Raw genomic sequence first — 554,202 nt, forward strand, 5'->3', positions numbered from 1 at the left:
ATAAATCCTGTTTCAGTTCAGCACTCTGTGTTTTGATGTTATCACTTTGTGTTTACGTATTAGGTTCTTCGGTCATTTTTGCAATTAACTGGTTTCCTAAAGAGTGAGGACACACACACAGATTATATTAATATTTAATTGTTCGTGTAAACACTTTCCTGTGATAAGAAAGTATTTTGGTTAACATGCAGATTTGCTCATTCTCAGAAAAATTCCTGTTGTTTCACAGCTCTTGTAATTTTTTTCCTTTCAGTGATTAATCTTTGAAAGTGAAATGTAAAACCTATGAAACTTATGTCATGGAAGGGTTAGATCTGTGACTAGGAGCACGAAAAAGGCAGGTGCTCCAAAAACAAATATGAATTATCAGTAGCGTGACCGAGTTGAAGAGAAAGGGGATTCAGACCCACATCAGTATAGATTGGAAATAGCAACATTACAGGGGGGATGAAGACACACTGCTGCTTCTTTTTGGGCACATTTCAGCCGAATTTTTCCAACCCCTGGGTGCATCGGGCACCCTGATGGGGGAAGCCCCAGAGCTGCCTCACGGCGGCAGCAGCCCGGGCAGCGCGGGGGCGGCGGGCGGGCAGAGAAGGGGAAAGGAGGAAAGAAGGGAAGGAGGGAAGGAGGGCAGAAGGGAAGGAGGGCAGGCAATGTGGCGGCGCATGCCCGCCCGCCCCGCAATGACGGAGAGCCGGGCAGGGCCGGGCTGGGTTGGCCGCGCCCGAGGGGAGCGGCGCGGGGGCGGCCGCGGCTCGGTGCCCTCCCGGCGGGGCGGGCGGAGGGGGCGGGAGCGCGGCGAGACCTCCCCTCGGAGCCGGGCGGCTGCGGGGCTCCGCTCAGCCCTGCCAGGCGCTGCGGCGGGGCATGAGGGGCCGCGGGGCACCGCGCCGCAGCGGCGGCGGTAGCAGCACCACAACCACCGCTACTACCACCACTACTACCAGTAGCAGCAGCGGAGGAGAGCGGTGCGAGGCTTAGCCCAGCACCGGTGGCGCTGGTGGCGGCTCCCCGCATGTGGGCAGCTGAGCGCCCGCCATGGATTGCAGCCTCCTGCGGACCCTCGTCAGCCGCTACGTGAGTGCCCGCTCCCCGCCGCAGGCTCTCACCGGGCTCGGCGGGTGAAAACTCTCTTTTTTTTTTTTTTTCTTTAATTTATATTTGGTCGTGGTTTTTTTTTTTTTGAGCCGAGCTGTGTTTCGTGAAGCCGGCCGATTTGTGTGCGTGGGTGAATGCTGAGAACAAGGCTGTGCTCTGGGAGGGGTGCGTGGCGAGGATCACTGCCGCGAAGCCTGGGTTGAAGGAGAGTTGACCTTAGGGGGTGGCCTCAATGCTTTCCACCAGCCAGCTCGACTCAGTGGTGTTTTGAGAGTGGATCCAGTTGTATACCGAGGTGTGTGAGTGAGAATCTGGTTTCACTGAACTCCCAACACCGCCACAGCCGTGGAAGCGCAGAGGTCGGTATGGCCATGGCCATGGTCAGGGTCAGGCAGCAGCAGGGAAACTCCAGCTTCTCCTTGAGGATGCGGAAGAAAGAAACGGGAAGCGATAGGAGCGAGAGGTGGTAGTGCCTGGCTTCTTTCTCTGCCTTGTATCCCCGGCTGCTCTCACCGCTCTGTATTCCCAAATGCTCACAGCCCTTCCTCCCCTGCAGGAAGTGCTGTAAGTTAGGAAACTTTCGTGCTCAGACCGAGCAAAAGTGTTGGCTTTGTTCACTCCTAGTTTTGTGTATGTGGAGTTATGGTCACATAACACACACTCTGAAACCTTCTGTGTGTGTGAAAGAAGAAAAATGGCAGAGGTGAAAAGATTTTACTGGCTCTTTGTACTATTTAGAGTATGCCGTGAGGCGAGGAGAGCACAGAGAGGTGAGTACTGAAAGCAGCCGTGTGTATATGTGGATCCTTCGAAAGTAACCCTGAGGGAAGGAAGGAGGAGAAAAACATAAATACAAGGAGAGAAGCAGAAGTCTCTGTGGATATGCAAAGCTCAGGTGAACCGTGCTGAGCTCTATTTAGAAACAGGCAGGATCGGTTCAGGTGTTGTGATCCCTCGGTGCTGATCTAACTGTAGGATTTAGCTGAAGGTTTTCTGGTGTGTGTGCTTACATCTGGAGCCTGTACAAACCGTCTGGAAATCACACAGCGCTCATTGTGCATAGAGCATACTGTGGTCTGCAAGTCTTTTCTGCATAACAGTGCTGCTAACCTCTCTTTCAAACTAAGCATTGGATATGTTTGAAACAGGCTCGAGATTAACTCCAGGATTTGTTTTAAAACACAAAGATGTGTGTAAGAAGATAGCGTGCTGAAAATAACAAGGCACTTGAGCTTTTAAGTTGCAGACTGTCATCACCCTCCCACACCGCTAATGAAGGTAATTCAGCAGTCTGAAGACTGGACAAAACACTTAGCCCCTGTGAGGAAGTGTTCATATTTCCTAGATCACACTACTTTCTGCTTTGTTTTTATGCCAGGAGGCTGACTGCCTGGCTGACATGTATGTTTTCACCTGTTGCTTCTTGTTCTTTTGCACTTCTTCTCTGTATCTGGTCAGTTTCTTTTCTTTATTTTTTTTCTCTTTTCTTCCAAGGAAGGAGCATTTTGGAAAAAGCTGTCGTAAATAAACTTGGGTTCCTCATTTCAGTGAGGCCATTAAATCTGGTGAGCTGATTACCGTGTGTGCGGTTTTCTCTTCTTTCTACGGATCAACTATTTTTGTACAGCTCCAGCACTGAAAATGAAAATTAATAGTTTTGAGTGCCGTGCCCGAAACAGCCTGCTGTAAATGAGCAGCAGATGCACATGTCTGCGGTGCTGCTCCGTAGTTGTCCACCCAAGCTATAAACCAAGCAGATACACTTCAGCAGCCTGGATGCCCTTGCCTCTTCCCAAGCTGCTTTCCTGTAAGAGAGGCCAGGCAGCAGGAGACCGGGGAGGGTGGCACATCCTGAGCATGTGTCCAGGTGAGCTCATGTGTGGGATAAGTAGAAGTTTGTGCAGAGCCTGCTTGGCAGGTGGTGCCTTAGGACTGCAGATGGTCACTCTCCAGGTCATGCCGGAGGTTTGTCTGCCTGCAGTTTTCCCTGGAACAGGTGAGTGCTGGCTGGAGATGCTGTCGAGGTAGCTGGGAGCTCTTAGGGCAGCGCTGCGTGGTCTCGTGGTAACAAAAAGTTGCGTTGCACTGATGGAATCTTCTCGTGCAACAACCTCTGAGGCTTCTGTGTTGCAGCTTTTCTTTTTCTTCTGCTGTATGTTGCAGGGCATGGAGGTGTAAGTGATGTACCAGCGCGTCCCGAATGTGCTGGAAGTTTTCCCCCACCTCCTTGCCTTGTTGTTGTTGTGGTCACCGCCCCAAAGCGGTGCGATAGCGCGCATCTCAAAGGCTGTGTGGAAGCGTGGTGATGGCTGGGTGCTGCTGCTTCAACATGAAGTCAGTTTCCTGCTTAGTGCTTTTCCAGTACGTCTGCTGTGCCACCTGCGCTCAGCTTCTTATGTTGTATCATCTCCGTCTTCCAGGTGTCAGAACATGCCAGTGATGTGGGTTGGGGCCATATTCAGCATGCTCGTCATAACATAGCTTGTATCTTCACCAAGAGATGGTGTAGCCTCCTAGGACGGAGGCAGTAATACCTCTTTTTACCAATTTGTACAAACACATTCTGTTGTTCCGCCTCCTTATGGTCATCCTGCTGATTTCCTCTTTCACTCTAGGACTTTCCCTGTTCCATGGCTGCGGCCATACACAATCTATAGGGCTTCTAGTAAATAACTGGCTGTGCCAAAGGTGTCTGTTTCACTGTAGCGCAGCTGACCTAAAGTTCAGTGTAGTTCTCCAAACGCTTTCTGCTCCTTCAGTCTGAAATAGAGCAATGCAAATTTTTAATTGGGTCTGAGGTTAGTCTGTATATTTTGCTGCTTTAAATTGTATCCACCGTACTAGAGGCACCTTTGAATAATGGAGTAGGACGTCTTTGTATACTGCTTCCCCTACGTGGAACCACAGAATCACAATAAGCCTTCTGTAATTAAGACAGATTTTGACGACTGCGTCGTTTAGATTGCCTTCCCAACGAGGGGAAATACCATTATGAGGTTTGTACCCTTTGGGAGCAGGGGGTACGTTTGGTATCACGTACTCTATATTAGAACACAACCTCTCTTTCTGGATGTGGCATTTGCATCAGGCGGTGCGCTTCTGCCTTACCCTTGGGCTGTTTGGGTGCTCCCCGAAGACGAGCCCTGCCCCAGGGAGGGCAGCCTGATGGTCTGAGGAGGCTGAGTTAATGCGCACTGTCCCGTAAGCATCACACGGAGCCTGCTCCACCGTCAGGGCTGAGAGAGGCTTGTTAGTTAATATTAAAGCAGTAAATTATCTGGGGTGGGGAGGGGGACTAAACATACCGTCATAATTAACACCGTGTTCATAGAAGATGTTTTATGGTTGGATTATTTGGGATACTCGTTAGATAGCGTTAAGCAATATATTGTGCCCATGTAACCGCTGTTGCATTAGCTTTGCCTGGTAATCTGTTATTTTTTTGGCTGATCTTGAGACTTCTGAAGTTCTTTATAGTCAAGAGATAGCTAACTCTTAAAATAAGTCTTCATACCGTTTCTAAAAGGAATGTTATTTTTCCAGAGCTTAATAAAATGTGTGCAAGTGTCCTGTGTATTCAGATAGTTGTGTCTGAATGTGGATTTGTGTATGTGGATTCAAATGTGCCCGGGCAAGCTGGGAAATGTCACTCTTAGCATATGCTTGTTTGGACACTAGACGGTCACTGAACATCTTGCAGCAGAAGGCAACAGCCTGGGCTGTGTTTGTGGGACAGCTGGCCCCTCATCACGAACTGCTGCTGCCCAGGTTGGTGCCTTTGGATGGCACAATAAATAACCACTGGGTCAAAGGTCCATATTACTGAACACTTTTGCCTCTATTATGTGGTATATTTAGTAATCCTGCCACTTTATTGCTTCTCCTGTTACTACTTCGGGGTTACAAAGCTGGATGTTAAATATTTGTTGCCCGCGCAACTATCTCTAAATGTGTATGGCAGCAAATAGAGTTTGACTTCCAAAAGGAAAGTGATTTATTACAGCTCGGTCCCCTGGGAGGCTTCTGGTCTGTTAGCTCTGCAGGTATTTTAGGAAAATCTGCTTTTGGGAGGACGGAATAAACGAGTTTACAAATGGCTGCTGTATTTTCTGCATCTACAGAAGTGGGTCAACTTTAATCGTAGTTTGAGAAGACGATCGATCAGTCTAACCAGAAAGTTGTTTTAGGGGTTTTTAGCATCTTCACCACTAAATTTCGTGGTAGCCTGTGAGTTTTGGTCACTGATTTAGCTGATAATGTTTATATTGGCAGAATGATTCTGAAATCGTTTTCTAATCAATTTCTTGAGTATTTTATAAGTAGTCTTGATATAAACAAATGAATACTGAACATCACTTTTTTCATCTGTAGTGTTACCAACCTTTGTATCAACTGCTTTGGCCTGAAAGCTGGAGGAACTACAAGCCTCAGTGCTCTGAATTACTTGTCTAAAAGATGGTCCATTTATCAAGCATTTCAGAGGACCTCCAGTTTTCTGAGCTCGCTTAATACATCCGAGGGCACGCTCCCATTCCACTTCTTGCCTTTCCTCATAATCACTCAGCTCGCCCTGCACTTTTGCAGGCTGGTGCTGAATGAGTGCTGTCTGGATGTTTCTTAGTTGGGGTGCCTGCTCAAATGAATGCTTCTTTTCTTAGCTGTCACTTACAGTGAGATAAAAGGGTTGTTTCTTTCTTCCAGCAGTATGATCTGACAGAATTTTAGGCTGTTTTAAATGCCATATAAACGTGTTGATGTCCTGCCTGTGTTCAAACTTTCCTCACCGTACAGGAGATGTTCTCAGTAGGGGCTAGGCACGTGCTTACAAGCCAGTAATCAGGATCTTGCATTTTTTAAAGTGTTTGTTTCTATCCCTGGTATGTAACACACTTTTGATAATGTCTTGTGGATGTCAGCGTCACGATGTCTTCTCAATGCTTCCCATCTCGCCTTTCAGCTGTGCTGTTCGTGGATGCTGGTTGTTCTCGGTGCAGGAGGCTGACAGAATGTGTCTGAACAGCACGGGTAACTCCTGAGTTCCTATCCCAATTCCTATTTCCCCCGGCATCATTGCCTTGTTATTCTCCCAGTTGCTGTTTTTCCTGGGGAATTGCTCTGTATTGTGTGCTGACTTGATGCTTCTCAGCCCAGCTTTTAAAGAGGGGAAGTTTGAAAGCTTTGCTTCCCTCAGGAGTTAATTCTGCTGAAAGCTGAGTGTGGCTGACAGGATTTGGTGCTTCTGCAAATCCAACTAGCTCTTGCACACTAGTAGTGACTTTTTTATTGTTCTTTCTTGTTTTGTAATGTACTCTTTGGATGTTTCACTATAACCTGAGGCAAAACAAACAAACAACACCCCCAACCCAAAGGAAAGGGAGAATTGCGTGGACTTTGTTCATCTCCCCCACCCCATCAATTAGCTAATTTATACAAGAAAAACTTTTTTTTTATTTTGAGACTAACTGAATGAAAATAGGACACTGTGTAAAACATTCTCTGGCTTCTTGCAAGTGAACTTTTATAAGCTGGTTGCTATTGACTACAAAATATTGCTCACCTATATGCAACAGATCGTTCTGCAGTTTCAACTCTCCAAATGAAATGTTTGCTGCTATCGGAGTTTGTCTCAGTGACTTAAAATAGATCAAGAACTCCTAACCTTGCCATCTTTAGCATCAAAAGTACATGTAGTTTTCCTTCGGTGATGAGAACTGCATAGTCACTTCTGTCCTTCATGAGTTTTTTTTTTATTGAAATATAGTTTTGGTCCTGGGCCTCTTCTGGGGGACAGCAGAACATCGATACTGAAAGCAGGAAGCCTCTTCAAAATCGGTTTTGGGAATGGAAGAGGGTGAGGTACAGCGTAGCACATTATAGCTAAAAATCCCTGTTGACTGTTTCTCATTCATTCTTCGCTCCTGTCACACAGCAGTAATTGAAACCAGAAAAGTGGCAGGGTGAAGTGGGATTTTCTAATGAGTCAGCCTTTTAAAGCTGGAACACTTAATAAAAAAAAAAAATATAAATGGGTCGACAAGTGAAGGGTTCCACAAATATAATAGCTGGCTGCTGCTTGCCCTGCCAAGGTGGGGATAATAGACTCGTTTAAGCTCACCAGAGTGAAATGCAGCTGGGAAACAGTTCTGTTCCCGAGGTGCTGCAGCCTGACCAGCAGTGGAGAGGAAACAAAGCAAGAAAGAGGGAGCAGATGTTTGAGCACCTGTTATACAACTGGATTTGATGCTACCATTTGTTTGTTTTTGAACGAAAGGGCCTGCCTCTCATCATTTTAAGTCTTTTAGCCAGATTACGTTTTTCCAGAATAATACTACTAATTCTACTGGTTTGCCATTACCCCGTGTAATGTAGTATTTCTATTTCTGTAATTGTCGAGGGACGTTTCAGCTGAAGTTCCTCCCGAGCTGAGGCAGAATGACACTGGAATGCTATTATCCTCCCTGCCATAATTGCCATGGCAACACCTGCAGGTAGACGAGGCAAACCAAGGATCCTTTTTCTGTCACACAGATCTACCACTTCTGTGTTTCTTCTTCCCTCTCGGTAATGACTCTGAGACCCTTGTGGCACAAACGTGCCCGGAGTTGTCACGAAATGTGCTCTGCTAGCTTTTGTTCAATTTAAACTTTGACTCTAATTTTGTAAATGTCTGTTTTGTGATGCTGTCTTAAAAATGCGTGCTTTCTAGGAGAAGCTGGCAACCCAGCCTGGGTTATTTTAGGAGATGGATGGGATGAGCCAGGGGCTAGGCAGTTTGTCTGGAACTTCACAGAAGACCATGGGCTATTAAAGCACTCACGTATCTTACAAACCTGGATGTTGATTTCCCCGATCTTCCTTCAGCTTTCTTTACAACAGGGATAAAACAGGGATAAGAGTACTGCCCAGCTCTTTCACAGAGAAGTTTTAAGGGTTGTTCAAGGCTTTGAGGTAAGGAAACACTGTCACAGGAAGCAAACTGGGTGCCAACACGGGCCTGTAATCCTTGTCTTTTTATAGTGCCTTTTTCTTTGCTCTTAAGTGTTCTCCACTGCCACAGGAACTGCATGCAATTTCAGACAGCACACGTGCACACCTCTGCAAGTACATGTAAGTGGTGGAGGAATACAGGGAGTGTGTGGGGAATAATCAGGGGGAGCAGAAGAGAAAGCAACATCAACAGTTATGCCAGGTTATGTCTAGTGACTGAGGCATACTGTGAAATTACATTCTGGAGTGCTTATTATGTTACTGTTGTAGCTCCTTAGAAGCATGAGAACTGAAGAATGGGGAGGTTTCATAGGGACACCTTTCCATTTATTCTGCTATTCCCCGTAGATTATCTTCTCTCTTTGAAATATGAGACTGGTTAATTTGTTTCCTTCATTAATCATTACTCATCTAGATGCAGGGTGGGGTGAGGGGAGAACAGTGTTTTGTTTTCCTGGTGGCACTGACTAATCTCTTTGCTTCAGTCAAAAGAGGATTTCGTCTAACCTATTTAAAATAGGGGATTAAGGACAATTAGGTTCTTCCCCTACATCACTGCTAAGATAGGATGTTGTGAAATCCTCTGAAAAGCACATCTGTTGAAGCACCAGTGAAGTTTTGTAAGATTAATGGTAATAATAATCAAAACAGTTATGCAGAAAAAGAAACTTTATGTGTGAAGTACGTGTCCAGAAAGAAATGTGGATGGACAGAGGAGATGGAAAGGAATCTTTCTGTTTGCCCAGTAGCTTTCTGTCTCTAATGCTTCTAATTTATGCTGTGAAGTGGATGCGTAGATGAACTGAAATGGATTTCTTGTTATCTGAATTACATTAGCAACTTTCAGTTCATTCTTAGCATTTTACGTAGCCCTCTGTATCTTTTCAAAGTACTATTAATAAGTTGCTTGCACAAATGAACATCACGATGAAGTACAAACACTAATGCTCATCTGTGCTTGCATACCGATTTTTGTGCCACTCATGGTGGTTACGTGGCTTCTCTTGAGGTGGATCTGAGTTGGAAGTGGCATTTGAATAACTGACATTAAGCTGCTGTACTTGGCAGGAGGTCATTGCAAAGTAAAACCATGAGAAATACAACCACCGTTGGAAAACACGATGTGTGTAAGATGGCATTAATATAAAGGAAAAACCATTTTGTGCATTTCGGAGGAGATTTGGTTAAAAGAACAGACATCTGATAAGTGATAAATGACTTTCATGAGGTGTGGATAGCACACAGCAAAGCTGCAAAGAAGATAGTGGAACGATGCCACAGAAATTGCTCGTGTGACCTTACGCTTAATACTAACCATTGCAGATGGGTTACTGATAATCACTGTTTCTTTAGTTTTGTTTCCTCCAGAACAGTAGTGTAGAGGGTCCGATCTACTCTTACGTTTGAATGATAATACACGTGAAGAAGGATGAAAAAGTTGAAGAAAGGTCAGAAAAAGCTGAAGTCTGTTTATTTCATCTTATTCATGAGGTGACTTGGGGTGGGCTCTCTGGCCCAGCCTGAAATAAAGTGTTTCCTGAGTGAGTGGGTGTTGGGGCTCTAGAGCACTCAAGCTGACTTCAAGGAAAGTTGTGGTCTTCTCTTAAAATACATCTGATGTCTTTGCTTATGGCTTTGGCTTGATGCTATGCCAGTGCATGCCTTCTGATGCTGTTATAACCCTAGCACTTTGTAGGCTATTGTAAGAACTTCATCTGCATATATGGGCCGGGTATCAAACTTTACTGTCAGGTGAAGGAAAGGGCACATCAGTCATCGGTAAAGTACAGCAAAGGCAGAGGAAACAGATTGTTGGGAAAGCTGATGTACTACTTATTCTGCTATTTTTTTTATTTTTTTTTTAAGAGAGAGCAGACTATTTTAAATTTCACTGTTACGAAAGCTCTTATAAGCCAGGCTACCATTTAATCTTCCTATAAAAATATGCCTATGTAGAAACAGCCCTCTTTCATTATGTGAAATATGATAGGTATGAGAGAAGATATTGCAAAGGTAGGCTCAAAGCAAGTGTATTGACCAAGTCATAACTAAAAGAATAATTAACTTTCGTGCTGATGTTAGCAGAAATGTAGTATAAATAAGTTCAGGGAGGGCATTTTGCTTTGCTCAAAAAGGCTCCCTATGCTATAAGCAGGTTTTGATTGATTAATGTTAATGCTTTTCTTCAGGTTAATGTTCAGCATTTTCTCTGTAAACATGGAATGCACCGAAATGCTAGCACTTCTCAGTAGTGTTTGGTGGAACAGATTAGTTACAGTTCCTTTCTAGCAACTTATGTGTATCCTTTTTTGATTTATCAGTGAACTTTTAAGATTGCACTTACAAAATCTTTCACACTCTAGCCTCCTGGCCAGCAATATAAAACTTTTTGGAAAGCTTAACTCTAATAAAAACAAGCTTCTCTTCATTGGGGTTTAAAGAAGAATCAAAAATTTCGCAGCTAACAAGTATTGCAAATGTTCTCAAGCTAATTTAATGTTTGAAAATCTATATGCTGGATTTTAAATATACTGCATAATTGCTGAGAATGTTTAGTGTTTCTAGCCCTTTGTACTGAATTTTCAACTAATTCCTGGCTACCTTAAACTGGAACAGCTCTAAGAGTTTGGGATCAGCCCACTCTTCCCTGTTGACTCCAAGCTGTTCTCAGGAATGTGTGTCTATCCTCTGTACAATAGATACGTAGCCACTTAAATACATGGCTGGTCTTCGGTATCATAGTTGGGAGTTAGAGGTGGAGAGGGCACTAAAGCTGGGGCTGAGAAGGACTTTGTTCTTACCACTTCTGAGCACAGCTGCTGAACTCTTTTACCTTCTAAGACTACAAAAACAGACAGGGCTCTCATCATTTCACCTGCAATGCTGACGTGTTGCTCATCTGAACAAGCTGAATGTTCCCTACGTGGAGCTGTCGGGTGACCAGGTATACTTGTTGGCCAGGAGGTGTCTGCGTGCTGGCAGCAAGAAAAAAGAAAGGAGATAGGGGAAGCTCTGTCCTCAGCCCAGCACTGCTCGGTCACATTAACGTGATGCATAAAGGCGCTGCCTTCTTGATGCCTCCAGTTCTTGGCTGATGTGAGAGGTTTAAGCCTGCATGCTTAGTGGCTGTAATGATGTAGAAATGAAGGGAAAGCTTCAGATGCTCATGTGAAGCAATGTGCATGAACATAGGCAGGTACAGACAGAGCTTTATGAAGGGCAACCTGGGTTGTGGTTTCGCAACTCCCGTCTCTTTCAGCCCGGGAGGTCTCCAATTTGAAGTGCTTGTGGTTTTTTTTAGGAGGGTTCCAGCCTCTGACTTCTTCCCGAAGAAGTAGAAAGGCCACCATGAGCATTTTGACTTCCTATGTTAATGGTATCTGCTGAAACTTGTTCAAAGAGCTTTTCTGCCAGTGGATGTATAATGTAAGTTAAATATATAAATGACTCCAGGCTAGGCTTCTGCTGGGTGTGTGGAATTAAAATATCAGTATTCCCTTGCTGTTTCCCAGTCTAGAACAAACTTTAAGGCATTTAAAACTCAAAGTAATAATGCTTTTACCCGGGCTTTTTGTGTGTGTGTTAAAACTGACAAAAACCAGACAAGGTTTGGTTGAGTCACGGTTGTAGCTGAGTCACGAGGTGAGACGTCTGTGAATGCTTTCAGTGCTTTAAGACTCGTAAGACTGCAGCAGTGGCTTTCCAGCTGCTTGCCTTCAGCCCCCAGTCAGTGCTCGGTGCTGCTTATGAGGGCTGTTGGTGCTGCAGAGCAGCAGCTGCTTGCTTGTGCAGCTCGGAGTTGACCTTGGTGTTAGGGCAGGCAGCGGTGCCACTCAACTCTGCACCTCCAAATCCACCTCTGTGCCTTTGAGGCCCCAGGGGAAGAGCAGAGATGTGGGTTTTGGGGCCTCTGGGGAGCTCCCTGCCTGGTGCAGGGTGCCCAGATCTGCCCTGGGGTGGGAAGGCCCCGTTGTGGCCCTGCTTCTGCTGCAGTGTAGGGGTTGGAAGGGACCTCAAGAGATCATCGGGTCCAACCCCCTTGCCAAAGCAGGTTCCCTAGAGCAGGCTGCCCAGGTAGGCGTCCAGATGGGCCTTGAATATCTCCAGAGAAGGAGACTCCACAACCTCCCTGGGCAGCCTGTTCACTTGTTCTTTTCCCTCCTCTTGTACACGTGCTGTTGGCTTGTTGAGATATTATTATAATTTTACTTCACTGAGTGGCAGACCACAGGGCAATGAGTATGAGGGTGCGTTTCTGAGAAGGTGACTTGCTTAGGGTTTGAAGTTGGTGTGAGTGTAGAAGGAGAAAGCTTCGCTGTGAGGGAGGGAGAGCAGCTCGGTGCTGGGGTTCTCCAGGTGCTGATGTGAGCTGGGATGTCAGCAAAGAGATGACCCGTGAGTCAGGGCTGATTTGGCAAGCTGCTGACATCCATGAAACACCGGCTTCCCTTGTGGATAGCATCTGGCATCAGAAGAGGAGTTAAATTGGGAGAGGAGGCATAACACATCACAGGAATGACAAGGTATGACTTATGGTATGAGGAGAAGAATTTGGGTACTGCTGACTGGAGGGAGCGTTACTTAAAACCCAGGCACCCTCCCCAAACCAACCCTGTGATGTGCAGTGTCTGCTAGCACTCGTGTGCCACGTGGCTTGACCTTCCCAAAGCTCTAAGCGCAATCAAAGCGTAATGACTGGGGGGAAAATGGAGCAGCCATTATATGCATAGCATCTCTTCCCGTGTGCGTATGAGAACATGTTTTATTGAAACCGGGTTGCTAGCCAGCACAGGCATCTTCTGTCAGGACTGGAAAAGCCCCGAGCACCTTCAGCCCTTTCACAGGCAGCTGTGGGATGCTGGTGACAGGAAGCTTTTTGGTTGCGCGAAGGCCAGCATCAGAAACATAACAATCAAGGCTTTCTCTGCATGGAGACAGGATCTACCTGATCCCTTTCACTAGGGATATTGCAATTTCATTTATTTGTAAACTGAAAATAACTATTTAAACTTTGTATTTCTAAAACTTTCAAAGGGTAGGAAGGAGGAAAACCATCGCAGAATAAGATCAGCAGGATTTCAGAAGCCCTTTGTGGCCGTATTTCTTAAGGGGCCTTTGAGCAGAGCATAGTTCATCAGTTTGCCATCTTACTGATTTGTTCTGGGTTCTTCTTTCAGCGCTGGAGAGCAGCAACGTGGTGTAGGAGCACAGATCTCCTGTGAGGGTCATCCTGCCCGGCCTGCTCGAAGCAGAGCAGCTACTGCCAACAGGAGGTTGGACCATTCACTGCTTTGTCTAGCAGACTGTATAGTGTGCAGAGCAATAAAACATTTGTTTCTGAAGCAGTTTTATGAGTCTGGTATAATTTTTAACTCTTTCTATAAAAAGTGACCAGATGGCCTGGAGAGATCCCTTTCAACCTGCGTTGTTTTGACTCTAAACTAAATTACCATTAAGCAAATCAACAGTTCTTGAAGATGAAAATGTTTTCTTGCCTTTCTAGCAGCCATATCATGTTTTTCTCCGACCAGATGGTACTAAGACATCGTAGCTTAAAACAGGCTCCGTGGATGAAGCTGTGCAAGATCTTAGTGATAACCTACAGACTCAGCAAGTTGTTATTCTGAGCAGTAATTATACTGCGTGGTGTGTTTGTTCATTCATGTTTTAAAGATTGCCGTAATAGAGGCTCACAGCAACTTCCCTGTGTACATGAGCTCAGTAAAAACTACCGTAGGCGGAGTTGAGGCTTTAATAGCAATGAACCTGACCAGGTTAAGGTATTTCTCCTGGCTCCTGTTGTTTCAGTTTAAACAAAAACCTGTAACAACCAAAATCGCAGTTGGTGCGTACCCTTCCCCATAAAGAACTTAATTTGGGAGCTGCTGATGTGTAAGCGTGGCCTGAGCGACTGGAAGAGAAAAGCTGCTGGCCTTAAATTAGTAACAAATGGTGTGAAAATGCCTGTGCCCTTGAGACTTAAGCTTGCCGGTCTCAGCTTTCCTGATGAGGTGGCTGTGTCCCCGTGGCATGCTGTCTGAGGGTGCACATCCTCTGAAGCTACTCCAGAGCTGCTTTGGGGTTTGGAAATGAGGAGTGTGGGAACGGGAGGAGGAAGTGGGAGGCAACAGCGAGTGAGCTGAGGCTGTCCATGTAAAGAGATTTACTTATTCAACCCTATTACCATAAAATATTGGATCAAACCAACAGGCTGTAAGCTGTTCCTGAAAGATTTCCTACTGCGGTAAGAGCCCGACAAGCATCTGGGAAGTTTCTGAGGCCCTAGCCTGGGTAAAAGATGGCAAAGATCATTTAACTATTTGGAAGGAAAATATGAAAGGAGACTACTTGATCTCAGTGTTTTCCTAAAGTAGTGAACGCAGTGGATTTCTCTCTCTGTTTTAAAATTGTAGGGAGAAGGAAGGTGAAGGAGTGGAACAGAGGGAGCCCTGAGGTGGAAGAGAAGCCGGAGCACTTGATACCGCGTGCTTAAATCATGTGGTGTGGCGTGGCCTCCTGCGGTTTCTGAGCGGGTGGCTGAGGGACAGCAGGCTATAAATACAGCTCTGTCCTCTACTTATGTGGTCAGCTGGAGCTGCCTGGGACTCTTACTTAGAGCTGACCACTAAATTGGCAAATTAGGGCAGCGCTCCTGCTGCTGATTGGAGTGGGTTTTTAAAAAGTGCGAGTAGATTCCCTTTGCCTGAGTGGTTTAAATTGTGGGATGCTCTCTTGAAAGATTTGGGCTCTAAAAGAGGAGCTGGAAGCTTTGTGACAAACTGCTCCAGGTTGTAGGTTCTGCTTTGTCTTTTTGAGAACACTTTGGAGGGATTAATTCTCCTCCTGTACTGGGCTCGGCCTTTCCATCCAATTACGTTAAACAAGTAAGCTGCTGCTATTTGCTAATGAAAATGAAACAAATGTGCTTCAATTCTGAGCTCACCTTGCAGAGCACACAGGCACGCAGTCTGTTTGCAGCAGGTGTTCCTGAAAAGGCTCACATTTTGAGGCTGGGCTCTGGAGTTCACACCAGGAAGGACACAACCCTGGGTCTGGATGGCATCACATGGCTTGCTGAAGCACTGTTTGCTCAGTTTTGCTTCTTCAGGTGGTTCAGGATGTGCTGTTCTCCTGTGCACTGAGTAACTTTCAGGTCTTTAGGCCCAGATGTGTCTTATTCCAGTGCCTCAGTTTCCCTTTAGTACCAGCTCGGCTAATCTTACTATGGTTCCTGTCTTTCCTGAAAAGATTTACTTACAGGTTCCTGCCTGCTCAGGTCTCCTGTTTTATCCTGTCTCTTACCTTCCTTGTGTTTTTTAGACCTGTAGACTTTCTCTGTAGCTTTTGTCCTAGCTTGCCTATCCTCTTGCAAGCATCCCTTTTGGGCCGCTACAGGAAACAGGGCAGCAAACTCCAAAGGAGCTCTCCCAGCCTGGCAGAGAAGTTGCCTCCCTCATCCCCAGGAGTCTGGAGCTGAACAGGATCATCTGATCCCCAGCTGACACAGATCAGCTGTTTGCGTGGTAGGTCTTGTGCAGGACGGCTGAATTGACCCTCCTTTCCTTGGGGGGATCCTGCTGCCTTTGGGGCTTGGAGATCTGCAGCCGACTGAACACGCTGCTGTTACCTTCCTCCGGCTGAGCTGAAGCACATGACTGGAAGGATTAGGCCGTGCTCAGTTACTAAATATATTGTTGCCTGACATTTCTCTACTAAATAGAAAAACACAATGCTAGCCGTCTCTCCTAATGATAGGAATACCTTCTGTTGGTGGACAGCAGTGCCAAAACTTTATTTCAGGACCTTCTCCAGTTATTAGTGCAGGCACTGGAACACTTCTGTTTGTCTAAATCTTGCGCTGATGCTTGGGCTGACGAGTGTTAGTAGGGTAGGTGGCTGTGCTTTCCCATCTGGAGGTGTAATGGGATTGTTAAGTCTCTTCATTACATTTACCTTTTGCGCTGGAATAGGGTTATACTACACCTGATAGGAAAGTGATGTAAAAGCTTGAAGTCACCTAAAGAAATATTTAATGTGACATTGAAGTTTTCCTTCAAAGACAGCACGGTCTCCACATTCTGCATCATCTTAAAGGTTATCACATCGGCGTTACACTCCTTTAGATCTAGATGAGTTAGATTTGGCAGCTTTACATGTTTAAAGGTAAAAGTGCTTGTGGCAGAAAGGAGATAGATTTGCTTTTATACATACACAAAGCTGGTAAACTCATGTGACTTGCAGCATAATGTACGCTGATGGCAAGCTGTATGGGGAAACAAATGGGTTGTCTTCTCGCTTTACTAAAAATGTTTTTCCTCCATGTTACTCGGGTAGAGACATGTCCATTTTATGGAAAACCACTTGGCACATGTCGACCTCCAAGCGAAGGGATAAGCTATCTTGTGTGGCTGCTGCTTGTCCTGGAAAGAATCAGTGGTGAAAGCTGGGCTGTCAGCTTTATTTGTGTTTCCCAGCCGCTGCCCACTTGCCAGCATCTTCTAAGTGTTTTAAATGTAGCTTTCGTATTTTTTCTAATGCATAACATTTGTATGCAGTGTTTCTTGTGAAGATGCCAGAACAGCCATATAGTAAATATTTAATAAGAATAGTAAAGATTTCTTGTTCTCAGCAGGCTAAAGTCCTGATCTAAAGGAAATTGCCATTCTAAATTTTTTATGAAGTGCTGCACATAATGAGACTGAGTTTATTTGGTTTATGATACGTAGATGGCAGGAGGATCGGTCTCAGTTTAGTTAAGACATAAATGGTGCAGGTAAGTTTTAAGCATGGCTTTTTAAAAAACAGCAACTTGAATTCCGTTTGATGACTGAGGGCACTCTTCATCCAAGATGACAGCTGTAGTACAAGTTGGACGTTGGGTATTGTCTTCTGTTGCTCCATGTTTCAGGTGACTGAATTTTAGGAGAACTTGCTTTGTAAGCCTTTTTCTGAAAAGCATGAATTGTTTGCTTGAAAGTATTAATAATGGAACTGTCACTTAATTTTTTCTAACTTTTGTTAAGATGGTAAACACAGCTATCAGCTGACCTTGGAACACGCACTTTGCTTGTGATTTACTAGTGTTTAAAGATGATGATTGCTGGCATAGCTACAGCTTAAATGGAAAGGGAAAGCGCACAATGCGTGCGTGGCTGATACTTTGAACATAGAGCTGAGCATAGGAAAACACTGTTCCTTGTTCAACCACAAAACGAAAGTGTGCAGACTAACTGAGACTAGGGAAAGAGTGAACAGAAATGGGTTGTGTAAGGTAAAGGAGATAAGGATGTTATAGAAGACAAAACTGTGCGAGTGCCCTCTGTCCTGAGACGTAGGAGCTTGAAGCAGAAGCTTGTGGATGTTTAATCAGTTGAGACACCCCTTACATGGCCCCTTTCCCTTTCCTCACTCCCATTGTTCAGATTCTGTTGCATGGAGTGAAGAGCACTGAGACTGAACAGAAAAGTGAAGACCTCTGGGGAAGGGAGGAGCTCACCTACTTCTCAGAGCAAAGGGCCATCCATCTGAGGTGGTACCTGTCAGCCGAGGACATGCTTCCTTTCAACATCACCATATTCATATGTATTTAGTTATTTTTTTCCCTGGGGACCACAGGTCTCTCTTCAGGGATAATAAATTTTTGTTGCAAACCTGAACCTGTACTAAAGATGGAAACATCCTGAGATGGCCCTTCCCCAGTTCAGGGTAAAGAAGGTCTGAAGAGAAATCTCTGTAGATCTTGAGATTGCCTGGCAAATAAATGAGAACTGTACTTCTTAAAATACAAAGCTCAAATATGCTTTCTTCTGTACCTTAGCAGTGCAGAGTTTATTTATGATACTTTTACTTTTTTAAACTTTATTTGCTAATATTAATTTCCATTCTTGCTTATTATACTCCAAACAAGAGTATAAGTCACATTTTATAGGTTTGAGTGTGTCTGCAGCGTAAGTTCATATTCTTCATAAAATACATGAATATGTCCAGCAACTCTTCAGTGAATTTGGAGCTATCTTTTTTTTGCAGACAGGGAAAGACAGATCCCAAGGATGCTCAAGGAATTTAAGCACCATAAAAATGAAGCTTCTGCTTTGTTTCATCTCAGTAGGAATGCAGTATTGTCTTTGCTTTTCTTTAAAATAAACTCATCCTTAAGCCATTAGAGTGCGTGTGTATATCTGGCTGTCAGCTTTCCACTTCTGTGCAAGTGAGCTTTCAAAAAAAGTAGTTCGAGGCGCAGACGTTACATTGCTCTTGAAGTAATACCCTCTCTGAAAATGCTGATAGTTACTCTATTTTAGGAGCCTGATATTGTTCTATTTTGGGTAGGACAGGAAGATAATCTGTGATTTTTCTTTAATGTTTTAGATTATAAACTACTCTTAATAAATATCTGAATACTATGAGTTATTTTAACATCATTAAAGCAGTTCTAATGCTTTTTTTCTTTGAACTGGTCATTAGATTTGGTTTAATCTGCTGTAGCTTGCTTCAAAATATGGTGGCGGTGTGGCTTTAAGTGGTGGACACTGTTAGATATGAGAAATATGACTGAATCACTCACCTTTGTGACGGTGCTAATCCCTCAGAAGATGCATGAAAGCAGTTTGGCCAATGGCACACGGTATCTCTGCCAATTCTTTATCTCTGACAGGGGACCAAAATAGAGCCGTGCCACTTAACTTCCTAACAGTTGTTGGGCATCCTATATCCCTAATGAAAGATAGAGGAGACGTGTGCGTGTTGTTATTGCTTGAGCTGGAAAAAGTTGCAGGGCTTAGTTTTTTGTATTCTGAAACATCTTACTGGGTAGGCTCATTTTACAATTTATTTTAAGCTGTCAGTGTTTGGGGGGAGATGAATATTCAACAGTACTTTGTGTATCTGTACATATGCACAAGCATATAAAGCTAATTTTTTTTTGTGTGGAAACAAAACGTATGCTTTACATACCAAGGATATAGATATTAAGAGGAAATGAAATGACTAAAACAGAGATGCATCACTGTTCCAATTCCCTGTATTTCTCCTCTGAGAGTTGGAGCCTTTTCTGTCTCCCTTATTTGAATGCATCAGCTCTTGTGCTTCTGAAATAATTTTGCCTTCAGCCAATAATGCTTTTTATTTAATGTTACATGCTATGTCTTTAGCTGTTTTGTTAAATCATTTGCTTTTTCTGCAGATTTCTAACTCACATCTGATTGAATCCACGGGTTTTCTTGCCACTATCTGAGCTTCTAAGAAATGCATTTCTTTCCCAGGTTTCATACTCAAGAGTCTTTTTATAAATGCCTGTAGCTCTCTGCTGTACTTTCCTGTCTGCATCGTCTACAGACACTTTTAGCACACTCTAAGTTTACTGCTTTCATGGGAAGGCTCATTACTTCCTTCAGGTTGGAGGAGGATCCTGTGTCTTACGTAGGAGCCATCATATTCACAGCTGCCTTTAAAACCCATCCACGTGGTAAGCTAACAGCAGAGTTGATCCGAGTTCAGCTCTAAATGGTTGGCACTCCTTTTGCCAAGGTGCAAGTGTGAACCTTGAGTATGTGTGTGATTCTTTAGAGTACTAGGAAGAGGTTGGGTCTGGAAAATAGGGTGTTGAAACTCTCTATTTTTCTGTGACAAAAAAAACAAAAAAAAACAACACTGGTTTTACTCAATTTATCATAATAACTTATCAAAATAATAACAAAATGTTGCCCTATTTAATGGAGCTTTTTTTTTTTTTTTTTTTTTTTTTTTTTTAGAAGAAGAAGAAGAAAGCTGTTGTAAGCAAAGGCCACTGAAATAAATTACTGTTGCTCTGTTCAACTCCTTGAAATAAGGAGAGGAAAATACCCAGGTTCAGATGGCCCCCCAATTAAAATCCATTGCCTAGAGCAAGGATAGTATAAGCAGATTCTGCCAAAATGGTTAATGATCAGATAGTTGTTTGCAGTGAAAGCTAGAAAAAAAAGTTGTCCATTGAGCAAATGCTTCTGTTGTTGAAAATCCTAGTAGCATTCTTGAGTGCTTCTGGTTGCTTGCAGTTGCATGCAGGTGCTTGTGTTGTCCTTGAACCCTCTCCCTACTTTCAGTTCTCTAATGTGACTGTGGGTCATGCACTTTTACCATTCGGATATCGTAAAAACAATTATCATTGAAAAGGGATAGGTAGGCAATGAACTGCAATTCAATCTGGTGTACAGGGTTAAACTTTTAAAATACTACACAACGCTTGGTTGTTTGTGAGAATTTATTGTGTGGGCTTCAATTTCATGCATCTTCTATTTAGGTTTGAGGAATGACAGACTTGGCACTGTTGATCTTTAAACTGATTAATCCCAAATTCCACAGGTGGTTTTGATAGGACACATTGAAAGGTACTGCATGAAGATAAAGAAGTCTTTCTGATATCTAGGAATCTGGAAGGTATCACGAGTCAGGAAGCATGAGACCAAGGGTATTGTTTCTCAGCTCGTTTCTGCAGAATTCCCTGAAGACAGTGATTGCAGCAGAGCTGTGTTTGAAAAATGCCTCCCTGATGAATGCACTGTAAAGTACGTTTTGTTCTCTTGATTAGCAACATTACTGTATAACCGCAGTGCTAACATTAGACTCATCTGCTACTACAGAGATACTGATAAAAGCCTCATCAGGAGAGAAGAGAGTAAGGCAACAGCTTGGATAGTAATGGCTGTTGCTTATGGTGCCACATTTACAACATTGAGCTAGAGTGGTGTGACTCCTGGTCTGATATTGCTGCAGTAGAGATGGAAATGAATGGAGAGGGAAGAAGGTGTCTTGCCTGCGTAAAGTACAGAATATTTTTGAAAGTAAATTTGAGGCTTCCTTTACCTATCTTCTGGATCTGGTGGTAACGCATACTGTTAACACCATTTGGGAAAAGGTAAACCTGCTCAAGCATGGTTAGGTGGACTGTTTGAACCTTAAATTATTATTATTTTTGTTTATTGGCAGTTACTATCCTCTATTCAGTATTGCAGTCATCAGAAAATTGGGATTTTATCTTAAAGGATAAATCCCTCATGGTTGTGTATTTAACAATGGACGTAATCCATGTAGAAGTTATCCTGCTTCTGTGTGTTTTGGAAAAATAACTAAATTAAAATAACTAAATTGCTTTTTCCTGTAGAGGTACTTCAGGATGGGCCCCTAATACAATCTCTGTTCCTTGTCTGTGTGTGTGTTGGAAGCTTTCGTGTTGTAACGCATCTTGTGTGCTGCTGTTACATGTTGTGAATAAATAACTTCATGCTCTCTACTACTGGCACAGTTTTTCAATGTCTTCTATGGAGCTCCCTTCCCATTATGTGCTCTCCAGCAACAGTACTGTCTCCAGAAGCTTTCTTCCTTCTGACTAATACTACACACTGTGAGTCTACTTCAAGGGGAAAGTGTTGCTCTCCTGTCTCTGGTCATCTGCCCTGCTGCTGAGAAAGTTGAGCTTGACAGGTGTCTCCTGGTGGCAAGTAAACTCCGGCCCTTTATTCACTGAGATTTTTTAAGTTCAGCACCTGTGTTGTTCTTCAATATATTTTAGCTAAGACAAGTCAAAGGCACCAGAAACAAAGGGCTCTCATTGGTTCTGGCATGCAGTTTAGAGTTACCGAGAACAAGATTAAATTGGTTTAAGCCCTTAAGTGCAAATGGGAAAATCAAAGATGAAATATCCTGGAAGGGCATCCAAGCATCTCAAAGCTGAAAGGTGGCCTGCAACTGATAACTCTACATTACCAAAAAGAGCTGGTGAGTTGGGTGACTAAAAGAACAAGCTGTGTTAGACATTTAGTTTGCAATTCTAATGTAGTTGTTTTGTTACGAAAAAAGATCATTAAGATTTATTATTTTGGTGGTCTTGCCCTGTGTCACTTTGTGGACTGAACTATAAAAAGGCAGCTAGCTATTCACCTGCCCTGTCCTCAGGAGGATAAGAGCTGATATATATAATTGCTATCAGGTAGGAATTACAGCTTTAAAAGCAAACAAAAAAAAAAAATAGTAACAGCCCCATACTTGTTGAATCTGTTCAAGAATCTTTGTAATTTTGGCCTAGGGAGAACAGCCAGGTTGATATTGGGCATGCTTTATGACTTGCCATTTTCCAGTGTTGATAGATTTGGATGATCTTTAGCAATAGTTGTGAAACCTCTTGTTATATCAATTTCGTTGAAGTGCTTTTTGCAGTTTATTTCTTAACTATGTGAAATCAGGCTTCTGGACAAGACAAGCAACTTGGCCAAGCAACCAAACTTGTGGCAACAGTGAAAACTAGAATCTAAGCGAATGCTCTCAGTAGACTGGGCTTTCTGTTAAAACCAGCGATGATAATTCTTAAAAAAGTTTCAAACTCTTGGAAAAAAAAATAATCATGCCTAGAAAATGAAAGATTTTGCTTCTGTCCTTCTAGAGGCAATGACTATATACTCGGAGGGAGGAGGGGAGCATACTGTAATATGTCATTATTACTATAGTAATAAAGCTATTCCATGCTCTACTTGCTTTCATGCTATTAACAAAATGCTGCCACGTTACATTACTTAGTTTCTGATCTGTGACTGGAATTTTTCACCCTTCAAGCAGGCTGAATTCAGTGATCTGATGCCCACTTCATTATTTCATGTGCAAAGCCAGATGAAGTGACATAGTAGCTGTAGGCTATAAAGCTTTGACATTTCAAGACTATGCAGCAAAAGGCATCGAGAGGCTGACAGCTAGCGAAGTGCATCAAAAACGCCTACCAAATTAAACATTGTGCAACAGTTCAATTTGATCTGATAATAAACGGAGTGCTAGCATTTTGCTGTGTGCTAATGTTGTTTTATGGAAGTGTCCAGGCTGAACTACGTATTTAGAGAGGAGCTAAACTGAAATTAGTTTGAGACTACAAGTGAGAATTTAGCCATTCTTACTCTAACGTAGGTGGTTGTTAAGAGGCTAAGAAACGATGATGGAAATGGGAAATTGAAAGAAAAATCTCAAAGAAGCCAAAATCATGTAAAGGGAATGTCTCAGGTAAGCAACGAGTCTTTAGGTATCCTCAAGAGCACTCTAATACTCTTGGAGAGGATGAATTTAGTGTGCTGGGATGTTGCATGCTGGTGAAGACACTGAAGTGATTAATGAAAATCTGAGAAGGAGCTGTCATAAGGCAATGTTTGAGAAGTAGTATTACTAAATGAAGGTGGGCTGAGCTGTTAGATCTCTCAGGAACTTGCAAAGGGACTGAATGGCTTTTCAGTGAAAACTCCTGGGAAAGGTGGGAGGGGGCAGTTCAGGGGCTGGTGAATGAAAAATGCAAAGATTTTTAGTCCTGAGGATTGCAGATGCGTTCTATCTGGAGTCAAAAACTGCTGCATAAATTAGCAAAATGTAAAAAGCATGCTAGTTTTATTGTAAACGGCCTTTTCCCGTTTCTACTGAAAGCTGTAGAAGTTTCTTTGGGTGGTTCAAGAAACGATGAAAGCCCTGAGGAAAAATGTTTTGTCCCTTTCTTCTTTCTTGTTGCCTCTTTCCTGAATGTTAATGTTTCAGCAAACAAATGCTCAAATGGTGTCCGTAAAAATGGTGTGCGTAAAAATGGAAAAGCTGATTTAAGAGCAGTCTTGTGCTTTCATCAAAAATGCTGTGTACCTTTGTAAAAATAATAATAAATAAACAGATATTCCAGCCTACTATTTTAAAATGAATGTGCTGATGCTAGAAATGTTTTGAGGAGCTTGGTGGAAGGAAGATAACCAATGGGACAAGGCCATATTTGGGTGCAAATAGGTAGGAATTGCATTACCCGATTGTCCTTAATCATACAGCATTCTCCTATTAAGGCAGCTCATCTGTGAGTAATGTAAGATATGTTACTTGATGGGGATCAAAATATGCCTTAAAAGGAGGTGGAGGGGTATGGTAATGAAGCTGTGCTGTTGACTGCCTAATCGAAATACTGACAGTTTTTTCAAAATGCTAAAAAAATTAAAAATGTGGTTGTAGCAGGAAAACGTATTTGCTTTCAAAGGGGAGAAGGAGGAACAAGTCTCAACTTGGTGTAATGTAAAGACAGCAGTTCAGCCATCATGGATGTTCCTCGGTCCTCTGCCTCAGTGTGCAAAGAGGATATTATAGTCTGAAACAGGGCAGGAAGCCTGGTTTAAGATGCTACTCGGCTATCATCTTGCAGATGTGACCTGTATTGTATTGTACTATCTGGCGTCCTTATGTGAACACCACCACCCTAATTTTTTTTTTGGTGTAAGACTTATACAGGCCCCCTCTTCCCAGAAACCTAATTAAGCCTTATAGAAACAGTGAAGCTGATTAAGAAGCAGTGAGGAGGTGTAGCTGTGAAGGTAAGAGCCTTGCGTATGTCATGAAGACAGCATATTGGAGACTTGGAAGTAACATGCATCAAAAGAAGTATCTACTGATCAGGTAGTGAAGAAAGCTGATGGTAGTAAACTTTTGAAGGGCAGCACTTGTATCTAAGAGAAGAGGAGGAGGAAGAAACTTGAAATTAAAACCATACAGTAATATCCCTTCACACTGGCAGCGGGCAGCGTGCTAGGAAGGCTGAAGTCCGTCAAGTGACCGGAGCATGAAGGAGCTCTGGAGTGGTGCTGTTTCAGCAGACAAGCCACGTGAGCTCTTTGCAGTGCAGCTCGCTGTGGAAATTCCCAGACTCGAAGGTCCTCTTGCAGGCTGTGGATAAGAGGAACTGTCTTTTAATAGTGAGTCAGTAAGATGAATAGGAGGACATCGCGCAGACCAGATGATATTCGCTGAAGTTGTAAAGCACCTCAGATACAGAAGTGTCGTTTTTAATCTGTGGTATGTAATCTGTCACATCAGGCTGTGGAAAGTACAAGTGTGATACTCTATGGGCCTAGGAGGGAAATAGATCTGGGAGTTGGAAGTAAAGTGTAATAGATTCAGCAAACACAGAAATACAGCGAAGATTACAGCTTTTTTTCTTTTTTCGTTTTTCTTTTAGCTAGAATTTGTACCTCATAAAGCAGGTAGAATCTGGAGGAGGGGAGGGGGTGAAGGGGAAAGTGTGGTATGATAGCTGGTATAATGCACTTTGGTTTATTTAAAAAAATAAATAAATAGACAAGACCTCCTGCCATAGGCTTTTAAAGGTAGTCAGCTGTTGCGGGTTAAGAGGAGATGCCTCCTCCTGTATCAATAACTTGGTAAAAGATGAGAAAATGGCAAGATTATAAATGGTCGATTTCCACAGAGGTATTGCCATTGTAATCTACAAGGATATGTGCCCTCAGGAAATCCACACATCTGGAAAAGGGAACAAAATATGCTGACATCCAGCTAGTGATACAAAATCAGACAATCAAAATTGATTGTGAGAACAAAAGGAATTCAGAATACAGAGAAAGGGAACAATAAATAGCTGGTGGAATTCAGCATTGATAAATGCAAAGTAACACATGCTGAAGGAAGAGGATGCAAACAATTCTGCTTATGTCTGCCATAACGGAGAGCTAGCTGTGATCCTTTGGGAGAAATTGTATAGTCGTTGCGGGTAGTTCTTCAAAAGCATATGTTCTCTGCTCAGTAGCTATCAAACATGGAAACGATGGCAGGAGCCTTCAGGGATGAAATAGAAAAAAGGAACAGAAAACATCATTACTGTGATTCCTTCATGCACTGGATATTATATGTGTATTTGGTCACTACTTCAGACTGTGAGTAAATCTAGTAAGGGTGACTGGGATAATCACTATGGTGTGACTTCCATTTGAGGGAAAACTAAATAGGATTGAGCGGTGAGAGGAAAGTTTGTAGCTAAAACATAATCAGGATTTTTTTTTCTTTTTTTCTGGAAAATAGACCTGAATGGTATGCTTTTCTTTTTTGTAAGTCCCGTCACTTTAATGCAAGGGATGTCAGTCACAGGAATGACTGCATGAGTATGGAAGGATGTGTCGCATAGTGGATTTTATGAAGGGTTCAGAAGATCTTAGAGAAGATTCCCAATTGGTAAAGTTGAAGGATTGATGCTCTAAGAAAATAAAGCACTGCAGAAATACCCAGATTTTCAAGGCTGTTGTGTAAAGTATCAGCAATTCTATGAATAATTGTCTCTTGTGTAAAACTGAATTTTTTGGTTTATCTACATACAAAGGTAAAACTGTGGGCTAGCTTGGGCATGTGAACTTTGAAACCTGATTGACAGCATTCTTAGTAGAAGTATTAGTAACTTACAGCACTCACCTACAACAGGAGAAGCTTTAAAAGCAGCCCGGCTCTAACTTAGACACCTTCCTTCATGCCTGAAAATGTGAGAGCCTTGGCCACAACTTTCACCTTCGCAAAGGGAAGGATCTCGTTTCCTCTTCAGAGAACCCGTGAGTGTTTCTGGGTCAGGTTGATGGCTACGCCGTTGCTTTTGTGATGAAGAATGCAGGTGTTACAGCTGTGGTTATGGAAAATGTCTGTCAGCTTGAATGATTCATCAAATGGTTGAGCTGAGCAGTCTCATCCTTGTAGGTGGTGATGGTTGATGAGCACCTAGCGTAGATTGCAGTCAGGTATTATGAGTAGTAGAAGAAAAAGCTGATCATCTACTGTAAACTGCCAAAAACTAATTTTCATTTTTAATTTGATGTGAGGAATTGAGTCTGTTAACACTTCGTTCATTTTCCCCCAAACTGTAGTAGAAATTGATGTTTTTTTGGGTAATACTTTTTTTTTTTAAACTTCATCAAGCTGAGAATATAATATTGAGAATTCTTTTCACGTGGACTAGATAGATCTGGAAAACAGTTCAGTTTAAAGCTCTGTATTTTCTGTTTAATGCTGTCTGTACGTACTTAGGTGCCGTGCAACTCAATAAATCATAGCCTATGCATTACAGAAAGGTGACAAATAGACCTCCCATTTTTTTATGGCATCCCAAAGAAAAAATGTAAAATAAATTACCTTGTCATGTACGTAATTGAACAAATGTTACAAGGCACTAAAAAAGTTGGTTCTCAAAGCTCTGTCCATCCCAAGATGATTTACTTTAAAGAGAAAAGTGATTTGTTAAACTTACCTCTATCTCATGCATATTCAACCTGATGGAAGTGATTTTTCTCAACGTGAGCTGTGTAAGCGTGCATATTAAACTTAGAAAAGACTAGATCTATAAGTAGAGAGAATGGGAAGCCTGCTAACAGTAAGTAATTCAATAATGAAACACTGTGGGCTAGGAAAGTATGTGGGGTTAGTCTTTCTCAAGCTTCAAAAAAAAAAAAAAAAAGCACCACAGTTCTGATATTGCAAGTATCATTTTTTTTTTTTGGTTTACACTTGTATCAGTTCTGTACTTTTGTACTGCCCCCCCTCCAGTGTGGTTTATTCTCGTGCAGATGTCATTTAACTGAGCCCTTCGTCCTTTGGCTGACTTGTTCTGGTTGCACGTGCAAGCTCTTCTGCTCGTCATCTTTTCCCAGCCTCACCTGGAGTCTGAGGTGGACGCGCAAATTCTAAAATAACTTGCAAGGTAGATATTAATTATGGGAAAGGTGATTTTTTTTTCTTTCAGATAATATAAAGAGCAGTGTATGATGCCCGCTGTTCTCAGGATAAGAATAGGTCTTTCTACTGACATGATCTTTATTTGCCTGTATTGTGTGCTGATTGAGAGTAACTGTTTCTAGTAAAAAAGACAACCTGAGAACAGTAAGTATAAAAATAGATGTTTCCACTGCATCTCTCTCTCTCTCTCTTCTCTAATTGATTTACAATTGAAGGAAAAACAATTTGGGGACTGTCAAGCACAAGGTAAAGCAGCTTGTAAAACACAAGGCCGGAGTTAGTGAGTAATAAAAAAAATGTCCCATAGCTGTAGTATATAAACAGCAAAAGCTATACTGACAGTAAGTAAAAATTGATAAATGCCACAGTAGAGAGACAGCTGGAGACAACTGCCCTTATACCTGATGTATTGGGGTATCTTGCTTCTGTGTTTTCACCTGTACATCTTTTTTTGAGGGTGAGCTGTTTAGGTTGTTTTCTGTTTCATATCAGTTTAGTGCTCATCACCCTTTTTGAGAGCATCAAGTTGCAACTACAGTAAGTGTTCTTTTTGTAAAAGGTGGGGGGAACACCTCAAATCTTTCAAAATCTTGTTCTTGTATTTTAGGACCTGTATTCAGGAGAGGAGAGCAGCAGAGAGGACAGCAAATGATAGAGTTGTATTTTGGATTTATTCAACTTCAATGGGCTGGAAACATTGAAGAAATCTTGTTCTCGATGCTTTCTACGACTGATTATTTAAAGCAGATGTGCTGAAATAGTTAACCTAATGGAAAAGATTTCTGAACAGTCATCAGTGAAATGTATGAAAAAATTGAGGTCACTTTTTAGCGTGACAAACTCTAAACTAAGTTTTACGTAATCAGGGATAGTCTGATTTAAAATACGGTGCTATATTTAGAGCTACATCCAACAAACTCCAAAGGGGGAATTGATACAAATTGAGGATTTTGCTTTACAGTGTTAGAAATTGTATCCTAAGAGGACTGCTTCTGAAAGACTTTTTTTTCTCCCTCAAATGAAAATCTGTGAAAAGAAACTAAAGCAATAGTTGAGTCTTCTGGTATGCCTCAATCTGTTACAACTGAGGATAATCTGCAATTCTGTGAAACTAGCTTTTTTCCACATGGAATGATTTACATAGCAATAAAATGTAATTATTCGAGCTGGATTTTTGATTTTGCATTTTTAAATCTTGTTATAGTTTCCTGGTCTGGCTTTTTTGAATTAATGTCTATTTAATAGTAGAAAAATAAATTTGCATCTTTTTATTTTTTGTTGAACTGAGACAATAGTCGATTATTTATATGGAGATGAGGATTGTTTACCGTCTCTAATGTCTGATATACTGAACTTTTTCTTTAATAACAGGAGGTCACCTAACTTTCAGATACCTATATATAGCTCTCTAACATTTTTATGCACCCTTCTGAAGATTATTCCATTTTTATCATTTTTTAAGGAAACTCAGCCTTTTCAAAGCTTACAAAACACTTCCTCTGATAGTAATCACAGTTGTTTTTCCAGCTGCTCTGAAAGTTTAGTACTGGCCCAGCACTGCCCTTCAGCCTTTGAATGTGCAGAATTTCTTAAAGGCCTTCTGTCAGAGGGGAATTAAACTCCAGTTTAAAATGCAGCCTAATCCATACTAGGTCCAGATTTTTTGAATAAAAATGAGGTTTTGCAGTCTTTGCACTGGTTGTGTTTCCTGTAGGAGCAATCTGCAAACCAGAGAAAAATGTTTCTTGAGTTTAATTTCAAATATTCATTACTAATTTGCTGTCACAACTTAAAATTTTTCTATAGGAAGAAATATTCTAGTTCGTGCAAGAGTACGTGTGGAAGTCAGCTATGACAGGTTTAAGATTGCAGTGGACTGCTGCAGGTTTGCCTTCAAGGACTGTGACTGGGAAATGATTTATTTAGAGGTAAAAACGTTTGGCTTCATTTGCAGTTTGTGTAGATGCCAGTTTTATCTCTAGGCAAAAAGCTTCATGAAATCAACCCCTGATAATTCTTCTTTGTGAGAAATGCCAAACTTAAAAGTTAAAGTAATTACGGATCCTTTTATTTTTGCTTTGTGTGCTAACTGACACTCTACAAAAACGTGACCGCCAGATTGCTTCTGTTGTGTTGTTTTTGTGGCTTACCATTTACACAGTAAATTGCTTAATCCCATTTCCTACTTAAGTATTGTCAAAGCAGTCGGTGCTGTGTGATATGGGTCACTGCCTAAAATGATATATACATCTTTATCTGAGCAGAAGAAACAATATGTGAAGTGGTTAAGGCTGGTAGCCTTTCTGAAAGGTAGATTTTCCATGGTTTTTGCTTTTGTCATGTTTTTTCTTCTCTCCTCCTTACCTCAAGGCATCAAATGCATCAAATAGTTGAGAATTAATCACAAAATACCTTCTGGTAAAGTCAGGGTTTGGACTGTTGCCTTATTTTCAGACTGGGGTGAGTCTCGGTGATTCTGCCAGTGCACGTACCTGTATTGTTACTGGGGGAAGTAAGCTCGTGTGACTTCCTCCCCATGACACTGCAGTGGAAATCATCTGAAGAATTGCATGCTTCACAGAAGGGTTCTGCTTTCAAAATTAAAAACTGTCCTCTCAAAGCTGCAGTCGTTATTATTTTCTCACTTAATGTGTGGGAAGAATAAAGCTTTGTGTTACTAAGCTAGCTTCTGGGTCCCCTTTTTAAAATCAAGGTATGGAAGCATCAGTGCAAGTGCATTGTAGCATTTGTGGAAGTGCTTATAAAAACAGTTCCAGCCATGTTGCTATCTCAGTTTACTGCCACAAACAAACAAAAAACTTGAAAAAACAACAGATAAGCATTTATAAAATTATGGAGTATGAAGTAAAAAACAGTGCCACTTAGCAATTTGCTAGTAGAGCACATCTGTCTGAAATGGGTTTCTGTCAGGAGTAGAGTAGTTTATCTGTTTTGTATATTTGTTTTCATTTTAAGGTAGCATCATGTTTATTAAGAATTTTAGTTTGGTAACATCTAAATGTGCCAGGCTTAGAAGAAATAACGTTTCTCAGAAGACTTCTACTTATTTTCTATTTTTTTCTTTATGACCCCCCCCTTTCCTTTGGGAAATTTTTCCTCTTCGCTCCAGCCTCTGTTGCTGCTGGCATTCAGCATTGTGGTGCTGTGTCACAGACAATACTGTTGCCTGAAAGTGCTCATGAATTGCACTGAAAATGAGAATACTGGGCCTAGTGATCTTCATCTTCTCAGAGCATGCTTTGCCTTCTGAGATGCTTTATATTCCTCAATGTTAATTCTTTTGTCTCCCTCTACACATAAAGTGTTTTTACTCCTACGCCCATCCCGAGCTGTTTCCTCTAAGAATGTATTTTATTGGAAATTGATTTGAATGTCCATCTGTTGATCCAGAGGAGCAAAGTTCTTATACCTGACGGGAATTGATGTTAGATGACCTTTTGGGGTAAACCTATAGTTTTGGTCCTTTTATCTGCTCACTTCCCAGGAATTTGGAGTTAATCTTCCTTTTAGTGTTGAACACGCTATCCAGAGAGCCATCGGGGATACCAAGTAGTAGTACCATTGAGAGTACCATTCGTGGTAACTATTAAAAGCTTAGGCAACACTAAAACTTTAGCTGCTGCTGCCTGCAGCCACTAAATAACAAGGGGTTGGTAGCCTGTGAATCAAATGCTGTTAAGACCAGCTATTTATTCTGAGCACATCAGTTTTACCTCTCACTTACACATAGGTAGGCCACTCTTATAGTGGAGGCTTGTGGGAGATTAAATGCATTACTTTTGTTATGGCAGCCCCCAAAAAGCTTATCTGTAGGTCTTCTCAAAAACCTGAGTGGCTTTCCATTAGCCATAGCTTAGCAAGTTTAGACAGGTATGCATGCCATCACTGTTTTGCTCATTTTTTTCATTAGAATAACCTGTTGAATTGAAATTCAGTGACGGTGGCACAAGCAAAATATTCCCTCCAGGGAGCATAATGGCCTTCTGAGGCAGAAGAAATTCCTGTGGAATTGCTCTTGTCCTCTTTTCTCTTATCTGTGTCTTGCTGCAATGGCTGTGGAGTCAGAAGTGGAGCGCTTCATCTCGCAGTACTGTGTCTACAACAGCGGCTTGATCGTACAGATACAAGAAAAGAAGTTGCATCATTTGTCCGTGCTGCAAGCTAAGAATGGCCCAACAGGAAACCAGGAGGGAAAGACAGATTGCCTTATGGACTGTGATGAATGCTTTCAGGGTGCTCCTACTCGGTCACCTTTTTAACCGTGAAAACGTTGTGTAGAAATCCTGTTGCAAAACTACTGTAATTGTAATGTAAGTATAATTACAGGAAGATGTTTGAGACATCTGACATCATGCATCATCCCCATATAATACTCTCGGGATACTCCCAGTCTCGGGCACTGTTTTCTTGGGCAGGAATCCACTGATACCTTATGGATAGTTTTTTGTTTATGCAAAGAAAACACTTGCACTCATTTTTAACCCTAGGCTCTTTGTTTCAGTGTAATTCTGCTGCTCATCCAGGAACTTCAATGTCATTTCTATAAAAATAATGTATTTAGCTATGGTGCTACTGATTGTAATAAAATACCCCCACTGAAAAACAGAGGTCATTTCAGTAACTATAAGTTATAGTTAGTGGCCCAAACTTGAATTCTGGAATCATGCTGGTCTCTGTGTATTTTTGCATTTTCTCCTCAGTAACCAAAGCTGTTCCATAGCAATCACTAAAGGCTCCACCTCTTAGTGTTGGGGTGGTTTTGAGAGTGTGAGGTCTGTAACTCTTCTGCTTGGAGGCTACGCAGTCCGCTGGACTTGCGTAATTGAAATGAGCAAAATCTGAGCTGCTTCTCTTTATCTGAGGAGGGAACTAATTCTCAGTGCTGGCGTATTTCCAATTCTGACTGCACAAAGGGTATATCCATGAAATACAGATGTATAGGTGTAGTCCTCTGTCTAGTCATGTGTTAGCATGTTTGTTAAGGAAGTCTTCTGGGATGGAAGTACACTTCAAGTATAGACTTGAAGAGCAGTTTGGGATGCTAGGTTCGGTATTTTTTCATCATTTCCTTCTTATTCTGAAGTATTTTGTACAACCACACCTTTTTAGACTTCAATTTCCCAGACTCCTAGGTTTCCTAGACTTTTCCTAGACCAAGGTAGAATCACAGAATCATTCAGGTTGGAAAAGACCTCTAAGATCATCAAGTCCAACCTTTAATGGAGTATTGACAAGTCCACCACTAAACTGTGCCTCTAAGTTCTAAATCTGCACGTTTCTTGAAGACCTCCAGGGATGGTGACTCAACCACTGCCCTGAGCAGCCTGCTCCAGTGACGCACAACTCTTTCAGTAAAGAAATTTCTCTTAACATCCAAATTACACATCCCCTGGTGCAACTGAAGGCCATTTCCCTGCACCTTATCACTTGGTGCTTGGGAGAAGAGACCAACTCCCACCTCATGACAACTTCCTTTATGGTAATTATAGAGTGTGATGAGGTCTCCCCTGAACCTCCTTTTCTCCAGGCTAAACAACTTCACCTCCCTTGGCCGTTCCTTATAAGACTTGTGCTCCAGGCCCTTCACCAGCTGCACTGCCCTTCTCTGGACTCGCTCAAGCACCTTGATGTCCTTGTAGCAAGGGGCCCAAAACTGAACACAGTACTGAGGTGCAGCCTCACCAGAGCCAAGTACAGAGGAGTGATCACTTCCCCAGTCCTGCTGGCCACATTACTTCTTATGCAAGCCAGGATGCCGTTGGCCTTCTTGGCCACCTGAGCACACTGCTGGCTCATATTCAGCCGACTATCCACCATCACTCCCAGGTCCTTCTCTGCCTGGCAGCTCTCCAACCACTCATCTCCCAGCCTGTAGCTCTGCTTGGCGTTATTGTGGCCCAGGTGCAGGACCTGGCACTTGGCCTTGTTGAACTTCATGCAGTCGGCCTCAGCCCATCAGTCCAGCCTATCCAGATCCTCCTGCAGAGCCTTTCTACCCCCACATAGCTAACTTGGTGTTGTCTGCAAACTTACTGAGGGTGCGCTCCATCCCCTCATCTTAATCACTGATGAAGATATTGGAGAGAACTGGCCCCAGTACTGAGCCCTGGGGGACACCATGAGGGACCAGTCTCCAGTTGGATTTGACTCCATTCACCACAACTCTTTGGGCCTAGCCACCCAGCCAGTTTTTAATCCAATGAAGCACACACCCATCCAAGCCTTAATAGTTTAGGTTCTTCTCGTTACAATTATTTAGTTTCATTACAATTAGTTTCTTCACTTAATTATTGATGTAACCCAGTTCTGTGTCTGTGTTACTTTAAGCTGATGCTGTTTGAATGAGGAGGACCAGAGTCAAATATTTCACACATCTCACCCGTGTCTTGTATAATGACATCAGTACAGTACTTTCTCTACAGGCCCTGTTCTCACTACAGGCCCTCTCATCCCCTGTCTCACTCCCAGCTAATAAACTGTCAGCTTATAACCACAATTCTTGCTGTTAGTCATTAGAAGTGCCTCATCTTTCACACTGTACAAATAGATTTTATTGCATTTTTTTACTGTAGTTTTCATGGTTTTGGATTGTAATACTAATCCCAGACTTCTTATTGAAAACTTTCACTTACTGTATCCATGAAAAGTTCTGTTTTACCTAGTCAGTGGCTTTGTGGTACTTCATCAAATGCTGAATCGATGGCTAGACAAACCAGACAGATCTGCATCACCCAAGTATTTCAATTCAGGAAAAAAAAAAATTAAAAAAAGCCTGTGTTGGTCTGGTCTAGTTCCTGTAAGGTAAATCCATACTGCACTTTATGCTGTCTTCCATTTGCTTCTGCCCTTAATTATTCTTTCCTTCAAAACTTGCTGCAGACATTGTTTACCGCTGTGGCCTAACGCATACCGTTCCCAGCCCAAGAAATTAAGGTGTGACACTTGCCCTTGTTCAGGTGCGTGGCAACACCTGGACTTGGTTGATCTGCATATAAAACCGTCTCCCTGACCTGTTTCCTCATACGTCACTGCCTTCTGAATTTTGGAGAGGTCATTATCCAGTTTCATTCTACAGATGAAGTCATCCCATGTGTATGCAAATGCACTCTAAATATGATACTTCTGTCCAGATGAAGTTTGTGTGTATATAGAAATATATATTTAATTTTATTTTTTTACCCCCGTATCACAGACCGTCAGCATGGTTGAGGTTGGGAGGGACCTCTGGAGGTTGTCTGCTCCAAGCCCCCTCTAGAACCTTGTGCCATCTGTGCTGTTGTAATGGAAGGAGCAGGTGCTTTGTATTTGCTGGATGTATGCGTTGAGATGTTGAAACCTGGTAATCACAGATTTGGGAAGGGATCACAGTTTATTTGTGGGTTTTCTTGGTCCTGCTCACACTAGTAAATAAAGCAGTCTGGGGGATGTCTCTGACCTGAAGAAGTGTCATGGAAAGGTTTCCACTGCCACGCTGAATGTCTGTCTCCCAGTATGTTTACTTGCTTGACTTTTTTGCCTGGCATTTTAAGGACACATGGTTTTATCCCACTTAGTTTACCTGGCACGTTGCAGCTTCCAGACTTTCATTTTTAGACACTTCTCCACAAAAAAAAAAAAAAAAAAAAAAAAAAAAAAAAAAAAAAAAAAGTTTTGTTATTCTATTCTGAATTTCATTTGGTTTTGCTGTAATAAAATGCAGGGCTATGGGCTGTATTCTTTTCCTTGCTCTGGTTTAGGAGGAAAGATATCAAGCTTGATTTTCTATTTATAAAATAGGATTAAAAGAAATAAAAAACCATGAACAGATCATGCAGCACTCCTTATCTTTTTTTGGGGATTGATGCAAAAGCAATACACCATGCTATGCGTCGGTGTGTGGTCCTGCTGCTGACTGGATCCTGGACCTACCTCGAGCTTCCATTCATTATTAAGATGATATCCTAAACACCACTTTCTTGTGTTGACCCACTCTAATCTCTAGTGGGAAGATTTTCAAGGTAAAACTGGTCTTATGGTCAGTTTTTTGGTCTTTTGTGTTACCGTTGTAAATCAGCAAAGAACAGGATGAGCCCACTTCGTTGCAAGAACAGCATGAGGCTGACTTTGATGGAAACCTTTCTTCAGGATGCATGTGGAAAAATGCTTTCATAGAGGGAAGACAATAGAAGAAAACTTAACTGAAATGAGAAGTACAAACAGTGGAAAAGCAGAGGAGGATTTTATTGAAATACTTGTATTCTTTAATAAAAAAAAAAATCGTGTGGCTGCCTTGAAAGGATAAAAACATAGAGCTAAACCTACAAGTAGTGTTTAGAGGTCCTTTCATATGTCCTACAAAAGAAACTTTTTTTGTTTCCCTTGCCATGCATCTAGGTTATGGCAATTTAAGCTATATTAAATATTGAATAAGTGACACATAACATAAGAGGATGCTTCTTATTGTATTATGTGTGGGTGACTTAACAGCTTATGCTATGGCTTACTTCTCTTTCATGAAAGAGGAACCGTTTTTGTTAATAAAAGCACTTTCTTCTAGAACAATCCTGAATAATTCCCACTGCAGCTGCTGAGATTATGTCCCTTTGAACACAATTAGGAATGAAGCTGAATAGGAAACTTGAAACCCTACGTTTCTTTTTAACTTGGCACTGTGTAGCACTTTATAGCATCCTGATTGAAGAGTCTTCCTTTCTGATGTCTAGCAGAAAACCTGTAGCATTTCTGCTTTGTTCTTGCAGATAAACAGATTTACTCATTTGGCAAACATTTCCTATGGATTTATGCATTAATATTAGTAGTCATCTTGTTTGTTTCAACAAGTAGGTCTTATCTGTAACAGTTGGTGCTCTGTTAACTTCTAATCTCATATTATGCGATTACTTGGAGCACAGAAACCGATGTTTGAAATTTCAAGTGCTTTGCTTTTTCAAGAAAAAGAAAAGAAGAAAAGAGAAAATATGTTAACTTAAAATGCAGTGGTGGAAAAAGTTTCTGACTTCTATATCAGGCAATGCTTAGGAATATTCTGTATTATTCTGATGATGTTTGTTCCAGTAAGGAATAAGAATTCATATTATCACTGACTGGGTTTATAGTAATTCTCAGTGAAGGATGCTATCAGATTTAATTTTGTCCAGTGGTATATATATCCCTGGTGGAGATGGAAGTGATACTGATAAATATGAGAACCTTCAGAGGAGTGAAGTGCTTTGTCAGTGCTTGAGGCTGCTAATGTTTGGGGCACTTTGTTTTTGATGTTTCTGGGTTTGCATAACAAGCCAAGCACGAGGACCTTTTGGAAGTGTGAAGTATCCTCCCCTCTGTGTGGTAGGTCTTTATTTTTGGTGTCATGTGGGAAGTTCCCTAACTTTTATCAGCTTCAGCAGTGTTTGTTATCATCCCTAATATGCTGCAGAACCTTCAGTCAGAGCAGCAGTTATGGAGTAGAAAGGATTTGGGTGACAGCATCATACTTAAGTGCAGCGGTCTGACAACCTGCTGAATTTACACAGTTACTTTTTTTGGTAAAATGAATGAAATAACAGTAAACCTGTGGTCAAACCTTTCCCCATAGACACTGTCCCCTCTCCTGTTTTGTGCCGGAGCTTCTCTGTGCTTGGAAGTTGGACATTGAAGGTCCTCTGACCTTGAAAATTGATCCCCTGGCGAGGTGGGGGTTGGTCTGTTCTCCCACGTGCCTGGTGACAGGACGAGGGGGAATGGGCTTAAGTTGAGCCAGGGGAGTTTTAGGTTAGATGTTAGGAAGAACTTCTTCACTGAAAGGGTTGTTAGGCATTGGAACAGGCTGCCCAGGGAAGTGGTGGAGTCACCATCCCTGGAAGTCTTCAAAAGACGTTTAGATGTAGAGCTTAGGGATATGGTTTAGTGGGGACTGCTAGCGTTTGGTCAGAGGTTGGACTCGATGATCTTGAGGTCTCTTCCAACCTAGAAATTCTGTGATTCTGTGATTCTCCAGAGCCTGAGCTAGGGAACCTTTAGATCCTGCTCCGAGGTTTCTTTGCTCAGCATGTATAGTTGTTGTTTTTTTTTCCTGTTTAATTAGACTTCTCATTTCTCTTTAGTTAGTTGGCTGTTTGGTTTGATACTGTATATATAGCTAAAAAAACATACAGGCTGAGCAGAAAGATGATTTTTAAGTGCTAGACTGAAATGGTTATTATAGGTACACTTTGATACAAACTACATGTGCACAGTTGATTCCTGGCTATGTCTGGTAGTGGGAGGAAAAGCAAAATATGTTTAGCTGAATGTAAGTGATAATGCAGTAGATGAATTTATTTTTTTCTAGGGCAAAAAAGGTATCTCGTATATTTGCCCCCAGTCTCAGTAATTACAAATACTCAGAATTAGTACTTGTATTTAAATAACCTGCAGAAAATACCTGAAAACTTACCTTTAGACACTGCTATAATTCTAAGCAAACTAAAATACCTTTAGTGCTTTTTTCCTGTTCCATTTCTATGTGTTGGAAAGAAGCAGCAACGATGAACTTGCATGTGGAAGCTCCTCTGTTATCATATCTGGTCTACAAGATGCAGCTGGTGTGTTTAGTATTGAGTGTCCATCTAAGAATGTTTCTGGAGGGCTCAAGAGGGAAAAGTAAAGTGTCAGGGGTGTGATTTTAAAAATGTTCCCAAATGAATATCTGCTAGTCAGTTGTTTTAGTCTTGGGACTCAGGTAGTAAAAATCTCTTTAAACCAGCTTCAAATTATGCATTTTAAATTTGTTTTACTTGCTTCTCCGAAAGTAATTGTAGTTGGAGCAACTTGTAAAAGCTGTAATCTGTTATTTTCCCCCACTCTCTTTTACTGAAATAATGCAAGTACTGACTTGATGTGTGTTGATTTGCATTACTTTTTGTGACTTGAAGAAAATAACGGGCCTAATGTTGGCCTTCTCACTCGTTTATTAATTTTAAGGAATCACAAGCATGATTTCTATTCTTAGTCTGTTCTTGTTCTGTAACCTAGAGAATTTTTGAACAAAGGTGATTGGACAATCCAATAAATTTTATCGTGTGTCTGAATTTAATGTGATCTTACTGGAGTGGAACTTCTCAAATCAATAGGTTTTAGTGCTACTTTTGTGTTGGTTTTGAAGGAAATGGCACCAACCAATAATGACAAGCTAGCAATAAAAGAAGAATAGCCTTTTTGGAGAGATTTCAAAAGAACAAGAGCGTTCTTAGATCTTTTGGTGTGTGATCATTTCAGAGACTGAAACTACTTAAATGATGTCGGAGAGTCCAAAACAGAAAGCTGATTAAATGTTGGCTCTCTATATAATGGGAAAGATGTAAGTTTTTGCAGGGTGATCGAAGATGCTATCCTCAGTTTGGATGTCTAATACTTTAAAGTGAAACACCATGTTAAAAGACCTTCAAACTTTATTTTAATTTAGGGAGTTCATTAACTTGTGGCAATTTGAGTACCAATAGAAAAGACAATGGCAATCTAAGAACAGTGTAAATGAGTTTTAGAAGCCCATTAATACGTGTTAAATGTGTTTTTAAAAAACAATAAAAACACTGTCCAATTTTCAGTTGACGTAACTGATTCTGCATAAAGAAAAGGGGTTTCCAAGACTTGTAGGTACTGATTTTTTTTCAGGCTTACTGTGAAATGAAGTGATGAAATCAGTGCAATATTTAGTATTGGCATCACCTTTTTTTGATGCTGGGAGGGGCGGCATTGTTTTATGTTCAGTTGCAGTTTAACTCATTCGGTGATGTAAATCAGTCCACAGTATTTAAAAAGCTCAGGCTCAAAGACCCTAATAGAAGTTTGAGATGAATGATGTAGTGATAAGGGGCTAGACAGTGTTTTGACTCTTATGTATAATTCCATGCTAATTCAGTTTTAACAGTATATAATTGAACAAATTTTGGTCCCATAGGTGCAAGTCTTATCAGGGGCTAAAAATAAACATTTCAGCTAATTTAAGGCTGCCTCGAGAAAGATTTATGATTACTTTTCATGAGCTGCTTTATGACTTCAAATACTGTACGACGCTTGCTCAGCTTAAGTTATTTGAAAAAGGTAGCAAATATTTTTTGTTTCTGCTAAAATATGTTTGTTTTTTTTTTTTTCAAATGCATACATAGGTTGTGTACAAGGTGGAAGGGGAAGTTTTATCCCCTACAGATAGGGAAAATACCCGTATCTTTAGAAACCCAGAACAGCAAAGGCAGTGACCCTTTGCACTGTTGAGGTTGTAGCTGCAACATAACACACCTTCTACACCACTGCATCCTCAGTGCAGGCTGCAACTTATTGCAGAGGTTGTCTACCTGATTACATGCTTCACTAGGTGGTATGTGTGACCTTCTCTGTTAGATGATGTTTGTATCTCCAGGCCTGTAAATTTAGTTCTAAATTCACGAATATCTCCAGTGATTTTTTTTTTCCAGAAATTCTTTGTTTGCTTTCAAAGCATCTTATGAAGATTGGGCTGAGAAGCTTTCTAAACTGATAGTAATATTTTTCTTACACAGAATCTGCTTTTTTGACACTTGTTCTGCCTTGTGGTGGTAGCTACTGTGTAGCACATGGCTACAGAAGGCTGTTCAGGTGGCTAATGCACTCTAGCAGAGCAGAATTTTAGCTCGTGCCAGTGGATTTGTATGGAAGATGCAATTTTCCTGTGTCCACTTTTTCCTTCAGAGAAAGTTGTGTTTTGTTTTGTTTTGTTTTGTTTTATAATTTGAGTGCATCTGTACACTGGTGTTTGTCACGTGAGTGAGGGCATGGTGACTCTCCTGGATGGTAGCATTACCTGTGTGTGACCAGCACTGCCAAACTCACCTGAGATCAGCGGTAGAGGGGTTGAGGTTGGGATTTCAGCAGATGCTGGGCTTTTTGACATGATCCAACAGTATCTCCTGTGGTGGCCCCAGAGAGTGATTCTACCTGTTTCCGATGTTCATTTGTAGTCTGAGAGCAGTCATGTTGTGTTATATATTTCAGGCCAGACTTCATTACACGTCCTCTGTCAAACAGGATGGCAGGTGCGTTAATACAGCAGAGGTACCAAACTCACTGTTTTTGTCAGATCTTCAAAAATACTTTTTTTTTTTTTTTTTTTTTTTAACATGAGAAAACGCAAGATTGCATGAACCCAATTCCTTCCTCCAGTTGCATACACAAAAAATGAAACCCACATACTCTTGAGTTAACACCTGGCTTCCTAGAAGAAAGTATAGAGATAGCTCTTTATAAGATCAGAGTGTGAGTTCCCCTTTCTGTTTTACTCTGGTTTTTGTCTTACTGTCTCAACATGAACTACGTCAACTGCCTGCACACCCCTTTACTTTCAGAGCAGGTGCTCCGGGGTGCTGCTGTGCAGCCATGTCCGTCAGGGGCCCTCCCCTCCTCTTTCCCCACAGCACAATGAGTTTGGCCACCTCTCTACCCCTTCCTTTCTCCTTTTATTTTCCTTTCCTTTCCTGCCATTTTGGGAGCTCTACGTTCAGTTAAATTTCCCCTAGTGAGGAGCAGAGGCCGTAAATGGAGCCAGTCTCAGTGCCCAGGCCTGTCCTGCTCCCCTCTTCTAGAAGGTTCTGTGGGGCCCCTCTGTCAGCCCCAGCTCCCGGCAGGGCTGAGCAGGCGCCATGCCTCGCTTACGCTGCACCTTTCTGTCTGCTGAGGGCCGGCAGCCCCCGGAGCTGGGTGCTGGGACAGGATCGCCTCATGGCAGATCCCCCTCTGGTCAGCAGGTTAGCATCTCACTTGCTCGCCAAAGGCTTTTGAACTCTAGGAGCTTTTTCCCTTTTATTTTTTTTTTATAGCGCTTACCTAGAATTACTTCTCTCTGTTGTAAGTCCATGGGGAATAGTACTGGGGAATTAAACATTTTTCACAGATGGCAAATCTTTTACCTGTTTCAGGATTCTTCTCAGGGACATGCATTTCCTCTACGTGGACTAAGTAGGTCCAACCTCTTATAACACGATCCTCTCCTTGCTGGCATTTCACTTCTTTCACCAGTCAGTCTTCAACTGAATTTACTTCTCAAGTCCCATCATGAATAAATTAGGGAAAAGAATGAAGTCAATGTAATTTCCTTTCTTTAGACTAGACAGGTTGTAAAACATAACAGAATGGGTGTCCAATGTGTGTAGTTTCCTCTTTGAGGTACACCAAGACTGGAAAATTCTATGTATTTGTTGTCATAAGCGTATTCCTAAATATTTAATATTTGGTAAATCTAATGCTGTGTTCTGTAAAATATTCAGAAATAGCGAGACTTTCATCTCAGAGTGGAGATGTCAATAAGGATGTTGATATTAAAGGATAAAAAAGAGGGGAAAATGCTCAATTTCATCTTGAAACTGAAGTATTTATTAACAGATGGAGTTGCTTTTGTTTTTTTTTATCCATGCAGGTTCTAGCTGGCATTACATCTGAGGAAAATCCGTTCCCATCTGTCCAGTTTCATATCTGCACAGATGTATAAATGAGGCATAAAAGGATTTTGAAATACTTCACTTACCTCCAATAACAATGTAACATTAAAAATGGAAACATTAGGAGTAAGCAGATTTCTGTGCCATGAAGAATGATGCTAGTGTGCTATTTCTTCCTTTCTGGTACTTACATCGTAAGAAATTTAAGTGTTGGAGAGAATGCAATGAAAAGCCAAAAGTGCTGTGTGAGAATTAGAAAGAGGATCTTGAACTGATTAAATTGAGAGAAAGATAGAAACTAGCGTTCTGTTTCATGTATTATTATCTGAGACCTTAATACCTTATGAGATAAAATCCATCTTAATAATATTTGTTCTGTTTTTAAGACGTGATGACCTGCTTATATGCTGAATATTCACCTATCCAAAGTGTTTTCAATGGTGGAATAGCTTCAGGCTTCAATTGTAAAGCATTTATGTCCTTGACAGTACTTCACTCCAGTAAGCCAAGAAACTTTTATTTTTTTCTGCCACGTATTCAGATGTACATTTTCTTTATTCTGTTTCTGTTCTTGATTGTTCACATGTGAATGAAGTAACTAATCTTAAAGAAAGTTGTCACAGAATATGGAGTATTGATACCTGTTGGATGATGCAAACTCCCCAGTGAGAGTTACTTCATGATTCCTTCTTCCTTCCTTCCGTCTCAGCTGCCTAATTCGCTTCCTTTTTTGCACATGCATGAAAAGAAAATTTCTTCTGATGCGCATCCTATTTCAGCTTCCTGGGCAAATGAAGAAGAAAATTGATTTCATTGTCTGAAATCAATCATATGAGTTGTTTCTGCTGCAATATACTTGAAGAAAAAGTAGAGAATATGGCTGTAACCTCTGTATGTTATGACTAGATCTGCAGCAAGCAGCTTCATTGGTTAGACATGAATAACTCTGTAGAAAAAGATATGTTTACCGTTTTTGGTCTGAGTGAAACATTTAGTCATTCCATGAGTAATCAAAATTTAGATATTTTTTCTAAAACATCTAATTTTGATACTAAACTCGCAGATTTGTGGCAAAGGGATTTTTTAAGAATAATTACTACTCTAGAAAGCTAAACAGCTTTCAAAGAAATACCGCATTTTTTACGGGGCCTTTAGGCTAGCGTGGCTTTTATATATGGGACATAGCAAGCGTATCTTCTCACAGCATCTCCTCAGTCTCTCTACTGTGATGCTACAGGTTACGTGAAAGCATGTAGTTTAGTATTTTTTACTAAATAATTGGTTCTCTATTAACAGTCCAATGTTAGCATTGTTATGTGCAGGGAGAAACCTTTGCATTTATCTAGTGCTAAGATTTCATTTTATAGCTCTATCATTTATAGAGTGTATATATAAGGGAAGATGCAGGTGCTGATGCAGACAATGTAATGTTTGATTTATTCAGGTTTATAGATTTTTTTTAAATCAAGATGTTGACTCATACAAAAGGAAATCATGGTTATTCTTTGGTGGTATTTTAAATCTATTTTCACAGGACAAGGAGTCAAGAGGGTTCTGTGTATGATGTATGTGTCTGCAGACAGAAATCTGTCCTGGACTTGTGCACTGTACTATAAAGTGTCTTTATAAAACATTGAGGGTATAGTCCTCTGGGATGCATGATGATTCTAGGACTTCAACACTTTTTTGGAAATATTAATGTTAAGGGCAAATATCATTTTGGCATACCTTCTATGCTTTCCTCTTATTCTTTCTGTGACTATAAAAGAAGATTGCTGTGCTTGTGAACCATTGTCTGCTGTACAGGTTTGTCAGTGTCCTCACAAAAACACCCAGGGGTCTTGTCTCTAGAAGTCTGCAGCTGAAATCAGATTTCGGCCTTCTAGATTTCATCCTCATCATTTTTTTAAGTGTTTTTGACTATTTCAATAGAGTTGTCAGTAGTACATCTTGTTAAGAGTTGTAGTTTTTCTTTTAAGTCGGAACAGTAGCACATTTAACTCCCTTGTGATAGAACTTGCCACTTAATATCCTTATTCTTTGCATGTGCCAGAGCTTGTCAAACTGGTGGGAACGTGACTTTACCTGCCTTTGAAGGGAAATTCCAGTTCCAACTCCAGCAGGCAGCGCTGCCTTGGCTATAGGCACTGGCTCAGCCTGAGTAAAATGTTCCAGTTGCCACCGGATAGCCTCTTACATAAGCACATAATCAACTTATTGTAAGAAACAAAGTAAGTAATTATCTCTTACACAGTCAGAATATTTACTCCATTTGAATTCAACTTATAAGGTATAATTGACCCCTTAGGAACCACGTGTACTAGACAGAAAGAAAAAAAAAAAGCAGGACAACTGGTAGCCTACTGATCCTTCTCTGCACTAGATTTGCAGCAACTAACTAGTTCCAGGGCACGTTTGTTGGATTTCGTAACCGAGCTTGCTAGCTGTGGCAAGGCCTCAAATGCAGTCATATTCTACAAATCAATATAAACATGGAATTATTTTCTGCTTTCCTTGTTTTCAATCATAGCTATTTATTTGAGACACAGGTTGACATTTTCTTTGTGCTGTACATGCTAAGGGAATTCAGGTAGGGATCTGTGCGTAGAAATCCAATCTGCTTTTATTAAATGTAGTCATGTTTAATTTTCCAAGGAATTTTTCCAATAGAATGCTTCCTAAAACAAAAAGGGCGATTGTTTCTAGAAGGCAAAAGTAAATTAGTTTTTCCCTCTGAAATTGCCTCTTGTTTATGGATTAAATCTTCTTATGTTTAGCAGGGGTGAAGAAAGGGAAGTATTAGGAAGTAGACAGAAATAACTCCAGTAAGACACTGTACTACCAACCAGGGCAGTGCAGTGCCAAGGATTAGTTTATCTTATTTGTAGTAATACTCCTTGGGCTGTCACCTGAAATTTTATTTTTGGCACTGGCAGTTTGGTATCTTGCTTCATCTTCTCTGCCTTCAGGGTGGCTGATCCTGCCTGCGGGATGCTTGTTATGAATTGTGCAGCATGTAGTCAAAACTATTTGGAAACATACAGATTTTACAAAACTGATTGTATAATTTCTGTGCAGAAGCCAAGTATGCTGCTTGCATTCTGATTGCATGTTTGTGATAGGACTGCAGTAGAATTTTTGGTTATCTTGGTTATTTTTTGTTTTTTAAACTTGTACAGAACATTGGTTTCTGACTTAGCTTGGGCTTTGTCTTTGGTTTTGAATTTTTTTTTTTTTTTGAAGTCTTAAGGCAGGACTCAGCACGGAATTGTTATGGCCATGTATTTTCTAAACAAGCATTATTTGGAATATATGTTGCAGTATAGTAACAGTATTTGATGCTCGCTTTAGTTTTTATGCTCATTTATTTCCTGGATGTAGGAACATAAAAATAAATAAATAAATAAATAAAAGCATGACAAGCTAGCTTAAAATTCCTTATTGCCTTTTCTGGCCCAGTTTTGCAGCACCTGAGCATTAGCAATTTTGTTTTCTGTTCCCTGGCCTGGTTCCAGGAATTCCTGGTCAAGAGACAGGCTGGGGGGTGGGGGGGGGGGGAGTGCACACCACTCCTTTCCGGGAATACGTGAGTTGTATTGAGCAGAGAAGTTAAATTTTTAAAAAGCAAATCTGTCTACTGGACTCCTTTCAAAAAGATAACACTAAGAAAGAAAAAAATCTTAAATATTTTCACTGCTGATGTAATGACTCTGTTTCTGAAGTACATGTATACGTTTTAAGTGCTGTCAAATATTGCTGAAGGAAAAAGTATATAAAATTGGTTATTTTTCTGTTTTTGTGACTGTTTCAATTTGTATGTTCTGTAGTTTGCCATGTACAGCAGATTAAAACAGATAATACTAAAGATGTTGATGGTTTTGATGCTTGTTCAGTTGAAGTAACACTTCTCAAGTATTCTCCTTTTGTTTCAAGCTGATTTGTTTTTTCCCTAAGATCATCAGTCAGAGAAAATCTGTAAGCCTGATGCTCTCAGCTTGGTTCTTTAAGGGCCTGTGGGTCCTACAACATCCTCAAGGATGTGTGTGCTTTTTCAGATGCACTAGAGAAGCACGTTTCCTGCTGGTATGTACTTTGTACTGTGGGGAGTTACTTATGGTAGGGGTTCCTAATATGTGGGCTATGGGAGACTGCCATCCTTCTGTAAGATGCTCTTAGCTAAGGTTGGTTTTCTTTGTGGTCTTCTACTGAGATGTGTTTAGTGTTTTTCCTGTTGTTGACTAAGGGAAGCGATGGCAGATGGAAACACTGGCCTCCAAAGCCTGAGAAACTTTAGGGAGTAGTTGATTAGTTCTTTCCAGATGTGACTATTGTGGGAAATATAAATTTATCTGGGGCGAAAAGGGGGAAATTTTAGATTGCTACAGCCCCTAGGGAGGTTTTATGGCAAGGAGAACATGTAATCACAAGGTTTTTTTGGAGGGTGATGTATTGTAAGTACTCACCTCCACCCCTCCCACATCAAAGAAGTGACAGCAGTAAATCAAAGCCTAGAATAGGTGCTTTCTCCTCTGCTTTATGTAAGCTTTTACTGCTGAATAGAAACCTCAAAAGGTTGCAACATCAAAAGGTTGTTTAACCTTTTCTGCATCACTGAATGGCAGACATGTGGAGGTTGAGATTATACTTATCGTCTCATCCCAGACAAAGCTACACAACCTCCTTTGCCTTTATTGTCAAAATCATTGCAGCTCAGAATATATTAATCTCAATGTACAGTACAGTTCTAGACTTGATAGAAAAGTCTTTAAAAATATCTTGGCTTTCCTGCATGAAGGACACAGAAGAGTTTGGATATATTCAAGTTGAATACAGACATTTTTTCTTTCATGGATGAATAAAACACAGGAAGCATCAAAAGCGTTCAAAGGCACGTTTCCCATGTTCTTCAATTATATTGACATCAGTCTTATGGTATTATTTAGGAGCTTGCATGCTGAGCGATAGATAAATGCTGCAGTGTGTGAGTTGCATTTTCAAGTGGGAAGTAGCCACACTTTTTACTAAAATAGTCATTTATCTTATAGCCTCTAGGATGGACTTGCCCTTTAAGCTTTGAATTTCTGTCCGTGGTCCAGGACTGTCTGTTGGCTCCAGGACTGGACCTCCGGAGCATGCCTAGTGAAACCTTCCTGCTTGAAGCAGGGTTAGCTAGAGCAGGCTGCTTGGGGCTTTGTCTAGGAGGGTTTTGAGCATCTCCAAGGATGGAGACTCCTGAGCTGCTCTAGGTTGTTCCAGTGTTTGAGGGGAGGCTGTTGGCCACCTTTGCCACAGGGGCACATTGCTGCCTCACGCTCAGTTTGGCGTCCATGAGGACCCCTCACATCTTTTCCTGCGAAGTTTACCAGCAGTTCAGACCCAGCCTGCTCTGAAGCATGGGATTTTTCATCCCCAGCTGCAGGACTTTGCATTTCCCTTTGCTGAATGTTGCAATGTTCCTGTGGGCCCATTTCTCTGTCATGTTGAAGTCCCTCTGAACAGCAGCTGAACTATCCGCTGCATCAAGCACTTCCACCATCTGTCAGCTTGCTGAGGGTGTGCTCTGTCCCATCATCCAGTTCAGTTCTTAGCACTTCAGTAAAAGTTGGCTCCGGGTTAAAAATTAGGTTCTATTTCCCTGTTGGTCGTATTTTTCACTGTGTACTCGTTGTCAATATTAGACATGCAGGTGGTCAGCAGTTCTAAAACTCAGGCCAAGCTTTAATTTTCAAGCAGTTTAGTTTTTCCTTTCTTTCCCACAACTAAGAAAAGTTGTGTTTCAAAAGTTGTGTTTCAATTTACAAAATCAGTTTAGGAAGAGTGATAAATGTGTTCATTGTCTTCTAATACTCTAATAATTGGTAGTACCTCAGATTTGGGGGAAGTATCTTCAGAGTGAGAGATGAAAACATTTGCGAATAAATCAATGTTCTACACCTGCATGCATTAAAAATGAATGCTGCAATTTGGCATTAAGTTTGGGAATCTCTGGTCTTTATAGCAGTTTTTCAGTGTTTGGTAGAATTTTTATTGGCAACCTTATGTCATCCTGGCTGCACTTCCATACTTTTGCTCAGGAGATGGTCATGGACAAAGGACTGAGTAAACTGGGAATTGGCTTCAGGTATGTTGCATACCATGTTGATCTCGTTATGAATTTCTTGGCTACCATTAATGCTTTTATTAGCAGTGTTCTGCTAATAGACAGTATTCTGTAAGTATGGTTTATCTACTTAGATCAACCAGTCATTGTGAATCAACTTCCAGTACCTTGTAGGTCACCAAATCCGTGTTGGAGAAGCGTTTTGCTTAAGCTTTCCTCACTGTTATTATAGCAGAAGTTCCCTATGTGAGTTATTAATGGTCTTTGATTTAAACTTCACCCAGTCTGCACTGCACTGTTTAAGTTGCTCAAAACAAAGTTTATCCTTTATTTTCTGCGTCCTGTCTTGATGTCTTGTAATGTTCACTGATCAGTTAGGAACTGGTTTCTCAGAGCCTACTTAAGTTCAGTTACTGAATTTCCTTTCCATGGGTTTGACTATTAAATGATTGGCACTAGTTCCTTGTTACTCAACTTATTATTTTTTTTAATTTTGTGTTGTAGACTAATCTTTTGAAATTTTGCTGAAAATATATATGGAAAAAAAAAAAGCTGGAATATAAAATACTCATTTTGTATGAACATCTAGCTTAAAATAGTAAAAGCAGTAGTTCACTTTTTTAGAAATATTTGACTAGTTACAGTGGAATTTGGTTCTTGAAATAAATCTTTTCACGGAATCACAGAATTGTCTAGGTTAGAACAGACCTCAAGATCATCAAGTCCAAACTTTGACCTAACCCTAACAAGTCCTCCACTAAACCATATCGCTAAGTTCAACATCTAAACGTCTTTAAAGACCTCCAGGGATGGTGACTCCACCACGTCCTTGGGCAGCCCATTCCAATGCCTAAAAACGTTTGACGTTTGTAAATGAAATAAGTTGTGAAATCTTTATTGTACTTATTGTACATATTGTTCGGTTACAAATCCTCAACTCTGTTCTTTGAGAGTAGAAGTAAATATTTAACAGCTCGGTGCATCAAAGAAACTGCCAAGTAATATTTAGTCTTAGTGGAATTCACGTTCCTCAAGTGCAGTGAAAACAAAGTATTCGAAAAATCTTGTGATTGTTGGTGTCAAAGCTTTTAGCGTATTATGAGTAGGTTTATTCATGATCCTGACGTGAACACCCAGAGGTGCTGAGTGTTCTCCATGCCGTTTTGTAAGTTACTGATGGAAAAAGAACTTTTTTAAAGCCTTTATCTGGTCAGATTTATTATCCCGATGCCTGATAATTTTAGAAAATTCGAAAGATCATCACGATTATGCATAGGGATTGAACAGGGTATTATTTCTCCTGTAGCATCTATATGATGGTAGGTAAAACTAATGGCATTGTTTTGCAGTGTTAAAACAAGTGATGTTTTATACTTTCTTAGTGTGCTACAGTTGTACTGGAGTGCAATTGGATAACTGTAAGACTTTGAAGCTTGTTGAAGCTCAGATAGCTTCAAAAAATGTTTTAGTCACCTTTCTAACCACCTGTATCTAGGGTCCTTTCTCATATCCAAGTACACCGTGTCTCTGTGTGGTGGTGGTCACCAAATTAAAATTTACCTAACATGGGATTTGGTGCTGGTGCCCAGTAAAAAGTAAGGCAATAAAGGAAAGTACGAAGTAGCTTCTGATGTTAAATGATTAACCATTTGTCATGCTGAATAGCCAAGCTCTTCTTGAGGTATGTTTGTTCAAAATGAAGTTATGCTGGGTTTATGATGCAACTTCTAATAGCTCGCAAAACCAATTACATGTAAGAGAAAGTGAGGTAAATAATTTGCAGCTTACACCACAGGGGAATATGGAAAATACTGTGGTAGAAATCTAGCTATTCATATTGTCATTTTGACTAATGCCAAGGTTTCCAGGCTGTTGATAAACATAGCAGTAATGCAGGGAAATGTCATTTGTGTCTTACCTATTTATTTCTGTGGGTAGTATGCAGGCCAGTGCAGTCTGGCCCTATTTAGAGGCAGTAAAGTTGGGCACTGGTTTAAACTGAGTAGGATCTTCATTTTAAACATAGTTATAGTAGTTTATGTGTTATGTTTTGACAAAGACTTTAGGTTTTCCCATACAGGGGTGGAAAACTAGCATGTACTAACTACATTAGTTGTTCCGCTTTCTGCATCCATACAATGCTTTTTCTCTTCCATTTTTCTTTGGAAATTTGGTTCTGATGAGGTTGCAGCTCAGATAAACATGCACTGATAAATTGAAATGCAGGTAAATATTCCCCTGAAAGGCCCCTTGTAGTGGTATCTTGCAACAAACAATATCTGGGAGAAAAAAAAAAATAAAAAAGACAACTTTGCCAACAGAGTAAGCCTTCAGCAACTTAGTTTTTTTGTAAATTCAACTTTGCATACGTGGTGCAGACTGTGATAAGAACACTGTGTTTTGGTATTTGTTCCAGACACCTGTAATCCTTGAAATGTATATAATTAAATTCCTGCTAACGAAGTGCTATTTCCAAACTGGTCATAAGCTGAATTCTGATAATGATTTAGATAGAACTGCGTTTACAAAGCAGTAACCACAGTGTGTGAAGCATCCAAGCTCATGGTCTCAAGTGGTGACAAAATCTTGAAAGGCTTCTGGGGTGACTGAAAGTTCATGTCTGGTGTACAAAGAAAGAGGAAGCTAATTTTCATAGGGACAAACTTGCTTTATATTTCTCTGGCGGAAATTAATACAGCTGTTTCCTGCTTAGCTGCTTTGACAGTTGACTGCAGAGGAGTACAATAGTTGGCTTTCTTGTTCATAGCTCACCTGCACAATTAGGGAGCTGGCTAGCTTAGATGAGATGCTTTTTGCAGAATTGCAGAAACATTTGCCAGAGTTGGAATGGACCACAAGGATCATAAAGTCCAAATTGTAAGTCCTAGATATCTCTTATACTGAACATGTAATAAATAATACTGAAAGATATGGGCTTTCGTACACTGGCTTTGCTCTGGAATCCAAGCCAGATCTCTGACAATTCATTTTTTTTTATTTAGGTGTAGTCATAGCAAGATTTTGACCTGAGGGTCTGCCAAAGCTACCATCATGTTACAGGTAGGATAGGTATTAGATGAAAATGCAGCTTCCTCTTGTGACTGCTTAAAGGAGAGCGGCACTTCCATGAGTGTTTGAACAGAAGACTGGCAAATAAAACTGAATGTCAGGTTCACTGTTTGCTCAAGTCCTTGCAGAGGATTTTGGTGCTCTGGCCAGCTCTGATCATGACCAAGTGAAGGGTGATGGTAGAGTAACTTACTGCTCTAAATTTAAACCGTACTTTAGAGTATTTCCCCCTTGAATAACCTGAAGCTCCTCTAAGAACACCACTTAATGGCTTTTAGTTGCGTCTATCTCATCAATATCATCCTAGTGTGCATTAATTTGTGCTTTTGAAAAGGTTTATAGCAGGTATTTTTGCTCAAGGTGTTTTTTTTTTTTCTTTCTTGTTTTTTTTTTTTTTTTTTCCCTCATTCATTTAGTATCTCCATGTGAAAGAAAATAGTTTGTATCTGTGGATTTTGTTTTCATTTATTTAAAAATAAGTAAAAAACTGCTCCTTGCCTCTCTCTGTCCTGCTGTTTCCTAAGAATCTGTATGCTTCAGTTCACTTTCTGACTTAATTTTTTTGATCCCTCTCAAATGTTTCTTGATGAATTACTGAAAAGAAAATTATTTCCTGGCAACTATGAGGGTAACATAACCTGCATTCTGAAATATCTGTAAAGTGTTTTCTTTAAGAATCTCTCTTTAAAAGTACCTTTACAGATACTGAGTTTGGTTGGCAGGGCGTGCAAGTCTTAGTGGTGTTTAGTTTGCCTTGCAAGAAATAAAACTGTTGTTTTGTAGCTTCTGTTAGCACCAAAAGAAGCTGCAGAAGTTCTGCACAAACCTGAATTTGTTGCTGTGGAGATGCTTAGATGTAAAGTTGATTCATAATTAAAGTGCGAAGGCCACCAAGTATTGTGTGTCTCGTGACACTTTCCTTTCTAGCTTCTCTTATCAGCTCTGCTTAGTGTAGTTCGTTTCTCATTTGCCTTTCTAATTGTGAGACACTCTTGAAAGGATTTCCATGTAGCAATTCTTCCTGGCTGGGGCTAGGGAGACGCAGGAGGAGGAGGCACAGTGTCTCTTTGCCACTGTATCTTGTTGATACAGGGACAGCAAGGAGCAAGATGTTTCAGAAATGTAACAGTAGGAGAAAGGAAAAGAAAGGAATTGAAAGCATTTTTTTGTCCAGTTGTCCACTGATTCACATATTTTACAGATCTAGCTTTTGCCATCATTCCAGTAATGCCTTGAAACCTGAAGATGACGTGTAAAAGGAACAGCAAGACTTCTGTCGGACTGTCCGTATTGCTTTTGTTGCTACTTTTCATGGAAACAGGGAAAGTTTTATCGCAAGCACCACAAATAGCTACATCTAATGGGCCAGCACGTCAACAAAATTTGGAGTTTAAGTTCATCATTTGTGAAAGATCTTAATCTTGCTTGAATAACTTAGATTAGTTTTTATGTATTTGAAACAAGAATTACTGTAAATTTTAAGAGGAACACAGATCACTGTGTTGTGATCTGTGCTGTCATCACATCATCTGTCAAGTATAGATGAGATGGAATTCAGCTAATTGTGACATGCTAAACTGCAGATCAGAAAGGAGAACAGGACTGTCTACTAAGTGCTATATTAAAATATCAACATGCAAGCTGATGCTCTAAAATAGTTATCCCCAAATCATGGCACATCTACAGAGCACTATTGTTCTGAGTACGGAGCTTAGGAGGCACGGTGTGGAAGTAAATCTACATTAAGAACGTGTTCAGAAAAGGTCATATTTTACAGAAACTTGAATATCTGCTTTGGTGTCAGAACATTTGTTCCAACTAGTGTGTTACCAAAATTTTCATGATTCCATCATATTTCTGTGCTTCTTCTTTCAAAGTTCAGGCGGTGTCACAGTGCTTTATGAAGCCATTTCCCCACCTGCCTGCATGCACAAGAAACCTTGCACACAATAATAGGTGTCCATACTGGAAAGAAGGATCAGAAAAGCAGGATCCAACAAGTGGTATAGGCAGGGGTTGGTCAGAAAATGCACTGGTGGGCTTAAAATCATTTTGTATAGTTAAGGTATACCAGACTTTGCTTCTTATCACATCCCTTACCTGAGATTCCTATATAAAATAACCTCATTAAAGTCAAGGAATGTTTGTTTGCTTGTTTTTGTTTGTTTGTTTTAGTTCTCCCTCCACATAGACTTATGCCCAACACTGTGGGATTTGCAGGTAGTTGTGTTTGGGAGAGCTTTATTTCCAAGTACCATTTCTGATGAAAATCACCATACGAGGGTTTAAACTGCACTTGCTAAAAAGAAATGCGCCTGGAAATGTTCTGTAGCAGCAGTACAAAACAGCAGATCCCGTGACTGTGACATCTCCCTTAGGAAATGTGTTAATTAAATCATGGGATTTTCCTAATGCCACACAAGGAGTTTTTTGGGGGGATGGGCATTGTTCTGTGGGTTTTGTTAGCGTTTTTTTTAGTGGTTGCCTCTGAAGAGCTGTGCTTTAGTTCTCCATTAAATTAGTGGTTTAATGGCATGTGTTCCTATGGCTTACAACTGCATGAAGCAATTCACTTTGTTTATTGTACCTAATATTGAGGCAGTAGTTTTTCAGATTATAAAAGTTTATAGGGAAATCAACTGATAACTATATATTTGAATTACTTTATGTGCCTTTATGTATTCTTACAAAACAAGTGTAAACAATCTTAGCAGCTTTTAAAGTTGCATTTATTCTTCATTCTGAGTTTGCTCCTGCCACTGCCATATGGCAGGCTGAAATAATGCTGTGAACAAAACTTAATTCAAATACTCCATGTAAGTCTTGGTGTGTTTGCCTAGCATTTAAAATCTTACTAGTGTCCTTTAAGTGGACAAGAATTTCACTCTGTATTTCCACCAAGAATTGTGTGTAAATTCATGTGATTTTATCAAGTGTGCAATTTTGCTTCTCCTTCACTGGCTAGCAATTGGAGGAAATGTGAAGACTTTTCATTAGAAATAGTCTGCTTTGCAATGTTCAGAGGGATTCTGCTTTTTATGATTTATAGATCAGATCTGCCTTTAAAATGCTGTGGATTTCATCAGGTCTGGGACGGTTGGGTGAAAATTTGCATGCTGCACTGTTGTTTGCACAGGGCGACGGCTGACATTTACCTACAGAGTGCTGCTGAGTGAAGTGTAAAAGAGCAGGTACTTGGGACACTTAAAAATCCAGGCACAGGTGAGCTTGTGTGATCTCATGGTTTGGTGATTAGGGTACAATAAGGAAGTCAGCATGCTTCAGAAAATAGAAGTGAGTTTTTTTCCACTTCAGAGTTACATCTTTCTGAGATCCTGAAATTGTTGTTTTCCTCCACCAAACGAAAAATTGGAAGCTGAAGGCATTTTTGCAGTGGAGACCTGTTGTAATGTATCCAGGTAGACAGAAGCAACATATCCTACCTGTGAAAAATTTCTTCGACTGCGTGCCACTATTCATGTAGATTAAATGATAATAGCTTATCAGTATCTGTTACCGTAATACCCTAAAGTGATGAACAGCTTTGTTTGTTGTGCAGTTTTAACAATGGTGTTAATTGTTTTATGGAGATCAAATAGTGTTTTGCTGAAGCACCCAGTCATTTGCCAAGCCTGCCTCCTTGAACACAAAGTATTTGTATGAAAGAACTTTGACTTACAGCCTGGATCCACAAGGTTACAACTGATGTGGAGAACTCATTGCCAGCAAATCTGTACTTACTGTGTAGTCTGTTTATGGCTCTGAGAAGGTATTCAGCAAAAAAGTAGGAGAGACTGTTGTACAACAAAACATACAGCCTGACCAGCAGAGATTTTTAGCTGAGTTTTCAGCTCTACTTAATGCATTATTAACTTTTTAGTAGAGTTTGTGATTACGTTATTTGGAGAGTGGAGCAAATGAAATTTTGAGTCTAAGATTGTTGCTTCCAATTACACCCGAATTAGTAGTTCATGTGGAGAGTCAGGAAACGTACTTCAGTGCTCCCATTGATTCCCGAACCATAAGTTAGATCTCTACTAAAAATACTTGGAAGATTTGGAATCTTTCAAGGTCAGTTACCTTCCCAGGATCTACCCACAGTACTGATGACCCTGGTATGTTCAATTTTAGTTAATGAGCTACAGTGATTTTCAGGTGGAAGGAGCTAAAGTAAAAAATGAAGAACAACTTAACTGGTTAATCTGCTGGACTCCATCAGATTGCTTGTTTTTGTTTTTGTTTTGATTTTTTTTAGGTAAGAATAGCATGAAGGTGAATCTTAAGCTAGTCTCAGATTGATTTATATATTTATTTTAAATCAGAGATAAGCTGTGTGAATATTTGGTATTTTCGTATGAACTTGTACACGTATTAAGGTATAATCCTGCTAACTGTCTCTGTTCAACATTACATAAAGTCTTTTGCTGGTCTTTGCTTTCTGCATTGCTGACCCTGCTTGAAAGAATAAAAGCTAAGTAATGCTTCTTCACCGATGTGCCAATGAAACTTGGTTTCAGTACACTGAGCTTTATACTATTAATAGAAGCAGATAATGCTAGGATTTATTTATGGTTTCTTGCCCATATCCTTAATGGACTTGAGTAAGCTTAAGTAATAGAACTCAAAAAAAAAAAAAAAAAAAAAAAAAAAAAAAAAAAAAGCAAATATAGTTTATTGTACTGGCAGTGGTATCAAATTCCTTTCTTTGAATTACCCTGGTGTCATTCAGTAAATGATCTCATGTGTAGGATCTGAGAAGTAAGAAGAATTGTTGGTTCAAAGTGTATGGCATTGTAAGTTACCATTACGAGACATTAAAATGTTGTGGTTTGATTTCTAAGAGCGTGGCATTTGTGACTTAGTGCTGTTCCTTTTCTGCTTTGTGAAAGTGAGTTAGTTTCCTTGTGTTCTCACTGAATACTGCATTTTACTTTTCGTATTGCCCTATTATATTGTGGTACCTCACTGAACAATATAGCCTTTCCTTCCTGATGAACTTTGCACTTGGACTGTGAGTGTGTTGGAGTTTTTAAGTTTTTGCCAACTTACTGAATTGGGTTAGTACAGCGCATTTGGTTTTGATTCTCCGTTAACATGTTGGAAAATAAAAATGTTCTGAGTTAGCAGACAGCTAAAATTAAGTTAGATGTGTTGTTGTACTTTGCAGTGAATTTATCACTTCCAAATAAAAACCAGATCCAGTTAAGCTAATAGAAGAGTTTGTCTTGGTTTTCATACACTTGTTTAAAGTAAATTCTATTGAGTCCTTCTTTAGGGATGCCAATTCTGGGCTGTGACATCAAGCTAGTTTGCGGGGTGATAACACAATACTCCAGGGGCACGAAACCTTTAAAAATTGACAGTAGTGCAGGATAAAGCTGTTTAAAGAGCTCTGTCTTCTGTGCTTCCTAGCTTGAGAAGTAATTTCTCAGCAGATTGTTTTAACTAAGTCAGGATAAAGATCAGCTTATGCTGTGAAATTAAAAAAAATAAATGCGTATTCAAACTAATACCTTTGTCGGGTTGACTTAGATTGTCAGGCTGGGCCTGTGTAGGAGGAAGGAGAAGCTGAAGGATTTACTCTCGATGCTCAAAGATTCATGCATTGAATTCCCATTAGCCCTTTATGCAATCATCTATGCAGTCAGGCACTTAGCTGTATTAGGAGTAATCTTTGTGTTGCTTTGATGTTTGGAATGTCCTTCTTAATAAAAAATTAATCAACACTGTACAATTTGATCTACTGCTTGGGAATATCTCACACTCTTGCATTTCCAGGAGCACTGCTTGGCACGAGTCAGTAAATCACTTGTGTGCATTATACGTTCAAGTGTACCAAAAAGGTGAAAATGTCATCCGATAAAATGATAAAAGATACCGGGTTTTGTTCTTGGCACAGAAGGACGGTGGAATATGGGAACATCTTTACTGCTTTACTACTTTCTGCGATATTCTGATGTGCTAAAAGAATCATGGCTTGTCTGCAGGAGTGGTCTGAGCTTTTAGTATGGTGGTCTGCTTGTATTGCAACAAGCCACGCTAGAGATCCGGGAGTTGTTTGGCTGGAAAATTAGTGTACTTTTTCCAGAATAACCCACATTTTAACTTCAGGTCCATGCTGCAAAAGAAACTATCACTGAAATCAGTGATAGTTTAGCACAAGCTGCAACTAGGCCACTGATATTTCTTAAGAATGGCTGCCATTTTTCCTTCCTTTAATCTGCATTCATATGTTATTTAAGTGGCTCTTTCAAATTAAGTAAAATAAAAATTTGCATATTAAGGGAGATAAGAAAAGCAAACTTTTACCTTTGAATTTTTTCTTTAGTTCTGTAATTTCAGCCTTCGATCGCTTCTGAACATAATACCTTTGTTTTCTTTCATCAGCAAGAATAAATAACGATTTCATGTCAAATAGGTAACCTTTAAAAGCATAGCTGCTCAAGGTTTTTAAGGTATTGGAAGGTTTTTATACATACATTTAAGCAATTTATGTTGAAACTTTGTTCTTCACATGTGTTGTACTTACTACAGAGGAATAATCACATAGAAGTGAACCAATGAAAGAAATTGTTAGTGTGTATATTTTTGGTTAAGTTTGAGATTTAAGTTTGATATTTAAATTTTATTTTAGACTTAACAGTCACATCTGCACTAGTAAAGTGCATGTGTCCAGAGCTACTGGCAGCAAGGCTAACTGGAAAGGAAGAGACTATATCTATATAATGAAACTCTTATATCGTCAAGAACTGTGTGGCTGCATCCTGCTGCTCTGGGCTGTGGTGCTTTGGTTATGCTGCTCCTGGTCACTGCCTGATGGTAGCTTGTTAAGCAGCAGTCAACCTTAGAGACTTGCAACACCAGTGCTCAGGAAGACTTTGGGGCAGTATTTAATGTACTATATAGACAAAGATGTCGTAGATGGAGAAAAGAAGCTTCCATCTCATTTGTAAAATTGTGAGAACTCATGAGTTGATATAAAGACAATTTAGTAGATAAAGCAAAAGCTGCATGCCAGCAAAGCAAAACAAGGAATTAATTTGCCATTTCCCGTTGGGAGACAAATGTCTACGCAGGAGCATGGGGCTCCATCACGTGTAACATTTACTTGGGAAAACAAACATCATAACTCTGATCATCCCACCCCCCTGCCGTCCTTCTTTTCCCCCAGATTTTATTGCTGAGCATGACACCATATGGTATGGGATATCCCTTTGGGCCAGTTTGGGTCAGTGCTCTTGGCTTCTGGCAGGGCAGCATGAGAAGCTGGGCATGAGAAGCTGGACAGTCCTGGAGTCAGTCACGAACAAAATAGGAAGATTTCTCTCATCCACTTTTCTTTACTTGCAGACACAGCTTTCATTAAAGAGCAAGGAATCTGAGCTGACAAGCTGAGTTCTTTCCTGGCAGTCTAGGGTTCCCTAACCTTGCTGTGTGTCTGAGGAAATCACTATTGCTTGTATTTCAGAGAACACAGGGCTTCTTTCTAGAAACAATTTTTTTTTTTTTCTGCAGATAAAATACCGTATTATGTCTGGCTAGTGTTAAAAATGAGATTGTACTTGTCACATAAAAACACATGAAGTTTTATTTTTATCAGTGGTAAAATGAGCAGCAACCACTTGGTAAATAACTAATTTGAGAATCTTAAACCATTCTTCTTTGTTCAGTTATAAAACTAAAAAGAACAGCAATTTTCATGGATTCTTTTTTTTTTTTTTCCCTTGGGGAAAGTGTTATTTGATGTATTTAAAGAATTTTGACCATCAGCTTAGATTTGTCTTTTAGTGGTCTTGATTATACAGAGAAATAAAGGGTAAAGTAAGTAAGGGGTCGCGTGTTGATGGCTGTGTGTGCGCTGATGATTAGACACCTGATTAGTTAATTCAGTCTGTGACTCATCTTACTGCAGAAATACAAAGTGAACTGACGTGACTTTTTTCTCCCCATAGTGTGCTGGAGAAGAGAATTGGGTGGACAGTCGGACTATTTATGTGGGGCATCGTGAACCACCTCCCGGCACTGAAGCATACATTCCACAGAGATTTCCAGATAACAGGATAGTCTCATCAAAGGTATTGTAATGTGAAAGTATTCTTTAACTCATTTACATAAATCAGCTTCAGTTATGGTACATGTGTTCATTTATTTCCCCCAAGGTTTCCTTCCTATACTTCCTGTATATTTCTCCTATACCATGACTGGCAAAGGTAAAATGAGGGTGTCTCAGATTTCTTCCACAAAAACTAATTGCCTGATTGCCTCTAGATGAGTAATTTTATTCTTGTTCGTGTTGATGTTTAATGTTTTACGTAGCAAAGTCTTAGAATGATGCTGTGTTTTTTCACAAAGGAGTGAGCAAGTCATTTTCATTTGGAGTGATGCTGGAGTAAAAAACATCTTCCCAGGGTATGGCCACATCCTTGGTAATCTAGAGCACCACTTCAAAGTGCTAGAAATACTATGATCAGTGCAAGTGATCTCCACAATGACAGTGCTGTTCCCTTCAAAAGCTCATACTGACAGAAACATTTAGAAATCATAGGATATTGTTACCCATCCCTAAGTGAATCATTCCTGGTATTTGTGATGCATTTAGAAACTTTCCAGTTGCCCCTCACTCTACCTAGTAAATTTGTTCCTTCTGCTTCAGCAGTTTTCTGTGAACATCTAAGTTGCCGGTTTATACTGACCGGATTGCTTTAGCAAAGGACTTTTCCTCCAGTGTCATCGAAAACCGAACACTTGCAGGTTTCTGTATGGCGAACTCCCCAAGAACTTCATGTTTTTCATGTGCTCAAATCTTAATCTTCGTGAATGTCCACCTGCAACCCAGTTATGAAATAGCTCTTCTACTGGGAAAAATTCTGTTTAAACAGTGGCTTAGGTCCACGGGATAACTTTAAGAATCTTACTAGACCAGCTTTGTAATCTCAAGGGGCTGAAGGCTCTCATACCTCAATGGATCTGAACACTTACCTTCCATTAACATGGCAAAGTTGTAATAAAACCTGTACTTCTCTCAAACAGTCTCTTTTCTTACCATGAAATTTTGTATTTTACTGCTTTCCTTGACTACAGTTTTTCCTACCTTCTCACTATACTTCATTCAAAGACAGTATGCCTAGACAAACAGCTTAGTGTCTAGGCATCTTTAATTAGATAGACTATTCAAAAGGCGATGAAGTAAAAAATCTAAGTGGAGTGAAATCCTGTGCTCCATATATTAATTTGTATTACTTCTTAGATTATGGAAGGCTAAACACAGTTTTTGCAGATCTTTGTACTTGTGAGACACTTTGCTTATTTTTTTGTCTCCTGCATGTCATCTGGGATATGCATAATTAAAGCAGTAAGTTACTGCCAACATTTTTTTGAAATATAAAAATTCTGCTACATTCTGAAAGATGTCAGACATCTTTTCTGATAGTAAAATTGGAAGATTCAAGTTACCATGCTTTGCAGTATGGTTTGAAGTACAGTTTAGCACGCAGTTGAGCTAAGGATCCTTGCCAGCCGTTATTAAATATGTAGGATTTCAACTAGTTCAAGAAAAAAATTTCACTTTTTTTTTTTTTTGGATATAACATGTTCAGTTAAATGTTTGAAATGCTAGACTTCTTAGTTACTCTTTCTATAAGTGGTTTTCCATAAACAAAATTTTTCAGTGGAAGTATTTATCTATATTTCTCAAACTTTTGTTTGTTTATTAAAATTGTTGCACTTTAAACAAATAATCTAAGTCTTCGTTGTAAAAGTAAACAGTGGTGATTATTTCAGGAGGGAATAATTTATATAAATCCTTTATAATCCTTTACAGTTCCTTAGACTGCTGAAAGGTCAGCTTAATGACAGTTGTTTTTATATGAGAACTTGCCTGCACTGTCTCTTCCAAGTAAACTCAATTATTCACGTGTTCCTACCCAGATGGACTGGGTAAAGCACTACCCTGACTTGGCTTGCATTGATTCTGGTTCTGTAAGCCAGCTAGCTCGTAACCTTTCACTCTGTCCTTGTCATCCACTCCGTTAGAAACCTTACACAGGGTTGCCTAATAAATGTGGCTTTAACCTTTCTGAAAAATGATGAAACATACAAAATTATGATGGTAAATTCATAGTTGTTAGAGTAAAATAAATATACATGCACACAAGCACTCTGTATAATATTACTTCAACCATGAAGGATATTTCTGTAGTCCTTCATCAGTAAGATAGACAGTAACTTTCAGCTTTCAGTTTTATAGGACTTTAATGCTTATACAGGAAAGAAGATGACTGTTCTTCAAGGATGAGGAACTCTGAACTTCCAAGTTCAGATTTTGCCAAGTTAAATCAAAAGGAGTTTCTAAAAAGGGTTGCTCAAAACCATGAAGAAACCTCATCAATTGTACTGTGTTACTCTAGAGTCACAGAATCATTAAGGTTGAAAAAAACCTCCAAGAACATCTGGTCCAACCATTGCCCTACTCCCAATGTCACCCACTAAATCTTGGCCCTAAGCACCAGGTCCAAATGTCCTGAATAAATGCAGCTGCTTAAAATAACTAGGAAAGGCAAAAGCTCTTCCTTCAAAGGTAAACTTCCTGTTGTCAGCAAGATAATAATGTGATTCCAGTACATAGGGATATTTCTTGTATATTGCAGAGTCACTGTGAAATGTGGTTAATGCTCAGCTTAACAGCGTATTCCTGGTGGTGAAAAATTATATCTAAGCAGACCTTGGGCAGGCAAACATGCTCTTCTGGTTTGATGCGTTATAATTCAGTTATGATTTTTAATGATGTATTATAAAAAGGCTGTGCTGAAACAGTAAGAAGCAAAAATTTCTCCTTTGGCTTGTGCATGTAGTTGGCTTATGTTCAAAGTTAGTGATCTCTGGAAGGCGGATTCTTATGTTCTATTTTTTGCTACTTTACCTGCAGGGGCTGTTAGCCTTTAATGTATCTGTTGTGTGTCCTTGATTGAAGTTATCATAAGATAGTGATGCAGCATGGCCAAATATCAGCTGGTAGAAAGATCCAAATGTTTCACATGAGGGGGGGGAAAAAAAATAATTGAAGTGGCAGGAGCTTATTTGCTTTTTTCATTGAAAAGTTTTCACATTTTGAAAGTATTTACTGATTATTAGCACTGTTTCAAAAAGATTAAGTTAAATTTTATAGCAGTAGTAGCTAAAAGAACTTGGTGGAAATCAGCTTCTTTCTCATAACATAATCATAACATAATCATAACATAATTCTCATAATCAGCATAACATCAAGTTTTTATCATTTTTATTTCTAAACAGCGACAAATTACAAAATAATTAATATGAAACTTGCTTAAGGTCCACACCTCATACTTCTGTTGTGCTCAGAGTATCCCAAGCAGTATGCAGCACAGGATATCTTTACATACATAGCAGCATGTGGATGTGCCAGACCAGTTCTTACAATGATGTAAGAATTGCCAATGGCCCATCTAGCACTAGGGGTAGACGCCTATGGAAGAAAGCAAGAACAAGTAAGCACAGAGTGATACTTGCCCTCAGTAGAATCTTGGTATCACAGAAATGTTTGGGTTGGAAGGGACCTTAAAGCCCACCCAGTTCCACCCCCCTGCCATGGGCAGGGACACCTCCCACCAGACCAGGTTGCCCACAGCCCCATCCAGCCTGGCTTTGAACACCTCCAGGGATGAGGGATCCATAACTTCTCTGGGCAACCTGTTCCAGTGCCTCACCATGCTCTGTTAGTATTTGCTGATCTGTGATTTAGCCATTTGTGAGCCAAAAGTGATGACTTCGTATTTAATTGCTTTTAATGAATTTCTAGACTGAATTTCTTCAGCGCATTTTGAACCTCCATGTATTTTCAGAATATGTAGTTAACGCACAGTTAAACTGTAGAAGTGTTCACCAAAATAAAACTATAAACCTTCATTTTGAAATTCCCACTTCCTCATTTCATATGACGACTACAAGTTCTTGAATCTGTGAACAGCCATTATACTGTTTATCTTCTTGACTCTGTTAATGGTCTTTTGCCATATTCCTTTTCAAGCTGAATAATTTTGGTCTGTTCAGCAATCCTGTAGGGAAGCTGGTTTGTGCCTTTGCTCAGATTTGTCTGTACCTTTTCTCAAGCAAGCTGTAGAGCTTTAAGATTGTGAAGTACACAGAGCTTTCAATGCATAGGCTAATTGTGGGTTTATACAATGGTGTAAGTCTTTATTTTTTCATTTGTTAGTAATTTTTAACATTCAATTTCCTTTCCCTGACGTTGATGTGGTATTTTCATAGAACTGCTGTGTTTCAGGAATCTCATTCATTTGTAGATGAAGTAGGTATTTGCAAATTCAGTTCTAGCTGATTCAGTGAACTAAAGACTAATTGGATAAATATATTTGTATTTCTTGAACAGAGGAGAAGTTGTGTAGAAAACTAAAATCTTGGAGAGTGCAGTGTTAAAGAAGTTCTGTGAGAACATGTTTAATGGCAGCTGCTCACCATGTTAGGCAGCGAACCTAAAGGAGGAACCACAAGAACTAGAAATGTCAGAGATGCCAAGACAGTGAGTGATCCCTGAGTGAAGGATCAGACGTTGCAGTGTGTCAAACAACCGACAAATTTAAGAATAGTGGGGACTCTGTAGGAGGACTAATTGTTTTTTTTCGGTACCACTCAGAGATTTATAAAAACTTTGGGTTTGGAAGCCATGTTAACATAACTTTCATTCTTGTTTTCAGTTTGTGGGGAATCAGTCCATACTATTTTTGCAGTTAGACAGGTTCACCAAGGCAAACTTTTACTGTTTTGTGAAGTTTTTACAGCTACAAAAGACACTTGTGCCTCTGTCACTTAACTGGAAGCAGAGGAGCTTAAGCCTCCAGAAAGACGGTGCTTTAAGTAGAGGGACAAGGCTACAACTGAAATGCAAAATTGATTCTACAGTGGATGCCGAACAGTTACTTGAAGAGCTTGTCCTTGCAAAGAGATTTCACCCAGTTTAAATTGTTATATGGAATTATGAAATGCAGCCTGGTACTATAGCTTTATTTCCTGTGTAGGTTCTTAAAAGGAAGCAATAATGTGAATTCTGGGTGGCAAAACAATACTATTACTAACTCCTGCTTTGAAATGCTTTATGACAGTGTTCACTGACCAGAATACGCCCGTTTTTGTTTCACAAATCTCTTCTGTTGCTTGCATGCTTCCTTGGGGCTTTTCTTCAAATACGGATCCAAACACTGATTTGTATGAGAATCGCCTGAAACGATAATGCTGCGTGTTGAGAGTCCTATCAAATTGGAAGCAGAAGCTTAGCTACTTTCAGTGCTAATCTGATTAATTGTGAGTCATCTCGATCTCAGTGACTAATAGATAAATAAAGCTAAGTAACTCTGGCATGTTTCAGAGGATGTCGAAATGTTGCCTTCTTCCAGCAGACATTCATGCTTGCTTCCATGCAGCACTTCCTTCCAGCATCATGTTATTAAACCACAAAGACTGGAGGCAGCAAGGCTCTAATTTCTCCTTTTTTTTTTGCCACAGTTGGAAGAAATCTTAATTCTGAAGCTTATTAAAATATTAAAATGCCTTCACCCTACAGTGCTACTTAGAACCCCGAGGAAGCCCGGGCTGTCCCAGACCTCTCCAAGGTCATACTTCATAACTGAGGATTTGTCTGGCCTCTGCAGGGACGTGACACAGCAGCTCTAAGTTGAGGAGTTCAAACACAGCCCTGAGCAGTGATATTTGAAATTCAAAAAAGCATCCCAAGCCCACGCTGGGAACTGGCATGGTCATCTGTGTGAAGTGCAAATATTTGTACAGCATGCCTTGTGGGGCAGAGAGAAATGTGTGTGGGTAGGTACCGGTGCAGGGGAAGTTTTGTGTGCCTTTCAGTGTGGACATATTGATCTGCTCTAAAAGCAGCCATAATGCAGAGCTTCCACCTTGTGCCCTGGCACTGCACTTGCTCACAGCCATGCTGGCTGATGTAGAAGGTCAGATTTGATGCTGCAAGAGTTAAATAGTAAGGTTTGCCCAGCTGTCCCTAAGGGTGAGTGGGGCAAGAGCTGTCAGCAATAAAGAAGAGTAAATAGTCTCAATCTGCAGTCAGTCTCATCCTTCTAAATGAATGTGGGCTCGCTCTCTGGTGCCAGCTGATGGGCAGCAATGCCTGTGATGGGATGGAATGTGTGATAATGCAGTTTTCTTCAGGGAAAACCCCCAGTACCTAGAGAGAACTAGGAAGAGCTGCAGGATCTTCATGATCTTCTTCTGGGTGGGATTTCCAGAATAGTGGCTCCCTGCAACCCTCTTGTATTGCAGGAGAAGCCATTTGTCACCCCACTGAATCAGTCCAGGATTACCAGCTATCTATTACTCATTGCTGGGGCAGAGTGAAGTTTTTCATACAAATATGTAGTCAGTACTTTGGGGGGGGGGTAAGGGGGTAAGGGAGAAGAAGGAAGAAAGCTTGAGGATGGGTGTAATTCCCTTCACTTTACGTATGAGAAAGTGAAGCTTGTTTGTGCTCATAGTTTCACATCTCTTTTGCTAATGCTCTCTGAGACTTTTATCTTTAGACAGTCATCCTTACTGTAAGCCTTTTTTTTTTTTTTTAACTGTAATTGAATAATCGTTCAGATGCTAGAGGATGTGTTTGTCAGAGGAGTTCCTGAAGATACAGATTTATCTGATTAATCTGATGAAATTGGCTAAATTAAGAGAGATCTATGAAAGATACAATTCTTGGTTTGTAGTAGGAATCCTATGTTACTGGTAACTGTTTTTAAGGAACCTTATGACAAAATGTTTGTCCATTCACGCTCCTGCATTCTCTAGTCTGACAGTGAAGAGATCAAATTTGTGACTGTCATGATCTGTGTGCGCCTCACTGGGCATTAGAGCCTTCCCCTGCATGCTCGCTACCCTTGACCTGAGAGACCCTGAATGCGTGCAAACCATTTGAACTGATTTCCCCAAATCAGTTTCATTTTTGCACTCCAAGTATACATGTGACTCTTAGTCACATGCAAAAGCCCTGCATTTAACAGAGTTTACTGTGATCAATGTGATGTAACCTGCCCTACATCATGTTGTGGGGAGAAAGAAGGGTGTCTCCCTTAATGGAGTCACAAAGAGTGGGCAGATGAAGTGCAAGTTTATACTTTTGCTAAAATACAGCTAACTGCTTTTTCTATATTCATTCAGAGTTGCTTTCTATACCTCACAAAGTACTTTTCAGAATTCTGTGGATATTACAATTCCATTTTTATTGAGTCTTATTGTATAGATGACTGAAAATTTTTGTCTGAAAAAGGGAGAGAGAGGAGACTGATTTAGCACATCAAATATCATGGATCAGTTCTGCTGCAAACTTCTGATACAGTTATAAAAGCAAGTCTCTGGAGATAAACGGGCCTGGACTCAGTGCTTAGGATTTCAGATAACTTGATTTTCTTCTTCCACACTTATTATTATAGTTGTCTCTACCAATTCTCTGATCTATTAAGCTTTGACAAATTGTTTAAAAAAATAATACTGATATAAATGAAACTAATTTTAAAGAAATGGTCAAACCTTTGATCAGTTCTTTTTATCTATACTGTTGAAGGAGGATAGCTGTATGTATATGTACGTAATATTTATGTAGTTATATATGCATATATATGCACACATACATGTGTCCAGTTGGTAAACTGGCAGCTTAAGAATATATAATCTCCAGATAATTGATAGGTACTATAAAAATCTATATATTAGCGATACTAAAGTTACTATGATCACGCTTAAGTCTTGTGCAGATTTCTGGATTTGTTAAAAGAAAGACATTTAAAACGTAGAAGTGACTGCAGGCATTATTGTTTAGCTTTTTTCTGTTCTTCCCTGAGTTTATTTTTCCTGAAGGTGGATCTTGTTTTGCAGAAGGATTTAGAATTCAGCACAGCAGGATGTATGCAAACCAGGACTGAAGCAACACAGGGAAATTTTTGGCAGAATAGTTCTAAGCACCTACAAAAAACAGTGAAAAATATCTAGTAGTACTGAGGGAAAGGAGTGTCAGAATATGAGATCGAAGCAGGTTAGCAGGGAGACAATGACTATTGGAAAACAAACACAAAAAATACACTGTAAAAAATCGAGATGTTGATAGAATTCAATAATGCAAAATGGAGTGCTGCTTTTTTTGTTTTGTTTTGTTTTGTTTTACAGCTCCAGCATTTTATATCAAGTAATTACACGAGAAACGTTTACTTAAGAAAGTTTTTGTGTTTTAGGATGAAGAGAGAAGCTTGAGATGTGAGCCAAAAATCTGAAGTGGAGATATCAAATGAAAAGATCAAAATGCAAAGTTTAAAACTAAATCAGTTCATTGTTGTGAGGACCGTATTTCATATTTTTGAATCCATGGGACTGGCTCTAGCAAGGCTGGAAGCCAACAAGGCATTAGCAAAGTGACAGGATAGAAGAGTTGGTAAGATGGGGTAGGTGCCTGTAGGTGGGAATACTGCTGAGGTATGAATAAGGACACCAAGCACGCAGTTACAGAAATGCATCAGCCCTGCAGGTACTATCACAATAATAAATTGAAAGAAAATCTACTGAAATTATGCTCTTTTGACTTAAGACAGACTGATTTTACGTTCCTTGCTCAGTGCTTGAGATGCATCTATTCATTGTAGAGATGAACACAGCTCTACTACTTGCTGTCTAACATATTGCATCTTGTATGCAAAATTCATATGTCCTTTGATCTCTCTTATGCAGCTATTAAAAAAGTTTAGTTAAGCCTTCCCCAATTCACAAGCTTCAAGGGCATAATTATTTGGATACATTATTTCCGTTAAGCAAATTACAGTTTTATGTATACCCTTTTTTCACAATGTTTTTCAAAATTTACAGAAAGTGTAAATTTAACGTCTTTTCTTCAAAGGCTTTTATTTTGTTCCTGCCTTGCTAGAGTAGAGAAAGTGCCTTGAATACAGTCATGAGATCTTGTTCTGAGTGGCAGTTGCTCTGTAGTTTCTCCTGGGAGTGACTGTGGTGGTTAAATGTTAACCTTCAATTCGTAGATCCTGGTCTGAGCTACAGGTGGTTGGGGAGTGAGGAAAGGGGGAGATGTGTCTAGGCATCTTAGCGATCTTTCTTTCTTGCCTAGAATCTTTCAAAACTTGTTACTTCTTCTGTGAAGAATAAAGGTGTACTTCGTATGTCTGAAATCCAGTATAATGAAGGATTATACTAAAAATTTATGAGGTTCGAGGAAAACAGAAGCGTTGCCAGCAGCGTAAGGGAGGTGATTCTTCCCCTCTGCTCCAGTACCACAAGATCGCACCAGGAGTGCTGCATTCAGTTCTGGGGTCCCCAACGCAAGAAGGACACAGAGCTGTTGGAGTGAGTTCAGAGGACAACCACGAGGATGATCAGAGGGCTGAAGCAGCTCCTCCATGAAGACAGGCTGAGAGAGCTGGGGATGTTCAGCCTGGAGAAGAGAAGGCTACAGGCAGACTTCATTGTGACCTCCCAGTACCTAAAGGGGGCTACAGGAAAGCTGGGGAGGAACTCTTTGTCGGGGGTGTAGTGATAGGACAAGGGGGAATGGCTTTAAACTAAAATAGGGTAGGTTTACATTAGATATAAGGAAGAAATTCTTCATTGCTGAGGGTGGTGAGGCACTGGAACAGGTTGCCCAGAGAAGTTATGGATCGATCCCTCATCCCTGGAGGTGTTCAAAGCCAGGCTGGATGGGGCTGTGGGCAGCCTGGTCTGGTGGGAGGTGTCCCTGCCAATGGCATGGAGAGGTTAGAACTAGACGATCCTGAAGGGTCCCGACCAACCCAAACCTTTCTATGATTTTCTGAAAATGGTCTGCTCCTAGTATGTTCATATTTATTGAGGTAAGAGAGATGGTGAGGAAGGATGAAGCTGCAGGAAAGAACACTGCTTCACTGGGAAAGCACTAGATGGAAGTTGAAATATAAGGAAGATCAGATACTTTGGATAAAGATGAACATTCAAACTTTTTTTACAGATTGTTTTAAATAACTTACTTGACTTTCTGGTGTTTTAAATATCTTGTCTCACAAAAATATGCTGCCAGCACATCTTTAGTTTAAACACTAGCACATTTAAGCAGAAAGTTATTGCAAACCAGAAGAATGCAAGCAGTTTTTCACTGAAACCTATTTTGTTCTTTTCTGCAAGCAAAGATTCATAAGGAAATAAATCCATTACAATTAGACAAAATTTTGTAGTTAATCAAAGCTAATGATGAAAATATAGAATTACTATAATCACTTCATTCTCACATACCATCATTTACATGATATAAAGTAACTGAAGATGACACTTCAAAGTACGCTTTACATGGCCCGGTGGAGTTTATATTTTTGCAAGAGAGAGCTATTTTGTAGGTTTAAACTGTTTGTCAAACCGTAGTGGCCAGAGGTAACAAAGAAGTGGTTAGAAACCTCTTTAAACCTCTTCCTAGCCACTAGTTTTGTTTAGTTACAATAGTAATGCTTCTGGGAAGATTTCACGTGATAACCTTCTCTTAAGTTGTTTCACTTCTTAGGATGTTTTCTGAACACTGGAGTAGCAAAAATGTGGCGTAAAAGATTTGGCATCATTTCTGCAGTCCAGGGATACATTCTTCTAATTATAAACCTAGCATGTTCCCTCTATGTGTGCATGAAAAGGCAACAAACCCAATTCTGAATAGGTTCATCTCAAGCCGTGATTGACATAATCCTGTCTTTCCATGACTGGAATTACAAGTTCAAGTTGCGTTACACTACATATGATTTATGCATATTGTTTCCAGACATTAAAGAAGAAATCTGGTGTTTTAATAATGGAGAAATAAGAAAAAATAAATTATTCAGATGCCTCTGTTGTGGCTTGCAATCTATGCCTACAGTCATCAGAGGTACAAAACCAACCAGTCGGAGCTTTATTGCTGTGGGTAGCCATTGAAGAGCGCTGGTGAGATCACCACAGCAGTCAGCTCTAGTGGTGTGCTAACTTATAATTTGTTGGTGTGTCTGTATCACTATCACCACTTCAGCTTCTCACTGATGTATATATCTCTAAAATTACCTAAGGGATGGGTTTCCTTGTTGCTGATACTGCTGTCTGTGACTACCAGGCAGAAATCATGTGTGGGACTTCCCTTCTCTGTATTGCTACATATCACAACAGCAGCTTTAAACGATTGGGACCGTTGTACAAGGAAAATTCTTGATCAAGTCTAACCAGTTCTTTCTAAAATCCTGCAGCCAAAGCAAGTAGCTGGGGAGTGGGCAGTGTGAATAGCATTCCAGCCCAGTGAAGGTATTCTGATTGCAAGAGGAGAGCACTTGGCTTCCCAGCTCTTGCATGTATGCTTGCAGGGGTTTGGGCTTGCAAACAGGTGATACAATATTTAAATAACTTCTTAAGCAGGGTAAGTGCTTACTTAGGGAATATTTGGAATATACTGATTTTCGGGACATCATAGAAAAAGAACATATTGTTCCCATGAGCTACGCATGTGCAGGCTTTAAAGCCAAACAAATACAAGGGTTACTCAGGGGTCTGTATTGGGACTGGTGTTATTAAACATCTTTGTCAGTGGTGTGGACAGTGGGATTGAGTTCACCATCAGCAGCTTTGTGGGTGACCCCAAGCTGAGTGATGCAGCTGATGTGGCAGAAAGAGGATGCCATCCAGAGGGACCTGGACAGGCTTGAGAAGTGGGCCCACATGAACCTCAGGAAATTCAACAAGGCCAAGTGCAAGATGCTGCACCTGGTTCAGGAAAATTCCTAACATGAGTACAGACTGGGAAATGAGTGGATTGGGAATGGTACTGCGGAGAAGGACTTGTGGGTGTTGGTAAATGAAATACTGACACAAGCTGGCAATGTATGCTTGCAGCCCAGAAAGTAAACTGTATCCTGGGCTGAATCAAAAGCAGCATGGCCTGCAGGGTGAGGGAGGTGATTCTCCCTCTCTGCTCTGCTCTCACAAGATCCTACCTGGAGTGCTGCATTCAGCTCTGGAGCCCACAGCGTAAAAAGGACATGGGGCTGTTGGAGTGAGTCCAGAGGATGGCCACAAGGATGATCAGAGGGTTGGAGCACCTCTCCTGTGAGGGTATATGGAGGGAGTTGAGGTTCATTCAGCCCAGAGATGAGAAGGCTCCAGGGAGACCATACAGTGGTCTTCCAGTTTCCAAAGGGTGCTACAGGAAAGAAAGAAGGAGAGGGACTACTTGTCAGGGAGTGTAGTGATAGCACAAGGAACAATGGTTTTAAACTAAAAGAGGGTGGATCTGGGTTAGATAAGAAATTCTTCCCTTAGAGGGTGGTGAGGCACTGGCACGGGTTGCCCAGAGAAGCTGTGGCTGCCCCATCCCTGGAGGTGTTCAAGGCCAGGCTGCATGGGGCTTTGGGCAACCTGGGCTGGTGGGAGGTGGGTGGAACTGGGTGGAACTGGGTGGGCTTTGAGGTCCCTTCCAACCCAAACCTTTCTGCGATACAAAGTTCCATAATTCTATAGTCTGCATGGTAGGGGTTTCACATACAAAGGCGGCATGTTTCTTGGGGATCCTTTTTGCCCTCAGATGGAACTGAGGTACTTTCCTTCTAGGTCTTGTCTTTGTGTTCAGGGCCAAATTCAGATGTATATCACATGGAATAATTTGCATAACAGTATGAATCATTGTAATCTGAGCAAATAAGCTTCTTAGCCTGTCTTCTTCAAAACAAAAGTTACATTGGAGTTGTCATTTTATGATATGTCAAATGAGAATTTGAGTAATGAGATAATAGTGTTACTTTTCTTAAGCCATTTTTCATACATTTTCACTCAGTTTTAGATGGCATTTTTCACATGCATTCCAAAAAGCAATGCTCTGATCCAGTTTTTGGGAGCTACACAGTGAGCTGCATAAGCAAAGTAAGGTTAAACCCCCCGTGGCCAAGGGAAGGGACTAAATGATGGAATGACCTTCCTCCTTAACTTTTATGTTTTTTCCTTTGAAATTTTTGCATTTTCAGTTTGCACTTTTATATACTGTTTCTTACTTCTTTAAGCTTTAGGTATTTGTAAGAATAGAGAGATATCCAGCCATGTACTCTTATGCAGTGCTGTAGTTTATTTTGAGAAGTATGTTTGCATCAAAGTCAAGGAACAGGGGCTGGCAACTTTTACGTAGTACTCAGCATGCTATGACTTCGTAGTTACCTCTCAGAGTGCCACCTACCTCCTCAAGTCATGTGTACAAAATGGAAATGAATTAAAAATAATGTTAGAAGCCACTAAGATGTTTTTAAAAATCCTTCGATATCTTCAGGTGAGCTGAATCTCTGAATGAGCATTGTTACTGTTCAAAAACTTTAAATCCCTAGTACCAAGACTATCACAGTTCAGAAAGTCCTACCTGACACAAATGATATGATTCCAGGAATACATGATTTCAATTAATATTCCATTTCAGTGGACTATTTAATAAAGTAACAAAAATAAGACAATTTTTAGTCTAATTTAATCATAGATTGTGACTTCTGAATTTGTCCGATTATTTGAACTAAAGATGTAAATAATATTTCTCTCACAAACAGTGATAATCTGTGCATTTGTTTTCAGTACACATTTTGGAACTTTATACCGAAAAATTTGTTTGAGCAGTTCAGAAGAATAGCTAACTTCTATTTTCTCATCATTTTTCTTGTTCAGGTAAGCTGTCCCCATTTTTAAATAAATTTCTGTATTCTTCCTTAAAAAAAACGAACAACTGAAAAGGGTTCAAAAATCCAGTGTTTTTTATGATTGGGGAGGTAAATGGGTGAACTTGGATAGGTTTTTGAATTGTTCATCTGACAAAAAGGGGTTTATTTCATTCCCAGGTTGTAAATACAAGTCTAACCTAAAGAAAAATTGACACCATCCCTGGTTTGATAATTGAATGGCAAGGCATGTCTTAATTAAGTTGAATATAATAAGTGTCATTTTAATTTTTTTATTTTGTAGAAAAAATGCATCCAGATTAGTAAAACCATTATTATAAATTATGTTGATAATAAACTTTTATTAGTTATGCTGAAAGTTACATTTTTTTATAACAGAATCATCCCATGGCAGAAATTTTTCAACTGCACACTTATCAAGGCCTGTAGAGAAAACAAATTATAGATGCTTATATAATTCTTGCTTAGCATAATACATAGACTATTTGGTTTTGTAATTATTATTTCAAGTAATTTGTTTGCTGCTTTCTCGGTGTCTTTATTCTGAACCATTCACAACACTTAAATGTATTAAACAATAAAAGTTAAGTGAAAAGTTCTATCACTTGACACACTAGACTGCATAGAAAGAAAAACTGTGCAGATTCTAAGAACAACTTAATTTCCTCTGCATTCTACCTCTTCCTTATATAATTACAGAAGACACATGTCAGTATTTCAGGATTTACTGCTTGCGTGCTTAAGAACAGCTGTATTGTATAATGTGAAAACAGCAATATGCTGATTTCAAATGCTGCTCAGTGGTTTTGCTTCCAAAGCTCCCTAAAATCCTTACAATTGTATTAAAGTACTGTTAATTATAATTAAATGTCCTTATAATTAAATGTCCTTGGTACTTTGTAACACACTGGTGAAAACATTACTTGAAACATTTTGTTTGAATAGTTCACTGCTTACATTCACAAAAATATAACCCGAAGATATTTGTTCCTTTTGTTGCAGTTAATTATTGATACACCTACCAGTCCAGTTACAAGCGGACTTCCACTTTTATTTGTCATCACAGTAACAGCTATCAAACAGGTGAGCAAAAGTAAAACGAAAGATAACTTTTGTATTTGTTTAGCATGTTATTTTACCCCCATCTTTTTGTGTTAGACTGTCAGGGAAATGCTTTTGGAATTATTGTGATGAACTTTGACAGGAAAATAGTTTTTCTTGTGTAGTTAAAGTAGAAGCTTTTTTGTTACATGATGATGTCTCACTAAGCTCAACTATAAGCTCACTATAAGCTCAACACAAGCTTATAAATTATTTTATAATTCCCTATGTTCCAAGGAATCATTTAGATTCTTGTGTTTACTCAACACTCTTGTGTGTTTACTTTGACTTTTGTCTGTTTCTGAGTAGCTCTCCACATCCTGTTACATTTTTCCACAGTGGCTCAAAATGAGTTTAGTAAGAACAAGAAAAAATGATTAGATAAATCTCCTTTCTTTTACCTTTGAGATTTCTGTAGCCTCTAAGGAATGAAGAGATAATAAAAATTATTTTGGATCGTCTTCAGTATATGCTGATGGTAATGTACAGTTGGTAGTGATAGCTGCTGTGCTTTCTGCAGATTAGCATGAAAAAATGTTATAGTGTTATCTCATTTTTAATGTGAAAATTAATCCATAAAATTGAAGTAATTTTTAGAAATCTGTTACTGCCACATCATTGAGTATAGAAGATCCTAATAAAAGTTGGTTTGTTGGATTTAAATTGCATAATACAGGTAAGGGATTGTTATTTCATTCTCAAGCTAGTGCTACCAAAAGGAACAGATTTAGGTAGTTTTTCACCTGGAACCCGAATGCTGCAGTGTTCCAATTAACATGAGCACTTAAATATAGATAGAATCTTACTGAAATTAGTGGAACTCACAGATGAATACAGAGTGTTGTGATTCATATGGAGACAGAGTGATCAGACCTATGCATTATCAGAGCTTGGTCTGGGTCAGAATTGAAACAGGAATGAGTGTGGTTGCATATCTGTTGATTGAGCTGGACCCAAATTTGTTGACTTCAGTAGTTTCAGGCCAGCCGGAGAAGGACAGAGAATACCTTATCCTGCATAAACCTTGTTAGTACAAAATTAATTCATCAAAACTTTTACTAGATTTAAATTAGCAAGTGAGTTTATAAGCTGTACATATTACATTCTTCATTTTCATTTACTTCATTACCATTTCAGTATAGCCACAGAGCAATTTCTAAAACTCTGGGCTTCCAAAGTAATAGTCACAGATATTGGTCTTTAGAGTATTTCTATTATTTGTTTGGCTTTTTGCCTTCAGTCCAATCTAACAATAATTGCTCTTGCATGACAGACATCAGTGTAAGAACGTAGTGGCTCAGTGAATTTCATTGCATGGTTCAATCTTCACTCTGTCAGTGGGCCCAGACAGAAAACATTTTTCCTACATAGCGGCAAGATAAAACCAGCAAATAGGACGTGAATGTGTAAGCAAAATTTGTGCAAGCAGCTTGATGTTCAGCGGCTTTTACTGGGCCACTCAAAGGAATTAATACTCTTGATTGGCAGAAGAAAGGTCTATTATTTTGTGCTTCAGTATTAATATTCTGTCTTTTTGGGGAAAAAAAAAAAAAAAAGTTTAATGAGGAAATTAGACATCAAGACAATGTCTATGAATAGTCCAATGTCAGAATGGTCCAAATTTTATCTCAGAACTTCTATATGGGGGTTCTGTATTACCTATCTTGAGTCATGCTCCAGGACTATGATGGCTAAAACTGTAACAAAAATGAGGATGTTGTGGGTTGACCCTGGCCAGCAGACTCTTACTCAATCCCTTCTCCTGTGTGATGGGGAGAAAGAGAAGTAAGGCAAAAAGACACATCAGTTGAGTTAATGATGGTTTGATAGGGAAAGGAAAAGCTGTGCACACCAGCAAAGTAAAAAGGGGAATTGATTAACTACTTCCCATCAGCAGGCAGATGTCCAGCCACATCCTGAAGCGCAGGGTATCATCATACCTCATGCTTGCTTGGGAAGACAAACACCATCACCACAAATGTCCCCCTGTCCTCCACTTTTCCCTTGAGTTTTTCTTTCTGAGCACACCACACTGGTATGGAATATCCCTTTGATCAGTTGGGGTCTGCTGTTCAGGCAGTGTCAGTTCCCAGCCTCTTGGCAACCAGAGCATACTGGCCCTTTGGCGAGGAGGGAGGTTGGATAGAAAGCCTCAATGCACTGAAAGCCCTGTTCAGCAATCGCCAAATGTTTGGGGTATAACTACAGTGGGCTGCTATGAAGAAAGTTAACTCCATCCCAACCAGACCCGCTACAGAGGGTAGTTTTTGATTGTACCTTAATAGGATACCGACTACCTTCCTTGTCTTCATACTAAATGCAAAATTTTCCTACATTAGTTTTCAAAAAAACCTACAGTGTAGTGTTTTCATTTCTTTGTAGTGCTAACTACACAGAGTATATCCTGTCATAGGATTCATCTCTTGATGAGCAAAAGTCATGGCAAACGAAAGCAATGGCTGGTAATTTAGGTATAATTTCCTACTCTTACTATTTTAATTGTTGCACTTAAAAGTCTTAATGTAGTTCAACAGTGGTTCATCAAAGCCTGGATTATGACATGCTGTGCATAGTACTGCAGTTGTTTCCCCCATAGTCTTTTTTCAAACAGCTGGTGTAGACTTTGGGGCCTGCTGGAACAGCTGTACCAGCTTCTGTATTATGCTGGAGTTATAAAGTGAGTTCCCATATTATCTCTGAGAGCATTCAGGGTAGTGATACCCTTGTTCCACACTTGATTTTCAAATGTGCCCAAGATAGTTAGATTTAAACTTTTTATGGAGTACAAGTAGTATTTTCCATCTCTTAACCACTGAGGCATTTGTCAATTCCAGTCTTTAACCCACTGCAGGACCTTTCAAATGGAAAGTTAAAGGTTCTTCGTCTTTCACTTTGACTTTTTTTTATAAAACACAAATTCATAAGATAATTGAGCAATCAAAATAGGTTAGCCTGCAAAGTCTCTGCAAACAAAATTCTTCAGTATTAATAAATTGTATGTAGGGTTAAGAAGTTTGACATAATTGAACAACAGGCAGGAAATATGACCATCTTCAGTCATGGCCTCACTTGATCATCTTTCAATATGGAGTCCCAGTCTTCCAAAATATATTTTCTCCACTTCTACCTTTTCAGCAGCAGCTTCTATAGGTACTTTGCACTTACGAAAGAGTCAATAAACTGTGAACAAAAGACAATCACTTAAAAAACAGAATTTTTTCTTTATATTATAGACATCCCTATTTATCAAAATGTCTTCATTAAAATATATAATTTTGTAAATTAATTGTAACTGTGAATGCTCTTTCTCATATGTCCAACATGACCGTATCTCAATTTCATTTGTTCTAGCGAAAATCTTTTCATGTTCCTTATTTTGGTTAATGATATATTATTTTATTTATTTATTTTTTTTTATTTTTGTTGCAAGATAGAGCTGTTCTGTGTCTTTATAGCCAAATGTGCATCACTGCGTCATTCCATTTCACTGTTTTCTAGGGTTATGAAGATTGGCTTCGACATAAAGCTGACAATGCAATGAACCAATGCCCTGTTCATTTCATTCAACATGGTAAACTGGTTAGAAAGCAAAGCCGAAAATTGAGAGTAAGTAACTATGACTTAATAGACTTCAGGAGTCAGGCTTTACTTTGAACTTCTAGTAAAAATAAATAAAAAAAAAGACACAGGAATATAGTGTAGAAAATGTATTTATTACATTTCATGGTAATAGACCTTCAATAAACTAAATTTTAATTGAATGCCTCTGAGAAAAGTATTTTAAGAAGTTAGACAAGTTTCTGCTTTATCTTTGCTTTAACTCTTCTCTCATAACTACTGCTTTCATTTTCTGTTTTTTAATGAACGTTTCACTCATGATACTTGTCCTTTGTCTTTTCTCCATTTGCAGTTATCTGTGGGTATGCACATTAGTAAGTTCTTTAAGCCCAATTATGATAGTCAACCCTATCAATTTGTCCTATTCCTTATAGAGAAAATACAACACATTCAGAATACTTTCTTCATTACCCATTAAATCACAACCTCTTCATTGGGCTTCTGAATGCTTCTGCATTCTTTTCCTGTTTATTTTATATATTTTTTTGAGGGTTATTTTCAGAAATAAATGTGTCTTTTGTGTTTTTTTTGTTTGTTTGTTTCTCTTACTGATGCTTAGATGCACTTGCCATCCTTATAATCTTTAGAACTCAGCAAATATGATAGATATTTGTTTAGGGTTTCCTTATTTCTCATATCTCTATTAGGAATATCTTTTTCTGCTCTGCCCTGTTTGGGCATAAATAGCTCTTCAGGGCTCACAACCTTTCTGCTTTCCTTTCTGCTTTCCATTCCTTTGAGTGTGATAACTTCTGCCTAGAGCTTCCAGGCAATAAAATAAAAAAACATGATGTGCTTTGTATTTCACATGTGTACCTGAACAGTTATCCATTCTAAATAAAAATGGTGAAGTACCACATAACTGGAATTTGTATTACAGTAATTAATCTATTGCCTATATTTTCTCAATTTCTCCCCAGTTCTTTGCCTTTCAGTGATTGTATTTAACAAACTAAAGGATAGCTGAGGCAGGCATAGAAAATACTTGTGTAGAGAGGGTATCTGTTTATGGGTAACAGGGCAAAGTTCTCTGACCTGTATTATGCAAGAAAACAGACTAGATCATATAAAGGCAGATCCTTCAGCCCCTGAAGCCTGTGGACATTTGATTACATGATTACATGAAGTTTAAAAAAATGATGAAATATGAGATTTCTTTTTAACTGATGCATTAGCAAATGTATCAAAAAACACCTTTTATATTTTAAGAAGATACCTTTTTGTTGGTATTTTGTTTACTGTTTTTTTCTTGACTCCTGCCTTTTTTTCTACTGCAAATTGTTTAGATTATTAATTTATGTTTTAATAGGCTGTTATATTATAGATTGCTCCTGGGTTGCAGACTGATTTGTATGCCATAGCTTACAAAGAACATCTTCATGGATTGATTAGTAAATAATAAGGATCGTTCAGCATTATGATGTGTGAAAATCAAAACTAAGAGGACTCTTGTCTTTGAGTTGTATCTGAAAATTCCGATACAACATTTTCCAATGTGTATTTTCAGTGGCAACCTGAAAAGCCCCAGGTACAGTCTTTAGAGGTGATTAAAGTTGCAGTAATGTCACTGTGTTTTAGCTAGCTGACAATTAAATGAATATTTTCAGTGGTAAAGAGGGCTGGCAAAATCAAACTAATGACAATTACAATTTCTTACAATTTGTTCTACTAGGTGGACTCTCTGTCTTTTAACAGTTTATTCAAGATAATGCCCTAACAGTGTTTTATCTGCTTTTGATAAGTTCTCATTTTGAGTGCTTTATTATAATTTACCATGTCACTGTTTTTATGATTTAATGATGATTTAATGTTTAATGATTTTGTGGCAAAAAGGCAAGTTCTCTCAGAGACACATCTTAGAAGAGTAAGGCAACTTATGCAGTAGTCAGCCAGGCTCCACTGCTCTTCAGGATGAAGGCTCCATATTGTTCAGGCTGGCCCCAGCCAATACATTCACTGCCTCTGGTTAGAAACCTACTACTTCACTCTCTCATTATGTAGCCTCATTTCCCTGGGTCTGCAGAATGAAACATGAAAAATTATTTAATCAAAATGAAGTATATGAGGGAATTAATGTCTTCCTATATTTGAACAGCCCAAGACTTCCTTTTTTTTTGTAAAAGTATAGCTTTTTTCCTAGACATGAAGTACCCAATTGTCATGTCACATCCTTAATTAAACCTTATGCTTATCTACAAGAAGTTAAATCTTTTATCATCATTCTAGTTTTTCAATACATTTTAGTAAATTGTATTGATGCTATCATAATTTTACCTGTTGCTATTGCTGATTGCTTTTAAACAATTTTGCTTAACTAGAATTAACTGAACTCGGCCAGACTGCTAGGGCTGTTAGAATTCAGCAGTATCATGAGGATAATGATTAAGCTGAATCTTATGATAATGAATTATGACTTAAAGGTATATCTAGCAAATGTTGAGTCACATGAAAAATTCCCAAAATTACTATCTTTTAATTGAAACTGATATTCTTAAAACATATACTATATCTTTACCATTTGTAAATTTTTTATATTCCTTTGTAAAAGATGAGCTCCAAAAATTTATCAAAGGCTGTTTTTCTCAAAAGGAGGCTTTACAGTTATCTTTTAAATTTATAGTTGGTTGGTTGTTCCATGATGCCGTTTAACAAACTGTAACATGCTATCTATGTTTGCATTAATGAGAATTAATTTATGCACCTTTAAATGGATAAAGAATGGGATGGACTTCTAGTGACAAATTCTGCTGAAAATCTATCCTGTTTTCATTGGCAGACTTGGAATTCTTAGTTTTTTCAACTGTCTCTAATTATAACATTCTGAGATGCTTATGCTCAAGAGCCAATGAGAGTAGCCCACATCTCCAGCTATTTTTGAAAAGATGGTTTGTTGTATTTATTCTTAAAGCAAGGATAGTATCTTCCATTTCTGAAATAATGTTGCAAAGCTGAAAAAGACAGTACTTGCAAAATGGCTTGAGATCCTGAGAGGAAGGGTACTACAAGCCTGATTCATTTCACAAGGTGTGATTCGTTTTTTCAGAGATATTTCTGTAGTTCTTTACTCTTGTGGTAACATCCTGGTGTAAAGAAAATTGGTGAATTTTTAAAATATTTTAATTTTTGAATAGGTTTTGAAATCTGAAATTTGAGGTGACACAGGATTGATAAGTGTTTTTTCCCCTAGGTTGGAGACATTGTGATGGTAAAAGAAGATGAAACATTCCCATGTGACTTAATATTTCTCTCCAGTAGTAGAGAAGATGGAACATGTTTTGTTACAACAGCTAGTTTGGATGGTGAATCCAGTCATAAGGTAATAAAATGTTATATATTTTCTTTTTAAGGCAAAGTTTACATTTTGCTTTTCTTTTTTTTTTTTAACACAGAACATGGTATAACTTAAATGCATATATTTGTGAGCAGATAAATCGACTTGTATAAATTTCTGACAGTTGACTAAATTTTTCTCAGTTACACTATTCTATGAAAAGATTCAATCACCCTTTCAGTACTTAAAGAGGGCTTATAAAAAAAAGATGGAGAGCAACCTTTTACACAGGCAGATATTGATAATGACAAGGGGAACAGTTTTAAAGCAAAAGAGGGGAGGTTTAGATTAGCTATAAGGAAAAAAGTCTTTGAGAGTTGGTGAGGCAAAGGAACAGGTTATCCACAGAAGTTGTGGATGTCCCATCCCTGGAGGTGTTCAAGGACAGGTTGGATGGGGCATTGAGCAACCTGGTCTAGTGGGTGGCATCCCTGCCTGTGACAGGGGTTTGGAACTGGATGATCATTAAAGTCCCTTCCAACCCAAACCATTCTGTGATTATGTGATATTTATTTGCAGTTTTGACTGTGTTCAGTATAGGCATGCAGATTACAGAGATAATTCACAAAATATTTTGTACTTAAATTTCATGTTAACCTGATCTGTGAGTATATTGCAAGGTACCTGCATGTAATGTAGAAAGTTTCCCAATAAGGAACATTTAAAGGTGCATCTTATTTGAAATATTAGCTCTTATGTGAAAGCTAGTAACTACGTTTCACACTGAACTATATATGCATATTAATATTTTGTATATCTGTCCATATTCTTTTTGTTCTTATTTACACCTTTTTATTCATTCTAGACTCACTATGCTGTTCAAGATACAAAGGCATTTCACAGTGAAGAAGAAATTGATGCATTACATGCTACCATTGAATGTGAACAACCTCAGCCTGACCTTTATAAGTAAGAAAGTAATTTTATCTCTTTTGTTTAAGGTACCCTATCAATATCATCATTAAAAGATCCTGTCTGCATCTGCATGGTTAGAGTGGGCCCCAGAGTGAGCTTGAAATCTATTTAGTCACCATCCGTGCAGGTAGTTCAGTGGTCTCCTCTAGAGCAGTGGTCTCCAAAGTGACCCCAGGGAGTGTGCAAGATAGTTCATTGGGGTTCGCGAAGGAAATTTTAGAACTTCTACTTAGTTTATTTTTCAATCTAAAAAAATAAGAAAGAAATCAAGTATTAGTCATATTTAATGTATGTATTGATCCTGACACCCTCATTCAGTCTGTATATCAGAGGGTCCACGGTTTGAGAAGTATCCTGGGGCAAGAGTAAGTCTTCCATGATGCAGAGAGGTTGACAGGCACTCAAACTTGTTTGTTCACTTTCAGTGTATTGCAAAGCATTGTGGTTTGTGTGTGCCTGGTTAAGCGGTTTTACAGATTATATTGTCTAGTTCTGACTAAACTAACCCTCAAAAAATGGACAAGTGGCTTAAAAAGATTCCTGCAAAGAAGCTGCAGATTGAAGCTAATACTAATAACACAAGCACAAGAGAACAAGAAAATGGTAGAGCAAACACTTCTACTTTTACTACGAGCTCTTCATTAGCAGTTGGCCAAATAAACTCAAAATTGTGAAGACTATTTGAAAGATAGATTTACATCTGCTGTTGTTAACAATGAACACCACCCTACATGCATGTTGTGTTTTGACATGATGATTGTATGAAGCCATCACAATTATCAAGACAATTAAAAGCTAAGCCTCCAGAACATGAAGACAAACTTCCACAGCTTTTTTTTCAGCAATGTTTAAAGCCATGTGATACTCAATATTTTAGGAAGTGCTTTAGAAAATTTCAGTAAACGTAATAACAAATCTTTAAAAGACTCTCTTGAACTTTCTTACTGAATAGTGAAAGATGAAAAGCTATATATCATCGGGGAAACACTCGTTCTTCCTGCTGCAGGAAAGATGGCTGAAATAATAGAGAAAACAATATGGCAACAAAATGAAATACAGCCCTTTGCCAGCAAATACTGTTGGAAGGTACATAGGAAACACTGCTGAAGATCTAAAGAACCTGGTATTAGAATAAATTATGCAGTGTGGGATATTGCTGTACAGTTGGCTGAAAGTACAGGTATTTCTAATATTTTGTAGCTTAAGGTATTTCTAGATTCTGTTTCAATAATGGAATACATAAAGAACTACTTTTTTTGTCTCTGAGTTACTATAATAAAGATATACTAGAGAATATATGTTCTGAACAAATGACTTTTTAATAAAAACAATGTCTTATAGAGAAAATGTGCAAGTATAACTACTAATGGAGCAGCTACTTCTACTGATATGAAAAAGGATCCCAGAGTAAGGTTACAGAGCTGGCACCACAAGTGAAATTCATTCACTTCATCAGTCATAGATAAGCTATTGCAGTAGGAGGTTGGACCCAGAATTGCACGAAGTGCTACAGGATATCATCAGTTTGGTTAATTTCATAAAAACAAGACCTTTAAATAGAATCTTTTCAATGCTTTGTAATGAGCTGGGGTGGGAGTGACCATGAAAATCTTCTGTACCTCACAGAAGTACAGTGATTTTCTTTTGGCAAAGTGCTTAAGAGAGTTGTCACACTTAGAGGTGTTAAGTATTTTTCTTTTACAAAGGGCCAAGTGTTCTGAATTCGCTAACCTTTTCTGCGAAGAAAAGTGTCTGTCATTAGAAAAAATAAACACACTTAACGTGTCCCTTAAAAGTAAAAATGCTGCTTTACCACTGTGTTAGGGTGCCTGATGCCGACCCTCCTGTGACTGGTGCTGACACAAATGTATACAGGGAATGATGAATCTTTGCAGACTCCTCGTAGATCTGCTTATGGTGGTAGGACTTTGTCCAATGCATTGTTCATTAAATCCTTCTATATTTAAGTACAAATGTGTGCTTAATTCTCCTCGAGGGTACTAGAAAAAATCCTCAATAATCAAAAAGTGTTAAACTAAAATTTTCAGAAATAAAGAAGTATATTAAATCATGTAGGTCTCACTAAGAATATTACTACTAATAAATTTTAGCTCTAAAAGTTTTTTGTACAATTTATAAGATAATCTTTAAAATACTATGTATTTCATTTTTATCTCATCCTTTTTTAAGTTCTATTTTTCTGTATGTTTTATCACGTACACAGTGTACTAATACACTAGTACATATATTTAGTTTATAAGGAAATATAGAGGGGGTGCATGCTCAAAACTTTTTACTGATACAGGTGCATGATCTGTTAGGTTTGGAGACCACTGCTCTAGGCCACCTCAGCTGGTATTCGTAGGTGAAAAAACAGAGAAAGCTGGTGCTTTCAGGAACTTTAGTGAACTCTTCTCTGGCTGATGAACAGTTACCTGGTATTTCAAGAGCTCTCTAGCTATTCCAGCAGCCATTGTTGGAATGCAGGAGGAAGGAAATACTTTAAACTTCTTCCTTGCAGGGCTGTAGGGCCTACTTGGTAGTGCCTTTGAACTGCCTGCCATAAGGGTAGGATGTGACAGATAACAGCATGGTCTTTACCAACCATTTCTCCAGCTTTCCTTGTTTTTCACTCTGCCCCACCAGCAAGTAGGCTGGGGTTGTGCAAGAGGCTGGAAGAAGGTAGGACGGACGACCTGAACTGACCAGAGGGGTACTCAGTGCCATATTCATATCATGTTCAGCAAGATAACAGCAGGCAGGGGGTAGTCTCTGTTGCTTGGAGATGTCTATTTATGGAGGTTGGTGAGCATTTGCCTTTGCATTTTTTTTCCCCTTCAGTTACTGAATTATTGATAACTTGCTTTTGCTCTTCCAGTTTTCTTTGTATATATATGACCTGTATATAAAGAGAATTACCTGTCCTTGTACATTAAAAAAATTGAAATATTGAGAGATACATACATAGCAATACGCAAATTAGCTCTGGTGTAAAACTGCTTGTATATTTCCCTTGCAGATTTGTTGGTCGAATAAATATTTACCATGATAGTAATGAGCCTACTGCAAGGTAAGGAAAATACAGAGTTTCTACACATGTAATCACTGTTGGGATGGATTGTTAAGATATCAATAATGAGAATTACTTTTGTTTTACCAACATTGTGCTGTCTTGTCTTATTGATATAAAGTATTTTTCTGTTAAAAGTCTATAGACTGTAATTGTGTATATCATAAATATTTCGTCTTTTTCCTTGAGCTTTTATTTGGTATGTATTTAGCTTGTAAATGTTGTGAGTATTTTGACAGTACTTTGATAATATTGTTGCATTAGCAGGGGGTCTTTGTGTTTGTATTTCTCTTCTTCCTCTTCTCCTTCTTTGTCATCTTCTTTTTCTTCCTTCTCTTCTTCCTCTTCTTCCTTCTCTTCTTCGGGGAGATTGAACATACCAAACGTCATGTTTAGTTTTACTGAGGGGTGGATTTGTATTTGTACATTTGTCTAAGAAGTCTTAAATGTTGTGTGTATTCAAGAAGGCAACATCCAAAGAAATGGACTTTATATGTTGTATAGGAAATGATGATTTGTTATCCTGGGTCTGGCACCTAGAAGGGTCTTCCTCCGGTGCAAATAAGTTTCATCCTGAAGTGAGTGAGGTAGATTCTCCTCATGGAGCAGTTAGTGTAGCCCAGGACATTCTTTGTATGGCAAATAGAGAATAAAAATAAAGCAGTACAAATGTGTCATGAGTCTTCATGTCTCTTCTGTATAAGATCTTCTGTGTACTAGCAAGGAAAAGACTTTGTGTACCCGATTTTTGTTCAGGTTCTTTCCACAAAGAGGCAAAGCAATAGGAGGGAAAGTTGTCTCACTTGGATTATATCCAAGGCCCCAGCATGTGGGAAGTTAATTCATTCTGGCTAAGTATTTTCTTAAACTCAGTGTGTCTGTAGATAGGTAATTTTCTATCTCAGTAAGCAAAGAGGAGGGAAAATTTGACTGCTGAGCATGTCAGTGATCCCAAAGGAAACATCTATGACTGCACTGCAAAGCAGTAAAAATCTCTTGTCACCATCCAGAGCAGATTGTGTCCCTCTCAGCTGTTCTGGGCTATATTCTTGCTTGGGGGTCTCCGAGATAAGAGGGTCAGGCAGAGCCCTGGCCTCTTGAGCTGTTGCAGTGACAGCTGCGTGCTTCCAGGCAGGAGGTATCCTTTCCTGAGGATCCTCCTGTCCTTTCTGTGTTGAGTGATGCATCATTTAATAGTAGATTGCTACAGTCTGCTGTGAACACTGCCTTTTTTTTCCTTCTTCTTTCTGAAGAGCACTTTCCTTTTTAATCAAAACAGCAATAGCCTGCTCTGTGTGCAACACTGTGACCAAGAAGAGAATTTGTGGCATTAAGGCTAGTATTCCTTGGACAGCGCTAGTAGTAGAACTGTTGGCATTTTTTACTATATCGGGATACAATGTCTTATTACCAAATCATTCATGTAACATCACACCACTGGTTTAAATGGAACTCGTAGCAGGTTTTACATCAGAACATCAGAGATATGGCCCTGGGGTTTTTGTTTTAGAGTTCCCTGATTTGTTATTTTTTTTTTTGTTATTTTTGAACTCTTTGAATAACATCCAAAACTACTGAGTTTATTTTTTTATTTTTTTTTATTTTTCCATTGCTATATAAATAGTCTGGCAATACTTTAAAATGTCATCTGTACAACGCTGCATGTTGTCTGTCTGTAAAGAAGTCCTTGTTTTTGCACTCCCATGGTGGATTGTATTACATACGTTCCAAAATGCTATTTTAGACTCTATGAAGATCTTTACAGTAATTCCTCCTGCTTCTCAATAAGTTATTTTACCTATATTCATCTTTATGCTATGAAAAGTATACAGTAAATTTCAAGCAATACCTTGTATACCATTTATACTTGAAATGAAAGGACAGAACATACTGTCTTTAATAAGTAACTCTAACATGAACGAAACTATAATTTATATAAGCCTAAAAAAAGACATGAATTAGTATTTTTAAAAGTAAGTAACTTGCAATTAGGATGATGAATCTTTATTTGGGTATTTACATACGTAGTTGAAATGGATTTACTGTTTTCTCAACACGTTTTAAAATGAAATTGCTAATACTGGACTTGGACTGTGAGGTTATTAGCTTAATTGTAGGTATCTACATTTTTTTAATATTCACTTAAGTGCTTTAAGTACCACCTATTAATTTTTTCACACAACATAAAATTAATTGAGTAATACTGCTTTCCTGTCTTAGATGGCTTCCATTAAGGCCTGCTGTCTCTTTCTAAATACTTACATTTTGTAATGTTTGTCTTTTACAGGCCATTAGGATCCGAAAATCTGCTCCTTAGAGGAGCCACTTTAAAGAATACAGAAAAAATCTTTGGTAAATATTTGTGTTATTTTGGTGAATGCTGAAGTAATAAGCAGACATCAAACAAAGTTACAAATCTAGAGTTGCTACCAAGAATATGATTTCTATTAAATCACTTGATTTACAACTTTTCAGTAAAGTTTGGTGTTTCTAGAAATGCAATAAAATTAGTATTAATGATGTTCCATGACTATAGAGATTTTGGGGAGGGGTAAAGACAAATTATTTCTGTAAATATTTGGGTTTTGAACAAGCATTGTGAATAAGTGTTGTTCCAAACAAGGTAGTAAGCTTGATAAAAAGTGTTAAATCTGTTTTGCTCACTTGTCAAAACAGGCAGGTATCTATAAATAGGATGATATTAAAAAAAAAAAAATCCACCTAAACAGTTCCTGATTCAAAATTAGACTTTCCACTAGTCACTGTATTTTGTTTGTGTGATCTGTCTTCATTCCATGGAAGTGTTTTAATACTTCAGCAGAAATAGGAAGCACAACATGGAATACATGTTTCTGACATTCTTCAAGCGAACCTAGTGGTAGGGGTAGTTACTGTGTTATAGTTGCAGTGTTACAAACAACCCTTTGCTGGTAATGAAAGGGACAAGGGTACAAGTCATCCTCTATCGTGTACAACTTCCATACTCCAAAAAAGAAGATCCTAAATAGCAATGAAGTACTCAGCCTAAAACATCAAAATCTTAGATTTTTTTCTCCAAAAAAAGCATTATAAGTATACGTTAATTTAAACTTGCCCTCTTTGCTTTGAATTGGTATCTGAAGTAGATAACTAATACAATTAGTTTGTAGCATTTACATAAACTTGAGAGCATGATTTTGAGATCTCAGTTAAATTGTGTATCAGGCAGAGGTGTAAGTGGCTATTCCTGGTCTGTGTAACACATGCAGTGTTTGCCATTACCCCAGTATGATCCATATCCAAAACTATATTATTTTTATCAGTATGCAGGGGTGCTGATTTAATATGCCCTTAAAATCCGTTTCCTTGTTTACAGCTTTTTGTAGTTGTTTTTAATCTTCTGAGGGTTAGTCTCTCAATCTGAATTATTAGCAGGAATTCAGTAATACCAGAAGATCACTTGTTTCACTAAGTATTAGATTTTTCTGAGGAAAGCTAAATCAGTAGCCTTCTTTTATTCTTCTTCCATGTATCCTGTAGTTTAGCCATTGCTGAATTTTCTTTTACAACATATAATTTTGATTCTAAAATTAAAGCAAAAAAAAAAAAAAGGACTTAAAAACACAAGATGATTTATTCAAAATACAGCTTTGTTTTGGCTTTCATTCATAGCAGAGAACATGTTAGGAATTGGAAAATGTGGCTCTGGAATGTCATCTGAAATGCCATTCTTAAGATTTCCCTCAAAGAACCAAAATATTAAAGCCATTTTTAGTGTTTGAGTATTATCCCAATCTGTATCCTTTTTCTTCAGACCATAGAAACTTAGAGAAATGACAGGGTATAATAATATAGTGAGTTGTATTGTTATTAAAGTGTTATTGTACTATACAATCTTTATTAAATCAAATTGTCTAATTTCAGGTGTTGCTATCTACACTGGCATGGAAACTAAGATGGCATTAAATTACCAGTCAAAATCACAGAAAAGATCTGCTGTAGAAAAGTAAAAATTTCAATATTTCTTTTGGGGTTGGAAAACTGCATGTTTGAATAGTGAATAAAAGGGGATTATTTTTATTTTGCTAAAAGTATGTGATTAAAAGATGTGTTTTAAAGAAAATGTGGTTTAAAGAAAAAAAAAAGAGGTAAAAAGACTTAAAATTTTCATTTTTGTGTGCTTCATTTTTGATTTATAAAATGAGTCATATAACTCCAGATAAGGTTCTCAATTTATCGTTACAAAAGAAACCACCTTAATGCAACGCTTACCTTTTTAAGATATGATAGTTTAGCTGTTCCAGTGGACTTTTACTGATTAGAGTATACCTACTGACATTTTTCCACGGTTATGTTCTTCAGTATCCTAACATTACTTTATATTACAATTAAATTGAATTCAGTAGAAATAACTCCTTTCAGTTTGGACCAACTGCAATAACACAAAGCCTATGTGTGGCAAGTTTTTGTTGTTTTATCTAAAATCATAAATTTCCTCATCCGTTTGTTTGTTTGTTTGTTTCTGCTTTAATAAGTAGAGAGGATTAGATTCTAGTCCTGCTCTACTATTTGAAGTCATCACATCTATGTAAGGTGTCCAACGTTGTGGAATAAAAGAATGTCATTGACTTAGGCAATATGTACTGACCAGCTGACAACCCTTCTCTTATGTAGTGACTGAGTAATGATGTGCCTCTTTCTGTCCTTACTGGTATATAACCCGTAGTTTTTAGTTCATGCCCATCATTAATGTTAACATAATTTTAAATGCAGCGTTCTTGCTCTTTCTTTTTTATATCTGTCTAGAAACAGTAACAGTTGAACCATCGCAGCTACGTTGCAAAATGTTCTAGATGCATTTTATTTCTATTAAAGTACTTTTGCAAGTAATCTTACATAATTATAGCAGTTAACATTATAAATAGAAAGTGGTCCTCGATAATGATTTTCTCCATTGGGAAAACACTGTAGAGAAGTTATTAACATCATGCCATTGTTAGATTTGCAACAAATGTTAGGCTGAAGAACAAGTGTATTTTTTTAATAATCTCTGTAGTTTGTATACTAATGGAATTGTCATTTTAATTTTTACTTTATTTTCTTTTAGATCAATGAATGTATTCCTTATTGTATACCTCTGTATTCTCATCAGTAAAGCGCTAATAAATACTGTCCTGAAGCACGTGTGGCAGAGTAAAGACTATCGTGATGAGCCATGGTATAATTGGAAAACAGAGCCAGAAAGGAAAAGGAATGTGGTATGGAAATAAAATACCAAAAAAGTTTCACTAAACCCTACATTTATAAGAATTCTACTGAAAAGTATATACAGCCTGCTTGTTTACAGGTCATGAATTGTTACTTTTCCCAGCAGTGGTGGTGGTATATTTTCTGGGAAGCCTGTATATGAATTTTTGCACATAAGTTGTTTATGTGAATTTAACTGAAGACTGATTAAGCATTATGAGGTCTTTGTTTTAGTATAAAAACTCCCATGCAAATATGTGGGGTTTTTTGTTTGTTTGTTTATCTCTTGAAATTCCTGGTATTGATGTGAGTTACATCAATAAGAGAAGAGCTCAACTCTTGCAAAGAAACATAGGACTGAAAGGAATCGCCCAAATAGTGGCAATTACATAACAGACATTTGATCAGAAGAATCTACTGTAGGAATCTCTGTCATAATACCTCTCAGTTTCATATAGTCCTGTAACTGTTACGAGCACTAGAGACCAGCACAGTTGCCAGTGTCCAGCATCCTTATGAGAACAAGGATATAGTCAAGGAAGAATACCAAGAAATGAACTGAGCCCTGTATTACAGAAAGCATAGTATTACTTCACTAAATATTCCCAAAGTGGAGAAAAATTTCCTTCGTTACACTAAATGATGATGATACTGCCTGAAGATTATGTAATCTAGTAATCCTTGAATGACTTACTATAGTTTTGTGATATTCTTCTGGTAATTTGTGAATATGCAAATGCATATTGTTTTCTTGTTCACATAGAGTTCACCATTCATATGCAATCCCTCTCATTAGTTGCTCTAGAAATTTGCAGCAGTAACTTGTATCTTTAACTGTATGTTTCTAAAGAAAAATACAAAGTTAAAAAGATGTTTCTTTATGCCCAAATAGTTGTGTTATAGATCATGAAAGTTTGCATTCTGTGCTGAACTGTGAGATGTGTTGCTTACTGTTTGAAAACTGTTAGAAAAAATAATTTGCAAATCTAAGTAGTCACCTTCCAGTTTTTGATGGTACATGAAAAATTAGTATTTTTGTCTTGTTTCCTTGGCAGTTTCTTCAAGCATTTACAGACTTCCTTGCGTTCATGGTTCTTTTCAACTACATTATTCCTGTATCCATGTATGTCACTGTGGAAATGCAAAAATTTCTTGGTTCTTATTTCCTTACATGGGATGAGGAGATGTTTGATGAGGAGACAAGTGAAGGACCACTGGTGAATACTTCTGACCTCAATGAAGAGTTGGGACAGGTAAATTTCATCAAATTATACATTTTTCTACTATTTCTGCCATAAAAATAAATTTCATTGATGTACAGTAATTTTTTATTTAAAAATTCATTGCAACTGTGTTTTTTTTGCAGATGTAAAATGAATTTTCTTTAGTGATATTTAAATTTAAAATAAAATGTGATATTTTCTGATTTTCAGAATCAAAAATTCTGATTTCTCAGCTAGGTCAATTGAAGGCAAATTACCACTTAGAACTTTTGAAAATACCTGTGACCTGATGTGCGAAGTGTTGAAACACAGACAACATCTAAATTTGCTTTTAATGAGTACCCAGATACACATCGCTTAAAGCAACTTTAGTCCCTTCCATCAGTTAGAAGTACTACATTACTCATTACATTGGTGTTTCCATTGTTGAAATTTATTTTAGGGTTTCATAACATATTTTATATATTGTAGCTAATCTAGAAGATTAGTTCTGTATTAATTTTTCCTACACAAATGCTCTCTTACATATTTGCTAATATATCTTTGCCAATATGTATTTGCCAATATATATATATATTTGCCAATATATCTTTGGCATATAATATTATTATTGTACATTCAAGCAGGAGCAAATTTATATATCTTCTGTATCGTTTGCAGATTCTGAGACCTTAGGCTGAATCATCTCACCAAATTTAAGTTATCCAGAAAGTAGATACATAATCTAAGCTGTTTGGGAATTTTCCACATTCACTGAACAGATCATCTATATTATAGATACCTATATAGTGGTTGTTAAGTAGCTACGCTAGATAATTAGCTCTGCCTATCATGGTTAACTGTATTAGTAAAGGATAAACACTTCATGAAGGTAATGATTTCTCTCCATTTACTATAGAGGGAGGTTATATAAGCATCTAAATTCCTTAAAGTAAAAGGAGATGAAAAGACACCCTTTGATGACGAAAAGGCCCAGAGGGTGGTGATCAGTGGCATGAAGTCTAGCTGGAGGCCAGTAACTAGTGCAGCGCTCCAGTGGGTCCAAGTACTGGGTCCTGTCCTGCTTAACATCTTCATTAATGATCTGGGTGATGGGGCACAGTGGGACCCACCCAGGGGAAAGCATCTTTGCAGAAAAGGCCCTGGAGATCCGGGGGGACACCAAGCTCAACATGAGCCTGCAGTGTGCCCTTGTGGCAAAGGTAGCCAGTAGACCCCTGGTCTACATTAGGAGTGTTGCCAACAGGTGGAGGAAAGTGGATCCTTCCCCTTTGTACAGCTCTGCTGAGGTCACTTTTCAGTTTTGTTTTTGCTGTTGTTAGCCTTTAATGCCATGGTTTACTGTAAAAGATGAAAGGAATCAAAAAATCAATATTGAGACAGAAAGAAGAGACTTTCAATGCAATAACAATGCACATATTTTTAGTACATGTATATAACTGTACGTGATAATTACTCAGTGTTCATTTACACTAGAGTAGTTGTAGTGGGAAACTTTGACAGTAGCCTGAAGACTGTTCTGAAAGGAACTGATGCAAATCCAGGCATGCACATTAAGTAATCATCCCTGCCAAATGAAATTTTTATTCATTTTATTTCCATGAGTATCTGTTTTGCAGCTAGCAAGACATTAAAAACCAAAAAGGAGCTTGAGAGAAGAGTAAAAGTATGTTAAACATTATTTATAAGTGTTGTCTGGTAGGAGAGCTTTACTGGTACTCTTGTATGATAAAAAAAATAGTTCCCCATTTCCATGGAAGATGATTCCTGAAAGAAACTTTTGTCTTTCTTTTCTGAAATAGCTTGCATCTTTAAAGAAAGGTGTAGCCCAGTAACATCCAGCCCATTTGTTAAGATACCTTGAAAGGTCTCTGTTCATATTCCTGCTGTTTCTAATTTGTGTTCATTTGCAGATTGAGTATGTCTTCACAGATAAAACAGGAACATTAACTGAGAACAACATGGCATTTGTAGAATGTTGCATTGAGGGGCATGTTTATATACCACACATTATCTGTAATGGCCAAATTCTTCGTGATTGTACAGGCATTGATATGATAGATTCTTCTCCAGGAACAAGTGGAAAGGTATGGTGACTCGTTCTAGGTCCTTGTTTTTTACAGTGAAACATGAAAAATGAATTATGCTGATGAAGGGAACTGCAGAAATACAGCATTCTTGAACTTCAGTAACCAAAGGATATACCTGCAGGGAATGTATGACAGCATGAATGCTTTCCTTTCATAGTTCAGAGTAAGATTTAGATGCTTAATAGGAAGTTTTCCAACTTACTGAAGCTGTAAAACTGAATTAAATAAACCCAAGAAATGCAGAACTTTCTCTAGTTAATAGATAAAGATACATAATAGCTGATTTCCATTTTACACTGGCTTCAGTAGGGAAATCAAGGCAGGAAACTCGTAAAGGGGAAAATGAATGTTCAATGCAAACACTTGCTCAATCATCACTGAGAGTATATGTGGTTATAGAAAGGTTTATAATCAAACTCATTTGCTTTTAAAAGTGAATTAATATAGCCACATCTGAAATGTATTACACGCAGCAAGTACATGCTTTGGCTTTTTTGGAACGTAAAACAAATTAAAATAAGTGAAGGTTATGGAGAATTCACATGTCAGCAGACGAGCATTGTACAAATGGGCAGGATAACCACAGCCAATGGACAATATGTTTTAAAATATATCAACACAGTCTCAGATCATACTTTCGCCATAACCTTCACCGTGGCAAAATAAGATGTCTTAAATTCAACAGCCTTACAGTTTTTACCCGTCTGAACATGGTCCCAAGGTAGCTGTGTTTTTGGCTTCAAATTAAAATGGCACAGACACAGCTTGTATTGAACAGCACAGAAGATTCAGAAACAAAGATACAGTTAGAACACAGCCATTTATCCATGAAATAGAAATCTCTTTGTGGTGTGACTCTCGAACCAGAAACAAGAAATGGCTAAGGTGCTATTGCCAAACCATCTGAAACGTGGAAGTTGTTGGCTTCAGCTGCCAGAATGTCACTCCTTTTGTCACTCCAGAATGTCACACTCCTTTTATTTTATATAGATCTGAGAGGTGTTCAAGCTGCACAAGAAATTGAAATCTCTAAAACCTATTAACACTTGTGCTGCAGATGCTGTGTCGCTCTGTCTGGATTCAGGACTCCTAGAATTGTACCTTGGCTAGCATTTAATATTGGTTGTCAAAGTTTAAACAAATTAAAAACAAAACAAAACAAAAAACCTTTAGCCACGTGTAGAAACTCAGAGGAGGCAAGAGATGCACACTGGGTTTTGGGGGGCCATCAGCAGCTTGACTTGCATGGCAGTGTTAATAGTACTAGCAGCTCTTAACCAGTTGTGTGACACCACAGTGTTGGCTTCTCTTAAAGGGCAGGTGACCTATGATACTGCCTGTGTATGATAATAAACAGTAGTAATCACTGACATTGCTAGCCTCCAAAAGAAAAAAGCTTTTTAAGGAATACTTGAAAGTGATAAAAACTAATGACAATGATTTCTTTTATTTATTAGGAGAGAGAAGAGCTATTTTTCCGAGCTCTTTGTCTTTGCCACACTGTTCAAGTAAAAGATGATGACAATGTAGATGGATTGAAGAAAAACGAGCACTCAAGAAAATCTCGTATATATATATCATCATCACCTGATGAAGTTGCTTTAGTTGAGGGAATACAGAAGTATGTATGTAATTAAGTATAGTACTTTTTAAATTTGGAGATCTAATTACTGGAGTTCAAAGTTGTTTTCAGCAAAAAAATCCTAATAGCAAACACCAAATCATCTATAGGTGATGATTTTCTTAATATGCAGTCATGATTATATTCATAAATCAAATAAAAACAGTTGTGTTTATTTTCTGAAGATAAACTCAGCTTTAAATCTGTCTGACATATATTATACATATTATATTTTTATTGTGTTCATTCTCTTTATACTGTTTCATTTTACAGACTTGGTTACACCTATGTAAGCCTGAAGGACAATTACATGGAGATCTTAAATCGGGAAAATAACAGCGAAAAGTGAGCACTTAAAATACATCAAAATGAGTCAGAGGAAAGAAAGTTTTATTGATATGTTTAATTAATCATTCTTTCCCTATATGTTAATTTTAAATTCAAAAAGTCACAAATTGTGTATTTTAGTATAAATGTAAATGATCTAATACTTACAATTTTAAACATACACTGTAGTTTTATATCTTTAAGTCTGTTAGTTTGACAGTGTATGAAATAAGGAAAATTGAAATAACAACAAAAGCGTGACATGGTGGTTCTTGACTTAATGTTATAGATCAGTAGTGTTAGGAACTATGGATATTTTTCCTTTGTTTATATGGTAAATGGTAATTTTTTAATAAAATGGTATGAGCCCAAAATGTATCACAGTTTGTAGGTATAGTCCTGATCCAGATCTTTGTTAGAATCTTCTATTGCTTTTAGTGAAATAAACATTGAGGTCTTTCACAGGCTGTAAGGTCGTTGTAAAGACTTAGAACTGAATGAGCTAATTAACCATCAAATCTATTTCTTAAGCACAATATCTATAGAAATGAATCCTGAAAAGATTGATATTTATGTTTGTGCTGGAAAAAAGGGGGAAAAGAAGATAGACAGAGTAAATGATTAATGTATATAAATTGATGAATGATATAAAAACAGCAGAGCAGGAGTTTCTGTTCATTTTTCTTCCTAGAAAACAAAGGAATGTGGGATGATCAAGTCAAATCATAAAAACAATGACAATTATAATAGTGGCAAGAATAAGTTTTTTTTTTTTCATTTTATTAACTTGTCAGTTGACACTTGAGGAGGAGTCTTGAAATTACTTTGGCACATTTAGGAATAGTCAGAATTAGAATTTGAAGAATATTAAATAAAGACTTCCATGTAAACATCTCTGTATTTCAAGTCCTATGGCTATGCCTAGGTATATAGGCAGGGATTTTGTTACTCTATAGGTAGTATAGTGCTCTTCTACGAGGTTTCTAGTCTTCTGCTAAAATAAATTATATTTATTGTTTTCGGGAACTAGATATTAAAGAACATCACAGAACATCACGCATTCAGATTCTGTTTCAAGTAATTAGCAGTTGAGCCCTCACCTCTCTATTTGCTATTTGTAGTGTGCTATTTCATTCTGTAGTAGTTCGTGTTCCATGGTATTCAATACAACCTTTCATGTTAGGAGTGATATTTTATTCCATATGCTTGAAGCTTTAATACCTAGTTTAGGTATCTGAAAAAAACAAGAGTTGTTTAAAAAAATATTCTGTTTCTTTTTCAGGTTTGAATTATTAGAGGTTTTGAGCTTTGATTCTGTGAGACGGAGAATGAGTGTAATTGTTAAATCTTCAACAGGTAGGACTACCACATGCTGTGTCCTGTTAGGGGTTTTTATTTCATTTAAATTTATTGCAGGTTTATCAAAGAGTTAATCATTTTTTCCATGGTCTGTGTGCCTTTCATTAAAAAAGGGGAATGGGTATCAGCATGTGTGCAAATGTTATAAAACTGTTGGAAGAAATCTATTTGAAAGGTTTCTTATCTGAATACAAATATATCTGGCTGTTTTGAATTCCGTGCTGTCTCTTCTAGGTGATATATTTCTGTTTTGTAAGGGAGCAGATTCTTCCATATTTCCTAGAGTTAAAGAAGGCAAAATTGACCAAATACGATCCAGAGTTGAACGCAATGCAGTGGTAAGATTCCAGCGGGTATTAAGTTTCTACTGAGTTGTTCATGTGATATCAAAGATTTTAAGTGTCCTGACCTCCTGATTGATATTGTAACAGATTTTTCTTCCCAGGCACAGAAATTATTCTATACCCAAGTGCACACACGCAGTTTGTGTTACTTCCTTATCTGAATTTTTACTCCATCTCATCTTCCAAGTAGCAGTTCTGGTAAGATAGGAATGCATTAGGTATTCATTGATGTAAGTTATAGGTTTTACTACACAAAACAGTTGTCAGGTAATTAGAAATGAAGGAGGCTAATGAAACTGAAAGAAATGTTCATGCATCATATCGATCCAATGGTCTGTCAAGAGAGAAATCCAGCTGTTTCTTCATCCTAGTTAATTGGTTATAGGACTTACTTCTACATACAGAAGCTTCTGAGAGAAGATACAGGCAGACATCTGGCATCTGTCCTTATCAATAGCAAGTGTCCTGAAACTTTCTGAATTCTTGTCCTTGCATTTGTACTAAGTAACTATACAAAGACCTACTGGAATAATGTTTATGAAGATAAGCGCCAGTTAAATGGTGTTGTGAGAGGCAATATATTTGAGATAGCAAAATATTCTTTCTGTGTTATAGCAACTTTTTTTTTTTTCCCTTATGTGGTCTATGCACTCTTTTTTCTTATTCATCACCAAATCCAAAAGCTTGATCCAGTCTGAAACACCCACAACTGAATTCTAGTTTGCACTTGATTGAAATGACACAGTTGGATTTTCACTTTGAACACTCACTGTGATGTGTTGTCTCTGTCCTTGTCCCTGTATCTGCTGCAACACAGCATCAACAGACTGACTCTACAGAGCTACTATTTATATCAGTATTATTTCTTCTGACTCATCCTGCCTAATTATAAAGATAGGGAAGGAAAGCTTTAGCGTGACCTTCTTTTCCCTGGTAATCCTGTACATATAGTTGGGTGGCTGATCTGTTTCTCTTCTGGAGGACTAAAGTTTGTCCCTCAGGTTGTAACTGCTTCCAGGGCAACACAGAATCAAGCTGACCCCTGTTTTCTTGTCTATATTATACTGTACTCGCTTTACTATAAAAATGAGCATGTAAATGAACAGTAAAATCATTCAAATTTTTCAAATATTACAGTGTAAACAGCAAGAAATCTAAGTTGTATGGGATGCATATTGTTTCTTTTGATTACATTCTTTAGGAGGGACTGCGAACACTGTGTGTTGCATATAAAAAGCTCACAGCCGAAGAATATAGCAATGCACAGAAGCTGCTACAAAATGCAAAGTTGGCCCTCCAGGACCGGGAAAAGAAATTGGCAGAAGCGTATGAGAAGATAGAAAGAGATTTTATTTTACTTGGTGCTACAGCTGTTGAAGATCGGTTAGTACATTTCTTAGGGATGTTTAGGACACTTGCTCCAGCGTTTATAAACAAGGAAATGTCTGCTAGTGGAAGTAGTTAATGGCTCTCTTGTAGCTGTTTTTCTGGATTAGAGATAAGTCCATGTATTTGAGTGAATTCCATCTCTAGTTTACTTAAGTTACTCATGGTAATTTTATGAAATAGTAATTTAATAACAATAGGTACAAAAATCAGTATATTCAAGCAATATACATGCATTGCACCTTATTGAGCAAACTGTAGGGAAATGTTTTGGAAGAAATAACTATGAAATGGGTATTGAGGAAATAAAGGAAAGATCTATGTTATGTCTTAAATTTAAGAACTGTATTAAAACTGGGAGGTGACTTTAATAACTCTTCAGTACTTCTTCACTTGGTGTCATTAGCTGAAAGCACTAAAAATGTTTTACGTGAAGTTACCTGGGGAATAAAGCATCTTGTCCTTTAGGCTATATAAGTGAAAGGTGAAACTTTAAGCACTTTGAAAGTGTCAAAGTAAATCATTTATAATGTACTAGCATTTTTAGATTCACACCTTGGGGAAAATTCTTAGATCTAATCACTTTTATTGAAATTTTTTATTTGGTTATGAAAAGCTTTCAAAAAGAACCTGTGAATTTCTCATTTCCAAGCAAACTATTGTCTGATGTCAATTGACTTCCACAGGCTACAAGAAAAAGCTGCTGACACTATTGAAGCACTCCAGAAAGCTGGAATTAAAGTTTGGGTTCTGACGGGAGACAAAATGGAGACTGCTGCAGCTACTTGCTATGCTTGCAAACTCTTCCGGAGAAATACACAAATACTTGAGCTAACGACAAAGAAAATTGAGGAACAGAGTTTACACGATGTGCTTTTTGATCTAAGCAAAACTGTCCTAAGACACAGTGGCAGCCTAACCAGTGATAGTTTGTCAGGGTAAGGAAAAAGTTGAATTTTCAAGCTAGGAATGGACTTCTGTGCATTTCATAAATAATTACATGATTGATTGAATATCTTAAGACCACCAATATAGTGTTTCGGTTTCTGTTATCATAGTGTAAATTATTGTATGTCAATTAGATATAAGTTTGCTCCGTATAGGTTTACATTTTTACAGTTGTGGCTGTCTCTCCATCTCATTACTGGTACTGCTTGAAATGTTAAAAAGAAAAATCACAGCTGATTTTAATTATATATCTTTCCACTGAAGCAATACTGATTCTTGGCAAAGCAATAGTGAAGTAAAATACTGTTTCACACTTCTAAAAGGGAAGCAGACATGATTTATTTCTGTAATCAGAGTCAGTATATGACGCGACTTTCTTGATAAGACCACGTCCTAAGGGAGCTATGCTGTGTCTCTCTACTGTGCTATTTCTAGGGAAGATTATCATGTATTTACAGACAGGTGACAGGCAACAGCGTAGTACCACATCTTCTGGTGTGCATAAAAATAGTTCAAGTGCCCTAAATAGAAAGGTAAATTATACAGAAAACACTGACTTACGTGTTTTTGAATGTCAGAAGAAGGATAGGAATCATGTGCAGAAATGATTTCCTTGAAACATAGCGGGGAATAAGATAGAAAAATGGCATTAAAAAGCAAAACCACTGGTATAATATGAATGCCTCATGCTAGTAGCTAGGCTACTTACTTGAAGCTTAGTAGCTGATACACATTACATAGTCCTTTAGGTAACCTCCTTTTATACCCTGTAAAAACCCAGGAATTAGACTGAAAAAGATATTTATCATCTTAAGATGTTGTTGGTCTTTCAGATGTAACAATGTGTATTTGCTTTGTGTTTCTTTTTAATGTGGAATCAGCTAGTATGTACATTTTGTGTACATTTACAATAAATTTATAGTAAAGGAATAACAAGGAATACAAAAAGTATTTGTGATACTTTAACAGAGAGATTGTAAAACTCCTAGCCTTATGGCTTGAAACTCAGGGCTGGTGCATCTGTCTTAGCTCTCCTTATACTTAAATCTCATTGGTCTAATCAATCACATTTGCATATTCAGTTAAATATATCTCTTAAACTTCATATTTAAAAAAGAACTTACTAATTGTCTCTGTATCATCTGTTCCACTTTCAGCTTACATTCCACAGTTTTTTCAGCTTATGTTTGAACGTGTATTTTTACTTTCTTGTGCAATACCAATTTTTTAGACATTAAGACTCATCAGAATTCCTTGTGTTTGGCTGCAGAGTTGGAAAATATGCAAATATATTAATAGCAAGATTTTGTCTGGATGTTCAAATTCAAGCTGAAAACCTTTCACTATGATACAGCCAACGATCAGTACATTGCCTAGACTTCATTATGATAAATTTTTGGTAGATGTTTTGTTATACTAATGGTGTTGTCCTATCTGTGCCAATGGTAGCAAATTGGTGAAAAGTATCTGTAAACTATTTTAAAATACAGTTTGCGGTACTTTACATTATTTGTCAAAAATAGCGTCTAGTAGGAAAGATGGAGATGCTTAAAATAGGTTAAAGAACATTAATAAATGTGGTGGTTTTCACTGGTCATGGTGAAACCATGTTTGTTGAAAACCCACACACGGTAGTATTACCTTGGAACACTGAAACTAGGACACAAATAAACCTGACTTTCTGTTTATACAGCACTCACTGCTGAGCTAGAGCCTGAGGCTACTGAGTAATTTAGGCAAATGGAAGGGAGCTGTGAAATAACTAGTTGGGATGCTGCAGAAAACTGCTCTTGCGGTGTGACTCTCAGAGTAGAGCATCTCCCCGTGTTGTTCAGCATATTTTATTGTGCTAAATTGTGCTTTGTGCAACCATGGCTACACTTTTAGCAATGCCCACATTAGCTGTTTGAAAGCTTCCCCAGGTATACTTGTATCAGGCTTACTCATTGTACTAAATGCAAGTATGCCTACCATAAATGCAAACAGTAGCCTTAACTCTCCAGGCCAACAAGTCTCTTTTAAATGTTGCCTTCAAAGCATTGTTTAAGCATGGTTTAAACTCCTTAAATGTAGGCCCCTGAAAAACAATGTTACTTTCCCCATCAAAATAGATTTTGGAGTACCAAGGGCCTTTCTTTTTAACTTTTTTTCTCCCTATATTATGGAATGTTCTACAACTCAGTTTACCTTACAGCATTTCTTGGAGCCCTTTCGGGCTACTGCAAAACCGTTTTCTTATATGCTCACACTCACTGTTCAAGTCAGTGAGTTATCAGATTGCTGTGTTCAAACTGCTGAAGCACTGAATGCATTCGACATAAGCTAGAATTTTAAAATGTCATACATAGAAATCCTGTACAATGAATTTCCTTTTGAAGTGTATTAATGATGCAATATTCTCTACTCACTATTTTTTTCATTAATTAATTTTCACAGAAGACCTATTGCCAACATTAAAATACGACTGAGAATTTTATAGTGACTCTTAGTTTATATTTTATTCCTGAACAGGCTTTCAACTGATATGCAAGATTATGGTTTAATTATTGATGGAGCAGCATTATCATTAATAATGAAACCAAGACAAGATGGGAGCTCAGCTAACTACAGAGAGCTCTTTCTTGAAATTTGCAGGAACTGCAGTGCGGTGTTATGCTGTCGAATGGCACCTCTACAAAAAGCACAGGTTTGTATTTCTTTTCTGAAGTAGCATATGCATGTAAATATTGGAAGCTAATATTCTGTACAACTTACAATAAGTTAAAATGTTAACATTCACTTTTGTATCTTCTAAAATGGAAAAAGCAAAAAGAAACCAAATAAAATGAGTAGGGCTAATTTCTACTAGCAAGCAATTTATATAATGGTATGCTAAAATGGCACCCAGCTGTGCACCTGAATTTGACTTATGTACATATTGTGCAAATTTTATGGTTGGTACATGCTGATAAATGAACGTATTTAATGAATGGAACTAATTGCTTCCTTTTTTACCTAACAAGCTTTGAATTGTCAACTATCTGTTGATATTACAAGAACCTGAATTATTTATTATTGTGGGGTGATATTTAATCTTTATTTTTAATATAAGTGGGAAGTCAAGTTAGAAGAATCCAGATAGAAAAACATGTGCATTACATATTTTAAGTACTTGTTGACTGTTGTATACTAGTTTATATCAAATAAAATTTATCTTTTGTTAGTAGCAAATATTTCTAAAACAGAGAGCCTCCTATGATCATAATGTGTAGTGGTTAGACTGGGCAATACTGTTTTTGTGTTCATCATTTTTAATTAATTGTATACTCATGAAATAACCAAGCCATCATAGATGAGTTTTTAACACTACTTCTTTTCTAGATTGTAAAATTGATTAAGTTATCAAAGGAGCACCCTATCACGTTAGCAATTGGTGATGGAGCAAATGATGTCAGTATGATTCTAGAAGCACATGTTGGTATAGGTAAGTGTGCTTTTTAGAGTATTAATTGAAATGAAATAACAAAAACACTTACTTCTTTAAAGTAGGTGGTCTAAATTAAATTCTGCATTTTACAGACAACTTATAGTGCATTTACTTCAGGAATTTTATGAAGCACAGTTGTGATCACCTACTAGATCAATGTCATTGCATTTTTTTTATAATTTCATAGTTTTTCAAATAATTGTGTCTTTTAAATAGATCTTCCATTAGTAAACAGCTTCATCTTTTTTTTTTTTTCTTTTTTTTGTTTCAGGAATCATTGGCAAAGAGGGTCGTCAAGCAGCAAGAAACAGTGACTATGCAATACCTAAATTTAAACATTTGAAAAAAATGTTGCTTGTTCATGGGCATTTCTATTATGTTAGAATATCTGAACTTGTGCAATACTTCTTTTATAAGGTAGGAGAATGCTTCTTATAAATATGTGAATCTCAAAAATACACATAATAATATCTAACTATATGTAGTCAATGGTACCAAAATGCTGTAATTCCATTAAGGGATTTTGTTGACTTCCAGATGCAAAACTGAAATGGGATTATTGTTGTTAACCAGATCATGAAGTGGATCTTTTATATAAGTGCATTCTGTAATCAGTGCTATGGTTAAAAATGAAATTTGCCTTTTCTCTCTTAAAAACTCCAGCACTGACTTCATTAACTTCTTGGTTTTCTCTACAGTGGCCTTTTAAATCAAATTGCAAGTAGTATTTGAGAATTTAGCAGAACTTAATTTATGTTAGTTTCTAAATTCATTGGGTTAGTGTGGGTGGAGAAAGTTTATAATGTGCTTTCCCTTTTTTAAATAGTTTTATTACATCTAAATGTTGGGATCCAATCAAAGTTCTTTCAGTAAGCAATGGAAGATTATAGAAAGGAAGTTTCAGAGGATAATTCAAGCTCAGTGTTTGATTGAATCTATAGTTAGGAGGTGATGAAGTTTGGGCCACAGCTAGAAACATCTTAAAAATTACTTTGCTGGGAACTCTGCTAAGCAGAATATAAACATCCTTGCTTATCACAAGTTGTGTCCTACTGTGGATTGCATCTTGTTTTGCCTTGCCTTAACTGAACTGCGTTCCTGCATAACAAATTCACTGCCTTTGAATTCTGAAACTGTAGTCATGTGAGTTTTCTTTCAAAATATTTTAAGTATTTTTACCAGTATTACTGTAAGATGGTGTTGATATTTAATGAATGCAACTCTTTCTACTCTTTCTGCAGTGTTTACTGTTACTGGTGTTACAAAACTGTAATATGCATAGCTATACTATTACACAGCATATGCATTTGTGCTTAAATTTCACTTCATAACTGTGTCACTTTATCTTTCAGAATGTCTGCTTCATTTTTCCTCAGTTTTTATATCAGTTCTTCTGTGGGTTTTCACAACAGGTTAGTGTTTTTGTGTTGTTTTTTTTTACCTCACTGCTGAATTTTTTCTTTGTCATTTTTTAAACAAATGGAGCCTTTGACACTGTACCTATTCAGCCAATAAAATTTCTAGGTTAGTTTACACATTGTAAAAAGAAGAGTATCACTTCTGATTCATATGATTTTTAGTGGCAGTTTAAGTTACAGAAATTAATTTGATGAATTATCCTAAAAGCAATGTTCTTTCAAAGTAAAAAAATAACAGAAAAACAAAAACAGTTAGTCCATGTGTAATCTCTGTGGAACCTGTAAGGTCCATTAGGTTTAAACTTATCAATCACAGACAGAGGCAATCCTGAAAGGTAAGTATTTGAACTAGCAGTTCATTTTTAGAATTCAGAATGTAAAAGAACAGAGTCATCTTTTCTGGGGTGTACACATACGAACTACTATTTCGGGACAAATAGCGTCATTCAGTGAGTTGAAATGAAAAAAAATAAATGCATAAAGATAGAGAAAAAGGGAACAATTGTTTACCAGAAGAGTACCATCTTTTAGGAGAGAAATCAGTATTCTCCCTTATAAGTAAGTTTTTCTGAAAAAAATTGACTCATTCATTTTAAATCAAGTGTAATTCAGTGGATTGTTTTAAAATCGAAACTAGCTGATTTAATTCTTTTCCATCTACAGCCTTTATATGATACTGCGTATCTAACACTGTACAATATCAGCTTCACTTCCCTTCCTATCCTCTTGTACAGTCTAATGGAACAACATGTCAGTGCAGACACACTCAAGAAAGAGCCTTCCTTATACAGGTAAAATTAATGCATTAGACCCCAAAGTTTGACTATTCAGTTGTGGAATCTATCTCTGTTATAACCAAAGTCCTCAGGATTTCTGTACCACAAGGTACAATACAACATCAGGTAGACTGCAGCAGAAGGGTTGAAGGCCACATGTACTGTTTATAAACTAGTTTAGGTGCATGTTTTTAACATGTATATTTATATACTGCAAGCCACACCATTCATAATGTTACTGAGAACATAAATTACTGTTCTACAAATCAAAATGTGATTTATTTTAATACTGTTTATTTCCTCCAACCATGGGGAATAGAATAATAGATTTTTTTTTTTAAAGAAATCATATTATATACATGTTTTATTCAGAAAGAAAAGAAGACTGTGAGTTAAAGTGTTTTATCATTTTTTATATTCTGTGGAATATTCTATTCCAGCATTGTTGTCTACATATTTCTTACTCGCTAGTGGGCATTAAAATTGTGACTGGTTTAGATTCTTAACTGTTTGAAAAACAGTTCCCTGAATGTAATAAACAGCATGTAACCATCTAAATTAGGAACAGTGTCCATTTTTTTTTATTCTTGTAGCAGCAAAACCAGTGCATTTTAGAGAGTGGTAACACTAGATAATCAAAGAGCAAACATTTCTGGAAAGAGGTAAAAGCTGCCTAACCGGTAATCAGTGCATAGATACTGTTTAGCTATGAAATGGAAGAGGAACAAAGGATGCTATTGTCAAACCAACACCAGCCCCCCCCCATTTCTTTCTTATTTTTTAAGTGTTATCAGTTTAGAAATGGTAATTTGGAAGATTTTTCATTTTCTTTTTTGAAATTTAACAGAGGCTATTTGGTCAAAAACACTGCCTTTTTGATGTCTAACAGTTTATTGCCAAGCTGTTTTGGGCAATAGTGTAGTTGTTCTAAGACAGGTAAGGTTACGGTTAACCACATACGGTTTTGCACTACATATTACTAATTTACTGGGATAGCATACAGTGAGAAATGACATAATCTGGTCATCAGACACAGTTTTTAAACTACATGTGATGAAAACATTGGTTCATAGTAAGTATTTCTAGCTACTATGCGAGATTTCTGTAATTCAGGATTTTCATTTAATTGTGTGCTGATTTACTCTCTTGTGTTTTATGGTAAATGGCAAGTTGATATATACTCTTTCTGTATGCCAGAACTAAACTTCTACTATTTAAATTTTTCTGTAATAAGAACATATGTGGCAGTGAATAGTTCTATTTTTGACTAATCCGTGTATTTTTTTGTGGGAAAACATTTAAGAAATGCAATTTGACCTAAGGGTTCAACTCAGTTGCAAAATCCTTGTTTTCCATGTTCCACATAAAATTAGTATTTTGTTTTGTTGCAGTGCTCTGTGTAAAAGTATCCCGTGGGAAACAAAGCAAAGTCTCCAGAGACCTCTAGTGTTTTTATTTACAGTCCACACTAGATTGTCATGTGCACAGCAGGTACTTTCTGTAAAAAAAATAGAAAAATAAATGTGTGCAGAACAATTTAGAATGCAGTTGGAATAAGCAGAACTACAGGCAACAGTTAAAAGGGTTCAGTAAAAATTAAATTTTTAAAAAAAAAAGGAAAAAGGAGGTATTCAGGAAGGATTTTGATGTGGGGTGGTAGATGGTTGTCATGGTGAAATGTGGCAGTTTCGCATAAGATTTCCTAATTGTGTTTCCTTCAAAAACAATTTGATATTGTTTGTCTAAGTTTATTTTTTAACATGCTATTATGAATGCATATATCTTGTTTTACACAGAGATGTTGCCAAGAATGCTTTGTTGCGCTGGCGTGCGTTTATTTATTGGACATTCCTAGGAGTGTTTGATGCTGTGGTATTTTTCTTCGGTGCCTATTTCTTGTTTGACAACACAGTTGTGACCAGCAATGGACAGGTTAGTGTTACACTTAGTGTCGATCAAAGGTAATTTTTTAATGTCAAGTGTGTTCTGTCATCATGAATATTTTATGAGTTATGGTGAGATAGATGGGATATCTGTTTAGTAAAACCTGAATTATTTAATAGGAATACTGTGTATCAGTAAACAGGCATAGCACTAGATACAACTTCGGAGAAATATATATCAGAAAGTCCAAGAATTCCTTCAGAATTTACGTAATAACCTTTCTGTTTTATTCTTAACATTCATCTGATGAATATCTGATTAACACATCAAAAGACTCTTGGTAGAACAGTTATGAATTATCATAAAGACTTAAATATGACAAGTTTTTTAAATATTTTAATTAATTATTACATATGGCAGCTGAAAATGATCTCTCTTAATGATCTCTCTTTACTTGCTTTGCAATCACAATGCAAATTTTAAGAATCTTTTGCATTTTATTTATTTTACCCATTGATATGTTGGTCTATTTTATTTGTGTGCTTTTTTTTCCTTTTGCTACTTGCTTCTCTTCCTATACTCAGCTAATGACAACCAACACTCACATGGTAAGATTACTGCGGATTTGTCATGATACCCATTTCTTTCACTGTTCTTTAATTAAACTGCTAATTAAAGAGCAGTTTAGTTATTTCCTATAACTATTTTACAATAGCACTTAAACCTATAAATAGAAATGCTCTTTATTGCTACTTTAAATGTTTTTAAAATACAAAGAACTTATACAGAGTACAACGTACACTAAGGTATATGAAGTATAATAAAGAACCAAAAACTTTCAAAAATAAAAGGCCTTTTGCTTCCTTGCATTTTGGTATTTTGTTCTATAATTTTCTGGAACCTACATTTTGTTGCTAACTCTGCTATAGAAATTTTACTACGGTTTATGCTATAAAATATTTGAATAGTCTTAGAAAGGACCCTCAAAGTGAGAGAGAAAATAAACTGCACAGTTTTGTTGCCTATGTATAAAATATACATTTGCTAGAAAACCAATATTCAAATATCATAAAATGCCATCTTTGTGACATCTATCGATAAAATGAACTTTTAGTGTGATGAAATGAACTTTTAGTGTGTGAGAGAACATTTGTTAAGGACGATAGCTTTTCTAAGGATTGAATGACTGTCTGTTAGACATAACTGTACCCTGCAGCACCTCTTTTTCTGGTACCATTATGTTCTATTAGTTATTCAAAACTCTACATCAGCTCATATTTGTAGTCCTGGAAGTCAGTCTTCTCATATCTGTACAAAATTTTATAAGTGGTTTGTATTGCAAGTATTCTGTGTTCTGTTTTGAAATTGTAGTCTATTTCTGTTGCATGTATTAAATCTAGTTCTTGTTGAAGATCTAAATTAGCACTAACGCCTAATTCCAAATTTTGAATGTGTATGTCTAGAACTAGACACCCATGTTAATATTTGATGGTAAAATGTATTTTGATGAGACATTCTGACTCCTGAGTGTCAGAGTGGGTTAGAAAAATTCAATATCTTTCAGCATGCATGCTTGCGTGTACGAAGTGTACAGATTTACAGTTCCAGTTTTAGATTTAAAAGCTTGAAGATATTAGTGTCCAGGAATAGAGATAAGTATGTGAGTTCATACAAACATGAGTGCTAGTGGGTGTCGATAGTTATTTCCAAGTGTTAAAATTATGGTTAAGTCTGGAAAAAGGCAGGACAAGATTTGAGGATTTGAAAGATTTACCATAACAATGCATTATTATGGAACAGGCAAAGGCAGAAAGCAGAAAAAGGAACAAAAGGGCTGAAGATAACACTAATACCTTAAATGATACAAGATGATTCAAGTTAGGTTCCAAATTGTTAAAATGGGTGCTGAAGCAAAAATTTGAAAATCGTCTTTCCCTCCAGAAGTGAACTGATCACCGTTTTTGCGTATCTAGTAGGAAGTCTTTTATTTAAATTGCACCCTGTAACACACTAAAATTTGCATACCGTTCAGGTTGCTTCCAAACACAATCCCTCAGGATGTTTCTCAGTATTTAAAAATCTGTTTGAAACAGTTTGCAGTCTTTAGAGTCATGTTGCTAGAATACTGAATAGTGTGCTTTCAGTCACTGAAATTTACTTCATAAATGCCTACTTGAATCATTTCCTGGGAAACAAAACTAAGATACCAAAGATTTCTCTCTTATCAGTTGTTACTAATTTGCAACAATGCTTTTTGTATGAAGTTCCACTTTGTATATGACATCATTGTTGGTGTTGTAAAACCATATAGTCAGAGACCAACTGCATAAGGAAGGTAAGAAGAAACAAAGGCACCACAGTAGTGATTGCAGACTGTAAATGTCATCACAGTTTACTCATAGAGTAATACATCCTGTGTGACTTTGTCATTTCAACATTTGATACAGACGGTTTTAAATATAATTGTTAGGATGGGTTCAGAGACAGATAGGAAAAACTAAGTTAAAAGGATTACCAAAAGGGGAAAAAAACAACAGGAGGGAAGAGAGGTGAGAAGAAAGATGAATGGGAATGTGGAAGATAAAACAAATACAGCCACAGAAGGAGGGGGAAAGTCTTGGGAAGGCTGGAAGCAGAGCACACAAAAATATTTGCTAATAAACTACATGTTACCAAACAAACATAAAAGAATGATTCACAGCCTGAAGACGTGAACAGTATCTTGAGAGATTCATTGCTGAAAATTCCATCAGATTTTTTAACTCTCTTCATCTCATGTTGCTCTGCTTACATTTTTTCTATGCCAAATTAGCAGACTCTTGGTGTCTGAAAGCAGTCCCTGTGCTATGACCTCATTTTCTGAGCCAAAAACTTGGGTAGGTGAAGTGTTAGGTTGCAGCCTAATGCCTTCTAGCTAGCCTGATAGAACAAGGAAATTTTTTTCATTTTTTTTTCTAATCTTGCAGCTTTTACTGAAAATACAGACATATCTGTTCAATGTGCAGAAACTTATACTGACACTGGGCTCTTCAAGAGATGCCAGATTCAGCATGAGAGTATTGTAAAGTCTAAGTGCCAGAAGAAATTGAGTAAATGTTGGCATAATTTCAGGTTCTCGAAACAGATTCCTGATATTAACCACACTGATTATTGTAGGGCACATAAAATAATGTAGCATGGACATGAGCCTACTAAAGAATTGTATTATATATTTTAAGTAAAACTCAGATCAAAATACTGAAGGTTTTCTGCACTTCATCATGTGCTCTGTACACTTGGTCTCATACTGAGTAATTTTAAAGTAATGAAATGAATACTCAGAATAATGAATATTTCAGTCAGTTGTTAGTTTGTTTTTTTAAATAATTTCCTGTTCCTGCTTGATCAGATTATCTCAGGCAGGTTACCTACAGATTTCTGTCCTGTGGAGGGCTTTGATCTCCGTTCAAAGTTTTTCCCAAGGCAGGACATTTGTATGATTGCTTGTCCCTGTGGATCCCTTGTCATCTAACACTGGGTGAGCTTGTGTATAATAATGTAGGTGGGAAGGGACTCCAGAGGTGATGCGATTCAGCTCCCTACTTTGTGTAGGGTTAATTAAAATCAAGTTACTAAAAGTCTTGCCCAGTTCTCCTCAAATTTTTAATATCCCTGAGTATGCAGATTCCATAACCTTCCTGGGCAACCTGTTCCAATGTTTTTCCACCTTCGTGGTGAAAACATTTCTCCTAATACCTAAGCAGAATTTTTCTTGTTGCTGAAGAGATCTGCTTTGTCTCCTCCTGGTACTTTGCATCTCTGAGAAGAGTCTCGTTATGTCTTGCCTGTATCCAACCATCAGACAGTTGAAGATAGCAACAAGATTCCGTAAGGGGTTGAGAAAGCCTGTTTCCCTCATCCTCATTCATCATGTGCTCCAGCTCTTTCATCATCTTGGTTGTTCTCTACTGGACTTGCTGCAGTATGTCAGAGTCTTTCTTACCTTCAGTTCAAAATGAATGCAGTTCTTCAGATGTGGTCTGATGAGTCCTGAATAGACAGAAAGAATCAATTCCCTTTACCTGCTGGCAGCTACCTTGCCAATAGTTTATGAGGTTGGTCTCTACTGCTGCAGGGGCACACTCGACTCTTCTTCAACTTGCTCACCCCCACTAAGACTCTTCGGTCCTTTTCTGTCAAGTTGCCTTCTAGCCAGTTGATCTCAGCCTGCAGTGGTTCATGGGATTAATATGTTCCAGATGCAGGGTCTTGCTTTTGCTTTTGCTGAACTGTTTGAGCCCATTTCACAAAATAATAGAGATTCATCTGAATAGCATCCCTGCTTTCAGGTGAATCAGCTGCTTCTTCTCCACTTGGTGGGCTTTTTCCAGTTCTCTGGTCCTTCCCACGATCACCAGGATTTTTCACTGCAGTCTTGCAGTCACATAGACCAGCTTTTTCAGCACACTTCCGCAAATCCCATACAGTGCTGTGAAATACAAAGTGTGTATACATACACAAGGGCAAGAAACGGAAACAATTTGCACTAGATCATACAAGAATTCAGTGTTGTGTTAAGTGTCAGTTCCTGGTACAAAGTAATACATATATTTAAGAGGTTTATTCTGGACAACTCATGAAGTGGTGGAAGATGTAGCCTATTATAACTGTCTTGAACCATTTTTTATAGATGTTCGGAAACTGGACCTTTGGGACACTGGTGTTTACTGTGCTTGTATTCACGGTTACATTAAAGGTAAGATATTGTATGCTTTATCCATTGAAACTTTCTTAGAGCTTTCTCATTGCTACTTATTAATACCAGTTTCTCTCTACAACCATACACTGGAAGGTATTAGTTTACATACAGTTTTTGCTATCTGTGCCTTTTTAACTCTGCTCAAAATGAAAAACAAAACCATCTTTTTTTCAGCCTATTCAGTGCAGAATCCTTACCTTTTTTCAAAAGGTGTCATTTTCATTTGACTTCCAAGTGTTCTGTTGCTTCTAGATAGTAATAACACCATATACTGTATTGTTCTTTTCAGCTTGCACTAGATACACACTATTGGACGTGGATAAATCACTTCATGATCTGGGGATCACTACTATTCTACATTGTCTTTTCTCTGCTCTGGGGAGGAATTATTTGGTATGAACCCTAATATAAATTGCATTGCAATGTTATTTCAGAAGCATAAACCTGTTACACATTTCATGTTGTTTTCCACACAGAATTCAATTTAGCTTTTATATATTGCAGAAATCCTAATAGCAGTCACATTTTAAACACACCAGTAATGGTAATTACAGAATGCTCAGCTACTCTTTCACTGAAAAGCTTCTAAAAATACTGTTAGAGTAAGAGGAGAATATCTGACCTCAGACTGCCATTAAACCTATCTCAGTGGTATCAGTTAAAAGTAGTCCAATGATTAGTTCAAGTAGCTGAGGCTCTCTCTCTGAGGCCAAATGTCACCGAGCCAAGTAGGCCAAGTCTGTGTTGCTTGGGGCTAGCCACCCACAGAGTGGGTTTGTCTTGGATGGAACAAGCTGTAGCTGCCTAAACTAGAGCAAGGGAGTCGAACCAACACTGAGGCAGTGTGGATTAGCAGGAGCCGTATGTTTGAGCTCATTAATTACCAAGTTGTTTAGAAAAGTAGATTCAGGTATTTGTTCTACAGTTGATAAACTTTTTAAGAAATAATACAACTCTTGTCCATAGCTGATTGAAAATGTTGAAGTTCGGTGAGTTTTTTTCTATTTTAAAAATTCTGTGTTCTTGAAACTGAAATTTTGGGGAAGGAGATTTAGTTGAAACATAGGTTCAGATCCTTACTGTCCCTGATTGCCATCAGGAAGTTGAATTTGCATTTCTCACCTATAGAGAGGGCCTAGTTACAAGGTTATATTTTTTAATCTCTTCTGCTGGAATTGTTCAACTTTGTATACATAAGTAAACATTTTGAGTGACCTGGAGGAAAGTTTTGTATTTCAGTGTGTCCTTTCCAAATGAGTAACTTGTCCAACCTTTTTTGGCAGTAAAGCCAGAGCTCAGTTGCATCATTATCAGAATGAAAATGATCTGTAGAAGAAATAGTAGCAGACTTTCCCTGCTAATGTTTTCCAGCCAGTCTTGCTGGGTATTAGGCATGTTGCTATTTACATCCAATGATGTGGTTCAGCTCTACCTTTTTATAATGCACGGACTTCTGTGAAATTTTGGGAACTAGTAGAAAACTGCCCTGATGGTAGGAGGGATTTATACTGCAGTATTTCTACAAACTGATCAGTCAAGAACTTTGTTCTCAGTAAACATGCCTCTGGTTTCCATTGTTGTACAAAGATAGAGTTTTAATGGCCATACAACTGCCATGAAGATGCAGGGAAATATGGAAGTGAGGGCATTGAACTTGGGGGCAGATAAAAACATGGGGAATAGGTTAAAGTGCTTAACATGAGACCATCAGAGTTGTCTGAGGGTGCTTGAGGTATGAGAGAGGTGAAGAAAGGTGTGGTCTACAAGACTCATTCAGAGGATATATATGAAAGAGTGCGTGACAGAAAAAACACGAGGGAGTGGATGGGAACGTAGGAAGAAGAAAGATGTTAAATATCTGGAGCATGATGAGGAGTAATTGGAAGTGTATGAACAGGATAGGATGTACCTTAGTTTATCTTTGTTAGGGAGAGGCAGCTTGGGATGGAGGACAGAGGACAGCCTGATACTACCTACACCCTGGCAGACAAGAGGAAAACAGTTCTCTCTAGTCAGTGATTATTTAGATGTCCTTTTGGGAAAACTGGCATGGATGAATTCCCACAAACTGGGAAGTTGAACCTTTAGTATTTCATCACTGCTGTAACATTTACATTTAACATTGTCAGTTTTTCTCTTGTGTATTGAAGTGTAACTTCTATTTAATCTTTTTCCTACCAGGCCTTTTCTCAATTATCAGAGGATGTATTATGTGTTCATGCAAATGCTGTCTAGTGGTCCTGCATGGCTGGGTATTATTCTGCTCATAACTGTCAGCCTTCTTCCAGATGTTCTCAAGAAGGTCTTATGCAGACAGTTGTGGCCTACAGCAACAGAAAGAATCCAGGTAAAATACTTTCCATTGTAGAGGTAGTTATTTGTATCACAGATCATAGAATCGTAGAATGGCTTGGGTTGGAAGGGACCTTAAAAATCATCTAGTTCCACCCCCCTGCTATAGGCAGGGACACCTCCCACTAGATCAGGTTGCCCAGGGCCTCATCCAACCTGGTTTTGAACACCTCCAGGGATGGGGCCTCCACAACCTCTCTGGGCAACCTGTTTCAGTGCTTCCCCACCCTCTGAGTGAAGAATTTCTTCCTAACCTATAATCTAAATCTCCCCTCTTTTAGTTTAAAACCATTTCCCCTTGTCCTGTCATTACCTTTAATAATTAGCCCTCTCAAGTTTAGAGACAAGATTAGAAGAGAGGTTCCCTATCTGTGATGTATGTCACTGGTTGTTTACCAGTCACTTCTTTCATCAACCAGTATGGTGAAATAAACTGCTTGTTACTTATTTGGTGGTATATACCTGAACCCTGGGGTGACACCTGTACCCCTGTACCAGCAGCCACTGGGAAATCAGCAGATAAGGCTGGTGGGAGACAGCTGTATGGCTCAACGTGATTCCTGGTTTGGGGAAATAAGAAGGGTATAATGGGGTTGGGGTCTTTGTGAGGGTAGGTAGGAGGCAGTTAAATCAGCCTGGACAGCAGTTGTTCCTGCTGTCACGGAGTAGTATCCAGGGGTACTGCCTGCACCCCTGAATTGAAGTAATTTTTAAAGCAGGCAAATATATTTTACTTCCTTAAGTAATCTCTAATACAGATGTTTTAGCATTTACCATGCAAACTGAGCATAGTTATCTAAAATGGAAAAAAAAAAAAAAAGCGAAAATAAGCTAAGATCAAAATTGGTAGGAAAGGAGCATGTCATTTTGTTGAAGTCCCCTTAAATCTAGGGTTGACACAAGCAGTTGTAGTTCTGTACCAAGGGACTCTACAACTGCATGTGCGTTTATTGTTGAATAAACTTTAATTCACACACTTAAAATAAATCTGATAAATATTTCCAAATGTGATAAATATTACCACCAAGTATGTTGGTGAGGAATATGTAGTGAACTCATACTAACATTCATGTTTTGCTATCTGTAGAATATAATACTATCTTAGCAAACTAATACTGATGCTGTGCCTGTTTAAAAAAAACAACATGTATTAAAACTTAAGTTTTTAACTTTAAAATTAAATGCCCCACTTCAGAAGAAAAAAGAGTACAGAATAGCACGAAAAAAAAGGCAGATCAGCCTTTAGCATTTTTCTGTTTCAATGTCTTTAATAGATGTCTCTGTCATATGTGCTACTTGTGCAAGTTGATTTTGGTGCAGGTTCTGCATGCTTAATTTAAGTCTAAAGAGAGAGAATGTGCATGGGTTAATGCAAAAACCTAGCCCCAGATAAAGGAATTTCACCAAGATTATATGTTAGTGCTGGAAAAGGAATCAATTTTAAGGCAGACTTTGGGCTTAACACTAGCGATATTGATTTTTTAATATTTAATAGAATCTTTGACTTTTAACCAGATATATCCCTTGTGTTTCTTCTTATCTCCCTTTATTTCTGTCTGTCTTCCAATCTGCTTTGTCTAAATAACTCCTACCTTGCTTTAAACGTAAATGATGTGCACGATTACTTCCTACAATCTTCTGGGGAAATCAGACTAAACATCAGTGCCTTTCTGTTGAGCAGTCCACCATCTTTATGCTTTCTCAGACTTCAAGCAGTCTAAGTTTCTAATGGAACAAAAGGTGACTTTTTTTCTGCCTTTCTGCATGCTCAGCCATTTCATTCAAAAGACAGTAAAAAGTTTATCATCAGAAGTTATTTACCGTATTCATTATCTCCATTTCTGACTCACACCACCTATACTTTAAAAAATACTTTTTAATTCTGATTTTTCCACCTGTTTATTTATCTCAAAGATTGTATGAGTCATTGTCACAATCTGTCACTATCACTAACGTTTTTTTCACTGATTTTACTGAAATTTACAAAGTGTTTCTGCCTCAAGAATCTAGGATTCTTAGGCCCCATTTGAATCATTTGTGTATCTGTAGGTGAATGCATGTTGTGCTTGCATTGTAAATCTCTAAGCAGAATAGTTGCCACGCAAAGCATAATTCTGATAATGCTGATGTTCTATCTTGATACAGAAAACATGGTGCTGGAAACGATTTAAGCAATCTTTGGAATATATTAATATATCTGCCCTGCTGAAAATGCAACTTCTTTGCACTAAGTTGTTTCTAGCATGCATTTTCAAATCAAGCTTTCCTTCTATTCCATTTTTTGAAATTCTATACTTCTTTCTAAAAATAAAAAAGCTCAAGATGCAGAAATATATGACAATTTAATATAAAAGTAGAAGAAAAGCTGGTAAATCTTGGCTTTACTGTGGTCTACAGGAAAGCTCCTTTTGACTTAATACTAGGAGACTCTTGGTATCCATTACAGATTTTATATCCTTATCTTTTAACTGATTAAGATAAAAAAATACGCATTCTTTCTTTCTTTGTTCAAAAATGTATAGTCAATAAAAATACTGTAATTGTTTAAGTCAGAGGGAAAATACACAAAGGTGTTTTCACTATTGCAAATTCTAAATAAAATTGGCTTTTAAGAGCCTTAGGATCGGTTTGAAGTAAGCTTGTAACTGTTTTTAAACTTACTGCATTCCTATAAACTATATAATCTTCTTTGTAATAAAGAGCTTCTGGAACAGTTGGCAAGATTAACGTAGGGCTAGACGTCACCTCCCAGGTTACTAAACTAGTTCTGCTCAGGCAGTCAGATCGCAGAAAGCCTTTGAAGTAATTGCTAACACTTCTAACTTTTTCAATTATCTGGAGTCACTCCAGAGTGGGGTCAGTGATTGTTTACCATCATTATCATTCAGAGGTTTTTAATTATTCCAGGTCTAGTTCTGTGGTTTTTGAAAGATCTTTCCATATATACACACGTATACATTCACATATGTATATGTGTGTATATGCATACATATATGTACATATATGTATGTGTGTATATATCTCTGTATACACACAAGCTGCCGTCTTTCTTGTGCTAAAATGTTAATTCTGCAAAAGCTTTGGAGGAATCAGTTGTCTTTTGTTAATTCAGGTCAAAACCTGCTCACGTCTGTCTCATGCTTAGTCCCAGTGACTATTTGACTCAATGAAACAAGCTGAGTTTTGTGTTCTAACTGGAAATTATGCAGCTTTAAGGTTTCTTTCATCCTTAACTTTCAATAAACAATAGGGCTTTTTTAATATTCAGCCTATATTAATTGATAATATTTACTTTTTCTTTATCCCTCTCTAATAAACTGAGAAGCTTGGCCACTTTATATGGAAAATATAAATTCACTTTAAATAATTCTCTGCATTTTTTTAATTGTCACTTTGGCAATGTTTTTGTAGTCCCAGCTATTCTCTAGCTGAAACACCAGGTGTTTCAGTTACGAGTTGTAAATAACTTCTATGTTTTTACCCCTTTTTAAGAAATATGTTTCTTTTTCTTTTCGCTTCTGATTTTTTTTTACTTCGCTTTCACTTCAGTCACAAGATCAGCCCATGAGCCTTGGTATGGCATCTCTACCCTTTGCTGCTCCCACAGTGGTGCTTTTGCCTGGGGAAGCCTCTCTGGGGACTCATCATTCTTCTGTTCCTCAATGGGCTTAGCTGCTGTTAAACAACTGCACAGGCCTCTTAGAAACTTGGTGACAGCCAACTGCTGCCTTTGTCTTGTGTTGGGCTACTCTTCTGTGGAAAATAAAGAAATGCGCCCTGCTGTTTCAATATCTGAATCCCATAGAAATGGGTCCTGCTGTTGCAATATTTAAATCCCATTGAAGAAGTTACCTTAGTAACTCTCCTGCCCTCTTTCACCATGTAGTAATGACTAAGTTGTAAGTCAGCCTTTATCAGCACTGGCACCATCACCTTCTCATGTAGCACTCCCTTCAGCGACCCTCTTGTTCTGGAGGGCAGAGCAGCGGGACATCTGCTCCTTAATTTGGAGTGCCTGGACTGGCTCGGGGTGAGATGACCTTAAGGAAATCCTGGACCAGCATGGCTGCAACGTGCCCTACAGGGCACTGGTCCAGGTACAGCGCTGTCACATCATCATATCCAGGAGAGCTCCTTCATTCAGTGCAGGTTATTGTCAGCGGGGAGGACACACAGCCCATGGTACTTAGTCATGGTACAGTTTAAATGCTTTTGAGAGTAATTAAGCATTTTTAAGAGTTCAAAATGGAATTAAAACATTCTCAGTGTGTCTCAAAGGATTAACCTCAGGAGCAAGAAACAGAAGCCTTGTTTTAGTCTGATAACCTTTCCTTTTTAGATCTATCAGAAAATATGTCACTTTACAGGACCTTGCTACAGTAGTTATAAATGTACCAAATGGCACCATTCATTCACATTTCTCTCCTGTATTCAGCAAGAGTCTCACTGTTTTTCCTCATCCTTGCAGAAGAGTATGAGACATAGAGCAGCCCTAAATGCACTGGTGAACAGCGATGGGCCACTTCTTGAAGGAACTCTTTCAGCTTCCGAGACATAATTAGATCAAAGCTAGGTAACAGTACTGTACGTGTTGCCAGTTTGGATTGATTTCTTTCTGTGCTATTTACAAATCAACTGTTTCCTCCAGAGTTTTTGATGTTAATTTATCAATACGATACAAAATCATTACGTTTTACTTGGAGAGACTAGTTTTTGCAAAAGATATTCCACGATACAGGTAAGCTCTTTTTGTCCCAGGCACCCATGTAAGGCAGAACAACATGTCTGCATGAATCAATACACCCATATTAAAGTCCTATTCATACATTGTGTCACGTATAGGTATTGCCTAACATCTGTTTGGTAAGAACTGCAGTTATTATTGCAGAGTGTACTCACATCATGCCGTGGTGTAGAATACATGAAGTCAGAAGTAAATCTCTCATTAGCAGTTTATCTGTCATCTCTCGTGTTTTTGGATAAACGTATAGAACAAATGTGGACAGTAAAGCAGGAAGATAACTATATAAGAGGAAGTAAGTTACTTGTGAGTAGGACCCTAAGTCAGGCATGGCAGACTGAAATATTTTGCCTTGGAACCCAACATTTTATGCATAGAAAAAATAGCATTTTATTTGTAGAAACGCAGTAACTAAAATGTTTTATTTTATAGCTGGAACAATAGGAAAAATAAGTTACACAGCCTATGACTACTCCCTCTGACATTTCCAAAATAAAGTCTGCTGATCTGTTACCCAATTACCTATTTTTTTCTATACTAATGTTGGTATTTGATCTATATGTGTGTTTAAAAGAATCGAGGCCTCACTGTTAGTGAGTATTTTGGTAGAGTTTGCTGACTCTATTCCAAGAGTGACTGTCATTAGAAAGCTTTCTACATGCTCTTGGTTATGTAAGAGTAGCATTTCAAGCCTTTGATTGGCATTGAAAGTAGGCAAACTTCCTTAAACTACGTTATTAATATTTATTTTGGGATTTTCTACCTTCTGCTACCGTGTTAATGTTAACAGGGAAAGAGGGAAGGCAGTGATTAAGAGTGGAGTATTAGCTAGTTGATACAGTATTCATGGAGAGGGTGATTGATAACACAGGTCTGAATCATGCTGAGAATACATTATTATCTTAAATATTGTCATATAACCTCCATATCCCTATGCCTGGAAATTATACACAGCGTTTAATGAGGACAGTAGATAAACTCACTGGGGACAGTGCTGTGCCGATTATTTTTCAGTCTGTTCACACGTTCCAGCTTCTTGTCATGTAACCCTGCTATTAGCATAGTCCTGAGTATTTCCTGAGTTGAGGTGCCAATTCTGCCATTGTGGGGTGATCATGTGGTACAGATAAATTTGAATGGACAATTAGACCAAGTTATGAGACCAGGTGCTATGATGTGTGGTATAAACTGCCTGCATGTACCTCATGCTACATGTAAACCTAAGCAAGTCCAAAATCTGGTATTACTTAGAAGTACAAAGCAAGTGAATGAGTCTTTTGGAATGTCCCTGTATTAGCACTAACCAACTGTAAAGAATTCCCTCTCTTTGGAAATACAGGACAAAGTATTGAACCTTTTCTGTCTTGAAATTCCCCCTAACAATTCCTGACTAAAAAAGTTCTGAGATAAGATGTACCAAAAGAGACTGCAGAAGGAAATACAAACCTGATTTAAAAAAAAAAAAAAAAAAAAAAAAAGTCAACATGGAAGCAGTCCTCTCTGTCATCATCTGTTCTCTGGAGAGCCCATTGTCGAATTTAGAGATTATATGTAAAATTATGCCTAGTTCTTCAGGTCTTAATATAAAACTAATCGTGCTGAAAGAGGGATTTTACCTTCACATGAAGCAAATAGCCAAAGTGGTAATTTAGCGAAAGGCATTAATATACCAAGGACATAAAGAACGCAAGTTTAGACCTAGCTCCGAAGTCATCTCTTTACTGTGTATTTGGCTTTTTTTCCTTTACAGAATGCATCAAGGCACTGCCGGGACCACATCTCGGAATTCACACCTCTTGCCTGTCTGAAAAGCCCAAGATATAGGAGCAATGACTGCAGCAGTTCCCCAGCAAGAAGGTCTAATTCTCATTCTAAAAAAATGATGTTTACGCACTGGAGAGGCATTGATTATTCAGTACTTCCATCTGTCTTTGGCTATTCAAATAAGCATTGTCGTTCCAGTGCAGGCTACCACTACAGTGGGTCAGGTTTGGAAACATCTGTATGACAGAACACCAACTCAAGCCTTTAAAAACTGTACCTTTGTTTATTTCTTTTTTCAGGAAACAAACATGTCACATATTAAACTATACGTGGCTTTTGCTGTCTGAGGTAATGTTCAGACAAACAGGATCAAGAGCTGGAAGTACGAAACCTTCCAGGCCGATAGGCCTCTTTTTATGTTTTGAACTACTGGAGCAATGAACAATCTGCACAGTCTGGTACTGTGAGACTGGTAGCACTAAAATTTCTCTTCATCCTGTGTCAAGACTTCTGTGCATTTATTGCTTCTGTCATCTTTAGTCATTTTCTTTGTTACTTGAAGTGTATAGTTTCAGTCAGTGACCTACATTTTGAGATCAACAGTTTTAATTTTCAGCCAGAAACGATGACCTCAGTTATCTCCAATGAAAGTCTCCTAAAGCATATTTAATAAGTGCTGTTTCTGATTTTCCTCTGTCCTTTTTCTTTCTTTGCTCTTTCTATAGAACAAACTGGTGTTTCCTCTGTGCAAATCTGCTTTCAAGAAACACTCTCTAATGTTCACTTCCTTGTAAGTGGCCAAATCAGGGCTATGTATGGTTTTCAGTTAGTTTCCCCCTGTAGAAAGATAGGCATAACAATCCTTGTGTACTGTATGTGCACGCTATCTGAAGTCAAGTTGGCTGTTCAATAGGTAGATACCAATGTTGCTATCTACTCAAAAACTGAATGTAAGCATTTTGCCTCAAATGTCCTTGTGAATTTGTCAGAGATGCAGGTAACCAGTATTCCTACTTTTTACCTCTCTGTAAATTTAAAGTATGCATAGTAGGAAATATTATATATTGAGCTTTTTTTTGTCTTTTTTTTCTTTCTTAAAAAAGGCTATTTTTCCAAATAAGCATATTTTACTATCTGGATGCATCCTTTTAATTTTTGGTTGTTTTTATTTTTAATTTTTTTTCTAATTATGTGGTTGAATACAAGCTGATTGGTTCAGTAGATACATTACAAAGCAAGTAGTACCCAGCCGTTACCTTTTGCAAGCAAACCAGTAGGTGGCACACGGCTATTACTAACATTGAAACACACTTGTGATAGAATTTAGTTGGACCACAAAGATTCTGTTTGAAATACTTCAAGTACGACAGCCAACTTGTACCTGTTTTCTCTGCTACATATATGTTACCTTGCACTAATTCAACTATTAGCTGTGTTCTCGTCTTGTTTCTTTAGTCCAGTGTTTTATTTTGGGGTGCAAAACTACCTGAAGGAGTAATCTGATTTCAGTCTAGTTTAGCCTGATGTTTATAACTGGTTAATAACCACGGTCATTAAATAATTCTGGGAGGATATTAGCTAAAAATGTATTGCAATGTGAAAACAAAAAATTTGTTGTTAGTTGTCTGTTTAATGGACAAGGCTGGTGGATAAAAAATATTTCCCCTATTTGCATTTAAAAAAGAAAAAGTTGAGACAAAATAATTTACTCAACAATTTACTTTTTAATAAAAGATCCATCAACTTACTAGGAAGTGCTCCTCACACTACTCTGAGTGACTTTCCAGTTCAACAATGAAATATTGAAAATGCCCTGGGACAAACAGATTGTAAAGTGAGTTGTGAAATTTTCATTATACCAAAGATACGGAAAGAGGATTAAAAAAGGCTAATGGTGAGCACCACAAATGAAGGTATCTTTAACATTTAACATGTAGCACTTTTAAGTTTCAAAGAATGTCCTCATCGCAGAAACATTTTGAAATACATACATATGTATGTGGGTGTGGGTGTGTGTACATATATACGCCATTGCATACTTGAATGTTGGTCAGTTCAAACCGTCCCCTACATAAAACACTGGTGTATATATTTTTAAAAAAAAAGTTAATATGGGTATAAATTTTATACCGGTAGCAGTGACAAATTTCTTGTGTGTAGTTAACAAATTATTTGTAATGTATTTTTTAGAAATCTTAAAATTGCCTTTGCACTGAAATATTTTTCATACTGTAGCTATTTATAAATCTGTTTTACGCATACATTTGTTAACACACCATTTCTATTTTTTTTAAGTATATGTTTTGAAGGCTTTTTTTATACTTATGAGTTTGGGCCACTTAAATTTAGCTTAGAGTGGAGTTGTGGCTGAATGTTAAAATTCTAATGAATGTTAAATTAGAAATATAGGTCTGTTGCTCTGTCAGTGTCACCTAAACCATTCATGTTTTGCTGGGATTTGTGATTGCAGCAAGTAGAGTGATATACTTTCTGTGCTGTGCTATTACTGCTAGCTTTTCTATTCTATAAAGCCTCCTGCTTTTTTACTTACTGAGTTCCATCTTTTAGCCTTAAATAAGGAGATTTTTGCTTGATGCTTTCGAAAATGCTGCATTCCTGTTCTGCCTACTAACAAAGCAGTTCATTGCAAACTTCATGTAAACCAGCACTTAGAAATTATTGTCAATGTTATTCAGCCGAAACACCTACATAAGTGCTTGGGAATATTTAGCCGACCATGTTCATTTTTTGGAGGAGGAAGAATGCTTGAATTTCAGTGGAAGTTTCTGCTTTGATTTAGCAATACTTTTACCTTTAAAAGTTGGTACTGTTTGTTAAAATAGACCGTTCAATGGAAAAACCAAATGACATCAACTCGGTTTCTCTTGCTATGTTTTTGCTTCAGTCCCTGTTACTCTTGCCATGCAAACTAGACCACTGCAGCAGGTGGTAACTTGGAGTTTCGCTGTAAATGGATCATAAAGTTCAAAGATGAAAAAGTAGAAGTTAGATCAAAATGAATTCGAATGTTTTATTATGGATGGGGCACTGAGAGGAGACAGATTTTTATATATTATAAGAATTAAGGGGGAAAAGTATAAAAATCTATATAACTTCCTAACTCGCCTTGTTTAAATTGTTGCAGCTTTAACAGCATAATGTCTCCATAACTGCTTCTATAAATGTCTTGAAACTGGTAAGCGCTAACCAAATGTATGTGAAGACTTAGAAAGTATTTCAAGCTTTCCAGCCACTGAAGTCCATATATTTTCTGCAGTGGCTTGTGGCAAAAGACATGGATCTTTTTTATTTTACAATGTACAATAATTGTTTGTTCAGCCACTTAATATAAAAGCTTACAGTTTACTTTCTTGCTTGCATTAGCCTGTCTAGTCCCAACTGGCTTGCAAATATAAAAGTTAAAAATAGCTTAATTGAGCCAACTGCACTACTTTTCTTTTTGGAAGCCAGTGGGATCGTTGTGCTCATGCTACTGTCTCTGTTAAAAAAAGCTTTAATGGAAATTTGTGAAAGTATTATGAAAGTGAAAAAGTACGTGATTCTACTTTGCAGAATAATCTAAAAAAATCAGTTTATATAGCTTTAATTTTTTACCTTATGAAAATTCACAGAATTTTAATATGCGTTGTCTCTGGCAAATTCTGTGCGATGTACACGCTGCATTTTAAATGTCCTTTCATGATCTAATGTAAAGTAGAATCTGCGAAAGTGCTGTATGGGGGCTGGGGGGTAGTTTTCTGTGCATTAAACATTTAAGATGTCTGTAGTCATCAGCACCAAATACCGACACTCGTTTTTAATTGTACAATTATAGGTGCATTTATTTGAAAATAAATCAGCCTTCAAATCTAATGTTTAGATTATCCAATACCACTTCATTTATTTGCTTTGAAGAGTCAGTGTGTGAATACATTACTGTAAAGTTTCTTTTCAGTGCTATTTTTAACTTTAATTTCTGTAGATAACCAAATATAACTTGTTTATATTCAGTCACATTTTGGATCCTTATGTAGAATATATAAGCAGGAGACATGGATCTGCTTGCAATAAATATAAACATTCAAGACTGGTTTAAGTTTGCTCACGAGTAATTAAAACAATTCAAGTATGAATATGAAATGATTTCATATTAGTCTGTAATAAAACGTAAGTAGAGAACAGAAAATGGACTGAGCGTCTGACTCTGTTATTGAATATGCTTGCAGTCACATTTATTTTCAGAGACTACCCGTAGCCAGTCAGAGAAGACCAGAAGATGAACCAGAAGGTGTGAGGGGGGAGTTGCAAAGGTAGCACAACTCAGTACCAGGAGACTACTACCAGGTACCAGGTACTACTCAGTCTAGGAGAGCTTTGCTCCTGCCACAGAGATTGGGTAGGTGCTGAAGCTCTTCACAATCTAAGCTCGTAAGCTGCATGTGAGGAGGTCTTCATTACCTTACAGTTCTGCTGTCCTGGGTGCCCAGAGCTAGTTCACCTTTCTCTTACAGTGTTGGCAGTTTAAGGAAAACGAATTAAAGGCAAAAGCAATCTGCTTTGCCATCCAAGTTGGTAGCAGTGTTCTCACCAAATAGACTGACTGCACAGAAAACATAATTTTCTTTTGGTTGGTGGTACAGTATAATGGGAGAGTGCCTGTACTTTTGAAACCATTACAGATTATGCCAACAAATGTATTCACACAGTCAGGCTGAAGCTATCCTAGAGTGCTTCCACAAAGTGGTTCAGAGCACTGGGTTAGGTGCCTCTCTCTTTCCTGGTGCTTAGGCACAATGTTTGTATATTGCTTTCTCAATTCCCATAATAAAGATTTTAGAGTAATGATTTTGCACATATATGAATCTTTTCTTGAGTAATGCAAGCACATTTACCCATCTCCCTTCTGTTCATCAAGAATTTATTTATTTATTTTTCTACTGAGTGAGCTTCTAGGTAAGGTAGAAAGGTAAATATGGAAGGTGTTTTTCCCTTTCTTCATGTAATGAAGAAAAAATGTACAAATTGCAACTAGATAAAAAGTACTAAATGGAAAAGAGAACGTGATGCATATGGATTTCAGGACGAACAAGTAGCAAGAGGAACAAACTACCTCAAAAGTAGCCAACTTTCTATTTTGCATATAAAAATATTTAATTGTTTAAAGGAAAAAGATCAGAAAGTGCTCTCTAAACAGTATTAATTCTAAATTGAATACCATGTTTTCCTTCAGCTCTTTAAATTATGCACTTTTAGTAAGTTACATTGTAAATTACTTTAAAACTGTTTCTTCTATTCTACAAGCCTACCTTTTTTTTCCTGCAATATATGCAACACTGCTCAATAAAATGTTTCAATGGGTTACTTTTTATATGAAGTGAAATAGGTTAGAGACAGACTGAAATTTCATGGTTTTGCTTTATGCATATTCTGATTTTCCTCAGCTGGCGCTCGACTGAAAGTTAAAAATCGTTTTTGAGCATTCCAATAAAGCCTTGTTGTTGTGTGTTTCCATTAAGTATACTTACAGGTCCTTTCATTTTAATTTCGTTCAAATGCTAAAGCAAAAATCATGTCCATTCATAGGTTTCATTTGCACTGTGAAATGGTGAGATAGGGATAAGAACAAAAACAGCCATTAACTCCTGTCTTTGTACAGAATAAGCTGCCTAATGTCCCCCACGTATGTTTGGATGTGTTTTATCTGAAAATTACAGTGTTGCAGTTCTTTTTTTAACTGATGAGTCTGCAGTGAAATAATAATGGTGACTTTTAATAATTTAAGTCTTTATTTTTCAGTTAAAGGAGACAAATAGGACTAGCATTAAATTTTCAACCACCCAAAGGTTTGTTGTTGTTTTCTATTATTCATTTCAGTTAAGAAACCTCCTGGCGCATTAAGCTTTTAGAAATACTTAGGATGCAGTGTCCTTTAAGGTTCACAGGCTCACTGTTCAGATTACACCAGGAAGAGCTGTTAGCATCCAGTTTCCTTACTTAATGGCTGAAAAACAGAATATGCTTCTCGTCCCTAATGAGGGAAGCAATGCTAATTGTTGTTCAAAAAGCCCATCAACACTCACCTTGAGATTTTAAATGTGCTTTGTAAAGATGCTTGACACTGAAATGTTAATGTCAAAACCACTGCCAGATCTGAAAGCTAAAGTGATCTTGCAATCTAAAAAATACAGAGCTTTAGAAAAGAAGGGGAAAAAAAAATAATAATAAAAAAAAAAAGTGCTGGATCTATTTAACAGCATCAAGCGCTATGCTGACTTTCATTTCAGAAAATGCTTCCAACCCAGGAGCAGGAATATTCTTCCAGGAAATGCTGAGCAGCTTGCTTCTAAGGTGATTATAAATTGCATAGTTAGAGAGAGTTGTCAGTATTAATTAGGTTGAATTCTAACTGTATTCCCAGCGATGAATTGGCATTGTGGTCTCTTATTCTGATAAAATTAGAGGTCAGAAAGAGAAAGTTTGTCTTGTCAGGGACTTCAGGCACAAGACCAAAGCTTAACCCTGATGCAGTGATGCAGCTCAGTAACTATTGGGATTCACCAGCTTTTAAAGTGGCTCAACTTAGAAAGTCCAAAATATGTAGCAGTTTAGCCTAAAAGAGCAGAAGCATCTTGAAAACTTAGGCTGTGGTTTGTAAAATGACTGCACCAGGGGTTTTTGTGTCATTGTACTGAAGGGAACCAGTCCAGCTGCAAAAAATAGCTGAAGATCCCTCCGTTGTAGATTGTATGGCAATGCAGTCATTCTGGCTTCCCTCCGACCTCTCAGGAGGTCCCAAAGCAGAGGATTTGGAATCCACCTTGCTCCAAAGCCCTGGACTTTGTAGGTTGATGGGAAATGCCGTGTACTTCCTGAACTTTCAAATTACAGGGTCCAAAATATACAGTATGAAATGTGGCTAGGAATATTCTTTCATTTCTTAGTTTTGGGGCATACGTTTACAAATCTACATTTACAGGTATGTTCATTCAAACTTCCCTCCATCCTGACACAGTTTAACTACGGTTACAATGTATACACACTGGTAAAATGCTCAGAGGAGCATTCAGGTCCAAAAATACCTGGCTATACCCACACCATGAGAGAGAGGACAGAGAGAGGCTCCTTTCTGTGCCTCCCTCTCTCTTTCTCTTCACAGTCCCTCCAGCACGATGAACCCCTGTTACAAGCCCCGTGTTGGATCCTCGCTGGGGGAGATACCAGCTGGGGAGTGCTTTGTGAGAGGGCTCTTTCCCATGGGAATCCCACGTTGGATGTAGTCGCTCTCTTCTCTTCCTCCTCATCCATCCCCGTTGCTTTCTCAGGTCTCTGAGCACGTTCAGACTCAACCTCATCCAGCCTTTTCTCTGCTGAAATTGTGCATGTTTTGGAAATGAACCCTTTCCCCCTGTGTCCATATACGTTAGTTCATAGAATCACAGAACCATTAGGGTTGGAAGAGCCCGCCAAGATCACCTGCTCCAATCACCCCCCTACCACCACTGTCACCCACCAAGCCATGTCCCCAAGCACCAGGCCCAACCTCTCCTTGCACACCCCCAGGGACGGTGACCCCACCACCTTCCTGGGCAACCCGTCCCAGTGCCTGACTGCTCTTTCTGAGCAGAAATGTCTCCTCATTGCCAACCTGAACCTCCCCTGGTGCAACCTGAGGCCATTCCCTCTGGTCCTGTCACTGGTTACCTCTGAGAAGAGGCTGACCCCAGCTCCCCACACCTTCAAGAGGATCTGTGAACTGATGGGACTTTTTCAATTGTTTTTGTTATTAAAAGTTGTAATTTTGAAGTATTGGGAAAAAGGGATTTTAAATCTGTTGAATTTACCACAAACTACCCATATCCTAGAATTTTGGCAATGTGGAAAGGGAATGGGTATTTAAATTCTCCCACACACCCATGGAAATTCCTGCCCATACCTGAACGATACATTTCCCTCGTGCTGTTCTTGTTCTGCATTGATGATGGTGGTATCCTTCAGCAAAACTTTTGGCAACGTGTCACTCTCCTTAGCCTATCCGAATAATACCCGCACACTCAGCTTTGGTATCTGTTATTTCCAGATGTATCTCATGAGAACCATCTGCCCATTCTTTATTTCCAAATATGTATGAACATTATAAGACAGGAAAGCTGTGAGAATATCTTAATTTTACTGGCAACTAATCTGCTCATCCACGAAATCTCCTCCCTTACTCATTGTTTAAGAGCTGCTGCTATTGTACAGCAATAAATGATTGTTTTTTTTAGAAGGTATTCTTGTTTTTCATAAGGTTAATATCTAACCACCCCATTAACTTTATAACTGCTTTGTTTTGTGAAGATTTACATTCCCCTTACTTTTCGCACTTCACAATTCTGATTTATCATAACAATTTTATATCCATGTATTGAGCCCAGGCAGCATGGTTGGAGTTGCGCTGACTTTGGGCAGAAACCCACGCAGCTGCTGCCAGGCACCACAAATGCTGTGACACTCTTGTCTCTCCCCTGTCTTCTCATCGTCTGTGTGTGGACACTACAGATGCTATATTAAAATGTGTTGGCTTGGGAGTTGAGGAAATACTACAGTAGCCTGAAAATAAATTTCTGATACACAGAGGTCACTCAACTTCTCACATGGGTTGACCTGTCAGTCTGGTGGCTGGCCATTTGACCATTTGCCTGCAACTTGTCTTTTACATGACTATTTCACGGACATTTCATCTTTCTGTCGTGTTACACCGCTCTTCTAATAGGGCTCAGGGCTGCAAATCCAATTTATTCCCTACCACCACACTGGATGCTGTCAAAACTAACCTGCTGTTCTTTACCAGCATTCCTAAAGAAATTCCATGCTTTTGTCCAGTCTTAGCAACTTCTTTCCTTGACTATCAGTCCTTGTTTCAGGCATTTCATGGTGCACAGTCCCAAACTCTGACCCACAGTTTGCATTTCCCACAGAAGAGAGCTTTGACATCCCTTCCTGGCCCATCGCAGCCCAGAGCACACCGTGTGTCCAGTCCCATGCAGGTGCCTGAGCTCCCCACAGAGCCAGCAGAAGACTCTCTGTTGGATGACACACTAATAACAACTGCAGATTGGCGACCACAACTTCCAGCCAAAGTCCTTCAGTAGGTATTTCATTTGTTTGTTAGACATTAAAAGCGTATTTACTGTCCAAATATAAGCAACGGTACTGAATGCAAGCGCAGTGAACTCCGTTAAGGATTCCAGTTATTTTTTAAACTCTTGGGAAAGCCAGGAAAAATATTAACTAGGAGGGAGAGAAAAAATACACAGCATGGGATGTCTCACATCCATGTCCAAGAAGAAAAAAAAAAAAGACAAATATCTCAATAACTTCTGTCACTGAGACCACAGAAATAGACACACGCAATGTTCACAACGCAAATGGCAAATGCAGGATTTGGGGCTCCTGCACAAGCCAGGCTTGCAACCCCATCCTCCCACGTGACGTTTGTTGTTTGCAGCCGTGTCCTCAATACACAGATTAGGAATAATCTTATTTAGATGCCGAGGTGTGGACATTGCAGCCTGAGGCAGGAGGGGTTTGAAGGCCCTAAGCATCTTTAGCGTCACAGGACTCCAGGCTGGGAATTTTCTCGCTTGCCTTCAGATGTACTCAAGGTGCCAGCTTACAGACAGATCTCCCAGTCCGCCCAGCACCTTTCATGGATGTGGGACGGCTAACGAGGGGCCTGGCCTGACTCCTGTAACCCTGAAAGGAAGGAAGGGAGGAGAGGAAAGGGAATCATTTGCTCCGCACGTCACAGATGCTTCACAGGCACCAGAAGCTGGAAGAGTCTGATACTGTGCCAGCCCCCGAGGAAAACAACAGGGCAGATTTTCCACGGCCACTTCCAGTGTGATCTTGCTAGAAATCTCACCTATTTGCAGGATCGAGGCAGAGGAGGTGCTTGCCTGTGCCTGTGGGGAGCCACTTTGTGCCGTGCACGGGGCACTGGGATCGCGGAGCAAGGGGAAAGCAAGAGACTTCCCCTGCATTAGCTATGGTGAGGGGTCCAGGGTTTCCCTTGGTCCCTGCTCCTGTTGCTACGGATTTCCTAGGGCTTTCCAATACATGGGTCCAACCACGGGATTCCCCCGTTTCAGCTAATTCCCTGGAAATTGGTAGTTTTCTTCCTGGTTTACTCATTTCTCTTACACCCTACAATATTGAAGCGTATCTTTGCTATTGCCAGTGCCCGCCTTCCTAGCTGGTACAGCAGCGAGCTGGGAGCCCGTGTCTCCAGCTGGGAGCCTAACCAAGCTGAATTTGAATGAGGATTTCAGTTTTGCTCCAGGGCCAGGTAAAAAGTCTCCCCTTTCACCATCTGTTTTGCAAAGCCCAAGCACGTGCGCTGCTTTTTGATCTAAACCAGTCCAGGAAGGGCATCAAAGAGCAGTTGGCGTGCACATTTCCTTTTTCCTTGTAGCTAATTAGATTTTGTCCCACTCATTGTGCACATCTGAGTGACCTGTGCATTGGGTTCCTCCACAAACCAGCTCCTTTCAGTGCAATCCCATTTCTTATGGCAGCAGTCCTGGGTTTCACCAAGAACTCCGGTTGGCACCAGAGCATCTCAGTGACACAAAAGGATCGTCCAGCCGAACCTTCAGCCCTGCCCCTTGATAAAATCTCACTTACTACAGCCTAAAAGGAGACCTGTAGGCTACTCTGGTTATTCTACGTCATCCAGCTCAAGTTTTCAGCCACAGAATATGCCTGAAAACAGGACTTTTTCTATTATTTATGGAGAAACTGCTGTTATTTTCAGTGAGTTCTTCGGATTTTTATTAAGGTAAATATTTCATAGCAGAGGAGGAGGAATTTCTAGAGATGCTTTAAACCATCAGAAAGCAGCGCGTGATTGTGCGGTGTCCCCTGAGCCTGTGAGTCATGTTTGTTAACGTTTGCAGTGCAGCAAGAAGACAGGCGAGGTTTTTTGGGAACACATTTTGCTCACATTTTGCACAAACGTGGAATTTTTGCAGCCTACCGACGGGATTCTCTACAGTCGGCTCTCCATCTTGTCCCACTTCAGTCGCACTTCGGTGGTATTATCACAAATAAATCATTCAGCCCAGTGCTGTGCTGTACATGTCTCTATCGCTACAATTCTCTTTTCAAACTGCCTCTCCTTAAATCAAATTCATTCTCCATCATTCACTATGCATTGCCTTTACTATAAAAAAGAGAATTATTATCAGTCTATTTTAAAAATATTTTGAGTTCCCTTTTCTCTTTGGACAATTATGGCTATTTTATTTTCAGCAGGTTTCAAAAATCTTCCTAACAGAGCTTGAAGAACTTTTCTAAATAACTAAAAGCTTCGAAGCCTATTTTTCTGGATATTTTTCTCATCAGATTACTAAGTGTTTAAAGCTGCTGATCCCATACAGGACCTAGCTCCTATAATAAAGAAAGCCTTCAGATACGTGGTGACACAATTCACATAACCTCTTCCTGACAACCAACCTGTTGTCATTTTGCAGCCAGCCCAGACATCGTAGCTGGCAGAAACAGCTCGTATTAAGAGAACATCTTCCTGTAGCATCTCGGTTGATTCTTCTCTCTCCTGAAGCACGCATGTGTCGAGTCACAGCACAGGGCATGTAGCAGCAATTCCACATTCATACACCTCGGTATATCTCCTCCTGGTTTACAATTTAAAGTAAACCAAGTAAACCTGTATCTCATGCTGTTCTGGATAAATTTGGCATCGGGCACTAAGCCAGGAGAAGCTAATGCCCAAGCCAAAGCCCCTCCACTGAAAACAGTCATCTATCTTCCCCATCCTCATTCCCAAAGCACAGCTTTGGCTTTGAAGATCTTGCTGAGTTTGTCCCTTCATCACCTGCAGTGTCTGCAACAGCATGTCCAGCACCACAGCATTATTACGTCCTTCTGGACTTTCTCATCCCAGCTTTTGTTTGAGCTGATAAGTTTAAGAAAATCAGCAAAACCTTATTGATGGTGCTTATTGATAGCCCTTTCGCATTGCCAGGGCATGAGAAACACAACGTACTGCATTTGAAGAAGCAGCTCGGTTGTACAGTTTTTGCCCGAGCCATAAGACTTGATTGTTTTGCAGCCCTTGGGAGTCCCAAGCTGCTCCTTTTATTTAGGATGGATATCTTAACCCACTTTCACCTTCAGCTGTCGTAATGTAGGAGCACAGGTTTGCTTCAGTGGCTGACTTTATTAATGTCTTCGGAACTGCTAAATGTCACCTGTTCTTGACATTTGCTTGAAAGTTTCCCTGATGACACGCACCCCAGCTTCTTGGCACGGCCAGACCCAAGAGTATATATGGAATATAGCATCCTTATTCAAAGCTGATGTTATACTGATATTTTATTTAATGCAGAGCAAACAATATTTGAGAGGAAACAAAAGAAAGGCTGTTCATAATGAAATAAATTTCCTCCACAAGTTCTCATACTACTAGCCCCTACCACTGGACCTTCTTCCGAGCAAAGCCTTCTGCAGAAATCCCACTAAATCAAAAAGCACTCGGTCTTCTTGTCTGACCCAATCCTTGAGACCCTAAATCAGTCCCTAAGGCTGTGGTGTGCGACACAACCAGCACAGGGGACCACAGAAGTGACGTCTCCTCTGTCCCCCACAGCCTCTCACCTCACGGGGCCGGCTGTGAGCGCCCCAAATCCGGCACCTCCTCGCTGAGGGTGCCCCCGCACCTCCACTCAATGCCCCCAGGAGAAACTTCTCGTCCCCCCTTTCCCCAAAAAATCCCAAAAAAAGGACCCGGCGGGAGCGGGCGCCTCAGCCCCAAAAGCCGCGGGCGGCGGGCGGGAAGCGGCTCCCCTCCCTCGGGTGCCCTCAAGGGCTCCCTCCCCGGCCCCCCTCAGCTTGAGGGCCGAGGGAAGGAGGCAGCCGAGCGCTGCAGGTGCCCGGGGGGAAATAAATTTCCTCCGGCCGGCGGGCAGGAGGCGGACAAAGGGCGGCCCTCGGCAGCCGGCACGGCGGGGCGCTGACAAAAGGCAGCCGCCGGCCCCCCGCTACCCACCCGGCCGCGGGCGGGGCCCCGCGGCGCCTCCCTCTCTCCCTCCTTTTCTCTCTCCCTCCTTCCCTCCCGGCTCTGCCTCCTCTCCCTTCTTCTCCCCCACTCGCCCGGGCGAGCTCCGGAGCGCCGGCGGCAGCGGCCACGGCCACCGGGTCCTGGGGCAGGGCGCTGAGGTGAGTGGGGACCCCCCTTCCCGCCCGCCCGCCCGCCACCATCTTGTGGGGGGCGGCGGCGGCGGTGGCGGTGGCCGCGGGGCTGGGGCTTGTCCCGGGGGGGTCGCCCTGCATCGCCCCTTCTCTTCTCTTCTTCTCCTCTCTCCTCTCCTCGGTTTTGGTGGCGGCGAGGGTTCGGGGTGCGAGGAGAGGAAGCGAAACAAAGGCGGGGACCTGCGTGGAAATAAGCGGATAACACGGGCTGAGGGGCGCGGTGGGCGCTGCGGGATGCTGAGCCAGCGCCTCAGCGGCTGTCCCGCTTCAACCCCCGGGTTTCCCAGCAGAAGGGGTGCCCGGGGGTTTGTAGGGAGCATCCCGAAAGCGGGGACAAAGCCGGAGCTGGAGTGGAGATGTTTCACTCGGGCAGGGGTCCCCCGTCCCCCGCAGCGGCTGAGGCAGAGGGGGGGGAGCCGCGTGTGCTGCTTGTTGGTGCCTGTGGTGGCTCTGGGCTCGGGTTTTTCCTCCCGACTTCTGCTTCTCCTCGTCCCGGCAAGAGGAAGGAGGCTGAAGTGTTTGCCATCCCAAAGTCAGAAGGAGAGATGTGTTCAAAGATTAATTTCCACCCCCCCACCCCCCTCCGAAAGCCTTACAGAAGAATGAGCAGCCAGCAGAACCTCCGCTAACGGGGGCTCACTGGGCACAGGTTGGTCAGCATGGTGAAAAACAAAGAATAAAACATTAAACGCAAACGGACATCTGCTTTAAAAGATCACGCAGGTAGGAAGGGAATGGCAAAAAAATGTTTCGGACCACAATTCAGGAGGGAACTTGAACACGCTCCGAATAAAAGTTGCAGGGTAGAGGGCTGAGTGCTCCCCTAGCTCTTGTTGGTGTCACGGGTAATTTCTTGTGGTCCAGGCCTGGCTGCAAGCACACAACCCACTTCTTTACCCTTATCCCTTCTTCTTATAGGGAAATTGGGGAGCATCCCTGCGACTTTTTGCTGTTGAACTCGGAAATTCGTGTGTTTCAGGCAGCTTCCAGAAGTGACAAGTTTCACTGGTTCAGGACCAGGCTATGCAGAAGTAGTTCCAGAGGTTGCGTGGACAAGCTTTATTTGTTTGTTTTCTGACAAAATATCTGTGAAGGCAGTCCTGAAGGTAACCACCTGTGTGCACTGCTGGGGCTCTGCAGAGGTTTCGAAACAGCCACCGGCTTAATCATCCTAAAACGTCCACTTACTTAAAACTCTTAATTCAGTGCCCCTTTCAAGATGAAAGTTGTCGACAGTTGCCATTTCTAACCAAATTACCCTGCTGGGTAAATCTATAGGAACTTCATTAGGAAGCATTCAGCATGGTTACTCAACAGCAAATTCAATCCCAAATAGCTCCGAAGGAAGCCTGCCGCTCCTTTCCGAAAGGGGCTCCTTTGTCTTGCAGGGGAGGTTTGGGGAGACTTGGCAAACCTCAGCCAGGCGGGTTACAGTAAAAGGCTGAGCTACGGGGCTTGGGATTTTTTTTTTATGGGATATTGCAAAATGCTTTTGACCTCTGCCACGCAGGGGTTGGGAAGGAGGAGGACGAGAAGGGACTCGTGGAGCAGTTCTGTGATGAGCCCTTTGAAAATGGACACCTCGTACGTGTTTGTCAGCGGGTCCGTGGGACGAGGTGCCCCAAGCCATCCCTCGGGGACCACTGGCCTCCGAGCCGGGGAGGGCGCGGGCGCGCTGCGTGATGTGGCCGCTGACCAAAGGCGCTGTCCCAGGAGCTTTGTCCGGAGAGAGGTCTTTGACATCCCAAACATTGATGTTTCCGAGCTTGTTTCCATGATAAATAAGTGCAAAATAAACAGAACGTGCCATGTGTTTACTGACGGATGGAAAGTAGCAGCTATTTTGTTTGTTTCAGCTGAGCTACCCGAGGAAATAGGGTTTGCGTGCTTGGCCGTGGGCATCTCCGAGTCAAAGGAAAGGTTTTGAACAGGGTGGCTTCGTGATGATGGCAGCGTCTTGCATGTGTTGTGGCTTTGCACCTGCAGGAATAACACATTGGTGGGTCAGAAATTCAGGCTTCTTGTGAGAACAGCTCACACACAAGGAGAGGTTTGTCGGTGTTTAAAACACGGGGTGAAGCACGCAGCCCCCTCACCCTGCACAAAGTGCTGCGGAGCTCTCTCAGCATCTCTCGTGTGTCAGGCTTATTTTAAAAATGAGGCAGAGCTTGTCATTCCCTGGGGTTTTGAGGAAAAATCTCGGAAATGTGAGCCAAGTGGAAACAGATACAGATGAAGAGCAGCTCTGGAGGGACATCAGTTGCTCTGTGTTGTGTTTCAGAGCCTCGAAGCATCACGCCGTGTGTTGAGGCCGCTGTGCTTAGCTGGCTTCTAGTGGACGGGACAAGCAACGAGTGGCGACGGCAACTTTGCAGCATGGGGGCAGGAGGAGAAGAGATGTGGATGCCTAATTCTGAGAGCTCAGTTTTCAGGAACGTAGGTGGCTTGGTGGGAGTTTTTAAAGACTGAGGAAAAAATGGGTTTGCTAATAATGATCTCTAGGCAACGAGAAACCCCGTAAGGTGGTGCTTTGCTCACATTCAGGTTAACGTTGCTCAGAGGCTGATTTTCACTGGAAATGGAGGTCTGTCACCTTCACGGACGTGAAGTTTGCACAAAATGGACAACAAGACGCTTCACGGGTCCGGTATCTTACTAAACTCGAGGGCCTTTGTTTTTTCCTGTGATGGACAGAAGTGGAAATGCCTCTTGTATCGCAGCCAGGCTTCTGAGGGACTTGAGATATGGTTCACGTGAGGACGCCTGCAGCTGGCGGGGAGGAAGTTGCAGCTTTGTCCACGTTTCGTGTCACGCTTGCAAGAAGCTCTTCCCTTGCCCTCACGCTCTGCTGTGAGGGTCTGGGAGCAGCATGGTGTCTTTTGGAGCCTGTAGCTCTGGAAATGGAAGCAGAATTTGACAATTTATGTGGTATTACCCTGTCACGTACCTGCAGGGTGCTGTAGGGATGATGTGATGTGTGTTTATCTGCTCCTCCCCTTTGTCAGAGCTCTTAAAATCCGCTCCTGGGTTAACTAACAAAGGGTAAAATGTTCTTGTGTGGCTGCCCCAAGAGGAGGAAGAAAGACAGCTGAGGGACTGCCACTTAAACTTGTGAGCCTTCCTCCAATGGTTGCCTGCAAGCTGAAAAATTGAATTAATAGGCAAGCATTTCTCTTATTAAACGCGGCTGATTTTCTTCTTCCTTTGAAGAGGCCTCAGTTTAGTGCTTGCTAAAGAGCCTTGCAGATCCTTTGAAACCGGCGTTCCCTACATAAGTCCAGTGATGATTTCTAACGCTCCGTGGAGGCCTTTTAAATAAAAAATGAGGACGTTTATCTTGAAGGACTTCTTCGTACCCAGTTGAAATGTTGATCACAGTAAAGCTCCAAATGAATTAATACATTAATCTTTAAATTGATTTTTTCTTTTAAAATCACAGAAGGGTATTCCGCAGGCCCTGGAGATAGAGGGGAGAATGGCCGGGGTTTTGATGCTGTTGCTCTTTCCCTCCTCTTTCTGAGCAAAATGTGGAAGGGCAAGAGTAGAAATACAGTATCTGTAAGGGCAGAACTCGAGTAGTTTAAAAGGCATTCATAAAATCCCATTAAAACCCTGGGGAGTCTTGAAGGGCCACGAGTCAAGTGGGTTCCCTCTCTGTCACCGGGTCCTGAGCTGTTGGCTCCAAAAGTTCGCATTCCTGCTCTTAAAAATCAAAATAAGGAAAATTTGTGGGTCAGGAAACCTAATTAAACGAGAATTAAGGTCAGAAATGTGTGTCTCTCGCTGCATGTTTCAGTATAATTATTTCTGGCGATCTTCGGGAGTTCCTGTTCCTTAAGGAAAGGCAATAAATGAGGATTTTATTCGTAATTTGCTGATGGCTGAAGCGTAGCTCCACATGCATTGCGGTTCACCTTTCATAGAGTGGGGGAAAATCCACTGCAGCTTGGAGATTTGGTTCTCTTTCAGAGCAGATTCCCGCTTTCTAGGGGGGGGGGAAAAAGAAGTTCAGGACCAGAAAACTTCACACTTTGCTAAGTGGCTTTAAGAAGAGAAATATTTCATGTTTCGCGGGTAATTGAAAGCCTCAGAAAACGGGAAAAGGGAAAATTGTAGCTACTGTGCCACCGGGTAGGAGTAAAGGGCAATGGCTTTCTTTGAGCTGGTAAGAAGATGATGACAGAGATGCTGCGTGGTCCTTGGGCAGTTCCTGGTAAAACAGCTGCTAAATAACGCAGCTTCAGGAAGGGGAGATCCCCCTTTGTGTACGAGAGGAAGAACACGGTGGCTCCCTGGCGTCCGTGGATGCAAATTTAGCAAGCTGCAGGTGTTTGGGTGCAGCTCCTGCTTTACCTGCGGGCACGAATCGGGCTGGTGATGAGCTCTGGCCAGGCTCGGGGTGCTGCTGCCGCTCGCTCCTCCTCAGGAAGGGCAGCATCCAAAGCCCCGGGCGCTCGGTCAGGAGCCAAACCACACGGGGCTGCGCTATCGCTCCTTCCTGCCACGCTGCCAGCGTCAAGGCTGCCTCCAGTTAATGTGTTTGGTAACTTTTCTGACAGTAGCTTCAGTTCCCTGTGCTGGGGGAAGCGTTACATCGGTTATAATCCCTGCGTTGTTTTGCTTTTTTTGACAGTTTGTGTTCTTTCACCTAGTTAAATCGGGTTCCAGGGGGTGTTTTAAAGACAAATACTGACTTGTTCTGCTGAAAATACAAAGGGATGTTTATATTTTTTGCCTTTATACAATTGATACTAAGATTACACGCACTTTGATTTTTGTATATTGGTTTTTTGTGTGTCTGATTGGCTCACAGACCTATAATGTAAGCACTTCGAGAAGCTACGGGGGTCTCTTGAGGTTTTTATTTGGATACATGTCGCGGATAGCTATTATTCACTAATGTGACACCACATATGCTTATTACAAACCTCCAATTTCTTGTTTTCTTCAAATAAAATCAAAGGTCCCAGTAATCTGTACATGACTGTCAAACGTTTGAGGATTTCCTTTTAAGTAGGTAGGGTTGTGGTGTTTGTTTGTGGTTTTTTTTTTTTTTTTTTGGCACTTCTTGCTGCAAGCAATTTTCTGTTTGTTCTCCAATTGCAGAAATCAACTCCCAGCCTTTTCATGTCTGACTACTGGTATTGGAGGTTGGTCCCGTGCAAAGAATCTGGCAGCTGCAACTGTTTCGCGACGGGCCATCAGTCTAATGAGGAGAAAGAAGAAGAGACGAACCATCAGGTCGTGGTGTCAGACATCATGCAGCTTGTGCGAGACAAGCAGGAGGTGCCGGAAAGAACAGAAGGTGAGAAAAACATGGGGTATTTTGAAAACTGTCCTGCTGGCTGCCCAACTGGACTAAGGAGGGGACCGATGGCTTTGAGGATTTGAGCAATGGTGTCGCATCGCGTGCAATGACAGTGGGGAACCCAAATAAAGCAGCAGCCAAATATTCACTCGGAGGAGGGCGATGTCAGCACAAAAACAAATGTTTAGTAGCATCCAGCAAAGAGTGAAGGCTTTTACTCAAGAGTCCTGATGCTTGTCATAAGGAATTGAAATAATTGCAGAAAGTAATTGATTAGCAAAAAATAGTCATCCCACAGAAACCTGACCTACCTTCCCTCCTGTTTTAAAATCCTGCTCTAGACAAGCTGCTCAGAGAAGCAAGCACAAAGTACCTCGGCACTTTATCATACTGTTTTTGTTGCTGAGATCCATAAGCAGGAGAAAAATACAGTGAGTGCTAGGATATAGTGACAAGGATTAAGAGTTATTTTTTTCCTATACCATATTGTATTTATCCAGGCAGAAGATTGTTACTTTCATATCTGAACGAAGCGGTCTTTGCCTTGGTACTAATGTAGATGGAATATAATGCCATAATTTGATAATCCTTTGCATCTGATAGCAATTGATCTTTATTAATTCATATTCTTTTGATTTTATTAAATTAAAAAAAAAAAAAAAAACTCCTAGGAAATTAAAAAATATCTGCAGACATTCATACAAACCTCTTTAGCTAGGAATATGATCCAAAACCGGAAAGGTGAAATCCACTAAAATGCAGTTTTGCATTTATTATACAATTACAAGGCAGTATATGGCTCCTTTGTAATAAAGGCAAAAAAAAGCGGTTCTTTCAGCCTGAATGAGCTGATGATGCTGGTGCTAGTACAGAAGAAAACAATTCCTATTCTGCTGTGGCTTAGAAGGAAGCAGTTATCAGAGTAAGCGTTTTATTCATGTGCAAGTGAGGTCTCTGCCAGGATGCAACACTTCTTTTGAGGTCAGCAAAGAAAGATGCAAAAAAAACCCTTGCAGAAATTCCAGAGAAAGATGTCAGGATGGTCAGAGAATGACACGATACAAATTCTGTGGAAATCATGAGTGTGTATCTAGACTAAAAGAGAAAACTGGAATGGAGAGAGGATGCATACTCTGACTTTTATGGTGGAGATCTTGGATGTCTTTGTGAATTAAGGAAGAAGGTGAACACTTACACATGGTTCATTTTCTTACTGTCCATATCTAATGGAATAAGGATAGGGAAATGCCCAATTTGATTTCTGCAGAGAAGGTTTAGACTGTTTAAGAGCTTGCACAGTCTCTAGCGTACTCTTTATGAAATCTCCAGTGAAACAAACCGCTGCTACAAGTGGCCTGGGTGTACTCCTCTCAGTGCTTTGAGCTAGGCTAGGAGATTTTTGAGAAGTTTTTTTCATGAACAACACTTCCGTGATGGAAGAACAAACAGGGCCTGGAGTATGAAGTCAGAAGAAATGAGTTGTCCTGTCATCTAAAGGATTAAGATGGAAAATTGCTACTCTTCCTCTGTATATTTGTGTTAGGGTTGTGTTAGGTTTAGACTAATACGTGCGTGTTCTCTGTTGATGTAACAGGAAATCAAAGGTTGAGTGGTTGATCCACAAGAGAAGCTCATGAACTGCACAGCTCAGAGTGAACGCAGTGAAAGCAGACCAGGAACTGAGCGGGTTTTCATGCTTATGTAGACATGGGACTACCTGTGATAACCTGCCCATACTAGGCTATGTTTATTTCAGCTTTTAGCTATGGTTGTTGTTGGCTTTCTTTCACTGAGTCCATGTAAGAGCCATATGAGGTTTAGTGAAAAAGGTCCTGGACTATGTTTCCTGGTCCAAAGTATAGCAGATTTTTTTCATTGACATTTACCTCCATGCCTGACTTGACAACTGAATTGCAGGCCATTAATCAAAACTGAAATGCTCTTGATACTACTCTTTGTGCCTGGAAAAAGTGGGGCATAGTTTTCAAAATACGTACATTTGTGTTCTTTTGACTTGTAGAAGAGAACGGTGTAGACCAGGAAAGGAGCTCTACCAGAACTAGGAATGAGAAACTTAGCTGCAGATAATTTTTTGGTAAATTGATTGAATTTTAAGTGCAGTCTGAAAGCTCTGTGTGTGTCGTAACTGATACTATTGCTAGTATCAGGGATTTAATGAATTGTTGTGTTTATGGCCATTTTGTCGAGTTTTGACTTGTAAGAAATTACGGTTCTTTATTAATACAATCTTCATGTTAATATTTTCTGACTTCGTTGAGGGACTGCTAGAAAGAATCTGCTCTGGAAAGAACGACAGTGGCATAACATGGTAAATACAGCGGGCAATTGGCATGCTGTTAAAGTTGATGTGTGGTTGTTTTGCTTTAGTTCCAGTACTTGTTCAGATACTTCTCTCAGGAAAATAAGCTGCTATTTTTGTGGCTGGTAAAGAAAGCCATAGTGCCTTGCTCTGTGGAGCCAAGCACCACAGTCTTCTGGTGGGAAGAAGAGGAGAGAGAAATGCTGCTGGAGGAAAAAAAAATATATTGTTGCAGCGATGTTATTGGAGTCTTTTCACTTCTCTATTTTTGGCTTCTGTAAGCAAATGTGACGGGCCTTAGTCTCCCATGCAGCCTAATAATACTGCGGGATGGAGAGCATCTCGCTGCTCTTCTCAGTTAAACCATATGTTGCTGCAGCTGAAGTTTTAACGCCTCTGTTCCCTCCCCCTCCCTAGAAACTCATCTGCTATGCTATTGATACTGCTATATTAACAGCAATATTTTCACTGCAATGTTTTTCTAGAAGTTATAATTAAGATCAGGTCTTCCATGTGTCTGGGAGTTTGCACATTTCTGCTTGAGAACATTTTGCATCTTGCGAGGCTTAAAAGCCTAGCTTGAAAACAATAGCTGAGGGAACATGCAAAACGCAGCTCAAAGCGGAGCACAACTGAGATGGGAGCACAGAATCCTAGAATATCCTGAGCTGGAAGGGATCCACAAGGATCATCGAGTCCAACTCCTGGCTCCACACAGGATCACCCCAAAATCAGCCCATATGACTGAGAACATTGTCCAAATACTTCTTGAACTCCGGCAGGCTCAGTGCTGTGACCACTGCCCTGGGGAGCCTGTCCCAGTGCTCCACCACCCCTCCCGGTGAAGAACCTTTCCCTGATACCCAATCTGAATGCCAAAAGCCATCTGAGTTGTGTGTGCTATTGCCTCGTGGCAATTTGTGTAAGACACCATTCCCACTCTTCTCTTTAGGAGAGGCTGGAAAATAGAAAGTGCATGGAGAAAGGATGCAGTTGTGGAAGCCAATCATGAATCACTAATTTATATATATACATATATATATATCTTCAATACATCTATCACTAGTCTGTGCCTGTTACATTGTTCTGCCTGGTCAGGACTGGATTCAGGAGCGTTAACATAGCAACGTTTTTGCTTGGGGCTGTTCTCCTCTGAAGAGGTTCTCCTTGAAACAGTTGTCTCCCTTTTTGTTTGCTTGCTTGTTTGCTTTTTCCTCAGATCTATTTGGAGTATCATTATTTTTTTCACACTGTTTTTTTTTAACCTCCTGCCATGATGCTAAAGCGATAGGAAAGCAAGGGGAACCTTACAGTATTTGTGTTATAAAAAATATCCTAGTGTAATGCCTTAGGAACTGTAATTGCTGTTGTTGTAACAAACAGAAATGAGGGTGCTACAATCAAAGAATTTACAAAAACAAGAGGATTATCACGACTGCCCATGTTTTGAGGAATCAAGTATCCAGGTGATTGCTGATTCCAAAGTCTGAAGTTTCCTTGATCCAAACTTACCTGAGAAGATGTATTTGATAAGCAGAAAATATTTTCTAAGCATTTTAAATTATAAAATGGATGCATTTTTGCCATTTTAAATGATTATTAGGATTTTTATGTGAGAAATTAAAAGGCAGCTGAAAAAGTAGCTAGGCGCATATTTGGTGTGCCAAATCTAACAGTTGTAACTGTGCTGCAAAACAAATCATCAGGTGTTGCCTTCACATGCACTGGAAATGCTTCTCTGTTACATTCACATGCTCTTGGAAAGAAACATGCTTGGTATCATCTCAGGGTCTTAAATTGCATTGTTTTGCATATATAAACACCTTTCTGGTCCTGCTGGATGGCATTCATTACTGAAGTGGTCATCTTTGGATTATATACCTGTTATATCACCACTGTCTGGAATAGTTTGGTCAAGTTACATTAGTAAGACCACCAATAGCTTATCACCCCTGTCAGAAGGAGAGGGGGAAAAAACAGGCAAAACAAACAGTCTCTTAAAGGCTTATACATCCTGGCAACTCTAGTTATACCCTCAAATCCTTAATTCTCCCACTGCCACCAGCCACAACTGTATAAATAAAACATTTTGGTAGTAATGTATGAGAGGAACACTGTAGGTGTTCATTATTGTAATTACACTGTTTCAAATTAAGTGACTCTATTCAGAAAAGCAATAGCTAATGCTGTTTGGATCAAGTCCATTCTATTCCTTGATGTCTACAAATACAACCTTTTAAAAGGCTTAACTAAAAAATAAGAGATAGAAGATGACATCTGAGAATCTGATTCTGCTGGTAGCAAAAAGAGTGACAGGATTAAATCATGGTGTTTCTGGGGAGAAAACACAATATATGCATACATTTATGCAATATATTGGCAAGATTCCTTTATTCTTGGAACTGTTTCACATTGCCCAAGATGTTCTATCATACTTGAAATCTTATTGGGATTTTAATTTTAATCTGCAAGGCTTTTCACATTACTCCATACCTCAAGCAACTCCCTGATGGAAAGCTTTTCCAGCGGATTACTTACAAGCTAGATTAATACAGCTAACCGGTGTATGTGGGTAATGAGGCTGTGAATATCGTACCAAGTATTGCTGGTGGGCTTTTCTTGCATAAGCAAGAAAAGTTTGTCAAGACAAAATTTGTGATGTGGTCAGAGATTTCTGTTTTAGAATTCCGCATGCAGCTGCAAAGAGACTGCTTTTTTCCAGGAGTGACAACATCGTGGTGTAATCTGATCAACATTGGTACGTCTTCTGTGGAACAAAGATGGTGTTAAAAACTTTGGAAGCTGTCTGCACAGATGCTACATTGCCCGTGACCTTTCTTGTCTTTAAAAATAAAATGATGGGGAGTCCCTAAGCTGTAATATACAAGCCTCTTAGAGATACATGGTCCTGCATAGAGCTGGGAGCTATCGCTGTCACTGTGGTGACTGATGTAATGCTCAAGGGGGAACTCAGATTTATTTTTTCTTATTTTTGGTGAATGTAAAACAGAGATTACTCTAACTGTTGGCAGAGAAGAGTGTTTGGCACGACACTTCTCTTCACCTGCCAGGTGGCAGTGGGTTGGCATTGAAGGACTGGCTGGATTTTCCTTTGGGATCTTTCAAGTATATCCGTGTTGAGCTTTCTGTTTGGCACTCGTAGTTCGATAAGAGGTGCACGTCCAAATAGGATATAGCATATATTCTGTGTGCACAGTTTGTATTTCTCACTTTTCAAGGCTATTTACTTACAGCAGAACCCAGTTTTATAAACAGATCTCTTTACAGGTCCGTTCCTTTCCTGTCAGACTCAGCACATGTGTCTGAGCAAATGTTTGTATATGTTTATTAGCTAAAAGTCCTGCTTCTTACTAAAACTGAATTTCTATTGAAGGAGTTGAACTCCTCAAAATTAGACATGTTTAAATCCAATTGGAATAACCTACCTAACAACATGAAAAGGAGAACATTTGCATGGTGAACTTCATCTGTTTTGTGTTTCTGCTTCAAGTAATAGAGCAATGAAATCCCAGCTTGATTAAAATCGGCAGGAGTCTAGTCAGGATTTCCATCTAAGTCTTGAGCTGTGCAGGTTAACCAGCCTCTTAACTGAAATTAATATTAAGCATCTTACTCTAATTCCTTCTTCCCTGGGAATTACTGCAAATATGGAATATATTAAAATAAATTCTTGCTCAGCTAGCGGCATTCAGCTCGAGAAGTTAGAGCAGAAAAGCTCTATTAGTGTGAAAAGGCACTGCCAGCTGAAAAATGAGCTGCAGGGAGGTATTTCTGTAATGTCAGCAATAACTTTGAGAGTGTGTGTGCTAGTATGTGTGCCTATATATGCATATAATTCAGTGCCACACATGATGAATTTCCATGGCATTGCAGAATCATGGGATCATCTAGGTTGGAAAAGACCTTTAATATCATAATGTCCAACCATTAACCTGACTTTGTGGGTCCTATCACTACACCATGTCCCTTGGTGCTACATCTACATGTCTCTTAAACACCTAAACACCTCTTGTGAATGGCTGCCAGCCAGACTCAGCTCCGTTCACTGTGGCAGTTTGAGCCCAGCCACCCAGCCAGTTCTTCACCCAGCAAACACCTCCCACCAGACCAGGTTGCCCACAGCCCCATCCAGCCTGGCCTTGAGCACCTCCAGGGATGGGGCAGCCACAGCTCCTCTGGGCAGCCTGTGCCAGTGCCTCACCACCCTCAGGGTGAACAATTTCTTCCTAATGTTTAATCGAAATCTCCCCTCTTTTAGTTTAAAGCCATTAGTCATTGTCCTATCACTGCACTCCCTGACAAGGAGTCCCTCCCCAGCTTTCCTGTAGTCCCCATTAGGAACTGGAAGGCTGCTGTAAGGTCTCCCCGGAGCCTTCTCTTCTCTGGGCTGAAACCATCAGTCAGCTGGGATTTCCCTGGTTAGCCACGTCTGTTGGCAAATTATTGAAAGCCAGCACTTCTGCCAGTGACTACAGTACCCTTCCTTCCTTCCTTCTTTCCTTTCTTCCTTCCTTCCTTGGCCAGGCCACCAAGATAATCTTCAAGAACCTGTTGTACCATCTGTAGCTGTAGTGAAGGCATGAAAGCATCTTTAATTTTTCTTTGAATTTCCCAGAGCTGGGAAGGATTTTAGGAGTTTTTCCAAGTTCTGTACGCAGCATTGTTGCACTTCTACTTTCTAAATTTGGAGTTTTCAGAAGTGCCAGCATAATCATGTTGAGTAGTGAGGTAAGAAATTATTCTCTAGCAATATTCCACGAGTGAAAACTAATTCAACTTTCTTGCATTTCTATATTTTCATGTTATATAGTTATAGATGTCTTGCCATTTACTCTCCAGAGGAAGCAGTAACATTTAATTTCTTGTTGAAATTAATAGCTTTTATGATACTTCTGTATGTAATGAAACTCTCTCTTTTGATTTAAATCATGCTTTCACTTTTCAGATATTCTCCATGCAAGAAGAAATATTAAATAGTTGATGACACCAAAGTAAGAAAGCTTTGTCAATTCTGTTTAGTCCCTGACATAAATACCTTCGTGCTTATGTTGCCTCAGGTGGCTCTAAAGGAATTGGAGAAGTGGCTAAGCAGAAGTGTAATTGAAATTCAGCAGGGGTTATGCATCTAACCTGCTTAGGCTTTCCGTAAATCCCATTTTTCTGCATCCGTAGGCAGTGGATATCGGCGTAAAGCTGCTTGATTATAATATCCAAACAAGCAAAAAACAAATTCTGTTGTAGAAACTGACTTACCATGCTGACAGGGTAATGCATGACCCTAGACATGCCTGGAGATGTGCCTCCTGCCTACTGAAGAGCAGTCACCTGGCACGTTTAAAGTGCTTTCCCTCGCTCCTAAGGCCATGAAGATGAGGTTGTGAATATTTACCTTAGGACTTGCACAGGTGCAGCAGAAACCATCCGAGCTATGAGTTGTCTCGTGCTGCCTTCATGTCTTTCAGCATCACCTACACGTCCTCAGGGTAAAAAGCAGTGGGTTAGATTGATCAACTGGCTTCCAGCTGGCCCATTTATTAGGGAAATGAATTGCTTTGCCTCTGTGCTAGGCAATACCCAGATTAGATTTTGGGTTCGCTTGCTGCCTCTGGCTCTGGGGAATTTCTCAGGGCTGTTTCATGCAGACAGTGAAACAGATACTCAGATTTGCTGGACTTAGTGCACGCTCATCGAGTGTTTAAAAAGTCAGACTGTCTCTACATAGAAGAGCAGTTTGATAACATAAATATTGGAAAACAGTGAGATAAATTATGTACATTTTTCAAGTCTATTTTTGCATTTTGTTGTGATTACCACAAGTGTCTATGTCCAAAAAGTAACGTATGTAGAAACCTTCCTGCTGTTGAAAATACACAGCTATCAGGGAACTCCCTTTCTGCATTATTCCCAGGTACAAACTGCAGCCTAGATGCATACGGCCACGTTTCTTGGCTGTTGAAAATTATGCTGGTTTAGAGTTGACTAAAATTGGTTAAACAGCCAGCTGTCAAGGGGAAACCCAAAGCTGAAAGATAGAGTGTTTGTTTTAATTGCTAGGGGCTAAAGAGAGTTTATTTAATTTGGGCTTGCAAGGTAAGTTACTCGGTGCACAGCTTTATTTTCTCAGCTCAGCTTATCAGATCTGCTTAAGCCTGTTTGTTGATCGTAAGGTGTGTTAGAAAAATTGTGGTTCTTTAAAATTAGTTGTTGCACATAGTTAAACTGTTGAATGATTGTAGTCTTCACATGTCATCTAAACCGATTGTTGAACAGTTCAATACATTTTCCATTGACTGTTATTAAACAACTTCTTATGTGGAGGGAGGTAACGAAAACTGATTTTGCATCTGGAGTCGGTCAGTGTAAGCTCACAGCTGTCAAATTGGCCTGCCCTGTTTTGCAAAGGCTTATCTGGGGAAATGTGCTTCTGCTAATTACTACACGTGTGGAGCAAGGGGAGCCCTGCTGCGGGTGTGACTTCCACCCAACCATCACCTTGGTGCGGAGCTGCTGCGCTGGAAATGATGGATTGGCCCGGTGTCCTTTTGGGAAAGCAGCAGCAGAAAATAAGATGCCTGGGATTAACTGCTGCTGAGGAGAGCAGCCCAAAAGGTGAAGTTCCCAGAGAAAGCACATCGGTATTGTTTCTGCTGAGGTTTCTGGCAGGTAGGGAATGGGTCCTTGAAAAGCTAGGCAGCCTTCCCAGCAGCTGCTGTTTCCAGTAAGGCATGGAGATACATCCATGAGATTATGTGTGTGCAGAAAAGGTATTAGGGACCTTTATAGTGCTGCTAGGGCTTGCCAAAAAATTGAAGTGGACCACAGCTAGTGGGCCTAGAAGCAGAATCAGCTCTCCTAATGCAGCCCCAAAACCTCTTCGCTATCAGTGTATACACAGAGTTTTTTCTTCCCACAAAAAATCCTGAAAGTTTCCTTTTCTACATGAGCAGGGCTTAAAGGCAGAGGAGTGGGGAAAAATTCTGCAGAAATGCCCCATTGCACATGTTAAGGATGTTGTTTAACTATTTTTTTTCCCTCCTTTTTAGTGCTTATTTTGAGAAACACCTTTCCTTGTAGAACATGCACCCTGTCGTAATTTATTGTATAGAAATTTGCCGTTCATTGGTGCACTCCTGTGCAGCTCCAGCTCTGAACAACAGCACCGTGTAGCACACTGTGCACTCCGGCATATTTAATTTCACAGAAGTTGGCTGCGCCTGCCCTTTTCACCGCTACAAAGTGTATTTACATAAGAAGGCTGTAAATGAGGTTCTGGAAGGTATCAGAATGGGCCATATGCGTGCAGCCAGGCCTGGTCCCGGAGGGAGCAGGTGGGTTATTCTCCTGTTTTACCGACTGGAAGGGTGCCAGCAGGGATGCTGGGTTGGCTTTGGCTGCTCTGGGTTGTGCTCTCTGCTTCCAGGAGTATTTATACAGCTAATAAATAATTGCTCGAGATGTGAAGCATGATCAGCGCTTGGAGTGGGGATCCTCTTCTCTGATTGCGTGGGGAAAGGAGAAGGATTTGTGTAGCTGCACGAAGCCAGGCAAGGACTGTGACTGTGAATCCTGGTCTGGATGTGTGCCAGTCAGCAGGCAGAAGCAATGCCAGTCTCTGCAGTGGGGCAGGAGGGATGAAATTGAGCCTTTGGTCGTTGTCTTTGGCTTACTTAGATGCAGCTTGCTAGACATTTAGGTTGTTGCCTATACCTCTCACAAGGTATCCAATCTTCATGTACTCCACTTAGGAAATTTAGACACCTGGCTCTGACCAGTGGAGGAAGACCAATGCTGGGCATCATAAGGCCAAAATCCTTTGGGATCCCTGTCCTTAGCCTTTAGTATGTTCACATAAGATCATCTTGTTCCCTGTGACGTTTTCAAGAACTCTTGTTTGGTCTGAGCTGGCTGGCTATTAGTTACTGCTAATATTTTTTACTCTGCTAGTTGTTTAACAAAGAGGGAAAACGGGCTGAAAGAGCAAAAATGAGTATAATAAAATTTACTGCACAAGCTTGGAGATTGTTTGAATATTTCTACTGGCAAAATTCCTGCCCGTGGCTCTGTTAGCCCAGTGTAGCTAATATTCCTAGAAGATACAATAAAAATATGTGGTCTCCAGATGACAACAATAAGTCACTGCTGTTTTATTAATCTATCTTATTGTTGGGTTTGTTTTCTTTTTGGAGGGGCGAATGTAGAGCAAACACACACTTCAAACTTCTGTTCTTTTCAGCTCAGGTTTTGCAGTGACCGCGATGCAAAAATACATAGAGAGAGGTGCTGTAAATGTTTTCTGCTTCTGTGCCTGGCCCCTTAATCTCTTTACGTAGATTGAATCTTGCCCCTTCGTGTCCAGTAGATGTTGCTGTTGAATCACCAACACTGAAAGAGGAGGTCTGGTGCTTTATACAGACAAAAGAGGTCTAATTAAAAAAGAAATGCAGCGTCTACTGGTCTTTGCATTTACATATGCCACCTTGGGAATTTGCTGTTTAAATGAGAAGTAACCATTACATCTAACACAATTACAGGTTTAATGTCATGTGCTGGAAAGTGATTTTCTAGCCTGCATCTCCGTTACGGTTGTACTAAATATTTATATTTTGTACTGTCATTATAAGGAGCCTGAATCATGTCAGTGTTGGTGATACTTCTACAGCATGAGGCAGTTTTGCAAAGCTATTCCATACGGTAAGGGTAAGCATTCCCTCAGCCTCTCCGGGTCAGCATTTGTCCCTTGGAAGCTGGGGCATTGCCAAGCTGTTGGATTTTAAACATTCGGTCTGGCCTTCTGCCAGAGTTTTGGGGAGTAGTTTGTTATTGATTAGAATGAATGTGTGAGCAAAATACTGAGTAAGCAACTAATCTCGCTGCTGAATTTTCTTTTGCAACGACATGGGAAAGCATCTGCAGCTACTGGTTTCCTTGGAAACAGACTCGCTGCAAAAGCTAAATGCACTGCACTAAATCTGTCAATTTTACTGCGTTTGGGAAGAGTTTGACGTGCACGCTTGGACCTTTTCACCACGTTTGTTGCTCAAAAGCTGCGGCATTTGTGCCGTCCTCACATAAAACACGTGATCAAAGGAGATGTGCTGCATGCTTTGGATTTCGGACAGAACAACAAAGGTTGGTATTTACAAAAGTAAACATGGGCAGTGTTTATATGTATATATTTTACAGCATCTACTTTCCTGCACACTTATTATTAAAGCCTTGTATTTTGAGCTCAATGCTATTTTTTGCATATTGCAATCTTAGCTGGTTTTTGGAGATCAGGGAGCTGCTGAAAGTAATTGCTAGTACATTTGCCTCATAATAGGATTTTGGCAGGACATTGAATGTATTAAATAAACTACAAATAAAGCCAATGTGGGATACATATATGTGTTGTCACAGAAGAGTATTTTTGTTCTGGCTGTGGCAGGGGTATGATTTCATATATTGTGTTGGGATGTTTTAGTGGTGTTTATGATTAGCTTCAACAGTTCAAGCCAAAACCAAATCTGTGCAACAGTGTGGTTTGCGCGGTTATATCAGGAAGAATTTAAGACTTTTATTTAATTTAAGACTCATTATTGGCTTTATGAAAGAGACGTTACGTTAAGCGAGCACTAAATGAGTATTAAATTGTTTTTGACAGGTATCTTTGCCATAGTTCATGTGAGTAACTGGGTCGCAAGCACGTGAGGTAGAAGTCCCATTTGTGACTGTCTTTCTGGTAGTAAAATGGTTTCCTGCATATACTGGGAAAATATCATATAGCACCGAGAAGGCTGTGCTGTACAGAAAAGCAATTTTAACCCATGTTGACAAAATGTTGGCTGTAGCTTGGCAAATATTAGACACATCTGGCAGTGATTCCATAGTGGGATTGCTTTCTCAAATTGTCTTTAAATTGTTTCATGAACTCCTTTTTCTCTCTAAAATGGGGTAGCTGTCCATGTGAAACTATATGTAAGCCTAGTTGTTAGGTCCTTTGCATTTAGGATTTTACTCACGAGTATTTATCAGTCTTTGTTTCTGCCCCCCACAGATAACGTTGCCTGTCTTGGCTGAGGTGGATCTATTTAAACAAATCTCTCTCTATAAGGGACTGGAAGGAGAAGTTTCCATGGATTTTCTTTTATTGCTATTTGCTTTGGGTGCTCTAGGCTACTAATATTGCAGTAGAATACAGAGTACAGCGTGCTCTGGATACAAATTCAGCTTATTGGAGGGCTGGGGATGTGGGGAGAGCAGGCAGATACACTGACTTTTCCATAAGAAACTAGTCTTTAGTTTTAAATGCCCTATTTCACAAATGGCAGGAGGAGAGGAAGGACAGGGACAGAAGGAGAGTGGAATTATGTCACCTGTTACCCGTGATCTCTTTTCTGCACACTGTCCTTCCCCTCCTTATTGTCGCCACACAATTAAAAACCTCAGAAATGAATGTAAAAATATTGACTCCGTTGTAAAGCAAACAGTGCAGTTCCGTGAACAAACGCTGCCTAATCCCACGAAAGCAGGAAAATACAAGTTGAAGCGTTATCAGAACTACTGCCACTTTTTGAAAGCTCTTTGTCTGTGCTCTCTTACCACGCCGCTGCTGCTGACTCTGCCAGATGTCCCACTCGCACACGCGTGTGGCAGCAAGGAGAAATCGGATATTTAGAAAGATGAAACGAGATAACAGTTTTTACTGGTAATATTGTGTTATGGAGAGATTTTGGGTAGTTAGATATCTGTCTAATGTATTTGATAACGTCACTGCAAGCGTTATTTGATAGGTTACTTATTTTTATGCATTTCTTTTCTTTTTACCCAGCAGAGCCTTCCAACCAAAGCTACTTGTCAATTTTTACCGTTTTAGCAGGTGCTCCTGGTAATGGCAGGTCCAGCTGTGCTAATAACCATGGGTGCCAAGGTGACTATTTCATTAATGCCTTGCTCAGTCTCTTTAAAGGGTCTGTCAAGGTCGTGGAGGAAGTAAATGGCTTTTAGAGCAATGCTAATGCAGATCAGCCTCTAGGGAGACTAGAGACTTTTTTTTTTTTTCCTTTGGGGTGTGTTGTTGTGGTATAGCTCAAGTTTCAAGCGTTGCCTTCCAGTGCATGCTATCTGCCATCCTCAGGCCTCCTCTACACACTGCCTGTTGCAATCACAGCTTTTAAATTACGTTTCATAATTCCTGCCTCTACTGATTTATTGGCGATACGCATCTCTGAAAATGCTCTTCCTCTTGCATGCACGGGTGGGAATGGTGAAGAGGATCAAAATGTTCCCATTCAGAGATCCAGGCATTGCCACAAAGTGTACAGGAACATGACTGGAGGCTGATCCATCATATATTTGCTGTCTTGTAAAGGGAAATACAGTACAATAATTCCTTATTTCCTTGAAATCTCTTCTAGGCCTAACACCCTGACAACAATCATAGTACAACACTAATGACAAATATATGACTGTGTACAATGAAATAATGCGAGGTGCTTTCTTTTTTTGCCTGACGCCTTTGTGTATTTTTCTTTTACTTTCTTGGACATTTTTGTGGACTTCTGAATTTTTCATTAAGTTGTAAATTTTTTATATTGTAAATAACACCTGACTGGAATCAGATCAAACCCAGCAATACAGGCAAGCCCTTTGAATTGAGATATCCAAGTTCTGGGAGTCTGTCTCAGTGTGCATTCAGCTAGGAGTGTTTGAGGAAACTCTGTCAAATATTACAGTTAAATCGTCATGTAGTAGCTATATCTGATGAGCAAACACAGGTGGGTAAACTGCATTAGAAGTACATGACGTGACTGCACAGATGCTCTGCTGAGGCTCTACGTTGGTGAGCTTGAAAGCTGAAGGATCAAGTCATTGTCAGCGTGTTGAAACCGGTCTGATAAAGAGCTCTGACAGCAGAACTTTGCTAAAAGAAAACTTGTAGAACTTGAGAAATGCTGTGAACACAGAACACGAAATTTTGAGTAAATCTCATTTCAATATTTTAGTCTCTTAAAACATGACATGACTTAATAGACAACTAAGAACAGCGTGATTAAACTGCTATTAAGAATACCAGTGTTTAAAATATTGTCATGTACCAGTTGGTGCATCACAGAGGTTATTAATTACCAGCAACTGTGCAGCTGACTTGACAGCATAGAAGCAGACATGCCTGATGAGCTGGAGGAGCCAAGCTGGAGCAAGGAATTGTGTACCGTGCTCTGGATATGAGTCCCTCTGAGAGCCAATCCCTCTGTCTTAATCTTTGTGGATTTATGTAGCTAGCTCTTGATTGCAGTTGTGATCAACTCAACTCAAAAGATATTTTTTCCCAGTTATCCAGACATTATAAAGCTTAAAAATGATTGAAACTGGAGCCCATGCAAGCTCTTATGTGTAGTAAATAGTTTGTCAAAGCACATTTTTTACTGCGTTTTAAAGACAAAGTAAATGAAAATAAAGGAACATTGCATTAAGCTTGTCACTGAAAAAAGCAATGTTTGTTATTGATTGGAAATAGCTTTAAGGTGTGTGGGGGTAAAAAGCGATAGCAGCATGTAATCGAAATAATAAAGACATTTACACGTGTGCTTACCTGAGAGAAGATTTCATGCTCTGGCTCTGAAACATTTCTCTTTCAAAAGCAGTAACTATTCAGAAGCACAGTCTTTAAGGAAAACTAACAGCAGTACTGTCGGGAGCCCACCAGAGCACAGGTTTGATCTTTGTTTCAAGCAGAAAACATGACAGGGCTGTGTGGATGTGGCTTACAATGTAAAGAAGCTTAGGCATTTTCCTTTCTGCCAGCTTTACTGTAGTGAAAGCAGAGAAATAAATTGAAGAGTAGTTTGCCCGTCTCACAACGTATGGTGGAGACCACCTCCCAGGAAAAGTCACTTTATTTTTCCCAGTTTGGGAAGTAGCATCTTCTGTGATGCCTATCAAATGGGAAAAAAAAAACAATGGGATCTGAAAATGTTCACTCTTTCATATGCCAAGTATGAAGACAAATCATTGTGAACTGGAAATAGTGATTTTTTTGCATGTCAAGATATTAAAAAGTTGTAATTGTCTGCAAAAGCCTTTCCTTAGAGGCATTTTTTTGCCTACCTGGAATCTCCTGCCACTTCTGAGGAGATCTGGCCTGGGCTTTCTTTCCTGCATTAAGCATCTGCCAACACCAAAGACCAGACTAAGAACAGAACGGAACAGGCCAGCTGGAAGGGACCTACAAAGATTGAGTCCAACTGATCATCCTCTTCATCCATCTTCTAACCAAAAGTTACGGCATGTTATTGAGGGCACTGCCCAAATGCCTGCTGAACACTGACAGGCATCGGGCATCAACCACGTCTCCAGGAAGCCTGTTCCAGGGTTTGACTCAAATGTCCAAATGGTTTGACCAAATGTCCAGCCTGAACCCCTCTTGTAATGCTATTTTATTTACTAAAGACTATATTCTATAAAATCGACTGTGGCATTAGCTTGTTAAGGAGATGAACACAGTGAAGTTTAAGCTCTGTTGTAAAAGCCACAAGGGAACCATTGAAGGAAGTGGGGTGAGGGTAAATGATCAGCGAGTCTTGTGCAGGGCTTGGCCTCTACAGCTGCAACATTTGGGGTTGTTAGAAATTATTGTCTTGTTCCTGAATGCTTTTTGAAACTTAATTTTTTCTGTTCTGCATCAGGACGAAGCCAAGACCTTTAGTGGTGCTTGGGGTGCAGTCCAGGAGAGGCTGCCTTGGGGTAGGACTGATGCCTGAGATCAGCCAGACCACACCAGCTGGATTGTCCCATGTCCTAGGTGCTTTGCTCTTCTGAAAAGGGAAAGGCTTTCTGTGACTAGAAAGCTCCAGTGAACGCTACGTTTTTAAAGCTGTGGAAGTGGAGTAAAGGCAGTAAAAGTTTAAGATAGGACCCATTAATAAAGGAAGTTCAGAATTAAAGCTGACATCTTTCTACTCCGTCCTTCCTCTGTGACACAACTTGTCAGCCTGTTCCTCGGGGGGAAGCTCTTCACTTTTATTCTGTGCAATCAAATTGAATGGTCCTGGAAATATCCTGCTTTTTTTTTTCTTCTGAATACCTTTTAGATTACTGACTGTATGTGAAATTAGCAATTATAAGTGACAGCTCTGTATCACATCTCGTTACCGTCATTTGCTGGGAATGTTTTAAATCAGCCCTGCCTCTTGAATGGCAGAGCTAATGAACTGGTGTGTGCGCGGCCAGCTCTTTTGAAAGAGTGGTTTTACAAACTGGGGCACGTAGTAAGATTTGAACTTTTCCTAATACTCCGAATCTGAACACACACACACACACACACACACAAAAAAAAAAAAAAAAAAAAGGATTTGAAGATTTAAATCTAATGCTTTATACAAGTCCTCAAAATCCTTGAGCTTTAAAAAAAATATTGGAAGGATTTTCTTCAGTAGAAATTAATTTTATGACTCCTCGCCCCGTATTTCCTCCAGCGTGGCAGAAGAGTCTTCTGGATTGATTTCATTTCTGCATGCAAATACGAAATGCTAACACTGAGGTAAAATGTGACCGTGGCATCTCTGCATCCTAATTCTATTACTTATTTAATTCTCTCAGTACCTTTCAATATTTGCTTGCTTTTTTAAACCAGAACTCGTTTATTTCCACCTTTTTTTTTTTCTATGTTTGAAGTACCATAGTTTCATTGTATTGTTTTTTTTTGGGGGGGTTAGAATACAATTTCCCTTGTGTGGCCTTTCCTTTAACCATACATACCAGTGGAATTGTCCTGAGAAAGAAAACAACCTAACAATATTTCATTTCCTTCCACATTCATTATACAGTGAGTTCTTTCCCCATTCACCTATGTGCTTCCTACCTTTGGTCTTCCTCCTCCAGAAAACACATCCCTCATCTATAAATACATGTCAACAAAAATAAAAAGGTAGGGTCTTTCTTGGCATTGCCCTAACTAAAAGGCAACATGGTTCCTTGCCGTATCTGCTTTTAGAGGAGTGCAGCTGCTGGTACGTCGGGGTATTAGCTCCTCAGGTTGGAGGAGATGGAGAGCTGCTCCAGCTCTGTGCTAAGCATGGGTAGATGGGGGGTGTTACACCAAATAAATTCTTTCAAGCCCATTATATCTACGCTGGTAACTTAATCCAATGTGGAAAAAGAGGAGGATGAAGAAAATAACCGAATGGAGTGGTTGCTGGGAACCTTGGTGTACCAGAGAAAGAGATGTACAAATGATATTTCATTCATTTGCTCCCCAAAAGCAAGGGAGGCTAGGAAAAGAAAAAGAAAAAGAAAAAAAAAAAAAAGAGAGAGAGAGAGAAAAAAAAAAAAAAAAAAAAAAAAAAGAAAGACAGGACATAGCCCTGCTACACTAGGAAGTATTGAAGCTAGGAAGTATTGAAGCCTTTGATCTTATCAGTAGGTTTAAGTTCATTCATGCTGAAGAGCAAACTATAAAACTTTACAGGAGTGTGGGGAATGCTGCTCCATATATAAAACTGAAATACAGGATATGCAAGAAATGAATTATGGCAGAATTACCATGTAAGCTAAGTCTCATGAACTAATCTTGATGTTTTTTAAGGAGAGGCTAGATTGTGACAGATAAGGGAGAAAGAAAAGCATTTAGGGGCTGAAAATACTGGGAGGAAGATTGGGCTGAATGGGGAAGGGGCATCTGAATGGGGAGCAGGACGGGTGGCCCAGGGAGGTGGTGGAGTCACCGTCCCTGGGGGTGTTCAAGGAGAGGTTGGGCCTGGTGCTTGGGGACATGGCTTAGTGGGTGACACTGGTGGTAGGGGGGTAGTTGAAACAAACGATCTTGGAGGGCTTTTCCAACCCTAGTGATTCTGTGGTTCTGTTCTCTGTATGACACCTACTGTCTCTAAGGAAAATAAAATAAAGGATGATCTGACACTGGGAATGATAGGGATTCAGTAAATTCGTGCATTAGTAAACAGGGCATCATTTTGGCAGAGTACCTCTATTAAATGTTCCCGCACGTCTGAAGGCTTCTTTATTCCACGTTCCTGCATGAACCTGGCCCACGCTCTAGCTTTATGTGAATGCAGGAGTGTCAAGTTTTTAAGAGAAAACTTTCACTTTTTTTTTTTTTTTCCTTCCTGCATGTATTTGCAGGGCAATGACTTGTACGAAGCAAAGTTCTCTGTATTTCTTCAGATTGCGAATCTAGGAACAATTTTGTCCTTGTGGAAGAGCGAGGTGTTGCCAAAAACTGAATGCTGCCATCTCTGCTTATGAATCCCAGTTTCAAATCCCAGATGCTTTACATAATAAAGCCTAACTGGGCTGATTACCAAGAGAACTCAGTCATTCAGAAAAATAAAAGGGAAAAATCCCTGTGCTTCATGAAGGAAGAAGTGGTGCCAGAAAGAGGCTGAAATGTTAAAAATGCATTTTCTATTTGGATCCCCTCATATCGACCGTCCCGTTTCCTCTTTTCCCCCTCCTTTTATTTAAGGCGAGGGATCGGTATTGCTCTTGTGCCTCGGGTTTAGGTGGAAGTGCTTTGCAGGAGCTGCGAGGATCTGGGCTATGCCAGCCACGTTCAGTGGGGCTCGTCCTGCTCTGCCAGAGTCCGGCGTAGGTAAGTGGCTCACGACTGCAGCGATGTGGGTGCCCAAAGCTTTTGTGCTTCCACCTTCTGTGCCTCCATTTTTCATGGCACACGGTGTTGGGTGCAGGATGGGGTGCGGCTGCTTTGCTGGCTTGATGCTGAGCGCATGATACGGCTGGAAAGCAGCTTGGGATGTGTGTCGGAGGGGTTAGCTGGGTTCACGTAACCCTCCGTGTGCTCTTTGCAGCAAGTGGTGGGGTAGGGCCCATGCAAAGTGGTAGGGAGAAGAGGATACGTTTGAATTTCTTGTAGGTTGTGCTCTATAAATGGGGTTTCTTTCACTGCAGTTCCTATCAGGCTCTTAGAGAAACCAAGCTCCACTGGGTTAAAAAAGAAGCCCTCTTGTGGATCCGTCAGTCATTGATTCAAAAGCAAGAAATGGGGTTGCTTCAGGTGTTGGGTTTGCTGTGGGTGGAGAGGAATTACAGGTGGAGCAAAGCAGGGATTTATTTCTGTGGGAGCTTCAGCTATTCAACATATTCCGGAGTGAGCTGGGAATGGAAACAAAGCATAGCAAGGCGAAATTTGCAGACATAAGAAGTTCTTCAAAATAGAAGTCAATGCAGTTGGCGTATGCAAATTCAATTGGTGATGCTACGCGACCAGTAGGTGAAATGAATTGTACAAATCGTGCACACGGGACTGGAGAACGATATTCCCTGGGTTAGCTGTCACCCTCAGCGAGATATCCTGGCTCTTTGTGGGCAGTTCCCTGCAAACAGCAGCAGCTCAGCGGGCACTCGGTGCCGGGCAGAAAGGCAAACAGCACGCTGCGAGGCGCTGAGAGGGGAGCGGAGAACAACAAAATCTTTCTGTCAGTGTGTAAGCCATGCTGTGACGGCCTCTCGAGTACCGTGTCCTGCTTTGTTCCCTCTGTTGCTGTAGATTCGGGGTATGGAGAAGCGTGGCAAAGGCAGCCAGAGGTATGGAGTTGCTTTTGTACGAACAGGAGCTAATTAGTGCAGGAAATTTTCTGTCTGGAAATAAGGCGGTTGGAGGGCACATAATATCACCTACAGTGGAAGCCTGTATAGTCATGAATGGCTCGGGAAAGTGAATAGCTAGTGTTTATTTCCTGCTTTTTTTTTTTTTTTTCCTTTTTTTTTTCTTTTTTCCACTGCTTCACACAAAAGGCAAACTGGGGCACCCAGAAAAATTTCAGGAAGGTAGTTTAAAGCAAAGCAGTTTTTCACGTGGCACGTCATCAGATGTTGAAATTCATCGACAAATAAGATCAAAGCGGAGTTAACAGAGAAATCTCCAGGTATGTTACTGCAGCTATCTGTTGTTTATCAGGCAAAACTCATTATGTGATTACATGTTAAGAAGGCAGAACAAGGTTACTGAAGCTGGCTCCTCACAGCAGAGGGTGGTTGCTTTGGACGTGGCGCTCCATCCCACAGCCTTTGTTTCCAAATAAACCTCAAATCTCCATATACACCCATGGATTTGTGCCCTTTCTCTAGTGCCTTTGCTCTTAGTTGACCACAACCTGATAATCATGGTCTTGCTGTTCATCACTTTTTTTTTTTTTCCTTTGTAAAAATGCTCTCTCAGGTAGCAGTCAGATAAACACACCATTTTTTGGCTATTGTGTCCTTATAGATGGTGTATTTATGTAAGACTTTGTTGTGCAAAAGCTTGATTGAAGCTTTATTGTCATTTCTATTAATATACTTTAATCATACTTGGAGTGGCAATGATGTGGGACTTACTGTAAATGAATATCTAAACATGATATAAGTCATTTCTACGGACAGAGGAAGCCTGGATAGGTTGAGGTGTCCTTTCCAAAAACCACTTTAAGTGCATCCCCTCCTTAGGGTTATTGTTGAGAGTTACGAACAAGTCTTCATAGCCATCCACACGTTTTCCCAGAAGGGCCTGCTGCTTTTTGCCTGCTGTATATAATTTGTAGGAAAGAGCTTTTGTCACAAACAGCACAACTTTAATTTTAATTGTGCAGGAAAACAGCCTTTTTTCTTTTAGCCATAGATAACATTTGTTATTTGATGGCTAAAATGCAAGAGGACGTAGCTAAATCCAGTGGGTTGATTACAATGGTGGGAAAATTAAGCTGAACATCAACAAAATCACAATGATAATGAGCTTTAGTAGGCATTGAGATAATCTTGACCAAGGGAAGCGTTAAAAGCCTCGCTGGTTGAAATGTGCACAACAGCCTGTATAAAAGCATTGAAAATCAATCGCAAGGAGCACTACGGGGTCTCAGACTTCAGGATTTTCAATATCCCTAAAAGCTCTCTTTATCCCTAAAATACACCCCATAGAGCCAGTGGAAATGTATAGGCTCATGGGCTTGCTTTTCTTAGCTGACCTGTGTAGTTCTCTCATGTTTGCCCCATATGCCTTGCGGGCTCTACAGAACCAGAAGTGAAAACCCAAGGGGTTTAAGTGCCTCAGGTGGCACAAAAAAGCAGCACTTTTTCAGAAACGCAGTTACAGAGACCTCTGTGGCTCAGCATTTAAGCAGTCAAGCTCGCCTGAACAGTCCAGAAGATGGTTGCGATTAATTCAGCGTTCAAAGGAAACTCAGAGTCCTCGGCCCCCCAAAACAAGCCCTCCAAGCGGAGCGTGAAGGCGCTGTGCAGGCGGAACAGCCTTGACGTTGGCAGCCGGGAGCGCTTTTCCTCCACAGCAGCTTGCCTGCAGCAAGCCGACAAGAAGGTACCAAGGAGGCTGCTGCTCACGTAGGGATGAGGACAGGGCTTCGTGCGAGCCGTCACCACTTGCAGTTTCCTAACCGAGCAGCTGATGCAGCGCAGACCTTCCCAGCGCTTGCAGCGGGCTGGCAGCACCGAGCAAGCCAGCCTCTCAGCAATGCCTCGCATTAATCCCTCAGTCTGAGGGCTCGCTGCGGGCAAAACCCTACAAAGAGGAGGGGAGAGAAGTTTCAAGCGGTCCTGCTGGAAGCACCCACCTCACCCAGGGTGCAGCCTGCTGCCTCCTGTGCGCTGACGGGGAGCTGTGGGGAGTCATTGAAATGCAGGGCTGCGGAGCGCTGCTGTAGTGCTGCCTTGCCCTTTTTTTTTTTTTTTCTTCCCTTTCTCCTTCCTTCTTGAACCAGGGGGAACATGTTTGCTGTGGCTTCTTTTTGTTCCGTCAGAGAATGAGATGCTGGCTGCGAACTGAAGAAATGGCCCTGGAAGAACTGATGCAAAGATTAAATGCGGTTTCCCGGTGCACTGGTAGGAGGAGCTGCTGGTCTTAAATAATGTCTTGCCTTGATGCTGTTAGCGATTTTATAGGATTTGCGGAAAATCCTGGTAATCTGACTAGCATTCTGGGTGCATGTTCGCATTAATAGGAAGGAAAATGTTTTGTCGCGGGGTTAAACTTTTGTTTATTTTGACACTAATTAGCATTTCTAGTGCTTAGATATTCATGAGGCTAGCTTTAAAAGGTCCTCTGGAATAGTTTCGGGTAGCTGCTAGCCCAGTCAAATACTCTAAATGGGTCTCAATTCCTTTTTTCTCTGACTCAGCTGGAGCTAAGAAGTGGGGGGAATTACAGATTTGTCTAGTGAAACATGGAGCAATGAAAAGCCCAGCTAACTGTAAGGCACCACAGCCAGGCTTTTAGGTGGGTCTAGATTTTTTCACGAGAACGAAGAGTTGAATAGATTAATCACCATAAATTTAGGTTTCCATCTGAGTGGGTTAAAAATTGCAGCAGAGCTGCTAGAAAGTCTTTTTAGCTCTGTGAAAAGAGGATGGTGATTTCTGAGTGATTTTCTTGAAAATGTGAAGGTTTATGTGTTCAAAACCAGAGCTGAGCAGCAGTGTGCGATAAGGTGATCTGTGATTAGATCTGGGAGTTTTTTCCTGGCTATTGCTCATGCAGAAATGTAAACGTTTCAGAATAAAAAGTTACCTGGAAAGAGAAGAGATGTGGTTTTGGCATCCTTTGAAACTGCCTCTTTTGCCCTTTATTCGTAATCTGCTGACAGATGTCAGAAATCTTGCATCTTCTTGTCATCTGAAGCAAGCCGATGGCTTGCTTATACAAAGCGTTCAAGGTATCATTCTCTGCAGTATCAAAACTTGGAGTTTTTCTCCTCATTTCCCTGAGCCATTGTTTGCTGAGACTTTTTTTGGCTTTTTCAGCAATTTCCATGTGTTACAAAGAGATCATTAGCAAAATGGCTGATGCTGTAGTCCAGTGAAGAGAGAGATTAAATGACAAATGTGGACTGGACAGATTAGCTGCATCAGTGTTCCTGGGCAGGAGAAGCAGGTGTTTTATCTTCTTAGTAATATTTTTTGGGAGGAAAAGCAAAACTTGATCTGGCAAGAACAAGCATTAAATTACAAGTAACAGTTACTATGCACACTATTTTCTTTTTCCTTCTCTTTCTATGCACTTTTCCCCTAATAATCGTCCTGTGTTCCAAACATTTCCTTATTAAATGCTTGGATGTGTTTTTTTTTTTTTTTTATTTATTGCCTGTTTTGATTTTCTGAGCAGGTAAGTAAAAAGAAGGCCTGTCTATTTGCTGGGGCACACTGTCTTTTGCAGTTTATTTTAATAACTCGTGCAGTATTTTTTCACTCCCTTAACATCGTCGCTGTTGCTTTCCTGGGGTTAAGATAAATGCTTATAAGGTGTGACAGCCCTGGGCAGTGATACAGGAGCCCTTATTCCGGAGCTGAAGTGCAGTGAGCCGCCAGCATGGCCGGGGTCCCTGGCTTGCTGCTGGCAGCGCCCATCGCCGCCCTGTGCAAATGTAGGAGCGCCGTGACCTTCATGTGAGCCACCAGCGCTACCGAGTGCTATTTTCACACTTGCCAGCAGGCTCTGACTGTGGGCTGCTCTTCAGCTTGCTAAGCTTGTGTGTTTTTCCAAAAAAGCAGCTGTTATTTTTACTGCCAGTTTCGTGTTTGTGTGGTTTAGCTGGTTCTTATCCTCCCACTTTTCTCTCTCCCTCTCTAATCCCTGTGTGGGTATTCCCTAGCCAAAGGCACCTCTCATCTCCTTTCTACAGCCAGTGGATTTATTTATAGTTAGCTCGGTTTCAGTTTTCCTGTCTCTTTATTTCTTTGTTTGGTTTTGCTTTGCTTTGTTGTTGTTTCTTTCAGGTTCCTCGGCCTGTTTCTCTGGCGCTATCTCCTTTTCTTGCACTACGCGCTGTCCTTGGGTTAGTTGTCTGCTCTCTGGCTTCACAGCTGTCCTTCTGTTGACTCAGAAACCCTTTGTAAGCAGAGAGATTTCCTTCACAGCCCGTGATCATGTGCAGGTTTTATCCAAGCCCATTTTTCACTAGCTCATGAGCGATTGAAATGCAAAGGTTCCCCTCATCCCCCATAGCTCGACTATTCACCTTCAGGCACCAATGGATTTTCTCTTTTTTAGGGCTGCAGGACGAAACCTATTCCTCTTTCTCCACTTGTTTCTCTGAGCACTGCCCTGGGGAGGCAGGCTCCAATTCACCCCAGGTGGTTTTAGACATCTGAGGCAGGTCAGGCAGAAGAGGAGATCCCCTAAAGGCCGGGCATGGCGAAAGGCAAGAAGGGGGCAGTTCAGGAGGCAAGTCCCTCCAGCTTCTGAGGTGCCCGCATGTGTCCCTCAGCTGGGGGAGGCCTGGAGCAGCTCAGCTCCTAACCCTGGGTTAGGTATGTAAGTTAGGTGTGGTAAGTCTGGGTTGCAGCCCATAATCTTTTGCTGTTTGTGCCTTTTCACCACACCAGCCTCTGCCTCTGGCTCCTTGCCCCCTAGCAAGTCCTGCATGTTCATCTGTCTCTCAGCAGGAGTCCTCCTGCTCCAGCTCTGCCCAAACTCTGATTCAGTCACATTCCCAGCCCCCTGGTAATGCTCCTTGCCCCTTCATGGCCGTGTGGGCCTCTCACAGAATCCCACAGTGCCTTTCTTGGCAACATTTTACAAATCTGGACAGCTTTCAGTCAGCTTTTCCTGACTATTTCTCAGTTTGCTCACCTTCACCTTACCCTCCAAAGCCAAATTTGGCCATAGGTCTTGCTTTTCTTCCTCCTGTGTTAAGTTAGACTCTATCCCACATATCTCTGTTTAAGGGCAGCCCTTCCCCTCCAGTGAGCCCATGCTTTGGAGAACCAGCCCTAGGCCTCTGGTCACCCCATGAACGGTTTCTTTCCACCTTGGAGAGGTGCCATTGTCACAGCTCCCATCTGTTTCCTCTCCTTCAACAACACTGGAGCGCTCTGCAAAAAGAAGAAACATCTGCACATCACGGAAGATAAATATATATTTTCCTTAGGAAATATGCGTGCAGTGCTAGTGTTTTAAGTGCAGGTAGCATGGCTTAGACATGTCAGCTTCGGTCAGCTGCCAGTAGCTCCGGATTTTCTGTCATACCCACAGCTGGGGCCAAAATTTTATGCTTCATCTCCCTGGATTTCTCTTCTTTTGAGTTTTGAAGGCAGGCTCAAAATGTCTTGAAAAATTACAAGGAGATGTAGGAGGAGAGGACTGGCACACCACCTTGCTGAAGGAAAACATGCCCAGCATCATTGGAAAGAGTTGGCTTGTGCAGGGAGCGATGGAGCATCCTCAGGCACACTAAAGGGGTGTTTCAAAGGTATGGGCAGCTGAAAGGACTGTGGCAGAGCACTTGGGTTTATTTGGCAGCCGGACAGATCTGAGTCTGAGGAGCATCACATTACCTTTTGGCAGCTTCATCAGCTTTCTGCGTGGCTGCTGAGGTCCAGCTGAGAGCCCCGAGATCTGCAGCATCTGCTGCACCCAGGTGACATTTGGTGGCAGCAGGTGTGCCTCTGCCTGGTGCGAGCTTGCTGGCCTTCGTTTCGCCTCTCCTGCCCCTCACGTTGGGTTTTGGCATGAAAGATGCCTCAGTTTCCCAGGCCAGAGGGTGTAGAGCAGGCATCCGATCGTGGTATTTCCAATTTCAAGACTAAAGGTGGGAGCTTCAGTTTCTATATTCTGGTCTAAATCAAAATCTTTATTTTACCCTGAAACAGCCAGAGCAGTGGAGCTGTTGGGAGTAAGAGTCAGAGCTGGCAGCAGTCTTCTGCTTCATTAAACAGAGCTGCCTTCGGGTAATCTGAAGAAAAATGTTTTGATCAGCATTAAGGTTGAGTAAGTTTTATTTTGTAGCCAAATTAGTGTAGCTTAAAAATTACATCTCCAAAAGAGATAGTCAATAGGATATTTTTCTTTTTTAACATACAACAAAAATTAAAAAATGCTTACTTGACTTTACATCCATGTGGACTCTTGAGGGCTGTTTGTCAACAATGATGACTTCTCTTTTCATGTTATTTACCCTAGTCTTTTGCTCATTTAAAGTGCAGTGACTGAATTATAGCAGGAAAACTGAAATCTGAACCATAGAACCACAGAACCAGTAGGGTTGGAAGAGCCCTCCGAGATCACCTGGTCCAACCACCCCCCTGCCACCAATGTCACTCACCAAATCACGTCCCCAGGCACCAGGCCCAACCTCTCCTTGAACACCCCCAGGGACGGTGACTCCACCACCTCCCTGGGCAACCCGTCCCAGTGCCTGGCTGCTCTTCCTGAGCAGAAATGGCTCCTCATTGCCAACCTGAACCTCCCCTGGTGCAACTTGAGGCCATTCCCTCTTGTCCTAGTAACAGCACTACAGTGCTCACAACATTATCAGCCAGTGTATCAAAGAAAATGCTTTTATTCTCAGAAATGCATGACTAAAGCTACCTGACAGTTTTCTGTATTCAACAGTGAAAGTAGGAAAACTTTCAACAGACAGAGATCAGGGGCAATTTTGCATTAAACATTAAAACATTAAACATTAAATGTTGGCACACGTGGAGTAGCTCTTCAGAGGCTTGCAGGACGTGTTACTGTCAGTCTCCTGTTCAGCATACGGATTTCTGGCATGCAGAGCTGGGAAAGCCCTGCCTGGATTTCTGTATTCTGTGATACTGGAGAAGAAAAAAACCTGTTACTTTGATGTGTTTTTATGATCCTGGTGACTCAGAGTACCTTCTTGGCACAACAGCCTGGCACAGCCGCCTACCACGCGTCCAACATGAGAGAGCCAAGCCAAGAGATTACCTCATGCATATCAAATAACGAGGAATTTCTACAGAAAATGAGCAGTAGCGCAGGGAAGAGGTGCGATACGTAACAAGGCTGCATTGTTTTCAAGGTAGTGTTTGTCCTAAGCTGACGTGTAGAGCAAAGCCCAGGAGCAGGAGGTGTTTGATCAGTCTCCTTTTCCCTGAATGAAACACGTCAAGTGAGCTGCGGAAGAGACTTGCAGTTGTGTTGTTTCTGCATCAGACCGACGGCTTCTTAAGATTTTCAGGTATCTGAACCAGGGCTGGAAGTTTCAGCCTGCTGTTCCCTAATGCCTGGCAAAGCCACTTTAATTTTGTTTCTTTGTTTCTCTTGTCTTGTTCTATTAAATATCAGCCAGATATGCTTTCATTTCAGACAGAAGGAGTGTGATCTTGGATGCTTTTACAGGGATCAGTTACTTGCTTGTCTCTTGGTAAGCCTGCAATAGCATGAGAGCTATTTTGACCTCACTTTAAGTTCTCCAGCTATCCATGCTGCATAGCTCAAGCCATTTAACTTTGTCCCACGGAAGCCAGAACTGGCTGAGATTTTCAGCATGAGAGGAAGCTGAAATGGGGAAGCCTTGTGCTAGCTATCCCCAAACATTTGTAGCTTCACATCAAGGCTGAGCATGTTCAGGCTTTGGAGAAGCTGGTGTGAAGGGGTGTCAGGCAGTGAAGCTGCTTTGAAAACGCAATGGTAGGCTGAGTGTGGTGCTCAGGTTGTGACAAGCTGATAGAGCACAGTGCAGCCTGATACCAGCTGGTTCTGTGGATGTAGGTGTGTGATGCTCTCTGGCAGCAGTCTGACTTCTTAAAATCAATAATTGGGGCAAATGAGTACTTGTTCAGAACAGCCACACCGTGGGGCTGTGACTTCAGGGTCATAAAATTCATCCCCCATTATTACTGGGGGCTTTTGCTAAGCACCAGGCTTCTTAAAAGTCTCTCTGCCTTCAGCACATTGTGTAGCAGGTGGGAAACGTGCAGCTGGAAGTCGCTGTCCTGATGCTTTTGTAGTTCTCAATTCTTGTTGAACCAGAGATGTATCTTCCTTTTCTTTCAACTCCTGCCTGTAAGCAGGTGAACTTGAAGGGAGGGTGGCTTTCCGTACGAAACAATAGGATAACTGATATAAAGAGAAAATCACGAGAATGCAGTGCACGTAGCTGATTTTAAAAACAACTCTTCAGGCTACAACCTTTGCTATTAAAAACATCCGATGGTAAATTACAGCCATTGTGTAAACAGCCCTGCGTCTGGCTTCTGGGCTGGGCACAGCGCTTTGCTTTGGTGGTGTCTTGTCCTGGGCTGCTGGTTGTTGTTCTGTCTTACCTGTGTGGCTTACCCTGTGAGTCCAGGCTACCTCGTGTCACATGCCTGTGCTTTATCAGCTGCTTTTCCCATCCAGCCTCCAATCCAGCTTTGGCCAGTGCTGTACACTAACCGTGCCAGTGTGTTGTGTGGCTCATTTTGTTTCCTTTCTCAGTATTTGCCTTGCACATGTTAACTGCAGGCACGATGCCTCCTGTAGCAGCTGCGTTGGAAAAGCCACGTCTGCATTTCCTAAGGCTCCATGTGCTGCTGCATGGTGTATCAATAACTGCATTGATGAGCACCTATTCCCCTTTTCTCTATATTTTCAACTTCCATATTTACTGCAGTGAAGGATGAGACAGTCATTTGGTGAGTTCACCTGGAAAGAGGAAAACTAGGAGCTGGTTTGTCCAAGTCCCTGCCTGCTTCTGAGAAGAGCCTAAGCTCAGCTAGATGTGTTCTGTGGGCCAGGGCAAAACTTACCCCTTTTATCTCATCTCTAGCACATAACATGTACTTCTCTCTCTGGACAACAGGTAATTTTTCTGCCGAGTTGTGTTTTCAGCTTCCAGCCAAGTCTGTGACTTGCCTGCTCTTACCCAACTGGTTGAACAAAGGAAGTTTGAAACTTTCTTTGTTTACAGTTTTGCTGTTCTGACGCTGATTTTATTCACACATTGAACATACAAAATAAAAGCTCTCACACCAGCATTCAATGAAACACACAAAGTAAAGAAAAAAAAACACACTTGTATTTTAAGAGAGGGATTTTCCCAGCTTTGCTTGAGGACTGTGGAAGAGTGGAAGAATTGAAGAGAACGAACAGGGAGGAAGATGGGTTCAGGAAGCAAAACAGATGTGTTTGGTTGTGCAGCCTGGATGAAAATAGAGAGCTGGCAGAAACGAGGTGACATAAAAAGATTTTTTGGATATTGTGCTCATAGATAAGCATTTAGTAGGGCATGAGGCTGGGGGCCCTCTGCTACAATATGTCTGAACACAATAGCTGTATGTTTAACAGTTCTGATGGAATATGACCTACATTCACAGAATCACAACAGTGATGAAAATTCATCATCGTTACTTAATTCATGCTTGAGTAGATGCCAGGCTCTAATTATGAGGCAGTTCCAGTCTGCTCAATACCCAGACATTTGCTGTGACCCTGGCACAGCTGCTTTTGTCGAGGATGGAGTCAAAAATTCCCTTTCTGAGCTCTCTGCAAAGACTCCTGAAGCTGCAAGTGACCTGTGGGATACACTTTGGAGCTCTGATATTAAAGATTTGAAGGTAAAGAAAGGCAAAGAGTGTCCAAGTGCATTGCAGAGAGCTGGAGGAAGCCATTGAAGTTGTTTATGGTGGCTGAAATGGCGTCAGCAGCTTGCAGAAAAAATTGGTCATTTCCACATCAGCCAAATCACTTGTGAAGTAGTTTATGAAGGTAAGAAACAAAAATAAACCTACAGATAGCATTCTGAGCTTTCTAATTGCATACTTTCTTAATTTTCCTCTGCTGAGCCTCTTCAGTGTTTCTTTCCCCCAGCTTATGCTGCTCTTTTTGGTTCACTTTCAAGCCCAGTGCAGTCTGCTGCTGACTTCAGTGGCATCGTTTTTGCACATTAAGTTCCTCTGAAAATAGTGTACCCAAATTGCTCTGAGAGTACACAGCCCAGCGTGGGAGAGGGTTATTAATAGAAACAGCTTCTCTCTGTTGTACGAAGGCAGAAGATGAGTTATTTCAGTGCGGCAGGTGGAGGTGGTTTTTTACAGCAATTGTTTACATTTTTGAACACCTAGCAGGGAATTAAAAAGGTCTGGTAAAAGCTGCATGGCACAGAGGGCTGCCATACATTTCGTATCAGCAGAGTGAAGGCATGCTTAAATATTGTGTTGTTGATTTTGTATGATATGCTTAGCAGTCTAATTTACAGCAGCACTAACAATTCCCAATCAGCCTTCAGAAAATCAGGAGCCAACTTTTCTGCACCCTACCACCTGCCTTTTAAAACACGGATACCAAAAAATGTCTCTGGAGTTTATATGCCATTATTTTAAAACATCTTCATCCCCAATGGTTCTTTCAGAGCAATGATCTAGGACTGAATTCAACAAAGACCCTGTCTGATATTTATGTTATGCTGCAAGGAAGTCTTCTCAGAGCTGGTGAGAAATGGCAAGATTTAAATTTTTGTCCCCTGAGGAGGCCAAGAGTTGAGAGAGATCCAAAAGTAGTCTGAAGGGAAACACAGGTATTTGAGATAGTCTCAAAGAGTGTTTGCCAAGGCAGGAAGGAACCTGGGTGTTGCTGTTTGGCACTTGCACCATAAAGAAGTCCTTCCTGTTCCCACATCTTCCTTCCCCATCAAGCAGCTCCTGACCGTTTGCACGTGGTCACTGCTTCAGCTGCTGCATCGCCGGCCACTGCCTGGTGTCCCTCCTGGCTGGGAAGCACACCGCCACCTCCTGTGACCTGCAGCCTTGCCAGTTTGACAGCCAGCATGCAAGAGATCTCATCCTTTGAAAATCATGGTTGCATTCTTGAAATACTTAGAATCATAAAATAGTTTGGGTTGGAAGGGACCTTAAAATACTGGAAAAGGAACTTCGTTTGAACTACTCGTGCCTTTACAAAGGGATATTTTGAGGGTCAACACCAGTTTCTTAAAGCGTGCTGCTACTAACACATCAGGCAATGAATTAGTAAGTTATTAAGCTATGAACAAATGAACCTGTGTTTGTTTTAAAGGCCGGTCATCTGCTCTGTTCTATTTTCGGTGCTGGGTATCGCTCCGCAGCGCCTGCCGAGCCCTCCGCAGATGAGCCACGCTGCACTTGGCAGCTCCCTGCCTCCAGTAACTCGTTATCTGTGCGAGACAGCAGCAAAGGGAACATCAGACAAGCGTGCTGGAATTGGCGAGGGAGGAACATTCCCAGCGGGAAATAAGGTCAGGCACGTTGCTGCACCAGGGCTGCACTCTACCTTCGCAGCCCTGGAGCAGTTTTTCTCGCTGCACCTGCTCTCGCCGGGGGGAGAAACACGAGGTGTGGGCACCTCGGAGGGGCTGGGCCCCTGCTTGCTGGGTTTGGCAACCTGGTGTGGCTCCCGACCACTTCATTGGTTTGTCTCTGACAGATGATCGATGGTGAGCCAACAAACCTGCAGTTTCTCCAAGCGAAAGTTTCTAACGTTGAGCATTGGTTTGATTGCTGGTAATAAACCACCTTATCGCCACCTGATAAATTAAGCCCATTAAAAAAAAAAAAAAAAAAAGTTGAAACAAGCATTTTTAATGCTTTTTCATTTCTCAAGTTTTCATTTTTTTAAGCTTTCATTTTTATTGAAGCTTTCTGAAAGCAATTGCACATCTTTTGCCCTAGCTGTGCCTTTGGTATATGGATTAGAAAGTTATTCTTACCAGAGTTTTAGCCGTGTTTGTATCAGAAGGCAGTTTTCTTCTAAAGCTGTCAGTAAAAAGCAAAAAAACAAATCTCAATGAATTATTTTTTTTAAAACTAGAGTTGATTCTAATATTTTTATCACCAAAAAAAGCAAAATTTCACCTGACTGCTAAGAATGTCTATTGGAAATCAATTTTATTTCTTTTTGCCACAAAGGATTAAGTGTAGCAAAAGCATAATTTTCTCTTAAAAACAATTTTGCTGAAAATTTGTGATTAGCACTGTTTACTGAAACAGTACTGCTGAAGCAGTGGAGACTTTAATATTCATACTTGTGTCTGGAAATATAATGAGTATTTTATTTCTAGATGCCATAATCAGAATTATGTAAGCCTGAGAGAAGCATTAACTTCTTTTACTGCAAAGATAAAACAAAGTATGTCTGAATAACCCAATTATTATCTAAAACTGTCTTTCATTTCTAAAAACAGATATAAGACATTAGACTTTGCTGGAAAAACAAATTGTGATTCTGAACGCAGCTGATGAAGACAGCATAATAAATTATGGAAAAAACTAATTTATTGGCTTATAAAACTGTGTGTCATAGGATGCATGACTGAAAAGCAAAATACACTTGGGGAAGTAATGTAGTTGCTTGCATGCTGAAATAATTTCTCAGTAGTGTCCACTTTAAAAGCCATTCAGCAGCTGTAGGGAAGATTATCCCCTATAGAGAACCAGTTCCCTTTTGTAGAGACTGTGTGCATTTTTCCGCTTGTTCTCATATAGTTTGTACTAGTATTATCTGTCTCTCAATTACCTAGGTAATAATTGGATACAGTTTTTATAAGTGTCAGTGTGATATCATCCTTTATTATGAGTGTATTTGGAAAATGACTGCCTCGTTTGGCTCTGTGCAGACAACATTTGCTCATTTGGAAGTCTCGGCCTTATGACCCTTTTGCACTTGCTGTGAAATCCTGCCCAGCCTTTCCCAGACGGAGTGGCAGAGGTGGGTTGAGAGCTCTTATCTGCAGCTTCCAAAGCACTGGCAAATACTCTGGCTGGGACTGAGGTTTTTGTGAAGATGATTTCTGTGCCACACGTGCTCCCACATGGCTGTGGCAATGGTGATTTTGGGCCTGCCTACCATGCTACTGCTCTGCAGCTCAGCCAGCCAATGTGTGGTGCAACTCCTTGTCTTTGCAGCTGTCTCCTCTAATTTGTGTTTCTGGTGTTGCTGCATCATCAGCAACATCTCTTTCACTCATCTGGGTTAACCTCAAAGCTTAAATGGGTGTTCTGTGGTAGAACTTTATGGCTGTTGGTTTGGTGGCTTGTGAAGCAGAGAGATGCTTCTTGATCCATTTGTCATACATAGGACTGAGGGTACTCGATTTCCACAGAGGTCTGTGTGGATCCTGTGCCCATTAAACCCAGTTGCTGGACTGAGACTCTATCAGGGCTTAAGTTAATTAATTTTGACCTCATTTATTATTTTAGGGTTGATTTCAGTGAGTGTTATATCAGGTTCTTAGTCTTGATGTCTCATGAATTAGAAACATGGCATTTCTGCTCATCCTTTCCCCTTTAGATGAAGACTTCTGCATTTTAAGATCTAATATCTTAAAATGTTAACACTGTTTTACAAAAAAACAGTGTTTTACAAAAAAAAAAAAAAATCAGCTTCATTGCTGTAAAAGGTAGTCATAACTCCATTTTCCATGGCACCGCTTATCCAAACTGTCTTGCAAAGTTCTTTGTACCTCTTAGAAAAATACAAGATATCTTATATGTCAAACTATTTTTCAGCAGGCTTTGAAGAGGAAAAAAATGCAGACATAGAAATAATAGGGACATTCAAATTGCTAGTATGTATGAACTAAGATTTGACTTGGTTAAGTACCAGGTTTTTAACTCGTAAGGTGAACAAATAGGATGCAGGTGCAGCCAGTGGTTGATTTATATCCTGTATTTCCCTGTGCATCTTCATTCTTGCCTGACAATCTGAATGGAGTTTTGCATGACTTTGTGCTACATCTGAAGAAATAAATCTGTGATAGGATGGTGATCTGGAATGACAGAAGCCTGAAAGGCTAATGTAGGGGTTGTGTCTAAAAGGGTTATTTTTAGCGTGAGATTTTTAAGTTACTTTAGTGAGCCATTAAATTTCTCCTCCTTCCTGGTTCAGTCATTATTATCAGTTGTAATTTACAGTTTTTCCATTGGTAATCCAAAATATAGTGGGAGAAAAAAGATCTGAAAAGCATTACTGCTTAAACTAGAGACAAAGTGTGTGTTGTGTAAGTAATCAGTCTTTCATATCTGTAAGTAATCAATCTCAATAATAAGAAGAAGCGTAAGTAATTTATTGACTTTTTCTGTGGGGACATCTTCCTTCAGCTTTTTCCAAGCCAACTGGTAGGAGCTATGAATATTTATCCTGTTCTCATCCAGGAAAGCCCAATTACATGGCAGCTCTGTGCTGAATGAGTAGCCTTCATAAGAAATGTGCTTGTTCTGTTCTTTTTTTTTTTTTTTTTCCCCATTCAGAACCCTATACCCATAATAAATATCTTGCAGGCTAAATTATTTATCTTAAATGTTAACTGAGGGCATTTTGGTTGTTGACTGGTTATTAATTTTTATTATTTATTTACAATACTCGCATAGTTGATGTGAGAAGCACATGTTTTTGTACGTCTTACTTTGTAAATGCTGTCAGTTCTTGGTGTGGTGCAGTCTGGTGAGAATAGATTCAAGCTCTCAGGTTTATTCTTTCAACTGAAAAAGTGCCTTAAATCATGTATTTGATTTAAATACATAACACGCACCCCGAAAAGCAAGGACAGTACGTCTAGGTTTGCATGCCTGCCAGATGACTTATGTTTCCTCCCCCAGGGCCTTGTACTTTTTTGCTCTGTGGGCCATAAATCATCACCTACAAAATCATGTAAAATGAGGTAACACACCACTGCGCTGTGTTTTAGCACACTTGATTACAATTTATGTCCCTGGACAGCCAATACTTTTAATGTCAACATAAGCTGTAATTAGGTCGCTTCTTATCATAACATCATGTTTACACAACAACACGGTTGTTTCCCCAGCCTTACTGTATCACATTTCTTCCCTTCCACCAGCCTCCTTCTTGTCTCACCTCTCCCTAAAAGATTTCTCTTTTTGCTCTATATATTCTGGCATCTCAGTCAGCCACCCGTGCCCTCGTGCCACAGTCTCACTGACCATCCTTCCCCAGGCTGATGGGCTGGTACCCACCGTGTGCTTCCAGCCTCTTTTATTCTGCAGGGCATCCTTCTGCCGCCAGATCCTACCAGGGGCAGTTTTCCAGGGGCTTGCTTCAGGGAAAGGAGTGAGCTCCCGGCCATATTCATCATTTCGGAGGAGCTTCATCAAGCCCCAAGGATGGAGGTTCCTTTGCCCTGTCCTGTTGCTGTTGTTAAAGCAGAAGTTATGGGTTTAATACATGGGTTTTATCCATGTTATGGATAGAAAACTGTCTTTGGGGCGGTGGAGCTTGTATTGGGTGTTCAAAGTGGTTCCTGCTGAACGTGAAATCAATGAAAAGCCATAGAAAGCCAGCGGGTGGAAGGACGTTAACAGTGTAAGAGGCGTGACTGTCAGGACATGGAGGAAGTGAATCCTACATCTTTATTGCTATAAAGGATTGCATCGCTCGGTGCCCGACAATAAAGACTACTTTCCGAGGTACTCGGTTAGAGGGGGCCCCTTCAGAAATGAAAGGAGATCTTGTTCAGCCAATCCTTTAATGACTATGTCTGTCTGTGGGCATCTGGGGGGAGGAGGGGGTCAGATAGCCAGATGAATTTTAACAGAGGGTCTTTGTGTAAAATATATGGACATTTAAAAAATCATGAAAAAATGTAAAGTTGCAGGGCAAAAAGTATTGCACTATTTTGTTCTGTATCGTGGTTACTTTGTAGTAAATACTCTGAGGATGGTACTTCAAATCTTTGTTTTTTTTTTTTAATTTTTAAGTCTATTTCTGGTTAAATTGTATTCGAAAGAGGTAGTTCAGCTGAGTGTGTAGGAAGATAAATAGATTTCAAATGGCTGGATTATGGGGAATTATGTTCCCTGTACTTGTTGTCATGTGTAGAGATTATTCAGAGTCATAAAGTACTCAAATTCATCAATTTAAATATTAATTCTTGGTTCTTTATTTCTTGAACACCGAAACAAGGAGACATAAGCCTTCATTTGAGGAAACTGAATGGAGTTGGTAGTTTGGAGAACGAGAGGGTTTGGAGTCTGTTCATCGTGTGGTAGCACTATCCACCCATTACGAACAAATTGATAATTTGCTGTATCAGTCAGTGATAACCTAATGAGCTGCCACTGAGCGGGATTTAATTGCCTTTTGCGAAAGATGCTGCCAGTACAAAGGTAGAGCCTCGTTCCTTCACTAGCAGCCAGAAACTGTTTTACTGGGCAAATACTGAACTTCGTGCAGACTTTAGATCTACCTTAAATACATTTGCTGTAGCTCATTTTAGTGTCTGAAAAATTAACATGAATTTGAAGACCACTTTTCTGTCTTTTGTTGCTCATAGTTTTTGTGCTTTCTAACAACTGATAAATATATAATGTATCTACCATTTCTCTGCCTATGTGTCTGAACAACTTGTGAATAATTTAATGCTTTACTTTACCACTTTGCCTTTTCACATAACTCTAAAATGAGGAAGATAAGATTCTGCTAAATTATTAATTCAATGGGAAATTGGAACAAGTTATATATATTAAGCACTGAAAATTGTTCTCTTTTTCTCTGGGGAGAGCACAAGCAGTGAATGCAGCTGGCTGACAACAAGGGAGCTAAATAATCAAGGTGATGATAGAATAATTTGGATTGGAAAGGACTTCAGGAGGTCATCTAGTCCAACTGCCTCCTCAAAGCAGATCTGCTTATCACGGGCTTGTCCTGCTGAGACTTGAGCACCTTTGAGGGTGGAGATGATGCTCCAGGAGTCTCCTCAATCCTCTGGTACATGGGCCACACACATGGGACCTGTTGCCTGGCTGGCTGCTAGCATTTGGTGGCAGTGGTACACATATTCCTGCTGGTTCAAATCTTTTCACCAAAGTTTTCACACATTGGTTTTAAATGTTTGAAGAGAATTAAATGGTTCAGAGAATTGTTGTAAGTATCCAGGACAGCAGCAAAGTCCAGCTGCAAAGCAGGGTGTGCCACAAGTGGAGTTTGATGCAAAAAATCTTGTACGGTATAATTCACTGTTTAATAAAGTGTTATATATATTATAGTTAAACCTGTATTCTGCCAAGTTTCTGCAGTTGATGGCATCCTTTTTTCCTGCTATAACTTTGATTTGATGTGGATTTATTTGGATTGATGAGCTGCTGCGAAGTTCTAAAATGTTTGGTTATTGTGGATCCTTAACATGAACTGCAGCATCTGTGCCTTTTCTGTTTCATTTTCCTACCTGCTTCTGACTCCCAGGATATATCTGGGAATCCCATGTGTTCTTCTGATGGGGAAGGTCAGTATGCATGATGTTTTTCAGATGTGCTGCCTGTATTTAAGGGTACAAGATAAAGGATATCCCATGCAGATCTGTGCATTACTAATAGAGAAGCCCAGTGCTAGTGGCATCTACACATCACAGATCTGATCAAAGATTTCTCCTGCAACCCAGTCTCTGATTTATGTTTGATTGCATAATGAAAGGACTGCTTCCTGAGACACCTGTGTCCCTGGGTTTGGACTTACACTGCTGATTGTTTAACACCCTGCTAACTGTTTCCTACACAGTCAAGTGAAACACCTGAGTTTGGAGGGGATGCACGTGTGGGGAATGTGTGAAGGGACTAAAATACACACAGTTTAATTGCAGAGGGACAGCATGGCAGATGGAATGGTGAGAGAAGGATCAAAATTGTCCCCTGGAAGCGATGCGAGCGTTCTGGAGCAGATCACACTCCTCGAAGATCTCAACTGCTTCATCTCTGAAACCACATCCCCAATACCAGTCTATTAGCAAAAGCATTCTTCCTTTCTCTTCCTGAGTAGCTGCACTTACAGCTTTTGGTTGTCTTCCTTAGACAAGCTAGGATTGATCAAGTCAGTTGAGGATGAAGAATGAAACAACAAGGTAATGGTTGTAGCTGTCACACTTTAGCTGTTGGAAACACATCCTTGATGAAAAGCAGAGAATGCCTGGGTAATATTTCTTCTGTATGGGAGCAAACCAAACCTGCTGACACAGCACTACCTTTACCTGACAAGTTTGAAGCATCATATAGATTGTCTGGAAAAAAAACCTCTGAATCCAAATATGACAAATAAGACCAAAATCTGGGAGGGAGGAAGAGGATGTTGACTGGAATTGACCTTTGGTTATACAGCTCTACAACTATGGGAATTCCTGTGGTGTACCCTTTGTAGGCCTTACTCATGTGAGAGAAAATGCAGGAAAATATTTTTGCTCTAATGCAAGCTATGATTTTTTTTTAATGTCCTGACTTTTTCTTTATCCTTAGCGTCAATGTTATTTCCCTCAGTGTTTTCATGCAGTGAAGCCATGTCAGGAGGAGCCGTGATTTCATCAGTGCCCATTTCTGCGTAACGTATTTAATTTACCCAATCTTCCATGTCTTTCAACAGATTTTGGTGTAATCATATATTTGGGGACTGTAACTTCAACAATACATTTGCCCATTGTGCCTTTGGATGGGTTCTAAGTGTGTAGCCATAAATAGTAATCAGTAGTACTATTTTATTAAATTATGTCAGGTTTTCAGCTGAAGAACCCTAAAGATAGAGGGACAGATTGCAAGAAGAAATTACTACTCACTTGAGGAAATAAAGATGATAAATCTTCCCAACCTGCAAATCACTAGGTATTTATGATTTCGGCAGCTTTCCACATGCCACAAATTGTGCTGGAGTTATTGGCTTCTTTAACCCAGAGCCACATCACGTGTCACCGCCCTGCTTGTCCTACCTGGAACATTTCTGTGTGTGATTCAGACTGCTGCTACAGAAATACACATGCCAACACAAAGGAAGCAAGGGGAAGAAGACCCTGAGAGCAGGATTCTCCCCTTGGCAGCAGCACGGAGCTAGGCCCAACAAAGTGCCTGTGTGACTGTGGCTGTATTCAGTCAGTGCTTGCAGATAACATGCTATAGATGGAATGTGCTTCTCATTCTTCCGAAGAATTACAGCCACAGTAACTGCATATCATACAGCATTTGTTTTACGTTTTCAGAAGGAAATTGTCTGTTGGTTCTTAGTTGTCAAAGAGCTTTTCATTCTTAAACTTAATCGTAGACTTGTCCTAGGGATTGGTAGTTCCAGATGGTCTAAAAACCCTTGGTCGCTCCCTTACTCTGTGTTTAGATCTGTTTGCTTCAATGTCTTTAATTGTGACTATATAATTAAAACGTCCATTAGAACTGGCCAGCTGATGAGGCCAGAATGAGGAAAACTGACTCTGAACTGGCTAAAACTTGGACTGTGTTTAGTAAACTGGCAGCCGTCCCACCAGTAACTCCCTTCATCCCAGTTCAATTAAATTTCTTTATCTGTACATTGGGAAAATCCAATTTAGCTGGAATCCTACATGAGTGATCATCAAAATAAGCAGTTAATGAATTCTTTGTGTTCATTAATATTATGAAAATCTCCTTCTTTCTCCAAGCACTTGTGTGATACATCACTTTTGCATCCCCATGGCACTTCAGAAAGTTGCAGAAGAAACCCCCCTGTGCTGCATCACAACAGTGTCTGGAGAAAAATGGCATTAATTCTTACTGCCTCGGGATTTTTATAGCATATCTGAAACATCTCTAAAAGGTATTATGTCTAGCTGCATGCCAGCCTTGTGGAGTATTAATAGCAGTGTTTCTTTTGTGCCAAGTGGATTACTGCCATATAAATTTGTAATCAGTGTAACGGTGCATGCAGAAGAATTTCAAAGCAGCTACTCAACTGAAAACTCTTTCACTTTATTAATTAACCGTTCATGAAGAGACTAAAAAGGGAGGATTGTGAAACGTGGAAAAGAATTAAAGTCTTACAGGGAAGAGGTGAGAACCGAGTGCAGGATCACTTGGGTCTGAAACGCATGGCAGCAGCAAACACTTTTGAGAAGGAAACCACAGTAGCAGAGACAGTAAGCTCAAAGGGTGCTTCTGGCCTGTGGTGCTATGGCAAGATGATGTCAGCTGCTTGTGTAGGTGCACAGTATTCGTTTTTTACTGCATGCATTTGATTATTGAGATCTATCCTCTTTATTATACTCTTTAATGTCTTTACTGATGATTTGGATGAGGGAATTGAGTGCACCCTTAGTAAGTTTGCAGATGACACCAAGCTGGGGGAAGTGTTGATCTGCCAGAGGGTAGGAAGGCCCTGCAGAGGGATCTGGACAGGATGGGTCAATGGGCAGAGGCCAGTGGGATGATGTTGGGGCAGAATGGCTGGAAAGCTGTGCAGAGGAAAAGGATCTGGGGGTGTTGGTCAATGCTCACCTCAACATGAGCTGACAGTGTGCCCAGGTGTCCAAGAAGGCCAACAACATCCTGGCTTGTATCAGGAATAGTCCAGCCAGCATGACCAGGGAGGTGATCGTCCTCCTGCACTCTGCTCTGGTGAGGCCGCACCTCAAGTACTGTGTTCAGCTTTGGGCCCCTCACTACAAGAAGGACATCGAGGCCCTGGAATGTGTCCAGAGCAGGGCTACGAAGCTGGTGAAGGGCCTGGAGAACAAGTGCTGTGAGGAGCGGCTGAGGGAACTGGGGGTGTTTGGTCTGGAGAAGAGGAGGCTCAGGGGAGACCTCATTGCTCTCTGCAGCTACCTGAGAGGAAGGTGTGGGGAGCTGGGGTCGGCCTCTTCTCACAGGTAACCAGTGATAGGACCAGAGGGAATGGCCTCAGGTTGCACCAGGGGAGGTTCAGGTTGGCAATGAGGAGCCATTTCTGCTCAGAAAGAGCAGTCAGGCACTGGGACGGGTTGCCCAGGGAAGTGGTGGAGTCACCGTCTCTGGGGGTGTGCAAGGAGAGGTTGGGCCTGGTGCTTGGGGACATGGTTTAGTTGGTGATACTGGTGGTAGGGAGATGGTGGGACCAGGTGATCTTGGAGGGCTTTTCCAACTTTAATGATTCTATGATTCAATGAATATAAGCTGTAGCCAGGGTCCACCACTGCTAGGGACTATAGATACATTGATCCAACAGCAGCCGATACCATATTCTGCATTTTGTTGTTGTCCAAGGTGTTGTCTCCAGGAAAAGACCTGAAAATCACCCATCTAACCCATCCAGTTTTGCAGTGTCCTGAAAGTTTTTTTGGTGAGCTGATCACTAATCTCAAATGTGGCAGACCAGACTGGGAAGAGGAGCCGTACCTGGCTGTGGCATAAACTCATACAAACTCCTCCTTTCCCTCTCTTACTGCTTCTGCTGGAAATCAACCCAGTGAGTAAGTACTGAGTGCTTGCTGTATGTAGTTGTTAAAAGATACAGCTTTTGAGCTCGAACTCATTCTTTTGAAAACAATTCAAGAACTTGTAATCTTAAACAAAAATTATTTTAACATCAAGGTTTGGCTTTCTGTCCCCAGCCAGTTCTGCACAGAGCGGTGTCATGGAGGGCCAGCCAACGTTGTTGACTGTGTTTATTATTCATTTATGTGTGTGTATATATATATATATATATATATATATATATATGCACATATACATATATATATATGTATATACACACATATATACACAGATGCAGGTAGATTTTGAACAAAGCTTCCAGTGGCACAACTGAATGTATATTGAAGGTAACTACTTACCCTCTCCCCCCTAGTTCAGTAATTATTTATACAGATGTAGTTGGCACATGATGGCAATGACCGCAGTGTCCCAGGGTCTGTGTGCTGGGAGTGGCCAACATGCCTGAAACTGTTGTATCTTTACAGGACATTGCCAATAAAGCTATATCTTACTGACCATTTTAAGCCATTTATTTTCTCAGCCATTGTTTTACCTGGTTTATATCAGTAGTGGCCCCTTGCCCGTGGCTCTATGGTTTGCAGGCATCAAAGCTGTGTAGTGGTATCATGGGCTTCTTGGTCTCTCATCAGTTTCTTTCTCCTTTTGCCTTGTACTGTACTCGCAGCCTCAGCAGCAGGAGACTGGTTGCAGGATGGACTTGGGAGAGGTGAAAGCATGGGGCTTTATCAAGCATAGGATTAATTTTACGAAGTTAATCAAAACAATGAAATGAAATTCCAGAAATGCTTTGCAGGAGCATCCCAACCTGAATGGGTTCCTCTTCTTCACCTGCCTCTGTAGTTTTCTTTACAATGTAATATTAACACTTCCAGAACGTTGAAACCCTCATTTTATGTCCTGAAGGTTGTTTTTGTTTCTTGTTTTATATTTAAGATACAAAATGATCCTCAGTGATTTTAGGATTTATTTTATGGTAACAACTATGTATATCAACTTTTTTGAGAGATTGCTTTGAGGAAAGACTGGCAGCTGCAGTTCAGCAGCATAATGTGCAAGTATAAATAGAATGCAGGCTGTCCATTTTTCTCAGCCCCGATTGACTTATATTCATCTGATGCTGAGGCTTGGTACAATCATGGTTTGTGTCTGAGCAGACATGTTCAGTTAGGATTAAGCTTGGAAAACTAATCTAATAAGCCCATGTAACTTAATTAAAGCTTTCCCTATAGATTTCTTGTGAAACCAAGTAATTCTTTTACCTCTTAACCTTTAATAAGTTAATGTCAAAATATTGGGAAAGTTTATCACTATCTGTGGTTTTGGGAGATGCTGAGTTTAAAATAGCTTTCACGTTTGCTTGGATATATTTTGATTAATATCTATTTCTGAGTTTTCTTTCCAGTTCAGCTTCTACTTTTCTGTTGTGCTATTTTATTAAATGTGATTTTACTTCACAGATTCTCTAGATTACATTACAGGAGCCCTATTTAAGCTTTCTCATAGAGAGAGTATTCTGGTAGACAAGTCTAAAAGTGAAATATAAGAAAACTTATTGAATTCTAACAGGTATAAAAATAGAATAGGCGAAAGATGTACCTGAACTTGATGTTAATCTCATTCCCATCGAAAAAGGAAGAGTCATTTCTTGTATTTCAATCTCCTTGGCATTGTGGAGTAATGACTTACTTCTCAGGTTTTCAGGCAAGTTTTCTCTCAACATCTTCCCTTTACAAGAGCCCTGTAGAATTTATGGATGTAAAACTATCAAGTTCTGTCTCTTTGAAGTCTCAGCTACCATTTCTTTCTTGCTTAAAATCAGCCTCTGGCTGACACTTCACTATTTTAGCCTAGTGGCTAGCCTCTGGCATGGATTAATTTTTATAAACTTGTTTTTAATTTAAAAAATCAACACAAGCAAAATACTTGCCATAATTTAACATTTAAGTATGGCTATGAGAAAGCTCAGAACTGAGCATCATAACAATCAGTATTCCCTTGTTACAGTGTAAGGGTGTTCAACTGTATAAAGCAGGTTACATTTCAGATTAGAAGTAATTTCTCTGTTATCTTTTTAATGTGCGCAAAGCAATCATTTTGTTCAATAAAGTAGCATGAGGCCAATTTAGATTTTTGTTTGTACTACAGTTTTCAACAAGACAAGTATCATTTGTGTGCAGGGACAACTAATGGAGCATGTTTAAGCAGAAAAACCTGAACAGCAGATCTCTTTTGTGGTGTGCTTTTTTTCCCCCTCATTTAATTTCCGCTATTATTGCAAATGCACTGATACTGAAAGATATGCATGGCACTTGCTCCTTTTTTAAAAGACTCTGAGAGCCAGCTTGTATGTGCTCTTGTATGTGTTTTTTAGAAACTTTTCCAAGAAACAGTGATTTCAGACCTTCATGTATACACGTTAGATGCAAGTTCCCCATACGTTTTTTACAGTCTTTGTGTTCTTCATGCAAGATCTCTCTTGCAGTCCTCTGCGTTATTATCTTATCCCATGATTGCAGTGGGATGTGATGGCACTGCTGATCATGAAGTTTCTCTGCAGAACCTGCTACCCTCAGGGACTCAAGGGACAAAGGACAGGACAAATTATAGATATAGATCTCATAGATGGACTCCTGCACAGTGTATGCACGGTAGGATCTTGAAGTACAAGGTGTAGGAGGCACCACGGTTTCTAGCTCATTTTTTTCCCTGAAAAAATGAGATTTAAACTTAAGGAGAAATGGAAAAACACTGGTGGCAGTGGCTTATCAGCAGGCCTGAAGATTAACTTGTGTTAAGGAGCAGAAGAAACACAGGAACATAAATTTGTGTCCTAATGCGGTGTTGATTCTGCTCCCAGAACCTCCTGCACTGTACTGCTAGGAGGGATACTTGGTCCTCTAACATGACCATTTCAGAGCTTGGCACTTCATGCCAGGATGTAAGGAAGGGTCTGTAAATACTTGTTGGGATCCGGGGGAAGATCACATTAGGGCATTTGAGATGTTCCCTGAAGATAAGGCTCCTGTACAAACAAAAAGATGAAAGGAACAACAAGAATCTGGCAGTGATCAAAGTGATGGCAGCTTAAATTAATGATCCCCAGGAAAACTTGAGGTTAATTTATTAACAAAAATATTGTGACAGTTCCCAGGAAGAACTGGAGAGAGTATACATAGAGATGTAATTCAGTGTGGCTGCTTCTACTGCCAATGTGCAGCACTGCACCTGCAACCAGAAACAGACGTGGAGATGGAGCTTGGGAAAAACGAGAGCTGTTTCTTTGCCAGGATCCTGTTGACTCCATCAAGCTCTCTGTGGTCATTTAAAGATGTTCACAGAGGTGTCGCCCATCGAATGCTACTGGTTACGTGATGTGAAAGAAGAGAGAGGTGCAGTCACGCAGTACTCAAAGAATCCTACCGTCCTGAAGCTGCTAAGTAGTTTGCTGATGCTATACAGAGCAGAGAAGAAACACATCCAATACGAGCTTTTGTTACAGCAATGCCAACAGCAAGGGAAAATATTCTGATTATTTTCCTGGAGATAGAGGCTGTGTCTGTTTGGAAAACGCTGCATTACACCATCTGTTTCCTCCTGATTGCGCGCCACCGCAGCCATTGTTGTGATTAATTTCGTTGCTTCTAGGCACAAATTTGAGTGCTCGAAAGAAGATTAAAAGCTTGCTTTACGGAGGGGGATGTAGCTAATGGGGAGCTTTCAGTTGGATTGTGTGTACTTAACAACTTTACAACTCAAGTCATCAATCTTCTGTGTGCTTTAGGTACACGAGGAAAGCGAGGATAGCGTCTTTTTGCTTCGCTGTAATAACCCTCTGCACGAATTGTTGCTGAGATGGCCACCGCGTGCCACTGGCATCACGGCACACCACCAGGACATTCACTTTTCTAGCTGGTGGCTCAGCTGCTGGAAGGTGATGTGCAGTCTCACCCACCTTCCAGTCAACATTTGGACCAATTCCTGCCATCCAGAGGCTGCTGTGTCCCAAAAACTCAAAGAAAGAGTAGCCTGCTGGACAGGAGGACCAGCCACATCCACCACCTCCCCTCAGAAGCTCAGCAGCAACGAGCATGTTGTGGTGGTGTCTCTGCAGGGATCATTGTTTCACTGCATCTGTCTCACTGTGCCCCCAGGCGAAGAGCAACCCCATAAAATGTGGGATTTTGCCTCATATTGGTGCCGCACCTATTTCAGTGCCATCCTCTTTTGCATGAACACTAAACGTGTAATACAGTGGTGGTGTGCATCACGGTGGTTTTCCACCACTGGGATGTTCCCCTCCTTTCTTCCTTCCTGCCTTTTAATTCTCCTGTTACTTAAATAAGCTTGGCAGGCCTTTGATCTAGGATAAGTAGCACAGCTGCATTATGCAGTGGTCCATCTGCTTATTATAGTGAATTTGGAACACGAGTGACATTTGCATGAAATGCATTAATTCTTATTTACTTGTCTACCTCTCTTGATCATCACATTTCAAGAATGACACATTCACCTATGATTTCATATCAAGAGTCAAGCATTTTATCCCCTGCTAGCCAGGTGCATTCAGACTAGTGTTTTATAAGTTAATTAATATTTACTTCCATGTGACTTAAGTAAAGGTTGCCTGTTCTAATTTGCTTTCAGAATAATGATAGTTGGGGACCCGATTTCAGAACGCTTCTTCAGTTTGATGTGCATAATGGTATGGACAGGGTTGTGGTAGGTCTGGAGCCATACAGGACATAGTTAAACAGAATTGAGAGGAAAATGTGACTGCCAAGTAAAGCAGTATTATCAATTTCCTCTCTCCTGCATTGAAAGAGACAGGGGGAACAGACAGTGTAGGGTTTCCTGATGTGTTTTCAGAAAGCCTGGGATTCATTTCCCCTCCCTTCCTTCCTATTAGTTGTTTGTTAACTCCCAGGAAGATTCAAGCTTTTCTTGTGAGACCTTTCTGCCTGCAGATTCCGGAGACAGGCTCGGCCTTTGAGGGGCTCACATCTCACAGAATCACTCAGGTGGGAGAAGATCTGTTAACATCACCTGGTCCAGCCTTTAAGGCTCACCTCTGAGCAAATTCGGGGAGAGGAAGAGGAGCTTGATGACGAGAGTCTGACTCAGGGTAAATGAACAGAAGAGGAGTTTCTAATTAACAGCATCGTATTGCCAATGGTATTTGCTTTTAATTTGCTGGCATAAAACACGGTGGAGGCCACTGAGGGATACGGGACGCTTCAGACACAGGACTAGGAAGTGCAGCAAGTCCCAGCATGAGATTTCTGCCCATCTGAGTGCTGATTTGTGAACTTGTGAGCAAAACGTGGATTTCTGCAAAAGACTTTCAGCTGCCGTTCTTCACTAAAACCTCATCTGTCTCTGTGCAGCTACTGGACCTCCCCTCTCAGTAATGAGAAGGCTGTGAAGACCTCGGCAGTAGGGCCAGCTACTCGGGATGAGAAGTGGCTTTGGAGAGCAGCACACGGCTGGAGCGAGCTGACGGGCTGGATGCTCTGAGGGGGCTTTTCCTCAGCGGAAACAGCTGCTGTTTGGGATGAAACATTGAAAAACAGACAGTTCTGTCCTCGTTTTGAAAGTTTCCTCTGGTAATCCAGCTGTTTATGTGAGCTGTGCCTCCTTTATTCACAGTAGTGGCACCAGGGACAAGAAAACAGGCTGCAAGCTGTAGCAAGGTGTCCTATCTATCTGCTGCATGACGTGTGCCAGAGACTGAGAAGATCTTGCAGCTTTGTGAAAAAAACGTCTTGGCATTTTCTGTTCATTAAGTACAACTGATTCTTCAATTTTCTTTGTAGTAAAAACAGGTATGGGTTTCTGAGGAAGAGCACATATGATCCAAATAACTGAACTGCACCTACTTCCAGTTCTTTAAATCTGAGCCTTTTTTTTTTTATCCTTTTTTTTGTTAGTGTTTGAATCTGACAAAGAAATCTCGTATTCCACTGACATTTTAAAACAAAATCAGAGTGCCTCAGATTGTGTCAGAAGAGCGTAATTCTGAAGAGGTGCTTTTTTTCTTCCTGTGGTGACTAACTCGGTGAAGACACAAGAAGACGCATCCATGTCACAACGCCGGTTTTTAAAGGATGGGCATGAAAGTCACTTTAGGATCCTACCAAGATTTGGCCAGCTCCTTCATGGTAGAAGGCAGTCACGAAATAACACACGCCAAATATGCTCTGGTGAGGTGGCTTTTACAAGTGATTGTATATTGTGATTTGCATATGCATAGAATATTTGCACTAAAATTTAAGCATCATGTGAGGTGCCTATGAGCAGTAAGTAGCCTAGTGCTGGACTTGCTGATTTTTACAACTCTGATGGTTCTTGCAGGAACTATTTTGTTGTTGTTGTTGCTTTTTTCTCAAAGCATGCTCATGTAGGGATCCAGCATTTGTTATTGTTAAGAAAATATAAATCTTTATCCATATTAGTTATTACTCATGGATAGCGATTAATCTCTGTCACTAGTACTTACAGGAGAAAAACATTATATGTGCATGCAATTTTGTTGGTCCTTGCAGTTCCAGGTATGATAGTGCCTAACAAACACAGATTTGAAGGCTTTACACCAACTTCAATACGCTATAAGAACTTCACTGAGTGCTCCACTCTTAAAAAAAAAAGTAACTACACCCCCAAAAATGCTTTAACTGTACTCAAAAGCTCAGGAAGCCTCTCATCTTTGAGTGTGGTGTACTAAATTTGGGACTTACAACCATTTAGTGAATCCTGAAGTCTTGTTTCATACAGTATGTGCTATAATCATATATTAGTATAAGCAAAAATTACATAATATTTGTGTTTAGTAAAGCTAAATATTTAATTTTTTCCCCTAAGATAGGTTAGCCCCGACTGGCAGAGATAAGCTGAAGCAGATTTTTCAATAATTAATGGAACCTTTCTTGGTTTTATATTTTGTATGCACAGTGACCTATTACAGATTAAAAAAAAAAAAAAAAAAAGATTTTCCTGCTTGTTTTAAACTAATTTAGAGCGTATGAAATTGAAGTAAAAATAAGCTTAGCAACCTCTGTAGTAAGTATAAATTTTTCAAGGCTTTCAAATATTCCTTTCCCTCATGTTGACACTTATCCTTGGAAAAAAAAATAGGAAGAGAAAATGCCTCTATGGTGGTTTTTTGCTCACATCTTCTTTTGTGCTGTGCTCACTGAGTTTTTGGTGACTTCTGAAATTCAGAGATTTCACCTTTCCTGCCTGGGCATTCTTAAGGCCAAGATTTTGTACCTTTACAAGTGCCAGCTTTTAAATCATCAAGTTTTAAAAATTAATCCCATTCAGGTCAGACCAGAAAAAGGTTTTATGTTAATTGCTAGTAATTATAATATTGCTAGTAACAATTCTTCATGGGAAACAATCAGCTGTATTTTAAATGCATGGGATGCAGTGTTACAAACCAGAGCAAAACAAGACCTCATCAAATTTTAGCCTTACCTCTATTTAGGATTTGACCATCACATGCTCATAATCACACTGTAGTCAGATGTAGAGCTATAGTCTAGATGTAGAGCTATAGTCAGATGTAGAGATGTAGTGTAGATGTAGTCTAGATGTAGAGCTTAGGGATATGGTTTAGTGGGGACTGCTAGCGTTAGGTCAGAGGTTGGACTCGATGATCTTGAGGTCTCTTCCAACCTAGAAATTCTGTGATTCTGTGATTCTGAGATTCAAAAAGTAGCAATAAACGTGGTCATTGCTGGCCATTTGTGAATGTGTTAATCCCAAGCATAGACAAAGCTTTGACTGCATGGGTTTAATATATTGAACATGCCATAATGTTATAAAAAAAAAATTCTCATTTTAGCCTACTTTTTTCAGCCTCAGATCCCTAATGCAAACCTTGTAATGCTGTACAATCGCCTCTTACTTAGAGGTTCCTTTCTCTATATATAGACGTGTGCAGTCAGAAAACTGAACGTTTCTGTGGGAAGAAACACTCTTCTCTCCCACCCATCTGTATGATTATTCCAAAGCTCCTTTTGATTGTGCTGCAGTCTTCTTTTTGAAGTCTTCAAGTATGCAAAAACTCTGTTTCCTCTCCTTCCTGTTACCCATTTTATGTTGACAGTAGAAAAGCAATTAGATGGTTCTAATGTTAACTTCACATATACAGTAAGAATTAGTCCATTGTTTTGGTCAAAGCCATTTTATGGCCTTTTGCACTGATAAGAGTCTTCCTGCCTTCCTGGTGGCAGATTTTAATTAGCCTTCAGTGGCAGTTTCAGACCCAAAGGTACACCAAATGTAGATCAAGGTTTTAGACTGGAAAAGGAGGGGTCCTGCAGCCTGGGAGCAGTTCTATAGGTAGCTGTGCTGGGTGAAGTTAAAATTTTGGCAAGCATTTATTTCCGAAGTAAATGTAAGTCTGTGAATCCCATGATACATGCTTCTCTTTTCTTGTGACAAAATTAAGCTGCTCAGTCCTGTTGACCTGTGTCTTGCAGGGCTGTGTTTTCTTATTATCATCTCTGGAAACTGCTGAGAGTAGCTTTGCTCCCTGCTACTTCAGCCTTCTACCCCCATGTTAAAAAAATAAGGTAGAGAGAATTCTTTATATGAACTGTAAATGTCCTGGTTCATAGATTGTGACCTTATTTACCTTCGTGAGGGAAGCCGTGCTGGCTTCCAGTGTCTTTATTCCTCACCAGATCTGTCTCTGCTTTAATTTTAACAAAGACAACTTTATATACTTGCAGCTCATGGAGGTTTGCGTCCATCCTCCTTGGCCTAAACCTCAGTCTGCTGCTCTCTGCAGGTGTCTCTTTCCCCAGGCTGGCTGTACTGCCTTTATCCCCCTGCCTTGGCTGAGCTCTCGCTCCAGTGATACTTGCTCCTGGACCACAGAGATTTGGGACTGAGCACCATATAGTGCCTCCGCAGGCAGGGCCCAGGCTCATATGGCCGGGACTCAACATTAGACAGGAGGGTATCATGCTCTCGGCATCCCTCCCTGACTGAACATCTGCAGGAGGGTGGGACAACGGTTGTAGGGTTCACGGAGGACCTGAGCCCTGGAAACACACGGCTTCGAGCAGTCTCCTGTGGGGACACCCATCACCCCTCAGGAGGGGAGGTGTTCCAGGGGCTGCCATGGCCCATTGCGGTGGACTTCCTGGGGTGGTGCTACCAGAGCATCCTCTCAGACCATTCATGTTCTTGCTCTTTCTCTAAGTGATCAGGAACACTAGGCCAGCTTGAGCCAAGAGGTGTAAAACAAGTCTGCCAAGTGGGGACTCCAGAGACATCCACCTTCAGTCTGTGCTGTGGTTAGCATGGATGGAGGTTATCTCTGGAGACATCCTGTATGCTCCATGAATGAAAGAAGAGACGAGGTCCCCGTGTCCCGGGATCCTTCCAATCCACTCCGAAGATGTTCTGTGACAAGGTGCAACGAGGCAGTGCCATAACCCAAGTTTCTAATATGATACACTTGTGTAGTTAAAGAGTCAGAGAAAGCCTGGGAAATCCACCACAAATCACAAAGAGGAGTCTAGGGGAAGAACGTTCTTGCATGTTCTGTGTCAGCTGAGGGGATGGAGATGTGTAGTTTAGCACTTTCCAGAGTCATATGAGTATTTCTGTTGGATGTTGGTCTTCCTGGTGTGGGAAGAGCATGTGGTGTGTTTACAGGCAGGATCACATAAAGCACTGAAGCTGGAAATGTCATATTGAACATATGCCAGACAATATATGAGCAGAGTGGGGGCAGGCATACTTTGCTACGTGAAGGCTTCAACGCAGCCAAAGCGTGCCTGGAACCTGTGTAAACACTGAGATTTCGGGTCAATGTTAAAGTCTGCCACTACAGCTTTATTACTGTTAGTCCCCATGCCAGATAGGCCCAGGTTTGTAAGGCTGTGTTTGCTGTTGCTGTGTTCACACCTTCATTTGCTGGCTGGGTAAATGTGTGGAAAAAGGATTTATTTGAGATGTGGAGTTCACATGTTTGAATCTTCCATTACCTGCTGGAAATGCCCTTGTACTTTGTCCAGCAAACAGCTGGAGAAGAGACTTGAGTGAACCCAGAGGAGAAGTGATAAGGTGTACAGAAATATTAAAACTAGGAAGCAGTTCAATACAACTCTTTCCAGATGGTGTTATGAATGTCGTACTGAAAGACAGTTTTGCTTTGCCTTCTTCAAGCCTAACATGAGTGAAAATATGTTTAGGGCTTGAGCCTACAGCCTGGATATACTGTATCAGACACTGGGTATACCAGCAGTCTGCAAATAGTCGGGGTGGGGACATAAGAGGAGAGCACTATAATTAAAGAGGTAATTACAGGTGCAATGGCGCTACTGGAGGAAAATATATTTGTAAAGTCATCTTGGGCCACCTGCTGCATTTATAGAACAAAGTTCAGTTAATATGAAAGCTCTTACTTTCTGGGGGTGGTTTGCTCTGAGCAGAAGAAGAGGAAGGTGGACACTTTACTTCTCTGACGCTCTTCTCTTGTGATGAATCAGAGAGGAATTTCTCTAGCAGAAATGAGGAGCTATTATTTTTTCTCCGAATGGTGTTCCTGGTTGGATTATGTGGCACAGGGTAAGTTGGGTTAACTTTATAAAATCACCTAGATCTTCTAAATGTCAACAGGCTGTGCAGCCTGCCAAGTCAGGGGTGTGTGTAAGGTGTGTGACTGGGATCTGTGTTCTTGGAAGCATCTTGAACTACGTGTTTTGTATGTGCCAGAAAAGCATATGCATTTCAAGAGTTACCAGTATAAATTTTGCTAGATCGTTAATTCCTGAAAATGAATTTTGTCCACATTGTTGGTAAAGTTTTTTAGTGCTTACATTTTAAATCCCCTTTTCCAAAGCAAGTCCAATTTAATTTATGATCTCAATTTTCATGTAAACTTCTTGTAGAACTCTGTCCTCTCAAATAGCACCCCCCGAAACTTGTTACCATTTAATTTCTGTGGAATTCTTGAGTGAAATGATTTATTGGGCTCAGCCAAATTACCCAGTGAAAAGTCAGCACATCAGCAAAAACATTGTCACAGCTGACATCCTTCCAAAGTCAGAAAAGTTCCCAAGCAGTATGTCCATCAAAAGAGATCTGCTTCTTCCCTCAGAAGTATCTCAAACTTTTGTAGGGCAGTTTATGCTGCTGGAATCAGCTCAATGTATGTTTTCAGATAAAGAGATTGTCGTTGTTTCAGACATACCAATTCAGCAACATTGGTAAAATGTTTATCTTCCTCCTCTCAGGTGTCTGTATTGACTTGTCCCATAAAACTGAGGGACCCCAGCCTCATTTTTTGTCTTTTTTCTTGCATTTTTGAATTTCAGGTTTTTCTTAATTTAAAATCTTTATAAGGAAATGCATGGTTCGAGGGGTGGAATTTACAATCACAGTAAGATGCATGCTGTAATAGTAAGTACAAATATTTAGACTGGATGACGTTATCAGCCAATTTCTGAGAATAATCCCACGTAAGATCTCTGAATCTTATTGTTTCCTGTTCCTTGTGTGAAAAAGCTATTTGAATTCTTTTTTAAATAACAAAAAAAAGTATAATATTATAAATTATGATGTTATAAAAGTTAATACTTTAAAATTCTTGGTGCCTTACTCGATTTGTAGGCTAAAAGATTGTACTTTTCTAATTGTGTACATAATGATGAAGGAATATGTAGGCTCTGGGACACTGATCACTGATGTAGAGGCTACCACATTCCTCCTGGTGATGAATCCACCAAGAAAAAATGATGCAAAATAGTCATTGTGTTAGTAGGTCATATGCTATTTATACATGGCAATTTTTGTCCTATAAATTAATGAAATACTATAAGAAAGTGTCTTGTAAGCTTGTAGAAAAGATAAAAAAGTTGTCATTTCTTTGGAAAGCTTTCCTTCCTGCCTAAGGAATATAAATTCTGTGGTAGCTGCATCAGCTCTCCCTTTTTAACTTTCCAATTTTTCTTTTAATTTTAGTATTGCATTTAGGGATGTAAGCAAAAAAAGTGTGAAAGACACACATGCACACACACGTATGCACATGCCATTAGGGACAATACAAGAACTTGCTGATAGACTCCTCTTCCAGATGATCCACAGACTCTGAACTCCTCAAGACTGTACCCTTGCCCCTTGGACCTCCTAAACCTCTGCCTATGGTTTTCTCCTTGTCCCTGTTTCCTAGGATTTAAGCTCTTGTAAGAGTCTCTTACAAGAAGACCTTTTCTAAGAGCTGTTGTGTGATATTCAGGGAGTCAATTCATGTAAAACGAATCCTCAGAAAACAAAATCTGACTGTGCGTGCAACTCTTGAAATGGGGAAAAATGTATTGCTGAACATTAGTGCTGTTTTAAACGCCCATTTAATTAGAGGCACTAGCATATATGGTATTTTATATACAGGATGAGTTAGGAGAAAGTTACACTTTCACCACTTTCATGGCTGCTGAAGAGCTTATATCTTTATGAGGAAAGGAGATTTGCAAAAATAATGCAATAGTGGAAAAAAATTACTTACTGTTTCCCTGATGAATATGCAGAGACACTTCAATAATTTGGAACAAAAGCGACTTCCTATTTTTACAGCATGCTTTTGCTTTTCTGGATGGAGAATTGTCAACAATAAGATGTTTACTCTCTGGGCAGAACCAGTCCTGGAGCCAGGATGTAATTTTATTTATTCCCTTTATCTTCTTCATTGTTCTTTCAAGACATTTGCAATCTCATGTGTTGTTGCAAACTGTTTAGCTGGAGTAAAGTCATGCTTAATAAGATGGTCTGTATAACTTCCTTTTACTGTGTATACTTCTAGTGCTTAGCAAAATCCCACATGATCATCAAATTAACCTCAAAGGTGAATCTAACCTGGAAAGTCTGAACATATGTGGTCTCATGGTAAACCAAGCTAAGTTAAAAGGATCAAGGTTTACTGTAAGATTTCCAGCACTTCCTGATTTGAAGTAATCCTTTTTTTTTTTTTTTTCGATTTTAGAAACACTATGTCTTCTCCCAAAGCAGGAAGTGAAGATCAACACAACTTTTGTGTTTCGTTTCTTGTTCAGTGATCTTTGAAAAAAATCCCACTGATTCTATTTTAGTCAGCGGTTAATGCGACCTCACATACAACTTCTGTTTCTTGCACTTTGACTTGAGTTTGGCATGAAACCTTCCCGAATCTTGTCTGTCAGTGTTTTTTGCGAAATTAATGGACAAAACCTACTGATAATGTTAGTTTTCCCGTTTACTTACTCTTCTTCAGTATCTGTCAGCAGTCTTTGGTTGAGAATGAGAGTCGCACACCATTTCACTGGGTGACAGGGCTGTTGGATAGGTTAATTCTTTCCTTTTGGAGAGAGGCTGAAGAATGAATGGGAGCTTCGAAGAATGAAGGAGCCTACAGGAATCTTCTGTAGGAACTTCTTCTTACCTCTTTTTATCCCCAGGTGGAAAAGTCTCACATTTTTCCACTTGCAATGTTGTCAGCATGCAGTAAATCTCAGTCCAATCTTGTTATTTTCATCAGACTTGCATTTGTTTCTAATTTCAAAGTTTCTAATCAATTTTAGAAATTGTGAAGTAGAGGACACAAAAACATTAATCCGTTAAAGCAGGTGTAGCTTGACGTTGTTTTAAGTAAGGAGTTTTGTCCAATTAACAACCACTTAGGAGTTGTGGGGCAGCTAGAAAGAAGCTATATTCATGAATGATCCTATAATTTCAGGTGTGAGTAGGTAGCTGGGAATATACTTCAAAAATTGTAATAGGTACAATTCCGGTGATAATTTATCTTAGACCTGTCATGGACTACAACAGCCCTTGTGGTTTGTGAATCACACTGCAGTAATCTAACTTGTACGGGGCTCTATTCTGAAAATTAGAATTTCAGATGGATGGTATTAACATAGTTTCTTAGTCGTATTAGTCATGAGTAATTCTCTAAATGAATTTATCTTTTGTTTGATTTCTCTGAGAAATCAGTTTAGAAGCCTACGCAATATGTGACATACATCAGAGGCTACTTGAAGAACTTGTTCAAATGTGTCCCTTCGCTTCTGGGGAAGGAGTTAATTGCTTTTCAGGCTTTTATTTGAAGGAAAGATATGATCTATATTTCCATCCTTTTCTTCTTTTAGGTGAAAGTCATAAGCTTTCATGAAACATAAGCAAATTGTTTTAAGCAGTGAGTTTGCGTAGGAGAATTGCTCTTTAAATTCTCAACTTTCATGACCATTGTTTCTATTTTAGCCAAACATGCTTATTTTAGTCAATTATCTAATTCATACCATCTTTGATGGACTCAAAAGGTTTGTATGATAAAATGGAGAGCAATCAGAAAGCCAATTGTCTTGTGCTTAAAGAGAGCTAGCATGTGAAACAAGATTTCAAGACATTGCATCTATCCTACTACAGAGGCGTTTTGCCTTTCCAATACTACCAGACATACAAGTCTGGTGCAAGGTTTTCACACCAGAAACTCAAAACACATCCTTCCTGGGAGTCCAAAACTATACAGTTCTTCTTCAACTCACTGTCAAAATCTCTAGCTTTTGTCATATAAGCCTCTAGGATTCCAGTAGCGCGTATTCATACATTTTAACTGGATTGTGTACGTGGTGCACAGGTAATGTTTTGATATCTATCTCCATAATATCTACCCCTATGGCTGTCGAAGATTGAGTAAGGACTTCAGGTACAAGCAAAGGTGTTCTCTACTATCTTCTTCAGCATAAACTTTTCCTCTTTTAATTGGTAGCATTTGACCTTGGTTCCTTCTCTTTTTTTTTTTTCCTCCCAACTTCCAGCTATTGAAAATTATGTTCTTTGTCTGCACCATGAGTTGTATTGATAATTTTTGCAGATGTTGTCACATGAATTTGTTAGAGTTATTTTAGGAATACTTTACTTGGAGAAAAAAAAAAAAAAAAACAAAAAAAAAAAACTAAGTGATTTAAAAAAAAAAAGTCATCTGTGACTGTTTTTCTATGTGATTAGAACAGATTTTCAAAGATGAGAAGCAAAATTCTCAGATGTCAGTGAAGTCAAAACATTTTTATCATAGGATCATAGGACAGCATGGGTTGGAAGCTAGTTCCAACCCCCCTGCCACAGACATGGATGCCACCCACTAAATGCTATACTTTGCTTACAAAAATCAAACAGGATTTGTTACTTGAATCAGATAAGATGTGACAGTCTCCAGATGCGTGTGCTGAATAATGATAAGCAGTACTAATTTAATATTTCATGAAAAGATATCTGGTTGGACCAAATGAAGTATAATAGTTGCTTGTGATGAAGACATGCAGTGTTTCACAGACGAAGCAATCTGTAGACACAACAAAGCACCCTATGGCAGAAAAAAAAAAAAAAAAAAAAAAAAAAAAAAAAAAAAAGAATATAGATTTAATCATCTTACAACTCAAGCAACATGGCAAAACGTATTAGAAATACGTTTGGACTCAGGTATCAGCTTTCTCCCTGACAGTGCCTCAGCCACCACGTGGCAGTGGATCCCGTTTACAACCTAACCATCTGCAGTTTGTCCAGGATTTTGAGGATAAAGCTCTTACAGTTGCAAGAGTGCAACTCCATCCAGTATTTTCCATCCTGGCATGCTTCTGTTATGAGGTAATTTTAAAAACAGAAAAGGCATTCCCAAACCCATCTTATCAGATGGGTTTTCAGCCATTCGCCCAGTTAGAGGTCACCTCAGTTTAGGCTTCTTCGGTGTTACGGAGTAACCTGGCCTATTTTGGGGGAGCAGGGAGTCGTAAACAGAGTAATAACAACTGTTTTCCACATTAGATTGCTTCCTTCTCTCGATTACAAAAGCCTATTATTATTATTGTTTACATTTAAACAATGAGAATGCTCTGTCCCCTCTCTCCCTGTCCCAAGGCACGCAAAGCCAGACCCCTCACCGTCCACACAAGCTTTGTGGACTCACCACAACACAGGTCGTCATTGCATTGCTGCCCAAAGGTCTCCTCTCTAAACAATGGACTTGTTCGTTCTTGGATAGCTTCAGTTTCGTAAAAACAATTTCCTTCACACGACTCCATTTTAGAAAGGAAAAAACAGAGACTGCAGCCAGTACCTGCAAACAGCATCAGTACTTCAAAGACAGCAGGCGTCTTTTAGAGCACAGTACCCATAGCTAAGCAAGCGAGACGAGACAAAATGGTCTAAAACAATAATACAAGAACAGAGGAAACGTGACAAAGTAGGCTTTGGGTTACAGTTTGCCAAATCAGGGAGCATGCCAGGAGTATCTCAACCAGCTCCTCATCTCTGCTGGTCCATGGGAGGCAATAAGTTCAGGGCAGATGCTCCATGTGGAAGCCAGCTCAGGTGAGACCTGAATCCATTTCTCACTGTTTCATGACTCAAGAGAAACCTCAGTTACTGGTTTATACCATCGTGCTTGAGCTGAAGAGCTCTTTCTAAAAAAAAAAAAAAAAAAAAAAAAAAAAAAAAAAAAAAAAAAAAAAAAGCACAAGCTCCTCACCAGCCAACTGCTCGTGGCTGCACCTGTGAACCTTTAAATGCCTCTGAACCTGTCCCAGCTGGGCTGGCTGAAGCTGAGTACTAGTCAGCTGCCAGGAGGTGCCAGACAGATCGACATATGCTGCTTTTTTGGGCGAGCTGATGATAGAGCTGCAAGTCTTTTCCTTCCACTCAGGTACAGTAAGAGCTCCTGCCTTCTTGCCTGAAGAAGAAAACATGAAACAAGCTCAACTAGGTCATGGCTTGTTGGTGGTTGAGACTCATATACTTACGTGTTTTTATTTATTTGTAGCTGAGCTGCTGTTTCCTTCGTTAGCTAGTGAACTACGGAGATTAAAAGGAAGATACCTTTCTTCTTTTTTTTTTTTCTGCTCTAAGGAATTACATGCAAATAATACAGGGACTTGAGTACATCTTATATATAAGCTGTATCAAACTTCTTCACAGTATAGAAGAAATTCCAGTGAAGAATAATCTCTGAGAGCTGCTGGAAAATATTTCCACAATCTCAGGGGGCAAAAAAATGGAATATTTGTGGCACCCTTGCCCCTTACTTTCCCCAAGTGCTACTTAAGAAGTCTGTACAACTTTTTTCTTAAACAGAAATCCCATTTCTTGCCCTGAAATTTCCCTCAGAAATAAGGAGGACAGCAAATAAACCCTAGCTGGGGTGTGAGGATACTGTTAATATTTTTAACATTATTTTGATGTTCTCTTCATGTCTGAGCAATACTTTTGGCTCTTTGCTGATCCTTGGGGTTGCCTGGGTATCTGCATTTGTTATACTCAATACAGTGTGTGTGGTGACCTAAAAAAGTGTAAAAATGTGTTCAGCATTGGCTAAACCACTGTAACTTGGGGACCAAGGCAGTAGTGGTCGCAGGCTGTTCTGTGTTTGAGTTGGAGAAAAGGAGGCTTTTGGCCATCCTTCAGCCAAGGATGTGAAATCTGTCCTGTTAAAAAGGATGCTGTTGAATACTTCAAAGACTGGCTGCAGGATGAGACCTTAATTGTTGGAGCCTTATTTGCTTCCACAGTACTGCAGGGAACTACAAAGATGATAGAGCTGTGAGTCTTTTCCTTCCACTCAGGTACGGTAAGAGCTTCTGCCTTCTTGCCTGAAGAAGAAAGCATGACACCTTACCTTTGATCTGCTTGCCCTGCACTCTTCTCTTAGTGCAAATACAAGGGTAAAAGCCAAGTTAAAATTATGTCATACTGATTGAGTATGCACATGGTAAGTAGCAGGTGATCTGTCCGTGCTGCTGTCAGTTTGGTTGGATGGAGAGCACCTTGTGACACTGGAGAAATTGAACGTTGGCTTCTGTGTGTGAGGGGTGGTGTGGTGTTTCTTACAGGATATACAGAAACTTAAAGAAGATAAAAAGAAGGAGCAAGATATATGACCTACCAGCTGTACCCCTTTTTGAAGTTGTCACTTTGCACCTCAGCTATTTTGACCTCAAGAGGTAGTAAGTATTCTTCCCCACTATTTTACTGAGAGTCTTCAGCACCTGACTCTCCTCATCTCAGCAGTGAGATGGAAGAAAGACAGGAGCTGCTGGCAAACGCATGCAATTTTTGCAGAGGCAACAAGGGGAAGAGCAGAGAATGGCTGGGGGCAGTCTGTAGGTTGTTCCCTACTCATCTGAGTGTTGAGGATGTGAGATCAGGTGCTGTGTGTGTCATCACAAGTGGAATTTGCTCCTTAGTCTTCATTTCATCCTTTTTTCTGTGTCCATTCTCCATTAGGAAAAGGCCGTGAAGCACCAAACTGTTTCAAAAGTTTTTTTGGGGTTGAGATTTTACCCCAGAACTGCAAAACAGAGAACTGGGCAGGATTTGATTTCTGTTAATTGCAAAATCCTAATCAGTGGAGGTTAGGAGGTGATGTGGTAGGTTTTTATAGGTCTTTCCTCCTTGTTAGCTAAAGCTTTGCATAATTGCCTTTCTTTCATGGCTGGTGCATCTACTTTAGTTGCTGCTCATCTCAAAACAGCACGAAGGTTTTTGAGGCGAAGTCAGAGGCTAACACTAATAAAGCACCCGTGGCAGAGGAGTGGTTTTGTTGTTTGAATCCACAGCCTTGCCTGTGCCGTCACACCTAGGCCAAAAGTAAATACAGTGATAGTGCAGGTAGCAGTACTTAATGAGGAAAATGAAGGCAATGCTGCTGTTAAAAAGCTCGGACTCCATGCTGCTATTCTGAGCAGCCCAGGAAGCATCCTAGGAAACTGCAGAAGAAGGAAAATGTCTGTTGCTTTGGGCTGATTAAAATCTCAGGGACTGGCTGCTTTTTCAATCAGGTAAGGGTATATGTTTCCTGTTTGCTTCCCAAAGAATAGAAACAGGACACAGTTACAGCTGCTGTGTGTCTTTGCAGTTGTTGGTGTATTTTATAACAGTTTTTTGGAGGTCTAGATTATTATTTTTTTTTGTAGTCGGTGGCTTTTTAAAGTGTTTTATTAAAGGGATCACTGTATTTTGTATGATACAATTATTTTTTTTCTTACAAATACTGCATCTACAATGGGAGAAATTAAGATGTAATTTTGGGAACCCCTAAGTGGAGGGATTGGTGTATTTCGAAGATTGCTTTTTTTCACACATTTTGTGTGATTGGGGACTTGTTGAGTTGCATGGCCACATGATCCTTGTTGTGCATGTCTTGACCACAAGAAGTCCAAATTGTGAGTCAAAATCAAAACTGGCTTGAAAAATAAACTGCTAGGAGGACAATTGTATATTTATCTGATCTGTTATGTGGGTTTTCACCATTCTGAAGCGTAACCTCAGAATAATGCGGGATAGACTACTCTTGAAGCATCAATAAGAGTTGAGGGCAATGGCCTAATCAGAAAGATTTTGTCTAAACTCACAATCTGAAATGACAGGTAACTGAGGTCACCTAGCAGCCATTTCTTTTTATTTTTTTTATTTCATTGGGAGCTACAAGTGATCCTACAATACTAAAGTATGATAAGTAACTTGTTCAGAAGCACGCCAACTGATTGTTTCTAGAGACGTGATGGAACGAGTATTTTCTGTCTCGGATCTTGGACCAAAAGCAAGTTTCACTTCTGTCTGTCCTGTTTGCTCTTCCAGGATTTTGGGGAATGGTGATTTCTGCAAAAGTTGTTTTCCTTTCCTTCCTTTGTGATAAATAGTTTTGCAGCCTTTATCTGTGTTCATCAGTGTTGCGGAGCATTTTATATTTTTGTTGGAACGCGTTCTCCCGCAGTGTTTGACCTGAAGGTTTTTCTGCTTCCTGAGTGTCTTGTTAATCTGGAAAAAAAATAATTGTGTACTTTAAGGGGTCACAAAAAGGGTTTCCTATCATTGATGAATTTTTATTTTATACTTTGGCTATAAATATAGGTATGACTGTGGTACAACGCTTCATTTGTTGTAGTGGTGTCTGTTGGTTTGCCTTGCTTTCTGGAGCAATGTTGTTATTTGTGTGTGTGTACATAAACATTTACATTTCAGAATATAAAGTAGACCTGCTTTTCCTTTCCTGAGTTCTGTTCCTGGGGTGTTTTCATCACATGTTCCTGTTGCCATTCGTTACTATTGAGTTTTCCTTTCTGCTACCACGAAACCCTACATCCGTTTCCTCTTCTCTCTTCCACTTGCTCCTTTAATCCTACTGTTGCTATAATGGGTCCCATCCTCAGGATTTTTTCAGAATTTTGGTCTTAGCTTCTATGTAATATTAGTGGTGATCTGCATCCACTTCTAATTACAGTTTTCAATTTTTGTCAGACTGCAATCTCTGGTCTACTCAATTTTGAATCCTGTGTTTGACAGCATCAGCATGGAGCCAGTTGTCCTCTTTTCCTCATCTCCATGGCATTTGACTGATCATGTCAGATTGCAGACACTTTTGTATGGGTACTGCTGCTGTTTGTGAAGTTAAAGAGGTCAAATCCATTTATTTTGCAGCTGTGGACAGACAGAACTGTCACCAAAGACCACAGGATAACTCCTGCATGGTTCAGCTTTGACCTGAAGAAAAAGTCCATTTCTTGTCTCTTTGAAATGGAAACCACGGTAAATCCTGCCGCACAGTGAAGGGGAGACCTATGATTAGAGACTTGCAGGAGCTTGTTTGGAAAGGACACATAGGAAAGTATAAACTCATTAAAACTCAGTTCACAGAACACCAAAAATATTTCATTTTGAAATCAGGAATGAAAACGGATGATAAGAGCATCCAGTGGCCAGGCTTCTGGTGTGTTTTTGTTTGTTTGTTTTGGAAATTTTTAAGTGTAGTCATGGGGTTGGAGAACTGGAGGTGTGTTGTGCTTCCTTAGAAATTGCAGTAGTCTTTTTGTCTTACTTTCTGGATACCTGATGTAAGGTATGTGATCTTCAAAGCTTTGAAGTTTATTGTTGTCTCATAGTGCAAAGACTACTTTTGAAATGTAGTTTCTCAGTGGTTTTTCTCATTTCTTACTAGATGTGTCTTTCAAAATGATATTGCAGGATTCATCCTATTAATTGAACAGTATCCTTCACCTTTTAAGTGTTCCAGCAACTATTGGTATTGCCAGCATACTCATTTTCATAGGAAGAGTGTCTCTCTTCATGGATGGTGGTTTTTTATTGCTTTTCTCTCACCACAAATTTTGATTGCTCACACTTGCTAAAACTCAGATGTTCGTGTGATAAAGAGACCTTTCTGATGACTTAGCATCCAAATCAAAAACTGTTAAAGTTGTTTCAAAATTGGTTAGTTCTGTTGTTACATAGAAATTTAGCAAGCTGCTAGTATTGGGTTAGTAAAGAAATATTTCTATAATGGATTTTTAGCAGTATATGTGTGTATATAAACTCACTTTTAATGAAAATTGAATCTTTTGATGCAAACAAGAGAGAATTGGCAATTTCGAATGCGTGATGACTTTAAAAAGAATTAAACCTTTTTTGCATTTGTTCTTTGAAAAACCCTCGTGAAGTATTAAAAGGAGAAAATGACTAGGGCTTTTAAATAGTCTAGTATGCTAACGTAGGTGCTCACTGGTGATGCATCAAAATGTTTAATGTCTTCACGGCTCCACCCAGTTACACAGTCTGTGGTTACAGGTGTGAGTTAGGTGTATTCTGCTAGCTTTTTTTTTAGGGAGAGTGCACATTTACATTATGCTAAGTATGATCCTATAAGGATGATTCGTCATGCTGAATCACGCAAAGTGGCAGATCATCTTACTGATGTGCTTATTGCTAGGTGCTACACCCTGAAGGAAAAAATACATCAGTAGCTATACTTTTACTATCGACTTATCAAACTTAAATATTTAAGGTGCAGCCAAAGCTTCCCTCTCTGGGTTGCACAGAACTGAAATGACACAGCCTCTTACCCTTCATGATTTTGCATTCATCCTTTAAAAGCTTCTCCCGTGGTATTTTCCTCTTCTCTGTGGGCTGCAGTATTTCAGTCGTAGACCAGGATGAGATTGACTTCAGCATGGTAGGACTTCTAATGTATTTTCTTGCATTTATAAATATACCCATGTCTTGACATAGATTTTTCTGATGAGGGCTGTTATTCCTCTGTGTTTGAATAGAGCTGAAATTTTCCCCTAAGTCTTGTTGCTAATGTGCATGCCCACATGTTGCATGCCCTCTCCACTTGTGTTTCAATCTCAACAATAAAATCTAGGAAGGGGATTTGTGCTCAACACATTTGTTCTTTTTTGTTGTTGCTGTTCTCTTGAAGCACGCAGCAAGGAGACAAGGTATTATAAGCACAAAACAAATGTTTCCCCACGCACATGCTCCAAAATAGAGTGCTAAAATAAAAACGCATTCAGTTCCTGGCTGGAGACTTCTTTTCACAAGTGCAAGGTTCATACTCTGTTTCATGGGAATGTGGAGCATTTCTGGCTAGTGAAATTTTGAGTTTTCTTTGCTAGGAAAAAACACTTTTATCTAAAATAGTTTTAGCAAGGTGCCTGTGGCCACTTTCCTTAGAGATGCTATTCCTGGGTTCCTACCCCCTCCAGCAAACTAGGAGCAGCCTCAGTCCCTTGTACACCGCCTGAGCTCTTCACCCCATTTCTTCATGTATGTCCTTCAACCTAAGGACACTCAAGAGTCCTGAAGGTGAGAGGTGAAGATATGCCTAGTTGGTTAATCATGAAGGATAGTAGGATTGAAACAACATTATATTTTGGTTCTCTCAGCCACGGTCATTACTAGGCCTTGAGTTGTCCACAAAGCTAAGTGGGAGCATGGAGGATGGATATTACATGCATCTGTTGCACTAGTCCCAGAAATTAGATTATTTTTAAACTAGTACTTGGTTTTCTCATGAACGATTCACTCTGCTGTTTCCTCTGCTCTGAAATTTTTAAGACAGCAGCCTGTTCAGAGGTTATTGTTCATGTTATTGTGCATATCATGAAGGGTGTGGAATAGAGTAGTTCTAGTTGGAAGGGACCTACAAAGATCATCACGTCCAACTGTCAGACTACTTTGGGGCTGAACCAAAATTAACACATATCATACAAAGCATTATCCTAATGCCTCTTAAAGGTAGGCAGGCCCAGGGCATCAACCACCTCTCCAGGAAGCCTGTCCTAGTGTTTGACAATGCTCTTGATAAAGAATATTGTCCTAATGTCCAGCCTGAACCTCCCCTGGTGCAGCTCTGAGCCATTGATGTGCATCCTGTTGCTAGATACTAGGGAGAAGACCTCCCCACTTCCCCTTCTCAGGAAGGTGCAGAGAGCAACAAGGTCACCCCTCAAGCTCCTCATCTCCAGTCTTGACAAACCCGGTGTCCTCAGCCTCTCTCACAGATATCTCACAGAATTTCTAAGTTGGAAGAGACCTCAAGATCATCGAGTCCAACCTCTGACCTAACGCTAACAGTCCCCACATATCCCTAAGCTCTACATCTAAACGTCTTTTAAAGACTTCCAGGGATGGTGACTCCACCACTTCCCTGGGCAGCCTGTTCCAGTGCCTCACAACCCTTTCAGTAAAGAAGTTCTTCCTAACATCTAACCTAAAACTCCCCTGGCGCAACTTAAGCCCATTCCCCCTCGTCCTGTCACCAGGCACGTGGGAGAACAGACCAACCCCCACCTCGCTACAGCATCCTTTAAGGTACCTGTAGAGAGCGATAAGGTCGCCCCTGAGCCTCCTCTTCTCCAGGCTGAACAAGCCCAGCTCCCTCAGCCGCTCCTCGTAGGACTTGTTCTCCAGGCCCCTCACCAGCTTCGTCGCCCTTCTCTGGACTCGCTCAAGCACCTCGATGTCCTTGTAGCAAGGGGCCCAAAACTGAACACAGTACTCGAGGTGCGGCCTCACCAGAGCCGAGTACAGGGGGACGATCACCTCCCTAGCCCTGCTGGTCACACTGTTTCTTATCCTGGCTTGCATAAGAAATAGTGTGACCAGCAGGGCTAGGGAGGTGATCGTCCCCCTGTACTCGGCTCTGGTGAGGCCGCACCTCGAGTACTCTCCTCACAGGACGTGCCTTCCAGCCCTTTTACCTACCTCGTTTTTCTCCTCTGGATGTGTTCAAAGACCTTAACATCCTTTTTATATTGCGGAGCCCAGAACTGCGCACAATGTCCAAACCAGGGCCTCACCAATGCTACATACAGTGGGAAATTGCCCTCTCTTGACGGGCTGCCTGTGCCGTGTTTAGTACACCCCAAAATACATTTTGCCCTCTTGGTTGCCTGTGCATGCTGCTGGCTCGTACTGCCGTGCTCAATAGGCAGTGCTGGTGAACACAAGGGTTTACACTTCCTTTCTGTCTCAGCAGTGAGAACAAACACAGAGTCAGTGCACTGTAGGTGATTCTTTCTCCTCTTCTCCATTCGTATTTGTTGGTTTTATTTTTTTTTTTTTTCCTTAAGGGAGTAGGCAGCTTGCCAAAATATCAGGTTCCTGTACCTTACTGGATGGGTGTGTGTGAGGGTGATACATTTCTAAAAAGGGTGTAGCTCCTCTTTCACTTGGTTTTAATCTTTGAATGGAGACCGTAAAGCTTCCTCTTCCTCTCTTTGCATGTTTGGAAAGCACACCTATGACTGTTTTATCATTGTGTAAGACTTCTGATAACAAGAGTTAGGTTTTCATCATGCTGTGTTGCAGGTGAGACCAAACCCCTGCTGCTATTAGCAGTAATATCTAGTCAGCCAAGCGTACTGCTCAGGACTCTCAGTAGCGAATGTCTGAGACTGGCTTTGTGCTGCTAAATAAGAAATGAGTATCAGTGTGTATGCTTGATATAGTATATAATACATAGTGGGAGTCTCTAGCTGCCTTAAGACCATTCTTCCTGGAGCCACGTTACTGTGCAAGAGCGAGAAATAAAGTTCTGTGAGCTGTGATCTCTGCCTGAGGACTAGAGCTCAAGATGCCAATCTAGAAGCACAAACCTCCGCTGACAATCCTGGAAAAGAGTGAGTATGGACTTGGAGACAAGAGGGAGATCCTGTTTCTGACGTTGCAGCAAATGCTGCCATCTGATCCAAGACGGGTCACTTGCTCTGTCTCAACTTTCATGGATGTGATGGAACTGAAAGAGTATTTACATGACTCGTGGGAGTGGCGAGAAGACTCATTCACTAATTTTGATCTCTTTTCAAAATTAAATGGTGTAGTAATGACCTCCTGAAGTACAGAACGGTTAAGTAAAAATATTTCTAAGGAGGGTTATTTCTTTTAAATCTACCTTTCATTAAAAACATATGATATCACTTATTAATCTCTTGTAGTCTGACATACTACAGATTGCAATGGGCCTGAAATCGAAATAGCAGAGTTTAAAATAATCTGCCTAAATTACTTTCTCAGGCCATGTTTTAATGCCAGGCAATGAATAGACCCACTTATTGGTAGATTTATTATAATTTAGCAAATTGGTTTGTGATTACCAACAGGATGAGTGGTGAGAACACAGATGTGGGGCACTCCAGCAAATAACCTTTGGTGTGGTCTGTGGGTGGCTTGCAATTTGTTTGGTTTTGTGTTTATAGCCGGGTGTGCTGAAGCTGAAACTAAGCTCTTCCCCATCTGTAAATGGGATTTTATGAACAGATGTAACCATCAATCCTAGCTTTTTATCCTTGCTGTCCTTTTTCCTTGACCCCCCCTTGTCAAGAAAGGGCTCTTACAACATCTCGAAGGGAGGAAAAACAATCTGTTTGTTTTCGCATGGTTGTTGCTGTCACTCTCATTTATTGGTTTGCTCTTCATGGTAGGGAGTCTGGATTGCTGGTAGCTAATCTCAAGTGCATTCATTGACAGGTAGTCCATCACTGGGCAATTGCTTTAAAGGATCAAGCAAAGCAGCACTACTGAGCATTGGTGTCTGAAAGATCATATGGAATAGTTTATTTTCATTAACTGTTGCTTTAATTTCCCATTTTCTTACAGATAAAATTTGTACACCTTCAAGTAACGTGACTTTATAAGTTGTAATACATTTCCTTTTAGCAGTTCCTGCTGCTTTGGCAGGTGTCTTCCTAAGGAACAGGTGCTTAATGGGTTTGCCACCAAGCAAAACACCCTCGTTCAGTTCTGTCAAAGATGCTTGGGTGAGAACTTCCTCAGAAATATGACATGCCTGGTGCGTTTCTAAGGAACTTTTAACCAAAGGCTCATTAGAAAATGACGTCTGCCCCTGGGCAGTTCATTTCCTCATGTGCAGGACTTGGGGGATGGTTAGAAAAAGATGAAGATGGATTTACTGGGCAGCTTATCATTTGCTTAAAACTAGGGCTCTTAAACTGAGGGTCTTGATGCGCTGCACTTAGAATTATTTTTTTTCCTGACTGATAATATTAGGATATTTGTTCACATTTAGAGTCAAAGACTGAATTTAGCATATGCCAGCACTTGATGCAGGAAGACAAAACGTGGTAAGTAACCATGAACCAGCTAACCCCATGGGGGACCTCTGGTCCCGCTGAAAGGCGCAGTTGCTCTGCGTGTAATTTGAAGAAAGGTATCGTGTCCCGGGTGGCTTGGCTTTGACTGAAAGATGGAGTTTTGTGCTCTCGCTGCATGCTGAAGACGGGCTCGCAGATAACTAGGTCACTGTTTGCCAAACTATTTTGCACTAAATCGATGAGGAGCAACATGACCTTAAGTCTGATCTCCTTGCTCTACGAAGATATTGCTGAATCGTGGCTTCTTCTGAAGAAATGCACAGGTGTGTCTATTTTTTTTTTTCAGTTTTTCTTAATTACTTGATTGCAGGTCAGGGAGGAATTCAGTCAGACGACATCCTACTGAGGAAAACGTGACGTGTTTTTAGTACAAAGGCAGAAGTTGTACTCCTTTGTTCTCTGTGTACATGTGTATATAAGTATATTTTATTGTTATGGGTGGGCGTGTTCCGTGCTTGTGTAAATTTGCAGTGTGTATTTTTATTTCTGGATGTATTTCTCACTACCTCAGATGCATCCACCAAATCTATCCCAGTATTTCACATGGAAGGCACTTGACTTTGTTCAGGATTCGGTTGGGCAGTGATTATGGTGATCAGAAGCACTGTTAAGGCTTATGAGGAAAATCTGCTGTTGCAGCCATCCTGCTGTTCCTGAATGTGGGGTTTAATTTTCAGTTTGCTGCATTTCATGTGAATAACAGACATGTAATTTGCCCTGATCCCTATTTGAAGGGGGAGGGGGGAGCACAGTCTCTTTCAGAGGATGTCATTTGGCATCCCTTGTTCTTAGTATAGGAGAGTTAATCTCAAATGCATTATTTCTTAAATTCCTTCTGTCAGAGCTTTCTATAGGAATCTTGTTTCTGTTAAGATATAAATGAAACAGTGGAGATATTATTTGCTGTTAATAGTGCAGCTACAGTCCATGGCAAAACTGAAAGCGGGTTTTGTGAAATAGGGACAGGCAAAAATTGCTTCCTTATTCTGGTGCTTGAATTCACGTTTCCAGTTCTGTTTGCTGGTTTTGGTGTGCATGACTACTGCAGAGGAATAGCAGAGAGAGAGCACTGGATCGATGGACTGGTGTCTAAACTTCCACTATCGCTGCTTCTGAAATGTCAAATTTAAACAAAACAGGTAGGTGAAGGGTGGATCTTCTGCTAAGTATTGCTAATTTAATTATCAGCAAGTGAGTCTCAAAGTGCTCCGCTTCTCAGGAGCACTTCATGCTACTACGGGTAATACCAACAGGCATGCTGCTTCTGAGAAATGAACGAAAAACTGGGGAAAAGGCAAGCTAGCCGGATTGAAAATGTGGAGGCATTAATAATTCTGAGTAAATATGGGTCATTACGTGCATTCTTACATTTGCTGAGAGGGATGAGGTGGATTTAGAATACTGCTGGCTATTATATGAGAGGGGGGTTCTGTTCCAATTGCAGATCCAGGGGATGGTTTGTTTCAAATTGTGGTGCTTTGTGTCAAACTGGGGCGTTAGGCATGTAGCTGTGCCAGGACAACTTGTGTAAATTATCAGGAGTCGGACTCAATGATCCTTGTGAGTCACTTCCAACTCGGGATATTTTATGATTAAACACAGGGAGTTTTAATTTCTATTTAATTACTGAGAAATAAGCTTGCAGGGCTGTTTTTGTTAGCAACTGCCAAGGCTCAATTTTCTTATCATCTGTCACCATTTCTTGAGCATGTTCATGGTGACACTATTGAAAACACTTTGTGCTCAGAGCTTCCAAAGGGACAGAGGTGATATCCCCTTTTGCGGTGCTGTTCTTTCCTCTTCCTCCTTGAGTGCTCTGCGGGATATCTTTATTTTCCTAGTCAGAAAAGGGGAGAGAATGAAAGCAGGAGAGAGATCTCGGATCCTTCTATTCTCAGTTCTTGGAAACTTTCTTAATTTCTGAGGAAAACAATGTCATCTTGGGGAATTCCTTGGTCAGTCCATCACAGGGAGAAAAGGTAGGGAGATAGGAAGAAGGATGGATGAACTGAAAAGAGGGGATGGATGTTGGATGTGGTTGCAGGACCCAATTCTCTATTTGGCTTAAAGACTGAAGATAGCTGTGAGCAATTCTGGTTTTCAGTACGCAAATGGGGATGAGAGCATCTCCTGTCCTGTAGACGTGTTACAAGTATAGGAAGTTGCTGACCTGGTCAGGATGTTACAGTAGGGGTCTGAAGCCAGCACTGCCTCTGTATTGCCCTGGGTCCACGTGTGCTAGCAGGCTCTCCCTGATGGACTGGATCCCCTGGAGGATCCCTCTGAGAGGTTCTCCTGGTTTGCTTTTATGTAGGGGAAATGTGGGAAGAAGATGACAGTCTTCTTAGTCCTCTTCCATGTGGTCCTATGTGAAAGCTTTATCTGAAAGGAGGAAAGCAAGGCCGGTCAGTGCTATGCTTGTTTGCCATGGTCTTGTCAGAGCCATAGTACTGCAATGGGAAGGGACGTACTGCTGGGTGAGAGCTTTGCATCCTGCAGAGCTGTTTGCTGTTGACATGAGGCCCTTTATAACCCACAAAGGGTTGAGAACAGCTCTGAGGAAACAAATCGTTGGTTGGGTCTAGTCAGAAAGCAGTGTTATTTCATTATGACTCTGGGATGTTTCTTCTTTGCTTGTTCTTTGGAAATGCTATTTCTTAGTTTTGTTATTTTGTTCTTATTTTTGTTTTACAGAAAATTGATATACTATATGGCATATAGCAGTAGACAGATTTTATTAGCCTGTGCTACAGCAGAGGCACCCCAGGGGATGGGGTGCAAGGTGTGTCAACCTAACTAAATTTTACCCTATTCTGAATTCATTTTTAAAGTCAGTATACTGAGTTTAGTACACAGTTTAATTTGCATGAATTTTCTTGTTGTAAGGCCATGATAGCCCTTCTGGAAGTTTCTCTTTTATTTTCAGGATTGTGGGGTGGACTTGGGGACTTTTGGCCAGGGAATTCCTTCAGAATGACAGAAAAATTGAGGTTGGACAGGATCCCTGGAGGCCACGTAGCTCAAAGCAAGGTCGTCTTTAGAGTTGAAATAGGTTTCTCAGAAACTTGTCCATCTGACTTTTGGACATTTCCAAGGGTGGAGAGTGCCCAGCCTCGCTCTTGTGGTGATTTTATTTTTCCCTTGTGTTGATCTGGAAGTTCCCTTGCTGCAGCATGTGACTGTTCCCTCTCATCCCTTTGCTGTGCAAAGCTTCAGTAGACATTCAGTCCTCTATAATAAACATTAGTGGCCTTTAAAAACTGAAATAAATCATAGAATCATTTAGGTTGAAAAAGACCTCTAAGATCATTTAGTCCAATCTTCTACCTAGTGCTGCCAAGTCCATTAAACCATGTCACTAAGCTCTACATCTACACATCTTTTGAAGACCTCTGGGGATGGTGACCAAAGTACTTCCCCCATGCAGCTTGTTTCAATACTTCACAACCCTTTCAGTGGAGAAATTTTTCCTAATATCAAACCTAAACCTCCCCTGGCGCAACTTAAGACCATTTCATCTGTCTTATCACTTGGTGTCTAGGAGAAGAGACTGCTCCCCACCCCACTATGGCCTCCTTTAAGGTCACTGTAGACCACAATGAGGTCTCCCCTGAACCTCCTTTTCTGCATGCTAAAGGTGGTCACTCTAATCACTTCCAACATGGTCGGTTTAATCAGTGCAGGTGGAAGTACTTTGGGAAGCACTTCCCCTTAAACTAGGGAAACTACTGTGAATTACGGGGGAAGACATCAGGGCACTCCACAGAGGAAGCAAAAGTGAAATGCATTGTACTGTAGAGTCAGGAGGTTGTGCCTCAGAAAGATCGAGAAGATCTAATCCAGTTCATCCGTGAGATGAAGCCAACTCTCTAAGCAGAGTGAAGGACAATGACTTATGGTGTCCTCCACGTGAGGAAGTCAGTAGATCACTGGTGGAGGAACTGTCTTTCTCGTGCCATGACCCCGTGCAGTTTACACCACACTAAAAGCCCCAGGCCAACGCCTATGTTCTGAAGGCCTGCAGGCCCAATTACAGGTTGACTTTGCAAGACCTCTGCCAGTGACAACTCAAGAAAACAAATGCATCTTAGCAGCAGTCAATCCTTTTAGCCACTGGGCAGCAGCAGGAGGCAAGGGGAGGCCAGGAAGCTCATCCCAGCACCGCAGCTGCCAGCAGAGACAAGGCCGGGGCTGAGGGGAAGGGGAGAGGCAGGCCCAGGGGATGGGGCTGCCAGGGTGGATGGTCCAAGCTTCTGTAGAGCACCTCGACACTGTCACTAGAAGTATTGAGCTGGTGTTTTCTAGGACCTGTGGCCAGGTTTTTAAAAGGAAATGCTTGTCTTCACGCTGTCAGTATGACTTTGCTGTTCTTTTGGCTTTTTCTGAGTTTAACTTGTGGTCAGTCTCAAAGGATCCTGTGAGGTCAAATGATCTCTTAGAGTAAAATACCCACCAGCAGGGAAGTTCAAGCTCAAAGTTTGTTCTTTCCCCTCTTGGCTTCACGTGATGGATGGGAGATTTTGTCTCTCATCATTACCATGGGAGCCTAGTATGTTTATGTGGTTTGCGTGTGTTTGTTTTTCCTCAAATACTTCTGTAGCTGCTGTTTCTCGGGTACTTGCTGAAGCATCAAATACTCAGAACTTTTACTCAGTCTTCCATTGGCAGGGCTTTTCTCTTCCAAATGCAGCCCTGTTGCATTTCTGTTGTGTGCAGAAGACACGAATCCTTCAAAAACAGAAGAGCAGTAGCTCATAGTGCTTTTTAAAGACGCTGCTTTTTATAAACCTTCGTTTCATGGAGTCTGTGGAGTTGTAGTAACTGAAGGTCAGCTCCACTTAGTCATCTAACTCAGAGTAAGCATATCTATTTACTTCTCAGTTAATATGACAGGTATTTGTTGATTTTAAGCACTAAGCAAGGCTTTTGTTTTACTTGAGACAATGAACTATGATTTCTCTTAATGAACGAACAGCAATTTGTTACTGTTTTAACATGCATCTTCTTTGTACTTGGCACAAAGAAAATATGGAAACTTTGTGTTCCAAGAATCTTAAGCAATTTTCCTTTTTCCCTTAAAGCACAAGCTTCAGAGAAAGAGCTGTCAGTCTTTGGATTTAAAAGCTAGCAAACCAATGCCTCAAAACAGAGTTAACATTCAGGTTAGGCAGTTTCAGAATCTAGTGTTTGTTGTTTTTTGGGGGAGGGGTTGTTGTGTCCCCCCCCTGTTTTTTGTTTTCCTCAGATGAGACACTGGAAAAAAAAAAATCCAAGAAATAATACCTTCATTGATTTCGTTTTGCATAGTCAGTTTACATCAAAAATAACTTACAGGGCCAGAAGTTTATTTAGGAGAACTTGATTAGTCATTACAGCATTGTACCAAATTCTGAGATTAGATAATGAATGGATGCTTAATTTGAGACCTAAAATAGGTGAAAATGCATCTCTGAAGCAGAGGAGGGGCAGAAGAATACTTCCTGCCAAAACCTGAGCGTGCTGCCTCCAAAATGCTGGATGTGAGCAGCAGAGCTGCCTGTGTGGCATTAAAGGATTCTTTAGCTGCCTGTGAGAGATACTGAACCATGTCCTGCCTCTCCATTGCCAGAAGCAGTAAGTATTAGCACTGCTTGAGAGAGACGTGATGGCTTTCGTCTTTTTAAGGACGCCAGGCAGTAAGGCACAGCAGTTCCAGAGCTGCTCTATCACCAGTTCAGGGATGTCTGGGGAGATGGGACAGCTGCTTTGGTTACCAACTGGTCAGCCCCTTCTTTGTAAGTCATCTGTAGTCCTGAGTACTGGGAGCCTGACAAACCCCTGCAGTTAAACACACATTAGCTGGAAAGTGTACTCAGCACCACGTAAGCTGCTTGGTGAATGCATGGTTCCTCCTTCAGGCTGTCAGATCCATGAAGTTCTTTACATCCCCTTTCAAACCATTAGCTTGTAACTGTACAGCTCCGTGGCGAAGTGTGTTCATGTCTGAGTACTATCAAATTCATTGTCTGTTAGAAGTGGTTCAATCCACCCTCAGTTTTGCTGAAACCCCTGTGGTTGTTATCACAGTGTTAAGGTGCAGCACTGAACTTTGAATCCCGTTTCCAGTTTTCAAGGAAAACACTGTCTGGGATCATACTGCGTCAGTGCAGGTTGGTAATTCTCTTTGAGCAGGTGAACTTCTCTTCAAAACAGGTGTGTACAACTAGCTTCTACCACTTTGCTGTTTTATAACTGTGATTTCCATTTTCAATCAAGAGCAAAAGTACACCTTGTTTAATATCCTGTTTCCAAAATACCATGCAAAAACAGTGTCCTGTTTAGTAGAGTTTGGAGATACTCGTGCAGCTGATTCTGCAAGTGTTCCCTTTTCATTTAAAGCTTTTGGATATGCTTTGAGATGTGTGCTTTTCTGCAGGGAGAATCTTGAAAGTAGAGGATTTCAGTAGTGAAGAGTCCTCAGTTTGGTTGCTTGGGAAGATCTGTGCTTTAGGGTATGTGCCTAAGCTGATTGCACCACCAGTTTTTAAGCTATGCTAAAGATGCCTTGTAATTTGCATGCAGTTCTTCTATTTAGAGTTGTTCTTTCTAGTTTCTCTATTGGTAAGACTTTTTTTTTTTTTTTCCCCCTCTCTTTACAAGGCTTTAGTACTTAAAAACCAAAATTCCCATAATAATTTTCTCAGCCAACTGTGTGTAATAAGATTTAATGCCCTAAGTCTAACATTTATATTTTTTAATTCCATGGAGGCTTGCTTGATAAAGCACTGAGTGAGACACATCTGGGTCAATCACCTTCTTAGGGCTTGAGTACTTGGTAGGGGAACGTTCTTCTCTGATGCACAGTCTGTATCTAATAGTTCTGTTTAAAAAAATCCTTTTCTTTTTGCAGAAATTGCTCCTTGGAGATAACTTTAAGTACATCTAATGCTTCAGAAATATTTTTATACTATATCTTCAGTACAGTTTGCAATATTAAGGACTTAATGCCGCAGGTTTGGCAATATCTGTTAACCCTATTTTGGGGGCATGGTTCCTAGCAGTTGGAAACTATCCTGCAAGAAGAGAAGAAGGTTTATCAGCAGGCAGAAGATCAGTTCATTGGCTTTCTTCAGAACAACCTGGAAAGGGGATGAGAGGAACGTGACTGTTGCATTAGCAATGACATGTCATATACACCATGTAAAGTTTTGCTTTTAGGTAGTGGGTTCATGTGACAGTTGTGCTGTCCTTTGTCTCTGTAAGTCCTCTGCTGCTGGCAAAAAGTGATGCTATGAGGCGGCTGTGTGGAATGATTTAAAGTTCCTTGTCTCAGTTTAGTAAGGGAATAATTATCATAACCTGAAATAGCACAAAGAATGTCTCTTTGTCACCAAAAGAGACTAGGTGTGTGTAAGTATTGTATAGAACAAAAGCACGTGAAAACAAATCAGATTGTAACTGGTAATTCTTTCTTGCAACACTTGCAACATCTTTTTTTTTTTTTTTTTCTTTTTGCCCAGCTTCATATTTGATTTATCTTGGTTTGATTTTCCTCAAATACAAAGAAATATTAGATCTTGCCGATCCCTAGGTTGACTTCCTAATTATTACATAGTCTTCCTCTTGTTACAGATTAGCTAGTGTTTGATCAGGCTTGTAAGCTGACCTTAAAGCTGATTTTCTGAGAAGCTCCAGGACAATGGAGTACGTGCGTCAAGTAGGTGTGACTGAAGACACAGGAGGAAGAAGCAGGACTTTTTAACATTCCCAGTACCTTGTGAGTACTTCTGTTATACACGGAAGAGAGGAGAGATTTCCTCTGATGTTTGTACTTTGAGGTGATATTATTTAGGCAAACTAAGACTAGGAATTCTGCTGCCTTCTGGAAAAGGGTGGTAGAAGAAAAAAGAAAAGAACAAAGGCAATAACATCCTTTGACATGTGTAATAAGGTCTCAAGTCCAAATGTTTTAGAGAAGCATTTGAAGCAAATCAAAATCTTGGTTGGTTGTCAAAATACGCTTTTGAGTAGCTATTTCACAGTCAGAACAAAGAAAATGGGGACTGCTATACCTCTTGTCCTCTCATGCCAGCACTGCATTTGCAGTACCCCTCAGCCATTTTGTTCCAAAGAAAGATCAGTGGTTAATCTCCATACGTGGAAACCAGACCATCAACCTCAGAGTTTTGTCGGTAGTTGGGTGCCAAAGCTTCGTCTCTGTGATCTCAAAGAAGCACCAGATGGACAGTTTTTTCTTGGTTTTTGTTTTTGTTTTTTCTCCTGTAACTGTGATTACAGGAAGCAGGAATTGCTTGAATAAAGCAGGTTCGGTAGGCACCTACATAATACAAAGATGTCTTAGTTCTCTGTTGTTTCACACGTAGTAAGTTCATGTCCTCTGATTTTAAATAGACAAATTGCATCCTTTCAGGATTAAGATATGTTTTTTCTAAGCAGTAGTGTTCTTCAAATATGATTAAAAAAGAATTCTCCAGTTACATTTCAATGGAATCACTTAAATATTACTAAAACTAGGGATTATGGAAGTTCTGCAGAAATATTACAGGCTCTGTTAAAGTTTCCTATGGTCAGAAATACGTGAGCTTATAATAGAGGGAACATCATCCCTAAGACTTCAGATTTGCTTTGACAGTTCCACTTCCAAGTCTTGACTCAACTAGATCCTTACTTAAGATTGAAAGTATATGGAATTACAGACTAGCCTAATGCACCAGCGGGCTCTATATATAGTCATGCTATTGCATGCATACTGTAGCAATAGTGCATGCTGTCCTACTGTGTCCTCCCACGGTAAGGCACTTTAAATTGTGCTCCTTTAAAGTACAGGGACAAAATAAGCTGGTGTTAACCGTGCCATGGAGGTGGAAAGCATGATTCAATTAAAAGAAAAAATATCTCAACTTGAAGATTGGTTTTGTGTATTAGGGCTGTTGAAAGGGAATTCTCATTTCTGACTGGGAAAGGAAATAGGAGCTGTAGTTTTTCTGTAGGCTGTTAAGCTTTTACATTAAAATTCTTACATACCAGTGTCATTTGAAATATTTATTGGAAATCCAATGCCATATGAAGCTACTCAGAGTGTTTTATTTCTATTTGGGCTAGCAATTGGGATGCTGGTGCAGGTGAAGAATTTGTATTTCCTGCTTCCTTGGGATATTTTAGTTCACCAGAAGAACAATCTGGCAGAGTGCAGTGTGTTATTCAGGTGGTAATTTCCTTCCCAACTGCACTTTGAGAGTTGTGATTTGCATGGAAATTTTGGGGAATTAATCACTTGCATTTTCTGTTTTTTCTTGTTTTGATGATAGTGTAGTCAAATAAAACAGGTAGTTTGGACTGGTGAGATGTTAATACTTTTTTATGGACACTGGTGTGAAGTACCTGTAATTAGCCCAACGTGGCTACGAATAGTGCATAGATCAGATTAACTCGGTCAGCAGCTTTTCAGGTTGGGCATACCTAGTGGTAGAGCTTGCAGGCATCATGACTATTCAACAGCACCTTGTCAAATCCCATTTTAGATCTGGAGAGCTCTCCTTGCATGATGATAATCTTTTTAGACCTCTTCCACATGGCACGACATGCAACTATCTTCACCAGCCCTGCTGCTCTGGCCCTTCCTGCTTTGGGGGCCACACAAAGGAGCTGACTGTTAGGGTTGGTGGTTGGAGGGGGGGAAGAAGAAGAGAAAAGGATGAGGCAATGAAAGATTTGCCTTGAGGCTGTGGGAGATGAAGGAACACTTCTGAAAGCCATTATCTTGTACTTATAATTTCCAGATGGAAGGGTGCTTTACTAAAGAGATTTGTCAAATGAAGTCCCCCTTCACAAAACACATGCAACCATTTGGGTGGGTGGGCCATTCCAGAAGAGATGTGAAACAAAACTGGTTGGGAACAAGACGTATTTCTTCAATTTAAGGCACGCATTTAGTAGCGAAGCCATCATTGCATTTTCAGGAAAATGTTGTTGACTCAGCAAGAAAGAAGAGGCAGGAAAATGATTTGTAGTTTGCTTTATGATGTGTTACTGGGGTTTGTGTTGAAAGGCATAATTGTGTCCACATGTGTATAAAAGTACAAACAGGTTGGCTGTCGAGCTACTACAAAGTAATGGACATAGGATTTTACTCAAAGCTACTCAAAGGGTGTTGTAATTCCAGCTGGCTCAGTGGGAATTGGATTAAACCCATTACAAGAGGCTAATGAGTCCTGCTAGGAGACCCTCTTCAGCGTAATGTCGATGCGGTTTTCTCAAATGCAACTCCAGTGTTGTGTTCTGTGAAAATGGTTTTGCTCCATCTTCTCTGACCGAGTCTGAATGAGATAAGCTTCAGTTTGTTCAGAAAAGAAAGGAGGCTTTTAACCAATAAGTGAAAATCTTGACTTGAGTGACATTGATTGTTTTCTTAGGTCTGTATTTCTTTAGGGCTTTCTGGCACCAGCTCAAGCACGAGTTATCTTTTTGCCCTCATGCTCAAACTATTAAATAGTAATCCTATAGTTGCGTCTGATAACGTGGGGTCAGGCCTCTCTAAGCCATCTTCCTCCATCATAGAGAGAAGACTATGAAAGCAAGATTTCAAAACGAGTTGCAAGGTGATTTTTTAAACACATCTTATGAAGAGAAACATCCTTTTCTGTATGTGTGTGTGTGTATATATGTATAAAGAACCTCATATGTAACTTATCCCTCTACATTAATAAGATGACATCTGTCTTCTGGACACAATTTCAATGCTAGAACTTGTGTTATTTTTATTTATTTATTTATTTATTTTTAAAGAACCTCCAGGTGCTGGCTTAGGGAAAAAAATCTTTGCACATTCTAGCTATTTCATGTGTTCAGTTTAAAAAAAAAAAAAAAACTAATTTAAAAAAAATAGCAGCAATGACTTCGCAGAGTCTTATTTTATTGTTCATTAGTAGCCACAATACCAGATGCATTATAAATCTTGCAGCCTTCGTTTTAAGCAGACTGTTGAGAAAAACTCTAAATGAGCTCTTCAAGAAAGACTGGATATTCTAGCATGTTTTGGTACGAGTATCTCTTTTCAGCTATGAATTTTACATATAGAAAAACAGACACTCTCTTGGGTCTCTGTTTTGAAAATACTGTGTGAGACAGTCAAGGTAAAACAGGGTAAATGTTGGGCTGTGAGGATGCTGTTTCATGTAAGTATACATAGAGTCTGAGCCCATAAGAATTCCTTAAAAAACAGATTTTCAGTAAATCTATATTTTTATATGCACTTTATTAGCTTCTCTAAAATGGGGATTGCCCCTAAAGAATGTAGCAAGTGGCAAGTTCTCTATTTAAAGGGTATTTCCAAGAAGTATCTGTGTTAAGTTTGGAGGGGAGAGTTGGAGAGTGAAAAGCTGTTAAAAGTTTGGGTTTGTTCCCTCCCAAACTGAGATTTGGTACCTGTGCACTGAAGACTCTTCCTACAGCCATCGTGCAGGAAGGATTAGGAAACGTTGCTCAGGAACAGTTTTAGATATCTTACAGATTGCTTTTAAGAATATTCTGTGTTTGGAAGCAGCTTGTGTTTGTATGCTATTTCCATCTTCTAAATTGACATCAATTTGCTTACCTACTCTGTTGCCAGTGTGCTAGACCAGTTTCTGAGAGATGCACTTGAAAAATGTATTTCTTTTTGTGAGTGCTTTTCAAGAAAAAAATGAATCCTGGCATCTTAAAGAAAGCTTTATGCCAGTATTTCAACTCTTCAGGCCTGGGAAAGAGTAATGGATATGGGTGTAATGAAGGAATTACATTAAAGAAAGAAGGGCTTTTCTTTGTTTCAGTATGTAAATACCAGGAAGTCTGCAAACTGTTCTTACAATTATGATCAGTGACTTACAACAGCCTTCTACACTTGTGTGTCAAGGTGGTGGTGGTTGTGGTGATGGTGTTTGTTTTATCCTTTGGTTTTAAATAATCCAATCTAGCTCAAGGAAACGTCAGAAATGATTATTGTTTACTTTCCAATCCTTATTGGCTGTTGATTTACTCTACCATCTTGATAGGATTGCACAAAGCAGTGCAAACAAGAATGAATGACAGATTCTGTATTTAATATTAAATCCAAAGGGCAACATTTCAGCATCAGCTTCCAGTGTGGCTTTTAAAGGCTGAGGAACCTTTTTTTAGTTATCATTCATGGAGATTCATGTTAGTGATGATCTGTTTAAACTAGGTACATAGTGTAGGAAGTCCAAAAATGAATCCTTCTTATATCCTATAAGAAAAAGAAACAAAACTTGCCCCAAGCAACTTTAAATCGAACTTCTGACTAACCAAAATGCTGAATTACAGCACTGAAACTATTCATTTTTCCTAGCTTGCAGTGCATAAAGATTACGAAGTGGTTGGGCGCAGAACTTAATGTCCTGGGCAGGCTTTGCAGCCCATACTGACCTCTGTAGCATGTCTATGTTTTTTATGTTGTAGCTTGTCACACCAACTGTTTTAGTGGTGTTTAAGTAATGTTCTATGTAAACTGCAATCCCCTCACAGAGCTGCAACATGGATTAGGAAAAGCCTTCACTGAAACTTGCCTTTTCTTTTCTGGTGGGTGCTGCAGAAACATGGGAATTGCTGGATGCACTTTGGATACTACAGCATTAGCACATTTGGGGTGCTTCTGCTTTTGTGTTACATTTGTATTTGTATTTTTACATTTGTATCTGCATTGGTATTTTTTGGGTTCTGTCCTTCATCTGTAGAAGGGCAAGCTCCTTGTTGTCACAGCTAAATACATGATAAAACTTCTATTGTTTCATAAATGTGACTGCAGATTTTTTTTTTTTTTTTTTTTTTTTTTTTTTATCACCAACAAGGGTGGCTAACATGGATAACTGCTACTTCTGCCTGTTATTGTAACTTCAAGGTCACATCACTTAGTTCTGTTGTAATGATTGCCATCTATTGGTCAAGGTAACTTTTTGGATTATGAAGATTATTCATAAAAAGTCAAGTGGAAAAAAAAGATACTGTGGCTGATAATATGGTGGATAAAATTCACAGCAGATGTGATGGAGAAGCAGGAATAAATTCCCAGAGTCCTGACTTTGTATAAGCCTGTCTGTTTCCTTAATCTCATGCACGTTCTCTGTCCATGTCTCATTTTTGATGGTTACTGTTCATTCAAGTACTTAGCTTGCTCTCTATCCTTTGCCTCATGCTTTCATGGTTTTCTTCCTTAGCCCATCTCTGCTACTGGGTTCAAGTGCATCCTGTCAAGTTGTTGAACATAAACAGCTTGGGAGTTTCAAGAGTTGTACTTCCTCACTTTGTTTTATGCTATTTATCTCTCTCTCTCTCTCTTTTTTTTTTTTTTCCAAATTATTGAAAATCAGCTCTGATCTTAACACACAATCTGCTTCCTGAAGTGTGTCATGAAACCAGATGAGCCAGAGCAAGGTGGGGAAAGGCTGTGCTTTGGCAGAGAGCCACAACAGGATGGGCTTCGGGAAGGTTTTGGTCTGTAAGTGGGCACGCTACGCTGCTCCTGCTGCTGCAAGCATGCTTGCTCTTTGAAGTAAAAGTGAGATTTAAACCAGGGGGAGGAAAATGCTGCACCGTCAGTGAAAGTGTGCGATCTCAAGTTTGTGGGCTGCCCTGGCGGGTTGCAAAAGCTGTTGCTTCTGCCAGGGAGAGCAGTGAGGCAACCAAAGCAATTTGCATCTCTGTGTGGCGTGAGTCAGGACAGCAACGTGACTGATCACGCAGGCATGACAGGAAGCAGGAATCCTTGTGTCTGGTAGACATAAAACATAGTTTCCCTGACTTATGAACATCTTGCCTATTTAAATATTACGTGTCATGTATTTACCTATGTACGCAACTCACACCTGTTTTATTACGGGCTTATGTGGCAGTAAGGAAAATTACTTCTGCATGTGACTGTGGACAGGATGGTGTATTACGCAGTGATTTTTTTTTTCCTTTTTCCTATCTCCCACCAAAAAAGTTGGTGTTGATCCTGTCATAGGTTATGTTCAGCTAAATGGGTTCTCCTGCAGAATTAGGGATTGGCTTTAGTTTCTTAACCACTGCTGCAGGTGGGCTTTGTATTAACAAGCACTTGGAGTAAAAAATAAAATCTGTTTTCTTTTGGAGAAGGGGGTCCCCTCTTCTGGAAATGAGTTGGCCATCTGAGATGGGACTTGTAAAAGACCTGTTCCTAATTTTCTCCTTAAGACCTTAAGATGATGACATAACTGAAGGTCTTGGAGAAATATGACTTGACAGCTAAATCTGCCCACTTATGGATTTGACAGCATGGTATGCAGAGGTCTTCTGATCCAGCAGCCGTTCACCGGATGCAGAAAAATAGCTCTGATTAGAGCGTGACCTTGACAGTGATCACGGCCGCTCCTCTTGTCAGGCTGTTGGAAAGGGAACAGAGAAGTTCTGTTTCCCAGTCTGACTTGTTGCTTATCTGGAAGAAATAGCTGAATGCTTTTTGGGGAACTGTTCTCAAATAGTTGCATTTTGCAGAACTGTACACACATTGCTCATAGCAATGTAGGGCTCTCCCCTTAATTTCTGGAATTTGAAAGGTCTCTGTAAGAGCAAAGCCCATCCTTGAGGGCCAGAGCAGTGCTTCTGCTCAATCAGTTTGTACTTTAATGCAGATGATATTTATCCCTATACCTCATTTCTACTTACTTCTTTATGTAACAGTGGGTTAAAAAATGCTCAAAACCAAGGAATGAGAATACTCAGTTATTCTTTCATTGCTTTTCAATGAGGCTCAAAAGAACAGAAGATAATTAATATTTAGGAATCACATTAGTAAAACTTTGTTTTCTTTTGAGAACATAGTCATAGCTCAGTGAACAAGACAACTCTGTCACGTCTTTGAAATGGAGGTCTTTATCATGGTCAGCAGATTCAAGCAGTTAGCAAGATTTAGGTTTCTGCTTGAACTTCTGGGGGAAGTTCCTTGGCTCAGATACTGTGGTTGAAAACTGAGGTTCAGGAAAGTGTTACACTTGTCATTAACCTGAAATAGAAGAGTTAAGATAAAAGATTAGGCAAAGTTTTTCCACAGTGCATCCCATGTGGGGCTGAGTTTCCAGGCCTGCTAGGCCCATCCTGCAGCGCGGTGCTGCCTTGTGGTATCTAGGCCCTAGGCAAGGTTCTGGCAGGACCCTACCCTTTATTTGGCATGAGAAATGTCAGCTATGCTCCCTTTGTGTGGAATAATGAAGGTTATTCATCAATAAAATTTCCCTTTGGATGGTACAGCACCGATGCTTTCAGAGCTGTGTGCTGTTCCTTCCATAAAATCCACTGGGGAGTTGGTAGGTGCTGGAGTTTGGGAAGATCTACGTTGTGGGATGGTTTCAGTGAGGCGTGGCAAGCGGGATGCTAACATTTGTTCTGCTTCTTTTTCATATAGGTTGAGAAGGTTTTAATAAAAAATGCATTTGATATGTAAAATCTGACTGTTTAACATCACTTCTGAGGAATATTAGCTTCACAACGTCTGGTTCAGTGGCATCCAGTACACCTTCCACGTGTCAGCAAATCTACATCACTTTTAATCTTTTATCAATATGCTGTTCAAAGAAAAGTTTGCCCCTGGCAAACACTTGAAACACTCCAAATATTTTCATGTTATTTTTGAAAGCTTAGACCAGTTTCTGTTTTGTTTTTTTTAAATTAGTGCTGATTTTATTGTTCATGTCTGCTCTAAAATTTTATATAAAATGACTGCAATGCTTTTTTTTTTTTTTTTTTCCCCACAGATGAAATCATGCATCAGGATATCATTCCCCTCTATGCTGCGGATATTCAGGACCAGTTAAAGAAACAATTTGCTTACCTGTCAGGTAAGAAGTCTACGATGTTCCCTCATGTGGATACTGCTCAGCTGGGCCTGTTATGCCTCCATGGTTTCTGATGCCTCACGTAGGACAAATCTGTTCCTTATAAGAAACTGAAAATACAGACTACCAAGACTTGTTATTTAAGGATTTAAAAAAAGTGAAGGTATTTACTTCATAAGGCACAATGGAAATTTTAAATTATCAATCATTTTCAGCATCTAGGATAATGGGATGGAAATGAGGATAGGATAAAGAAATAAATGGGGAAAAAATGAATGAGGAAGTGTGGAGGAGCCTGGTACACAAACATGTAGTCAGTGCTAAGGGAGCTGTGCTTTCCAGTGGTCATGGCTGAGACAGGGCTTGCACCCTGATAGTGAGTTCCCCAATCTAACTGAGCCATTGTTAGGAATTGGAAATGCAGCATGGGTGCTGATGTAGCTGTGGTCTCATGGCCCTTATACTGCAGACTAAGCTGCTGTTGGCTCTGCCGTCAGCTTCAGTACTGAAACCTAAGCTAATACCTTGGACTTTACCAAAGCAATGTGTGAGCGAGCACCACTGTAGCACATTCCCCAGCAGTCCCAGTGCCAGGCTCAGACATGTGCAGCTCTGGAAGGGCTTTTCCTCTTGGCATCCCTGCATTCATTCTGCAAAGGAACTGGCTTTGTGGACTTAAAGCTGTCTCTAAAAGCAGCACAGCTGTGTTTACACAGCACAGCGTGTCTTTGCCCCTGGATTACCTGTGCCAGGTAAGCAATGTGTTTGTGCTGTGCAGGCATCAGTTGCTGAGCTTGGTCCCTCCAGATGCTGGGACCAACCGTGACTAATCCCTAACAGATAAAGGGAGATGCTCACTGATCAGGCTGAGACAGAGTCTGATAAGCTTCTGTGTTGTTGTGTTTTGTTTTCTTTTCTTGTCTTCCTGTCTGTAAAACTCTCACAGATGTGCAGCAGTGAACTTGTTGGAGTTACTGTCCTGCCCTCCCTCCAGTGCATGGAGAGGGATGAGCTTTGCAGAGCAGCCCTGCCTCCTTCAGTATGAAGGAGGTTAACCTTTCTAGTCTGAAGCTGGACTTTGACTGCTCTTTTGCCTTTGAATCCCTTCATGCATCAGATTAAGGGAACGAAACAACATGCTGCTTTGTTTGATAAAACCTTTTTAAATCTCATTGTTACAGCAGCTGATCATTATTTATAACTTATTCCTGCCTCATAAGCTAAACTAAGCGTTGGAACTGTAGTAGTGGTTGTGTTTTCTATGGGATGATGGTAGCACGTGAAAATAAGACTATTTTGTTCATGAAGTTGGCTGTTCATGCTTCATTTGAGATGATGGTGTGTAAGCTACAATTCGTTTCTGGGATTTTTTTTGGCTCTCTAAGCTCTTACTTTTTATCCATGGGCAGAAATTAGTGTGAAATAGTGTTATGCAAGAACCAGTCTATCTAGGCAACTCCAAATAAGCTTTATATTTTGACCCTCAGAAGTGAGTGGAAAACTGGTGATTTCAGTAGATGGCTGAAATCTCATTGAGTCCAATGGGAGATTCTTCATCCCCTGCTAGTCTTGAGTTCTCTACAGGCATCGTCAACACTCATTACATCTGCTGTGCAGTGGCGCTTAGTGAAGACAGCCGTTCCTTGTTCTATTTTATTCAGTTTGTATTTAAATCTCATATCTATTTTAAGTCTGTTTTGTTCGCCTGAAATAGTAGGAGAGCTGCATTATTATGGGCTATAACTATATTCTTCGTTACACTGTATTATTATTGGGCAATTAGATTGTTATGCATTTTCATTTCACTTTGAAATTCAGTTCTTTTATCCTGCAGGACATTGAGGGTTTATTTTCGGTGCTGTACCAAGTAGCATTGTTATGGGTTCTATGAACAAAAGAACAGAGTTAATATTTTGATACTCAATTTATATGCAATTTACCAATTTACTGATTATTGCAGTTGTTGTGCTTACAAGTAGCTTTGCTGGAATGCCACTTAAGGCCTTCCCTATGTGTGTGAAGGGGACATTTTTTTAATTAATAAGTTGCCTTTAAAATAGTATCTTAGGATGTAACACAAAACACGTTAAAATTGAAGTTTCTAGATTATGAATATATGTGGTAGATAGCTTCTTTGCAGGTGTGGTGAATCAATTAATGTCATGTATAACGTTTCAATTTTTAGTGATTTTTTTTTTTTCAACACCAATGCAACATATACTTGAGAATCACATCCGTGTTTCACTAACATGATATATCTAGGTCTTGTGGGACACTTGCTTAATAGTGAATGTAAACCAGTCTGCTTCAACAGCTGTAGATAGTAGCCCTTCCTGAGCTATTTTCTGTGTTTTGACCTAAAACAGAGTCACCTGTTTGTCTGTCTCTTCCTCTCAAGGTACAAAGTATTCTGTGTGTCTCATTGTGTCAGATTATAATATAAATGCTCTGGGGACATCCAAGTTAGGCTTGAAACAAAACAATTTAGAACAAAACTTTATTTTAATTCTTAAGTTTTTCAGCAAGCATAGCCAAATGTAATGGCATCAAGGTTTCAAGGTTCTAGCTGCTCCTACAGATGCTGAAGGCTCCAGCTGTGGCTTGGCAGTGTGTCTGCAGTTGTGTTCAGCTCACTTGTAATAGGGGCAAGCTCTGGATGAGGTTTCAAATCATTCACAAAACAAGATTACAAACCCCAGCGTTAATATTTTACCTCTGGCCCAGTTGCTTACATTTTTCCTTGGAGTTTCTTCCTTCTGTGGAACAAGGTCCTTTAAATTTGAGAATTTTTGTTGCTTTTTGTTGCTGCTAAGCTATATTAGGTGTGCCCTTCCACATACCAAAGCAGACAGTCCTCTCTACATGGTTCACTGTTTCACCTGTCTAACACGTTCTTTATTTAGTTTGTATTTTTGTAACCATTTTTCCTGTATTGCAAAGTTTTTTTTTTTTTTTTAATTATTATTACTGTTTTATTTATTTATTTCTCCTCTAAAGGGACACTGGGGGCTCTATTCAAAAGTCTCTTCAAAAGTCTACCTTGCTTACAGTTGCTCATTTGCATTTTATATTTTCTTTCACAAATATTTTATTTTCTCTTTCCTGGCTTAGAAAGTTGCCGTATTACTTTCATACCCAACTTTATAACTATATGCAGTTGCCATATGCAGGTTTGTTAAAACAAATGGGATGAACAAGAGCATACAGACAGGTGTATATGTTTATACGCATCTTAAATCATACAAGCTATGTGATGTGCAAATGACTCTTCTGGCCAGCACAAGTACTGAAACCAGCTGTTTCAGCTCACTTTGCTTTGAATGCCTCTTCATGCAATGCACAACTTCAAACAAAGTTATTTCCATTAAAGAAAAAATACATATGAGTTGCTATTTTTAATTCTTCATGCAACTTGCATTTTTGCATGTTTATTCATAGTTGGCTTTCCTGCAGTTGAAAAAAAGTTAGCATTGGTTCTAGCTTTTAGAAATGCTTAATCTTTGGCCCTTAAATTATCCTTGTAAATGATTTGCTTCTCCTTGCTCTCTCTAACTTGGAATTCATCAGCAATGTCCTTGCTCTCTTGTATGGAAGTGACCTGGAAATATCTTACTGGTTAAACTGTTCTCTTTGTTGTATCTATGGGTCCTGAGTCTGTAAACTCTGTTTGAGAATTTCTAAGTGGATTCTGTGCTATACACATTGCAGCATTTATTTTTGAAATTTCAGTTTTGTTACCCATATAACACATTTATTGTAAGTGTCCTGTACTGACAGTGGAAGAGGCAAGAAACAGTAGTGGTTTGTCTCACTCAGGTGTTGACCGAACTGTGGTTTTATATTCAGTACAGTGAACTTTCTGTCTGTAGAAACTAAAAAAGAAAGAAAAAAAAACCTGATTTCTAGCCCAGTATACTTACTACTGATCAGCCTGAGCAAAATGCAGCTTGTGAAGTAATGTAAAATTTCTGTCATTTCAAGGAAATAATACTTTTTTAATAAATACCTCAATTCTTTTTTTTTTTTTTCCCTTTACAAAGGATATGCAATGAAGCTTTTATCCACTACTTAATTGAAGTCTACTCTTAATTTCAGATACTTTGAGTACTCCAATTGAGTATATTCCTCAAGGAGAAAAGATAAATTCCTTTTCAGAAACATAAACATAGTATCTGAACCACAACAGCAGTAAAAAATAAATATAAAAAATGTATTAAGGCTGTCTCTCATTCACACAAGTATCTAACTTTTGACGTCAGTGCAAACAAGATTACTTTTACACAAGCTGGATCTTTTGAACTGAAGTTGTTGATCATCATCGTTGTCAAATTGCTCAACTCTTGAGACTCGTGTGCCCATATTGATCAATATAAAAATCGTATCTTTTAATCTGAGTGCCATTTCATTTGCATGACGGAGCTAAAATACAGGTCCTCTAACCTAAACCTGTCATCATATAATTATATCCACCTACACTGCTTCCTTCTTGTGGGATTGGGTAGAGTGCTTTTGAGAGCACTTTTTCATTTGCAAACTGGAGCAGGATAACTAGGGGAACACCACAACATAGTCTGCTTTTGTTTCCCGAAAGTCTGAGCATTCTACTCCTGCTGCTCCCTGATTTTGCCAGCCCTACTAGGGGAAACAGCATATCTTTTATTGGGTTGTGGGGAATTTTCATTTTCTCTATGCACACGTTTTCTAGCAGCTGTGCCAATTTCATAATTTTTGTAACTTTCAATGCGATTTTAAACTGAAAAGAGTAGCAATAATTGTTTGCCACTTAAGAGTGGTTTTGGATAACGAGTCCATTGTATGCCTCTTGATTAGAATTTGTGCAAAAGTGTTAAAATTTCCTTGGCTTGGCAGTTCTTTATCACCTTACCAACTTGCAATTTTCTTTTTTATGATGTTCTTTTTTTCCTAACTGTGGTAGGAAAAGTTAGATGCAGCAAAATATAGAGAATAAATGCTAAATTACCTAGGTTTGCTAGTTTCAAAGGACCTCTTTTCCACTCCTTTAGTATCCATGGGTTCTTGATGCTCTGAATCCACGTGATTTTAATGGTCAGTGCTATTGTTTAAAAAATTGTACACAAAAGTTAGGAACCCTGTGTGCTATTTCATAAGCCAAATTAAGTCGTTTTGCTACCTAACTTGTATAGCTAATGCAATTCAACATGTTTTCAAAATGCTTATTTTCCCCCAAAATGCAGGGCTGTCACTGATGTAATAACTGGCTGTAGACCAAGGCCAGTCTTCTACTGAGAAGACAGCCCCACCTCACTGGAAGTTTACTGGAATTGTAGGGGTTTATCCACCGAAAAACTTTCGGTTTACATGGGTAATTTGTTTTCTTTGATACCAAATTTGTTTTGGAAGCTTCAGTTGAATAGGCTTGCCAAGTCAGTTGTAAATGAGTTAATAACAAAGTACCGCTTTAATGAAGGCTCACGGAAATAGGGTGGAAGTGGATCTACTTCATGTAAAGTGGTATTTGGTTTTTGCTTAATTGCAGATATACATTTCAGTGCTCTTCACTTCTATGGTGTTTCCATTTTTAGGCTGAAAAATAATGATCCTCTCATTTGGAGGTGGTTCCTTACAGCTACACATGTAATGAGACCAGTCTCAAGTAATTCTTGGAAACCATTTCAGACAAAATGAGTGAGGGCTGATTGCAGGTGTTTAAGGAGCGGCATGTTCTCTTCTGCTCTCTGCAATTTAACCAAAAACAAAAGCTGGCACTCAAGTGGCATTTGATGAATACCTCAAAAAGAAATAACAGACTTTTTTCAATGTTTTCCCTTGCATAGTCATGACAGCATTTGTGTGTGTGCGTGTGAGTATGCACGTATCTTCAAAAAGAAGGGGCTATAATATCCTTTCTGAAAAAAACTTCTAGAAAACAACAAAACCCACCTAAGATTAGATTGAATATGCTCCCAAAGATATACTTGGTTGTCGTAAGAAATGTAAAACTATTACACTTCAGCTGAACAAGTCAATGCATCCCTGCTTACACCTAGCAATAGGAGAGTAGGGTTGTGTGCGCCATGGTGAATTGAACTTGGCCAGCAAAGAAGCTCAGCCTGGTCCACAGTTGTGGTGGACATTTCAGGAGGATGAATTGCAGGGAGAGATGATTTTGCAGCTGTCATGACTGTGAGCTAAGTAGATGCAGTCACTCTCCCAACAGACCTGTATTTCTTTAAAATAAAATAAAGAAATACTATTTTCTGGATTACAATTTTTACATTTTTGTGAAAATTACAGTTGCTCATTTTAGAAATGATTCTAAATGACTCTACAAATTGAATTATTGTCATGACCTGTAGCACTCATGGAGTTCAGGTGAGTTTTCTTGTCTTTTTCGTAACTGGGTTTGGAATGTTGAAAGGCTATTATGTTAATTGGCCTTAATAAGATATTTAATTTTTTGCCTTAAAAACATATTTCAGAAAGTACGAGAGAGGTCAAGTTAGATATTTTTGTCACTCTCTTGCTTTCCCGCTCTTCTTAAATAAAAACAAAACAAAACAAAACAAAACAAAAAAAAAAAAAAAAAAAAAAACTGGCTTTCCAAACTCCACTTTCCCTTTTATCTACTCACACCAAAATTCTGTGGCTTGGTTTAGTTTCAGGAGAAGGGAAGAAAATCACATTTTACACAGCTAATTTAGGGCTGAACTGGGTAATGATGCTTTTGCAGAGGTGAAACAAGGATAAATGGTTCTGAATGAAGGGAAAAAATAAACGTTCCTTGCTGCCTTAAGTTCACTCTGAAAAAAAGGACAAGTTAAAAAAACAAAAACTCTTCTATATTAGTATTTCATACGAACACTACTTACATGTAGGATTTTTACTTTGCTGTGCTTTCTGTGATCTTTATGTAGCTTGCTGTGACAAATGCTCATTTGCAAGGAGCAAGGGCTTTACCAGAGCAGCAGGTCTTTCATTTGTGGCCGTGTACTTCAAGTTGCAATACCATGTACCTCAAGTCGCAATATAGAAAGCGACTTCTCTAGGCCAGCGATGTTAAAGCTGGAATTAGGTGGAATTTATTACGCTGAGCAGTTCAGAGCACATGGCTTTAAGCCCTGCAGCACGAAGGAAAAGCACTTGAGCAGCAGTGGGAGGTATAGGTGTGCTTAAGTGTCCCGTCAGGAAAATATTGGAGTAATGTAAGCAGAGCACAACAGTGTATTTACAGGCAGGATGGAGTCATCCCCACCCATGATAACCGCCAATGAGTGTAATAGGAACTGAAAAATAGTAGGCTGTGTCAAGGCTGGACGGCTCCACGTTTGCCCTTGACAATTGGTGGTGGTCTGGGAACTTCCTGAAAGTCGTGGTCTGTGGTTCTTCTTTTAGGCCATGTCCTGCAAGTGTATTGTTCTTTTTCTTTTGTTTCATATGGCCTATTTATAGAAGCTAAGTGGAACAAAATGAGTAACCAGGGAAAGCTGAAAATAATGCATAATTGTACCTAAAAATAGATATGGTAGAGAGCTAGCTCCCCTAGCTGAGGGGAGGGTTGTAGGAATGAGCTCAAACTGGTAAGGAGGTTGAGTTTGGTTCAATATGGAGATTTGCCTGCTTAGTTCTGATTATTTTTTTTCCTAAATTACTACATGTTTTTTTCTCCAAATGGGGTGTATTTACTTGCAGTCGGCATTTATCAAATGAAAGATGCACTGCCATCTGGTGTCCAAATTGTGTTCACACAAGACACTTAACATGTACAGGAAAAAATTAATGCGTAATAAATTTCTTCCTATAGAACTCTATAAACTCTGAAGAAGAGATTGGACTGTTCCGAATAAGTAGTGTCCATGCTGATGAGCACTGCATCAAAAGAAGAAAAAGTACAATCGTTTAATTACTGGGAAATTGCAGTCTAGTTAACGGGACGTTTATGTAAATGTGCCTGCTTCTTGTTTCTTTTGTAGGTGGAAGAGGGGGAGATGGATGCCCTGTTATCACCTTTCCAGACTACCCAGCTTTCAGTGAGATCCCAGAGAAGGAGTTCCAGAATGTCCTGACCTACCTCACCAGCATCCCAAGGTGAGCACCCAGCCAAGAGAAAATACTCTTATCCAATAAAGGATTTCCTACGTTCAGAAATATATATCATGGTGTAAAGGTCCAGCTTGTATTTAATTAAAGAAAATGTGAATGTAGCAGGTGATGCAGCGTCAATAAAAGTCTTGATTAGTGAGAACCACCTAATGCAGTAGTTGATAAAAGTATAAATAGCAGTATATCGTTCATCTAGAGCATGAAAGAAGAAATTACTTTCTGGTAGGTATGGATATAGATTCTGTAATAGAAATTTTCCTCTTGTTTCGTATTTCTGCACTGCTGGATTTTAGAGTGTGGTGTTGTGTGTTTTAATTGGAAATATACAATTTTGGCAGGATATGCTAACGGAATGCATGTAGCAGAGTAGAATACAGATGCCAGAATTCAAGAGAACAGACTGACTTATTCAGGTGAGATTTAATGGAGTGTAATTCTGAAGAGTAAATCTGCTGAGGAAAGCTGGCAAGTTTTTGAGGACAGCACCATCCAAGCACAAGAATGGTACAGCTTGGAAAATGAGTAGACATACTGGGAGACTGACCTGGCTGAGCGGGGAACTTGTGACTTTGAGCTGCAGTACAAAGACAGCGCACAGAAGATGAAAGCAGTGGTAGGCTACAAAAGTGAAATACAGAAGCATTGCCTGAACACACGGGGTGGCTTCAGGAAAGTCACAGCACCCCCCAGAAAAAAATCTGCTGCGTTAGCAGTAAAGGAATGAAGAAGGAGAACGCGAGCTTGTGCTGAATGGGCTGGGTATTTTAGTGGCAGCCAACACAGATGAGAGGCTGAGACACTTGAAGCAAAGAGCTCATCAGTCTTCTCTGACAGCCTGTCCAGGCCTTTGTGCTTAGAGACAGGATCTGAGTTTGAGAGTGACTAGCAAGAGGTGATGATCTCAAGGATCTCTTGAAAAATGTTGACCCCAAACTAGTATTTGGGATAAGCTGAGCTATATCTAGAGTGGTGAGGCAGCTCTTTATCACCTTCAAAAGATTTTTGAGATCAGAGGCAGACTGTGATGACCAGAGAAAAGCAAATATATTCATCTTCAGAAAGGACAAGAATAATGATCTGAAGCACTACAGGCGAGTTGACCTCACTTTAGTCTGTCAGGAAGTTATGGAGTGAGTCCTCTTCAAACACATTTATGTGCACAAGAAAGCTGAAAGTGCTGGAAAGTAGCCAGCATGGATTAAACAATGGTAAATTGCACTTGATCAACCTATTTCCGTGGTGAAATTACTGGGTGTGTAAATGAGGGGAGGCTGTGCATGTCTCAACTTTAGCAAGACTTTCCACAGTCTTCTCCCAGCAGCCTTGTGCCCAAGTTGGGTAGTCACAGTCTTGATAGGGGGCTACTAGGTGGGGAAAGACTGGTTCATCTATTTGTTACTGGGAGAGTGATGTAGCATTGAGACAGGATGCCAAAGGATATCATGGAGTCTTCATTCTTGAAAGTTTTCAAGACCTGACCGTCCAAAGCCCTGAGTAACCTGATCCAAATTTGGGTTGGCCCTGCTTTGAGCAGGAGGTAGGACTGGAAACCTCCTGAGATCCCTTCAAGTTTGAACTATTGTATGAAGTGAGATCTGTTATGTCTTTCCCAAATTGGGCTTTGTGGCTTTCCCAGATTAAATACCCTTAGAAACGCAAGTTATCTAACACCGATTAAATGTTGGTCTCAAGCTGTTTTTCTCATTCTTTCCTCTGACAATGTTCAGTGCAACTCAGCATGGGCTGTGCTGAATTCGTGTCTGAAACTAATCATGGCCGATTTCCCTCATGCACACACATGCTTTATTTCTTTTCATGCATATACAGTGAACAAATGGTCTTCTTGTAAAGGTCTTTCCTCCTAATTATTTTGTAGGACCTATTCCCTTTCAGGGAACACTGGTTATATGCAGCACAGTACCATGAGGTGCTGTCCTAGTTGAACTTACTAACACATAGGTAAGCAGGAGAGGAGCTGTGAAGCCAACAGTCAGCTTTATTTTATTTGTTTATCCTTGTGCTCTTTAAGCTGTGGGGTGCTAAGCCTCCCTTGATAGTATCTTCCTTGAATACTGTTATTACAAATAATTATGTGCTAAATTCACATCTGCTCCTCCTTATGAAAGTCCTCCTTTGGCAAGGCGCCTTATTGTGGCCCACTGAACTTCTTCACAGAGTGGGATTCCTGTGAGAAATTCTGAGCAGAGCAAACAGCATCTGGCACAGGGAGGAACACTGAAGGCGTCCCAGTGCATCAGCTTGGTGGGAGCACGTTTTGACTAATTAAAACTCTGGGAGCAGAATTTCTGGAGATTTTTTGTTCATTTTCCCATACCTTCCAATAATTATTGTGTGCATAGCCAGCCAGCAGCAGCCACTTCTTAAGTTTGGCTGTTCTTGTAGGATGTTTTTGTTGTTTCTTTCTTTTATTTCTAGTTCTTTAGATCACCGTCCTGTGTAAACCAAGAAGAATAGCTCAACTAGGTAGATATAAAAACGTGAGATATTAACTTTTATAACTATAACCATATTTTGTTCTTGGATTTTCATATTTTTTGTTACAAGTTTTAAGCTGAAATATTAACACCACTGTTAAAATGCTGATAAAACTGGGACCTTTTTAGTGCCTGAGAACTGCTGTAATCTCAAAGGGCTTTGGCCATCCCTGACATCTTCTCTAATGGTGTTACAAGCTTACTGTGTTAAACTTTGTTTATAAGCCCTTGGGTAGGTGTGTAGGAACAACAAACTGCAGAAATGCTGCTAACCAGATGTCAGCATACACTCCCTCGTAAAACATCTTCTGCCAACAATAAGCTATCGACTGCATATACCTCAAAGATGGGCAGTATTGTGAACTTCTTTGAATTGCTGATATTTCTAGTGTTGTTAAAGTTGTCACAAGGCAGGATTTTTGTTGTTATCTTAGTTTTCAATGGCTAAAATTTTAAAGACTGGGAACTTGCTTTTGAGGGAAGTGGAGGCAGATAGTTAATAGTTTATTTGTTTTGTAAGTTTATTTAAAAGGTCTAAGATATACAAATTTACAGGAAGGGTAAAAAATGCAGCCTACAGCTTTTATGCATGGAATCCTCAACTGATCAGTATCATTTAGCTTATGAAATACACAACTTTGTCTTTTGGTTGTTCTGACTGAGGGGAAGAAGAACTTTTTCATAGAAAAGCCCTGTAGAGCACAGACACGTCTGGAGCCACAACAGTTCCTTGGAAAACATGCTAGGCTGTTTGTGCCACTTGGCCCTGCACAAGATTCCTGATCACAGCGAGGGGTTGGCAGCAATAACTCAAAGCTTATTGTCTGACTGCCTGCAGTCATGTGTTAGGGGAAATGATATTTCATGGGAATGACAACGAGAAACTGCTAAGAGCCACATAAGAAAGGACCTTTCTGTGTTCTGCAGAAGATTTTTTGCCTAATAAAATATTTACCAGTATGGTGATTTCTAGCAGTGGCATCAGATTTTCAAGATTTGTTTCCAAGTGAAAGGAGTATTAATAAAAGCCTTAATAAGTGTAGCTTAGGACTTCATGTCAAAAGAGAAAAACCAAAACCTCTGAACATGTAGTTACTATTCCCTCTGATTGCATAGGTGTAAACTTGACCTTGTCCCTCCTCATTGAATTATTATTCTATACTATCTGAACACTGAGTTTAACAAGCTTTTCCTGTATAAACTTGTCTCTTTCACAGTGAACTGCTACAATGAAGAGTTAAATATCTCATGGGTCACCTTGCATTCAGAAATTGAACTATTATAAGTTGCATGTTACCAGCTTAGATGACCGGGGAGTAGAATAATGCAAACAGCAGAGCTATCAGCGTGTGCTCAGATGTGGAAGTCTGATCAGTTGAGGAAGTTAAGAAAGGAGACAGTGGAAAGGGAATATCTAATTTCAATATAAGATATACCATTAACCCTGGTGCAATTGTATATTATTAAACAAAAAGCAGAACCATCTCCTTCAGATTGCTAACACTGCAAGGAAAACATGTTCAGCTAGACATCTAGATAAGGTACAGTACCTCGTGTATGGCTTGTAATAATCTCAAAATATTCAGTACAAGATTGTTGACATTCTGTGTGACAACAGTCACGTACCGTGTGTACTTAAAGATCGTTGCTGTATCAGGAAAAAATGATGGATTAAGGATAAGAACTACAGACAGTGGAAGAGTATAGCCAATCCTACTATGTTTCACTCTGAGATGTACATTGTAAAGGTATATATCTAATACTTCTGAAACAGGTTCTTCCTTTTAGCAGCTGGTGGGTTTAGTACTATTATTGAAGTACAAAATATTTTGTATTGAAAAGCTGGGGACTCTCTTCCGGAGTGATTTTTTTTTTTTTCTTTGCTTAGTTCCAGTGATTTTTGTTATTGTTTTACACATGTAGCACCAAAGATGAAAGAAGGGGAATCCATGACAGTATGTAACATACTTAGGGCAATGCCTTACGGGAAGAGTACTTTAACTACAATGATAAATTACTACAAATACTTTTGATATAAGTACTGATCTTCAGGAATTATTAGGTTTTAACAATACAGTTTCTGAATAAATTCATATCTGTAGATACGTGTCTGTAAGAGAGATGATCTTTAGAGTCAATTGGCTTTCAGCAGAGAACAGTGAGCCAAGTTTTGCCTGTGTTTGAGGGCACTTCGTGATGTCTGTGTAGCCAGTCTGATACTCTTTAGAGCTTGCAGAGAAGAATGCCTCCTGTCACTTCACTGGGTGAGTCCTTGGGGAATGCTGCTGAGCTGGGTAGGAAGACAAGGTCGTTTCACCACAGAGTTGAATAAAAATCTGAAGACTTCCATACACAGTGTCTGTCATTGCTACTGCAAAGTGGGAGAGGCACCTGTGAGGTGTGCCTTTTGTATCCCATATACAGAGGGTGGAGGAAGAATATTCCATTCAAGGTTGAAATAGACTCCTAAAGCAACTGCCTCATGTACCCTTAAGAAGTTATTTCAGGGTGTTCAGTACGCTTTTCTCATTTTTTCTTTGTTTTGAAAGTATTTTTTCACCTTTTCTATTTATCCTAGTAAATGGACATCTAAGATCTATGATGTACACTGAAGGCAAGTGTTATGTGTTTATTTCTATCAATCACAGCTGAAACGTAACATGTTTTATTAACTTACCAGCATGTATGTGTTCTTGGAAAATGAGTTTACAAAATGTGGGGTGTTACATGAGAATTTGGTCCAAAAGAAATTAGTAGATAATTGCAGTGGTTTAAAAAAAAAAAAAAAAAAAAAAAGACAGGATTTTTCAAACATATGGCTTTGTTTCTGGCTAATTAGCAGTTTCTTCTGCAATCCAATAACAATATGCTGTATGGGAAACTAAAAGGATATAGCTTTAATATTTTTCTTCATTGCTCTTATAGATTCATCCTTGAACAACAACAACAAAAAAAAGCAAGCTAAAATTTTTGTGGTCACAAGAGATTAAAAAATTAATATTTTAAATGTGCAACACTGTCTTAAATACAGAGTTCCCTTCAAGAGAAATGGTGTAGATTAGAAAATTTTGAGTTGTCATGGCCAATTTTAGTCCCACACTGCTTATTAAATACAATACACAGGCCTTTTGTGCTTGTATTCAGACAGAGCCTTGTACAGCCTCTGTTTGTAATGCCCTTCTGTCCCGCCACATGATCCGAAGCATATCTCAGGTTAAATTGTCATGTTCTGCTATTTCCTGTTTTGAAAGCTGTCCCCATCGGTTTCCTGCCCAGGAGAATGTCCTCGTCTTTAAGATCCTGATGGCTTACAAAGGCCCGAACACAGTGTGGTGTTCTAAGAAATGCTATTGTTCGTGGTACCGCCTGGTGTGTGAAATTAGGGAGCGAGCCTGGCCAAGTTACGAAACGGAACAAGATAACTTCACAAAGTGTTGGCGTCTGGGAGTTACAAAGTTCTGTTGTTATGGCCTGGCGAGCTCCAGACCCTTCCTTACAGAGTGCACCAGCTCTCTGTCATTTGGGATTAACATCGGGTTGCCAAAAAACTAAAAGGAAACATCTTCACTAAGCCTCCCAGGGGGTTCGCGTCCAAGAAGACTTCATTAGTATGGGCACTGCAAAGCGTCAGGGAACTGGGGTTGTTTGGTCTGGAGAAGAGGAGGCTCAGGGGAGACCTCATTGCTCTCCACAACTGCCTGAAAGGAGGCTGTGGGCAGCTGGGGTCAGCCTCTTCTCACAGGTAACCAGTGATAGGACCAGAGGGAATGGCCTCAAGTTGCACCAGGGGAGGTTCAGGTTGGCAATGAGGAGCCATTTCTGCTCAGAAAGAGCAGTCAGGCACTGTGACGGGTTGCCCAGGGAAGTGGTGGAGTCACCGTCCCTGGGGGTGTGCAAGGAGAGGTTGGGCCTGGTACTTGGGGACATGGTTTGGTGGTGACATTGGTGGTAGGGGGGTGGTTGGAGCAGATGATCTTGGAGGGCTCTTCCAACCCTGATGATTCCATGATTTAGCTAGGGACTGGATGGCCATGGCACAGCATGGTGTGGATGTTGCTGGAGCTAACAAACCTTGGTACACACAGAGCTTGTGTGTGGAGCAGGCTTGGGTCTGGCCAGTCTTGTCAGCATGGTTTCACTGCTGTTCCCTGAGAGCTGGGGCACCTGCATTAGGGTAATGCTGTCTTTAGGCCTGAAGAGCCTTCAGGGCCAGGCCAACCTTCTGAAGAACCAATGGGGAAGAGTAACCACACGAGTTACCTCATTTATCTACAGCCTAAATAAGCAGCCCACTGCTAGCTAAGAGTTAACTACTTCTATTTTATGGAGTGCTGGGGACGAATGTCACCACATAATGGGTAAGAAGTGCCAAAAACCAGACACCCTGTCAGTTCACACTGACACACTGAGCAACAGTTCTGCAGCTCCAGTGTCTATTTGTGTCAGCTGTGTTTCATTTCCACGCTCTCCTCTTTGTCAGATTACAATCCAGGCTAAAGATGTGGAACCTGTATCCTGCTGTTACCTTGGCAGCCCCTCAGATTCGTCAATGAGAACATCCCAGGGCTTCCAGCAAAATCTGTCATGCTGTGCGTGCCCTTCCTCTCCGAGCACAGCTGCCAAGCAGTTGTAAATGCCATATGTTCCTGTAAGCAGAAAAGAAATGTAAAGGTTTATATTTAAAACAAGAGTGTTGAATCCTGAGGTGAAGTGGTGTGGTCGGGAGCTTTTGTGTCAGATACGTTGTTTGACAACATTAGGTCAAAGCTCAATGTGTTACTTGGTCTGAATTTTTCCTGGGTTTGGGGCAATTTATGGTTGTTCTGATGTCCACCTTGTGAATATATTAAACTTGTTTTAAGGTTCATCCCTGTTGAAGGGATTCTTTAAATCCCACTTGCATGACACATGGTATCCAGTGGTAAATTTCATCTCGTAAGGAGACAAGGTAAAATTAAGGAAGTTAATTAGTAAAATGCTGGACCTCACGCTGGAGCTTTCATTAAGTCTAATCTCAACTACAGAGAATTTAACACTCTATTTAAGTATAAACTCACCTGCCTAAAACACAGCATGCAGCCTTCCAGAAAATGTGTGTCAGTACTTCGTGCAATGGCATTAGTGGTAGTTGAAGTGCACTGGAAATATGTTTAATTCCAATATCGTAGTTCTGAATTGGTGTAAAAATGCTTTTATGGGATCAGGCTTGATTGTTCTAAAGCTGGGAGCACTCAGGCTTTCTGTTGTTTATATTTACTTAAGCTCAACCAACATGGAGCCCTTTTGCCTTTACTGACCTATTTATCCTTAATTGTCCCTCAAGGATAACGTGGCCTACTTCAGCCATCTGTAGTTAAGTCTAAATGAGTCCTCAAAATGGTCTGTCTTCAGTCCTGACAAAAGCAATTCAGTGTGGCCAGAAGAACTTAGACTGAATCTTCCATTCAGAAAATAAAAGTTCTTCCCTAAAAATACTTTTAATAGTGAACTTCACACACTAAAAGGGGTCTGCTAAGCAGTGACTTTGTCTTTTAATGATTATTTCTTTTACCTGCAGAAAAGCACCTAAGCCATGCTGATTTTAGCATGTGTGATTCCTCAGTGGTATAAAACTTGCTAAGTTCATGTACGAAAGGGCTGATGGAAAGGAAATCAGTGTGTGTGATACAAGGGGAGATAGAAGATGATGCCTGGATGCTTCAGTTCTTATTCTGACATTGGCTATATTCCTTCATCTCCCCCCACTGACAGCATGAGTTTTTTGGAGCAGAAGGGATGTCAGCGTATACGATGGAATATAGCCAGCCTTACTGTGCTCCAATCAGCAAATGTTTGATTATTTATTTATTTATTTTAAGGAGGAATCGGCATGGAAGTGCAAGTGTGTTATGAGGTGTTTAGAGTTGGAGAAAATGGAGAAGATCGGCACCCCTGTATCTGAAGCTGAGTGGGGAGGCAAAGATAAATGTGGCTGTGCATGCTATATAAATCAGTGCAAATACTTGAAAATAAATAAGCTATGGTCTCTCCTGCTGACACAGACGAATGCCCAATTATCTTGTCTATGCTTACAAAGTTCCCAAAAGCATTTTCATTGTTTTCCTGTTCCAGGCTCTGTGATTCTGCTGGTCTCCTCTGCCTCATGAGCAAACTACAACCATTTGCCTAACATGTTTTTCTTATTATTTATTCATGCCACCTCACAACCCAACATGCATCTCAATTCTTCTTTTCATATATACTGCCGGCTTGCCGTGAGATCCTGAAGTTCAGTTTTGTGTATCTGGTGACTGACCAGTTCTGAGCCAAGATGAAAAAATTGTATGAATATTTCAAGATATTCCTGAGGCATGAACTAGTAACAGCTGAGACCAAAAGTAAGCATAATAGGAAAAACAACTGATAAGCTTTTAATCAGTGGTGTTCTGGATAAGATTTAGGGGGAGGTAACTGGGAAGGGGAGAAGGAAAGTCCAAATGCTGTGACGTGAGTGCACAGTTAAAAATTCATTAATTCCAAAAATTCCAAAATTTCTATTGTGAAATGAAAATGAGAGCAGTATAGTATGCATGTTGTTGTATTTATAGCTATTTAGTTGTGCTTTTTTGTTTGGTTGTCTCGGGGAAGGCAGTTTTTATTTTTTAAATAGGATTTTAAATGTAAGAATCAATGAGAAGTGCTATCGCCTTGCTAACAGGTTAGGTTATATTCCTGTCATGGGGTGCTACAACACCCCATGTTGGGTGAAATGCAGGTGGTACTGTCAGGAGCTATATATATAAACATTTTTTGCTTGGTATTTCAGTGATTTTGGACAGACCACTAGAGGCTGCCCTTGGATAGCAGCACTCCTGAGTGCTTCATTTTTAATTTCTTTTGCTGGAATTCCTTCTTTCCTGTCAGTTTTTTATGAACAATTGTCGGTCTAAATTTGGGTTGTGTATATTTTTCCTTCTACAGTTGAAAGGCCTTCAGCTCTCTATGAAATGACCCAAAATATCCAAAAATGAATCCAAAATAATCCAAATAATCCAAAATAACAAATATTTCTAGACCAGTAGCCTGTTGTCAAAGCACTGTCCGGGAATCCACTAGTTAAACACAGTAATGACAAGATGGCAAATTTTGTCCAAATTCCAGAGATTTGGCTACAGAGAAATAAAGCTGCAGAGCAGTGACTTGCACACCAAGCTTGGCATCTCAGGAAGCTCGGGCTGAGCCTGTTCGTGGAGGCTGTGCTCTGGGGATGGTTTTCCAAGGAGACAAGAAGCAATGGACATGTCCTCAACTCTGCTTCCTGCACTATCTGATTTCTTCAGCATTTTCAGCTGAAGAGATACAGGTTTAAAAAAAAAAAAAAAACCAAAAAAAAAAAAAAAAAAAAAAAACCACCTAAGGACAGAAGTGTTAGAAATTCCATCTAAAATTATGGAGAAGTCATCATTGTGTTCCAATTTTGCCCCCATATATATATATATATATATATATGTGTGTGTGTGTACATATATATATATATATATATATATATAAACAAAATGGGACACTCTTCATCATTTCTATGGTTTTGGTTTGGCTTGTGTTTGATTGTTTGTTTCCCCTCGTAAATGTTACTGGATTAAGAAGTGTTATCTGATTGACTGGTTATACACCTCAACAGGAGGTGGTTCCTGGGGGAATCCAAACTGAGATGTCAGGCCCACGGCGTGAATCGGAGCTGAAATGTCAGGCCAGTTTGCTTTGGGAGCTCAGGAGGTCTGCTAGATAGCCAGAGAGCTTTACTTGAGTGTTCAGAAACGTTGTGTTCATAAACGTTATGCGTGTTAGGAACAGCTCTGTTCTCGGATGTGTGCAGTCATACATCTGTGGCAGAATTTGGCACCGAAATGCCATTTTCTGTCAAAACAATTAAATGTCATAACAGCATCGTGCAATTGCATGTACAGCCATCTTCTGGGAATATGTTTTCATTCTATTTATTTTCTTGGCAGATTTTTTTTTCTTTGCCACTGATGTTTTGATAACAACGCAAACCTCAAATTTTCTGTCATAAAAATAGCAAATGCAATGTTAAAGCTTGATAATTTAGAGCACGTATAATTAGTTGGAAGATCTTACCTTCTGGCTTTCAAAACACTTCCAACTTGTGTTAGGTGTGTAAATGTGATCTGTTCATTTTTTTAAGTATGATTTGTGCATTTATGAAGTATATTTGGAGTATCATCTGTAATGTTGTCATTATAAAGGATTATAATGTTTTTTTATTTTCCAGGCTATTTTTCAACTGAATGCTTTTAAGCACTAATTTAAGTGCAGGGTTTTAGAAAACATCTGAAATAGCAGCAGCATTACAAAGCAGTATTCAGCTTAGATACTGTGTTAAAACCTACAGGCTCCCTTACCAATTGAAACCAGCAAGTTCATTGTCCAGTGTAGAGCTCAAACAATGCCTGGTTTATAGTTTTATTTCAGTTCCTGCAATCTCTAAATTGATTTCGTTGTGTGCCTTCTGCAGTGAGGCTGGGTATTATGAGCTATAAAAGCCTGTGATATCTGAAGCTTTCAAACTGGGGCTTTGTGGAGCACGATATCGCCTCCTATTTCCATCATGCACTCAAGAAAGCACAAGACCATTTTATTTTCCTTAAGTGTTGTGGTTACCAAGGGTAAGAAGTCATTAATCTCAGTCTCACTTCGGATAGTCAGAAGCTGTCAAAGATCAAAATACAAAGATTAGATCAAGTATAAGTATGTGAAAACTAAAAAGTAGAAGTCTTGGTTTTCCTGTATAAGGGGCATAAGGATGGGAGACATGGGACAAGGCTATGCTGGGGGAATTGTTGCTGCTCTTCATTTTGATGCAAAACCTGTATGAAAACAGCTAACGTGAAACCAACCTTAGAGTTCCTGTCACCATGGGGCTTGACTGATTGTATTTTTCATAACTGCTGTAGCAAAGATCGGTTTATTAATACCACATTCTTCACTTTATTATCTGACTGTATTCTAGAGCCTATAAAAGCCATTAAGGAGAAGGCAAGTCTCTGCTTTCATTCCTTGCCAAGGCATTGATGTTTTCATTTTTTTGAATCTGTGAAACATTTAGGATTAAGAAAGAGTTCTTGCCCTCGCTCCCTCACTTCCCTTAGAAGACATCCTTTGCAGTGGCAGCAGAGATGGGAAGTAGTCTTTGAAGTGGCTGAGGTTCAATCTATTGAAATACGTATTAAAATGTAGGATGCAAAATTTCTCTTGGGAAATGATAACTTTGGTAGTATTGTCTGGTTTTCTACAACCTGTTCCTAAACAAAGTGACAGGGAATGCTGTTCTTAATTACCCTAACCTATAGGATGATATATATATAGGATCTGCCTTCAGAGTGGTAGCTGCTGGGAGGATTTTCATCAATAGGGGCATGATGGGAACACTTGATGCTGAAAGTGCTCAGGCTGTTGGATTGTCTGCTTTTCATATGATTAACCTGTTTGAGCTCCAACTTGCCTTTTTCTGCACTAGACACAAGTCTACCTTTTGAGAGTTAAAATATAATTTATTTCTTATAGAGCTGGTCCACACAACCTTTCTAATGGCATACTCATGTCTAAAGGTAGCTGCTATATGGACGGGGTGGTCGGTACCATTCCTGAGATGATCTGTCACCAGGTCTTGTATGTTTGCCCCTTTTGTGGTGCAGTAGGATGGTTGATGATGGGCAGATGGGCCAGTTCCATGGCGCTTCCTACATAGGCCTGCATGTTGTATACCAGAAGGGTATTGTATATTATATATTGTATACCAGAAGGATTTGTGAGCAGCTTGAAGAGCTCCTACATCTCTTCAAGCCATGTCTGCATATCACTGATTCTTGTTAATGATTAGCGATGAGCTACAGAGTGAGTAACCTTTAAGAGTTGGGGTATTAGGGATCTGTAGACCGCTTATAATGCGGTGACCTGCCTGCAGTTTGCTGCAGTCTCTGCCTTGGTGTAGACGATACATTAATTCTTCGCAGAATACTACTGAAGTCCTCCTGCTGAAATTGCTGTTCAGCCACTGAAAGCAAGAATTCCTAGTCCTTCTGTGTGTGTAGGCAGATGTAGTCAAGGTAGGGAATGATCCTGAGGATAATGTAAGCCAACTGTTTAATCGTAAGACTTTAAGACTGAAATTAGTTTGTATTAAACTGGAATTGCTTAACCTGAGATGTTGCCCTGCATTTCAAACATCCTCAGACTTGATATTTTCAAGCCACTGTGACAAACCTGAAGATTTGCTTTGTTTTCTCGGTAAGAGAAAGCAACGATTGCAAGCAGTTTCCATACAGCAGTGTAAAAAGCACTAGGAACTTATTTGTGTAGCAGTTGTCACCACCCATACCTCGGAGAAATGCAGGGATCTTTCAGATGGTGACTATGTAATTGCTTCCACATACCCCAGAGGGAAGTTCCTTTCTGCAATCCCATGTACTGTAAGCTCTCCCACCCTTTCCCCCAGGTGCATGAGATCACAAGTCTTGCAAACTTGACAGCGAGGGAGATGTCCCCATAATCCGAAGCTGAGGAGTCACTAGATGGAAAATTCAGGTCCTGCTCTACATGGAAAAGCCGGTGCTTGTTGGGCAGGTGTTTTATCCTCGTTTCCTCACCGTCCCCAGATGGTGTTGCGCTGGTTCACCAAGGTGGAGGGAGGGAACTGAGCAGAAAGTCTACCCTGTGCTGCGTTTTTTTTCCTATTATCTGTCGTCTGCGGCCCCTACTCCCCTTGCCCTGCTTTCTACCTTTCTGGCTTGACCTTTGTGAGCTTGCTGGACGTATTCCCTGCAGAGCCGGGGTGGTTTCTCTGCCTTTGTAAAAATGTTCTGTTCTTTGTGCTGGTGAGTAAACAGAAGAACAGAGCTGAACTCGTGATGTATTTCTTGTGTTAGGAGGGAAACAGAGGAAGGAAACACTAAATTGGAGTTACAAGCTTATAATTTATCTTTCAGAAAGTACACCGGATACAAGTTAATGCATTTACAATAAAAAAACAGAGGTGGTAAGGGAAATGTCAAGGAGCCTTAACAGGCAGGTGCTTCTGCTAGGCTCGCCTGCTGTTTCTCACTGTAAGGCTTGACTTCCAGTCATTTATAATGCTGCCAAATTTTCTTTCCATTCCTGATGCCTCACCTGAGGTTTTTTGTTTTAATGTTTGGCCACGCATCAGGTTGTTCCCGAGGGGTGAGGGAACAATTTGCCATGCTTTCAAAGGCTGAAACAGCCCTTTGTTTGAGCAGCTCAAGTGTCTCCATCCTTGGGTCGGGGACTTGACACTTAGGAGAATGAGGGCCTTTGTGGCAAGAAAATACCTTCAGAAAAATCTGTCTAAATCACAGACCATGGATTCACAGTAGCTGGTCAAATCAAAATTTATGGCCTGTATGTTTTGTGATGAGTACCACTCATCACAAAATGGGGGGGCGCTTGGGAATGGTCTGGTAACTGCGTGCGCAGGTGTGGGTGCTGGGGAGAGAGGGAAGTTGAGCGAGGCCGGACTGGCAAACAGACCTGTTTCCAGTGTTTACTTGTTCTTGAATACGTAGCCTTGTTGTCTTCATCGTGTTCTCGGCTTTGTTGTCTTCCTAGTGTTCCCAGCTTTGTCGTACACGACGTCTCAGTTTGGTTTGTTGCTTCCTGCCTACCACTTGCCGGAGCTGGATCGCAGACTCAGTCACCAGCCCTTCGCAACGAGGCACTGCTGTCAGGATGACAGATCTTTTTCCCACAGTGACTGTTTGAAAGTCCCTTTCCTTCAGAGCACCTGAAGTAATAAACATAAACTTAGGAACAGCTGAACATGAGAGGGGAGCTGTTGCGTTACCTTCCTGATATTTTTCTGGTAACAAGTTGGAGTTCTCCTTTACCTCTTACGTTTTTCTCCATACTCTCCTGTCTCATATCCTGCTGTATGACATGTTAACGTTTTTGGGGGCAAGGATTATGTAATTTTGAATGACATAAAACTCAGTGAAAGGTTCAGAACAAAGCATTTAATATTTTTAGGCAACCTGGCAAGAGTGTTAATGGCTTGAAGTCAGGTGCTCAAGACTTTGCCGCTGAGTCTCTTCTAGCCAGCACTGGGAAATGGTGGCTTTTATTTCTGAGCCTGGAAAGGAGCCTTCTTCTGAATCAAAAAAGGCTGGCTAAGGACACCTTTCGGGCTATCTTGGAGATGTGTTTTCCTTTGTCAGCTCTTCCACTTCAGTAACACTTGTCTTTGATATTAGGCTCTGCCGAATGTCAGGTGCCGAGGCAGGTGATGAACACTCAGCATGGATCTGGTGTCCGGATCTTTTCCAGGCCTCCAGCTGAGCCTGTCCTTCCCTGTGCCCTGAAAAGAAGTCTGATTGTTCTTTCAGAGGCTTTAATTTTATTCCTGTTATACAACAATGTCAGTAGGTTCTGGAAATGTGATGCAGACCTTGTATTGTTCTGCGGGATCTGAGATTGTGCTTTGCGCTGAGGAAGTATGCAGAAATTGCAGGGCTCTTGGGGACTTCCACTGATTATGGGAAACAGCTCTTCTGGAGTCTTAAAACTTCCAAACACAAACTGTTTGGGAAAAGTCACAGCACCTTTTGGACTCCACTCATTCACGTTGAGCTGTGTGACCCGAGGAGTTTGGTTTGTTACCTGGTTATTGTGGAACTTGGTTGCTATTAGCATTTTATTTTGCTCAGTGACTGAACATTAAAATGGTGGGAAGTTTTAATGGGGTACGCGAAAATGCTTAAAAGCAATCTAGACCCTTTTCTTCCTCTTGCCCTTCAAATCAAGAAAGAGAAGGAAGAAGGGAGGCTTTAGTAAATCATGGAAATTTACTGTAGTGGTAAGCATATTCCTAATATAATGCCCCGTTTGTCTGCAAGCATTATTCAGGCTTACAAGGCAAGCACTCGGATGTTGTTTATCAGTGTTATCCTAACCCGGAGGCAAGAGTTAAGTAACATGCACTGAACGTGGGCAGTGAGGAGGGTGGCGTTTCAAATATTCCTGTGTTAAAATGACTTATTTTCTGCTTTTGAAAGGAAGTGTTGACGTTTCTTTGCACTTCTGATTTATTTTTTTTCCCCTAAATATCTGGTCTGTAATCCTGTGAGATGTACAGCTCTTAAAGGAGAGGAGATGGACTGTAAGTCATGTTTAAATTTGCAGTTTTAAAGATCAGCTTTAGATGCCACATCCGGATGTTAGTAATTTTCATTCTCCTTGACATCCTCCTGTTATAATGCGATCAGCACAATCCTATAAAGCAAAGCAGGTACTTTCGTATGATTCAGCAGTTTTGAATACAGGATCCTAAAATTGTGTTGTGTTGATTTCATTTTATATTTTTAAGGTACAATGACGACAAATCAATACATAATATTTCCCAGAACTTCACACAGCAGAGCCGGCAGGCCTTGCCGTAAAATTAATATCTGCAATCAAAGTGCAGCAGAGAGACTAAATACAACAAAATCTACAAGAAAAAAAACAAAGTCAGGTCTGTCTGCCTTGTATTTGCCTGTCGTTTTCGTTTTGATTGCGATTGGCCGGCAAGGTCTGCTGCTGGCATTACACAATTGGCTTAGATGGGAAATTACAAAACAGGAGCAGATCCCTTTATTTGTACTCGGTAGCACATGCAGCTGAGCACAGGCGAGCAAGAAAGGTCACCCGTACGCCAGGATTTGAGTGCTCTCTCTCACAGATGTTTCCATTTCAGAGAAGGGCAGCTTATCTCGTTTTTAGGATCTGTGACTTTGAGTTTTTAAACGCCACAGGGATTTCTTGCTTTGGTGAATGTCAAAATGTACCTGAAATCAAGTTTGTAGCCTGGAAGCAAGAGAGCATTTCAGATGCACAGAGCCATATCGTGGAATGATCAGAAAGCCCTGCGTTTTTAAAGGATTTTAAATATTAGTAAGGAGGAAGACAAGCCAAACAGAAGGTTGAAAGCAGATGCAAAAGGAAAATGACTTTGTTGTTGAAAACAGCATGAAGCAGGGATTATATCGGCACCAAAACAATGGAGAACCAAAGGGTGTTGTTTTCATCTGAAATAATATCTGCACGAGACATGTGAAAACTACCTTTCATGGAGAAAGAACAATTCATGATTTGAATATGGTTTGAAGCCCTGTGGGACATAGTTGGGACTGGTGCATCTTTCCAATGGTGTGTAGGATATGTTCATCTAAATATCTTAAATAAAGAAGATTCTGCACAAAAGAGTCAAGCTGCCTTTTTTTTTTTTTTTTCTTTTAACTAGCTTATAACTCTGCTTTTTGGAATGAGCAGACCAGAGGAGTTTCATTTGCATTTTTAACTGAACTTTTTTTTTTTCCTTCTTTCCTTCTCCAAACTTAGTTTGCGAGATGCTGGGATTGGATTTATCCTTGTCATAGACCGCAGACAGGACAAATGGACCTCTGTGAAAGCTTCCATACTGCGGATAACAGTGAGTACTGTTTAACATTAACTCCTTAAAAAGCTTTCCCATGTTGAACCTTCCTCTTATAAATAGAAAAGCAGCAAATGCTTTTTCTTCAGCAAAACGTTAGCTGGTTTATGACACACAAAGTATGCAGTTCTTTTGTGTCCCACCTGAGTGGGGCCAAGCATCGTGTGTCCTCATCATGCTTTTAATGCAGTTTGCAGCTCATAACATCAGCCTGAGAGGGCACCTGGAGAGCACGCGCTTGTGCGTGCGCGGCGTATGGCTCTCCCAGGTGGGAGCTGGTCCTTGTGTGGGCTGCCTGTGCATCTTGCTGAGCTTTGGATCTGCTTCTCACTGGCTAAGAATTTGGGACCTGATTTAGTTTACCTCTTGTCCAAGAAAATCAGGTTTAAAAGATGAAAAGATAGTCTTGTGATGTTTGAATAAAAACAAGGGTTACCCTTAAGCCAAAATACCTCAAATACACACTCACATCGATTTATAACCTCACACTTCTACTTTCAGTCTCCATTTTAATGACTATTTTTGAATATAAAACTAAATCTTAAAGTTGTTTTTCTTACATAAGCAGGAAAATACATTTGTATTTATCAAGCGCTCAAGTGGTTGTAATACTGCTTGTTTTTTTTTCTTTTTGGCCTGGCTTGAATCGTTAGTATTTATAATCTTTCCAGTAAGTGCTGACAGAGCTGTCAGATTTTCTTTTTATTGCTTAATCATTTCAAAATTTTAGCTTCATCACATAAGTTCAATTTTTGTTTGGCCCCATTTTGACCAAAGAATTGTTTGCTTATTGCAAGTTAAAAGGTGCTTATCTGAAGGTACTTTAAGGTAGAGGTACTTCCTACTAAAGGTATTTCCACTATATAACTCCTGTAAATGAATTTGTAATGACATTATACCTTCAAAGCAACTTTTCCCATGATAAATATTTTAGGGATGTTAAAACATTGAAAATATATAGAAATATTAGCAAAATTCACTTTTGCAACTGACTTTGAATTTCTGAGATGTAGCATTGAGCAGATTCCAACAGAGCAAGCCAAGAGCGGCTTATTTTGGGGTTATTAAAGAAAAAGGATTGTATCTCTAGAGTCTGTGAATTGCTTTCCTCCAATGGGCACTGTTTTGCCTAGAAGCTCAGTGTGCAGAACCTGACTGTAATTGTAGTGACTGCGTTGGTGCCTAATGCTTTTGCCTGGAGGAAGGGTTTTAAGTGCAGAGTAGACTGATGGTTGTAGTGCTTTTGATGATGGGTCATTTCTCTTTTTTCTCATTCTTTTGTGAGCTTTATTTAAAAGATAAATCATTATTCCTAACTGAATTCCTAACTAATCTATTAGGCGAATTGTCTTTTCCTACATTTGCTTCTTTTGCTGAACTTGCTCAGCTTTGGGTGTGTATTTCATCTGTGGATGCATGTGGCAGTACTCCTGTTGGGTTCCACAATAATCACATCATCCCTTAACACTTAAAGTTTTACTCTCCGGTTCCAAAAAAAGATATAGTGACAAGTCTTTATTTGCCATTGTCCACTGTATCTTTACTATAGTATTTGCTATAAGTGAACTCTAAGTAGGTGTCTGCTGTCCATTCATTTAAAAAAAAAAAAAAAAAAAAAAAAACATAATGCAAAGCTTGCACCAAAGTCATTAGTGTTTCTCTGAGTTTTGCTGACAATTATTTTAAATGCCTCAAGGGTAACTAGAGGCTTAACTTCTATTTGTTTGTTTCTCCTGTACATCAGATAATCAGATGCTTGATCACCAGAAATGATTTGGGCTATTTAGAAAACACTTCATATCTGAAAACCTGGTTTCCCTAGAAGATTTGACTGCTTAAGCTTATTGTTGTGTGTGAGGATATTAGTCTCACATTGTTTGAGACGAGTTTCAGCTGTTGGCTCATCTGTACTAGCTCCTGCCATCTTTCCTGATTTTTCTCTGATCACCCTGAAGGGATTGATCCTTTTGATCAGAGATGCTAGCAGAGGGTGCAGTGGCTGGAGCATTGCCCAACAGGACTATCCTGTCTAGAGCATCTGCCTGTCACTGATATCCTAGCAACTTTAAGAATATATATTTGTAAGCACTGAGCAGCTGCTAAACAAAAATTCTTACTCGTGTGTGTTTTTGTTTTGTGAAGAGTTTTGACTATAAAATAAAACACAAATGTGTGTGTGTGTGTGAATCACACACACACTGGTAAATACTAGTAGGTGTTGGAAGTATGCTTTGAAACAAAGCTAATGAAGAAAGAATTGTTGTTGTTGTTCCAACCTGAAATTAATGTGAAAAATCTTTCTCTTGCTGTGGAAATAAGGCATAGCTTCTGAATGAGACTGTAAGGAGGAGGAGTCACGTAACCTGGTACAATGGTTCCATATTGTCCAATCTGCAGATGGGTGAATGATGAACGCCCGACAAACAGATCTCCTTTTCATGTGGTCATAAATGACCCTCCCCAAGCCTACCACCCTTCTTCTTTCTCTCTTAATACTATCAGACCCAAGGAAGCAATATTTAGTTCACAGAGTAAGAGCGAAGCACAACACTAATCAATGTGTTTTGGGGTTTCATGCTGCTCTGATCATATTCCAGTGTGCTTCTTAAAACAAAAACAGTAACAAAAACCTATGGCTTTACTTTGTCTGCATCTGTTTGTTGTGCTGCCTTCACTGTCTTCCTCCATCTTAAGGTTGAAGTGTGAGCTCAACCCTTTGGACAAACAAAATGCACACTCAGCATCTTTAAAAGTTTCAATCACAGCTATCCATCAGGCACAGATTGAAAGTCCAGAGGAAATAAACTTCCTTACACATGCAGTTTAGGGAGTAACATCTCTGTGGGCAGCAGCTCTTGAGGAAGCAGTTGGTATGAAGGTCACTCGGGTAGTGAGAAAGTGGTACCCAGTTGAGCAAGTTTGCAGCCCTTTCTAAATGTGACAAGACTTGGGCTTTATCCAGCCTGGTGTGGAAGTTTGCTTTGTGATTTGCTGTCTTCAACATAAGGATGCACTGCATGCAGGTTTCATGCTTTCTGTTTTGGGCTGCATTGTCCAGAGCACAGTTTTTCTGGCTGCTCAAAACTCACAACACAGTGCTCACTGTAACAGAGGCCCAGCCCATTAATTGCTTTGAAGATTAGGGCCAAGACCTTAAGCTGGCAGGAGAAGACCAGAAGCCAAAGGAGAGACTGAAGTGCTAATACCAGCCTAAACCTTGCAGGAGCCAGACAGTCCTGTTTTTGTGCCATCTGGAGTCTTATCGTTGGTTTGACATCCAAGGTGAGAAACAGTGAATTACAGTAATCCAGCATTGAGCTATTTGGCCTTGTTTGTGGAGACAGAGGTTGAGTCTCTTAGGGAGCTGATGATGTAGGATAGATACGTTTCATAACCAGTGCTCCATAGTCAAGAAAGGCATTATTTTATGTTATGGACAGGATTTCCTGCTATCCCTAGTATCTTGCTAGCTCTTTGCATCATGTCCTGAAAACTGTAATGATAAGTAACAGTTTGTATGGGTTATGTTTGAGAAAACTGTTCTTTCAGCCCCCAGTCAAGTTACTTATCAAAGGCATTTTTTATGAGGTTCAAAACAAACTCTTGACAGGATGATTACGCTATAACACTATTTGTATGAATTGTGTAGCTGTTGTTCTGAGTGGTTCTAATAAATGATAAACCAAAACAGTTATTTGGAGATGCTTTATGCTTTTGTCTTTATTGCAATGAATGTTTTGTGAAAGTGCCTGAACATATGATGTTTTCAGTTCTCCTGGTATAGTCTGCTTTTTTTTTTTTTTTTTTGCTTTTTATTACATGTGTTTTTAATACAAAAAAAAAAAAGAGAGAGAGTAGAGACTTAAACTCTGAAAAGGGACTTGAGAAGAGACTTAAACTCTGAAAGCAGGGTCATAATATCACAAGTAGTAATATCACCTAATGCAAAACAGCTTAGTGTTTTTAAAACTAGAGTTCAACCTGGTCTTTTTATGAATTGTTTTTGATTCTTCCTTGATGAGAAGCCTGTGTGAAAGCCTTCATTCTAACTAGGAATAAACAGTTTTGTTTTTTTTTTTTTAAAAAAAAAAAAAAAAAAAAAAGGTGGGGGGGAACTCTCCACTTAGTTATTAGCTCCTTTATACACAGAAGTAGAAGTATTTTGGAAAGAAGTGTCTTGTGGCTTATGGCATACCAGTGAATGAAGAAGAAAAACACCACCACAAGGGTTGGTAATGTGGGCACATTGAGGCAGTTCATAAAGTGCAAAATAGCGCTGTTCCATGTATTTTAAGATGGAACAACTGAAGCTGAGTTAAGCATTAGCTCTTTGGTGGCTCACGCTTTTCAGATAAGATTTCTGAAAGCTGGCTGTTTACCTAGGAAGGGGAAGAGAAAGAAGCTTGGATTAGCTGTTTATCTGAGCAATTTTCCTTTGCTGTGTAGGAGTATAAAATGTTCCTGAGTACTGAGGCAGGCAAGTGAATTGCTCTGTGGGATTGAACAGCAGCAACTTCACTGACAGAGATGCAAGTTAAAATAATGTATGTATATCTCTGTATGTAATTCTTCTGTATAATAAATAAGCCCTAGGCACCACAGGAGGAAACTCAAGATGTGAAAACTCAAAGGTGTTGGTTGTCCTTTCCAAAAGCTCCCCCCCCGGTGTATGCACCTGGCTGTAGGCCCAGGCCACCACGCCATTCGGCCTACATGCGGGCAGCTTCTCCCTAGTACCAAGGAGGATTTTGGTAGCACCACATCCTATCTCACTGCCTGCCTGCCCCCACTTTGTGGTAAAATATGCAATTCAGTGAGATTATTCCTCCTTGAAAAGTGCCATCTGCCCACTAGTTGGTGCAACCTGACTGCTGGGGGTAAGATGGCGGAGCGCCTTCAGCAGCTCCCTGGTGGGAGCTCCTCTACCAGCAGGGTTAGTGCTGGTGCTACAGGCAGATGATGTATCGTTAATTTTTTGAGAAGGAAAATGGTGATCAAGATTATATGCACTTAAATTTTACTGTTAAGGCAACTCCTGTTTTGCTCAGCGAGTGTAGGTTCTTCTCATGTTCCAGTTTGGGGTAGTCTTAAGGCAGCAAAGATCTCCTGTATTGGGAAGTTGTGCTTTAGGAGTTGTGCTGTTTGTAAATTCCCAATCTGTTCGGATTGATTTCAAGTCTGATGATCACGTGTGTCTCTATCTTCTGTATCTTTGGCATCAGCACTTGCCTGCCTGGATGTGGAAGTGATGTAGAGATGAACAAAGTTAGTCCCACAAAGTGTTGCAAAGCATTAAACAAGTGCCAGCACTGATGCAAGTAAGATAAAGGAATATATGGGCCAGGCTAGGATAGAATAGGTACTACACTAATTTAAGTAGAGGATACTAAAAATATGACAGTGTTTGGGAGTGGTTTTTTTTTTTTCTGTTTGTTTGCTTCCCTGGTCTCTTTTGCATAGGCATCAAGCTAACGTACAATAGTTGTGACAAGATAACGGGGGAGCAGTTAATTAGTCCAGTAAAGAAAGATGCTTTTGGAAAAAATGTTTTCAGGCTTCTTGAGGACACAGCAACATTCAGTGACTTTACTAAAACAATCCTCGAAGGCGCTTTATTTTATGACACTGCTAAATGCACATAAATATTTATTTCTGTGTGTAACACTTGGTGCAATGCCATTGAGAAGTCATTGTTTGCTGTGTCTGCTTAGGATATAATGGTTTCAAACAAGCTTGATGCTGGACTGGAATGGTGGTTTTTTTGTTCTCTCTTGTTCAGGCTTAAGTTGACTGGTTGATGAAGTTCAAATCCATCTCAGGAGTGTCTGTTGCATCATATCATTGTCTCTGCAAGTCACCAGAGCTTTTGGGAGGGGAGAAAGGGTGCAAAAAAACAGGAAAGCAGTGATATTTGGGCAGTGAAGATATAAGCTCAGATAAACGGGAATAGCTGGTGCTCGTCCAACATTGTTTACTGTGGCAATCCTCCCTTTTTTGGTTGTTGTTTCACAAAGTTTGATTTGTGGATTTGACTCCTAGCCACGCTCAACAGTCAGTAACATTTAATACTGCTTTGTATTTGCTTGAAAAAACAAAACCAAGTGGGAAACATAGGAGTCAGGCTAGGGGAGGCAAGAACAGCATTGTCAACAAAGTTAGAATAATTGAAAATTTCAGCTTTTGCTGAAAGAGAAAGGAAACTCTTCACGTCTTTAATAGGAACTATTCTGAGTGGTGCACAACTGCAGTGATCTCAGCAGCATTGTTTAGGTAGGCATGCTGAGATGGAGAGTAATTGTAACGTGTGTATATGAACAAGAAGACCCTAGTTTATTTAGTCATACAACTAAACTCTGTATTTCATAAAAGCTAATATACAGATTAGAAAAGCTTACTCTTGCTTTGCAGTTGGCTAATGCTGTTTGCATCATTAACAGTCAAAATATTTGCTATAAAATTGTGGCTTTGAAGTCTAGACTACAGTCAAAAAGTATAAACCTGAGAATTTAAAGTTAGAATGAAGAAATTCATCACTCACACATGTAACTAAAATTTTGTGTTTACTGTTTAAAGTTGTGTTTTGAAACTTAACAATTTCACACTTCTATGTTTCTGATGTATCTACTAAACTCAAAGCAAATTCCTATTATTTTTTCAAAATATGTAATCTAAAAGATGTTTCTTCATGGAGCTTTTTATTCTGAAACGCTGGTATTACCACTGAATAAATTTCATTTTTTGGAAATCGGAGCTGAAAAACAGCTCAGTGAGAGTCTGCATACTACTGTTATAGGCACAAAATAAATTGATGCAAGTCTAAATGAATAGACTATAAAATTATAATTCTAAAAATATTATTCAAGAGTTTAATTTTTTTTTAAATGGTCTATTGCAGTGTTTCTTAGTATGAGTTAAATCATTTGCTTAAATTGTGGTCATCTTTGTTACAATAACTTAGATCATTTGTTTACTGTTTTTCTTACTTTTTTCATCTGAATAGAGTCAGGAATTTTCTATAAAAGGTCTGTCCTCTGTTTCATAACTGTGAGTTAATAAGTCCACAGAGAAAGACTGCTTGCAGTGCAGGGATGGAAAGCTCGTGTGGGCGAACAGAAGTGTACCTGGATTCCATCCCCAGCCCTCTGACAGACTCCACTGGGACTGAATCACTGGACTTTCTAGAAAACTTTGGCCATCATTTGGGTGGAGGCAGATTGTAAAGCACAAGTCTTTTAAGGATCCTAATCAATTTGAGATCTCTGAATACCTCAGGAACCACAATGAATCTGTGAAATCTTTCAGAAAAGTTTTTAACTATTTTCCTCTTTAAAAGTTTATAATTTCCAATGCTAAAAACTTGGAAGCCTGAAAAATGTGCATTAAACCAGTCTATAGCCATCCAGCTGCTAATGATTTCACTAGGCACAAAATGGACCATAGCATTGCAGCTTCTTGAGTCAATGTATGTTTGTAAGTTTGTTTTTGTTTGGCAGTCTTTTTTTGACTTTTTTTTTTGGTGTGTGTGTGTGTTTGCTAGAAATACGACAGTTTTCAGTGTTGCATAGGGGAGAAGACTCGTGTCATTTCAAGAATGGCTAAGTGCTATGTATGTGAATTTCTGCCACAGCAGAGGTTAATTTTTGGTAATTTAATGCAGTTTCTTTGCTTTCTTTCTCCTCTCTTCTGTGTTCTCTGTATCATTTCTAGAACTGGGGAAGATCCATCAGGCTACAAGCTGTAAGATGATGAGGAAAGAACAGATGAGGATTTTTGTGGGTTTTTGACTGCAAAATTCAAGCTTACTACTTCTGTGCTACTGCCTGAGAAATTCAGTCTTGGTGGCAATAGTTTGTGTGGGCAACTAGCAAGACAGTATATGCACAAACAAGAAATTTGTTTTTATGTATTCAGATAATAGAGGTTTCTCTTGGCACCCTCTATTAAAGAAGAGATAAGGTAACCATGAAAGTACTGCTGAAAAAGTACTAAGCCATCTCTGTTCATTAGCCTCCTTGTCTATGATGTAATCTTAACTGGAGAGCAATATGAGCCAGCTCAGAAAAATTTGATTCCAGAAGAATAGATTCCTGTTCCCAAAGATGCATAAATGTCTCTTTGAATGAAGCTCTCTATGCGAGCCTTGTTAGGTTTATAATTGGTCACCCCATTATGGAACTCTTTGATACAGTTAGTTTGTGGTTCAACAGAGGCTTCTCCTTGTTCAAAAATATTTTCTGAGCTGAGACACCAGAAAATAACAGATTAAATTTGTTTTGCAGGCATCTTTCCCAGGGAACTTGCAACTAGTCCTCGTTCTGCGCCCAACAGGATTTTTTCATCGAGCTCTCTCAGACATTGCTTTCAAGTTCCACAAAGATGAGTTTAAAATGAAAGTACCTGTAAGTAATCCTCTATTTCCACTTTACTGTCAGGGATCTGTTAAAGTACTTACTCTAGCCAATGCTGTTTATATTTTAAACTTTGAAAATATATAAACTAAGGATATTCAAGTAAGTGGGGAGGCTGTTATCAGATATAAATTGCCAGGGTTAGAGCTAGTCAAGATAACTCCCCCACGGTTCTTATTTATTGTTTTAGAACCAGTCCTTATATGCCAAATCCGCTAAGATACTACTGTTTTCTCCCACAGACCCAGGAGAGCAAGGAAAATGAACAAGAAATGAATGAGATGCTGTTGCTCTTAGAAAATAGCCATATACAGTTTACCAAGATTCAAAAATAGTAATGATAATCTGGAGTCATCAATGTTATATAATTCATTTTTTTTTTTTTTTAAATATGTGCTGTTAAGCCTGGTGCTCATGCTTATTTGCAGTTATGTACATCATCTTCAGCTGAAACAAGTGTTAAGATCTCTTGTTTGCTTGCTTCTTATACCAAAGGGAAAGAGTTCCATCACTTGCTTCGGTATGAAACTGAAATTTCTGTATTAAAGGCTGAAGGATAGTTTAGAATCCTTGGTAAGGGGCTTGTGACCACTGATGGCGTTTGCTTTTTAATTTGCTGCTGCAGATCATAATGCTGGGCTCAGTATCAGAACTGCAGGGTTACATTGATAAAACACAATTAACAGAAGATCTTGGTGGCACCCTGGATTACTGCCATAACAGATGGCTATCCCGTCGCACTGTAAGTCTTAGTTGTTGTTTTAACTTTTCAGTTTAATCAGCCCTTCTGTTTCATACCCTGTCATTTATAAGACATATTCCAAGTGATGCAAGTTGACTTGCTCTGAGATGTTCCCAATGGTACTTAGTCATCTTAGGGAAATAATATGAGTAATAATTTGGGAGTGGTTTTCTGACTGCTCGAATTGAAGGAACTACAGTATATTGTTGTGTTGAGGTTTGTTGTTTTTGCTACAAGAAAGAAAAAGCTCAAGTTGTAAAATAACTCGAGATTATAAAAATATGAGGAAGATATACCTGATACAAGCCTAGGAAAACATACAATTAAGGAATTAATGGTGACGGTATCTGTTGCTTACAAAATTATGCTTAGACCATTTTTCAATCTTGTAATTCATCTGCTCGGGTTTGTTTTACAAATTGTATGTATGTGTCTGTTTGTACATGTGCATGGGATGAGCATGAAACATCTTTTAATGGTTTTTATTCCAAAAGGCTATAGAAGGTTTCGCCCAAAAGGTTAAGCAAACAGCTCAGATTCTTCAGTCCTTTGGGACTGAGCTGGCTGAAACAGAACTACCAAACGATGTGCAATCAACCAGCTCCCTTCTTGCAACACACACAGAAAAGAAGGACAAAATGAAGGTATGTAAATCTTGTTAAGATGCTGTGTTCTAGTTAAATTGTGATTTAATGTATGGCTAACAATGTTAATAGAAAACCTGGAGGGTATTTGAAGTTAATTGACAATAATTATGTCAAACACTGAAATCTTACTGAAATTGTTTTTCTTGGTTTGAAGTTAAGAATCTTCTTGTTACTTTCAGAAAGGACAGTTCTTGTGGCTATTTGTACTTATGTACAAATGCATAGGAATTTGTTTCTACATATAAATCATTATGTATGTAGAGGCGAGTTTAATTTGTAGTTTTCTTTGCAAGAATAAATTTTATGGCATTTGAATGCACAGAACCTTTTGAAGAATGGACAAATATTCTTTGAAATAATCTTAAATTAAAACTGTTCGGGGGTTTCAAAACTACACATCTAAAGTTTGTGAGATATTTGTAGCATAAGGAGACATGAGAATGCTGTGTGTCAAGAAAATTCAGCTCGGTGTAATATTGTCTGAAGACCCACAAGCATACAAAAAGCTGACATTTAACATCTAGTGTCTTTATTCATTGTCAAACGCTGCTTTTAATCAAACGATGCTTGCTCTATTGCGATTAAAACAAAGTATTTTTGCCATTTTGTTGCCTTGTGGGATCTGCTTTATACAAAATACCAAAAAGCCAGTGATTACAGAATTCTTCAGTATGTTTTTTTGTTGTTGTTGTTTATTTATTTGTTCTTGTTTTATTTTTTTAGGAGGATATAAGGTTAGCAGTAGAACAGGGAGATGATGTCCTTGGAAGTATTACAAAACCAGTTACTGAGAACCCTGAATACAAACTGAATCAAGACCAGCTAGACAATCAAACTACAGTAGAAAGGTGAGAGGAGTGGTACACTGAACAAGCTGCTTTTATGGGGTTTTGACCCTTAACTGCCTCTATTAATTCTATCTGCATGCTTAGGTAGTAAACAAACATTGCAGTGTGAATAGATAAAAAGTACTTTCAGAAGCAACTGTTCTGTTATCAGATCTGTCTTTAGCAAAGTAATCCCCCGATGCCCATTACTGGGTCAACCTGAAGGTAAGGAAATGGGCAACATGTTTTGGGGTTCAGTATGCACAACAGAGCAGTGTTTGATTTTGTGGGGTTTTATTGTTGTTTTTTGTTTGTTGGTTGGGGAGGGTGGGGGGAGGGCGTTCCTTTTTGTCAGGCTTGGACTATATAGTCGAGCATGTTTTCCTTAGTTTAAAGAATATCGGTGCTTTGTTTCAAAGACTGAAGTGCAATCCAAGGAAATTTTGCTGTTGTAGGGAAAGCAGGAGAAGACAGAATAATATATACCCAATCTTTTCAGTAGATTTGTCCACTTTCATTAATTCCTTTTGAATTGAATTGGAAGGCTTCTTTTTTTTCGAACCTTCCTTAAGGAGCTTCTAAGATTGTTAATATCTTATCAATGTAGTTAGTAGTCTTTAAAGGGCTATTAGGGAGTGCTCTGCTTTTGAAGTATCTATACACAAACTTCCTATATGCTTCCTTTGGGTATATAAGTAATAGCTGTTATTTTCCTTTGTTTCTCCCACTCCCCCTTAAATTACTGCCAGTTTTGAAGACATTATATCATCATCATAGCACAGATGTAAATTTAAACAAAGTTATAAAAACATAGCTCATTTCCCCAAGGCAGCATTTCGCATTCTTTTTTTGTCTGTCATTCTATGTTCTGTTACACTTGGACTGACTTTTCTTTCCAAGTAAGTGTCAATTCCAATGGACAAAGCTTGGCAGAAGTCACTTTTTCGGGTCACTGTAGCTATTAGCTATCTGAAGGATAATCAGGGTTGGGGTGGGGGTTGCTAATTTATCCAAAATGTTCCTACTTAATACAATAACTGACAGAAGTTGGAACAAACTGTTTATGTCTGACTATTTTCTAATGAGTTTAACTTTTAAATACAGGGTTTGTTTCTGTGCTGTTAAAGAATAAAGTTTATTAAAATTCTGACCTACAGCCTTCCCTGGATGTAGCCTCAATAGAGCAAAGTACACCAAGGAGATAAATCTGTAGCATACCACAATGTCAAATGCACAATTAGAAGACTGGTCAAAATCCTTAAGGTTCTTCAACCTGAATGAAGGTTATTTTTATTGCAGTACTGATGTACAACTGTCTATGATATTGAAGTAGTATCTCTGCTCGGAAGAGAAGCAACGACCTTCAGGTTTTTTACGAGCCTTGCTCCAAGGAATTAAATGTGAGGGCAGCTGGCTGGTCACAGCAATACAAAATTTTGGCAAAAATCTTCATTATAGCTCAAAGTTTTGGTCCCTTGGAGTCCTGGCCCACGTGTATTTGTAGGTTTTATTTATGTTTGCTTGCACTGTGTCCCCAGGTCAGAGCTGAGAGGCAGTATATGCAGCAGCTACCTTCAGATCAACACTTGCCAGTTTTTCAGTACTTAATGTTTCTGTTGGACTTCAGTTTTACATCAATGTTATTCTAGAAAACAATTCTGTGCAATGCTCAAAAAAAGTTTCCTGTATCTAGTTTATTTTTTCTGGAAAGTATTGCTTTGGGGAGACTTTTTGTTTAATGTGGAAGATTGTATTGTCCCTTGAAGGTTGTAACCATCATTCTTACAGGTTTGTTTTGTTTGTGTGTTTTTTTTTTTTTTTTTAAGGCTTTTGGCTCAGTTACATGAAACGGAGACTGCCTTTGATGAGTTTTGGATTAAGCACCAGCAAAAACTTGAGCAGTGTCTGTGCCTTCGGAATTTTGAACAGAATTTTAGAGAGGTGAGAAATTCTTGGTGGCAGTCAATATTTGGTAATATAGGAGTGATTCAGAAGCAAATACTTCCCCTTCTTGTTTTTGCAGCTCGTGTGTGTGTGCTTGAAAACTTTCTCCAACTTTTTTTCTTGTACATGTCCTTACTTGACATTCTGCTATCTTTACTACCTTGAATACTTGCCTATAGAGACATAATAGCTTCTCTTCTGCAGTGTTATTTTTTTTCCACAAGCCTAGCAGTGTATAAGCATTCAAAAACTCCTTTGAAATCCATTCTCCACCACAGAAGCATAATATGCTGTCTGCGATGCTTTCATCTTGCCAATAGGTCCTTTTATGGAACCAAGACTTACCTAAACCTTCTGGCTGAAATTTTAGAAAACAGTCTCCAACACTGTGGGTGGGAAGTTGCAACCACAATGTTAGAAGCTGGGTGGAGACTGAACTAAAATTTTTACAGCCAGCTTCTGATCTCATGTTAGTTTAACTCGTGTTTAATGGCACCTACAGTCACTTTACTCTGGTGTTGAACTCAGAATATGCCCACTGTGTATCCACAGGATCAACATTCAGAAACCCTATCCCAAGTGTGTGCATATATATCTTTCTCTCAAACAATTGGTATGGTGAGGACCTCACCCTTTGCTCTTTACATTAATGTCTCTGCACTATTTTCGTCTATTCAAAGCAAGATGATAAATGTTTCTGAGCATTATTCTTCCTGAATTATTATTTTTTTTTTTTTGCTACTACCAGGAAACAAGATTACTTCACTGCCTTTTCTCTGTATTTGTTTTCATTTTAAGTTGAGGATAAAAGTAGATTGACAAAAACCTAATTTGTGTTTGTGCTCCAGTAACCCCATAATGCGAGTCACCTGATTGCAAATAGTGGCTATCAGCTATTTAACTGATACGTCTCTGGAGAGGTGGAATCATCTTCATTGATACTTACATGTATGTCCTTTCAGGTTAAAGCAGCTTTGGATGTTGTGTCCGAGAGACTGTCTGCTTTCACAGATGTGGGAAACAGCTGTTCACATGCGGAGCACATTTTGAAAGATCTTGTCAACTTTGAAGAAAAATCATGTGTAAGAACTGCACTTCTCCATATTTCTAGTATGACTCTGTGTGTGTGTGTGTGTAGGGGAATGTCATTTAGTTACTGAAAATATCATATGACCAGAGCTTAAGCTAACAGCAGGACAGAATTAGTGTCTAAAGTAATGTGCAGAAGGAATTTGGAGCAATGCTTTCAACCATTGGAATGGCCCAGTTCTCAGGCAACTCTTACTGAAGAGTGGAGTGACTAATCATAGAGTCGGTATGATTGTTTCATGGAAAACTTACATAAAATGTCTACATAGCCAAGTTCTGCACTTTATGATCAAGGGGACACTTCCACTCCTAATAAAACCACTTATTTCATTAAAACTCAAAATTGGGAAGGCTGTGTATTGAGTGTATGATATACTAAAACAAGATTGACAAAAATATGCTCTGAAAAATGTAAAAAGGAGACATTATTAACATATTATGATTTGGATTTCTTCTCACTGGGGCTATATGGTTATACTAATTCATGTTTCTGAAGTGCTCTGATACAATGAAGCAGGAAGCATAAAAGTTCTTAGGCATTTGGAAAGACAGAAAATCACTTTGATTTATGAAGTCAGGCAGCTATTAATTTAAAATGTGTTCTGTATAAATGTGGGTTTGACTGCATAAAAAATAAATGGTATAACTTCTAATTTTTTTAATTGATGTTGATCCAAGGACATATATACTGAAATCAATGCTTTCTTTCTTAGGAAACCATAGCAAAAGCCAGAATGCTAGCTTCAGAAGGTGACACTTTCATTCAAAGCAATCACTATGCTGTGGACTCCATTATTCCAAAATGCAGTGAACTTCATCATCTCTGTGATGCCTTCACTACTGAGATGGAACGAAGGAGGAATCTTCTTAACAAATCTCTAGAACTGCATAGCTTATTAGAAAAGGTAAATTTTCTGTGGAATGGTTTTGTTTCCTGTCTTGTTGGCAAAAACCTCTGCCCACCCATTGTCATAACAGGAGACTAAAAAATATATGGGTATACTGAAAGTTTTGTCCTTTAATAGCTGAATACATCACAAGTAGAGGTGTGAAATGTTTTAGAGCTTCTTAGTGTTTGAAGCTGACATCAATGCATTCTGAGCCTTTTCTCTTCTCTGTTTCTAGTCTATGAAATGGTGCGATGAAGGAATTTATCTGCTGGCTTCACAGCCTGTAGATAAGTGTCAGTCTCAGGATGGTGCAGAATCAGCGTTACAAGAGATTGAGAAATTCCTGGACACTGGCGCAGGCAATAAAATCAAGGAGTTGAATAAAATTTACAGAGAGTATGCACAAATCCTCAATGAGGACCTAAAGGTACCAGAATATATTTATGTATGTGTATGCATTCATTTGTTAATTTTAGAATTGCTTTCTTAAAGAGCCATCAATAAAGCTAACCCTACTAGATGACTTCGTGCTAATCATCAGAGCAAGTACTTACAGCTGGGAACTAGAAAGCTGGCGCATTTCCTTACTCAAGGTGGTAGTCATGTCCTATGTTTGGATAGGCATCAAGGGCTCCAGAGCCTATTAATAAAAAATTCAAATTTTCAGACAGTAGGATTTTTTATTTTTTTATTAAAAAAAAAAACCTCCCAAATGATATCTTCTTTATGTATCTTATCTCTTTGAGATATCTTCTTTATGTAGTTAAAACATGACTGTCCCTGATCCTTGCACAACTCATAGGAAAAAGCAGTTACAAAGCAGAACTTGAAAATAGAATCACAGAATGATCAGGGTTGGAAGGGACCACCAGAGATCATCTAGTCCAAGCCCTCTGCTCAAGCATGGTCACCTAAAGCATGTTTCACAGGATCACATCCAGGCAGGTTTTCAGTATCTCCAAAGACGACGACTCCACAATCTCTCTGGGCAGCTTTTCTTTCTTGCTGATACCTTCTTGTAACAGAACCATTAGATGCTTTCAAGAAAACTTTCCCCTGATTTTTTTTTTTTTAATTTGAAACCTGAATTCCATTGGTTTCTCTACAGCAAGCAGAGAAAATATTTTGCAATGTTCCAGTTTTTAAGTGTACCAAATAACTGTAAATTATGCCTTGTTAGGAGTGAAGAGTATGGTAGTATTTTTATATGTAGTATAAAAGCAATAGCCATTTCAAATCAATGTACCATAAATAGCTGTCTAGCTTGTTGATAGGTCTCTGACAGTGATTTTTTTTTTTCCTATGGCAATGGTAGGAGCATGTGCAAAAGGTTTTCCAGAAGCAAGAAAGCATGGAAGAAATGTTTCAAAAGAGACAAGTAAGTCTTAAGAAACTGGCAGCTAAGCAGACACGTCCTGTTCAGCCAGTTGCACCAAGACCCGAAGCCTTTGTAAAATCTCCTTGTACCTCTCCAGGTAAGCAACTGTAGTAGCCTTTAAGTATTTTTTTTTCACTGTGCTCAGAAACTAACAGCTGTAATTTGTGGTTGCACAAACATCTGTGTCAGATCCGCTCAAGTTCTAACTGCTGTTTGATTCTGATTTACGTGCTTAGGTCTTCAAAGAGATCATGTATCCAACTCAGAAAGCGGTGTGCTTCGGAAGGTAAACTACAGAAGAGGAAAGGTAATTTTTTTTTCTCTGTGTTTTTCATGCGCATACTGCTTGAGAAAGTCATAACGCAATAGAATATTCAACAACTTCAAGAAGAGTGAGGCAATTCCACTGCAAATGTGATGGTATTGCCCCTATCAAAGTAACTCTGGTTTAAATAGAGGCTGCTTTGTCACTGGGCTGGGTATGAGAGAAGGTAAAGTAAATAGTTGCCTATATTAGGAAAAATGTTAGGGGCAGCAAAATATAAAATCTATGAACAGGAAACATTTATTATTTGCCAGTAGTAACTGGCTACTCTTAACACTGACGAAAGTGAAGAGGTAGTTGTCATTGGCTCACAGATAGCTTCACCTGACCTAAGGGGTTGCCATTCCCAAGTGGGGAAGGTCTTCCTGCCCCGCCTCCAGCAGGGAAAGTAACCTGACGGCAGCAACAGAAACAAATAGTTCCCCACTATGTTAGAGAGTCGAATTAACTCAGGAAAGGTTCAGCAAGAGTCAAGAGACGATGCAAGGAGAAATGCAGGACTGCGTGGCCAGTAGGGACAAGAGTTGGAGAAAAGGGTTGGTTTTGGGGGGTGGGTACTTGAAAGCAGAACCTCTCCTTATTTCAGAAGATCTGGGATTAGCTCAGCCATTACAAGAGTTACTTTCTACCAACCAGAAAGTTAGCACAGGACCTCATTTTTAGCTTGGAAAACAGACTAGGGCCGGCACTGCCTCCAGAATTTAATGCTGATGCTCTGATGTTGCCTTGCTGGAGAGGGGTCTTGAGCCATGATGTTTTCTAAGCCGGCCTTTCATGGTGAACTCCCTGAATCTAAATCTTCATGTGTGCTTCAAGACCTTCATGTTGACTTTTTTTTTGCTGAGTTTCTGCAAAATAACTTCATTTCTAATGGAGCACAGTCTTGCCTGTGAAAACGCATGCAAATAGAGCTGAGTGCAAAGCTCCATATTTTAAAGTGCTTTCACCCCCATCTGTGATGCTGTGATTATTTTTTGTTTGTTTGTTTCCTTCTTTAGAGTGAAATGACTGAACTCCATCAAAGCAGAGGAGGATCCACGATGGATGATGAAGAAAACCTAGCTGTGCTACGGCAGTAAGTATATTTTGATAAACAACAAATGTTCTTTCTCTGATTTGGTTCCAGTAAAGTCTGAGTTTGGCTAAGGATTTGATAAGACAAGTATGCTTCTCTGAATTAAGTCTCAGTACTTTTTGAAATGCATTGGCTGTGTTCTGTACATAGAGGAAGGTATTTCAGTCTGTCTGCAGAATTATTTCTAGTTTATATAATACCAGAGTCTAGTTTTGCTTCAGCAAGGTAGTGCTATGGCAAGATAACTGCATATTTTCATTTCAAAGATGACATAGTTTTGAGGAATAACCTCCTGTAAATCTATCAGAAATTTTGGTCTCCATGCTTCAGAGGACTTTTGGGGTTTTCTATTTGACTCTCTTTAGTCCCTGTTTTGACAAATCTTAAGAAAAATCACCTTCCTGTACAAACACTAAATAGCATCACACACATTCCAAAAATAACTTAATACCACCTGTGTGTGGTATAGCAGAACTTGCATTTCTACCTGAAAACTGGATGCTCTTGGTGTCATTTCACTGTTGTAACCATATGCTAAATCATCCAGAATTACAAGCGGGGGAAAAAAGAAGTGTGCTTGCTTGACTATGAAGGAAATTAAACTTTAAAATGAGGCACTGTGCCTCATTTATTAGATGTTTCTAAGTATAGTGGAAAGCCTCAATTTTAAAATGACCAGCGCAACTTGAAATCTGTATTTGATAATCCTTTGCAGCTCTAAATCTTGCAAATACAGCATAAACAGATTTTGTGATAAGTAGTGATAAAACTGTTCACTGCTTCAGTTCAGCTCCTACAACACTTAAAATGCTAGCTTTTGGCTTTTTTTCCTGTTTAAACACATTTTCAACTTTAAAACATTTTTAAAATGCACGCTTCTCAATAAGGACATATGAACTGTTGACAGAAATGTCTATGAAAATCACATTTTACTTGAACTGGAAATGTTTCTTTTATTGTTTGAAGGAAAGTAGAAACAGACAAAGTTAATGTTGCCTCAATATTTTGCATAAGTGAATAGGCCTTCCTTAATTACCGTTCTTTGTTTACAGGCATGTAATTAATGAACTTATTGAAACTGAAAGAGCATATGTGGACGAACTTCTCTGTGTTCTTGAGGTAAAGATTAAATTTCACTGTGGCTGATATGAATCTAGTTCTGTTTCATTTCATGGATGTTAATATGCTTTGCTTATCACTGTAATGCCTCCTCTTGTCTCATCAAGCAGTGTGGTTGTTACATCTCTCCTGTCTGGTATTTTCCTGTCTCATATTCCAGAGGCAGGAATGTACAATATTTTTCCTAGAAATACTCGTGCAACTAGGATTTTATATTACTAAACACAAATTCAGCAGAAAATAAGATATGCCTGATTATTTAGGTAGAACACAGTGACATTTGTAATGGTCATTAATTCCTGCAGAAGTTCATTCCAGAGTCTTGGGTCAGCTCCAGGAAGATAGTGTCATACTGGAATGTGAATTTGCATTGAAAGAAGAAATTCACACTGGAATGTGAATTTGTGTTGAGAAAATTTTGTATCAAAGTAGCAAATCTACTTATCACATCCTTCTTTGTAGACCTTTAGGTGATCTTCCAATTATCTTGGGTAAAACTATGGCAGACGAGTGCCTTGGAATAATAACATCTTGAATCAAAATTGTGAAGGAAACAAAGGTGTTTCTTTTGCTCCGTGCTTATCGAGGCACAATTACAGTACTGTGTATTGCTTGTAGATAGGGTTCTTGTACAGGGTTCTGTATTGTTCCTCAAATTTGTCAAGTCTTCATACATGGACGCATCATTTTGCTGTAGTCCAGTTTGATTGTAGGAGATGATAAAGCTTCAGATAACTTGAGGGTGAGTTATTTCAGTCAGGATGTGTCAAAATTGAGCCAGTTGGGCGCTTTCGGTATCCATGCAAGTGTTAGGCTCTTAAATAGGAGCTGTCTTAAATTATGTAGCAGTGATAATTTCTGGGTAGATACCTTCAAATAAGAATATTGCAGGAACTCTGGCCTTACCTTTGCCTAGTTTCTGCTCAGCTTCCAATAGCGTTGCTGTTCTGGGTTCTGTCCAAATGCTGGGACATGTCAACAACAGGATAGCTGTCTGATGTGGGGTAATAAAGCAATATAGGTCTGGAGTGGACCTTAAGGATTGCTTTATTCCTTGTGTTTGTATGCAATCCTATCAGTATAATTTTGTTCTTAAAATCAAGATTCAAATGGTTGAAGGCTTTTTGGTTCTTCCTTCTGATAATGGAGGCTGTTACAGAATCTTTCTGTTCTTCTAGTATTTCTCTTGTTTTACATATAGTGCAACCTTTTGTATTGCTAGGTCGAGTGCTCTTCATTTTCTGCCAATACAATAGACTATCAAGCACTCTGACCATGCCAAGCTCATTTCTCAATACCTCCTTGAAGTTTGTTATTCATCTCTCTTGAACTTGGGTGATCAGAACTGCCAACAGTAACTTTGGATCGGATCCTTGCTGATGGTTCAATGGCAGTCTTCCAACTTTTGAGTAATTCTTATTATTAGTCCATGGTTATGACAATTTCCCCAATTCCTTTGTTTCTCCTATGGTACTCATCTTTCCAGTTTTCCCGTAAAAATAACTTGGTACTCTTTTGTACAGATGGTGTCTCCTTTTATGTTGCATTTCTTTGCGATGTATTTTCTCTTTGCAAAGGATTCCAATGGAAAATGAAAGGTAGTTTTTTAAACAAATTATTAAAAAAGTAATAATAAAAATCTAATCACTAGCTTATCCAAACATCTGAATTCTTGAGGCTAGCTGACTTTACCAGCTTGTTCTTTTTGTCATTTGGACATAACTTTTTGTCATTTGGACATAACTTTGAAATTGAGAGTCTTGATTGTAGGTGTAATTTTGCTTATCCTTTTTATTAGAAATCTGTCGCTAATGTGGTTATTTTTTTTCTGTGAGCACCTTATCCATGACAGTGTGGTTTGGGGGAAGAGAGAGATCTGATCCAAATCTAAAGTAGGTCACAACATCTTCCTGCAGCTGCTTAATGCATTAATAGCCAAATCTTGCATCATTCCAAATGTGTGTTCTCCAATCCATATGATCTGTTCTTCGGTAAACCACATGGTTTAGTTCAATTCCCCCGATTAAACTGACAAATTCAAAGGATGTTGTTTTAGCTTCTTTGTCTCTGAGAAGATGACTAAAAGGCATCTGGTAGTTCATTCATACAGGAGCCTAAGAAAGGCAGGTACCATTATTTGCCATTAAATTAAGCTATTCCATCACACTTGCTGTGTATTACTAGCACAGGTACTAAAGCATTCTTGCACTTTTTTCTTTTCTTTTTCCTTCCGTCTCTGTCTGTCTTCCCTGTGAGATCTGTTAATAACAGAGTAGTGTCCTCAGGGTACCAGAGAAGAGCACTTTTGAGCTAAAGCCACGTGTGTGCCCTCTTTTCTCTATTTGTGCCAAATATGTATATGCAGAGAATGCGGCCTTATATGATAAATGGAAAATGCCATAATCTAAAGTTATGGCCTCTGGTGGCAAGTCTAACGAAAGTATCTTTAAAATAGAATTTGTAGCTTAATGGTTTCTGTTATCTGTAGAAGTAACTGTAGTCGTAGAATCATTAAGGTTGGAAAAGACCTCCAAGATCATTTGGTCCAACCTTCCCCCAGTCAGCAGTATCACCCACTAAGCCATGTCCCTAAGTACCTCATCCAGCCTTTCTTTAAGCACCTCCAGTGATGATGACTCCACCACCATCCTACTCCCTCATCATTAAAGCCAACACTAACGTGAAGATTTACATGCGTACTAGAATTGTGGTTTTAAACTCAGATGTGTAAATTCTAACACAAAAAAATCAAACTCTGACCTCTAAGGAGTATGAGAATTCATAGCCTTTGGTTGGTGAAACATTTGCAAACATTGTTTCACCCTTGCTCAACTAAGAATTCCAGTAATTATTCAAGCATCTTTCTAAGGACTTTAGGTGTGTTTTTCTAAATTGAGGGAAGAGCAGAATTTGTAGACTTATTTAATGATTAATATAGAACTTTCTTTGCTGTTTATCAGCCTGCAAAGGCAGATTGCCTTATAAGAGAGATAAGTACTACAAGTAAAAGGAGGTGATCAGTGGGCAATGATCATGCGCTTCTTTGTTCCAGGGGTATGCTGCAGAGATGGACAACCCCTTAATGGCTCACCTCATTTCACCAGAACTCCAAAACAAGAAGGATATTTTGTTTGGGAACATGGAAGAAATTTATCACTTTCACAACAGGTGAGGATTTGCATTCAGATATAAAAATAGCATTTGAATGGTTTTCTTGTACTCTTAATCAGACCTAAATTGCTAAAAGATGCTTACTGAGTCCAACCTGGCTGTCTATCAAGTCGAAATTCAAGTTACATTGGAGGAGAAAAGCAAAGTGTTTACAAATGAGTAAAGCTGTGTGAAACTGTATTTAAATGTTCTCAGAACACAGGTAAAATTTTGGCGGTGGTCATCTTGAGGAAAGGTGTTGTGATCCGGTTACAAGCTAATTAAAGCAAAGTTTGGTGGTTTTTTTTGTTGTTGTTGTTGTTGGTTTGTTTGTTTTTATGAAACTTACTATGGAAAGTAAATTATTACCCTAAAGCACAAATTGATACTTTTGTATCTTCTTGAGGCTGTTTAATGTTATACTCAAGTGACCTTCTTGCTGCTAGAAAGGTACTTTTCTTCATGTGATAATATTGTAATGGTTAGAAAATAAGTATTTTCAAGAGATATAAAGTGTATTAAATAGTTGTTTCTTATTCAGGAAAAACTAAACTTCAGGTTTTGCCACATTATTATTATTATTATTATTATTATTATTATTATTATTATTATTATTATTATTATTATTATTATTATTATTATTATTATTTGCTCTGTGTTGTTTGGTGGCACTTAGAAGGAAAAAAACAAAGACTTTTAAACTGTACAAATCCTGCTGCTTAATACACAAGACAGGGAAACAAACTTTTTTTCCTGAAAAAAAATCTTGGATTTCCTTTCTATTGCAGCAACAGGAAGCTAAAAGAAATTGGTCAGAATGTTTGTTCATTTCATTTTGCTATCCCTCTGTAAAAACCTGATCTAGAACAGCTTTGTTAATTTCATAGTACAGAATTACGACTCTGTTTCCTAAGTTTAGAAAACGAATTGCAAGAATGTTATCGTTTGCTACAACTTCAAGGTGTGCTCTAATAAAATCTTCTTCCTTGTAGAATATTCTTGAGAGAACTAGAAAATTATGTAGAATACCCAGAACTGGTAGGACGTTGCTTTCTGGATCAGGTATGTGTCATCTCATGCTGGCATTTTATTCATAAGCTATTCTAAGGCTGTTACAGATGAAAGTAATTTTCATGTGGCAATTGCTACCAGTTCCCCCTTTTTTTTTTTTTTTTTTTTTTTTTTGTCTTGAACAGGTTTGAGAGTTGGGAATATTTTCCACTGTGTAGAGTCATTAATTTTGACAGAAAGAGCTACTAGAGTGTTGAAAGAAAATTGCTTTATTAAAGTTGCATTTAGGAAAACATGAAGAGGAGTCATGTACTGGATCATTTCACATCACTGTAACTGATTGTTGTACTTGATTAGCTTTCCTTACTGGAATTTTGTTTGTTTCTCTTTTCTTAAAAGAATACAACTCAGCAGAGTACATTCTTTTTTTTACTTTTTACTGTGAAAATGGAAAGCTATAACAGAATTAAACTTTTTAATCTGGGATTTATTAAACATTGAGTCTCGCCTGTAGAATACCAATGGCTAGATAGGAATCTGTATATGGAAACTAATCTTAATCTGTTACTGCTAACTATTGAGGCTTTGAAACTGGAAGTATTCATCCCTCTCCCTACCATTTACTGGAAGCAGCCATGAGGATGGTGTTTCCTAAAATGGGAGGGCTGAGGTGCTTGCGGACTTCCTACCTAGCCTTTCAATTAAATCTAAAGTTACCTTTTCAATGCAGTCTCGCTTCCTTTTGCTTTCAACAAATGTTGAAGTGATGCTGTTCAGTTACTAACTCATTTGAACTTGGCAAATGTGTGAAAACAGGTACAGGATGGTGAGTTTCCTGCAGAATTAGAAGTGTGAGGCCATGTCTAGATTTGTAATAAGGTGATTGTAAAGCCCTGCAGATGACTTTAGAATATATAAAACCACTTGTATTTATGAGTTACTTGGGATTTTTAAAAAAATCATACTAGATTTTTTTAATGCAACAGCAAAACGAGCTACAGAAAAGCTGAAGATCTAGACAATATGTAATTTGAGGGGCTGTACAATTCTTTGGTTGGCCATCTCTGTTAGAGAAAGGGGAAACATTCATGAATAAATGAATTTCAGAAAGTGAAAATTTAATGAATAATCAAATAAAAATAATAGATTACCCATGTGTGCAAGTCTCCTGAAGATACAAGAGCACCATGAGACCTGTGTAAGCAACCATGAATAAAAAATAGCAAACTCTTGAATACAATGTTGAAGTGATAAGGGGGCAATAAATGACTTTATAAAAGAGTAAATAGATAATAAGAGTAATAGACGTAGTAATAATAAATAGATGTAAAATAGTGAATAATAATAGCAAACAGATGATAAAAACTTGGTAAAATAGTAAATAAATGACTTAGGAAAATTTCCATTGAAAAGCACAAAATAAAAATTTGTAAAGAAGGACAAAGATTTTTTTTTACTAATTTACACAGAGGAATTCGTGTTCTGGCATTAATTGAATTAAATTAAAAGATCCCAAATTTTTCATGTTGGTGTAAATATATTTGTAAATATAACATGCTTCTTCATAAGGTGTCTAATATTAAACTGAAATAAAAATGAACAGGAACATTTTATTCATATATTCCATGCACAAAATGTGTAGCTGTTACAAAATTAGTGACTGAATAATTGCTTTTGCTAGGGATGCCTCAAGGAATTGCGTTATTTTTTTTCTTTAGTCTTATTGACTGTGGAAAAACTTCTTATGAACTTAATCTATTAAAATCATAAGAATTGAGTAATATTTTGCTCTTCTCTCCAATTTCAGATGGAAGACTTCCAGATTTATGAAAAATACTGTCAAAATAAACCTCGATCTGAAAGTTTGTGGAGGCAGTTTTCAGATTCTGTATTCTTTCAGGTGTGCTTGCTTGAATCTCTGAAATATTTCTGTATTTGTTTTATGTTTAAATTATTAATTTATCTCAAGAACAAATGACAAAAAATATTGATTGGTGTACCAATGAAATCTGACACTGATTACAGGAATGTCAAAGGAAACTTGACCACAAGCTCAGTTTGGACTCATACTTGCTGAAACCCGTTCAAAGAATAACCAAATACCAGTTATTGCTAAAGGTATGTGTTATAAAATTACATCATTTTTGGTTAATAAACAAAGTGTATTTTTTTTGCCTTTTTTTTTAATCCTGTTACTCTCATCCTGCTGGAAAGAAATCTAAAAGTTAGTAGAGAGGCGTATAAATTAAAACAGAAGGAAATTCCAGTCTATCAACTTTCAGCTCAGTTCTTTTCTCTTTCAGCCAAAAAGCTACTAGTAGGCAGGCAAACATTAAATGTTACCACAGAGGCACCATGTGTAACTTCTTTTGCCCTTACATTTCTTCTGAAGAGATGAAAACATTGATTAGGAAAAACAAAAAGACCAAAAAAGTTTTGCAACAAAGAGAAGAGAGTGTCAGAAGTACATGCTACTTGTCAGTTATAGTGGCCTCATGCATGTCACAGGAATTAGCCTTGCTGGATTTGAGAAAGTGTCCAGAAAGCTTCAGTTAATCACAGTCTTCAAAGCAACTCACATTCTAGGAAATGTACTTGACTGAGCACACTGTGTGGTATTTTTGCCACTCTGATTCATTTAGACATACTGAGAGAGCAAAATGAGAGGAATATACTATTACAAATTTTAAAATGAATGTCTAAATCTTTGCCATGCTTGAAACTGGCTTGTTTTAGGAAATATTTACCACGTAGACATGAGTTTCAACAATTGTTTTTTACAATAGTTTACTATTGCATTAAAACAGTTAAAGTTAACAACTTTTAAAGAATAAATTACTTTAAACTTATCTGAAGAGAAGAGCATTTGAAAGGTTTTCTATTTAAAGTGTCTTTATTTTCTACACTCTGTTAGTAAATGCTGATTCTCATGCTGTGAAGCCTGTGGGGTTCCATAGGAATTTGCCTCTATGTTCATCTGGAACCAAATTAGAAGATGCAGCTTCACCAATAAGCTTCTTTGGAGAAGGATTACATTTTTAAATGTGTAGACAGCGCTCAAAGTTTTGGTCTGTGATTAGCATTCCAAGCCATCCCAGGTCTTTGCAATAACTCAAATAATAAATGAAATTTGCCTATATTTTTATATTTGCTAGCTGTAAAAGTAACAAATGTTTCAGGTTTGTTTATTTGCTTTAAAAAGTGGATGTGACATTGGGATTTGTTTTGTTTTGTTTTTAGCACTTGTGAAAAATGCTTGCCAATTTAATATTGTAAAATTCTTAGGTATTGCTTATAAAAATGTTTGGACGAATGTGCAGGTTATTAGCAGCAGAGATAAGAAATAAAGAAGACCTTGGGGTCTTCTGAGTTAGTCAGTATTTAATCCACTAGATTATATGGTGTTGACTTCCCTGGATAACTTGAAAAATGTAGGCCGAATTTGGTGTTAAAATTCAAATATTCCTAGTTATTGCTGTTTCCAAAAAAAACTAAGTATGTTGTCATTTCTTGTCCACTCAGGAAATGCTGAAATACAGTAAGAATTGTGAAGGAGCTGAAGATCTCCAGGAGGCATTAACTTCTATACTGGGTATTCTCAAAGCAGTTAATGATTCTATGCACCAGATAGCCATTACAGGCTATGATGTGAGTAACAATATTTTTAATTTTTTCAGATACATATGTACAGTGTACTCCCTGTTACATACTAAGAATGAGAAGAATCTTGTACAAAAGATGCCTTTAAACTGCATTATGTAATTATGTGATAATGGGAAGAAGATCTGTATACTTCTGAAGTTTTCATGCTCTGAATAATATTTTGCTCTGTCTACCCAAGTTTTCTTTCTTTGATCTATTTGACACCACGTTAAAAACAGAAAAATCATAATGAACAGCATGTTCTAGGCTACTGACACATGGGAGTTACTTCTAGTTTTTTATATCCATATGTAAAACTACACCTAAAATTTCTGGTAGAATGGAGCGATGCAAGGAGTTTTGGAGCAGACACTTGAAAAAAACAATGTGTATTGTACCTCTCCCTTTTTCTATGTGTAGATCTCCATATCTTTGCTACTGGTACTCTTGACTGTAAAATCCTGCCTGAGCAGTGTAGGGGAGAGAGAATATTAAACACTGACTATATTTTCATTACCTCTCCATACTCAACATAAACACTGATGTGAGAGATTACTTGGAATGACAGAACTTGTAAAGACCTGTTCAGAGAGTGTGTTTTAGTCAGATGTTACCTCTTTGTAGTTATAAATATCACTTTTTGTTCCAGGGAAACCTGAATGAGCTGGGCAAGCTTTTAATGCAGGGATCCTTCAATGTCTGGACTGATCATAAAAAAGGTCACTCAAAGGTGAAAGATTTGGCACGCTTCAAGCCGATGCAGCGACACCTGTTCCTCCATGAGAAAGCAGTGCTGTTCTGTAAAAAGCGAGAAGAAAATGGAGAGGGATATGAGAAGGCACCTTCTTATAGCTACAAACACTCCTTAAATGTAAGGCATTGAGCAGTCCAGTAAGGTAGTGGTACTGAGGGCTTCGTTGCAATAATACAAGTGTTTTGTTTTGTTTTTGTCAGCAAAGATACATGATAGTTTTGCAGTGTGAACTTCACCCTTTTAGGCAAACGTAATGGATACTGAAAGTCTGTGTCACTTGGTGTTGCTGGTGGAGTTGGAGGAATTCTCCTTTGCGAAAATCTAAACCATACTAGTGTAGATGAATGGTAATTGCATTAATCGCACAGAAAATAGATGTCAGATTTTTCAGTATTCATTTGAAGAGACAGCTTGTGAATCAGTCTCAATTTAACAAAACTAAGCCTTTCTTCCCTCTGAGGTAGCCAAGCTGACACGAAGTACTGAATGTCCAAAATGCAGATTGTATTATTAGTTATTCTTTTCCTTGAGGGAGAAACCAAATATGGTTTTCCTTTTCAAAAATAGATTGCTAATGAATATTATTAGCCTTCTGCTTCCACTGTTATCTTAATTGCAATTCGGTAGGTCAGCTTCTGTTCTCTTTGCTTCTAGATGGCAGCTGTTGGAATAACAGAAAATGTCAAAGGTGATGCAAAGAAATTTGAAATCTGGTATAATGCAAGGGAAGAAGTTTACATCATACAGGTAATAATAAAATGTCACTACCTTTAAAAGATGTTCAAAAGTGTGTGGGGTCTAACCCAACAGGATCTGTTTTGTGTTTTTTTTTCTTTTCTTTATTATATCACTAATAGAAAGTGATGAGAGAATGTAAAAACAAACCAAAAAAAGTCCACAGTGCATAGGTTAAATCATAAGCAGTCTCATAAATGATATGTTTCAAATACAGTGTCTTATTTAAAAAAAAAAAAAAAAATTAAATCTGTGTTCCCCAATATTCATGGGGGATATTGCATACACTATTGCTATTGCTTTCACTGGAGTGAGTTAGGGGAGAATCATAGAATGGTTTGGGTTGGAAAGGACCTTAAAGATCACCTAATTTCCCCCCCCCCGCCATGGGCAGGGACACCTCCCACCAGACCAGGTTGCCCAAAGCCCCATCCAGCCTGGCCTTGGACACCTCCAGGGATGGGGCATCCACAGCTTCTCTGGGCAACCTGTACCAGTGCCTCCCCACCCTCTTGGTGAACAATTTCTTCCTAATATGTAGTCTAAATCTCCCCTCTTTTAGTTTAAAACCATTACTCCTTGTCCTGTCACTACACTGCTGAAGAGTCCCTTCCCAGCTTTCCTGTAGGCCCATGTTAGGTACTGGAAGGCCACTGTAAGGTCTCCCCAGAGCTTTCTCTTCTCCAGGCTGAACAACCCCAACTTCCTCAGCCTGTCCATGCAGGAGAGGTGCTCAAGGCCTTGTTGAATCTTGTGAGGTTTGCACAGGCCCAGCTCTCAAGCCTGCCCGGGTTCCTCAGGATAGCATCCCTTCCCTCCAGCATGCCAACCACACCACACAGCTTGGTGCCGTTGGCAGACTTGGTGAGGGTGCACTCAATCCCACTGTCCATGTCACTGACAAAGATGTTAAACAGTGCTGGTCCCAGTACTGACCCCCTGAGGAACACCACTTGTTGCTGATCTCCACTTGGACATTGAGCCATTGACCCAAATTCTTTGTGACCAATTCCTTACCCCCTGAGTGGTCCATCCATTAAGTCAATGTCTTTACAATTTAGAGACAAGGATATCATGGGGTATGGTGTCAAATACTTTGCACAAGTCCAGGCAGATGATGTCAGTTGCTCTTCCCCTATCCACCGATGCTGTAACCCTGTTGTAGAAGGCCACCAGATCTGTCAGGCACAGTCTGCCCTTAGTGAAACCATGTTGGCTGTCACCAATCACATCCTCATTTTCCATGTGCAAGGGAGCCAGAGGAAGACTGTAGCACTTGCACAGCCTTCTCACTCAGTGTGTTCAAATTCTTACAAATAGTTTCTGTTCACTGAGGGACTAGATAGAGGGTCTAGCTGTCCTTCTTGAAGGATTCCTCTAAGACTGTGCTTTGGCTTGAAGCTGTTTGTGTAAGAAGTATTCTCTGCTTGATGGCTGATTGTATTTATTTTTGGGTAGGCACCAACTCCTGAAGTTAAAGCTACTTGGGTAAATGAAATAAGAAAAGTGCTGACAAGTCAACTGCAGGCATGCAGAGGTAAAATATTTTGGATATATACACACTTATATATTTTTTTTAATCTCTGTTCTCTTTGAACTTCAAAACCTACTCTGTTCACTGTGTAGGACTGTAAAAATGAAAAGCTTAAAACACAAACCAGTTTAATGGTTCTTTTTCTTTTCTCCATTACAGAAGCTAGTCAGCACAGGACACTTGAACACACACAGAGTTTACCTCTACCAGCATCATCTTGTACAAGGTAAGTAAGTTTGTTGTCTAATCACTCTACTTGTTTTGCAAATATACTAACACATTCACTTTATAGTTCTTTATTACTCCTGTCCCTTAATACTGACCCTTACATCTTAGGATTTTTTAGGTCTCTTTCTAATATAAAGCTATGAAGCTTGGGGTTTATACATCTCCAGAACTCATAGTCATAGTTCTGGAGAGCAACAGTGGCACAGGTTTTATAGATATGTAACTTTCTATGCCAGCCAAAATTCTGATGGTATTATAGTTCTCTTTGTTGAACAGCTAATTATATACTTTACACCCCAGGTAAGAGAGTTATGTAGCTATGTGAAGCAGCCTTTTTCTTTGTTCTTTTCTCTCACCATTTTCATGCTGTTTTTCTTTTCGTCTTCTGCAAGAGCATTCTTTCTTGTTTCTTTTTTTTTCTTTCTCTGCTTTAGCTTTCTTACTAAGTGATGTGTTCATTCCTCCAGTGTCTCAAGTTTGGAGTCAAGCTTTTTAAATTTTTCTGTGTTTTGTCCTTCACCATACCAAACTATATAAGTATAGTCTCTTGCTCTCTCCTGCTTTTCTGCCCTTATCTGACCTCTGCTATTCACTTTTTTTCCTCACGACATTATGTGCATGTGTGTATGTATGGGTTTTACCATAACCCATATACTCATATGTTCAGTCATTCCCATGCTGTGTGTGCTCAAATCTGTATCAGTAGTGCTCTGCCCTCATGCTTCATGCATCTAGTTATCACTTACAGAGCATTTCCCAGATATGTGGTATTCATGGGATCTCTCTCCTTTTCACTCCCAGTCCGAGGTGTAATGGGAATCCTGCTGCAAGATTCAACATATCTTCTTTGTTCATTCCTTGTCTGTTTCCTGAATTAGGAGCTTTTAAAAGGCAGAGTTTTTTTCCTTTTCTGTTTTTTTCCCCTCTCCTTAGCATGTTCAGAAGGAAGCTGTCATCACAGAATATGTCTGTAGTGAGTGTCTGTGAGTGGAGGTTGTACTGAGCAGCTGCCTTTTCAGTAGCTTCCACTGCCACAGTATGTGTTTGCAGTCACAAGGGGAGCTTTTCTACTTCATATGTGCTCATGGTCTTTCTACGCACAGTCACCAGTGTGCATAGCTTCAACTCTAGAAGCTATGAACTGAGAAGCAGCTAAGAAATGGTTCTCAGCCTTTACATCTGCATGTAAAAGGCAACCTGTGACACAAGGTCGTCACCTGCGTTCAGATTCCAGTTGCTGGAGATGGACTGATTGTCTTCCTTTTCTTCCAATAAACAGTCCCTCAAGGAACAACATCAGAAACGCAAAAAAAATGGATGAGAGGAAAGCTGACCTTGCAAGCCTAGAAGGTTATGTCACCACAGTAGCACCAAAGTACCCCGAGAAAGGCAAAGGTGAGTTTACACGTATGCATCGTGATCTTTAGCTGTGAAGAGCATGCTCACGCTGCAGATGCACAGGCAGATCCACCAGCACAGTAGCCATGGTAATACAGGCAAATGCAACGTTACACCTGAAGGAGCAGGACTTTGCTGCTGGTAGCCCCAAGGCAGCCCACCCACAAGGTGCTGCACACACTCTGTGTGAACATGCCAGTCTAAGCTGCCCTTACCTTGGGGTTTCTGTGTTCCTCTGTGTGCTGTGGACAGGCCCAAAACTTCCCTAGTGAAGGAGAGAGAAAAGGAGGTGGGAGGAACTATGGGTGATAAAGACTGTAGTAGATCTTCTCCTAGAGCTCCTCAGTTGTCTTCTGAATAAATTCCTTGGCATTACCTTTTTATGAAGAGGATTCTCATGAATTTTGCTTTACATAACTGAGATTATTTACTGAACTAGTGGTACTACAAACCCCTGTACAAATAAGAACAACTTGCCCCCTGGGTTCTTTTGTTGTACCTGGACTTTCAGTTTTTCCTTTCTCATCCCGAAGTGCTAGTTCCCTGGCAGGGCTGTGAATGATTTTTTGCCTTGACCTTTTCTTGGCCTTCTCCCCTTTCTTTCTGTGTCTCTTTTCCTTTGTAGATGACACTAGCTCTACCTCAGAATGCTCTGTACTGTCAAAAAAGCGCTTTACGCTGCAGGGCTTTACTAACCTCAAAAGTCAGAAAGGTAATTAAAAATAATAATAAAAAAGAAAAAGCTAGATTGTTTTCTATGTAAGGTTGTAATTGGAACACCTTCATGTGTGTAGTGTAACAGGTTCATGTATGCTTTTTCAATGTATATATTAGCTTGTTCTATGTTCAGGCTAGGTTCCTGCATCACAGACCATGACAGGGAGATTTTTTTGAGAGAGACTGCCTCCAGTGTGGGAGAGGGAGATACAGCCTGCAAAGATGGAGAGCTGTTGGAGATTTGAAGGAAGGAGTGCAGTTTCTAGTGCTTCTGGTCTCACTACTGGAGCCTAAGAAGGAGTTCAAAGTGCCCTCTTCCTGTAGAAAGCCTAGAGGATGTTACCTTCAGATCAAATGCCTGGCCTGCTTCTAGCTTCAGTGGATCTGCCCCAAATGTACCTGTACTTGGCAAGAAGGAATCAAGGTTTTGCTGGAGTGTTTCTGTGTTAGCTTCCCTTCTTAACAGAACTCCTAAAGCATGACTACAGCAGAATGTGTGTTTTGCTGGATTCAAAAGTAAAGAAGAACTTCTTTATGCTTCCAGAAATGGTCTTTATTCTTTTTTTTTTTTTTTCTAAAACGTAGGGCTCAGAGATATTTCTTGCTTCCTCCTGCCGAGTAATTGCACTGGGTACATTCACTTCTTGCTTTGAACAGCTATCTTTGAACAGTCTGAATTGCACTAAGATGATGACACTCGTTCAAGAATATGACTGTTTTTCTTTTCCAAGCATCTTTTCTGAATGCCTTTTCAAAACTTGATTACCTTTGAGTTCTTTCTGGAGAGACTCTAGGGTGGTGTATCTGGTACCAATGAGGTGAGCACTAATATCCCATGCTTGCCTTGACAGAAACTCCATCTCCTACTGCTAAAAGCCAGACATTGCCAATGATCCTTCTTACAGGACCAGGTATTGCTGTAGCACTAAATTTATATTAAAGTGATTGTTTATTTGGTAATGTTTGTCTAAAATTGAAATTAATTATATTAATTTGATGTCTAGTTCGTTTTGAAAAGTTTACGTATACTTTCGTCTATCACCATAAAATAAATTTGTCAAATCATCTTAAACTGTACATGACTAATTACCTTCTCCTACTGTAATTGACCAATGACAGCTAAAACTAGAGTGATCACAAAAATCCATTTGTTTTCCAGTATAAACTCAAAGGTATTTAGCATGCAGTCCACCTATTCTCTTTTTTCCAGTTCTTCAATATCTCTCTTCTGTGTTTTTTGCCTATTCATCCTCCTGCAGCTTCTCCTACCAGTCCTGACAAAAAACCTAAGCGGCATGAAGTAGTGAGTGATCCAACTCCTTTTGGTTTAAGAGGTAGAGTGTTACCACATCTTGTACTCCACAAATCCCCACCCATCCCTGGTGTTCCGTCAGAGCACTGGGGATTACCTGGATGATGATGATGTGTGCAGCAGTGCTGGTATCTGCTGTGTTGTTCCAAATGGGCCCAGCAGCTTCTGTTTATGTTGGTTTTGATAGCGCAACTTGTCAAAGTTTTACCTTAGCCTCAAATAAGGTAGAATATCTTGTAGAGAGGATTTAACTTCTAAAAAATGGGAAAAAGGAGCAGGGGGAAGGAAAGTCATGTACTCTAATTAGAGGGAGAATCACCCCTGTCCTGTGGAATGTACATTGCCTTACTCCATTTTCGGTTTGCATTTATTAGTCAGTCTTGTTGCATCTTTTTTGGGTTGACAGTAGGCAATTTTCACTACCCTGGTAACCCACAATGCTTTAACTGACCCCCTAGTAGCAGTTTGCCTGCTGTCCTCCCAACCCACAGCTAAGCAATGAATAAAACATTTCCATTAAATGACCCATTTCTAACTAGCAAGGATGTTGGCAAAGGCTTAAGTACAAATCCCTGAGATTCATTAACTAGAGTACAAGGTAAGTGCTCTCTTCTCATGTAACCATCTGTCTTTCTTTTAGAAAACATTATTCTAAACATTAAGCTATTTCGAGCCCTCCCACTGTCCCCTTCTCCAGGTTTCCACAGCCTTTGTGTTTGTCTCACCTGTGGAAATGATGCTGGTTCTGCTGCTGTGCTGGGGAAACTGTACAAAGCCACTGACCCTGTCTGAGCAGCAGGCAGTGTAATCCCAGGCCAGACTTGTTCACAAACTCCACAAGTGTGGATATGGGAATTACAGTGTTAATTTTCTGCATGTGAGATCCACAAGTACCATGGAAACTACTGAAATTACGTTACTAATTTACATTAAAACTTTACGTTAAAATTTCTGAGTCCTCTGAACACACTTCTGAATTGCTGTCCTGTCCAGCAGCCTCTCACTTTCAGAAACAACCAAAACCAAGTAAACAAATTTAAAACATCTGATAAGTCCCCCTTCATGTCTTGCACCTTCTGATCTCTTTTTTGACAGACACTTTCTCTTCTTCTTCACCAACTCAAAGAGGGATAAACGTGTGGTGAGCTCAGCCATTTCAGGATGAAGCTGCACCAGATGATGGTCACAGCTTCTCAGTGCACAACACACTGCCCCCACTTGTTTCCTTTCACGATTGCATCCCTCATACTTAAACCCCAGTGAGCTCAAGGAAAATGAAGCAGTGACAGAATCTTATCTTGGAGATGGATCCTGTCGTTGTAAAGAAACCTGCGGGCCTGTTTCTGAAGAGAAGCGAATTATGAATTCTGAGTTTACTAACACCATCAAACTTAAGCTTGCTGATTTCTGCATAATCTTTTCTTAGGTCTCTGCCACTTCCTTGCATGCTCTGCCTTCACAGGGAGCTCTGATGTAGTCACATCATGCAGAATACACACGTGCACATTGAATCAGCATGCGTAAGCTCAGAGCCTTCAGTTAGTTAAGTGACCACAGTGACCACTTCTTTCTCCACAGATGAGATGTGCTTGTTAGAGTGCCAGCCTGTCTGAGGAACAGGCGTACTGCTGCTATGGCAGGATCAGGCAGGTCTGCTCCTACCTCCATTAGCACAATATGTGAAAAGAAAGGCAAAGGAGCTGCTGCCCAAAATGTTCCAGGATGAGCAGGCCAGTGAATGTGATGCTGTGGGAAGAGCAATTACAATGGTGTCACTTTCTTTTTCTTTTGTGCAACTTTTTGGTTCTGTTTCTAATGAGAGCTTGGAACAATTAGAAGAAACCGAATTTTCTTCTGTTGCATTGTTCTTAACTTGGAAATACCAGAAAGGGTTTTCGCTGTGTCCCATGGGCCTACTCGCTGTGTGCTTCCAGTGAAATTTGCATGGGATACAGCAGGAACTTATTACTCAGTTTCTTCACAGATTTCATTCTTAACCCTGGACAGGGCCAAACGGGTCAGTACTTCTAACCTCGTGCAGGCCATCCAGCAGTGCAGGCGAGGTAAAAGACCCGCTTGGTTTGGCGTGCTCTGAGTGTGATTTCTTAGATTGCTTTGATTTTACTCTGACAATGCTCCTGGTTGTGTTTTTTTTTTCTTTATACATTGGTGTGACCAGCCAGGCAACAAATGTAACTTGCCTCAGCAGCAGTGAAGAGCAAAAATGCTGCTGCTCACTCAATTTAACAAATAATTACCTAGAAGCGGGGATGTTTGTTTATCCTTTCAGTCTTTTTCATTGAGTTTTTTATTGTTACAATTTGGCCTGAACCAAAATGTTACTTGGAACTGTTTATTTGTCCTTGTTATTTTGACTTTCTCATTGTAAGCTCAGCACACACATTAGCAGTTGCTGGCCTCAGTGAAAAGCATCCCGCTTACTGTAGTTTTATTTGGAAAAGGATTTTGTGCTCTCTGGATACGGTCCAGCCTCATAAATAAATGAAATGCTTCACGCAGAGAGAGAAAAAGGAACACTTGGCAATAAGTGACAGGCAGGAGGTTGTTCTTGTGGTATTCGGTGCAGTGACTTAACACGAAGATAATTCAGTGTGATTAAGCATCCGTGTGTCAGCCTGGATACCTTTAAACAGTAAGCTGCATCACCAGATAAAGTATGAAGTGCCTGTAGCTCCTGCTGAATTTTTAGACAGCTGTTAAGTGCTCAATATTTTGAATGAGATGACATCTGTCCATCCCTTGTTTGAGCAAGCTGGTTGCTTTGGGTGACAACCATGTGTGTCTGTCCTCTTCCCATAAAGTGCACGTTCCTATCCTCTACCCTCTCCCAAAAGAAAGATATCTATCCGTTGTTCAACTTTGTGTAAGGCAGAAATAGGTTCTTTTTAGCTTGGGAATTTTGCTTTCTTTCAATGTATATAAATCCAAATGGCCAAATTCACTGCTGTGCATTGGCACAAATCCGCTTGGGTGGAAATGGGCCACCTTTTGCTAGCTTTGAATTTCACTTTGTGGCTGTAATAACCTTCCTGTCTAAAGTTTTTCCTCCTTTTGTCACTTAAGTGACTTTCAGAGGGAAGGACATTCCTCCCAGTCAGTGGCACGCTGTTGCAAAGTTAACTGTTGGCTGTTTGTTCACAAAGGTTGGGCTAAAACGTCGCATTCTCTTGATGCATCTGAAGAAAATGATGGTTGGTCTAGTGCTGAAGATCCACTGAATTCATCAGATGCAGAGGAAGAAGGAGGAGGAGGAGGAGGAAACGAAATGAAGCTGGTAACCAGAAATGCTTTCCTGTTGGGCTAAGCAAATGCTACTGTTGAGTGACAGTACGTAGGAATGCTTTTGAAGCTTGCTGGAGAAAGAAAGTATCTGCCTTGAAATCCTCAGCTGGGTAAAACTCATAGGGCAATGAAATATACTTTATTTTCTTAAGTCAGCCTTTTGTTTGTACCTGGGGATGATGTACCTGCAGACCAGCAAGACTGCGAGTGCTTATGCTGTAGGACAGAAGTCAAGCAATGACATGCTCAGCTGCTGTGTCACATACATCGTGTCACTAGTTCTCCAGGGGTTTTTTGTTTGTTTTCCCTTGGGATTATTATTATTTATTATTTTTTTGGTAGAGATTTGTAATGGAAACACTTCACTGAATGCTTTTCAGGGTGTGAGAACTCATACACTGAATTTGCATGGAATTAAACAGTAAAGTTATACTGCACTCAGTATGCATATTTACACTGTCTTCAACGTGTATGTGCATGAGAAAGAGAAAGAAGGGAAAAGTGCTTTAATTTTCATAACAAAAGCTGCAACGAACTTTAAGGTACTCAAGAGAAATAATTTGTGTTTTTCCCTGTGTGCATTTAGACTCCTGGTAAATACACAGTTGTGACTGATTACGAAAGAGGAGTTTCTGAAGAATTCACAGTGAAAAGCGGAGACCTAGTTCAACTGATTCGTGAAGGGGAGGATGGACTTTGGTACGCAGATCTGTGTTTGGAAACTTCTATACGTGGAACTGCATTTAGAAGGCAAATGTTTAGGGCAAAACTTTCCAAAGTGGTAAATGAAGCAATCTGACTGTTTTCTTCTTTTTTATAGGTATGTGAAGAACCTGAGCACTGGTAGAGAAGGTTGGATCCCAGCAAGCAACCTGCTGATGCTCATAGGCAATTCAAAATCGGCTCAATCTTTGAGCAGCTCTGGTAGGCTATTTATTATAAATGCGATGCTTGTCTATCTGAAGATTCCTGTTACGAAAGAAACCTGTGAAAAACAACCATATTGTATTTGCTTGTGTTTTTCTTTTCCTCTCCTTTCCCCTTCCCAGAATCAGGCACTGCCTCCAGCACTTTGAGCACATCATCAAGTTGCAGTGACAGCTGCAACGCCAGCAGCACCAGCTTCTCGGACATTAAGGGCTAAGATCGAATTTTCACCCCACCTCCATGGAAGGTAAACTGGAGTTTGCCATCTTGTGTGGAGTTCTGGACGTTGGACTCAAACGAAGGACCACCTGTTCTGTGTTGCTGGCTTTGAGTATTTTCTCTGGTGATTTTCAGAGATTCTCACCGAAGATCACAATGAAAAGTCCATGGGATGTGAAGCTGTAAATAAAAACTAAGTGATTTGAAATAGGGTATCATAGAGGCTTCTGCTCTGAATTCTGGAGCTGCAGAGGTGCTAGCATAAAACACATTTTATTCCATTGATATACAATCAGGTTTCTGCAGAACTGTACTTTTCATAACACCCAGAATCTGAAAGTGAGCAAACAAAATGTGTTCAGTGCTAAATCCTTATTGTAAACTAATAACATAGTAGTCACTGTACAGGATAGGTATGCCAAAAAGAAATCAGATTTTAAAATTTCTCTCCCCCAAAATACCCCTTTCTCCATGGATGTACCTCATTCAGTGCAGTGAAGGGGACTTTTACAGGAACGAGGAAGTAAGTTTGGTCCAGCCATTTCTCTTCTCTTGGGTCGTCAGGATGCTCTTCTGTGCCCTAGAGATTGGGATGCAGAGATGACTCATTCACTGACCACAACAGCATCAAAAGAAAATATTAATTGATCCTTTTCAACCTTTTGATAACACGTGCAACAAAATAGCTGTTCCCTCAGACATTTTGGCTTCACAACCAAACTCTTCACCAATTTCACTGTGTTTACATAGCCTTGGCAATTTAGTACTATCTTTTTCCTAATGTGGGTGCACAATGACACAAACATTCTTATTCACTTGATGATTTCTTATTAAACTACAATTGCACAGCTACCTTCGGTTTTAATTATCATGCAGTTACAGGCAAAGGAAACTATTATGGCTTCCCTATGGGTCAAGAGCCTTTCTCCAGAAAAACGTAAGAGGTCAAGAAGCCAGATGTAGTTTTAGTCAATGGAGTATGTTGCAAATTTATTCAAAGAAATAAAAAAAAAAAAAATTACACATTTTTTTCTGTAAAGGGGAGCACAAGGAGGGAAAAAAAATCTTTATTAGAGTCAGATTTGTCCTGTGGTCAAATATTTTATTTTTTTTAAAGGGAGGATAATGCTAAACTTGCGATTTTTCAAGGTATGATGTAAGCCAATGTTATAAACTTTTACCTTGTGAGATGTTCTTTGCACTTCGTCCTTATAAGCAGTACAAAATTGTATGCATGTATGGAATAATGTATTCTTTCCTTTACATATTTATAATGTTTTTACTTATATGAAAATAGGTTTTTACCCAATTTGTATGTCATATTAGTTAAAAATACCATGGACGTTAAGAGCATAATTTTTCAGAAGCTCTAAGCAAAGCAAATTGTGTCTATGGGAATTGCTGTTAATTATCCAACCCTCTGATGGCTGAGCCCTGAAGTCTATCTTTATGCCAGAAATTTAGACTTCAGCAGCTGTAGCTTGGGAAACTTAAAGGAGAAACACTCGAAAGAAAGATCTTGGTCCTCAGTTCCAAAAGCAACCCTACCCCAGACAGAATCAAAAACGTAACTGACTGTGGTCAGTACAAATTGAAACGTGTGTGTGTATATATATACACACACCCACACATTTATGCAGATATATCTGTGCTGGTGTGTGTGTATATATATGTGTGTGTAGATATGTATATGTGTAGATATAATGTATCAATGTAAAGGATGTATTTATAGTCTTCATGCTGCTGAATGTGTCACTTTACAATTCATAAACACTTAGGTTTCTTGCAATACTGCAATATAAAGGTGGGTCAGGGTTTTACTTCAGGCGTCTTTTCCAACACAGAAATCCTCTGATCTTTTTTTTTTTAATTATCCCACGTAATACTGTGCAGACCAGGAATATTTAGTCTGGTATTTAACAACGAAATGGCGGCATGAGATTCAGCTTATCTTCATCTGTGTAAGTTATTTTGTACATTCTGTAACATAATTTACTTATATATTGCTGTCATCGCTAGGATAAGACTGTCCTTTCATTTCTCACTGCAGCCTCATTTGTGTTATTTCAATGGTTTCCTCCATATCATTGCACTTTAATACAACCCATTTCACCGTTTTCCCCCCCCTTTTTTTTTTACTGCTGTTGTGATTTAGAGGTTCAAAGTCAGAGGTCTTTATTGTAATTATGAAAATTTGAATAAATTTCAGCACTTCTTGCTGAATGCCTTTATACAGACATGCTCTGTGTTTTATTTTTGTCTCGTGGTCTTAAAAGCTGCTTATGGGTATCATATAAAAATAGACTGGATTTTGAACAGAAAAGCAGGTTTGTCTAGCTGTGGCTAGTTGGAATTCAAAGCCCTCTTCCTGTTCTGCACAGATGTCAATGAGCAAAATGGAGGAGTTTGTCATCTTTAGAGAAGTGATGGAAGTTAATTATGGTCTGAATTTCCATTATACTTCTGTATCATCAGGTGGCTATTATGAACTGCAGTGTACAGTTCTGAGTATCCACACAAGGCACCAGAAGTCTCTCTGGTACAAGAGAGATACCCCAATCCAAACCCTTAATTTAGGATGCAGTTATAGAACTGTCCCTTAAGAGTTAAACTGTGTCTAGATGCAGCATCATCAAACTAAGATGCTTAGATGATGAAATAGCTTATTTGAGCTTTCATTTCAAAAGATATTAATAGGTAATGTTTAACCAACGATGGCCACAATTAGCAACAGCTACTGTTCATCTTCAGTAACAGCTCTTGAAATAAAGGTGAGATCCTTTTGGAGACTTCAGAGCCCCCTTACCTGGCTCATGCTCGGGGTCTTTGTCTTCTACTCTTCTGCCCATCCTTTCACAGGCAGTTTTTGGCAGGATCAGCTCCCAGAGCTGACGAGCCTTTCCTCTCCGTGAGCAGAGGTGCCTGTGCTCGCTCCTGTGGCTGTGCCAGGTCCCCGTCAGGCACAGCCCCAAATGGCAATGGGTATGGGGTGCATGGGGTGATGACACCGTGGGGGGGCTTTTCTGGAGCATGAGGCAGCACAGTTGTTTTGGCACTCCTTCCCCTCCTTGTCTGCCCGCTCTGTTGCACAGGGTCAGCTCTAAATAGCTTGTCATGTAAATAAGCACTGATGGGCTCCAAAGAGTATTCACAGCGCAGCCTCCTCGCCCAAAGCTCATCTTTTCTTAGAAGATTTGAGGGTAGTGTTATGCATAGAGAAGCCCTTGACAAAAAAAGGAGCATGATGTACATAAACGGCAGGCTGTGAGACAAACTGGCAGCATTTCCTCGTCAACCTCTGTGAGGTTGGATGAAGAGGAGGCCTCTCAGCTTTTCAGAAGAGGCCAAGTCAAGGCCTGGGCAAAGGAAACCCATGAGGAGCTCTCCCAGCTGCTCTGTACATGGCTCTGAGCCTGTGGAGACAGGCCAAAATGCCTCATGACATTAAGTACCTGTAGAGACCTATATGCAAGAAGAAACAATGTGCTAAAATATGCTTGTAGGTGTAGTCAAATCTCTCCTGAGGCCCATCGCGACCGCTGCTGCCTGTACCAGCAGCAACCTAAAGATGGTGGTAGAAAATCAAGGATCGAGGCCTGCGTTTCTGTGCTGAAAGGTTTGGACTAAGGTCAGCCACTTTGGTGCTGAAATATTCTCCTTGGAAAAAAAAAAAAAACAACAATTGAAATGAATCGATGATACAAACCTTTCAGGTGTTTGTATTTATTTATTTCATCTCAATTGCCAAGACAGCAAGGGGCCCAGCTGTGTTTAAAAGGCTACATGTTGCTAGTGGTACTGGTATGGCTGTGATGGTTTTAGGAAATAGTCAAGAGAAGATTTGTAGTAGAGTTAATTTCTGTTATTACTAGCTGAGGTAGATAGCACTAAACATAAACTTTCGGGCACACTGACTCTAGTTTAAATGTATTTTGCACAGCCTTTTCTATGTCTTTTGTTTCCTTGCAGGAAAAAAAAATCCACATTGACATTAACAAAATTTTAAGAACCTGTATTCAGAGCTGATCACAATATATATATATATATATATATATATATATATATATATATAAAGTATTATTACCGCCCAATTTTTCACTCCTTCTCTATTGGCATAATTGCTGCACAGGGGCAAAGAACTCAGCCAAACAGGCAAGTAATTTTCTCCTAGAAAGAAATATTTCTCTTTTGAGGTCTAAAAAGCAAATCATTTGCTTTAAAGCTTAGTCACATAATATTTGTGTATTTACAGTTTAGTACAACAGGAAATAATTAACTTGATAACAGGCTTGGATCACTTTAAAGTAGTCTGATAAGTGTATGATGGCAAGTTACAACTGTTATTGGAGATTTAGACTGAATTTTCCATTTTTAGCTTGTTCCTAAACCCTTTTTACCTAGATACCCTGGTCAGCTCACTCAAGTGATGTCTTATGGTATTTCAGAAATTGAAATCTCTATAAAAAAAAAAATATATATATATATATATATATATATATATATTTATATATATAATCACTGAGTGCTGACAGGAAAACTCATGTTTAAATAATCGGTGACCTGATGGATCAGATTGAGTTGCACAGTTCCCAGTAACTTCCATATGTGTCTTATCTTCAGCCCAAAATATCAAACTAAAAATAGCAAAATCATGAGTTTTTCTTCGAAAAATGTCAAAATAAAACAAGACAAGAATAAAGAACAGCATGTTCTGAGACATCAATTCATGTCTTCCAGGCTACTGCTTCTGGTTTAGACATTTTTACACATTGTTAACATTTTTCTTTTTTTATTATTATTTTTATTTTGTATAAGCTTGGAAAGAAAGCAACTTTGGACTTCCAAAGCATACACTAAAAAAAATGCCCTAAATCATATTTTCTGAACAGCTGTCCCCAAACAGATTCTAGCAGCAGTCAGGGGGTGAGTTCGCCTTAATATACATTTACTTTTAATTGGACGGTGGATTATTTTCCTTGGAATTGCTCTGAAAATATAAGGCAAGGCTGAAACCTCCACTGGGGAGGAGATTTATTGAGCAGAATACCGGGATAATTCTCATCAGCTACAGCGAGACCACACAAGAAAATCCCACAAAGCTTTATCTAGGGATCTAGATCCTGAAGGGATCTTGAAGGGATCTAGGGATCCTAAATCCTGAAGATTTTCTGGATGCCCAATGGCTCTCGTCATGGGCACAGGCCTCCCTGCCACCCCTGATGACATCTAATCGGAGGAATTTTTCTTGGAAGAAGGACTGGCCCCATGTGAACCCACTGCTGTTCCCAGCACTTGGACTTCTCCCTGGGAAATAACAATGGATTTTGTTGTATTCCCAAGCAGTAAAAACAAAATCTTTCATGTTTGCGGGCTGGCAAGGGAGAAAGAGAGCAGGGAGGCACTGCCTCAGGCCTAGAGGATGCACAGAAGCCTGTGCACCATGGAGGAAGAGAAGCCAGCGAAGTGGGGTCACGGCTGTGGAGCAGGACCACCTGCACACCCTGCCACCCCCTGCCAGATCCCACCCTGCCCACGGAGACACCCCTGGGTGGCAGCAGGGACCAAGCTGGGCCGGCCTTGGGTGCAGGAGGCACCTGGTGTTCAGTCAGACAGGGCTGCCATCCAGCCATGGCACGGAGCAGCAGGAGCGTGTGCGAAGGGCAGCCGGGAGCCCAGCTGATGGTGGCTGCCTGGAAGTTCAGCCAAGCGTTGGCAGAGAAGCAGCAGAACAGCTGGGGCTTGTCAGGGCCACAAGGCTGAGGTGCAGAGCCAGCCCTCCTTCCTCCGCACCAACTGAGAGGAGGACTGCCAGGAAGATGCCCCAGCCCTCGGGGCTGCTTCGCTTCTCATGGGCAAACACGCCCTTTACCTCCCTGCTATCTGAAGTCAATATTTGCCTAAGCCTGTTGTCAGCTCTCTGCTGTGATGCCACTAATTGATTTCCGTTAAATCAGGGGATTGCTTCTTTCCCAGATACAATGCGATTTGCAGACTAGCCCCTTGAAGCCGTCATTACTCATGAAACACACAACGTGGATCAGCTCCACATCTCCTCGAGCTGGTCCAGCTTGCAAGGCACAGGCTGCTTGCAATAAAGCCACAGGAAACCAACGGAGGGTACCTCTTCCTGGTTAATTAGTGTCTCCAAGTAACCTGAGCCAGAAGTTCAGGGTTTCCACTGGTGACTGGGGGGTGGGAAAGGTGGATGTCAGCAGTTTGCTCATCCCCCAAAGCCCTGACAGGCTGTACCTGGCCTGCCTGGTCGAGACAAATACCCTGCCGCAGCTCTCTGTGACACGGCCAGCTCAGTGCCATGCAGACCCAGGGGCCTGGCATTTATTTTTTGCAGGAAAAAGGCCTGTTAGATGGAAAATAAAGGGGCAGGGTAGGAGCCTCTGCAATCAGCACAGCCTGTGCACAGCTCAGGAGAGCGTGCTTCGACAGCAAGCTCCCCGCTGGTGCGGTAGGGACACGGTGCAGGATCTGCAGGCGCCCTTGTGCTCAGCTCCCTGCGCGGATCGTTCCTGGTTTCCATGACTCGCCGGCCCCTCCTCTGCTCCCAGCGTTTGAAGCTGAGCTCTTTGGCCAAACAGTCCTTGCTGAAATGTCAATACGCCGCCGGGACGCCGACTTGTAGGGTTCATCATGGTTTTCAGGCAGTGCGTGGCTTTGCTTCTCTGCTTTCTGCTGCTGATTCCTCTTCCTCTGGATGCAGGTACGTCGCAAGGGAATGGCTGCAATTCCGTTTACTGGCAGCAGACCTCTCTGCTGGTACACTGGCATACTCCTTACCGCGAGTTTTGAGTGCTGTCGCACACAGAAATGTTTGTCCTGCCTCTGGCTGTGCCTGTGAGCTGTTTGAAGGCTCTTGTTTGCTTTCAGTGATGGCATCCGTGTGCTTGTTTTGCCAGCTGAGGAAAATCCCTTCCACGCTCCTGTGTGCATCTATCACCTCACTGCACAGGCAGCAGGTCAGCCATCAGCTGTCTGCCCATGAGGTGAAAACAGGAACCTGGATTTATTGTTATTTCATGCTGAGCCATGGTATTTTGCAAAGCAGAGAATCGATAGCCTGTCATTCAGCTGACAAGAAATGAAAGAGGGGAAGCCCGCGATGTTTCCGACGCAGTAGATGAAAGTGAGGTGGCAGTTCTTTGGTAGTTTCAGGATGTGTCTGAAAATCAGCAGCCAAATTGATAGAGCAGAACCGGTGCTTTGTGATTCTCAGGTAGCCATTGACTGGCCCTCTCAAATTGTGATGAACAAAGCTGAAAGAAATTTTTAGAAAAGTGCAAAATGTTCCAACGTAAATAAGTGGTGAATGCAGAAATGAAAGTGGGAGGGTGTCAGTATCCATGTGCATTGATACATATGTAATGTATCTGCAGCATAATTATAAACCTTTAAAGAAAGCCATATTAAATGCATACAGCCTGACTTAAAAAATCACAGCAGAACAACCCAGCTGGCATTCCTGCAATGGGCAAATATTTATCAAACACCCCGTGATATATTAGATGCATGCCACACAATACTTTAATCCTTTAAACAACTTTGAAATATGGGGAAAATAACCGGTGTTTCACACGTAATTCAGCAAATGTCCTGATTAGACATCAATGCTGAGAGAAAAAGAACTTGCCAGACCAAACTAGGCCCTCTCAGGATTCATGTTTGTGTGTATGGCTGTGAGGGTGCCTACGAGTGCATGCTTGGCTCCCCAGGTTCATCAGTCAGGTGCTTCTGAGGCCACCCCAAGCCCTCCCAGCAGGCAGGAGGCAAATCTCCCTCTTTTGTGGGTCCTGTGGTGGTGGTGGAGAATGTCCTGGGGCACAGGCAGGGCATATGCACCATTTTGAACCCCTGACTCTACCCACAGTAGATGGGTTCAAGTTGGAAGTACTGATGTAAGTTGTTGATACTAAGCTCCAGAGTTCTCTACTGACATGGAGGAAAATTAAAAATAAAAAATAATTAAAAAAAAAACAACCACACAACACACAACGAATTATTTCAAGACTGGTGCTGTGTATTATGTGGAGCAAAAGTACTTTGCAGAATTCTTCTTCGTTATCCTGAATTATGCTGGGTGGGCATAGCTGTGTGGTGTGCTTGTATCCTGAAGCTGAGGAGCAGGTCAGCATGTGGACAATGCCATCAGGTGTGGGTGAGGAGCCCTGGCACAGGCTGCCCAGAGAGGCTGTGGGGTCTCCTCCTTGGAGGCCTTCCAAAGCCGCCTGGAGATGGGCCTGGGCAGCCTGCGCTGGGTGGCCCTGCTGGGGCAGGGCTGGGGCCTGGTGGCCTCCACAGGGCCCTGACAGCCTCAACAGTTCTGTGGTGCTGTGAAAGAGTGAAAGGTTTTGACATTGAAAACAGTGAGGAGTGGAGCACTGGGGAATTAGGGTTGACTGTCTGACCCATCACTGAGTGACTTAGTGTAGTGAGTACAGGAGCATTGGGTGTTGCCATGTCCATCAGTGCTAGATAAAGCTTGATAAATGCTTTTCAGCTGATAGAGTGGAAAGAAATTGCCCCGCATATTTTGAGACCTACAATACAAAGCACACTGAGATGCTTTAGGAGTCTCTGGCACCACACTGGTATTACATGCCCTGTTCTCTCAAGGTCTGGGCTCTGTAAAATCCATCCACTTTACGTGGGAGGCACGCCAGAGGAGGGAGGCCCAGAAAGCTGTGTGCATTTGCCCAGCTTCTCATAAACAGCTCGGGAAGCAGAAAACCTTTCCTCCCTGCCCTTTCCTTCTGGAGAGCATGAATGTACGACAAACACAACATGCCACTGTTTTTCAGTCTTTCTGAAGCAGAAAGAGGCAAATGGCGTTTTACAAAGGCACCGAAGGGCCAATAGCTTCTTCGAAGAGATAAAGCTGGGGTCTCTAGAGCGAGAATGCATGGAAGAGAAGTGCTCCTTCGAGGAAGCGAGAGAGATCTACCGTGATGATGAGAGGACAGTAAGTAACGCAGGGCTGGGCAGGCGCTCCCTGTCAGGGGGACCCACACACACCCTATTGCTTTGACACTTTAAAGCATTACAGCAAGAGACCCAAGCACTTCGTGTCCTGCTCTTTGGCTCTTTGTCTTACATTTCCAAGGGGACAAGCAGGGTGAGCTGCCAGAGGGAATCCTGCATGGACCACACCGGGCAGTGCTAATTTGGGGGATGGTGGGGTAGTGGCCTCTCTCTAAGCTCCCTCCCCGGTCCCTCAGTAATTCCAGGCCTGACAATACTGTCAATTATTGCATTATTCAGAGTTTGGTTCAGTCCATCCCACCTCCTGGATACCGAGGTCACTGATGGATGCCCTCTCTGTGTGTACTACACACTCAGCACATGAAAACAATGTAGAATGTGGAAAATAATGTAGTATATTTTATGGATATATACTTTCATAAAGGCAAATGGGCATCACTGTGGCTATCCGCAAGCCATCCTGTGCTACAAGGGCTGTAGGACTTCTTCTGAGCGAATTCATCTTTAATCAAATCTCGCATCTTTGTCTTCCAGAAAGAGTTCTGGCACATCTATTCCGGTAGGAGCACTCCATCTTTTCCAGCAGCCACGAAGCTGCTCCTGCTGCCGCCGCTCTTGGCGTGATCCGGACTGACACTGCGTGTTTTTGCAGACCCCAACCAGTGTGACTCCAGTCCCTGTCAGAACGGCGGGAGCTGCGATGACCAGTTCCAGGATTACGTTTGCCGCTGTCCCGTGGAGTACGAGGGCAAAAGCTGTGAAAAAGGTCAGCACTGACATAGCTTAACAAAACAAAAACATCATCCTTGATTCAAACGCAAGGCAGTGAGATGAGTGGGAGCAATCATTATTGCTCGACATCTTTCTAGCAGCGACAGCCACTGTTCACACCGCCCGGGGTGTTGGATGATGGATCTAACCAGCCGGCAGCCAGGCGCTGCAGAGCAGAAACACAATTATTACCCTTTGAGGATTTTGTAACAAAAATGTCTAAATGTCTTTTGTGAACCAGCTGAGATAAAAGGAGGATTTTTATTTTCCTACCCATGTGCTGAAGTTGCTTTGACTTAGGAGCACAGTGCAGTGAATGAATAAGAACTACATGTGCATCGTACAAAGCCTGAGGGGACAGAGCCTGCATTAATGAAGTCAGGATAAGTTTTTCCACTGATTTCAGTGGGCAGAACAAATTGACTGTCATGCTTACACTCAGAGCATGGTGAGCCCAGAAGAGGACTAGGCACCCATCAGTCTCGCCAGGCAGCCTCACAGCTCCCACTGCAGCTCACTACCTGCCCATCGCTTGAAACAAGCCACAAAAACTATGCCCTCATCTTCTCCCTGTACTGCTAAGCTGATCACAACCACCTTCTCTACCACCTCCTCACTTGCTAGGCTTTGTTTTTCATGGTTGCTGCACTGCAGCAGCTCCCTAGTCAGCATCTGTGAGCCCTCTCTCCTTCTACAATGACTTAGTGCAAGGCTGAGAATGGGGTGGTCCCTGTATGATTTCCTCCTGTGCCTCTGGGCCAGAGAGAGCTCATGGCAATAGAGGAGTGATTTCTACAAACACCAACATATGTAAAGCTGACCAAGTGGCTGAAGTGAAAGAATCTGGCTGGAAAGAGTTTTGTTGTTTTTTTTTTTTTTTCATTTTGTTTTGAAAAAGATAAGTTTTCTTATGACATGATTTATTCAGTGGTCATCCCAGAGCATCCAAATGTGCCAAGTGGGAAAATACAAAATACTTCCAGTTTTTCAGCCATGCGTTATGATGGTTACCATACAATTACAATCCTTTCATCCTTTTGGAAATGTAGTGTGCTCCTGCTGAAGCTCAGATACTGCATGAATGTGGATTGATTTAATTTTAGGTGTATGCTTTTTAAGCATGGACTTTTCCTGGAATCCAGTCCTACGGAGCTTTTGCCAAGCAGTAGTAGCTTTTGACAAAATCACTGTACATAAATCACTGAAATCTGCTTGGCTGCCGTGCTTTCTTGTCGACATGTCAAGTCGTAATTCACTCTTGTTAAGTACCAAAATCCACATTCAGAAACCTTAATACTCTTTCCCCGACTTTAGCCGTGGCTGAGAAGCTGAAGTGCATGTACGACAACGGCGGCTGTGAGCAGTACTGTGCTGACGAGCAGGCTGCAAAGCGAGTGTGCTTCTGCGCGGACGATTACACTTTAGCGAGCGATGGTGTGTCCTGCATTCCCCAAGGTAAGACACGATGAGCCCGATGCTAACTCTAAGCCACCCCTGCAGGAAAACTTTTCAACACCTACACGTTAGGAGGTGCAAAACTCTCGGCTGCCAGTTCCCTGCTTCTTCTTCAAGGGCAGAGTCTAGAGCGGTCGGTTGGGGCTTCTGTTGAAGCACCCCAAAAATGTGGTCTGGAAAGTGTGCACACTGAGCCACCCCTAAAAGGGCTGGTGGGAAGTGTTGAGCTCAATTTGGGGGCTGAAGCAGCTGAGTTGCTGCAGGTTGTGCAGTGCCCCCAGGACCCTGAGCTGGGAACTTCTCTTTGCAAGGGGCCCACAAGTTCTCCTCTGAAAAACTGGGCAGAAACCCCCTTTCTTCCTCGAAAACTTCAAGCGTGGGGAGGAAGAAGTAGCACCACCCATTTGTTGGGCATTAAGCTTGCAGCTAGAGCACTCACTCAGAAAACAAGGAAGCTGGATTCGCTTCAGCTGGCAAAGGTTCAAAGCATGGAGTCTGCATGCCAGGATGTCTTCTCAAGGCAGGTCCTCACCCGCTAGTGATGTCCTTCAGACCCCTCTTTCCTGGCCCCACTCCTCTGGGACGTGGGGAATGTGAGCTTGAATGTCCTGGGATGGAGGAGGGAGCTGAGCCCCTGCCTCCTCTGTGGGGAGTGCGCTCACCACTGATACAGTAGACAAGAACTGAGGCACATCCCATGGCCAGGTGGTCCAAATAAAGCAGAGCAGTGGGTACTCAGGGATTTGGGGGATTTGGGGGTCAGGCTGAGGGGTTTCCGCATAAGTAGACAGACTTTTGGCCTGACAGGTGAATTTTTTTCTTCTAGCTTATACTCACTGTGGTAAATTATTTTGGGGCAGTGTTGTTTCACTGTTGATCTCCAATCCATGTGAATTTGTGACTACAGACTTTGCTACCATAATTATTTCAGCACAGGAATCAAAGGAGGAAGATGCTTATTAAAATCAGAGAAAATCTGTTATTCTTTTTTTTCTCACCTTCTATTTAGTAGGACCAAGACACTTTTGGTATTCCTCTAGACAATATGGAGAGATATTTCTCTCACTCATCTGACAAGGTAAATTTCAGCAGGGACTACAATAGCACAAGTTCATTATGTTTCGGATACAGAAGCTGGCACTTTACTCTGTTGCAGATGCCTGCCTCAATTACTTTCTCAGAGGGGAAAAGGAGACCCCTGGGGACACACACACAATGGACAGAGCTGCAGGAGCACATGCTTACATCTAAAAACATAGTTCTGGGGGGCAATGCCCCCATGCACACACTGCAATAGAGCACTCATGCGGAGAACTGATAATGACAGCCTAGCTCTCAACAACAGCAATGTCATTTTAAAAAAAAAAACAAAAACACAAACTGGTGATGTGCTTATCCCTTATTAGCAGATTCTGCAGTATCATGTGATGGGGAAGCTGCTTTTTGGAAAAGCTGAGAACAAAGAATTCAATATTCCCCACAGGCTTTAAAGCCCGTCTTCTCCTGAGCACAGAGAGGATGATGTATTATTTGTTGTTGCTTGCTTCCAGAGGGCCAAAATACCGATATCGCTGACCACGCAGTGCGAGGATACGAAACTGTGCAGCTGCCACGCTGCCAGTCCCTTCACCAGCCTCCTGTCATCTCTCACCGTGTGCTTGCACCTTCCAACACCCAGGCTTGTGTTGCCCTGCACACAGCATTAGAGGGCATTGTGCCACGTCTGTCCTGGTATTTCACCAGCTGCCACCAAAAGAGCGAGTCCTGCTACTCCACACCCTGCCTGTATTTGTAAAAGCCTGATGCTTTCTTTGCGTTAGCTGAATTAATTGGCACGTTCAGGCTTTTACAGAACCATGGGGATGTTGGATTCAACTTGGCACAGACTGCAGGGCACAAAGTGATAAAGAGAGAGCACTTCTCATCCCAGTGTTACTGCAGAATGGCTGCTGGACGTAAGGAATGGCACACTCAGTTACAGCACAGCCAGCTGGCATCCCCCCAAAAAAATCCAGTGACAGACCCTCTGCTTCATAGCAGGAAAACTCAGTTGTGTGAAGGATGTACTGAAAACACCAAGCACTGCACTGCGGCTCAGTAGCAGGTTTGGACCTCGAGACTTGCTTCTCTTATTGCCAGTCTTCACGTGCACGCTTGGGCTATAAAAGGACCTTAGACTGAGGTGTGCAGCCTGGAAGGACTAAGCCTGTGGTCTCACCATGCCACAGTTGCTGTACACATTTAGTACAATCGAATTAAAATCAGCAGGGCTGCTGAAAATACACAGGCTACATGGCTTGACAGAGTTGCTTCCGCTCTGAAGTCTGCAGTCTACCTCCCAGTGCTGACATATATCTTAAGCAGTTGTGTTATTTGCAAGCTCCTGTGGTACACAAATATATGTCAGTGTTGCCTGTGTGTCTGCTCTTTATTTGTGAAACCATATCTGTCTTTTTCAAAAAAAAAAAGTCTACCTACCTGCTTTGACTTACTTACAAGAGCCCATGCAACCAGACTAGAAATTTGGTTTTCATCTCACAAAACTCCATTGAAGATGTTTATAGGAATAAGTCAGCTTGCTGTGAATTCAGTGCAATGAAATCACACTTGTTGCTCTTTTTTTTTTTTTTTTTTTTTCCAGTGAAATATCCATGTGGAAAAATACCAGTGCTGGCAAAAAAGAATGCAACTGCAGATGGGAGAATAGTAGGTGGCTTCATCTGTCCTCCAGGTGAATGTCCATGGCAAGTGAGTCTTCAGAAGTCTTTTATTAATTTTTTCCTTGTGAAACCATTATCTCATATTCATTATTTAAATTTTGTTATGTTCAAATCCATTAAAAGTGCAATCAAATTCCCTCTTCATCCATAGCCAGCGGATACACCTGTTTCAATCACACATCTTAGCTTTGTTCTGGAGTGTCTTTTTCTGTAGTAGAGTGGTAACACAACCTCCTCTGTATCCTGACCCCCAGTCCTTATATTTACTGCCAAGAATTTTACCTGGGGACACACTCTTGGCCACTCTTGGCCGGGTCTGTACTGTAAGATGGAGAAAATGTTGGTGGAAACTCCACCTCTTCCTAAATTCTCCACACAACCAGCATAGTATTCTCAAACAGCTGCATAAAATGCCAGAAGGAAGCAATATAAAATCTGACTTTACCAAGATTTAGGTCAAAAACAGTTAAGACAGACATAAATTTGTTTTATATTGGCAGGCCCTTATAATACAGAATCAGAAAGAAAAGTGTGGCGGTACCCTGCTTTCCCCAGAGTGGGTGGTGACTGCAGCTCATTGTTTGGAGCACACCCATGTTAAAGAGCTCCGAGTGAGGCTGGGTATGTATCTTCCCTTTCCCATGTCATCAGACTGTGTTTGTGTTCACTTCTCATTCTAACAAGCCAGAGTGCAAACTAAAAAGTGTTTGTCCAGAGACTTTCTATCTCCATAAACTTCTACAGAATCGAATTGCTGTCTGACATGCAATCAATAACTTTTCCAGGTGAACACTCAGTAATTGATGATGATAAAACTGAGCAAGAAAGTGGAGTTACCAATATAATCATGCACGAAGGATACAGGTACGGACAAGTCAATAACGACATTGCCCTCCTGAAACTGGAAACACCTGTGAACCTCACTGATTACGTGGTGCCGATATGTTTGCCTGAAAAACGGTTTGCAGTGTATGAGCTGTCCTCCATCAAGTTCTCCACAGTGAGCGGGTGGGGACGTCTGCTAGATGGAGGTGTTACTTCTTCTTTTCTGATGAGAGTTGATTTGCCACGTGTAAAGACACAAGAATGTGAGAAGCAGACTGATTTAAATATTACAGAGAACATGTTCTGTGCAGGAGACCTGACTGGCACTAAAGACTCCTGCAAGGGAGACAGTGGTGGACCTCATGCTACGAAGTACAAGAACACTTGGTTTCTGACTGGGATTGTCAGCTGGGGAAGGGGCTGTGCTGTTAAAGGCACCTATGGGGTTTATACGAGGGTATCCAAATACATTGACTGGTTGAAGAAGTCCATGGACTCATAATGCTGAATCAGGGCATTTCCAGATTGTGTTATTGACCCTTAATCCCTCTGTGACACTTTCCTATTGAAGCATTCCTTCATTAACTTAGATATGTGGTACACGAGGTATTATTGATGATTTGGAATGAGTCTAATGCCTGCCTGAATACATCAAATAATTTCTATATTGTTGTAAACTCGAATATCTACATGTCAAGCAGGCACAGAAAGGCCGTACCAGACCCGCTGCAGAGTCCCTTTCATTCTTCGTCCATTTTTTGGTAATAGAGCTAGATGTTGAAAGAAAGACTGTCAGTAATGTGTCAAGCACACCATGATCCTTCCTTGGGCTACCCTCCCACCCTCTGGTTATCAGTGAGGTACAGGCTTCCTGAGCAAGAAGTTGCATTAGTTTGAACAGCCATGAATGAACCCAGTCTTCCATAAACAAGTGCAATCTCTTCTGAACACATTTACACTTCTGGCTTTCACGACTTCCTGTGCTGATGGGTCCTGAAATATAATGATGCAATGGCAGAAGAAAGAAGAGTTTCTTTTAGATCATGCTAAGTAAGGTAGCTTACTCTTGTAGTGGCAATAGGTAGATTTGAAAAGGGAGGACTGTTCTTCAGAACAAGAAAGCTGGAAAAAGGTTAATTCCACATTTACAGGTCCGCTATGAAAATTTGATTTTAGTCTTCTGGCACCAAATATTATTGCAATAAGGCTATTAAGTGGAATATTCAATCCTAAATTTATGAATGGTGAAGAACGCCACTGATTTAATCTTATCTTTGCCTTGTTATTATGATTATCAATACAGAATGAAAACAAGTGAAAGGGAATGTTTGTTTAATTTGTTGGCCAGTATAATCTAACAGTGAAATGGTGTCCTCTGTCCTTTGGCCTAAAGCCAGAACAGGAGAACAATATGATCATCTGCAAAACAAAGACAGTCCAAAGACAGTTCTCTGAAGCCTTAATGTGTACAAGGGAGAACCTGAGGAGCTCTGAGCATGCCACAGACTACATCTTTACAAAATGTGTTTCCTTAATGTAAGCATGAGACCAAAAAAAAGAAAAAAAAAGGTAAGGGAAATCACAGATGAAACTGAACATGGGATTAATAGTTTAAGTACATTATGTAAATCTTATGCTTTGGATTCATTCAAATCATGCTGAATATCAGCTCAATCACAAAGGCTTATCAGTTAAATAGGACACTTACTGTTGACTGTGGTCTATAACTGTGGGAAAACACTGACATTATGTGGTACATACCCCATGCAATACTGAACATCCTATAATCTGCATTACGGACACAGAATGGTGGGCTACTTATTTAAGAACTGAATTGGGAAAGGCAGCAAACTCCAGAGACTCGGGAAACAAGAGGTCTTAGACTATGAAAACACAACTCAGAGGTTCTAATTATTCCTAAAGAAATAACAAGACCAGACCCACTGGGGGGAGAGAAAATAAAAAAGGAAATCGTATACACCAGCAGAAGAAGCATGCAGAACAAAGAGAAAATTGGGAAAATTCCCATGGAGAAAGGTGACTAAGGGCAGCAGCCAGCAAATAAAATCTGATTTTCACTGAGACAAGGCACTCAGCATTGCAAAATCACCCCTCCAGGCCCCTCGAGCTCGAATAGCTTTGGGTTTTGCAGGCTCCACAGGATGACTTCTTCTGGGTAAATATTGATATTTATGAACAGATCATCTTGCAGAAAAAGGGCAGAACACAGACAAAAACCCCAAACAGCATTAATGGCTGCACAGCGTGACTTTTTCATAATAAAGCCAGGTGTTAAGCATATCTTTAACATAACAGCCTGTTTAAACAAGCAGAGGAGACGAAGCAGACGCAATGGGCAGGCTCTTGGCAGCACCTCAGCCGGGGCCTCCCCGGCGCACAGAGACCTCACTGGGCACCACACAGTGAGACTCCAAAAAACGGGGAGATGGAGGTCAGATCTGGGGTGCATCTCCTTGATCAGGGGACCCCTTCCCCACCACAGGGCACTGAGCGAAGATGGCAAAACAACGCTGCAGGCATGGAGCACCAGGGGCAGACGGGCCCTGGGGGTGTGAGGAGGCAGTCAGTGACGGTATCGGGGTGCGGGGTGTCGGGGTGCAGGGTATGGGGTGGTTTTGGGGGGGGAATGTCCAAAACCGTAGGTTTTGGAGCGGGAGGCCGAGGCCTGGCTTTGCTCCCAAGGCGAGCCCCACACCTGCCAGCACCAAGCTGGGCAAGGCCAGCCTCGGCCAGCCCTTGCATAATAACGTGATGATTCGCTTCCCAACTTCCCCCTGAGAAAATGGCTTAATTAAAAAAAGCCAGCTTCCTTGCTTTTTGGTTTCTGGTGTTGTTTTTTTTTTTTTTTTTTCTTTTTTTTTTTAAAAAAAAGTAGAGCCTCATCATCGGTCAACCCCCCCCTTCCTCCCCCAGCTGAGAAATCCCGCGGCGGCTTTCCCCCTTCCAGGCGCTTCCGCTATTTCTGGGCAGGGTGAAGCAACGCCGCCGCAGTCTCTCCCCGCCCGGGGAGGTGAAGGCTTCAGCTCCGTCCCCTGTCGCCATCCCTGTCCCCGTCCCTGTCCCCGTCCCGCTCCGCTGGCAGCTGCGGGGAGCCCCCCGCCACCATGGCCGGCCGTCTGCTGCTCCTCCTGCTCTGCGCGGCGCTGGCGGACGAGCTCCGCGCTGAAGGAGGAGGTAAGGCAGCAACTTTTTTTTTTCAGAAGGGGAGCCAAGGGGTCTAGGATGAGGAGGATGTCCCCTCCTGACGGTTTTTTGGGGGTTCCTGCGGAAATGCCTGGCTGGAGGTTCGATGCCCAAAGAGGCAGAGGGTTTTGCTGCACCCCTGTCCTGAGCTGCACCTCAGTGGTGAGGAGCTGACGGGGGACACCTGGGGTGCCCCAAAATTGCTGCTGGGTTTCAGCAGGGAGGTGGGGATCCCAAGTGGTCCTGAGGTGCTGTGCCTTGCCGTGTCCCCCTGTGAAATGGGGTCTGTAGCGCTGGGAGGAGAGCTGCCCACTAAGCGGGGTGTGCTGGAGGTCATGGGGCTCCAGGCGGGCTCGGCTGGGTGCGCTTGGCCGTGGGCTGGGGCGCAGGGGGATGAGCACGTCCTGCCTCTGTTTGTGCTGCGAGGGTCAACATCAAAGTTCAGGACAGAAAGCCACACCGTGTGGCTTTTCAAAAGGCATTAACTCTTCCTTCAGTGAGTCAGCCTACCTGGGTTTTAAAATAAGGTCCTCCGCAGGTTGCAAGGGTGTCCTAGTTGAGGTGACCAACGCCCATTGCTCCTCTGTGTTTTCAAAGAAAGAAGGATGACAGGGAGCTTTGGAAAGAGGGCAGCCAGCCTCAGAAGACTAATCGGCTAGCTGAAGTTTACAAAAACATCTTCTTACAGTGACAATGGGGAGGCAAAGGAATAGAGTGGCAATAACCCCACCAGCTGCATCCTGTCACTTTCCCATAACTGCAGAGAGGGATTTGAGGACAAAGAAGACAGTGGGTGAATGAACTAACAGTTGCTGAGCTAGAAGTTACAAGCACTTTCTGTAAGCCTTCCTTGCAAGGAGCATTTTCAGAATAAGTGGGACTCCAAAGTACGCATGGGCTCTGTGGTAGTGCTCAATACAAATGGCAGTAGCAGAATTTGGCTCCCTGTGGCTGATCTACCAATTTCAGTGGAAGCAGAGTAAGTTTCCTCCATAGCTGCTTAGAGCATATGAAATTATATGATTACTGATCTGCTAATTTACTTATTAGTGCATTGAGATGCATGAAGAATGCTCCAGAAGGTGCATGCTGCCCACTGAGTGTGAGCCTTCAAGACCCACCTGCAGCACTGCCTTCCACACTCCAGTCTGTGATTGGAAAGTATTTTTTCCTATTTAAATTTCACGTGTGTAGAACATAACGCCAGCTCTTGTTACTGCAGAGTAACAGGACTGTTCATGAGCTGAGTTTTCGTGCCTCTGATCCTTCAGTTTCAATCAACAGCTACCTGTGTCTTAAACTTCAAGGCAGGAGATCTCGTGTGTGATGCCAACCTTTTAAAAAATAAAATAACCCAGCAATCAGACCTCGAGGTGTACTTTCTTTAGATGCTAAGCTGACATTTGTTTGCTTCTGTTCTTCATTAAATCTTCAAATGCAGCTCTACTTGCAAACTTAGCAGTAAGGTAAGAATGCTACAAAAGACAATTAGGAAGTGATGTTAAGACTGAAGTAAGACCCCAGGGCAGGGCAGTGGGATTTGGGGTAGTGCAGGACAATAGATCTCACACACGGGCAGTTTCTTTTCTGAAGGTGGGACTGTGAGACAGCTCTTCCCATCTGCCAGTAGAACCCCATGCTGTTTGAAGTCACTGTGTCATGAGTCTGTGTGGTGGTTACCTTCTGGACCACCAGCCCCTGGAGCAGCCCGTGGTGTTGCCTGGTTGTCAGATTTAAAACCAAATCAAGAACTGCAGTCTCCCTGGCCTGCAGAGTGGCTGGGAAAGTCATTCTGTTCAAGACTGGAGTCTAGAGCAGGAGCAACAGAAATAGAAGCCCTCAGCAGCAACCTGCATGTTCTTATTTTCAAGACTAACAACAGCAGGACAGAGTTTTGTGTGCCTCTAGTTTGTCTGGGAGCTGCTGATTCTGAGAGAGATCCTGAGATGTATCAGTCTCTGTGAGGACTGAGGTGACAGGTACCATTGCTTATGGGTGGAGAGGTGAGAGGGTCTGTTTTGGTTTTGTTTCTACCTCATTTATTTCTAATGAATGTATACCACCACTAAACGTAACCCGGCAATTGTATCATTTTCTCTGCTGTCTAGTATTCATCAAGAAAGAAAGTGCTGACAAATTCTTGGACAGACCAAAACGTGCTAACTCCTTTTTGGAGGAAATGAAACAAGGCAATATTGAAAGGGAGTGCAATGAGGAGCGCTGCTCTAAAGAAGAGGCAAGAGAAGCCTTTGAAGACCAGGAGAAAACGGTAAGGATGAACTAATATGAAACATAGGCCTGCATATTTCATGTTTGCAAAATAGTATAAAGTATTGCGAGCTGGACATCAAAACTTACAAGTTATTGTTGATTGCTTAACACAAAGTGTGAAGTAGTGGTTTTGACTGTGGCTGGAATTGCTAAGGCATACGCGTATCAAAACAGTCTTAGTTCCTCTCTTGTCAAGTCAGGCCAGGTTAAAGTTTCCATTCTTTTACCTGTTCTGATCTGCCTAATTGCCGTTGTAAGGTATTTGACCTTTACATGATTCAATACTCCTTGTGTTAGAACTATTTTCACCCTATCTGTGTGGCATAGCTGACTGACACAACTATATTTTTAGATGGAGAGTCCATGGGAAGGTAGGGATGGCAAATATTGACTTGGAAGTTCATGTGAATGTTTTTCCATGTTTATCTCAAGAAGCTTTGCAAGGCTTGTCATTTTCTGGCCATCTTTCCGTCATTTGAATTGACAGAATGTGTATTGTGGACAGTCCTTATATGCCTTACTGTTAAATTGCCCACGTGGAATGAGGTTTGTATGTGTGGCTCGTGTCACCTTCCCTACCCTGGAGGCTGCTTAACTTTGGCTAGAAGTGTGAGCAGTTCAATTTAAGTCTCCCTATAATTAAAGGGAGACTTAAAGAGATGGGGCAAGGTGGTGGGCAGGTAGGAAAGGTAATATTTGAAAATTTGAAATGAGTCGGTGGTGGAGGGGAATTGGGAACATTGTACATAGCTGTGTGGCTGTTAAGAACAGCCCTGAAATGGGAGTCAAGGCTAGACTCATTTCACCGTGGAATTCCTGGCTGGCCAGAATGTTCTTGGAGTGGCCCTGAGGTGACCTGGGTGAGGAGTCATGGATGCTACACCAGGACACTTCAAAGTGTAAAGGTTGGCTGATCAATAGCAGAACCAGCACAGCCTGTTCTGCCTGGTGACCAGACCTCACTGGAAAGGACAGACAGGATACCTGGAGTCCTCAGTGTGAGAGAAAGAAGAACAGAAATTGGACAAAATATTATTAAATCTCAGGATTTCTGAGGTCCAGCTTCATAGGGTTGCAGGGGAAGGAGACTGAGAATTTGATACTACAGGAATGAAAGTAAATTCAGTCAAAACCAAAGGCAAGAGACAGGTATGCTAGAAATCAAATGCCTTATGCTGAGTGGGTCACATTAGGAAACCCCTAAGCAGGTTCAGGTATTTCTGAAAAATGCATGAGACTTGTTTCTCTTGTTTCTCTTTCAACTTGTTTATGGTTGTTTATGATCTTATGGGTCTTTTCCAACCTAAATGATTCTATGATTCTCTAGAGCTGGCCACTAGAGATGGTTCATTCATATGGTTTTAATTAATGAAATGGCAATATCAGGCTGCAAGACATTGTATTTACCTGTAACTTAAATGTTTCCTGAAAATTATTAGCTATGAGTATCCTCTCTATGAAAACTCTGATACTTTTCTGAAGAACTGAATTCAGTAATTCTCATCTAACTTTTTGTCTTCTTTTATTTCCCTCTCCCTGCACCTGCCTGTAGGAGGAATTCTGGAACGTCTATGTAGGTAAGGAACACCCTGCACTTGTTTAGAAAATTAAGCCTCCTTATTGCAAGATGAAAAAGGATGCACCTCTTACATAACCACTTCCTGCTGCCTTGCTTACTCTTCTCGCTGTGGGATGCCCTCACTTTTGTGTTTCCTCTGAAAGAGGAACCTGATTGATTTACAGCCTTGCTGTTGCTTGAACCCGGTCATTTCATTTGAAGGCAAGGTCCAGCTGCCTCCAGTTCCTGGGATGACCTTTGTCATCTCAAAAAAGAATACTGACCCTTTGTAGATAGCCAGAAGCAGAAGCTGGGCCTCTGGCTCTGCCAGCTAGTTACCCTCCAGAAGGTCAACCCAGGATGGGAGAGTCCAAGATGCAAAGAAGAGGGTGGCACTTACATGCTTTAGCCAGCACAACCTATTAATCTGCATTGCACTATTGCTTGCCAGTTTTATGTCACCTTGCATGCCACAGTGTTGTTGGTTTCTGTAAAGTAGATCATTTGGTGGGAAATGTTTTCTACAGAACTCTTTGGCGTTCAAGGAAGACATACAGCAGATTAGCAGATACTGTTTGCCAGTCTTTTCTGGTTTTTCTTTTCTTTTCTTTTTTCCTGAAGGTCTGAGTTGTACTTATTAGGATTCTGCTGTTCATAATCACTTCACATGTGCAGATTTTTAATGTATTAGTGTTTGGTAATGCGTTCTTCTGAAAGTATGTGTTCAGCCCACATGTTAGGAGGAATACTTCAAAAACGTAGACCAAAGACTGCTCAGCTCCGTCTTTTGAGTCTGCAGAAAATTGAAGACAGTTGCCACAAAGAAGATGCAAACTTTCACAATCCTCTAAGGAGAGGGATGAACTCTGCAACCTAAAGGGCGAAGTTTGAAGCAAAGCCTGCGTCAGTGCTACAGTGAACAGGAGTGGAAAATTTCAGACCGTTCTCTCATGAGAATACAGGCAGTGGGACATCAGTGCCAGTGCTCTTAGCGGAAATGCCAATTTCATACATCTTAAACCACAGTCCACGAATTGCTTTATTGGTGTTCAGAAGTTTTGAAAACCACAGCTGCCCTCAGCAAAGTTGCTAGAACAATTGTGTCTTGTTTCCTTTTTTAGTGGGGGGATTCTGCAATGCTTTTTGTGCAATATTGACATAAAACTCAGTCCCACACCAGCAACTACAGTACAGGGGAACACTGTGCACGTATGGTTTCTAAAACAGTAGGCTGCTGCTCAGCTAAGGCCGCTACAGAATAGGGCAGGCCTCGTGTGTGCCTTTCTTTTGCTAAATGGTGGTCTTGCTTTCCCACTGTTGAGGATGGGCATCAGTCTTCCAGCACCTCTGTGGTGGACCTCACTTGGAGTGCTGTTGTTTGTGGCCACATTCAGGTACAGAAGGGATGTAAAATGTAAAATGGGCAGCACACCAAGCCCAGCAGATGATCCCTGTGGCAGATGTACCCGCAGAAGATGAAGTCACAGGTCAGAGGCATCGTGTAGGTTGCAAGCTGGATCTATAGGATGAGTAATGTCTTGCATCTTGTGTCCGCTGTGGGCACTGCTGTTCTTCCAGGTGCTCTAAACAAAAGCAAAACAGGTGGCAACATTCAGAAATATGAAGGCTGTGAATCTCCAGCAACTAATTAGCAAGCATCAATTCCCCAGATATCCTACTTGTCTTATCACACACTCCAGAAGAGCCTGGCATCGTATGAGGCAGGAATGCACTTGTTACTGCAGGTTGCTGTATGGGAGAGATCGAGGTAGCGAGCATCGGTGTAGGAGAGTGAGCTGCTTTTGTGAGGGTGGGAGAAGAGGCTGCTGTGTGGCACATTCCCCCAAATGTGGTGCAGCCTCATTTTTCTACTTGTAACTATATTTGTGAAGTGGGTATGGCTGTGGCTGGGGTCAGCCAGTTGTGTCCAGGTCATGGAAAGGAAGGGAGGTGGCAGAACTATGTTTAAATATGGAGATCCCAGCTTAAATACAGGGAGCATGAGGTAAGAGCTAATTCTTTGAGGTCTAAGCTCACACCTCAATAGATAAAATGGGACAATTGTGGTACTGTAAGCATGAAACAGGAATTTGGCCGGCACACATGGATTTAGCAGAGCTTTATAAACATTTTGTTTTGTTTTGTTTATCTTCTGATTAATACGCTGGTATCTGTTACTTTAAATAAGAGGCACTGCAGGCAAAACACATGCATGTGGGACGAGATGACCTTTAAAGAAATAAGAGTTGAGTTGTCCTTATTATGTGGAAATTGCAGGGAAATGCCTTGCACAGTAGTTGCAACATGGAAATGTCCCATCTGCTTTTCCAGTCTTCACTGTAAATGATGTACACTTGGACAAGCAAGTATGAATTTATCTTCTTAGAAAAAAAAAGCTGTAACTATACAGTAGCCACCAAAAGCAGATTGCAAAACTGAGGATGTGTATATGAATCATGCTGACTTGGAATGACTGCAGTTACTCTTGCTTGCCTGGGAAGTGGCTGCTCACAGGACATACGTTTTAAACAGAACAATGAAAGATTGCTTGTGAAAACTAAACCCCCTTCAGAGCTCACTAAAAATGCTTGCTCTCTTACAATTTACTTTTTTTTTTTTTTTTTTTTATAGATGGCAACCAGTGCAGCTCAAATCCTTGCCACTATGGCGGACACTGTAAGGATGGAATTGGTTCCTACACTTGCTCCTGTTTGGATGGTTATCAAGGCAAGAACTGTGAATTTGGTAGGTTTCTCCTTCAAAGAGCTGTGGCAGTGAGTTTACCGGGTTGCAGAACCATAGGGAGTTAACACTCCCTTAACAAAGATTAATTTCCTCTTAGAAAAATACATAGAATAGGATGGCAGTCAACAGTGAGTTGAAAGCCAGTGCCAGAAGCAGAAAGCCTTCAGGCTCTACAGCTGGATAGTATTAGCAAGTGCTCCAAATTCACACTTCTTCCAAACAAAACCCTCTTAAGTATCAAAGTCCTCTTTACATGAGCTTGAACACCCAAAATATGGCAATAAAACTAAGTTCTAATATATTATTATAACTGATAGCAAACCTTGGACTCCAAGCTCCGAAGTATATCCTCACTGCTCAGCTCACAGCAGTGAAGAAAGCAGATCTCAGTAGACAATGCAGAGACTTTTCCAGCCTTGCAAAGAATCCTTTTCTTTCATAGCCATCTTTCCTGAGTCTCACATCTGTGCCCTACAGCTATTTTCCTAATGATGTAATGATGTCACTGGAGCGTGTATTGGTTGCCCAGAAGAGTGGAGGGTGTGGAACTTAAGAAACAGGACAGAGGGGAATAATGAAGCTGATCTTTTTAGGGCAGGAGGGATGAATCATGTGAGGATTTATCAGTAACTGCACTTTCGTGATAGTGGTTTCAAAAAGCTAGCGCTTTTTGGAGCTCACTGTGATGTGGTCACTGTGTGCACATGGGTTTAGCAAGTACGTTTCGTGCAGTGGATGTGGTTGCTTTGTGAGGCATAAGCAAAATTTCGCCACTTGTGCTGTTACCCATTTTAATGGGTTTCAAGTGTTTTACAGGGGAACTACAGATCCTCTTTGAAGAGTGCAATTTAATTTCGTGAGATCCGCAAAGTCAGTGTTTATTTACAGTTGTTTTTTTCAAACTTACCTCTTTTATAGTTATACCAAAGTACTGCAAAATAAACAACGGTGACTGTGAGCAGTTCTGCAGCATCAAAAAAAGCGTGCAGAAGGATGTTATGTGTTCCTGTGCGAAAGGATATGTTCTAGCAGAAGATGGCAAACACTGTGTTTCATCAGGTACAAAGTCACATGATAAACTAATAGCAATACTGGTGAGGCTTGTTTTAGTTAAAGAATGTGTTTTGAACCATCGGTGTTGTACATGGCATAGATTTAAGACTGAGGCCAACCAGCTGGTTTGTATTTTTGAAGTCTTCCATGTGTGAGGTGACATGATGGACTTCTCAGAACCTAGCTGACTGAGAACCCTTTGCAGGGTGCCTCTCACAGAATTTCCTGAGGAAATAAAGTGGAAAACTATAGCTGTATCTTGCTTATTTGAACACTAATGCTCCATATAAAATAGCAGCTCACAAAACCTTTCTACTTCTGATTTCAGTTAACCTAATCAAATAGTAACTGCTGACATTAAATAGTTAAGATTGACGCTGTTCGAAGTGTTCTAATTGTTCCAAAAAATGGGGAAAGAGGGATGAGTCAACGGTATGCTCCTGACTTTGTTTTTTTATATCCTTTACAACTAATGATGAATTGCCGTCATGAGCCATATTCCTAAAATAGAACACTCCGTTTCCTAATTAAGATGGTTTTAATAAGAGCTAGTACACGAATATAGCAATGTAAACAATAGAAGATGACTTTAAATACTTTGAAAACACTGTCCAGAGACTGAACCTACAGAAGAGTTTTAGGTGTAGCAAATGGCTTTCATTTTTCCAGACCATCTGGTCTTTTTTTGCATCTTCCTAAGCTTTGTTAGTCTTGAAAACAGCTGCATAACTTATTTATTGTGAGATGGTGTTGTCAAGTTTCATCTTATGTGGGTCTTTCTCCTCTAATTGTAGTATTATTGTCTTTACAGTAAAGTACCCTTGTGGAAAAGTTTTTGTCAAAAGAAAAAAAAGATCTGTTATTTTACCCACTGAGAGTAGCAATGTAACTAGTGAGCAGGATGGCCCCTTCCCAAATGGAACAAGTCTGGAGGAGGAGATTGTTACTACCACAGAAAGCCCAACCCTCCCTCCTCGCAACGGATCGAGTATCAAGACTCCCTATGTGGATACCAGGATAGTAGGTGGTGATGAGTGTCATCTTGGCGAATGTCCATGGCAGGTAAATCTGGGGTCTGTGTTCTGCATGTAACCAGCACGTGTTTCTGAGGGAAGCTCTGCAATTGTTCATTTAACCTGTTTGCCTTCTGTAGTACACAGTTTGTAGCTGTTTGGGCACTTAGGTGTATTGTTTTGCAAACTGCAGCTTTAAAATATCAAAATGAAAGGTTTTACACCACTTTAGGTGGTGCTGCTTTTAACCTGTAACCAGACAGGGCTTTTGAGTGATGCTGGCCCAACACCGTTCCCTTTGCAGCTTGTGTTCCAGTGCTGTCCAGCCATAAGCTGCTTATTCTGGCAGAGTTGTCCTGCTTCTGCCTTTCTTTGTCATCCCGTTCAACCTTTCTGAGGCACAATGACTTCCCTTCTCTGTTTCTCTGAGTGAGGTGCATCTTGGTGCTTGGTGCTTGAGGTGCTTGGTGCTTTTCCATGTTGATCTGCTCATTCACTGGGGCCACTGCTCTAATAGTCCAATTCTGCATGGGAATAGTGTTGTGTAGATCTAACACAGGTAAGAGGAGGTGCCCAGGGTAATGCTGGGCGCAAAGCTTAAACCCTTTTAGCAGGTTCCCAATCTATGGCTTGGAGAGCACTACTCAAGCTTAACTAAATCAACTTTTAGCTGCAAAAGCCATGACCTGGCAAAGTTGTGCATATGCTGAGGAGGTTATATTCAGACTCAGAGCCTCTGTTTAGCATGGAGTTATGCTTGCTTGTTCTCAGTCTGGACTGAGTACTTAGAGGTGTAAGTTTGGACAAAATCCCAGTGCTAGATGAAGGTGTAGAACCACATGCTGTTTGCCTTTGTCCTGCACCCTTCTTCCCTGTCCTCTAAGATAGCAGTGCCTTTAGGCAGTATACCCAACAGCTTGTCAGAGGCAGCACTCATTTGCTTCACAAATACGCTTTCATAACTAAGTTTTCCTCTTGATTTCAGACCAGCCAAAATGAATTCCCGTCTTCTGCACACTTGGAGTGTCAAACAGGAACAGAACATAGACAGGAATTTTTTGGGGTAGTAACTCCCCCAGGATGGGGTGATTTGGGAACTGCATGCTCCTTGCTCAGTCAGTCAGCATCTGGTTCATGGAAGATTTTACTAAAAAGGTGCACTGTGAGGTGAAGAAGTCAAACCTCTGTTTTGCATAAAGATAGCTGAGATTCTCTGACAGTACATACCAATCTGTAGCAAATGCACATCTGTATACAGGACCAGGAGAAATCTGCAGAGTGGTGCATACGTGCTGCTGTATTATGCATATATGCAGTCTGCAGAGAAAGCAATTACCTGCTTATCGCTCACTGAAGTTAAACTGCTCTTTTTAATTCTGCACTTACCCTTGTTTTCTCCAACAGGCTGTTCTGATCAATGAGAACGGGGAAGAGTTTTGTGGCGGAACTATTCTGAATGAAAATTTCATCCTTACTGCAGCTCATTGCATGAACCAATCCAAAGAGATCAAAGTTGTTGTTGGTAAATGGCTACTTATTTTGTTCCAGTGATGTCTGAGCATGCGCTGCAGATTAATTCTCTGGGCTCTAAAACCCATGTTAGATGTACTCATATCACTTTCTTTATTATTAGTTTTGTTGTTGTTGTTGTTCTGCTTTCTCTCCCTTCCTGTTATTGCAGGAATCCTGTTTTGTAATCACTGGGGCAGCTGATCTAGAAGGTGATAATGGTGCATCCGTTTCTTCTTTGCCAGATAGTTGGAAAGGATTAAGAACAATTATTCTAGAAGTGTTGGGTAGCTCTGCACTCATCAGAGCAGTGCTTCTTCAGGAGGCTCATAATTTTTCCTTGCAAGCGTGAAGCACACTGACTTGTTTCTAGAGGAACACTCAGGAAAGCTGTGACACACTGGCTAGAGGAAGAAACTTGCTCACATTAAGTCACTGCTTCAATTCTGAGGCATGATAATAGATCAACACAACTTTGTGTTTGCACTATTTTAGTCCTGACCCTGAACAGATGCTCTTCCCTGACAAAGATCTGGCTCAAGCATCTGTAAGAACTTACACCCCTATTTGCATTAGTTTAGCTGAATAAGTTTATGCTGATTTACATAAACTCTTACATAAATCCCCATTGACAAAACCTTGAAGCTGAAACTGCATCCAGGTGCTGCTGCTAAGTATTGCAGTCCACTCTTACAGTTTACTTGTAAAGTACAAAGGCTTAGGCAAAGTGGTAGCAATGGGAATACTCATGTCCTCTTTTATCAAGTCTTTATTTCTTATACTATCTCCATATTAATGACCCTTTTAATAATCTCATTACAGGTGAAGTGGATAGAGAAAAGGAAGAACAGTCTGAAACAACGCACACTGTGGAAAGAATACTTGTTCACTCTAAATACATCGCCGAGACTTACGATAACGACATAGCCCTAATAAAGCTGAAGGAACCTATAGTACTTTCTAAGTACATTATCCCAGCGTGCCTCCCAGAAGCAGACTTTGCTAATGAAGTTTTGATGAACCAAAGGTCTGGGATGGTTAGTGGCTTCGGGCGTGAGTTTGAAGGTGGAAGACTTTCCAAAAAACTTAAAGTGCTTGAAGTCCCCTATGTTGATAGGAACACTTGCAAGCAATCCACTAACTTTGCGATAACAGAGAACATGTTCTGTGCTGGTTATGATACAGAGCAAAAAGATGCTTGTCAAGGAGACAGTGGAGGCCCCCATGTTACCAGATACAAGGATACTTACTTTGTTACTGGAATTGTTAGCTGGGGAGAAGGGTGTGCAAAGAAGGGCAAATACGGTGTCTATACCAAACTGTCCAGGTTCTTACGCTGGGTAAGAACAGTCATGAGACAAAATTTGTAGCAACGCGGTTCTCAATCCTTCTGTTAGTGAACAAGGTGCAGTTTCTCTAACGGAAACTTCTTTTTTTTTTTTTTTTTTTTTTTTTTCCCCACATCTGCTAAATGAGCTGTCTGTTTGCTCAAGAGATTCCACCAGAGGTTCCTGGAAATAATATAAATCCCCACTAATCATGATGAAAGTGGGAAGACCAGGACTTTAGTCCTCTAGTGACGTGTACTGCAGCCAGCTGGCTCAGTAGGGAGCTTGTTCCTACTAGAGCTTTTTAGCTTCTACCTGTGGATGTTTTTAGAAGATGAAGGGAGCATGGAAGCTTCCTTCCAGGCAAAAGCTGAGACACAAGTAAGTATTCATTATGTGTTGCTAAATAACCACATTTCACAAAACTGCCTGCTTAGGTCACAGCAGCTAAATAAAATGTGGTTTTGCTTTTTATGGATTGTATTTCACCCTAGTTTAATTTGAACACTTGTTTTCTGCTCCTTCAGAAAAAAAAAAAAAAAAAAAAAGAAAGAAAAAAAGTGCATATTCACTGTTTCCTGTATCATGATCTGGTTTGTGTATGGCTGAGGATCAGAGAGGTCCTTGCGTGTGCAGTTTTTCTAGGTGCTACTGTAAGGTGCATTACTGATGTATATCAGCATCTGAAATAAAACATTATTTCTTTTTTGTTCTTTTTTATTGTTTTTATTCTCTCCAGTCAACTTACACATATGAAGACAAAGTCTCATTTGAGAGTGAAAAAAGTGCATGCCCCTAAACAAGTGCACGACACAGTTCACCTGCCTTATGTCAAGGCTGATGAGAAAGTAAAGAATGGATGGGAGGAATTTAAGTCTTCCACTGGCCTAAATAGCATTAAAGGGCAAGTTAGATGCCATGATACTAATTTCTTAGAAAAAAGCAAACATCCAGTGATTTCTCATATGTCTGTCCAGGTACTACTCTGCTTTGTGCTGTAAGGTTTCCCAGCAGTAGTGACACTCCTGTTATTTTGTATATGAAGTCAAGCATTCCTCCATACTTTCTTCTTCAAACCTTCTTAGCATCAGTCCTAGTCACAGAAATCATGTAATAATTTTCAGTGGAAGGGATGTATTAAAGCTATCTGGTCCAACCCCATGCTTAAAGCAGGAGTAACATCAAAGTGAGATCAGGTTTTGCAGGGTCTGGTCCATTCAAGTTTTGAAAACTTCAGAGGCTAAGGTTTTGTTACCCCTCTGGACAACAAGTTCCTGTGTGTTGGCATGCTCACAGATAAAAATTTCTCATATCTACTGGGAAATTTCCTTGTCACAACCTCTAAATGCTACCTCTTTCCCTGGGCAGCTCTGGGAAATGTTTGACTCTGTCTTCAGTCTGATCCCCATTTAGGCAGTGGAAGACTGCTATTAGATCCCCCAACTCTCCCTGGCTAAACAAACCCAATCCCCTCAAGCCTTTTATTGTACATCTAGTCCCCTAGCCATCCTGATGGCCTTTCCAAGGCTCCTCCAACCTATGATGCTCCCATGCTGCCTGAGGTACCCTGCATTTTGCCAGGCACCTGCCACTTATCTCTTAGTGAGTACTGGCTGATTTCATATAGCAGGTGCTGTATCAGGTTGAATCACTAGAAATAAGGCTGAAAAACTAGAAAGACAACACCACACAACGCCAAAGTATTGCTGCAGTCAGCAGTAAAAGCAAGCGAGAAGAACTGCAGGTCAGTCACCCCAAGGTGATGGTCTCCACCTGTATAAAACCTTGTCAGGCTTACTTAAATGTTTGTTCAGCAATGTTCGTTCCCTGATTTCTTCTGTCCACTCAATTCCTGTTTGTACACTCTAGCCCCTTGTCCTCCATGCACCCCACCAGGGTGACACATCCCTTTTCAAAGGGGAGTCCTCAGGCACATGTGCTACCCAAATCCTATTTAAGTACTTGTGCTAAGGGCATTGCTCTGCTTCGGTGAAGCCTGAGGATCGAGGTGAAACTCAAGACCAAAGTGGACTGTTTAAGGTGCTGAGGTGGCCTCTGGTAACAGTGGCAGTTGCTGTGTTTTACCAGAGTGTCTTTGTCAAGCCAAGTAGCACCTTGAGAGCAGGCACAGAGCTGGTTTAACACAGCAGCACGCAAGACAGAGATTAAAGTCCATATTTGTGTGCAGCATGAGTGTGCTTAGTCTGTAATGACTGTCCTAATTCTGTGGAGTATGAGAGACTTTGTCCTTAGGCTTTGCAATCGGTGTTTATTTGTCCTTTACAAAACTTTCATCCGGTGCCAAGACGCCTATAGTGCCCAAGGCTCAAAGGCTTCATATTCATTCCTTGTTCTGTAAGGTTGTCTCTGCCACAGTGCTAAAGGGACATGCTTGCTTGCATGTGTCTCTTGCTGATGTCACTTTGGTTCTAACAAGGTTATGGGCCTAAGAAGGCTATGGGCATAGTAAGGCCCATAAGGTTATGGTCCTAAAAAGGCCTACAAGGTTACGGGCCTAACAAGGCCTACAAGGTTATGGGCCTAACAAGGCCTACAAAGTTATGGGCCTAAGAAGGCCCATAACCAACTCTACGGCCAGCAAGAAAAGACAAAATAAAAGCACACTTGTTTATGTACACTAACTATTTTGGTGCGATTTCACCTAGCAAAATTTAAACAGGTCATAAGAGCTAGGCAAGAGGTAGAGCACGCATCTTCTGGGCAAACCGGTGGATTTAAAAATACCAAAACTCGTTATGGTAAGCAAATACTGAGGATAATAATTTCTTCACAGAAAGAGTGGTTAGGCATTGGGACGGGCTGCCCAGGGAAGTGGTGGAGTCACCATCCCTGGAGGTATTTAAGAGGCATGGTTTAATAGTGGGACTTCATAATGTTAGGTAGATGGTTGGACCTGATAATATTAAAGGTCTTTTCAAACCTAAATGATTATATGATTATTCTATGAATAAGAAGGTAGGGCATTGCTCAGGCTTGGTCCAAGGTAATGTATCTGGGCAAGATCCTCTTGTGCATGAGGCACTAGGTCTTGAAAAAAAGGAGGCTTTTCTAAACTAAAATATAGAGAGCCTGAGGAGAAGCACAGCAGCAGCTTTTATGTGTACAAAAAAAAAAAAAATACTGCAGAGAAGTAGGAGGTAATTGGATCTTCATGTCTGTGGTGAAGGTAAAAAGACACAGCCCATCTCGTTTGCAGCAAGGAAGGTTCAAGGAGATCTCAGGGAAAACCTTCTGCCTTTGTGGCTCAAAAATCCTATAACAGAAGTTATCTGGGGAGCAGTGAAGTCTCAAATTCGATAGTCCTTCAGAAATGGGAAGTAACTAGCTGCCAGGAATACAACTGATTGAGGGTGCCCGAGGGAAGGAAGGCGGACAAGCTGGCCTTCTTTGTAGCATCCTACCGCATGGCAAGGAAGCACACTTCTGCAGATGCTGTGTCTAACTGGAACCGATTTTCAGCTGAAGATATGACCGGTATGGGCAGGTCCTCAGACTGCCAAAGAATTAAAAAATCATTCTAGAATGAGGTGGAAATTGATGTATTTGTGAAAGCATTGCCTGTCTGGGTGCTTGTGACAGAGACTGGATTTTGTGTATCCCAGAGGTCCCATCCAGGACCTCTGCATCTGTGCAGGAAACCTGCTTGCAGGCTCCACTGGATCCAAATCTTCAGCTCCACGCTGCCCTTGCGGTAGTTTTGCTGCCATGAGGCACCTGCAAGCTGCCAGGATGGCACTGCTGCGACGCAGTGGCTCTTGCTGTTTTAACATTGTCCTTTGCTGACACTGAGCCCAGGCTTTGCTCGGAGCGGTTTTGTTTTCTCATGAGTTAGCGACCTTTGCACTGCAGTGTTCCTCATTTAGCAGCTGCCCCAGAGCCCTGCAGAGAAACCGGAGGGAGATTCTCAGTGAGCTTGGAGGATGGCAGTGATGGGTCACCGTGGAGCAGTGTGGCTTCTTCCCCTCGTCCTCCTTTTCCTGCAGACAGTGCAGACAGGTACAGCCTTCACTTTAACTCTTCTTTGTGCTGCTTTGCCTCAACCACGAGGGTAATTAATTATTCTCCATCATTTGTGCTTTGTGAAGCAGGGTGACATCAGGAAAAACCTGGTAATTTTGTTTTCTTACTCACCTTGCTCCCATTTGCCTGCTACAGTGCAACAATATCCATGGCTGAGTCACTACGAAAATACTATTTCAGACTGAAATGACTATGTCAGGGTAAAGGATGAGGTTAATACATCAGTACTCTGTGCTTTCAACCTGACAGCATTATCAATGTCAATTCGGAAGCTGTTGGGTGACAGAAAGAACCCACGGGGTTTAGAAGTGCAAAGGGGAGCCGGGACTCCACACCATCACCCAGTGTGCTTCTGTAAGTTACAGCACAAGTGTCACATCCCCGCTTGAGGGAGCATCCCACCTGTGCTTTGAAGTTGGAGCCTAAGATGCTTCTCTGCAGAGTAAGAGTACGGATTATACTGCAGACATGATGTACACCTTGTTTAATTCTGTTGTAAAAGTCACTTACAGATTACAGAGGAATAGTTGCACACCACTGAATAAACACCTGAGCAACCCAAATTAAAAGAACTGGTAGTAAGAGGGATTTATTTATTATTTTTTTTCACATCCCAGAGATGAGGTGAGAAAGGTCCCTACTGGGAGACCCGTTGTCCTGAGAATCTTCAAGATGTTTTAGGAAAAATTTTCTCATACAAGCATGTAGAAAGCAACTTTGGGCTATTCTGCCTTTGGTTCTAATGAACAGGATGGAAGTGGTTATTAATACAAAGAGTGAAGATGACTTTAATAAAAGTGATTGTAAAATGATAGAGCTCATGAAGGAAGTAAAGAAAAAGAACAAGAAGATCAAATTAATGTGTATTTAAAAGAGAGAAAAGATATAATACTTCCATATAAAAAATGCTTATGATGCATGTCCAAACTACCCCAAGGTCAAGAAAGGACAGGAGGATTAATTAAAATCATGAGCTGCTTCAAGACTTGACCTCCAGAAGGAAGCATAGAAAAAAAAAAAAAAAAATATATATATATATATATATATATATATATATATATATATATCAGTTCAGTTCATTGAGGATAAGTATAAAAGTGTTACAGACATCGTGGCATAAAAGCAGAAAAGCTAAGGCTTAAATAATATAAGATAAATATGATATGAAAATCAAGAGCTATCTAAGAATACAGATATAGGAAGAGAGACCAAGGAGAATGTCAGTCTGCTCCCAAGAGGGAAGAAAATCTTTGTTCCTTAAGATATCAGATTGTTTGTGTGCAGCAAGGACAAAAGAAACTGCTGAGTTGCACCAGTCAGAAACAAATCACATCACCCCCGTCTCATTTCCTCCAAGGACAGGATAACAGGCTACAAAAGATGCAGTGCATCCCCGTGATTTTATATAACAGCAGACAGAACAACATGGTCTGAATTGAACTCCTGAGAGGTTGCTGCACACCTGGCTTTGAAACTGTGCTAGTCAGTGCTTCACTGTCCAAGGAAAGATGGTGCAGGGTGCAGGGCTCAACACAGGTGAGCCTTAGGACCTCAGATACTCAATATCTTCCCCAGTGACGTGAAGGATAGGAAAGAGTGTTTACCTATGGCATTTGTAGCAGATCTCAGATCAGGACTACCATAAATACAGATGAGAGTTCTAGACAATCTTGTGAAACAAGAACAGTGAATAGGAGGCAACTCGTAGGAGCAAAAACAAAATTCCTCCCTTAGCCCCACTATGCATAACCAAGGAAGTTTGTGAAATATGTAACAAAAGAAGGAAAGGAATTAGGTCTTCTCCGTTTCTACTGAGACAAACAGCTAGGACAAGAAGTAGTGGGGTCACACCATACTGTGGGATACTCAGGATAGATATTATTATTATACTTTCTAGGTATTATAAGGCTAGTTAAGGAGTGCATTAGGCTGCATGGATGAGCTGTAGAAACTCATCACAGACCAGTAGGAAGAGATTAGATGACATCTGTTAGGACTGGATTACCTTTCCTTGCTCTCACTCCATGAGTAAGACTGCTCCCTTTCTGCCCATGACCTTGCAATGTCAGGGACTGCACTAAGGCAAGTAGTATGAATCATCTAAGGATGGAAAAGGAATAGTGTGAGGATCTACAACTGTCCAGTATTTTATTTTTTACTGATACCTTAGTTGTTGCTAGTTTGTTATTCTCTTTCCCTCCTGGTGAGTATGGGTTATCTCAGCCTGCATCATGAAAGAGCTGTCAGTTATAGCTGGGAAGCTACCACAACATGAGATGTGAATGATAGCGGTCTTCCTCATGTTGACAGCTTACAGGTTTCTTAAAAATGTTTGTTGTGATGGCTGTGATTACTAGAGGTCTTTGACAGGAATTGCACAACAGAATTACACAAAATGGTGACGGCTTTGACTAGTGCTTGCGAGCAAGTCTTCATGAGCTGCTTGTGCTTTTAAGAAATCGCCATGAATATGGAACCTGCCTATAAATTTGCCTCCTTTGCAGTCCTTTCAGACACGTGCAAGGTCAACAATGGGAACTGTGGGCAGTTCTGCAAAGATGAAGATGAAGGAGTAGTGTGTTCCTGTGTTGATGGCTATGCTCTGGGTGACGACAACAAAACCTGCGTTCCTGTAGGTATGAAGCCATGCTTAAAGTTCATTCTATGGGATGCACATCGCATTTTCACTGCATTTTGGAAGTGCTGGTGTGCTGCAGGGCTGTTGTAGCATGAGGAACAATGTTCACTGATGACACCTTTCACATGGCTTGCTTGAAATGTTACCAACAAAAAGAAAAAGCTCTCAGTGAGAAGTCATAATTTAACCAATATCAAATTATACAACCATGAGAAATGTGCAGTGGCCAAAATAGTACACTAAAGTATTCCATGCATCTGTGTATGTTCTCAGAGCAGACTGCAAAACCCATGTTCCAGCAGGTCTGAAGCCACATGGGACAGCGGTGGTTACAACAGGGCTGAGATTTCTCTTCTCCCACAGACTGGAGCAGTTGTCTCATGCTTCAGAAACTTTTGTTAGAAAAGAAGAGGTTGCATTCCTCATTGGTGAAAATTGGTTTCTATCTTCAAGGCCTCCAGTGTGTGCTGAACATCTGGAGATCAGAATGAGTAGGAACCCAAGAAACTTCTCCCTTTACAAGATGCAGTTCACAAGGACTCATTATAACTTTAGCAGTAGTGACATAGTGTGACTGCAGTTATATCTCATTTTTTTCCCTTCAAATATAACCTGATCCTTGTAAAAAGAATACCTGTCATTCTTCTTCCTTCTAAAAACTAGTTTTCCATAGTTAACGTATAGTAACTTTTTAAAAAAATAACTTCCAGCATTGAACTTAAACCATCAGTTTTACCTGCAGTCAGGCAAAGTGCACATTAACAATTATTAATCTTACTGTATTCTTCTCTCTGTCTGATGATATTTGTTATAAGACCTTTGTTATTTAACACCAATTTTCAGTCATGAGCTTATAATTCCTAATATAGAATATTTTACCTAGTTTCACAAATACACAATTTATAAGCAGGCCCATGAAAAATTACAGCAGGTCCATGAAAATAACAATGCCAGTAATGGAAGTTGTTTAAATTCTAAATAGTTTGGAAATGCTGAATCCATGAGTAAGTTTTAGAACAAGATTTTGTTAATTTTTATTATTATTTTATTTTTTCTTTTTACAACCATCCTTGTCCCCTTCTTTCACCTCTGTGATATTTTTGTTAATGTCATGAAAATTCTTGCTGAGCCAACCCCAATGAGGATACCTGGGTATCTAATTTGATTACCATAATAAATGGTGTCAGCTTTTGTTAAAGTTTTCCTTGAACTCTTACGTAAGTTTTCCTTCATTTCCACAAAGACTTGATTCCATGAAAGCAGCCTGCTTTTTCCTGCAAACAATTTTCCTCCCCTAAAGGTGACTATCTATAACTCTAGAGGCAGTTTTGACTTGTGTAGGGTTGCAGATGGGAACACCTTGCAATCAAAACGGGACAGGTGCCCCAAAGTCCCAGCATCGTCTAGTGTACAACATCAAGTACTAGTGTCTCAATTTTACCTTTTTAGTAAAGTTCCCATGTGGTAAACTTCAGAGAAAGCATGAAGTGGGTCGAGAAAAAGCTACAGCAAGTCCAGATGCTCATCTTAGTAATGAGGAAACCACTGAGACACCGAGCGACCATCCTGAGGTAACAGAGGAGGCTGGCAGTTTACCCAGCGCATGTCCATGGCAGGTAAGATGCTGTCCTGAGAGGTTCGATGCCTGACCCCACTCAGATCATAGAATCACACAATCATTAAGGTTGGAAGAGACCTCCAAGATCACCTGGTCCAACCATTCCCCTACCACCAATGTCACCCACTAACCCATGTCCCTAAGCATCTCACCACCTCTGAATTAAGGATGCTTTTGATAGGAAATACACATGAAAATTTCTGCTCCAAGAAAACTGCTTGAATCTTTGCTAGCTGTTCAGGATTTCTATGCACAGACATTTTTACACTTTATCTTTTTTCTCTCTCTTTGCAGGCTGTTCTGGAGAAGCACGATAGCTGGTTTTGTGGGGGGACAATCCTGAATGAGTATTTTATACTTACTGCAGCTCATTGCGTTACTGATTCTGAGAAAATACAGGTTATTGTTGGTAAGTGGTTGTCATTTTGTCCTTTACTATAAAAATAAATGCTACAAAAACACGTCCTGAGTGTCCATGTACAAGACACTGAACTATCCCAGACTTACTTCTCATTGTCTCATCTTGTCCCTTGACTAGCAATGAAATAAATGTTCAACCTGGTCGAATGGACAGTTCCTTTATGCCTGGCTTGGCCCAGTGTAGCTTGTATATGATGCAAGCCAGGCATAAACCACAGAAGTATGTGGGTCAGTAAGGCTGAGCTGAATTAGTTAATTGGTCTAACATTACACCTTTGTGCAATTTGAAGACTTCCACATGCCACATTCAGACACTAACAATAAATATTTTGACAGCATGTAGATACCAGTCTGAGACTGTTCCATACTTGAAACCTTAAAATCATTATTTATTATGACATTTATCATAATGTAATTTATGAAGAAAATCATAATGTAATTTATGAATTCAAATTTTCATAATGCAATTTATGAAAAAAATAGTCTATCACAAATTCTAGACACTGAAAATGGTATTCTGAGTCACAAAAATTTGCACTTGGCCTAAAACAGTAAATCAAAATCTGTGTCTGAGCACCAATTTCCTGTCAATTTAATTCCAAAAGAGATCTCATACAAGTTGAGAAGGAACATTTGTGTGTAGAATATTAATGTTTTAGAAGACAGTATTTCCTGTTTAAGTCTGTTTGACAATGTTGCTCTACAAATGAGAGGAGCAAGAACCTACTCTTCTATATTGGGGTTTTGTTTGTACAATAGTGAGTGCCACTGGGTATGTTGTAACGAAGGCCAAAACTTCAGATGAAAATTGTCATCGAGACCATCATTCTGACAGCAAACTTCTGATTTTAAACTTGCTTGGCACTTTGACAGTCATATAAAAACCTCTCCTAAATGCATATAAAATGCTACAGCGTCAGAATACAGGCCAGCTCTGAAATGTACTAAATGTACAATAAATGTACATTATAAATGTAATACTCTACATGTAAAATAAAAATTTGTACAGTACGAATGTCTATACAAAGTGCAAGGTACTTTAGTCCCATCTTTTATTGAGGAGCTTCTTGGGCTTGCTGGTATTGCCTTGTTAACACCTGCTTTAAAAATCTGATACAGGGATGGTGGACAGAGACGAGGAACGGCCAAGTACTGCGACGCACAGAGTGGAAAAAATAATCCCATATGACGAATTTGATTCAAAATCTTTTGACGGCGACATAGCCCTTATCAAATTAAAAGAACCTATCACATTTTCTGAGGATGTTATCCCAGCATGCCTTCCAGAAGAAGACTTTGCTAACGATGTTCTGATGAACCAAACATTCGGAATTATCAGTGGCTTTGGGAACAGCTTTGAACGTGCGGAGCCGGTCAGAAGAATGAAAGTGCTTCAGGTCCCTTACGTGAACAAGAGAACTTGCAGGCGTGCCCTTAAACATCTAGTCACAAGCAACATGTTCTGTGCAGGTTATAGCAAAGATGGACAAGATGCTTGCCAAGGAGATGGAGGAGGCCCCCATGTAACCGAATACAATGGCACTTACTTCGCTACTGGTATTATCAGCTGGGGAGAAGGGTGTGGAAACCAAGGAAAATATGGAATATACACTAAATTGTCAAGCTTCTTACCATGGGTAAGAAGTGTTTTGACACAAAACTCTTAACAGCTTGACGTTTAGTCAACCTAATTGTCTTAGCCGTCAGATCTGATCCCTAAATAACATTTTCCTCTTTGTAAAATGCCTGCTAAAGCTCTGAGAGTTAGCACTTCCATTAAGAGATGTCATCAGTCCCTTCATGAGCTCATGCCTGGTTTTCAGAAGGTGTGCTTGGATTTTGAACAGAGCTTGCTGGTTTTGGACAATAATGGAATATCTTCAAATGCAGTGTTTTAGGAGATCTTTTTGCTTTGTCTGAATTTGTCTCGGAGGCTTTGGCTGTGCTGATAAACTGGAAAGTTGCAACTAACTCAGCTTTCCTGTGGCAGTACCTGCTTTATAGAAATAAACCTAGACAAGGATACCATCAAATTAGGACACTTCAAGAGCAGGCCAGCATTTCTAAAGCCTCTGGAAAAAATAAAAAATAAATAATAATAATATAAAAAATGCTTGATCTTGATTGTGTACTGAGAAAGAGCAGGAAAATGTGCAAACCACCAGTGTATCCACACATGAGTCTAAGTAATTGGGCATGTCACTGAGACTAATGCATTGTTGGATGAAGTTAATTGCTTGACTTCCCATGGGACCCCCACTGAAACCCTCCAGTTATAACAGCCCTAACCTCTACAGTAAGAGAGGCAAACATGGTGTGTGGAGCTGTGGGTCACACATGGGCATGTTCCAGGGATTTCAGAGAGGCCATTGCAAAGAGCTTGCACTTGCTGCCCCATCCCCTCACTGCTGTCCATCTGTCCTCCTGCCCAGCCCCACATTACCACTCGCCCTGGCTCTGGGCAGCCCTAATTTATTCATAACCAATTCCAAAAGGCACAGAAACATTCAGCGGGCTTCAATCACTGTCTTTCGCTCAACGTGTATTCAGAGGAATCGGCCACGTGAGCTTCTCCCTTCCTCACCTGTTATTTTCTGCTTCTACAACGAAACACCAGCCTCATCCTGCTCAGATGTTCAGTACCAGATGAGAACAAATTCTGTCTGCAGGGACAGATTTACCCCAGCTGCTTAATTGCACAGCAAATTGCAGTTCCCACTCAAGAGACACGGCAAGATACACATTGCATTCTCGGTGCTCTGCCTATGTCAACCTTTAAAGTCCTCATGGAGAGGACAGAGCTGTCAGCAGCATCGAAAAGTCTGAATTCCAGATAAGTGGATTCCAGATTTCTGAGTGTTTCACGAGGGACATTTCATCAGGACAGCTCATCTTAGGGCAAAATGAGCTCCCTACTGAACCCCCTTTATCTATCACCTAAGCTGCATGCAGGAGCTTGAGTGATATGGCAATGTCTGTGCATAAACTCTGCCATCTCTGGCTGTTTCATAACCAGTTTTACAGCTTGCAGTTTTGGTAGGGAAACAAAATTAAGATGAAAGTGAGTGGAAAAGGTAAAGGAACACCAAGGTGAAAGTAAAGAATGAATTTATTTTAATAACAAGTATTAACAGCACTTACTATGCTGAAATATTAACACCAATTACTATTTTTAACAACGTGTGCACAGAAATAGAAAAAGTCATTGCTTGCATCTGCAGAGATGTCAGAGTAGCTCCCAGATGGTTTTTGGCCTGCCAGGCTGGCAGGAGACTTGCACAGCCTAGTGGCTAGGCTCGAGTCCTCAAGGAAAGCTCCTGTGGGTGCAGCATCCACTGGAGGGAATCAAACCTCCTGGGGTTTCATTCCTCCCCTGGGATGTCCTGCAATCTGTGACCAAGCCAGAAGGGCAATGCTGATGCTCCTCCAAAATGACTGCATGTCTCTTCAGCATTTATAAGTGATGATGCCCTTCAAATGCAGCAAGAAAAGCTTTCTTTTTTTTTATTATTTTTTATTTTTTCCTGCATATGGTGAGCCAGTTGGCTACTGACCAGACATTTAACTGAAGTATAGCCCATTTTAACCACACTAAGCATTAACCCTTTACAAATTATGTGTCTCCTCTGTTGGCTAGGCAAATTTACCTGGCATTTTTGTGGCTTGTGTACCCACAAGGATGGGTACTGCCTATAAAGAGGCATACTAGTGACTGTGCTTCGTATAAGGAGAGTGTACATCAACAAACAAATCAAATTAACTTGTGTCACTCATTGCTAGCTCTTGACCGAAACTGCACATAATCACGTTCACCTGTTTCAGACCGACTGATGTCTAAGGCTAGGCTGAGGGCTGCAGTCTCGTCTTGTTGATCCTGGTCTGCTGCCAGCAAGTGATCATTTCTTCTTTCATTTCTTGTCCCCCAGCCAAGGGCTGCTGGCAGCAGGGAGGGGGAGGCTGGAGCTGCTCCAGGAGACTTTCATTATTTGCCTAGTGCGGGGGTGACATCTTCTGGAAAATAATTTCCATCCCCTTTCGTTAGCTGAGGTGTGCATTTCCCACAAGCGTGTGACGGTGACACTCAGCTGATGGCTAGCCAAGGGGCTGTGACACAACGGGGGCACACCGATGAAACACCTCTCCGTGTGCTCACCGTGATATTTAAAGGAATGGGAAAAGAAATTCTAGTAAGTATAAAGAAACATGACGAAAGGACCGCCTTTCTAAACCCCTCTCTTTATGCAATCTTCCGTAATACGAAAGTTTGAAGGTAAGGCCTGTTGCAATAATGTCAATACGGGAAGAAAACAAAGTTGGTGCCGTAACAGGATTGAGTACACTGTGGCCCAAACAGCTGCTCAGTCAAGGCTTGTTTCATCTAAAAGGAAAACATGAGCTCAAAAACTAAGCTCTAGGGAGAATACAGCTTCTGAAGCTGTGTTGGTGTTGCTAACCTGATTTGAATAAATACCTCGTGCCTACATTCACTGACGTAGGGTTGCAACGTGTAAGCAGTCTGCTTAAAAAAATAAATAGATGTTTGCAGATGCACACTTCTCTGCTGGGTTCTGCAAAGTGCTGTGCTGACATCAAGTGGTGACACGATTTTCGTGTCAGTGTGCTGAGGGGAGCCAGCCTTGCCGTGCTGCTTCTGCACAGTGCGATATTCGTGCTCACAGGAGGGCAGGGGCATATCAGAGATATGCTGCGACAACAGGCAACAGCTCTTCCTGGCCAAAAATCCCAGCTGGGACGGGTACAGTGGAGCCTGGTGGCCTCAGGAGATGGAGAGCACAGAGTACATGTGTGAGTCACAGGATCACAGAATTGAAGGGGTTGGAGGGGACCTCAAGAGATCATCGGGTCCAACCCCCCTGCCAAAGCAGGTTCCTTAGAGCAGGCTGCCCAGGTAGGCGTCCAGATGGGCCTTGAATATCTCCAGAGAAGGAGACTCCACAACCTCCCTGGGCAGCCTGTCCCAGTGCTCTGTCACCCTCACCGTGAAGAAGTTCATTGCATGTTGGTGTGGAACCTCCTGGGCTCCATCTTGTGGCCATTGCCCCTTGTCCTGTCCCCACAGACCTGAAGAAAGCTTGGCTCACAGCCCACCAGAGGATGGCAGGGGACTGGATGGTATCCTTTAAGATATATTTCCCACAGGGGAAACTGCAGGCTTGTTTAATTCACTGCAATGTCAAAAACTGATGGGATCTGGGATTTGACTGGTGCAGCTAAGCTCCAAGGACAGGTGACTTTCTATGCCCTGCCTTGGTAAAAGCTTTGTGGGGACAGTGTGTGCAGCAGCCACACTGTAAAACTGATCCCTGCAGTCAGCATCCAGATTGTGACAGCGCTTTGTAATGGCACGAAGAAATGCTCGTATTGTTCATTTCTCCCCATTTGGTGTTCGGAAAGAGAAGGCTGGGGGGTGAGAGGAATACCCCAAACTTGTAGGTTTCCAAACCCTCTCTGCCTTTAGCCATTGCATTAGGAGAAATTGCATCACCAAACACCTTTTTTTTTTTTTTTTTTTGAGGTTTTCACATGTTGACTTTGCGGCCAGGCTTTGCCCTCAGAGGTTTTGTTTTCTCTTGAGCAGCTGGACTTTAAACTTTAACATCCCCTGTTTAGCAATTTCCCCAAAGAGCTGCAGGAATGCAGGCAGGGTTACCATTAGCTGCAGAGGGTAACAATGGCAGGTTGCTTTTGGACAATGTTGTTTCTTCTCTCTGTCCTTTTCATTCCCACAGAGGAGACAGGTATGGCCTTTGTTTTGTTGCCCCTTTAATTCTGATTTGTGCTCCTGGTCTTGTAAACACACCAGTAATTTTGTGCCCTGTATCATGTTTACTTTGCAGCACAGGCTGACAGCACTAAAAACTCTGTGTTTCCTTTCTGTCTGGGGGTTTTTCTGTTTTTGTTTTCATACACTGAAGTAAAAACTATGGTAGGTTACTGAAGCAATGTAATTTTGTAATGCCATCATTTACATCATGGTGTTATGATGATTATTGATGTCTTATGACTATATGATGTCTTATGATGACTGGTGTCCCAGATATTAAAGAAAAATTTGTTTTATATACCTAGTTGCTGCTGAAATGAAAATAAAAGTCTTATGAAAGAGGCTGAGAAGCACACTTGGTATAGCTTGCAGAAATATGTTTTCTGTATTCATCTGCTGTGGTTTGCCACAAATAAGGAGGAGCTGTCAAAGAAAGAAAGAGACGGAGAAAGAGAGAGAGAGAGAAATGAAAAGAACGAAAGAACGAAAGAACAAAAGAAAGAATGAAAGAAAGAACGAAAGAACGAAAGAAAGAACGAAAGAATGAAAGAAAGAACGAAAGAAAGAAAGAAAAAGAAAGAAAGAGAAAGAAATAGAAAAAGAAATAGAGAAAGAGAGAGAAAGAGAGAGAGAAAGAGAGAAAGAGAGAGAGAGAAAGAGAGAAAGAGAGAGGGAGAAAGAGAGAAAGAAAGAAAGAGAAAGGGAGAAAGAGAGAAAGGTAGAGAGAGAGAAAGAGAGAGAGAAAGAGAGAGAGAGAGGAAGGAAGGAAGGAAGGAAGGAAGGAAGGAAGGAAGGAAGGAAGGAAGGAAGGAAGGAAGGAAGGAAGGAAGGAAGGAAGGAAGGAAGGAAGGAAGGAAGGAAGGAAGGAAGGAAGGAAGGAAGGAAGGAAGGAAGGAAGGAAGGAAGGAAGGAAGGAAAGAGGTGACTGCTTGTGAAGGGCAGAATGATGCCCCCTGGCATTTCAAAATGCAAAACAGAAACGTGATGCTTTGTCTTAGCACCACATGCAAGCCTCCTGCTCATCTGCTATCCTTCAAAAGTGTAACTAAGAAACGACACACAGCTTCAGAATAATTTTGTCAGTGCTGTCACTTTTTCCAGTTCCCGTATCACTGCTTGTTTCAACCTTCGGGCCCCCAAAGACTGTACAAAATATTAAGCAAACAAACAAACCAACCCAGTCCCTTCCCCATGGGGTTTACTTTCTGAGTACAGGGGAGCTGACAAACACACACTGACATGTGCAGCCGCATCCCAGTTAATGTCAAAGGCAACAGGCAACAGCACTGCACCAGCCTTCCCCCTTGACAGGTGGTTTTTGTTGTGGGCATCATTGCAAAGATAAGTTTCAAGGTCTGATCTCTGTCACGTCTTTGGATTTTCCTCCTCTTGACACAAATACAGAAAGTTTATGGTGTCTTCCAGGTAAAGGATGGCATACGACAGCTTTTTTTTTAACATTGCTGGGGAATAACTTTTTTTTTTATAGCCACCCTGAGCCATGTCATGATTGGTAGCAAAAAATCCCCATGAAGTCAGACTGAAGGGCGTCAGTTACGGTCCTTCATCACAGATAAATAGAAATAATTTCCACTTCTGCTGAAAGTCCCATGGACTCTGACAAAACAGCCTCTGCCTTTATAATAATATTTACCTCTTCCCGTAGCCATGGCACAACCAAGCTCTCTGTGTGTCCAGTGTAGGAATAAAATATGCAGCAGGAAAGGCTGCTGCAGGGAGATGCAAAAACTCTTTATATTTACAAGGAATTCTGCAGAAAAGTTCATCAATGAGTCAAACCTGAATCATTTTTGTTTGGTTCATTTTGTTTTTGTTTTTTACTACTTGGGAGCACTTACGAAGGACCAGGACCCTCTTGTACTCAGGGTTGTAAGAGGGGTGGGAAACAAAAGAAAACAGTGTCTGGTTTTCTCTTCATGGTAAAATGTGGCTGTTTATTAAGATTGTTTAAAAAAATAGTGAAAGTGTAAAGGAAACTAGCCTAAGTACTTATGTTAACATGCTGTCATGCCGTGTTTCAGTGTTTATATCAGCTGATGATGCAAATGAAGTTATCAAGAGACACAGGCGTGCCAGCTCCCTCCTTCTGGAGGAGGTCCTCCAAGGCAGCTTGGAAAGAGAATGCCTTGAAGAGAGATGCACACAAGAGGAAGCAAGAGAAGTATTTGAAAATGATGAGATGCTCGTAAGTATTTGATTAATTCATTTTACTTACATGAAGCAACGCCTTGTGCTGTCACCTCTACCTCCAGCAGCAACATCTGGGGAAAAAGCAGCAGGATAAGGGAAAGGAGGAGCCCTGGCCACCAGTGGGGGACAAGCAGGACAGGATGGGGTCACCTCCCAGGTGGCTGCACAAAAGGGAGACAATAGCTGGCCAGTTTTTCAAGGAAGTCATGATACTGCAGGGTTCAGCTGTTTATCTCTTGCCCGTGAAGTGTTTCTTTTCCTTTATAACTTCTGAAGAAGCAAGACGATGTGCAGGTGTCCTGGTTTCAGTTAGCACAGAATTAATTTTCTTCCTAGTAGCTGGTGGAATGCTGTGTTTTGGCTTAGAATGAGAAGAGTGCTGATAACACCCCGATGTTTTAATTGTTGCAGAGCAGTGCTTATACTAAGCCAAGGACATCTCAGCCTTTGCTCTGTCCTGCCAACGGGCAGGCTGGGGGGGTGCAGTAAGAGCTGGGAGGGGACAGACCCAGGACAGGTGACCCAAACTAGCCAAAGGGGTATTCCATACCATCTGACGTCATGCTAAACAATATATAGGGGTGGCTAGCCGGGGGGAGGGGGCGGGACTGCTCGGGGTTAAGCTGGGCATCGGTCAGCGGGTGGTGAGCAATTGCATTGTGCATCACTTGTTTGTACATATTATTAGTAGTAGTACTATTATCATCATTGTATTATTATTATTATTATTATTATTATTATTATTATTTTCCTGTCTTATTAAACTGTCTTCATCTCAACTCATGAGCTTCACTTTCCATTTCTCTCCCCCGTCCCAGAGAGGGAGGGGGGAGGGTGAGCGAACGGCTGCGTGGTGTTTAGCTGCCAGCCGGGTTAAACCACGACAGCAGGATGCAAACCCTCCTTCCCACCTCATGTCATTCAAATCTTGACAGCAGGGCAAAATTTGTAATTGTGTGACTGTGTGAATGTCAAAGTGCAGTGTGTATTCTCTCATGTAAAGTCTCTGTTTTGCCAAAATATTTATGGAAGATGATGTTATTTGAGAATTGAAATCTGATTTCCCCTTTTTTTCCAGAAAATGTTTTGGGATAACTACTACGGTAAGCTGACCTCTTGATTTCTCTCCTTCATAGTTGTGGCATGTTGTGAACATTACGCTTCAGTCCGATGTTGTTTCTAAGAGTTTTCAGCAGCTTTTAGCAGTTTATTCTACAAGAAACACACAGTCACTACGTGTCATATTGCTAGAAACACAAGAGAAGGGCTGATGCGAAAGGGTTGCATAAGTCTAATAGTCTAATAAGCTAATAGAGCTACCAGGGCATGCAAGGCAAAAGGGGTGTATTTCTCCTTGCAAGCTCAGCATTTTGGTGTTTAAGAGACACACGGGAAAGTCTGCTTTGCTGATTCAGTTCGCCAGCATAGCTCTACCAGCACAGCCTTCCAAATACAAACCTACTGTATGAACCTCAGTGAGATCAATAGGTGCTAAAAGCCACTGGGCTGTCTGCAAGCTCTGGAGGCTGTCCTTTGGCAGCTGCTGAGGAGAGAAATAAACTTGTAAAGCTGACATGGGGCAATGCTGACGTGGGGCGATGCAGCCAGGCACCTCCTGGACACGGGGCCTGTGGCACTGGTGCGAGGTGACTAGGCCTCATCCCCTCCATCCCTGCTGCATCCAACCAGTTCTTTCTTTTTATCTCTTTTCTTTTTGATTTGCTTTTATTCACTTGTAATCTGAGTTTTAGACAGTAGACAGGGAGGTGGTAAAAACAGTATTAGTATTAATTTTCCATGGAAGCCCTTAAAACACCAAGTGCAGGGGATGGTTCTGTGGATCCAGGATCTGAAAGTTATGAGGACTCGTACTGAACATCCTTGCTCCGTGTCTCATTGCCTCTGTGAGGGTGGGATGGCTTCCACCTAATTCCAGCCTTTGGGCTGTACCTCCCCAGGTGGCCAGAGATGTTCCTCTAACCCGTGCCAGAACGATGGCGTGTGCGAGGACAGCATTCGTGGCTACACCTGCACCTGCACCGAGGGCTACGAGGGGGAGGACTGCGCCTTTGGTGAGGCACCACCAGCGTGGGGTTAACACACACAACACGTTTGTACAACGTGGTGGTGGTTCCCTGATACTACCCCAACTGAGATGTTTGACCCAGGTTCCTTGTGTATGCTAAACTATGGTTCATAATCCCACCCCACTGCATGTCTACTTGCTATCATATATGCTTAGGGACATGTCTTAGTGGGTGACATTGGTAGTAGGGGGATGGTTGGACCTGGTGATCTTGGAGGTCTTTTCCAACCCTAATAATTCCATGTTTCTATTCTATGTTATCTGGCCTTTAAAATACACCAGGATGGATCCTGCACATTCATATCCAAAGTTTTTGCTTCCTAGCCCCAAGGTTGGTATTTCTGCCTGCCTGGAGGGCCCCCAGGGCACAGCAGGGCCCTTTTCTGCAGCAAGGTGTGAGTGTAGAGGGGCAGAGTATCCCCCTGGGGAGCCTGACCTGCTCCGCATGAGCCATTGAGAGCCACATCACATGCAAATTTCTTTGCTGCTTCTCCACCTGTGAGCTAGATCCAAGATCAAATGCTCCTCCTGTTGCTTTGTACTGAAGCTGCGTTTGCTCAGCCACAGAAAGGTGACTGGCCATGTTTCACAGATTAATACTCCTTTTTTTTTTTTCTTTTCTTTTTTTTTTCTTTTTTTTTTTCCTGATATGTGGCAGTTGTTGGTTTCAATTTTCTTGGCACAAGAATGAGAAACAGGAGCTACACATTTGTTTTTGTTGGAAAGCAGAAAGCTTTAGCCTTTTTCTTGATCACCTGCCTTCTTAAAAAGTGCAGAAGGTTCCCCTGGCGCTTAGTGAATCCTTAGTGCTTTGCTTAACTGAGCAGAGAAAACCTATGGCATCCTTTTGTGGATTCACGTGGAAAACCTAGTTTGACCCTTGGGTACTAATATTCCCCAAAACTCAGCAGCGTGGACAGCCTGGTGCAGGGAGGTACTGGGTGCTATAAGCCTGTGGAAGCTGCAAAGGCAGCTCTCTCTGCCCATTTTCTGCCTGATGAGGGTAAAAACAAGGTGGTGGGAAATCCTACAGGAAGACAGTTCCTACCCACCCCAATACAAAGCGAGTAAATGTAAAATGCTTAGCGAAGAGGACTCGGGCTATGCAAGAAAACTCCAGCTGAACCGTTCCCAATGCTTTTTCCCTGCTTGCTCTCTCCAGCTAAAAATGAATGCCGGCACCAAGGAAAAGAAGGATGTCACCATTTCTGCTATCCAGGAACCGATTCGTACCGTTGCTCCTGTGCTGATGGCTACGAGCTCGGGAAGGACAAAAAACAATGTATCGCGTTAGGTAGGTGTGAGCACGGAGGTAGGGCCCACGCACAGTGCTCGGGTGGGCAGGCAGGGAATCTGATATCCAGGTGCAATCAGCCCACTTGGGGACTCCAGAAATAAGAATATAAACCTTCCAAACTGGACAAAAAAATAGGAGGAACCTAGGGAGCAGCAACAAAGATGCATGAGCAGTGGTAAAAGAAGGAACATTTGATCTGAGCATTTACAGGTGGGGCTGCAGAGAGCACTAGCATCATTCTGCATATCACTCACTGGTGCAGGTTTTCCTCTCCTACTCTCAGTAAAGAGCAACAGAAGACCTGCCTGTTTGGGAATGAGGTTCAATTGATTCAGATTAGGCACCGAACAACCTTACAAATAAAAGACAGCACTTGCTGCCTTGTTAGTTAATTTGAAGTGGTAGCCCTCTTCATTTTTTCAATCTTAAAACTTTTAAACTAGGTCAACTAAAAACACAGTAGTATACTTAGGTCCTGTCTGTATTAGTAAGTATGGCAGCCAAACAGGAATGGAGCTGTACAGCCAGACTTTTAGTGAAGATTTGATGCCCACACTAAATGCAATTTGGTGGGTTTTACTTCAAACTAGCTCTAGTTTGGTACTGAGGACTAGGCACCCACATACCCAACAGCTATGAGGTGTTTAGTGCAGTTCAAATACAGGATACAAAGATGAGGAAGCAACCTGTGCTGATGGTTAGCTGGAGAGGAAGCCTCAGTTCGGAAGTTGCAAAGTAAAAGCTTGCCACCACAAGCCTAACACAATGACCCAAATGGTTTAGTATTACTACAGAAATCAAGTTAATTATTCTGATTTTCACCAGCTGAGATACTGTTCTTTTCCTTGGTACAAAATACAAACCCTACAGCCAAGAAGGAATACTTAAAATATTTGCAAGTAGTAGTTGTCACGAAATGTTACAGCATGAGGTTTTTATTTTTTCTAATTCATTTGCTAGATAAATGTGCATGTGGCAGACTTCAAGACACGGATAATCTGATAAGCGAAACCCTGAAGAAACGTGACAAGCACTTTCCTTGGCAGGTATTTCTAGCAATTCATGAAATCTATGGCTAACTTTTCATATGGACAGTGCTAATTATTATTTTATTTTATTTTATTTTTTTTTTGTATTTTCTTAGGTCCTGCTGTTAAACTCAGAAGGGAAAGGCTTCTGTGGAGGAGTGCTGCTGAAAAGTAATTTTGTCCTGACCACGGCAGAGTGCGCCCTTCTGCACAGCCATTTTGAAATCAGGGTTGGTGCTGGTAGGTGATGAAACCTTTCCTTTTATTGTAGCACGTTTCAACACTGTTAAGCTACTTTCAAAAACAGCTTACTAAAATTTCTGCTGCACCAAAAATATTGTTGTAGTGTATAAATCTGCTGGCATCTCATTTAAGCATCTTAAATGAGTATTGAGTTAGAACTACAGCTGTCCTATGCCTCTCTAGAAGCCAAGCAGAAAGACCAGTACTTCTCTAAGGCACTCACAAGGGCTGGCTCAGCATCTAGGGATATGCTAAACTAGGTTCATTTGGAGATCATCACCCTTCCTCCATCCAAAAGCAAATGTTTCCTGCCAAAATTTACTGCTGGTATTGGGTATTTGTCCTTCCCCTCTGAAATTATGCATGCTGCTACGCAACGTTGAAAAGCTGTCATTCCTAATTTACCTTCACCATGTTTCAAGAATGTTTCTCTGCTGCACATATTTCTCAGCACAACTTGGCAGTCGTTATAAGTTTACACACAGTTTTCAAGTCTCTGATATTCTTAAGGGCATTGAACATGTCATTGCTTCACAGGGCACAACAGGACATGTGGAACTGAGAGGGTAATGCGCGTTCACGAGAAACACATACACATCCGGTACGACGAGGACACCGGCGAGAACAACATTGCATTACTACAACTCCACGAGCACGTTGAGTGCAACACCCGCCAGCTTCCTGTGTGCATCCCTGAAAGAGACTTTGCAGAACACGTTTTGATTCCCAAATTGGCTGGTACGGTCAGCGGCTGGAAAAGAGAAGGCGACAAAGTTCAAGGCGAGGAGCTGCAGGTTTCCTACCTTCCTACGGAGGACTGCGAACAAATCCTCAACGTAAGCCTCACAAACAGGCAGTTTTGTGGACACATCCAGGAGGCCACAGACAAACAGCTGACTGGAGGAAGCTTCATGGCCACCGAGTATAAGGGCACGTGGTTTCTGACTGGCATCCTGGGACCCTGGCCGCTAGAAGACGCTGACAGAAAAACGTTTCTATTTACCAACACCGCGAGATACATGATATGGCTTAAACACAAAATGAAGTGAGACAAACACAACCAAACCCCTACCGACCACCTTTGGAGGCAGCCAGTAGACACATTTGACTCTATCACCACTTGCAGCACTGGAAGTTGCAACAATGATACCAATTTAACTCCAATTCACGTGGAGAAGTCCCTTTGTCCTTCCTTCCTCTGTTGACACATAACACCATGAAAGCCATGGCACATTAACTGTAGGTGTTTTACTAATAAATTGACTGAACTCTAAGTTTCCTAGAACTGTTCGTTCTAAAACTCAAAGTATTGATGCTTTTCTAGGCTTTTAAATGTTACTAGAAGGAAGTAAGTCTTTTTAATTCTTATTCCCTTGAAACGTGGATCAGTAAACCCATATTCTTATTTCAGCATCTATACAAGTAAAACTTACGAAGACCAAGAACACTCCAAGCCTTTAAGTGTTGATACAGGACTTGACTCTCATAACACCAAAAAGTTCTTCTCCCTCATCCATGGCAGCTGTGTTTTTAATTATAAATCATAATTCAGTTACTGGGTAAAATAAAAACTAGACTCCCAAAGAGGGGGAAAAATGTTTTATTTTCTTTATTAAAAAAAATCCCATCACAACACACAAAGGTATGTTGTACTCTTCCTCCTCCCCACCCCCCCAAAAAAAAAACCACAGAACACACACACAAGGAACATGTAAAACAATGGACCCAGTGGCAGTCTTTTCCCCAGAAACAGAATAAAACAGTGTATGGATAAATTACTTAGATATGCTTTTTTGTTCATCATAACAAAATTTAATCAAAACATTAAAGGAATTAAAAACAAAAACATATCTGAGCAACTACAGACCAAAAAAAAAAAAATAACAAACCACATTTACTTGAACTTGTAAGTATCACTGAAACTGCAAAGCTTTCGGTATCAAGCACAACTTCTCTAGTTTTTAGAGAAGGCTTGAAAAGCATATTTGAGACCACCGAGATTATCAAAGAGTTTTAGAAAGTGGAGACCATAAAAGAAAACGTTATTTCCACCCTGAAAGTTGGATTAGTATATGTACCAAAGGATGATACTTGTCTTTTCCGGAAGATAAATGCTGAGATAGTAACACACAGTACTTCATAACAGCTTTTAAGTACTTTGGAAGGAGTTTGGAATGCTTTGCTTTTATTTCTTCACGAGATACTTCGAATGCTCTAGAAAGCCTGCATAAACTATCACTGAAAAGTGAGTATTTCATTCCAATGCACTTTGTTACACTGGCAGCCTTGGTCATTCTGGGAAAGGAGCCACAAACAGTTCCTGGTAGTCCAGTCCTGGACACGACCCAGGTCATTTACAATGTTCCCTGGCTGATTAGGAGCAGCTCCGCTGGGCGAGCCGTGTATCTGAAAAGTACTTGCACGGCTAAGATGCAACACTCAACACACCGTTGACAGCGCAGGAAATGGGTTCTGCTTACTGACGACAAGTTTTTGATGCTGGTGGGATATATAGCCTTTAATATGACCCTGGCAGGAGAAGGAAACACACTGTTAGTGCTGGCAGCTGGTAACACAATGCCTATACCTCACCTGTCATCAGGCTAAATCAAACAAAGCTACGTGCACGTACTCAATCACCACTGCATTGCTGTACTTGGTGTCCGGAAGGATCCGATTTATGTAAGTGGGTCACCTCACGCAGCAAGCAGCAAGCTGGAACCATAACCATGTTTGCATACTAACGCTGCTGTCGGACTGCCTGTTGCCAGGGCCCCCTCAGGGTTTGCTTACATTTCCCTGAAGAGCTCTGGAGAAGTGTTTCTAAATTTATTCTTGCTCACTTTAAAATTAGGATTTTGATCAATCACTATTCCAAATTTAAGAACAAAAATCCACAATTCTTCCTTTTTAGACATGGAGGGTTACAGCACCGAGAGAAATCTTCCAGTCACCTAATCCCACCCTTTGTTACTCTGAGAGGTCACCAAATAATGCTTCAGAAACTGAGAAGCAGCTCGTTTTCTTGCTGACACTGTAATGCTGCTCCAAAACTTTTAACAGATCAGAAATCTATAGATTGCAAGCCTGGATCTATTCATGAGTAGATAAGACCCATTTAGACAAATGTGAAACCAAGAAACGTGTTTTTATTTTTTCTGATGTTAGAACATCAAAAGTCTCCTACTTCAAATGCAGGAGAACAAACCCCTTTCTGGTCCCAGTTAGAATTTTTTCCATTTTGAAATGAATATTTATTCTTCATAGAAAAGTCAGTACTGGATCTGTAACGCAGAATTCAAGTGCAATTTTAAGTGGTTCCTGCAAAAGAGGCAGGAACTAGAGGAATTCCCCTGGGCAAATTAAAACATTTGCCATTTGGGCACATGTTAATCAACTTTTATACACAAGCTAGGATTACTGATATATATTACTAACAAACTTTCACTCTCTGCCTAATAATTTTTACTGCCTGGAGTCTGGAAGGACAAAACAATACGTGAGCAGCACATACCATGTAAATAAGGTTAGCTAAAATGCACTGGACTTCATCAATGTCAACATCATCTACTTGCATGAATTTCAGGGCAATCAGAAAGGCATCTAGCGATAGTTGATGCGTTTTGAGGAGTAAATATCTGAAAGAAAAAAAATAGAAAATCTGTTATGGGGAAACAATCACTTAAAAATTCTGGTTCTCAGTAAAATGGCCTTTCTATTATAGATTCACTTCAACAGGAATTCTGCCCTCCTACAGAGAGCTAAGGAACATACACATCTCTATTTCAGTCCAAGGTAAAACCATATTATATCCACTTTTGCAAAAGAAGCAATTTTTTTGTTATGCTTACACTTTCTTGAAGAGATTTCTGTACGTGATGATTTTCAGCTTCTCCAGGATAAGAAAGATTCCACATCGAATGAAGAAGGTCTCATGCTTTGTCAGAGCGTCGTTCAGTAGGAGAAGATTGCCTTCACTAGAAGAATGGAAGAAATGAATATGTGAGAAGGTCTCGCCCTATCAAGAAAAGAAGCTGCAGGACTTGGTAAGAATATCCTTCCCCTTCTTTCCTTAGTTATCCCAAACAAATGCCTTTTAGTTAAGGCTTCCTGAACTAATGCACAACGCAGCAAAATAACCACCGTACCTCACAGCCTTAGTTACTTCAGCAAACTGCATGAGGTCGTACTTTTTTAAGAGCTGAACCGTTGGCATATGGCCCTGAAAAATAAATGTTTTCCACGATAAAGTCAAGCGCATTTTCAACATAAACTATAAAAAATATTTGTCAGAGAAACAGGCACGTGTTTAACTACTATTTTTTTCCCTGCAGAACAAGAATGAAATGGAAGTATTTGTAGGACAACCCCCCGCGCTGCCAAACTTCCTGCAACTCAACTCACAGTAACCCTTTATCACGGTTTCGGGAGTCTCTTAATATTTCCAAGTGTTGCAGAACAGTTACCAAACTTGTGAAATCAAGATCCTGTGACACGAGGCTTAGGCAGCTCCACATTTTACGTTACAGTTGTATGATCTCATCTTCAAACAAAGTAACTGTGGGAATCCCAAGCATTCCTAATAATACAGGCAGTGCTTCAGCGCTGTCAAGTGCCACCTCAGCCTGTACCAGATTTTTTCTTCACCACACCTCCATATGGACATTCAAATGTCAGAGAGAGGGAGAAGACATTTTAAATTTAAAGAAACAAAATTCTCCTTGATACATCAGGTAAGACTGAACCAGGTGGGCTATCAAAAATTAACTTTGGTTTGTTTTTTTCCCCCCCTTGCACAGTGGAGATCAGATGGCACGCTGACTTGGTCAGCCTTTAAATTTAGTTACCGTCCTGCTCTGTTGTTGGTAACTCCTCTCCTGGCTGGAGGATTAACTGACAGCAGAACCCTGCTGCCTGTTTACTGAGAGCTGCTAGGAACAAAAATAAGGTTAAAAAAACACCACCGCCCAAGCTATTTTAGTAGAGTTTTAAGGTTAGTGTTAATGTTTGGAATGTGATTTTAAAAAGCAACTGTAAAAACAATGACCTTTATCCAGATTCTTCAGTGCCTCTCGAACGCTAGAGCTGCTACAGAAAAGCTGCAGTTATCTCAGGCCCCACAGGACCCAGCAGCTTAGGGAAGGCTGGTGGCTTTATCAACCTTACCATTGACTGATCTGAAAATAACCACTCAGACAGACAACAAACAAGAGCAGAAGCCAATTCTGATAGCCACTATGCGTCTCCCGTACACATGGGAAATTTCCTCCATCAGGAGACAGCTGCAAAGGAAATGAATTGAGGCTGCAAGGGATGAAAAAGGGAGCACAAAGGGGAAAAAGAAAGAATGGTCATGAGCAGGCTGGGACAAGGGTGGAAGATGGGAGCTCTCTGAAGTGGATGATAAAAAAAAAACAACAATATTCTCTGTGAGGAACTCTGGTAATAGGGCCAGGAACAGGAAACATTGTAAAATCTTGTTCTTGTCCCCTCAGTTACACCAGAATGGGAAAAGGCATGGAAATGGGGAAGGCCATGAACAAGAAGCAGAGATGCACTTAATTCTTTTAACAAAAAGATGAAGTGAGCAGGGAACCAGTCTTCACTGATTTCCTCAAAACCCAAATGCTATGTGGTTCTTGATACGCCTCAAATGGGTTAACACAGAAGCTCTATAACAGAGTTTACATATACTGGTGTTTATGGGGGAGAGGGGAAAAAACAAAACAAAACAAACAAACAAACAAAAAAAAAAACAGAAAAGCCATACTGAGTTTCAGTTTCCTTTTTTGCCTCACAAAAAGTGATTTGGAAGAGCAGCATTTACTCACCAACAACATTTTCACTGGCAGCAGGTAGATCAAAATCATTCTTTTGTTCTTCTGGCTTGAGCGGTGACAGTGCTCAAAGGCAAAGGACAGGTACTCTTCAGCTGCAGGCACAAATAAAAGCAGTGCTAGTTACAAGAGTCAACAACAAAAATTGATTAAATCTGTACTCCAAATTCTGTGCTCAATGCCCATTTCTAGCTCGAGGCCATATTTGAAATTATATTAAAAAAAAAAAAAAGACAAGGTATTACGAGAAAAGTAGTCTTGTTTCAGAAAGGAAAATAAAATTTGTCAGTACCTGGATGTCTGATGTAACAGCTACAAGCAATATTGGAATTTTCTGCTCAATTCACTCATATTATTAGTAACAGCACGACTTTTCTGTCATCAACACAAACAGAACTGCACCTTCTGCACACGTTTTGAGCCACACACACCATAAGCCAGAGCTCACACCAAGCTGCAACAGCTTAAATCTGTCTTACCACCACACAGTACCTTGCTTAAAGTCACTGTCAAACATGGCTTTGCGTCCGACATAGTATCTGTATGTAACTCGCTGTGCCATACTGTATTCGTCCTTCAGGTTTGAGCTGTCAATTGCTCTAATCAAGGGTTTACATAGATGGAGCTTGTTGATCTGTTAAAAAAAAAAATAAAGTTGTGTTGTACTCAGAAATGGTAGATATGCAACATCATGTAAAAAAAAAAAAAAAAAAAAGGGGTGAATTTGACTCACAAAATAGCTTGTAAGACTTGAACCCTACCTTAAAATAAATTTTGAACAGCTGATTCACGAGGAACAACATTCCCCACTTTTTGGAATCTTCAATGCCTGCTCGACTGTCATGAGAATAGAAAAAAAACAAGCTGCTAGTGCTGAACATTGTAAGGAAATAGTGACTTTGTTTTTATGGTTAATTCCATCTCTAGATATTTCACGGATTATTTTTTTTTTAGGATAAAAATGAGTGTCTGAACATAAATGCCAAGGCCAAACTGTTTGTCTTAAACCACACCAGTACTGTCAAAACAGAATGTGCTCCAATCTTAACTTTCAAACAACTCTGCTGCATTTCTTCCCAACATAACGAGATGTCATGTAGAATGTTATTCATCTGCAGCAGAATCCTCCCCCCCATCTGTGGGTAACACACACACTAGGACAGAAGTTGCTTATAATGTTCAAGGTGAAAGATGGGTGAGGGGTTAAAAAATAAATAAAAAAGCATTTTCTCCACCTGGAAAGTGCTAAATTGCTAAGACTGGAAACCAAAGTCACCTCTTCCAGTCTAATTGCATTGAAGCAAACCTTAAGAGAGCACAAAAGGGTTAAGCACCTTCCCTGAGAGACAAGGACACAGTCAGTCCCTCCCAATAACATCTGCTAGGAAGCTTAAACCTGAGGGAGGCCTCTCCAGCTGTAGTTAACAGTCAAGAGAGAAAAGACTAGAAATGAGAGGAAACAAGCCTTAGAAGTGTTCATTCTTACCCAAATATGTAAGTAACTTAGTAAGTGGAGAAAACTTACGTAAAGTTGATTAAGCTCTTAACAATTTAGCAGTCCCAAGTTGTATGGAGCATCTTTCACTTACGTGTCACTGGCACAGACTCGGAAGCAGCTCATCAGCAGTTCTGCTGCTTTTTCCAACATGTCGCCGACTTTGCTTTTCCCTTTCTTCATGAGCTGTTGGTCTGCCTAACGTTACACAGCAAGAAACAACGCATAACTCTGGTTCACTGGACCATAAACAGCTTGGTTCCTTAATACAGCATTTTATAAGGCATTATCACAACAGATATTACCTCTTACCAACCCCTAAATCTTGATAGTAGTCAAGCTGACAGAACAGAAGTACTCAAAAAATCACAACACACACTTGGAGGGGCTCCTAAACACCCTGTACCAGATTCAATGCAGAGCAGGTGGGTCAGAACTTTGAAAATAGCACTGTCCACTTTTACCTTCAGCACCAAGAAACTTAATGCAGCTCTCAGAAGGATCATCCTACAGCTGAACTGGAGCATTAACACTCCAACTCAAGTTTTAAAGTCCAAAAATCAAGCAAAAAAGAGACGTCTTATAAACAAGAGCAAATAAAAATATTTCCCCGGTTATTAAATCTGAGTTTTAAAAATTATAATCAAGCTTCTCTTTACAACCAGAAGGACCAGATTTTATTTCTAACCTACATTCAACATTTTCTAGTAGTAATTCACACTGCTGCGACCTGAGATTTTCAAGAGAAAGGGACACACATGCTACAGAGTCATGATAACAGTTGGCAGCACTGTTCATGTGAAGTGGGAAAGAACCATACACTAACGAATAAGGAATTAAAACAACAAAGAAGATTGGGGAAAAAAAAAAACAGTGAGTGGATTGTTGCTATGTGCCTTCTAGAAAGCTTTACTCTAACGCTTGCATTCTCGTTAGCTGAAATGTAGGGACAAGAAATGCAAATACATCCTCTGCTGCAGAAGTCTTTGTACCCACGTTTTGAATATACTAAGGCTAAAAGATAACATTCAAAACTAAGCCCACTTTCCCTTTTATTTTTATTTTTTTTTTGGTTGCCAGCCGTTGTACAGACTCAGCAAGGGCTCCAATGAGCATCAAAAGCAACACACACAAAAGGAAGAGAGAAACGAGGGAAAAGTTTCCCTCACAAGATGCAGTGAGTGTGTAGATTAGCTTTGTTGCCTTGTGCATCTCCACCCTTAGAAAGGCAAAAACCCCAAGTATAACACACAGAAACCACGAGTTATACCATCGTGCTATTCTCTAAAGACAAGCGCTTAATCATTTTATATGCTCTAAGCTGTGAGTTGCGTGCAGGTGCCCAGAACCCCTCCAGTTAAAGCTGCAAACAAGAGTCAGGCAGACTCAGCAACCTAGTTTTATAATAGGATGGGATAAATTTAGTGTATTAACAAAACCTTGAACAACAAATTAGACACTAATGAGCAAAATTAGGCTATGGAATCAAGTAAAAATATTTCCACCACAGAAACTCATAACAGATAAAAAATAATGAGGTTGTTAATCTGTTCTACTTACATTATTAGCAAAAATTCGAAGATCAAGGGCTACAGCATACATAATAGGCAAGGCCCTGGAAAAGTAAGGCACGGTGTGCTTAGTAAATGCAAATGATGCAGTAAAAAGACATTAGAAATCGTTTTTTTTCTTGCTACTTAGTCATAAAGCTAGAAGAATATACATGAATCTTTAAGCACAGAAGAATGCATTTTTTTAAAAAAGGAAAAGTCTTCAAGAGCTCAGCATTTCCAAGTCCTACACTAACAGAAGAATTAATTCCAGAACACAGTGAAATAAAAGGCAGCTAATGGCTTTAAAAAAAAATCTCACTTTGAACAAATTCTTCACGTTTGCTTATTGATATCCTAAATACTTAAGCTTAGATGTTTAGTTCTCACACTTTTGGGCCTAAAAACTCAGGCAGCAAAAACAATCAGGCTGCATCTCAGTATCGCTGGGGTAAATAAAAACAGTAGGCATAATTTTAGTTTGATTACTCTATTATACTAGTGAAAGATGAGAGTCTAGTTTTGCAACAAGTCTCTATGATACACTTACCAGTTTTCTTCTTTATGTGCCTGAAATGCTCGCAGGAAAGATGTATTGCATTAAGAAGAATTTAAAACACTACGAAATGAAGCACAGATCTAAAACACAGAGGAGTTGTCACACCACATACTACGTGCTATATGAAAGGGCAGAAGCAAACAAAGCAGTGCAGAGATAAGAAATAAGGGTGGAAAGACAGTAGGGAAGAATGTGAGCACAGCCACATGCTCTTGGTGCTGCAGTAGCAATGAAAAACATTGGTCACTTAGAGATAAAACAGCAGCTTTCTTTATCAGTATCTTCCCTCTAGCCAGGTGCAAATTGGGACGTGTATTAATGATTTGAGGTTCTCCTATTCTCTGTGAGAAAATAATTTTCTATTTTATAGGCAAGAGGCACATTCCTTCACAGTCCCACAGAAAATTCAAAAGAGAAAAGCCTGCCTGGATTTCCTTGCTTAAGGATCTAAATACCTGAAGCATATTTGGAAGCAGACTACATTCTAAAATGGATACAGATAACTTACTGTACAAGAAAACAGCTAATCTGAAAAAGATATACAACACTGATGAAAAGGATATTGAACGATAACTGTTTGGCACTTGTATGCTTCTATAAAGTCATGGTTTCCAACGGCGTAAGTACATCTGTCAAAGAAAAGGAGCATTAGCACATCCAAAAATACATACATAAGACAATTGTTGTTGTTGTTGTACCTTTTAGCAGGTACAGGCTTTACAGTTTAATTAAAGGAGATACAGTAATAGGATTAGAAAGGTTCCTAAGAAAACAGCTAAGTATTTTAACACAGCACTGAGTTTGATAGCTGCAGAAAACTGATCCAAGAACAGGGATTTGTTTCTGCAGTACGTACAGAAAGAACTGTAACATGCTAATTCTTATTGAAAGTCTCACCAAGACTAGCATAGTTAAATATTTCCAGGACTTTTGAAAGTGAACTAAAGACAATGTTAATACAACATAGAATTTCTTTTTATTAAAAACCTCACAAAATTACTTAGGCATTCAAGCTGACTTAGGAGTACTTTTATGACCCAGTTTACCTTTTTTTAATGTTTATTTCCCCTACTTACTTCACTCTAAATTTTCGTGTAGCTAGTAAAAGCGGAGCAAAGGAAACAAGAAGCACCAATGCCAAAGCTGTGCCAATGACCATATAGAGGTGACTGTCAGGTACATAAAGAAAACTTCATGTGGAAAAGAAAAGGAAGGCCTTTATTTCCTGCAGTCTTAAATACCAAGCCTTCAGATGTAAGCCCTTAAAAAATAGTTAAGTACACTTCGTTTCCCCATCCCTGCTGGGTGCCTCACAACCGACTTGCCTGTTCCTGGTCCATCTTTACCTTAAGTGGGCTGCAAACATTTCATCATACGGTGGTTCCAACACTTGTTGACACTTCTCCTCTGGAGATGGAAGCTAAGGACAGAATAAATCAACGAATCACAAAGGAAACACCTGTATGATGTTCTATTTCTAGTGCAATGGATATTTCATCGTGGCAGTCTTATGCATACGTGTCTTTGCAATCCATCAGAACCTTAATTATATTAATAATCAAACACAGTGCAATGAATTGCTACAGTGTGCATTCTGCCTACACAACCAGAATAGAAACAGTCTTAAATAAAAACACCAGCAATACACGTAGCACAAGCACCAGACCCTTACTACCCACTGTTTTGCTTTTTATATTCGCTTCCATTCTGCCACACCCCTGATTTTACTAACTCATGTAGACCTGGCTGTAGCAGACCTTCAGGACTCTATTCAGAAAACTAATTCCAAAAATTCCAAACAAAAATCCAGAAAATTCCAAGTGGAACACATAAAACCGCCCAGAATAAAAACGGAAATATAATATATGCTTGTAAAAAGAAAGGGGAACTAATCTACAAGGGGATCCCGCATTGGGCTATGAAACAGATTCCTGAGGTTCATCCCCAGTGGGCAGGAAGGCATATGGACAGCTAAGAAAACTGGAAGCCGAATAAAAGGAATGTCAAGAAGAGATTCTTGCAGTGTAACAAGTTCTTACCTGAAGCCTTGGGTTTGCGACATGAGGGTGTTTAAACGATACCAATTCTGCACAAAATTGTCCATCTCTGCTGTCAATGGCTTCTTGTACCTGCCCAAGGAAAGCACATCACATAATGAAATCCAGCTGCAGCCATACAACACACTTCCTGGTCACTACATAAGCCACCTGCTTGTAAACGGTGTTCATCCACCTCAATACCTTTTCAAATATGAGTTTTAAAGGTTTAAAACTGAATAATTCAATGCATTCTCAACCCACCTGTTTTAAAGAAAGAGATCTGGGGAGAGAATGGTGTGAATGGTATTCTGTTTTTAACCTCATTTGTACGATACAAGCAAACCAGAGAACCTCAACACAACTTATATGGGTTTAGTACCGTAAAGGAGCAGCTGTGAAGAAGCTTTATGGAAGCTTTTTAGAGTTCCAGTTAGACTTATGGGCACTGAACATGTGCACGAAGGCGTGAGCCATCCCTGGGGACTACTGCTTGTGATACTGCAGGGGGAATTTTTAATATAAAGAAAAATTTGCAGGATTTGCACTCGGATTTCATACAAACTTAGCATTTAACATGAAAAAGCAAAAAAAATCGAAATCAACTTTCCTTTGCTCAAAAAAAAAAAAAAATCTCTGAAAGAACTGAAGCAGCTGGCTTTATATTTCCCATCTTGTGCTGCTTTCGTGGCTCCTTTATAGCCTGCGGTCTCTTTCGCTTGGCAATGGGTTCCCACACGCGAAGCAGAGCCCTTCGCCTCTCAGGGCTTACAGACAGAGCAGACGAGGCCCCGGCAGGGAGGGAGGGGAGCCCTCGAGAAGCACCCCCCAGAAGGCCACCCCCCGAAGCCGCTCCCGGCTGTGACAGAGATCCCCGGGAGCCCCGCGGAGAGGCAGCCCGTGAGGGAAGGAGCGGCGGCGGCCCCACCCCACCTGCTGCAGGTACTGGTTGATGGTGATGTGCGCCATGCCGCAGCCGCCCTCCTCACCACCCGCCCGCCATCATGGCACCGCCCAGCGCGGCACTTCCGGCAATCTCTACGTCACTTCCTGCGCGGCTCTCCAGCGCCCAGCGGAGCCAGAGCCGCCCCCTCCGCCCCGCCGGGTCACGTGGTCTCCTGCCGCGCCTCTTTCCCGCCCCCGGCGGCGCGCGGGGGGCGTGGCCTCGTGCCGGCAGCCAAGGGGGATGCGCGGGGGGCGGGGCCTGGCGGGGACCACGTGCGGCGGGGCGTGCGGCGCGTCAGTAGGCGGGGCGGAGGGGCGCGGGGAGGGTGGCTACGCCGCTCGGCTTTGAGGCGCCTCCGGTGGCTTCACCCCCCCGCTCCCTCTTATTGAACACACAGCGCCCGAAAGCACCGCTCCTAAACCACCCCCCCCCAGCTCCCCGGCCTCCCCTTCACCCCCATAAAGGGGGTGCTGCCATGGCGGGGAGCGCCCGGGAGCCATTTTGTGCGTGGGGCTGCCCCTGCCCGCACCGCCCAGCGGCCGGGGAGGCTGCGAGACGGCGGCCGGGGCGCCGCGGGGGGGAGGCGGGCGCTTGCCGGTGACCGCTGGGGCCGTGGGGGCGGGTGGAGGAGCAGGAGGAGGAGAAGCAGGAGGAGGAGGAGGAGGAGGCGGGTCCAGGCGGCCCAGCCCAGCCCAGCGCCTTGCCCCGGCCGGACACGGCGCCCGGGGCGGAGATGGCGGACGAGGCGCAGAAGAAGCCGCACTTGTCGGCGCTGGTGGGGCACACCAACGGGCTCACCAAGCTCCCCGCCGCCAGCACCAGCAGCAGCCGGGGAGGGGGGGGAGGAGGTGGAGGAGGAGGAGGAGGAGGCTCCGCCACCACCGCCCCGTCCAAGAAACTGGTCATCAAGAACTTCAGAGGTGGGTGCCAGCTGCCCGCTCCCCTCCCTTGTTTACAACGCGTGTGTGTGGGGGGGGCTCCCTAATGCCCCTTATCGCGATATGAGGGGGGACAGGCGCTTATCGCGGTGTCACCGCCTCGCCTGGCACCCCCGGGATGGTAGCGGGGGGGGGGAAGAGGGGGGGGTAAGATGGCTCCGCAGGGCCCTGCCCCCCCCCCCCCCGCCCGCTGGCAGCGCCCCGCGCCCTGTGTCTCGGCAGAAAGGCCCAAGCTGCCCGATAACTACACGCAGGACACCTGGCAGAAACTTCACGACGCCGTGGGGGCCATCCAGAGCAGCGTTTCCATTCGCTACAACCTCGAGGAGCTCTACCAGGTAACACCCGTGAGGTGGTTTTCTTATGGGGGGGGGGTTGGGTGTCACCCGCATGGTCCCCGCCGCGCTCCCCGTGCGCTGTTTGCACTCAATTTTTTTGCAGTTTTGTGTATCAAAGGCTCCTTGGAGAGAGCCACCAGCATCTGGGCCCATGAAAAAGCAATTTGGAGGCTTGGAAAGCTGTGGCTGGGCAGGGCTGGGCGTTCAGCCTCTCCGATCCCGCACCCCCTTCAAGGTGCGGAAAATGGGGTGTTAGCTTCACCAGGCTGTGCAGATAAAGAATTTATAACCCGTTTTTATACATAACTTCACTTCCCTGTGATTAAATGTTAAACTATTTGTTGTAACAAGAGTCAGACTTCAGCATCTTTGGAGAATGAAAGAGAGAGTCTTGGTTGAGCAGACACCAAACTCTCAGTTTACCTTCATTCAGATCACTGTACATTTTCATATTAATCAAAGTTCTCATTTTTTTAGTGAAAATACAGAAAAAGTACTGCTGAAACATCAGGGCTACTGGAGAGGGGCTATGGACAAATAAGGAATAATCACAAACCTGTTCTTCCTTTCTACTTTCTCCATTAATTATGGCTTAGTTCTTCATGCATATACATTTAAAATAATAAAGATAGTTAGCCGGAGTAGTAATTTTTTTCAACGATCATGTCATTATGAAAATTACCCATGTGGTAAGTTCTGCTTAAGCACAGCTTAAGTTAATTACGAGTTTTCTGTGGGTGCAGGTGTTTGGTCTGTGAATGTGGATCTTGCTGCCAGATCAGGACTTAAGGTGTTAATATTCTCACCCCAAATTTTCTTAATATTCAGTAGAAATAAGTTTAATGTCTGCAAAGTAGAGACTCTAAGAGGAGACAAAACCAGCAGTCCACGTTGGGTCTGTGGTCAAGAAATCAGGCTGAATTTTGGGAGCTGATTAGATTTCTCTCTGTGATTAGTTAAGGTATATAATGTATGGTTCTAAAATGGCTCATTATGTAAATGCATATTGACTTAATAGGATTTAATGCCTTTAAACAGATAACTGGACTGATATACTCATCTATTAATATTTACAGGTTTGCAGAGTTTGAATTACATGACATGTTTCATGGTTTTAAAATGAGCATTTGAAAAATCATGCTCTTTCATGCCCAGCTTAAAAAAAAAAAAAAAAAAGAAAACCACAGATGCTTTGAATGTTACCTAACTTGTTTTCAGAGGCTCGGAAATGAGATTATAGTAATGTGGGTATGAAATCGCCAGGGTACAGGCTTGAGTTTTGGCAGAAGAGAATGAGAGAGATTTCAGATAAGCTGTGGAGGCAGAGCTGTACTTTTTGCTTTTTCTGTTTGTCTGCTTGTTTGTAAAAACTGCACGTTATAAGGTCAGCCCAATAATCTGCAAGGCACTGGTGCAAATCAGCAAGATTTCTGTACAGTGGGTGGTGGCTGTGAGTGTGCCCATGCATGCATACACCTTCTTCTGCCAGAGGAATAAAAGATGAAGTTCAGCATCTATTGGAAACCTGATCTGTACTTACAGATCGTTTTAACTGCCTGTTGGTGAGCACAGAGCCATCCACCCGGGAAAATTCCTGCATTTGTACCAGTTGTTTTTGCTGTCGGGGCTGCTTTTTGTGCATCTCTGGCATCGTGAGAGCCTGCTGGGGCTCGGTGAGGTAGGCAGGCTGCTCTTGGACTTTCTGATTTGTTTAATTTGACTCTGTGGCTGAGGAAAAAGTGAACAGTGACAAGGCCTGGTGGGAAGTCCAAAGGCTGCTCCTTCCCAAGCGTTCGTGGCCAGCAGGGGTTAAAGCAGGAAGGTGCTTGGCAGAGCCAGTGAGCAATGGGAGGGCGGCAGCCAATTTTTTGCTACTAAAATAGAAATGATGTCTGGGATTGGATGTGGATTGCACAGATTTTGATAGAAGTAGCTGGTATTTGATGGGATAGAGAAAGTGGGGCAGTGCAAAGAATTGCCAAGTGAGCAGCAAGTGATTAAAAATAATGGAGAAAGAAAATTCCCTTTGCAACAAGATCCTAAATAAAACAAAATGGGGCAGAAATGCCTTTCCTGAGGGCATAGAGAAAGATATTGTTGCAGTGAAGGGGAAAAAAATAACATTGGAGCCTTGACCAGACTTTTATCTGTATGGATGGATAGGAAGGGCTATGTCTCAGAAAAAATAACAAAGTGTCTGAAAAATAGTTGCGTGTGATTACTGTTTGTTGCAGGGGTCACCTGATGTTTCAATTTTCAGACCAGAAAAGCAAGAAGCAGTATAAAGCACCTTATGAGTACTTTTCTGTTTGTTTTCGTTTTGTGTTTTGGAAGACAGGCTCTTCAGGATGTTAACACCTATGGAGGAAATAGAACAAGCAGCAGCAATAATTTGCATACTACAACTGAAGACTGCTCAAAACAAGCCATTAAAAGCATTATTCAAAACTTTCACTAGGTTTGTGTAGGCAAAGAGCCTGCAGTGTTCCCTCTCTCCTATCCTTGTAGATGTGGTAATTACTACAGCTTTTTTCCCAGACTAATTGTGTGCAAGATGAATAAAAGTCAAATTATGTTTCTTCAGAGAGAGACAGCAACAACTCTGAATTAAACAAGAGGTGAAGAAGAAGGGAATTGCTGGCTTGCCCCCCACACCAGTCACAAAAGCAAGCACCAGCTAGTTAGAGGCAGTACCCAGCTGATAAGGCAGCAGTCTGAAGCACGCTTCAAGCCCGTGCTGCTGCCCAAAGAGCCACTTTCCCCTTCACCTCTCTCTTGACCTGCTCACGTGCTAGCACAATTGTTTGTGTGGTCCTAAAGTAAAAGCAGAGTGAAGATCATGTACTAGTACTTTGACAAAGAGTTACCTGCTGATATTAGGCAGCATGACGTTTTATATCACAAACAAGGCACACACACACAAAAGCTAAAATATCAGCAGAACTGAGTAAAGACCAAGCACTGGGGAAATCCTGAAACTTTCTGAGTTCATTTATGCTGTTCATCAACAAAATATGTCACTGTAGATCCTCTGGAGCAAGGGAACACAATTTCGGGTCACTCTTGGTCACCCAAACGAAATAGTGCTTCGTGTGTCACGCAGTGTTCTCTGCAGCACCAGCTCACAGAACAGAGGAAGTTGAGGTGAAGTTAAAGGAAGAGACGGGATGGTTTTCTCGTTTTGTCCAAGTCCTTTGGATAATTTGGTACGAAGCACTGAACGGCCACAAATACTTACTGCAAACTTTACAGCTCTCACAGAGTGTTTGTCTGTCTTCATTGTGATTCATTTTAGATGCTGCGGTCTATTAATAAAATAGTTTATTGAAATGCAGCACACAAGTTAAAATAAAGCGTGCCTGGAACAAAATCTAAATATAGGCAGTGGTATCAAGTGAGGCTACGTTTTCTCTTTGGTATTCCCACTCAGTTTCTTGTGAGGGAAAAAATGTTGGTGTGAGACAATGTAATTGCTGTATAGCTGAACAACAGCATTACAGAGGTGTCCAGAGCTGTCCCAGCATAGTCTACATCAGCTGTAACAGCTCAGTTCACATTAAAGTAGTGACCACAGCAACACTTGGTTTGGGGCAGAGTTGTTTTTCTTAACTAGCAAGGAGAAATCCTCACCTGAATCCCACGAGGTCCAAATAAATTGTTTTTTAATTGTTAAGGCTTTCATTCTTTTTCACGGTTTATATACCTTATACCTAGTGTGTGTATCAGTAGAAACAGAAATTAGCTAATAAAATGACAGGACAACAACTATATTTGTTTACCGTTTTGAGACAATAGTTTAAGTGTTTGGCTCTGATGCTATTTCCACCTCACCTAATTAATGTGAAAGATGAAAACCCCATCTTATTTAATCCTCTATGAAATAACACGCTTAATAATTAAAGACTTAATCTACAGTAATGCTGAAATGCATCAGTATTCAACAATAATTCATCCTTAATGTTATGGAGAGAAGGGATTAAAATACTTGGTTTGATTGTGTTTTTATAAAATAAATAAGCATTTATTTATAAAATAAATAAGCTATTTATTTATAAAATAAATAAGCTGGTGTGCACGTGTGGAGGCATGCACAAATGCACCTACAGAAAGACTGCTGCTGCTGAGCAGAATGGGTGGAAAAAGCCTTGTAATGTTTAACAGCACATCTGAAGTATGATAGAGATGATGATGTACCTTGTGCATGACATCTGACAGTGTAAGAAGGGACCGAAATCAGGAAGAAATCACAAAAAATTAATTTTTCTACATAGTTTGGCTAATTTTATTTCAATAAGCTTTGTTTTGGTGCGTAGTTTGGACAAGTAATGCTGATTTTTTTCCCCTCTTTGGTGTTGGTCTTGATAACACAGGCAAAATCTGAGTTCGTTTAATTTTTTTAATCTCATCTCAACTTTTTTGGTTTTAGGCTGTTGAAAATCTATGTTCTTACAAAGTCTCTGCTACACTGTACAAACAGCTGCGACAAGTCTGTGAAGATCACGTGAAAGCACAAATTCTTCAATTTAGAGAATATCCTTTTCCTGTGCACAGATATGGTTAGATTTGGGTTTAAAACTTTTTTTTTTTTTTTTTCAAATAACAGTTTTTTCAAAATGTCAGTGTTATTTGAGGTTGTGTATTTATGACTTAAATATTTTCAAATCCACCATATGCAGCTTCAGTCATCTGGGTAAATAATTTTTGCGGACAGAGAAGTAACATGGTGACAACCATTTATTTTAGTAGGAATCCAAATTTTAAAGTTAATCTAGAAAATTTCAGTAGCACTATCAGTCTAAGTAACAATATATTAGGTACACCTGTCTCTATGACTAACTATAAGTGCTAGTCAGTGCCAACACGTAGCAGAGGTGTTCAACAAGCCCTTTAGATACCTCACATGCACCTTGAGAAGTTTTTGGAAGAGAGATCGAAGTTCAGAAGATGACTTGGCTGCCCTGGGACCTGCAGAGCACTGAAGTTTTACGGTAAATTTCCCCCCAGCTTTCTCAAGTTACGTTACCAGGCTTCTCTTTCTGTGGCTGAGCTGATAACAGAAGTGCCTGCAGATCCTCTCTGTACACTTGGGTGCAGCCGGCTCTGAAGCCCATTGTGCTTTGCATGCTGAGGGCGTGCTTTATGTGTCTTCTGTATAATAGCCTACTGGTTACGCTTGCTCGGGAAGTAGGATAAGTAGAGTCTACGCCCACCAGGCTGTCCTCGAGAGTGCCTTGGCAAACAGATGCTGGAGAGTGCCATAGTGAACAGATGCTGCGGTGATCTGAGTGCTAACCCTGTTTCCCAGCTCTCCTGCCTGTATTTTATTACAGAAAATCATTGCTTGAAATAGAAGGAAACAGGGGAATGGGTTCCAGAAAGACTCCTTTTATTTTTAGGCAAATGCTTTAAATGTGCTTTGGATTATAACTCAGTTTCTCAGTTCACTGCGTTCCCCAGGTAGATGCTACACACATAAAGAAGATAAATTGCTTTCTCTGTTTTATTTTTTTCTCTCTAGCTAAGTCCAAGCATGGCCTTTTTTTTTTGTATTTTTTGTCCCAGTAAAGGAGCCTGGCTTCTACATGGCACATGAGAAATATTGGTACATAAATTGGCACTGTGAATTCGGTTCTTAATCATGCAGCACATTTTTTCATTAGATTTAATTTGATATATTAAAAATCACCTCTGACTAAAAAGTACATTAATCAGTGCAGTAGTCTGAGGTCCAAGTCTTTTAGCCTACTATAAAGCAGTGTACAGTTGACCAATTTTGCATCCCAGGCTTTTCAGGCTTCAGCCCAACTTCTGAAGAGATGTTGTAAAACTTAGATTTTAAAACTTTGCCTTCTCCCCACGAGCCCAACAGAACCAGTGTCTGAAGAGCTGAGAATTTTGTGTTTTACAGGTATAGTGCTTTATATCCCAAGGACGTGAGATTACATTAATCAGATTTGGCCAGGGGGAGTTGGGGATGATACTGTGTGTGAAAGGAAGGCAAAGCCACGCTTGGATTTACTTCTATGACATCCTGCAATTCTGAAAGCATAAGTAACACTTGGATCTGTTGTGTAATTAATAAAACTTCATAGTTTACTTCGGGAGACCTGGAGATGTACGTGAAAAGAGTGGTATTTGGATTTATTGAGGATTATTTAAAACTGTAACTGCTTCTAAGAGATTAGGGTCACTCCTGTTGCGCACAGTGTGAACTCATTAAACAAAGTAAACCTTTCTATCCAGCTCACCTCGACTGGCAATAAGGGTGTTTTTGACACTGATGGGACTTCTTGTTTAAATCTGTATCGGAGTTGTACGGTGCAGCCGCTAGATGGTATTGCTGGAGAGCTGTGAGCGTTTATTCCTTGAAAACACAGGGAGGCCTTTTGGAGAATTGCCATCCCCTGTGCTGGGCAGAAGCTTTGCAATTAACCGTTTATCCCTAGGCAGTCCCAGTAACAGCAGAACATCCACAGAGCAGATTTGCTTAATGGCTGGCAAAGATCATCTCTGGAATCCGGCCTCAGACGTTACTGGCAAGCTAGTTTTCCTTAATAGGTGTTGTACAGATTCTCTGGATAGTCTTTTATTTTTAAAGAAGATAAATAAATGCTGGCAAGATCACTGCAGACAAATGGTAAGTTGAATGTTTGTTCAGAATATGTATCCTTGGGATGTGAAGCCTGGCAAAGGGGAATTTGTTATGGTTTTAACTTGGGACTGTTGCATCTCCTCCAAGTTTCAGCCTAGGCTTTCACTTTCCCTTTTGATAGCTGGGGGCAGTTTTGTTGTTGAAAGCCAGGTTCAGCAGTGCTGTTGACTCTGATGCTGAAATATCACTCAGCAATGTATTGACGCTTGTGAAATTGTTGGCTGTTTGCAGTTTGAGTAATTGGAGAATCCACAAGCTTTGCTTTTAGATAGCTCCAACAGCTGGGTTAATTTGTGACTCTTTTTGTGATGCAGAGATGAATATACAGAAAGATTAAAGAGCTAAATCTCTCTTTCCCCTTCTTGTCATCAACCTCCATGATGAATTATGTTATAGAAGAAAATCCTCTCTCAAATATGCTTCATAGAAATTGTCCTTTTAAAATGTTTCATTATAATTTGAAGACAGCATTTGAAAGGTTTCACTGCATTCTCACCTAGCTTTGGCTACAGGTGCCCAAAATAGTTGAATTTCTGTTTTCATTCCTCAAGTCCTTTTCTTTCCCCTCCTCTGCGGGGGATGGGCAGAGGTAAGTGCTTTTTATCTCAAAAATGGAAAGTGTTGTGGAAACTATGCAAAATAAATTCAACGGTCTAATGAAAATAGAGTTAATTAAACTGGACTTGTATTTTTGTAAAAATATGAACTCTGTTCACTTTAATTACTTTTGAGAGTTCTTTTTTGTTTTGTTTTGGTCCTCAAAGCAACAACCTGAGGCAAGTGGCTCTCTTGCCTTTGTGCTGAATTAGCACTTGTGGTGTTTAAGGAAAAAAACAAAACAGTCTCATTGCTGTTTTACTTTGATATGGTTGGCCAGAAACTGTCGGCTTGAGAATTGCTTCAGAAGCAGCAAACTTCCATTGTGAAAATGTCTTTTGCACAGTTTATTAGTGTCTCTGCTTTAAGCTTCTTTAAAAAAAAAAAAGAAAGAAAGAAAATAAAAGTGAAAACCACAGGAGCGTGCTATTTCAGCATATTTCAACACTTTCAGATTTACTGGAAGTGTTGGTGGTACTGCTTAATGGCTCGTTCATCTCAATAGCACTGAAACTTAAATAGCACTAAAACAGGCTAATAAAACTAGTTAAATGCTTACGAATTTGAAAACCGTTTTCAATATATTTTGTTGTACTGCTTAGTCATAGCGTTAACATCAATAAATTACATATCGGTAGCCATACAAGTTACCGCAAGAGTTTAAAATAGATGCATGAGCAATTAAGGTACATGTGTATGTGATACAACTTAGAGAATTTGTCTTACAACTTAAAATGCTGTATGCTGATGAAGGCAAGAACAATTTTTTCTGTATTTTCAGATCATGATCAGAAGCATTTTCTTATTTCTGGATCGCACATACGTACTTCAGAATTCAATGCTTCCTTCTATATGGTAGGTACCTATGTAAGCATTTCTCTTAATATTTAGAATCTGCACGTGCTTGAAGTCTGCGCAAGGTTGAAAATGAAATTTTCACGTAATAATTTCTGCCACCCCCAGGAATACCTGTTGTGAAGTGAAGGAAAAGAAGAGATATGCTAACAAGTGCAGGCACACACAGCTGCAGCTGTCACTGCCTGGGTGAGGCTGTGCTGGGAGCCTCCTCTGGCTGCTGCCTCTGGGCCCAGCTGTACTGCAGGTGCTCCTGGTTTGGCAAAGTTCAAAGCTTGGCTACTGGCTCTGTTTTTTTTAAATAAGTTAGGTACACTCACAAGGTGCAGATCACCTCTCCTACACTGGCCTATTGAGAGCAGTGGCTCGGAGCTTTGAGGTTAATCCTGGATGCTGCTGCTGGGCTTGGAGCACCCCATGGTCACATCTTTGGGTCTTCTGTTTCTCAGCATCCTTCTTGGGAAGGATTTCATATCGTAACCAGGACAAACAAACCCAGGCTTTTCCAAAATTTTCTGGTATTGTTACTCCATATAAAGCAAAAAAAAAACATGTAGACAAAATGCTGAAGTAACTCTGTGCTTCTTCCCTGCCTGTGTTACTTCTATGCTTCTTTAGGTCCCACATGAAGTCTTCCCTTCTGGGCTCTGTGTTAGTTCCTTTTTTCTTTTTTTTTTTTTTGTTAGGCTGCTTTTTACCGAAGGTTATCAAAGGGATCTGGATCCGTTCACACTTTGTGCCTTTTTGCTCACAGTGGGAACATCCCATTTACTGAAATCCTTATGCATACAAGAAGGTTGGGGGAAACAACTTTTACTTAAGATTCCTCTGTTTTCCTTGATAAAGAACATGATTAATAATTGGCTTTTTCGTGTGATCAGATGTAGAGGCATCATTCCTCATCATCTTAGTATGAAATACAAATGTGATACAGGTGATCATAAATGTACAGAGAATAAATGATTTGAAACAAAACTTATAAATGACATAAAGGTTGACCCTGGGGATCTTAATGTTAAGGTAGATGTTCATTTTTGTAATTATTTTTATAATAGTAATATGTTTTTTTGGTGATAATGGTGGTTTGTTTTTTTATACACAGAGATCATTATAGTCTACTAGGTGAAATACAGACTGCTCATAGTTGTCACCTGAACTATGCATAAACTAAAGTTGATGCATCTTGTAGCCCCTCACCTGGTGTTTTTGTGATGGTTATTGTTATAGTTCCCTTAGTGGATCATGTAAAAGAGAATATATGCACAATTAATACATTCACTCTCTGTATTGTATATATTATATATACATGTATATTAATATGTATGTATTTTCTTAAACTGAGATTCAGATTTTTGAAAAGAATCAACAGTATGGTTTATTAATTTTCAATATTCTTGCAGGGATATGGGGCTAGAGTTATTTAGAAACCACGTCATTAGTGATAAGCAAGTTCAAAACAAGACTATTGATGGAATCCTTCTGCTGATTGAACGAGAACGAAGTGGTGAAGCTGTGGACAGAAGTTTGCTGCGAAGTTTGTTGAGCATGCTGTCTGATCTGCAGGTGAGTACAGCAAATTTCACTAATAACCACTACACTTAGAAACAGGGTTTGGACTTCTAATATGTGTGTCGTACAGAAATAATTATATTCTGCTAGTAAGCATGTGCTTCAAAATCTGTCGAACAGATTGAGACGTGGTTTCCTTTTATTTACCCTATCTAGTCTTTCATTCTGTTTGTAAATGAGACCTCTTTGCTTGTTTTTCTTAGCTGATGCACTGGCTTTAAGGCTTTGCAAGGTTTGCAAGTCTTTTAGTATGTGTAATACCTGTCTGTCTTAACTACTTGTTTTGTAATCCTACTGAAGGTGGAGTGTAGCAACCAAAAAAGATCAGTTCTGTCACTGTGAAAAGGTTTTTGGAGTCCAGATCATGGGTCTTACTGCAAAAGACATCACTACATCAGCAACTTCTTAGCAGAGAGCAAAGACAGACTTAGATGCAAAGTTAAGGCAAACACTTTAAAATGATTATAGTCAGTCTGTAGATAATTGGATTTTTCCATTAGAACTGATTCTAAGTAACCAAACAGAATATAAAAAATATTGTGATTTTGACTTTGGTATGTGTTGTCCTCTGGTTGACCTTGTTGTATGATGTGCAATAAAACTTAGGAGCTCTCTTTCATTCTTAGGAACTGTTCAGGTTGCTCTGTTCCCAAGTAGCATACGTTATTACAAAACTGGATAAGGGTTTAAAAAAGAGTGCAAAGGGGAAGACTGTATGAAAGACTATTAGAAAGTACTTTCTGGCCAGCTTTTCTGCTTTTCATGTTAACCTTCCAGACTTTGATCTGTAATTACACTCTTTAGTGTATGAGAAGAATTTGTAAGTAATTATTCTGTTCAAGAGAGAAGAGAAACTTCTGTCAGTGAATTTTCGGATCATATGCATGTCATTTCCCACTTTTATCCCATTGTCACTTGCAAGCCTTCTCTACTTGCATCAGTTTTTTGTAGATGTTAACATTGATTATTTTTAGCAATATACTCTGCTAACTAAAGATAAACATTGCCCTTTATTGGATCCTTCTTACAGAATTGGATTTCAGTCTGCAGTCTTCTTCACTGGCTCAACAGTGTGGTTTTCTTTCTTCACTAGGGAACCTAACCAAATCTATTCTGTTCTTTTGTGTTACCTGTCACTATATCGAGGCACAGATGTGCTTATAATCCCGTAATTATACTCCAGGATCTCTGCTTCTCTATTTTCTTTCACCAGAGGTTAGCCTGTGGTGAAAGATGAATTAATAAAGCAACTCTTATATTTCATTTGAAAACAATTGAGCTCCTAGCCACTCCTGATTTTTTAGGCGATTATGCAGTGGAGGACCAACTGTTGAAAGCTGATTCCTGTTCATGTAAATCCTATTCTATAGCAGTTACCTTGTTGTAAAGATTTATACAGAAAATAGTTGAATATATATTGCATTAATGTATAGGTCAGAAAGTTATGCCACTGATCTTGAGGGAAAGGATGGTAAGAAATTAAATCTAGTATTCAATCCTGTTGAACATGGAGCCTAGTGTAAAGAGAAGGCTGAAGCAATCACTTGATGTCTGCTTGTGATGCTGAATTAGTGAACTCATACACTGAGTGCTTTTCAAGCCAGAGGTTTCATGTTTGATGCATTGAAAAAAAATTTCTTCCTCCTTATGGACTTTGAAAAAACTCAGAATGTAATAATGAATTTTACAGCTCTGTGTTATCTTTTGGGAAAAGTATTTCCTTCTGTTCATCTACCATACTCAAGGACTTTCTTCTTTTCACTGACTGTTCACATGTCATTCCCTAGCTACCTTCTCCAGTCTGCTCTAACTACTTTATGTATTTGTCCTTTCTAATTTATCTCCTTTCTATATTAAACCATGTTAATCATTACGCAGAAATTTCTCAATGTCTGTGGTGGTTGTTGCTGCCCTTTTTTAGTCATCACTTTGTGCCTTCACTAGAAAAAGGAAGTTCATTTTACCTGGTAAAATGAATCTTTCTTTTGTGCCCCTGAGATGAACCTGGCAGATGTGAATTAACATATCAGAAATTATCTGTTTTGTTTCACTAGTTGGAACTTTTTTTTGGCCACAAAAGCGTCAGTGGGAGTCTTGAACTTGAACGGATTAGATGTGCTGTTGTGTTGGGTACCAGTTTTGGACTACATGAATTAAAGAGAAGCTATCAGTTTAGATGATTTTAACGTTGATGGCTGAAACACACTATTGCTACGCTGGAAAGTCATCTCTGATCAGAGTATTTCTAAAACCAGTAGATACACAGAGAACTTACGAGTTTATGCAATTTTAAACACTTGTCATAATTGTGTACATTCCTGAGATTTTACTTGCCTTTTATGTCTGACAACCAGAATATGCTACCCTTATTGGCAGCTTAATGTAAGTAACTAAATCCATTTCTTGAGCAGGTTTACAAGGAATCATTTGAGCAGAGGTTTCTGGAAGAGACAAATTGCTTATATGCTGCAGAGGGCCAAAGATTAATGCAAGAAAGAGAGGTAGGTGCATGATATAGATAACAGCTTTTATGTTAGTTTCATCTGCTGTGGGATTGTGTGAGAACTTTTGGTAGTGCCATAGCATGGTAATAAGTGAAATTTACTGGTGTGAGTGGTGTTTATGCATTGGGGACTGCAGTACTGTATCAAGGGGAAGAATGGAGTCCCGTTTGCCTTAATGTTTTACCTCTAGATGTGAATATACATGTATGTATATGTCATATAAACGTATATAAATGTAAATTAGGGGTGGAGAAACCCAGTGGTATTTTTGTGTATTTAAAGTCCCACTACCAGCAAGTTGATCTCCACACAAAGCTTAAAGATGTGCCATCAACTGTGTTTTTGCCCAAGAGCTGTGAAATATCCACTGGCATCGTTCTACTCTGTGCTTAATACCGAAGTAACCTTTTTACTTTTTTTTTTTCTTTTTTTTACTGTTTTGTTAATTTTACTTGTCTGTTTTATTTCTTTTGCTTATTAGTTAAATAGACGTGACATTTTTGTTTCCTGTGCTCTTGAGATGAAATTATGCCCTGTGGTGGGCAGCCTGAAAATGTGTTTCTCTCTCAAAATGTAAATCCAAGGAAGTGTTTCTTGGTTGTCTAAGATACAGCATATTACTTTTATTAATTCAATTTTAACGCTGACTCGCTACAAACATTCTGAAAATTCCTGTCTACATGACACTGAGGTGGATCTTTTGTGTCTAATCCCATTTCATTCACCTCATGCCTTGAATTTCCCCCAGGACCTGAGATGAAATGCTCTGATGCATTGTTTTCCCACAAGTCTTACTGCTTTACAGGCCTGGTGGAAAACTGGGGAAAAAAGCACAAAAATAATAAGGCTCTAATTTATAAAGTGCTTACATTTATATGTTTATGCATATACATGTGTATATGTTTGTGTATGCATATATATTTACACACACACATATCAACATATGCGTAACTGTTTTGATCATTTGAAGCCCAAGATTCTTACGTGCTAACTCTCCATAGGGACAGATAGCCCTAGGAGAAACTATGTGGTTCACACCAACTGAAAATATGCTCTCTGATATTTTAAGGACTAGCTTAACTCATTGGTTTTTGAGGGGAAAAAAAATTCCTCAGCAGTAACCTCAGATTTCTGATTATCTGCTTCTTTCTGTGAAGTGCAGTTATAATACTTTAATTACGAAGTAGTATTGTTTAATTAAAGTGTAGATATTTATGTAATGTATAACAACATTGTGGTGGAATAGTCTTTTCCAATTAATACTCTCTTTATTTATAGTTTAAATTTATCACCGTGAAACATTATCTGCCTTTTGTGGTTTTGTACTTATCTGTTGAACTTGTCATTCTCTTCTGTTACTAGGTTCCAGAATATCTTCACCATGTTAATAAACGTTTGGAAGAAGAAGGAGACAGAGTGATAACATACTTAGACCACAGCACACAGTCAGTACAAATTCTGTCATTCTTAGCAAAAGTCAAGCATCTTTCATAAAACAGTGTGGTTATTCATGGTGGTAGAGACACAGACTGTCTCTGTAGTATTTTACAGATATTATCTTGTTGACAGCACTGATACAGTTTGGTAGTGGTTTTTCTTTCAGGCTTCATTTTTATCAAATTTGCTGTATTTAAAATCAGAATACTCTCTAAGTACAAGAGGAGAAATTGGAAAAAAATATCAGTGTAATTTGAAGTTAAAAATATTATATAACTGAAACTTGGATTATGGAAGTAATAGCTGATCTTAAACATTCATGTGATTATAATATGGGAACATGCACTGGGAGGGGGAGGATGAAAAAAAGTTAAATTATGGCATAGGATAGAGAACATGAACACAAACATTGCAAGATGTTTGAAGTAGAATCAGCTTTGGTGTAGCTGCTGCCAATATATTGTGCAAGGTAGCTTGTCACTTTTTTCCCTGAGCTATTGAGTAATAGCGTGTGCTTTGCTGGGGTAAGAATGTGCATTCAGGAATTACAGCACAGTCACTGACAGATTATAAATGCATACTTAATTTATATGTAATGCAGCAAGCTGTTGCCTTTTTTTAAAACAACATAAGCAAGTAAAATTAACTCAGAATATCGCCCCCAAACTCTCTTTCATTTTTTAGCTAATATGTTGGCATTTTATTGGGTGTTAAAAGAATAACAATATATATTTTTTTAACTTGTATGTATACATATATATGAAGAAAATGATAGGCTAAGCAAATGCCCTTGAGGTAATGGTGCATATTTGAACTTGTCGTCTTCCTGTCAGTGCTGATTGCAGGGATACACTGTCCTTGCTTTGAGTCTAGTCCTTAGTCATACTCTTAGAAACCTACTTTTAGAAGGCTTTGCACTGATTTCCTGTCTTTGCATCAAGAAACAGCAGCTCTTAAAATTAGTGCCCTCGAGTTGCCCTCAGGTCATACTGTCTCCCCAGGTGTGCATGAAGAGAGCAGGAAGGAAGGATGTTAAATTTAGTTAGTAACTTTGAACTTTAGACAGAAATGAAAACCAGCATGGGAAACACGATTCAGAATACTTAAAACATGTTTGTGCAATGTGTGGAGTGTGTATTGATGTGGATCATTGAGTGATTTGTTCAGCCCACCAGTACGTGCCTCTTTCTGGACAGCTGACCAGAATAAGCAAATCTCCTGGCTGGTCAGTAGATGCATACTTTGAGGCTGTGCAGAAGGTACATTATGCTCATTCATCAGCTAGATGTCAAGATAAATACTTGTACTGTCTGTCTGCTTCTTAGGAAGTACTGCTCTGTCTCATGCAGACCAATTACCCTTACTTCCTCTGTAGGGTGAATAGGTCTTTCGGGGCAAAGGATGTTATTTTATGCAACCCTGAATCTTCCTGTTCTTGGAGACAGGCAGCAGTAGTTGGAAGTTTCAGGGAAAATGAAAGTAGCCATGAAAACAGACATGCATTAAGACCAAGGGTCTGTCTAACTGGTCTTTCACGTTCACTTAGAAGCACTCAAAGGAAAGTGTATGTGATGCCCTGATACTGTCCTAGTATCTGCCTATTTGCAGCTCATCGTATTTTCTGAACCTGATGCTGTTTGCATGCCTGGTATTACCCAATGAGTCTCTTTCACATATTTGTGCTGTCTCACTGGGACTCACTTAAGTTTTTTCATCTATGACATCCCTTGGCCAGGAGATCCCGCAGAGCACCAGCCACCATATGATAAATCTGATATAAACCATATGATAAAACTTCTGTTTACTTGAAGTCTGACACCCAGTACCATCACTGATGTCCCCAAATCTTGTATTGGAAAGGGAAGTGGTCAGCCCTTTTCTTTTCACCTTTTCCCACATCAAAGGCTCCTGATGTGTACAGATATTTCTCTTGCAGATGCTGTTATATAATCTAATTGTCCATGTTTCCTTCTTCGGACCTTCCCAAATTCTAATTTAATCTTTTGAGATGAAGGGACTAAAACTGTGTATTGTATATTAAATGCTGAGCAAATCATTAATAGGAGGTATTTTAGCAAAGGTGGGGGCTTAAAGAGGATGCTACTACCTAACAGGCTTCCATCAATCTGAGTTGAACACCTCTCTTTTAGAAAATCTAAACTAAGGGTCTGAGAACCAGTTTTATAAAACAACACAGAAGGAAGTGTTTGGTCTGTTGTTGTCGTATGATAAACAATGGTAGAAGTGTAGATAGTGAAATCAGTTATACCTTTGTGTTTCAGGCATTTTTTTCCTCTTTTAGCCCATAAATGATGGAAAGGTAAACTTGTCAGGATTTTTCAGCCCTGTCTAAAGGGAATGCATCAAAAATATTTAATTGTGAAAAGCAGGGGAGATTTCAAATGTGAATTTTAAACGATTAGCCAATTTGAGGAGTATTATAGTTCTAGCTCAATTTATTTAGCTGCATAATACAGTTGGATAAAAATAGACAGTTTTGAGCATCACAAGTGTATATGGTATCATGTTGTTTTGGAGTGCACATCTTTGGAAGGTTTCTTTCTTTTCAAGAAAAATGTCAAATTGACTTTTTCCAGACTTTGTTAATACAGATTTTTGATATTAAACTTCTCTCTACTGTTCTATAGTTCTTGTTTTTTACTGTTCTGTTCTTGTTTTTATTATTGAAAACTGAATTTCTTTTTTAGTTGTATACGTGGATAACTTTCTTTCTTATATCACACATGAGACTTTTTTTCTTAATTTGTAGCCTTTGTTTCAAGTAGAAAATTGTTGATTTTTGTACACTATTTTAAGTTTCTCACGAGTATATTCTGACAGGATGCAATTTCCTTATGCTGTGGTACTTCTAACATACTTTTATTTCCTTATTTAGGAAACCACTGATAGCTTGTGTGGAGAAACAGCTACTAGGAGAACACTTAACAGCTATTTTGCAAAAAGGTATTTAAAAAAAAATAATGAATTCTCTGATAAACAACAGATTCTTGTACTCTGCAATAACTTCAGAATCCACATCTTTAATTTCATGAGAAATGATAGCTGTGGAAAATACTTCCATAGACACAGAAAGCCAATTCAGTAAAACTGTCACACCCACTGTGACAAGTAGATCCTCCATGAGGAAACAAATACCTAAAATGTAACTCCGTATTTGTAAAGCTTGATGAACTCTCTAAGTCCCCTTTGACTTGGAGCTTGGGAATTAAATCTTTGTAACTGCTGATTTCCTGTACTTCATATCAACTTCCAAATGAAAGCTGCATTTACTCTTGTAGTTTCTTTTGTGTGATGACTACACAGCTCAAGTGCAATAGCTTTACATATCCTTGTGATTATATAGTTAAAGAATCATGAGCTATTGGAGCTGACAACACTCAGAGGTGATGCACTTCATAAGCTTTTTTCTGTATTTTGCCTTCTGTCTGGCAATTCTAAATTTGAGCTGCAGTCTTCTTAAGAACTCCCTATTCAGATACCAATCTTCAAATCACCATTTCTTTGTTCCTCTTAACTTTTAATCTTTGCCTTTTTTCACTGAATTCCTGGGTTTGGTCTGATCTTCTATTACTTTAAATAATCCTTTCCTTTTCTAGCACTAGACATCTTTTAGGCTTTAGATCTTGTAGCAGTGTATCCTTATGTATTCTTTTACTGTTGCAGAACTGTTATTGTTATCTTCAAGCTCCATCACGTCCATGTTTGTTAATACTTTTAGATTGTTTTGCACACACCTTTCACTTCTATCTTTACAAAGGGGACAAAAGATGCATGCTTACAGCTTTCACTGAACTTCTCTGGGAGTAGGTTATATTGTTTTCAGTACATTTACAAAAATGAGCATGGTTACTCCATCTTAGCTATTCTTAAGCTTATCATAAATAGAAGGTAAGAATAAGTAATAGTTTTGTTGCTAAATGCTGATTTTGCTTGTTTTTTAATTCAAGTGTTATTTTCAAGTCGCTTTTCCAATGATATACTTGTATATCAGTTGGTGTAGTCAGAAAACATGTTCTTGTTTTCTGAAAAAAGAGTCTGCACTCTTTTTTGGTTTATAATGTATATGCAGTGTCCATGTAAATATGGAGAAAATTATACATTTTTCTAGTCACTATATTTTGGGACTTGTAATATTGTTGGATTATTTTTACATTCTATGTGTACACTTAGAGGAAAAAAAGAAGAAAGTCTAACATCACTTCTTACATAACTTCCTGCATTCGTTTGATCCAGGGCACGTTGTAATCCACTTATTAGTATTCAGTATTCAATACTTCTAGTATTCAGTGCAAGTAGAAGAAGATACTGCCTTTTGTAGGTTTTGTTCCTTAGGAGAGAAGGCATATGATGTAGTCAGTTTGGTACAGGAAAAAAAAAAATCTTACCAATGCAGGGTATATATGAGAAACTTTATTTTCTTGTATTATTACAACTTCTATTGAATAGATACTGGTTTTTTCATTGTGAGTACAATAAAATTTTTCAAGGCTGTGACAGTGTTTTCTGGAAGCTGTGTGAAGCCTTGTGTCAGAGGACTTACCTAAATGTCTTTTTTCATTTGTCAAGTATGTGACAAAATGCTTGTTTCCATCACGCATTTTATATGGTGGAGGAAAAAGAAGGGTTGTACTTTATCAGCTAGGTTATAACAAAGCAATTAGTGTATTTATTGGTTTCCTAAAATGAGTAGGAGATGATGCTTGGATATGATGGAATGGGCATTTTCTAATTTCAGTGTTCAAAAGAAATCAGTAACATGTATTCAAGACTTTGTAATCTGTTGTCTTATATACTTCTAAAGTATATTAATTCTTCTGGTATCTCAACGTGGGCAAAAGCTTACCTGACATCATTCTAGAATACTGGTTGCCTTTCTGAACATGTAGATAAATTAAAATGGAAGTATCTTAAGGTGAAGAAGAGAGTAGAAAATGGGGTCATGTCGTCAAGTAGTCCTTGAAAATCCTTTGTAATCTAATACCGTTTAAAAATTGGAAGTAACAAAGTACATTTTGTGCATGAAATAGAACAGTTGTACAGTGTCAGCTACACTGATGTAAATTGTCAACTTGTGTAAAATCCAGCTTTCTGGGTTTTGAACAGTGGCATAAATCTTTGATGTTACCTTAACATTTTACCAAAGCCTATTGTCACTGATAACAGACGATGTATCTGTGATTACATTGGGCCTAAATTCACCACGTTCTCAAATGTTAAAATGTGTATGTAATTGTTAAAAGTGTTACATTTAGCCTTGTGTTTTTCTTTATTCATTAGGCCAAGGCCTAGTCTCACGTAGGGTGAATAGATAAAAGGGAAATGTTGCTTGGAAGGACTTTGTAATCGTGTGTTATTACATCAGTATGAGCACAGACAATTTATGCACGTCCTTAATCTAAAAACATGGCTCAACACTACAGGAAAAAAATAAATAAATCTTGCAAAGTGTATGTCTTTATTTTAAATTTGGGACAGTGTACCTACTGTTTTTGACATTCTTTGGAGGTTTTATGAGTTCTTTTGATAAAACTGCTCTTAAAATCAAGTACTGTTCATAAACATTCTGCAAAAGGCTTAGAGTCAACACCTTGTTGGGAAAGTACTTCAGCTGACTTAGTTTTATAATATCATAATGTAAATCATTTCAGCCAATTTAAACAAGGGAGTATGTTAATCTTGAGTATAACACTTGCTTTCAGAAATTTAGTCTTTAAAAATTCATACTTTTATGCTTTTGGTGTATTTCATAGAGATTTTGGTTTTCTGATGTATTCCTAAATGTGTTTATGTAACTCCCTTCTAATTTGCTTGTATTTCTAATTTTATTTTTTTAGGGCTTGATAACCTGCTTGATGAAAACAGAATATCAGACTTGACCCAGACATACCAGCTGTTCAGCCGGGTAAAAGGGGGGCAGCAGATCCTTTTGCAACATTGGAGTGAATACATCAAGGTATTTCAAAGATCTGTTGCTACTCTCAAAATTTATGGTGTTATCATAGATTTCTTCTTTCAGAAACAAGAATAGTATATCTTTTAGGTGTATACATCAAAGTTCTGTTTTAAGCAAATATGTTGATGCTTGATGGTATGTTGATCCCCAGTAATGATCACGTGGTGAGAAACAGCAACGCTTAAGTTTTGATTTTTAATTCCTAGCTGCTTGGAAAGTGCTTTCAATATAGGTTTGAACAATATGCAAGGAAGTTATTTTGTTGTACTTTAAATAAATGCTCATATAGCTCTATTTAAGAGTATGCTGAGTTGTAGTAGATGTTGAGTTTTGGTACAAATACACCCAAATGTTTTACATACATGGAACACCAGAATGCAGCTGGCCTGCTGCAGATTAGCAGTGTTTCATGTAACCAGCTGCACTAAGGTGAATGCTAAAGCCATTTTGAAAGGAATGCTCTTTTTGAAAATAATCCCTTATCAAAGTGGGGTATCTGGTTTGTTTAGTTAGTCATAATATGCAGGTAGTACGCTGCCACAGAGAACTTCACTCCAGTGCTCTTGCAAGATGAAGGTAGCAAAGCTTCGCAGAAAATACTTCTCTCTGGAGTTGGTAACTCCCGATGTGCTAGTTCTCCCCTGAATTGTCCATGGGTGCCTCTACCTTCAGGGCTAAGTGCACAACATCGGTTCGTTTGGGAGGTGACTTTCCTGTGCACCCATACCTGGAGTTACGTGCAGCACATAGGAGAAAGGCAGTGTCTCCCCTCCACCCCCAAAATTGAGATGCAGATTGCTCAGCAGGGTGTTGTCCCTGTGGATCTGTGGTCAGCTGGGCCAGCTGAACGGCTTGCCTTGGCTCCCAGATCATCTTCCTCACTCCTGGATCACACTCCTCCATCACTTGCATGCCCTGCTGCTCCATAGACTTCTTTTTATGATGTGTTTTAACAACTGCACGTGAGCAAAGTCAGGGTTATGCCAAGGTTAGTGAGCTTAGAGAGGCTCACAGAACAGTGCTGGTGCTGGCCCAAGAAAAGGAGTAGTTCAGGACAGGTAGGAACCCGTGGGAAGGAGGAGCAGGCCCTCACCTTCAGCAGCAAGTCAGTTAGATGGCTTGATCATGCCTTATGTCTCACAGAATCAGACCTTTCATGGCCTCATTTTTAAGAACCTTTTTTTTACGTGCTCAGAAATCTGCACTTTCTATCAAGTTGCTCTTTTTTTTTTCCTTGACAACACTCTGTATGACAGATTTCATCAAAGTGAGGCTTCAAGAACTTAAATTCTGTCTTGTGAGAAAGAAAAAGCACATAGGGACAGAGTACTGGGGGGAAGATCTGTGCTCTGCTGTAGTCACCACTTTATGATTTCAGGCATGCCACTTAGCTCTCTGTAGCTCAGCTTGCCATTTGTGGAACGGCAACTTATGAACATAACTGGTGGAGACAGATCTGGATGCTGTGTTAATGAAAGGGAAATTGTATTCAGTGCAGGATGTACATAGCAAGTCTAAGGATGCTTGGCAGCCTCATTTTTCTCTTGATTCACTTGGAAATGGTTCTCAAGAAAGATCTTCGAGAAGGATTGCAGTGGATCGTTAGGTATTTAAGTGGAAATTCTGAGGTTTGAGAGGGATTTTCCCATCTCTCTTTAACTGTTGTGGTTAATGTGCTTTAGTTGATGTAAATATACGGGTTAAATAGTATTCCCCTATTACGGTGCCAATGTTGCTCTTTCCCATGGTGGAAAACCGGTCATTCTGTCTAGGGCAGCGATTGGTGTTATTAAGCAGTTGTAAAAGGTCTGATAGGTTCAGGTCTTCCCTTATGGGACATTTTGCTTTGGTGGGCAAATGATGTTATATCTCCTAATGTTAGGATAGTAAATGAACAAGAAAAGAAAGCCAACTCTGTGGCTCCTTGCAAATGGGAAAATTGTTTTGTCACAAATCAGCTGGGTTTTTTGGGTCTGTAGCCCTCCCTGAGAGCAATCTTGGAGCGCTGAGCAGTAGTTGTATTTCAGCCACCTGTCCCTGTCAGTAGGGCTCTGTAGTGGATTTCAGCAGAATGGTGCAAAGCTTTCCATTACACGTAACATTTCTGAGGCAGTTTCCATATAATTTCTTTTACATGAATCATGTAGTTCTGTATTTAACTGTGAACTTGTGCATCGTACAGTCATGTCTACTTTGTATTTTTGTTTAGCTTCTGTCTTAAATGTATATAATCTTTAAGTCAAACGCTGATGTTTGAAATCCATTTAATGTGTGTCTGGGTTTTTATTTCAAATTTTAATGCATCTCATTTTTTGAAAACTTGAAGTCACATAAGTAGCTCTGTAACACTTTTATTCTTTCTAATGATAAATTTTATAAGCGTGAATGTGTCTGTTGGGGGAGATAGGTAGTACTCTAAAGTATTTTATTATCAAAAGTGTTTGTTTTGCAGAACTTTGGGACAACAATAGTGGTTAATCCTGAAAAGGACAAGGATATGGTGCAAGAGCTACTAGATTTTAAGGATAAAGTGGACCATATCATAGAAGTGTGCTTTCAGAAAAATGAAAAATTTATAAACTTGATGAAGGAGTCCTTTGAAACATTTATCAACAAGAGACCAAATAAGCCTGCAGAATTGATAGGTACACAAACGTTTTTCTGTAAAATATTTCCAAAGTCTGTAGAAAGCATGATGAGATGCTGCTGCTGAGTGTGCTAGTGTAATAGCAGTACGCGTCCTGCTTTTAGGAGACTCGCTTTGGGGGTGCCAGGCAAAAGTTAACCCGGGAGCACGGCGGGACCGAGGGCGCGGGTGTGTTGTTAGGTGTGTGCAGCGTCCCAAAGGAGCATGTCAACCTCTGCTGTTCTGTGCTCTGCTTACTACCCTGTGACTGGTGCTAACACTTGCTCAGAGAACACAATGCGAATCCTACGAGTGGCGGCAGGGGCTGGGGGGAGAGCAGCTGTAGCAGAAAAAAATGAATTATTTTTGCCTGGTAGTATACAAGCTCTGTGAATGTTACAGATCTCTCAGAAATTAGTGAGTACTGCCCATCATCAGAATGGAAGGCTGAAATTGGGAGAACAATTTTAAAGCTTTCAGATGTAAGGAGGAAAAAAAGTAATCAGTACCTTGAAGAGGGAACTAGATCTCATTAAGGGAAAAATAATAAAAAAATATTGTAAAAGTACTTTCACTGGAATTATCCCTGACCTAGCAAAAGCTGCTGTTCAGGCTGTGTTTTGCCTGCAGCTAGGGGAATCATGTCATTTACACCACGAGAAGATCCTGCTCCTAGTTTTTTCCCCTCTTTTGACTGTCTTCACCATGTTTTGTGGCTTCATCCTAAAACAAACCTAACGTAGGACAACCTAGTGAATGCAGGTTAAAGCCACGATGCAGCCTGCTGTTCTGTGTGGATTGTGTTGTTTCAGCTATTGCAATGGCTTCCATCCTACCCCAGTAGAAGATTGCATAGAAATACTAATGTGGCTTAGTCAGTACTTAGCTAAATTCATGGCTTAACGTTATGTTTGTCATTCTGAAGCTACTAACTTGAAAGCATTGCTTCTGCTTAATTTTTTATATACAAAAAAATACCATGGCAAGGAGCAAGAGGAGCCTGCTGAAAGTTACAAAACTGTAGTCCTCTTTGTGTTGTTTGTTTCTGTTTCTCATAAATACATTCATATGCATTATACACTTCCAAAGCATTGTCTTTCAACAAGTAATGTGTTTGCAATGAATACAGCACAGAATGTGGGAACTTCTAATGCATTAATTTTAATGATTTTACTCTATTCCTTTGTTTTTCCCTTGGGTGATTCCTTCTTGTGATGCTTTTCCATTATGGCAGTAGTACAATAAGTGCTCTATCATTCCCCTGAACATAGGGAGAACAGAAAAGAGAAAGTTTACCACTTATCCTGCTTTTTTGTAATATATGGTAATATTTCAAGTGGGAAACACTGAAGTTGGTGACTTTAGATTTCTATTTTTAATTAAACTGTTAAAATGTTTTATTTATAGCAAAATATGTGGATTCCAAATTAAGAGCTGGTAATAAAGAAGCGACAGATGAAGAGTTGGAAAGAATCCTTGACAAAATCATGATCATATTTAGATTTATTCATGGTAAGAAATATCTGTTCCAAGTTAATGCAATTTAAAATGCTTTTCTAGCTACTAGCTGAACTTTATTCCTCTAAGAGATCTTTGTAGTGTGACGTTCTGCTAGAATTAGTCTTAAATTCAAGGTTCTTTCCATTGGAAGGAGCACATTAAACACAACAGGGAGGACAAACTTTCTCTGGAGATTGAGTTGCAGACCTTTTATGGTCTCTGGGTAGACACCAAAGAGTTGGAGTAAATTTAAAAATAGGTATGTCAAGAGAATAATTCAAATATAATAAGAACTTATTGTCTGCATATTTTTCTTTGCTGTTGCATAGTGAATATTGATCTGCTGATCAACATGCCATGAGAGAGGCTTGTGTCACAAACCTGAAGTGCCATGGTACAAATAGAATGTATGATTTCATGCATGTTTTGCTCCCATTTCCATGCAGGTAAAGATGTGTTTGAGGCATTCTATAAGAAGGACTTGGCAAAAAGACTGCTGGTTGGAAAAAGTGCATCAGTAGATGCTGAAAAGTCCATGTTGTCAAAGCTTAAACATGGTAGGCATCTTTAGAGGCGTTTTAATTTTTTTAATACTTTTTTTTGTAAATTTGAACACATATGGTCTCATACTTTAAAAAAGTAACAAGCCAGATCTTAAGTAATAGCTGAGCATATCACAACTTTCATTGTGCTCAGCGAGAGCTATTGGGCTGACCTCTCAGATATTTGACTGGTTCATTTAATATACCTGTGTAGGAGCAGAATTTGTATTTATGTGTGGGTGCTCTAGACCCCGGCAAATCTGGCTCAGCTATCTCCGGTTAAACCTTTCATTTGTTCTGTGCTTGTTGTAATTGTGGGATCTTTGCTTTAATTTGTATGACAGAATGTGGGGCTGCTTTTACCAGCAAACTGGAGGGCATGTTCAAGGACATGGAACTGTCAAAAGATGTCATGGTTCAGTTTAAGCAGGTACATTCAGATTGTGTTTGCGTGCTAAATTTTCAACAATGATGGGGAAGCACTAAATAGTGTTATACTTTGGATTAAGCTAAAGTAAAACGACGCAGCTTTTGAGCAGTCCCTAATCATAGTAAAAGTCTCTTTATAGATCCATTTATAAAGCATAATTTATTCTATATCTACTCAGATAAAATCTTTTTTATTTGATTCTTTTAAAAGTGAAATAAAGTCTAAATATCACATAGTAATTTAGTTGGTTGACATCCTTTAAAGTCCCTATTCCTTCATTCTGGAAACTATTGCTGCTCTAATTCTTTGAGAGCCAGAAAAACTCCCTGAATGTTGCTACAATGCATAGAAATAATTTATATCTCAGCCCATGAACTTCCAAACTGTTAGTGACTGAGGAAATATTGTGTATGCTTGCCCTGTTGTTATGCTTCTGCTGAGTACCTTTTCTGGGGCCTTACTGAAGACAGAGTTCTGGGCTAGAGGTCTGACCCAGAACAGCTACTCCACTAATAAAATACTGTAGTTTGTTTTCTTTTTTCTATCCCAGAGTTTGCAGCCTGATTAGACTGTTGCTATACTGAAGTTACAAGAAAACGTGTTGTCTCACAGACATGTTGAAGTGCTAGGGAATCACTCTGATCTTAAAATTGTTGCCCTGGCTTCTGATCAAAAGCTTTTGGTTTGCTTTTTTTTTTTTTTTTTGCATGTGGTTAAAGTTTTTGACCTTGATACCTCATACAGACAGTCGTCTAGGGAACTTCAGTGTCTGTTGTTATTTTCTTTTTACTTGCAGTCACTTGCTGTGTTTGAAATAGGTTGTTGGTGGGGCATTAACTAGACGTGAAATTCAAAATCTTGGTAGAGCATGTGTAATTAAGGATGTGATGTGTAGGAATTCATCATTACCCTTTTAATTTAAAATTTCTAATTCAAATTAAGTATGTATATTTTTCTAATTTAGCATGCAAACAGTAGACTTCGATGTTTTTTGTCTCTTGTATCTTAGTATATGCAGAACCAAAGCGACCCAGGAAATATAGACCTGACAGTAAATATATTAACTATGGGATATTGGCCAACTTATACACCTATGGAAGTCCACTTAAATTCAGAGGTTAGTGTTTGAATTCTCCTTCTAAATGCAGATTATGTAATGGTATCATGATCACTATCATAGGGTGAACTTTGTTTAATGTTTTTCTGTGAGATTTTAAGTTTTTAATTTTTTTTCTCATTTTAAAGATTTCAAAATTGCAAAAAAAATAATGTGGGTAAAATCCACTTTTTTTTAGGTGATTGTTTCACTTTTTTCACTTTTTAAATAGAACTAGTCTTAAGTTAGTATCAAAATAAAATCAGTGACTTATTTAACATTGCATTCAAGCACTTAAAAGTTTAAAACAGTTCACCATAATCAGTTTTTAACTGCATTGATTATGCATGTTGATCCAGCCAGTAGTTATGTTACTGCATGCTCTCGTTTTCCATAAGATCCTTCCTCTGTTCTCTGCAAAGTCTCTCATGAAACTAGCCACTGTGTTGAAAAGGCATCTGTCTGAAAAAAAGATTGCTTCCAAGTGTACAGGTTTTGCAAGGCTCATACCTATAGTTATTTAAGTTGAAATACGTATTTGGAGTCCTGTTTCCTGCGATACCTTGCTTGATCTGAAGAGCAGCAAACACCTATGAGGCCAAAGGTGGTGGTGGAGATCCCGTTCAGTTCAGGAGCAGTGGAAGCATTTGTGCATTTGCTCTTGTGCCACATTTTCCTCAACAGCAGACTACTGTGGAAGGATCCAATCTGAGCAATGAGTCATGAAAATGGAGGAGTAGAAACCAATTACTTGGGATTCAAGCATTGAAATAAGACTTGACACTTTATATGGCAAATAAAAGGAAGAACTTCAGAGCAGGTGGCAGTAGTCAGTGTATAGGTGCGAGCTGCATGCTTCCTGTCCTGTGACTTCTTGGTCAGATGAAATGTCCAGGACAAAACCAGTATTTTAGAGGTTTTAAACCCATTATGGATGTTTCATTTCATATTTATTAAAATAATAATAATAATCAGGGAAGTTGAAAGCTATACTTGAATTGAGAATTTATTTTGTACACAGTAGTAACAATGTACTTGAGAGCAAATTTTAGCTCTCTAAAATAGTGATAGCTTTTTTCCTCACAAAAACATTTATTATGAAATATTGTTGAGAAAAAAACAGTGAAATTAAATGTGAAATCATCCAGCATCACTGTACTGGTAAAACACTAATAAGCTTTGTTCTCTTTGCTTTGCAGATGATAAAGCTTCAAGAGGTGTTCAAAACCTTTTATCTAGGAAAACACAGTGGTCGAAAGCTTCAGTGGCAGACCACTTTAGGGCATGCTGTCCTGAAGGCAGAATTTAAGGAAGTAAGTGCGTGTTTAATGCTTAGCCTGTTGGGGTAAAATTGAAGTCAACTATTTGGAATCTAGTCATGTTCAGTATTTTCTTTATCAAGGTAATAGCATGTTTGGCGGAGGAACAATCATAGTTCAATATTGTTATTTTGCACAAAAATAATATTTTTTTTATAATTAAACTGAAATTCAACTGATCTAAAGACAAAAGTGTGATACCTTGCAGTAACATTTATATTCATTTGATAGGAATTATTGTTTATTCACATAAAGAGAGTTGTAATAAAGCAGGAAATTAAAGAGAGAAATAGTAGAGCATCTTATTTTTAATATGGGATTGTTTTGATCTTAGAAATACTGATGACATTTATAGAATGCTTAATTGTTGCAAAAAGAGACTGAAGGGCGTTGGTGATGTGATGACTGGTTAAAATTTAAATGCTTGTTGAATTATTTAAGTCTTAAATAACCACATTGTTTCTTAATGTGGTTTTGTTTTGTCTCATGGAAGATCTTGTGTTGCTAATAATGCAGCTTAATTGAAGCAGAGCAAGACAAAAAAGGCAAACCCACAACCTTGAATTCTTTCACCAGCTCACTGTGAATATGAAACTTACAGATTTTGTCATTATGTAACAGTAAGACATATGTGTTGTTGATTGACAACAGCGTGTACATCTGTCTGAAGAATTTATTTCCTTTTCATTGCCTGCTCATACAAACATTTGGCTACTGATAATACAGGGTGAAGTATAAAAAATAGATTTGCTATTGGTGGTAGCAAAGCCAGAATTTGTAATGAAATGAAGTAAATGATGTGACCTCATTGTTAGCTCATTCTAATGAGCTTGTGAGGTTTGTTAGATTACTGTTAGATTAGTAAAAAAAAAAAAAAAACAAAAAAAAAAAAAACTTTTTAAATATCCTGTTTCTTTAATGCTACCTTTGAGCAAGTTCTTCTGTGTGATAGGCATACAAAAATGCCCCTCTCTTCTAGAAATAAATAAAAAAGAATGTATTGCTTCTGTAGCTTATCAGATTTAAGGGATATGAGAGAAAATGGTCTGAATATTACTGCTAATTATTTTATATTTCTTTTTTAGGGAAAGAAAGAATTTCAAGTATCACTCTTTCAGACATTAGTGCTGCTTATGTTCAATGAAGGAGACGAATTCAGTTTTGAAGAGATTAAAATGGCCACCGGTATAGGTAAGAAAAATACTTTGTGATTCTTAGATTTATTCACTGAGTGATTGCTGATTACGAATCTGTAGGTAAAGGGCCTAATTTTAAGAAATTTGTCTTAATCAGTAGGACAAACTTTGTAAGCCAACAGTATATCGACACCAAAAAAAGATGAGTAAAATACACTGCTCATACTTCCTGGTTTAGATAAAATGTTTCATAAAGTAGATGGTAAGAGGTGTGTAGCATATGGTACTACTAACAACCTGTCAGTTTCACAAAATACATTATTGCAATTCTTACAATTCACGTTGTGATAAAGACTAGCTGTATGTACGGATTATTTTTGTTTAATCACACTTTCAAATATCATATCACGAAAATGATTGAAGAATGTTGTCATATCAGGGTGATTGCTAGGTTAAAGGTTAGACTAGATGGTCTTAGAGGTCTTTTTCCAACCTAAATACTTCTGTATTTCTATGACTATTTGCAATTGAACTGTTCTGAGAGCTTGTCCTTCTCTTTTCCGTTACTGTTGCTGGAGTTCCCTTTTTACAATACATCTGATTTGTTAAAAAGAGCAGTGTCCGGTAGTGAGTGTACATTGTAGCTGTTCCTCTCTGCAGGTTGAACCTGAAGATAGAAAGAACAACAGGCAAAAAGAGAAAAGTTTCTTTTTAACCACTAGTGGGATCTATCCTCTCAGGGTTTTTTATTTGGTGTTTTTTGGTTTTGTTCTCTAATTTTTTACACTTTCTTGAAATAGTTACAGCCATTGGCATTAAAAAGCATAACCCTTTCATCTCTTTATTCTTGGGAACTCTCTGCGTCAACCAGCAGGTCATACCCAGTAGCTTTCTGCATGCTGAACCTTGAGATCAACCCAATAAAACAATTGTTGAAAAAGTCCCTGAACACACCCAAGTACTAAAATACTGTAAATACATTTTATAAAATATTGTAAAAATGGGGTATCAAGAATCCCTATTGTCTGGCAGGTTGTTTCAGAAGGCAGCACAGCACAGCCTAGATACTCCAGCCTCTCAGCCTTGAATCTTCAGGTTGCTGAGTCACCTGTGCCATTAATGGTAAGGGAGCTGGAGAAAGCGTGCCATCGTGAGTGATAAGCATCAGGATGGTCCAGAGACTCATTAGGTCAGAGTACAAGGCCTACGGAACAAACAGAAATTCATACAAGCCTGATCCAGATCCTGCATTCTCACCTTGTATTACTTTACCTCAGCGCTTGCATTCTGGCTGCCTTACAGCAACAGATAAAATCTGCTGCGTGGAAATCCATGATGTCGCAGCACAATAGGAAGGATTTCAATAGACTCTTTTTAAGGCAGCTGGCTAGAATTGATGGATAGTTGGGAGCTGCCTTTGTTATGTCATCTCTGTTTCTCTCTCTTATGAGGAAATGGTGTAGGAAACCCTGAATGAGGACAGTTCATGGCTCACAGGGCCCTTGAGACCAGGATACCTGAAGTAAAATAACTCTTCCAAATTCTACCCACACAAGGCATTCAGAGCTTCTCTAGAGAGGTCCCGTTCCCATTTAGCAGTCTCCCTTCTAAATGAGAGGAGTCTTGAAATGGTTTCAGAAGCAGGTCTCACTGCCTCCTGCTGCTTTGAGGGGAGCTCAGCATTTGCTGAGCAGTACCCTGATTGATTTTTGCCCAGCAGTGATAACCCGTGAAACTTGACCACAGCATGTTGTAAAAGCTGGAAGTTTTGAGAATTCAAGGACGAGCAATGCATGGAAAGGTACCTCAGTGCATGGAAGCTGCCTCTGCCTTAGGAATTCCATGAGCCCTAAATAATTGGAGGCTCAGGGAGCAGTAGGATGAGGAGAGGAGCAGCAGCAGGGAAGCACAGAGCATTCCTGTGTTAGCTTCTCTCTGACACTGCCCTGTGCACACCTGCTGGTGGCACTGTCAGAGACCAGACACTGGTGTGGATGGACCTTCTGATCCAGGACAACTGTTATGTTGTAAAGCAAGCGCTGACAGGGATGCTGAACCTCCCCACTCTAAAGAATTGTGTCTAACCACTTCCTTTGCTTCAGTGTTTACATGTGCTAACTCTTTCTAGGGGGTGTTGGGAGCCTTGTGCAGTTGTTACTTAATTGATGTGTGTTTATGATGAGACCTGTTACAAGGTGTTAACCAGTCTTTGCACATTGGTGGTTACGGCAGAAGAGTCCAGGGAGCTGCACCCAATGCACAGGACAGAATAAAGCACTGAGTTAAGTGTTAGTAAAGGGCTCAGGACAGATTAGTAAATCTGATGGTAAATTAGACTACTACCACTTGATAGTATTCACCCAGAGGCTCATGGCTAAGTGTATATTAGGGAAGAGCATGATTTGTGACACATAATTTCCCTTTCAGCTTCTTAGAGGGAGTCAGCAAGCATATGCACGGTAATTGTACACTTGGGTTTTAGAATGCTTTTTGGTAAGAGCTCATTACAAGCTCTTAAATAAGTTTTCATGGCTTGAGAAGGGAATTCTTGTCACGGGTGAATGATTGATTAGAAGACAAAACAAGTAGACATGAATGGGTCACTTTCACAGTGGAAGGAAGCTCCTAATTGGGATCCCTGTGTTATTATTCAATGTAGTCATTAATGAACTGAAAAAGATGCAACAGATTTGATGCTGATTCTTTAGGAAGGTCAAATCTGAAACTTTTAAACGTTACAAAAGGATCTCCAACTTGAACAATCAGGAGATCAGATGACAACCAGCGTTGCTGAATACGAACACATCTGTGGAGGGAGGAAATAACTAACTACACATGCAGAGATTAGCAGTCATATGTAACAGAGCCAGACATTTTGATCTACTCCATATAACATATAATGCAGCTGGTCTCAACTGAAACAGGGTTAGCTGTCTGAGATTAATGGCAGACCTTAAAGCTGTCATCCTCGAACTTCAGATCAACTCAGATTGTCAGCCCACAATTTCTTGCACGTACATTGATTTTTAATCGAGAACATCATAAATGTAATCACAACCCATATTCTGCTTATTTAATATCTTCCCATGGACCTCTTAGAATAAAGCCTCATGAATCACGTACTGGAATGAGGTGTAAATCATTTGCGATTTTCCAGAATTATAAAAATCAGTTTGGCAGCGTTGGTACTCTTTCTTCTCCTATTGGAACTCCTGAGAAAGCTGCTTCATGTTGGTTCCTCCTGTCTATCAGTCACGTCTTCCTGTCTCCTTTACAGACTTCAGCAGAAGATAGGGCCACTCAGATAAATATTTGGTTTACTTAGAGTCCTACTGAAGTTAACATAGAGAAATTAAAAGTTTGTATGGCAGAAAGCAGTACTTGCCTATTGTATCTTTAAATTCCGTTCCCATCTAACATGAAATGCTTACACATTTCTGGGTGAGAAAGTCATACATTTTTCCTCATGCGAAGTAGAAAAGTGGCTTACGGACTATTACAACATCCTCACCCCCACCCCCAAAATCATGAAGATTTTTCCTCCTTTGTCCTCATCTGTATCAATTGGTCACACTTGGAACTGTAAGGTTTTTTTAACAGCATCCTTACACAGGAGTTTGGGCCTGGGCATCAGTCTGTATTTACTAAAGGTGAAACACCTAAAAAGTTTGAAACAGCATGAAGTTTAGAGTTTGGTTTAGAGTTTGGGCTTTTTTTAGTAGTAATAGAACAGCTGGAGGTTTTTGTTTTGTTTTAAAAGAACTGGTCATCCTGTGTGAATGGGAAAGTTACAGTATTTTAGAAATAATAACTGTTAATCTTTTAGTCAACTATTCTGTGCATTTCAGCACTAGATTGCAAAATCTGCAATTCTTAAACTTTTCAGATCTGACACATTCGGTGATAAGTATATATTGTCAATAAAAGTATTCTGGGAGACTCCAGAGGTTATTGTAGTGCAAAATCTTGAGATGAGACTTCAAAACATTCTAGTAATTATATTTTAGACTTTGTTTTATCTACTTGTCCAAATGCTTTTAGCTTTAAATCTTAATGGATAAAACTTTCCTCACCCCCTTGTTTCCACTACTTTCTTGTGGGGAAGTTTGCAACTATAATAGCTGTCAGCTGTACCTTCTCGCAAAACATCTTCCTATCAACTTCTTTCCTCTTTCATTTGTTAGTTTATTATTTGTGTATAATTTCTGGTGCGTGTTTAGAAAGAGTGTTGAAATCATAAAATGGCTGGCTTGAGTTTCCTGTCATCAGCGGATTTTTCTTTTGATTGCCAAACAAAACTACAACAATAAAACCAGGCTCACATTGCTGTGAATTTTTTTCTGATACTACTGTTGGATAGAAACTTTGCTGAGATGAGTCTGAGTCTGCATTGTTGACTTGTAGAGTTCTGTGCACACTCTCAGCATCTGCCTGTGAGATATGTGTGAGGCCAAGCTTGAAGGCTGTAAGTTGTTGCATAATTAGAACTTAGCTTAGAAGAAGATAACATTACAAAAAAAAACAATAACTTTTTAAATTGGATGGCTAGATTAATTGCATAAAACTTTTCATATTAACATTTTGTTCTGTTTTCTCTTGTACTTTGAACTTCTTCACAGAGGACAGTGAATTAAGAAGAACCTTGCAGTCTTTAGCTTGTGGGAAAGCGCGAGTATTGATTAAAAATCCAAAGGGCAAGGATGTAGAAGATGGAGACAAATTCATCTTTAATGGTGATTTCAAGCATAAGTTGTTTAGAATAAAGATCAATCAAATCCAGATGAAAGAAACAGTATGTATTTATTTTTGCATTCATTCTGGTTGACTGTTTACCCATGTCCCACACGGAGAGACAGAATCTCTGCATTTTTGGTAGTCAGGCTGGCTGACTGGAGGCAATAAAGATCCTAAATCTCACTGAAATCAAACCAATTCAGGTTCCTTCTTCCTGTGCCTGCACATCTAAATGCTGTTATGTTAAATTGATAGGAGCTTGCAGATGTTTCAGTCCATGTTAAAAGCTTTCATGGTATGACCGGAGTGCTGGTACTATACTGAACTTGTTAATCAAATGTCACCTTCCTTTATTAGGAGGTGTTATTAAAAGGGCAGGGTTGTCCCTTCTTTTGTAGTGGATATATTTGTTTTACTTGAATCCCAATTCTTGCCACCAGCTGACGTGTTTTAATTAGCATCGAGTTGTTTCCTTTTGGTCTTTGTGTGTTAAAATAAAATTGTAAAAAGTCCAATCAGTTGAGCATTTTTAATGCTGAAGACCTGATGTATTTGGACTGTCAAATTCTTCTGTGTTCTACAAATCTGAAGTGAGTTCTTATGGATTAGTTCAATTTATCAAATAGATTTAAAATAAGACATGATTTTTTCTTTACATTATCCTTAATGTTATATCTGGCTTGCTTTAGCAGTACTCTTCAGAATCACTTAGTTATGAGCATGTAGCGAGGTCTGCATCTGTCTCAGAGTTGGACAAGAATGAGTTTCCTTTCATTGGAAAGGTTAACTGCAGAAATATAATGGATAAAATAATAGTAATGAAAGGTAATTATTCATGGTGTTGTATTGTTCTTTAGGTCGAGGAACAGGTTAGCACAACTGAAAGAGTATTCCAAGACAGACAATACCAGATTGATGCTGCTATTGTACGAATAATGAAGATGAGAAAGACTCTCGGTCATAATCTTCTTGTTTCTGAATTGTATAATCAACTGAAATTTCCAGTGAAGGTAAGTGATTTTGTTTTTCAAACCATCCTAGGATTATCTAAAAATATGTCATATACTTTCCCATTCAGATTGTCTGTAAGAGTAAGAAATGTGCAGTATGCCTGAATCAAATTCAAAGGTTCAAGTACTAAAATGAGCATGTGAACAGAAAGCTAAAGGATCAGCAGGAAATTCTGTTTAGCTATTCACTGTAGTTCCTATTCCTATGTGGTCTTTAGCTGTCCTGTCTTTTGGTTTTGGTTGTGTGTGTGTGTTTGTTTTTTAAATAAAATATATTTGCCTTTGTATCATGAACTGTTTCACTAATCCCATCTTTTCTTGCAGCCTGGAGACTTGAAAAAGAGGATCGAGTCTCTCATTGACAGGGACTATATGGAGAGAGACAAAGACAACCCCAATCAGTACCACTATGTTGCATAATGGAGAGGAAATACTTTTATTAAAAAAAAAAAATACAAATTAAAAAAAAAAAATCCAAATATATCTTCAGGACACCGAATACCTATGCTGTTCCAGACTTTATTTTTTAGCAGATTTCAGGTTGATGTATATTATTCAACCAGCTGCATGCACTGCTGTGGACAAGAAGCAAAATGATATGGTAACTGATCATCCTTGTCAAGACTCCTTACTAATTTTAAATGTCGCATTTTTATTTCCTTTAGTTATTTGTTTGTTCTTTTGGGTTCTTCTCGATTTATTTTTACAGATTTACTTAAAATTGTCATTGAAGTTGGTTGGAAAGGTAAAATCACCTGTGTAAGAAATGCTTCTGTGATGGATGCAAGTCTGTTTTTTTTCATTTCTGTGTTCCTGACTGCATCCGTAAAGACCCTATATGCTGCATTCTTTAGCTACAGTGACAACTTGGGTAACTTTTTAAAAACCCTTAATTGATGAACATTTATGTACAAACAGTGTTGTTGAAATACACTGAATTTTTGAAATTCTGCACCGTGAAAACTCTCGACCTTGTGTTCATTTAGTTTTCTTTCAAATGAGTATGAACTTCAGTCTGGTTTGGATAAATCAGGTTTTGAAGTGAGATCCTTTATGTGCCAAGAGGACAACTGCGTTCGTGTGTGTAGTGAATTGTTGGGTTATTTAGCGAAAATATGGATTGTTATTTTATTACTACTTCTGCTGGGTTGGGTGGCAAGGATTAGATTTGAGTCAGAGGCCCTACCTCATTTTAGGGCAACTGGTTTTTATCACTGTTGATGTACTTGCCGTAACATTTAGTTTTGCCTTTAAAATCACAGGGAAACTACTGTACAGCGTGCTCCACTTTAAGAATCGAGAACTTTTTTAAAAAAACAGACTTTTATGGTCTTGATGTTGTGAAAGCATAGTTTTTTGTCTTGAAAGACTAAGGATTTTGTGAGTACTTTGTTACATATTGTATATATGTAAGTTGATTTGAACTAAAGGAGGAAAGACACTGTAGATCTGTTAGATAATTGTAACTATAAAGAAGATACCTTTTGTGGTAATACTTACAAGATGCTGTTTATTTTTGGGATTTGCATACTGGTGTGTTTCACTCTGAAAAAGAGCTACCAAAGGAGTTTTGATCGTGGCGAAAATGAGAATTATAACAGCAATATTTTCTGAGAGATACCTTGCTAAGTTTATGTAACATGGATTTTGTGCATCAGTTGAAATGCCACCATGTCTTCTTAAAGTAAACATTGCAAAGAGTTGACATCTCGCAGATTTACATGAAGTCCTTGTTCTGTCACCTGGTGTCATTAATTGTATTGCATTCTTCTGAATTATTTTTGTTCCCTTTGTGTTTAGAAACTAAAAACATCTAGTTTATTGTATTTAAAGCATATTTAATGTTGTAATTTAATGTACTTATTTTAATATTTGAATCCAGTTAATTCAAATAAAATCTTTGATGCATATTAAATTCCTTAGCCTTGGTGAGAATGTGGCCCTTAATTTACGCAGTACGTTCTTTAGCATTAATTATGACTTGCCTTGTAACTGATCTTCCAGGCATGCAAAAGCCAGTCAGCTCCATCTTTCAGGGCTTTTAAAACAAAAAGGAAGGTGCTCTTCACAGAAATGTGCTGGGCAGAGGCTTTGTCCGCATGGAAACTTGGCCGTGGTAAACAGTAACTGATACCAAGCAACGAACGTGTGTTGCACTTCCTGGTCCAATAGTTTTAAACAATATGTTAAGAGCAGCAGTGCTATTCTGAAGATGATGGACTGATTCTGCCTTGCAAAGTGATGTTAATTGATTAAAAGTGCTGAGATCTGCAATTCTTCCTAATTGCCATTGCCTAGAACTCCTTGGCCAAATTACTCTGGTATAGCAATTAAAAATGGGTTGTTCTAGGAGCAGCAGAAATAATGATGGCTGTCTTTCTGTGATATATTCTGGTTGGCCCTGGCTGGAGGCTCCCCATAAATAACCTCAAGAAGAAGTATTGCAGGATACTGCTAACAGCCAACCATCAGCATTGGTTTTACTCTCCATGATCCATTTGCCAATCTCCCCCATGCTCCCTCACCTCCCCCCCAAAAATGGTCTGAAAGTGGCTTCAGCGATTCAAAAGCTATGGGAGGAACCGAGAGGCTGTGTGCTCATGGCTCTTGTTCTCAGGCCCTCGTTTTCTGTTCAGCTGCCTCAAATTTCTCCTGGAATCTTGTGCGTGCTGAACAAATAGAAAAGCAGTTGGCTCATTAGTCAGCATGGTAATCGCTGTTTCATGGTGAAATAGCTGCTTTTGGTTGGTTTTTGATTGCTCGTGATAGAATTTGGCTGAGCACCCTGTCTCCACCAGCTTTTAGTTGATAGTGGCTGTTGGGTTCATTACGTCCCACGTGTGTATTTGTGCCCACAGGGATGACGTTGCTCAAAATTTCTTCCTGGAAGATCACCTAGTGATGAAGCCATGCTGCAGCAAAGCAACAGATTTCCCTTGCAGTGCATCTACACTCAGTAGGAAATGCCTTGAAAGCCTGAATCTTGGTGATTCAGCATCCTTGGAATAAATTCAGTAGCAATTCCCTTGTATGGAAGGACAAAAAAAAATCAGGAGTCTGGGATGCAAGTGAGGGGTATCTGAGTCTTAACCAAAACCTTCTAGTTTGAGTTTAACTTCAACCTTTAGTTTAACTTATCCAGACATATCTTACATCTATTTAAAGAACAATTCTCCATCCCAAGGTTTTCTGAGGGGAAAATGAGTACGAGAATGCTGGTTGATGGCTGACAGTTGTAGGTCCTTCCTGAGTCTGGCAATTAAAGCTTTCCTTACCAGGCACTAACTGCCTTCCTCCTGCCCATTCCTTGTGTTGGGTTGTCTCCATTCTGTATTTTAGTTCCCCCCCTAATACTTTGTCTGGATCTGGGTTCATTATCTAACTTCTTTGGTTTCCTCCAGCTTTCTTTCTGCCTTTGGTGTTAACTCCATTGAAGCTCCATTCTGAGCTGAAGATTTTGGTGTTCCTTCCCCTGAAACACAAAATGCAGAGGAGCACAAGGCCACACACACACACCTGGATCTGGAAATCCAGCCTGGCGGTGAATCCCTTTGTGCTGTGTGTCTCTGAAAATAAATCATAACCCTTCCAGCAACTTCAGCGTATCATCTTGTTATGCATGTAGACCTACTTGTATCTGTTTGATCTTTGGTGCTAGGGAGAATGGACTCTGTACTACGAACTTGGTTATCTATTCCTAGGTGAATCTCTTTGGAAGGAAAATAACCCTGTGCAGCCTGATAATAGGCAGCAAAAAGCTACAGGAAAAAAAAAGGAGTCGTGTTTCATGGAAATCCTTTCCTGGTGAAAATTCTCAGCCTGTACTCTGCCTTCCCTGCTCGTATTCCGCCTGAACTGTGCACGCCAGGCTGTACTCACCCATCTCTCAGATCCTGTCAGCATTTCCCCGTGCTCTTTGCTGTAGGCAGCCACCCTGCATCCGTGGCTCACCAGAAACACACCGTGCTGGATGCAGAACTGCTTGCACGCTGGTCAGCAGCTCACACAACGTGTGACCGCTGTTCCCTCGGTGACAGCACTGAGATCTCTGGGCTCTGTCTGTATACCGGCTTTTAGACAAGCCCTAATTTTGTGTTTGCTTGTACCTTACCCTGCTACCAAGCTTGCCTGATGCTGGCCAACAAGTAATTGAGCAGCGAGGCTGATGGCAATATTTGCGTAAGATATGTTTCATCAGGGAAATTCTCAATTCCTCAATGCCTACCCCATTTTTTTCAGCAGAGAGGAAGGCCACTGAATAGCGAGCTTAAGCGTGCCATCGGGCCTCCCTCTTTGTTGTGTTCTGGCAGGCTCTGAGTAGCCCACAGGCTTTCCTCCACTCCCAGCGCAGGTTCCAAAAGCAGCGATCAAAAAACCGGAACAAGCCGTGTCCCACCTCCACTCCTCTGCAAATGACTCATTCAAAGCACTTGACCAGAGCTGTTCCTTAACGTCCTTTTTAAAGGCCAACTTCTGCTTTTGGCAACGCATGGTGGGGATAAAGGTTACTCCAAGAGCTGCAGGAAAAAGCAAGTGAAAAATGAAGCCTTTCTGCCTTTAAAAAGGCACGGAGAAAAATGCGTTATAAAGAAAGGTCTGTTTATAGTAGCATCGTTGGAAGAGAAAGGCAGATCTCCAAAGCACACTTAAGAGCTGATAACCCTCTCTAGGATGTTTTGTGGAAATAGGAAGTGTAAGTGAAACGAGACAAACATCGGGGAAAAGTCATCTGGTTTAGAACAACCGCACCTGACTTCAGCAGCTGGTAGTAGCTACGTTGCATTTCCAATCGGTCCTACATAAAAATGCACAGAGGCAGCTTGGGAGTGGAAAGGGTTCCGTCTCTGACCTGACTAACCTGGAGTAGGTTGTAATGAGGAGAAAGCAGCAGCCCGCAGCTATTGGCACTTTCTAATAGAAATAGTAAAATAAATACTTCAAAGGTTTCAGTTGGAGAAACTGTATCCTTAACAGCTTAGATAAGAGAGAGCATTGGATTGCATTGAATTACAAAGTGATCAAATGGCTGGGCTCTGTGTTGCTGTACTACACTGACTTCTGACAATGTCAATAGAAAAAACACCACTTTTTTTTTTTTTTTCCCAAAAAATAAGGTGTGGGATTTCTTAAAATTCCTGTTTATAAAGCTATCAGGCAATGTCAGAAGCTATGTGAAAACACAAATAATTTTGCATGGATGACAAGTCATACAGGGACAACTCATTAGTGGTCTCTGTTTTGGGCTGGAACAGATACATGGGTTGTCTGTCTACACGGGCAGACAGAGATGCATCACTTCAGAGATAACAAATTATTAATTTCCACTGAGTTTATACAGCTGTGACTGGATTTATTCTACATGAGATGTTGTACCCACATTAGATTGCATTTAAACTCAGTGGCAAGAAGCATTCTGGAGGCCATACAAAGCTTAGGTGCGTTTTGTCGCAGGCCAAAGCTGTTTCTCACCCAACTCCACCACTTTCCCTGGGCTGCCCAGGCCCATCTCCAGGCGGCTTTGGAAGGCCTCCAAGGAGGAGACCCCACAGCCTCTCTGGGCAGCCTGTGCCAGGGCTCCTCACCCGCACAGCACAGAGCTCCTGGGGCTCAGGGGGAGCCTCCTGGGGGCGGCCGTTGCGGCCGTTACGCCCGTTGCAGCCCCACCCCCCTCTCGCGAGAGCGCTCACGTGACCCGCCGGTCATGTGACCCCGCGCAGCCGCCTCCCGCTGCCCCCCCCCCTCCGCCTCCTCCTGCTCCCGCAGCCGCTCCGCGCCCCTCGCCCCCCGCTCCCCGCTCCCGGCCATGGCGCGGCGGCTGCTGGCGGCGGCCGCTCTGCTGGGTAAGGGGGACGGGGCCCTAAAGACCCTAAGGGGGGAGGGTTCCACATCCCTCCCCACCGCTTTATGCCCTGAAATCGCAGGGGGAGGCGTTGCGGTGCAGAGGGGGACGCTGCCCTTGGAGGCACGGGTAACCTGCAGGCAGGCAGGGAGGGAAGAAGGGGCTCCCCTCGCCTCGCCTGGGCTCCTTCGCAGCCCTTCGGTCCTCTGGGTGAACGCCGATTTGGGTGAGATCGCGGGAGGCTTGAGGGTTATCGGGGTGGTATCAGAGAGATCAAGGTATCAAAGCGCTGCTCGGCAGTGCCTCGGGTTCAGGCAGCAGGCTGGGGTCTGCACGGATTGTCTCCCCTCGCCGTGGCTTATTTGCTGCTTCGGTTTCCCTTCGCCGTGAATAGCAAGTGCTGAGCTGGGTGTTTCTTCGTGTGTCAGCATGGAGTGTTTCCTGATGAGTTTCCTGGCTAATATAAGGAGCAAAGGGCTTGAGTTTTAGCGATAAATTCCGGGAATCTAAAGGAAACCAAGTGCTTTCCCCCAAATTAGCTGTAGCTTTTCGAAATACTGCGATCATGCTTGCCTGCTGTTGAGCACAACATGCTGCTTGTGCTGGGTCTCCAGCCCAGCAGACTCTCTTGTGCTCTCCCAGTGCTGGAGCACCAATAAGCCCTCCTCCTCACTGAAACATGAGCACAGCAGAGAAAACACGTCCAAAATCGAAGTGCAGTCAGGCATTGCTACATACTCCCTGATTCAGGATCAGAATAACGAAATATCTGGGATCTGGCAGGGAGGAGGGGGGGAGTTGAAGGTGCCATGATGCCATTTCAGGGTTGTTGACGCGTAATCCACGTGCTTCTATTGCACAACTTGCGTCTGAAGGGGAATTTCAAACTTTGCTACCAGCGTGTTGTGCTGCCTGTACTTGCATTGGATGTGCTGATTAGCAGCGCCCTGATAACAGGCCAGAATGCTTCTTGGAAACGGCAACTTAAAAGGATAAACCTGACTAATGAGTTCCAGCCGCTAAATAATGAGGTGTTTTACTGTTTTCCTGAGTCTTAGGGTTACCAGCTGTATGGAACTGAGACTCTGAAGTAGTTTTCATAAACTATAACCACTGCTGTGTTGTGCAACTTGCGGAATGTTGCCCTAGCAAACGCCGCACTTACCACTGTGCTTGCTTGACGGCTTCTTTAAGTGTATTGACACAGTCTCAAAGGACCTGAATTGGTGTGCTAGTGCCAGTCTGTCATCATGTGACAGGTTATGCAGCCTTGGCTTGTGCGGCTCTCCTGCCTGGCAGGGTAAAAACTCCACTGGCTCCCCATCGTGCTGCCTGAGACATGCCTTAGGTCCCTGTCCAGACCGGCTTTCAAGTTTCACTTTTTGCGTAACCTCTTTCCAGATTGTTCCCTAGTGAATAGAATGGTGGCTAATCAGTAGCAGATGATAAGCTGGAGAGTTTACTCTAGGTACGGGGGAGCCCTACTGAAAGGAGAGGGTGGGTATTTCATTGAGGAGCTATTTTTATTGCAGTGTAGCCTTTCCCATGTCTTCGAGAACTCGTTTCTCGTGCTAAAAAGGCATGCCTGCCTCTGCTTGTTTCAGCTGAACTGCAATGGTTTCTTTTCTCTCAAATCAGGCGTGATTTGGAAATTCTTTGAGAAAGATTAGTGAGATCCTGGATTTCCTGGTATTTATTCTCTTAAGCTTGGCAGGCGACCCTTTTGGGTGTGAGCGGCAGTAGTTACAGCAGCCATTTGAATGCTTCATTGCATTACCTGAATTCTAAGTTACAAGCCTACTTCTTTAAAATGCATCTTATGCTTTGGTAAATCAGGCCTTCATGTTTCTGGTGCATCTGACATTAAGATAAAGTGGTATCTTGTTCAATCCAAGCGTGACAGTTCCTCAGCCTTCCCTGCCACTTGGCAGCACGCCGCCTGCCAGCACTCTTTTCTCCGCTTCCAAGGGCGAGAGTGTAAGTAGCACCCTGCCAGTGCAGCACGGACAGTAGTCCTTGCTTTTAATGCAGTTCCTTTTCTTGGATTAACCTTCAGTGGTTTCTCATTTCTTAAATACACAGAGTTCAGTCTGTGTAATATTACATATGTTAATATGGTTTTACTTTCCCCGACAAGTGAGATCTATTCCCTTATTCTCAATAAGAATAGGAGGGTGGTTTACTGAGGCAAGACTATTCTTTTTTCCAGTTTCCTCATCTCCGAGGGGATTTAAGTTGTCAGTGTGGTGCTGTTTGGGGCTGTCAGCCCCAACACCTTGAAGGGGGTGTTAGTTGTGTGGTGTGAGACAGCAGTGTTAACCACAGAAAGTGCAAAATGAACTTGAGTGCTGGAAAGAGCCCAGCCATGGTGTATCAGCCCTCCCGGTGGACTCATGTAATCAGCTGCTGTAGAGCTATCCCAAGACTTCCTTCCTCTAGATTGTAAACCGTAAAGAAGCTTCATGTGACTGAACTTGATGCAGTTGTGCAATTGTCCGGCCAAATGGCAAGTGTACAGCGGCAAAATATCCTTTTCTTTATAACGCTTTGTGCTTTGGTGTTTATAAAGAGAGAGGTCGTTCACCTGCGCACTTGGATTGAGAAACAAAATGCTTACTGCCCTAATAATGTAAATCAACAGTATTAAAAATACCATCTAAGGTCATGTGAATCCATCCCTGTAAGTTGGCAAGGATGCATCTTCTGGGGTTGGATCTGGAGTTTGATAGCTCATCTTCCCTACCAAGGTACCCACCAATCTTGAATTAAGCTCTGGTCCGGCTTTTTGTCACTGTGCTTGTATTCAGGCGTGTCCCAACAGCAACTGAGATGTGAGCCCAGCCTTATCTCTTCTTGATATGCTTTTGATATCTTGTGCTCAGTCTTTTGAGTCTACCGGTGACAGGTAAATGCTAACTCAGTTTTATGAAGACCATCTTGTCTGAGGCCAAGTGGGTCATGGATCAGATCTGTCAAGGGATTTATTGCTTTTGTTTGTTCCTCAGAAACATAAGGGGGTTAATGAATAGTATGATCTTTAAATATATATGTGTGTGTGTATATATATATATATGTGTGTATATATATATAAGTTTTTGGGTTTTGTACAGTCCCAAGGTAGTGTAGATCCTGGATCCTAAGCAAGTGATCTTGCATTCTCTTCCAAGAAAGGACTTGTACAAGGTGTCTATCTGGGAGTGGTGCTTAAATTGGAAGACATGATTAGAGGAGAGAAGCAAAACACCTCAGGGTTTTTTCCCATTCTGGCACAGACGCTAGGAGTCTGAAGCACCAGGGTCACCATTTTGCTCGCAAAATGGCACTGAGGTGACAGGATCCTTCTGAACCAGCCAAGTGAGTAAATTACTGGGGCACTTCCACTCATGTGTACAGTGAGAAGTAAACCTTTTGGGAAGACCCAGCATGGCTTTGCTTTTTGGATCACCGCCCTGGGGGTAGCGGCGCTCCCTGTGGTGGCGCTGAGGGCCTGACGCCATGGATACAAAATGGCCGCCAGGCACCTGCTGCACAGGCACCCCTGGCACTGGGGCCTGGTGGCTCCTCACAGAGGGAGGCAGGACAATATTTATGCAGAAAACACAAATACAGTAACAAAAAACAACATATAAGTAGCTTTCATGCTTGAGATCCTTTTTGTCCGATGGTTTTAGAAAAAACTCAGAGATGGTAAATGATTAACTATTGTAACCGAAGTCCTCTCTGCAAGCAGCTAGCGTAAACAATTGGCATTAATACATGCATGCTTTTTTTTTAGAGCAAAATAAAACATTCATCTTTTTCCCTTGATAGGTTTCCATTATAAGGGAGAGTAGCCTAAGGGTAGTTGCGCTTGACTAACAGGATATAAATCATAAAAAGCTTGAAACCTGAAAGCATCTTGGTCTGGTCAACAGAGGGGAATCCTGGCTTTCTATGAACAATATTCAAAAGGGCTCAGATTTAAGATTGTTCAGATATGCCAGATTGTTTTGCTAGCTTCACAGTTCTCAGTTTAAAACAAATTTAACTTTTTTTTTTTTTTTGTGTGTGGTAGATGAGTTTAAGATAAATTGTTGTATGACCAAGGAAGTTTTAGTTTTCTTTGACTTGTTGATTATTGGAGTGTTATTAAGCTCTGTGTTGTGTTTTTTTATTTAGGTGTGTTAAAGATGGATGCTGGATTTTAAGCAATGTATCTATCTAGTTGTTCCTTAAACAGTTTTTCCTTCAATCTTCCTTGCATGACAATATAACCTCAGAAATGAGGTGTAGAGGGATCGGTTACCTTACCATTTTCAGGTGAAAATGTGCAGCTGGAATAAATGTGTGAGGGAACCTTTTTTTTTTTTTTTTTTTTACAAACCTGTTGGAATCCAAAGGAACCATCTGAACAAAGTGAGATTTCTGTGATGCTGCTACATCCTTGGTGATTCTCCTGCTAGATGATATAACATACTATTTCCAGCTGAATGAATAATGAATGTCAGAAAACTTTTTGCTATTGAAAAGCCTGGGATCTATTCAGCTGTGTAAATCAAGTACTGCCATGGCTCTGGCACAGTAAGATGCTGTAGTTTATTAAGAAGAGCATTTAAAGTTTGAAGACACTGGAGGCTGTATCAGTTTTTGTGGTAAACAGCAAAGAATGGTACCATTATGAGAAGTACAAGCAATATTCTCAATTTGTAGATACGCTGTGACAACACTGACCGTTACGTTATATAACTTAATTAGAAATATTCCCAGGACAGATTGATTCAACATCAGTTTGCTTTCTGTATTCTTGACATTTTGACTGCAGACTCTTATTGTTTGTGGGCTGGAGATGATTCATACATTAATCACTGGTCGGCACTGAAGCAGCCTTCTCAAACTCAGCAGCTGCTTTCCTCCCAAACCCGGCAAGCTGTTCTGCTGCTTTAAGCTGGCTGGCTGGAGCGAAGAGTAGGCAGGAACGTCTTGCCTTCAGTACCTTGCTTTGCTCTTCTGTGGCTTTGCTAATTTTTCAGTGCTCCTCTATTGCTCACACAGTTTGTTCTGTATGCTTCTCCATCCCCACCCCCAGGACGATGGCAGTGGATTACACTGCCTGCTCTGATCGCCGTCCTCGTGAACGCCAATTTACTTGCAGGGAAGCAGCCCTGTTTTGCCACTTCATTGAGGATAGCTTGGTGTCTCATGCCTGACGCATGTCTCATCACTCTGACACTGCAAATCCAGCGGCTGCCTAACATTTCTGGAGGGGGAATGGGGTTTTAGTGTTTATTCCACGCTAACCAGACAGGGTTTCGTATTGTGGTGTGAACTTAACCTTGCATAATCCTAGTAGCTGTGTAGGTGGTATTCTTAATATTTGCTCAAACCACTTGTTCTCTATTACTTAAACTTGCCGAGGGTAATTTGTCAGCTGTTCATTCCCAGAATCTCTGTTCCATTCAGTGATTTCTGTGGTACCTTTGCATTGTCTTTTGTTGTTCTCTGAATCATCTGTAATGGGCAGGACTCTCATATTTTCCTTTAGGACAGCAAGTTTTTCTTAATGCTGTTTTTCAGTCTTCTCTTTGCCCTGTAATTCTCTCCTAAACTTTTTTCATTCTGTAGTGCCTATTACTCATTTTTAGTTCTAAAATCACCAAAGTTTGTGTTTGTTTTTTTTTTTTTAGTAGCCATAAAATGGAATCAGCATGCATACTGAAGGTTTTCATTCTGTTGCAGTTTCCATTGGTAGTATTAGCTAATTAGCTAATTTTGGTCGCCTTTGATGCTGGGGGAGATGTATGTCCCTTGCTGGAGATGAAGGAAACTGTTGCTGGGGGGAAGCAAGCAGGGCAAATGCTTTCTGAAATTGTTCCCACTGTGTTCCTACAACTGAAGTGCCTTGTGCCTGAGTGTAACTGTGACAAAAGTCCAGTTTTTCCTAATAATTGTCACAATGCAATTGTGTACATGTTGCTTTTGTGGCAAAAAGTTCTGAAGTTGGGATTTGCTTTTGAAAAGCCTCTTGAGGGTTGGGAAGCTAGCTAATGGATAATCCCTCACATGGATCTTTTTGCTGTGTCAGCAGTCGAGTGGATTAGCGTGTTTGACTCTTTAAAGCTTATTTGCTTGTGATAAATGGAGTGGTTTGTGCCTTGTAACTGCTCTTTTTAAGGTTTTCTGCGAGGTGACAAACATGCTAGCAGGAAAATGGCGCAGGCTTTTTGTGGTGAGGTTTGTTTCAGATGTGTGGGGACAAAACAAGAATCGGAAACAGAAAATGCTTTACAATACAGAATGTGAGCACCTTGGTATGAGTACAGATGCAAGAGCGCTCTCTGCTTGGCACTTGCTGCAGACAAAGCAAGGGAAAACCAGTGCTCAGGCTGAATGCAGCCTGCTAGCAGGGATGATGCCACGCTTCTCCAGCCACATGGCTTTACCCTGCTCAGGGAGGAAGCCCCGCTTTTCTCAGCGCTTGGTCTGAGATGAGCTTAAACCAGGCAGGAAAACAACCTCCGTCTGAGCCAAGGTCGCGGCCCCCGGCCTCCTCTCAAGCGCGGGGAGCGTGAGGACAGTCAAGAGACGCTCTCCTGGCAAGGGTGGCATGCTCTGTCACGCTATTTTTGGCCGGAGCTCCAAAACATCTGCAGTCAGTCCAAGCCTTCTAAATGCTGCATTCAGCGCGTGTGCGGCCGAGCGTCCTGGTACAGCGGGAGTGGAGGCAGCGCGGCGTGCTGCGGGGGGAGGCTGAGTGCTGGAGTCTGACCTGTTAAGTCAGCTCTGGCTGCAGCTTGCAAAATAGTTGCTGTGTAGGACGAATGAGGAGCTGCTGTCTCGAGCAGCAGGGCTGGTACGGTGGTTACAGGTTTTTCTTATGCTCTGAGGAGCTCTCGTGTCAATAGTTTGGGTGGTTTTGTCATTTTCTAAATGGGCTGTTAAATATATCCTGTGCTAGTGATGTTAAGGCTAGCAAGTAGACTTCACAAACGTTTCCAAACTCAACTGCTGTTCAGGATATTCTCCCAAAACATAGAGCTGTACATATTTGTCTCATTGTTTTAGTTGAAAAACTAAATTTAATGTGATGCCAAGCTAACTCCTTGTCGCTCTTACCAGGCTTTTTGCAGGTCTCCTCTTCGTTTGATGTGAAAGATTCAACTGGCAAAGTCTGCATAATTGCTAACCTGACAGCAGCCTTCACAGTGGAATACAAAAGCAATGGGCAAAAACAGGTAATGGGAGGAGCTCGCTGCTTGTCTCTAACACGCATTTATAAAACTTGGGGTGTTTTTGCACCTCTGCAGGACTGAAACAAATGTTGAACAAATATTTAAGCCAGAAAAACTGCTTCTGCAGACATTCCGTCCTTCCAGTCACGTTGCATCAACTTTTCCTTTATTACTGACGCTTCCTGTAATTATACAGCAGGACTGAAGCTGCCCGAAGCCACCACGAGTGATACATGTGAAATTTTGTCTGGAATTTGACACGAGTCCTGTTGGTAGCTATAATGGCTTTCATTGTGACTGTAAAGGATAAAACACTGCCCGTCTCTCTTTGGTGAACTTGGTCACTGCAGCTTACTTATACGGGCTGCCTCTGAACAGAAATGGCCATTGGCATCTAGCTTTGAAGCTTCCCTGCAACCTGTGACCTGCTTAGCATATCTCTGTAAATCTCAGTGTATCTTCAGACCAGTGCAGTGCTTACAGGTTTTTATCAGCGAGTCTGTAACTGGAAAGTTAAGAATCTTTATTTACAAATACTCTGCTTTTCAATTCGCTGTTTTTTCCCATCTTTACTACTAGACAGAACTGTGGATTATTTATAACCTTATTGCAGTTGCCTGTTTTAAGGCACTCTTGTTAAAATTACCTTTTTCTAGTCATCGTAGTGTGAGATTAAAACATCCAGTTGCTTTGCCAGTGCTTACACTCGCTGTGTGTGATTTGAGCAGAGCTGAGTTGTATAGTTGACTTTTTCAGTGCTGATGGTCTGAAATCCTGCTGATACTGGGTTTGCATTCAGAGGTAACTGCTTTCATCACGTGCTTTGGTCTGTTTCTTCTTGTTGAGCAGTCAGCTCATGCTTTCCAGCAAGCATTCTGTTTGTCCTCAGGTACCAAGTTCCTTGTTAATGTATAATAAATACAAAAGAATTGGAGCCAAACTGTGTATGCTGTACCATTTGCTTTTGTTCTGACTCATTTGTACTGCAAGAAGCAAAGGGTAAATTCTCTTTTCCACACGCCTGGAGTTTACCAGATTAGATTTGCCTAGTACAGATTCACCTGCAAATTCCTAGCCCTAGCTTAAAGGGAAAGTCTTTGAGGACATACCATTTTGTCCTCAGCTGTCCTCAATTTTCTGACAAATGTTCTTAGAAACACTGAGTGCCAGTGACATGCTACTTGCTATATACAGGTAGGTAAATAGACATAGCATAAGAGTGTCAGCTGTATGCTTTGTAGCAGGTTCACAGGATATTTAAAAAGCAGTAAGGAAAAGTTATTACATTATCCCATTTATACATTATATTGCATGTTGTTTTATTTACTTTTACAGTTTGCACACTTCTTTCTTCCACAAAATGCCACAACGCAGCCACACAGCTCCTGTGGTGATGGCAACACATCTAACCCAATTCTAGCATTGAGTTTTGGAGCAGGACACTTGTTACGCCTGAATTTCTCAAAAACTGTGGATAAGTACCAAGTGGAACAGCTAACTTTCCGTTACAACCTGTCAGATACAACTTTATTCCATAATTCAACTGAAGGTAAACTTCCTGCTCTCATTGTGTCACCCTTCCGGATGTAACACGGATTTTTCTGTAAAAACTGTTACCTACTGATGCAATATGATCTTTCCACAGGAAAAGTGATGGAAGCATCACAAAAATCTGTTATTCAGGCACATCTGGACACAGAATACAGATGCATCAACTCCAAGCACATCCTTATGAAGCATGTGAACATTACTTTTAGCAATGTGACTTTGGAAGCCTTCCCCACAAACGGCACTTTCAGCAGAAACAGTAAGTATCTTGTAGCAGAAAATGTACTTGGGGAACTATCTTTCTAATAATTTTTTTTTTTTTGAAGTCCTGATTTATCATACTTAGGCAGCTGTAGGCTGGACCTGAAGCTCTGATAGCTCTGTAGCAGAATCTTCTGCAATGTACAGGCCTCGGATTTTCTCTGAGGGTGTCAGTGTCCATGACTGGAAGATGGTGCACCATGTTCCCAAGGATGTTGTACAGGCTTTAGGGAACATTCCTTCTGCTCGTGATTGTTCAGGGGTGTAAAGACCTGCTGCAGTAGGTCAGCTGGATGGATGGATGGCCAAAATCTTGGTTTGAGAAATATCTGATTACTGTACGGTTACGCTACCAAAGTGATTTGAACCAGTTACTGTGCTCTGGGGAAAATTAATGACAGAGTGGAGGACAGCAGCGAACTGCTCCGTAGGGAGCAGATACTGAACAATTCCTACAGGAAGTTTTACATAAGCTGTAAAAATTATGTTTACTCAGCCTCAGTCAGAATGACTTTTTGTCCTGGTTGCTTGCATTGAAAGGCCTTTCAGAATTTCACTTCTGTAATGATTAGAAGTCAGGCTACTTCATGGTGTTTTCACGGTGCTGTTTCTGTGGCAAAGTTCTTCAGTTCGTGTTTCTTCATGTTTGTCCGAGGCATTTTAGGAAGCGGTAAGTCTTGCTGGGGCAAGTAAGAAGTCTTCTCAGGGTAATGTGAAACTTTTCTTTCTTAGGCTGTTAATCCCATTTATACACTTGATAAATTGAAATTAATCTTAAAACTAGGGTAGACAGTGCTGGCATCCTATGGATTCATTGAAAAGCTGCATTCTATGGGAGTATCCTTGTCCCATCTCTGAGAAATACTTTGCTTGATGCATGATAATGCAGTTCTTTTATGGCTGCCTCAAGTTACTGCCGCAGGTTTCAGTGTATTATCATTCTCCTGATCAGGTTTTTCCCTTTAATGAACTAGTTTTCCAGCAAAAAAAAAACGGACCTATATTTATAATTTTAGAAAAGTTTCTATTACTCCAGTCTTCAGAGTAATCTCTTTTTTTTTTTTTAAGTGCCTGGATCCAGTTATCCGGGTGTACTGGATAAATACGGAAGGTGATCACTTATGAGCTGGCTTTAACATGATATTAAGGAAAAAGTGTTTTTATTTTTGAATCTCTAGGAAACTGCAGTAAAATCTCCTTACTGCCTAATACTTCTCAGCACCACTTATCTGTCCTTACAGTCCTTTGGTTGAGCTGTAAGACAATACTGCGTTATTTGGGGCGGATGTTCCTTCTGGAACACAAGTTTATCAACATTTGTTTTAGTTTCTATTCCTAATTGATTCCTTTTCCGTTTTTAGGTTCTCCTAATGTCTGTTTGCCAGGCTCACTTCCTCAGGGTTGCTTTCCTCCATCCTGTGGTATCACTGTCTTGATGAAGCTGTCCTTAGAAAAGACACGTGATCCTATGATCTGGGGATAGATGCTTTAGTTTGAGTTCAAGCTCTGTTTTGTCTTTCTATTTCCACATTACTATTACTTATGTTGCCATGCTCGTTTTTATCATTTGATTAACTTACTCCCTTGTTTTTTATTATTCTCGAGACTGTACCCATTTTTTTGTATTTTTCCACTCTTCCTGCATAATGAGCATCTCCTCCCATTTTATTGTTAATTCAGGTGGTTAAAGAAATCTTACTTTATCAGTTTTTAAATCTTGGTCCTGAAAATACCTTGTTCTTTCCAGATAAGTTCATTCTTTCCACCCTTTTGAGCTTAAGACTTCCCCTATCCTCTTGGCAGCTAGTTCTTGATAAACTTTAGATCTAGAATTCTCCCTTAACTTTTTCTTAACCTGCAGCTCTTTCATTAGAGGGTATTTCTGCTGGTGATCTGGGTAAGGTTCTCTGAAGGGGAGAAAAGTCAGTATTCAATGCATCTGTGCCTCACTAGCAGCGGTAACTTCTGGCAGTTACTGCAATGATTATCTGCAGCTCTGAAGAAAAGAGGAGGTTTGGATTTTATCTGTTAGTATTGTTGTCAGCTGCTTTTCTGTAGCCCTCAGAAAAAGACATGAGGGTATCTTATCTCCACGTCTGTCTTGCAGAGTTGGTAGGAGCTGTGCTGTGAGTTCAGTAAAAATACTGTATCAAAACTCCACCCAGTGCAGACTCTCACTTGAAGTGAGGTGGAGGTTTCTGCCAGCTGCAGTAAGAGGTGGTACATGGTGTATGTTGAGGCCTTGCAGATGGAGAGAAATCCTGCATTGAAGTACCAATCAAAGTGACTGGTTTATTTGCTAGGAAATTATCACATTCTGGGACCTGAGAAGTATCTGTTAAGTCTACAGAAGGTAGAGTCACTCCTCCACTCATCCACCTTCTTTTTGCACTTCCACCTTTCAGAAATGGAGTACAAATAGGAAAATGTGCTGTGCTGGAGTCTGTATGAGTTCAGAAGGTGTGATTGGAGTTCCTCTTTCCGAGCCATAATCAGAAGTTAAGCTGCTGTACAGAGGCTATTTGGTAGTTATCTGGTATCTGCAAGATATAGATGGCATTTTAGAACCAGGCCTTTTGAGAAATTGTGTCAAAATTGAGCTGATTTATAGCACAGTCACACTTGCTGTCATCCTTATAAAGTTACAAGTTATCCCTGAAATAGGGAGATGACCTTGGCTTGGAACAGGGAAGCCTGTGCCACAGCAGTGTCTTTGCTGCGACCTTTGGTTTTGGCTTAGATCTTCAGTGCAGGAGCCTTCTTGGCTCTCACAACGTGTTGAGATCTTGCTGCCAGGTATTTGTGAATGCTCTGGCAAATGAAGCCACTGTTCCTTTTGCTTTGGAAGCTGGTGCTGAGACTGGATGGAAAGAAAAGGCAGGCAGCCTTGTAGCTCAGGTGGCAGGTAGCTCGTCATGCAGAACTGGAGAGGGTGGGCATAAAATCCCAAATGGAAAGTATATACCAGAACACTTGCCGTCAGAAACAGGGCCTGAAGTCATGTTGTTAAGGATAAAAGAGCCATAGCATTGCTCTGATAACGGGCCCAGTGGTATTTTAATGCTACTGTGGGTGTTGCCAAAATAATGAAGTAGGGCCCTCGTGACCTGGTAGTGTACTGGGGGGGAAAGGAGGGAATGAGGACTGCGTATTTCCTGGGAGACTGCTTAATACTGAGCACAGGAACTGCTCCCCTGCTGCTAGCACAGAGTGCCCGAAAGGGGGAGTCACTTGAGCCTTGCTGTGACTGTACAGCAGGAAGGCTGGCTCTGAGCATATGAATCTTATTTATCCTGATGCGATTGTGAAGCAAAATGAGAAATGAATAAAAGCAGATGCAGGCACCATGAACTTCTACAAATAACAACAGAGGTGGCATTTCCATGTGTGATATTTTAAGTTTCTTAAATTTCACAGCAAGAGTTCCAGCAATGCTTCGCTGTTGTTTCTCAGCTTTTATTGTCTTCCCTTAGGAAATGCTACTTGAAATTGCGTCTTCCTTTCCCTGGAGGATTATAAAGGTAGATCATCCCGTGCCTTTGTTTGACTGTCTGTTTTCCTTTCTCTCCAGTGACAGAATGCTCTGAAGATATGGTTTCTACTACCACGGTAGTACCAACAACTCCTAAACAGACAACTGCTAAACACACTACCAGCCAGGTTCCTACAGCTAGCCCAGCGCCCACTGCGCTGCCTCCAAACCCTGCAGTTGGTAGATACAACGTGACCGGCACAAATGGAACCTGTGTGCTTGCCTCCATGGGGCTACAGCTTAATATCACCTATCAAAAAAAAGATGAAAAGGTACACTTTTCTTCAAGATCTTAGGATTCCTTCTTTGGCGAAGACTTGCTGAATTATTACAGGCTGTTTTCTGTAAAAAGCTTGATTCTTTGTAGTGTTCATCCACACCTGTCCTCTATTTGAATTGTTTAGCTTGGTTTAGACTAGTGGTTACTCAAACAGTTGTATTCTACTGAAAGTGGTCGTTAAAGTAGTTTTTTCTATTAAGAGGACTAAACTTGCCTGTCAAATCCAGTTAGTGTAAATGGTCATGCCACAAAAGCAGTTAAAAAAATCATAAAGATCTGAATAGAGGGAGCTCTATACCAAAGATGCCATCTAAACATGATGTGCAAGCTGTTAATTACAGGAATCTGGCCTGAAGTACCCAAATGAAAGTGGGGAATGACTGTTAGAGTCAGAAATATTCCTACTGTATCAATGTACAGACTTGACAAATTCTTAGGGGACTCAAACACTTGCGAAAGACTAACTTAATTTCCAGTCAACATCAAAGAGTGCTGGGATTAACTGCAGTGCCTAAGAGCTACTTAAATAATGGCTGTTCTCATATCTGAGGTAATGTGAATGACCATGGGCAAACAAATTGTGGCCACTTTTGTGTAGTTTAAGTTGGATCCCAGTGATAAAAGGGCCTGCTGTGAGGAGGGTGGCGTCTGTTTAGGATTTAGGAGCTTCGTACTGCACAAGAATATACTGCATTTACTTATGACTGAGAGGTAAAAGCCCTGATTGCTGACATGCTGCTGCACACTAAGTAGATGGTTGATGGCAGCTGTGTTTAAGCCACCTTAATTGTATGGAATTCCCAAAGCTGCTTCCTGCACATTCCAGCACAGCTCGACTGCCTAATTTCTGATTCCTCGACCGGTGAGGAGGTGCCATCCTTGCAGACATTTCCCTTGATTGCTTCTACATCACGTTGAAGCAGTGTTTTATAGCTTGTTGCTCCCTCTGCAGTGGTGGTTACTGATGTTTTCCTCGTGCTGCCAGGAGCAAAGAAGGTTAGCCTGGAGAAAGCAGCAGGTTATCAGCAGCTGGGGCTGCAGGGAGCTTCTTTAGGGATGCAAAGATGTGCTTTGCTCTTGGTGCCAGCGTGGTAGCTCTGGTGCAGCTTATACTGGGTCTAATTTACATTACATATCTGCCTCTTTGCATGTGAAATAGGCAGGGAAATGAAGCATCATATACGTGTGAGTACAGGCAAACTAGGAGTTGCCTGACCACGTGGTGGTGTATTAGTTGCTTGAAGGACAGCTGTTGTAATCAATCTTCTCTCCTAGATGGGGTTAGACTTGCTGAATTTCATACCACACAACACAACTGCTTCTGGAAAATGTGACAACACGTCTGCCTTCCTGAATCTGACCTTTGAGAAAACAAAGATCATCTTCCACTTCGTATTGGTAAGGATCCATAGACAAAGCATGGAGGGTTGGCAGTTCTTTTGATGCAGGAAAATTAATGTGGGCAAGTACTAGAGCAGAAAATCTATCTGTGGGAAGGGGAATGAGTAAAATGCCTTTGGTTTTAATACTTTAATGCTCCATTTGATGATCTCTGGATTGATCAAATTTGTTGCCTTGACCTGTTACTTCCCTGTAGCACGGGTGGGATTACTGCTCTTACAGCAGAGCTGGGACTTCTGCCTTTGGGGTGGATGTGAGGTCAGTCTGAGGAGCAGCAGCCTGCATTTCTCTGCCCCCCCTCCCCACCAGCAGCCTTCCCTAAGGTGCACACCCTCGGTAGCCTTTTCTCTCTAAAAATAAGCCCTTTGGATGCTAGCATCCCAGTTGTGGACTGTCCTTTGAATGCACGCACAAATGAACCCTAACATCAACATCTTGTTGTACATCATTATTTTAAATTAGAACTAATGGTCTCCCTTTTTTTTTTTTAAGAATGCAAGTAGTGACAAATTCTTCCTGCAAGGTGTGAGTGTCAGCACGACTCTGCCTTCTGAGGCAAAAGGTAGGGCCTTTCAGGAAGCTTACGTTCAGTGACTACTTCAATAAACATTACGGGTTGCCTGCATTAAAAAAAAACATTAGAAATGGGGTAAATGCCTTGAATTTCAAGCTCAAGAGGATGAATTTGAAGCTCAATGACCTTGCAGCTCCTGCTTTTCGGGATTCTGTAATAAGACTTTCTCTTACGCAGCTCCAATATTTGAAGCCTCAAACAACAGCATGAGCGAACTGAGAGCTACGGTAGGGAACTCCTACAAGTGCAGTGCCGAGGAGAATCTCCAGGTCACAGACAAAGCCCTCGTCAACGTGTTCAATGTTCAGGTCCAGGTTTTCAAGGTCGATGGAGACAAATTTGGGGCAGGTAAGTGGTTTACATTACAGGAGGGCAGATGGAGGGAATGACACTAAGGTTTGTGAACTGCATATTTGGTGTAAATTTAATAGTCTGTAGTCAAAAGACAACTCTGTAGGTGCTGTGCTTAGTCTCTGCACGCCCTATTGCAGGCGTTGTGGGGGTTGATAAGATGTCTGAATTGAGGCGAGTGTAAAAAGCAGCTTTGAAATGACTAGGACTTGTTACTTATGGTCTAGAGAAGAGTCATGGAAGAGCAGGAGATGGGGTTCTGGAAATACCTGCCTGTCGGTGGACTAGTGCCTAACAGTAATCTCTCTTTCTCTTCAGTGGAAGAATGTCAGCTGGATGAGAACAACATGCTGATCCCTATAATAGTCGGTGCAGCCCTTGCTGGTCTTGTTCTAATCGTCCTGATCGCTTATTTGAGCGGCAGGAGGAGGAGCCATGCTGGATATCAAACAATTTAATGACTTGCACTAAAATCCAGCGTAGATGAAAAGCAATTGCAAGAAGCTAGAGAAAAAAAAAATACCTATCTCCCCTGAGCTAAGATTGATATTGTAAGGGAACACCTTTTCTTGCAAATTGCTTCTTAAAGTCTGCTTTATTAAACGTGAAATCATCTTGCAGCATTTAACTATGCACAGAAATAACTTCTGAAAATTCTGGTGTTTAATTTTGCTAACTAGTTTAAATATTTACCCACTTAGAAACCAGCTAAAAGTTGTTTGTTTGTTTTTTTTTAAAGGGTGCTTTTTTTTGGAATTGGCATAAGGTAATGTCAGTGTAAAGATTCCAGAGAGGGATGTTGCTAATTTACTTTGACTCAATTGCAGAACTCTTTAACAAAGGGAAAACGTTCATTTTTGGTACTGCTGCCATCCAGTGATGATGTTAATTATACTGATGATGCGTTTAAGGAAATCCAGTAACAACTGACAGAATGGAAATTTCTCTAAACTCCACCTTGTCTACTAGGTGTGTATTTTTTATTACTAAGCTTTAAACACGATGCCTGGCATATGCAGGGTGTGAACGCAATACGCAAACCTTACAGGAACTCTTTATGATTGGACAGCTCCCCTGTTTGATATTTTTGATGCTACGCCAGCTTGTGAGGAGCCGGCGCTTTTTTAAAAATGGGTGTTATTTTTATTTACATTTTTTTGTAAAGTGATTTCAGTCTCTTCTGTTGGAAGGTCCAGAGAGATCCTGTTACTGCACATGTGTACAATATAGGTCTCAATCTGCTGATTCTCTTGCTTTAAACTTGGCTGGGGGGTTGTACACTTCAAGGATCAGTTCTTATGTATGCATTGCCTGTAACAATGCTAATAAAGACACTTTTTTTCTGTAAATCCTTGTGTTGCTGATCACTTCTTAAAACAGTTGACTGGTAAGTGCTGTAGTCTTGGCTCTGTTTCTGAAGTTTTAAGCTATCCTTAGTATGGGATTGTTAAAAGTTCATTTATTTTTTCCTCTGGCAGAAAAAAATAACTTGTGTGAGGTTTAACTGCACCTCTCTTTCTCCCAAAGCCGAGCTCCAGTGAGGCTTTGCACAGAGCAGCTGCCTTCTGATGGTGAAGGCTGGCATGCTCTGGACCTCTGCCCAGCTACCCTCAAGGGACTAGAAAACGATGGATTTCACCCATGGTGAAACAAACTCTCAGTTCCTGATAGCTGCTGCCATACTGAAGGGATGCCACTGGCCTTAGAACTGAGCAGTGCAGATGAAAAGTAGCATCTCCTAGCATACAGGATGGGATAGCACAGCATCATAGTGTTGGGTAGCCACACAAAGACTTTTAAAGCACTATTACTCACTTTGTTTGTTTGTTTTTCCTTTGTGAGGAATGAAATAAGCTCCCTGTGCAGCAAAACAAACCCACTAACTTCCTTACTAAAGATCAGTCTTGCAGCAGAGGCTGAAAAGAAGTGTGGTACAAGGTGAGGCTTTCCACACTAGTTTAACAGGAGAAAAGGTGAGGGAAAGGATGTGGCCACAAGAGGGCTCTGTAAGGACAGGAAAGCAATTAATTCAGTAAGGCTGGAGATGGCCTAGTGCCAGCTTCGCTTGTTTCTGTCAGCAAAGAGGTCAGTAGATGCTGTATTCAGTCAGTCACTAAGCATTAGGGTCAGCTATCGTACTCTCTTCACGCCAAACAACAGGTTCTCACAAATTAAATTAGATTTATTTTGTACAAATGATACGAGGTGTCACAGTCAACAGTAAGGAAGGATATGTAATTCTATACACCTGTTTTTTAACATTACAAAATGCCCTGAAAACACAAGGACAGTGATTTTTTTTTTAAAAGGAGTGTCTCGACTTTGATCACATTCTACTCTGAAAACACTTTAATCCTTTAAAAAAAACAAAAAACAAAAAACACAACCACCAGGTCCAGTAGTTCCAGTTATCAAGTCTGACATACAGTACAAAGTGTTACCAACACTTACTTGAAAGGCAGGAAAAAAAATTGGTCAACTGTCAGTTAACTCATGGAAAGCTTAAAGTGTGCTTCAGCCAGTGCAAGTAGAGGAATGTGTCGATCTCTGTCGTATCTGACCGCCTGCTGAGTTATCCCTGAGAAAGCAGCTTCTCCCTGCACGTCTCTCGGAGTTTGTCGATTGTAGTCATGGACAAGGTTCCGGGTTCCGTGAAGATTTTCTGGGGGCAAAATGAGAAAACCCTTAGTTAAAATGATATAAAATCATACTCAGAACACACTAAGCCATCCTGGGTAATTCTACAAAGTATCAATGCATGTTTCCTGTGGTGCTTTTCTGTTTCCTGAGGAGGGTACCTGGATTTTTTTTGGGTAGCATTTGAATTTGAGACATTCCAAATGCTACCAAACGCTTCTGTAATGTTTCTGGCTATCCCTTGTTGCTTTTGAGATCTCAAGAACAATACATTTGTTTTCACTATTTCATTTAAAATTTCTGACCGAACAAAACTGTGCAGCAAGCTTAAGCACAAAGCGAGTTTATGTGCTTAAGTCTCCAGCTGAGCTGCGTGGGCCCCTCTGTTCTCTGTACTTGTAACCGGCAGCTCTGGAGATGAGGTTGTGAACGAGCCAGCTTTGAAAGCACTCTGATAAAGAAGTCTCCACTGCATTACACTGAAAACTAAGTTTTTGTTCAAGAGGGGAACATAAAACCTTCAGCTGTCATCACCTCCACTGGAACCAGTGTCGGCATTTCTGCAAAACAACCCAGGAGCATGCCTTTCCCCGTCCCACAGAAACCTAACCTAAATTGTTTATGTTACTGCCTTGGAAGCCCCCTCACTACAGCAACCACCCCAGATAACATAAACACTTCTGGAAAATAAGTAACCCAGCTATTTTTATTGGGGAAACTGCAAGAAAAAGCTCCTGGACTTCCTAAAGACAGTCATTATAATGACATTAAAGGGAAGGGCAGAGAAAAAAGTGCCCTTCAAGGACAAGTGTTTGTATCAGCCTCTGAACCGGGATTCTCATGGCAGTGAGCTTTCAGGCTGGAGGTTAAGAGCTGGGTACTTCTCGTTCTCTGACTAACCAAGGCTTTACAGTGAAGATTTATCAATGCAAGTTGTATCCTATAATAATTATTATTACAATTCATCTGAGAAAACGCACAGGAATGTAATCAATGCACAGTTCACTGAAAGCATTCAGTAAAGTTATTTTCTTGCCAGACTTCCTGCCTCAAAAAAAAAGAAGTTGAAAAGGGTAGGAGGAATTTCTTCCCCCCTGTAGGACAGAGAATACAAATGGACTGCTATATATGGATTTGGATAATAATTCTAAAATAACAAGTTTGATTTATATATATATATATATAAATTTATATATATGTATGTATGTGTATATATATATGAAAACATTCTTCATCCTTTCAGCAATTCCCACAGACACATTTCTCTGAACTGTCTTTTTGATGGAGCAAAGTTGTTTTTAATTCATAGCAGCTAAAAACCCGTGGAGAATTTACCTGCATGAAGGTGTGACACTCTGTTACAAATGTTCCTTTGGTGATCTGCTTGAATTTGTCACAGATGTCGGGGAAATTCGTGGCTTCCAGAATAAAAGCTTGGTGTTGCTTGATCAAGGTTAAGGCCACGCGGAAGATGATCTTTGACCCTTCGTAGAACAAACAGTCCCATATTCGGAGCACGGTCTGCAGGAAAGGGGAGAATCCAGATTACAGGAGGAAATTGTATCACTGAAGCACCACAGAGGGACTAAGGATTATGGATGCACGTTAAAAAGAAGTGAATGTCACCGCTTACCTCTACTGGAAGAATGTCAATGAACAAGCAGATGAACCAGCGTGACACCACCAGGGTCCACATGACCCCGTGTCTCTCCATCAGCTCTGCCACGGCGGGGACTTTCAGCTTCACCAGCTCTCCCAGCACCTCCTGGTCGGTTTTCAGGCCCATCATGGCCGGGCTGTAATAATCTTGGGGAGAGGAAACCAAAAAGTCAGCAGTCGATGGGTCCCCGTGGTAACAGCTCTTCCCACTTAAAGATTTATCCGAGGGACAGGGATTGAAATGAGACCTACATCACTGGTCACTGCATTGAATTGTTGTAGCACCCTCCAGCTTCCTTAATTTTGGATGTAACTGCTAGTCCAGAGCCTGTTTGACAGGGGAAGCATTTATGTTATCAAGGTGCAGGCTGAACAACGAGCACCTCAGTTCCATGAACAAGTAGTTCTGGGCATGCTTAGAGAAGAAAACTCCTCTACCAGCATAAGAGTGGCTGCTGCTGGAGACACTCCTTTAACCGGTTGTCTTTGACTTGCTTGTAGGGAAAGCTTGGAGAGCTACAGCACACACAGTGCCATGAGGAAGTAGGCCAAAAACAAACAGAAAACTGCACCATGACCTCAAAGCCGAAACAAAAACCTTTCTTTCTGCATGTGTTTGTGCTGTGCACGTTTGTGAACTGGCATGCTGGCAAAATAATGTTGACTGGCCAAGTAAACTTTGCCTAAACTGCTGCTTTATAAGAGGAAAAAATAACAAGGAATTATATTTCAGGTGAAAGAACAAGTTCTCTTCTCTTTCCTACCCTCCTTCCTCCTCTCACACACCCCCAAACCATTCTTTTTGGTGCTCCTGAGGGATACGACTGCAAACTTCAAGTCACCACCAGTGAGTGTCCTTGGGAGGAACGAGGACCCACGTGCCCTGCGCCATCACCCCACGCGCTGCGGCTGCTATTTTTAATTTGCACAACAACGTAAATGCCAGGATCCCAGCGAGGACGCAGCCAGGCACCTGCCCAGCAGTCTGAGAGCTGGCGAGAAAAAAATGAATGTCCAAAAATTACAGCCAGCAGGGAGGTTACAGGTATTTGGGCAGCCTGGGCTGGTGGGAGGTGTCCCTGCCCGTGGCAGGGGGTTGGAACTGGATGGGCTTGAAGGTCCCTTCCAACCCAAACCTTTCTGTGGTTCTCTTACCTCTTAGCTAAAACATTTAATTATCACTCAATGTATTATCACTTTATGAGATATATACATATATATAAGACGTATATGTACCTGTAATGCAACCCAGTGTATAAAAACAGCTGCCCGAATTCGGGAAGCAGCACTTCCAGTCCTCCAGCTGCATTCCTGCGGGACCCTGAGCAAACCTCACCCCCACATCTCAGAGCACAGCCGCTGCACAAGGCACCTGAGGGAGGGCACGACGGCGCAGCTCTGGCTCTGGCTCTGCTCTTCCTGGAGAGGTGACGCACCCAGCGTGGTTAGTCAGAGTGATTTTGTAACCTGGCTTGGTGCCCAAACGCGTGGTAAGAGCAAACCTGCCCCGCTCCTCTTCTTCTTTGCTCCTACTTGCCAGTGATGCCCAGCCCCTAAAGCCTCTGCAAACAGCCCCTCAGCAAAAACTCCGCGGTCCTGCCTCTTCTCCCCGATCGCAGACACTATTTGAGGAGCATGCTCATTGTTAGTCCTTCTCCGGCAAAACATTGAGCAGTTTGTGACCCAGAATGGAGCTGGCTCAGGATCTGCCCCCAAGCTGCCGCTCGCTAATTAAAAATAAACAAATAACTAACGAGTGCAGGCTAATTGTGCATCTATGGCTCTGGGTTGGTTTGCAGGAATGTCCTCTGACAAGATATTATCCCCTGAAGAAACAGCACAGGGTCAGATGGCTTCCCTTCATCTCTCAGTTGTCAGGTGGCAGTGACGGGGATGGAGGCGATCATTACTTCCCATCACATGTTCTGGGAGGCAGCAAATGAAGCACAGGATGGGAAATAATTATCCCATACTACCATTAAACCACGATCAAATTCCAGAAGTCTGCCTGGGACGCCGGCTGCTCCGTGCCCGTGCCTCACCCTGCTGGATCACCTGGTGCTGCTCCTCCTGCTGCGAAAGGAAGAGCCAGCTCCATCCACTGCCTTGGTGCATTGCTGCTGTGGGAGGAACGGGACGAGGGGAAGGGACTTTTCTCCTTGCTTGTAGGGTTTCTTTATGCCTGCGCTGCCTGTGGCATGCAGACACTGAGCCCGAAACCTGTTTGAGCACAGATCCTGGTGAAGAGATGCTCTCAGCCTCCTTTTCGCTGCCTCCCAGCACAGCCAGGCACCTGCCCGAAGCCTCCCAGTGGCGTGTCCGGCGCTAATGGGATTTGCAGGAAGCGATCAGGCCTGCAAGGACCCCGTGACCTCGTCCTGCGGTACGGAGAGATTAAGCGGTTCCCAAAATAAAAGTTTAAGAAGCAGCACTCCTACAGCCTCGAGTTACCCCTGCGAGTCAGAGCTGCAGAAGTTAAAAAAAGGCTCCTCCGAGGCTGGTGCGCGTGTGTCAGGTTAAATATAAACACTCCTACGGGGAGCAGCAGCAGGCTGGGAATTATTCTGGGTGTTACAGAAATACCCACGGCAGGACCCAGGCCCTGCCACACGTCTTCCAGCATTTCTCAGCAGCATTTCAGGAGCCTGCACAACCCGGCCTGGGGCACACGATGATTTATTTATTATAGGTCCGATTTATTTAACCAAAGGGAGGAATTGAGGATTGGCTATTTTAACTTTTCTCACAGGCACGAGCCACGTGAAGCGCTTCATCCGCAGCAATGTACCCGTAATGTCCCCGGGAGCCAAAGGAGGGAAAAAAGCCAAATCCTACCATTTTTGAAGACTCAGTTCTTCGAGAAGCGACCTCTCGGGTGCCGTTTGCAGACCCTCAGCCATCCCCACGGACTCCAGGCAACAAGTGCAGAGGAGAAGAGCCACCCAGCGTTGCCCTCCCTTACTTTGAAAGTCGTCCTTCTCCCCCCAGATGCTCATTTTTACACCGTTACTCAACACCCAAAAGGCCTCCGTGCTGCAGGAGGAGGCTGATAACGCTATCACAACCAAATTTATGAACTTCACGCAGCAGGCACGCGATGAATCCCATCAGTTAAGTCAAACCAGACGACGACAGCAGTCCCACCTCACCTTTGGAGCCCATTCATTCTCCCCGTTGGCAACTCGCAGCCTCTTTTTACCCAGGAGGGAAGGGCAATGCTCTACCCTTTTATTTCGACCATGGGACAGTTCAGAAAGGTGCAGGGGGGGTTTGTAAGGATCTGTATCGCCAGCTTTGCATACAGAGCTGGACAACACATGTTTGGGAGGAAATAAGAGAAGTCACAACAGGAAAAGGAGGAAAACCAAGAGTACTGCCAATTCGTTTTGCAACCTCAGGCCACAGTGACCCCCTGCCGATGTCCTGGCCAAAGCGATATCCTGCAGATACGTGGCTCAATGGCAAGCTGAGCTCTTAACCCATGTCATGTCAAAAACAAGCTCCCTGTCCTCCAGGGGGAGGGTGAGCAACGCCCCAAAACAGGCTCAAGCTGGAGCTTTTACTCCGTTGAACCAAAGTGAACCAAAACTTCTGATCTCAAGCTTGGAAGATGGGTGCTGTGGGATGGAAATGGCCTTTTGGCTTCTTATTTGCATCTCCTGCAGCACCATGCAAATCTGAGCAGGTGCAGGAGCTCCCACTGGTTAAATATAACGACAATGGAAATAAAGGCAAAACCAATATTCCTCCCGACATTACAGAAGACAAAGGTGAAATATGAAGGAGCAAAGACTCCTTGTGCAACCTCTTGGACATGGAAAAATGAAGTTGGCAGCAGGCTAGAAAGCACAAATGCAACTTTCAGACCTTCTTGCTATGGGAAAAGCAGCAGCCTAGATTTGTTTTAAATACTAATTTTACCATCTTGCATTCAATAATGACATGTGCATCATTAGAAACAAGCACAGTTTGAAGCTCCAGCTACCAAAGCAATCTCGTTCGGACTCACGCCAACAACTCCAGCTCACCAGGTGGGGTGATGGTCCCGGGAGTTGAGGTTTTGGACAGACTTTTACCTCCATTTCCTCCAATGGAGGGGGAATTCGTGAGCAAACGCTGCAGGTTGCCACAACTGCTTACCGTGCGTGTAGAGGGGATGAACACTCAGGTATGAATTTGCAACCCTATCCCAAGTCTTACACGACTGCAGCTGAAGGAGGATCCTGGTCTCTGGCTTTTGTGATTCCTGGCTGGGATTAGGGAGAGGAACTACGTTATCAGTTCACTGCGCTGACAAGATTACTCTTGACACCTCAGCACAAAACACAGCACTTTCATCATCTCACGCTCAAAAACAAGCCACGTTTTCTCCAGCTCTTCACAACAATGCTGCAGTCACGCCACGGGAACTCCCTCGCTTAAAAGACTTGGACAGAAGCAGGAGGCTTAAATAGAAAGCTGAACAGGCACACGTGGCTCTAGCATGATATTTGGAGAAGGAAACCAATCCAACACCTCAGTCTGAACAGCATGAAATCCACAATCCTCTTACTTCAAGCCTGAGGAAGCTAACGCGTATTAATTTTAATCTTGAAGCGACAGGTCCTACTAAACCTGCAAGAGGTACAAACGGGAGAGGAGGCGTACCTCTCCCCCAGCCATAAGCTGAAAATTTAGTATTGCATTTCAGTCTTCTGAAGGTAAAACACATGGAAAACACGAGGCAATATTTCCCAAGCAGCTCTGAAACTAAACAGGCCATCAGTTTTTAAACATTTAGGGAGACAACAGATACTGCTGGGCACTGCACAGGAGTTTCTCCTTATGGTTTCTCCCTTATTCCCAAAGCACACGTCCCTCCATAAACATATTCTCAATGTAGCTGATGCTTTTCACTGTATTTTGAAATAATATCAAAGCTCGCAGTAGCTGAGCAATTTAAAAATATTTTTTTCCCCAACATCTTAAGTTACAAATACAATAAATCCTGAATAAGCAGGTCTTAGTTCAGGAAAAGCTAAAGTAATCCTTGGATGTATTCAGTGCTGAAGAAGAGAGTGTGTTATCTCTGTATGTGACACGAACCAAACTGAAGTCAGAACACTGCAGCAGCTCTGATATTTAAGGCAGGAAGCTGACGGACTGGCAGGGATGAGAAACAAAGGGTTAGAAACACTACTCACAGAAACTGAGCTCTGTAAGGAACTTCTCTGTTTAGAGAGTTTATCCAAGGAATATGAAAAGCAAACTCGACTGCTTCACAGAGGAAACACCCCAGACATTATGGGCTTTTCGACAGAGGAAAAAGTCTTCACAAGTAGCAGTAGCTACCGGTTAGAATGAGGCACATTCAGATTAAAAAGTGATTTGCCCAGAGAAGCTGTGGCTGCCCCATCCCTGGAGGTGCTCAAGGCCAGGCTGGATGGGGCTTTGGGCAGCCTGCTCTGGTGGGAGGTGTCCCTGCCCATGGCAGGGGGTGGAACTGGGTGGGCTTTGAGGTCTCTTCCAACCCAAACCTTTCTGTGGTTTTATAATTCACAGCTCAAAGACGCTACTAGCAGTGGTAGGGTCTCTCTTCCAACCAAGTCTGGGGCCTTTCACAGCCCCAAGCCTGCAGCAGGGGGCACGGGCAGCAATGCTGCTGTTTGCTCAGCTGGCTTCTTGTCCAGCAAGGCCACTTACAAACCTCACTCCACGAGCCTTGGTATCTAACACATGTATTTGTCTACTCCACCTAATCCATTTTCGAGGAATTTACAAGCTGAAATACAAAACTGTGTCTTAGGATCTACAACAAGCACCCACAACCCCATTTTGCATTTGTCAGCATTTATATTATGCTTTTTGCTGTCCAAATAAGATGTCCGGGAAGGCTGCATCATCGAAAATGAACACGCAGAGCCCCTGCTGACCATCAGAAGGTCAAAAATATATGCTGTGAGGAATGAAATGAGCTATTCGCCAGCTTTGCTTCTGCTGCTTTAATCACAGAGTTAAAACAGCACAATCCCTTTAATCAATACGTAGACAGCTCTGTCAAAACAACAGTGGTTCAACACTACACGTGCACGTTAATGCTTTCACAAGGAAAGCACGGGCTGAAAACAAGCAACCAAAACACCCCACCAACACGACTATTTGGATAAAACATCAGGCACCAAATTTAAGGAACTGCTGTGCATTAAGGCTTGGCTTTTACACATCCAAAAAAATTTTAAAAAGGACCTCCTTCCCCCAACCCCCTGCTCCTTTATTTCCACTGCTACCTACCTTCCTGCTTTATCAGCAGCCAGGCGGTTCTGCCTTTAATCGAACCTAACCAAATTAAGATTTCATTTGAAAACTTTATTTTGCCGGTGGCTTTTGAAAGGGATTTGAAACTTTGATCGACTGGGGAGACAAAGAGGCAAACAGCACGGCTGGCACAGATAGCCGAAGGCTGCAGTCCCCTCTCAGAGCAGGGCCACGGAAGGACTATTAAAGATAACTCAAGGTTTAACATAATTAAATTCTATTAATACAGGGCTTGCCTGCCAGCAGAAAAGAGATGGGCTCGACTTTTTGGATGGAATAAATCATTTAGGTCCTGCTTCCACGGTGTAAATACAGCCAGGCTGAGGAATAATGCAATCCTCTTGAGCATTTTAAAACACTAAGGGTTCTTCTGGTGGGTAGCCAAAATGTAGCACGTCCCCACACAGAAGTAAGGCTGAGAACATGTACATCTGGTCATACACAAGAAACCTGTGGTTTAGACAAAACTGTCGGACTTCTACCCAGCTACCTAAAGCCCAAATGCTAAATATTGAGCGTTATTTTTATTGACGAGGCTTATGAATTACAAGGAATAAGATGCATATAGGAAATAAAATTATTCCAAAAGCATAAGCATACTTATCATGTAAAAGCAGAAAAACCTCAGTTACTCGTTTCCTGCTTGCTCAAGTCTCCCAAGTGGCACAGCAGTTCAGATTTGTTAGTAATAAGCATTTCAGGCTTATCAAGGTTTCTAAATATACACACAGGATGACCCCTGCGTTCCACCTTCAGCTTATCAGGACACTGCATGCTTAATTCCTGGATAAATACAACTGACCTCTAATGTTCAAAGATGAATCCTTTCATCGTGGCTGCTGACTAACAGTAGAATGTGTCAGTCTCGTACTTCAGAGCTCCTATTTACCCAGCCTAGCAGCCAAGCGTTCCTCTCTCCTCATGGTGGATGTGACCACAGAATCATTAAGGCTGGAAAAGCCCTCCAAGAGCATCTGGTCCAACCATCCCACTCCCCTACCACCAGTATCACCAACTAAACCATGTCCCCAGGCACCAGGCCCAACCTCTCCTTGCACACCCCCAGGGATGGTGACTCCACCACCTCCCTGGGCAACCCGTCCCAGTGCCTGACTGCTCTTTCTGAGCAGAAATGGCTCCTCATTGCCAGCCTGAACCTCCCCTGGTGCAACCCGAGGCCGTTCCCTCTGGTCCTGTCACTGCTTACCTGTGAGAAGAGGCCGACCACCAGTTCCCCACAGCTTCCCCTCAGGCAGCTGCAGGGAGCAATGAGGTCTCCCCTGAGCCGCCTCTTTTCCAGACTGAACAACCACAGCAACCTCATCGGCTCAATTCAGGAAGGAAACAAATACATGCTCACTTGGAACTACAAGCAAGCAGCCTGAATAGCAATACTTCGTAGGCAGTAGAGCATTCTGTATTTCTCAAGTGACTCTTCCCTCGAAACCTGAAGTCTGTGTGATGGGACTTGAAAGAATGTCCTAACACTGAGCAAGGGGAAGACAAGGATGCACGAGAGTTGGGCGAGCAATTATGTTATTATTCAGTTCAAATATTCGTGTCTCTTCCTGTGCCTAGTCTCTTCTGCAAAAATACCTGCGAGTCTACGGCTGACACAACTGAGAACCACAGCCAGCTCAAAACAGGGATGTGTTAGTTATTACTTATCTGAAGACGCAGACATGTGCCTGAACCAGCAGTTGCTAAGCTACACAGCGAAGCAATATCTTGCACTGCACCTTTTGTTCTTGCAGATAATGCTCACTGCAGTCTACCAGTTGTGTGACTCTTTCGTTATTCAAAAATCCTTATTTTAGTAACTGATACACAACCAGGCACTACGCCGAAAGTTTAAAGAAAAAAAACTCCCCAAAAAGTCACCTAAAACAATTCCAGGCTGAAGGAACATTGCTGGACCTCCTTGAGGAAGACTTGTAGGCTAAATCTGATTTAAGATTTCTGTTAACAACACTGGAGAAGAAGAGCAAGCTGGTATTTGTTACCAATACTAACCTGGGAGGTGTTGTCCCACGTCAACACACAGGGCACAATGGAGTAATGTAGTGAAAGGGTTGGATTACTTGGGGATGGAGGCAGAGAGATGTGATGATATTTAACAAAAATACCCAGAGAAGAGTGTGCAAACAGTTCGCCAAAAGGTGCTATAAATGCCTATAAGCTGCAGGAAAACAGCTGTCAGCAACAAGAGGACAGTAGTACATACATGTACATCATTCCCAAAATCACAGCTCAAAACGACCCAGCAAAAAAGGCAGAGGAGATCCTACAGTTTTCTTCTCTCAAATAAAAAACTTCCAGCTGTGAAAAGAGAGAAATAATGCCACTGCACAAGGCACTAGCAATACTCCCACTAGAGGGGGGGGGGGGGAAAATATCATTTTGAGCATGTTACAAAAAAAATCTAACTGGAATAAGTGCACATTTTTAGGCTATGAAGGGAACAGAGACCAAACTGCAAGAGAAGAGTTTGACTGAAGCAGCTTAGTAATACAAACCCAGTGAAACAAGTGAAAATAATAAAAAAAAAATGTTCCGAGATATATATATACTGATATATATAATGCCTGCCATGCTGAAGTGAGTTCAAACCATCAAGTTTTTCCTCTCTTAAACTCACCATTTAATCATAAATGTAAAAAAAAAAAAAAAAAAAAAAGGCAAATATGCTCCTTAAATTACATACCAAAGTACCACAGTCATACGTTACCTCCTACCTGCTACTTTCTAAAGCAACCCCCCAGTATTTCCTCATATATTTCCTCATGAGAACAAAAATTGTTCTCAGCAAGAAGTAAAGCTATGAGCAGAACAGCAACAGCAGAGATGCACCACGCAGAAATTGCAAAGCCACAATTTCTCTGAGCTTGAACTGAAGCCACACTGGTTCTTCTGGGCAACGCTGTCTGCTCCGGCTTGGCCTGTTTTGACTGACCCAGGAATAAAAGGATCTTGGTAGCACCCAAAACTTCAGTTAAGCAAGCAGCTGCATTCCCCCATGGTGTGTTTCAATGAGATATGCCCCTAATCCCTCCAAACCCCCAGCTGAGCAGCTGACAGCCACACCAGGCATGGGGCTGGCCTTCAGCAGAAGCACAAATCCTTCTGGCTCCGCTCAGCTGCGCTGCCCAGTGCTGAGCTCAGCCAGATGCGGGGCGTACACACAGCCCTACACACCAGCAAACCCCTTTAACTTCTGCTGGCTCCCTCTTAGAGCTGCACCAACCCCATCTGGGCGTAGTGGGATGATTCAGACAGAAAAACTTCTACTTATGTGGTCCCATCACCAGCTGTCCCCTTCTGGCAGGGGGTGGAGGAGTCGCACCTCCATCGTACCCTGTGGCACATCCCGCTCCCTGGGATAAAGACCAGTAAGACTGGGGAGGAGAGCTGTGGATTGGGGGAGCCCTCTGTCACTTCCCCCAAAAGCTGCTCTAATCTTTTACATGTCACACACTACGTTTTTCAATAGATGGCACAATCTCTGGCTTATTTGGTTCACCTGCTGACCAAAAACCCTGCCAGTATGCAGGTGTTGAGTGGAATTACACGTGTGCGGGCAGGGGCAAGGAAGCTTTCACAGCAGCACCACAGAGAGCAGAGGGATTTCCACACTGTCCTAAATCGCCCCCAATTTAACTGCAGTGACACAGGAATACTTGGAAAATGAGGACGTGACCTGGAGGCATATCTATCGCAGCAAAAGAAGAAAAGGTGTAGATCATAATGCAAACAGATCAAGAAGAGAGCCACAGGAATAAAACTGACAGAAAAGGATTGGCTTAAACTGTTGGCACCCAGCGAAACTGACTGCTACTTTTCCCTCTGAAGACCTGGAGAGGACACAGCACTTCTCTGCTTTCCCAAGAGGTAACTGAAGGGCTTTAAACTGAAATGTGCTGTACCCTGCACTATTAACACCAGGGTGGTACTTATCTGAGACAGTTTCTTTATGCATATAGTCTGTCTCCTCTCTCTCTCACATACATAATGGCTTTGAAACTATGCTGATTATTTTATCCATCATGCTCTGCATTTCATAAACGTACAATTCAAGCACGAGCTGAGAGGGCAGTGGGGATAAAAAGAAATATGTATGTAGAGAAATCATCACCGTTATGACAGAGAACTGTCATGTGATTTTTTTGGCAGAATAAAGAGAAAACTTGCTGCTGCTTTGAGACAACGAAGCCTTGCATTCCCCAGTGCAAATATTTTCCCTAGATAGAAGACTCACCCTACTAACTCAGGCTCTTGCTGAGGTAACCCGAGCTGGAAGGGGTACCTCAAACTCTCTTAAAGCTGATTTTGGAGGAGAAAGGGGCACAGGCAGGTTAGCAATTCTGATCCCCTTCACCACTGACAGCAGCAGAACTGCCAGCATGCGTGTTTCTAACGTCAGTACCTCAGCTGGATGCCTCTGGACTGGACGTGCTGAACCCAGGCCAAAGTCTGTAGTGAGACTCTCATTACAGGGTAGTAAATGCCTATCTATAAACAGGGTAGTAAAAAATATTGCCATGGATATAAGTGAACGTACATCTCCTTTGTACACGGTGATTGCCTTTCACATTATCCATTTCTTCTCAACACCAACGCTACCAGCATAATATCAATGCAATGACTAAGAGGGCAAAATAAGAGCAACTTCTGTCATTTAGATATCAGCAATGCATAGAAGGATATGAAGGGCTTCACAACAAAGTCATTGAAGTGAATTCCTTGCCAAAAGCAATGATAAATTTATGAATTTATCCTGAGCTGGAAGGGACACACAAGATGAACAAAAAAAATTGTGAATCTACTCCTTTGTCCCAAATAAAAACATGTAGGACTACCAACAAGATTATCAGCAGAAGGTGCCACACACCAGTTTGCAAACAAATGTGCCTTTTACTGAGGGCCTTATCCTCCCAAAAGTGATGCCAATGGGAAGACATCCCCTGCTTTCAGCCAGTGACAGGTCCCATGGCAGCCTGCTGTCTCCTACCTGTTTGCACAGCTTATCGTTCTCAAGGCTGAACAAACCAGCAGACAGTTGGTTTCTTCAGGCTATTCTTGTAGATTGAGAGTAAGCTTCAAGGCTGCAACTTCTCAAATATTTGCAGATTGACTCAACACGTCACAGTTGCCAGTTCCCACTCTTGCAAGCTGCAAACTCTGTCCAACCATGCTGCTTAATGTGCAAGGGAAAAACTCAGCTCCTACATGGTGTAATTCAATGCAAAAGGTAATTCTTACAGCTGGTCAAAAGCATGAAAAAATTCCCTCAGCTCTTTATCTTTCTTAGAGTCTTTCCCTTCTCTTCAAAAGGGAAGAAAAATGTTTTGGTTTTTTTTTTTTAAATCTTAAACCAGACCAGGAAGAAACAGAAATACGAATATCAGCCTTGATGCCTTCGACCAGCACTTAGCTGATGCTGTAACATTGGATTCAGCCTCCAGCCACTTGGGATAAACATCTGTTCAAAAGCAGAACTGGGCCAACAGCGAATTTCACAGCCTCCTTATAGAAAAAGGAGTCTCTCCTGTTCTGAATGCGATACACACTGAGCCTGTAGCTCTAAGTCAGTCCCATGCACAACACTCATAGGAATTCACGATGAAGCCATTCTTCCTCTAGAATTAAATCCCAAGAAAGAACGTTCCCAAATGTATTTCACAGGATTATACATCACAGCTGTGCCTGATGCTTGCTTCTGGTTTTGATCTACTCCACATGTGGTGAGATTCAGTTGAACATGAGGCAAAATTCAGCGTGGAAGCTCCTGCTGCAAACCCAGGCAAGAAAAGTTAGGGAGCTACTGAGCCAACCAGATGTAAATGCTGTCTGCACTGTAGGGTGCACTGAATTTCCCTCGAGACTACCGACCAACCTGGCTAGATCACAATCACAAGAGCTTTGAAGGGAACTTCGCATACAGCCACAAGCAGGAATTTTGACATTTGCCTGTTCTGCTGCAACATCAGTACGTGGAAATGCCCAAGGTGTGCCTGCTCAGAGGATCCCCCCTAGCAGAAGCCCACACCACCTTGCCAGTTGTCTCTGAAGAAAGCTCGTGCTGCCTCCTGCCAAGCCACTGGGAAGCGCTGCTGCAGGCTGAGTGCTCAGTCTGTGTGCATCTCCCACCTTTGCTCTGTGATTACTGCTTCATCTGTGCCTCAAATCACATTCCTGCAAACAGAAACTCCAAATCCCAGACACCTTCTGAGCTCTGTTCCCCAGCTCCACACTGGCGTGGGAAGACACCTACCTAACAGGTGCAAGTAGGGAGTGAGAAATGAGACTGCAGATTAACATAAAAGCAAACCACTCCATCAGGACTGAGCTGTGACTACAGAACAGACAACTTCTGCCTGTATGTGGTGTTTTTGTCCTGTGTTTCCAGGACCCTAAAAAGTCTTCAGTCCATGCAAGCCCATTTTAACACCTGAAAACACTCTAAAAACGAACAAAAACACAAAGATAAAATAAAAGCCAAGCTCCAGCATACAAAACCAACTGTTTAAATTTTTACCATACCCGGCAATATTCTTCCGATAAGAGCATCTAGCAGCCAAAAGGACTCCTCTTCATTCTTTGTAATAAGAATCAGGTATCCAGCTATGAAATTCATGCCCTGAAAAAGAAAGAAGAATTTTAAGATGCGTACACTTACCTTAAGAGTTTCTAGTTCATTTATTTTGATTAAGAGCTAAATTACCACGGTATACAAAGTGAGCACATCAAGTACAGTCTAGTAATAAAGGCCACTGTTTGAGTAAGCTGTTAAACCTGCAAGAGGACAGCTGGTGAGAATTATTATCAAAGCTCAAGGAGAGAAAATTAAAATAAAAAGCTTAGCAGTGTATAATTTACATTCAATTTTCCCTTTTTAAAGAATCCCAAAGCCCTGTCCCAGTGTTAACTGTTGACTGTTCTGACCAGCACCAAAACACAGCTGATCTGGACGTGCAATGCAAACGTAACACACCTGCAGGTGGACCACGCAGCTGCAGAAGGAGAGAGCCTGATCCAAACACTCCTTTGTAAAAAGCTGCAGCTTTTATGAGCTGTTGGTGCTTAGCCCATCAAATGACTGTGCAAATCATTTGTTTCCTCTAGTACCTCCGGTACTGCTCATGGTGGGCAATGACTCTGGCCACTGCAGCTCCTGCCTTTCAGCGTAAAAAGGAAGGGAAACAGCAGGAAGGAGGGAGGGGGAGCTACCAAAAAATTATGAAAGCTTAGTCAACCCATAACTGGCCTGTTCTGACTGCATTGAGAACACACAGGTTGTGAACTGGTATTCCCCATTTTATTGCCTCAGCCTGAGGCACTTTTTTTTTTTTTTTTTTTTTTGTATCTGCCATAATATCACTAAGTTACAGCGGTATTACTGATTTACTGGCATAGTAAGTAGTTCACTTTCTTTGGATTCCTCATCTTGAAAACAAACAAAAAAAAACATTTAAGTGTATCTTTTCTATTGTAAACAAGATGACAACTGCGATATCACAGCAAGCACACCAGCATGACAATTTACCAAAGGTGTCTCTGAAAGTTTTCCTAAGCTAACAGGAAATTATCTTTAAATATTTACAGGCTATGAAAGCTGGTGTTGGTTACACTGCCTTCTTCAGTTCCATCCCTTTATTTGGCCTTCTCCCTGTTCTCTCCCCTTCCACGCTTGACTTCTCCAGCATTGTCTCTCGGTCTCCTGAGTGCTGCCAGTTGTGGCTCTGAAGAGATGACGGCCACCAAGGAGGCCCTTCACAGCCTCTGGAAGCTACAAGATCCTATCTCGGCTGAAATCTCATTTCTTGCATTCAGCAGATTTCACTTGCCCATCCCACCATACAAGGCCTTGCAACACTCCCACAACAGGGAAATATTAGGACGTGGCACCTTCCCCAGGGCTTCATTTTCCAGCTTTGAGTCACTCAGCACTTGTTACGCAGACGGCTTGGACAGACCTTGCGTGGCCTTACACGGTGCTCGGCCTTCTAGCTAGGGAGGCAACGATTTGTTTTGAGGCCGACAGCTCAGGAACTGCATCTATCTATGGTGACAAGAGCCTGCTTGGCATTGAACACGGCACGCACAGGAAAATAGTCTTAAGCATAAATTCACAGGGCTCTTGATTTTAGGCAGTGCCATGGCCTTGTCACAGCATGACCATGCGAAGCCCAACACACTCCCAAATGGGGAGCTAACTGGCAGCAAATACTACAAATGTGGTAGAATTGTGAAAATGCCCCCTGAAGAGCCTTCAGATGCCAAAAAGAACTCTGCAAAATACTGAAGTTCTCATTTTTTACTCCGTTTTCTAGTGTTTACAGGGTGTCTGCTATAGTACAGCAGGCATCACAATATCTACCTGGACAAAATCTGCTGCTTCGCTAGTAGAAAACATCCTTTCCTGAAACATTCCCTGATTTACAACGTGCCTTGGAAAGCAGACGCTGCTGGCCTTTGGTTTATGGTCTAATTATTTTTAGCCAGGAAAAGTAACATTCATCCTGTGAGGACACCAGAGGTGAGGAGAAAGGAGAAAAACTAAACAAATCACTTTTTTTTTTTCTTAAGTTACCTGTCATCTCCAATGTTCATAATGCCATGTGCAAAGATTAGCACACTGATTAAACAATATACCAAAACTTTTCAACAACTGGACATCTATTTTGTTTAGAAGCCAGCATGGTTCAGAAGTGGTACGTTTCTACCTTGGTACAGGGGCCTGACCCTTGCAAAACAGACTATTCACAGTTCTATTCCTTCTGTTGTTCTCAACACTTTAAACATCACATCTTAATAAATTTATAATACCGAGAACAACAAAATGGAAAATCCAGGCATCTTTTATTCCTGTTTCAAATAATCTCTGTATTACAACTGGTCAGTATACACAAAAATAATTTGTTTTTGTGACTTTGGTCTAGCTTTAAGCCTCTCTAAGTCTCCTCCTTAGTCTCCTACTCTCCAAACTTCAGTAAATATAATTCATAATCTTCTAAACTTTGGAATAATTGTATATACCGTACCAACTTCCCCACCTCACATGAGATACAGCTTAGCACTTGCATCTTTGGTGAAGAAAGGGAAGACTTTCTAAGTGAAATTCAAACAATTTTTCTTCCTACCTGCCTGTCTATACTTGGAGACAGCATCAAATAAATGCCACCATTTCCCTCTACCCATTTATCCCAAATCCTAGGTGATGTATCACATGAGCACTGGTTTTCCTGTGTTTTGAAAAACATTCCAGTGAAAACAAAGACAACTGAGATCTCATCACGACTCCTACACACCAAGGACTATTCCAGGAAAGACGGCAGGAGGGAGGAAGAGGGAAAGACAAGCTCTCTTTCTCCTCTCCAAAGCATGAATCAAACCAAATGCAGTGAAGTAGCTACAAAAAGACCCTGGGGAAACTCACAAGGATACCTGAACATGCTTGAAGTGATTATTTTTTTTCTCTCCCAGGGCCATTTTAAAAACAGAAATTGTTTGTGGATCTGCTTCTGAAAGTGCACATTCAAATAGACAAAACCAATTACCACTGGTGAAATGCAGCATTTAGAAACAGGGAAAAAAAAAAACACAGTGACTACATACCTGACAATATCCTACTGCTTTATTGTGGTGCCCATACGCTACCAATACATTGTAGAGCGTGTGCTGCAGGCAGGGATCGGCCGTTTGGCGGAATTTTATGTTATCTGGAAATGTTCTATTCATGTCTAGACAAAAGGGAAAAAAAAGATCAAAATTAAGAGCTGTTCCCTCCTTGGTCTTCAAAGCAGACTTTTACAGCTTTCCTGAAGCACAGCCAAAACCTTATTAGACTGTAGTTTTGGTGGATGAATTTTACCAAGAACCAGCTTTACCTCTGTTTTGGCTAAAAGAGCATCTACACTTGAGGATAATCCATTCCTAGAAAGACTAATCCTATTAGGGTACAGAAAACAATTTCAAGCAGGACTAAAGAAATTCTCCTGCAGAATGGACTCAAGGCCTGACTTCAAAAGCTTAAATGAAAGCAAACCACTCGTTTAGACCCAAAAAAAGAACTCATACCAAATTTATCTAGCAGAGTGCCATGAAATGACCTACACCTCTAGGAAAACATTCTCATAACAAATCCAATGATCTTTCAGTTGACTTATCATTCAGGGGGCTTCAACCAAGCATTCCCAAACAACTAAAAAAATAGTCTCGTTCCTGTAACGTCTACCTGAAATCATGGTATTTTTTTTCCCTGTGATGTGAATAGCAGGATTCACGTCTCTTTACGAAGGCCTAAAAGCTAGGCATGCAGGTTTGAGCTAGTCACCCAAACACCCTTTGGTTGATGGAAAGAAACAGGCAGAGTTAATTTTTAGCTTGCTTCACTCTATAAAGAGGGAAGCCAAGGTTACTAAATCCAATTCCATGTCTGATTTTTAGAAGTCCAAGTTGGGGAAAAAAATTGATTTGAAAGTAACATTACTTCTGACACAAACTTGAGCTGTAAGCAGCTCAAGGAAGAAAGTCGCCCAAAATCGTGATTAGTTTCATGGAAATCACAAGCATTAAAAAGACTTTAATCACTCTTTCTTCCTTTTGAAGTCAATAAATCATTTACAGAAATGGGAGGGTTGGAAAATATTTCACCTCACCGCTCATGTGACTTAGAAGAAAAACTCAAGGAAAAAGCTAATTTTTAAAAGGACTTAAGCAACAGCCAGGCAGTTACAGGATAACCAAGTGCTGTCTTTCCTCTTGGTAGGAAGAGCAACACTGTGTTTGCATAATTGGAATAATTTCTTGTTTACTGAAGCTTAGGCTGGGCTTTTCAAAAAAAAAAAAAAAAAAAAAAAAAAAAAAGATGAATGGTGACATTTCAGCTGTGGCTCTTCCCCCCAGCCTGTGCAGAATCCACACCTCAGAGCTGACCTGCTCTCCACTCACCTACTTCCCTCTGGACAGATGTTAGCAGCCAAAGGAACACAACCTCAAGCTACTGCAGTTTTGGGGAAAGAAAATCACCAGAATAAATTGAGCAAGGAAATCAAAGTTAGTGCTTTTTACTGATAGATAAACCCCAAACCATGACAATCTTGTTGTGTGAAGACCTGCTGACGAGATTTAAGCTATGCACAGGAGCATGGGTCCAGGAAGAAAATCACAGAGAAATGACTAGCTACTTCTTTGCAGTACACTCCGATTAAATCCCAAAATGGTATTTTCTTTTCAGATGATCCTTCAATGCTGGGAACTGGCGGTGTTAAGCTGCTGTGAAACACTAAACCAACAGATTTCCTCTCCTGTTGATTCATCTCTGTGCAGCAAGCATGAGAAGAGCATTGGCTTGTTTCTCTCCTTCCCCAGGACTGCAGCATTTTCACCTCACATTCAGCAAGACAAACATAGGCAGGAATCCACATTAGCCTCAGCTTAAGAGATATTTATTTTAACACACACAATTAGAACTGTAGATGCTATTTCTGGAGCAAAAAGATGTTTAGTGTTTTTGCATCACTCTAGTGCTTTTCACGTTTAGGGTACTTCCAAAGTCAGGCATGCCTACAAGCCAGACTTCTTCAGCTTGCTACCCCACCCTTTCTGTACATATCTTTGTATCAATGTGCCTCCCACTCCCAGACACAATGCCCGGTAGATTACACAAGTATTTACTTATTTATTAACACGCTGTACTCCATTTTGATCACACTTCTTCACTACTGCTAGTCTGTAACTTGCTTCTGTTCTGAATAGATTCCAGGCAAGTAATTTATTTTTATATTTGTCAAGAACAAACATTCAAAAACTCCAATGAAAACCTAATCTCATTATTCTGGAGGTCATCGATTATGATTTGGAAAAGTAAAATATGTAAAGGGTATTTTAAATTTGATATAACTGGATATTCAGGACTCAGCTTCAAGCTTTACTTTGTAACAATGAGAACTAGAAATCGTTCTAGAGATATTTTTTATTTTTAAAAGTTAAGTTGAAGCTTGCTATCAACTAAGACTAGAGAAATCAAGCCTGAATCACCCAGCTTCAAGTAACAGTTCAATAGCTTACAGCAATGAAGAAAGCAAACTGGGATAGGATTTTCTACAAAAGGAGATGAGAACAGTAATACCACTGCCTGGAATTGCAATTAAGCAGCATCCTGTGTCTTGGTTATTGCATAAACTCCAGTCCCTTTTGTCTCCAAAAGGTGATACCAGAACTGGAGAGAAGGTAGGTAAAATATTCTGAGGAAGTATCACCACACACTTTCCTTCTCCAGTTCTTCCTTTAACTGTTTTGGCAGACAGACAAGGAAGCGAGGTAGCAATTGGGCACCACCTGATTTAACTTTAACACAGAGCCCAAAGAGCTGACGCTGCTCTTCCCCATGGCTAAAAGCCATGTAAAACCCATGAGAACGTTCCTAACCTCCACAAATAGGTCAACCCCCCTTCAGAGAAACTTATTCATGCTTTGAGCAGTGTAGAGTCGATTTTATAGCTGACTATCGTCTGAATTACAGCTCTGAACCTATTACGAAGGATCCCACAACCGCTACCCGACCCACACAGCTAGGCCCTCAGGCCAGCAGTCATGAGGTGCCATACAGGCCATGGGGACTCTCAGATATCAGATATGTTTGTCACCAATACAGCTCCCCCTCATGAAATGCTGTAGTGGGTTTATGTGGCAAGGTTTTGGTAGCAGGGGGCCACAGGGGTGGCTTCTGTAAGAAGGATCTAGAAGGATCTAGAAGGATCTGCCTCATGTTAGGTGAGGGCCCCGCTGCTGACCAGAGCTGAGCCAAAAAGTGATGTTGTTTGTGCCTCTCTGAGAGCAGATTTAAGACAGGGGAAAAAAGAAGTGGAAACATGGATATTAGCTGCACGTGTACACAGGAAGACTTGCACACACTACATACTTAACTAAAAATGTCCTGGCTGAAGAGGGACTTACTGCAAACAAGCTATATTAACTTACACCCAGGCCTTTTCATAACCAGCAGGCGGGCTTTGCATCAGGACAGCCACATCTACTGGGCCAACACCACTTGTCCAACTGAACTTTACCACAACGGGGCATGAACAACAAAGCTCTGTAGAAACATATTCCCTTCTAAATGTGTACATAACCTAAACTATGAAAACTGGCATCAACATTTTGAGGCCTGCATTCTTTAAGGTCTTATTTTTATGTTTAAAGAAGTCTTTTCTCTCCCACATTTCTCTTCAAAAATAAAACCCAAAAGTGTTCCAAAAGGAAGCTTCATAAAATCAGCAATAAAGCCCAACAGTTAAGAATCAACAAGATGAAGAATGGTCAAAGGATAGTTTAGATTTATTGTTATTACTTAGCAGATTTTTCTTTAAAATTAGACCATTTCTTTTTACAGTTCCCCTGCATTTTTTAATTTAGTTACACCCCATTGAAGACATTTCCATGTTGAAAATAAGTTCCAAATGGAAATTAAAATTGTTTGGAGCTTCTGGGCATGTAAAAGAAACAGGTAACTGGCTCTTAAATGTTTTACAAGGGATTTTAAAGTCTTAAGTTGGCCTTGCCCTCCAGTCCCTCCCATCAAAAACAACAACAAAAAAAGCATGGTTACTATTCTCTTGTTTTTAAAGTATGGTGTAAAGTATTGTGTTGGGCTATTACTCTACAGTCGGGCTATATGACTAAATACAGCACAACTGTCTAAAAATGTACTTTTCTCCTAACCCCCATACGTTCACATCATTGCTTCCTTTCTGAAGGGAAATCTATCACTGAAGTCTGAGGTCCTCTTCGTATTTTTTCGCCCTCTAACCCAATTTTCTTTCATCCCTCTGTCTCGCTTGCTCCCTGTTAGTTTCCTCTTCTGCGGTTTACCTATCTATGCAGTTGCTCTTCCAAAAGTTTAGTTCCTCAGTAATTCAGAAGTAGATCTTCAGCTTCTGACATTATTCTTCCTCCCCCGCAGAAATATTTTAATTCATTGTATAACCAGTGTGAAAAGCTTCCTGCTGTCACACTATGACCACTTGTGCTATGGTCTAGTTTCAGAAAAGAAATTGCTTGCATCTCCCGCTTGCAGCAACTATACATTTTGCTCTGAATTTTGCACTGAATACACTTTGCTCCTTCTCTAGGCCGCTACAGAAACTCATTTCCCTCTGTATAGATAAAGTTAGAGCTCTGCTGTGTCTATCCCTAGGCAGGATATGAGCCTGGAGATTTCTGTTTAGTCTTCATTTGCAGGAACATGAAAGTTTGTGTTTCAAAATGCCTTACTAAGGTGTGTAGTCCCAAAAGCCCACGGTGCTGCTGTGGAGGGGAAAATTGGAACTAAAACAAAAGGAGTTCTAATGATTACCCAATTCCAACTAAAATCAGTAAAATCCCAGCTTTAACTATCTGGCTTTTTTAAGATGAAAAAAAAAGACAACAGTAACTGCACCTGCCTTTCTAACATAACAGCCTCAGCATCATGCTTGTCCAAAGCACAGTCCTACCTCTCAACTCAGGAATCAGGTAATCCAGGCAGCAACAACTTCTCCGCAAAAACTCTGCTGCAGCAGGTTGAAAAATTTGGGGACAAATACGAGTTACATCAACCTTTTACTCACTTGTCCCATCCCTGTCTCTTTCAGACACCTAGAGGGCCAGTGCAAGGTTGGGGTGGTTTAACACTTTGTCACTTATTTTTGGCCACTAGTCAATGTACAAATAAGCAACTGGACTAGTAGGAGAGTGGTATTCACCCTCCTCTTCTTCCCTTCTTTCAAGGACTTACATTTAGTGATTTCATGCATCAGGGGGTACATCCATACCGTTGTAACGGCCTGTACTGGGTCTGGCTAGGATGTGACCTTTCCCTGCAGCAGCCCATACAGGGCTGTGCTCTGCACTTGTAGCTGGAACAGCAGTGTTATCACACCAGTGTTGTGTCTGCTGCTGAGCAGTGCTGGCACAGCATCGGGCCTCTCTCTAACCCTCCTAGGGGGTGGGCAAAAAAACAAGAAAGAAACATCACCAGGGCAGCTGACCTAAACCAACCAAAGGGATATTCCATACCAGATGATGTCACGCCCCGCAATAAAAGGTGGAAAAAGGAAGAGGAGGGGAGGGGTGGGCTCTCGTTGTGAAAAAATCTGTCCTCCCGAACACCAGCTACGTGCGTTGAGGCCCTGCTTCAAGGACATAGTCAAGCATCGCTCATTTGTGGGAAGTAGAGGGTAATTTCTTTCCTCTGCATTTCCACACAGCCTTTACTTGTTTTGTTTTTTCCCTTTCCCCCTTTCTCTTTTTTTCCTTTAAATTGTTTAATTAATAATAACCTTTCCTTGATAATTATTTTTTTCCCTTTAATTAAATTATCCTTATCTCAACCCATGAGTTGTTATTTCCTTTACTTCTTCCCCTCCTCTTCTAAGGAGGGGGAGTGAGAGAGCGGTTGTGGTGTTCAGCTGCCCAGCACGGTAAAACCACCAGTTCCTGAGTGGACTTCCCCACCCCTCGGCTTGTTAAATTCTTTTTTGAACCGGCTCATGGTTTTGACCTCAGCAGCACCCTCCAGCAACAAGCACCACAATTCAGTGATACGCTCTTCTAAATCCACAGCATGGCAAAGTTCATCCAGTGTCCTTAGTTCTTGCTAGACAAAACGAATTGCTTCAGTTAACAACTGTTCCCCATTCACCCTCTCTACACCATTTATAATTCATTTAGGTCTGTCAGCAGCTTTTTTCCTTAGCAATCTTTCCTCGAGCTGAGATGCAAGTGTAATTCATCTGCCTTATGCAGACACTGCTCCACGTCTTCAACCATTCCTGCTGCTCTTCCAGGTCCTTTTGGGACTGAAATAAGGAGAAACAGATGCAAAGGCAGGTCTCACACTACAGAGTTAGAACTCATCATTCACCTAGGAGATGACATAACAACGCCTTCTAGTTTGTTCTCAGTTCCTTTCCAAAAAAATTTCTAATCTTCCTTAATGTTTTTGGCTACATGAAGAACCTGGAAAGATCTGTGCTGTTAAAGAGCTTATGGCTAATCTAATTTACATGCTAATTCAGCACTTAAACCACTACTACAGAAACCCAAGTTTTCCATGACATAACTTCACCTCTAACAATTTAAGGACATAGGACAGTAGATAAACACGGATTTTATTATCAGGACAATAACCTGTTTTGATTGCTTCGACCAGCTTGTCATTCTTCTCCCCTTCGAGCAGCCTGTGGTAGTATCCAGGGTTTTGCTCCATGTTGGCTTGGGCCCCGCTCACGATCATCCAGATCAACGCCCGGTGTTCATTGGGGATGCCTTTCCTGATATACCTCTTCACTGCAAAACAAGAAGCTTTTGTTTGTTGGTTTGCTCTGAAAACATTTCCAGATACATTTTTCTTCTGGAACAAGCAACAGAAAGCTGGTAAGTCACAGGACAACTCTCGACTAGAGATTATTACGCTTTCTCCCCTAGACCACCACATAGGATAAGCATTTTCTTCTCAGCTACCGTGTATTTTTGATTCTTGCCTAAATACTTGCCACTCAAACTCCCCACGCTGATCACCAGACCCATGCTTTTCTCAGTCCTCTATTGCCTCAGTAGGATTTTGAATCCTTCCCAATTTCTGACCGGAGACAGGAACACCAAAAAGCTTCTCCTCGACCTTCCTCCTTTATCATTCAGACAAGCACCAACTTTTTTCTTTCCCTAACAGCCTCTGACACGTTACCACTGTTTGCTTGGTTAGGCTCTAGCATAAATGGCTGCGTTAACCTAACGCTGGGATTTCAGCTTAGCACCTAACCACTGAAAGCATCGCAGACACAGAAGTACGAAACACGTGGCTACTGCCTAAACTCATTTAGAAGGGATGGAAATGTCAGAGAGCAGCAGACGGTTTGTCCCAGAATAACTGGGGAAATCTTTTCAGATCTAAAATAGCTGTTATCTCCTGCATCCTAGCCTTATTTTTTTTTTATTTATTTTTTTAAGCAGATGATTCAGTGTGAATAACTAGGATGCAAGATTGCAGGAAGGAGCATCAGGCTAATAACAGCCAAAGCAGCTTCCTCCTGGGAATGGAATGAAAGACATTAATAAGGGAACCAATACTGCTCGTCGGTACATAATCCTGCATCAGCACTACCCCTTCTGACCCCAAAAGACAGCCAAACACTTGAGATCCTTCTGCTTTTTCCAGGGAGAAGAAAGTGACAAAGGAATCAGACATTTACTACTAAATGAATGACACTTCATTAAAGCTGCAGCTTCTCTTCTCCAAATTCAACGGGACTCGGATGAGAGTGGAGAATTCTTGGTTGTTGCACAAAATATCTATACATAACCTGGTTTTATCCAGTTCTGTAGGTTTGTAACTCAAGATAAACGGTGTCTGAATTAAAGGCAGTTGGCCTTAAAAACAGCAGAACGAAATGAGTTTACAGCAACTCAGCCAGCGACCTTCTACATGCCTCGCTTACACCTCTTTTTAGCTGCCTATGCTTTAGGAGCCAAAACTGCCTTCCCAATGTCAACGGAGAGATCTGTGCATCTCTAATGGGCATTCCGCCCACCTAAAATCTGGCACTTTCTCTCAAAAAAAACGTTCTTACCCTTCACATTTGCAATAAGCACCTGGCCTTCAGGGTACAGTTTTTATTTAGCGTTCCCACGAGGATTTATGCTATGGGTAACAGCCTCTCTTGTTCCAGCTGTAAAGTAACTTCAACCGCAACCTTATTCTAGACAGACTGGAGATAATTTACTCATTTCTGTTTGATAATCCCCACTTCATCTTTTTTTTTACAAGATTTTGAACTCTGCTGCTCAATAAATCCTAGAGATGGGCACAGCAAGCGCAGGAACGCAGCTGAGGAAGCAGCCCCATTCTGCTCCTAGAAGAATACTTAGTGGGTAAAAATCACCGGATTATCATATTTTAACACACAAATTGGGATTTATTTTTTTTTCCTGGTACAACTATCAATCCTGAAAGCACAGCCAGCAACCACATCCAACAACAATACGCTCAGAGAAGTGGGGACAGGCCTTTGACATTGGCACAAGGGGAAAGCAGCCCTGCAGCGCCCAGCACACTCATTATTCCTCAGTGTCATCATTCACATGACAATAGGCAGCCAGAGGCTCCTATCGCCCCGGGTGCTTCCACATTATCTTCAGGAAATAAAAAACCCACAACAACATCCCACACAGCAGAACATCCTCCCACTGTCGGGTTTAAGAAGCTTTCACAGATGAAGCCAGATTGTGCATGTGTCTTCGAGCACGCATCTGACTCCGACTGTACGCCAGAGGCTCGATCTCAAAAGCAGCACTGCTCCAAACCACCAAGCCCTCAACAGCCTAAGTTTCGGAGTATGTGATAAAGGAATATCTGTACATCAAAGTTTTGCCTCCGTTCATAGATGAAACACGAAGCATCAGTCTTTAAGCAAGCTGTTTAACACAGAATATGAAAATTTTTAAGGTTTTTGCCTCAAGTTAAAGTTGTGTTTACCTTTTCCCCTTCCCCTTAATGTTGTTTCACTCTACACCATAGGCAGACCAAGTTACTCAGGAAAATGCCATTTAAAAACAAAAATCATCGTGTCTAAAATTTTAGAAGAGAGTGGTTTTGAAAAACACCTGCACATAACAATTCCGATTAAATACTGAGGAAAGTAACTCAGACCCTGGAAAAAACTCTACGGCAGAGCAGAGAACAGCATCCCAACAAGGAGCTGAAGGTTTTGTTTTATGCATACATCGAAGAAACAAAGCAGACCTGTGCTGTGAGCACTCAAGTTCCTGTCAAACTACAAACTGACTTTCCAAGAAGCTCCTTCCTTCCTCCAACATCTGTTGAGGACCAGCTGTGCTCCTGCGACAACCACTTTCACCTTTCACTGGATTTTACCAGCCTCAAAGACCAGAGAGTGCCTTCTGCTGCCCGATTCTCTTACACAGCACACTTTTGGTCAGAGTTAAGCTCCTTTGGGTAATTATCTCGGAGGGTTTGTTGCCTGCCTGCGGTTGTCTTTTGGTCCCAATAAAGACAGCAGCCAAGTGGATGAAAGCAGTAATTCTACCTTTGTTACTGGGATCCTGTGAGAGAGAGAGGAGGTAAGCGACCGAATGCCAACTGGAATTTCTCATGTGCAGAGGAGACAACAGTGATAACGAGGGTAGAAAGGGAAACAGAACACCACAAAATAGCACAAAGGAAGAGGCTGGAGAAGGAGCAAAAGGAACTACCAGCCAAAACTCCCATGCCCTGCCCTGCCGGAAGGCTCTGATCCAGAACAACAGGATACACCGCTTAATTACCCTCGTTAAAACGTAGCCTAATTAGTTTTCTTTGCAGTAGGACAGAATTACATGTGTCCATACCGCACACGGGCATGAGGCTAACTTGAGCAGCACGTGAACACGCCACATTTCCAAACTGGAAAATTAGCACAGGTCATCACTTCTTCCTGGCCAGCAACGCTGAGCTCCTCATTGTGTGGGGAGAAATGGGTGTGGAGCCACAGAGGTGTCACACGTACAGCGCCTCTCCCCCTGCTAGACACAGCACGGCGCCTTTTAAAGCTTTTTTGAGCTCCTGAGCAAGGAAGCCAGGTGGCTGGAGCCAGGGAAGTGGTGGAGTCACCATCCCTGGAGGTCTTGAAAAGACGTTTAGATGTAGAGCTCAGCGATATGGTTTAGTGGGGACTGTTAGTGTTAGGTCAGAGGTTGGACTCTGATCTTGGAGGTCTCTTCCAACCTGGGTGATTTTGTAATTCTGTGGAGTGCCTCACCAGGCAGCAAGCACCCCACAAATCAGACCTTCTGCTCCCCAAGGCCCTGCAGGATCATCTTGTAGGATAAAACACACAACAAAGCCACTACTTAGGTAAATAATTCTGTGCTTCACAGAACTGACAGGCTTCGATCTAAATGCATGGTATCAGAGGGGAAGCATTTCAATCAGTAGTTGTACAGGTTAATCTGCTGCTCTCCTCCGCTGAGGAATCAGCTGACGGTAATGAGGGCGGCTTAGTGTAACAACTTCAAATTTACACTTCCTCAACGCTACTTAACTCCAGTCGCTCTCCTTATAATTACACATTATAGATTACACATATGCATGAGAACACATATTTGAGTACCTTTAACAAAAACTAGCATCAAAGATGATACGCCAGCCTGCAAGGGCTTCTACAGCCAAAGCTGCTGCCTGCACCCACTCAATGGATCTACTTCACCCCATTTTTCACAAACTGCAGCAGACTTTTTTAACAATACAACACATTAGCCTGTTAGGGAAGATAAACATGACATTACTGGTTGTTATCATGATGTGGCTAGAGGGGCAGCTCCACTATTGGTACTGAAGCTTAGTGGACAAGCTGAGAGAATTAGTCAAAGTTTCAGCTCTGAAATAAGACGAAAGGCACTCACACTGCTGCATCACAGGAACATTCTGCATCTGTGAGGCTGGAACAGGCTACACGAGCAGAGAGATGTGAGCAGCTCGTGCAAATTACTAAAGGTTTCACCTGTCACGGTTCACCCATTTTAAGAAAATAAGGAAATGAATTAAAACCCAAGATTATTTTTTCCACAACTAGACCCCTAAATTCTGCAGAAACTCAAAATCCTCTGAATACTGCAAATAACTCAGAATCCTCAAAATAACTCAGAATACTGCATAATTACTACTATATTAAAAATGTACACCCTAAACAGTATCTTCTTTATCTCTGGAAGAAAAATAAGAGAGTATCAGTAGTTACTTTCTAGTTAGCAGCATATGACCTAGCAACTATAGCTCAAACCTACATTTTCTGGTGTTCCTCAGCCTCAGAACTGACATCCTTCCACTAAATACACTGTTCCACTGAAAATGTCTCACTTGTTATCATTCCATTCCTGGTGCCAAGGGAAAAAAAAACAAACAGCCAGAATTAGCACTCAAGGTCCACACCTGAAGCAGAGCTTTGAATATTCAGCTGCATTACAGCCAGCGCATGAACTTTTGGGTTGTTTTACTCACTTTTTCTTTAATATAGTTACAGGGAACTCCAAAAGGTTTCCTAAAAGAAAGCAAGCTGAATAACATAATTGAGAGCAAAGGGAAAAAATGATGCCTATATGGAAAAATAACTAATCCAGAGGAAGGGAGGGGGGATGACCTTCAGTCTGACAACACCCTGTCCCCTTCTGATTCCCTCCATGTACTTATTTCTCCCCATCATCTCTCTTGTAAAATGAAACATTATTAGAGGTTTTCTTCCTTTCTGAACTGGCCATGAACTGTTCCATCAGCATGTTCTCCAATGCTACATTAGCTCCTGCATGAATTTTTGCTTTCTTTGCTCTGTAAGGCGCTAAGTTTTAGTTCTCTGTACACACCTTTCTAGCAGCGAGGTGAACATCGTTTTACAAAAGGAGGATAAAATGAACTAGAAAATTTCAGCAATCAATAAACTGCCAAGGAGAGAGGCTAGAGCCCTAGCGTCCCGATCCCTGGGCTTCCAGACAGTGCCTCCTGCATCATCACACGTCTTTTCAGAGAGTGCACAGAGCAATATAACAGCTGTACAGCAGCACCTGGAAGTGCCACTGGCCATAATCTCTGGGTTACAGATGTAATAAGATATTAGAGCGTATGCCAAAGAAGGATTACTCCTTTGTAAGCTTTAAATCAAATCAATGATCCCCCTAATAATATTTTTCATTTGAAGAGGAAAATAAAATTCAACATTCAAAAACCCACACGAACTGAATATGATGTATACCAGTTCCAACACAATGCTCTTTTACTTTTAAGTAAACGTACAGCTCACCTTTTAAACTCTTCTGTATGCTGTTTTTCCCCTTTAGGAGCTTGGACCATTTTATCGCTCGCCTTGTGAGTACCACTAGGTACCTGGAAAAGAAAGCTTCGTAGGATGCGTAATCAAAGTCATCTGGCCTTTCAAATCCATATGGATCAACCCTATAAAACAAACAAAAACAAATAAAAGAATTCTTGTACAACTGCTTCTACATACCTTCAAGTGAGGGGAAGAAAAAAAAAAAAAAAGTTAATTATGCTTTAAATAACTTCCAGCTGCTATTTCTAAACGCAGCTCTCCTCCCAGCAAACACTTACTTTACACAGGCTGCACAGCGTATCCAAGCTGCTGAAGTAAATGAACTTACACACGCGCCGTTCAGGCAGTTTTACAGATTTCGCTCGCTTTAGAAACGAGGAATTTTTAGAGCAAAGGATCTGCTGTGTGCAAAATCGACCCAAATTGCGACGGCACGGAAGCCCGGGGTGCATTTCTCTCCATAACACTGAGCCAGCAGGGTGGGAAGAGCCCTCCAGGATCACCTGGTCCTGCCACCACCAGTGTCACCCCCTGCCCCATGTCCCCGAGCACCAGGTCCAACCTCTCCCTGCACACCCCCAGGGACGGAGTTTCAACCTACCTGTACGCCCAGTCCCGGCCGCCCTCTGTCCCGGCCATCGGCCCCCTCCGGCAGGGAGCCCCGGCCGGGCTCTCCTCAGCCCGAGCAGCGCCGCCCCGGCCGCCCCATGCGGAGCTCCGCCGGCTGAGGGGCGGGGGCGGCCGCCCGGATCCGCCTCCCTCCCGTGCTGGGGGCCGGGCCCGTGACAAAACGGGGGCTGCCGGGGGTCCCTATGGAGCTGGGGGACCCCCAGAGGGCGAACGGGGCGCTCCGGAGCAGCCCCCGTCCTGCGGAGGCCGGAGGGGCCGCCGCCATTTCGGGGTCTCCCCCGGTGGCTGCTTGTGGGGGAAGGTCCCGGCATGAGCCCCCCTGCCCCTGTGCTTCGGCTCCTGCAGGCACTAGTCCTCATCAGGACTAGGTTCAGGGGGATATATACCTCATTAAAAGTCAGTCATTTTTTCCCCCAACTCCTCAGGCTGTCATACAGGCTTCCATTTAACTTTATTTCCCCAAATAACTCGTTTATTTCCCCAAATAACTCATGGCACAGCCAGTGCTTTGCTACATCGAAATACATTTAACTTCAGCTTCTGCTGACTTCGTTTCCACCTCAAACTAAATCTACAGCAGCCGATCGTCAAATACATACGGAGTAATAACACCACGAATATTAATGCCCAGAAAGGCTTCCCTGTTTCCTGAGCCCGCCTCTAGCATTAGCATACTGCTCCTCGCCTTTCTGAGGCATGGAACAAACCCCAAAACTCACACAGACCCTGCACTGTCTGGCTGCTGGCAGCGTACCTCGTACTGTGCTACAGAACAGACGGGAGAGAAGGAAATTATATTCCTGCTTGTCCTTTTTTAATCAAGTTCTGACTTTGCACCAAGCAAGCGCTTGGAAACTTGCAGCTCCTGCCAGGGAAACATTATCTAGTCCAGCCAGCAAGTCATAGTTGCTGAAGACAACAGATGGGATTTCGGGAGGGAGATCAACAGTTGTTCCTTCCCAGCACACTCCTCAAGAAAGCTGCCTCCTCTGTGTGGGATCAGAGGCAGGCACCCACACAGCAACGTGGATGCAGTTGGGCTTCGACGACAGGGAAAAAACTCAGAGCTTTGTGTTTGTGTCAGCTGCCACCATCAAGCTGGGACTAGGAGGCGATGCTGTCCCACCAAAGGGAAAAGGGACCCTCGGCTTCCTCCCCCAAATCCCCAAGCCGCAGCACTTAGTTGTACTTTGTCTGCAAAGTGTGGGCTGTGCTGTGCACGTTCCTTCTAAAGTGGTTCCGTCAAAAATCCCCCATGAACAACAGGTTACGTCTCCCATTAACTAAGGGCACACCTGCAGCACATCAAGGACAGCCTTTGTGTGTGCCACGGTGCATTTTTACCATCAGCAAGCCTGAAATGGTTTACACAGTTGCTGTTGCTTCGATGCAAGCGTAACAGCCCTGTGGTGTGCTCTGATGTATGCTAGTTTCACAGAAAGGCTCCCATTAAACTTCAGGTAGCTCCTATTAAGAATCTTTCATCTCAGTATCATGGCTGATAAGGTGAACCAGCCTCCTGTCTGGCAAGAGAATACCTTGGTTGTCCTTTATAGGGTGTCAGTGCTGCTCTCTCCTGGGCAGATCATATCACACTTTTTTTTTTTTTTAGAGGCATCCAAAGAAAGAAACGCATAAAGTCTCAAATCTGCAAACTGTGTGTGCTTGGTTTTTGTTTCACCGAGAAGGATACCAGTGACTTTTGATCCCTGCTTCAAGGGAGCTGCTGACAGGGGCAGTGACAGTGCAGGAAGGCAGTTTTGGGACATTCAGTCCAGAGAAATACCTTCCTGACTAGTGCCTGGCACAAGGGGAATGAACCTGATGTACCTCCCCTTGACCCCTTTCATCCAGATCCTTATCCCTGAAATTTTTACATTATGGTGAACACGTTTGGTAGAAATTCTCGTCTCGCTGCTCGCCAGAGTAAGCCCTTAAAATAGGGACTTCCCTTTAAGGCTAGGCATTTAGCTCTGCTCGCTGCAGGGCAGATAAACACAGCCGAGTAGTATTTCACATGCTGCGGCATTCGCAGCTTCGCTTGCCTGCATTGCCCTTGCCCCGTGTTTTAGTGAGGAACACTTCCATATCTGCGACCACCACATGTGAGAAACACCATTCCCAGCAAGGCCAGCAGGTCTGCTTTTCCAAATCCAGGTGAGAAGTTTAAAAAAAAAAAAAGCCTAGCTATTCACAAAACAGTTAAAAGCCCCTGTTCAGAAATAGCACATGCAGACGCATTGGAGGGGACATGTGAGGTTTGCCAATGCTTTAGTCAATCCTTAGGGAGGGTCTCATCCCTTGGACAGAGTGCTGAGGGGAGAGCATGAGTTCACCTTGAGAGATCACCTCCAGCACAGCAGGGAAACCCCATGTGGTAAAGAGCATTAAACAGAGTATTAATTAAGAGTAAGGAAAGAGTAGTGATTCCTGCATAGCAAGTAGTTAGCAAGTCGTGGCTGAGGATTAAAGCAGAGTGTGAAGTATTTTATAATGATACTGTGCTGGACTGCATGAATCTCTTTAGCAGCTAAAGAGCGATGACCGAAATGGCTGATGTCAATTCATTGTGAGATGCTGTGAACTCAGTTAACAGAACAGACCTGTCCAGACTGTTTAAGGAAGTAACAAGATAAATAGGTAAAATTACCCCACAGCTAAGACTCACACACATCTCAGAGAACAGGATTTTTACAATACTTATGGATCTGAAAACAGGAACTTGGAATTAAAATACATTTCTGAAATAAAATTTTAAATTGCTGCTGCTCAGAGAATATATCGCTCGTACAAGTTTGTGGCCATTAATGCTGGATTCCCTAATACCAAAGCTGGCAGGACATCCAAGAGCAATGCAATCTGCACGCACCAAAGAGTGCAATAGCTCTTGGCAAAGCGTCCAGAAAATGTTGCTACCTCTTTGCCATGAGCAAACACACACACAGGCACAAAAAGATCATTCTTACTGGTAACTGGATGTTCCAGTATCCTAAGTAAGTGATGAAACTCACAGCATACATTCCCCTTGTCTGTGGGGCTTATCGTGTAGACCTTCATCTCTGTGTCTGTATTTAGTAAACCACTCCAAGCAAGCCTTGCTGGAGCTCTTCTCTGCACCCATTTAGCTTGAGCTACTTTCATATGACGGGAAAAAACTGCTGTTCCCTGCTTGGGAAAACGTTTTAGATTAGGCAAATTTGGCAATATAGAAACATCCACTAAGAAGTGAAGATATATGTGTATATATATGTATATATATTAATCATTGGAGGAGTATCTTCTCGCCTAGGCACAACGTGCTGCAGGACCAGACAGCTCGTCCATCTGGCCAGGTTAAGGGATGCCACCATCACATCCTGACGCCTTTGCTTCGTGTTACCACCACCTACCCACCCGGTTTAGTCAACCTCCAGCCCACGTACGGACCGAGTCTCTGGACGGGTAATGAAATGCTGAACTTGCTCCATATTTTCGTCCCAGCAAATTGCGTCATGCTTACATAACTGGTCTGTGGGCCTGATTAAACCTGCTCATGTGGAGTGTTCCAGCAGCAATGGCTGAACTTTAGAACAGGCTGTAGAGCAAGGACAGAAACATATATTTAAAAAAAATAATAATAATTTCCTCTCTTCCCTGAAGGCTTCACAGCTTCACACTGATGCAGGTTGCTGGCTGGCAGGACAAGCTACAAACCCACGTGTAGTCTTGAACACGCCAGTGTTTTGATTACTCTCAGTATGACTGTGGCCCCAGGAGTCAAAGCATACTGATATGAGCAGCTATAAAAAGGAGCTCTGAAGCTTGCTGCCTACCACCACAGCCGCCTGGAGAATCAACATTACCCGTGGAAAACTCTGCAGAAGGGTTTTTGCACTCAGCTGCCATCCTCCAGCTGCGTCAGACAAGAAGGCTCAGGGCTGTAAGTGACAGTGCTGGGAACAGCAGGGAAGAGAAATGATGTGGCAGTGCCCTCGATGTGCAAAACACTGCAAAAATATATGTCAGGGGTGATATGAAAACAATACTTGAACGTTAGGAAGCGTTTCTAAGACAGAGACAGGAATGTCCTTGTGAGAAGTGAGCAGCTCTGACAGAGCAGTGACCCTATGGAGTGGAAATGAATGAAAGAAATGAGAAGTTCATACTGGCTAATTGCTTGATGAATCTTGGGTCAGGCTGCAACTTCAGAAAATGTGTTTGTGATGCGACCTGACAAAGTATTTTCTAAATGCCTTTGTTTTGTTTTGTTTTTTCCTTATCTACTTGAATGGTCATAGGCAGTGTGCTGAAAGCCATTTAAATTCACGCTGGTGCTGTTTAATTTCCTCTGGCTGCGTGAGTGCTGTGCTTCTAACTGAACCTTGAAATTCCTCAGGGAACAGTAACTCCCTCTAACTTCTCCCCACCCTCCCCTCCCCTTTTTTTCCCCATCCCTATTGAGCTTGTGAAGATACCTAGCTGACTAGGGACGCACTTTTGGTCATATATCTGAATGTCCGCTCACTGCATACCCTGATTTTACATGCTGTCCTGGCTCTGACAAGTGAAAGCAAGCCTTCTGCTGGCCTTCTGCTGCGCTAGGACTTGTGCAAGGACTCTCATTACAATTGTGTCAAGCACTATCCTGTTCCACCAACAGCAGGCAGAGTTATCGTTACAGGCATTTAAATGCAATCATTTCATGTAAATGCATAGTGTAAGCTGTGAAGAACATTGACTATTTTCCTTGTCTCTTTGCTGTTAAGGGTTTCTCTAAAAATCACATATTAGGGGAAAAAATAATTCAGAAAAGGCTGACACAATTTGGTGTAAAAAGGAAAAGCTGTATAGCTGCCCATGCAATGGGAGATGTCCATTCCTTACATGGAATAAGGCAGCAGAAATACAGATTATCCTCAATTTCTGTAATTAAATAATATTTCAAAATGCAAATGTGCAAGGACACTGAGTTTAGGTCAGATCAGCAAATTGCCTTTCTGCAAGTTCCCAAATTCGGAGTTTTGAACTCTGTGCTGTGCTCCCAGGGATACTGCTGTCCACTGCAGCCTTCTGCATGCTTATTCTCCATACGCTTTGCAGACTCATGGGCTCAAAGAAAACTCAGAAGTTTTGTGAAAAAACAAGCTTGGGGGTGACAGCAGGAGTGGCTGAAGGTCCTTTCGACCGCAGGGTACAGCAATAACCATCTGTGCCGATAAGCCTCAGTATTTGCATGCAATCAAGGGATCGGCTGAAATAGCTCATGTTATTTTTAAATTCCTTTGGAAGGTAAGAAACTTTGATTGCAACAGCCAAGATCAAATTATGACTTCTCTCTGGCATACTTTGCAGGTCACAGATTAAATTAAACGGCTAATACTGGGGGAAATGCTCAATTCTCACTTGGTGTTAATTTGCGGATAAATGTCCCCTCGAGTTAACAGGAATAATTTCACTGATACATCGTCAACATTTAAATGATTTAATTTAAACTTCATTTTAATATTTTGAGTTTTTCTGATACTGGCCTTTCCCGTCACAAAGTAATCAAACTGAGAAGAGATGTGTAGCATTGAAAACGATCAGCAACTTTTTGGTATTTCCATGGTTTGCTGCGTAATTAGTTATAAAAATGATACGTTCTCATCCAGATGTTTGATTTTTTTCTCCATTGAAAGTCTAGCTCAATGTCCACAACGTTTCTTCAACTGATAAGTTTTATTTTATCTATGTGTGAACTTAGGAAAAGTGCACAACTTATTTTGCTGTTATTATCCAGTAAGCCATAGCAATCATTGTGTGGACAATGCTGCACATTTCTATTGTGTCCGCAACAAGCATCATCTTATATTTCTGCATTTTCATATTTCTCAGCAACATTTTTTTTCAGCAGTTTTATTCTCAGAAACTATGATAAGCTATGAAAGCGTTACCTTTATAATCATTCCCTTTTACATTTACATATCCCTCATACAATAGCTTTTTGCATTTCAATGGCAGCAAAAATGTCCTGCACAAAATTTGCTGAGAACTGCAGACTTCTGAGTATCTAGTGGTTCTTTATATATGTGTAAATGAAGCAACTTTCAGCAAAGACAGGTTGGATTCAGCCCCACAGAAGTCACAGGGGTGGGGAGGAAGGGGCTGAGTATTTATCATACCTCTCTTGAGCATTTTCAGCTTTTAGTTGCAGCCTGACCCAGTCCCAGGGGCTCAAACGGCCGCAGTGGTGCAGGACCAGAAGGTGTGCAAGCCACTCAAGGAGAGGAGATGTCTGTCCTCCAGCACTAAAAACTCTCTTCTGGGCCTTCACCTCAGCTCAAAAGGTGATTTCTCTCTCTGGCTCCGGTGCCCAGCTCTGAAGACCACCAATCATTGCTGCAGCAGCTCAGAGCTCCCCAGGCCATATGCTAAAGCAAGTCAGCTCTTAAATGTGAAGGTACAGCCACAATTTTTCTTTGTATTTAAGTAGTCAGGGAAAGCAAACACAAGGGAGCTACAAGTAGAGACAAAGCTAATTCAGTCTGCCAACGAGTAGAGCAGATGGAATAGACCAGTAATGCGGCTGGTGCATTAGGTATTGCTCTGCAGAATTAGGTTTTTGTTTGTTTCTTCTGTTCTTTTTCATTTTTTTTAATTTTTTCCTGCACATCACAGGACCAAATACAGCTAACAGCAAGTTTGCAGGTCACACACCTATATGCAAGCTGAGAATCAAGTGGTCAGATACCAGGAAGATGGACAACATCCTGATAACTTCCTCAGACCAACTGAATGCTTCAGAAAAGAAAAATAAAAGAGTTTCCACAAAGGAGGTGGTTGGGAGTCTTCTTCTAAGGAGAATTCAGCCTCTCAAAGTACACCACCAGTATTCCTCAGGGTGCCTGGGGCTTCCTCTGGATGGAAAAACACTGGTAGCTGTTCAGGTTGCAGTGGCTGCCTTTTAGAGTACCGATGTGTGGTTACTGCAAGCGGTGATTAGTATTCCCAGGGAATTGTCTCTTATGAAACGAATACCAGATTAGCAAGGTGCTGTATCTCCCACAGCAGTGACAGCGTCTCTGGCTGTACCATCTATATTCCCACTGGAGAAATCTGTCACTGATCCTTGCAGGCAAGCTTTTGTGGTGATAATAAACAACACTTTAAAAGCTCACAGTTGCTGTAAAGAGTCCTCATCAAGAGGACACTTGTAACGAGGCAAGAGACGGCCCTGATGTACCGTTTTCTAGGAAGAAATAACGATTAGGTAACACTTACATAAGCAGCAATGGCTGTTTTTAGCTTTCCAATGGTCTATTTTTCCTTTTGAGCACCCTTCAGCATCTTTTGTAAGTGCTTCTGCCTGTGCGTAATTGGCTTTGGAGACTTGTGCTTTGCTGACTCGCAGAGCTACCTTTGGATGCTCTGGTCCAGAGTGCATCCAGCACTTCTTGCTGGATGCCTTTGAAAACCAGGGGAGTAACACCAAATAACATTTGAGAAATTTGCAGCAGGTGATTGCAAAGAGCAAAACTGCGAGTGCTGAAATGTTGTTAAGATGCATGTTTTGCTGTTTATATTTGTGCACTTACCTTTAATTAAACTAAAAGCCTGTGTTGGGCAAAGGCATCTGGGGTCCCCTCCCTGAACAGACACACTTGGAGGCAGTAATTGAGCTAATGGCCTGTGCTATTAAAGACAGGCAAAAATAGCTTAGAAGCAGAGAGGCAAAGTCCCTCTGTGATGAGTGTGAGAACTGAAGAGGCAGGACACCACAGGAAATGATCACATCGGGGTTTTGCATCTCTGAGGGGGATTGCTGGGGTGCCACCCTCCACCCAGGCCTCTCACCACATGGTGTAAGTGACAGTAGACCCTGGGTTTATTTTTGTAAGCTGTAAACCTGGGCAGCAGCTGAACAGTGGTGACAGGACTCCAAGACCCTGGTGCTCTTGGGCTCCGAGAACCCCATAACAGCATCCTCAACCTCAGCTGAGCCAGGAAGCCTTGTGCGTTTTAGAAAGGTCAGAGGTAATGGCACAAAGAGCATTGCAACAGTGCGGCTGGGTTTGGTCAGGCAAAAATGCTTTTTAAAATTTATTTATTTATTTATTTATTTTCCAGCCAAAAATGCTGTGCATTCAAAAGAATTTCCCAGAGGTATTGCCTCTGCTACCTTAGCCCTTCTCCTCTACTCCCCACAGGACCCACAGTCCACTGTGGGGTCAAAGACACCTAGAAATGAAGCGGAGCCTTGCAAAGAACCTTCTGAGCAGAAATCAAGAAGCTTTTCTCAGAGTATTATCTCTCTGCACTTGTGCATTTCTCCTTTCCTGGTGCTGTAGGAAAACCCAGACCATCCACAGCGGGGTTGGTACCACACTGGAGAACAGGAGGGATGCAAAAAAACCCTTTCCCTCCCCTCCCCAGAATGTTACACTCACGTGGGCATTGAATTGTCACCAAGTTTGAGGTTTGCAGCCAGAATGCAGTATGTGTACTTATTTGGGTAGCTGATCAAAATAGCATATTGAAAATGTTTTTTGAATGTCTGCAAGTGTTTTTGGTTTCCTCTTTTTTCTTTTTTCTTTTTTTCTTTTTTCTTTTTTCTTTTTTCTTTTTTCTTTTTTCTTTTTTCTTTTTTCTTTTCTTCTTCTTCTTTTTTTTTTTTTTCTTTTTCTTTTAAACCAAATAACAATGAAGCTTCAATACAGAAAGACTACTGTACTACTGAAAGTTTTGTTTGTGTTAGGGGTCCTCCCAGGAATTCATGAGCAGCTGCATGTTGGAAAGACATCCCTACACATGTGGCTCCTGGGAGGGCTCAGAAATCGGTTTTTGAAAAATAAATGGAAAAATTGACCCCTGGAGCAAGTTCTCTATGCTTCTTGGAAATATATGATTCACATCCCAGCCTCATTTTATAGCCCTTGGGCGGGACAGAAATACAAGGGGAAAAGGTAGGAAAGTAGAAAGGGCGAGAGGGAAGCCTGCAATGGGAAATGGGTGCGTCACAGGATGAGCTTAGGGTAAGCGGAGTTTCCATTTGGGCAGTCAGGGGAAAACATGTCTTTCTGTGTGTATTAAAAACATGCTTTCCGACTTCATATTTTTACTAGCTATTTGGTGAAGGAGTCCAGATGACATTACAGTACAGATGTGTGTTATGAAAACCAGATATAGAAACCATGACTTCCTCAAAGTATGTGGTGATTCAGTGGGGGCCAGACTCAACATTTTTGCCCTCCTGGGGGAATTTCATTCATGATGGCCCAGAGACCAACAACACTGCAAGCCACTCCTCAAATTTTAGTTGTGGACCGAGCGGAGTGAGCTTTGAGGTCAGTCAGCCAACACGGGTACCTCTTCATGGTGGTGTATTGATAAAGGCCATAGGGGGAACGAGAAAATTAAATGACAGCATGATCATCGCATACCCTTACTTCACTATCCTATCCTATCCTATCCTATCCTATCCTATCCTATCCTATCCTATCCTATCCTATCCTATCCTATCCTATATCAATGCCCAGCACACAGTTGCTCATGCAGACAAAATTAAGCACTATGGGAGAGGCCCTAGGGAGGCTGAGGAGTTAAATCTTCCTTGCCACCTTCGCACGGTATCTGTATATCAGATTCCCTTAAGGATGCCGGGCTTTTCCCCACTTTGTCAGCAAGCAGCCAGGCTCCAAATGGAAAACTCGCCATCTGCAGGCCAACGGGACCACTCGCAAGGACCTGGGAACAAAACAGCCCTACAAGCTCAGGGGGATTTCCTTTTAGGATTTCCTCTTTTCTGCTCTGGCTAGCAAAATGATGCTGCCCTTTGGGCGATATCCCAAGGAAGTTTAGAGGGTCTGCCTCTGGAGCTTGACCTGACCTCATAAAAACGCAAGAATAGAGCTGATGATCTTCTACAGAAGACTTCACCTATCGTTGCTCACAGTCTCCCCATGCATGGTCGATGTCTGGGCTGTAGGGTTCCTGCCCCTCGAGTTTCCCAGCCCAGGCCCTAGCACCCTCTCCCTGCACCTAGAAATCAGCAGTGGTTTCCCCACAAAACATATTTTTGGTGAGAACATACTGTGTCTTAACCATTTTATTTTATTTTATTTTTTTTCCCATGGAAACACGTTTTCTTTTGGAAAGACACCAAAACACAGTGTTTTGGGAAGCCTGAGCTTTCTTTGTCAGGCTGGAGGAACGTTGCTAGAATGTGTTTTTCTACTTGAAATAAAGAGAAAAGTTGCTGTGTTTCTGTGCCTGCTTTACTGTAGTGATCAGGACCACAAGTAAAAGGTCAAGACCAGAATAAAATGCTTCAGTTTTATAATTTTTTTTCCTTGCACCCCTTAAAAACAAAAGGCCGGGGCGAGGCAGCCTCAGTTTCACCCCGTTTTGAGTAGAAGCTATCCCACAGCCGCTGACAGGAAAACATATAAATACTGCAGAGGAAAGAGAGGATCTGCAGGCCTGCCTTCACCACCCTTGTAAACCGTGCCCTGAATGCCATCATGCAGCATGCTAATGAGAAACAGCCGGGCCTTAGCATGCCTCCTGCCCCTAAATCACCACACATTTGGCTCAGCTGGGCCTAGTGCCTGTGAGCAGGGCCCGGCCCTGTTTATGGCTTCTTCTGGCCCTTAGGATCAGTTTGGTGTGGCCTTGTCCCACCTCTAGCTTCAGCCATGAGGTGACACCAAGAGCAGCCACCAGGCACGGTGCAGCCCAGAGAGATGCCAAAGCTTTGGGTGGCTGCTCCTTGTTGACTTAATTTCACTCTTACAATCCTTCATCGGTCACAGGGCACGCAAAGAAGGATGTTAACAACACTCGTAGCGATCTCACTGCTTCAGAAGCAAAGCCGAAGCTGGTTTTCAGCCCTGAGGAAGTGGAAGCAGGTCTTGATGCAGTTTGGGCTGTGGGACTTTAAAAGAGCTGATTTTTTATTATTATTTTTTTTTATTATTATTATTATTTTTTTTTGCTTTAAGCCTGGATTTCTAAAGAAGAAAGCAAAAAGAAAGACCCAGGGAGGTTGTGGAGTCTCCTTCTCTGGAGATATTCAAGGCCCGTCTGGACGCCTACCTGGGCCACCTGCTCTAGGGAACCTGCTTTGGCAGGGGGGTTGGACCTCATGATCTCATGAGGTCCCTTCCAACCCCTACCCTTCTGTGAAGACTGGATTTCATGTTTCTGTTTGCCTAGAGCTGGACACTGATGGCATGCACTAGAAAGCAGTGGCCACTTATTTTAAAAAGATACCTGCAAAAATCAGTGAGCCGATCTGCTGCTTCCAGATAAATCCCGAGAAAAACCCTTTGAAGAAGAAGGAAAAATAGACAAGAAGGAAATAATGAATGTAACTTTCCCTCTGAGTTTTCTCCTAGCCTGGCAGTTCCAGGTGGGATCTTGGCCCCCAGCAGGCAGGTGGCACATCCACACACTCAAACACGTTGCAGGCTGCCATGGCCCAAGGAACTTATGCCTCAAGTACCCAAACACAGGCACAGCAGAGGATGCAGTGTGTCCTGCTCTCTTCAAAGCCATGGCATTTACACAAGCAACGCTCTGCACTTTATAGCTGCTCGCAGCTGCCCCACAAACCTCAGCCTGTGCCAGCTCTCTCGGGTGAAAGGAGAGCGGTTTGCATACCAATGAGGCACGCACAGGCTCCCTCCTTGATAATGACAGGACGCCAACGAGCTCGTTAGTTGGCACGTTTTTATTGTCTTCATCTTCCTGACACACGAGACTTGGTGGTACAAATAAGTAACCCAGATACAAAGGGAAACAGTTGTACTAAGAAATCTGCATGGCATGACAAGGGTACAAGCTTTCTTGTTACATGATGAGTCGTTTCTTGTTACGACTTTCTTGTTACTCACTCATTTGAGTGAGTTAATAAAGAAGATGTCTTTGGGGGATTTCTGGTCTTCTGCGATAATTTCCTTCAGTCTGAAGGTATTTAGAGCTGAGACATGTTTGCTGGGACCCCGTTTGGATGCTTGGCTCAGCACAGCCTGCACTGTTCCCATTCTTTAGGGGAATGAAAGATCTCAGTAACTGGGGCTAGCAATCCAGAGCTGTGTTCAGACAGTCCTCTGCATTTGTACAAGTCCCAAGGGACACAATTATTTAACACTGGTGATGTAGCTCAACTAGACGTGGCTGTTCCTTGATAAGGATGCACTGGCTCTGCAGCATCCAAGAGTTTGGTTTCTCTGAAGCTTTTCAGAAGCCCTGGGGAGCACAGCGATGGGAAGCATCTCAGCCATATAAAAACTTTCTCAGTGCCCTGAAAAGGCCAGAGGGACTGGTGCTGCATCTGCTGTGGGGCAGGCCAGGAAGTTGTGTGGTCTGTGGGTTGTGGTCACAGTTCCTCGCAGTCAAAGCAACTTGTGCTGGCTGCATTCACCAGTTCCTGCACACCAAGCCTTTTGTTCACAGCCTTTTTTTTAGTTAGTGAAGGGCAAGTAGGTGCATATGAAGCTCCTGTATATTTCAGATAACTGGCTCAAGTTTTTAGAAGGGGCTTTGGCTGCCTCACATAAGACATGTTATGGAAGAAGAGTGATTTTAAGAGAGCAAGTGCCGAGCTCTTCCAAAAACTCAGATCCCTTGATAAGGTGTTGGACACCCAAAGTCACTTGCCGCTCTTGAAAACACAGTCCCTAACAGCTAACTGGGGGCTTTTTGAGGATAACCATTTCAGTGCATTATGAGTTATTATGGCTTAATCTTCTCAGCAGTATGCTTTTGCGACTGTATTGCACACACCCCAGAAAGCCTGCCATAGTGCTGGCTTGCCGAGTGAGAATCACACCATGCCACCAAGTTGTTCTTGCACCTGCAGCTCGGCACAATACAAGCAATGAACAGGGACAAGTCAAGGGCAGTGACAGAAGATGTGAAATGATTCCCAAAACTGCCTCAGGTCTTTCAGGTTGTAAGAGGTTAAATACAGAACTAATGACTCTTTTGCTATTTCGTATAAAAATAAAAAATAAAATAAAAAAAAAAAAACACTTGGTAGGCAGGAAAGCTGATGCCCAGCAAGATTATTTTTTTCTGTATTGACATGTTGAAAGTTCTCATCAAAAACCGAAAAATGCTTCATTCTCTAAAAAGAGATGCTCGTGGAAATGAAAAACAGAAATAAAACTTAGCGGATATTACACATTTTGGAAAGCGTATAGGGAGTGAAGTAGTGAAAATTGGTTCTGCTAAGAGCCGGTTACACTTCTGTGCTTATTTCTAAGGTAACAGGAATCTCCCTTAGCAAAATGCTAAGTGGAAATGCTATGAGGATTCGCAGTTATTATTTGTAAGGCTTCTCTGTTCACACAGAAAAGCTCCTTTTGGATGGTGTGCGGTCCTTACCGGAATGGGAATAAGAGGAGAACTTGTTCTCTACATTTCCCTGCTGTTTCCACCACAGGGTGGTTTTTACTCCGTGCTCATCAGTGCTTGCTCGTAACGTGCTGTGCAAATCCAACCATTAGGTGGAGCTTTTCTACAGCCGAGAGATGTGATCTGTGGCAGCTCCGCCTGGGAAGGATGCTGCACCGCAGGACCGAGTAATGCCCGTGGGCTGTTACCGGCTGGCCGCAGGTGGGCAGGAGAAAAGCTAAACTGGGGGGTGTGCTACATTTTAATATGAAATCCTTGATATTATTTTTAGTATTTCTATTGCTATCACCACTGCCATCCAAAAAAGTACAATGGGGAAAACCTGAGATAAGTCCTGCGGCTTTAGGTCATAGCCTCTCATTTTTTGTCATGCACGACGTTTTAAAGACTGCCTAAGATGAAATTGTACAAAATGGTGATAAATAGCTAAGTTATTTCATAGGTCAGAGCCTGAAGTGCACAGTAATCAGACTTTTGTTGCCTTTGAACAACATGGAATGAAACAGCACTACTGGGACAAATGTTCCTTCCCTCTTCGGATGTCTGGAGAAAATGAATGACATGTTTCCTAATTTTGAGGTGGCTGGGTTGTGCCTCGTGCCTCAGCATTAGTCTGAGTTCTTTGACTGGATTATCCTCCTCAGGGCTTGGGCTCTTTCTGCTGAGAATCGTGATTTTTATTTTTTATTTTTTTATGCTCCTTTTCCGTTGAAAAAGACACGAGGTAGAGGGAGAGTGAGATGCATCCAGAGGGCTATCCAAATGACAGGCATGGGGCATCAACCATCTCACTAGGAAGCCTGTTCCAGGGTTTGACCACCCTCACGGTAGAGAATTTTTTCCTAATGCCCAGCCTGAACCTCCCTGGCAGAGCTTTGAGCCATTCCCACACGCCCTGACATCGGTGACCGAAGAGCAGAGTCCGGCACCTCCCTCTGCACCTCCCCTCCTCAGGACTTGCAGAGAGTAATGGGGTCATGCCTCAGCCTCCTCTTCTCCAGACTGGACAGCCCAGACGTCCTCAACTTCTCCTCATAGGAGACTTGTTTGATCGACTGCATCTATAACAAAGCCAGGGCTTTAAGGAATCACAACTAAAACTGACAAAAATAGTAATAATAGTGATATCCTGCTACATTTAGCGAGGGCTATGGATCTGGTGCCTTTAGAGGCCTTGAGAGATGCTGGCTGCCACTGTATTTTAGTGAAGCAGAGGCAGCAACAATGTCTGGTACTGGGTCAGACACAGTGAAATGGCAGCCTGAGAGGGCTCCCTTGCTGCCTTTCCTGGGGGGAAGGAGGCTGGGAAAAGCTCTGAGGGACTGCAGCCAGGAACGGGAAATGAAATGTTTAATGTCTGTTGTGTATGTGGCCTGGGCAAGGGTCTCACTGTGGTTGGTGCCTGGTGATTTGCACAGTTTGTGCCACAGCTGATGTAGATGTACATCCTCCTCCCCATGCTCCTGCTCTTTCTTAAATACTCACTTCTGGAGTCTCTGCTTATCAGCAGTGCTGAATTCCCCATCAGTGTGGTCAGGAGCGGCTTGTTTTGAGCTGCTAACTGCACGGCACTCCAGATAGTTGCCGGTGCTCTTCTGGTGATTGCTGCTGAGATTTGCATGGCCTCGCTCCCTCCTCTCTTGAGGAATTGATTGTGCTAACTCCTGATGCTCGGGGATGTGCATTACACCCAAAGACACATTCGGTGCAAGTCTCCTTCATCCCTGAAGTGCACTTCAGGGAGGAACCCTCAATAGTCTCGAATGGATGATTTACCTCTTACCATCAGAGATGAAGGCACGCTGTGATCTAACAGTTAACCCTCAGGAGATGACTCTGCCCAAACAGAGGGTGTTGCACCTTCTTCTCCTCGTGCTGTATCCATCAAGAAAACCAGGCATTGCAGTTGTGAAATGGAAGAGCCAGGCCCCCCCTGGTACCCACCGATTCACTCTCCTGGGGGGCCCCTGCTGCACACGTGGGTAATTTTCTGCTAGACAGAACCCTTTAATTCGTCACAAGGCAGTGATCTTTCAGATGTGAATAAGAGGGGGAGAAAAAAAAGCCTTTAAGTTTCTTTTGAAAGATTAGAAAAAGAATAATAAAAGCGGCTTCTCCTCTGCCAGCAAGATCTGCCTGCTGTTTTAAAAGGCCAGCTAGCAGAGGATTTACTATTCAAGTCTGGTGCAAACGCTTTATGTTGTAAGGGCTTTTCTCCAATGGGAAATGAAATCATGGACAATAAAAAGTAAATTACAGCTTAGGTTTAGTACAAAGTGGCCTTTATGGTTGCCAGCCCATAAAAGCTGCAAGGGTGACATACACCTCCGTGCAGAAGGGCAGCGTTGTACAACCGAAAAATTCCCTTCAGCGTCTTTTTTTTTGAGGACACAGCATGGTATACAAATGCACTCCTCATTTTGTGAGCCTGCAGATGCCAGGAAGCCTAACTCGTGGCATGTGGTGGACAAGAAACCAAAGCCCGAGCCTCTTCAGCAGCCAGGGGGTGACGCTGCGTGCATGTCCCCTCTTCCTCCCGGCAGCGTCCCTGACCGGGCCGGCCCAGTTGTCACGTATATGACTCGTGTGCATTATTCTGGCAAAGGGATTTGATCCCAGAGTGCTGCCAGCTCGCTCTCATCCTTTCTCCTTGCAGGCCACGGGTCGGGGCAGCCTGCCAGCGGGCTGGAGCAGTGGCCAGGCCGCACCCAGAGGGAGGAGGACATCCGAAACACTTGAGGGGAGCCAGGGCCATGAGGAGCAGGACCACGATTGTCCTCTCTTCACTGGGCAGCTCTGAAGCTCAGTGACACTGAGAAGATTGGGCTTTTATTTAATTTAATTTATTTATTTATTTATTTATTTTTGAGTGGCCCCACCTTTGGTGTCACAGAGCCAAGACCTGCATGGGGGTGGCTGTGGAAAAAATGAATCGACTCTTTAGGCCGTGCCTTTAAATACCTGGATTCATCATTTACAGCACTAAGCTGAAGGGGTGCACAGGAGATTTTGGCTGTAACATCTCTCTGCCTGTCTGCTGTTCACTGAGGGCAGAGGAGCTGGTGGAGCAGCCCCGTCCTCATTTCTCCAAAAAATTTGTCCGGTGCATGCTTTACGCAGAAGCCGCTGTTGTGGTACACACAGAAAGACACGGCCCATCAGCAGCGTTCAGCAGTGCTGGCTGCCTCGTGTTGCTCCTTTTCACATCAGGCTGTAAAATCAGCACTTCCTACGACTTTCAGTGCTAGCTGCAGTGCCTGGCTGTGCCCCCATGCCCGAGGACCCAGGCTGAGACAGAAACCCCAAGAAGAGCTGAGCTCCCCCGGCAAGGTTTTCAGTCTCTCCTGCTGACATGATCCCCCAGAGAAGTCCTCAGAGCCTTTCAGCACTGAGCTGTTCCACGCTCACTTGTTGCACATTCGCCTGCGATCATTGAGAATAACTTGAAACGGCGTGTCCCTCCCAACAATAACTCATGCAGTATGCGGCCAAAGTACCCATAGCTTCACAGGAGGTTAAATCACTATTTTTCCAATATTAATAAGGCTGAAAATTTGCATTCACGGTAAGAGCTTTTGTAACACCAACGTCCTTTGAGGATTTTTCTGCGGATAAATGAAGCGTGCCCTTCCTTCCCTCGCTCCTTCTGCTAGCAGTGCCACTCAATGCAGCCATAGACCAACAGTTCCCATTAACTGGTGAAAAGGCAGAGCCTGGAACGAGCGCTTTTTGACATAATTAAAGCTGACACTGCCTACCATCGTTCCTGGAAAATGTGCGAGCAGAGTTTCATTAGAATAAGTAAATACAAATAGAGTTCACCCTGAACAGTCGTCTTTGTTACAAACAACACCCATTAGTTAGCAAGGGGAGTCTGGAGCAGGACTGAATTCACACTGATCTCAAAGCCCTTCTCATATTTAATTTATAAACTGATGATTAATTCAGTGATTAGCTAATTCACTTGCAGTGATTAATTTAATTCATGTCTTCGGGCTAATGTTAAGAAAGGAAAAAGCCCAGCTCGGATAGATGCACATCAATGTCCTTGTGATTAAAAAATGATAATGTAATGCCCTGGAGAGTAAAGAAAAAAAAAGAAAGATTGAGTGACTCAGTGGCACGATCAGTTGTAAGTTCTTACTTAAGCTGTAGCAGTATTTTTTAGCTGTGATGTTTAAATGTGTCAGTTACCCTAATGATCAGTGGCTTAAAAGATGAATCTAAGGGCCTTTCACCGTAGCTTTCCACTGTGTACTTGGAGAATGGTGCTGTTTTGGAGCAGTCCTCCAGCTCTGCTGTTCTGTCGCTTGTTACAGCAGCTGCCTGCCAGCTAGCCTCCCTTTCAGCAATGTCTTTGTCATGCTTCACCAAATTATTTGATGAGAGTGCTTGGTACTTCTTAAATCCAGGCCGTTTTCTTCTATTTTCAGTGGGACTTCCATCATATTTCGATGTATCAGGCAATGGGGATGACCGGGGGGACCTCTCTGTATTAGACAAACAGGTCTCTTTTGGGACAGTGTCTTTTGGGGCAGTGTCTTTTGGGGCAGTGTTGCTTTTACGTTTTATGCCATCACGTGGCAATGGAGTTTGAGAGCTCTTGAGGTCGTCCACAGACTCTTCTTTTCCTGAATCATCATTGTCCTTCTTCCCTTTCTTATCTGAAGACTGTAGCTGGTATTCCTCTGTTCTCAGGGCCCCACTCCTCTTTTCTGGACTACCAGCTTTATACTTCGTTTTTTCATCAGACGGTGGTGCCGATTGCTTCTTTTTGGCTGTGACGTTCTTTTCTTCAGGCTTCACCTGCAGATTTGAAGATGGGGACTGGCACATCCCAGAACCTAGATCTTTGCTTTTATCTTTTACATCATTTGCATCAGGCTTTTTAAAACTTTCAGTTGCGGTTTCTTGTTTTCCCAATCCTGGACTATTTTTCCCAGGCTTTGCTGATTTACTTGAAAGGGGTAACTGATGGTTCCCAGCACACTGGTGTTTATCATCCTCTTTTACAGCCTTTGTTTCAGGTGGCCTGATGTCCTCTGCTGATGGTGTCTTTTGCTTTCTCTTCCCTGAAGTAGTTTTTTCTTGGGATTTCATCCCTTTGTTTAAAGAGGATGACTGGGGCTCCTCAGAAGTTGGATCTTCATCTTTTTCTTTTACAGCATTAGTACCGGGCTTCTTAAAACCTGTAGCAGCTGATGTTTGTTGCTTTTGATCTGGAGCATCCTTTTCTTGAGGCTTAGCCGGTATTTCTGAAGATACCGATCGGTACTTCTTGAGATTTGGAAACTTGTTCTTCTCTTTTGCAGTATTTGCACCAGGCGTTGTAAAATCCTCAGACCTTGTTTGCTGTTTTTCTCCTCCTGGAGTTTCTTTCTCATGCTTTGCTGCTTTACTCGACCGTGGTAACCGGTACTTTCCTGGGTGCTGGTGCTCATTGTCCCCTTTTACAGCCTTTGTTTTGGGTGACGGGATGTCCTCTGCTGCTGGCGTCTTCTGCTTCCTCTCTGCTGAAGGACTTCTTTCTTGAGGCTTCTCCAGTTTGTCTGAAGAAGGTGACTGGGGCTTCTCAGAGGTATGTTTAGTCTTTTTTTCAGCTGACTTATTTTCAGGCTTTACGAAGTCAGCAGGTGCTGTTTGTTGCTGAAGGGAGGATTTCTTGTCTTGCTTCGCCAGAGGACTTGATGATGGTATTTGACTTTTAGGATCACATGAAGTATTCCTCTCCCCTTCATGACTCTTTTTGTGCTGCACTGGCTCATTTTTCAAGCCATGAAAAGTATTCTCCTCATCAGTGGTGGTGTTGTCATTGCTTGCTGTATTTCTTGGCGGTGCTGAGTAATTCTTGAAGCTCAACTTCATGTTTCTTTTCCCTGCGGTGTCATTTGCACGTTTCAGTGGTTCATTTGACGGGGACAGTTGGTGTTTCTCATTATTACAGCAGATGTTTTCATTGACTGTCATATCACGCTCATGTTTAACCATATCTCTTGCAGGTGTTGGGCACTTCAAGCCCTGCCCAGTGTTTTTCACCCCTTGAATGTCAGCATCATGTTCTGATGAAGGTAGCTGAGGTGCCTGAGGACTATGAGCACTCCTCTCATTTGACGAGTTGTTATCATGATCCATCGTATCGCTTGGTGTTGATACTTGTTCCTCCTGAAATTTATGTAAGACTCTTCTCTCTTCTCCCTCCTCTGTCTCCATGCTCTCATTGCCGTGCTTCATGGCATCATCTGAAGGCAGAGGCTTATGTTTTTTATATTTGGAGACATTATCAGTACCTTTTGCATGCTTCTTTTGGCCTGACACCAATTCAGCTGATGAAGGAAACAGGTTCTCTTCCTGCATCAAGGTATCATCTGGAGTTTGTGTTTGGTTCCTCTCCAAGAGCAACAGGGGCTTTCTTGCTAGCACAGCTTTTTTGTCATGTTTTCCTGTTTTCTTTGTCGAAAGTGAAACATAATTATCAAAGCCCTGGAGTGTAATTGTCTCTTCAGCTGTAGCGTCTTCATTTTCTGTTTCATGATTTGGGGACAGCAGTTGCTTCTTAAAATCACATTCATTTTTCTTCTCTGCTGCAGTATTGTTCTCCTGCATCGTCAGCTCATCTGAAGAGGGCAGTGGATGCTTCTCACAGCCGCGACTGCCACGCTCATCTTCCATACCACCAGCTCCTGCTCTTACCAGCTCAGTCGGTGGAGGGGCTGGGGGATTTCCAAGAGTGTGGTGGATTCTTTGTCCTGCAACCCCACTCGCTGGTCTTGTTTCAAGGTTCGCTGAGGATGACAGCCCTGTTTCAGAGTCAGGCCATGGCATCTCGTCTGCAGTGGTCTCTTCACGGTGAAGGAAATACTTGGACAGCTTGTGACAGGTCTCCAGGTCCGTCAAGGTACTCCTGCCCAGGCCTCGACTGTCTCCATCACTCGTCATTTCACTAGATGAAGGTAACTGCCCCTTCCCCAAATCCTCTTCTGCGAAGTGCACTCTGTGTTTCACAAACTCATCTGGCAAAGGGCCTCGTTTCTTTTCCCAGTCAGAAGAGGGGTGCTCTTCTGCAGCACCAGGCTCCTGCTCCCAGCTCTCCTTTGAGAAGAACATAGGTTTGGTCTGATTCACATTGGGATTTGACGTTTCAGCACCGGAATTACCAAACTCATTTTGTGGGCCAGGCATCTGAGGTGGCTGTGGCTGCCTGATTTTGGGTTCATTTTGCATTTGGCACTGGGGTGCTTCATTCTCCTGTTCCTTTTTAGCTGGGACATCAGTGTAATTTTTGCCAGAAGTAGAGTGCATTTTGTCTTCACTGTGATATTTCTCTCCTTCTTTGGCTTCCTCAGAACATCTGCCTCTGAAACCTGGTGCCTGTTTTTGAGCTACTGGTGGCCTTTTACCAGCAGCTGGTGTTAGAAGAGTCAGCTGTCGGTCCTGCGTCGCAGGCTCAGCTTCAAAAGATGCTTGAACTCTAGGAGAGAGAAACGGCAGGGTGTTTTCCAGGGCTTTCTGCTCGGGGATACATTTTTGCTCAGCAAAAAAATGATCCTTCTCTGGCTGTGTGAGCTCTGGGTCAGCTTCCTCAGAACAAGATACATACATTACTATTTCAGGAATCTCATCCGCTTTAGTGTCCTGAGGACTTGGTTCAGGGGATCCTTCAGCTTTGCTAGAGTAAGGTGAGTTAGAACCATCGCCCTTAACACGTTGGGCAGCATTGGTAGCCCCTGGTGGTGAAGATGTACCAGGCCCAGCTGAGAAGTTGTTCCTGTTGGAGTCCAGGCTATGCCCAGATGCAGGAGGAATGCAATCTGCAAGTGCTTTGTTTTTACAGATGGCACAAGAGCCATCTAGATTAGGATTCAAGTCAGCTCCTTGCTTTGTGGAATCTACTTTCGTCTCAGCACTGTCCTTTGCATCAGGCATCTCCTGGGGTGCCATCAGTACCTCCTCTTTGCCCTCCCTGTCCTGGGCTGCGTGTGCTGCTGTTTTCTTCTCGCCAGGCTTTCTCTCAGAGTCCCCCTTTTCCTTCAGCAGTGTGTTGCGATCCAGAGGCTGTTTCGCGGCGTTATTTTTCGACCAGCTCCAAGGATGGTTAATTTCGGTCGCCATGCTGAGTCTGGGCACCGGGACCGTGGAGCACACCAAATACTGGGACTCGGGGCTCTTTATGTCTGTGGCTGCCAGCGCTGCCGTGCGCAGCACTCTGACCTCGGGCTTACGAATAGCTTTTCTGCTGGGGAAGCTTTTAGTCTTCTTCTCGCTTTTGCGCAAGAGCGACGCTTTCACCTCCGCGGCCGAACAGAGGGAGCTCTGCTCAAACTGCTCCTTCAGCTTGGAGAGGACCGAACTCCTGTTGACAATTTTTGGCAAGCCACTGCTTGGCCCCTTCTTCTTCCAGCTGGGAGACTTCTCCTTGGCTTCTTTCTCTTCGGCAGCCAGAAATTTCTTCAAGATGTCCTTCACTGTGTTTCTCCCACCCTGGCCGCTCCACCTGGCCCTCTCGCTGGGCGCTGTCTCTTCACCTTCTTCTGCTGCTGTCCCATCTCCTCTTCTCTCCTTGCCTCTGTCTAGCTTGCTTCCAGCCCTGTTCGCCCACAGCCTCTCCTTGATGACCAGCCTGCCGACTTCTCTTCTTTTCTTGATGTAAGGCTCGCGATTGTTGTTTAGAAACCGGGACCGCAGGAGCTGAAATCGGGTAGGGTACTGCCCCCTGCTTGTGTCTGGAGGTGGTAGTTTAAAACTCACCTGGTTCTCTTTACCTTCCGCCCATTTGGTCCTCTTGCTGTTGAGCTGCGGGTCGCAGGCTGCCAGCTCGGTGACGTACAGCAGCAGGCTGCTGAGGACAGCAAAGGCCCCTTGCTCTGTGGCCATCCTATTGAGCTTCTTCTTCAGCACCAAAGGGTCTACCAGCATCTGATCTCCACAAGAGTTTGTGCGTTTGGTGCTGCGCAAGAGAAAACACGCATGTTCTTTTCAAGGCATCAACACTGCTGCTACCTCCTTACTTTGCTCTAGTGGCATGCTACTGTGCATAAAATGGAAAAAAATACTTTGACTTTAGAGTTTTCGAGAGAGTTGGCGTTAGTGGCCTGTTAAAAAGCATGCAAGGTGCTTTACAAGCGTCGTGAGGCACCGTGTAGCGGAGCCCGCAGGCTTTACACAGCTCCCGTGGCACTGCCGGCTGTTTCTTCTGTGCTTTGTGGTAAGTGGAAGCTTTCAGGGGAGCAACAACACTAATTGGGGTGGCCACATCTCCTCCGTGCCACTCCTCACTCTGATTTGGTGTTACCGTGTCCTAACGCAAGGGCAATATCAAAGCTATTTTCCTCTCCTGCTAGGTAAAGGTAAATACGATGAGAACACTACCGGACAAACCAACAACCGTGGCGATGTCACTTGGCTGCAAGACCCTTAAATCTGGGGCAAGAAGGCTGCTGTGTTGGACCTACCCTTGAGATGCTGAAGAATCAGGCCCTGGGACAGCTGGGGATTTCGGCAATGCTTTAATCGGTATGGATCAGTTACTAAATAAAATAGTGAACTCAGCACAAGAGCTGGAGTGTGAAGTCAATAACAATAGATGGGGCTGGAAGGAAAAAAAAATAAATCACAAGAGGTGTCAGCTTTCTAACACCACAAAAGTCTGGAAGGTTACTTCACCGTGCAGAGAAATAGCTTCACGCACAGAACGCAGCCTGCATACCAGGAGGGTATTAATTTTTATGAGCAGAAGCCGAATAAGAAATTCTTCAAATTAAACCCACGTGTAGAAAACGAAGAGAAGCTGCAGAAGGCTCATCCTTTGGGGGAGTGGCAGGCTTGGAAGGCAGGGGAAGGCCCAGCTGTGCCCCAGCAGCTGTTCCCCCCCGGCCTCGGAAAGAAGCTGGAGCTGCTCCCCCCAGGTTTATTACAGGGGCTGGTTGGAAAGCGAGGGGCTGCTCCTCGCCCGCTCGGGTGCTGGCATTTGGGTTCCACTTGGCTGCGTTTCAAGCGCACGCACATGTCGAAAATCACATCCCCCAGCAGTGGGATGAAGTTGCCATCTTGAATGGAAGAAGGTCTATTTATATATTAGCTTTGTAGCTAATTTTAGAGCCCAATAAAAGAAGAAAAAAAAAAAAAAAAAAAAAAGCGTGACAACTGGCACAGGGCTAATGTAACAAACAATACTGTGTTGGTTTTGGTTGGGAATCAGCACATTTCAACACGGCACAGGTGCTCTCTGCCATGTAACATCCACCCTTCCTGTTACTGCAGGCACCACAGCTGAGGGAGCCAGGATTGTGAAGGGAAGAAGATCAGGTCCTCTTCATTATAATTATGAAAATTATGACTTATGAGCTAAAAAGTCCAAATTCGTTAAAATATATTGCTAGTGAGCTCTGTTCAGGCTTCTCCTTTGACTCTGTGTTGGTAACATAGAAATTAGCTTGTTCTTATAGGGTGCCTTCTGAAATGTGGGATTAGTGCATTGCCCTAAGTACCACGACGTGTTGCATGGGGTGAGTGTTTGACCTGTATTCGCCAGCAAGGCACAGAAGATGAGCAAAGGGGTACGGCACCTATTTAGAGCATCTGCAGCTCTTCCGAGGTGATTTCACCTACAAATCAGCATCACGACCACGTAAATCTCAAAAGCATTCTGTGCAGGGGCTGTGGCACAAGGAAAATATGCTGAGACCACCACAAAAAATGTGGGGCAATGATGATGTTGTCTCGGTGTTTGGAGAACGGTGTGCTTTCCCCTCTGGGAAGGAGGTCAAAGACCAAGGGTTTCTCAGGTACATTAATTCAGGAGTGTGACCACCGTTTTCAATGGGCCAAGACATCGTCCCTAATATTTCTTCACCACCTTTTCCTGATTTGCATCCTACTGTTCTTGAACAGTGTGACCCATCAATGAAATATATTCACTTCTATATGAGCTGATTATCACCTACACATAATCAGTTCTAGTCCCACCTATGGCTGGGAGGAGCCAGGCAGGTATTCGATGTGAGCAGGGGGAAACCCCAAACCAGCAGCGACCTCTCTGGAGAAGTCACTTCACGTTGTTCTTAGTGCCCGTGATGCTGCTCTGATGTGCTGCCCGCTTCTGGCAGCGCTGCTGTACAGATGTGTTTTTTGGTGTCCGGAGGACAGATCTCTTGGTCCTCCACAGGAGGCGAGGCCGTCTTCAAAAGTTTCCTGCCTCCTTCTCCCTCGAATAATTAAGATGCGTAAGACAGGCAGTTTACTTATTTATTTATAGGTTCTTTGGAGACACTTATCACGCCAATGCTGCTCTGATGTGCTGCCCGCTTCTGGCAGCGCTGCTGTACAGATGTGTTTTTTGGTGTCCGGAGGACAGATCTCTTGGTCCTCCACAGGAGGCGAGGCCGTCTTCAAAAGTTTCCTGCCTCCTTCTCCCTCGAATAATTAAGATGCGTAAGACAGGCAGTTTACTTATTTATTTATAGGTTCTTTGGAGACACTTATCACGCCAGTATCTGAGTGGCAACAGCCTGATATGCTAAGGGGCTGCACTGCAACCCTATCCCAGAGCCCGTCCTGTCCCAGGAAAACCTCTGCTGCAGGCGCTGCCCTTGTGGTGGATGGAGCCAGCTCTCTCCTCCAGCCCTGCCAGCACCCAAGTGCACCAACACACCTTTTGCTTCTCACTGGGGGCTCCGGGAGCTGAAGTGGTGGTGGCATCTCACAGTGCTTGCTAAAAACATGCAACTGAGGGAGTTTCGGACACTAAGGAGTGGGCATTTTTAGTGGTTTTGATGAAATGACGGCCAACACGCCGCTCGCCTCAACAAGTGCAGAGGTAGTGTTTTGTAAATCCAGCCCTCGTGAGCCACCTTCTAAATTACACTCTCTTACTTGTCTCTGAAGCTAAACTTGGTCCTCACCAGTCTGGACATAAGATGAAGTGAGGAGGAAATGGTTATGAGTGTGCTTCATCCTTTTGTGATTCTTTTTTTTTTTTTTTAAGGAAATGTCAAAGTACTGGAGAAGATCCTACCTGACGCAGGATATGTTCCTCTCTCTTCTCTATTGCTGAATTTATTACAGGTATGCTAGAGTCACCATAAACTAGAAGGATTTTTTTTTGGGAAATCTTGGTATTCTCTTAAATCAAACGCTACTGACACAAATGGTCCTCTTTGTTTAACGTATCTCCAAAGCAAACAAGAAAGCACCTTGCAAAGCTGCGAAGAGAAAACATGCTAAAACCACAGTGTTTGAAGTAGCCCATAGGACAGAAACCTTTTTCATATGGATATTGTCATGCAGGCTTCTATTCATAACAACATGGATCACCTGCTCCTCCTTCTGCCACATAACATCCCAGTGACAATCCCAGCAATTGCTTACATGGAAAAAGGAGTAGGAAAGTACTTATGTATTTTTAGCTTTCTTTTTAAAACACGCTTCAGCAGCTGGAGAAAGATAGGAGAAACCAACACCATGTAGTCAATCACTCTCTGTGGAGATTAGAAAGTGCGGCACAGACCTCAGTTTTTGAGCTTCTGAATTAAAACATGAGGATAAACACCAGGGACCAATTCCATGCTTAATTCTTCTGTGTCATTTCACTAAGGGTTCGAGATCTGTGCCCATGTTGCTGGTATATCAGAATCTCCTTCACCCAGTGCTACTGTTTACTTTAGATGCAGATGTATGCAGCTTTTGATTGAATCATAGTCGACTGGTTTTCTTAAGACAGAAAGAGAAAGAGAAAAATAGGAAGAGGAAGAGGAAGAGGAAGAGGAGGAGGAGGAGGAGAAGAAGAAGAAGGAAGAAGGGAAGAAGAGGAGAGGAGAGGAGAGGAGAGGAGAGGAGAGGAGAGGAGAGGAGAGGAGAGGAGAGGAGAGGAGAGGAGAGGAGAGGAGAGGAGAGGAGAGGAGAGGAGAGGAGAGGAGAGGAGAGGAGAGGAGAGGAGAGGAGAGGAGAGGAGAGGAGAGGAGAGGAGAGGAGAGGAGAGGAGAGGAGAGGAGAGGAGAGGAGAAGGAGAGAGGAGAGGAGAGGAGAGGAGAGGAGAGGAGAGGAGAGGAGAGGAGAGGAAGGAGAGGAGAGGAGAGGAGAGGAGAGGAGGGAAAGGAAAGGGAAGGGAGGGAAGGGAAGGAAGGGAAGGGAAGGGAAGGGAAGGGAAGGGAGGGAAGGGAAGGGAAGGGAAGGGAAGGGAAGGGAAGGGAAGGGAAGGGAAGGGAAGGGAAGGGAAGGGAAGGGAAGGGAAGGGAAGGGAAGGGAAGGGAAGGGAAGGGAAGGGAAGGGAAGGGAAGGGAAGGGAAGGGAAGGGAAGGGAAGGGAAGGGAAGGGAAGGGAAGGGAAGGGAAGGGAAGGGAAGGGAAGGGAAGGGAAGGGAAGGGAAGGGAAGGGAAGGGAAGGGAAGGGAAGGGAAGGGAAGGGAAGGGAAGGGAAGGGAAGGGAAGGGAAGGGAAGGGAAGGGAAGGGAAGGGAAGGGAAGGGAAGGGAAGGGAAGGGAAGGGAAGGGAAGAGAGAAGAGAAGAGAAGAGAAGAGAAGAGAAGAGAAGAGAAGAGAAGAGAAGAGAAGAGAAGAGAAGAGAAGAGAAGAGAAGAGAAGAGAAGAGAAGAGAAGAAAAGAAAAGAAAAGAAAAGAAAAGAAAAGAAAAGAAAAGAAAAGAAAAGAAAAGAAAAGAAAAGAAAAGAAAAGAAAAGAAAAGAAAAGAAAAGAAAAGAAAAGAAAAGAAAAGAAAAGAAAAGAAAAGAAAAGCAGTTGTAACTGTTTTCTTTCCAGGCTTTCTGGTTCCCAGACTTGTGAAATGTATCACAGCCGTACTGTTGACCTATTACAACTGCTTGAAGACCTCAGCCAAAAATTCTGATACTGATACAGCAACATATAATCTGTTCAGTCTAAAAATAAATAATGATGCTTAGGAAATAGTGTAAGCACTAATTTATTTACAAATATTTCAGCCAGTTGTATTTTTAAAAAAGTTTGTTCTGAAGACCGAAGAACAACAGAAGTGTAAATCAGAAAGTTTGGACACGCTGATGCTTTGCTGAGCCTTGGGGGTATTTTTAGTGTTGGCTTTTCCTTTTCTGGAAGCTTGTAATGTAACAATACCTTGCACCACAGCGCTCATGCGGGGATCAGCGGTTCATTAAAGGATAATCCGTGAGATATTAGGTTTACAAGTGTCACAGACACATTAGATTTGAGAACAAGGCAGAACAGCAGTGGTGAAAGGATTGTCAAATATACAGAGAATATCCCCATAAGGGGGCACTGCCATTAGTTTTGCAGGAAAGCATTAGTTCTGGAAATTAATTTTGTACGTGTAATTACTGGTCACAGCTGTTTAGAAGGTGGTATTATAGCAAGTTAGACTGAAATCAACCAAAAGAGGTTTTATTTATTTTTTTCCATTTGAGATTATCTCATGGGTTTAAGTAGCAATCATTATACTCAGAAATCCCTACATCTGTAAAAAAAAAAAAAAAAGAAGAACACCATAAAAACCTAGTTGCTCTTGAATTATTCAGCTACCTGCACTTGCACACAGTCTACATACAGCCTTTCAGACTAACTCTCAGCTAATTCCTCCACCGTTAAAGCCAGTCAGTTATCTACAGGGTTTGATATGGTCTTTAGAGAAAGAGAAAATGGCAGAAACCGCTTTACTTTTCCTGCGTGGACAGCCGGTAAAGGTTCTCGCCCAAGTACTCTAGCCTCTCCCTTTGCTCAAGGTCCTGGTACAAGCCCTTGGGAACCTTGCTCAGGCCGTACACCAGCCCGTACAGGCAGCCCGCGATAGATCCAGTCGCTGCGCTTTCTCCTGCGGGTTCAAGCACAGATGCAAAGTTCTCTTAGGGTCGCCTTCAAGTACAAAACCACAGCCCGCACTGCGCAGGGGAGGAAGGTTGAAGCCACTGATGGAGCGTGGGAAGGACATAATGGCCATGTTGGGGCAGCCCCAGAGGTTTGCACAACCCCTGTGTCTTGTCCTGTGCCTAGGGAAGAGAGTAACACCAAGGCCAGCACACAGCAGTGCCTCTGCGGTGTGTGCTCCTGAGCTGGAGTGGCCTCTCTGTCTCCTGGCCTTCATCAAACCTTTTTACATGGGTCTGTCAAGTGCCTGATCACTTTCTGAGTGCAGGGAACTGTTAGCATTTACAGCATCCTTTCTCACTGTTTGAAAGGAGCATCTCCCTTGGTCTGTTTCCAAGCTTTCACCCGCTCTTCGTATCTGATACCCTGTAGCTCTTGTAGTGGAAGAGACAGCACAGGATTGATCACCCTGCTTACTTTTCCTGTGATGTTTCCTTACATTGAGGGCTAACGTTAGCGGAGGATAAGCAACTGGGAGATGCATGATAGATGTGCTGTGGCTCACTCTTCATCTAACACAATTTCAATCACCTTGTCAGCGTGAGGAAAGGCAAGGACATGTCTGGTCAAATGAGAGACCAAGTGGCCAGAGGCAGAGGCAGGGGCACGGCCAGCAGAGTGGACAAGATCACTGCTGACAGCACAGGCTCATTACTAATTTGGCTTGGGGAAAACCCACTGCAACCCAATAGCTCTTGCAAGCAGCTAGCCATTGCCAGGAACACAGGAACCCCTTCTACATGGCAAATACCCTGGTTTGGAGGCTGTGTCTCCCATCCTAACACCACAGCACGGCGCTGTGTGTGATTTAAAACATCTAACCCCACGGTAAGTAGCAGCGATGCTCGTTGTGGTCCTTGTATGTTCTTGCTGGCAGCCTCTGCAGTGAGGGGCCACCACCTCCCACCACCATGCTGCAGGTGTTTGCAGTGCTGGGATCATCTTCCACAGCTGCCATGGCCCAGGGTGCATGGTTGCCAGTGAGAGAGTTATCTCGTGCAAAATTATGGAAATATCTTATCGTGTGCCTCTAAGATTTATCTGGCAGGCACTCGATTGGGCACTGTATTATCTTTCTCCTCTACTTGGCTTCACTATACGCAGTTAAAAGGTGGCTTTGCCAAAGGGGCGAGTGTTTTGGTGTAGAAAGATGCCAACCCTTTACTAAGTTATACCGGACTTACTTCTCATGCACCTCTGGCACAAGCATGGGACTCAGATGAAGTAACATTTGACAAGGACCATAAATAGCTTGCACGGCAGCTGCTGCTCAGGGAATGTGATTGATGGCCCAGAGAGGGTGCGGAGTCTCCCTTCTGGGAGATCTTCAAAAGCCGCCTGGCCGTGGGCCTGGGCAGCCTGCTCTGGGTGTCCCTGCTGGAGCAGGGCTTGGAGCAGGTGATCTCCAGAGGGCCCTGACAGCCTCAGCCACGCTGTGACTCTGCGAGGGTGTAAAACCGGGAGCCACAGAAATAATCTCAAGAGCAGCAATAATGTCAAGAGCCGCCATTCACTGGCAGGTCTCCTTCCCACCTCCTGCGAGCACCCCGTGGCGGGACGGGGCAGGGGATGGGAGCCGCGGCCGCGCCCTCACCTCCGTGGAACATGGAGCGGTTGCAGAGCTCCGTCCAGTCCCCGCCGCACCCCAGCAGGGCGTCGTAGGCGATCATGGGGGCGTCGTGGCCCCGTCTCCCGCCCCGGCCCTCGGAGCTCCACCTCCGGTAGGTCTGAGGGAAAGATGGAGGCGTTAAGGTGGGACAGCAGGAAGGGGGATATGTGCCTCATAGCCCCGTCTCCGTGCCCTGGGAGTCACAAGGAAGCATTTGGTACTCTTGGGCTTTGAGCTTTTCTGCTCTGGGACTGTTTCACATGGAGAAGACCCATGGGTTCTAATTTCACACCCTAGAAGTCCCTATTCTTTCAAAAATTGGGGTTGGAAAAGACTTACTTACATTATCATTCTTTCTGCCCCTGGGAAATGTTCTCGGCTTCCCTCGTCACACGTCTGCAAAAGTTTTACTTAGCCAAGTTTTATGTGGGCATCCAAAAAGGCTTGATTCGGTAATTTCTTTAGGGACTCGACTTTCAGGCTGTGTTAACTCAGGTCACTTTCTCTGACTTTTTCTTGCCAAGCCCATTCTTTCCCCTTCCATTGAACAACCTTGCAAATTTAAGAAACACTTCTTTCCCAGGAGAAGAAAGAAGGAAAAAACTACTAAACCAAACCAAACCAAACCAAACCAAACCAAACCAAACCAAACCAAACCAAACCAAACCAAACCAAACCCAACCCAACCCAACCCAACCCAACCCAACCCAACCCAACCCAACCCAACCAAACCCAGCAAGCTTTGCAAAAGACAGCTGGGTTTCCTCTAGACAAAGTACTTCCAGAACTCACTTCTACCTGCCCAAAATCCCCAAGTGAACTCAAAACTCTGATAAATCTACCACTAAAAATAACTTCATTTAAAGGAAATTGGCAGCTTTAGTTCCTGGGGCTTAAGTTGCGTTATGGTAAGTCAGTTGCAGCTGCTTAGCTGGCCTGTGGTTTCTGCGCTGTACGTGAAGATTTGCACTTCTATCTACTCACTTCAACCTCAACCAGTACATACTTTGTTGTGGTTTATCTGCATTTACATCACACAGGGTAGAGATGGATTACCTTCAGTCTGTTGCCTTTTTTTTTTTTTTTCTTTGCAAACTAAAGAGAGTATTTATTTACTCTGTCCTCTAGCACAAGCAAAATGTAAAGCCTTATTTCTGCAGTTTTCACTCTGGTGGAGCAGCACTGACGCAGGTGCAACGCTACCAGAGGCGTGCACAACCCGTGGAAGTGCTATTCTGGGTGAGCACGCCGGCGTCTCACGTTTCGCTCCATTTAGCCCTCACGATTGCTGATGTTTCTGCACGCATCTGACGTGACCTCACTTTGCTGGGAATTCTTTAGTGGAGGAAGAGTGCTCCTTGGGATCGATCTGCACCGAGGCAGCATTTCTCAAGCTTTTCAGAAGTGCAGCCTCGCATTGTAGCTGGCAACAGCCCGGCTTCCCTCAGCAAGGGCGAGTGAAGACCACAGGGTGGATGGATATGGGTGTGACTATGCTGCCAAGCCCTAGAGGTAACGCATACATCCCCTGCAGTCAGTAATTACAGCTGCCTCTGCCTTCCTGCATGACCTGCAGCTGGCTAGCACTCCCCTTTCTACCATTTTACCTTCTCTGGTGCTGGTTTAAACAACCCCATCTTAAGGGGACACACTCCCTCTCACATTTTGTTTGTCATGCAATGTGTCCAGCGCTGGGAAAGCGAGCAGGGCGAGGGTGTGTTTGCAGAAGCAAGGCAGAACCTGAGTGCAGTGCAATTTCTGCCTATTTGCTCAGTATCTAACACATACAGAAGACGTATTGTTGAAAAATGATTTCTCCTACTATGATCTGATTGCCCACCTTGTGTTTATACATTAAAGAAGGTGCAATCTGTTTTTCTTCCCCCCACGTTTCCAGTTATCTCCAAGTTTAACCTGTATACCTCTGGTCTAGCAGGAACCTGCCCAAAACAACCTGCTGGTGAGAAGGGGTGACAGATATTTGTGGTTTATCAATTGCCTGCAGAAAGGCAATTGGACACAAAATGGTTTGGAGAGAGTGCAAAGGCAAACAGTCCTGGGAAACAGAAAGGCAGGATGGTTGCCTTCTCTGTGATTATTCTTTCCATGGCTATAAACATGCTCAATTTGTAAGCAAAATGAGAGACTTCTGCCAGGCTGTGGTCTTTGCATGGCAGTGAAGTTCAAGCAACGTTTTCCTTTCTTGTGCATCAAAATAAATAGTTTAGCAGATCAAGCTAGTTGGGTTAGGTAATACAAAGATAATTTTTGTTTCTGCAGTATGAATTAAACCAGTTTTCCCTTGAAAATGACTGTGGGGAGATTCTGTTCAGTTCAATCTCTCATAATGCTCTTCTAAGACTCCAGCAGAACTGGAAGAAACAAAAAACTAGTAACAAGTTCATGGCACAGAAGTGATAAAATAAAGCTGGAAGGAGATCTAGTCTTTATATTTAAAGCATTTTTTTTTAAATTATCCAGAGTTAATCTATCTTCCATTGGCACCTTTCTCTGCATATATGAACACCTAAAAATATACAAAGTGGCTTCTCAGAATAGAGCTGTGCTTTAATAGTCTGGAAAAGGGGATTGATTTATGGGAAAAGGTGACAAGAACCACATACTTTTTGCTTAGCTGCTAAGTGGAGAAACATGAGAGGTGCCAGCACGTATCAGAAAGCTGTAAACACCAGCGAAGAAGGGCATTATTTCCCATGAGTTAAGAAGTTTTAACCAGAAGTCATAAGTCAAAAGAAAGATCACATATGCTATAAAATAGTATCCCATGAGATGTGGTGAAACACCATCTCTTGAGACACCTAAAACTAGTTGGGACGCTGCCTGTGTTTGCAGATCACTGCTTAGGAGGGCTGTCTTCTGTTCAAAGGATCACAGTTACACCCAGCTCCTAAGAGGTTTCTGTGGGACTTGGGCCACAGCTTTGCTAGGCTCTCATGAGATCCTCCAGCTGGATGTTTGCCTTTTCCAACCTCAAATTGCCCTGGCTGATGGGAGTTTATTTACGAGTTTTGTACTTGCGCTTAGTATCACCACGTTTGACATTAGGACTTCCTCTCCCACTGCAGGAACCTTTAGCACCTCAGGACTGATTGCAGCTGTTTTTTTTTACAACACTTAACCTGCACCATGGATGGGAGTTTTTTGTTCTTCCCTGAAAATTTAGGAAAAAAGAAAACACAAAGACTTTCTCTCTGCTCTGGCACTGGATTAAGTAGTAAAATATTGGTGTGTCCCTTTGAAAATACCTCTCTCAGTTCAGAGCCTTTCTGGGCACTTTCTGAAGTTGCAGTTACCTTTTCTCTCTCCTCTGCATCATAGTTGTCCGGAAAGACAGGTTTGTTCTGGTTTTCCTCATTGATTTCTCTCTCCTCCAAGTAAAACTGCCACTTGGCTTCAAAGTAAAACCAATGTTCCTGATATTCTGAATGCAAAAGAAATTAATGATGCAGTATTTCATCTCAGCAACATTTGCAGTTCTACTTAAATAGCTTTTAAAGAAAATGAACATATTGACTCATCTGTAAAACTGGGTATTTTCCAGTAACATACATTAAACAGGCATATGTACTAAGTATGCATTTTAATATGTAGTGGGATGTCTAACTGGGAAAAGAAGATGTGAAAAAGATGAAAGTATTTTCAGAATCTTGTGCTATTTTTATGATATAGTAAAATTAGATTAGGATATATCAAGATAAGATTTGGAGAACTTACTGAGGAACACTACGAAAAAAGACAAGAGTCAACAAAAAAAAAAAAAAAAAAGAGAGAGAGAGAAAAAAAATCAAATCTATGCCATTTTAAAAATTCCTTTACTATGCCTATAGAATGTCTAAAAATGCTTACATGTCCTAAGTACAAATTACCTCCTACCTCAGTTATCAGTTTTTATTCACTTAATTTCTCTAGTATTTCTGTTCATTACTGTGATCTTTTAGTAAAGGGCTGATAGAAAGACCAAAATTTCCAGTTTTTGTATATAATAATACTTACTGAACATAGTAAAAAAGATAAATAACACACATATCTACTATTTTTGCCCATACAAATAAGCCATTTTTTTAGTAACCACAGGTCTTTCTCCTTTTTTTATGTCACTTTGAGAGGAGTATCTCTAATAATGTTTAAATTTGTGCATGCAAATAATCTTATTAAACTCATCTTGTTTTTAAACCAATGCTCAACCATTTATAAAGGCTTGAAAAGTTGCAGAAGTCACACCGAATACATACACACACCTCTGCAGAATTTATGCCTGAATGAAACCCTGTCTGGAAAGCAGATGGGGGTCAGGAATTAGAAATCAGTGAGATGGATGAGACCACTAAGTATGCCATGGCAAAGCAGTGAGTCAGTATGTACTTGTGTACATGTACTTGTGTACAGTTTAAAATATAATTAAATCTTGCTGCTTTTCCCCTGGTTCTGTCCTTTCTGGTCACTCAGTTCTGTGCTGCAAGTGACTGAGGAATGTGCATGCAACCAAACCATTTTTCTGAAGGATGAAGAAAGACTGAGAGATCTGGGGTTGCTTAGCCTGAAGAAGAGAAGGCTGCAGGGAGACCTTATTGTAGCATTTCAGTACTTTAAGGGGGCCTATAAGAAAGACGGAGAGAGATCTTTTACAAGGGCATTTAGTGATAGGACAAGGGGTAATGGTTTTACACTAAATTTAAATTCTTTACTCTGAGGGTGGTGAGGCCCTGGCACACAGGCTGCCCAGAGAAGCTGTGGCTGCCCCATCCCTGGAGGTGCTCAAGGCCAGGCTGGATGGGGCTTTAGGCAGCCTGCTCTGGTGGGAGGTGTCCCTGCCCATGGCAGGGGGGTTGAACTGGGTGATCTTTAAGGTCCTTCCAGCCCAAACTACACTGTGATTCTGTAGTGCTGCTTCTTTTCCTATAAGGCCATAAAGGTGTCTCTCTTTGCTGATTAAGATCTTTAAAGCAGTTCAGTGCCATGTAAACTCAGCCCGGCTAACTTACATGACCTTATACCTTCACAAAATTGTGCCTACCCAGCCCCACACTGGGACTAATCTCAAGCTGCATGGCCCTGATGACTGGGAAGCTAGTTCGCAGAACTCTAAAGAGGGGGCTGTTTAGAAAAACAGAGTGACAATGTGCTAACAGCCATCAGACCATGGAGAGTATTTTAAAAAGAAAAATATAAAATCATAGAATATCCTGAGTTGGAAGGGACCCACAAGGATCATGGAGCCCAACTCCTGGCTCCACACAGGACCACCCAAAAATCAGACCACGTGTCTGAGAGCTTTGTCCAAAGGCTTTGTGAACTCCGTCAGGCTCGGTGCTGTGCCCACTGCCCTGGGCAGCCTGTCTCAGTGCCCGACCCCCCTCTGGGTGCAGACCCTTTCCCTAGCCCCCAGCCTGACCCTCCCCTGTCCCAGCTCCATGCCGTCCCCTCGGGTCCTGTCGCTGTCCCCAGAGAGCAGAGCTCAGCGCCTGCCCCTCCGCTCCCCTCGTGAGGGAGCTGCAGGTCGCCATGAGGCCTCCCCTCAGCCTGCTCTGCTCGGGGCTGAGCACACCAAGGCACCTCAGCTGCTCCTCATGCGTCTTACCCTCCAGACCCTTCATAGTTCTCCTTTGGACACTCTTAAATGGTTTTATGTCCCTCTTATACTGTGGCGCCCAGTCCTGCACACAGTACTTGAGGTGAGGCCTCACCAGCACAGAGCAGAGCAGGCTAATCACCTCCTTTGACCAGCTAGCAGTGCCGTGCCTGATGCACCCATGGGTACAGGTCGCCCTTTTGGCTGCCAGGGCACACTGCAGGCTCCTGTTCAACTTGCTGTTGACCAAAGTCCCCAGATCCCTTTTGTGGAGCTGTTCTCCAGTCTCTCATCCCCTAATCAGTACATATATCCAGGGTTGCCTTGCCCAGGTGCAGAATCCAGCACTTGCTCATGGCGATTGTCCAGCCCTCTAATTTGTCAAGATCTCTCTGCAGTGCCCTCCTACTCCTGAGGGATTGCTCCCAGTTTCATGTCATCCTCATACCTTCAAGTCCTGCATCAAAGTCATTTATGAAAACATTAAAGAGAACTGGCCCTAAAGTGGAGCCTTGTGGAAGGAACCCCATAGTGACTGGGTTCTTCACTATCCAGTGAAGAAACACTGTATTGGTTGAAGGAAACTACCAAAAAGCACCCCATCAGCTAGTTCCAAAACTGCTTTTAAAATTGAAGATGACCCAACAGGTTGCTTTGTATTTTAAAATGGGTGTTTTTCACTTTCCTCTTTTCAACATGACCAGAAAACAAGTGACTGTTCTCTGTATAGCACCTCGATAAGCAGGGGTGCGTGACTGTTGCAATGCACAGGCTCAGTAGCAAAGGGGAAAAGCATATGCAGGAGATGTTGGTTGTGTGGACAACCTGCGACATGGTATGAAACCCTAGATCCAGCCCTTCTGAGGCCCCATCCCTCACATCCAGCCTGAGACTACAGTCACATTGAGATCCATGGGATATCTGGCAAGTAAATGCAGCTGAATAGCAGGGAGGGGTGCTGAATCAAGCCCTCTGTGACTGAACATGGTGTTTGTTATCCAAGGGAGATAAAGAAGCCAAGAAAGAGTTTCCTAATCAGGAGGACTCTGTTTGGCAGGACTTCTTTGCAGTGCATCTCACCAGCCAAGGAGCTTAACTTTAATGCAGAAGACTTCTCTTGCTACCAAAATAGGACTAAGCTCAACAATACGGGCATTACCCGGACAGCGTGCCTCAGGAGTCCAGCACACATACCTCCATGCAGAGGGGTCCTGCTCTGGTGGAGTGACAGGGACCTGCTGTAAAGTCGTTCAAAGAGGAGCTCACTCACACTAATCCTGCACCTGCTCCTCATAGGTCTCATCTAAAAAAAAATCTTAGTGTGCAATGAGACGTGGTTGAAAATGCATTTTCTTTCAGGAAGGTTCCCTGCTTCTTTCAGGTTTTAAAGAGGCAGCTTTCCTTCCCAGGTAAATATTCATTTCTGGGTGCTTTTCACTATAGATTTCCACAGAATTCAGTTTGCTCAACAGATATCCCTTGAGATTAACAGGAAAACTTTCCTCAATATTGTAATGTAACTATACTCATCTGTCCACAGCAGGTCTCACTGTTACAAATGCATCACTCCCAGGCAAGAGGGAACTAAAACACCTCTGTCCTGAAGATTGCACCCATTAGTGAAGTAGCAATATCAAGTTGAACAGTTGCGGTCCACTCAGTTGCTTTAAAAAAGGATACAACAGGTTGTATCTTAAATATTTGTTCAGAATATCAACAAATCAAATCTGCATCTGTGGTCAAAGGCTGACTCTTTGTCAAGAGGCATCTACAGGTGAACTTTTCCTGGCAAAATGAGGAAAGTAGTGGATTTTTTAATGGAAGATATTGGGCCATGCTAATTGATGGAAGGAATGAATAATTCATATCTCAGCAGTCAGTTTGCTTAATAACCTACTAACAGTTCTTCCTTCCCCACCACCCCGTAGCAATCTTTGAAGATTTCTTAAAGATCAAGCTGTGCAGTATGGAATTATAATTTGTATTTTTTGCCACCAATATTTCTGACACTTAACAGATAGTACGAGAAGAAGACACCACCTGCAAAGAGCTTACAGTCTAACAAGACAATGAGGAGGACAGCCTGTGGAGTCATGAGCTGGGGGAAAATGGCAAAAATGGGGAGAGTTAGCAGTGATGTTTCTTTAGCCTTTTCTAGCTGAACATGCTTTTAAGAAAATAACTCTTGGTTCAGACATTACCTGCCATGTGGCGAATGGTCTTCTTGCAATATTCCTCGGCCATTGGCACGACTTTCATCATCTCTCTTCCCCACTGCACCAGGGGCTTCCCTTGTATTGCATAAGCCACAAAGAGAGCTGTACATAGGGACCCTAGAAAGCCTGGAATTAATATATAAATACGATTACCACCTTGTGAACTGTGCTTGTGACATTCTTGTCATGTCCCTAGTAAAATCATTAGTAGGATGCCTCATGACTGTTGGGTAGATTAACAAACACACATATCCTACCCCTGTCTGCTTACCAGCTGGCTCTTGGCACGTTAAGATTCTTGGCTAATACATGGTGTCCAGTGGTTTACAACTTATTTTGTATAGAAGGGTGCTTCTGTTCTCACTGATGTAACATGACAGAAACTGAGGTAGGGGTCAAAAATAAACATAATCCACTAATGTGATACTGAAAGACTTCTAATTGAGGTCACATGGAATAACTGAGTAGCACAAAATGATTCAGTTGCAAGTTATATCACCTTGCTTATGGTGGATTCATCCAGCTCAGTGGCTGTGGTTGTTGGATATAACACTATTTCTGGTGCATTTTCCTCTAGGGGGACAAATCTGTTCCATCTAGTTGGATCCATTTTCTTTGGTCTGTACTTGTCTTAAAGAAGCAGTTGTGTAAGATGTTGTCTGCATACCTAGCTAGGTCTTCCTCTTTGGATACAAATATATTTGAAATGAACACTCAACTCTTTGATCATGTCAGAAACAGAGAAGCGTGTTTCTCATGCTTGTTGTTATCCTGGCATTTTGTCAAATGCAACAAAATCAACCCAGAGCAACATGCAAAAGAAAGCTAAGAAAAGAACTCGATCATTGAAATAAGCCCCAGGTGAGCAGAATATTGTCATGTGTGCTTCTCTGGATGCTTCTCTGGATGCCACTTGCCTCTTTTCCAAGCAGAAAACTCTTTCTAGACTTAATTTTTCCTCTTATGGAAGACATTTAATGACTTTGATACTCTTGATGCCATTTCCTGGCCCTAGTAAGTTCTTCATGAGGTGGGATACCCAGAAATACAAGCAGGCTTGCTGCTGCTAACACACCATGGATTTTGTATATTGGTTCAACAGTATTTTCTGCTTTGCTCTAAATACTTTTCCTCTAATTTTGTGCCATCCTGTTGGATGTTCTGACTACATCAGGGCACTGAGCATGTTGAACGTGTCACCCTTCATTATGGTTTTATTTAATGCTATCTAAAGCAAACAGAATGAATACATGCTTACATAGCATAAAACTATCAGGATGACAGACTTGAATATTCAGAACAACATTAAATGTAATTACTTTTGTTTTGTTTGGATAATAAATCATATTGTGTCCTAAAATGTGTGGAGTTAGAATTTTTTGGCTTTCTACCTTTGCCTGCGGTGATTGGATGTGACAAGACCTGTCAACAGAAAAATATTATTATCCCCTGAACCATAAACTCGCATGATAACGGTGAGTCATGTGGTTGTACATGAATCCTAAAATTTGATCAGAGCATGCGACATGAATATGCTTTGGATGAGACAGGTTGTGTATAGTTATTGGGATTTTAGGAAGGAATACTCCTATGCTGTGGTTTCTGTTTGTATAACATACAATCACATACATAAGCTTGTATGTAGGACTTGGAGTTGGACTCAAGGAGTTGGACTTGATGATCCTTATGAGTCCCTTCCAGCTCGGGATATTCTACATGTATGATTCTATGATTCTATGACTGTACAAGTGGTATATACATACATATATTATCCAAGCAAATTCAAATGAAAGCCTTGGAGCCTGAAAAACAGAAGTTGCTTAACCAAGTGGATTTACAGGAGCTGTGTTAGTCCTCACGGAAGTGAAAAGCAACCACAGGCACTTCACAGAAATTATATGTTCGTGGACATTACCTGTAGGGTGGTTATGAGTCATTCGTCCACACTCAATGCTCACTTCAATAAGTGACTCGAGCCTTTCTGGCTTCCAGTATCTCATCCCTAAGCACATGGCTTTTGTAGATGCTCCAAATCCAGACCCTGTAATAAGACAACAATGGTAAGCATTTAAAAGTAGATGGATGATACATAAATATGCTGATAAAATCTGAAGCAAGTACATTTTATTATTTCAACACTTGTGTGGGAGCTCCCTAAGAAGTGGGAAAACAGCATGCAAAGCAAGATACATGTTTTGAAAGTTTCATTCAAGGAATTTTGCCTACACACAATCATTCTGATTTTACAAATTTATTCCAATACTACTGCATTTTACCAGTATATTCCAGTATTCTCAAGTTCTGTGAAGAGCATAGCAGGTACCAAAGAGCAGCATGCTAGCCTGTTACCAGTACATTTTTTATTCAGACTCTCAAGTCATCTTTATTCATCCTCAACTGACACCTCTTTTTTTCTTGTTCCAGATGCCAGGGCTGGAAGCAGCAGTCTGTAAAACAGGTACACTTTTACTATGCCCTTGTTTTAGTAGTCTTCCTGATGAAAGCACATTACTAAAACCCTTTCTATGGATATCATGGCTGATCTTACAGTTTTGTTGCATGTTTCATCCTAGAGAGCCCCACAGGTAGTTCACAAAAGTTTCTATTAATTACAAAAATAATGTGTCTGAAAAAGAAATTGAAAAGTCCAAAGAAAAATCCTCCAAAGTTAGAAGACAGAACTGAGGTTTCCTGTTCAACCTGAAGTCTGTGCTTTTGCACACACTCATTATCATCATCAGCCTGCACTTGTTGGAAATTTCTGCCTCATGCAGTACAGACATTATTTATTGAGTAGATAATTCAGTATTTCTTTAAATCGTCAGCACAGAGGGCATGATTCCAGGCGTTCGTATTTTAAACACCTCATTGAATGAAGAGTTAAATTTACTAACGAGTTTCTCTGCAGTACTTATCACAGTAATATCAGGATCCCACAGAAGTTTTAATGAGCTTATCTTCTCTAGGCACGCGTGAGGTGATTATCTCCTCTTCACAGCTGGTAAGCCAATGCCCAAAAAAAGCATATGCTCATTGCAGGGACTCATTCTGAGATGGATAGGGTTCGATTTTTCAAAGTACTTAGGATTTTTTCAGCACTGCCTTTGCTCAGTCACACTTCCCAGTGACCTTGGGTAGAGCTGAGAGCAATCAGTGTTTCTCTGCTTGGCCCCTGGAAGATAAGGGGGAATATTTATGCCACCTAATTTTAGCATCTGTGGAACTTATATTAGGAGCACACTCTTCCTGTCTTTCCCAGACAGGCAGCAGAGAGAAAGATTGCCTCTGCTAGCCAGTATGATGGCAGAGGAGGAGGAATTCAGGCCAGAGTGAAGCAGCAGATGCCAAGGAGCCAGGGACACTTTGCTTTGGACACCTACCTCCAGAGGAGCCCTCGGCTGCTCCCCAGGCTCTGCTTGCTGTGGCTGTGGAGCTCCAGGGGCTCTCCTAGAGCACTGTGATCCCTTTAGTTTCATCCCAAATGACTCCACCTTGGGTGCTCCATGATCAAAGTGTGATAGTGGGGGTTGCGGAAAGATCTGATGCAAAATTACTTGCCTGATACAAACTGAAATGTTAACACAAGCCACCTGTTGGCATCTCCAAATGAAATACAGACTAACCAGTACCTCAGTTACTCTCTAGAGAGGGCTTGTTTTCTTCCCAGAGAAGATCTATCCCGAGTGGACACCCTGGGTATGTGATCTAACTAGGTTAGATGTAGAAATTTCTTCCCATCCTCCTGAGAGTTCAATGTGAAAATTTTTGTGTATGGTGACTCTGACACCTCTTTAACTTTAGTTTAGCCACCAAGTACAGTCTAAAAAGGTCAAACATCAAATAAATATGACATGAAAGGACTTTCCAAAATACTATTGTATTCTCTGCAGTCTCAGAACTTTCTCATCCCTTATGAGCCATCCTGATTATAATGAAAGAGACTGAAAGAGACCCTCTCCAGCACATTTTCAGCCCCTGCTCCTGGTGGACACCTGTGCTGCAAATGGCGTTCTTTCCCTTGAGGGTGGAGAGGCATTGCAGAGAGATCTTGACAAATTAGAGGGCTGGACAACCACTAAAGGTATGACATTTAACAAGAGTGAGTGCTGGATTCTGCACCTGGGCAAGGCAACTCTGGATATATGTACTGATTAGGGGATGAGAGACTGGAGAACAGCTCCACAAAAGGGATCTAGGGACTGGTCAACGGCAAGATGAACATGAGCCTCCAGTGTGCCCTGGCAGCCAAAAGGACCAACTGTACCCATGGGTGCATGGCACTGCTAGCTGGTCAAAGGAGGTGATTAGCCTGCTCTGCTCTGTGCTGGTGAGGCCTCACCTCAAGTACTGTGTGCAGGACTGGGCGCCACAGTATAAGAGGGACATAAAACCATTCAAGAGTGTCCAAAGGAGGACAACTAAGATAGTGAAGGGTCTGGAGGGGAAGATGTATAAGCAGCAGCTGAGGTCCCTTGATTTGTTCGACCCCGAGCAGAGCAGGCTGAGGGGAGGCCTCATGGCGGCCTGCAGCTCCCTCACGAGGGGAGCGGAGGGGCAGGCGCTGAGCTCTGCTCTCTGGGGACAGCGACAGGACCCGAGGGGACGGCATGGAGCTGGGACAGGGTCAGGCTGGGGGTTAGGGAAAGGGTCTGCACCCAGAGAGGGGTCGGGCACTGGGACAGGCTGCCCAGGGCAGTGGTCACAGCACCAAGCCTGAGGGAGTTCAAGAAGCCTTTGGACAACGCTCTCAGACACGTGGTCTGATTTTTGGGTGGTCCTGTGTGGAGCCAGGAGTCAGACTCGATGATCCTTGTGGGTCCCTTCCAACACTAGATATTCTATAATTCTTGTCTGAAAAGCGTCTTATCCACTACTCAGTTCCAGTTCCTCCAAGGGACATAATCCATGCTGGTTATCTAAAAGGTACAGGTGTTGTGCTACACCAGAGCTACTAATTAAAGAAAATTGCTGTGTATTCAAAGAGAAGGATGCACTACAGACTGGGGGTCTGAAGGTGGTTGCCTTTGCAACTTCATTGTGTTCCTCTGTGTTTGAAAGCTATACTGAAACCTTTTGCAGAATTAAACAAGCAAACCTGTCAACAAAAAAATCCATCACATGGAGTAACATTAAGCCTAGGAAGGGTTTCCTGTGATTAGTAACTATTAAGTCCAGTGTATCGATACCATGTGAATCAATGAAGCAAGGGACAGCAAGATTAGTACCTGCCAGGGGTGAGATACACCTGTGAGAACATAAAGACTGTCCTCTGCACTCAGACCATAGGTCAACCTAACTCTGAGAGTGGCCAGTGGAGAGGATATTTAAGAAGGAATAAAAGAAAAGTATAAAGACACTGCCCCCTTGTACTAAGTGTAGTGTTGATAGTTTCCTTCCCTGATCCAGCAGGTAGCTGTTTCTTCATCTTCCTGATTTTCCTTGTGTGAATTTGCGCAGCTATTTTTTGAACCCACAGGAATTGTATCATCTGCACATTCCCATAGAAAGGAGTTGTGTAACTTAATTAGATGCTGCATGAAGTCCTTCCTTTTACTTGCTTCGAACTGATGACCTGTTGGTTTCATCTAATGTACCTAGTTCCTGTACTGGAGGAGGCAAGTGAGTTTCCTTTACTTGTATTACTGTTTTCCAACCTGCCTATGATTTTACAGTTCTACTTCAGACATCAGTGGCTTTGGAAGCTGTTTTTGACTGACCCAGTTATCCTTCCTCACATCCTTTCTAGTTCTCATATATCCTTTTGTGTTGAGGGAGGGACCAGATTACATGTAGTAATCAAGAAATAGGAGCTATGGATTTATATAGTGGTGCCAGCGTGTTTAGTACTTTGTTCTCTGTTCCCTTCCCAGTCATTTCTAATAGTATATTAATTTTTTGGCTCTTATTGAGAACTGAAGTTATGTTCTTGTAGAACTATTACAGCTCCATGATCCCTTTCCTCAACAGTAATAGTTAGCTCAGCAACTGCAACCATGTATATAAAATTAGGATATTATTTTTTTTCCCATGCATATGACTTTTCATTTGTCTACATTGCATTTGGTTCTGCTATTATATCACAGTTACTCATGGCTGTGAGGATCTTCTACAGCTCTGTACTTTACTATTTTTGACAGCAGACTTTGCTGAACAGCTATGTACTTGTTTTTTCCAGATAGTTTGTGGACATGTTGACCATGGACCAACACAGATGTCTCCTTCTCTCTGGAGAAGACAGACTGCAATCTCCTGCTCTTTGTTTACTGTCTTTTAACCAGTTATCTATGCTCATGAGAGCCTTTCCATCATTCTGTAGCAACTTACTGCCTTGTCACTTGGTGACTTGGTCATCTTGGTGAGGGACCTTGTCAAATGTCCTTTGGAAATTCAAACAGACTGTCTTTACAGTGTATCCTTTATTCCCCAGTTTCTTGGCTATTTCATGAACTTTCTCACAAATTTCTGAGGTGTGACTTCTCTCTACAAAAGCTGTGATATGTTTCTATGAAAACACAATATAATCTTCATTCACGCACTATGTTATTTTCTATTATTATGGAATTCCTCTGTGTTGGTTTTTTTTGTTTGTTTGTTTTTCACTCTACATAATAATACAGATCAGCTTAATGCCTACTAAGCTCTGAAGAGGATGCCCCTTTTGTGACTACAGGCTATTCTGCATGAAAACTTAGAGCCTGACTCCTTTTACTTCGTGCCCCTCTGTAGCTTATCCTTCTCTTCATTTTTGCTCCCCAACATCCTGCATTTAACTTGCACTTTTTCCTCATAATCCCATACCACCATCAAAAGATACTGTTCATAAGCACCACTAGGAAGCCCAGCAGCTGGCTCCAGTAGCTGCACATAAAGTGCTGCTTGGATGACGCAGCCTCAGGCTGAAATACATTCAATACAGGAAGCTGGCTTTCAACTGGACTTTTGCAGTTAAAAAGGCACATTTCTGGCCTTACCCAGACTTCTGTTTCTGCTTTCAACCATCAGTGATTCTCTTCTGAACAATTCAAGTTTTTAGCAGTGAAACAAAGCATTGATTGTGTCAATGAACCTGAGAGCAGGTGGAAAAGAAACACATGGGGCAATTTAACATAAGAGCTCAATGTGCTGAATATACCCACATAAATTTGAAAAGAGGAGCTTCAGATAAGCACATGAATTTTTGCTAGAAGTGAGATAGCTTAGAATGATCATAATAAAGCAGCATGTGGCTTCCAGCCCATCCAAAATACCACCTCACTGTTAGGCATTGATTTTTTAATTTTTTTTTTCCTCAAGAGGAAGTTCATGGAAAGTTATTTAAAAAGTTAATTGTGTCCATAGCAGTGTCAGGCCCCATAGTAAGCTGAGCATCTCCAACCCAGGTAACCGATACTTTTGTTCTCAGGGTAAAAAAAAGCTACTTAAGATGTTCAGGGTGGCATTTTTCAGACCAGATGTAGATGGTGCATTTTAGCTGCCAGGTCTGAAGAAATTAATTTCAGACACTTCTAGCCCAGAGTATCCCAGGAACAAATCTTCAGCCATGGAAAGCTGGGGAGGAGGAAGGCTAAAAGAGGAGATGTGGCTCCAGACACAACAGGTTGGGGAGCAGCCGTGCTCCACTCCTGGTGGTGCTGAGAGCTGCTGAGGGCCAGCAGCAGCTCCCGTGATTATTTTGACTGAATTTTACTCATGGTCAGTCAGAAAACACATAATGACTGCCAACGGGGCCCTCTCTCAGATCTGCCCGGTGAATGGTGAGGTGGGCAGGGTACACGCTGAGAGGATCCTTCCCCTCCCAGCAGCTGTTGTAGGGGCGGGGGCTGAGTGGGTGATGCTTTTTGTGTCGAACAAAGCTGACTGCAGAGACCCAGAAATAGCCGTGGCGTGGTGCCACCGTGTTTTTGTCACGGCGTTGCATCAACGTGCCATGCTGCTGAGTGGTGCGGGCACATACCACAGCGATACCACACCACGCTGACATGGTGCAGCGTCTACATTATGTGAGCTGCCACGGTCCCGTGGCTGCCTAGGTCTGCCTCCCTTGATGCTATGGCATCTCTGCAGCCTTTCAAGGTTAATTGCACTGCTTAGGTGTAGCTGCATGCATGTTATCTAGCTGGAAGTAGAAATTCCAGTTATCATGAAATGAAATAATCACAAAGAGAGAGGAAGGGTCATGGGGAGGGAGACAGGGGTAGGACTGTTAGGGGTGGTCAGCAAAACAGCTATCGTTCCTAGCATTGCATCCTCCTGGAGAAAAGTAATGTAAGACCGAAAAGATCCTCAACTACAAACATTTCAATGAAAAAATAAAAGGCAGAAAATATTTCTTAAAATAACCATTAAACTCAAGGCCAGAGACCGGGACCCCACGGCACGGAGCCAAGAACAGAGTCTCTTTAAATAGATGTTAAACAGGGAAGGGCTCGTTTACGAGAGGACATCGTGCCCTGGAGCAGGAATGCCTGGCAGACCTCTTGCCATCCATCCCCTGGCAGACATGGAAACGTTTCAGGGGGCGCAGCCCTTGATGCCGGAGGGAGAAAGACAACAATTTCCCCATTGCCCCAAATCTTGAGAGTTTGCGCTGTTGAGGCCAGCATCTCCGAAGGGGAAGTGGTACCCTACCCTTTTCGTTGAAGGGCGTGTGCCAGGCCAGCAGGTAGTTGTCTGGTTTCAGTTCCCTGCAGCCCTCGATGGTCGCGGGGTCTGGCCGCCTCCCCGACAGCTTGTCGACCGCGTCCACGTAGCGCCTCACCAGCTCGCGGTACAGGTCCTCCAGGCACCAGTAGTCTGGGCACAACAGGAAAAAAATACTGTCACACAAAGGCAAAAGAGCGAGAGAGTGCTGAAAACAAACACAAAAAGCTCATCGTGGTTTCAATAAATGCTCCTATTCCCACTTCCAGCACTCCGGGTCACATTTCTGGTGCCACACTATGCCACCCATGAGAGGGGACTGGAGAGAAACATCCTTGTCTCTCCGTTTTTTACATTTTGCTCCTTTTCTCTTCATTTTTAATTCCTTTAATTGAAAATACAGAGGTGTTCTGCTCCTTGACAGGAGCTCTACCTCACCTCGGGGTGTGCAGCGCTCACTGAGGTGTCTCACCCCTGAGGACGTGCTGCCTTGGTGGCTCCGCCTGCACCTCTGCGCTCATTTGCAGGCGTGAATCCACATTAAAAACAAAGCTCTCCTCATTTTATATAACACCACAAATTATTTTGATGAGATATGCATAATAAAACACAGGTCTTATCTGTAAGTTTTTATCGTGTTGGGCTTTTTAGGTGTTGGCCTCTAAAAGTCCTGCCCCTGGTTCTCACTGAGGAAAAGCCCCCGCTGCCTTCTCCTACAGCTCTGCACGCAGCAGGAGCTGAGGAGGCTGTCACAGTTTGACCATCTATATGTTTCCAGCGTACTCAAAGAAACCCCTCCTAACACTTGGGTTGCCTACAGATCGAATGACACGGTAAGGGAAGTTCTAAAAATACCTTCAAGCGTTTTGTCAAAGATTGATGATTTCTCAAAATCCGCAGAAGAGGAGGTTTAATTTAAGGCTACGTTTGGAGACCCATAGCCAGAGCCACTCTAAAGTGCCATCTGCGCAGACAGATGAGGAGAAAAGACACGCGGTAAAACCCAGATTCCCCTCCTTTCACAAGAAAAATGCCCTATCGGTTACAGTGGCCGTCCCGCTTACGGTCCTGGAGGAACAGGATACTTTCAAGCTGCCGACTCTTTCCAGATTTAGGAATCAGGTGTCAGTTTATCCGGATGCGAGCCAAGAGCAGGATTTGCTGCCCGGCAGCACCCACAGAAGCTGTCCCCAAAACCAGGGTCCCTTGGTCCAGCACCGCCAGCTGCCTGAGCCCACACGGGTCCCTCATGTGGGGCCAGGCTGTTGCTTGAGCCATCAGCCAAGTGGGGCAGGCTCCTTTAGACATGAGTGCTCATTTCTTAAAATCTGTGTTTAATCAGAGAGGAAAAGGCTTTCCTTGTGGCGGGGGCAGGTCCCCTGCTTTTGGTGGTGCTCGTTTTGTTCCTCCCCCATGGGACAAATGACTCCTGCAGGTAGATATTTCACTTGTCCTTTGCTCTCGGATCAAACTTTCCATCAGCGCACAGGGTGGTTTTGGGGCCAGTGCCAGCTGGCTTCAGCCTCACGGAGCCACCTTCGCCTCTGTGAGCATCACTCTGTTGGCTTTGGGGCTCCTGTGGGTGGGTCCTGCCTCCCTTTTGGGAAGCGGAGGAAAGGACGTGGTTTCCCACACTCACGAGCATTGCTCTGAAATGAAGGTTTCTCACTAAAATTTCCCTCTCCTTCTTGTAGCTTTATCACCAGCCCACAACAGCGTCGTTTTTAAAGCCCGTCTGATCAGGACAAAGAAATGAGAGCACGGGATCAGCACAGCTGATGTGAATTATAGAGACCTTATTTTTTTTCCTTAAAGAAGGGCAGCGCTCCTGTTTGAGATTTATTACTGTACGGATAGCCTGACTGACTTGACTACCCGTAAGTTATGGTTTTGGAGAGTTCAATAAGCAGGAAACACATGATACGAATTTAATCATAGCCTATATTCAGAAAGATGTTAGTCATCTTTTTGCCTTCATAGGCTGACATCTTGCCCTTATCTTTAGTGTATTAGCTACCCCTTAAACCATTGGCTAGCTCATAGCCAAGCATGAAGCGCCCAACACACTCTTCAACTGATCTCCACACACTAAATTTAGAGCACATCAGGGGCAGGCAGAGATAAAGCAGCGAAACAGAGGCAGAAGTGAAATTTCATTGACTTTAACACTACCTAGTGACATCGCATTACTTTTGTTAGCTATCCAGTGCTGCTTGTGTTAGGAGAAGTCAGGAATATTTCTGGAGATTAAAAAATTTGATTCATTTTGAGGAGATGAAAAAATAGTTGATGTCTTCTGATGTAGTTTTGACGATGGTCTCAGCTTTAGCTCAGTGGGTAGAGCGCTGATACAAATATCGTGGCATCTTATAAAAGTCTGTCACTACCTTAGGAAAACACAAATGTTCTCTCTCAAACTGCTGTGATTTTAGAAGACATATATTAATAATCTTCTCTATTCTGTTATACTTTATTATAAACCCCTTATTTTAGAATATTTTTCAGGTTAAAGATGCAGAGCTTTCCCTGCAAAGCAGCTTGCTCCTTTTCTGGCTTTGCAGGCACAACGCTGTGCCTTCAGGGCAGCAAAGAGGAAATAGCTCTGAAGATTTTTAGCCTGGATGAAATACTGAGGGGACTCCACTCCAGCCTGGAGCAGTGAGCACAAGGACATTAAAAGTGCACTGGGAAAAGCTCTGAGCTTTTATAGAAGAATTTGTAAGACTGTATCTTCTAGAATATCTTTTATAGAAGAATTTCAGAGAGGTTTATTCCTGGTGGCTATACCATTCCCTGACACATGCAGTGTACACATGAGCTATGCAATATTTTTGCTATTATGCTGGACATGCAGTATTTTAAATCTTTAAGCTTTAACCAACTTTATAAACCTAGACAAAGTCCAGGGAGAGCTCGTTCACACTTAAGAAATCGAAACTCCTCTTTGTGTGGTGGCCACAAGATTATGCTCGTGGAGGAGATGAGCTAATGCACCTTATCATTCACACCAGCAGCATTTCTGACACATTTTCTCCCGACCTCCACAGCACTCAGGCTTGTTTTAAGGAAAGCAGCGGCTCTAGAGCTTTGCTCCTTGCCAGACTGCAGCTGTGAGTCCCGTGTTACCTACCTGTGATGACAGCCTCTGCTGTAGCCATGTGCATGAGAGTGTTGTCACTTACTGGCCATTTGTCTGGAGAGAGCACCAGGTTCTCGAGCCCTCCGATTTCCTTCAGCTCCTGCTGGATTTTTGCACCTAGAGCATTGTCTTGTCGGGAGAAATTTCGGTAACCAAGAGCATCCCCTACCCCGGCCAGTACAAGCGCAGCCTTGAATTTATCCATCCCCGGGACGCTTTTCGCTTCCCTTTTGCCTGAAGCTGCCACCGAATCTGGATCTTCCTTTGTTCCTCTGCCTTCGGCTCAGCTCCCCCGACACTTTATATCAGCCATTGTGTCACCCCGGGAGCTCTCTCTATAAGGCAAGAGCTTCCTTTTCTGGCTCTGCAGATGCCATCTCTTGTCTGGGGCCCAATGGAGAGGAAATATTTCATAAGCCAGGGGTTTTGCAGGGGCTTTGTTCAATGAAACCGCGAGAGCGCGCCCACAAAGCCAAGCGCAAAAACATCGTTTCTGCAGCCCAGCACAAAGCAAGCCAGGAAATACTTAGCCCTACCCCGTGTAAGTAACTCTACACCCAGAAAAACAGATGGCTTCACAAGGGTGTTTATTTATTTAATAACTTGCACATTAATACGTTTTCCTGCACTTTTCTGATACGCTGGGGTCAGTCTCCCTTTCAGGGACTGGTCGAGAAGCTGAAAGCCTGGGATAAAAGAGGTTTCTGAACTCAGGAAACACAGGAACGATGGCTTAGGTGGCAAGAAACCCAGTAAAATGCAGTAGACCTCTCAGATTTCTAATGCACATCTCCAATGGTGATATTTCATCAACAACCTTCTTGCTCTGTCCCACGTATACCACGCGTGTTTAGCCCATTCACTGCACCCCGACGAGCACGCAGCACGACGCCAGCTTCAGCCCCACATCTCCTTTTGCCTGGCAAAGGATGACTTTTTCCTAGGACAGAGCTTAGGTGCAGCCCACATTTGGACTCTGAAGGGAAACTATTTGGAAAGATATATTTAAACGGCATCCTGTAAATCTAGGAAAGCTCACAGATGAAGAAATCACACTTGGTAGGAACTTAGTTATATTAATACCACCCTTCCAAACCTGATCCCTGGGAAATTGTCTGCTTCATTCTGCTAGTGCAGTTTGTCCTGTACTTCTGCCATGCAGTGTAAGAAAAGGCTCTGTGATCCTGCAGCCTTCTGAACGTGTTTTGCCCACAAACAGATCTCTGTGTAGGCTCAGCATCTTCCCTTAAGGGGTCTGTGGAAACTGCCTCACATTGTGGTCCCGAGTCACTACTCATGCTGCCCTAAGGAATCTACTAAAAATTACTAAACTTTACAGGTAGAAATACAAATGTAAATATAACCATGTGTTTATTATAAAAAATAAATAGAGAAAGCTTTGAATTAACTGCAGTTGGCTTGACTGCAATGTTGATAAAGGATACCTGGGGTAAAAATCTTTGTTTTACTTTGAGCTTTTTCCTAAAGCAGTACTGATTGCTGCTCAGATGGACAAGGCCAGCAGCGCAGAGGATGCACTCTGCTGTCTCCCAGAACGATAAGCAGTTAATCACAGGCTGGGTGTTTGACACGAGTAAGAATACCACTGTACTTCTCAAGGGACTTTAATGCAGTTTTTGACTACTTGGATGGAAGATAAGCCTTGACACGCCTGTTCTACATTGTAAGAAATCAGATGCAAAAGTGGAGGAAGTAGTCTTGGTCAGCACACTCTTGTTTTACAGATTAGGGCTTGGGTAACAGAGGCTCCGAGTTTTAAAAAGAGGACACTGAGAGTGTTCAGGGAGGTTGTGGAGTCTCCTCTGGAGATATTCAAGACCCATCTGGACGCCTACCTGGGCAGCCTGCTCTAGGGAACCTGCTTTGGCAGGGGGGTTGGACCCGATGATCTCCTGAGGTCCCTTCCAACCCCTACAGTTCTGTGATTCTGTGTCTTCTTTGCTAGGAAAGAACAACTCTGAGCTGAAAAAGTACCAAATAAATAGCAATTATGCCTTTAGTACTGGGAACGCTACAGAGGGCTGAGAGGTGATGCAGGGCCACGAGCTCTACAGCATGGCTGTGGGCAGCCTGCTCTAGAGATGGCTTGCCACAAGCATTCTGGGTTTGAAAGACAACATTCAAATGGAAAACTAAGGACAATTTTTACCAAAAAAAAAAAAAAAAAAGAGAGAAAACATCAGAAGTGTGGTAGCTTCCAATCTGACATCTCTTTTACAGGTCCGTGCATCCTGGTGTGTCCCCCCTTCGGTACTCCCACAGGATATTGTGGTTTCTGGGAAGCTGAACTTGCAAACCAAGGGTAGGAGAAACCGCCTGCTGAGGCACTGCAGGGAGCTACGGGGGCCTTATCAGATGAAAGGTTCCCCTCTGGAAATGGGCAAAGCTATTCTTAGTTTTCCATTTATCTCTTCCTCTTATACGTGGCTGGCAGTTGTACTGCCCCTTTGCCTCCCATGGACTTTATACCCTCCCTGTTGCACGCACACTCGACTGCTTGTAACTCAGACCAAATTAGGAGTGAAGTCTTTGGCTATTAGAAATGAGGCTAGGATCAAAACCCTGAGAAAAATTCGGAGAAGTTCTGGTTTTCCAGCGCCACTAAACAGGACACGCAACGAAGAATTAACCATTTGTTTAATTTGTGAGCTGCATATCATCTCCTTTTCACGTGTTGCTTCCAACCCCTGTGAACCTTCTGGACAGAGGTGAGTTAGGCACACTGATATCTACTCTCCCTGCCAAAACCAAAATAATAATAATAATAAAAAATAATAATAACAAAAAACCACAAACGAACAACCCACAAACAAAAAATATTTGTGAAATATCATATTTGCATGATAGACAGAAAAAATGAAATGGGAAGGCAGAGCAGAGCAAAGCCTTCATGTTGGTGGCAACGTGCTGCTGTTTCAGCTCAGCTGTGTTGGAAACCACTTGTGAAACGTTAAAGCCTGCATTCAGCTTACGGGGAACTTGGGTTTAGAGGATGCCTTCTCTACCTGATGGGATGTCAACCAGGTCTTCAGAAAACAGACTGCCCTTCCTTAATTGCTTAATAGTTGGGGGTGACTCATTTTTATGCCGCTTCGCACCACTGCCTTGAGAGAAAAATATTCCTTTAGTGCTGCAGCATGGACTTCGTCCTTCTTCACCCTCTTGACAGGACGGCTGCCATCGCACAGCATCTGAAATATGGGATTTCGTGTGTGTGGGTGGAGAGGCGGCTGCAGCTCAGCCCCTCCACTGCTGAGCGTGCTGCTTCTCCTGCAGAGCTCAGTGCCCGGGACCGAGCAAGGCTTCCCCTGCAGGTACACCTCTTGTAGCCTGGGCAAGTTACTGATGCAAACTGCAGCTGCTTAAAAGCTTAAAGGTGGCACAGATGGACAAAACAGGCATTTCTTTCAGGTGTAACTGCTAAAAATCATGAGTTGCATCCTCTCCTTCATCTGGTTGATAGAATAATGCATGAATCCAGCAAATTAACTGAAAACAAATTCCCCCCTCCCCAGCCTTTGCAAGGCTTCCTAAGCAGAAAGCTGATAAAACCACAGAGACATCTCACATGACTGGCTTCGATCCTTTATGTTCCAAGTCCCTTTATTCTTTTTTTCCATTGCCACAAAAATTCACACACGTACAGCTTACTCAGCAGCAAATCTCCCAGGTGCATTGCACGAGTGGATGCCTGCGGGTCTGCTCTTCTTGGCATGACACACACGATAAATTACATTTAAATTTAGAATTGGCGAGTACAAATCCTATGGCTCAGTTTCGAATGCTCCAGGAAGAAAACCCAAAAAACTTGGCAACAGCTTTAAAAAAAAAATACAGAGTTTATCTAGGAACTAGCACTGTATGTAGTGAACAACTTCTAGATTTCTGTACCATTGACGATTATAAATTAATCACCCTAGGTGTTACCACTAGAGGAGCTAAAAAGCAAAGTCAGAGTGCCCTGTAAAGGGGAACAGCAGACAGTGGCAAATACTGGAAGTCGTAAGGAAAACATCATTTGAAAGCTAATCATTTGCCATTTACTTTTACGATTGCTCAAGCTTGAAGCTGTCACTCCGTATTTATGGGAATGTGAAATGCGGAGGTGGTTTCAAGCGAGTAGAAGACTGGGAAGAGCAAAAGAAAAAAAAAATCGACTACACTGGCTGATGGGGAGCAACTCCTACCTTGAGAGCATTTCGCCCAGTCTTCCTCTGTGGGAAGGTGTTTTCCACAAAGGACCTCAGGAATGAAGCTTGAGAGGCAAACAGTTGTATGTAAAAACTAAATAAATATTCTAAGCACCTGCTTCCTTATATCATCAACCCAAAAAAACTCAAGCCACATACTTTTTTATGCTCCATTTATCTGGAAAGGTAAAAGCATTGTTAGGTTGATTTGAAGGAGTTCTCAGCACGTACAAATGTTTCGCAAGCTCTGGCGCTAAGAGACTATTTGATTACATCACACACCAATGGAATAAACTATTTCTGCTCAGTTATATTATAACTATATAATTTTAAGAGATAATTGTGCCAATAGCAAGCATTCCACCACTTTTGGCTGGACAGAGGCAGCTGATGCTATGGGGTGTCACACACTTCTTCTCCAAAGCCTACAGGACAGAAATGGCTTGGTTTGAGTAGAAGAAGATTGGGTAGATGTGATTATAAATCAAATGCATTAAAAGAGCATACTATGGCTTTTATATCTCAGGTGACTTCTGTAGAATACTGCAGTTACATAAGAAACGGCCTCCTAAAGAGTCAGAAAGTGGTAATTTGGGTCAGCATTACACCCTTCCTTCCTATACAAAAGAGAGAAGCACCTGGAGACTGAGACACTGACATCTAGCGGCTGTCGTGCAAGGTCTAACATTTAAAAACTTCTTGGGGTAAAGAGACTAACAATAAATCATTAACTGGGCATCTCTAACTTGCTTGCTCTATTCCTATACATAGAAAATTTGCTAATTTGTTCAATTTTGTCCTAACCCTGCTTTCTAAACATCATACACACCTGAGATTTTCTCAAGTAGAAGGATGTGAACTTCATGTGCACCACGTATATTTGCTTTGTAGGCTGCGCTGACGTAATTGAAACCTGAATGCTTATATGAAAAAATCTAAACATTAGATTTTTAAGAGTAGTTTAAGTTTTTACACCCTCCAAACTATGAAATATAATAAGCCATCATGCAATAGTTAAGTTACCTGAGGTGAGCCAAATAGGTACGAGTTATATAACTCAATGCACTACCTTCTCAAAGGATTCTTGGATTTATGCAGCTCTGATTACAGCACATCTATTAGTCGTAGCTGTGTTTACTCTTTAACAAACTTTTATAAAGGCTAGGACAAACTCATTTCGATGATGTAGAGTTTAGAAGAGCCCTGTATGAAAGCATGCTGAATAGTTTCTGGTAAAAATAAGTTGTGCTTAAGCACTGGAAGACACTGTTGGGGAAAAAGAAGACTGGCCTCTACACACTTTGTAACAGATAATTGGTGAGAGGGGAGAAAAAACTGAATGAATTTGGTGAAAACTGATCACATTCCACTGCTCTTGAGTGATACTGCATGAATTTACTCACTTTTTTCCTTAAGTATTACTGAATATACAAAATATCCAGATTCTAACATAATTAATGTGAAATTTCCTTTCCTCTGTTTTCAAAGTGGAAGCCAACTGTTGAAGTCTTTGGGCTTATTCACATTTACTTTCTGTGAGGCTTGTCAGGAACTGCACTCATAATTTGTTGCATCTTGCTAGAATCGAGGGTGTCTTCCAGGCTACAAATAAAAGTTATGTTCTACCAATCCACTGTTTAAAATAAATACATAACTGAAGACTAGGAGAATTGATAATCAAATATAAATTAATAGAAGTATCTTCAGTTGTTTAAGGTCTATTTTAAAATGGTTAATAAAAAAAGCTGGAGGTACAACATAGCACAGAGCAGCAACCCCTTCCTCAGCAATGCTACTGCCACATGTCCAAGCTCTTCAGGAATTCAGTAGTGAGGAAGTTAATCTCATCGGGGAAAACAAAAGGAATGCTCAATCTCTATACTGAAGGCTTAAAAATATAAATCCAAAATTCTGGCAACAAGTCAAAAAATTCTGCATGAGGACAGATCTGTAGAGCTAGCTTTTATAAAAATACACCATACTACATGTTTTATTTAGGGATTTAATTTATATACCACAAATACTGCTTTTCATATAAGTACAATATAATACAGTTTTATTTATTTAACTGCTGGTGTTCACTTTGGATCATGAACTCAATGGCATGCTGTGCTGTCAAACCTTTAATAAAATGGCCTCTAGTTAAACTTCTCCAAAGTATAAAATCATGCAAAATCTACATCCTATATGATACAACCAGTAAAATAGTTGAAGCCAATAGCCTACAAACAGCCTGGACTATCTTCTGGAGTTTGTTCATGAAATGTCCGCGGGTCAGCCATCATTTTCTTCAGGCAGAAAGGAGGAATTCCTGCTCTGTCTCCGGAATCTCATCACGACCACCAAAACCAGCAACAGTGTGCACAGTTATCAGCCAACAAATCTTTGTTACCTAACGCAGTTCAGACTGTGCATTTAGTCCACATTAAGTCTGGGGTTAGGAAGTTTTACGCTTTCCTCCTGTGACTACAGGTCGTGCATATTCCACAAAGTCATCTATAAGAACAGGCCACGCTCCTAAAGAGAAGTCAAGCAGTTCAGAAATTAATGTATCATTATTAGCAGTAAGTTGGTATAGTCTCTAAATAAAAAGGATCAGAAGGTCACTTTGACTTTCTGGCCTAGATTAGCTTTAGAATCATCGATTCATTCATTAAGGTTGGAAAGATCAGCTGGTCCCACCATCCCCCTACCACCAATGTCACCACCAAACCATGTCCCCAGGCACCAGGCCCAACCTCTCCTTGCACACCCCCAGGGACGGTGACTCCACCACCTCCCTGGGCAACCCGTCCCAGTGCCTGACTGCTCTTTCTGAACAGAAATGTTTCCTCATTTCCTACCTGAAACATGCATGACACAATAAACACTAGAGAAAAGCTCCTAAATAGTAAAAAAACATTGCATCTCTTCTTAAGCAATAGTTCTTCGTACAAACAAAATGCATTTAAAGAACAGTGCATGTTACAAAGTTGATAAACAGTTGATAGAAAAATCATGGCATTTCTATTAGAGTCATTCATAACCCAGTAAATATTTTTGTACACAGCCATTCCAAACTGGGATTTGTAAGATTAGGGACAGTGTAAGTTTCTTTTAGGTTCATTTAAAAAAAAAAAAAAAAAAAAAAAGCTTATGTATGTATTCTTGCAAGTGGAAAAAATGTTTAGCCTTGTATTTAACAGCATTTTTGGTACAAAAAAAAGTTTTACTGTGACTCTTGTAGCATGACAGGTTCAAATAGTAAGTGCTATATCACTGTGTGACAGTATCTTTAATTCCATCTACATGTTACGTCAAAATTCTTATCATTAGTTTTGGCAACAAGTATGTTACCCTAAATTTGCAACTAAACCTCTACATGTAAGAAATTGAAACAAAAGGTTTCAGCATGTCCTGATGTACGTTTATAGTAGCATTTCAGTTCTGCTGCACCAACTTTTGAAGATAATTCAACTACTGCTTACCTTCCTCATCATAGTTAGACATATCATCTGCAATCATATTTCCAAAGTCTAACAGAAGATTCCACGTATCTTTTGGAATTGATCTTTTATGATGTTCCTGCAAAGGAAGAAAAATGGTACTGTTTAGTACAAACTATTTTCAAATTCCATGGTAGTATGGCAGAACTTTATTTTGACATGTACAGAAGATATTGACATTTTCCACTATTTATTTTTAAAAGTTGAGCTCTTCCAAAGAAAACTATAAAATTATTACTAAAGGATGCAAAAAAAAATAGAAGTTTCTGATATTTGTTTTGTCCTATTTTTGCTTTTAGGGTATGTGTTCCTAACTTGCTAGTGAAAAGAGTAAAACAAACATACTTTACACTTTTATGTGATGGATCTTGGTGTCCAACTGTTTTAACTTGAGCCCTTTTTACCATAACCTTTTTTACCCACCCTTACACAGTTTGTTTCAACCTGCTGGTTACATTTGCACCCATTTTCCTCTTCTCACTCCCAGTCTACCTTCTGGATCCAACATCTCAGCCTCTCAAACAACTCTCTTCCTCACCGTTGTGTAACATCTGCATTTGCTCCACTTGTTTTCTCCAGTCTCCTTTTGCCCACTTCCTCCTATTGTTCCATACGACCTCCTAGTCTGATTTCAGGTATGCTCCTTTCACCTCATTCACATGGAACAGTTTCCAGCCCAGCCAGTTTGAACAACACCCCAAAAATGTGTGCTCCTCTGACCCCTTGGGAAGCCAACTGCTTAGCCTGAAGGAGAACATTCAGCTTTTGCTGGATCTTTCTGCCAGCTTAGCAAGCAGAAACAGTTCATACAGGATGGTCAGTAAAGCACTGCAGCTGCTGTAAAGGAAATCAGCAGAAATATATGTGGAGAAACAACTTGAAGCAGTTTTGAGCTGTAGGATTAGGTCAGACCACCCAGAACTCACCTCATCCATTGATACTGTTATAGTACTTGAAGACAACAGGGGTGACTTATCAGGAATTCAACGTCAGCCCTGATGTCTAGACCTGGTTTGCAGCAAGAAGTTGTAATTGCATGTAAAGAATTAGTGTTTTGTTTGTTTTGTTCTGTTTGTGTGTATGTATGTGTGTGGTTGGTTTTTTTTGTTTTTTTTTTTTAAGCATTAACACTCTGAAATATTGAGGAGAACAAGCTGCATTTCTAAAAACCTGGAACTTGATCAAAATGAGGCTGACATCCATCACAACAGCAAACACGCACTCTTACTCAAGTCAAACGTTACATTTTTTGCAGCCAAAATATAACAAGCAAACAAATCTTCTGGAAAAGGTTCCTTAAAAAGAAAAACAAAAACATGCCCTAGAGAGTCCTAGCTTGCTGTTTTCTTAAGTTGATTTTTTTTAATCTAAACATTTTTTTCTATAATTTACGTTCAGGTTAAATACTTGTAGCAAAATAAGACACTATATTCCATCTTCTAGAGTACTGCTTGAAGCAGAGACCTGTAGAACAGTTTGTTGTAACAACCTCGATCACATAGCCTAGTGGGACGTTGTATTTTCATACTTTAAGTGTTAAAATGTGAAATATTTTCACAAATTCGCTTTATGAAACTCTCACATATAGACAGTGAATAAAATAAATATACTGTCCAAATTTATTTTTTTTTTAGAAAAAAGTAAAATATTCTAAAAAGCATACACTTAAAATATAGAAATAAATATAGAAAAGACTTGCTTCTAAACTACAGATAAAAATTTAAGCTGAACACTAAAGATAAATTATACATGATATAATATTATACAAAGGTTTTCTGATAGCATATAGAAATACCAGTGTAGAATTATGTATGAATCAATTGGCTCTTAAATAAGAATATTTTGTGATTCCTAAAGTTTAATTTATGCATCTTTACTCCACTGCCCACAGAACTGCACTGGTAACACAAAACTACCAAGATAAATTCACAACTATTATCTAAAAAATGAGTCAGAATAATTACTTGGACAAAAACTTTCACTAAGAAGTCATCTCTTGGGTTAAGTCAGTCATAACAGAACTTACTTTGTAAAAAGACCCAATTTATGCATTAGTACCACATAAGGTATGGTAAAGTATATGGCTGGCAACAATCACAGCTGTCTTGAGAATAAAGACAACATAGGTTCAATCTACAATTATGGCTTCAGTTCATGCAGCAGCTTTCTTAAGGTGGGAGAATACAGGACTGTGCAAGCAGAACGCACTGCTGCTTTGCTACATCTGTTTGCTTCCTCCTCAATTAGAAAATTATACAAAGATGATTTAATTTGGCTTGATTTAAGACTACCTTATATCAGTCTTCAAAAAAGAAGTTAGGGAATATTCGTAGGTCCTGTCTTTTTCTTTATTGTAAGCACAGCATCATAGAAGTCAGACTACTGTGGACTAAGGTGGGAAGGAATAAAGTCTGTACTTACCAACAAGAATTTATTCCAAAGATCTAGGAATTTGAATCTTCCTGACAAGACTAAATTCCAATATGCAATTGCCATTTCTAGATCTGCAAGAGACAAAGAAAAACATTTAATATTACAGCATATTATACACGTATGCATTAAAACTGTTAAGGTTAAACAATTAATGCTTCATTCAGTATATTAAGATACAAATTTATTACATTCTTCTGAAATTCTTACAATCATTACTGCTCTCTATAGTAACCCAAAAGGGAGAAGAAAAGCAGTAATGGTAAAAATTGCACATTGAACATTACAGTCAAAGATTAAAGTCTCTTTGTCACCACCCAGCAGTGCAGGATTAAAGTTACTCAATCTAGAAACAAAACACAATAGTTATCAATAACCCTGCCACAAACTTAGAGAACACACCCATCAAAAGAAGGCAAATATTGACAGAAACCCGGACATTCAAGTCTGCAGGTGCCAACCACTGTTTATTTACCACATTTTAGACACACCTGACTTGGAAGGGAATTTAAGGACAAGAGGGAATAAAAAAAGATTTATCTGGGTATAATAATTCTACAGCACCCCTTACAGCAATATAAACTTCTGATAAGTGATTGTAGAAGAAGAAAAACCCCTACACAGAACCGAAAACATAAGACCAAGCAAGCAGATCTTATTCCACACCACAACGAGTGGTCTAGGAGCAAAGCTCAGCTCATGCATGCCAAGAGGAGGATGCAGCACTGCCACACATTCAAGCAGAACAGTAACAGCAGTATTAGATACAGCATTAGGGTAGAAATAAAATTTTTCTTGAAGGCCTGTATCATCTCAGCAATCCACAATAGCTAACCACTTCTGTCCCTGGTCCCACCCATAATACCACTAAATACAGTGGTGTGTGCACATTGCTGTGCACCAGCAAAATAAAGGCACATCCTTTCTTAAACCACAACATTCAGTGTTTGCTTTCAGTGTAGGTTAAGCACAAACCAAACATGCAACTTCACAGAAAGGATCACCACAGCAGCCGAGGAGGAAGGCTGACCTACCTACAAGAGAGGGGTGTGGTGCTTGGAACTGCACATATCCTATTACAAACCAAAAGCCACTGCACCACCTGAAATCAAGTTTCTCAACACAGCCAGCTCCCTAGAGCCTGTATGACAGAGGGCTGGGGCCCAAAGTTAAGCACAGCAGTTAAGATGTTGCAGATAATTGATGGACATCTAATACCAAAGTCCTACCAAAGTCAGATGCCTTGGCCAACGAGCTCACTTTCCACAGAAAACGCTGTTTAATAGCTTTTACTTGCTGCTTAGGTATGCAAATTAATTATTCATATCTGTTATCCCAAATGAAAAGCAAAAGAAGCGGGAAGGGAGAAACTCCCATAATCTTACGGGTTTCTAAATTTCACCGTGAAGCGACTGGCTTTGATCCCATTCACTCAGGCTTCATTATGAAGCCTCAACTTTTCCAAGCTGATCTTGTGAGCATTGGCAAGCGTTAAGCAGAATGCACTTTGATGAAAAACAGTTTTACAGCATGAGAGTTTTTATACTTCAGATGAAATATTCCTTGGAAAATGGGAGAAGGTACAGGCAAGGAAGCAAAGATGGTTAGAGGTACTGCAGAAGTGTTAAAAAAGAAAGAAGATGCCACACTTCCTTGGTTTATTTGGGTATTTGCAGCATTATGTTTAGCATTATTTTAAAGTAAACCCAATTGCAGCAGCATTATATTCAACAAAATGTAAATAAAATATTATTTTAATTAATCTGTCACTTGCGAAATATTTTACATGTGTGTGCCAACTGACTCTCCTACACAGAGACGCAGGAGTTGGTTGTTGTGACTTACAGGCATTGAAAAAAGTGTATTTGCCCTACTCTTCCTTTGTTGTTCAGCATAATTAACTGAAAGCCACACAATTAAAAGAGAAGGAAGCCTTGATCCTAGATAAAATTAGCTTGGTGGAGATAAGAAAAATAAATTAAGAAAAAAAAAGAAAAGTAAATCTTTATCTGATTCATAGCAATCACACAAACCTATGAACCAATACAAAGAGACACTGGAAGAAGTGGATGACATGAGACTATGACTCTTGGTAATGGTGCTACTTTATGTGATCTTAACAGTATTTGGGGAATCTGGGCTTTTACGTGTGCCATGCTGTCAAGGGATGTGGCTACACGCAGTTTTGTTTGATGACATTTCTCTATCTAGGTTGAAAACCTGAGTCCTGGAGGACAGAAAACTGGATTCTTCTGCTGTCAAGGGAGGGTTTAGTCTCACAGAGTTGCAGTTCCTCATTAGGCTGCTGATAGTAGCATCAATCAACTGTGATGCTGTGGAGTGCAGCTGCTACAATGAGCACACCATTAAAAGATTAAAACAAAACCATCAAAAAAAAGGAAAGGGAAAAAAAGCCATCACAGGATGGCTGAGGTTGGCAGATGCCCCTGGTCCAGCCCCTGCTCCAGCAGGGCCACCCAGAGCCACTTGCCCAGGCCCACGTCTGGGTGGCTTTCAAATACCTCCAGGGAGAGAGGGAGGCTGCCCAACACCTCTGGCCCCATGCCCTGAGTTCTGCAGCCCTGCAGAAAGATGCTTTGGCAAGGCACAGATTTCTTATGCGCTCTTAGGAACATCTATTTCAATGCTGCATGGTTATGAAAGCATCAATTACAAATAAAATAAAATGATAATTACAAAAAGTATGCTGCTTTGTACAAAAACCATGCTTCCTATGTTATATACTAATGAAGAAAATTTTAGAAGTGGAAAGGTAAAGACAGATGCACAAACCTCTGGAAACTAATGTCTAAACAAGGACCAGCTTCTGTACACGTTGCATGTCATGCAGACCTTTAGTACAGTCTGAGGAGTTTGCATACACTGAAACAAAGCTTCGTTATCGAGATGTTTGGCTTTCTGGATACCTAGTCTAGGTACACAATATAGCATCTCTACAGCTTTCTGCAGTGAAACCCTGAGGACTAATTGCATCACCTACAACTGGTATCAATTATTTAAAATTATCAAAGCTAAAATTATTAAAAATATCAAAAAAATCAAAGTAAAACTAGAACTCAAGAAGGAGGAAATGGATAATAAAGTAATATTTTAATTATTTCAAACGTTTTGCTGTAATAATGGTTATTACAGTAAACATGCTTTAGGACATTTTAGTGTTAGCTTTAATTCGAAATGTTAGGAACTCCTTTTATTTATACTGTTTTTACAATATTTAAAAGATTTACATTTATTTTCACAGTCAGAAATTAATGATCTTGCGACCAGCATGATCTATTTTGAAACAAGAAAACACATCCTAAATTTGTTAAAAAAAAAAAAAAAAAAAAAAAAAATGAAAGCCTCAGCCTTTTCTACCCTCATTGAACAGAAAGCTTAAAAAGTGGAAATAAATTAGCACAATTAATGCAGGAGAAATAGGCTACCAGCTAAATAGCTTGTACCTACCTTCAAGGTTAGACTGAATGCTTATTTTGTTAGTAAAAATTTTAGAAATTAAAGACAGAAATTAAATGAAGTTCCTTACACCTTCACTATGATTTTGGACACAGGGAATGAAGTCACTGCACACAAGTAATCAAGGAAGTGAGAAAATGGATAAATCAACAGACAGCAAGGGACTGACTGGAGAGGAGGATTTACGAGGAACATGAAATTAAGTTCATTTAGACCTGCTGCGCCAAAACAGCTCTCTGGGACTGCAGCACTCACTTGTCATCCTCTGCCAAGCAGAGCTTTCCAGCTCTCTCAGATTGCCCTACCAACAGAGCTGTTTATGCAGTCATGTTTGATGCTGTCAGAATGCTAAACCTAATTCATCTAAATTACTGACATAACTGCAGAGAAAAAAGCAGAGAGCATTACATCGGCCTCCCAAGTACATATTAAGACCTTTAAGTTATTTATAAGAATACTTCAGTATTAGTCACTGTTGTCCTTAAAATCCGTAGTTAGCATGCTGACTAGGTTCTGCACAGTATGATAGAGCGTAGCATGTTTTAGAGCTTGGAAATAAATCATTTATCTTGATTTCCTCTCGAGATCAACTGATTGTACCAGTATTGCCTTCTTCTTCCTCCGCTGATGTTTAACCTTCTTATCAACATTGTAAAGCTTTGCTACATTACACAAGTCCTGTGGAAGACGTTGAGCAGCTTGTTAAAAGCCTCAGTGCTCACTTACTCAAGGAGTACTCTCTCAAACTACAAGGGTAGGATTTTTTACACCAAGAAGTATCAGGCAGTGCTTCCCAGTCCACCTACAGCCACAAACCAAAAAATTAGCAAAGAATGTAACAAAGCTTTTAGGAGGAAAGAGTTACTTCTATTAAATCAGTTAATAAAGAATTAAAAAAAAAAAAAAAAAAAAAAAGAAAAACGCCTTTGAGGCTTTCTCTCCTCAGTGCAGTAAACAAATCTTCCTTTACAGATCTGAAAACAAGAGTAGCCCACAAATTCTATTGTACCCAAACAAGCATAAAAATTTAATCTGGACAGGTGAAAGACAAATCTATTTTATCATTCAATTGACTTATAATAGTATAAGTAACCTTTGTAAGAGATGGAACTTCAGATGTTTTCTTTAAAATTATGTAAGTTCCCCTACAGAATCATTGGGTTGATCTCTTCCATCTTGTTCACTCACTGTGGTCACAAGCAAAAATCATACCTCTATAAAGCTAAAACAAACTGCATCATACAAATAATTACTTTCTTCCTATACAATTCCTGGACACGGTGCAGAAACTGGTGTAGATTTGGGAACAGTGGAAACTGGTGTGAATCTAAGGAATCGGACTATCACACTACCCTCACCAAAAAACATCAAATGAATACTTGCAAGATTCAGTGAGTTACTTGACTCCTTGTATCCTCATCTCTGAATGATTTTAAGAGTCTTCTTAGGCCTCCAAATTACTAAGGATATGGACACAAAAATTAGTTTCTTTCCTAATGAGAATATATATTTTTTTCTACATACAAATAAAATCTACAAAGCAAAACAGCAAGAAAATAGCATCAGGACTCAACCTGGGGACCCTTCATCAAATTGTCAAGTGTTTAGAGCAAAATAGCCCTTATCTGCAATTAGTAGCTCCCCCCCAGAAGGAATAGACAAGGCGAAAAATAGAGAAGGGGTATGAAGTGAATGCTGGATGTGGCTGAACTCAGGATCCAACTGAGTTGTCTCCATTCATCCCCGCAAAGCCGTAAGCAAGGAGCTTCCCAGCGCTCCACGTTAGCAAACACAACTCACAGCATCAGAATTACATCTCTGTGGTGGCCAGGGAAGCGTGGTGAATCACAGGATGCAGATTTCAGAAGAGCTCTGCAGGAATCAGTCAGGCTCTGACTGCTTATTAACCACCTCACTGATAGCAGGCTGATTCCACGCAGAACCTTTCATGCTCGTTATCTCGAGCATCAACTGCACAAAAGCAAATAAACTGCTCCTGACTGTGAGCTTGCCTTAGAAGAAAGTAAACATCAGTTTGAGCACAGGATAATAAGCCTGATTAAAGATTTTAAGATTGTCTACATCTCTCCACATCTCCCCACGTACAGTTCAAATAAGCTATGACAGATGACTTAAAGTGGACTGGGTAAGTAAGAGCCAAACATGAGTAAAAGAGTTAACATGAGTAAGAGTTAACAAGACATTACTACAACTGGCAGTTATGCCACACTTCTGCTGCTGCTATTGGCCTCTTTTCCTCAGAGCACACTGTCCTATACTGAACTTCTCTTAAATTGGTGGCATTTTCTGAATGAAAAAAAAATGAACTAAAACAAGGACCAATAAAACTTGGACAGACCAAGGCTATTCAAACTCCTGAAATACAGTATTCACAGACCTCTTCCAAAGTAAACATGAAATTCATTTAATTCCCTCAATTTCTTCATCTACTCACTCCTCTAAGTACCCTACAAATGGATCAATCTTCATTGAAAGCGGAGGAAATCCTGGTAACTAGTAAGAAAAAAAAGTTATATCCTTGCCTATTGTCTAAGTATTTTTTCAAAGAATCTCAAGCTTCAGATACTGCTACGATGAAAGCTAAAGATGATGTTGCTTCAATTAAAAAGAGCATGTTATACTCATCTGCTCACAGAAGATGCAACCTCCTGGAAGTCCACATACCGGCTGCAAAGATAGTCATTCTTCTGGTCTTGAGGTAACATTTGATTCAAGTCTGAATGCCCTCCTCATGTATCATGTCTTGCTTGATCCCAGGAAACTGGCAGAGAGAAGGAAGCACAACCTTTTGAGCCAGTAAGTAGGCGAAGGGACCACAAAGGAGCGACGAAGGACCCAATCTGCTTTTTGTCTCCATGTTGAAAAGAAGCCGAAGACCGTGAAGGAACGCATTAAGTTCCTCCACTGTGCTGAAACAAACTGTAGTAAGAGTCCTGAGCATGAGGAATCGCTTGAACACATCTTGTTGGGGCTCAAAGGGAGATCCGTTAAGAGACTCACAATAAGTAACAGGTTTAAAAAACAAAACCAAAAAGAAAGATAGGGCTAAGGCCTTATTTTGACCTTGAGCAGTGTCCTTCAAAATCTCAACTGCTCTATACACAACACGACAGAAGATCTGCAATACTGCTCTTTACTACAGTTATCACGCAAGAGCTAGGATGTAAAACATCTCTCAGACTGCAGTAGAAAAAGTTAATCTTTGGGAGTAGAAGGTGAGATAAACCTCTCCAAAACTTAACGGTTATAACATATATACTAGCAAGACCATGAGGAAGCAGATACACAGGCAAAACTAGTTATTCATAATAATCCTTTGCCTAAGTTTCCTGGCAAATTGGACCTTAATAAACTGCACCTTTTATATTATCTCAAAGATACAAACAAGGCACTCGGATGCAGTTTAATATATCCAAATATTGTGTCTGCCAGGTCCAATATTCAGCCATTGCTGCATGAAACCTTGTTATCTTTCTTCCTGAGTTCTGTCTACCACTTAGAGGGCAGTCACCTTAACAGTCATAAACATCCCTCTTTCTCTTAGCCAACAACCAAATCGATTCAGGTGTATCAGACATGACAGCTGGGTCCTAAGTGACATCAATCAGAGCATGTTTTTCTGTTTAAAGGAAATCATGGTAGACCTCATGCAATATGCTTTTGTTTCCTGCATTTCACTGCTTATACAGGCTATCACCTAGGGGTACTAGTACCACTTTTTACTTCTTTAAAGAGTATATTCCTTACTGAAGCAAGCTACTTGACAGTATTAATAAAAGTAAGTGGAATATTCAAGTTAGATGGGACTATGGAGCCTACAGATAGAAAGAAAAATTCCCTAGTATCACCAGGTTAACTGTGGAAAAGAGACTCCTATAAAAGGCAGTCCTGTTTCTAGGAATTAATATCGATGTACTGAACTCTTTGCCTAGTTTGGGGCCTTACAGAATCAATGCAACTGAATTTACTGGAGAGGATTCTTCACATCTAATTATGTACAGGCAGAATTTCTTGCACTGGCTCTGAGTGAAACTACAGGAAGAAATTAAAGAAGCAGTGGAAAACAGGCTGGTCTAAAAATAAATTAAAAAAATGGAACAAAAGAGCCAGAATCGCTTTCCTGCAGTGAAATCCACTGTACCACAAAGATGACCAGGGCAGATATCACCAAAAATTCTTTTTTCATCACCAAAAAAACTTCCAAGAAGGGCTTCTGGGCCTTTCCACTCTCACCCTTACAAGTGTCAGCTGGTGTAATGAGAGGTACTACACCTTTTGCTGATACCTCCTAAAAGAGGAATGTTTGGGACATGGATTTTTTTTTCCCCTCCAAGATACGCTGCAGGTAAAAAGCTTCACTGAAAACTGACTGCAATCCCAAAAAGAACTAGAAATTCAGTCTGAAAGCACTGATGGTTAAAGTGAAGCTAGATGTGATCAAATTTAGAGCACGCTGAAGCGCTCTCAAACTGCTACCTTCCAGATCTGAGATCCCAAGGAGTTTCTTGGAGACCACGCTCAAATTTAATTTCAGTAGTTCTCTGCCAGACTGGGAGAACATGACTTGTCCATAGGAGTCAGGCTAGTCAGGCTGTACCTAACGCTGTCCAACACTTCAGTAACTCAGATGAGAAAACAAATGAAACCCTCGTTAAATCTGCAACTTATACAAAGCCTGGGAAAAGTGTAGCACGGTAGAAGACAGGATTAGAATTCAAAGTTATCTGTACAAACTGAAAAAACTCTTGAAAGTAAATGGGGAAGATTTCACTAAGGAGAAATGCAAAGTAATACAGCTAGTAGGACTAATCAGCTGCAGAAACAGAAGACTGGAATCAACTGGGTGCATTGCAGTTCTGCAGAAACCCAGTAATATAATAGATCACAAACTGCTGACATTATCAGTGTTAAAATATAAGCAAACTTAATATTGAGATGTAAAACAAGGAGCAAAGTACCTAAGGCAAATGAAAAGTCCAACTTATTTGGGTACTACAAGACAGGAGAAAGTTAGATCAATTAGATTGCAATGGAAAATACACATGATCAGAGGGTTGGAAGATATAATATCTTGAAGTAGTTGGTTTTACTCAATCTAGAGACCAAGGGAAGAGACATTTACCTGCCAAATATGTAAGAAGCTGTCCCTAACTGTGAGAAAACATTTTTCTATGTATTTACTCTGGATGTGTAAGTATTGAACTTCAGATCTCACAAACATAGATTTAATCTGTACACTAGAAAACAATATAAAATAGTAACTATAAGTGTGAGCAAGCATTGACACAGATGTACAAGACCCGTTGTCAGAAAATTAAGAACTTATTAAGCAAAGGCAGCAGCTTCCAAACTTTTTCAGCTAGAGGACTACAGCTAACGGATCTAAAATCTTGCAGATAACTACCGAAACCAAAAAGCCAAGATGGTATACATTGCTAGCATACCACTGAACACTTGGGTAGAAGAACATCTGTGAGGAACCGTTTTGGTAGCACTCGATCCCATCTGGCACAAAGGAATGCACTAAGCAATCCTTTATCTTTTAAGCCAAAAGGCCGCCTGGCATATTGAAAAGGAACCCATGATTCACTGTATTTCCTGATGTTCTTCAGTGGAGATGGTGAAAAAAAGTAATAACTGCTGCTTCTGTTTTAAGAAAAACAATAAGCAAAGTTTTTTTTTTTTTATTTTTACATATAGAAATTTGTCTGGCAAGCTCGTCTCATTTTTTGTTTCTGTTAAAAAAATGTGGTAGCACTTAGCCTGGAGGATCCTACCCTTTTAATTACATCATCTTTTATATAAGTTGTGTTACTAGCAATCTGCTACAAATATGGATTTTGTGATTGTCAATGACACAACGTCAAACCTGTTTAGTTTTCAACTATGAGTATTCATAGGTCACGTGTATTCCTGAGAATCAAGTAATATTCTTTTAGCAGACAGATCACTGCTCTAAGCAAGGAGTGCTACCAGACTTGGTGATTTAAATTCCCAGTACAGCTAAAGAAAAAAAGCAATGGATATTTCAGGCCTCCAAAAAAAAAAATCATATTAAAATATATATTATTTTTAACTGACAGGCAGGAAATAATTCCTTTTGTCATTTTCATTTCATTATTCACTTTTATCTCTACTTTCTATGAGCTTACCGACCTCTTAGTCTTCAAATCATAATTCAAATGTGAATGTCTGTGGGCAAACACCACTGCTGCAGCATGACATCAGAAAAAAAATAAGTCAAGCAGCTAAGACAGTTGCTTGGGAGCATCCTGTGTTTACACAGCATTGCGTGTCATCTAACGTGCACGTAGGGAGGAAGAAGAGATCTACACTGTAAAAGGACCTAGGCTGAGGTTTATACCAGCTCATTTAGTTGTGCGTTCTGCCTGCACTGAATTCATAAAAGCATCATGAGCCAAGGCTCCAAAGTCATTAAGAAAGAAACACACTTTGTACATGAGTGAGATGTGATCCTGCATCTCCTTGACAGCAGTCACTGGGACACAAATACCACCCAACTCCATGCAGTTGTGGAGAGAGGGAGGGAAGATGAACAGATAGAAGAAAATAGAGAGAATATAGAGAAGATGATGTAAAATAAAGAAGGACCTCATCCTGTATTAAGGGTAGCTGAAGAGAGTGTTCTTAGCCCATAGAAATGCTCTTGTAAAGTAACTGTCTGAACTTTTGCTTTTCTTTTTTTTTTTTTGGTTTTGTTTTTCCCCCAAAGAACAGGAATAACCTTTAGAATAATCAGAGCAGAAAACAGTATGTAGTAAACACGAAACAGCATTTTTTTTTTTTTTTTACTTCTCTCTCCCCGCTCCACTGAACACAATGGCATTCCTTGAAAAGAGTCCAGCTCCAAACCTATGCAGCTTGAATTTTTCTTTGGCTAAGCTATCACTGACCTCAAGCACTGAAAAAATACAGTATCAGTCAATATGCCTGCTCAGCACCCTTTTTTACTCAACCTATAGTGGCCCAAGTTGACACCAGAGAGAAGCATGTATCTCTGCTGAAATAAGTAGCACCTGATTGGATTTATTTAGTATCTAGAATAACCTTAAGAAACCCAAAAGAAGTCTGACCAAAAATGTCCTCAAAATACTGTGAACTAAGCACTACTTGAAATTAAGGAACAGTAAGTATTGGCACAATTATTAAAATTCCTCAAACCTGAAATCAGCAACGGTTCCAATCAACTCTTTCTACAGCGTATTTTACACTTGGCTTTCTTTCTGTTCTGCTTAGTTCATCCTGCTACCACTTCAACTTCTAGTGCAAGAAGGCACTTTGGCATTTTCTTGCTGAAAAGTACCATTCTTACAAAACAGGGAAGACAGACATAAATGGAAGGGCTTCCATACCAAATAAACAGAAGTAATGGAACACAACTAAGTTTCCTTTTTCCTCCTCATGTCAAATAAACAGTACATTCAGTTCCATAACCTGGGTTGGGCTGCCTTCCCTCCTCCCCCCTCTCTTTGTACAGGCTTAGGTGAAAAGCTTTTGCGTCCTATTTCCCAAGTATACGAGTTTCAAGTTGGAGGGGGGCCAATTAAAACAGGAAGCCATTTGTAATATTTCTTTAGGTATCCCATAAATTCCAACCTCAGCTGTAACCAACCTACTTTTTTTACCCTGCAGGCTGATAGAGCTCAGCTTTTTAATGCAGAAGCAAGAAAACGAACAACTAGGTGATGAACTTGAACTCTAACCACCTCCACAGAACCTCTACTGGACTATTTCATTTGTGTCTAGAAAGGTGTCATGTGATGCAAGGAAGACATATGTAATAAAAGAAGAAATTGCTGCAAAAGATAAAGAAAATAGGACACTGACTAAAAGCTGTCCACAGCTGAAAAAAAAAAAAAAGGACATCAAAAAATTCAAGAGATTATTACTGCAAGTAAAGAATGAGGTACAGACACCACTGCTTGAGAAGGTCTAAATCAATGTTCTGCTTCTCCTTCCCACTTCTTTGAACAATTTTTGAGAAAGAGTATTTGTTAACATGCTTGCCAAGCAATGTAGACACACAAAGTGGCTAGGCTTAAAACAAAAAACAAACAAAAAATAACCCCCACACTTTTTAACCATTGCACAAGCGTACAGGGATGATGACATGATGCTGTTCTACACACAGAACGGGGTCTTTTGAAAGTGGACATATATTTGAAGTTTTATCTTACAATTTTCCCCATCTATTCACAAACTTTTCATTTGAATATAAAAATTGGATTTTTGATTAGAGAATAAAATATTGGAATTTAAATTACATGTCCTTTTCACTCCAACAATACAAGCCACGGACTGGAACAATCTCAAACTTCAGAGAACAACGTAATACTTCATACATCATATGCCTATTTCTGCTCACTAGCTTTGAACCAAATCCATATTACTTATTTTAGAAACTTTACATAAAAACTGTGCGCTAAAGCTAAAAATTCTTGAAAGGACAATATCTTTTGCCTGGTGTTTTCTCCCTCTTTTCAAGCTGATATGGAGATTTTGTTTCAGCTTTATTCTGAGCAAAACAAACATGAGGAGCTCATTAGCTAAGTCTTTTTTTAAAAACAAAAAAAAATGTTTTTTTTAAACATTTTTTAAACAAAAAATTACATCAGGGGTCTAAGAACTGCCGGAGCTTCCTTTGACAAGAAGAGAGATAACATCAAAGCTAGCAGAAAACCCTTTTAAATTATCTGTACCAAGGGGACATTAAAGAAGAGATTAATTGAGAAAAGAAGGGTAAGAGGAGAAGTCAGGAAAAAATAATCAATAATGAATTTACTATACAATTGCCAATGAGACAATTATATTATTGGAAGAATTTGGAATCGAGTTCACTGTCTGTAGATATTTTCTCAATTTTTTTCTACTTACCTAGACCTTTTTGTCCAGGGTTTTTAGCAAAGTTGAAAGTAAATTGATAAAAATCTTTGAACTTTGTTGGATCCTTCAGTTCTTGTTCCAGTCGTGGTAATAGAGCTTTTAGTTTTTCTGTGGTGTCACACCTGTTGACAGAGAGATTACAATATTTATATATAATTAAGGGATTTTTTCAGTTTCAGAGCAAAATAAAACAGTAGTTAAGATAAAAACAGTGTCTCAAGGTAGAATTTAAAAAAATATGACAATCTTTTACTAAACATTTTTAGGTAGAACAATACATATAGGCCTTCAGAAGGACACAACCTAATCACAGAATCTCTAGGTTGAAGGAGACCTCAAGATCATCAAGTCCAACCTCCCACCTAACACTAATAAGTCCTCCCTTCCCTTTCATAGCTGTTGTAACATAAGCTTTATGTTTTAATCTAATTACACTTTATTTGTTCCCTGTTCTACATAAATTAAGAACTGCGTGCTATTTTTACAGCTAATCTTGATGTTAGAGGACTTTCCAACAAAATGAACTATTTGCAAACATCTGCTTGCCACCACTGTATACCTACAGAAAAAACCTGGGGAAAAAAAAAAAAGAGCCTTTGACAATACTTTGAAGGCTGGCAAGGTGTTTAACAGCTTGGCACAGGTACACTAAGATGGGATCAAGTTACTGAGACTCTAACAGAAACACATCCCTTGACACATCTGAAGTATTTCCTGTGAAAGTGTATGACCCGACAAGATGCAATTTTAGAAGAAAAAGGGTTTTCCCCACATCAAGGAATCAAATGCATATTCAAGATCTACAGGATATTACCAATACTCTGAACTGCACCTTGATACTCCAAGAGACGGAAATCAGTTTCAGAAAATCTTGCAGATAACATTTCTCAGTACCTCAACGATTGCATTTATTTTAAAGCTTCAATAACAATTTTATTAAAGAATGGATGGGTATAGAAAAATCTATACAATGCAGATGTTGTTCTAAATGTCTTGCATATTACAGATTAAAAAAAACCAAAACCCTCCCTTGTCTCTAACAGTACCTGGTAGAGGAAAGATGAGGAATTTTGCCAAGTTTTCAACTGAGAGCTTCAGTTTCCTGGGGACATGATCTACCTAACAATAGGAACACTTAACATGCCTTCCTTCTGCTTCCCATTCACACCCTGACAGTGCTATGTGGACTAAGCCTCAAGGAATGTCTTTTCATTCAAATCTTAACCTGTGTTCAATGCTAACAAACCACAGATGCTGCACATCCTGTATGTAACAAAAAGCATTCCAGATTATCAATAAACAGCATACCAGTGGCAAGCAGGTATGACCAGATTATGCTTCCAAGAACTCTAAAATGCACAGAGAGGTAAAATTCACAGACCTCTGTGAAATATATCATACAGGACATATGATCAACACAACAACGAAGTTACAAAATAACATCCAAGCCAGAAACTGTAGGAGGATTAGCAAAATATTTTTATTTTTATTTTTAAATCAGTTAAATCAAATAATGCTGGCAGCCTTCAATGTAACAGCATAACTGCTTGACTTCTCCATGGCTAGAAAGTCGTAACTACTCTGAATCTGTCCAAAACCCAGACTGAAAGGGACAAAATAAAGCAGTGGAGTTCAGATGATGTTAAAAGATCTTTCATCATTTTCTGAAAATCCTTACCTAAAAAGGAAAGCTTAGACACAAGTCAATAACAACAGACTGCTAGGACCCCTGCTTCAAGAAACAACTACTACATTTGCTCACAGTTGCTCTACTGTAGAAAGGTATTAATGAAGTGTCATTCTAAACCAAATTAAGTTATTTAACAACAAGAAGTATGCACAATAAACTGTACTTTCTCACTTACCTAATGTAATCTGTTAAATAATATATACACATATTTTATGTAAGGGTCAAAATGATAAATATAATTAATACAACATTTCTTCTAAAGAGTTTCACATAAAATATTAAGTTATGGTAATAAATGCTTGATTTTATTGCTAAACAGGAGGGATAGGTTTTAGCCTCTGTCTACTCTCCAGATCAGTTCAATAATTCAGGAAGGAAAAAAAATCTTTTATCAGTTATGTCACAGTCAGAGCAAATAATTTTTCTACCACTGATACTCTCATTTTTATTTCGGTTCCTTAGAGATATTCTCTACAAATGAAGTATCTAGCACAGAAGGCAATAAAAGAAAACTATATTTTGTAAAACTGGTAAAAAGAAAAGAGTTCCATTTGGTGGTGAGAAGATAAAGAACTGAAAGTTCTTCTTTGCTATGCTATTTCTTCTCAATGCTTTTTTTTTTATTTGAAACTTTTCCAGTGATGTTCATCCGTTAACAGCACAGGGTCCAACAAAACTGTAACATGATCATACATGTATTTATGTAAGTTACATGAAAAGCTCAGCATATCTTGTTGTACTGTTAAGAATTATTTTGCTTCTACCTTACCAAGGATGTCATTAGCATTTTGCAGTAAAGCACCAGTTTGCAGAAGACTGGACACTACAGGCCTTTAGCACCCGTTAAGCTTGGCACCATCATTACCAGCTTTTCAAAGCTTCACTTGATTTAATCTAAAATATTTTAAACAGAAACTGAGAGCATTACATTTTGAACCACGAAGAAACTGATACTCACCCCAGCTCTGTCATGCCATCTACAAATTCTTTTTTACTAAATTCACACTGAGTAGCTGCCCTGAACTTCCATGCTACAACCAGAACACTGATACTGGCAGGGTCCAGGCTTAAATCATCACAGAACTGCTGAATCCCATCAATGCCGATTTTATTTTCATCTTGCGGGTCTGCAATTCAAAACACAAAGAGAAGAATTATAATTATTCATAAAAACATTTACCAGTAGTCATCAGCACAGCTCTGATATGCTGCATATCACAGGTCTTCGGTTTTACATAAGCTTCAATTGAAATCTAGCTATTCAGTAGGTAGATCGAGTATTCTGCAAACTTCCCTAAGGATTGGATCACAACTTTTTCCTAAATTTACCAGCTAAGTTTAACAAAGCAGTTTTGTCTTCTTTCCACAATGCTCCACGCAAGATCCAAATTTACAGGAAGAAATGCCTGACTGAATCTACAACGCAGCAAGGCTGATAAATACATCCACCTGCACAAGGTATTTACTGGTTAGCACATGGCTAACTTAAAAAACAAAAAACAACTAAACAAAAACTTACCAAGTGAGGCCCGAGATTATTTCCTGCTAGTGGCAGATGAGAATACACTACAAGTGTACACTGAAATATTTTTGGTTTTTCACTGCAAGCCAGGAAAATCACCACAGCATTGCTCAAATGATGCCTCAGCACACTAGTGGCTTATGATAAACTTAGAAAATGTTATGTTTCACTAGTACAAAGTACCTTCTTTAAGATTAGCACCACACTACCTGAATGTTAGGGTTGGTAACAATGCTGTAACTGTAACAGAGTTCTCACTTAAAAAAAAACAACACTAAAAATTACACCTTTCATTCTCAAGACTTGAGGTATCCCTTGAGTAAGCTTAAAAAATTAATCCCTTAATCCGGTAAGATTTTCAACTACACTACTTTAAGTCCTTATTCTATGACTGATCAAAAAGCCAGTTTAAGAAACCTTTTTTTTGTTTTGTTGACATAAGATCTCTTTCACTTTTCCAGACACAGCTACAGTAGCAAACATACTAAAAAGGGAAAGTTAATTTAGCAAAAATTTACACCCATTACACAAAGAATTATTATGGACTTTTGAGCAGGAATAACAAGTAACAATTCTACTGTGTGCCAGATCTAGTTCTGTGACAAAATGCTTTTTTTTATATAATTTGGGAATAACTGAAGATATGAAGGCAAAAAGTGTGTGTGTGTTTTAAAAAATCACTGGAAACATTTTGATGCATTTCAACAAGGACATCCTTATCATGCTGCATGTCATCCAAGTGATTGGGAACAAAAATGAATTTGTTGCTTTGATAAAGCTGCTAGATAAACAGATACGACAACTACCACCAAGGTGGCACAGCAAATGAAAGACCTCTCATCTCAGATTTCAGAATATAATGCAATGTACGTAGTAATTCTATAAACCCTAGTGAAAACAGGGATCCCATCTTGTTGAGAGGCCGTGTGAAGTTTAAGCTACATCTAAGCACCTTTCCCTCGGTGCCTAATCAAGTCTGCTGTCTCTTAAATCTTGTCAAAGTTTAGTTAAGTTTACAAGCTTACTGTGATTTGCAGGAGAACACAAAAGGTGTGCTGCTAACCAAAACACAGACATAACTGAATAGACTTCTCTTTCACAAAAATAAATGCTAGTTTCCATTGCTATAATGTTATGAATAAGAAATAAATTTGTGATTTTTTAAGATTTAGATATTCTTGGCAGCATTTGTGAATTGGTATATATATTTTCAAGCAAAGGACTGGGCGAAAGAGATGCAGACACATACTAAAAACAAAGAGTGGTTCATTAATCCAACTTTTTCCACCTTCTCAGAGGAAATGCTACAGTTTTGCTGATTTTGTCTCTCCCACAACTCATTGCCACCTTTTAACAAAATACTGAAGATATTGAAGAGTGTCTATATTTAAAATAGAATGTGTGGTTTAAAGAGTAGAAAAAAAGAAGTGGAAATACTATTGTAAGAGTAAGATGAGGTATATGTGAAGCACGGTATATACTACAAGTAGAAAAGTATGTGAAATCATAGCTGATTAATTTTGAGGAGTCCATTTTTTAAAACACAAGGTTTATGGATCTCAGCAGTGGCTGGTAATGATGCTTCCAGTGCACTCTGCATGAACACGTGAAGAACGCGTGTGTTCCCATCTGATGGCCACATTTCAGAAATCCTTGATCGCTCACATTATTACATACGTTCTTACATGACTTTTTTTCCCTATTCCTTTTATTTTTCCTATCTTTGTAACAATGCTCCAAAACCAAATGAAAAAGAAACAACTCTGCCTTTAACCTGCTTCCCTGTGGTTTTCCCTCCACGCCTCTCTGAACACAGGCATCATTTTTGCTGTCATAGGCAAGCAGGAAGAATTAAGGATGGAGTTTCAAGACTACTTTTTGAGTTTTCTCATTTTACTGTTTAGTCAGGCTTCTAGCCATAATGTCACCCGACACGCTTTTGATTTCAATGTATAGAAATACTACCATCTTGGAACTAAATTAACTCCCCCAAGTATTTGTACAGGAATCACGTGTATTATTTTGCCACCCAAAGTGCATCACAGATATATTTAATAGCAGCACCAGCAATAAATCCAGTTCCGTAATAAGCTCTACTCTCATTTCTACAATACGTAGCTGAGACTTTCTTCATGACAGGTTTAGTTTTCTGTTGTGAATTTATTTGAAACTCTACAGGAATACCTAAGAAAGCTGTGTATTGGAACACTAAGAACATTTAAAACCTCTCTCATTCTTACCTCACTGCTACGTACAGAGTAAGAAGCACAAGTTAACAAACTTTCCTTAGAACAGTTTAAGAATGGCAGAGGGAAGAGTAGCAATACCACCCCAAAGGAAATTTAAAAAAACAAATGAAACCCAACACACACACACACAAAAAAGAAGCCTTACCTTTGTATCGATTATACAATTGTTCTAATTTCTTCCTGTCTACTGAATTTTTCATGGATTCTTTGTAGTACAAGTCTGGGTTCTGGAAGTAGTTGTCTGTTGCCACTTCTAGTTTCCACTCATTCTGCGTTAAGCAGTATATAGCAGTCCTTTCCCCAGCCTGGGTAAATGCCATAAACTGCCGGACCTTGTCCTTCTGTGACGATTTAAGCTTATGCTTTGGGATGCAAAAGAAGCAGGAAAGCCAATGAAGCTAATCCAGAAGTTTGTTTCAGCATTCTACTACTAACGCCTATAGTTAAAAGGGTTTAGTTTTCTTGTTGATGGTAACTTTCACTTCAGAATTATGGGAAGACAAAGCCTCGTTCTTCTGCAGTTAAAAAGACAGCATTTTATTCTGAAAGTCGAAACGACAGCATCTATATGTACATTTTTAGCAAAAAATATTCTGTCAGTAATAGTCTTACGCCTTCTATGCAAGCGTCTTTTCTGTAACATCAGCTTTTCTGTAACATCAGCAAACACAAATTTCATCATATAACTATACGGCTAACTTCTGAAAACATAAACATATAAACAAGGAATCACAAAGGCCTGATGTACAGATTCTCGGGTCCTGTACAAGCCCTCTGTGGATGGAGAAAGTGAGAAATCTGCTTAAAGGTTTTCCTGATTTGCTAGCGCTAATTCAAAGTTTAATCATTTTAAGTGATCAACTGAAAGTCAGAAGCATTTCTCACATCTTTTTGTTAGCAACTAGTAACTTTTGCCATCAGAAGATGCAAGACCGAAAGAAAATAAAGCACACACACCCCAGAGGTTTGCTGAATGCTGCAGCGAGTCCACAAAGTTCCCGTAAACATGATCTAAAACTTTAATCTACTCTGAAAAAAAGCTGTTTACACTATTAGCACGTTAATCAACATAGTGGCCTGTTGCAGGGGCACAGAGGAGCCACGAAGGCGTCCCTCGGAGGGGTCCCTCTTAATGAGGGCTAATTGCAGCAGCCGCCTCTCTGCAACACCCCCAAGTTTATAGGATAAAAAAAGAGGTGAGAGATGGGATTTTTTTTTTTTTAGGGAGCAAACCTGCTGTCGACATGGGTCAGCGTGATTCTGTGGGAAGAAGGAGGTTGCTTACATCCAGCTCTGTTTTTTTTTTATCGTGTTTTGGCACCACCTGATTCGGCTAAGCCACGCTTGGCGTAGCTGTCGGACCAGGATGTCTTATCTGAGAAATTTGTCTGGAGCTGCTTACAGGCTGGACAGGGGTGCCCTAAGCAGGAGCGGGACGGGGAGCACTGCAGATTTGGGCTCACGGCCCCATCCCTGGGCTGCCTCCTTATCTCTGGGGCACACGCGGATCCTACAGATGAACTCAGGACACGCAACGCGTGGCACAGGCAAGATACACACGGCATTTTTTCCCCCAATTTTATATAATCAGACACCCATAGAGCTTTTTTTTTTTTTTTTTTTTTTTTTTTGCGTAACACCCCCGAAACCACCACCAGCAGCGCCTTTTGGGACAAAAACCCCTCACTTCTGACAAAACCTCAGACCCCAGACCCCAACTCCTCATTATCCAAACCCCTTGATCCGGGGGGGGGGGCACCCAGCGGGGGTGTGGGGGGGACCCCAAAAACGCCACAACCCCAGACGTGAGGGGACAGACAGCGGGACGGACAGAGGGACACGGAGGGGGGGGGGGGCGCTGCGTGTCCTCCCGCAGCCCAAAAAAGGGCAAGGTACGCGGCTGCCGCCTGCCTGCCCGCCTCGGGTCACCTTCCCCGCTGCCTGGCACCGGGGCTGGGGTGTGGACACAGCGGGGCTGAGGGGGACGCTGAGGGTGGGGGGGTCCCCGCTTCACCCCCCAACCGTCCCCAACCGTCTCCAACCGTCCCCGTGCCTCCCCTCAGCCCCAGCCCCGCCGCCTACCATGGCACCAGCGGCGCTTCGCCCAACTTCACCGCCCGCCGCCGCCTCCCGCGCAGGCGCTGAGGAGCAGCAGCAGCGCCGCCTCCTCCTTCCTCCCCCTCCCCCTCCTCCTCTTCTTCTTCCTCCTCCTCCTCTTCCTCGCTTAGGCCGCGGCCGAGCGGCGGACTACATCTCCCAGCCTGCCCCGCGCCGCACCGCCCGCCTAAAGGAGCGACCCCCGCCGCCGCGCCTCTATTTATACACACACACACACAGACACACAGCCCGGACTACATCTCCCATGAGGCAGCGCGCTTAAAGGCGCCGCAGCGGCTCCGCGGGGCTGGTGGCGCCCGGGGGCCTCGCCCCGCTGCCGCCGTGCGGGGTGCGGGGTGCGGAGCCCGGCTGGGCGCGGTGCGGTAAGCGGGGGGCGCTGCTCGGGGTTGTGGGGGGGGGGGCAGGAGGATGTATACAGATCCTTCTATATTATCCTTCTATATCCCCGCCGGGGGGTGGGGAGCGCTGCGGTCCGGCTGCTGGAAATGGCCAAAGCGCAGGGATTTTACCGAAATCGCGAAATATTCGGGCTTTACGCGCCGCCATCCGCGGGGTGGGCGCGCTGCAGCCCCTCATTGATCCCCCCCGTTTCTTAATTTTAAGCGTTTTAGCTCCTCTGTTCCTATACCTCGCTCTATAGTCAACTACAGGCACTTAAATGTATGGGCTCGCCTTTCATTCATTGCAAGGAGCCCGACAAACCCACCCCCACGGGCAGCGATCAGGGCTTTGGGGCACCCCAAAACCCAGCAGGGCACCCCAAAAGCTGTGCTTGACGTCGTCCCGACACCTCGTACCCCTCCCTGCCACCGCTGCTGCCATATGGGCACAGCGGGTCCGCTGCCAGCCTGCCACCGGGCAGCAGTGACCCCAGTGGTAACCCCGGGTTGGGGTTAAAGGGTGAAATTTGGGCTCACACAGGCTCCTTCGGTGATACGCCGAAATGTCCCGTGGGTTGCGTGTCTTCAGGGTGCTGATTCAGGGTCTCAGGGGGTGTTTTATTGCGTGTAGCCTTGGGGGGGTGGGTTTGTGCCACGAAAATGTCCCTGGTCTTGCACCGAGATGTGGGGTAGCTCCTGGGAAAGGAACTTAGGAAAGATACCGATTTTATTTTTAATACCAATCTCTTTTATAATGTAAGGCTATTTAAAATCACGAGGACCAATAATTAGTGCTCAAGCAGAACGCCCCCAGGCCACGCAGCCTCTCAGGTCGAGGTCTCCGATCCAAGCTGGTAGCACCAAGTCCAGCAAGTTCTGGTTTTTCCCTGCAGGAATGCTTCTCTCACAACTACAGTGTGATCTTTATCAATTAAGGTTCTTTTTGTTGAGTTTTGTATAAATCACAGAGTCATCCAGGTTGGAAGAGACCTCCAAGACCACCTAGTCCAACCTCTGAGCCAACACCACCAGTTCTGAGACTCTATCCATAACAAGTGAATACGATAAAAAATTACGATACAAAAACGACAAGAGGTTACAGATATAAAGGAAGAAGGCCTTCTGGTGCTAGGTTGAAGTCCAACCTACGGCCTCATGATATTTTTAATGGCTTTTCCCTCCTCTAGGAAGCAGCACAGATGACTGCCATGTGATATGACTAAGCCTTCCGTTTGATGTTCTTCAAACAAGGTCGTCTCTAGAAAACAGAGGGAATAAAACCTGACAATGACTTTGGGCTGTTGCTTGGTTTTGATAACTCTTGACTGCAGGAGACCATATGTGTTCTGTTAAAGATCGTGGCACAGAAAGCAGCCTTCGGTTTGTTTTACAATTTGTTTGATCCAGTGACTCAACATGATGATGTTTGATAACTGCTTAGGACTGTCTTGCAGCACGGTGTATGCGCTGGGGATGCAGAAACCATGCAGCAGAAAGCCGTGAGCGGCTGTGGATGATCAGCTTCTCCCCAACAGCAGTAAAAAGCGAAGGATGAAGGTGACTGGGCTTACTCCCCTGTGGACGTTGCTTTCGCTGCTTTGTGGCCACCTGGCGAATGCTGCAGACCATGAGGATGTCGTAAAGCACGCGATAAAGCTGCACCGTGGGAAAGGAGCTGTTATCACCCAGCGAAAGCAGTGGGTGATGGAGAGCTGCAGAAAGCTGTCCGGCCTTCTTCGCCAGAAGAACGTCGTTCTCAACAAACTGAAAAGTGCCATAAGGGCGGTTGAGAAGGATGCGGGGCTGTCAGACGAGGAGAAACTTTTTCAGGTGCATACCTTCGAAATCTTCCAAAAGGAGCTAAATGAAAGTGAAAACTCCGTCTTTCAGGCAATCCATGGCCTCCAGAGAGCTCTACAGGGGGATTATAAAGACGTTGTAAATATGAAAGAAAGTAGTAGGCAGAGACTGGAAGCCTTGAGAGAAGCTGCAATTAAGGTTAGTGCCTTCTCCCTTTTTTTCCTCCCCCCACTGTGTTTGTTCCTAGAATATTATTTTAATTTTATTATGATACTGTTTCAATCTGTTCTAATGAAAAAAAGTGGATCTACATACAGCTGGGAGTTTTAAAGTGGATTTTGAATAAAGTTGTGAGTATGTGATTCTGGAATAAAGCTTAAAGCTTAGTGGCGGCCAATAGTTAGACCAAAACAAAGCCAAGCATACTCACACGTCAAATATGTCAGACGAGGAGGAAGACAAGAAGTGAGTCAGTGAACTTAACAGAGCTGCACTGTGTGAATGACTGGGATTATGCGAGTAGAAATAAGGCAACAAATTGGCAAAATACTAAATGTTTTTTCCACTTCTGAAGAGAATTACTCAACGAAAACCTGCAAATCAGGCAGAACAACTTCTTTACTTCCTGTACTCCTATAGATGTGGGTAAAACGGGCGTGCAGAGCATTGATGACAGGATTCTTTGACCTTGCTGGAGAATTCCTAGCTGAAGAAGTGCAGGTTTGAAAAATAACACCTCCAGGAAAGAGCTGGCTGAGGTAACTTTGCTGAGAAAAGCACGGATAAGTAACAGGAGAGCAGAAGTACTTTGGGGAAAGTTTGGGTTCCCATGCTGGTGCAGAGCTGTTGGGGCTTGCACAGTCTGGCCCCAAACTTGGTAGTGCTCAGGGTGTCCACTGAAAGCCTACAAAGGAGAGAAAATGTTGCTGAGCTGACTCAGTAGTTAAATTGTTCATTTCCTAGCCTCTACCCCTCAACCACTGAAGAAAATCATTAAGAATTTTCTTTGTTTTCTTCAGGAAGAGGCTCTCCTTGTGGAAGGGAGCCAAGGAAGGAAAAAAATGTTATTGGGCTATAGTGAGCAGGGAGAGGAGAATCTAGAAAGTGCATCTGCATGAAAGATGGGCAGACCTTAGGAGGTGATGATGGCAAGAGACTGCTGTGTGCCAGAAACGTGTGCCAGAAATGGTTGGGAAGAAAGGCTGGTGGCAGTAGAAGGTAGGATGCAGGCTTGAGCGGTCCAAGCAGTGGAAAAAAGGCTGGATTGTCAGAGCCTAGCTTCTGCAGGGGTGGGTTGTGTAGGCTGTCAAGGTGCATGGTTGTCTAAACAATGTTTGTTGTTCTAACCTTGTAAGTTGCTTTATAATGTGAAATAAAGGTAGAGATGATGGGGAAATGAATGCCAAAGATGAATATTACACGGAATAAATTTTCTTGGACTCGTTCTCGCTTCAAAAGACATGCACTAGGTCTGGTTTTGTTCCACTTTGGTTTTATTGTCGTGATTATTTTCTCGGTGCACTCGTGAGACATCCTCTCCATTTTTTAAAGAGTGGTTGAATGGAAAGTACCAATTACTGCAGAGGATGCTGGACTCATACATTCACTTTATGTCTTTTTAGCTGAAGTATTTGAAAGTCTTTAATATCAGAATATGTGTGCATGTGATGGGTCTGCTGCAGGGGGAAGGTATAGCAGTTGTTGATGGAGGGGAAATATTGAAGATATTGAAGATGTGCCTTGCTGGAGGAACTATGTGGAGGTTCTAGACAAAGCAACAAAATCTCGTCTAGTTTACCTGCTTCAGATTTCTTGGGTGGAATTCAGATTTCCCAGATGGAAAAGATAAGTCTCAAGCACTGTAAAGAATTGAATTTGCTTTCTTCATCCTGTATTAAAGAGTAGGAACGGCAATGCTGCATTCTTAACTAGTCTTGCCTTCATTTTGCTCACATTTCTAGGCATTCAAGTCTGCTGCTTAGTACAGAATCCTTACCCATATAACCTTGCTTAAAACATTGCTTAGTAAGCACTTTGTGATCAAATACCTCAAATCCCAGCCTGAGCTGCAGAACAGAGCTTGCACTGTGATGCACTTTTGCCCAGCATGTTGCAGGCTGTTGTGGCAAGCAAGAAAGTTTCTCCTGCTCGTGGACACTGCTCTTGGTCCCCTCTACTGCTGTGGCACTGGGCAAAACAGAGATGCCACTTTGTAGGCTACGAATGCTTCATCTTCATTAAGGGAACTTAAAACTAAAACCGGGTTGTTTCAAAGATCTTCTTGTAAATTTAGAGTTTGTCCCAGCTGCCAGAAAGGACTGATCAGCTCCCTTTCACCCCAAACCTCTTTCTGTTTGGAGGGGAGGGACTAAACCTCATTACCTCCGTCCTGAGCTCTGAGCTGTTGACTGAGGAAAGAGCCCGCAGCTCTCCCTGGGTGTGTTTTTAACATTTCTGAGACAATGTCTGCAAGCAGAGAACAACAGATAGGAAATGTTTTCCTTTCCTCCAGGCTGTAGGAGAGTGACTGCGACTCCTTCCTATGTGTTGCATAAGAAGCGAAGCAGTTGACATCGGTCCAAACACGCTAATAGCTCCATTTTTTCCCCAACTGCAGTTATTTTAGGCGCTGGGTAATTCTCAGCATGCCAGTGTAACTATGGTAATCCCAAACGCCAGCAGACGAGAGGCAGCGATTCTGTGGTTTTGTCACAACCTGGAGCATTCATCAGACTGTCGGGATTTCAAAAAAAACAAACAAAAAACCTCCAGGCTAAACACAGTTACAGGCTGTTCTGAACATACTGCTGTCTTGGCGTCAAGGAATCGATGGAGTTATATGCATGTTCTCGGAGGTTTTCAGCAGAAAAATGTCCATCCCCAAATGTGTGTGGAGGAGGGGACCCTCCTTATTCCAACATCGGTGTTTAGGATCAGTTTAGATGCCCAGGCTCTCTAAGATGCTTGTGTGGGGGTAGGCAGACAAAGCCCAAAACTGGAGGGAAATAGATCTATGTCTATCTGATCTCCAGCTGAGTATGGCAGAGCATCGAACATTCAGGTTGAAACCTGTGTTTTCAGGCAATTCGGTCTGACCTGGAGGTTGCTTGTAGTTTTTGCCCAGACTGTTTCTCGTTTCCCTCGGTAATAATATTGGCTCTCTCGAAAACCAGATGTAGGGACTATCTGAGCCAAACCCTCACAGCATCCTGAACCTCCCTGAAAGGAAGAAGCCTGCTGTCCCACCTCCCCTCGCTCATTCATAATTGTCCACACTCAGTGCATCTTCAAGGGAATGCAGGCATGTAAGCTGAAGCATCTTATATTTATCCCCCCCAAAATGCTGGGAAAGTTAACTTCATCCCAGCCAGACCCAGCACCTGATGGAAAATGCTTCCAGGGAAGCAGAAACAGGAACCTCAGCTAACTGCTGAGGGGCTTAGCTGCTCATCCGTGCTCTTACCCAGCTTTTTTATTTTTATTTTTGTAGAAATTCTCAAAAATTACAGCAAGTGTGGAAATGATAAAACAGGCTTCTTCTCATCTTGGTAAATCTGCTTGTAAAATTGCTTACAAAATTAAGATTCCTTGTGTTTACCTTTCAGTTTGTTTGATGCTTGTAGCTGGTAAAGCAATGCTTTCAAGTTTATTACGCTTCCCTGCTAAAACATTGAGATTTAAGTTTTACATGGCTCTGAAATGTTTCCTAGAATTCCTCAGAGTAATTCCTCTCCTATTTTCTGTAACCTTGAGGCAGCTCTGCTGTTTAATGGATTAGAAAAGGGAATCAGTGTTTTGTTGTTTGTTTATTTTGCTTTGTTGTTTTCCTTGCCCCCTTTCCTCCAATTGAGATTGGCACAAGAGAAAACAGTCTTCAAACACCAATACAATGTCTGTATTGCTTTTGCAATTCCCCTTGTAAGATGCTTTGTGTCAAAAGAAGCATACATTTATGTTAAATGTTTGGCTGCTCAAAGGCCTGGCCAGCACTTTATCTGTGTTGTAAAATTCAACAGGAAGAAATGGAGTATGTCGAACTCCTAGCAGCAGAAAAGCATCAGGTCGAAGCCCTTAAGAACATGCAGCATCAAAACAAAAGCCTGTCGATGCTCGATGAAATTCTTGAAGACGTCAGGAAGGCAGCTGACAGATTGGAGGAAGAAATAGAAGAGCACGCCTTTGATGACAACAAATCTGTAAGTGATGTTTTGGATTGTCTTTTCATTCATACGCATTTATTTTTAAGTTTTTGCTTTGCATTAAGTATTTGCATTGTATGGGTACTTCTCTTGTATTAGATAGCTTTTAGAATTTTAGTGACAACTTTAAAAAAAAAAACCAAACCACCCTTTGGCTCTACATTTGTTTTTGCTTCCCTTTCAAGAGGAGAATGGAAGTAGCAGTAAAATAGTCGCTTTTTAGGAACGAGCAAACAGGGATCGTTATTTTCTTTGCTAATGATTTCTCTGCTTTAGTTTGAAAGTGCTCCCTGCGGCTACCACTTTCAGTGATAAGTGTATTCCAGCTCACTGATACAGCTCGTGAGAGTTACGACATATCCGTGATGGTGGTTTTTAGACTTTGCAGGACTCCGTGACTGTGGTATTTAGACTTTGCAAGATATGGAGTTACGTATAGTCTCCAGTTTTATTTTTCTCTTCCATTTTGTTGAGAAAGCTATAGGAGAACAAGAATCCTTGCAGTTAGTTTTCACAATCTGGGAAAAGATGTATTTTTCAAGGTAAGGATTTGAAATGTGTTTGTGGTGTTGCATTCTCCAGCTTCCCACTTTCTCTGCTTTTAGCACCATTTGCATCGTTCATTGTTTCTGTGTTGCAGGATGGACAGTGTCCCTCAGGTAAGGCTGTGTGTATTTGGAGCCAGGAGTTCATCACATTATCCCAGTGTCCCATTGCATTTTTCTCAGAAGCTGACTCTGAGTTGATCGTCTTTATAAGCATGGATTTAAATTTTTATTTGGCTTCTGCTCTTGAAAGGTTTTTGTAGATTTGCAGCTTGACTTCTAAGGCAAGCATAGTTTGTGAATTCTGCTGCGGAGATAAAACAGCTGCTCTGTAGGAAAGGGCCAGGCCATTTTTGTAATTGTACTCTCCTGAGAGAAAGTAAAAGTAGCTTTTTGCCTACGCCAGACAGGTACAATTACACCTAGTGGTAATCCTACCTAGCAGGACCAAGGGAGGGTAGGGAAGATCTTGCTGGAGTGCCCTCTTCTGTTATGCTGGGGTATAACGGCACATTTTAAAGAGGCCAGGAATGGTACTTCATCTGCAATACCTGTTCACTTGCAAAAAATACCCAATGCATCCTTCTTGTCCAATGTATCTCTTTAGTTTTTCTTATATCACGATTCATGAAACAAAAGGAATAATGAAATTCACACTAGAGGACTATTTGCATCTCTATCTTTGTGAGGAGTATCTAGAATATTTTCTCTTAAGCTGGAATGCAAAAAAAAATTCTAATACAATCATCAGTAATCTGATAAGGATGCAAAGGATTTTATTAAAGATACAATCAAATAGAGAAATGTAATAGAGACAAATAAAAAAAGAGAATACGAGCTAACCTATGTAATGAGAAAACATTTTTTTTCCCAGGATTTTATTTCTTCAAACAGCAATCCCTGAAAGGGTGTTTTACATAAAAGTGCACAAATACTGTTATCTTCTATTATGTCCTCAGATGCTTAGTGTTTTTTAAAAGCACCTCTGAACCTGTGCCATCTACTCTCACTCTCTGAGCATAGTCCGTCTTTTGTCAGTTCCCTTTTCTTTAGTAAAAGTAAAAATGCACCATAATATCCACACAATACATGACTTCTGAATATATTACACTAAAAAAAAAAAATTCATAATAGTGTTTATCTTAATCTTCCCTCTATTCCTAATACCGTTTCTGAAATAGACTGCATCACTTTTATATGATCTTTGATACATTTTTGCTTTTGATACAGAGAGGTTTGATTAGATGCCAGATACACAAGCTACCAAGTACAAAGGAACATAGAACAAACTCTGTATGAATTTAGAATTCCAGATCTTCAAAGTAGATGCCTCAGTGCTGATGTATTTCATAAGGTAATTCTGTCTGCTGTACGTTATCACTGATGTCATAACTTTAAATTCCCAAGAAAACACCAGAGCAGATGCTGGCTTATTAGAGTTTTTGTTTTTAGGCAAAGTACTGCACTGAACAGTGAAATAACTCCGACGTGAAAATCAGTGTAAAGTATGTTTTAATTCATAGAGCCAGCATTCAACAGTATGCTCTAAGCTCTGTTTTGGTTTTCCTTGTAGTAGCATCAAGGGCGTCAGGAGTGAAGATGACAGAAAAACAGTAGGATTGGGAACCTATTGTGTATTCTGATTAGAAACAGTTCTTGTTTGCTGACTGTAGGGAAGCCTTTCTTCTTTGTTCTGATGCTGTGAGAATAGTTTGCATGTACGTGGCGCGCAGCTGCTCTTGCCTTTTCTCATCAGCTGAAAACATGAAAATGTGGTTTGGTCTCCTAGACTTGGCAATGGAGACTTCATTCTGGAATGCAAAATAGTCTGGTAAGTGGGGAGCTCAGGGAAGTGAAGGCAGAATAGATATAAAGAGGCAGGTTGCAGGCAGGAAGTGAGTAAAATGCAGCTTTCGTAATATATAAAAGGAAAATAGTTGTCAGTCTCTCATTTGGACACCTGAAAAAGCTGATGTTTGAATTAGATATAAATACTTATAAATATATACTTATATATACTTCAACATATTTATAAATAATTTTGCAAACTTCAGAATATGTTTCAGATTCCTGAATTGGAATTTTGCATCTTTGAAACCCTGTCCTTATGTTTTTTTAAGTTGAGCAACATGGCTGAAGAGGCATTATTCCATTTGCAAGTGGGTCTGGAAAACCCTTCATTGTCTGAAATAAAAAGTAAATTATAGTGTTTTCAGTTTCAGACATCCAGTTTTGATAAAGAGGCTGAAAAGATTTTTCTAAGAAGGAACTGGTATTTTTAGTCCCTGTCAACAAACGCTGGAGCAACTTCAAGAACAGCTAATAGTCTTTTCCTTTTTACTATAAGCTTCCTAGACATGCACGTGTCTTTTGTTTGCTTTTCTTTTTCTTTATTATTGTTTTCCTTCTTTTCCTTACAGGTAAGAGGTGTTAACTTTGAAGCGGTTTTAAGGGTGGAGGAAGATGAAGCCAACTCCAAAAGAAATGCTTCAAAAAGAGAAGTGGAGGACGACTTGGGTCTAAGTATGCTTATTGATTCCCAGAACAATCAGTATATCCTTACCAAGCCCAGAGATTCAACCATTCCTCGTGCTGATCATCATTTCATAAAGGTAATCCTTTTAGAGACACTCTTCCCATTTGTTTTGATCAGACTTACTCCCCCCAGTTTGCATGCTGGAACTGCTTGGTGGGGTTGAATACAGTTTCAGTGCTTTTCCCTCTAAAGCTACTCTAGCATTCATGATTTTCTCCTTCTGCTGGTGATCCGGCCAATGTGTTCCTAATCCCAACATAGTCTTCACAAGACTGATTGTGATACCATATGGATACTCTCTGTTTGTATTTGACGTGACTTGTTGCACCTTTGGGGCAGCATTCTTTCTGCCTGGCTGCACAGGGGTGAAGCAAGCTACTGCTGTGCCTGGTAAGCCACTTGTGTGTTATCACTAGAGAGAATTTATCTATTCATGTCTTGTGGTAAGGAAAGGGAAGCTGAAAAATGCAGAGACAGTTCTTATTATATTCATGCTTCATGAAGAATAACAGGATTGGGAAACTCTTTTTAAACAAAATGGATCTGTTTCACCATAGTGTTTTTTTCACCATTTTATGTAAAGCGTCAGTCCCCCACCACCACTCCAGGAGACCTCAGGAAACCGTTATGTTTCCTGTTATATATTTAAGATATTTAATGAGTTGATCAAAAGTCCCCAAGGCACTAATTACTTAAGGTTAGTACCTCGAGTGTTTCATCTACAAAACTGTAGTGCTTATACCTATGACAGTGTGTTCAGGTTAGTTTACTGAAGTTGTGTTTTGTTTTCACAGGCAGTATTCTGCATTTAATTTTACAGTGCCATTTCTCTTTTGAAGGATCATAAGTCTTTAATTTCACCACAAAATTGTGTATCCTTTATCTTAACATACTTTTAAATTGTATACATTAGGATATTGTGACGATAGGAATGTTGTCTTTGCCATGTGGCTGGCTGTGCACAACAATAGGATTGCCAACCATGTTTGGGTATATCATCTGTGGCGTACTCTTAGGACCGTCAGGATTGAATAGCATCAAGGTAAGTGTGCAAGCTGCTTCTTGACTGATATTATTTACTGACGTGTTTAACAATATCTTAAAAAATGGTATATCCAACTGCAAACATATTAGAAAATAAAATAAAATCCCCAAGCGTGGACTTTTTTTTTTTCTCCCATGTAATGAAGGTACAAAAGAATTGTTGAAAATGAAAGCTAAAGGCTTATTTTGTTTGGTTTATTTATTGTTTGGTTTTGTTTTGCTTGTTTGCTGTTAATCATAAAGCATTACATTTGGGAGCCAAGTCATTTAAGCGATATCAGATACTCAGAAACTTGCAAAAAGTCAGTGTTAACGTGTAAGAAGTGTTTAAAACAAGTAGTTTCCTGAGTAGCGTAGCTTGGCTTCCTAGAGAGTTATTTTGCATCTCTGTAGCTCTTTCATCCCTCCTAGTAACCCTGGTTCTTTTCCCTGCCTGCATTCCTGAATTCTCTTGAAGCCTTTTAGCTCCGTCACGTGTAGGCTGATTACTAGCTCAGTGAGAACCAGCGGGCTGTGTTTGGCCAGAAGCTGCACGTTTTCATTAGTGTTCTGGTGTGCATTAACAGATTGTTTGGCCAGCAGGCAAAACAGAGCAAGTGTTAAGGTTGGATGTTAATGTCAGGTTAAGTCAAACGTGTCTGTTACGTGAATACCCACATAGGTGCTTGGAAATTGCTACCTTTGCAACCTCTGCTCTGACGTGGGCTTTTGTGGAAATTGATTATTGTGCTCAAAAGTGAAGGGAGTAGAAATTGTAGGATTTTTCTCAGTCTTGTATTAGAAAGGAAGGCTAAAAAAATACACTTTCAAAATTGTATTTTTCTAAAACAGAGATTAAATAATAACCTTTGTGTAGTACATAACTGTTGGGTTGTGAAGGTCTGGACCACTTGACCACTTAGATTAAGAAACAAGTTTGTGTGGCTGGCATTAGAAAGATTGAGCAGTGTATTTTCAGAGACTTATTCTGAGGAAAATGATGTGATCAGAACAGAGCTGAGGGAGACTTCTTTAGGAAGGTTTCTTTCTGAGCTCCCTGTTTCTTATGGAGCTGTGATTAAGCAGTACTCCTCTGTATAATGTTCATACTGACTGGGTGTCTAGTGTGTATTCTCTCTTTTTGTTCTGCATTTCATAAAAACGTGGAATGTAGTAGATGAGTTGGAGGCAGGCAGATTGTGATCTTGGGGAAAGATAGTTTCCATCTCCACTTCTCTGTGATTGATGGTAGACCCCGTCCTCTTTTGCTCTGGACTATAAACGCATAGAAAAAAAGTGTTTTTCCTGTTCTGAGAAGGAACCACTTTTCTTGCTGTTGCATCCTTCTCTCTGAGGTAGAAAGGCAGGCAATTATACTTGTCTGAGAGATGGTTGCATGGAGTCTATAGGATGGAGAGTAGAACAGCAGCTACAGTACATTGGAATAATTCTACCAGTAGACCCACAAAGTAACTAGCCAGAAGTTACTGCTGGAACAGAAGCCTTGGGGCTTTAATAGCTTATGTATGAAGCAACCTCTTCAATTTCAACTAGCAAGCAAGCTTCCCTAGCTCAAAGCACCTGTGCTTTTTGGGTGACCAGCCCTACCCAACCTAACTATCCAGTAATAGCTAGGTGGTGTTCTGAATCCTAAAGATGCAGAGGGAACTCCTGATGTCATATGACCAGCGAGTGAACTGCCTATGGAAACATAAACTGTTTATTTTGTGAGTATACTTACATTTTGCTTTATGAGTAGACTGATATGCACTAACATTTATTTTATCTTTTTGAAAGTCTATTGTACAGGTGGAGACATTGGGAGAGTTTGGTGTATTCTTCACTCTATTTCTAGTTGGTCTGGAATTTTCTCCTGAAAGATTAAGAAAGGTATTTCTGTATAATACTTCTATATTGCAGAATTTAATTGCTAATGTTCAAGTTACCAGTTCTATTTCAGATTTTTACACGCTCTCTGTAATATACTACTGTAACGTTGTACAATTTTGAAAAGACAAATATGGTGTTTTTGTCTTTAGCTCTCTGGGAAGAATAGAATGCATTATTTATTCAGCGTCTCCAACAAACTTTGCTATTCCTCTTCATTTTAGTAAAACAGTTTGATTGCTAGAAAAATCTCACACAATTTATGGCAATCCATCTCTGCTTTATTTTAACATGCAGTAACATGCAGTTGCTGTTATAGAGTGTCCAGTGATGTTTGCCAGTCCTGTAATAAAAAAAAAAAATAAAAATCAGTTTGTTAAATACCGCATACTGAATTGATGATACATGCTGTACTGGCTAATAAACTGATTCTGCAAGTATGTTAGCACAATCTGGAATAATTCATGCTGTGATGCTGTGGCCATCAGGATTCAGCAAAAAGGTACAAGTTTCTTTTGGTCTTAATTAAAAAAAAAAAACTCATAAAAACAAGCTAGAATTTTAATAGTGGAAAATACTGCTGCAAAATATGTGAAGGCTCTGTCTATTTAAAGAGTTCCATTGTATGATTGTATGAACCTAAACTGATGGTTGTGAGTTCATCAGACTATAAAAGCTTTATCTGAAATGTGTTAAAGTTTATGAACATTCAGCCACTCTGCTATTTTTAGTTCACCTAAAGTCAAAGATAAAAGTCAGTAAGTCAGAGGTTCCTAAATCTTAGCATGCAGACTGTTACTGGTGTGCAAGCAAATTCACAATTGTGTGTTGGACTAGTATGGAGTGGGCTGCTGGTATTTATGATGGTCTTAACTGTGCCTTTTTTTTTTTTTTTTGCCTTGGAGTCGTACCAAATAACTGGTTTTCCATTTGATTTTAATGTAGTTCAACCCACAATGGGCCTTTGACCCTTAACTTGTTGGTCTGTGAGCTATGGGAATTTACGTAATGAGCTTTCATGAGGTAATAAGTGTTCTGGCACAGAATATTATCTACTAGGCATAATACTTTCAGAGTTTCAGGATGTGTATGATGAGAGCTGGTTATGTCAGTGGCCCAGCACTGCAGCCCCTAATCGTGCACCTTTAATGGCTTATTTGCACTGAAGAATCATTGTCATGTATCAGACTTTATTACAAGAACTTGTTTTCTTCCCAAGGTATGGAAGATATCTTTGCAAGGACCCTGCTACATGACCGTTCTGATGATTGCCTTTGGTTTGTTATGGGGACACTTGCTCCAAATCAGACCAACGCAAAGCGTCTTCATTTCCACTTGTTTGTCTTTATCGAGCACGCCACTGGTGTCAAGATTTCTTGCAGGTACTGTTCGAGGAGATAAAGAGGGTAAGTATGATTTAAATGCTTAATGTTTTAAATCAATGTATGACTTAAATATTTATGCATCTACAACGAAATTTCATTGAAATGGACTAAGTAATACTGTAAGAGAAACAAAAGACATAACTTTACTGGAGCTCTGGAATTCTTGTGCTGTTTAAGAGGCTACTTCATTAGACCATTACTACCAGTCTGTCACTGGGGCAGAAAGGCTGACTTAAGTAATTCACATCCTTTTCCTGCAAACTAAGACCAGCTCAGGTTGTCTTGCAAAGACAGCAGCTCTTCAAATAAATACTTTCAAGTGCCAGGTTACTAACTTCTCCAAAGGCTCCTAAATGTTTCCACTCAAACGTTTTGCCAACCTGTTCTTCCCCTTAAACCTCTCTCATATATACAGTGTTAAGGTGCTTTTTTTTTCCCTCTCTCTAGAATATTCTTACTACAATGCATAAATTCAAAGTGTATGTTTTATGTATGCTGGCTCTTATTACATTATATATGCCTGTTATTTTGAAGACTATAAGTTTCAGTAAATGTGTAACTTTTGCTTAACTGCAAAGCAAAGTCAAGCTTCATATGAATATTTCCTTTATATTATTGATATATATTTTGATTTAGCTACTGGGGGGCAGAGAGAAGCAAAAGAAAACCAGAATACTTTGACCTCACCCTCTGGAGAGTTATGCATAGCTTTCATTTGATTAAGACATTTCTAGATTTCTGCAAGCGTTCATATATTCTGATAAATGTTTCCATGACTGCTTTGTTGGTGTACAGGAGATATTGACTACAGCAGCGTACTACTTGGCATGTTGGTGATGCAGGATGTGCAGCTTGGTTTATTTATAGCTGTTATGCCTACACTTATTCAAGCAGGAGTGAGCACACACTCCAGGTAAAAAAAATAAATTAATCTCTTCCCCTCCCCCTTCCAATTTAGTATATAGATCGCAAATATGGACATGAGGGCACTACCTTTAATGTCAGCTCTATGAAAAATAGGGCTTTGTTCTCCACGTTCCCTTTACTATTTCTATTTGTCATGTTGTACGAGGATATTCTTTCTTTTCTAGCTGCCTTCGTCCTGCCCACTCTTAAACTAAAATTTGTAGTGAAAAATTCAGTACTGTTGAAAATAAGTGAATTTCTTCAGACTTAACTTTATTACCTTAATTTACTAAGATTTTTTTTGTCAAAGGCAGAGGGATAGAATTACTGATTCTGATGGTTTACTGTGAAAATGAATCAACAAAAATCTTTTTGAACCAGCATGAGAGTAAATTCTGTGCTATAAAAGAGATTGACAGGAATTCAGCAGATTTAGTATTCACGTTGTTTGCTAATATATTGAAATATCTTACTGTAGCTACTCAACTTTGAACATCCATGGAATTAGATCTTTTCACTTAAGGGAAACTCATTTAGAGGCAAGAGAGCAGTTGAAAGAAATGTTCTGTTTGTTCTTCTCTTCCAGCATTTTCAAGGAAATCCTGAGGATACTGATACTGATTGGCCAAATTCTCTTTTCTCTGGCTGCTGTTTTTCTTATATGTCTTGTTATAAAGACTTATCTCATAGGACCGTATTATCGCAAGTTGCATGCAGAAAGCAAAGGGAATAAAGAAATCCTCATTCTAGGAATATCTGCATTCATCTTCCTCATGCTAACGGTAATCTTTTAAATTAATAAAACTTTTTGATACGTGTTGTAGAATCTACTGTGCCGGTACCACAAAAGCCATCACACCTACTGTTATTGCATATCCACATAGCTCTGTAGTTAATTATTTAATTTTAAAATGTTTTAAAACCCAAATGAACAGATGATTCATGCATCACAGTACAGATGAGTAGTAGCAGACATATCTTGAATCTCAATAGACTGAACTTCTGCGGGTAACTTTATACAGCCCCTATAAGGATCATGATTGCAGTTCTAATTTTGGGATACTTCATGCATTTCAAAATAATTTAGGATGGGTTTTGAGATGCTGATAACATCTGACTGACACTTGCTGACTGGATTCATTTCAATGGCAAATTCTGGACAGTTTTTGTTATAAAATTAGCTTTTTTTTTTCTTTTTTTTTTTTTTTCTGTGGGAGATAAACAGCTGGAGATGAAGTTGAGAAAGCAGGGAAATGCCCTAAGGTTCCTCTGCCTGAACTAAAATGTGTAGGATTCCTATGCATAAAGTGGGATGTACTAGGAAACAGAGTAAAACTTCAGGAGTCATGCCACAGTTCTCCAGGATATGATCCACGTTCACAGGTTTTGATATCTTTTCTGGGTTTGCTTTGTTTGGCTCTCAATCTTCCTTCCGTTGGTTACTATCTCATGTTTCATCCATCTGACAAGCTCTTCAGTTGGAGAACAGACTGTGATGGCTATTCATAATGCCATGGGTTTGAAACTCTCTTATCCTGGTTATGCAGATTTTTGTGTCCCCTTTAAGAAATTCTGAGAAAAATTGTCAAAAAAAAAAACTTCCTGTGTGCGGAACCTTTTTTTTGCTAGGTGTGTTTGCTTAATTATTACGGGGCCTTCTCCAGGAAAAAAGTTGAGAAAGAAGTCAGTGAGAACATACCTTCACAATTTATTGATTTCTATTCTGTAGGCTAAAAATCCCATCCCTCTAAACAGCTGTTCATATTCCAAATGCTGGTGATAGTTAAGAAGAAAAGAAACAAAACTATTTTTTCCTTTTTACGTTCAAAGAGGCAGACATAACAGTTGTACAACAACTTGAATAAAAATGAAACCCCACGTAAGTCACATTAGATACTGTGGTATATAGAAAAAATCTTACTTTCATGAAAGAATGGCCTGCATGGACTGATTTTATTGAATTGGGCGCATTGTGCCCAAATCCACATCAAATGTAAAAGGAGTTTGTGTACATGACTTCACATAATGTGTATGTATACAAACCTAAGGGAGAGTATGTTTGAGTGGATTGGATGCGTAACGCAAAAATGGGATGCTTGTTCAGCACGGGAAGCGTTTGTAAAGAAGCAAGTATTTTGTGTACTTTTAAGTGAAAGCGGCTTGCCTTTTAAACTTGATAAATAATGCATCAAAAGGAACAGTACAAAAGATGCTACACAAAACTTTGGTAAACCAGTTCAGAGGCTTTATGCTCACTGACACAGATATATTTATTATAGTAATACTACAAGCTGTGGCTTGAGCACAAAGACTTAAAAATAAGTATAATAACAATTAAAAAACGGTGGTATAACAGCATGGAAGGGTGGGTTGGTAATCTAATTTGAAAAAGTTACATGAATTTGGAAAGGGTAAACTAAGGTTTTTGGGTGCCAGGTAGAAAAACGGTTAAACTGGAATAATGCCTGCAAAGATCTTTCTCCTTTGAGAAGCAAGCCTAAACGTTGACAGAATTTGTACAATTATCTGCACACGTGGAATTTTCCATGCTTGTTTAATTCTAAATAGCTTTTAAATTTTTAAAGGGAGGAATAAGAGAGTGAGAAAGATTTCGGTAGCCTTTACCAAAAATAACTCTGCAGCTTCATTTAGAAAAATTGAGGGATCTTTTTAAAGAAAATATTTTAATTCTCTGTCTAGTGTGTGAATTGTTTTGCAGACCACATCCTTTCCAATGCATGACAAAGCAGGTAGGAATGATACTGTGTTTCTGCTTCATGCACAGTTACTTGCTATGTGCTTTTGTACTGTCTAGATTTCTGGGCTTCACCTAAGTTTATCCTGTATTGGGGTTCAAGTCTAACACTAGCATATGTATTGAACACACATTATATAAACTTATTTATTATTTTATTTATTTCCTGTGCTTGAAAATCTCCTATGACTATGACAAGAATTGCAGTTTCTCTACCAACAAGGGCAAATTCGGTGCCTCGATATGGGAAAACGAGAGGGAATATAGGGCAAAAGAGGTTCTTGCACTGCAGTGTAAGTGATTTCAGTGTAAGGGTTATCCTGTCAGTAGAGGAACTTTCTGTATGGAAATGACTTTTGAACATTTCTTTGTTTAGAGCATTTCTGATCTGCTTGGCTCACTTGGGTAGCATTGCTGCTCATTGAATCTGAAACTGGATCTTAAATATGTCTCTGCTTTATAAACTAACTTAGAGTAAAAGAGATGTAATAAATCTAAAACATAAGCTATTTTACCAAGTTTTGGAGATGCTTCTTTCTGCTTCCCTATGTTCTGAGAAGTAACTAAAATTCCCTTTTTCCCCTCAACGAGTTGGGCAGACTGGTGGGTCAGGGAGTTGTCAAGTGCCAATCCTACGCAAGTCTAGCTAAATTTTGACATGCAGTTGTACATCTTTAAATCTTCTTATCATCAGTAACAAGGGTTCAGTAGATAACTATTAAACTTTAAACTGATTTTCAAACTTTGATTTATGCAGACACTGTTCTTTGTGGATTATTTTTTTTTTTTTAAACTAGGAAACTGTTTTTTTCAATTACAACATAAAAAATGAATCCAGCTTCTGGTTTATATATGGTCAGATAGCCAAACTGGTGATTTTTTAAGTTAAGACACTTATTATGGTGGCTGATGAACGTGTCATATGTCAGCCTGAGTGTTGATGAGTGTTGCGTTGCCTTTTCATATTCTGTCTGTACAGAATATTACAAGAACATTTGTCTTAAACACTCCACTGATAATGAATTGCTGTATTAAATATCTGCAGGACAACAGTGGTCAGTTTTGTCACATTTTAACATGAAGTTGTGGAAATTTATTAAGCAATTGAAAAAAACAAGACCTAGTAAGGAGGACAGCAGTTACACGTTTATAGGACTGTGCATACACTTGGGGAGATGTGGCTTCCAGTTTGACTGCCCTGAACTCTGGTGATAGCAGCAAGAGGAGGGAAATTGCCAGTTATCTTTACATATCAAAAAGATGGAAGGAGAAAATAGTTATGTCATTGCAGCGTTTCCTATAAGAAAATATACATACTTTTCCCTGCACTAGACTAGGAAAGTCATTCCTGGTTTGCTGGAGTACTTTTCAGTGGCTCATAACCTGCTTTTGAACTCTCTTCTGTCAATTACAGGGAGAAGATTAAGGAAGAACTGTAATCTCATATTCAAATTAATTATTTCATAAAATACAGTCGAGATGGAATTGTAAAAGGCTCTCTAAAAATATTTCAGTTCCCATTAATGCTTTGCTTCTTTAAATGCAAGTTTAGGATCCACATCTTTACTTTTGGGCAGGTTTAAGTTATTAATCCCCAAATATTAATACCTTTATTTCAGTCAGGGATTTCTTTAGTCTTACTGGCTCACCCTATTCATTAAGCTTCTACGATGATTAAAAAGTAGCTATAAGACACACGTTATTAGTGAATATAGGCAAAACAGCTGCTCAACAAGTGGTTGAAATTCAACTGGAACATGGTATAGCAGCAATGTTTCTCTCTTTATTTATTGCTATGGTAGAACACTTGAACATAAAAATCCTATATTCTAGTGAGTGCAAAACAGTCCTCTCCAAATTAAGAGTAAAATGCAACCTTTGAAAGCAAATGAAAACTAAATTGTACAGGGGAAAAAAAAGGTGCAAATTAACAAAAGTTTTCATTTAGCTTTGACTGGCAAAGCTTACTGTAATGTAGGAATCAAGAAAAGGACAGAGCACAGCCCAGGAAATAGTAGTTGTTAGAGCCCTGCTCAATAAAGGAAAATGTTAAAAATGGGGCAAACAGAGAGGGAATACTAAATGTAAAACACATCCTGAGTTTTGCCTATATAATACATTTTGTTGAGAAGCCCTTCCTGCCAGTGAAACAAACACTCTTCATTGCATCTATCTGCACACGTTATTTATGATAAACCCTGAAGCTACAGAGTAAGTAGGGGAAATGTGTCTGCTTATTGATAATATTGGACAACCAGAAACCAGGATGGGAATAGTAAAAGCAGTCTTGGTATAAATCTGAAGAACAGACTGGAGGAAGTTGAATGAGGTTAAGAAAGTACCCTGATTTGGGGGTTTTTCCTTATCTTCTCATCCACTTCTCTTTTTTTCTGAGTAATGATTTAATATATATGTATGTGTATATATATATATATATACATATATATATATATATATATGTAGTAGACCTGAGGTTTTGTAGTACCTGGAGAACAGACAAATAGCAAAATCTGCATTTTTATCTACCAGGTCCTTGAACTCATACTTAGCTTGCTCTAGAGTAAAGACATAGATCTCGGCTTTTATGCTGTGGGAGCAAACCTAAACAGACATAGGTTTTACTCTAGTTATGTTTTATGCTTTCTGAACAAGCATGTAGTTTATTTATTTCACCCTGATAATGCTTCTTACTTGCCTAGTGATTCTGATAACAGCACAATATCATACAGTTCCAATACAAGAGCTGGTAAATCCCTTCTGAAATGGTAACTTTACCATGTGCATATGAATGCTTAAAATATTCGGTATAAATGTTTTGACCTGAAGCTCTGTTATAGCAGGTAATACTCAACTGTGGGTGGTTTATATCTGAATTGTAGAAATAATTCCAACTTTATTTGAAGAGGCTGTATTGGATCATGGTCATACTCTCAAGCTTGTGACTTCCCCAAATGTTTCCTATGTTTCTCTTCCTTTTTTTTTTTTTTTTTTTTTTTACCCCCTGGTGATTTTAAATCCTTTGTGTACATTCCCTCCTGCTATTTCAGATTGTTAGGAAGAGCACTGCACATCTTTGAGACTGAACTGAAATTCCTTTTGTTTTAAGATAGGAGTGTATCCAGAGTGGCAGATTTTTCACAGTAGCTGGCCCGGATTATTTTGTTGGTTTTGCCAGATTAGCAACTATTTGCATAAGTTGACAGACCCAGTTTGTTTTCTTAAATATCTTGCAATAAATGAAGGACTATCATCACAAATGGAATTACGTGATGATCATTTAGACATTAATACTTAAAACTAAACCCCAGTCTTTTGCATATTTAGGCAGCGTTTTATACCTTGCTTGGAGACTCATTTATCGTGTCTTTCCTCCTCCATTAATTTCAAGTCACTTGAGTTTTAGCTTCATACCTTAGTGTAACACCATTAAAGACATGATCAATGTTGTCCATAAATGCACCGTGGTGTATTGTTACTTAAACTAAATTGCTATGGAAATAAGTCTTCAGTTAAAATGTCCTATTAATATTAATAACATTGTCCTTTCTAAGTGAGGTGACTGTCTGCAGCAGTATGGTTTTAAAGGCATTTTATTTATACCTTTGAGAAGTGCTGCTTGCTTTTCTCATGTTACAAGCATTGCCTGAAGCAATTTCTTGGTTTGTAGTTCATTCTCTTTACATGTTTCATCTCTCCCTTCTAGCACCATATTCAGATAATAAAAAAAGAACGAAGAGCAGTCTGAATCCTTTCAAGTAGATGCTTCATTCCAGCAGTTTACTTCACTTGCTTAAATCCATCCCTACTCAGTAAAACACACAAGCACGTTTAGGTCCAATTTACAGTCATAAAATGTAAATTATGTCTGGGACTGTTTTTGCTAAATTGAGACTATTCTCCCAGATTATAAGCTTTGATTTTTTTTTTCCCCTTGTTTGACAGTTGGGAAACATGAAGTTCCTATGGCTTATTTTCACAGCCTCATTGTATTATGCAAGCCTGTCTCTCAAGCTGTTAGTCTCTCTCATTTTGGTGAAATCAGATGCTATCCATAAGCGAGACACAAAGCATTGCAATGTAGATTAAGAATTTTGTTTTTGTGGGGAAGGAAATAACATCACGGAGGGGAAACATCATGGTTTTGTCAGTCTCTTCTACAAACATAATACTGCAGAAAACTGAAATAAGCTAAGTTATATTTGATGTTGAGTTTGTGTAAGGTTATATTAATTTATTACATCCAGTGCAATGTATAGCTTTGTAATTTCTGTGTGAAATGGTAAAGAAGGTCACTCTGGGCAAGAGAACGGTAATAGATTTTCCTGTTATTCCTTGACAGATCACAGAGCTGCTGGATGTCTCGATGGAGCTGGGATGCTTCTTAGCTGGAGCTCTGATCTCTTCTCAGGGTCATATGGTCACTGAGGAGATTATGTCCTGTATTGAACCAATACGAGACTTTCTTGCCATCATTTTCTTTGCATCCATAGGTAATTTCCGACAAAGCTTACTAAAAGTAGTGCTAACCTACAGATGCGGGGGAGTAAAAATAAATTAACTGGTGTCTACAAATTGAAGGGAGATAGGTTTTATGTTTTCAGTATACTAAAATGTTAACTGATGACACCATTGGTTTGACTTTGCTATTGTTTTAAATGCAGCATTAATTTTCATAAGGAATTTCCACGTTGTACTCTCAATTTTTGTTTTAATGTCAGGTTTTTGTTCTCAATTCTGAATTTCTCTGGGCTCTTTAAAGCACATAACTAAAAATTTAAAGGGAAGAAAGGCCTTATATCTGTTTTTTTTAGAAAATGTTCTTCTGTCTTTGCAGTGGATATACTTGTAATTTATACCAAAAATTTTATTACCATTTTGAGTCAGTGAATAGATTAAACTTCACGTCCTTGAGGCTTGGTTTTCTCTGTAAGCAGAATATGGTAATGGAAGCAGATCCTTTTTATAGCTCTTGGTTCCTTAGTTAGGAAGATGTAATCTGTGTGTGCTCAATGCAGGAAGAATTGATCAAGAAATATCTCAGACTACCCGCTGACTGAAATGCAATATTGATGCCTAAGACCAGGGGAGAAATTCATTAAGGTTGTTATCCAGAGCATGCTGATTCCGAGAATATTTATATAAATCGGTTGCTATCTTCATTTTGAAGTGTTAGATTCCTTAGCAGTCCATATACCTCCTCTGAAGGAAACTAAAACGCATTTCTGCAGTGCTTAGGTACACTGAATGAGGAGACAGGCCTACTGGACTATACAGGAGATGCATATCCGATTTTGGGAGCATTGCAATGTCTAAAAGTCCCATTGAATGGGACACACAAATCTAACCTACTTCAACCAATGCAAATTGAGAGATTCTTGGATTTTATTTCCAAGACAGCCCATGTTTTTGCTTCTTTTTTTCCTCTTCTTTGTTTTTTTTTTTATCTCCATATATTTATTGAGATAATAATGAAGCCCTACCATCATCAGAATTCGTATGCCTTTCTTTATATACTGTTTTATGTCCGTTCTATCATAACAGAAACCAAGTGTTTCTTGTCAGTTTTCAAAATAAAAAAGTTATACTCGCCAGTTTTGATTTTGTTTTACCCAGCCCATGATAATAACTTGTGCTGATCAGCCAGATTACTTAGTAGTAGGAATGTCTGTTTGAAGAACTTGGTTTTGTTTTAATAAAATGGAGAACTATGGTGAAACAGACAAGGTTGACAAGCAGACAAGGTTGGATCAGTAATTGCTAAATGCTCACAGATAAGTTTTTTATGTATTTTGGTAAAGAAAGTGATGGAACCAATGGTGTTACCAGGTTTATAAGGCAAGACAAGTAATCATAAGCCAGAAGTGGATTTTGCAAGGAACTGAACACAAAACTGTCCTACGCTCCTGTGACCTCGTAAATTATGAATAGTGATGAGACGGATGGACAGGGTATGACCTCAGTTGACATAATAGGCAGCACTCCATGTAGTGTAACTTACGCTCTAAGAAAATTATTTTTGTAGTACTGTCACAAATCTCAAAAATTACTTTTCTGACTGTTCTTAATGTAATTGTAAGGCTTGTTCATAATAGAGTGCTTGCTACACACAGCAACAGTAGAGACACCTGAAATCCCGAGATGGGGTGATACACCATTGTAGCAATATAATTTCTATTCCTTTTAGAAGAAAGGACTTGGTTGGAATTGGGGGGCTGACTTTATTGAAGAGTGAATGTAAATACATTGTTTGGAGAAGTTAGTCCCTCTTTTGTTTGTCCTAAATGCCTACTTGTGTTCTCACTACAAAAACCATCCTGGGGCTTGAAGGCTGAGCTGAACACTACCTGTTCACGTACTGTCTGTGACAGTGTACATTCATTTACGCCTCTGTGTGTTGCTTCCAATTTTCTGACTCTCTTCGTGTTATCTGTTGAGGTTAGGAAGTTGCTGTTACTCTCTGTCCTCACCAATATTTTCTGAGGGAACATCTGGACCAGTCTCTTCTTAGAGACACATTTGGAGAAATTTGAGTACCTGCTACTCAGATCCTTCCCTTTCCACCTCGGCCTCATTTGATTTTTCTTTTGATTGCTTTTCAGGAAGATGGGAGGAATCTTTGCGTAGCCTGTTTATTTTTTAAGGCTCCAATATCCTGGGTTTTCTCAGACCACAAGATGCGTGGAATTTGGGCATCAGCAACCCTATCTGCCACTGGTGAGGAGGCATCTTGCTTCTAGTGAGTGACTAGGTTGTGTGTCCTCAGTGTGCTGTACAGGTGTACTCGCTTGCAAGGCTCAATGTTTTTCTTCTGGGTAAATCTTCTGGCTGGCATCGGGGCCTTAAATGCAAGATGCTGAAAAACTTCATCTTCTTCCTCTGAAGAGAGGTGATGCTGACAGTGTTAGCAGTACCACAGTCCAGAACAAACATATAGTGTTTCTCTGAGCCTCTAACATTTCTGTTGAATTTGAGAGAATTCAAAGGAAGATCCCAAGACTGGAATTCATTAGATGACATTAATCACCTTCTCCTCATCTATCCAGCCCTGAATCCAGCCCAGAATGAAACCTGGATGTTTCAAGTTCTCAGAACTGACATTAGGCTGGAGATGGCTTTCCCTTTTGTTGCAGAAAAATGAAGGAGAACATTGTTTTTCTGTTCTGCTATTGTTGTCTTTTTGATCTTAGGTTCAGTAAGATACAGGGCTCTTAGGTCCATTAAGATACGGTATCCCAGTGCATCACTAAAGTTATTTTTCTGATTGACTGTCCCGTCTTGAGGATGTGTCAGAATTATTCCCACTGGCTGAGATTTGACCACCAGAGTTTTCTTTTCTTTCATCATGTCTGCTGTCAAGGATCTCTGAGATTCCTCTTCTTGATGCTGGATTTTCCAGGACACGGTGATGACTGTCATTGGATCTTTGCATGCTGTTTAGCAGCTATGTAGCAGAGAAGTCTGTGGTAGTTTGTACCTCAGCTCTTTTGAATATGGTAATAATCTCCGCGTCAGGAAGCAGTCCAAATGAACTTCAGACTGCTCCAGAAGTGAAAAGGTAGATCTACCAGTAGTGAGGAGAGCCCTAGGCTATACTTACAGCCTCCCTTTGAAGCCTACAGTTCCAGATATGCTGGTTGGCCCTCTTGTCAGACACGATGTTGTTACAGGCTGTGTTTCTCTAGCTGCTTTTCATGTACACCTCTGAGACCAGCCTAGAGGTGAGCAAGCAACGTGCATATGATAAACACTAAAAACAGAGAAGCTACTTGCCTGTCCATGTCCACAAAATATTTAGATTTCTTTTTTTTTTTTTTTTTTTGGTGTGGTGTTCATCTCTCGTTCTGCCATCTCTCTCCTTATTCTGATAATCTTCTGCATTTGTATTTCCACAGTTAGAAGGAAATTAAGAAGTAAAATGCTGTGTGCATGCTGACTGGGTACTACTTGTATACAAATCTCTGAGCTTACGGTTTTTGAAGTACATTTTCATTCACAATGGAACGTGCACATGGACAAAACATCTTGAAGTTGCTCTAAGTAAATTCTCCTGTGCATTTAGGAAGGCAGCAACTCTTGGTTCTCTACAATTCTTCTGGCTCTGCAGTGCTACAGGGCAGGGAAAATTCATGAAAACCGGTCCTGCATTAAAATAAGAAGTTAGAGCATTCATTTACTGGCCGCGTGCTTCAGAAAGCTAAACTCTTGCCCTTCAACAAAAACAGTTAGGTTGGAGAATTGCCAACTGTTATGGATTTATCAGGAACATCTCCACTAGTTTGGTTTCTCTTTTAAGAGATTTTGTGGAAAAGGAATGGACTTCCAAAGATGCTCGTCTGCACAAGTCCCTCATATCCTAGGGGAAAAAATAGACTTAGCTGTGAGTAAGATTCCTCCTCAGTGACTACAGGACATCTCCAACAAATATTTGTTTTTCTTGTCTGTTTAATAATAGCCGGATTTAGTTCTAAGCTGCTGTGCTCTTGACAGTTCATTATCTTGCTTCATGTAATAACCAAATCATTTTGCTGATGCTACAGCAAGGTTTGACCTTTTACTGATTATACAGATAAGATTAATGAAAATACGTGTGCGGTCACTGGGAATAAAATTCAGGTGTCTCAACATGAGACATAAGGTTCTCAAGCAAGACCACCTTGATATATTAATTTTCAAAAAGCAAACAAACAACAACAACAAAAAAAAACATGCAAAAACAATCAAGACCAACAGAAAACAGCCCTAAATCATCAAAATGTGGCTTTAAGTCATTCTTTAGCTGGGGTAGACCATACTCAGGGGTTTTATGGCTTTTCCTGATTCCAGTCCAAGTGAGTTTTCTTGTTCAGGTGACTTTCAGTGATTGCATGTGAGGGTCACGGGGTCAAAACAATTAAGTTTTCTGTTACACTTGTAATTTATGTGTAACGTGTTCCATCCTCAGTAATAGTCCATTACCGTTTCATACAAGAATGTTAAATGGCTAGCAAAGTGTATCTTGCAGTCACCGTGCAGAACAATGGAATTATTTTCCTGCAGTATTTTTATAGCTTTAATGAAAAAAGTGTGTTTCAGTTCAGGTTCTGGACTGTTGACTGGTGTGGAAAAGACAAAACATAAATGAAAGTGCTAATGCATCTGTCATTTACAATTTAACTCAATTTGGAATATTGTTGGAGATAAACCCCTCCAAAAACGTCTACGTTTGCCAGGAAATACTTAAGTGATTAAGTAGGTAGTGTTGGTAGGTGTGTTGGGGATTTTTGTTTGGTTGGTTTTGAAAATACAGTCTTGCACTTAAATCTATGATGAACTCTGAAAATTATCATAATAAAATATTGGCATTAAACTTTGAAATATTTCTTTCCAGGGATTTCTAGAATAACAAACTGAATATTGCTATCTATTAAATAGATCTTAGTTGCACTCAGTAAATTAAAATATAGCAAAGCAGTGTTAAAAAAAAAAAAATCTTAAAAAAAAAATGTTAAAACTGAGTCATTGTAAATACTTCTTGTGAAACGTTACTGTCCTGTGGATTTCTTTCAGCAATGATCTGTATGTGCTCTAAATAAGATAGAAACAGAACATGCCACAGTATAGCACATAACTTTAAGGAAAAAAACAAACAAACAAAAAACCACAACACTAAAACTCCTAGTTCTTGTAAATGAAATCTAACTCCATACTTCTTTGTAGATGCAATAAAATCTGAATAGCTTAAAGGACAAATATATTATTTCAGCATTTGGAAACATTACATGTTTTCGTTGTCTATTCCAATAAATACAAGATTTTTATATTCAGCCTTAGCTTACATGTGAGTATGAATGCTTGGCTAAAGTTGTTGATTTTAAAAGATGCACTAAGATAACACCAATGTTTTTCCTCCTAGGACTTCATGTTTTCCCCACATTTGTCATATACGAACTCACAGTCTTACTCTTCCTTACGTTGTCTGTGGTCATAATGAAGGTATTTTTTATTATTTTTTTAAAATCTTTTAACAGTGTGAATAATCTTAGTGCTGCATGCCATAATGAACATAGTTCAAAAACTGAACATCTGATAAAAATCTGATAAATCTGATAAACATCTGAGAAGTAATACATCTTTACTCTAATTGGAGGAATCTAACTGGTAGAATGTAGTTTGATACAACATTCTTAGGCTATGTGCACACAAATATATATATTTTTTTATGTTTAAAAGATAAATATACAGGGATAAAAATCAAATATGCATGGTTTGTATTTAATGTTAGAAGTCTGTTACACGTGGATAAATGTCTTTGCTTAACTTAGGAGTTGTAACAGTTATCAAATGCTTTATTTTAGTAAAAATGCTACTTTGTACCTTGCTGTGTACTTTTTGCCTCTTTTGATGTTAACATAGAAGACATTTACAAGTCTGCCAGTTTATTTTTACGTCCAGCATTGTTGTATTTGATGCTATGTATCAGTGATAGTAATATTTATTTTTTTAAAAAACAAACATAAAAGCCAACAATGTAACAACAACCCCACCCAAAACCCTACTTTTTAAAGTTTGTCTTGGCAGTGCTTGTCCTTTCTCTGATTCTTCCAAAGACCAGCCAGTATATCAAATGGATTGTCTCAGCAGGACTGGCACAAGTCAGTGAATTCTCTTTTGTTCTTGGAAGTAGAGCACGCAGAGCAGGGATCATATCTCGGGAGGTAAGCTATTTAATAGTTATTAACTTCGGGTTTTGCACCTGAAAAACTTACTGGGATTTTATGTTGCAGTGTATGTGAAATTTTTGAGGCCTATTTTGTGTAATCTTGAAACTGGTAACAAATAATCAGCCCATACAAACAGAAACTTGTATGTCCTTGACAGGGTTCTTTGTTCAATTTTTCCCTTATTGAACTTTTTTTACTTGTTGGACTTCAATGTTGCAGATTGCACGTTTTAATTTTAAAATTATATAGTTATGAATGTTTTGCTTTAACTGTTCCCCCTTAACAACTTCTTTATTAATGGAGCAGTGAATTGTAGATAGCACCCAGGTGTCTAAGAGTGAGAAGCCTTTGCTTTTAAAATCTTGATACAGCTATAGAAAGATGTAAGGAGAATATAGGAATTGACTAAGGAAATATTAGTAAATCAGAAGTAGAGGGTAGGTATGCTGAAGTGCAAATTGCCTTAATCACAGAATCACAGAATCACAGAATTTTTCACAGAATTTCTAGGTTGGAAGAGACCTCAAGGTCATCGAGTCCAACCTCCAACCTAACACTAACAGCCCTCCACTAAACCATATCCCTAAGCTCTACATCTAAACGTCTTTTGAAGACTTCCAGGGATGGTGACTCCACCACTTCCCTGGGCAGCCTGTTCCAGTGACAATAATATACAATAAATAATAATAAATAATATACAATAATAATAAATAATAATATACAATATACATAATAATATACAATAATAATAAATAAGATACAATAATATACAATAATATACAATAATATACAATCAAACAAGTGAGCAAACAAACTTGTGGTCTTTACCTGCAAAGATTGTTAATTTTAAATCCACTGCAGAAGAAATGAGATTTTTCAATAGTCATGAAAAAATACCCTAGGAGGGAAACCTTACATTTAGCTTTATATTCAAGCTAGGAGAACACTATTTTCTCAAGTTGAAATCTCTTTTGCGAACTTCAGTAAATTATGGCTACAGAGATGTAACAACTGACCTCACTTTCTAAAGCTAAGTGCTTTCTCCTCTGTATCTCTGCTCACAAAAATACTTTGCTGGCTCTCTGAGCTGTCCATTGTGAGAGCACTGGGCTGTATAATGCTGGAACCAATTCCAAATAAAGCAAGTGTGAAAAATCTACACAATGCTGTTCACTTGCGTGTGTAGAGGTGATTCATTGTCCTGCTTGCTCCTGCATATAATTAGGAGTTATAAATACTATATGTTTGTATAGAGTTTCAAGATACCCATCACAGAATCAGTTTAGGGGCCCACCCAGAGTGCCTGGAGACCCTTAGGCTTTCAATTTTCCCGGGTCAGTTTTCATGTCATTTTCTACTGTACAGGTTTACATAGGTCTAAATTCCAAATGTCACTCTTACGTTTGAGACCTCAAACTACTTCTCATTGCCATTTTAAAAGACTCTTCCATAACATGTAACAGAGATCTCATTTCAGAAGGTGTGCAGCATGACTTAGAGGGATTCTTGATAGGTAAAAAACTATAGTGTATATATTAGTAATACACTTTGCCATTATATCTTTAAACCAGAATGGTTTATGTTTTTTAATAAAGTGGTATTTGGCCTTTGACTTTTTAGCACTTTTTTAGGTTCTCAGCTATAGATATAAATAACTGTTACTCTATGAGCTCATTATGTTTGTTTATTTGTTTGTTTTTTCTTTTTCAAGTGAATGTTCAAACCAGGTAAACAGATAATTACATGACTTGTGCATGCACTTTTTTGCCTTTGTAACCAAGCATACTTGGTAAGAGAGACAGGTGAAGTCTCAGCCTGAAAATATTGAGAAAAGTCTGATCTCATCAAATTTAAAGCATTTCTTAGTTTATCACGTAACTGTGGAGAGAAGTAATGGCTTTTATTTCCGATTTTCAGGTCTATCTTCTTATTCTGAGTGTGACTACTCTAAGTCTTTTACTTGCCCCTGCCCTGTGGAGAGCTGCTATTATGAAGTGTGTTCCAAGACCCGAAAGACGCTCAAGTACTTGATAAGACTTGCACATGTACAAGAATACATCTTGCAAAGAATATATTCATTGTTCGTTGTATCTCTATGCACTCGGAAAACAAGAGGTTTTGAGTAGTCCTCTTAACATGCACTTGGTTATAAGCCTTACACTGACCTTAAAACAAAACAAAATTCAACTTCTAAAAGAGTGATCTGATTTGAATTGCACATCTCTTACAAAACTGGCTTTCTCTGACAGATTAGAATCTACCAGAGTATTTGTTCCTGATCTGTTCAATTATGCAGAGTATAAATTATTTTTTTAACTATAGCATCATGCAAACTGTGTTGATTATTTCTTGCCTGAATGTGCCTTTTAATTTTCATCTCCTTTTCTTACTGTTGGTTCATCACCAGGTTATGTTTAAAAGCAAAAAATATATATTATGGTGCCTATGGTATCTTCTTCTACTATATGACTTGAGTCATTTTCACACTTGAGTGTTTAGTATACTGGTATAAAATTAATCACAAAACACATTTCTGATGGTGAGTAAAAGTCTAGTCCTTTACACAAAGAAGTATAACTGTTAGTATCAAGCTGTTTTAAGCAAATACGTATTCCAAATGATGCAGCCGATATTGTATAAGATTTTATTCCAAATTACAGCATATAATGTATTTTCTTATAATGGTAGCTTTTATTTGTGTTAGTTCTTGTATTTATTTACATACTTGACTAAAAGGTCAAAGGGCATAGGTTATATTTCAAGACTGACAACTGTCACCCATTCTTGTTGCTAACTGCTGTTGTAGTAATTGTTTACAGTTTCTTGTTTTAAATCAAAAATAAAATTAGTAGATCTGGGATGTCTAATTTCAAGCAGATATAAAAAAGTCATTTTTTTTTTTATCTCTGGAGGTTGGGTGTTGCTGATAATATTCTACATTTGAAGTTATTTCAAGCAAATTAAATTGCACAAAACTAGAAATGGCAGATTGAATGTGTATTTGGAACTCCACAACTTCATACTTTGCATTTACATTGTATAAATTGTTAGTCTCCTTAAAGTATCATGATATTTAAAAAAAAAGTTTTGAATGTGATCTTAAATGTAAGTGCTTTGTTCTTTAAAACATTATACGTAACAGGATAAGCCTTGTAAGACTATTTCGTAAGCATCATAGAGAAAGCTTATTCGTAGACTACTGTAGTCCACTCTGACAATTTCAAAATCATGTCGAGTTTTATCTGTTTAAAACAGTGCTATTAAAAGAGGTATATTAACACTTTAGGCCAGTATTATACTGTCACATGAAATAACTTTGATACCCGGCAAATAGCTAGCAAAATGCATGTTACGTGGGTTTAAATTGCCAATTAAAATGAAAGTTGTCCTCCAGGTAGCAAAACTAACAAAGCTTTGGATGGATTTGCGTGCTTTATACTTCTTTCCTCTATCACATATCAGCAAGGCTTTGGACACTGTCTCTCATGACATCCTCATAAACGAGCTCAGGAAGCGTGGGCTGGATGAGGGGACAGTGAGGAGGACTGAGAATTGGCTGGACGACAGAGCTTGGAGAGTTGTGCAGTCTAGCTGGAGGCCTGTAGCTAGCAGTGTCCCCCAGGGGTCAGTACTGGGTACAGTCTTGTTCAATTTACTCCTCAGCGACCAGGGTGAAGGAACAGAGCGCGCCCTCAGCAAGTCTGCTGATGACACGAAGCTGGGATGAGTAGCGGGTACCCCAGAGGGCTGTGCTGCCATCCAGAGGGACCTCCACAGGCTGGAGGGATGGGCTGAGAGGAAAATCATGAAGTTCAGCAAGTGCAGGGTCTTTATTTGCACCCAGGGAGGATTAACTCCAAGTGGAGACTGGGGGCTGGCCTGCTGGAGAGCAGCTCTGCAGAGCCTGGGAGTCCTGGTGGGCAGCAGGCTGACCATGAGCCAGCAGTGGGCCCTTGTGGCCAAGATGGCCAGTGGTGTCCTGGGCTACATTTGGAAAAGTGTTGCCAGCAGGTGAAGGGAGGTGATCCTCCCACTCTACTCAGCCCTGGTGAGGCCAAACGTGGAGTGTTGTGTCCAGCTCTGGGCTCCCCAGTACAAGAGGGACATGGAGCTACTGGAACAAGTTCAGAGGAGGGTTACAGTGATGAGTAGGGGACTGGAGCACCTGTTGTGTGAGGACAGGCTGAGAGAGATGGGCCTGTTTAGCCCGGAAAAGAGAAGGCTGAGGGGAGACCTCATTAATGTGTATAAATATCTGAGAGGAGGGTGTCGAGAGGATGGAGCTGGTCTCTTTTCAGTTGTGCCCAGCACAGGACAAGAGGCAACGGGCACAAACTGAAGCCCAGGAGGTTCCAGCTCAATATGAGGGGGCACTTCTTTAGTGTGAGGGTGACAGAGCACTGGCACAGGCTGCCCAGAGAGGCTGTGGAGTCTCCTTCTCTGGAGATATTCAAAACCTGCCTGGATGCCATCCTGCACAACGTGCTCTGGGTGATCCTGCTGGGCAGGGGGTTGGACTGGGTGATCTTCAGAGGTCTTTCCAACCTCAGCCATTCTGTGATCGTAGTAGCCTCAGCTTCCTTCTCTGTTTTTTTTTCTGACATCAGCTGGGTTTGTCAAAATACAACTTGGACTACTTTAGAGAGTGTACTTATTGTTAGGCTGGTTGGCCACTGCCACTCATCACATCTGAGTTCTTGCAGACTGGGTGTGGGGCTTTATCTCAAGGGAATGATTCTTCATAAATATAGATCTATAAAAGAGTTTGATTATAAAATGAGTATCAGAAAAGAAATTTGAAACTGCTTTCTTGGTTTACTTCAATAACTGGTATTCAAAATATAGAAGTAATTCAGAAGCTTTATGATAGAGTTTAAGTCTACCATCTCAAACTTTTGTTTCAGGTGCCCCACTAAAATAATTTTAACTTTATTTCTTAACAAACTAGGGAGAGAAATCTTACTCTGACCACTGATCTAGTCTATAGTTGCTCCCTGAAATACAAGGTTCTCTACTAAATGCCCCATGTTAATTTTGAAAGATGCGTAACTCACACATAGCGTACTACCTATGTTTCAGGGAAAAAATAAAATTGACCGCGACAGAGGCCTCTGTCTGGTTTCCATTCTGTCTCTTTGTCAGTAAGCCCTCAGAACTATTATACAAAGTATTGCAGCTGTGATGAGTAAATCTTATGTCTAAATAAACTGTTGTGGCTAGTTGTACTTCTCTGGAAAATTCCTGTGAGGACAGAAGGAAAAAAAGATGGTTTGCGTCTCTTAAGAAACATATAAAATACATGTTTTCCCTGATTACCTTTTAAAGGATTTAAGTGAAAAGTCTTTTTGACGCCATGTCCAAAATGAAGAGCAAGTATCTAGGTACCCTATGGGCAGCCTCATCTCTGCCATCTCTTTACTGAATAATTTTTGACTCAGACCTGACTTGGCTAGCCTTTCTAAGGACTGGGGGAAGAGCAATAGGAGCCTCATCTGAGCTCAATATCCTGTGTCACTTTGTTGACACAGCCTTGAATTGCCTGACTGGATAATAAACGCAAGTCCAAATTACTAATCTTAATAGACACAAGTTGATTTACAACCAGATAGTTGGGGCTGTCCTCTAGAAAGCTGCAGGTATGTTTAGATATTGTAAATGTTTCCTGAAATACAAGTTACAGCTCCATGCATAATTCCAAGTCAAAATTGGGTAGTCCCATGACACAGTCTTAGGATAGAAACGAAGGCTTTATTCCTGAACGATTGTCATGCCTGTATATAAAGTGGGCAGAAAACTTTGCAATTGGCACACGTTAGATATAGCAGCAGCTTTTCAGGAATTTACTGCTTGTAATCTGGAATACTCTCTTTCTGTGTCAAGGAGATAAAAATAAAGCAGAGAACCAGAACCCATGAGAGGAACGTCTGCTGATTTGTTGAAGATTTGTTAAAGAACAGGTGGTCTTGTCTGGACTTTTTTATTTCAGCTTGTTGGATAGAGGGTCTATCTCATTCTTTTATCCAATGATCAGCATCATCCGAACACAAAAAAGCTGATGCGAAGCAGAAACTTCATTAATGATGAAAGGACATTTACGTGGTGAAGCTGAGCTTGAGAGAATAGAAAGGAAAGATAACAACTCGTTCAGCATATCTTGTGTTTTTCGTTTGGTTGTTTGTTTTTTTTGGTGGTTTTGTTGTTTTTTTGTTTGTTTTTTTTTTTGTTGTTTTGGAGGTGAATGAGACTGGTTGCTTGGTTTGTGCGTCTTTCTCTGAGGACTGCAGTTCTTTCGTGTTAGCCCTTAATTGCTAATTTTGTTCATTGTTGTCTATGAGGGAGAAGGAATCAAAACAGTTTGCAAACTGGTGGTGTTGAACATCATCATACCTTGTGATTCATTTCCCTGTTTCCAGTGTTAGATCACTATATACTGACCCTAAACTACCCTATGTAGGGCTCATCCCATAGAAAGCTGTCTGTGCTTGTTTCTCGGTGGGAAGGTGTCTTTCTGTGGGAGCTACGAGGTAGCTTCTTGCAGTTGACACTGGCATCGCCCTAGGGTAGCTCAATGAATGCTGTCATAGGTGCCTGGAGCTTTTTAAAAAGCTTTAAGAATTCATATTTCCCGTAATCCTCAAAGATGAGAAGAAAACCTCACAGTGCCTTTTATTTGTATAGTTGGACATCCTTTGCTTTGTGGGCAGAGAGGCATGCGAGGGTGCCTCGCTTGAGAGATCAGTGCTGTATGATGATGCTTGATGGAGGGTGTGGGAAACCTAGCCTGGCCTTGCTGCCTCTTGGAGCGAACCCAAAACAATCTAACCACAAAAGCTCTCCTGGGTTTTGTCTAAGAAGGGAATCTACTTTTGCTCGGTAAGCATTCCTGGCAGTGCTCCAGCACATGGGCAACACAAAGCATGGAAGAAACGGGACTGGTGAGTGACAGGAGGTAAGCCGTGCTAGCAGTGCTAGTAGTTTGGCTGGAAATGGCAATTGTGTGTAAACAGCAGCTAGTCCCAGGCATCCACTGGTAAGCTGATCTGATGAAGGAGGCAACCGTACCCCTGAAAGGAGAAAGAAGAGCAGCAAGATGTCCTCAGGGCTAGGAAACCTGTGGTCCACCCTGCCCTGAGGGAAAGGAAAGGCAGAAGAGAGCATCCACCAGCTTCAGGTAGTAGCCTAGCAGGTACTCTTCTTTGGTCTTCCACCATCTCCACTGAGTAATTACCTCTGCTAGGTGGGAGAAGCTTCTTGCCCACAAGGACAGTGAGCTACCATGAGAGACGACTGCACCCTGCTGCTGGAGCTGAAGGACAAACTGGGCAATCTGAATGGCCTCGGGGCAGCTGATCCTGCCCTGGGGGACAAAACCTAGGTCAGAGAATGGCAAAACGTCCAAGGTTACACTGCCAAGCTGTATTTTTATTTCCTAAAATAGAGCAGAAGTTTGAGAATTGGGAGATACTGCCTCCCAATGAGGCCAAATGTTGACACGCGTATCAGCTGGTGTGTGAGGTGTCTGTTTAAGAAGGGAGCTCTCGCAGGTCCCTATCTGAAAATGGCGTGGCTGCCAGTTCCAGAGCCTGTAGGTCAAAATGCATCCACGTGCACGTAGCCTGGCGTGTCACAGGTGTCTGATTATCGACTAGATGATCTGAAACACGTTTTTCTCATCTCTGTCTCTGTCTGCTGCACAGTTGCACCAAACTGATGCTGTTTGAAGTTGTGATCTGTTCTCCTTTTCAAGCACACTTAAAATGAGACAGGCCACAGAAAAAAAAAAAAAAAAAGAAAAAAAAAGAAAAACCCAAAACCTGCAAACAGTCTTTCACCACTACAAACACAAAGGAAGTCCTGAAGCTCCAAAAAGCTTTAGAGAGACCAAGAGGAGAGGAATGCTTAGAGAGCAGAGAAATGCTGAAGACTTTTTCCACACAGTGATATTACACAAGTGTTAATAGAGGAATCTGAGTAATTAAATAAGGTGGTCTTCAATCACTGTTTCTTTACCGATTGGGGCCAAGAAAGACTTGATTCTTGCGTTTGCAGAGCTGTGAAGTTTGCAAAAGCGGTGGTATGAGGTTTGCGTTCTGCCCTTTGTTATTGCTCCTTTGTTCTACAAGGCTAGTATTGTTTTCTTAGGCCCTACAAATCAGTTGTTAATGAATTATTTTCTCATCTTTCTATTTATAAAAAGATTCTGTCCATTTTCCTCTGCACTAGAGAGGCTGCAAGTTTTCAACTGGAGAGTTTTCAAAAAGTGACAGTAGTCTCAGTGGTAAAACTTAGCACGTTGGAGGAAAGGTCTTATAACTGTGTCCAGTCACTTAACATTACCTTTCTAAAAACTTTTGTTTGTTTGTTTGTTTGTTTGTTTGTTTGTTTTCTAGTCCCTTTTTTGCCCTGGGACAGACATACCCTGCTGTCTGTTGAGGGTGCCGTCCTGGAACCTATGGGAGCCTCTGGTGATGGGGATACTGGAACAAAGTTTCTCAAAAAAAAAAAAAAGATGTAAAAATGATGTAAAAAAGTTTAAGTACACAGGCTCGGTCTGTATATATATGGCTTGGAGGGTGGACAGCATCAATGGGAGGAGATGCTGCCTTTTGGGAAGCATTTTTTTCTGCAGCTACCTGAGAGGAAGGTGTGGGGAGCTGGGGTCGGCCTCTTCTCACAGGTAACCAGTGATGGGACCAGAGGGAATGGCCTCAGGTTGCACCAGGGGAGGTTCAGGCTGGCAATGAGGAGCCATTTCTGCTCAGAAAGAGCAGTCAGGCACTGGGACGGGTTGCCCAGGGAGGTGGTGGAGTCACCGTCCCTGGGGGTGTGCAAGGAGA

At 40.9% G+C, this 554,202-nt stretch overlaps 13 protein-coding genes and 6 long non-coding RNA genes across 61 annotated transcripts; 12 read left to right on the forward strand and 7 right to left on the reverse strand.

The window, feature by feature from the left end:
- The first annotated feature begins 813 nt into the window (after positions 1-813).
- On the forward strand, positions 814-124,846 carry ATP11A (ATPase phospholipid transporting 11A). Of its 4 annotated transcripts, none has more exons than XM_084505587.1 (30): positions 814-1,080; positions 59,193-59,315; positions 72,862-72,951; positions 73,965-74,045; positions 77,562-77,669; positions 80,869-80,997; positions 81,818-81,921; positions 84,947-84,997; positions 87,285-87,349; positions 88,901-88,982; positions 90,084-90,234; positions 91,279-91,476; positions 93,360-93,533; positions 94,994-95,157; positions 95,431-95,502; positions 96,767-96,840; positions 97,078-97,181; positions 98,389-98,570; positions 99,260-99,511; positions 102,033-102,207; positions 102,882-102,984; positions 103,259-103,404; positions 104,340-104,399; positions 105,069-105,196; positions 106,978-107,113; positions 111,735-111,800; positions 112,093-112,196; positions 113,985-114,150; positions 118,624-118,739; positions 120,647-120,786. In XM_084505587.1, the coding sequence occupies exons 1-29, from the start codon at positions 1,042-1,044 to the stop codon at positions 118,711-118,713; spliced, it is 3,417 nt and encodes a 1,138-aa protein (XP_084361713.1). In that variant the 5' UTR covers positions 814-1,041; the 3' UTR covers positions 118,714-118,739; positions 120,647-120,786. The 4 variants fall into 4 exon arrangements, with proteins under 4 accessions (XP_084361713.1, XP_084361715.1, XP_084361714.1 ...); XM_084505589.1 differs by lacking the exon at positions 118,624-118,739 and adding an exon at positions 115,807-115,895 and having other exon boundaries at positions 120,647-120,782; XM_084505588.1 differs by having other exon boundaries at positions 118,624-118,728; positions 120,647-120,780.
- On the forward strand, positions 10,670-13,434 carry LOC311428599. The gene is made up of 2 exons (XR_014687789.1): positions 10,670-11,514; positions 13,266-13,434. It is a non-coding gene; the product is annotated as an uncharacterized lncRNA (long non-coding RNA).
- Positions 124,847-133,751: 8,905 nt separating the features above from the next.
- On the forward strand, positions 133,752-287,396 carry MCF2L (MCF.2 cell line derived transforming sequence like). 15 transcript variants are annotated; one of them, XM_084532136.1, is made up of 35 exons: positions 133,752-133,878; positions 139,018-139,216; positions 152,416-152,469; positions 222,655-222,738; positions 230,688-230,802; positions 247,698-247,788; positions 256,071-256,190; positions 256,825-256,941; positions 257,436-257,585; positions 258,312-258,436; positions 260,242-260,356; positions 261,322-261,441; positions 262,162-262,353; positions 262,574-262,765; positions 263,654-263,813; positions 263,953-264,023; positions 265,040-265,116; positions 266,169-266,235; positions 269,288-269,403; positions 270,378-270,447; positions 272,204-272,296; positions 272,422-272,514; positions 273,919-274,044; positions 274,688-274,909; positions 275,447-275,539; positions 276,986-277,064; positions 277,221-277,287; positions 278,569-278,684; positions 279,313-279,399; positions 280,256-280,315; positions 280,664-280,738; positions 283,881-284,011; positions 284,606-284,718; positions 284,840-284,943; positions 285,069-287,396. In XM_084532136.1, the coding sequence occupies exons 2-35, from the start codon at positions 139,039-139,041 to the stop codon at positions 285,161-285,163; spliced, it is 3,768 nt and encodes a 1,255-aa protein (XP_084388262.1). In that variant the 5' UTR covers positions 133,752-133,878; positions 139,018-139,038; the 3' UTR covers positions 285,164-287,396. The 15 variants fall into 15 exon arrangements, with proteins under 15 accessions (XP_084388262.1, XP_084388269.1, XP_084388271.1 ...); XM_084532143.1 differs by lacking the exon at positions 152,416-152,469; XM_084532144.1 differs by lacking the exons at positions 133,752-133,878; positions 139,018-139,216; positions 152,416-152,469 and adding exons at positions 185,408-186,289; positions 186,395-186,667.
- On the reverse strand, positions 195,498-196,891 carry LOC311442721. Its single transcript, XR_014696812.1, has 2 exons — positions 196,417-196,891; positions 195,498-195,816 (listed from the first exon to the last, which is right to left on the reverse strand). It is a non-coding gene; the product is annotated as an uncharacterized lncRNA (long non-coding RNA).
- Positions 287,397-290,864: 3,468 nt separating the features above from the next.
- Positions 290,865-302,515, forward strand: F7 (coagulation factor VII). The gene is made up of 8 exons (XM_084495370.1): positions 290,865-291,880; positions 293,976-294,136; positions 294,691-294,715; positions 294,809-294,922; positions 296,242-296,382; positions 299,024-299,130; positions 299,603-299,723; positions 299,888-302,515. The coding sequence occupies exons 1-8, from the start codon at positions 291,811-291,813 to the stop codon at positions 300,427-300,429; spliced, it is 1,281 nt and encodes a 426-aa protein (XP_084351496.1). The 5' UTR covers positions 290,865-291,810; the 3' UTR covers positions 300,430-302,515.
- Positions 302,516-302,840: 325 nt separating this feature from the next.
- LOC311422375 (coagulation factor X) lies at positions 302,841-315,316 on the forward strand. The gene is made up of 8 exons (XM_084495357.1): positions 302,841-303,122; positions 305,240-305,400; positions 306,955-306,979; positions 309,592-309,705; positions 310,624-310,764; positions 311,570-311,820; positions 313,176-313,293; positions 314,103-315,316. The coding sequence occupies exons 1-8, from the start codon at positions 303,053-303,055 to the stop codon at positions 314,648-314,650; spliced, it is 1,428 nt and encodes a 475-aa protein (XP_084351483.1). The 5' UTR covers positions 302,841-303,052; the 3' UTR covers positions 314,651-315,316.
- Positions 315,317-318,469: 3,153 nt separating this feature from the next.
- LOC311441430 (coagulation factor X-like) lies at positions 318,470-325,417 on the forward strand. The gene is made up of 5 exons (XM_084529561.1): positions 318,470-318,625; positions 321,154-321,285; positions 322,737-322,903; positions 323,200-323,314; positions 324,445-325,417. Exons 1-5 carry the CDS (start codon positions 318,550-318,552, stop codon positions 324,990-324,992), a joined length of 1,038 nt encoding a protein of 345 aa, XP_084385687.1. The 5' UTR covers positions 318,470-318,549; the 3' UTR covers positions 324,993-325,417.
- A 3,546-nt stretch (positions 325,418-328,963) lies between these two features.
- On the forward strand, positions 328,964-337,863 carry PROZ (protein Z, vitamin K dependent plasma glycoprotein). Its single transcript, XM_084494965.1, has 8 exons — positions 328,964-329,084; positions 331,153-331,316; positions 332,400-332,424; positions 333,280-333,393; positions 334,570-334,701; positions 335,665-335,750; positions 335,849-335,972; positions 336,513-337,863. The coding sequence occupies exons 1-8, from the start codon at positions 329,018-329,020 to the stop codon at positions 337,022-337,024; spliced, it is 1,224 nt and encodes a 407-aa protein (XP_084351091.1). The 5' UTR covers positions 328,964-329,017; the 3' UTR covers positions 337,025-337,863.
- Positions 337,864-338,128: 265 nt separating this feature from the next.
- Positions 338,129-348,521, reverse strand: PCID2 (PCI domain containing 2). 5 transcript variants are annotated; one of them, XM_084494976.1, is made up of 14 exons: positions 348,386-348,521; positions 347,456-347,545; positions 346,763-346,836; positions 345,978-346,045; positions 345,408-345,447; positions 344,868-344,922; positions 343,402-343,505; positions 342,574-342,649; positions 342,305-342,446; positions 341,807-341,907; positions 340,124-340,197; positions 339,827-339,952; positions 339,490-339,613; positions 338,129-338,504 (listed from the first exon to the last, which is right to left on the reverse strand). In XM_084494976.1, the coding sequence occupies exons 1-14, from the start codon at positions 348,419-348,421 to the stop codon at positions 338,415-338,417; spliced, it is 1,200 nt and encodes a 399-aa protein (XP_084351102.1). In that variant the 5' UTR covers positions 348,422-348,521; the 3' UTR covers positions 338,129-338,414. The 5 variants fall into 5 exon arrangements, with proteins under 5 accessions (XP_084351102.1, XP_084351104.1, XP_084351105.1 ...); XM_084494978.1 differs by lacking the exon at positions 345,408-345,447 and having other exon boundaries at positions 345,960-346,045; positions 348,386-348,489; XM_084494979.1 differs by lacking the exon at positions 345,408-345,447 and having other exon boundaries at positions 344,868-344,945; positions 345,960-346,045; positions 348,386-348,468.
- Positions 342,752-343,304, reverse strand: LOC311422205. Its single transcript, XR_014685221.1, has 2 exons — positions 343,167-343,304; positions 342,752-342,981 (listed from the first exon to the last, which is right to left on the reverse strand). It is a non-coding gene; the product is annotated as an uncharacterized lncRNA (long non-coding RNA).
- Positions 348,522-349,079: 558 nt separating the features above from the next.
- Positions 349,080-385,017, forward strand: CUL4A (cullin 4A). 2 transcript variants are annotated; one of them, XM_084494942.1, is made up of 20 exons: positions 349,080-349,318; positions 349,559-349,674; positions 354,101-354,204; positions 356,242-356,311; positions 357,705-357,778; positions 359,179-359,341; positions 361,759-361,848; positions 363,214-363,296; positions 366,185-366,252; positions 369,144-369,262; positions 371,715-371,907; positions 373,296-373,400; positions 373,835-373,945; positions 374,275-374,360; positions 375,370-375,477; positions 376,656-376,769; positions 377,861-377,966; positions 382,531-382,703; positions 383,503-383,655; positions 383,980-385,017. In XM_084494942.1, exons 1-20 carry the CDS (start codon positions 349,132-349,134, stop codon positions 384,073-384,075), a joined length of 2,319 nt encoding a protein of 772 aa, XP_084351068.1. In that variant the 5' UTR covers positions 349,080-349,131; the 3' UTR covers positions 384,076-385,017. The 2 variants fall into 2 exon arrangements, with proteins under 2 accessions (XP_084351068.1, XP_084351069.1); XM_084494943.1 differs by lacking the exons at positions 349,080-349,318; positions 349,559-349,674; positions 354,101-354,204; positions 356,242-356,311 and adding an exon at positions 354,289-354,662.
- LOC311422210 lies at positions 378,447-382,523 on the reverse strand. The gene is made up of 2 exons (XR_014685224.1): positions 379,912-382,523; positions 378,447-379,839 (listed from the first exon to the last, which is right to left on the reverse strand). It is a non-coding gene; the product is annotated as an uncharacterized lncRNA (long non-coding RNA).
- A 4,313-nt stretch (positions 385,018-389,330) lies between the features above and the next one.
- Positions 389,331-405,998, forward strand: LAMP1 (lysosomal associated membrane protein 1). The gene is made up of 9 exons (XM_084495379.1): positions 389,331-389,495; positions 396,590-396,705; positions 398,038-398,251; positions 398,348-398,509; positions 402,083-402,315; positions 403,599-403,721; positions 404,217-404,286; positions 404,476-404,646; positions 404,968-405,998. Exons 1-9 carry the CDS (start codon positions 389,459-389,461, stop codon positions 405,105-405,107), a joined length of 1,266 nt encoding a protein of 421 aa, XP_084351505.1. The 5' UTR covers positions 389,331-389,458; the 3' UTR covers positions 405,108-405,998.
- Positions 405,999-406,810: 812 nt separating this feature from the next.
- GRTP1 (growth hormone regulated TBC protein 1) lies at positions 406,811-437,833 on the reverse strand. Its single transcript, XM_084495487.1, has 8 exons — positions 437,698-437,833; positions 437,067-437,218; positions 431,410-431,568; positions 424,855-424,979; positions 421,780-421,876; positions 408,920-409,092; positions 408,622-408,807; positions 406,811-407,311 (listed from the first exon to the last, which is right to left on the reverse strand). Exons 1-8 carry the CDS (start codon positions 437,733-437,735, stop codon positions 407,222-407,224), a joined length of 1,020 nt encoding a protein of 339 aa, XP_084351613.1. The 5' UTR covers positions 437,736-437,833; the 3' UTR covers positions 406,811-407,221.
- Positions 437,834-439,780: 1,947 nt separating this feature from the next.
- Positions 439,781-446,621, forward strand: LOC311422479. Its single transcript, XR_014685375.1, has 3 exons — positions 439,781-439,883; positions 441,016-444,144; positions 444,363-446,621. It is a non-coding gene; the product is annotated as an uncharacterized lncRNA (long non-coding RNA).
- Positions 446,622-455,062: 8,441 nt separating this feature from the next.
- Positions 455,063-489,293, reverse strand: ADPRHL1 (ADP-ribosylhydrolase like 1). 8 transcript variants are annotated; one of them, XM_084495391.1, is made up of 8 exons: positions 487,134-489,293; positions 483,992-484,156; positions 477,279-477,404; positions 475,349-475,489; positions 470,872-470,999; positions 467,543-467,675; positions 465,742-465,895; positions 455,063-460,047 (listed from the first exon to the last, which is right to left on the reverse strand). In XM_084495391.1, the coding sequence occupies exons 1-8, from the start codon at positions 487,345-487,347 to the stop codon at positions 455,268-455,270; spliced, it is 5,841 nt and encodes a 1,946-aa protein (XP_084351517.1). In that variant the 5' UTR covers positions 487,348-489,293; the 3' UTR covers positions 455,063-455,267. The 8 variants fall into 8 exon arrangements, with proteins under 8 accessions (XP_084351517.1, XP_084351520.1, XP_084351519.1 ...); XM_084495394.1 differs by lacking the exons at positions 483,992-484,156; positions 487,134-489,293 and adding exons at positions 477,719-477,810; positions 477,912-478,219; XM_084495393.1 differs by lacking the exons at positions 483,992-484,156; positions 487,134-489,293 and adding exons at positions 477,640-477,810; positions 477,912-478,219.
- Positions 477,316-481,916, forward strand: LOC311422481. The gene is made up of 3 exons (XR_014685376.1): positions 477,316-477,423; positions 477,788-477,821; positions 481,539-481,916. It is a non-coding gene; the product is annotated as an uncharacterized lncRNA (long non-coding RNA).
- A 1,455-nt stretch (positions 489,294-490,748) lies between the features above and the next one.
- Positions 490,749-517,419, reverse strand: DCUN1D2 (defective in cullin neddylation 1 domain containing 2). 11 transcript variants are annotated; one of them, XR_014685355.1, is made up of 8 exons: positions 516,089-516,437; positions 515,277-515,493; positions 512,319-512,487; positions 509,662-509,792; positions 503,431-503,685; positions 497,260-497,342; positions 494,821-494,917; positions 490,749-493,870 (listed from the first exon to the last, which is right to left on the reverse strand). XR_014685355.1 is itself a non-coding variant. In XM_084495510.1 (7 exons), the coding sequence occupies exons 1-7, from the start codon at positions 517,214-517,216 to the stop codon at positions 493,791-493,793; spliced, it is 780 nt and encodes a 259-aa protein (XP_084351636.1). In that variant the 5' UTR covers positions 517,217-517,419; the 3' UTR covers positions 493,342-493,790. The 11 variants fall into 11 exon arrangements, 6 of the variants coding, with proteins under 6 accessions (XP_084351636.1, XP_084351637.1, XP_084351640.1 ...); XR_014685356.1 differs by having other exon boundaries at positions 493,342-493,870; positions 516,365-516,507; XR_014685357.1 differs by lacking the exon at positions 503,431-503,685 and adding an exon at positions 495,331-495,675 and having other exon boundaries at positions 493,342-493,870.
- Positions 516,542-548,238, forward strand: TMCO3 (transmembrane and coiled-coil domains 3). Of its 4 annotated transcripts, none has more exons than XM_084495459.1 (13): positions 516,542-516,678; positions 518,817-519,627; positions 523,446-523,625; positions 526,594-526,785; positions 527,623-527,751; positions 529,530-529,622; positions 530,839-531,025; positions 531,800-531,917; positions 532,497-532,692; positions 539,005-539,155; positions 544,558-544,637; positions 545,210-545,359; positions 547,283-548,238. In XM_084495459.1, the coding sequence occupies exons 2-13, from the start codon at positions 519,181-519,183 to the stop codon at positions 547,394-547,396; spliced, it is 2,037 nt and encodes a 678-aa protein (XP_084351585.1). In that variant the 5' UTR covers positions 516,542-516,678; positions 518,817-519,180; the 3' UTR covers positions 547,397-548,238. The 4 variants fall into 4 exon arrangements, 3 of the variants coding, with proteins under 3 accessions (XP_084351585.1, XP_084351584.1, XP_084351586.1); XM_084495458.1 differs by lacking the exon at positions 516,542-516,678 and adding an exon at positions 517,477-517,611; XM_084495460.1 differs by lacking the exon at positions 516,542-516,678 and adding an exon at positions 517,502-517,611 and having other exon boundaries at positions 519,084-519,627.
- The last annotated feature ends 5,964 nt before the right edge of the window (positions 548,239-554,202 follow it).

Source organism: Aythya ferina (assembly GCF_964211825.1).
Source record: "Aythya ferina genome assembly, chromosome: 1".
Classification (NCBI taxonomy): domain Eukaryota; kingdom Metazoa; phylum Chordata; class Aves; order Anseriformes; family Anatidae; genus Aythya; species Aythya ferina.

Excerpts from the sequence above, each read along its gene's own strand:
- ATP11A (XM_084505586.1), top strand. The coding sequence starts at position 1,042 with ATGGATTGCAGCCTCCTGCGGACCCTCGTCAGCCGCTAC. Across the intron at positions 80,998-81,817 it reads ATGGTGAATCCAGTCATAAG|ACTCACTATGCTGTTCAAGA; the intron begins GTAATAAAATGT and ends TATTCATTCTAG. Across the intron at positions 90,235-91,278 it reads CAGAAAGGAAAAGGAATGTG|TTTCTTCAAGCATTTACAGA; the intron begins GTATGGAAATAA and ends TTTCCTTGGCAG.
- MCF2L (XM_084532136.1), top strand. The coding sequence starts at position 139,039 with ATGTCTGACTACTGGTATTGGAGGTTGGTCCCGTGCAAAGAATCTGGC. Across the intron at positions 274,910-275,446 it reads GCTACAAACACTCCTTAAAT|ATGGCAGCTGTTGGAATAAC; the intron begins GTAAGGCATTGA and ends CTTTGCTTCTAG. Across the intron at positions 275,540-276,985 it reads AAGAAGTTTACATCATACAG|GCACCAACTCCTGAAGTTAA; the intron begins GTAATAATAAAA and ends ATTTTTGGGTAG.
- F7 (XM_084495370.1), top strand. The coding sequence starts at position 291,811 with ATGGTTTTCAGGCAGTGCGTGGCTTTGCTTCTCTGCTTTCTGCTGCTG. Across the intron at positions 296,383-299,023 it reads TGTGTCCTGCATTCCCCAAG|TGAAATATCCATGTGGAAAA; the intron begins GTAAGACACGAT and ends TTTTTTTTCCAG. Across the intron at positions 299,724-299,887 it reads AGAGCTCCGAGTGAGGCTGG|GTGAACACTCAGTAATTGAT; the intron begins GTATGTATCTTC and ends TAACTTTTCCAG.
- LOC311422375 (XM_084495357.1), top strand. The coding sequence starts at position 303,053 with ATGGCCGGCCGTCTGCTGCTCCTCCTGCTCTGCGCGGCGCTGGCGGAC. Across the intron at positions 303,123-305,239 it reads GCTCCGCGCTGAAGGAGGAG|TATTCATCAAGAAAGAAAGT; the intron begins GTAAGGCAGCAA and ends TCTGCTGTCTAG. Across the intron at positions 309,706-310,623 it reads AGGCAAGAACTGTGAATTTG|TTATACCAAAGTACTGCAAA; the intron begins GTAGGTTTCTCC and ends CCTCTTTTATAG.
- LOC311441430 (XM_084529561.1), top strand. The coding sequence starts at position 318,550 with ATGGCAGTGATGGGTCACCGTGGAGCAGTGTGGCTTCTTCCCCTCGTC. Across the intron at positions 318,626-321,153 it reads CCTGCAGACAGTGCAGACAG|TCCTTTCAGACACGTGCAAG; the intron begins GTACAGCCTTCA and ends CCTCCTTTGCAG. Across the intron at positions 321,286-322,736 it reads CAAAACCTGCGTTCCTGTAG|TAAAGTTCCCATGTGGTAAA; the intron begins GTATGAAGCCAT and ends TTACCTTTTTAG.
- PROZ (XM_084494965.1), top strand. The coding sequence starts at position 329,018 with ATGGCAGGTTGCTTTTGGACAATGTTGTTTCTTCTCTCTGTCCTTTTC. Across the intron at positions 332,425-333,279 it reads GTTTTGGGATAACTACTACG|GTGGCCAGAGATGTTCCTCT; the intron begins GTAAGCTGACCT and ends GTACCTCCCCAG. Across the intron at positions 333,394-334,569 it reads GGGGGAGGACTGCGCCTTTG|CTAAAAATGAATGCCGGCAC; the intron begins GTGAGGCACCAC and ends TGCTCTCTCCAG.
- PCID2 (XM_084494976.1), bottom strand. The coding sequence starts at position 348,421 with ATGGCGCACATCACCATCAACCAGTACCTGCAGCAG. Across the intron at positions 342,650-343,401 it reads CGAGTCTGTGCCAGTGACAC|TCGAGCAGGCATTGAAGATT; the intron begins GTAAGTGAAAGA and ends TTCTCATGACAG. Across the intron at positions 342,447-342,573 it reads TGTTCAAAATTTATTTTAAG|ATCAACAAGCTCCATCTATG; the intron begins GTAGGGTTCAAG and ends TTTTTTTAACAG.
- CUL4A (XM_084494942.1), top strand. The coding sequence starts at position 349,132 with ATGGCGGACGAGGCGCAGAAGAAGCCGCACTTGTCGGCGCTGGTGGGG. Across the intron at positions 349,319-349,558 it reads GGTCATCAAGAACTTCAGAG|AAAGGCCCAAGCTGCCCGAT; the intron begins GTGGGTGCCAGC and ends GTGTCTCGGCAG. Across the intron at positions 376,770-377,860 it reads TGAAGGCAGAATTTAAGGAA|GGAAAGAAAGAATTTCAAGT; the intron begins GTAAGTGCGTGT and ends TTTCTTTTTTAG.
- LAMP1 (XM_084495379.1), top strand. The coding sequence starts at position 389,459 with ATGGCGCGGCGGCTGCTGGCGGCGGCCGCTCTGCTGG. Across the intron at positions 396,706-398,037 it reads AAAGCAATGGGCAAAAACAG|TTTGCACACTTCTTTCTTCC; the intron begins GTAATGGGAGGA and ends TTACTTTTACAG. Across the intron at positions 398,510-402,082 it reads CGGCACTTTCAGCAGAAACA|TGACAGAATGCTCTGAAGAT; the intron begins GTAAGTATCTTG and ends CTTTCTCTCCAG.
- GRTP1 (XM_084495487.1), bottom strand. The coding sequence starts at position 437,735 with ATGGCCGGGACAGAGGGCGGCCGGGACTGGGCGTACAG. Across the intron at positions 408,808-408,919 it reads TTGACATTCTTCCAGTAGAG|ACCGTGCTCCGAATATGGGA; the intron begins GTAAGCGGTGAC and ends CCTTTCCTGCAG. Across the intron at positions 407,312-408,621 it reads AGTGTCACACCTTCATGCAG|AAAATCTTCACGGAACCCGG; the intron begins GTAAATTCTCCA and ends TTTTGCCCCCAG.
- ADPRHL1 (XM_084495391.1), bottom strand. The coding sequence starts at position 487,347 with ATGGATAAATTCAAGGCTGCGCTTGTACTGGCCGGGGTAGGGGATGCT. Across the intron at positions 471,000-475,348 it reads GACCATTCGCCACATGGCAG|AATATCAGGAACATTGGTTT; the intron begins GTAATGTCTGAA and ends TTTTGCATTCAG. Across the intron at positions 467,676-470,871 it reads ATGCAGAGGAGAGAGAAAAG|ACCTACCGGAGGTGGAGCTC; the intron begins GTAACTGCAACT and ends TCTTTCCCTCAG.
- DCUN1D2 (XM_084495509.1), bottom strand. The coding sequence starts at position 516,139 with ATGTTTACGGGAACTTTGTGGACTCGCTGCAGCATTCAGCAAACCTCT. Across the intron at positions 512,488-515,276 it reads ATTGTATAATCGATACAAAG|ACCCGCAAGATGAAAATAAA; the intron begins GTAAGGCTTCTT and ends TTTGAATTGCAG. Across the intron at positions 493,871-494,820 it reads GTCTAACTATGATGAGGAAG|GAGCGTGGCCTGTTCTTATA; the intron begins GTAAGCAGTAGT and ends ACTTCTCTTTAG.
- TMCO3 (XM_084495459.1), top strand. The coding sequence starts at position 519,181 with ATGAAGGTGACTGGGCTTACTCCCCTGTGGACGTTGCTTTCGCTGCTT. Across the intron at positions 519,628-523,445 it reads TGAGAGAAGCTGCAATTAAG|GAAGAAATGGAGTATGTCGA; the intron begins GTTAGTGCCTTC and ends AAAATTCAACAG. Across the intron at positions 523,626-526,593 it reads CCTTTGATGACAACAAATCT|GTAAGAGGTGTTAACTTTGA; the intron begins GTAAGTGATGTT and ends TTTTCCTTACAG.